Below are 576,716 nucleotides of genomic sequence, written 5' to 3'. Positions count from 1 at the left end.
TTTCTGTGCTTTTGAGTTGAACTTCTTCTCCTTCTTCTATACCTACTATTCTTAGATTTGGCCTTTTCATGGTATCCCATATTTCCTAGATATTTTGGGTTAAGCTTTTCTTAGGTTTAATGTTTTCTTTGACTGATAGACGTATTTCCTCTGTTGTATCTTCAGCACTTGAGAGTCTCTCTTCCATCTCTTATATTCTGCTGTTCATGCTTGCATTTGTGGCTCCTGATCATTTTCTCATGATTTCTGTTTCTATAATTCCCTTGGCTTGTGTTTTCTTTACTGTCTCTATTTCTGTTTTCAAGTCTTGAATAGTTTCTTTCATATGTTTGATTTCTTTTTCTTAGTTTTCTTTATGGGATTTGCTGATGTCTTCCAATTTTTTGTCTTTTTCTCCATTTCTTTGAGGGAATTTCTCATTTCCTCTTTAAGAGTTTCAAACATTCTCCTGAAGTTATTTTTTAGGTCATTTTCTTCTGCTTCATCTATATTTGGTTGTTCAAGTCCTGCTGTTGTAAGACTTTAGGTTTTACTGGCATTGTGTTGCTCTTTGTGGTGTTGTATGTGTTCTTACCTTTTCTACTCATCTTTTCGTCTAATAGGTGTGGTTGGGGCTGTCTGTGATTCTGTTGATTAATCTTCTAGGTGCCAGTGAATCCAAGGCTCAGATGGTTGTTCCTCCTGGTACAGTCAGTGCCATGGTTCTAGTTAACCCTTTGGTCACTCCCTGTTGCTGTAGGTCACTCAGTGCACCCAGGCTTTGTTCCACTCCCTTGGAGTTTGCTGTCTCAGGCTTGCTCTAGCCTAGGTTGTTGGCTCAGACCTGTTTCTGTAAATGCCCCTGGTCTGGATCTGTTCCCGCAGAGGTCCCTGCCTTGTAAAGGTCTCTGGCTCCGATCTACTCCCTCAGAGTTCCCAGGCTCAGGTGTGCCCAGACCTGCAGAGGACCTGGCTCAGGCCTAGTTCCTCAGAGGTCCTAGACTCATACCCAGACCCACAGGGGTCCTGGCTTAGTTCTATTCCCTTGAAGGTTCTAGATTCACATCTGGACCCATAGCTGTCTCTGGCTCTGGCCCACTCACTTAGCAGTTGCTCCCCTGTACCTGTTCCTGTGGAGTTCGCTCTCTCAGGTCTGTTCTGGCCCAGGTTTCTGGCTCAGTCCTAGTCCACAAATGTCCGTGGACTGATCTGCTCCCACTCCCATGGAGCTTGCTTTCTTAGGCCCTCTCTGGCCTAGGTAGCTGGTTCAGTCCTGCTCCTGTGGAGCTCGCTGCCTCAGGCCTGCTCTGGCCTAGGTGGCTGGCCCAGTCCTGCTACCATATGGTCTGGATCCACATCTGCTCTTGTGGTGTTCAATGTCCAAGCATGATAAGAACTTCTAAGTCTACACTTAAGAAAACAACCAAAGGGAATTTAAAATCTTAAACTTGTGATGATGATAATAGTAGTGGTTCTCTGCCAGAGCTAGATTAATAGATTATCAGACCATGAACTTTTGGAGTCTTAACAGTAGCATAGTGAGGGAAAGGAATCTGAAATATGTTTTATTCTTTTATACACCTTAAATCACTTTAAAAAAACATTTAAACTTTCATATTCTCCAGTCTTTATAACTTGCACTTACACACCTTAATAACTTGTATTTACACACCTTAGAACACCTCAGACCCCAAAACCTTTCCTTAGATCCTTACAACTAAGCTTCATATCTTCACATAAACTTTACACTTTTTCTGTCTAATCGTTCACCATGAGAAAGAGACACTGTTGGTTGATTATGGAGAGTAGTCATAGTACAGTGAACTCCCTTCAATAAAGGAATAGGAAAAAGTTACACTGAAATCTGTTCTGTGAGTTATCTCTTTCTTGAGTCCGGTAACAAAGTCAGCTGTGCCTAGACCTTGTAGTAACTCTAGGAGAGAGAAGCCTGTGGCCAGTAATTCACACACAAGAGAACAGAGAAAGCAGCCTAGACCTTGGTTGCTGTGTTAAGCTGGCAAAGCAATCAGTAGCCTAGTCCAAATACCATCAGGTTCTGAGAAGGATAAATTTTACCTGAGCAACCAGAAGTGCAGATCAAGCAGCTTTGAAATCTATTAAAAATGACAGTGACTTACTGGCTACTTAAATAGCTGCCCCCCGTTCCTCCATGGTCATTGGAGACAGAGGTCTTAGGGCGGCATTGGTCTTCAGCTATCAGGCTCAGAAAATCTGACAGATTTTCCTGTGGAGCAGGAACTTGGGGTTTTTACTTGTCTAGGTAAAGTGGGGCAGTCTGTAGTCATGAGGAGCGGTGGGCTGCTCCCCGCCACCAGGCTAGCTTTACCCAAAATAATTACACGGAAACTGTATTTATTTAAACACTGCCTGGCCCATTAGTTCTAGCCTCTTATTGGCTAATTCTCACATCTTGATTAACCCATTTCTAACAATCTGTGTAGCACCACGAGATGGTGGCTTACCGAGAAAGATTCTAGCCATCTCAGGTCGAAGAATCATGATATCTGACTCACTTCCCTTCTTCCCAGCATTCTGTTCTGTCTACTCCACCTACCTGTGTTCTGACATAGAAAGAAGACCCACCTACATCAGCAGTCAATTTCCCAGTGTCCCGATTGTCCTCAGTCTGGACAGGGTCCTGGCAGCAGTTAAGGTGAAAGGCATCCCCCCCCCCCCCCCGCCACCAGTGGCTGGCATTGCCACATTTAAAGCAAGTTCCGGGTAGAGGTTCTGTGTCCATCCATCTTCTTTGGAGAAGATGGGGTGCTGCCAGGAGCTGGCATGTCTCTATTATGAAAAACTTTATTGTTATAAACTAAACTTTTTAAATGCCATATTCTGCAGCTCTCTGAAGCATTTGAGGACCATTTACCTATCTGAATAGACAAACTTTGCTTGTTTCTAGTTACTTGTTTTAAGCTTAACTTTGAAAATATTCAGGAGGCTAAGTAAGGCTTATCCCTGCACTTAATTATAGTAAACTTTAGCATGATACAATTAAAGACTTTAATCATTTGTAAGATGACTATTAACTTGTGTTCCTTAAAAAAATCTACAATAAATTAGCAGCTTTCATAAGATTAGGACCTAACAGCTGGGCGGTGGTAGCGCATGTCTTTATTCCCAGCACTTGGGAGGCAGAGGCAGGCAGATTTCTGTGAGTTTGAGGCCAGCCTGGTCTACAAGAGCTAGTTCCAGGACAGCTTGGACTCTTACATAGAGAAACCCTGTCTCTAAAAAACAAAAGAAACACAAAAGAAAAACAAAAAAGGATTAGAACTTTACATTCCATTTCTGTTTAAGATGATTGACCACTAACTTGTATTTCTTAATTATCTTTAACAATTTAAAATAAATTAATAGCTTTTATAACAATAGGACTTTATGTTCCATAATGTAAGTCCTGGTCTCTGGCCTCCTCCATAAGTACTTAGGTGACAATTTCTAAGTCAGCTTTTTTTTTAAAAAAAAAAAAACCAGTTTTTATTGAGCTATACATTTTTCTCTACTCCCCTTCCTTTCTCTCCCCTCCCCTTCTACCGTCTTCCATGGTCCCCATGCTCCCAATTTACTCAGGAGATCTTGTCTTTTTCTACTTTCCATGTAGATTAGGTCCATTTATGTCTCTCTTAGGGTCCTCTTAAGATATTATTATTATTATTATTATTATTAATTATTTTGTGAGAGCAGAGAGCAAAGAAATCATAGAGATAAAAGATGAGAAGTGGAGCTTTAGAGGAGAGAGACGTTGAAGTGCACCAGAGCAGGCTAGGTATAGATATTTGGGGACTTTTGTCTGTGGCAGGCGCTGCTGTTAACGATTTGTGAGAATTGAAAATCACAAGTTCGCCAATTTTGGCCATTGCTTTGCAATGAGTCCAGGCTATTTTAATAAAATCTGAGTCTACGGAGGAAGAGAGAGAGGGTCACAAAGTGGAACACGGTGGGAGTGTGTTCCTTTAAGTTCCAAGTTCTTAAGTTAAGAGTAAAAGCAAGCTGCTGGACTGCAGGCCGAGCCTGAGAGATTGCGTAGTGGGCATGCAGTCTGGCTGCCAGGTGAGAGAAAGCCAGGAAGGAACAGAAGAGAAAGGAGGTGTCCACCTGGGTCAGCAGGCTGCAAGAGTCAGAGCAACACGGAGAACTTAAGCTGTGGGTCTCCCAGGCTGCTGAGAGAGGGCACAAACATGTCCACATGTCCACGTGGGTGCAGCAGGCTGTAGGGGTCAGATAAACATGCATGAGTCATGTGGAAAGGAATGCAGGAAGAATTGGACTCTAAAATTTGGAACTAGATTCACTCACAGACAAACGATCCACACATACACCTTCCTGAGAGTTAGATGAGCAGATACTTTAGGGGAGAGCCCTTGTGTGCTGAGCAAGACAAAGCTGGCCTCTCCATCTCTGACTCCCATGTTGCAACAAACATACAGACAGGATATTTTACGATGTTTAGAGACGAAAGCGGAGAGAAATAAACAGGTCTCTAGAAGCAAAGAAAAAGAGAGTGGAGAGTTCTTTTTCCATTCCCTGACCATCTTGTCCAAGGTATACTGAGGCCAGATTTGATTCTAAAGGAGTGGTCAGGGATTCTCCAAAAGACATCCCAATGGGAACAAGGAGGTGTGTGACACAGGAGAGAAGTCCAGAAGCTGAGAGCTTTAGGCAAGCCTGGGACTCAGAGGAGGAATGAACCAAGCAGGCACAGGCTGAACAGGGGCCAAGGACTAAGAGCTCAAGTGAGACACAGTCACCTGGTACCAGAGGGCAAGGTCTGTGCTCCAAAAAGGAAGCCTCACATCCAGGGGAATGGTCAGAGGCAGGTTGCTGGTAATGAACAAGAAAACAGATCTGTTGCAGGTGGAAGAACAGGTGGGTAGGGTCCCAACATGGCCAGATTAATGCCAGGAGATAATAATAAACTAACAGAGATCTTAATAATATAATAACGATAATTATTATAATGGTAAAAAGAAGAAGAAAAGAAAGGAAGGAAGAAAAAGAAAGAGTGCTAGCTACTCAGTTCTAGCACCCAGGTCAGGAGTCTTGCAACTGTCTGTAACTCCTCTAAGGGACTGAACACCTTCTTCAGGCACCTGCACACATATGTTTATATATTCTCATATAGATACATAAAAATGCATGTAGACACACAGAAGATGCGAGGAAGGGCCTTGGTCACTTCTTTCCTGCATTCTTTGGTCCGTCTGGTCCCTCTGCTTCCTTTGGGGGAACTATTTGCCCCTCCCTCATTTCATGGGATCCAGACCTGATCAGTTCTTGTTCCCCAGCTCTAGCGATTGGATTAACAATGGACAGGAGAGACAACTTCGTATCCATCGCAGTCCCCCTCCCCCCCACCAGAATCTTCTATTGACATTTTAATGTATTCATGTTAGGAGATGTAGCACTATTTTCTCCTACAAGGCGACAAGAGCAGGATCTGTCACAAATGACTAAATGGAGAGATGGGGAAAGGGGGAGAAGAGGGAAGTAGACCCCTATCAGGTTTGAATCGACACCTCAACTTTCCAGTTGTGTAAATCAGTACATTCCAACTTTTGGCTTGTGCCAGAGCTGATTTTTCTCTTCCTTGCAGCCCTAACTAAGACAAGGAGACATTTACAGATTCTTGCTTCAGGTGGTTTTTGTTATTGTGTTTTTGGTTTTTCGAGATTGCACAGGGTTTTTTAAAAGTCTTTCTTTCACATCATTTAGTACTAGGTCAAGAGTATTTACAACTGAGTATGAGGACAAGCTGTCATGGTAAGAGAATGACAAGCAAGCTTGTGCCCTGTCTGGACAGAACTTTAGCGCAGCCAGAGGTAGAAAACACTCAATAGCTAACACAGGAACGCAGCAAACTGCCTCCCATTGACGTCAGGGCCGAGAGTCTCAGAAAGCGGAGTGAGGGACCACTTTGTGTAGAGATTGTCATGGAAGACTTTGAATGGGCAGGAATTTGAACTGGGCATTGAAGAACAGTTCAGTCAAGTGCTTTTGAGGGACTTTCAAGAGCACGGCAGTGGGTGGGTCACGGTGGGAACGGCCGGGAGAATGAGAGGCAGGACTGAGAGGTGAATGGAGGGAGAGCCCTTTCCAGCGGCTGGAATTTCTACCACAGTATGGAGCATTACGGTTCATCTACAGACACAGCCAGCTGCAATGACTGATGTTGGATAATCCTTATTTTGTCTGACTTTCCTTTCCTCTCTCCCCTTTCCCCTTCTTTGCATTTTTTAAATGTACGTGTAAGTGTGTGCTTGTGGGTGTGTGGTCTTGCATGTCATGACAAGTGTGCAGAGGTCACACTTTGTGGAATCAGTTTCTCCTTTGACTGTCATGTGAGTACAGGTCACCAGGCCTGTAGGGCAAGTGCTTTATACTGAGCGACTCCCAGCCCCCATCCACATCTGTCTTCTAAGTGGGTGTTGGGGGCCAAACTCAGATCCTAATGCTTACACCGAGCCATCTCTCCAGCTCACCATCTCCTGTTAAAAGCTCTGTATTTGTTAAAGGAACCTGGTGTTGACTTTTCCCCTGGGACTTTCCACATTTCCCATATAGCTGATTAAGTCCTCATGGTGCCCCTCCAAACCCTCCTTGGGTGCTGCTGTGAGTCGTACCTTCACTGTCATTACTGTTTTGAACAAGAATAAGGTAAGAGGCACAGAACACTTCCTGTTAAAGCCGCCCAGCAAATTCTAGTAAAAGCTGTTGTTGCTTTGTATGCCCCTCTTGAGGACTCCAACTTGCGTCCATGGGGGCTGGGCTGGTGGGCAAATCTAATTCACAGGGCAGGCTGCACTTAGAGTCACCCTTCCTCTGGGACGAGGGAGGCATTGTTAAGGAGCCAAGCTTGTGTCTGACCTTTGAGAGCTTCCCTTGGGTGGCAGCATTTCCCAGGGAGCTATTCAACCCCCACACCCCCACCCTACCAGGCAAATAAGGTTCCTGCTGGCTCACCCGTTCAGTCTGTCAGAGGAGGCCGGGTCTTTGAATGAAGTGAGGAGCGTCTGAAGGGATTTGTCAAGATGTGTGATATTAGATTTCTTTAGCAAGGATGCTTGTCACTTTGCTATTTTCTGGTGGAAAAAAAAATTTCCACGGATAGTGTTGGAAATATATGAAATAAAAGGGAGGACGAAGGCGATTTCTGTAAAAATATTAAGTGATAGAAGCTCATGACGGAGTGAGGTGAGGGGAACTCCCTTTCCTTTGATGATCTTTTATTATACAGCTTGCCCTTCGAACTGGATAGTGATTATGTCCTCAGCTATCTTGGGCAATTCAGGTTTGTCCTCTAGATTTTTATTTTTATCTCCGCAAGATCCTATGAAGATAACACTGTCTCCTTCTGACTTAAAAAGCCTGTGTAGACATGAAATTACGGTCAACTTAAATATAAGATTACTTTATGTTGACTGATGAATTTGGTAATATAGTTTAAATTTCCTTTTATTCAGCTGGTGGGAGTTCAGCTTTAGTGACCGAGTCAAGCATATATTCTGTATTTGATCATTTAATTTGTAAATGTTAGGTTTATTTCAGTTTTTTGATTGAAAAATGACAATTATATATGTTTATGGGTGTAATGTGGTGTCCTGATGCTTACATTTTGAAATTTCAAAACTTTATTTTTTTTAAATTTAGTTATACAGAATTACATAATATTAACACACATTTATGGGGTGTCTTGTAATGTTCCCTTGTAATACTTATGTCTGGAATATTTATTATTAAAATATAAATAGTAAATTTGTATTTTAATATTTATTATATATTATATATTTATCATTCAATATATAAATGTATATATCTCCTTAAATTTTTTCATTTCTTTGTGGTGACAGCTCTTACAGTTCTCTCTTCTGGCCTTTCAAAATGTGTAGTCCTCTCTCATCTAGAGCCGCCAGTGTGGTACACACCCCAGCTTCTCGCTCCTGGCTGCCTAGAACTTGGTATTCATTATTACATACGACTGAGAGTCCTTGCAGTTTGCAGGCAGTATGAATCAGAGGCTCCTCTCTGCCTTCATTTGCCCCTTCCTACCTTGTGTTCAGGGATGGTTCCTCTCGGTGTCTGCCCTAAGGGCCTCGTTCTGTGTCTGGCTGGGGCTGACCCTTCTCTTGGCCTGATTTCCACATTTGGGAAGGTCTCCTTTCCCGCCAACATTTGATCTATTCATAGTGCTACAAGGCTTAGAGAGGTGTTAGTGAATATTTTACATATTTTATTTGTGTGCGTTGCTCATAAAAGTGCTTTTTTCATATTTATTCCATCTTGGGTCTTTTTGCCTTTTCTCCGCTCTTCATGGAAAGCCGAAGCTGACGGAACACCCCCAAGGGAACTTTGCTAATATAGTGTTGTTTCTGCAACTCCGAGCTTGTGCTTGGCCCATGGCGGGTGTCCGGTGAATATTACTGAATAAGTTAATGAGTGAAAATGAACTCTGGGAATTTCCTCTCGCTTTCCAGCCTCAAATTCCCCAAATAGGGCACCCTTGTTTAGGCTGTTTTTAATGAAATTCGAAATATCGATGACAGCTTATGTTATTTTTCTTAGGTAAAGGCTCAGCTAGATTCAAATCACTAAATTCAACGTAGAGGTCAAATTAGTGTCAGTTTGGAACATTTTGGCCAAGGGCTATGGCTCAGAAAATAATGCCCAGGATTAAACCTGAGGACAATCTCACTGCATTCATTTCCTGTAGCTGTGGTCACAAATGGCCACAGTCGAGTGGTTTGCAACAGAGATCCATTACCTCACAGTTTGGGAGGCTAGAATCCCAAAACCAGTTTCTGTGGGCTAAAGTAAATGTGGCCAAGACCCACGTCTTACAGAGGCCTTGTGATGGAGTCAGGTCCTCGCCTCTTCCAGCTGCTGGGAGGTGCTCCTAAAACATTTAGTAACCATAGAAATGATTAATCTATCACCCAGGGAGGTGGAGAGATGGCTCAGTGGTTGAGAGCACTGTCAGCTCTTCCAAGGGACCCAGGTTTGATTCCCAGCACCTACATGGCAGCTCACAGCCATCTGTAACTTAACTGTCATTCAGGGGGATCTTTTGTCCCCTTCTGGGACCAGGCAGACAAATGGCAGACAGATATGTGCAGGCAAGAGGTCCACACACATAAAATAGATAAAAATAAATAAATAAAAGGGAGTTATTGGAAAATAATAAAAGGCTGGGAAACGTACTGATTTATTTATTTGTAGCACTGAAGATGTAGCTCGCATTCTCACACCTGCTAGGCAAGCTCTCTACTGCTCGGCCTTTCCCCAGCCATTAGAATATAAATATTTAAGACAGAGTGTAGCACTGTGGTTTACTCTTCGTAGCAGAAATGTATCTGTGGGCTAACAGCCAGCCAGCCTCTCCCCTCTCAGCTGCGCACCCTGGGGTTTAACTTGCCGTGCAGAAGCCTGAGTGGGCGGGGCTACATAAGTTACCACAAATGCATTGTGAATCAGAGTTATGCAACTTCCATGTCATTTTAGGTGCCGGAATCAGGAATCAAATCGGTCTCATGCGTGCTGAACTATGTGTTCAGTCTCCCTCTTTTCCTCCCTCCCTCCTTCTCTTCTTTCCTTTAAATAATTTTATTACATTGTGTGTGTGTGTGTGTGTGTGTGTGTGTGTGTGTGTGAGCTTGTGCAAAGGCCAGCCTATGGCGGGCGGTCAGAGGACAACTGGCAGGAGTCCCTTGTCTCCTTCACCATACGGGTTCCGGGGACCTAAGTCAGGTCATCAGGGTTGGTAACAAGTGCCGTTACCCATTTAATCATGTGGGGTCTGTTCTCTCCTCCCACTTCCCCGTGGCTTCTGGGCATCGAACTCAGGCTTGCACAACCTTACCCATTGAGTCCTCTCCCTAGTCCCTGACGGAGTGTTAACCAGGCTCAAGGTATTGCTCTGGTCACACCACGGGATAAGGGTTAGATCTCACACAGCTTGGCTGAGTAGATAGTGCTAGTTTCTAGTCCAGCTTTTCAGGGTAGGATATGGAGGTGCAGAGATTAAGCAACTTTTCCCAGCGATTAGAGACAATAAGCATAAGCCACTCTATCTGAATTTCAAGCCCACCTGCTAGCCACTGGACTTACTATCTTTCAGAAATAAAAGCAGATTTTCAGAAATATACTTGGGGTGCTGGAAAGATGGCTCAGTAATTAAGAGCACTGGCTGCTTCCATGAAGGACCAGAATTCAATCACCAGCATCCAAATGGTGGCTCACAACCATCTGTAACTCCAGTTCTAGGTTATCTGATGCCCTCTTCTGACCTCCATGGAAAACAAACACACATATGATACAAAAACATAAATGCAGGCAATGAACACATACACATGAAATTAAAGTAAATGAATAAAAATAAATAAACATTTTTTTTTTGATTTTTCGAGACAGGGTTTCTCCTCAGCTTTTGGTTCCTGTCCTGGAACTAGCTCTTGTAGACCAGGCTGGTCTCGAACTCACAGAGATCCACCTGCCTCTGCCTCCTGAGTGCTGGGATTTTTTTTTACATAATACACATTTTAATAATATAATTTTTTAAAGATGCAGCTATTTTTAAAACTGAGACAAAATATGATAAAAAAACAACAAAAAGTGTGTTTAATTAACTGACAACAGAGAAAGCTGGTAAAGAAACGCAGGTGGATGTGGTCAGGTAAGAATTAGAACCGAGGAGCTCCATAATCGTCTGGCATCCGTTCAATTTGGACCTATGGTTAGAAATGTACATGATAGGAACTCCAGGGATCTTCCGGATTCTTCGTTTGAGGTCCCGATCAACTGTAGCCACAATGTAGCACTTGTGCTGAGTGACTCTCTGTACCAAGCAGTCATCAGCATAGGTTCCTTTGTGTGTGTACGGAAGTCGGTCAAATCGTGGGTCCTTGGCGATTCTCAGTGCCACTCGGTCCTTCTGGCCCGTTTTCTCAATTTCAGCCATCACACCATCAGTTATACAAGGGATACACTTGGCGTACAGACAGTCCATCATGGACCGCACTAAGTCGAGTTTGGCTGTGATGGAAAAGTTGATGATGTTGGTGTCAACAAGGATGTGGTACGGTGGACCCAGCTGTGTATTGTACTGGAAGAATAAGCAGGAAGGATGTTGGGGGACTTCTCTTTCCTTCAGCGCACTGGGATCTTTCTTTTTCTTTTTAGGCTTTAATCTATCCTTTTCTTTAAGTCTCTCATCTCTGAGACTAAGCGTTCGCTTCATGGTCGCATCTTCTTCTTTTCTTTTGCTTCCCCATGTTCACGCTGCACTCCTGTTTCTTCCCGAGTGCTGGGATTAAAGGCGTGTGCCACCACCACCCGGCATAAATAAACATTTTCAAAAAGTATACTTGCCAAATAAAATTTGTATATGTTTTTCTAAGCTGCAGGATACTTTGAAACATGTACGCATTTTGGAATGGCTCAATTGAACTTATTAATATATATGCATTACCTCAATTATTTATGTGGTTGACAACTTTTATTTATTTTTATTTATTGCTGTAAGCCACATTTTGGGGTGACTTCTGTCATGGTTCAGCCACAATGGGTTCATATGTTCCAGGGTAGGGGCATGTAAATAAGAAACGTTAGGTAGGAGGAACAGAGATACAAAAGAACTCAGAGACACGGGATAGTACCAGGAGCGCAGCTCAGTCAATACTCCTGCATTTAATTTTCATATATTTCTATACCCCAGCACCAAAAGGGGGTAAGAAGGCAAAAGACTGCTTTAACATGACAGTTACTGGCTTCAATACTTGAGACATCAAGCCATTATTTCCTGAGTAAAGCATTTGATGTCTCAGGCAGGATTTGCAGTGAATACATCCTAGGCCAAGTATCCTGTATCAACCCACTCCCTATGTCAAACCTCCTATTTTAAAATGAAGGAGCAGGTATAGGTATGAATTCTCTGACCTTCAGTCAGGGTGGCGCAGATGGGCCATCTTAATGTCCTAAACACCAAGTAACCACAGCCCAGGTCAGGGTTTCTCGTTTGTAACCACACCTGTTGTCAACAACTTTGAAAGAGCAAAAATAAACTCAAACTCTCTGACCTCTGGTCAAGGTGGAACAGGCTCACATCTGTGGGCCTGCACACGCCGTTTCGTTCTGTATTTGAGATAAGGTTTCTTTGTGAAGCACTGGCTGCCTTGAAACTCACTCTGGAGACCAGGCTGGCCTCCAACTCGGAGATCCACCTGTTTCTGCCTTCTGAGTGCTGGGATTAAAGGTGTGCACCAGCACCACTAGGCAGTGTTGATGACCTTTAAAATCTATTCTCTTTGTGATTTTGAAAATAAAATTATTTGTAGTCACCATGCTATACAATAAAAGAAACTATTTTTTTTTACATCTTACCTTTGAAATGCTCTGATTTCAAGTTCATGGCTTCATAGATTTCAGGACACACTGCCATTTTATATTCTGCTAACAGCGAAATGTGCTGCTCACTGTTAGGTGTGTCTGTTTCTGAGAAGTTATAATGTGAAGCACAGCCTTCACGTCAGTGAAGTATAAAATTGGGACTATGACCTCAGTGTTATTCCTCTTCATGGGAGTAGTAATTAATTCCTCCCGGTGGAATAAGAGCTATGTGCCCCACTCCAGTGGGCAGTGCCAGCACTGTGGCTCCTCACTGGGTCCAGTACATCCTCGGGGGTGAGTGCCAGCAGGCAGGACCATACATAATTTCTGACTAACTTGCAGAAATATTGCAAGGTTGGATTTGTTGCTGCAGTTGGGTAACTCATTATTCCTGCCAATGGTCCCAGAAGCTTGGAAGCACCAGGCTGCCTAGAGCTACTTGGAAATAATAATAGAACAGGAGAATAGGGAAATAATGGATGAGACGCGTGTGGTACTGCGCGTCTCTGTGCGGACTATCGTGTGTGTGTGTGTGTGTGTGTGTGTGTGTGTGTGTGTGTGCGTGTGTGTGTGTCTAGCTAGTCTTTCTCTGTCATGATGTACCAAGAAACAGCAATAGCAACATTTTGTTATTTCTAGGAAATATTAGCCAAAAGATATAACTGGGAAAGGAAATTAAATCAGTCTAACAGAATTTATTCCAGGGTGTAAAACAAGACTAGCAAAAGACAATGGCAGTGAACCTTGGAAACGGGCTGTAGAGAGGAAGTGAGAGGGAAAAGAACAGGAAGTGAAGGCGAGGAGGGAGAGAAAAGGGGGAGGAGAAAACTCCAGGAAGGGCTCACTGGCCTCAAACTCAGAGATCCAGCTGCTTCTTTCTGCCTCTCAGTGCTGGGATCAAAGCAGCAGCTCCTAACCTGTGGGCCGAGACCCTTCGCATCCACAGACATCCATATCATATATCATATATCCATCACAGTAGAAAATCACACTTATGAAATAGCGAAGAATTAATTCTATTGTTGGGGTCAGCACAACATGGGAATTGTATCACAGGTCACAGCATTAGGAAGGCTAAGAACCACTGGACTAAAGGCATGCACCACAGGTGCCTGGTTAAATTTTTCTTTGGTTTGTTTTTGTTTTTTGAGACAAGTTCTCTCTATGTAGTCCTGGCTGTCCTGTAACTCACTCTGTAGACCAGGCTGGACTCTAACTCAAAGAGCTCTACCTACCTCTGCCTCCCAAGCACTGGGATTAAAGGCAGAACCATGCCTTGCTTGTCTTTAAAACAAAACCATCTATTTTTATTGATGTTTTGCCGAGTGTGTCTGTGTGGGGGTGTCAGAGCCCCTCAAACTGGGGTTACAGACAGTTGTGAGTTGCCATGTGGATGCTGGGAATTGAGCCCAGGCCTTCTGGAAGAACAGTCAGTGTTCTTAACCACAAAGCCCCAGGAAAACACAGGTGGTCCTGGTTGGGGGGGCACGTGGTATTGTGCACATTTGATGACAGATTGTTTGTTAGTCTAGTTTAATGAATCTGGTGCCTATATGATTAGGACAGAATTTGGAAGTAGAACTTGGAAGAGAGCCCTTCCCCGCTTCCTTCCTTTATACAGAAGCTAGACAGGGAAGGGTGGGATGTTCTGGCTGACAATGTCTCACAATGATAGTTCTGTCTTAGGGTCTTCTCCTAAAGACCTTTCAGGAGACTTCTTCCACTTTTCAAAAAGAAATCATGAGTGTTTACAGGTGTGTGCATGCCATGGCGTGCATGTGGAGGTCAGAGTACAACTTGTGAGAATCATCAGTGTTCTACTGTGTGTGTTCTGGGGTTCAGGGTATCAAACTCAGCTTATCAAACTTGATACCAAGAGCCCTTATTTGCTAAATCCAGCCCCAAATTTATTCTTGAATGTTTCCACTCTGTGGATGAATTTGTACAAGACGAGCCCAGGAAGTCAGAGGACTGGGTCCATGCCTCAGCACCCTGGTTCAGTCAGTAGTGGCTACTGTAAACCACTCGGCTTTTCCAGTGAAGTTGCAAAAAAACGGGTATCCCACAATCACCACTGCATTGCCTTCTGTGTTGAAGACATGCGAGAGGAACTCCCTGGTCTGTCTGAATTGGAGCAGCCTGGCTGGAAGCCTTTCTGATCTCCAGGTGAGTATTTTTGTTCCCGTGGGGTCTGCTTAGGATGTCCTCCAGGGACTACTGCCATGTTTGTGTAACTGCTTTCTTCTCTGAACTGTGATTTGTTTATCTTCGTATTGAGACACCCAGTGCCGCGTCAGGGAATTCAGCTCAATAACCTGAGAAATCAGTTCACTGAGGGTTTAGCGCTTTCTGCTTTTTCTTGCTAACTGCAAAGGTAACATTGCAGGTTTGGGAGCAACTGTCATGTTTCATCTTAAACCTTTTCCCAAGAGTCACACTGGGGCCTCTGAGCACAGCGCAGAGCTGGGGGCATTCTTAGCTGTTTGAGAGGACAAGATACAACCTGTCTAACTCGCCAAGGCTTCACCTAACAGACACCTGATCGATCACATCTGGGCATGCACACGGCTTGCTTCATTTACCTGTAAATTGCAAATATCTCTTCTCATAATGAGGTTTTGGAAATATTTCTTGTTTTTCCAGAAACTCAAGCATTAACCATGTGGGAACTAGCAATAAATCTTAACTGGTAGTAGGAGGGTCAAATACTTCCTCTACTGTTACTGTCTAGAGTGTGCTGACATAGTTTATCGAGTTGGGAGAATTTTAATTGTCATTCTAAGCTTTATTCTCTTGTGGGTGACTTGGGAGGATGATGACGTTGCGTCCTCCTTGAGGGTTATTGTAAGCCACCTATGTCCTCCCTAACCTTGCTTTTCCAAGTGACATCTTGTTTCTCAGATAGATTGTTATTTTCTTCTTGGCAATGGGATGGTGTCTGCCCCCCCCCCCAGCCTATGAATAACTGGGTGTCTTTTGTTTTTTTGGCAAATGTCTTGGTTTTCTTTATTTGATGAAAGAGTAGTAAAAGGAAAAAAATGACAATGATTATCGCATCTGATGGGTAGGTATTTTTACAGCAATCTTACACTTGAAAATAATTTTAGAATACATTAGAAAGCTGTAACAGAAAATATATACAGAAAAGAGCAGAGAATTATTGCAAGAAAATGTAAAATACTATAATTGCCTGAAGAGAAAATTCCAGAGTGTAATTTAATAAGTCAGTATCAAATTGTTTTTTGTAACTTGGGAACTTAACAAAGGGCACGCAAACCTTCCCTCACTCATTGGTACAGTATCACACCACTTTGCTGCTACTTTGATTCCAGTGCTGTCAGGAGCCAATTTCCTCCTAAAACCATTGCAGGAACCATCACCCTGGGGAGTCTGCAGAGAACCCCACACCCCTAATTGTGTTAGGAATCGTTCTATTGACAGAGCCTACCCCACACCCAAATTGGCTGTTAATGGAGAGCTATGTGTTAGCGGAACCCACCTCACATTCCAAACTATCTAGAGAACTAGGTGTATCAACTCGTGACTTCCTGGCCTAGGTGATCTGACCGAAGGTAACCTCCTGGACCATGTGACCAATGTGAACCACGCGGCAAGAGCCCAGGCCCCTGTGCCCATCCCCCAACTCCTTACCCTATATAAGCTGTACCCCATCTCTAATAAACGGAGGCTCTGACAAACCTAGCATGGCCTCCTTCCTCTCTCTCAGCTCATATCTTCCAGATAGTGCCTCTCCGGGACCCTGGAATAACTGAACTGCCAGGCGGGTTACAAACCCCTAGACTAAGTAACCCGCCAAGGCAATCAACACAGTGCCTACTTAATGCCTATTTATTTCAATCTTAACACAGTTTCAATAAATTCAGAAAACAGATTACACTAACAGAGTAATGGTAATTTTTATTGCAGAAGGCAGGTAATTAATGCATGCATTTTTTTGAAATAGAGTCTAGCTACATATCAGAGGTTGTCTTCAAACTCACAATCCTCATATCTCAGCCTCTTGAGAGTGCTGGGGTTATAGTCATGAACCACAAACTCAGTTTAATTCTTATATCTTGATGAGGGCTTGGAACAAACATTCATCTAGGACAACAGTAAACTGGACATTTTGTTTGAGTCGGGAGAAGAAGAAAGAGGAGCATCTGGCAAGAAGGCTCAGGAGGTAAGGGACTTGCTGCCATTCCTAATGACCTGTGCCCAATCCCTGGGATCCACAGGGTGGAAGGAGAGGCCAGAAGAGCTAGAGCCTGTTCTCTATGCAGGCTCATCTTCCCACTCTTCCTCAGTATGATATTGAGGATGGGAATCTTGGGTTCATGTCCTTCATTCTCGTCCATACTAAGGGGAGCATGAACATAAAGTGACCTTCCTGTATGCCGTTCTCCTCACTCCATAGTTATAGTAGTAACACATTTCCCTTTGGACAGAGAGGCTGCGAGCTTTCTGCTTCTGCCTAGTTCATCACAGAATGGGAAGGGGCTGTAGGGTCCTTGACAGGCTCAACAGAGACCACCCAGGCACCACCCAGGATTGGATCATCCAAGGGGAAGTACCTAATGTTACAAAGGAGATACCTAACATTCCAACCATTGTAGATAGGATCGTCTGAAGTCCTTTAGCTCAACCTATACTCTTCCCTTCTCACCAGGACGTCTCTAGACGAAAGTCAGCCATTCAAGGGTCCTGAACCTTAGAAATCCCTCACCCTGACCTCTGCTAGCATAAAAACCCCACCCCACTGAGCTGACTCTGATCCTCCCAAAGCTTTGGACTTACATGGAGAGTCTGAGTTCAAACTTGAATAAAAGCTCTTGGCTTTTACGTACGGGACTCGGTCTCCTTGTTGATTTTGGGGGGACTCCGCATTCTGAGTATAACAAGGGCCAGTAGGAATTCAACCATAGGTCCAAATTGACTCCAAGAATAAAACAAAAACATAGTGCTAGTCAAATCTCTACCCTAATCTGCTGAAGAACTGCTAGGATATAAATTAGTCTTATTTAGCTGGAGGTTAGGAAGGAAACCACTGGGCCTGGAGAGTTGACTCAACAGTTGAAGGCACTGGCTACTTCTCTGACACTCAATTGACTGCTCATCTACAACTCTAGTTCCAGGGGAGTGGATGCCCTCTTCTGGCCTCTGTGACTACCACGTATATATGTGGTACACAGACATACGTGCAGGAAAAACACCCATCCATACACACTAATATTTAGGGATAAGTCCCGCCCCTCAGGCTAATGTTTACCTATAAATCTGGCGAGAGTGCTCGCAAGGGCTCGCTTCTGCTTTCCTGGTCTCCGCTGGAACGGTGGTTCTGTAAGTCTATTTCCCCATTAAAGCTATATATATTTTTACAATCTGTCTGCATTCATTTACGCCGTTACACTAATACACACACACACACACACACACACACACACACACACACACACACACAACATAATATCACCCTTTATCTCATCTACTCTACAAACAGCCAAAGGATGTTGGTTTGACAGGATACCATGTGTTGTATGTCTAAGTTAGGGCTTTATTGCTGTAAAGAGACACCATGGCCATAGCAAGTCTTATAAAGGAAAACATTTCACTGAGACTGACTTACAGTTTAGAGGTTTAGTCCATTATTGGCATGCTGGGGCATGGTGGCATGCAGGCAGACATGGTGCTGGAGAGTAGTTGAGAGTCCTATATCTTGACTTGCAGGAAGCAGAAGACTACCACACTAGGCCTAGCTTGGGCATATGAGACCCCAAAGCCTGCCTCCGCAGTGACACACTTTTTTTTAACAAGGCCACACCTTCTAGTAGTGCCATTTCCCATGGACCAAGCATTCAAACACATGCGTCTGTAGGGGCCATTGGTATTCATACCCCTACGTGGGGGTACCATTGCCATCCCATCTAGGTTTTCATACTCCTCAGTCTGTTACCACTCAACCCCTTGAGCTCATCAGCCCCTGCATCTTGCACTGGGCAGCATCCCGGCTCTCTTTCCTACCAGTCCTTTTATTTCCCTTAATGATTCTGTACCATGGCTTCCAAGCCTGCCCAAGCTTCTTGCATCTGTACCACCTGTCCTTATTCATCTTCCTTCCTTCTTCCTATTCCCCCATGTCTCCAGTCCTCAGCCCAGTGATGTTCCTTGCCAGTCATCCTCACTTCCCGGTGACTCTGCAATCCACCGCTCCATTGACCATGAATCTACGAAAGTGGTTGTGCTGCCTTGCTGGGCGATGGCTCTTCTGTCAGGAAGCACTCTTACCTCCCAGTTGTCCCTTCTGTCCCCGAGTCCTCAGGGCAGGCTTCCTGCAGTGTTCCTTCAGTCAGGGTCAACTGCAGGGTCTTTGTGTCTCCTCCTTTCCCCTCATTCCTTCCCACAGACTGTGACAAACCCATGGGCTAGATTTCAACAGTGAAAGTAGCTACAGTTCACTAAGAGCCGCTACTGTTCAGACACTCGACCAAGCTGCCCCGATTCTTATTTCTCATTGCACCGGCAAAGAAAAGGCACAGTTTCAAATGCTGCTCATGGAAGAGACGGAGGCACAATGTGTTCAAGGAATGGACCCAGCCAGTGCCCTGTAGAGCTGGGATGTGGTCAGGAGGAAACTCTGTGCATTAGGTACTTTCCTTGGTACTGCTACAAAATACCTAGCAGAAGGCCTTAAGGAAGGATGTTTTTCTTTTTTGGCTTACAGTTCCAGGACACAGCCCATCCTAACAGGAAGGTGTGGTTGTAGGGCAGAAGGCACCTGGCCCAGTGCAAACTATCTGTTCTCAGCTGACTTCATTTTAGTCAGTCCAGGGCCCAAGCCCACAGAATGGTCCTTCTTCACGTTTAAGGGATGTTCTCACCTCAGTTAACCCAATCTAGCTTTCCTTCACATACATGCTCAGAGATTTGTTTCCATGGTGATTTTAAATCCCATCAAGTTGACAATCAAGATTAACTCCCTCCTCATCCATGACATTGGCCTGGAATTTTATTGGCCACACATCAATCACTGATTGGTTGAGCCTCTCTTCTGTTTCTCTCTTTGAAATGACTTGCCTTTTAGACTTTTTCTCTATGTGCTTCTTGCTACCAATACTCCCTGAGTTTGAGAACTCCTCATTTTAAAATCTAGACTCTTACTGTGAATCCTTCTGATTCCACCTCTTTGTCACAGCTGCCTTTAAGTCCTCCCTCTGCCTTTAGCAGTGTGAACTTTTGGTAATGACAGCTTGATGCAATCGATCACTTTCAACCTAAGAATCATGGGCAATAATGATAGTCGGTTGCCTAGCTCCTTTGACACCTTAGACAAACCTTGTCCATTAATGGTTTGCTAGGTGGGTCTTTTATTGCCCAGCCCTAGATGGAAGGACTTAGGAGATGATGCCAAAGCTATGTAAACATATCACTTAGGAGGAATGTGCTCGGGATCTGTTGTATAGCATGGCCAGTAACAATATAATATATATTTGAAAATAGCCGAGTGTCTGTTTTCATTGCAAAATAATAAGTACATGTTGCACATTTATTAACTCCACTGAAGCATTACACCATCCCACAATGTATATGCATTTCATAACAGCATATCATGAATAATAAATACACACAATATTTGTCAGGTGAGACACACACACACACACGCACACAGAGCTCATCTGTTTTACTGAGGGCATGGTAATGTACACCTTTAATCTCAACACTTGAGAGATACATAGCAAGATATGTCTTAGCTAGTAGCTGGGCATGGTGGCTTACATTTGTAATTGCAGCCTATGGGAGGCTGAATCATGTGATGGCCTTGAGTTCCAGGTCACCTTGGGTTACATAGAGAGACCTTGTCTCAAAAAAAAAAAAAAAGAAAAAAAGAAAAAAAATATCATTATAGTCCAACCCCCCCATTATTAATTATGCTGGTATGTTTATTATTTGCAGTACTGGAGATCAAACCCAGAGCCTTCCTCATGCTAGTCAGTAACTCAACCAAGGACTCCACCACTGAACTACACCAGTTGTGCTAAAACACATTTATTTTCTGAAATTTTATTCTTATTTATGTGAATCTCTCTCTCTCTCTTTGTGTGTGTGTGTGTGTGTGTGTGTGTGTGTGTGCTTACAAGCATGAGGGGACCTATGCATGCCAGGAAGAGTGTTGGAGTCTAGAAGAAGCAGAGCCACAGGCAGCTGAGAGTCACTTGGTGTGGTTGCTGGGGTCTGCACCCAGGTTCTCTGCAAGAGCTGCAAGTGCTCTTGATTGCTGAGTTATCTCTCCGGCACGTTTTATTTTCTTAAAAAGCAGTTAATCTTGGACTGGCAAGATGGTTTAGTGGGTAAAAGCAGGTGCTGCTAAGCCTAACGACCTGAGTTCATTCCCCAGTTGCTATGAGACAAAAGAAGAGAACTGACTCCCGAAAGTTGGCCTCTGACCTCCACAGTTTGCCAAGGCATGTGAATATTCTCCCCACATAAAAAGATAAATAAATAAATAAATAAAGGTAGCATTGTCACATATAATACAACGATTCCTTAAATTTACTCTAAGTCTATGTCTGTAGTCTCTCGATCATTTTCAAATCCAGTGCATTTTAGAGCTGAACCTTTGAATCAGTCACTAAGTCCCCACATTCCTTCCACTGTTCTATGCGTGTGTTCTTCTCTCCTGTATCATCGCTCATCTCTCACTCCCGCTGCTCTATGCGTGTGTTCTTCTCTCCTGTATCATCGCTCATCTCTCACTCCCGCTGTTCTATGCGTGTGTTCTTCTCTCCTGTATCATCTCTCACTCCCGCTGTTCTATGCGTGTGTTCTTCTCTCCTGTATCAACTCTCATCTCTCACTCCCGCTGTTCTGTGCGTGTGTTCTTCTCTCCTGTATCATCTCTCATCTCTCACTCCCGCTGTTCTATGCGTGTGTTCTTCTCTCCTGTATCATCTCTCATCTCTCACACCCGCTGTTCTATGTGTGTGTTCTTCTCTCCTGTATCATCTCTCATCTCTCACACCCGCTGCTCTATGTGTGTGTTCTTCTCTCCTGTATCATCTCTCATCCCTTCCGCTGTTCTATGTGTGTGTTCTTCTCTCCTGTATCATCTCTCACTCCCGCTGTTCTATGCGTGTGTTCTTCTCTCCTGTATCATCTCTCATCCCTTCCGCTGTTCTATGTGTGTGTTCTTCTCTCCTGTATCATCTCTCATCCCTTCCGCTGCTCTATGCATGTGTTCTTCTCTCCTATATCATCTCTCACTCCCGCTGCTCTATGTGTGTGTTCTTCTCTCCTGTATCATCTCTCATCCCTTCCGCTGCTCTATGTGTGTGTTCTTCTCTCCTGTATCATCTCTCATCCCTTCCGCTGCTCTATGCGTGTGTTCTTCTCTCCTGTATCATCTCTCATCCCTTCCGCTGCTCTATGCGTGTGTTCTTCTCTCCTGTATCATCTCTCATTCCTTCCGCTGCTCTATGCGTGTGTTCTTCTCTCCTGTATCATCTCTCATCTCTCACTCCTTACTTGCTTTACTGTTTCAGAAAAAAACAAAAACAAAACAATCATTAGTCCTATCAAATAAATGCACATTGGGCTTGTCTAATCTTTTTGTTATAATGCTATTAATTTATTCTTCTCTATTATTTATTATTTATTGTATTTTTTGTGTATGATAGGTAAGCTATCAGGCTACCACTGAGCCGCACTCCCGTCTTTTGGCCTGGGAACAGGGTGTGAATTCTGCGTCTTTACTAACCATATTCTTTTGTTAGGTCATTTACATGCTCTCCATGTTAATTCGTTCCTCCTCCAGCCTCCTGGCATGCCTTCTTTTAACTCTCTGAAAAATGAGGATGAGAATGGCCTTCTCTATCCTGAGGGTGTGATAACAGGAGGTGAAATTAGAACATTCTGGAGTGGAGACCTGTTCGGTCTGAAGGCGGTAGACCTTTCGGCTTGTCTCTATGGATCTAAAATTCACTCGTGTGTTACTATTCACACCATCTTTTTTTTTAAATTATTATTTTGGTTTGATTTTCTTGAGACAGAGTCTTACCATGTAGCTCACATTGGTCTTGAAGTTTCTCTGTAGCTTAGTTTTGTCTCAAACTCGAGATCCTCCTGCATTAGCTTGCTAGTGATGCAACCAGAGGCATATGACACCATGCCAGACTCCCATCTGATCTCTTGATGTCATCTTGTCTTTGTTGCCTGCATGACCAATGCATTGCTTTCTTTATGAACCAAGATTCTGAGCATGTCTGAGGCTTTCCTTTCTTATTTGTCTGGAGACCTGAAGGTCAGTATCTCTTGCCCTAAGTTACCATGGAAACTCTTGCTTACAGAAAAGTTGGTTGTTTTTTCCTTCACTGAGATTTGACACCATAACAAAGTGTAAAAGTCTGGAAATTAATTTCAATGTCTAGAACATAAAGGAAGGCACTTCTGAGGTGAAGCGTGCCTTGTATTCTAGCAGGACTGTTGTCAACCCTAGCTCTCCTTCCACTGGGTGTCCCTAGGCAGTGTAGGTATAGCACCTTTTAGCTAGAAACCCTGGGCAAACACTGTATGTAGAGGGTCTGTCTGAAAGGAACCTGGGGCTGGGCAGGAAACTTTTTCTTTCTTGGTCTGCTATACTGGGTATTACACGTCCCAAAAATGTGTCTTCTGAAACCTTAGACTGTGACTTTGTTTGGAAAAGAATCTTTTTTTTGTTTGTTTTTTGTTTTTTGTTTTTTTGTTTTTCGAGACAGGGTTTCTCTGTGGCTTTGGAACCTGTCCTGGAACTAGCTCTGTAGATCAGGCTGGTCTCGAACTCACAGAGATCCGCCTGCCTCTGCCTCCCGAGTGCTGGGATTAAAGGCGTGTGCCACCTGGACTAAGAATTTTTGCAGCTGCAATAAAGGTAAGACTCTTGAAATGAGGTCATCCTGGGGTAGAGGTCATCTTTCCACAATGATTCCCTCAGAGGAGACACAGAAGAGGCAGAGGAGAGAAGGACAGCTGACTGAGTCAGGGAGTTGGGTGACAGCTATAGCCAGAAAACACCTGGTCCCACCAGAGGCTGGAGGAGGCAAGGGAAGCTATTACCCTCCTAGAGGTTTTGGAGGAAGCATGGGCCTGCTAACTCTTGTTTTCAGATTTCTACATTACAGAACCACGAGAGAATAAATTTTAAGTCAGCCAGTTTGTAGTAATTTGCTATGGCAGCCACAGAAAATGAATCTTTTTGCCCGTAAAAATCTCACTTTTGCCGCAATCCTGACACTGACGAGTTATTTGGCTATTGGTGGTTCAGCTCTTTATTAGACCATCAGGCATTCTAGAAGGCAAAGAATCACAGCTTTACAGAGTTAAATACAGTGTAAACAAAGTAACACATCTTTACATCATTAAACAAATGTTTCACAGCATAAACAAAAGTAACACACCTTAAAATAATTTTTACAACAAACCTTGTCTTGAAAAAACAAAATTGAAAACAATAACAGAAAACCACCAACAAAAGTCTTTGGGACTCTGACTTAGCTAGTAGTATTTTGGGTGTTCTGTTGCTAAACTATCTTGTCTTTAAATTGAGCTTGCTACAGTATTCTAGTCTTCAGCCTTGGTTAGAACCATTCCCAGCTATGCTTTCTTTCCCTTTTTTTGGCAAGGGAGTGGAGGAAATCCTGAGTAAACTATTGACAAGGACCTCAATGCCTCAGGCCCATGGGAGTTGGAAAACCTTCCTTTGGTCCATGTGTGGATGTTGACAGTACAGAAGATGTCACCACAGCTCCCTCTCCTCAGAAGCCTGCAGCCAGAGACTGTGCCTGATATAGACCTCCTGCTTAGGTTCCCAGTTGCTGCATAGTTGGCACCATTCTACCAGAGTGAGCACAGCCCACAGTACAGCTTTTCTGTACATGCGTCTGTGTGTCTGTCTGATGGAGGAAGGTCATTGGCTAATAAAGGAACTGCCCTGGCCCATTTTATTGGTTAGAGGATAGGTGGGAGGAGAAAACAGGACAGAACACTGGGAGGAAGAGGAAGTGAGGTCAGAGACTCCACAGCTCTCTCGGGAGCAGACGCCTGAGAGAGACGCCATGCCCCGCTCCCGGGATGAAGCTCCGACCCAGGATGGACTAGGCTGGAATCTCCCCGGTAAGCGCACCTTGGGGTGCTACATACAGATGATTAGAGGTGGGCTAAATTAATATGTGAGAATTAGCCTAGAAGAGAATGGGCCAGGCAGTGTTTGGAGGAATACAGTGTCCGTGTAATTATTTCGGGGCATAAGCTAGCCAGGCAGGCGGCCGGAGTGTTGGGGACACAGCCCCGCCGTCGCCCTTATTACTTCATCTGTCCTGTCTTCATTCCCTTGTCACCTCAGGCAGCACCAAGCCACACAGGATGAGGCACAAACCAAACCTATGTGTCTCTGTAGTTTGTTTTCTTCATACTGATGCCATTTTTAATCATATTTTTTCTTGTAAATTTCATAAATATTGAGATATAGTAATATCCACCCCATTTTTGTCCTCCAACTCCCCCATTTGTCCCCAACATGTTTCTCTCCCAACTTCATATCTGCCCTTTGATAGCCCAATCAAAGCCAAATAGTGCTACCCGTATATGCATGGGCATGGGAAACTCCCTCACAAAAGGAATGGTGTCCTCATCCAGCCAAGTTTTGTTCCCTTAGGAAGCAGGGTCAGCTTTAGTTAGATTACCACATTCGCCCTTTGAGCTGCATTACCAGATGACTGATCTAAACATTTCTGTTTAGCAGCACATAGGCCTTCTCGCCTCTTTAATTATAAAGTTGCTATAGTTTAAGTCTTAAGTGTCCCCCAGAAGTTCATGTGTTAAAGGCTTAGTAGCCAGCCTGTGGTACTATGTTGAGAGGCGTCAGAACCCCTTAGAACAAGGGTGTTCAGCTTGTGGGTCAAGCCCCCTTTGGGGGATGGAACGACCCTTTCACAGGGATCGCCTAAGAGCATCCTGCATATCAGATGTTTCATAACAGTAGCAAATACAATTCATAACAGCAGCAAAATTACAGTTATGAAGTAGCAACAAGAATGATTTTATGGTTGGGGGTCACCACAACATGAGGAACTGTATTAAAGGGTCACAGCATCAGGAAGGTTGAGAACCACTGCCTTAGAGGTAGTCTCCTGTTTATTCTTCTAAAAACTTTTAATGTATATGTGTGTTACTTAAAAATACAATAAATGACATTTCTTTATACTTACTTTGTTTGTATGGACTTTCTGAATACTATGAGGCTCTTAGAAGATCAGCAGTTAATAAAGATTCATGCCCTTTGGGGGTGTTCTGGGAACAGAAAAATTGGTAGATGAGTACATATACTTATTTGAAAGACAAAGTACATTATGCTATTTAAGAGAAGAAAAGCCGGGTATAGTGGCAACAGCCTTTAATCCCAGCATGCAGGAGACAGAGGTAGTTGGATCTCTGTGAGTTCAAGGCTAGAGTGAGTTCCAGGACAGCCAGAGCTACACAGTGAAATCCTGTCTCAAAAAACCAAGAGAGAGGGAGAGAGAGAGAGAGAGAGAGAGAGAGAGAGGAAAATAGTTTAAGTTTTTGTGTGGGAATGCGTGGAGCAAAAATTGTCAGACTGAAAATGAACCACTGGGCTCAAACACCGTTGAAACAGAACAGAGAGAGGCCATGACATGACGGAAAGACTTTCACCCACAAGATGCCTGACAGCAAGAAAAATTGCCAAAGACCACAACTTTGCACAAAGGCCACCGTAGCCACACACTTGACAGAGACAGCGATCCAGTCCTGGGCTGATTCTGCGCTTGTTGCTATTGACTTTTATTTTTTATAAACAAGGCTAACTGATTCTAAGGAACTTTTATAACCCCCACTTTAACCCTTTAAGATTTTTCTCCTTAGGGCTGGAGAGATGGCTCAGAGGTTAAGAGCTCTTCCAGAGGTCCTGAGTTCAATTCCCAGCAACCACATGGTGGCTCACAACTATCTATAATGAGACCTGGTGCCCTCTTCTGGCCTTCAGGCATACATGCAGAAAGAACATTCATTGTACACATAATAAATAAACCTTAAATAAATAAATAAGCATGCATTATTTAAAAAAAGATTTTTCTCCTTGCCTTAGTCTCTTTGAACATTGTTGTCTTTCTCAAGCAAATTTGCTATCATTGGAGAATCAATCCCTTTCTCTGTTACTTTGACAAAGGAAAGATGCCCATCCATCCATAGGCATGTCCAGCACTAGACCCTGCCCCAGGTGCTTCCCGTACAAAGTCTCCTGTGGTCACAGCACCTGAGCCACACTGTGCAGATGAGAACACAGAAACTTGGAATGGCTCAATAGCATGTCCAAGGTCACATGTCAAGCAAGCGGCTTAACAGGGATTTGAACTTCAACATCTATGTCCATTTCCACTCGGCCTGCCCCTCGACAATGACAAGATTCAAGCCGATCTATTTAAACAGGGGCAGCTCTGAGGACCAGGTAAGAGTCATCCTAGGTTGCTCTGCATCTTCTCCTTCTGTTGACAACTGTTGGCTGTTTGAACAGGGAGGCTTCTCTGCTGTTATGTTGAAAACAGGTGGGCTGTGTGATCTTGGGCAAGATCCTGAATACAGTATTTGCTTGGAGAGGATGGCAGTGTGATCTTGGGTGGTTGTAACGATTCAATGAGTTAATTCTAGATAGCACTTGAAAACGACATAGACACAGCGTGTGAGGTGTTGTTGGCGTTCAGAACCAGCTCTGCAGGGCTCTGTGGACTTGAGAAAGGGAAGAGAAGCCTGGAGTAGTGGAGGCCCAAGAGGGACAAACTTTGAGAGGGGCTTTGATGTAACATGAGCCAACCATAATCAGGAATGCCAGGGAGTTGGGCTGATGAAGTCTGCAGCCCTCTGAGAACAGGTCATAACCTTCTTCCTGAGGGCCCCAACCCCTTCTAAGGGATTGGTCTAAAGGACAAGAAAGCTAGAGGGTGTCTATCAAATAGGAGGTCATCCTAGCAGCTTAGGTCAGAGTGTGATGGCAAGCTGAACAGTCAGCCCAAAGTCACCCAACTGGGAGGTGTTCGGTCAAACAGGCAGGTCTTGAAATCACCCATGGTCTTGGTGAGAATGTGAAACACCCAATTCTGTGTTACCCCCTCGGTACAGTTCGCGCACCACTGTACCTTATGCGAGTTGGGCAAGGGCCTGGAGATTGAAAGAACACACAAAGAGACCTGGGTCTTTCCAAAGGAGATCAGCGAATGCCGTTTATTCAACCTTGGGGAAATCCTTATATACCTCCCTCCTGCACAAGGAATTCCCCGCAGGCAGGTGGGAAATTACCACACCAAAGATGGAGTCAACAATGCCCTACAGCTAATCACCAGTGGGGCAGGGGGAGCACAGGAACAAACAGAATGTTTTAGCTGGCTGACCAGAAACTGTCTTAAAGATGAACCTCAAGAACAAGGATAGACCCGGGCCCTACAAGAATGGCCTTTAATTTTTTCCTGCAAGCAAACTGTTTCTGGTTCACCCTACAATAATGCACTTGCGGGTGACTGAATGGTTTTTTTCTTGCCTGAGTCTTTCTCTATAGCCCTGGGTGGCCTGAAACTTGCTATGTAGACCAGGCTGGCTTCAAACTCATGGAGATCTGCTTGCCTCTCCCTGGAGTGCTGAGACTAAAGATGTATGCCACCATGTCCAGCTTATGTAGGGTGACCTTACACAGAGACTGTCATGGATCTACAGAGATAGGACAAAGTTTTACCACCAAAGGGAGAAATGAGCCCTTTCTTGCTTTGCCCCATTCTGTGGCAGACCACTGACCCCATAGGATAAAGAGGGATACAGGCATCCAAATGTCAAAAGCATGTGTCTGAGGTACAAGATACTGAGGCTCCATAGGCTCAGGAGGTAGGAAAGGTAATGGCACAAAAATCAGGACGCACACTGGAAATCAGGGTAGCCTTGGGCACACTGCCTCAGATTCCTCTTGTCCCAAAAGAGGAGCAGAGTTGACAGGAGGGTTCCATACTGAGTTTTCTCTCATTGTTCTCCTGGTCTGTCCTAATTCTGGCTCTGGCGACAGGAAGCAGGAGCCTCATACCTTAGCCTGGTTGGGGTCCGTGGTTACAGGCCATTGGAAATGAGACCTCTTGTCAAGAGAGGATTAGTCTCTCCGTCTCTGTTTCTCTCTCTCTCTCTCTCTCTCTCTCTCTCTCTCTCTCTCTCACACACACACACACACACACACACACACACACACACACACACTGATTTATAGTGAGAAGACTTAAAATCTGCTCAGTGTTCGTCAAGCGTGGAATGCATTGTCATCGGCCGCCACCCCCTATTGTACGAAGTCAATCGCTCTCCACCGCTGCCTGGTGTGATTTCACCCACAGGGCCCTGGTGAAGCTGTGTCGTTAGATGCACACCCGGGAGAACAGGAATCTGTCATTTCTTTGGAGAGTGTTCCAGAAGTGAGACTGTGGTCTTTGGTCTCAGAGGCCCAGAAACCTCATTTGTCATCCCACAGCTCGTGGGGAACAGAATGTTTCTCAGGGTGGAACTCGGAGAATGATGGATGGGGCACAGAGGCTGCCAATTTCTTATGATGGAGAGGGCCGAGGGGGACTGGATCCTGGTCATTTTTAGCTGATAGCAGAGTCAGGCTGTATGGGAAATTGGGACCTGCAAGTAGTGGCTGAAGTAATGGGAATGAGGGGCAGCCAGAAGACTTGGGGGAGGGGTAAATAAGGGTGCTGGCCACCAAGCCTCAGGACATCTCAGCCCCCAGAATTCACATGGTAGGAGAGTCCACAAGCTGCCCTTTGATCTCCACGCATGAGCCTAGCACACATGTGAGTACTGGATTATAGTCAAGCACAGCCAGCTTTTTGTTTATACTTTTATGTAGGGCTGGGAATCTGAACTTTTATATGCGAGGCTTAGGTCCTCTGCTTGCACAGCAAGTATTCTGCTGACTGAGTCATTTCCTGTCCTCCAAATGTGGATTCTTGTCTGGAACAACCCAACCCTAGCAAGACTACACTTCTTAATCGGTTGGTTACAGGTGTGAACCACCTCACCTTGCCCAAGGGAGTGGTTTTTAACACTAGAAAAGAGAGGCCATTTTACTTCTCAGTGTGAAAGCTCTCTGGTCTCCCTGTCTCTTTGTTTATCAGACTTGGATCAGGAAGAACCATTTTCCCATCACCTTCCATAGAACCAGCCCCAAGTCCACCTTTATTTACACATTGATGGTCTTGCCTTTTTTTTGTTTTTGGAGACAGACTCTTACTCTAAAGTCTGGCTGGCCTGAAACTTGCTCTGTAGACCAAGCTGAACCTGAACTTGAAGAAATCCTCCTGCCACTGCCTCCCGCGTTTAGGGACTAAAGGTGTGCACCAACACATGGCTCTTTGACCAGCACCAGGAGAAGCTATTCAGTTCTATTCAGTTCCAAAGTAGGCAGTCAGAGCACTTAAGGGCACATGAGCCGCAGATGCAGGCTGCTTCAGTGTCAGCAGCACATCAGACACAAAGCATGCTGGGAGGTTAATGGAATGTCTGCAAATCCCAAAATTTCAAAACACTTTATTTGTTTTGGTTTTTTTCAGACAGGGTTCTTCAGTACAGCCTTGGCTGTCCTGGTATTCACTCTGCTGACCAGACTGGCCTTGAACTCATGGAGATCCTTCTTTCTCTTCCCCCTGAGTGCTATGCCTCTACCACCCAGCTGGGGTTTTTTGTTTGTTTACTTTTGTTTAAGTTCTGTGTACATGTTTGTCTCTGTGGGGGTATGTGTTGTGGGATATTTGTACACTGTGTGAAGGTATATTGCTGTGATTGGTTTAATAAAGAACTAAATGGCTAATAGCTAGGTACGAGGTTTAGGTGAGATTTCCAAGGAAAGAAAGGAAGAGGAGGAGGAATCTAGGTGTGCAAGAGAGACCAAGGAGATGGAGAGGAAGCAGGAGGTACAAGGTGAAAGATAGGTAACACCATGTGATAGAGCGCAGATTAATAGAAATGGGTTGATTTAAGTTATAAGAACTAGTTAGGAACAAGCCTAAGCTATAGGCCAAGCTTTCATAATTAATAAATAAGTCTCCATGTTATTATTTGGGAGCTGGCTGATGGGACAGAAGAAGACTCATTAAAGGTATGTGTGCATAACTACAGTGCTCATGGGGGCCACAGACTCGGGGCATGGGTTCCCTGGAGCTGGGGTTATAGGCAGTTTACAGCTGCCTGAAGTGGGTGCTGGGAATCTAACTTGAATCCTTGGCAAGATGCTTGTAACTGTTACGGAACCTCTCTAGCCTTGAGCATTGTTCTCGTACTGGGCTTTATACAGAATTTGCACAATCAATTCCTTCACAGCAGGTTTCGGAGTACGTTTGTGTATGTGTAGGAGCAAATCAGTCTGCATTCTTAAAGCTTGTGAGCCCGTCTGTATCCTGGATGCTCTCTACTTTCTGTACACACGGGGAAGGACGGTAGACACTGCGCTTATTCTGGAACATTCTCTCCGCTGGTGTCACATTTCAATCTTTCATCAATCCCCACTGGATGTCCTACCTAATCCCAAACCTCTAGTTATTCTAAACAAAGGATGCTACTTGACAAAACATGGGTGAAAACTTTCTGTACCCCATAAGCCTCTCTGCCTATGCAGTAATCCAGATCAGACCAAATCAAACTGAATAGAAAAACGACAGGTATAATGGATACCAATGCTCCCAGGTGACCTTCCAGGCCCCCAAGAGAGGAGAGGGAAAAGAAAGATCAAAACCACGTGTTTGTTCTCTGGGTTGCTGTTCAAATAACCTGTGGGCGTGGTCTTCAGCATCTCTGAGGAGGGGTCATTCTTTGGCGGGCTTTCTTGGGGGTGGAGTCTGGACTGAGGCAACTCCCAGGGAAGCGGGTTTGGGATGGAGCTTCCATCCGAACATTCCAGATTCTTTGAGTATATGGATGCCAGGGGCTGGGGTGATACTTCCACCCAAACAATGACGTCTGCATTTTCTAAAATGACATAAAATTTGTTGTTTCTGTTTTTTAATAGGATATAAGGATTTTACTTTTTTAAAAAATCAGTTTTATTCATCACTACTAAAATGACTTCGTGGTCATGAATTTTCTTTGAATTTTTTAATGTCAAAAGAACATTAATGCTTTTTATTAAATGTTAAAGAAATGTTTCTCTAGCCGGGCGATGTTGGCGCATGCCTTTAATCCCAGCACTCGGGAGGCAAAGGCAGGCGGATCTCTGAGAGTTCGAGACCAGCCTGGTCTACAGAGCTAGTTCCAGGACAGGCTTCAAAGCCACAGAGAAACCCTGTCTCGAAAAAACCAAAAAAAAAAAAAAAAAAAAAAAGTTTCTGCAGTTATATCCTGAGTTTTTGTAGATTAGCTTTTTGGGGGAAGCTTATTTGTGGTAACTCTGTTTTGACCTTGGGAACAATATGTCTTCATGCTTTAGTTTTGTTTAAGCTAATAATAGTTTATTTATCTTTACAGATATTTGAAGATCAATATTTGTAGAACTGCATTTCCATGTTATCTCTTCTTTCCTTTTGCTTCATTATTCCTGGGACCCTCCTTCAGCCCAAATCTTCTTTTTCTTTGTGTGTGCGCGTGTGTGTGTGTGTGTGTGTGTGTGTGTGTGTGTGTGAGCACACTGGAACGGAACCCAGTGAAAAACACGCAGTACCTCGTGCATGTCAAGCACATAGTCTCACTGAGTTACACCCCCAGCTCCAACCTAAATCCTAATTCTTTGGAGATTTGTTTTTCTTGTTTTTAATTCTTTAAAAAAAAGGCTCTTGACGAACCATCTGGGAAACACAAGTCAAAGTTGCCATGATATAAACTATGCTCATAGTCCTGTGGGTAGCTGTGATAAAACCAAACAGGAACAGCATTGAAGAGGCTGTGGAGGAACTGGACCCTTGTGCATTGCTAGTGAGAATGCAAAATGGTGCAGTCACTGAGGCATGCAGAAGGTGACTCTTCAGAAACAGAACACCAGCAGAAAACAAACTGACTATAAAATGACCAGATAACCCTGTAATTCTACATAAAGTATAGTCCCCGAAGAATTGAAAGCAGAAACATTAAGTATTTGCATAGCCACGTAGGCAGCATTATTCATGGCAGTTGAAAGGCAGAAGTGACTACAACATTTATCAATAGATAAACAAATTGTAGTTCATACACATAATGCTATTCAGCCTTTAAAAAAAGGGAAATTCACATACTACAGCATGAACATGGAGGAACCTAGAAGACATTATGTTGTGTGGAGTTAGCCAGTCACAAAAGACAAATACCATACGATGCCATTTACAGAAGATACTGAAAACAGCTGCTTGCTGGGTAGGTGGGACACGTGATCACAGCTCTGGGGAGGTTGAGGCAGGAGGAGTTGTGAGTTTGAGGATAGCCTAGTCTTCTTAACAAGACACTGTATCAAAAAAAAAAAAAACCATGAAATATATGGAAAGCAAAATGGTGGTTGCCTGGGAGGTGGGGAAGGAGATAAGAGAGTTAGAACTTAGAACTTAATGGACACAGGAGTTTCAGTTGGCTTTTGTCAGAAGGCTGTGCTGCCAAACTGCCCTCTAAATATTTGTTTCTCCTGATAGGGTTAGTCCTGTTTTTATCCGAGAAGCTTCTTTGTGCAGTGGGTGGCGGTTAATGCAGAAACACATCATTGGTCACAGTACTGAGAACAAATGACTGTTGAAGGTTTATCCCTAAACAGGATGCCTGCACCTGCTCCCAAGACTCAGAGAACATGGGGGAAGGGGTGGGTGCAAAGTCTGAAAGAGTAAAAATGTCCTAGTCTGCTTTCTGTTGATGTGATAGATACCATCACCAAAACAGCTTTGATAGGAAGGGGCTTATTACATCTTACAGGCTGGAGTATACCATGGAGGGAAGCCAGGAAGGTCAAGCAGGAACCCAGAGGCAGGAACTGAAACAGAGACCATGGAGGAACACTGAGTATTGGCTTATTCCTTAGGACTTGCTCAGCTTGCTTTCTTAGACATGCTGGGACAATCCACCCACAATAGGCTGGGCTCTCCCACATCAATTTAAAAAAATGTCCACACAGATATACTCACAGAACAGTTTGCTAGAGGCAGTTTCTTACTTGATGGTCCTTTGCCCTAGATGACCGTGGTTTGTGTCAGTCAAGTTGACAAAAATTACCAAGCGTAGGGTGGATAGAGAGATGCATCATGTCTTCTGGACATCACCCAGCCATTGCTCTCATGAAATCACAGCAGCTGTGGTTATCTGCACAAGTCTTACATAAGACTGGGCCCTTTGACATTCTATCATACATGGGAGCGGGGCTAGGGAAGACCCATCCCTCCCTGAAGAGTTATTGGCAGTTAACATGGACCAGGGCAGGGCAAGTCATTTTCTGTAGCCATGTAGCCTCTGAGTAACACCTATGTTTATGCAAGCAATCCTAATTAAACTCAGTGGGATGAAGACACACATACACATGTGTATACACACACATACGCATATACACATATACATATACACATACGCATATACACATACACACACACACACACACACACACACACACACGACAGTAGGAGGGGACTTATTGGGAAAAAGGTGCTCTGTGGGGGACATAAGGAGATATAGGGGCATACATGATCAAAATACCTTATATAGGCATATGAAATTATCAGCAAAAAAAATAAATGAATAAAAATTATAATTGAAAATGTTTCAGTTGGAGAAGATGTGGAGCTTTTGAAGGTAGATAATGGCAGTGGGAACACAATCATAGGAGTAGAGTTAATGCCACCAAACTGCACACCTAAAAATGGTTATTGTGTTTTATATTATGTATGTTTTATTATAACAACAACAAAATATGTTTTAAAAACGAGAGGGAGAGAAGGAAAATTCTTATGTTCTGATTTTACAAAACACAACCCATGCAGGAATCTTCCCCGAGGGCCCAGCACTTCCTCCAGAAGGCCAATGATGAAAGACCACTGGCACCTGGCAGAAATGCCCAGCTCAGTCCTTCATTTGTAAGATCAGTACCTCAGCAGGCTCTGCTGGCATCTGAGTGACACTGCCCAGAGCCCCATTCGCTCTGTGGAAACAGAGGAAGAAACGCTCAGGCTTCAGGCGCCATGGGCAGGCCAGCATTTCCCATGCTTACCCAGTCATCAGTGTAACCCAACCCAATTCCCAGGCTCCACCTCAATCTTCTGAAACCAGATCCCATGCAGGTACTGAGACGAGGGTCTCATGTAAGCCAGGCTGGCCTTGAACTCAGTATGTAGTGGAGGGTAACCGTGAACTTTACCCTCTTCCTGGGATTACATCATGCTACCATACTCAGTTTGGGAGGTACTAGGAATGGAACCCAGAGCTACAGGCAAACACTGTAGAAGCTGAGCTACAACCCCATCTCGATTTTCTTTATTGCAAAGAAGATTTAGCTTGAGGTGATCAAAAATACTCAGCCAAGTTTGGGAAACAGTGGTGAGGTCCAGAGTATGGGCTTGATTACTTTGTTGAAGGAGAAGAAACCGGGAGCAGGATGTCTCCACTGAGGCTGTTGGTGAGACCCCCGTGTCCCTGATGGATGAGGTAGTCAGGATGTGTCTTAGTTAGACACATGGGAAATGCTGACCTGCCTATGACACCTAAAGCCTCAGAGTTCCTATTGCTGTGAAGAGACACCATGACTGTGGCAACCCTTATAAAGGAAAACATTTCATTGTGACTGGCTTAGTTTTACAGGCTCAGTCCGTTCTCAGCAAGGTGGGAAGCATGGTGGCCCACAGGTAGATGTGGTGCTTGAGAAGGAGCTGAGAGTTCTACATCTTGATCTGTAGACAGCAGGAAGAGACAGAGACCGACTGGCAGAGTTTGAGGATCTAAGACTTCAGTGAGAGCCTGGCCCCAGTGACACATTTCCTCCAACACCACCACACCAACTCCAACAAGGCCACACCTCCCAATAGTGCCAGTCCCTATGAGCCCACGGGGCCATTTTCATTCAAACTACTACAGGATGCACCCCCAAATGTTAAGGCTGTCGTTCTGGAGAGGTTAGAGACAAAGCTCTGTGTGAATCCAGGGTGACTGACTGCTGTGTCCACTTAGCTGAACGATGGCTCCTTTCCAGTCTGTTGTACCCGCATATCTTCTGGAAGATGGTTCTTTGTAGGAGCTGGTTAAGTTCTCTTTACTCTTCAAGTACTTCCACACATCACTTAACTGCAGCAAGAATTTTGTTAAAATAGAAGGACAATAAAGACAAATAAAACTGTTGCAGTATAGATGGGAAGGTCCTGAGATAAAAATCACATAATGGCTGAGTAGTATGGTATGTACCTGTAACCCCAGCCGATGGGAGGCTGCAACAGGATGGTCTCCAGGTCTGCCTCGTTCAAGACCAGTCCAGGTTACACAGGGAAACCCTGTCTAAACAACACACACACACATGCATGCATGCAGATACATACATGCATGCACACACACATACATGCACACACACGCATGCACACACACTCATGCACACACACACACACACACACACACACACACACACACACACAAACTTCTTACTCTCCAGAAAGTTAAAAACAGTAATTCTCACTTTAGTTTTGAAATTTTGCAATCAAAGTATTTTATATTTACAACATATATTTGCACTCATATGATGTAGACCCTGACTTCCAGTTCTCCAGACAGCTTACATGAACTGTTTTCCCTCAGGGTTTTTGGCCAAGCTCTGGCTCGAGTCTCTCAAACTTTGACCCAGGTCCTAGCACCCCCTTCCAGGATATTGATGATCTCCTTCTCTGCAGTCCTTCATTGTCTCTACCCCAACAGGCCACCTCTGTGCTCCTAAACTTCCTTGGATCCCTGGCATATCAAGTCTCACCAGTTAAGGCTCAGCTGCGCTCTCCCATGGTGGTATATTTGGGTATTCAACTCAGCCCAGGGTCTAAGAACCTCACCTTTGACAGGGTTCAGGCCCTGCAGAATTTACAGCCCCCAACCACAGGGGCTCAGATCCTCTCATTTTGGGGCCTGCTAGGGTTCTTCTGTCATTGGATCCCTAACTTTGCTATTACAGTGAAGCCACTGTACCAGGCAGCCAGAGAGACCCCCCATGGGGCCTCTCACCCACCCACCATGGTATATTCCACCCACTACCTCTTAGACCTTCTGAGGCATTCCTCTCTTTCTCCTTGGGCCTTCACGAGTCCAGGTTTTTCACTTACTGTTTCTAGAACACCCCCAAATTACTTTGGCCTTCAGTCCTGCCCTAAACCCCCTGCAACTCTCCTTCCTGTTCCCTCCCCCTCTGGCACCTCCTCTCACTCTTGCCCACAGTCTGTAGAGGCCTTAAGCTCATCTAGGCTGGGTCTTCTAGATGAGTCGTTTGCAGATCCCCTGTTTGTTGTTAGAAGTTCCCTTATAGACAAATCAGGAAACCACTAGGCAGCGTATGCAGTGGTCCCTTCCACTGACACATTTGAAGCGACCCGCCTGCTAATGGGAACCTCCTCACAAAAGGCCAAATTAATTGCCTTGACTAGAGCACTCCAAATAGCCAAGGGCCAATGGGTTAATATCTACACTGACTCCAAATATGCCTTCTTAATAGTTTATACCCATTTTGCACTCTGGAAGGAAAGGGGCTTCCTTACTCCCAAGGGCACTCCCATAGTTAATGGACCCCTTATAGCTAACCTCTTGGAGGCCCTCCAGCTCCCTGCAGAAGTACCCATTATTCACTGTTGGGTATACCAATCTTCCAAGGACCCAGTGGTCTTAGGCAATACCAAGGTTGACTCAGTGGCCCGGGGCCTGACCTCCAGCTCCTTTGATTCCACAGAACACATTTTGTTCTTAACTCCCTCCTATCAGCCCTGTTACCAACCAGAAGAGAGGGACAAGCTCATAAAAAGGGGGGGGTGCACAAAAACAAAGGATGGTTCTACTTAAATAACCATCTCATCCTTCCTCAAGACCAGTCATTGTCAATCATTTCAGACATCTACCAGATCTTACACACAGGCCCCAAAGCTTTCTTCTATTTCTTAGAGCCCCTCTTTAACCCCACCCATCTCTGAAATCACATTTCACAGGTTCACTCCTCCTGCCAAACATGTGCCCAGGCCAGTCCATAGGAGCTCCCCATATATGTCAGTCTTTACATTAGCTTCATGGACATCAACCAGGTGAAGATTGGCAGGTTGATTTCACCCATATGCCTACTCATAAAAACTCCATTATCTCTTAACACTTGTGGACACTTTTACAGAATGGATAGAAGCCTTTCCAGCCTCCAGGGAAACAGACATGGTGGCTCAGGTACTCCTGGTGTTATGATTGTTCACTATTTTAAGAGACAAGCCATGCCCATTCCCTGCAGCCCCTCCCTCCTCTCGCCATTTTGGCTTCCCTCTGTTCCCTTTCTCACTCCCCCCTCTCTCTCTGTCCTCTTTCCCTTTCTCTCCCTCTCTCCTCCCTTCTTCCCTTTTGCCTTCCCCTCCATAACTCAACTAATAAATATCCAATTCTATTCTGTACAATGTGTCTGTCTTTAACATCCCACCTGCCGCCTGCTCACACCGCCAGGCCCAGCCCGCTGCTGCATAGCTGAACCAGCCACCTTGGTTTGTGGACCCACCACAAGCTGCCGGGCCACCACTGCTCGGGACCCACCAGCCACCTTGATTTGTGGGACCCCGCAGCAAGCTGCGTTGGGACTCACAGCAAAAATCATAACACCTGGACCACATCATTCCTCGGTTTGGCATCCCACGGACCATCCAGATGGACAATGGGCTTCACTTCCAGGGTCATGGAGCTCGTGTCAGAAGCTCTCAACATCTCCTGGAAATTGCACATCCCCTACTGCCCACAACTCTCGGGAAAGTGGAGAGGGCCAATGGACTCATCAAATAACAGCTGATCAGGCTCTCCATTGAACTCAGGTTGTCTTAGCCCTCCCTTCTCCCATTGCCCTTATTCACCTCAAGGCCACCCCATTTCCTGAGCCCTTTCAGGCTTCTTTATGGCAGGCCCTTTCTCCTTAGTCGTGACCTCCCAACCCAAACTCCTCCACTGGCAGGGTATCTACCCTACCTCTCCCCTCTGAGGTCCCTTCACAAGCTGACAGTTGTGAAAGACCTGGATAAATCCAGACCCCTCTAGCAGGAAAAAATAGAGCCAAAAATCTAGCAGGAAGAGAAGAGCCAAAAATCTAGGTTAGCTGGTTCAGTGACTCTGTTTCTGGAACTAGCTGAAGTTAAAGTTAGATTATAATCTTGAGAAACAGGGAGTTATCCCCTTGTGATTATCACTGGTATTTTTAGAATTTTCAATGATCACTGGTATTTTCGGAATTTTCCAATGGCGCCCTCCTTACCCCCTTTGAATTACTGGGTTGTGGTTTCTTCCCTTAAATACACCTTCTCCCAGCTACTCAGGTTGAAGTCCTCCTCTGCGTGGGATATGAGTCTCGGCCTCAGCACTGGTCCCTGTCAATAAACCTCGTGTGATTGCAGCAAGGACGGTGTCTTGTGAGTTCCTGGGGGGGGGGGGGGGCGTGTTATCCTGAGACTTGAGCGAGAGTCTCCCCACACCGGGGGTCTTTCAGTTGTCTACCTGCCCCCACACCAGTGGACCCTAATGCCCCTGAACCTGCCCTGCTCTCCCCAGGGGACAGAGTACTCCTAGGTCTAACAGCTAACTCCTAGGTCTCTTGAACCTTGATGGACAGGACCTCACACAATAATCCTCACCACACCCTCAGCTGCGAAGTTCTTGGGACACCCATGCTGGTACCACCTCTCCAGGCTCAAGTGGGCACCTGCTCAGGATACTTGGTCTGTCCAGCAGACAGGACCTTCCACCCTCTGGTTTTCCAAGATGCCACAATGAAGGGCCTATCAGCTCCTCATCCTGGCACACTCATCTTTGTCAGTACAAACAAGATGGGTAATAACAATATTTTTTACCCTAGCCACCTGCATTCTCATCTCTCTCAAGGAACAGATGCCTGGAGTCTCCAGGATGGCAGTAAACAGGATGCCTTTCCAGCCACACCTCTCGCTGAGCATGAAGCCACCAACTCCCAGCTCTCCCCTCTCCCTTGTCACCCATGCCCACAGGAAGTATCCAGACTTGAGCCGGCACCCCTTTATCCAAAGAGAGTCTAAAATGTTTGGTCAGAAGCATCACCTCAGCTCCCTGGCACCCCCTTATACAAAGAGTCTGGAATATTTAGTCGGGGGGCTTCACCCGAGCCCCCTGACATCCATCTTTGGAATGCTGGGCAGCAAACTTCATTCCAAGCCTCCTCCCTTGTGAGTTGCCTCAGTCCAAACTCCACCTCAGTGAAAGCCTGCCAAACAGTGACCCCTCCCCAGGGAAGGGCAAGACCACTCCCACAAGCTATTTAAATTGCCCCCCAGAAAATAAACACACTGTTTCCCCTTTTCCTCTCGGGTGGTCGTTTTGGCTCCTCCCACCCAGTGTTTTCCCAGGAGTGCAGGCACCCAATTAAACCTAGGAATCTTTTAATTCCATCTGATTTGGTCTGACTGGGATTATTTGTGTTGGCAGAGAGGTTCATCTTAAGAAAATACTTAGCAGACAGCTGGGTTAGTGGAAAGTCGGCAAGAAGCAACAGATGAGGTTTCAGTCATTGGGGAAGAACAGTGAGAGGACAGTTAGCTTTTGGCCACAGGCAGTCTATCAGCGTGGTCAGAGACTGTGAAGCGGGAGCACACCTCCAGAGTGAGCAAGAGAGTCAGGTCTTCACCCTGAAGGGCTTACAGGCAGTGGCAGGTGTCAAGGATGCATGGCTATAGAAATGCCTGCAGACTCAGGTCCCAGTCACATGCCATTGGTCCAGAACTCAGGATAGAGAAACAGGTGCTAGGGAGATCCAGAGCCAACCTATCCGTGAAACTCAGAAAGCTCAACCCAGAAATCCTTATGCATCCCTTTCCTTGACTTGTTTCCTGGTTCCTGATGGAGCCTAGCGTTTTTTTGGGAAGGCACGGTTCCAACAAAGATGGCTCTACCAGTGTCTGGTACTCACAATGTCTTCTGCTCTTGTGCAGGCATTGACAAGTTTTTCTCCGTGATGCTTCACATTTAAGATTAAGTAATGTGGTGTGCACACACTCTCTCATCCTCTCCAAGACAGGAATGAGTCTGAATGTGTCGTCCTGAGTAAATACATTTCTTTTGTCCTTGCTTTTTATCTCCTAACTGACAACTTAGGAAAAGTCAAATTTACATTAGGGAGTTAGCAGAAATGCTGCCTTCAGAGACATTGCCTTGAACTCATTTTGTGGCTTAGAAGGGGCTTAATATGCTGACCGTTACCTGATGTACTACTATGCCAGATTCCCTCCCAATGACGAACAAGGGTTGTCGCTAAGGAGGGTAGGAGCATAAGCCAATCAGCCAGTGAGCATTGCCTGCTCTTCCAAAGGTCCTGAGTTCAATTCCCAGCAACCACATGGTGGCTCACAACCATCTGTAATGAGGTCTGGTGCCCTCTTCTGGCCTGCAGGCATACACACAGACAGAATATTGTACACATAATAAAAAAATGAAATATTAAAAAAAAAACAAACCCTTCTCCCAGTTACTCAGGGTCGAACTCCTCCCCTGCATAGGTTATGAGTTTCGGTCCCAGTGCTTTGGTACCTGTCAATAAACCTCGTGTGTGATTGCAGCAAGTACGGTCTCTCATGAGTTACTGGGGGGGTTGTGTTATCCTGAGACTTGAGTGAGAGTCTCCCCACACCGACGGTCTTTCAACTCCACCCCCACTCCACACCTCACCCCCACCCCGGCCATTTGCTTTCCCCTGTGTAATCGCCTCAGGGAAGATTGTCTTAAAAGTAAGTGTTGCCGGTGGTGGTGGCGCACGCCTTTAATCCCAGCACTCGGGAGGCAGAGGCAGGCCGGTCTCTGTGAGTTCGAGACCAGCCTGGTCTACAAGAGCTAGTTCCAGGACAGGCTCCAAAACCACAGAGAAACCCTGTCTCGAAAAACCAAAAAAAAAAACAAAAAAAAAAAACAAAAAGTAAGTGTTGACGCAGCTCCCTGCTGCCCCAAGAGCCTCTGCCATTCTTGCTTTAGAAATCTTGCTGGTTCTATTTTCAGGGTATTTGAGCATGGCTTTTCTAATTCCTGGGGCAGACAGCAGAGTCTATCCTTGGCAGTTGTGTGGGACTCTCGTGAGTGGTGATGCTCATGCTGGCTGTTTTGTGGCATCAACTCTAGCATGGTGGGCAGTGCGAGCTCACACTGCTTTCTGTTCTGCACCTGAGGCCAAGGGCCATTTTCCCAACAAAGGGGCTGGTGCGAGATCATGGGGGAGGGTCCAGGCTCCCCTGAGGGTCAGACAGGCATTAACCCATTACGACCCATGAGCATTTTAGCATGGACTAATTGGTAAGATGAGCTGGTTATCTACAGTATTCAGATCTTGCTGCCATAGCCTCCCCAGTTCAGGGGATTATAGCTGTGCACTACCATACCCAGCTGTAACCCATTTTTTAGTGTTTGGTGGGTTAGAGACCCACAGTCTTTAAACAATTAAAATTTTTTTAAAAAATGTATAGGTTAAACATTTATAATCAGAAAATCTAAAGTTCAAAGTACTCAAAATCTAAAACCTTTTGGGCACTGACATGAACACAAGAAGCAGAAAATTCTATGCTGTATAATTGTTTTGTACACAAAACTATAAGCGTATTTATATATACTTATATTGCCTTGAGGCTCTGTGAAGCATATAAAGTATAAAATAATTTTTTTTTAGACTTAGGCTTCATCCCCAACATATCTCATTATGTCTATGCAAATATTCCAAAAATCTGTAGAAAAAAAATCCAAAGCGGAAGTGCTCTGGTCCCAAGCATTCTGGGTGAGGGGCCCTCTGCCTACAAGGTATTCAGTGCTGGGTGTAGCCGACAGCCATGCTAGGCCAAAGATCTGGGCCTGGAATTTGTGAAGTGTTGGCTCCAACGTCAAAGAATCTGTCTTTGGCTTTTGTTGTGCAGGAATCTGGAACAGGCTAGCGCTGAAGGTGGAGAGCAATGTACAAAGGACTCAAAGGGAGGCCAGGAAACCAGAGAGAGAAGGAAAGGAAGGCCCCATTAGTGATTTCTAAGGAAGCTAATTTTCATATGAGAACGAGAGGATTCTTACTTTAGAAATTGACAGTAACCAAGGACCTCAGCTGAGTTGTTTGCAGCTTCATCCAGCCTCTCTCATGGAAAATTAATCAATTTCATCTCCTTTTTTTCTCATTCCTTACATGCCTTTCCTTTTACTCCTTGCCTGGCTCAATTCAGAAAATCCTAGAGTCGGAAAACCCTATTATGCTACTGGCCTACTGTGAGGGCAGAGCCCTGGCTGCCGGTAAAGCCCGAGTCACAGCTCCAGCTGGCGAGGTGTTGAGGCCCTGTCTAGTCTTCTCTTTCTGCCTGCTGAGGGGACCAAACCCGACCTGCTCCGGGAAGTAGCCGCCTAGGTTTGTGAAGAACCCTAGAGGAAGGGCTGGATCTCCCTTGACAACGTCTCCGAAGTCTGCTATCCTCGTTTGCGGAGATCATTTTCTTGCTTAAGTCACTCACGTGGAAGCTGAAGCTCATTGCTTTTTGTTCTGTCCTCATAGGAGACGCTGAACAGCTGGTGTGGCGCGTTCCCTGAGGAGTAGCCTTTAAACCTTGCAGGCCACTGTTAAATGGCCTCCAGGCTTTCTTTTCCCGCAGACTAAGAATCATAGCTTCATTCCCCCTATCCCCCATGGGTCCTATTTTCCAGCCCCTTTCACATCTTTGTTCTTTGAATGCGCTCAGATTTCTAAATGGAGGAAAACAGCGAGAGTGTCTTCAGCTCTGCTTACTACGGGCAGCCTTCCCGCCTCACCAAAACCTCGCTCCCCTTAGTTGACTGGCTTCTGGGGCCTTGACTCCTCAGAGCCAGACACGCCCATAGGGGAGTTCAGGGGCGCTACCTTAGGCCAGGATGGCCCTGCAAGAACAGAGCTAAAAATAATGTCCAACATTTGTATGACTCTTAAAGAACATGAAGCATCCTCTTGTTCTTCTTTGCTCTATACAGAATTTCTTTGGATCTAATAAGAAATCTAGATCTCAATTGTTTGTGATGACAAACACGTGACTTTTACTAGAGGAAAAATTGATTTCAGAAAATCCCGTCTGCTATGCTGAGACCAACAATAGCATGCGGGACTTTGTCTTATTGGTGGATAGGCGAAGGACTTGAGGGGCCAATGGGATAGAGCAGTGGAGTTAGGGGGATTTGGGGTCTCTTGGGATGGGGGATGACAATGGACAAGAGTGAAGGTCAACAAAATGAAAGGAAGAAAGTATCACTGGCTGCGGGCCAGGGCTGCTGGCCAGGGCTGCAGCGGGCCAGGGCTGCTGGCCAGGGCTGCAGCGGGCCAGGGCTGCTGGCCAGGGCTGCAGCGCAAGGCCTGGAATCAGCTAGAGCAGGCGTGGGGATGAACCGCTGCTGCAGGAAGTGGCAGCAGGAGAAGGTTGAAGGCAAGGAACATGACTGGAGGACGACGGTGAACTATGGTAACAGGCTCCTGAAGTATGAAAGACTGCGGAGCTCAAGCGGAAAGAGTTTTGCTTTTTCAGAGAGGTAGAGACTGTCAAAGTGGGCTGAGGGAGTCAAACAGTTTTAGATGACACTAGTGGAAAAATTAGCCATGTGCTGGTATATGCTTTTTTAAAACTAGTTATATGGAAAGCAGAGGTAGGAAAATTATGAGTTCAAGGCTAGCCTGGGTTACCCTACCTTAAGAAAAGGAAACAATCGAACACAAATAATTAAATGATACTCACCACTCTTGAAGCCGTCACCACGGGTTCCTTATTCAAATAATGTAAAGATTCCTACAATGTCTCCTTTGATTTTAGTTTCTGAGTCTACAACACAGACAGCCCTTCATATTATTTTTACCAGTGGGGGCATTTTGCCCTTCTGAGATCGCTTTGCAGGAACAGTTAGGAAACCAGGAGCCAAGACGGAAGAGGAATGAACTGGGGATGGCTAAAGAAATCAGAACTGAAGTGTACAAAGAAAGGCCTTTGTTGTTCAAGGGTGAGGGCTGGAATTCAGACCCCTAGTCTGTTCTGTTGCTGGGAAGAGACTCCATGGCCAAAGCAACTCCTAGAAAAAAGAGTTTAATTGGGGACTCGCTTACAGTTTCAGAGAGTTAGTTTATTATCATCATGGCAGGGAGCATGCATCACGCTTGGTGCAGGAACAAGAGCTGAGAGCTACAGCCCAACAAGCAAGAGAGAAAAAGAGTAAAGTGGAAAAAAAGTAACCCGAAATGGATAGATATTAAAGTGGCAAAACAGATTTTCCTGGGAACAATTGCAACAGGGGACTGGGCATCTCTAGAGCTGGGCGGGAGTGTGAGTTCACTGAGGATCAGTGGAACTGGAGCCCGGGACCGAGTGGGGACCAGTGGATGGGAAATAGCTAAAAGAAAGCCCTAAGGGGAAGGGGGCATGCTGGCTACACCAGTTTGGTAGGATTCTCTCCAAGACATCAAAGCGATCATACATCACCTGCAGGGCAGAGGACGAATTTGATCAGCTATGGCAGGCAGGGATTCTTGCTAAACTGGCTTAGTAGGATTTTTGGCTAAAATTGGGCAACACAAAGATGATGCAGCCTGACTAAATTTTGGTCAAGGAGAAAGTTTTGTCAGAGCGTCAGTCTTTCAAAAGTCAAAAGTATAGAGCACAGGCACGGCTTGGGTGGGAGCTCTGAGTCAGAATTCCAGCCCCCCCCGCCCCCCTTTTTTTAACGAAATGTCAAGGCACTACCAAAGACTGCCGTTTCTGCAGAAGTTCTGTGGGCTGTTTAGCCTTGGGGGAGTGAATTCTGCAATGAACAATGTCGCTGACGTCAAATCTTTGCTTGTAATTTTGAGAAGGTAATTCTGTGAATCCTCCCAGGCTTTGGTGATCTCTTCTGCCTAGGTTAAAGCTTCGTATCAGGTCATGTTGGAAACAGTGTGATTCATTGATATCCATTTCTCAGGAATGTAGAACTTACACAGCTTGCTTTTGGCATGAAGAACAAAAGCTGGGGAGATGGTTCAGCTGGTGAAAGTCCTCGGGACCCACGGGGTGGATGGTGAGAACCAGTTTCTGAGCTACATGTGTATGCTACAGCCCCCAATACATAAATAAAATAATTTTTTAAAGGACAAGCTATTAAACTTTGTCACGTTTCTGTCATTCAAAATGTGTGGTCAATCTATATGTTCTAGTTTTCTCTCACAGTCCTTTTCTTTATCTAAATTTTAACATTCAAGCCTTCTTTCCCCTGGCCAGTCACCCCTGTGTGTCAGCCAAATTGCTAGCTGATCTATTGTTTTGATTGCTCCTGTGGGTACAATACTGCTTGACTGTCAAGGGCATTTTCTTCCTTTAAGTTGTTTGGTTTTGCTTAAAATGATTGTTCTGAAACAAATTCAACTTTACCTTCAAACTTATTATTTCTAGGATGAGTTCATTATGAGTATAGTTTTTTGTTTGTTTTTCACCAAATGGTTGACATGTGCAGAAATTAGAAATTGATGCTGGGTATCGTTCTCTCCACTTAACCTTTCTGTTACAGAGTCTTGCACTGAATTCAGCAACTCACCAATTGACTAGACTGGCTGCCCAGGGACCTCTAGGCCCTATCTGTCTCTGTTTGCTGCACTAGGGTTACATATGTACTTGGTCATGCCTGGCTTTTGTGTTGTGGGTTCTAGGGACCCAAACTCAGGTCTTCATGCTTACACAGTAAACACCTGACTGACTGAGCCATCCCTCTAGTCCTGCCAATGGTTCTTGTGTATATTTTTATGAATAAAAAATATATTTCTTGAATGAATTTCATTAATGATCATTGGCTAGTCTGAAAGGAATCATGCAGAAAGTAGATGAGGGAGACATTTTGGAATTGCCACTACAAGCTTGAATAATGGCTGTCTCTTTTAACTTGTCAGGTAGGTATTACTATTCTTCCCATTTAGCAGAAAGGAAAATGGAGACTCACAAAGAGTAATTATTTGCTTAAAAAGTTACCCAGCTAGCTAGAGATGCTTGGGACTTCCAGAGTCATCCAGAATCATTCCAGGCTGATAATCTGGGTGGCTGTGATTCCTCCAGCCAGTGTTCAGTGTGAGTGTTCTCATTATAAAAGCATCTGTCTTACTGTGAAAAGAAGTTGTCTTCTCTATATTCTGATGCCACAGAACTGCCTGAAGTGTCATCTACTGGTAATTCCGAGGGGCACATTTGTTCAACTCTTAGTCTTATCTTTTCTCCAATTTTTAAACTTTCTTCACATGACTAACTTTGAGGCACTTTTTGTTTCTCTCCCTTCTTTCTTCTCCTCTCTAAATTTTACTTACTTGTTTGTTTATTGTATCAATCAAAAGAAAAAAAAAACCAAGTTGTTGTTTGAATCAGTTCTCTCCTTTTACTGTTATGCCCAAATCTGTTCAGTCCCCACAAAAGCCAACAAGGAGACCGAGACCCGTATGGAAAAGCAAAGAGCCTTTATTTTAAGCAAACAAAGCCCCCACCCTTCCTGGCACTGTAACCCCCATAACACACTCCCAGAGTGGTCGACTCTGGCTCCTGTATCCTTTTCTTCTGTTTTTGCCCTGACATGTGAAGGGTAACTAAAGCAGTGAGATGCAAAAATTGTATTTCCATGAAATAAAATGCATGCAAAATACCTCTGAGAAAGGGAAAGATGGGTTAAATATGGCTAAATTACAGTTAATTGGAGGGGGAGGGGGAGCCCAAGACCGTGTTGAAGAGGGGGCCAGGTGCCAGATCCAGCTTTAGTTTAAGCACTTTATATAAATGAATCTACACAACAATTCTAAAAATAGCTACTATTGTTATTCCCCTTTTCTAGTGTGGAAGTAGTAATCACAATATTTTAAAACTTTTTCAAAGTAATTTACTTAATAAATATTTGCTGTATGAAATATACAAAAGTAATTAACTTCATGATGCCATTTGGAACTTGGAAGAATTTTTATTCTCAGTATGCAATTGCTTCACTTTCTGCTTTCTCATCTTAAATTCTATCTATCTATCTATCTATCTATCTATAATTTATATTTATTTTTGAAGCTCAGGTTGGCCTTGAATTTGCAATCCTGAGTGCTGGGACAACATGCATTTGCACTGTACCTGGAGAAGTTACCTTTTAAACCTTCAAAGTATAAAAACATTTCTGATAAGACTGGGGTATGACTTGGTAGCTGAGCTCTTGCTAAGAATAGATGAGGCCCTGGCTTAGATCATTATAAACAGTTATAAAAGAAAGTAAATGGTTTTAAAAAAATAAGACAAAGTCTTTAAAGAGATGGAATACAGTCATAGATTAAAGGGGTAAAAAAAAGCCACGTAAAGATTGAATATACACAGAGACTGTGAATTATGTATACTACTGTGTTTTCTTGGACTTTTTTGACTGTAAATGAGTTAAGTACAGAAAGACATTTTATTGTATGGGCTGCTAAGCTAAACCAACACACACACACACACACACACATATATATATATATATATATATATATATATATATATATTGAAGTCAAGATTATATATATATATATAATATATATATAATCTTGACTTCAAAATTTGGGTCTAAGGATTTGTTGCTTTGGAAAAGAGGTTCTTCTTTTTGTTTCCACAGAAGATGAAAACCTGTGCATTCCTTCCAGACTAATGTGGTTTGATGGACCGAGATCCCCCAAAAGGTTGCTGTAAACACCCCCCAAAATTGCTTCACCCAACAAAAGACAGTAAGCAGTTTATAGAGAACTATACCCGAATTCCCTAAATGATTGTTTATAAATGTTTGTTTACATTTAAAGGGGGATATGCTATAGAGGATACTTTGCATTGGTATGAATCTTGGTTTATTGATGCAAATTTAAGGTCAATTTTGTTATATATATATATATATATATTTCTGCTCTTGATTAAGGTATTGTGTTTGTGCAGCTCATTTAAAAATATAATGTATAATTAAGAAATATAGGTTAATAGATAATCATCTATTAGTCAAGCTTGTAGTCATGTTAGGTTTTCTAGATATATAAAGATAGTTAGATAGATATTCTTCAAATCTTTCAAAGACCTTCAGAATATGATATTTAAAATGTTTCAAGAATTTAGGACTTTTCATGACAATGAGACACATCTGCTCCTGGCAGCACCAATGCACTTCACTGCTCTTGCTTGACTGGACATGCAGGACCCACAGAGAAAATGACTGTTGAAGCTGCCTAAAGAAGGTGAGACAATCCTTCGGGGTTTTTGCTTCATAAAAGAGTTTGCCAGACATTCTCAGAACACAGAAGAAACTGACTAACAAGCTGCCAATATAGGTGAAACTGCCTTTAAAATTTCCTGCTTCATGGAAAAGTCTGCAGATACTATGGGCCTATAGGCTGAAGATGGGTGCCCGCAACATTACAGATGGACTTTGGGTAACTGTTCAGGAAGCAAGATGTCTCTGTCAATTCTAGAGTTTTAGAAGTTGTTACAATGCACTTCCTGTTTACTTAGGTAATTCTATATCCTTTTGGAGTCTTTGATAGAGTTAAAGAATAGATAGTTATAATTACAGTTTTCCTTAGTTATGATAAAAGATAAAGTAGATATAAATATTATAACTGTAATTCTTGCTTGATACCTGTTTTGTTATATGTAATTTTGCTATGTTAAAGTTAAAACCTTCCTTTTCATTTAAACAGAAAAGGGGAAATGGTATGGGAAGTCCTTTTGTATATGTGTTGCTTTTATTGGTTAATAAAGAAGCTGCTTTTGGCTTAACAGAATATAACCAGGCTGGAAGATATATGTATATATAAAGAGAGTAGGCAGAGTCGGTGAGAAGCCATGGTGCCCCAATGGAGACAGAGACTGGACACTGGACAGAACTTTACCTGGTAAACCACACTCAGGTGGCAATATACAGGTTAATGGAGATGTATTAGTTTAGGATATAAGAACTAGCTAAAAATATGCTTAAGCTATTGGTCAAAGAGTATTGCAAATAATATAGTTTCTGTGTGGTTATTTCAGGTCTGAGCAACTGGGGATGACCCAGCAGCCTCCGCCAACAGCACTGCAAACCAAACCAAACAAAATCAAGCCACGTGATGACTGTGGCCAATGTGTCTCATCTTCTTCACCAGGGCTTCATCAGCACTGCTGATACATTTGTTTATGCGGTATTTTCACTTTCCCTAACATGTAGATTTTCAGTCACAGTGTCTCTATTCATACCTAGTTCTGTTCTTAGTAATGAATCAGGACTTCTTTACAACATTGGGCTACTTAATTAAGCAGTCAGAACAATCTAGAAAAAAATCAGGTATGAAGTATAAGACCTGGAAAGGTCTCCTGTGTGCACCAGACCATCAAAATTCATCAGAAGGTGAGAGCGATAGCTCTGGGGATAAAGGTGCTTGCCACACAAGCCTGATGACCCAAGTTCAATCTCCAGAACCCACATACATTGGAGAATCCACTGGGAGTTCAAATACGCAGTACAGTGACAGAAAGGAGAGCCACTCCGCCTCAAAACACGGTGAGAGGAGAGAAACGACCTCTGGAAAAAGTCGTTTTCTGATATCCACAGGCATGCATGCACACACACATGCATGTATGCACACAGATGCGTACTTACATGCATGCAAACCCACAGACACCTGTGTGCATGTACATGCACGCCTTAAGAAAAGCGAGTGGTAAGAGCAATTCACCGGTTTGACTGTGGGAACTTGGCAATGGCACTCAGGCCATCTTGCTGTTGGGAGGATTAGTCATGATACCAGACACCTGTTGGACACATCCTTTTAAGTGCACATCATTCAAATACATAATATTCTTTGAAAAGTGACACCTTGACAGCTTGCTCCCTCTTTCTCAGCCCCTACCTCTGAGCCATCATTAAGCTCTTATTTCTGGAATCCTCCTCTAGGGGTGGAAAAGGTGTGATATCATACCTCATCTATCACCAGGGTCACGGCTGACACTTCTATAACGAGAGTCAAAAGCATAGAGAATTGTGGAATATAGCTTTATACCCATGGGAGAACCAAGACCCATGGACAACAGTCTTTTTTTTTTTTTTTTTTTTTTTTTTTTTTGCGTAGATTGGATTGCTGTGATTGGAGCCAACCAATGGTGGCAGGCCAAGAGAAACACTTGACTCCTCTTGGCTTCTCTGTGTAGCATATTTATCCCAGGCACAGGGCAAGACGCTTTTTGAAATGAAAGTCTGATCGTTACAGGTATGGATGTGAGTCCCTGGGGCACGTGTTCAGGCATCCAGGTTCTTGTGTTCCAGGGCAAAGAACTGGATCGTGAACACATGAAAAGAATTGAAACAGAGACAGGCTGAAATCCCTTCTACATTATGACCTATTTCCAGACAGAACAACTCAGGGAATCTTTCATAATCAGCTCCTACACAGAACCAAGGACATTAGTTCAGGTTTTGCGCTTGCATTTGGGGGTGGAGTTTATTTTCTATGACCTGACCTGACCTGACCTGAGGAATTCTGGTTTCTGTGAATTGCTTTGGGGGAGAACCAGGGCATGTAGAGCCAGAGAGAGCCCTTCTAGGATCTTTCACTGTCCTTTAGTTCAGTGCACTCAACCAAAATCCCGTATTAGACAGCTGGACTCGGGAAGATTGCTTTCTGAGCCCCAGTGCTCCCCCTCTAATTCACCTCTCCCGTATTGGCCAGTATTATCTCTCACCTGTTTCAACATCATATTTAGCTGCACCTGGCAGAACACGCCTCTAACATCTGCGTTTGTGAGGCTAATGCTGGAGGGTTGAAAGCTCGAGGCCAAACTAGGCTGCAGAGCGATCCCTTGCCTAAAAAAAAAAAAAAAAAAAAAAAAAAAAAAAAAAAAAAAAAAGGTACATTCATACAGTCAATCCTCCTTGGTTTGTCTCTCCTCACTCCACAGTCCCATGGTGTGTTATCGTAAAATTTCAATCTCAGCAGGCTGTGTCTTTGCAGCAGCTTCCTGGTGCCCTGGTGACTGGGGAGAAGACTCGGTCTCTCCAGCCTCCTCCCCAGATGCTCCGTGCTCTGCGCTTCGTGCCCCACCGCACTGGTTTTTATGGCGCCTCTTTTTGTTTGTTTTTCTCTTTACCTGATAGCCCAGCTTGTCAGTCACCTCCTCAGGGCAACCTTCCCTACCTAAGCAGCAGCGGTGTCCTTCCAAGCCCCATCTCTACATTTCCTTCGTGACGGGGCAGACTCACGCGTGTCTGTAAGAGCTGAAGGGACTAGGACTTGTTCTTCTCCCAATAACATCCTTACAATATAGCAGGGGACCAGCCACAACCCTATCTTCGTAAAAGACCTGCTGCATAGCGCGTGCCAACACTTCCAAGCGAGTTGGTTGCAGTTCGGTCGGGGGTGACATTTACCTAGAAAGGGTTCTTCCACGAACTGCTAGTCCGGCAGCGGCATGAGCTGGAAAGGCTGGAGAAACTGTTAATCCCGAAGGAGAAGAACCACAGACCCACATCATCATGGCCAAATTAATTAAAGCAGGCAATTAATTAAAGCAAGCTTTTTTATTTGTGTGCACAGGCTGCCTCTCCCGAAGGCGGAGTTCAAGAGGTCAGCAGTGGACCTGAGGAGACCAAGATTTTTTATAGCTCGGGGGTAGGGGGTTCCAAATAGGTGGGGTTACAGGAGCAAAACACAAGGATAACAGATTAGTCTTAGCAACCTCCTAAAACAAAGACATGGCTGCAAGCTGGGCATGAGGTAGTCATAACAACCTTTTCAAACAAAGGGAGGATTGCAAGGTGGTTATAACAACCTTTGAAACAGGCATGGCTGCTGTTTCCAGGAACAGGCAGTGCAGAAACATTTGTAGTTAAGGTTACAGGTGGGGCACAGCCCAATCTTTGAGAAACAGAAGGAATCTAGTTTGTTTTCTATAGGATGGCTTCAAGCCTAAGATGAAGGCAGGATGGTTTATCAGAACTTTTTTCTAGCATTTTATCTGCCTCAAAAGCCTCATGAAGAAGTGTACATGGAGGACTTTGTAAGCCGGGGTGATCTTTATAAATGCCAGAGATTACTAGGGGCCAGATTTAAGGGGTGAAGCACTCTGGCTGACTTGAGGATTTCCTCGTGGGTTATACTGGAAATCAGAGCTCATGCAGTCCAGGGAATGGAAAAGAATCATGAGGACATTTGATAAATGTCTCTGCCGTGGTACATAAGAGCCTGGAATAGAACCATGGTTCAGCACTAGAGATGAGTACAGCCCAATTGGTTAGCGATGATTGTGATGTCTAAAAGTGTAGTTTCTTCTTTCAAGCCTGAACTCTTTCCTGTTCTGTCTAGGGAGTGATCCAGTTTCAGAAGCCATTCATTTGGGACTTCACTTACCGAGTGGTTATCCGCGAGGCTGTCCCATAGAGGTAACAGAGACCTTGGAAGACCATCTTATAAAAAAAAAAAAAAATCAAAGCAGCCACACCAGCTTGAGAAGCTTTCTTTCTTGTGATGTTGGGGATCCTTGTAGATAGTAGGCAAGCTTTTCACCATAGAGCTCCATTCCCAGCCCAAGATTAGTTTTGGCGTGATACAGAGGGACCGTAAAGATAAGTATGAGGAAGGGCGGGGGCATTTGCTGCTAAACCTGACCAGCTGAGCTCTATCCCTGGACCCCATTTGGTGATTCCTGCAAGTTGTCTTCTGATTCCCACATGTACTCTGTGGTATCCAACCCGGGACTACAAAGCTCTGTGGAAACACCACACACACACACACACACACACACACACACACACACACACACCAAAACAAACCCAAACAAAAACAAAGAAGCAAAAAAAAAAGGGTAGGTGGGTGGGCAAAAGATACAACTAAGGACTTTACTTAGGTAAAGGTTTGGTTCTCTGATGCTGGCATTTAAGATTTAAGTTCCCTGACGTTTAAATAATCTGTGTGCACAGTCGGGAGAAGGTGGGGGATTCTGTGCGTGACCAAGATCTTGGGTTTACTGGTGTCTTTGTAGGGTTCTGGGCTTTTTCTGCAAGACTGCATGAGCACAAAGCCTTCACCAGAATGATGTCAGAAAACTTAATTAAAGTAAGAAGGAGTGAGGCTCTGGGGGGGGGGTGGGCAGGTGGAGGTGGGGTCAGGGTGGAGGAAGATCATGTTTCTTTGTCCCGATGATGCCCCGCGGAGTTGTCTGTGTATGGGCTGATTAAGGAAGCTTTTCCCTGGGACACTTTGCTTTTCTGGTATTTGTGTTATTCTCGGGATTTTGCAAAGCTCTGGGTACTTTTAGAACAGGGAGATGAGTCCCTGGATGCCAGCCCCTGAACTTTAGCCAGACAAATCAGATGTAATTAAGACATCAAAGGGCCCATAGACAAATAAATAGTACAAGGACTATGGCTAAGAGGGTGTGCAGCTTTATTTGACAAAGTAACACAGATATAACATCATCTGGATCGAATATCTGTGACTGATAGGAGCCAGGCTCCCTGAATAGCCTTCTAAGAGTCCCTGTACGGTTAATGGTTAACCTTTTGGGAAGCTGTCAAAACACTGGACATTCCCAAATGAGACAAAGAGGTGCATCTCAGGAAAGGCGCTCCTGTATTCTTGCAAAAAAGTGCAGGCACGGCTGTGGGATTGATCAGAGGTTTGGGCTCCAGCCATTGTGCTGTTGATGGACGGTGGTACTGTGGAAGGGGGGCTCCTGCAATGTTACATGTATGCTCTAAAAAGGATAGTGAGACCCCGTGATGAAAATAGGTTGTTTTAGGGTAGGAATTCCAAAGGTGAACAGTTCTAATTATTGTCCTTGGCCAGAAACCGAAAATAACTTTGATTCTGCCCTGGCCGGAGGTCAGGAAGGGATTTCTCATTTCCTCTTATCTTTCTGTCCTTTACACAACTTAAACAAGTACCCCTGCCTGGAAACTCCACGTGATGAGAGGTCTCTGAACACTCCTGGGTAGGACAACTGCACTAACTGCTTCCCTGTGCCTCACCCCAGTTTCTGCCATAAGTCATAGAAAAAAAGCCTCTGAGCTAACAGCTTGGTGACTCCATTTTTTGGTCCTGCTCCTGGTGTAAGGGAACTCTCCTGCCTATAACCTTATAATAAAACTCCCTCCGAAACTCATAGTCCCATTGTTCCTGTCATAAGACATGGACCCAGGCTGGGCGGTGGTGGTGCACGCCTTTAATCCCAGCACTCGGGAGGCAAAGGCATGCGGATCTCTGTGAGTTCGAGGCCAGCCTGGTCTACAAAGGGAGTTCCAGGACAGGCTCCAAAGCTACAGAGAAACCCTGTCTCGAAAAACCAAAAAAAAAAAAAAAAAAAAAAAAAAGACATGGACCCAGAAGTCACTGACCCAGGGTCACTTTGGTGGCTCTTGATTTGTCCAGGACTCTAGCATTCTGGGTTATGCTCACTTGCGTAAGAGAGAAACATCCTTCATTCTCAAGTGTCCCCATTATGGAATATTTGTGCACTGTGTGAAGATATATTGCTGTGATCGGTTGGTTTAATAAAGAGCTGAATAGCCAATAACTAGGCAGGAGGTATAGGCGGTACTTCCAGGTAGAGAAAGGAAGTAGGAGAGAGAATTGAGGCATGGAGGAGACACCAATGAGACATTGAGGCAGTCAGACATACAGAACGAAAGAGAGGTAAAAAGTCACATGGTAAGAAATAGGTTAACAGTAATGGGCTAATTTAAGTTTTAAGAGCTAGTTAGAAACAAGCCTAAGCTATAGGCCGAGGTTTCATAATTAATAGTATGTCTCTGTGTCATTAGAGCTGGCTGTGGGACAGAGAAAGGTTCGTTACAGACTACACTTTGCCAGTATCTCTCAGATCCTTGCTTTTTCCATTTTTTTTTCTTGTTTGTTTCTGGCCACAAAGTGAGTGGGTTTGTTCTGCTGCATACTTCTACTGTGGTATTGCCACAGGACCCAAAACAATGGGCCCCACGTATGGTGATGGAAAGTCATTTGGCACCATGATCCTTCCTCTTTTATTATACTAGGTATTTTGTTATAGCAATGGAAAATGAATACATGACCTCCCCTTTTTCCAGTACTGTTAATAGAACCCCAGGCCGTCAGGCAAGTTAGGCAAATGATCTATCACTGAGTTGCATGCCCTAGACTTCTCACTAAATTTGTGTGGGGGGGTGCATGTGAGTACACAAGTGTGTGAAGTTCAGAGGACCCTTTTGGATACTCTTCCAAGCACTCTGTCTTCCTTTTTGAGACAGAGTCTCTCATTGGACTGGACCTCAACAAGTAGGGTAGGGTGCTTGGCCAGTGGGCTCCAGAGATCCTCCTGTCTCTGCTACCCAGTTCTGGGATTACAAGCATACAGCAGGGTGCCTGGTCTTTTCGTGGGTTCCTCCCAGATACTTTGTAGGCTAGGAAGCTGAGGTCACATTCTTCTCATTCTATGTGTACAGTAGGATTTTCTTTGGGAACCTGATGATGTATACTGGAATTCACTCTCCGTGCAGGCTTTGCTTATTTCTCTAGCTCTACAAGAGCAAGAGCTAGATATGTCAAGTCATGAGTACCATGTGGAAGCAGTGATTGTCCTTGGGACAGGAATGAAGTTCTAGAAGGTAGCTTGCTGGGGCCAGCTCCAGGGGGTGGGAGGGGAAAGGAAGCCACCTTTGCTTTCTATTGCCCATCTTTTCCAGTCTATCAGGTTTCTAACGTTAATCTAAGTGGAAACATTTTGTCCCCTTTGAAAGATTACTTGGTCTGAATGTTTTTGTTTACTTTAATTCCCTGAGAATTTGAACATCACTGCTTTGTCAGTATATTAGAGTCCTGTGCCATTGTGAAGAAATTCTCAAGAAAAGAAACCTAATGAAGATAAGATGTTGGAGGAGGGTCGCTTGTTGTTCCCAGCTGCTTAGCCCTGAAATAACCACACAGAAACTGTATTAATTAAATCACTGCTTGGCCCGTTAGCTCTAGCTTCTTACTGGCTAACTCTTACATATTAATTTAACCCATTTCTATTAATCTGTGTATGGCTACATGACAGTGGCTTACTAGCTAAAGTTCCAGTGTCTGTCTCCAGTGGCTCTACCGCTTCTAACTCCACCCTTCTTTCTCCCAGCATACAGCCTAGCTTTCCCTGTTAGTTCTGTTCTTCCCTGCCATAGGCTCAAAGCAGTTCTTTATTCATTAACCAATAAAAGCAACACATAGACAGAAGGACCTCCCACACCAATAAGATTTATATTACCTTATAGGTTAGAGTCTGTTCACAATTGCTTGGTCCCCATGCAGTGAAATAGGGCATCATGGTGGTAGGAGCTTTGGACAGAGGAACATCTTCATCCTAGGGCTGATGAGGAGCAGAGAAGTAGCTTGGGAGGGACCTATTCCCACTAACCTGATTCCTCCTAAAGTTTCCAGAACCTTCCAAAATAATGTCATCTGTTGGGAACCAAGATTTTCCATAGTTAAACCATAGGAATCAACTTAATACTTTTTGTTTGTGTCTATTTCTCCTTACTTATCATTAATGATTCTGCTGAGGAAGTTGCCATTTGGGGTATAGTGGCCTGCAATAGCCCATATAGACTAGTCTTTCCCTTCTGGGTACAACTTTCTTCCCTCAGTGAACTTCACTGATGCTCTGTGGAATACACAAGCTAATAGACTGATTTTTTTTTTGTTGTTATTGTTTTTGTTTTTTGAGTCAGGGTTTCTCTGTGTAGTCCTGGCTGTCCTGAGACTGGCTCTGTAGGCCAGGCTGGCTTTGAATTCAGGAGATCTACCTGCCTGTGCCTTCCAAGTGCTGGGATTAAAGGTGTGCACCATCACTGGCTAGATTGACTGACTGGGTTCAGAATCGCAGTCCAATTGGGAGTCTATCACTTGCAATGGACACACTGGTGTCAGGACTATGATTTTGACAGCAGGTTTCTAAATTGATTAAGATGATTTTTCCCAACATTCATCTTTGTCTTCCTCAGCATTCAGTAAGGCAATTTCCACAGTAGATCTCAAAGGATTAGATATCCTGATGTTCTTCACACGTAGATGTACATAAAGCAACTATATATATATATATGTGTGTGTGTGTGTATATGTGTTTACATAAATTATATATATATATATATATGTGTGACATATATTACATTCCTGGAGAAGTATTAAACAATGAGGAGCATTTTGCTGTGCGTAGTGAGGCTTCTATTAAAATTCAGTGCTAGGGAGTTGGGGTGGCCTAGAGGTTAATAGCATTGGCTGCTTTTGCAGTGGACCTGGGTTTGGTTCCCAGCACCCAATGGACAGCTCACAGCTGTCAGTAACTCCAGTCCTAGAGCGTTTGTTGCCCTCTTCTGGTCTCCATAGCCACTAGGCATGTACCTGGTGCAGGCCAAACACTCATATGCATTAAAAAAGAAGAAAATCCAGTGTTAGTCAGATAAATATCCCGGAGAGGAAATGCTTCATTTTTCCATCGGTCGAGGCCAGGCTTGTTTGTCTGAAATAACTTTCTTACAGACATGGAAACACCACCTCAAAATGATTTCCCCAGGACTTGCTGAGGAATGATAAAGACAGGTAGGTTATTGATCTAATAGCAAGGGGACACAGGAAGTTCCTTGCAGGACAGAGAAGGGAAACTCTTCTTAACTGGTTTACACAATTCTGTTTTCACAATAGCTTTGAGGTGGGAATTATTGGCCCCATTTTACAGAGGAGGAAAGAGAGGTTCACTTGTAATTCCTTGATTTGGATGAAAATCAGGTCTGCCTGGCTCCCTAGTCGTTTTTTTCTTGGAGTTCCCTATTGCTGAGGTGACTGTCTTCCCTTTCTATATGGCTTAAGAAAACCTGTTATTTATAGTTATTTTTAGAACAATTCTAAGCTCAAAGTGCCTTTGCAAAAATCCAAGGAACCTCATTCTTCCAACTCTGGCAGAAATTACTGTCTGGATCTGAACAGTGTATGCTCTGGGTTGGAAACGTGTAAGTTCCTTGGCAATGAACTGAAGCTTCTCAGACTGAGGGGAAAAAAAAAAAGAAAAAACCTTTTAAATGAAGCCTTGTGCCCTGCTGCTAGGAGGGGGAAGGACTCCGGAGCCTGCGTTCCCAGTAGCATGCTGGGAAGGTTGCCTGGAACCCAGCCCCGGACAAACACACCTGCGGGCTCAGGGGATCTCATTACCATAGATCATTGAAAGTACTGGAGCTTGGTTCCAAGCCTGGGTGGAGGTGGCAGCTGGGAGTGGGCACCAGGACAGGCTCAGGAGTGATTTTGCACATCCTCGTGGACCTGTCGAGATGTCTGGTTTTAACCCGCTGTGGTTGTTCTACCATGTTTGGGGCGCTGTTTAGGAAGCCCGTTGACGAAGGCACACCGGAAACACTGAAAAGAATCAGGTTAGGTAAATTGCCACAGTGGCCATGAGGTCAAAAACCTGCTTTCACTGTCTCTTGGGAGAATTTCAGTCCCCTATGGGACGATGGGGAAGAGATGGAAAGAGAAGGTACAGGGGCATTTCCCCGGTGCTGGGTGTGTGTTTGTGCAGGAAGCAGAGCGAAGCATAGGAAGGGAAGGGCTGCCCTGGGCACGCCGAGACGAAGCTGACACAACGTCCACTTCCAGCTTTTGTCGTTGTTTGTTTAGTATGGAGACTCTGCTGGGTTTTGTTTTGGGCGAAAATCTCTCCATCCTTTTGCTATTCTTGTTTTTACTCACTTCCCCTCACTGTGTAGAAATATTTGACATTTGAAGTAAAGGATCATGGGACTGGCAAGACGGCTGAGTGGGTAGAGGGAACGCTGCAAACCTGAGGACTGAGTTCAGCCTCCGGGATTCACAAGGCACAAGGAGAGAACCAGCTCTCACAAGTTCTCTCTCTCTCTCTCTCTCTCTCTCTCTCTCTCTCTCTCTCTCACACACACACACACACACACACACACACACACACACACACACACACACGAGAATGATTTGTTTTGTTTTGTTTTTGAGACATGGTTTTTCTGTGTAGTCCTGGCTGTTCTGGAGATCGCTCTATAGCCTAGGCTGGCCTGGAACTTAGAGATTCCTTTGTCTTTGTGCTGGGATTAAGGAAGTGTACCGCTGCCTGGGTGAGAATGTATATCTTAAAAATGAAGAAAGATGAATTATGAAACTGCCCGCCAAACGTTTCCTGATGGTGGTATTTGTGCCAGTGGATCTGTCTAAACCGGTTGAAAGCTGGGGGGAAGAAGTGATTGTTTATGAGGTCCGTGCTGTCCTGGACAGGGAAGGATGATCTGTGAGAAATAAATTTCACCTATTTGTTTCAGTTTCAGTAAGTGGTCATTTCTTTTCAAATGCATAAAGTTGTGGTAGCTTTTTGTTTGTTTTAATTTTTAAAGTCAACATTTAGGGACTGGGGTGACGACTCAGTTGGTAAAATGTCTGCTGTGAAAGCAGGAGGCCCCGGGTTCAGATCCAATAACCCATGTAAAGTGACGGACACCTATAACCGCCTCTATGGCCAGAGGTACATAGGTGCCCGAAGCTCTTTGGCCAGGCACCTAGTTGAATGGATGAACTTCAGGTTGGAATAGAGAGATACAATATCAAACAATAAAGGGAAGACACTAAGCAAAGACTCCATATAGACTTTTCTTATTGTTCTATGATTAGAAACTGCTTTGTCCATGTGACACTTCTTGCTTGCTTCCTTCCTTTTTCCCTCCCTCCCTTCCTTCTTTTTCTTTTCTTTTTTGCTTTTTTAAGAGGTTTCTCTATGTACCCTGGCAGTACTGGAACTCACTCTATAGACCAGGTTGGCCTCATACTCACAGAGATCCACCTGTCTCTGCCTCCCGAGTGCTGGGACTAAAGGTGTGCACCACCACTGCCTGGCTGTCTCTTTAATTTCAAGTAGTTCCTTTTAAAAATATTGTTCAGCCTATTTTTCTTCCAGATCCAGTGAGGAGTAAATTGTGTTATCTGATCTCCTGAATAAAGAACCATGATAGGCAAATCCCACTTCTTTTCTCTTTGAACCTGTTTCCCCATTCATCAGCCAGTGGTAACCCTTCCTGATTTCGTGACTAACTTGGAGACAGACCAAGTTAACCTGCTTACATTCCAAGCATCCTAATGAGTTTTTGGGAAACTGATCCGTGCACACCCAGACGGTGTTCTTGTAAGGACTCTGTTACCCCATTTTGCTTTTTTGGAGACAGAGCTGTCTATGAAGATTCTGGAACATCCATCCATGGGCACTGACTAGCAGCTCGTCATTAGCACCGAAGGAACTTTCAGTTCTAACCTTAAACAGTGTCTGCTATGGGACTCATGAGCTTTATGGACACACTGGTGGTGTGGTCAGCTGGGTGTCAGTCACCACTAATGGAGCATGACCAATAGAAACCTTTCAGCTTCTTTCATCTTTACCTGCAGGGTATCTGCCTCCCCAGTGAGAACGTGCAAATGGGGAAAGGGTTGGGGTAATCATTTCCTTTCTTTCCTTCATGTTTGCTTTGCCTGGCAAGCTCTCATTTAACAAAGAGCGCAGTGGGCAAGTATGGAGTGTCTACCTTGTCTGTGTCAAGGTATTTTGGGGTCATGCCAGACTTCCACAACGGGAAATTGAAAACCTATTCCCTTCTTCACCCAAGCAAGGCACCACCACCAGCATCCTTCTCTTATAAGCCCAGACCCTTGAAGCTGAAGATTTTCAAAGTAGGGTGTGTCTCTCCAGCTGCTGCTTCAAACAAAAGCTAACAGATTAAATTAATTGAGGTTTAGGATCGTTCTCATTCTTTTAATTCGTAAAATGCTTCAGACACCGCAAGAAATGTCATCTCCCAGATGATGGGGACTAATCTATATTCTCTCATATTCTCTCTTATTCTCTCTCTCCCTCTCTCTCTCTCTTTCTCTCTCTCTCTCATCAGAATGCAAACTATTAAGACCTACCTCCTGGGTCCAAATAAACTCTTTATTCCAAATGCTTTCTCGGCATCTTACAAGGGTTTTCTCCATTCTGTATGTAGAAACTCAGGGGCTGTGTTCAAGAGAGAAAAGAGGAACAATGTATTCATTACAGTCTGTTAAGTTGCCGGCACTAGGCAATTAAAAGATACGCCTTGTGGAAACACTGCAAAACAGCACAGTTAGTCCTATTGTGTTCTCGTTAACAAGACTGTTATTTTAGCTCTCCAGGTGGAAGCTGGAGAAGCAAAGCACGCCTGGCTAGGAAGGCGCTCCAGGAAAATCAGGACTTGTTGATAGCCGGAACTTGGGCAAAGACTCTTGTTTAGACTCTAAATAAACGTGCACATCCCTTTGGTTGTATAAATACAATGCATATCCATTCTATGGGACTAGAGGAAGAAACCCTTTAAAGGGACATCAAAGTCTTCCCAAAGCTAATGAATGCCTCTGGTCTCACTGACTCTGCCAACACTGCTGCCCCTAAGGAATGGCTCCCTTGAGACATGGGAATTTGGATTCTTTTCCTTCAGGGTACTATGTTGTGATTGCCACAGACAGTGCTGGAAAGGCTGGCTAAGATTCTGATAGGTTTTCTGCTTGTGCCCTTTGCTCTTTGGCAACTGATTTAAAACCATGACCATGTCATTGCCACGTGCCAAATTTTGTGGCAAAAGGATTGTGGCTGTCTGATTTCTCCAGCTTTGCCTGTATATATGGAAAACACAGTCAAAAATGTTAGTGATTCAAATTCTCTTACATTCCGAAGAGGAAACAAAGTAGGCTACTTTACAGACTGTACTCCATGCAGCAGCTTTCATTTTCACAGGACAGAAACCTGTGTGGTTCTTTTTATGATTCCTTGAAAATACAGCGCATTGTTTTAAAACTTAAGTAAACAGGAGGGAAAAGTCCCATTAAGAAGTTGGCACAGGGCTCTTTTTTGCTTAATGATAAGCATAGCATTTCCCAGAAGACAGGGATGAAACTGAGGTTACTTCAGACTCACACTGCCTTCAAGCAAGAAAATCCCTCAAGCCACTTTCCCCAGACCCCAATTCCCCAGTTTCCCAAGGACCTAATAGTTAGCTTAGTCCAGTTGTCATAAAAATTCTTGCTCATCTGGGTAGTGGTGGTGCACACCTTTAATCTCAGCACTCAGGAGGCAGAGGCAGAGGCAGAGGCAGGGAGTTTTCTGTGAATTTGAGGCCAGCCTGGTCTACAGAGCCAAAAACAGGTCCCTGTCATGAAAAACAAACAAACAAACGAACAAACAAAATTCTTGCCCAGTGAGGTCTTTTGCATTGACAGTCAATAGCATGAGAAAGCAAGACCATGGTGCAGTGTTGATAGGCTACTGGTTTACACTTTACTCTGACGCCCAACTATTTTAGGATGGCATTAGCTTAAGAGCCTACCACAGTTTGTTAATTAAAAGTTGATCTTGGGAATCATGTAACTTTTATCTAAAACCTAGCCTTACAGTAGTAATTTTCATAGAAATCCCAATAGCAACAAAGTGGAGAGGAAAAATAAAACCGTGCTCTGCTAGTGAGAACCAAACACCAACTCCCAGGGAAATCCCAAGAGGTCTCTGGCCCCCATCCAGTCACGTGTGAGCACACACACAGGTGAAAGCTGGGCTGGTTCTTCACTTTTGGGGAGAAAAACAAGTCCGGCAATTAGTGTGTAACAGCAATTATCATTTGTATGTGGGCTTAGTTCTGAAAACAGCCAAGGTTTTCTTTCTCCTTACTGTCATCATGATGATCTGATTTTCATGGCGAGTCTGGTGCTTAGTTGGAAGGGTTACAGATGGCCTTCAGTGATCCTAGCCTTCCTGCCCTCTTCCATGGCACCCCTTTCTTCTTCCTGCCCTCTTCCATGGCACCCCTTTCTTCTCCTTGTCAGCATTTCTTTTTTTTAGCTTTTAGTGAAAACTGTTGAAAACTGATTATATGGAGAAATTGGTGCATTTTAACAAATTTTATTAAGGAAAACAACTTTAATGTCTTCTGAAAAGAGGAATCTCGAAGACCCAACACTGAAATAGTGTGGAGAAGGAAAGGTGTGTGTGTGTGTGTGTGTATGCGCGCACATGCGTGCGTATGTGTGTGTGTTAGAACCACACAGAATTAGATGGCCTTCCTGTTCTCTTGCTAACATTAGACTATCTCCAAAGTATGTTTAGATTGCTTTCAAAACAGAGACAACACAAAAAAGTCAAAAGAACAATATTAGAAGAAAAGTGTAGACCTGTGTTACCTGAATTTGTACAGGGCAAGATATTCTGGGTGTGGCACCGCAGTCCCACTATCCCAGTATTCAACAGGGAGCCAAGAACGTTGAACATTTGAAGACTGGCCTGCCTGTCTACAGTGAATTCCAGGCTAGCTTGGGCTATCAGATTCCATCTGAAAACAATAACACAAAAACAAAACAAAAAGATGTTTGGTTTTGGGGGCCCATATAGTTTCTGTCCCAATCTGCTCTTTTGTTAAATGCACCAGGGCACTTTAGTGGGGCTATAAACAGGCGGCTGGCCAGATCTGTTAGTGGCTGTATTCCTTAGTCCTCAGTCTGGTTTGGACTTGGAATACTGAGATCACACTAGGCAGAATCTATTTTCAGTGAACTATATTAACAGAAGGGACTGCCTCATTGCTCAGAGATGTCCCAATTTAGTTCTGACTCCCCTAAAGGTCAGAGCAAAGAGGAAAAGTGGGTTTCGATTTAAAAGGCACACTTTCCATAAGATTAGAACACACCAGTTATGCAGAGGAGTGCTGGCTATGCTAATCCAAAGGGAAATGGGCAAGAAGAGGTCTAAGAGACAAAGACATCTGTTTTCTACAGTTTCATATGACTGCTAAGTACCTCTAGCTAACAACAGGATTTCCAAGCCCAGTCTGGAAAGCTGCGTCGAGGACACAGGCCCTGCGTCGAGGACACAGGCCCTGAGTTGTCAGCATTTGCGTGGTCACGGGATGGAACCCAGTGGCTTGAAGGAATGAGCTTCCAATTAGTTGTCAGTAATGCCTAAGTCTGCCAAGCAGCCTCGCATCCAGCTTCAGGCAGCTCTGTTAGCAGACAAAACCACAAGGCTTCTGGCGTTATAGCTATCTCATGGCCTTTTATTTGTGATTCTGGAGTTGAGCAGCGCAGAACCAGACAGGCTCAGAGAGCTGCTGCCTGCACTGTGCTCAGAAAGCATTTGTGCACAGAAGACACAAATGCAGTCCAGGAGGTGGAGCTGAGAGGACAGGCGATGATCTCACTGGAGCCCTTGGTCACCTGCTCTGACTGGAAGGTGGTTGAGACTCAGGTCTTTGTTACTCCTAAGTCAGGCGTTCATTTGCACCCTAGGTTACTAACTTAACTTGGAGTTTATTTCCTAATTCATGTCCATGGTTGTTCTCTGACCCCCCCCCCCCCCCCCCCCCATGCTGGGGCATGCACAGCCCTTCACCACATCACACAATAAATGGAATAAGGTTTAAAAAAGTAGGAGGAATTCACACAGCAATATTTTTCATGTCTGGCTATTACTTCAGCCCTTAATTACTGGTGTCATATTGATTGCCATTTATTTAATGGTTTCTTGGTGCCAGGCTTTCAGCTAAGCAGGTTGTATGCATGAGGTCATTTGCGTCTCACCACCTACAAGGGTGTTTTCTGTGGCTCCCATTCCCCTCTTTCTCCATTCTCTGTTTTCCTCTCCTGATAAGGAAATTGAGACTCAGAGTGTAATAGATTGTCCAGAACCATTCTCATAGTGTATGGATATGAGCATATGTTCAGAGTCTTAACCAAAGCTGGTTTGTATTTTTATATTCAGTTAATTATCTTGTGTGTGTGTGCCCATGAGGGAGATTAGAGGGCATCCTTCCAACGTCGGTTCTCTGCTTCCACCTTTCCATGGGTCCTGGGATTGAATCCTACAGATAGTGAGGCTTGGTGACAAGCGCCCTGAGCCACCGAGTCTCCTCATTGCTCCATTAGCCAAGCTCTTACCTGCCATTCCTCATAACCTCCTGGATTGTTCTTCACATTCTTTCTTTTCTTCTCCCCCTACCCAACCTCGAACACTAGAGACAGAACTCAGTGCCTTAGGTGGGGGCCCTACTACTCAGACAAATCCCCAGCCCTTAAAAAAACACTTTATTTACTTTTACTATTTCTATGCATGTGTATTTCTCCGTGGTGTCTGTCACTGGTGTGCAGTGCTGTGGAGGCCGGAAGTTGGTGTGGGGTGGTTAGGAAAAACTTGTGTGTACTGAGAACTGAACTCAAACCCTCTGGGCAGCAAGAGGTATTTCAACTGCTGAACCATCTCTCCGATTCCCTGCCTCTGCCCTTTGTGAAGGTTTTATTTTGAGACAGAATCTTGCAGCGTTTTTCAGGTTGCCCTAAAATTTGAATCCTCCTGCCTCAGCCTCGGAGCTCGGGGTTTGCAGGTGCCATGGCTTATGTGCCTTGTTTCCTGGCTTCTAGGTTGTGGCAGGTCGGGCTCTCATCCTCACTGCCTGGCTCCTGATCCTTGGATTGCCACTCTGCTTTCCACTTGGTCTCCCCATCACTGTTTCTCAGTCACACTTGCTGTTATTGCTGTCTCTGTCTCTACCCCAGAGTGACAACGACTGGGTTTTCATCTCACGTATAATCAATCTCTGCATCTTTGTAGCTGTAGTTTAGACTGTATCTACTGGAGGCCAGTGACAGAAAAGGTAAGTTCATTCTCATGGTTACATACCCAAGGTTGCATATACAATAGCAACAACAAGCAATATCTTTCTTTTTAAAAAAATATTCATTTATTTATTATGTATACAATATTCTTTCTACGTGTATGCCTGCAGGCCAGAAGAGGGCACCAGACCCCATTACAGATGGTTGTGAGCCACCATGTGGTTGCTGAGAATTGAACTCAGGACCTTTGGAAGAGCAGGCAATGCTCTTAACCGCTGAGCCATCTCTCCAGCCCCCAAGCAAAATCTTTCTTAATGTGGCAGTTCTCTTCATATCTGACATCAACAGGAACTTCATTATAATATTGGTAGCATTTCATCGGCTCAGCCATGCCCCCAAATAGAGAATCTTAGTCATTTTCCATGACCACCACTAGGCACAAAGAATGTTATTAAACCAACAAGGATATAAAGATTCCTGAAATGGCAAGTATTTTCTGTCCCTAGTGATGAAAACCAAGTATGCTGTTCACATTGCAGACTCGTGTAACCTATTGGACTGTTCCAGAACATAGCAGGGAGAAATCAGTGACTAAAAAAGAACAGAAAATAAATCCATTCATTCATTCTGGTCTAGACAGACTGAGAAAGCCAAGGCCACGGCTTAGGAACATAATCAGAGGGGTCAGGCCTAGCAAGGGGAAAGCAGAAAGGGAAAAAGCGAGCGACACTAAGAGCTGGAAGTCATGGGAGCTGCGTGGAATGTGGGTGACAAGTTCAAAATTCAGACCCAGGACAGTGGAGGCACCGACCACTTCTGCAGGGTGGGGGCCAACTAGCCTGAGTAGAGAGTTGGCACTAAGTGTGGGCTCTGAAATGAAATGATTCACAAGTCAGAGAGCTATTTCTTTGCTAAGTAAATTAGTGTTTTACTTAGTACTGACAGTGTTTGCAATCTCATTCTCTCTCTTTTAGAAAGACCCACACATATGTACATGATGTATGCGTGAGTGCAGTGAGTATGTGCTCTGGTGTGCATGAGGCCAGAAGGCAACTTCTGATATCAGATGTTAGGTCCCTTGTTAGCTGCTGTGTGTGCCAGGCTAGCTGGCCCATGAGCTTCCAGGACATTTCCTGTTGACATCTCCTATCGTCCCTTAGGATTGCTGGGACAATAGACGTAAGCCATCCATCCCATGAGCTTTCTGTGGGTTCTGATCTGAACTCTGGTCTTCATGCTTGCTTGCTTGGTGAGTATTTTACCCCAGAGTCATTGTTCCCCAGCTATTATCTTGAGAAGTTTCAATGGAGCCTTAAATTGTGCTGATTATTTCCTGGTTAATGACATAATTATAATTTTGTAATACTGACAGAGAGAAAGAGAGAGAGAGAGGAGACTGAAGAATTTTTTTTTAAAAATAGACCTTTCAGCTGGGTGGTGGTGGAGCACACCTTTAATACTCTTGCACTTGGAAGGCAGAGGCAGGCAGATCTCTGTGCATTTGAGGCTAGCCTGGTCTACAAAGTGAGTTACAGAACAGCCAGGGCTACACAGAGAAACACTGTCTCAAAAAACAAACAAACAACAAACAACCCCCCCAAACAACAACAAACCCTAACCAAACAAAAAAAAAATAGCCTTTTCAAACTTAAGCTTTGAAATAACACCATTTTGATAGGTAAGGTGGTGGTGCTTAAATGTAAAAGTTAAATGTAAAATGTTCAATCAGTTCACAAAAACAAGATTTTTAAAAAGTCATAGCTTAGCATAAGGTTTGCAAAGTTCAGTAGAATTGTGGTGGTTTTAGCATATGATGGGGTGTCTATCTCCTTGTTAGTGCAGCTTTGAGGAAATGGTTGTGGGAGGCGGGGGAAGGAAAGACAACTCCCTAAGCCCTGTAGAGGGGAGACTCCCTCAAGAATGGAACCAAGTTTGGTAAGTCTCCGAGGTCTGGAGTGAAATACAATGAAATTTGCATTTATATAACCCTCCTTCTGCACTTGCTTTATGTGTGCCTTCCATATTAAATAAAAACACAATTAAGAGTTAGCTCCAAAACACCAGGTCAAACCTATCAAACAAAATCAGGGATGGCAATTAGTGCTGGGATACCAGAGCAAACAGATGGCTATTGAGCTTGGATTTAAGAAGAGGAATAGGATGTACCAGCTGCATATCAATAAAGAAGTCATTCTGGAGCTTGGGCGACAAGAGCTGGGAGGTTGGGCTACTGAAGCCAGGATGGGACAGTGATTGGTCCTATGCAGTGCATTTATTAGAAACTGTAACTATCCGGGCAGCTAAAATTATGGGACACTTATGTGTGCCAGCCACGATGCCCTGTGATAAAGACCCAAAGATAATCAGATCGGAATTCTGTATTTCAGCCAATTATAACCCAGTTTAAAGGAAGAAAGCATGTGCGGAGCCACTTGGGGGACCTTCACTCTATGTGGTGGTGTGAAGACTTCATTCCAGGCATAAAAATAAGACCATGCTGTTGCATGTGAAAGCGGGCGGGTGGGGCGGGTGGGGGAGCTCAGAACTCTCATAGTTTTAAATCCAAAAATCTCCGAAAAAAATGAACAGATTTCCTTAAGATGGAGCTTAAGTTTTATAGCTTTCCTGTTCTCTATTGGATGTCAGTGCCCACCTAATTGCAGAAAGATCGTGTTGGATGAGTTCGTCTTGATTAATCAACAGACTGACTGGCTTATTTATGTTTGGTGCTGGAGATTGAACCCAGAGCCTCTTGTGTGCTAGGCAAGGGCTCTACCAACATCTCTAAGTTAATAATGAGGCCTGTCCCGGGCCTGCTGGCAGTGTGATACCCACCGAGTGTACCGTCTGCGCTGTCTTACCTCTTTCTAAGACTCAAAGAGCACCAAGATTTTGAATAAAACGACCTGCCGTAGAGACCTGTCCGCCTATCTCCATGTTAGTTCCGGGTCCGGCTTTGTTCTCCCTTCTCATCCCCAGAGATCGCTCTCCCCAAGGCTGCTTCAGTGTGCTTACTTTCCCGGTACGGCTTTCTTAAAGCTAAAGCGCGCTTCCCTCCCTTCTACGACCAAATCTTGGTTTTGTTTGTTTGCACCTTCCCGTAGGTCAGTTCTCCCTGCATGGCCTCGCTTTTGGCAAGCCCTAATAAATATTTGTAATGAAGCAATTCCCCCAGGTTTGTCTCTCTAATCTCCCCGCTGGCTCCTTTCTCCCCTGGGGAGCCCATCCATTCTCGGCTGTCCCTGCTGGGCAGAGGCTCTGGAATCTGCATATTCAGATCTGACCTGTCACCGGAACGCCTTTCTTATCCTTGGGGACGGTTACTGATCTCTTCACCTAATTGTCTTGCTAGCGCCTCATTTTCAACATCACCCACTGATTTCACACCCGGACTTGTGCAGGGTGTGAATGGGTAAAAGCTGATGGGCTGCTGACCAAAGAAGGGCAACTTCCTTTCCCTGCAAACTGCATCTTTAGTTGTCCAGTTTGCACGTGTTTCTTAAAAGGAGATAATTCTTTCCTCTGAAAGAAAACTTTCAGGACGACCAGGAAAGGGCCAATAGGCTGGAGATAGGCAGGAGACAGTGACTGCTGAAATTTTGGGAAGAGAGAGGGAGGAATAGATGGAACACAGGATTTTAAGGGCTGTGAAATTGCACGGTAGGATACTTTACATGGAGTGTGTGTGTCAGGACACAGCTGTGAAAACCTGGGACATGTACAACACAGAACAGACTGTACAGCATGCTGTGCGTGGAGGCTGTGATGACAGATAATACGTAGACAGATACGTAGGTTATAATTAATGCCCCATACAGGTACAGGTACTCACGGTGGGAGAGGGCATGAGAAAACTCAGTGCATACTTCATTTAGTTTTATGTGAACTCAAAACAGTTTAAAAATTGTCTAAGATAGAAAAACAAAATATAAGATAGAAAACAGTAAAACTTGTGTTTTACTGAGCACTTGTACTAGAGGGTTACAATTTTCCCCCCCAAACAGGATGTTTCCATGTAACCCTGGCTGTCCTGGAATTCGAACTCACAGAGATCCGCCTGCCTCTGCCTCCTGATTGCTGGGATTAAAGGTGTGCGCCACCACTGCCCCGTGAGGGTTACAATATATGCATTTTTAACTGCTATATTTTATTTTTGTTTTGTGTGCATGCTGGGAGTGGGCAGCACATGGAGGTCAGAGGACACTGGCAGGAGCTGGGCTCTTTCCTTCCATCCTGTGACTCCAGGGGGATAGAATCCAGGCAGGGGGGCTAGGTAGCCAGTGCTTTTACCTCCTGAGGGAAACTTACAATGTTTAGCAGAATCTGTGTAGACAAAATGATTATTCACCATGGAAGGAAGAGAATCTTAGGGGAGACAGCTCAGTCAGCAAAGTGTCCACCACACAAACATGAGGGCTGGAGTTTTGTCCTTAGCTCCCACGTGAAAAGCTGGCAGGGGCATGGCAGCAAGGGACTTTATACTTGTGCCAGAGAGGCTAAGGCAGGTGGATCCCTGGTTGGGCAGTTTAGCCTAATCACCAAGACCCAAGCCAACAAGAGACCCTATCTTAAAACATACAAGCAAACAAACACAAAAGAAGTCTAAGCTGGACAACTCCTGAGGAGCAAAACCTAAGACTGACTACACACATACACACACACACAGATGCACACACACACACATACACACACATACACACACACACACGCACATACCGCAGACGCATGCATGGCCCTCTTTACACACACATGTGCATGCACATTTTGGCACATGAATACATTCCCACATGTACTTGCTCTGTTGCCCCCACACAAAAGAAGAACATATCTGTCCACTGAAACCAGTCACTGGAGTCCCTGAAGAGCATCCATCCCCAGCTCCATGAGTCTCAGGCCTTTTCCACCTTCCTTTGAAGGAGCATTTGTGTTCATCTTCTGCCATGACTCTGGCTGCCTGTGACCAGGCCCCCCTTCACTCATTACTGAAACACTGTCTTAAGTATCTGGATATTTCTGCCTCCTTCTTGACTGTTCTGTATAATAGCACCTAATTAAATGCACGTTTTCATGTTTGTCTCTCCCCCACAAACCGCACACCCGCTTCTTAAAGTCTTAACATTGTTTCTCTCGGGCATACCTGGCAGCCATGTGAGTTCTGTCCATCAGTTCTAGAACTCAGCCTGCTCTAGTTTGCTGAAAGGACATGATGGCTTTGGTGGTGCCAACACGGGAAAAATCGTGGTGACTAATCTACATGACTTGGGTGAGCAAGTATGTAGCCTCAGCAGAAGACTTCTTCAACCGTCTCAGGTTTTCCTGTCCTGTCTATGTACCTAACTGTCTCTGTCCTGCCATCCAGCTCCCAAATCACATGGAGACTAATTATTAATTATGAAAGCTCAGTCGATAGCTTAGACTTGTCCCACTGGCTCCTCTAACTTAAATTAACCCATTTCTATTCATCTGTGTGTTACCACGTGACTGTGGCATTAACCTGTTCTCCTGCATGTCTTGCTCCCTCTCCATCTGGTTGGCAACTCTGCCTTCTTCCCAGCATTCTCTCTGCCCTGAAAATTCTGCCCAGCTGTTGACTGTTTAGCTTTTTGTTAAACCAATCTGAATAACACATCTTCACAGTGTAAAGGGATATTTCACAACACATCTGACCTGGTTCCCCTCTCTTTCCTGCTACTTTGCTTTCCTCGTTTTTGAGACTGCATTTGTTGCCCAGGCTGGCCCCTAAATTACAATTCTTCTGTCTCAGTGCCGGGATTAACAGATAAATGCTGCTATTAATACTTGTCTGTTTCGTGTTTTTTCTGGAGAGGCCAAGAAGTTTTAGAGAGACTCAGTAACAGAATCTAAACTTAGCCTTTTTGTCCACTTACACTTGTGGGACGTGTATCAGACAGTTGCTCTAACATCTTTTCAAAACTCTTGCTGAGTTCGAGACAATAGTGAGTCCAGGACCCAGGCATCAGGAATCAGGGGCCAGGCACCAAAACTGTCTGTGGAGGACCATAAAGCAAGGCTGGTTTCTACATTTTCAAACGGTTGGGGGAGCAAGGGGAGGGAGAATAAGCAAACCATGGTGGCACAGGCCTTCACTCCCAGCACTCAGGAAGTAGAGGCAGGGGCATCTCTGTGAATTCAAGGCCAACCTGGTCTACACAGTGAGTTCCAGGTCAGCCAGGGCTACTTAAGGAGTCTTGCCTTTAAAAAAAAGGGGGGGGGGTGGTTGGAGTAATGGCTCAGCAGTTAAGTGGACTGGCTGCTCTGCCAGAGGACCGGAGTTCAATTCCCAGAACGCACATAGCAGCTCACAGCTGTCTGTAACTCCAATTTCAAGGGATCTGACACTCTAACATCAATGTACATAAAATAAAAATAAAGCAATTAAAGAATTATTTTGTTACAGATGAACATATAGAATTCAAATTTCAGTATCCTTCAATAATGTTTTATTGATTTTTGTTTTATTTTGAGTCAGAATCTCAATATGTAAACCAGCTAACCTTGAATTTCCAGAGATCCATCTGGCTCTGTCTCCCAAATGCTGGGATTAAAGGTATGTGCACCATGCCTGGCCAACAAAGTTTTATTAAAACTGGTGGTCCATTTACTAATTAATGTCCTATGGCTGCTTTGGGGCTGTCACAGCAGAGCTGAGACTGTGATTATGAGATTATAACCTGTAAAATCTAAAGACTAACTTTGCAGCTGTGCCAGAGCTATCCTCCTCTGGTGTGAGCAGCTAGAGGAGGTACCCGCATCCTCTTCTGAGTGAGCATCTAGAGCAGGTACCTGCATCCTCCTCTGAGTGAGCCACTAGAGCAGGTACCTGCATCCTCCTCTGAGTGAGCCACTAGAGCAGGTACCTGCATCCTCCTCTGAGTGAGCCACTAGAGCAGGTACCTGCATCCTCCTCTGAGTGAGCCACTAGAGCAGGTACCTGCATCCTCCTCTGAGTGAGCCACTAGAGCAGGTACCTGCATCCTCCTCTGAGTGAGCCACTAGAGCAGGTACCTGCATCCTCCTCTGAGTGAGCCACTAGAGCAGGTGCCTGCATCCTCCTCTGAGTGAGCCACTAGAGCAGGTACCTGCATCCTCCTCTGAGTGAGCCACTAGAGCAGGTACCTGCATCCTCCTCTGAGTGAGCCACTAGAGCAGGTACCTGCAGCAGACTTCTTGCTGCTCTCATTTCTATGAATTCAGGAGGGCCTTCTGGGATCTTACTGCCAGTGTCTTGGAGTTGCTAGTCCCTTGGGAGATGCCCTTCTCACAAAATGCAATGGGAATAGTGCCCTCTGGAGGAGGTCACAAATTCCAAGTGGTCTCTTGTGGCAAAAAGGTCCCTGAAAGGAATGAAGATGCCTGCCTTTTAAACATTGATGGCTTAATAATTGCCTGTTTCTTGCGGGTTGTAGTATGGTATTTGTACAGTGTAGCTGCCTCATGACTTTTGGTTTGCTAATAGCTCTGCTCAAAAGCCCCTTACTGTGGAACCTGGGCTGATCACTGAAATGATTCAGATCTCAATTCTCTGTTAAAGGAGAGAACTGCATTTCCAATGATTTTAAGACTCTCCCTCCCTCCCTTCCCTATTCTCTCCCTCTCTCCCTCCCTCCCTATTTTTATCTCTTCTGAGTAAAATCATTGACCAAGAGATAATACTACAGTTGAAAGCAGAAGTGGATTCCAGCTTGAGCCTCTCCCTCAGTGGCCCAGAGTGGATGCAGAGAAAAAAATCCTTAAACTCCTCTTAAGTCCTAAAAGACAAGGGTTCTGTGGGCCCAGATTTTCCTGTTGGTATCCCAAACAGCCAGGACCAGTGTTTTTCAGAGGGCTAGTTGGCAATGCCCAAATCTCTGATGCCACTGATTTTGCTGGCTAGTTTTGTAAGCTTGGCATAGACTAGAAGCATCTGAAAGAAGGGAGCCATTGAGAAAATGTTTCTGTAAGATCCAGCTGTAGGACATTTTCTTAATTAGTGATTGATGGGGGAGGGGGAGGGCCCAGCCCATTGTAGGTGAGGCCATTTCTGGTCTGGTGACCCTGTGTTCTATAAGAAAGCAGGCATGGGGAACAAATTAGTAAGCAAACCCCTCCATGGGCTCTGCATCAAGTCCCACCTCTAGGTTCTGTCCCTGCTTGAGTTCCTGTCCTGGCTTCCTTCAGTGATGGGCTACAATGGATAATCCCTTTTCTCACCTTGCTTTTGGTGGTGGTGTTCCATTCCAGCAAGAGTAACCCGAGAAAGAACATCTCCAAATGCTTTGGATAACAGAACTGCTTGCATTTCCCCAAACTTCTTCCTTGCCAGAGACTAGGCTAAGCCCTTGAGGCAGCGTTTGTCTTTAGTAAAGACGATAGCTCAGTGAGAGGTTTGCTTTACAAAAGTGAAGGTTCTGGCCTTGGTGAGTTCCCGATAGAACATCCCCATTGTCTCAGTGTGTGGGTGCAACCCTCGGGGTCCTGAGTTCCTTGCTCGTGCTCTCTCCTGCTCCTGATTTGGACCTTGAGATTTCTGTCCGGTGCTCCAATGTGGGTCTCTGTCTCCTTTCCTCGCCTGATGAAGGTTAATATTCAGAAGGATGCCTATATGTTATTCTTTGGGTTCTCCTTAACAGGGCAGGGAACCTTGATTGCTCTTTGGGCTGAGGAGGGAGGAGGACTTGATTGGGGGAGGGGGAGGGAAATGGGAGGCGGTGGAGGGGAAGAGACAGAAGTCTTTAATAAATAAATAAATAAATAATAAAAATAAAAAAACAAAACAAAGAAAAGTGAAGGTTCTGGAGTCTTATGAAAGGTGTGTTGCTATTATGCGGTGTAAAGGTTGGGTGTGCACTCAGGGAGTTTGCTGTCATGGCCATTTTTAAGGAGGCATTGTGATTACCCAGTACTTCTCTGGCAACTTTTTAAATTAAAAAACATACTGTGGTGGTTTGAATGAAAAAACGTCTCCGTAGGCTCACATATTGAACTCTTGGTCTCAGTTGGTGCTGCCTTTAGAAGGCGGAGCCTTGCTGGATGAAGTCCATCACTCCAATCTTACTCAACTCTGGTCCTTGCTCTGCTTTCTCTGTGTTGTTGAAGATGTGATTTCTTAGCTTCCTGCTCTAGCCATCTGCTGCCAGGCCTCTCCTGCCACACAGACTCTCTTTCTGGAACTCGAACCCCAGGTAAACCTTTCATCCTGTAAGTTGCCCTGATCATCCTATTTCATTATATCAATGATATCCCTGTGATAACTGATGTCTGACTCATTTGCTGAGTGGTTTTTGGGCAGGCTTACCCTAAGTCTCTTTTCCTCCTTGGTCAAATGGGAATCATGACAGGAGCGTGTAGATTAGTTAGCTGGGGTATGTAGTCAGTTCCTGGTCTAACCCCATGTTCAATAATCTCCTGTTATCACTAAGGAGCACACACTGCCTCCTTCTTTGTGATGTAGTGAGCAGTTCTTAGACGGAATGCTGTGAGATTTTTGCATGTTGAATGGGCTGCCTTGATTTTCTTTAGTTGCATTCTCTGATTTTATATAAGTTATTATATAAATTCAAGACTGATACCTTTCACTTGCTCTAATGGATTAGGTAGTATCTTATTTTATTGAGTGTCTATTAATACTTCCACTTTGGTTTGGATAAATGTCCCTAAAGGTTTGATCAATAGTCTATAGAATGGTTGGGAGGTGAAGGACCTTTAAGAGGGGAACCAGGTGTGGTGACACAGCACCCAGGAGGCAAAAAATCTATGGGTTCAAGGCCAGTCTGATAGACACAGTGATTTCCAGGACAGCCAAGGGGGAACAGAAGGAGGCATGGGAAACCTTTGAATGACTAGGGTCAGCCCCTTGAAGAGATACTGGTACTTCACTCTCTTGTTTTCCTGCCTTTCCCTTCCCTTCTCAGCCACCATGAGCCCAGCAGTCTTGTCCCACCACAGGCTCCCTTTTCCTATAGGAGTAAAAACAAAACCACCAGCAGCCGAAACAACAAAAAGGCCAATAGAAAACCTGAGAAATGATGAGCCCAAACCCAGTAGTTCCTCTTTTTAAGTTGCTCAGGTAATTTGTTACAGCAATGTGAAGCTGACCAACACAGATATTCTTGTGTTCATCAAATGTTCTTCCTGCGGGGTTTCACTTTTTCATCCACGCTGTCAGTCACACTGTGCTGGGACTGATGTTGGCTCTATTGCACAAGAGAAAAGGCACGAACTTCTTCTTCTAAAAGACAAAGGTTTAAATGCAGACTCTATCTCGGCTCACTGGGTTCTTGGCTGTGAGTCACCAAGCCCAGGGATTTCACTCACCAGCCAGGAAACAGGAGTTCTTGGTGGGGATTGCACAAGAAGACACTATGAAGACTCGCCAGGTACTTTTTTTTAAAAGTATTTATTTATTAATTATATATACAATGTTCTGTCTATGTGTATGCCTGCAGGCCAGGGCACCAGACCTCATTACAGATGGTTGTGAACCACCATGTGGTTGCTGGGAATTAAACTCAGGACCTTTGGAAGAGCAGGCAATGCTCTTAACCACTGAGCCATCTCTCCAGCCCCTCACCAGGTACTTCTTTTGCAGCAATCGCAGAATTCTGCCAGTAGCTTTCTGCTAGCTGGAGTATGAGGCATGGCTGGGGAGTAGACATTACCAGTCCATCCCAGGCTCAGTTCATTGGGACATTTCAGCTGTGCCATCTCCAAAGGCAGAGGCTGGTCCCAATCTCCCAACGCACTCCAACGCTGATCATCTAAGAAGATGCCAGCTCAGTTCCCTATCAGTGTGGCTAGTTTTATACCATAGCTGCTACAATCTACCAAAGCTATGAGAAACCAGAGTAACAATCTGGGGAGGAGTCAAGGTCTGGTGTCTAATGACAGTTAAAGGCAACAAACAGATGCCTTGGATACCACAGGAGGAGCCCTCTTTAAAGCCATCTTCAGCCAGTGGTCAAAGATGTTGATGGGATCTTGACTGTGGAGAGTGTGCCTAGGGCAGTGCTTCTCAACCTTAGCTGCACCTTGACTTTGACACTGGGTCCTTACTTAAAACACAAATTAAAACCAAAACCAAAACAAAACACAAGGGCTGGGAGATGGCTTAGCAGTTAAGAGTGCGCATTGTTGCTGCAGGGGACCCAAGTTTGGTTTCCAGAATCCATATTGGGCGGCTCACAACTCCAGCTCCTGGGCTTCCAATGCCCTCTTCTGGCCTCTGTGGGCATCTTCACCTGCATGCAACATAGTCCCAAATAAACAAACAGGCATACACAGAATTAAAAATAAAAATAAGTCTTAAAAACAAAACAAAAGAAAAACCTCTTAATGGTAGATTCCCACTCAGCAATTTCCATTTAATTGCTTTGGAGAGAAGCCTGGGTATTGAGACCTTAAAACTCCCTGACAGCGTTTGCTGCTATGATGGAAATATCTAGTAGTGTAGCCGTCAGTCCCAAGCGGCTATTGAGTCTTCAAAATATGGATAGTCAGACAGAGGACATGAATTTTAGTTCGTTTAAACTTAAATGTGAAATAGTCACATAGGGCTAGTGCCTTCAGTTTGGGGTGGCACAGGCCTGTAGTAATTAGTGGAAGATTGCTGCTGGAGAACCCTGCCTAGCCGGCATTATTTTCTTTAGCATCCTTCTGAAGTGTTAATATGCCTATCCACTGAGGAAGAAAGAACTCAGGGAACTCACGTAATGTACCCAGGGCTGCACAAGAAAGGGCTGAGCAGTCACCATACATGGTGCTGTGATCACCACGAGAGAAGGCTGAGGCACAGTCAGGCCACAGTTAAGGCCTTTCGGCTTCCCTAGAAACGGCTTCCAATGAAACTCAAACGTTGGGAGACACTGGCCTGGACCTGTCAGATTCTAACAACACAGTCTGGATTGGCCTGAGTTGTACACTTGAGGATCCTGGCCCACCTAATAGCAAACACAGAGTTTGGACTTTGCCGAAGGTTCTAGAATAAGCCCCAAACATCATGTTTTGGAAGGCATGGTAAGAGAGGACCAGTGAGGACTCAGGAAGGAGACTGTGGGGATCTGGGGACAGGACAGTTGGCCCAAGCAGGAAGTGTTTCAGGTCCACCGAACCTTATTGATTACCCAGAATGCAATAAGGTGCTGTCTTTTGGGGTTTCAAATACCTACTTGCCAAAATTAGAAGACACAGTTCATTTTATTTGTATTTGGGATCTGTCCAGAGAAATTAGGATAATAAATAAGCTCTTTAGCATCTGTGCAGAGGTGGAGGGGCATTCTTTAGAACTCAACCTTGACCGAAGAAGAGAGACACACCCTCCTCTAGGATTTGTTTACTTTTTATTTATGATGTTTGTCTGCATGCGAGTGTGTACCATGTTAGTGTCTGGTGTCTACAGAGGCAAGAAGACTTATTATATCACCTGTCACAGGTATTATAGATGGCTGTGAGCCATTGCATGGAGCTTAGAATTGAACCAGGTCATCTGCAAGAACAGCAATGTTCTTAAAACTACACTGACAGTTTTTTTTTTTTTTTTTTTTTGTCCTGGAACTCAGTCTGTAAACCAGGCTGGCCTCCAACTCATAGAGAGCCTTCTACCTCTGCCTCCCAAGTGCTGGGATTAAAAGTGTGCACCACCACTGCCTAGCTCACATAAAAATTTTTTAAATAGGGCTGGAGAGATGGCTCAGTGGTTAAGAGCATTGCCTGAGCAAGGTCCTGAGTTCAATTCCCGGCAACCACATGGTGGCTTACAACCATCTGTAGTGAGGTCTGGTGCCCTCTTCTGGCCTGCAGAGATACACACAGACAGAATATTGTATACATAATAAATACATATTAAATTTTTTTAAAAAAATAAATAGAATAACTTTGTTTTGGACCAGGTTTGGTTGCTCACACTTGCAATCTCAACACTCAGGAAGTTGAAGCAGGAGGATTGCTGGAACTGCTAGGTCAGCCTTGGTTAACAAAGTAAGACATTTTCTAAAAACAAAACAAAATGATTAATTTACACTGACAGTTTTAATTGATACCAAAACTCTGGTTTATAAAACTATGCCGTGGTCAGGAGTTGAGAGTGTGTACTACTCCGGTAGAGGCCCTGAATTTGGTTCCCAGTACTTGTGTTAGGTGGTGTGTAACCACTTTTAATCCCGCTCCAGGGAGATCCGACTCCTCTAGCCTTCAAGGTCCTTCTGCCTCTGCTTCTCCAGTGCTAGGATTAAAGGCATGTGCTACGCCCACCTGACCAAAATTCCTATCGTAATCTGTTTTCTATTGCTATAACAAAATATCTAAGACCAAGTAATTTGTAAAAAATAGAAGTTTATTTGACTTATATTTCTCTAGGAGGCTGGGGTTCAATCATTTGGAATCATCTCTCAGGTCTAACTGGCCACATTGCCTCAAAGCCAATGGTTAAACTGGGCTCCCTATTGTGCAGCTTCCTGGAGGCCAAGCAGCCTCCTCTTGGGATGGAGCATTTCCTCAGGGTGAGAGGGCCGGAAAACAAGCATTTTCATCAAAAGTTCAAATGGCCAAAACCATTTTAATCTGCACACAACCTTTCAGAGGGCTTTTGTACCAAGAATCTGCGCACGGTACAGTGGCTTTGGGGTTTCCTCTAAACTTCTGCTGTAGAAAGAATATTGAACAGGGTGTGTGTCTCCTTTGGAGGCTCAGCCGGGGAGACATCATCCCCTAAGTTGGGGACCTGGATGGAACAAAACAGGAGAAAGGAGGAGCTTCCTGACTGCTGGAAACCCAACTGCTCTGCATTACCACGCCCCCTAACGTCAGAGATGCGAGCCCCTCAAACCATGAGCCAAAAAAAAAAAAAAAAAAAAAACCAGAAAAAACAAACCCCTTTTCTCCTTGAAGTGTTTTCCTCGGACGTTTCGGTGCAGCAGTGAAAAGTCTGACTAAAACAATGAGATAATACAGTACCATTTGTTTTTAATTTGCCTTTTTTCACTTAGCATAATATCTTTCACAGTATTTTTGTTTTGTTGGAAATAGCAAGACTTCCTTCTTTTAATGATATATCACTTATTACATATATAGTTTTCTTTACTCATCAGTGGTCCTTGGGCCTTTAGATTATACCCATATCTTAGCTACTGTAAACAATGCTGCAATGGATATGGGAATGAAGATGCTTCAAGATATAGATTGCATTTTTTGGCTGTCTATCCCAAGTGAGATTTCTGGGTTTTTAGATAGCCTTAATATTAATTGTCTGAGGAGCATATACAATATTTCCATAATGGCTGCACTAGTTTATAACTTCTCCCCAGTGTACAGAAGGAACGTTGGCATTTGGCTTCCAAATTCTTTATGCTTTTTTTCTTTTTGGTTTTTCAAGACAGGGTTTCTCTGTAGCTTTGGAGCCTGTCTTGGAACTAGCTTTTGTAGACCAGGCTGGCTTCGAACTCACAGTGATCCGCCTGCCTCTGCCCCCCAAGTGCTGGGATTAAAGGCATGGGCCACCACTGCCTGGCCAAATTCTTTATACTTTTAAGATTATAATCTCTTTTTTAAAATATATTTAGCCCCAGCCCGTCATTACCAAGAGCCTATTGATACAGTTGGAAGTATTAAGGATAAGAAAAAACTGAAAGACTAGCTGTCAGGTAGTTCATGACCTTTGGAGTGAAATAAAATATGTACATAAAACAATTAGGAATGTCTAGAAAAGTCTAATCAGGGGCTGGGAAGGTGGGTCAGTGGTTAAGAGTACTGACTGCTTTTCCAAAGATCTCGAGTTCAATTCCCAATAACCACATGGTGGTCTTTATCTATAATGAAATCTGGTGCCCTCTTCTGGCCTGCAGGCATGCATGCATGCAGAAGGCTGTATACATAATAAATAAAATAAAGAAAAATCTAATCGGTTGGTAGGATTTATCTACAAGTACTGTGATAATCTGGAGATGTGAGGTTTACCTCAGGATGCTTACCAGAAGTTATTTCAATAGTTTACAAATTCCTGAAAAACTTAACACAATTAAGAAATTAACATTTCCCGTGGAAGGCTGGCAACAAACTTGGAAGAGTTGCAGTATCGCCTGTGTCCACCAGATGATGCCACTATTCAGTGGAATTCTAGAGTTTGGCTTTGGGGCTGATAGCATAATTGTTGTAAATTTGAGATAATGCCTCGAAAGACACTTTAATTATTTCAGACAACAATTTCCTTACTGTGATTTTGCACAGAGTTCATGCATATTAGCTATGGAGAATTGGAAGATAAAGAAGGACTCAAATTTCTCTTAAGTAAATTCTCTCTGTTGGTTCGTTTTCCGAGCCAAGTCACTCTCCCCTTGTAGTGTTTGCTCTATGTGAGTCAAGTGACTGGAAATGAATAGAAGCTGGAGCAGATCTATACTTGGAGACCAAAGCTGGAAGAGAGGACCACCACCATGGAGGTAAACTTTTCACTCTATTAGACATTTACTCTCACTAAAATATGCAAATAGATTCCCTTCAGTGAGTCTGGATAAACAACAGATTTCGCCCAGCGGAAAAGCGAGTGTGGACAGCTTGATGCAATTATAGTCAGCATTAATGAGCTGTGGGTTCCTACCTCAAGTGTTAATATTAGTAATCTTTGATAAGAAAAGAGTGTCTAACCTTTGAAGTAAAAATGTTCTGTGTGGCTGGGTATTTCCAGCCATGAGCATTTATTATTTTGTTTGACAAACTGGCCTGCTTTGGAATATTAAACACCCACTCTTCAGAGGGTAAGGAAGATGGAAGTGATTGCATTCCTTGCTCCCAAGAATCTCAGAGCTCTTGCAAGGTTTTACCTGGGAGATCTTGTCTCTGGGCACCTCTGGAGGTGAATGTGACAGGCATGCTCCTTTTCCACGCTCGTCTCTGGGAGGAGGGCCTGTTGGCTTCGGTCCAGCCAGCCCGAGACAGCTGTGGGAGTCATCTGTCACACTGTGGGGTGCTACACACCTGGAAGGAGTAGCCACCCCTGCTCATAGGACTCAGACGAATGACTAGGAAAGCCTCCATGAGAAGCCCATCCAGAAAGAGATGTGACGAGTGTCTCCATTTCATTGCTTCAATCCATTGCTTCTTTTGCATTCTTGTGAGACACTCAGCTCTCACAGTGACCCAAACAGTTTTAATGCTATCGTGGCCACCACTATTACTGTGACTATTACTCTATTGAGTGGTGGAGTCGTCTCATTGCCTAATCTGGCCTTGAACTGCAGGCTGGTGTGATTTTCTTGCCTTAGTGTTTTGAGTAGATGGGTCTTGAAGTATGTGCCATTAATTGTTCAAAATGATATTATTGTTATTATTATTATTAATTTTTAGTGTAGGGGATTGAACTCAGGCACATGCTAATCAAGTGTTCTACCATTGAGCTAAAATCTAAAATCCAAAGCTCTAAAATGTAAAATTGATCAGATTATTGTAACTGTGATAGTTTGAATGTTACTGGCCTCCATAATCTCAGAGAGTGTCACTATTAGAAAGTGTGGCTTTGTTAGAGTGGGTATGACCTTGTTGGAGGAAGTATGTCACTATGGGGGTGGGCTTTCAGGTTTCCTGTGCTCAGGATACTGTCCAGTGTCTCAGTCGACTTTCGCGTGTCTGAAAGATGTAGGCTCAAAGCTACTACTCCAGCACCATGTGTGTCTGCACGCCACCATGCTTCCCATCATGATGATAATGGACTGAACCTCAGTTAAATGTTCTCTTTATAAGCGTAGCCATGGTCATGGTGTCTCTTCATAGCAATAGAAACTGTAACTGAGACAGTAACTAAAATCCACGGAGTAAGCTGGGTGGTAGTGTAATCCCAGCACTCGGGAGGCAGAGGCAGGTGGACCTCTGTGAGTTCAAGGCCAGCTTGGTCTGCAAAGCAAGTTCCAGGACAGCTAGAGCTGTTACATAGAAAAACCCTGCCTTAAAAAACAAAAAGCAAACAAAAATCCACTGAATAATGATTATATTCTATATACACCATACAAACTATTATGAATGTATCTTCTTAATTTTTTCCAAGCACATTATAAGTTGTATGCTAATTCCAAATATACCCCATTCCCTTGTTGTATTATCTTGATTTTTTAGTTTCTGCTTTCTTTTCAGTGGCCATAAACTGTGGGGGGAGGGTGGGGGAGGGCGCCGCGGGATCATTTCAAATACCAGAGCTGAATACTTGTACAAGATCAAGCCAATCCTGAGAGCTTTGTCTCCTTTGCCAGTGATCCGTTGGGAATAAGCACGTGGTCTGGACCTCCTTAGGTCTTAAAGACATCATTCTGGCATTGTGACTGAATTACACATCACAGAATAGCTCTGTTCTGTAATCTGCCACGATGAAAGAAAGCTTTTTTTCAATAGTTGTCACCAGCCACATGAAGCTACCGAGCGCTTAATTTAATTTTGTTTCTTTGAGGTATTAGGCATTAATCCCAAGGCTTTGCATATACTAGGTAAGAGCTGTACCCTGAACTACGTCCCTGGTCTTTAGTTTTCTTCTTCTTGTTGCTGTTTGCTTTTTATTTGTTTGTTCATTCATTTTTTTCAATTTTTTATATGTCTATGAGTGGTTTGCCTGCACAGATGTCTGTACATCACACAGTACAGGGCCCAAGGATGCCGGAAGAGTTGGATCCTTTGGAACTGCGGTTGAGGTGGTTGTGAGCCATCATGTGGTTGCTGGGAAATGAACCCTGGTCCTCTGGAAGAGCAGTCAGTGTTCTTAAGCACTGAGTCCTCTCCTCAGCCTTTGTTTTTGAAATAGGGTCTCATTATGTAGCCCTGGATGGCCTGGAACTTGCTTTGTAGACAAGGCTGGACTTGAACTCACAGAAATCTGCCTGTCTTTACCTCCCCAGTGCTGGGATCAAAGGTGTGCATTGCTATGCCTGGCTAGGACTTAGGTTTAAAGTACATTTTTTAAAAAAATATTTAGTCTATGCCTGCAGGCCAGAAGAGGGCACCAGACCTCATTACAGATGGTTGTGAGCCACCATGTGGTTGCTGGGAATTGAACTCAGGACCTTTGGAAGAGCAGGCAATGCTCTTAACCACTGAGCCATCTCTCCAGCCCCCTAAAGTACATTTGTGTGTGTGTGTGTGTGTGTGTGTGTGTGTGTGTGTGTGTGTGTGTTTATTTTGAGTCAGGGTTTCATGCATTCCAATTCCAGGCTAAGTTTGAACTCACTATCTGCCTGAGGATGACCTTGAGCCCCTGACCCTCCCTCTTCTATATTCCTCACGCTGGATTACAGATCTGTACTACTATGCTGGGTTTTATGTGTTGCTGAGGCAGGGAGTGGAAGCAGCAGAATGCTATTTAGATTGTATTTTTAACTGAAGATTCTGGAAACTGAGAATGCCTTAGTGTATCTTGGGTACATGATAAGCAAGTGTTCTAACAATCCTGAGCTATATCTAAGGTCTAAAACTGATCAACCAGCTTTTATGGACGCTAAAATTCACCGAATAGTTATTATAGTCTACATACCATATAAACTAATATGAATTATAAGAATTTTTGCAGGAGGGATGCTCAACCCGGGTTTAAGATGATCCCAGAAGTCAGTGTTCCTCTATGTTGCTGCTGTTATGGTTACTCTTATGCTTGTTCACTGTGGCTTTGGGAGTACCAAACATGGAACCGCATCCGTGCACACAGTAGAGAATTGAAATACAAGACACCCTTGTGGTCCTTCAGACCCTCCAGAAGGGCGGTCCTTTCACTTTCAGAGAACTTTTCTGGTCCCTCGACTCTGAGAGAGTGCCCTCTCCTGGGTTAGTTATTGCATTTATAGAATCTCCCCACTGGGTAATTATCTACAACTCTGCTATTTGGAGTGTCTACATGGTGCATTTAAAGGGCCTTGTAATCATGGGTGAACTGGAAAATCAGTATTCCCGCCAGCCAATTATCACGGAATCACAGGACTGGAAGGGACGACAGATGTTATTAAGTCCAGCTCTGTTCCCAGCCCTAGCCTCAGGGTGGGACCCTAAGTCCACCCAGTGTGCTCAGACGCAGCCCAGCTTTATCTAGAAAATGTGGCATTTTGGGGTGGGATTATGACCTTGAATGTGATCACTTCCTGAGAGTAAACCCTTAAGCTTAACTGCCAACTCTTTGAGTTAGCAAAAGGCCCTGCTTCTTGTCTCTTCCTTTCGTTTCACCCAGAGTTTCCAGTCTCCGTACCAAAGGATGGGGGTAGGGACCTTTGCAGATGCAACACACTTCTCAGACCCCGAGGACCGCAGGCCTGCGGCCAGCTGAGCCCCGAGCTAGCAGAGACTCACTCATGCAGCTTGGGTCCCCCGTTGAAGGGCAGAGAGCATCATCTTTTCCCAAATCAACTGAGCTGGGGGCAAACCTTTTGTGTCAACTTCAGGATACCAAGTTCATAAGAACATTTCAAGCTCTTTCCCTTGTACAGGCTTTCGACATCAGGGCATTCAAAGCAGCATGTACCCTCCTCCAGCATTTTCCCTAGGCCGAAGTCCTTCGTTCTTGGGGTTCATTTGATCCGTTTCCATAGCAACGCCCACTTGTTGCATTTTGAATCTCCCATCGAGGTCCTTGCAATTTGCCAGCTAAGCCAGCGATCACAGGCGTGTGGGCCAGGTTAATAAGACAAAGTCTGTTTTACTCTGGCCTTGCCCTTTTTGTCTCCTTTCAGTTGAGGGCAGCCTTACAAAAGAAAGGGCCTTTTGCCTTTCCAAATCCCGAGACCTCTGCTCATTATCCTAGCCGATATTTGGGACCGACTCAGTGTGCACTCCCATTTCCATGCTGTCTCCGGGCAGCAGCTCTTCCGAGTGAACCATGGCAACAGCTGGGAGTGAGAGACAGGGGCAGCGAGACCTGCTTTGGGCCTGTGAATGTGTGTCAAAGGTGAGACACCTCTTTATTTCAAAGGTAAGGTGGTCAGGATGAAAACAATTCCATCGTGATTCTCAGCATCCTTTATGGAAGGCAAGAATTGAAGTTGAAATCGAAATAACGTCGGCCGCTTTGTCTTCAGAGAATCTGGACGCTTTATGTCGGTGACATTAATCAGAGCTGCCTGGAGCTCTGCGGTTCCCACTGCTTTGACGTTTCAGCTGTGTGGAGACTGGAGTTAGCCACCATTTCCCCAGGGTGTGTTTAGTCTAATAGATATAAGCCAGGACCTGCAAGAAGTATTAGTGATGGGAGAGAAAAACTCTCCCCATAAGCAGAATCACAGAGAGAAATCCGATAAGGGGATCAGCAGATCAAAGCGCTCATCACCATCAGCTAGCCCTCCGACTTGAGCGGCAAGTTCCCTGAGCACACGGCCCTCTGCCTCCCCCTCCCTGAGGTTTTAAGCAGACGCTCTCTGCTGATGTTCTGCAAATGTTGCTTGTTTGCTATTTGTTGCTTGTTGCTGCGGAGCGGGGAAGACTCTCTAAAGAAAAGTGCTCTTGGCTAGTGGAAGCGCTGCTTTGTGTGTGGCTGGGACTTTAGTCAGGGCATGCGGAAGAGAGGCATTCTTCTCTTTAGGAGGTGCCAGGTATGAAGCAGGAACCGACTGGAGGTGCAGAGGCCGAGGGTTTGACCTTCAGAAGAATGCCGGAAAGTTCTGCTTGTCTGATTGCATTACGAATTTTAACAGAATCCCTGAGAAGGGAAAACAGAGGGACATAACGATCCAGTGCCTACGGCTTTTTGGCTGCAGATACACCAAATACTCCTAACGAGTGAACACGGAAATCAAGGGCAGTCTGTAACGCAGTGTCACTCTGCAGATCTGTTTTAAAGGCAGGCAAAAGAAAAGGGGAAATTCTCTAAATTAAAAGTAAATGCTTGTGATTGCAGACAAGTCAATGAAACACGTATTAATGGAATAAAGGGGCCCACGAGATTGTCTGCACTTGGCAGGCCGGCAGTGAGGTTGGCACACCACAGACCCTGGACACTCTCCAGAACCTTCTGGGCCTTTCGGAATGAGTCTGAAGCTGAGCAGGGCTGTATGACTGACTCCTAGCTGGCACTGTCTTCTCCAGGCCCAGGAGGCTACAGCAACCTGCACTGGATTCTTGGATGGGTTTCCCAGTACTAGGGTTCCCCGTGGGCCTTGATCACCAAGGGCTTTTCTGTTTTAAGGCAACCCAAACAAGTCAGCTAAGCAGCCAGGAAGCACGCTGACTTGCTTCCTAGGGAAACCCGGAAGTAAGGCCGGGCTACCTGGACCTAGTGGCTCAGGGGGATAAAATGAGTAGCTTGCATTCTGTCTTCTTTGGCCTCCCATGGTGCGTCAATTATTCCAAGGTTGGCTCTGCTCTTGGTTTTAAGCTAGACGCCAACTGCTTTTAGGGTAGCATATATTCCTAGCCATGCTCAGAGACAGTGAGCAAAGGCATGGCCCTCTCTCATACATCAAACCAAAGTCATACATCTTCTCCCTCCACCATAGGTCCCTGATCCCACCCTCGGGCTGTGCCCTTGAAGCAAATGTGGCAAAGAAAAGAAACAAAACAAAACAAGGGCTTCTTGGTTTAGACATCCAGCACTTCCTGCATTAAGATTTTCATTGCCATCACAAAATAACTGAAGAAAAAGCCTTTAAGGGACCAAAACATTATCTGGGCTCACGGGTTCAGACGGTCAGCTCTTCATAGCAGGGAGGGCATGTGGAGAGGAGCAGAACAACTCATCCTGACAGCCGGGAAGGAGGGATGGAGGGGAGAGCGAGAGCGAGCACCGTCTGATCCTTCCCCTGTCTTATTTAAGACCTCCAGCATGGTGATGGTGACGCTCACATTCAAGAGTGTTTTCCTTCCTTGCTGATACTCTCTGGACCCAGATATGTGCTGCCAGAGCTCAGTGTGTGCAAACGCACAGTGAAACCCTTTGCCTATAGTGTGCAGTGGGTCTTTATTTTCAGACTGTGTTTTGACTCAGTTTACACAACACGATTTTGGCTGATTGATTGCTTATTCATTTTTATCTGTTCCCTCAGATGTGGTATCTCCACTCAGCTTCTTAGTCAGCTGGTTCTCATGTCTGGTTTTTGGACATGACGTTCTCTCTCTAATTCCTATATGTGCCACTCGTCAGTTACACCAGTGTCTATGAGCGCCAATCTCTTGGACTTCTGAGTGACTACAATGGCCTGGTGGAAGGCACCACCAATGTCAAGCTGGTGGTAGGGAATTGGGCAGCAGAGTCTGGTAGACAGTCCTATGAGTACTTGGACTGAGAGCGCCAATGACTTTGACTCTGTGCTGTTATTCCACAGTACAATGTGTGAGCTAGTGAGATGGTGTACCATCCGAACACCGACCTTCAGCCAGCAACAGAGTGGGCACTGCCTGCTGAGAACAAGTAACGCTGATATGTCAGTACAAGTCACAGATCCCCAAGAAGTAAAGTCCAGCCCAGGGCTGGGAAGTCAGGAATATAGGTTCCAGCAGAGGTGTGTAGCATCCTGTCTGGGGTTCCTGTTGTGTGTAGCTACAGGTGACCCAAGATCTCCTGCTTCATGTGTGTTGGATACCTCTGTCTGTTTGGTCTGTGTCATCCAGGTAGCTTTGTCTAAATCAGTCCCTAGTTAACTGTCTTAACAGAACACGCCAGCTCTGTGGATAAAAGATTCCATTATTCCTTTGAAATGTTATACATGAAAAGATTCAAATGGCTTAGAAATCATCTGTATTATCAGAAGACACATAAATATTACATTTATCAATAAAGACCATGGATAATTAATGGAGTCTTTAAATATCTCACTGCTGTACCTTTTAGGTAGATATAAGAGGACTTGAAAAGGCTGAGCAGATGGCTCTGTTGGAAAAGCCCTTGCTGCGCAATTACGAGGACCTAGCGACCACAGAAACGCTGACTGTGACAGTGTACACCTGCAATTCCTGTGTGGGGAGGAAGGGACCTGTGGGTCCCCATGGTGCCCTGGTCAGCCATCCAGCTGATCAGTGAGCTCCAGCTTTAGTGAGAAACTTGGTACCAAAACATAAGGTGGAGAGTGACTGAGGAAAATACCCGGTGTTGCCCTCTGACCTATACACACACACACATAGTGCACACACATGTGCAGTGTACCCACAAACACACATGTGCAGTGTACCCACAAACACACATGAGCATGTGTACCCACAAACACACATGTGCAGCGTGCCCACAAACACACATGTGCAGCGTACCCACAAACACACATGTGCAGCGTACCCACAAACACACATGTGCAGCATACCCACAAACACACATGTGCAGCATACCCACAAACACACATGTGCAGTGACCCACAAACACACATGTGCAGTGTACCCACAAACACACATGTGCAGTGTACCCACAAACACACATGAGCACGTGAACCCACAAACACACATGAGCATGTGTACCCACAAACACACATGTGCAGTGTACCCACAAACACATGCACACCCATGGCTTACTTCACATTCACTGGTTCACGTTTACACAAACGTTCTTTACTTAAAACTCATGAGAGTTTTTTATTTAAAAGGTGTCTCATTTTGGAAATTTCAAGAAATTTTCTTTTAAAAGTTGACAGTTTGGAGTCAGGTGTGATGATACATGATGATATCCCTGTATATGGGAGACTGAGGTAAAGACTATAACCTTAAGTTTATCCCAAGTGACACAGCCGTATTCTGTCTCAAAGGGGAATAAAACGGTAACATTTTTGCTATTGAAGTTGAAATTTTTGCCATTATTGGCATAATTTGATATAAAAAGGTTGTGTTCTTGGAAGTAGTTTAATTTTCTTTCTAAAAAATTTAAAATGATTTTATTTGGTAAGATTAGAATAATTTATTATTATTGTGTATGTATGCGTGACGTGTGTGTGTGTGTGTGTGCCACGGCATACGTGTGAACATCAGAGATCACCTTAGAGGGATGATTCGCTCCTTCTGCTTTTAGGTAGGTTTGGGGGATTGAATTTGGGCTGGAAGACTTGCACAGCAAACGCCATCTTGATGGTCTGTGATTTAATCAGTCCCCCAGCACACCTTTAATCCCAGCCCTTGGGAAACAGAGGTGGGTGGATCTCTGTGAGTTCAAGGCCACCCTGGTCTACTTAGCAAGTTCCAGGGCAGCCAGGGCTACAAGGAAAAAGCCTGTCTCAAAAAACAAAAACAAACCAAAACAAACAACAACAATGATACTTTCAAAAATTACAATATCACAAAATAAGTCACCTTAATATTACATAGATTATCTATCTATCCATCCATCTATCTACCCATTTATCTGTCTATCTATCTATCTATCTATCTATCTATCTATCTATCCATCCATCCGTCTATCCATTACCTATTTACTGAACTGTTTAACCTCTCAGTGTGTTTCTGTTTGTCCTGTCTGCCTTTAGTGCTCATGTGACTTTGCAGTGATTCTGCCCTGGGCATTAATTGCCATGGGGAGGATTTGGATCCTTATATAGGAGTGAGAGAAGAACCAAAGTGAAGTGTTTGATACCCACAGTAAGATGATGGGAGTCAGACTTTGAAACAGAGGAAGCTCCCGTTGGTGCATCAAAGGCTGGAGGCCTTCTCTGTCTCTGCCCAGAAAAGGACAGGTCTCCAATGGGTATCAACAAAACATGGCATATCAAGCTGCAGTCAGACCAAGTACCTCTTCATGTATTAAGGTTGGGAAAGGTGGCCCAGTATGAGGAGAAGGGCCCCAAAAGCCAGCAAAAGAGTCGGAGACATGTTGAGGGAGGCCATTTATTCGTTCCCTGCCCAGAACCGAAATAATCACACTTGGCTTATTAGATCTTGCTTCTTATTGGCTAGCTCTTATATATTCAATTAACCCATTTCTATTAATTTATATTTTACTATGAGATTTGTGGCCTACTGGAAAGGTTCTAGTTGGCAGCTTGCTTCCTTCTCCTCTGGCTGCTGCATGGCATCTCCATGATGTCTCACTGACTCTGCCTACTTTCTTCCAACATTCAGTTTAGTTTTCCCACTTAGCTCTACTCCACCCTATCACAGGCCAAAGCAGCTTCTTTATCCATTAACCAATAAAAGCTACACATATACAGAAGGACCTCCCCATATCAGAGACAGCCCTTGTCCCCACTGTTATGAATCCAACAAGAGGACGAAGCTACACAACTGTAACATATAAGCATGTCAGTCCCATGCAGGCTCTCTGGTTGTCAGTTTGGTCTCGGTGAGCCCCTATGAGCCCAGGTCAGCTGACTCTGTGAGCCTTCCATGAGTATTGCCGTGGTGGACTCCTCTAGTTCCCACAATTCCCTCTCCCCTCTTCTGCAGGATTTCCTGAACTCTGCCTAATGTTTGGTTGTGGGTCTGCATCTGTTTCCATCAGCTGCTGGATAACTCACTTCTCTGAGGACAACTGGGCTAGGCACCAGTCTGACTACAGCAGACAGCCAGTTCAGGTGATGCTTCAGCTATTGCGAGAAGTCTTAGCGCGAGGTCACGCTTGTAGATTCCTGGGAGGGTCCCTTGTGCCAGGATTTTACCTGACCCTGAAATGCGTCCCCTTTCCAATAGTCTCTTTCAGTACTCTCCCTCTCTGTCCCCTCCCCCACCAACCTGATCTCTCATGTTCCCATCTGCATGTGCCCTCAATCCCCTCAGGAAATCTCTTTTTCCTCTTTCTAACGAGATCCAGGCAACCCCCTATGAATCTTCCTTGCTCCCTAGTCTTTCTGATGACCCACTCTTTCAATGACTCGATCTTCAAATATGATTATGGTGATATTAGTGTTTAACCTCTTTCTCGTGTGTGTGTGTGTGTGTGTGTGTGTGTGTGTGCAGAACCATCTAGACCTTGACTCATAGACCTTGTAAAAACCCTATTTCCAAATAGGATCCCTTTCACAGGTACTAGGAAGAATTTTGGAGACATTTTCAACCTACTACCTATGTGAAGGAAATCTTAAACACTGTTGAAAAAACAGACATTATTGAAATTGATTACTTTACTCTAAAGAGGCAGAGATATCTCTTGACACTCAAAGTGTGTTTGTTTATTTACAGTGCTGGGCATTGAACTCAGGGCCTTGAGCCCAGTAAACTATATCCCTAGCAATTGACAGGTTAAATAAAGAGCCTTTCCTAATCTGAACACAGCTTAAGAAAGGAATGGAGGCCTATGAGGCAGATGAAATTGTTAGAGATAATGAGCAAGTTACATTTTCAAATTTGCATCCCAGTGGTGTTGCGGTTCAGACTGCCATGCCCCTGTAAATCTGGCTGCCGTTCCAAAAAAAAAAAAAAAAAAAAAAAAAAAAACAGAGATAATGAGCACATCCAAGGCAGTATAGCTGAGGTGAAATATTCTCCAAAGCCACATAGTGGGAAAGGTAAATGAAAAATGAAGGGCTGGAGAGATGGCTCAGTGGTTAAGAGCATTGCCTGCTCTTCCAAAGGTCTTGAGTTCAATTCCCAGCAACCACATGGTGGCTCACAACCATCTGTAATGAGGTCTGGTGCCCTCTTCTGGCCTGCAGGCATACACACAAACAGAATATTGTATACATAATAAGTAAATAAATAAATATTTAAAAAAAAAAAGAAAAATGAATATACAAGAAAAAATAGGTTTAAAGGACTGGAGAGATGGTGGTTCAGTGGTTAAGACCAGTTGTTGCTGTTGCAGAGGATCTAAGTTAGGTCCCCAGCACTTATAGGGAGCTCAGCACCATCTGTAACTCCAGTTCTAGGAACTCCGATGCCCTCTTCTGGCCTCTGTGGGCATTGCACACATGTGATGCACCCACACGGGTGCAACACTTAAACACATAAAATAAAAAACAAATCTTTAAACAAACAAAAGGAAATTTAAGAGGAATATAGTCTTCCTAGGTTTGAGTTTCTTCTCCACCAGTAAAGAAGACAAAGATAAACTTCAGACTTATTATTCCTTAAAAAGAAGCATAGTGTATTTCTAAAAGGTTTTAAAAGTTTGAAATTGGATTAACAAATAAAATACTGGATTGCAGAAATAAAACAAAAGTGGGCTTGCAGACAAGGGCCATCTGGCTCTCTAGTGTGATTCTTCATTGGAACTTCCACAGGAAACTGAAAGATACCTTTCACCTTGTAGTTTTTATCTCTACCCTTAAACCAAGGATATATAGTATTAATTTGAGGTTCTAAAAGGCTTTCTAATGAAAAGTTAGAGTGTGGCATAAATATTTTACTCTGTGGAGAAAAACCTTAGATAATCTAGGCAATAGAATCTCTAGTATGGTAGGGTTCTTTCAATTTGAATTAAATTAGAAGTGCAATTTCTGTGTCATAGTAGTTACATTTAATTTTTCCTGTTTCTGTGTTTTAAAAAGATCAAAACAATTTATGTGTAAGAGTTTTGTCTGCATGTATGTGGTACCTGCAGAGGCCAGAAGAGGACACCAGCTCCCCTGGAACTGGAGCTGTGGCCTCTATAAATGTTTATTGTAGAGGCCAGAAGAGGACACCAGCTCCCCTGGAACTGGAGCTGTGGCCTCTATAAATGTTTATTAGGTACTGGTTGGAGAATGTGGAAAAATTTCCGTCCTGTAAAAACTCTGTTAGATCCTAGAGAAATCTATGAATGCACTCCTGACATCCCCAGTGCCACCCTGAGACAGGGTTTCTCTGTGTAGCTTTGGCTGTCCTGGACTCACTCTCTAGTCCAGGCTGGTCTCAAACTCACAGAGCTCTGTCTGCCTCTGCCTCCCAAGTACAGATTAAAAGCGTGTGCCACCACTGCCACTAGCATGAATGCATTTTTAAATAAGTACTGTTTTGCAAATCAGGTGTAGCGGTGGCACAAGTCTTTAATCCCAGCTCTCAGAAGGCAGAGGGAGGCAGACTCTGTGAGTTCCAGGCCAGTCAGAGCTACATACTGAGACGCTGTCTCAGAAAAGGAAAACAAACAAAAAGATGAAAAAAAAAATACTAAGCTTTAAATAAGCACAGGGAATATGTTACAGATCTTAAAGATAAATTAGTATTCAAGTTACTATTTAGAATATGATATTAAATAAAATCATAAAATGAGATCTACCCTTTACTCTCCACAGACAATATTAATTCATATTTTTTTCCTACTCACTCATTGATGAGCACTTGGACTACCTTTGTCTTTTGGTTGCCATGAATGCTGCTATGAACACGGGTGGGTGTCTTACTCAGGGTCACTATTGCTATGAGGAAACACCATGTTGAGGAGGGGAGGGTTTCTTGAGCTTACACTTCCACATCCATAGTATAATATTAATAATTAATATTAATCCAGATGGTCAAAACCCTACACATCAGAGCTAGAACCATAAAACTCACATAAGAATACACAAGTGAAGGGCTTCATGAGATTACACACGACAGTGATATTTGTGGATATGACACCAATCATCCAAGCTATACTCCCCCACCCCCAAATCAGATAGCTTGGATTCACCAAAGTTAAAAACTTTAGTCCAGCTCAGGATACTGCTAGCAGGTGAGAGAAGATGGTTTTAAGTCACGCTTTTACTAAGAGCTTAATATCTAGGATATTAAAGATCTAAAACTCCACAACAAATGGGGGGTCGTACATGTGGGAGTTATTAAGGGAAGGAGTAGGGGGTGAACTGATCAGAATATATTGTATACATGTGTGAAATTTTCAAAGAATTAATACAAACATTATATTAAAATACACAACAACAAAAAATTGAAAAACAGGCGAAAGCTCTCGAGTAGATAGACAGTTCTTGTTGCTGTGGCAGAAACTTCTGGAGGGAGGGGTTTATTTTGGCCCACAGGTCATTCTGATGGGGACAGCCTGGTGACAGGGGCTTGAGGCAGTTGGTCACATTGCATCTATAGTCAGGAGATGGGATGGATGCTGGTTCTTAGCTTGACTGTCTCCCTTTTCTTCAGCTGGACAACTAGGGTGGTTCTTCTCACCTCCATTGACCTCTTCTAGAAAAGTTCTTAAAAACATGGCAAAGATCTGTCTCCAAGGTGATCCTAGATCTTGTCAACAATTAGTACTCACTGCGACACCCACGAGTGGCCAATAATGACATGAAATGATGCTCAACTTCCCCAAATGTTAACAATGTGCAAAAGCATAGTGAGATGCCTTTAGAATGGCTATCATTGTTCAGTAAATAGAAAACGGCAGGTTTGGTGAGGATGTAAAAGAAATTGGAAGCCTTGTTCATTGCTGATTGCGTTGCAAAATGGTACAGCTGCTGTGGAAAAGGAGGCAATAAATTGAATATAGAATTACCACGTGCTCCAGCAATTCTTGTGGGTATATAACGACAATAACTGAAAGCTGGGTCTCATTATCCACTATGCGGGCTAATTTTATGTCAGCTTGACACAGATTCACTGGAGAGGGAACCCCAATTGAGAAATGCCTCTATAAGATTGGGCTGTAGGCAAACCCATTTTCTTAATTGTTCATTGATGTGGGAGGTCACAGCCCCTTGGGGGCTGGTGGTCCTGGGTTCTATAAGAAGGCAGGCTGAGCAAGCTCTGGAGAGTAAGTAGCACCCTTCCATGGACTCTGAATCAGCTCCTGCCTCCAGGTTGCTGCCCTATTTGAATTTCTGTCCTAACTTCCTTCAGTGATGGACTATGGGTGTATAAATTGTAAGCTTCAGAAATGTAATGAAATGTTATTCAACCAGACAAAGGAATGATATTGTTTAGAAGTTTTATAATTCTAAAATTAGAATTTAAAAATTTATTTTTATTTGTAATACTTATAAATCTAGTATTTATAATTCTAAACTAAGTATTTTAACAAACAAAAGTTATATATATATTATATATTGTGAACATGTTTTAAAATGCATACATTTTTCAGTGGCTAAATCAATTTGTACATGCGTTCATTACTTTTGTGAGGGAATTCTTGGGATATTTGTTTTAATTCTTTGTTTGTTTTGGTTTTTCAAGACAGAGTTTCTCTGTGTAGCCCTGACTGTCTTAGAACTTGTTCTGTTAGGCTAGGCTGACCTCAACTCAGAACTCAGAGATCTGCCTGCCTCTACCTCCCAAGTGTTGGGATTAAAGAAGTGTGCCACCACCACCCGACAGTAATAAGAATTCTTAAAATCTGTTACCTAGGCAATTTTAAGAATATAGTACAGAATCAGGTGTGGTGGCGCATGCCCTTAATCCTAGCACTCGGGAGGCAGAGGCAGGTGGATCTTTGTGAGTTTGAGGCCAGCCTGTTCTACATAGCGAGTTCCAGGACAACCAGTAATACATAATGAGAACCTGTCTCAAAACAAAACAGAATAACACACCAAAAACAAAACAAAATAAAACAGAAGTATTCCAAACTACAAAACCAAAAATAAAACCAATAGCGCAGAACAACAAAACCTAAACAAGAAAACATAATACATTATTAGTACCCATAGTAACCATGCTGTAAGCCGATGTCTAGAATTTACTCATCTGTGTTACTGAAAGTGTAGCCTTGATCAGCATCACCCCAACTTCCCCATCCAGCCCCGGGGAAACCACTATTTCATTCTCAACGTCTGTGATTTGGTCCCCCCTTTTTTTGACACAGGATTTTTCTGTGTAGCCTCAAACTCACAGAAGCAGCCTCCAGAGTTTTGGGATTAAAGGTAGGTGCCACCACACAGGCAGTTACACAGAGAAACCCAGTCTTAAAAAACAAAAACAACAACAAAATAATTCACTGTCCTTATACATGCTATCAAGGTATCCACCCACACATCATTCGATGGATGCTCAAGTCTGTGTCCTGGCTATTGTGAATCATCCCCCACTGAACTCTATTTAATACATGGACTTCATTTCATGTTGAAAATATGTATACCTAGAAGGTTTGCTACATCATGCGGCAGTTCTGTTTTCATTTAAATTTTTACTCTTGTTGTGTGTGCTATCCTTTTTAAAGATAAGGTGGCGGGGGAGGGCCACTCCCATGAGGGGCAGTCAGGCCCACAAGAGGTAGTAGCAGGTCTCCGGAGGCCTCAGCAGGTCCCCAGAGGACTCAGTGGTTGGTGGATGGGAGACCACAGTGGGTGAGAGATGCCATGCAGAGAGAGAGTTTGGTTATAGAGTTTATTTAGTGGGTTTTGGAAGGGAAAGGGAGAAGGCAGAGAGGGAGAAAGAGATGGAGGGGAGGGGGGAGAGAGAGAGAGAGAGAGAGAGAGAGAGAGAGAGAGAGAGAGGTAGCAGCTACCTCTTCAGAGAGAGAGAGCACAGGCTGGAGGAGGCAGGAGATCCACTTGTCTCAGTGGAAGGGGGGGTCGGGAATGGGCGTGACTTGTCTCTTAAAGGGACAGGGTATCCTGGTAACATGTCAGCAGATCATAATGGTGTACTTGGTGTGTGTGTGTGTGTGTGTGTGTGCGCGCGCGTGCGCGCGTGCGAGTGTGTTTAAGTCAGAGGACAACGGTGTAGAGTTGGTCCTTTCCTTCCACTTTGTGTAAACTCAGATTGGCTGGTTTATATAGCAAGCACTTTACTAACTGAACCGTCTTGCTGGGACTTGAACCCATGGCCTTGTGCATGCTAGGCAAGCACTCTCCCACTGAGCCACATCCCCAGCCCTGTGATTAATTTTTGGTGGAGATTTGTGCGGTTCTACACAGGCAGCGCCAGTCCGCGTTTCTAAAGAGTGTAACGAGTTGCCCTTTCCCAGTGTTTCTCTGCACTTGCTCCTTCTTTTCAGAAAACCATTTTTTTAAATGTGTGTGTCTGTGTGTGTGTAGCGTGCAGGCCCGAGGACAACCTTCAAGAGCTGTTTTCTCTTTCCATTTTTTTTTAAATATTTATTTATTTGTCATGTATACAATATTCTGCAAGCCAGAAGAGGGCACCAGACCTCATTACAGATGGTTGTGAGCCACCATGTGGTTGCCGGGAATTGAACTCAGGACTTTTGGAAGAGCAGGCAATGCTCTTAACCACTGAGCTATCTCTCCAGCCCTTCTCTTTCCATCTTTATGTGAGTCCTAAGGATTGAAGTTAGGTTGTCAGATATTTATTTTTTTATTTATTTTATGATGTATACAGGGTTCTGACTGCATGTATACCTGCAGGCCAGAAGAGGACTCCAGATCTCATTACAAATGGTTGTGAGCCACCATGTGGTTGCTGGGAATTGAACTCAGGTCCCCTGGAAGAACAGGCAATGCTCTTAACCGCTGAGCCATCTCTCTAGCCCCCTGAAAACCATCTTAAGAGGTGTGTGGTGATCCTTTATTGTGGTCTTAATATGCTTTTGTTTGATAATTAGTGGTTTTGTGTATTTTTATAGATCTGTTGGGATCTTATGTGTCTTCTATTGGGAGATGCCTATTTAGGCAAGAATGAAAAACAACATCTTAACGTGTTATAACACAGAGAACCTAGAAGACATGCTAAGTGGAAGAAGCCAGACACAGAAGTGTTCGATTCACTTGTACAGACACCTAGAACATTCCAAGTCATAGTGGCAGAAGGAAGAACAATAGTTGCCAGCAGCACAGGGAATGGGAGACAAGACTTTTGAATCCCCCTTTCTTTTTTTTTTTAAATTAATTAATTTATTTATTAAGTATACAGTGGTCTGCCTTCATGTATGCCTGCAGGCCAGAAGAGGGCACCAGATCTCATTTCAGGTGGTTGTGAGCTACCATGTGGTTGCTGGGAATTGAACTCAGGACCTTTGGAAGAGCAGGCAGTGCTCTTAACCACTGAGCCATCTCTCCAGCCGAGACAAGACTTTTGAGACGTGTGCAGCATTGGTGCAGCATTAGTCAGAAGCCATGCTGCTGGAGCTGATGTGGTGGACGCAGGAAAATCTGTCTCCAGGGTATCAGAGAGTCTACAAGTCATCCTGGGGTTAGCTTCCTTCCACAGCACCTGTTATCTAAGCATTTTTTTTTTTTTACTATTTAAAAATAAGCTTTATGAGGCTGGAGAGATAGCTCAGTGGTTAAGAGCACTGGTTGCTCTTCCAGAGGACCCGGGTTCAATTCCCAGGACCCACATGACCACTCACAACTGTCTGTAACTCCTGTTCCAGGGAATCCAACACTCTTACACAGACATACATACAGGTAATACACCAATGTGCATAAAAAAAATAAGTAAAAATAAGCTTTACAAGCCTGGGGAGGTGGCTCAGAGGATCAAGCTTGCTCTTATTCTGTAAGCCTGAGGACTTGGGTTCAGATCTCCAGCACCCATGTAAAAAGCCACACATCTGTAACCCAGGGGCTGGGGAGACAGAGACAGGCGGATTATTGGATCTCACAGACAAGCAGATAGCCAATTATGAGCTCAAATTAGTGAGAAATTGTGCCCAGTATTGATATTTGCCTACACAAATATGCACACACACACACACACACACACACACACACACACACTTACCTATACCCGTGCAAACATGTGCCTTACCTCTCAAACACAGAATGTAAAAAAACATCATATGTTCTATTTTTTTTGAGTGTATGTTGTATGTGTCTCTGTGTGGGCTATATGTGTTTACACACGCCTGGGCTTACATGCCCACATATGTGAACCATGTATATGCAGGCCTGATACAGATGTCAGGCATCTTTCTCAAGTCTTGCTGAATCTAAAGCTCCCAGTCTCACCAATCTGGCTTGTCCAGTTTTCCAGTTGCTCCAGGGATCTACTGCCCCTGTCATCTGAGGGATGAAATTATTAGTGGCTCTCACACCTGCCTAACTTTTATGTGGGCCTGCATTGTTAACTTTTTTAGTGTATGAAATAATGGGTTTCATTATGACATCCTCATAAATGTATGTCATGGTCACCTCACCCTCTTACCTTTGTTATCCCTGTACCACCCATCCCCTCCCTCCTCCAGTCACTTTGCTCCTTTTAGTTATATATCTGTGACATTTAAACATATGTATTTTAAGATGAGTACATTATAAAAATATATATTTAAATCTGGAGAGAGGGCTCAGTGGCTTAGAGTACTTGTTGCTCTGGCAGAGGACCAGGATTCACTTCCCAGCACCCACATGGTTGCTTACAGCATCCCTAACTCTAGCTCCAGGGAATCCGGTGCCCTCTTCCGGCCTCTCTAGCCATCATACATGCATATATGTATATAGAAGCAGGCGAAACACTCATGCATACAAAACAAGATTTCAAAAAGTCTTTAAAAGGCATGTGCATGCTAAAGACATGGCTTAATGGTTAAGAACACTGGCAGCTCTTCCAGAGGACTTGGACTCAGTTCCCAGCATCCACACGCAGCTCACAACTGTCTGTAACTCCAGCTCCAGGGGATCAGTACCCTCACACAGACATAGATGCAGGCTAAACAGCAATGTACATAAAGAACAAATAATTTTTAAAAATCTAAAAAAATTAAAAAATATTTACATTTAGGTCTTTTTATAGAGAAAGCCTGTTAATATTTAACTTTTATTCCCCCCTTTCTTGTTCCTCTTGTTTCTTTTCTTCTCTGTCAGGACAACTCTGCTATCAGAAAATAACTCCGGAGACAGAGTTTAGGCATTAGGAAGTGTCGATAAATACAAGGGTAAATTGCATTTCCTTTTAACCAGTTCCTGTAACAGGAAACTTTTAGCATCAAGCTTGTCAGTTTAGTTCTACTGACCAGTAGGAGAAGGCTGGTGAGGGGCCCCTTTCCCTATCAGCCTCTTTTCCCTGCATGAGGTGACAGGTCTCTTTGCCAGTTTGTGCCTCGGTTTTACAGTGGCCTTTTGTAAATCAATGGTCACCTTCCAGACACCAGAACTTTTGTTTGATGTCCCTGATGGGGGCCTAGTGAAGGAGAGTTAGCCACATAGGTAGAGAAGGAGAGAACAGGCTCCCTTGAAAAGGTGGCTTCTTGTTCCCAGAAGACACTGTGAGAAGAAAGAGGGCTCTCCAAGCTTGGGGCACAGTGTGTGTGTGTGTGTGTGTGTGTGTGTGTGTGTGTGTGTGTGTGTGTTTGTGAACAGGACCATTGGGGAGAGGGGAGGATCCAGGGGTCCTATGAAGTACTGAAGTATGAAGTAAAATCTGTTTGCAGATTTTAAGCCCTGGGCCTCTCTCATCCCTGAGGGACAAAGCTGATGCTTTCTCTTCTATGTCTTCATGGATGTTTAGATCTTCGTCCATGCCAGGGAGTGAGCTCACTGAACCCCTAGATGATGACCAGCATCCCCATTATACTAAGATTGTGTGGGAGCTTTCCTGAAGCAACTGGTAACTTTATGAGATTTAGGCACTGAATTAGAATGGGGTTTCCCAACTCTCTCATCCCATTCTCAAATTAAAATCTAAACTCTGCACAGGGTGGAACAGTCTCTCTCTCCTTCAGTTTTCCACTGCTGATTCAAGACATTCGGAGGAATGAATGGCGTGAGATGGGCCTGGTCAGGGTTTCACACGCTCTGTTGTCAGGATGCAAAGACTGAGAGTGTCTGACTGTTGGAATGCTTGTTTGATGAGTCGAGTGGTCCTCAAAGAGCTCTTGACCAGCAGCCTACACAGCACCCAACCTTTGACTCGGAACTTGTTCCAACCTAAGGAATTAATTGGAAGATGTGGGGATAGGGCCCAGGCAACTTTCTTAAAAAGCTTACGCCAACTGAAGTTTGAGAACTACTGGTTCAAAGATACTCAGGTTCTGTAGCAGGAGATTGGCCTCTTGGAAAACTGTATTCTGGGCGCTGGTATGCTGTCCATGGGAAACACAGTTATGAAGAATATAGGCCTTCAGCCATATTCTTAGACCTGCCACTTAACAGCTGTGTGAATTTAGGCAAGGTAATTATTTTCTTAAAACCTCACATTAAAAAAAAAATTCTAAAATAGGAACAGTGGATACAAACGTCCAGACCACAAACCCAGGCGTGCCAAAAACTGACTTCCCTTTTTGATGACTGATCTGTATTGCTATATCGAGACTATATTCTTCTAGGTAGGAAAAACCCATAATCTTCGTCAACAGAGACGAGTAAGTATGTAAGAAAGGAAATGCAACCACAGGACACTATTTGGCTGTGAGACAGAACACTATTTCTCCACTCAAAACATGCAAATAGAGCCGGACCTGTTGGGAGAGCCTAGAATCCTGTCTGTTTAGCAGGTTGAAGCAGGAGGATTATAAATTCAAGGCCTTCCCTGGCTGGGCTGCAGAGAGGCCAACCTGGGCACGTAGGGAGATCCTCTCAAAACAAAAGGCAGAAGATCTGAGGAGATAGTTCACTGGAGGCAGCTGGCCGGGTGTGTGGACTGTAGAAGAAAAAATAGAAATATAAAATATTAACTTAATCAAAATTTGTTAAAATGATTTGGAATGCTTGGGGAGTGGGCAAATAAAGATGGTGATAGGTAAAACTCCATCTTATACATCATAACAGAAGACAATAGAACTGTAAAATGTTGAGAAATCCGTATATAACAGCAGAAGCAAATTTGAGTATAAAAGTGAATATAAGACTAAGGAGGTGATATTTGTGACATCAACTGAGGAAGGACAGAAAGTGAATGATAGAGGATTGATGATTTTATTTATTATTTATTATTTTTATTTTTTATTTTTTGGAGACAGGGTTTCTCTGTGTAGCCCTAGTTGACCTGGAACTTGTTTTGTAGACCAGACTGGCCTTCCACTTAGAACTCAGAGATCCACCTGCCTCTGCCTGAGTCCCGGGATTAAAGGTGGTGCCGTCATGCTGGGTTAGGACTAATGATTTAAAAAACGCATTATCTGTCCTTCTCCGACTGTCCGTTCTCTCACTCTCTGTATATGTGTGTGTGTGTGTGGTGTGTGTGGATATGTATGTGTGCTGTGTAGGTGTATGTATGTAAAGTGTGTATGTATGTGTGTGGTATATTAGTGTGTGTGTAGTGTGTATGTATGTGTTATAGTGTGTATGTATGTATGTATATATGTGTGTGATATATTAGTGTGTGTTTTTGTGTGTGTGTGTGGTATAGATGATATTTGCATGCTCCCAGGCCAGATGACTGTCGGGTGTCTTGCTCTATTACTCTCTGTGTTATTCTCTTGACACAAGTCTCTCACTGGACCTGGACGTAGGCTGGTGATCCGCAAGCCCCAGCAATCCTTTTGTCCCCACTCTGCCCAGCACTGGGATTATAGGCATGTGTGGCTTTCTACATGCATTCTAGAGACTGGAAATCTAACCAAAACTCTTACCAGCTTAGTCATTTACCCAGCCCCAGATAGAAGGTTTTTATAGTAATTCTTTTAATTGAAAATTAAAATTACACATTCCCCCCTTGCGAGTGAGGCAATGAAGACATCTCAGTAGCTGGATGCCAATACTTCAGAGAATGCTGGCCTCACTATGAAGGGTCTCAGAGCTCCCACAAAGGGCCCAGGGGAATCCACTGGGTCTTCAGTCACATCGGTGTAGAGCTCTGTCTCAATGAAAAGAAAAAGAAGCTCAATGGCGGGGACCTAGCATTTTCCAGCTTCCCACGTCTTGTGCAGAATTTGGTTTGGGGCACTACTCTGGGTTTCCGTTACAGGATGTGTCTTGTCTTTTTTGTTCCTGTCAACATTTTTAGGTTGGAAAATGCTTTTTGTTGAAATTAGAAATTTCTTGGGTGAAAATAAATCTGTAGGGCAGATGAAACTGCTTGTTCAGTAACTGAAGCCAAGAAAGATAAATTAATCTATGAAGGAAACAATACTGAATTTGTCCCAATGCTTTGATCTAGCTGTTTAACCACAGTTAAAACAAGAACATCAAGCTAGGCAGTGATGGTGCACACCTTTGATCCCAGCACTCAGGAGGCAGAGGCAGGCAGATCTCTGAGTTTGCGGCTAGCCTGGACTACAGAGTGAGTTTCAGGACAATCAGGAGTACACAGAGAAACTCTGTCTTGAAACAAACAAAACAAAACAACAAAATAAAAACAAAACAAAACCCAAAGGATATCAGAAATATTGGGTAGAACCCATGTCTCTGAAAGGTACCAGCTCTGCAGGCTGATATGTTGTACATTTTCAGAAACATGATTCCAGACATAAAATTTATGACATTTTAATGATACAACAAAAATACTTATTGCTTCTGAGGATAAAACCATCATCTTAATAAAGACACCCTTTCCCCCCCTTTTTTATTATTTGTGTGCCAATGTGGCCGCAATAGCTGATAGAAACAACTGAAGAGTAGAAAGGTGTATTTGGACTTGTGGTTCCCAAAGATTTAAGTCCACCATGGTGGGGAAGGCATGGTAGCATTGATGACATTGGGAGCTCGTGATGCAGGTGCTACACATCACAGTGGACACAGGGTACCAGAGATAGACTCTAACTACTGTGGGACAATGGCCTTGTACCCTTTAAAGATTTGTCACTTGTATTGGCTTAATAAAATGCTGATTGGCCAGTAGTCAGGCAGGAAGTATAGGTGGGGAAACCAGTATAGGAGAATTCTGGGAAGAGGAAAGGCTCAGTCTGCTGTTGTCACCCAGATGCAGAGGATGCAAGATGAGAATGCCTCACTGATTAAAGATACCAAGCCACATGGCTAACACAGACAAGAATTATGGGTTAATCAAGATGTAAAAGTTAGTTAATAAGGAACCTGAGCTAATAAGTCAACCAATTTTATAATTAATGTAGGCCTCTGTGTGTTTCTTTGGGACTGGGAGGGCAGGACTGGGAGGGACAGAAACCTCAGTCAACACCAACCTTCAAAAATCTACCCTTAGTGACCTACTTCTGCCATCTAGGGTCAACCTTTTCAAGGTTTCACAGCCTCCACTTATAATACCACCATCTGGGGACCAAGTGTTCCAGACACAAACCTGTCCAGATTCAAACCATAGCTTCTTCCAAGTTTTTCCCTTCCCTTCCCTTCCCTTCCCTTCCCTTCCCTTCCCTTCCCTTCTCTTCCCTTCCCTTCCCTTCTCTTCCCTTCCCTCCATTTCTCCCTCCCTTCCTCCTTTCCTCCCTCCCTCCATTTATTTCTCCCTTCCTTTCTCCCTTCCTTTTCTTTAAGTAGTATAGAGTTGAAAATAGACTTATTGGTTTATTGATTGATTAATTGATTGTGACTCTCCCAATCTTCTGTAGCCTATATTAACTTCTCTACCAATATTTCTATCTAAGTTTCCCAAACACCGAGATTGCTGGTATTGTCTAAGGAAACAGGCTTGTCTGTCTGTATTTCTACTGTATGATCCTCATGTTGAAGGGAATGAATATGGCATGTCCTCATTGCTTTTGGATGGTGGGGGACAGGGCGGACAGGGAAACACAGACACTGAAACCTGCAGAAGTTCTGTCCCATAGGAAGGAGGCAATGACAACCACCCCACACACTTGCCATGAGCGGTTAAGGAGAGAATGGATATGAAGTGTTTGGCATGGCTGCTACTGACATTGCTACTGTAAACAAAAATAAAAACAAACTAATAAACAAAATCCAGCTCTTACCATAGACAGGATAAGAGAGTTTACTTTGGAGCCAAATATAAGTGACCACAGCCCTGAGACACAGATTTACTCCAAATTCTATGGCTTAACTTGGTAACAATTTCATGAAGTTTTTATAGTAACAGAACAAAGGAAGCCGTAAACCAAGATACTTTTTCTAATACATTGGTGGGTTTACCAGGTAGGCAGGGCACAGCGGAGTGAAGAACCTCTGCTCTGGGCCTCCAGTGCTCTCTGATGACATTTTTCACTTTTGAAGGGGTGGAATCAGGGTCTATTTATACATTCCAAAGAATCTGTTTAAGAATCACAAGGATGTTCGGTTTCTTATGGAGGTGGACAGTAAGTGGCCATTTCAAGAGGCTGAAGATAGCCCAAGATAACTGGGAATTAGGCTCTGGACCTGGAACCTTTCAACTCTTCACAAAAGCCGAAGCTCTAATCGGCCATCAGCCACGGCAGGTGCAGCCTCTTTCCCGGAACTTTTGTTCAAGGCAGCTGTGCAGACAGAGTATACATTGTTAGTTAATGACAACATTAATGACAAATAGCTCAGGAGAGCACCAGACAAAAGGTGACAGATCCTGCTTGATCCCACAGACTGACAAACTGCTAAGTTCCTTTTCAATAAAGCCTGAGCATCTCTCTTTAAATTGTGGTGTTGTGGATCCAGTCTAGGGCCTCCTGCCCACTAAGCACACCCTCCGACCACTGGGCTACACTCCCAGCCCCAGGTTGGTTATCTTGAATGCATGACTACAGAGATTTCAATCTTACTCTCTAGACATTTCCCTGTAGCAGGCTCCAAACATGGTTGCACCAGAGTGTAGGCATGAAGTGTTCTTATCGGGCACCCTGATCATCTGTCCTTCAGGTGTTCAAGGTTGAAAAGCAAGGGTTAAAGGGCTTTGAGGCTCTTCGAAGACAAGAAACACTCAAAACCCTGACACCAAGAGGAGCGTGCCTGAGAGCGTTCCCCAGACAGGGATAAGTCAGGGTTTACTGCCCTTTTCTCTCCGTTATTCTCATCCTGTCCCATGCCTTTGCTTAGCATTCTAATTGCCGCTCTGTTTGTGATTTGATTTACAGCTTCCATAGATAAAGGTGTCTGGACAAGTCTGCTTTTTGTCTAGTCCTGGCTTGAACAATAATCCAGTCCTTTACCCATTTACTATGTTCAAATACTTCAAATCCCTTCTCAGTATGAACCTGACTGTAGTATTGGTGGCCCTGAGCCCCCTTTCCTCTCTTTGCTCAAGTTCTGCATCCTTCAGGCAATCCAACAGGCCATGGCTTGGCTGAGACACAGGTCAATTCAGGGACTAGAATACACAGGAAAAGTGGAATCGCTGGTCTGTAGAGAAAAAGTGGCTTTTATACACAGCAGATTTCTAGTCAGCCGTGGTTTTCAGGAAACTGAAGATCATCATATTAAGAGAAACAAGTCCAACTCAGAGAGACAAATGTCAAATGCTCTATTGCACGTTTTCTCTCAGATCAGAATCGAGACGTAAATGTGTATGACCTGAGGCTTAGCACAGCAGTGCACACCTTAACTCCAGCGCTTGGGAGGCTGAGACAGGTGTATCTTTGTGAGGTTTACACAGCTGGTTTACATAGTGAGTTCCTGGACAGCCAGTCTTTATCCCCACCCCCCAGTACATACATACAGTTGTATCTTTTACAGGAAGCCAATACTTTGTCTGGACTTCTGCTAGGCCAAACTGGAGTTAGAATTTTCTTTGGACTATCAGCTAGCTCCCAAATAAAGACACAGAGACTTATTATTATGGATGCTCAGCCTTAGCTTAGGCTTGTTCCACAAACTCTTTTAACCTGATGTAACCTGTTTCTATTCATCTGCATTTTGCCTTGGGGCTTTCTTTGCCTTTCTTTCATTCTGTATGTCCTACTTTCCTGCTTCCTCCATGTCTGTCTGTCTGGCCCCTGGTGTCCCGTTTCTTTCTTTCTCAAGCCTAAATCCCTCCTACTTTCTCTCCCTTCCAGGAAGTCCTGCCTATACCTCTTCCCTTGCTATTGGCCTTTCAACTTTTTATTAGACCAGGCAAGGTAAAACGGCAGCACATCTTTGCATAGTTAAACAAATGCAACACATTTTTGCATAGTAAAAAAACACTCTGCAACACCTAACAGACCAACCCCAAATGGGATCATTCATGCTAAATGTCCAAACTGAAACTGAACTGTTCATCTGCCCCTGTGAGAAGTCAGGAGAGTGGGGGATAATGGCCAAGTTCCCAAATAGGCCAGTGTGATGATGAAGTTCTCTTTTAATCCTTAGAAAAGGTAATCTGATGTCAACCAAGCAGTCATTTTCTATTGATCTGTTTCTGTCTCTGCCTTGCAAGGACAAAAACTTTGAAAGAACCAGTCTGCTTTTTTGTTCTGTTTTCCTTACTCTTTTCTCGACCAGGGCAATCCTCCTCCTGCAACCCCTCCTTTCTTCTTTTCTTCTTCTTCTTCTTCTTCTTCTTCTTCTTCTTCTTCTTCTTCTTCTTCTTCTTCTTCTTCTCCATCATCATTACATCATCATCAACATCCTCACCCTCCTCCTCCTCCTCATCATCATCAACTATTTTTGAGACAGGGTCTCTCACTGAGCCTGAAGTTCATCCATTAGACTGGACTGGCTGCTCAACAAACCCTTGGGATCAGTTTGTCATCCAAGTAGGAGCTGCTGGACTGGTTTTAAAATGTGGGTGTTGGGATGGAATGAACAGGTTACTGCTGGAGTTTTCTCTCCAGCCCTCATTCTGTTTTATAGAATAGGATGTTGTTTGGGTCTAGACTCCCAAAGAAAGCCAGTTAAGATATTTAAACTACATTTGCCATGATTTTGTCTTCTGACAACTCTAAACGCATTTCCCAACGTGAACGGAGGAATGTCAGCCACGATGGTGTTAGTGCAGTGTGGGTGTGTTGACTGGAGCTCAGAACATCTCATCCTGCTGGGGGAAGAACTGCCTGGGAAGCAGGGTCCAGGAACACAGCCCTGGCCTGGACTAGTAGAGTTCACAGGCAGCCTGGAGGTGTGGCTTCTCCGCCTGGAGCCTCCTGTTTCTCTATGTGCAGTTTCTGAACCCTGACAGAGAGGACCCTCCCGTCTTTCAGATGCCAACCCAAAACTGGGAAACATGCTAGCATGCATGCCAGGAGCAAACTCATGAAAGGAAAATGAAACATACTTTATTCTGGGATGAACTTCTCTTTTCACATTCCTGTGAAGTTGATAAAAATAAAGCAAAGAAGAAACAAGAAATCATAGTGGAAACCCAGAAGGAGGGGCTCACTGCAGCAATGCTCAGCCTGTGAAAGTTGTAGACTGTTTGACACTGTTTTATCCCTCTCTGTTCTTTTTTTTTTTAAAAAAAAACTTTTTAAAGATTTATTTATTTATTTTTATTATGTATACAACATTCTGCCTCCATGTATGCCCATGCACCAGATCTCATTTCAGATGGTTGTGAACCACCATGTGGTTGCTGGGAATTGAACTCAGGACCTCTGGAAGAGCAGCCTGTGCTCTTAACCAATGAGCCATCTCTCCAGCCCCTCCCTCTTTATTCTTTATGACAACAAATCTCTCTTTTTCTTTATAAGATTTTAAATCTTATAAATGTTTCTTCTCACCTCACAATTTTTCTTATTTACTATAAATTAGCAAAGTCAGAAATGATATGTTATTTCATATTTTTAGCCTTATATCATTTGTTGCAAATTTTAAAAAGTACAAAAAGTAAAAATAAAATAAGATTTTAGGATGGTGCTAAATGTTGTTTTTATATTTAGCAATCAAATAATAACATTTTATTTGTCTGTTTGTTTTTTGTAACAAGGTCTCTCTAGGTAGCCTTGTCTGGCCTGGAACTTACTACCTGGACCAGGTTGGCCTCTACCTCATAGAGATCCTCCTGCTTCTGTCTCCCCAGTACTGGGATTAAAGGCTTGCTCCATCATACCTCATAATGAGTTTTTTAATCAAGATTATCTTCAACAAATGATGATATTCTTGACTGTATCTATGCACACAATGTGTTTTTATGACCCTAAATTAGCAGCATTCCCTGAGGAAAGCGAACTGAAAAGCCAGAAGCACAGCTGAACCTGTCAACTGATTAGTTTCCAAGAGTTTGTAGCTTAGCTGATTCAGACTTAGAAACGTTTGTTATGGTGTGATAATCAGGCAGACAGGGGTTGTTCCATAGCCCTGGGATGTTTGGTTAGTTCCTATGTCTTGGATGGACAGAGATAAAGGAGAAATTACTGCTTTTCCTCCCTCCCGTCTTTCTTCCTTTTTTTTCTTTCTTTCAAAGGACATTTATTTATTTATTTATATTTTATTGTGTGTGTCTGTATATATGTCTCTCTGTGTTTGTTTGTATGTGTGTTGTGTCTGATGTTTGTATGTGTCTGTATGTGTGTATGTGTCTGTCTCTGTGTGTGTCTATATGTGTGTGTGATGTATGTATGTATGTCTGTGTGTGTGTTGTGTCTGATGTGTGTATGTGTCTGTATATGTGTATTGTCTGTGTGTGTGTCTATATGTGTGTGTGATTTCTGTATGTACACATGTGCCATAGTGCATGTGTGGAGGTCCTAGAACAGCTTGTCAATTCTCTCTCTTCGGGGGACAGAATCCACACGATGGAAGGAAAGACTAAAAGGTAGCCCTCACATTTAGGGGAGCAACACTCCAGAGCTTCTTGGTTTAGGGATCTCTCAGATGGGTTCTTCCAGTTATGCGCAAATCAGTCCCACACCAGTCATGATTTAAAGGGATATTTATTTAGGGGGGTAAAACTCACGAAACACCAACCGTCAGGAAAGGAGCCGAGTCGCTGGAGCAGGAACCAAGTGCCCGAACGAAGAGAGCAGGCCGAGGCTTGCCGCTCTTTTTTAAAGATAAATAGACCACGCCCCAGTGGGCTAGTATTTCAACAGCTATTGGCTGAAGGAGAGGAAGGTCCTCCCGCAGCATTCCAGCAAACTTAGCAGGAGCTGGGTGACTCAGGTGGAAGGTTTGGTGGCTGGGACATGGGGGAGGGGTAGGACAGGATCGCAGTATCTGTTTGCCCAGGGATCAGCAGCAAGTGACCAGACCCTAGAGGAAAGAATTCCATCTCCTCAAATGACTATTGTTTGTCACTTTTTATCTTTCATGAAGAGCAAACTGTTGAGAATCCTCACAGTAGACCAAAATTACAATGTGCCTGTTAAAAAGAAGTGAAATTCACTGTGTTTGCCATCTCACCAGGATAAACTGATATGAAAACGGGCTGTGGAGATAGCCAACCCGGGCGATTCTCAATAGGAGACTTGGATTATTAGAATTCTTAAAACTGTCCAGCGTTATCCAGGAAACAAAAGATATTTACCCAGAAAAACATTTCAGGGCAGTTTTATTCTGTTTTAGGAACAAGAATTTTGGGATTTAGTTCTGATAAATTGGCACTAACTGCTAAGGCCATGGAAGGGAACTTAAAGGCAAACATGTTCTAGCCTGGAGTTTCCTATGTTGTTAAAGGAACCAGAGACTTCCTTTTGCTTGGTAACTTGAATTGGCCAAACCAACACCAGAGACACTTGGTGTATTAGTTCCTCAGCCAACGCCATAGAATTATGAAGGCTTTTGAATGGCTGAATATTCTAGGAGAAACCATTAGGTTTTTCTTTTCTTTCTTTCTAAAAATGGTGTTGGAGATGAACTCATCCAGAGCCTCTTGCACACTAGGAAAGTGCCCTTCCATTGAACTGCATCTCCATCTCCATCATTGTTATCATAAAGCATTGTGTGTGTGTGTGTGTGTGTGTGTGTGTGTGTGTGAGAGAGAGAGAGAGAGAGAGAGAGAGAGAGAGAGAGAGAGAGAGAGAGAGATGGAGCATGGGTGTGATCAGAAGACAACTTGCAGGAGCTGATTCCTTCCTTCTACTGTGTAGGTCCCAGGGATTGAACTTGGGTCATCAGGCTTACCAGCAAGTATCTCTGCTCTCTGAGACATCTCACAGGTACGTAGTCTTGTTCATTTCAAGGGCAAAACGCCATACTCTCATCATCTTGGAAAACTTGGAGATGTCTCTAAGTTCTTAGAAAACAGTACCACTATTTAGATACACACCTAGATGTTGCTACCTGATGATTCCGTACAGTTACCCTTCCCTGAAATGGTTCTTTCTTGAAAATGTGAAAATATTTATCCAGCTTTCTCCCAGTTGTTCTGAGTTTTTTTTTTTTAATACAATACTAGGCCACCTAATACTCTACTTGATTCCAATTTTGTTTTGTATCCCAAGAAAATCAAACTACTACAGGGAAGATTTTATTAAATGAACACTTTAAAATTTATATGTATCTGTGTGCGTGTGCACGCATGTGTGGGCACACACGTGACACATGCGTGCTGCATGCTTGAACTTGAGTGTCCTCAGAGGCTAGAGGAGGGGCTTAGATCCGAAGGAACTGGAGTTGCAGGTGGGTGCTGGGAACAGAACTCAGGTCCTCTGTAAAAGCAGTTATGTTCTTAACTGCTGAGCCATTTCTCCAGTCCTGCTTTGTTATTTTTTTTTATATAGAGAAATAGATTTATTTCCATTTGGGCAAAGCATTGATAGGTGGTCTAATTTCCAATTTCTTCCCATTGTGGTCACCTTCCAGGTATAGAGAGTCAGGAAATAGAGGTTAGAACAGATGTGAGTTTAGCTGTGAGATAGGTTAGATGCTTGACAAGCTTTGGTCAACTTGACACAAACTAGTGTCGATTGGGAGGAAGGCGCCTCAGCTGAGGAACTGCCTCCTTCAGATTGGCTTTTGGGCAGTCTGGGTGTGCAGCTGGTAGTGGTGGTCATAGCGAATTCATATAGGAGGACCCAGCCCAGTGCCTACAGCACTGCTTTCCCACATGGCTACTGCTCCAAGCTCCAGCCTTCCGCTCCTGCCTTGGCTCCCTTGGATGATGGACTGTAACTTGTCAGATAAAATGAACCCTTGAGGAAACCCAAGGTGCTTCTTCTCAGGCTGCTCATGACAGCAATGGAAGCCAAGCTAGAACAGGTTAATGTGTCCCTTCTTGTGGGGAAGGGAACAGGGCGCCAGGTTACCTCCATTCTCCATTACAGAGGCAGGTTTGGATTCAAATTCCAGCCAAGGGAAATGCCTTTAAGACCTCTATTAAAATTTTTTCCTTTACTGTTAGTTATTTCTTTTTAAATTGTTTATGAATTTCAATACATTCATTCAATGTGTTTTGGTCAAATCCATTTCCAATCTCTTCTCCTCCAATTCCATCCCCCTTTTCTTCCTAACCTCATCTGCTAGTTTCAAAAATATAATACTTTGACTAATTCTTTAAGAGTTTCATAAAAAGTATCCTGATTATTTTCACCTCTCACTTCTGTCTAACCCCTCACAGGTCACCCCACCTCTCTACCCCTTTCCAACTTTGTGTTCCTCCCATCTCTTAAAAAACAACTGACTGAGTCCTAGTAGACCAACCATGTAATACTGGGTGTGGGGCCATCCATAGGATCTTGAGGGGGGACCTACCAGAAGCTACACCCTTAAAAATACTCTATCTTAGGGCTGGAGAGATGGCTCAGTGGTTAGGAGCACTGAATGCTCTTCCAGAGAACTCCGGTTCAATTCCCAGCACCCACATGGCAGCTCACAACTGTCTGTAAGTCTGTAACTCCTGTTCCAGGAGACCAGTCACCCATGGCAAAACAACAATGCGCAAAAAAAAAAAATATTCCCTCTCTTCTTCCAGAAGTCAACAGTTATCTCCAGATAGGGGTATCTATGAACCCACTCCCCTCTGTGCTAGTGTCAAGTGGCTTGGTCTTGTGCAGGTCTTACATAGGTACCCATAGCTGCTCTGAGTTCCTGAGTGCAGCAGTCCTGCCTTGTCCAGAGATGCTTTCTCTCCCACCCTCCCTCCCAAGCACTGGTGTGCAAAGTCTTTCTGTCTATGTGTTGCTTTTATTGGTTAACGAATAAATCTGTTTTGACCGGTGGCTTAGCAGAATAGGGCAAGATGAGAGTTCCAAGCAGATAGAGGAGGAGAAAGTAGGCAGAGTTAGTTAGATACCATGTAGATTCCAGAGGAAAAAGATACAAGCTGCCAGCCGGAACTTTGCTGGTAAGCCACAGCCACATGATGATGCACAGATTACTAAAAATGGGTTAATTTAAGATATAAGAGCTAGCTAGAAATATGCATAAGCTAATAGGCCAAACAGTGATTCAATTAATACAGTTTCTGAATGGTTATTTCTAGTCTGGGCAGCCGGGAATGAACAAGCGGCCTCTGACAACAGCTTGCATGTATGTCTGTGTTCCTTTTGTGTGCCTGGTGTTCATGAAGGTCACAAGAGAGCATTGGATCCCCCAAAACCAGAGTTACAGATAGTTGTAAACTGCTGTGGGGGTGCTGGGAATCAAACCTGGGTCCACTGGAAGAGCAGTCTGTGCTCTTAATCTCTGCACCTTCTCTCCAGACCCCCTCCATATTTTTAAAAGGTAAATAATGGAACAATAAGGTGCCAGGAAACAACACTGTAAATTTAATAGTCTTTGGTATAGTCGTTCTGTTGTTCTGTTTCTAGCCATAGCTGCGAATCGCTAACAATGCTGCTCTACCCAGCCTGTGAGCTGTTATGAGTTGATGTGATGCAGACACCTGCGGAAAGAATTGCCAAGTGTTAGTGTTGTGCAGGGGAGGAAAAAGAAAGATAACATGGAGAAAGAGCAACTTCTATTTTGTCATGTAAATAATGTGAATGCCAAGGCCTTGAGCCCTTAGCAACCGTCGGGTGTTATAAGACTATACAATATGTCATTTTAAAAGTCACTTATTTCCCATTTCACAGTATGTCTTGGGAGAGCTGACTGACGGCTTGTAGTCGAAGCATCCATGACCTCCGCGTCTCAGCTGATGCAGTTTGTTATAAATCAATACATGACAGAACAAGCCCTCTTCTGTCTTAGTATCTCTGATCCCTAATTATAGGGGACAATAGGTAATTTTTTTTAACAGCTAGCAATCTATAAGAATTTTATTGATTCAAGATATTTTTATAAGGCACTCTTAGTTTTAGATGCTAGGTAATCTGCTTGGAATGACTTCACGTTCACTTTAGGGAGAACAATTGCTGAGCTCTGAAAGCATTCCGTCGTGGGCTCATTTGACCTTTGGCTGAGTTTTTGTGATTGTTCCTCTGGCCCTTTGTCTTTGATCTCCAGAGGCCCTCTGCCCCCTCTCTGAGAATGAGGCCCCTGGAGCTGGCCACATCTAAGGGCTAAGCCTTGTTTTGACTTGTTCCCAAGGAAGCCAGCTGTTCCGTGTCACTTGCCTCCAGACAGATTGTGACTTCCAAGTGTTCTGAAGTTTCAGGCATGGCTGCGGCTGAATGAAGGTTCTTCAGTGGAAGCAGCCTGTGGATTCAGGCGGCTTCAGGGTCCACGAAAGCTAGCAAGGTCTCTGTTTAGAAAGTACTCCAGCGATTCAAGTCTACTGAGGTTCTTTAGGCAACAATACAGACATTAGGAACATACCAGTACTTAGTGAGGCCTGGGGGAGGTAATACACACCTTTAATCTCAGCACTCAGGAGACCGAGACAGGAGGAGTTCCAGGCCATCCTGGCCTACAAACTGAGAGCCTATCCCAAAAAGCAAAGTAAGGGTCCAGGGGAGATGACATAGTCAGCCAAGGGCGTACTGAGCAAGCGTGGAGACCTGAGTTCAAATCCCTAGCACCTATCTTAAGATCCGGGTGTGGCAACACACAGCTGCAATCCCAGTGCTAGGGAGGCAGTGACAGAGGCAGGAGGATGTCTGGAGTCTGCTGGGTAGTTAGTTAGTCCAGATGAATCAGTGAGCTAGACAAGAACTCTCACTCTGGCCTCCACAAGCACCTACACTCCCACGGCCTCTTTCCCTCCACAGCAAACAAAACCAAACCTAGAAAACCTGGAACTTAATGAGATGGACCCAATGACCAGATTTCTCTGAATCTTAGTGCCTTCTTACACAGGAAAGTAAAATCCACCGAAGAAGTCCCCTCCAGCAGGTGTCTCTTTGCTTATGTTTCCAAGCCTAAAAATAACGCTTGCCAGGCTGTCTAGCTGCCTTGGAGCTGTGTTTATGCTGGGTGTGTGCTTCAGTGGGAGTGTTCTTTCTAAACTGTAAGCAGCGAAGATGACAGGAACAAAACCCATTTCAAATGCAGACTTTGGGACAAAGTTAGAAAAGTGCTCAGACCCAAGGTAGGAAAGTGGGTGTTGGCATCCCTGGGGACCGGGAGCGCTGAATCCCAGAAGGTCCGAGAGCTCTCTTAGCTGAGGCAGAGTTTTTGTTTTTGGTCGTAATTGATATTCTTAGGAGTTGCCTTAGAATTTTGGGGAAATAATTATAAACCGACAGGAAGTCACAAGTACAGTGTTTTGTGTGCTCCCTCCACCCTCTCTTCCCATGCTGAGGGAGTGGCACCTTATGTAATTATAGCAATAGTATCCACGTCAGGGGACACTGCAGGTAGCTTTTTTCTTCTTTAGTCAGCCTTTGGAGCTAGGCTCTTTGGGTCTTACTATGTGGCTCAGGCTTGATACCCTTAAACTCAAGCTTTCTACTCAGTATCCTGAGTATTGAGATTACAGGTATACGACAGCATGCTTAGCTCCTCCAATGAAAAAAAAGTGTGTGTGTGTATTGTGTGTGTGAGCATTGTGTATGTGTTTTCGTGTGTTTGTGTATGTGCACACACATGAGCGGTGTGTGCATGTGCTTGGGTGCTCTCATGTGGAGGTCAGAGCTAAGATGTTGGGTGCTTTCCACCTTACTACCTTGGAACAGAGTCTTCCCCCTAACTAGGAAGTTCACCATTTTGGCTAGGCCGGCTGTCCAGGGAGCCCTTGGGATAGTCCTGTCTCTGCTATCAATACGGCGGTTGCAAGTGTACATAGCCATGGTTGGCTTCTTACATGGATTCCAGGAAACTGAACTTAGGTCTTCATGCTCACAGACCAAGCTCTCTTTACTACTGAGCCTTCTAGCCAGCCCCCACTGGAAAAAATAAGATAACAAACCTAATGTATATTTGAACAGTTTAGAATATTCACTTCAGCAGTTTATTGTGTAACTATTGCCATCTAGTTCTAGAATTTTCATTCCATACCGAAACTCTATGCTTTGATCACGCTGTTTCCCCTGTTCCCAGACCTTGGCGATCACCACTTGTGTTAGTTAATTCTCTCTGTCCTGTGACAACACCTGACAGAAACAGCCTAGTCGGGGAAGATTTACTTTAGCTTCTGGTTTCCTTTGCAGTCAGTTGACTCTGGTTTCCGAGGGTTCCTCTGCAGTCAGTTGACTCTGGTTTCCGAGGGTTCCTCTGTTGTCAGTTGACTCCATGTCTTTGGACCTGATGTGAGGCAGAACAACATGGCAGTGGGAGCAAGTGGTGTGGATTCTCTTTATCTCATGGTTGCTATGAAGCAGAAATGCAAGATGTAGTCCTCAGAGGTGACCCCTCAATGACCTACCATCTCCAATTAGGGTCTACCTCTCCTTTTTACTAACTCCCAAGGAAGCCATTATATTATGAATAAACCAAGAGATTAATGATATATTCCCCCAGAATCTTCACGAAGATTCCCCCTTACAGAGAGCTTTGCTCATGAGTCTCCTTTTCTTGATCTGATCAAATCAAGAATCAAGACCAACCATCACACTCATTTACCTTCTGTCTCTGGGGATCTTGTTTCAGTAGAGTCAGGCAGCTTCTGCCTTCCTGTGCCTGGTTTATCCACTTAGCAAGGTTTGCTCATGTCTTGGCAAGCATCAGAACGTCCTTCCTTTCTAACACTGGATGCCGCTTTCCTGCTTGAACCACTTTTTGTTTCTCCATCTGTTGATTGGATGCTTGCTTCAATTGCCTCCCTTCTCTGGCTACAGTGAGTGAGGAACACTGCTGTGAACATAGGTCTACAGGTCTCTCTTCCAGTCATTGTTTCTTCTCAGTTCTCTTGACTGCATGTCGAGAAGCTGGAAATGGTGATGTTGGTAAGTCTGCCTTGGTGTTTTCTTCTTTATCTGGTAGAAATAAAATACTCTCAATTCACAGATGCTGCCACCTTAACTACCCATCATTCTCCACTGCTCCCACATCCCTACTTCTTTGGTCAAACTTAGGCCTGCCATCAGGAAAATGCTTTCTTGTATAGTTTTTTTTAACTTTTTATTTTATTTTATTTTAGCTCATATCCCATTTTCAGTTTCTCATCCAAACTTTCTGATCCACTTGGAAGACAAACTCTTTGAGTTCTTTTCTGAGAGAACCTTCTAGAATATTCCTCCTACCACACATAGTTGCCCATGTCTGTCTTTGACAGCTCTTCTCTTTTCTACATACATTTCAAGGGCAAGCATTCATTCTTTAGTCCTCTTTTCTTAGTCTGCTTCTCCCTGGATCTCTTTTCTGGCCACATGGCATTTGTGATCCCCACATGCTGGTGCATGTCAAATTAACCTCTCTTCCTAAACTCCTTCTTCATACCTGTGCACCTATTGCCTCCTTACCACATCCTGACTGTCAAGTAAACATCTCAGACTTAATCTAAAATAGAATCACTGACGTTCTCACCTAAACCTGCTATTCAGCGTCATCTTTCCTGCTGCGTTTCCCCTGCCACACATTACTGCGCTAATTTCTTTTGTACCACCTTGACCAAAATACCTGTGGTGAACAAGTTCAGAAAGATGTACTTTGGCTCTTGGTTTTAGTCCCTTATGGTGGGATAAGTATGGTGATGTTCATGGTGGTAGGAAGCATGTGATGGAGGCGTCCACAGCATGACAGACCAGAAAGAAAAGAGGGTCTGGAGCCAGGGACAAAGTTAAAACCTCGAACCAGCCCCCAGTGACCTGCTTCTATCAAGAATCTCTTCCTAGAAGGTGCCATAGACTTCTCAAACAGTACCATGAGATGGAGAATAGGAACTGAAACCATGAGCCTTGTAGTCAAATAGTAAACCCAGCCTTCAAAAGCTCATGGCTATCACATAATAAAGAAATACACAGGAGCTGGAGAAATGGCTCAGAGGTTAAGAGCATTGCCTGCTCTTCCAAAGGTCCTAAGTTCAATTCCCAGCAACCACATGGTGGCTCACAACCATCTGTAATGGGGTCTGGTGCCTTCTTCTGGCCTGCAGGCATGCACACAGACAGAATATTGTATACATAATAAATATTAAAAAAAGAAATACACATAGGCATTGAAGAGATGGCTCAACAGTTAAGAGTACTGGCTGATCTTTCGGGGGACCTAGGTTCAATTTCCAGCACCTATCTGGTGGCTCACCACCATCTTTAACTCCAGTTTCAGGTGATCCAATGCCCTCTCTGTCTTCATGGTACACAGCCAGACATTTGGGAAAAATACCCATACCCACAAAATGATAGCAATAATAAAATGATGATGATGATAGAAATTTAATCCAATTTCAAGCGGTCAGTGAAAAGACTCAGTGGGTAAAGCACTTGTCACACAAACGTGACTTGAGTTCATTCCCTGAAACCCATTGAAAGGGAGAAGAGAACAAACTCCACAAAGCTGTCCTCTGCCTTCATATATGTGCCATGGCATTTATAATTCCTACCATGAATAGGGTGCACACAGAAATGATAAATAATAATAAAAAAGATACTCAGAGTCATAGCAGTTTCAACACTATCCAAAGCCAAAAGTCTCCTTTAGGCTGAGTCTTTCACAACCACCTGCTCCCAAATAATCAGCAGTCTCTTTCCAAATAACTGACTCAAAGACTTAATATTAGTTTTAAATGCTTGGCCAATAGATCAGGCTTGTTACTAACTAGTTCTTAAAACTTAACCCATTTCTATTAATCTATACATTGCCCTGAGGCTTGAGGCTTTTACCTCTATACCACTTTGTGTGTGTTTCATTTGTTCTCCATCTGGCTGGTGACCCCTCTGACTCCGCCCTTCCTTATCCCATCATCCTCAGTTTGGCTACAAAAAGTAGTCTCAGGGAACTGCAGCTCCAGGCCAGACAGGTGTCTGTTAAAACGTACATGAGCAAATTAAGCCTGTCAGCTAGACAGATTTGCAATTTAGATTAGAAAGATAGATTACAAACTTTTAATAAAACCTCCAATGGCCTTCTAAAAGGCCCAAAATGGAGACTATTACACAGCTCCAAGGGATTAGTCAGACTTGAAATCTTGAACAAAGTAGTAATGAGCTTTACTGAAAGGATGGAGAAGACCATGAAAGAGCTTTTCAGCTATACATTTCACTTACCTGTAAATTTATGGGGCTGGGATATTATTTATATTCCCCCAACACTGTTTTTGCTAATCAAATGTTTCAGCAAGGGTTATTACCCAATTAAGGTCTAGGCAAGGGGAATGAGGGAAGCACTGATCCTATCATAGCTAGCAGAAGGCCTCCCAGAGCAGGATGGAATCTAAGGAGATATTTTGGCAGAGAACCTGTTGTGATCAATGTTCCTTATACTATGCATCAGATTGATTGGTTATTTCAAAATAGTGATTCTTGGGCAATTGTGTTTGCTCAGTTTAAAGGCCAGATTAATAATCTTTTTCAAACTGATCCACTGCTGCAATTCATACAATTATATTCCTTTATTTTCCCTGAAGTTATAGAAAAAGATCCCTTAATTGATGCTATGTTAATTTTTTACAGATGGTTCTTCCAGTTGAAGAGCTGCACATGTTGTTAATAGAGAAGGACATGTAGTGCAAATATAACCAGCCTCAGCTCAAATAATTGAGCTGTGAGCTGTTGCTATATTGTTTCAGCTTTTTGCAGGTAATGCATTTAATCTATATACTGATAGCCAATATATTTTTAATGCTCTTCAAGTCCTAGAAACCATCCCATGTATTAGGACTAACAATAAGCAAATTAAAATGCTTTTCCAGCAAATTCAAAATTCCATACAACAAAGAAAGTTGTCATGATTTGTAGGGTGTATCAGAGCACATTTGAATCTTCTTGGTCCATTAGCTGAAGGTAATGCTTTAGCTGATAAGCTTACAAAACTAATCACTCTACCTTAGGTTAAGCTTGTTCAGCAATCACATGCTCTGCATCATCAAAATAGTATAAGTTTAAGAAAACAATTTAGATTAACAAAAGAAGCTGCTCACCAAATTGTTAAGCAATGTGATATATGCCCACAGTATTTACTGTATATCATCTGGGAGTAAATTTTCAAGGACTCCTTCCTAACCATTTATGGCAAAAGGATATTACTCACATTGCAGAGTTTGGCAGAGTGAGATATGTGCACGTGACAATCAATACACATTCAGGATGCTTGATGGCCACTGCACGAACTGGAGAAACCACTAAACATGTAATAACTCATTGCTTAAACTGTTTCTCATAAATGGGAGGGACCCCCAAAAATCATAAAAATGGATAATGGGTCCAGATATGTTAGTAAAGCATTTCATCAATCTTGTTCCCAATGGAATATCAAACATAAGACAGGTATTCCTTATAATCCTCAAGGACAAGGAACTGGAGCATGCCCATGGTGCCTTGAAAACACAACTTAAAAAGATAAAAGGAGAATTAAGATTTGCACATAATACTTTAACTCCTACACTTCTTATGGATGCCCATAAGCAATCTGCTACAGATTTAGCAAAGGTGACCTTTGCTAAAGCAAGGTAGAAATGCCCTTGCATTGGATTATGGAAAGGACCTGATCCTGTATTAATATGGGGTTGAGGACATATTTGTGATTTTTTCACAGGAAGAAAATAAAGTTCAATGAGATGACTGTGCGTACAGCAGAAGTCCAGACCTGGTGACGTTGCAGCCACTGATGACTTCATTGAAGAAGCAGAAAGAAGTTCTTGAACCTATGTTCCTGACTTCCTCATACCACCATGCTGCAGGCTGTGAAGGGAAGGAAGATCGGGGACAGTGATTCCCAACCTCTTGATGAACTTCCAGACCTAGTGAGTCCTGTTTACCTTGAAGCCAGACCAGAAACAAAGACTGAACAGTTGGCTGTTTTATACTTTGGGCTAGCATGAGATGTTCAATTTGCTGTTGAAATTAAGGACTTGAGAAATGAGACCTCAATTTTCCCATCTAAGGAAAAAGGACTCTTTCTGGAGACAAAGGAGTGACTTAAGCCCCTCCTCAGAGATGAGGAGGTAGCCTAAGGAATTTTACTGCTGCTCAGAGACTGGGACAATTACTTAAAAGCAGCATTACAATTGGACTCTCAACTATCACAGAAACCTTTTGTCTTTTGCTTAGAATGGATTTAAGAGAATTGTGGTTTGACAAATTGTATTTTATTATTGATTTCCATGCTAGAGTTATGGTATTGACCTGTTAATGTTTGTTTCTGCTTTAGTTTACTAAAAGATGTTAATGATTAGAAAAAGATCAGAACTTGTCTAAGAGAAGTTTGACATTTCCAATAAGTTCTTGGATTTGAGGTTTAATAAGACAAATTTAGATTTTGGTACAGCTGAAGACTGTTAAGAAACACACCAGGCCAATTCAAAAGGACTTTCCCACCTCTGATAATCCTCCACTCCTTTAACTAGGAGATGCTATAGCTTTAGGAGCATGTATATCACAAAGCATTATTATCTTCTTGCACATGATTTTCTCATTATTGGTAAACTTTCTTGACAAAAAGTTGTCTCAAAAGTGCAGGGTTCCAAGAGGTACTTTCTTCTTAACGCTTTGCTTATAGAGGTTGACAGTCAGAGATGGTTATGATTCTCCCTCCTGCCACACATCTAAGACATGGCCATGCATGACTGGAATGCATGTACCAAAGGCGGAGAAGTCTGCAAAGTGGGAAAGTGTTCACCTAAAGCAGATATGATCATCTGTCCTATAGCAGAAACTCAGGCTTTATTAAAATAGATAAAAATGGAGGAATTGTGGAGGCCCAAAAATGTGAGCCTATTTCCACCTGGTCTGAAGGTCAGAGAGTTTTACCTTGTTCAAAAATGTCCAACAAGTGTGGCTACATATTCTGACCTAGGGTGTGGTTATTTTTAAGGATGTGGAGGTTTGAATAGGAATGGCCGCATAGACTCATGTGTTTGAATGTTTAGCTCTTAGGGAGTGGCACTATTAAATATATGAGCTTGTTGGAGTAGGTGTGTCCTTGTTGGAGGAAATGTGACACTGTGGACATGGGCTTTGAGGTTTCATATATCCTTAAGCCATGCCCAGTGTGACAGTTAACTTCCTGGGATCAAGATGTAAAATGCTCAGTTCCTTCCAGGATGCTGTCAAGCTTCCCACCTTGATGATAATGAACTGAACCTCTGAAACTGTAAGCAAGACCCAATTAAATATTTTCCTTTATTCAAGTTGCCATGATCATGGTGTTTCTTCACAGCAATAGAAACCCTAACTAAGGTACAACATAATAGCTTCTGCCTTCTAAATAGAGTCAGGTAGGTTCCTCACTGCTAAGGATCAGGATGAAAAGCTCTTAGCTACTTTTGCAGTGTCATGCCTATGATGACATGCTTCCTGCCATGATGATTATGGACTAACCCTCTAAACTGTAAGCAAGTTTCCAGTTAAATGCTTTCTTTTATAAGAGTTGTCTTGTTCCTAGTATCTCTTCACAGCAGTAAAACAGTAACTGAGACAACATCAAATAGTAAATAAACCTAAAAAAGTATCAGGCTGGGGCTAGGGAACTAGTTCAATCTGTAAGAACTAGTTTCTGTGCAAGCATGGGAACTGAGTTTGAACCCCTAGCATTCATGAAATAGCAACAACCCCCCAAAGATATGGCTGTATGTCCTGTAACCCCAGCATTGAGAGGTAAAGACAGATGGATGCTGAGATGGATGTTGTGCCAGCCAGCCTAGACAAAACCATGAGTGTCCAGTTCAGTGGGACCCTCTCTCAAGTGAGGTAGAAAGTAATAGAACATCCTGCATTGGCTGTGGATGTGGGTACAGGTGGGTATATGTAACCATATACTGATGTGGACACATGTGGAGCCCGAGGGTTGGTGTTAGGCATCTTCTATTGTTTTCTACCTTTTTGAGGCAGAGTCTCTCTCAGAACCTGGTGCTCAGTGATTGAGACAGGGTCTCTTACACCAACTAGTCTTGTTGGTTAGTGAAATCTAGGTTTCTGCCTTCCCAGGGCTTGAGTTATAGGTATGTACTGCCATGCCCAAGTTTTCTTTTCTTTTCTTGTTTTTTCTTTTCTTTTCCTTTCCTCTTTCTTTCTTTCTTTCTTTCTTTCTTCCTTTCTTCCTTTCTTTCGGTTTTGTATACTGGGTTCTTACTCTTACCCAGAAATCACTTTATCCGGAGTCTTCTTCCTAGCCCTGTTTGTAAAGGCAAATCTTTGAGAAAGGGTCTCAATTTCATACCTCAGAACCTTTGATGAGTGGAGCCTTCCTCTCAAGTCATTCTCATCCAATGCTAATTAGACAGCCTTTCTTTAACAATTGTATATGTCCTGTTCCCAAATGGCTTTGGCCACAACTTTAAATATACCCCTTTATTTATATGTTTAAATATGAACATTTTAGAATCCTTCTGTCTTGCTTTTTTGTCTGGTTTCTCCCTGTAAATGCTGTTAAAATCAGTCAGTAGTAACTATGCTATAGTCTGAAAGCTATACTATCTTGAAACTCTTCTGCTAAATAAATTAGGATATTATTTTTGAATTCAGCCTCATTTAAAAACTTCAAGACAGGCAAAATATGGGCCGAGTTTGTCAGAATATTATATGAATGGTCACTAGTCCAGTTCCCAAGACTCCTTGTTCCCATCTGGAACGCCATGAACCCAGTCTCTACTGTTCTCATTTCCATTAACATTCTGGCTTCTGCACGTCCACCAGAATGGCCCATTACTCTCTGCTCATATCATTTCAGTGCCTTTCCAGCTCGCATTTCTAAACCCTTCTATGTTCCTTGAAGTCTAATGAATAGCATGGTCAGGGGTATCACAGCAATGACTCTTATTTCTCTGGTATCAATTTTCTGTCTTTGTTATTTTATGTCACAATGATTAAAACACTTGACCAAAATATTCTAAAATGGGGGACTTATATTTTGTTGAATGGTTTCAGGGAACTTTAACATGCCATAGTAGAGAGAATATGGCAGAGCTTTTGGGAGTGTGAATGCATGGTAGAAACCCTTCACATTGTGGTAGATTAGGAAGCAGAGACGGGCACTAGAGCCAGGGACGAGGTTCTAACCTCCAAAAGCCCACCCCTAGTGAGCTACTTCTACCAGCTTAGGTCCCATCCTGTAAAGGTCCCATGGCCTTTTTTCACTCTGACTACAACCCAGTGGAAGACATTTTAGATTCTAGCCACAATCGTTGCTCATACTTAAAATATAAGCCTTGTCCTTAATTTTTGTTTCTCAGTTGTTTGAGAAGTGTTGTCTACTCCATCTTTACTCACACTCAGATCACACCTTCTGCCATGCTATCCTTACTCACACCCAGATCACACCTTCCACCACACTATCCTTACTCACACCCAGATCACACCTTCTGCCATGCTATCCTTACTCACACCCAGATCACACCTTCCACCACACTATCCTTACTCACACTCAGATCACACCTTCCACCACACTATCCTTACTCAGACCACACCTTCCACCAGGTTATTCTTACTCATACTCAGATAACACCTTCCACCACACTATCCTTACTCACACTCAGATCACACCTTCCACCACACTATCCTTACTCACTCAGACCACACCTTCCACCAGGTTATTCTTACTCATACTCAGATCACACCTTCTACCATGCTATCCTTACACTCAGATCACACCTTCTGCCATGCTATCCTTACTCACACCCAGATCACACCTTCCACCACACTATCCTTACTCAGACCACGCCTTCCACCAGGTTATTCTTACTCATACTCAGATCACACCTTCTACCACGCTATCCTTACACTCAGACCACACCTTCCACCACACTATCCTTACTCACACTCAGATCACACCTTCCACCACACTATCCTTACTCACTCAGACCACACCTTCCACCAGGTTATTCTTACTCATACTCAGATCACACCTTCTACCACACTATCCTTACACTCAGATCACACCTTCTGCCATGCTATCCTTACTCAGACCACACCTTCCACCAGGTTATTCTTACTCATACTCAGATCACACCTTCTACCACACTATCCTTACACTCAGATCACACCTTCTGCCATGCTATCCTTACTCAGACCACACCTTCCACCAGGTTATTCTTACTCACACTCAGTTCACACCTTCCACCATGCTATCTCCATATCTGTTACAAGGAGAGGGTCCGCTGTTTGTCCTGGCCACCTGGCTAGTTTACACCTGAAATAACCACATAGAAACTGTATTCATTAAAACACTGCTTGGCCCATTAGCTCTAGTTTCTTATTGGATAATTCTTACATCTTAATTTAACCCATTTTTATTAATCTATGTATTGCCACGTGACTGTGGCTTACCAGCAAGGTTCTAACCAGTGTCCATCTCAGGCAGAAGATCCATGGCATCTCTCATTCTGCCCTTCTTCCCAGTATTCAGTTCTGTCTTCTCTGCCTACCTAAGTTCTGCCCTATCAGGCCCAAAGCAGTTTCTTTATTCATTAACAAATGAAAGCAACACATGAACAGAAGAACTTTCTATACCATTTCCCCTTTTCTGTTTAAACAAAAAGGAAGGCTTTAACTTTAACATAGTAAAATTACATATAACAAAACAGGTATCAAGCAAGAACTATAGTTACCATATTTATATCTACTTTATCATAACTAAGGAAAACTATAACTATAAATTCTTCAATTCCATCAAAGACTCCAGAAGGATATACTATTACCTAAGTAAACAAGAAGTGCATTGTAAGCAACTTCCAAAAATTTAGAAATGACAGAGACATCTCGCTACCTGGACAGTCACCCAAAGTTCTTCTGTACCATTGGGGCATCCATCTTCAGCCTACAGGCCCATAGTATCCAGCAGACTTTTCCATGAAGCAGGAAATTTCAAAGACAGTTCAGTCACTTTCTTCTGTATCCTGCAGAATGTCTCGTAGACTCTTTCATGAATCAGGAACCCTGAAGGATCATCTCACCTCAAAGCAAGTTCAGCAGTAGTCTAGACAAGAGCAGTATCTTGCCCAAATGGCTAAGGAGCCTCTTCGATGCCCATCTTCCACTTGAAGTAGTTTGGTGCTCCCAGGAGCAGATATGTCTCACTGTCATGAAAATTCATAAGTTATTAAAACATTTTAAATGCCATATTATGAAGGTCTCTGAAAGACTTGAAGAATACATAGCTAACTGAAATATATCTCTATACATCTAGAAAATCTAACTAACATGACTACAAGCTTGGTTAAAGATGACTCTCTATTAACCTATATTTCTTAATTATACATTACATTTTTAAATGAGCTACATAATCACAATACCTTAAACAAGATCAGAAATACATATACATATAACAAAACTGACCTTAAATTTGTATCAGTAGAGCAAGATCCATACCAATGCAAATTATTCATCTTATATCATATTCCCCTTTAAATGTAAAAGAACATTTATAAACAACATTTGGGAATATGGGCATAGTTATTTCTCTCCAAACTTCTTTCTGCTGTATGGGGGCGGTGTTAATCAGGTTTTTCATGGTGTATCCTGTGTGCTAGGTTGATATCAGTCAGCAGTTGAGCAAAGTAATTTTTCGAGGGTGTTCATGGCAACCTTTCAGGAGGCCTTGGTCCATGAAACCATATTTTCCAGGAGGCAATCCACAGGTTCTTAACCTATGTGGAAACAAAAGAAGAACCTCTTTTCCAAAGGGCCATATTCTTAGACCCAAATTTGGAAGTCATGATACCTTTATAACATATATGCTGGTTTAGCTTAGCAGCTCATACAATGAAATGTCTCTCTGTACTTAGTTCCTTCACAGTCAAAAAAATGTAACGAAAACACAATATACATAATCCAGACTCTCTGTGAATTTTATATTTTTACATGGCTTATTTTTCTTTATCTTTTTTAATCTATGACTATTTTTTCTCTGTCTCTTTAAAGACTCTACCATTTTTTTTAAAGCATTAACTTTATTTTATTACTCTCTATATTCTCTCTCTCTCTTTCTCTTTAAAGGATTATTTATTATATATATAGTGTTCTGCCTGCATGTATGCCTGCAGGCCAGAAGAGGGCACAAGATCTCATTATAGATGGTTGTGAGCTACCATGTGGTTGCTGGGAATTGAACTCATGACCTTTGGAAGAGCAGGCAGTGCTCTTAACCTCTGAGCCATCTCTCCAATTTCCCCTCCCTTTTTTTAAAAGGAGAGTTGGAAACTAGTTGGGCAATGGTGGCGCACGCCTTTAATCCCAGCACTTGGGAAGCAGAAGTGGGCAGATCTCTGTGAGTTCGAGACCAGCCTGGACTATGAGACATATCCTTTATTTTTCCTTAACTCAAACATGTTCTTGACCCTCCACTTGCAGTGAAGCCCCACAAAGGCAGGTCTCATATTTTTCTTGCGCATCACTGCCTCTCTGTAGCCAATAAGAACCAGTGACTGAGTAACCTCCTAGAGATGCAATGACGGACCTTGCTGCTTTGGGGCAGAAAACATAAAGCAAGATTTTCAAAAATTTCAGTTTAATTGGACTAGAAGAAGCCAGCCTGAATGGAGGTTATATTTTGTTTCTGAACACTAGATACATATTGGATTCTAGTTTGCAAATGATTCTAACTTAGAATTTTAATGGAATAAAAGGAACTCTGAGAGAGATTGTTGACATGTTCAGTCCTGAAAGTACCACAGTCTTCACAGTAATTTAAATTTTAATAAGCTGTGTCAGAAATTCAAACACACAACACAGGGAAGAAAGTTACATTTTTTTCTTTCTTTTTAAACTGATTACTGTATTTTAATCAATCTGATTTAGCATGCAAGCTCAGTTTATGTTTTTTAAAGTTTTGTTTATGTATTTTATGTATAAGTGCTTTGTCTGCACATACACCTGCACACTAGAAGAGGGCACTGAATCCCATATAGATGGCTGTGAGTCACCTTGTGGGTGCTGGGACTTAAACTCAGCACCTCTAGAAGAGCTGTCAGTACTCTTAACCACTGAGCCATCTCTCCAGCCCCTCAGCTCATTTTTAGGACATGTTAGGGTGGGTATGGTACTAACCCTGTTAAAGATATGGAGGTTGGGCTTTGGAGACTTTCCATGTTCACCGCAGGTCAGGTGAGGACAGAAGTGGAATTTGACCACTGGCATCTCCCCTTCCAGGACTCCTGCTCTTTCTGCATCCTTAAATTGCCTCCTGTGGGGAGCACGATGGGGAGCATTTCCTAGGTACACTTGAATTATTTTTATGGGCTATCAAAATTCTCATTTAAAAATGAAATTGGATCCTTGCATCTAAAAACAGCACAGTGGGGTTCTCTAACCCGAGAGATGGAATTATCTGATGAGCCATGAATTGGAGAGTTGATTCAGTTTTGAGAAATATTGCCTGCCAAGTGCAGTAGTGGTGTGGCTAACCCCAGCCAGACACAGAGCTGTGCAGTGTGGGTAAAACGTCAAAGGAAAAGCTCTTGTTCCACAGAGTCTCCAATGATGACGGGCCACCACAGGAACTTGCTCTTGTGCCAGTCAGACTCCCACACACACCAAGCTTCACACAAGCGCACACTTCTCATTTAACATCCAAGAGGATGCAATTCGGCCAAACTGATCAGCCAGTGTCAGATGCAGCTGTGTCGGAAGGCCTATCCACGTCCGTCTGCTCTCCAGCCTAGGGGACAGCTCCCCCGACCCATGTGGGAGACATAGAATCGAGGTGAAGCTACTGGGAATGAAGCCACTGTGCTTGTGCTCCAGTGGAGGAGCTCAAGGAGTGACAAGACCAGGCTAGCAAAAGGGCTCAGTGGGTAAAGGCTCTGACGGCCAAGCCTGAGGATCTGAGTTCGGTCCCTGAAAGCCACATGTGATGGAGGAAGGTCATTGGCCAATAAAGAAACTGCTTGGCCCTGTGGGTGGAGTAAACAGAACAAAATGCTGGGAGGAAGAGGAAGTGAGGTCAGAGACTCCACCGCTCTGCTCTCGGGAGCAGACGCCTCAGGGAGACGCCATACTCCCAGCTCCCAGGCAGACACATGCCATGAAGCTCGACCCAGGATGGACTAGGCTAGAATCTTCCCGGTAAGACCGGTGCTCACCGATTATTAGAGATGGGTTGATCGGGATATCAGAATTAGCCAGTAAGGGCTAGGGCAGAAGGGCCAAGCAGTGATTAAATGAATACAGTTTGTGTGTTGTTATTTCGGGCATAAGCTAGCCGGGCAGGCGGCTGGGGTGTTGGGGACGCAGCCCCGCCACCGCCCTTATTACTACACACATGGTGAGAGAAGTGACCTCTGAAAGTTGTCCTTGCTCCTCCATGTGTGTGCCTTGGCCTGTGTTTCCTCCCCCAACACAGAAAATCAATGACTAAATGTATTAAAAGCCTGAGAGAGACCATTAGAACTGTCCATAAGATGGAAGGAGCAGCGCAGGTGGGAGGTGGCAAAGGCAATGTACTTTTCTTAAACGTGTGTAGAGAAGTTATTGTTCACGCTGGTTTTACAACTCCATAGACAAAATTTAAAAATTATCTTCTTTTCCTCCAAGGCAGGGTTTCCCTGTATAGCCCTAGCTGTCCTAGAACTGGCTCTGTAGATCAGGCTGGTCTCGAACTCACAGAGATCCACCTGCCTCTGTGCCACCACCACTGGCTAAAAATGATCTTAATTGAAAATTAATTATGGTATGGAACTTGGAGTAATTGGGTTGACTTACTTTACCCAGGGGAAGCCCACTGGCATTTTATCAGAACTCTGTTCAGGTGCTCTGAGGCTAAAACTCAAACCAACTAACAAACCAATCAAACACTAAAAACACCACCAAACCAAACGGTTTGGATGATTGGTAATGACACTTAGATACAGTGCAGTGTTTCCAGCAAAGCCAAATGTGACCTTGGAAATGCTTATGGCATCCTCTTGGTTATCTTTTATTTTTAAAATTTTCCTCAGCTTTGTTGAAATATAATTTCCACACAAAAGTTACATATATGAAGCTGGAGGTGGTGGTGTATGCCTGGGAGGGGAAGGCCAGAGGACCCTTGGCTGCATGGTGAGGTAAAGGCCTGGCTGGCTTTCATGAGACCCTGACTCAGAACACAAACAAACCAACAAAGCATATGTTTGTGGTAGACAACACCACGTTTCATTGTATGTATACAGAGTAAAATGATTAAATCAGGCTAATTAACATATCTGTTACCTCCCACAGTTACTGCTTTCTTGTGTGTGGTGGGAACTTTTAAGATCTATTCTTACAGCATTTTTTAAGGACAGAAAACATTGCCATGAGTTCTAGCATCATGTGTATAATAGATCATCCGGTGCTATATCTCTACTATATTGATTTTATTTGTATAGACTAACAGTAGTGGGCTTGCTGGATCATAGGATCTCTCTCTCTCTCTCTCTCTCTCTTTCTCTAGGGTCTCATTGTATATATCTGGCTGGCCTGGAACTTATTATATAGACCAGACTAGCCACACCCAACCTCCCAGGTGCTGGGGTTAAAGGTGTGTGCCATTTCACCCAGCCAGGTGGTTCTATTTTTGGTTTTTGGAGGAAACTTCATGCTGTTTTCCATAGCAGCTGCAGCATTTGCATTCCGACAGGCAGCGCTCAAGCGTTGGTTCCCTTTCCTCCACAGCCGTGGTCTTTTGAGAGTGGACTATCTAGCAGGTAGGAGGTGTCCCGTCACTGCTGCCTTAATTTGCATTTCCCTACGACCTGTGGACATTATTTAAATATTTGTGGAATGTTTGCATGCATTTTGAAGAGCTGCCTCTTCTGGTCCTGACCCCATGTAGAATCGGACTGCTTATTTTCCTACTATTGTGTTTCTTAAATATTTGGGTCCTAGCTTATCAGATGTACGATTTGTAAGTACTTTTCTTCCATATTTGCTTCTTCATTTTGTCAGTTGTTTCCTTTGCTGTGTATCCCTCTGTGTGTGAATAGCTTGCCTAATGTCATTTGTTGAGGAGCCTGTTATAAACTCTCGGTACCTTCTTCAAATATCAGTTGACTATAACTGTATAGACTTGTGCTCCCCCCACCCCCACATCCTTCCATTTGCTGAGCAAAGGCTCTGCTGCAGGGCTCTATCCAAATCCTAGATCATCTATTCTTTTTTTTAAAATTTATTTTCATTTTCTCTGTGTTTTTATGTTCATTTTATGGGTATTTTGCCTGATAAATGTCTGTGCACCACATGCATTCCTAGTGCCTGCAGAGGTCAGGAGAGGGCGTCAGATCTACTGGGACTGGAGTTACAGACAGTTGTGAGCAACCATGTCGGTGCTGGGAATGGAACCTGGCTCCCCTGGAAGAACGAGCCCCACCTACAGCCCATGCCCTGCCTACTTGCCATCTCTCCAGGCTCTTTATCATGAAGTCAGAGGATGCAAAACCAATGTATAAAATTCAGTCTGTAGAATAAATGTTAAGTCCGATTATAAGTGGGGAATTGAGGTTCCAGGCCTCTGTTACCTCACCTGACGCCATTCAGCCAGGACCTACCATGACTTTGAACCTAATGTGGGACGTTCTAGAACTGCATTTTCTCCTCCAGCTGGCACTATTGACTTCAAGTCTTTGGGAGGGAGGCAGTTTTTATTTAGAGCTCACTAGCCTGGCCCGCAGTATTTGGGAGAGCTGTTTCCCTCACTAGCCTGGCCCGCAGTATTTGGGAGAGCTGTTTCCCTCACTTAAATAAACAAGTAACGGCCACTCCTCATTCCCGGTTACCAAATAGTTACCCTAGCAGGAAACTGCCCTATGCAAAGCTGTGCCTGTAATTGGGGGTGTTAGGCTTGGTCCCTTGCCACCTGGGGCCCCTGTTCCATTTGTTTTTCTCAACTCCAGTCTCCAGGACCTCTCCTTCAAATTCTGTAAACACCACCCCACTTGACAGTACACCCTCATTCCTTAGGTTCTCTGGTTATTCCAAGTCCTCAGCAGCAATGACTGACTACACTGGGGAGTCAGAGGTGGAATTATCTGGAAATCAGTGAGACTCAGGGTCCCTGGTGTCATAGCCCCCCTTCCCTGGGCATTGTTTTTTTGGTAGCTGTTTTAGCAAAGGCTGCAGAAGTATATAAAGAAGGGATATTTTTACTTCCTTTTTTCTCCCTGTCATAGATCCCATGGAGCTGGAGGGTAGGGGAATGACCATAGTTACCTGGAAATATCACTAAGGAGAAGTCACGTTGCAAGTTTAATGGAACATCCTTCTGTGGTCCAAAGCCATACTGTGGAGACTGTTGCAGGCTATTCAGAGTAAGAACAGATATCAGGGGTTCCCCAGGAATCACAGAGGAAGATATTTGATGTTCTCTCTGTCCTCTGCAACCCCTCACATGTATATAAACATGCATCTGACACACACCAAAAATGTGCAAGATACAGAAGCATTTTTTCCCCTTGTGACAAGGTCTTTTGATGTTATCTAGGCTGGTGTGAGACTTCCTGTATATAACCATGTTGGTTTGGAACTCTGCATTCTCCTGCTTCCTTTTCCTCCAGGATTTTTGGGTTACAGGTGTACCCATGATGCCCAGCAATAAAATACAACTTTAGGTTTGTTTTGTTTTGTTTTTCTAGATAGGTTTTTCTTTTTCTTTTTCTTTTTTGGTGTTAGTTGCTGTTGTAGAGCCAGCCACAATAAGCAAAATATGAACAGATCACCAATAGGAAGTTCTTTACTTCCAACCATTACCGCCTGCCAGTGCAGAACTCAGCCATTGATAAGTTTAATGGAGGTCTGAGTCTCAGTAGTTTACCTTGAAGCAATACCTGGTTACAGGAAGACCATAAGCTGAGATTACCTGAGCACCACCCAAGAACAGACCATCCAAAGGAAATGCCTAAGGTTCCAAAACACTGTAGATAGGATCACCTGTCAGCACACTCACCAGGACACCCCTAGACAAATGTCAGCCAATCAGGGGTTCTGAGCCTCAGAAACCTCTCACCCCCACCTTTACTACTATAAAAACCCAGCTCTAACTGAGTTCCGGGATCTCCGTTTATTCCAATATGTTGGACATACGGAGAGACCGAGTTTGCAAACTTGCATAAAATAAAGGATCTTTGCTTTTACTTGTGGGACTTGGTCTCCTTGTTGGCTTTTGGGGAACTTTGCGGATTTGGCCATAACAGTGGATAAATTACCCAGTGAGTGGTTGGAAGGAACTGAGTGCTGGGGCAGAACTCAGGCTATGTCTACATCACTGTTATGCCAGACATTCAACTGCTGAATTTTTTAATTGTGGACAAAATCTATTCTCTCTGTGTCAGTTGCCTGACCAGCTTGACGTGTTTCTGAAAGCCCAGAAGAGACAATTCATTGCTTACGGAGGGCTCTTAGCTCCTCCTTCTCTTCAGAGGGGCAACAGCATCCCTGGTCCCAAGCTCCTCTGTGTGCACGGGGAGGGCTGTTTACTAGTTTTTTTTGTTTCAAGACAGATGCTTAGAATAAAAATAGAACAATCCATGTAAAACTCTATCTGTATTTGTGTTACAGCTGAGGGCTGTTGTAGCTCTGTTTCTCAGGCTTTCTCACTCAGCTCTGAGTTCCAGGCTGCCCCAGGCCTTCTTCTGCCCTGGTTCTGTGCCTGGGGACATTCCCCTTGCAGAATCCTAAGGCACCTTGGCCTAATGCTTCATTAACACTCTCTGGCTACTCATTAGCAAAGGCGCGGCTCTTCCGGGTCCTGGAACCGCAAACAATAGGCATCCCAGCCACCAGTGATGCTTTGAATGTGCCCTTAGTAGCCCTGCCTCCCACTCTCCTTTCTCTCCTTTCCTTCAACAGGAGTTAACGTCCAGCTTGCTTCTTTTCTTTTCTTTTTAAAATTTTATTTATTTTATTATTTTTTTAATTTTTAAATTTTTGCTTCTCGAGAGATTCTCCTCACTGTTGGGGGGATAGAACCCAGGGCCTCTGACATCCAGGGCAGTGCTCTGACTTGACCTGCATTCCTGGCACCCACTCTGCCCAACCATCCTGAAGTCCACTTTCTCTGGGCAAAATGATCTATTGAGACCAAATATTGTAAATCCTTTCAGGGAGCCGTATCAGTTTGCAACAAAAGCAAATGGAGTTTGTGGAAATCAAGCTAGTAAGAGGAACGCCACTCGGATCCTATTCAGCATCGTTTGAGATACTAGTTAGAAAACAGGAGCCCCATAGAAAGCTGACGTATTTAATCCCGCTTCCAGTGACATGAGATGCAGGGCCAGGGTCAGCGTGAGGAGTTGGGAGGTAAAATGTGGGTAAATTCTAGCATGGTGCCTGGCATTCTGCACGCCATTCCGGTGTGAATCCTCTCCCTTCCTCTTGCCGTGCTGGTCAGAGGTGTTTGTAGGTGTTCCGGTGCCCAGCTCCGTTCCATAAAAAAGCCACTAAGAATTTAATGAGCTGCATTCCTCCAATGCCATGGGCTGTGTCAACACAACACTAAACATTGTGACAACTTTTGACTGAATTGAGTTAACTGCCTGCCTGTTTTGAAGTATTGACACAGCAGCTAAGAGTGAGAACTGTAGGCAAGCCAGCTGCTCGGTATGACGAGAAGCGGCTAGAGATGGAGAAAGAACAGCAAGAACAGAAAGAGGAGACGCCTGTGGCTGACATACCTGCTCAAGGGCTGTCTTGGGAATCAGATGTGGAGACGAGTTATATGTGATTCTAGGTCACTCATCAAGCAAAGCAAATCTAGTGACCCTGCCTCAGCCCTTTCCCCAAAGCTTCCTGGATTATTCTGGAAGAGGGTTTCAGCACGGCCTGGGAAATCATAAACGGGAGTTGTGTTATTCCTTCCACCCTTCAGCCACAGTGAGCCTTCACTCCCTCCTCCCTTCTCCCTCCTTCTTCTGATCTCTGAGATGGGCAGGGGCTCTTCAGGTCTTGGAGCTCCTAAATGCACTGGGTGCTGTAAGGATCACTGAGCTGAGGGTTGTGCTAATTGGGAAATATTTGTGTATCAGTACAGATTTCAATGTATTTTATTTTAAAAGCTTTTTAAGGTTTATTTATTTTATTATTTTATGTGTATGAGTGTTTTGCTTGCCTGTATGTGTGTGCACCATGTGTGTGTCTGTGGGTCAGAAGAAGGGGTCTGATCCCCCGGCACTGGAGTTACAGATGGTTGTGGACCTCAGTGTGAGTGCTGGGAATCAAATCTGGGTTCTGTGTAAAAGCAACAAATGTTCTTAACTGTACAACCAATTCTTCACCCTCTTCAGTGCATTTTCTTAATGATTAAAGAAGAATTTCACATTACTGGCATATAACATGTGCAAGCTGCTGCATAGCTATGTTATGTGCAATATAAAATAATGTGTTCATGTCTGGGACATATATAGTATGTTTAGTATTATATGCATTATATAGTTTTATTTCTAAGATATATAAATATATTACTCCACAAATACTATATATGCATGGTATAGTACAAATTATATCATATATGATAATATGTGCAGTACATAGTATTCACATAGATTATAATATGTACATAGAAAATAAGAGAAACAATCACTTTAAACCCTGGGATGTGTTTGCTAGCACAGAGAGCCTTAGGAAGGATGGTGGTCATTTCTGCTATTACTTAGATACACAAGTGCATCTGTGACTGCTGACTTAGACAGCTTCGGAGGCACAGCTAGTTCATGTGGTAGACGTCTTTTTACTTTTTGAGGAGCCTCATACTGATTTCCATGGCAACAGCCCAAGTTTATAACCCTCCGGTGTATAAGGACAGCCTGACATCCCCAACAGCATTTGTTGTTTGCTAGAGAAACAGCACTCTGGTTGTTCTCCAGGACCTCCCTTCCCTTATGTGGCACGGATCTGAGTCCATTCCTTCCCTTCCCTTCCCTTCCATGGCGCTGATTGGCGTGGTCAGACCACTTTGTATGGATGTTAACCTGAGACTCAGTCTACTGCCTCTTCTCCCTCGTGGCCTTTGTTCCTGACATGGCTCCTGTCAAGAACTAGGCTGTAGATATTCACCAGCTGTGTGTGTGTGTGTGTGTGTGTGTGTGTGTGGTGTGTACATATATGTGTGTGAATGTCATAATATTCTGTTGTGTTTTTAAAGATTCAGGAGACATGTATGAAATAGTGAGCACACCCAGCTAAAAATTAACCCCTGATGGCTAGAAGAGCTATGAATGTCAAGCTAAGGATTTTCAAGATTTATAGTAACTAACACATAGCTTGTACATTTATAAACATTATGATGTTGGAAAATAATACAGCCGCATGTTGAGAATCGAATGCGACATCTTAACGCGTGTTCTTCTTCTCTGTGTGTCTCAGGAGTCCAATTACTGAAACTTAAGAATGCAGCATTTTTAATGCATGATGACAGAACTCGTGGGAATAATTAATACCACGAATTTTAATCTATTTATGGGTTTTACAAGACACAAAGACCAACAGAGAGGAGCAGCTTGACAGATACATTTACTTATGTGATTTCACTTTGAAGTTCTGTTTTTAAGAATGTATGTTCCCATTTAAAAAAAAAAAAACACCTGCCATGTTGTGAGACCTCATGCTAATTTTATCTCCCTCTTTTTGTATAATGAGAGAAATGTTGTCAAAGCCATTAGATGTGTATGCAGTGTGTAAAAGAATCTGATTTTATCAGCTTGTTTTTCACATGAGCTACAAAGTCTGCCTCACATGACCTTAAGATGCCATTGGCTTATATCTGGAAAAATGGAGGCCATGAAGGTAGTTAGCTGAGTGCATGATTTTGCTTTTGTCTGGAGAATTTCCATTGACTATTGGTTTGTATTTTCTACGTTTTTCATTTGCTCTAATTTTCAGGCTGTCATGGTGACAAAGAGGCATAGCACCTCTTGCTCTGTATCCATGGACTTGGAGTACAGGGAAAGCCTGATCAACTAGTTGGTCTGTGTTCTTACAAATCAAAGGAGAAGATAAAGGGAGAAAGAGAAGCCACAGAATAATAACTTAGTGAGATGGTGGTTTATCACTTTCCTTAGGAACCCAGGCTGGGAAGGGAGCAACTGCTGTGGGAGCAGGCCCAAGCCAGGGACATCTGTGGGAACAGGCCTGAGCCAATGACCCCTGCTGGAGCAGGCCTGAGCCAGTGACCTTCACAGGAGTAGACCTGAGGCAGTGACCTCCACAGAAGCAGGCTTGAGCCAGTGACTTCTGCTGGAGTGGGCCAGAGGTTAGGACCTCCACAGGAACAGGCACAAGGGAGCCACCATAGAGGGAGCAGGCCTGAGCAAGAGACTTCTGTGGGACTGGGGACAAATTAGCAACCTCCAAGAGAGCAGGCCCAAGGCAGTGACCTCAGTGGGAGCATCCCCAAGCAAACAATCTCCACGGGACCTCTGGGAACACTGAGTGACCTCCAGGATGACTGGAACTGTGGCCCTGACTGTATCACTAGGAGCAACCATCTGAGCCTTGGATCCACTGGCATCTTGAAGATTGATCACAAGAGACACAGCCCCAACTAAACCAATCAGAGGAAAAGACGGGTAGACAAGGTAAAAACATACTCAACACCACAAAAAGCAACACAACACCAACACAAACTAGTGGGCCTACAACAACAAGACTTGAACACTCAAATATAAACGAAGCAGTAGAAGATGACCTAAAAGATAACTTTAGGAGAATGTTTGAGGCCCTTAAAGAGGAAATGAAAAATTCCTGGTGTAGCTATCCTAATATCTAACAAAATAGACTTCAAACAAAAATCAGTCAAAAGAGACAAAGAAGGACATTTCATATTAGTCACAGGAAAAATCCATCAAAAGGAAATCTCAATACCGAACATCTATGCCCCAAATACAAGGGCACCCTCATATGTAAAAGAAACACTACTAAAACTTAAGTCATGCGTTAAACCCCATGCACTAATAGTGGGAGACGTCAACACTCCACTCTCACCACTAGACAGGCCTGTCAGAAAATTAACAGAGAAATAAGGGAGGAAACATATTTTATGATTCAAATGAACTCAACAGACATCTATAGAACATTCCATCCAAGCATAAAAGAATATACTTTCTCAGCACCTTATGGAACCTTCTCAAAAAATGACCACATACTAGGTAACAAGAAAAAAAAATTGGAATAACCCATGTATCTTATCAGATCACCATGGCTTCAAATTAGAATTCAACAACAGCACTAATTCCAGAAAGTCCACAAATACATGGAAATTCAACACTGTTCACCTGAATTGTTAATGGGTCAAGGAAGAAATAAAGGAAGAAAGTAAAGACTTTGTTGAACTCAATGAAAATGACCAGACAACATAACTAATTTATGGAATGCAATGAAAGCAGTGTTAAGAAGAAAGTTCATAGCACTAAACACCTACGCAAAGAAGCTGGAAAAATCCCACACTAGTGAATTGACAAAACGCCTGAAAATTTTAGAACAAAAAGAAACAAACTCATCCGGGAGGACTAGATGACAGGAAATAATCAAATTGAGAGCCGAAATCAATAAAATAAAAACAAAGAAAACAATACAAAGAATCAATGAAACAAAGAGTTGATTCTTCGAGAAAATCAACAAAATAGACAAACTTTTATCCAAACTAATCAAAAGACAGAGAGAGAATATCCAAATTAACCAAATCAGAAATGAAAAGGGGAACATAACAACAGACATGGAGGAAATACAGAGGATTAATAGGTCATATTTCAAAAACCTGTACTGCACAGAATTGGAAAACCTAAAAGAAATGGACAATTTTCTGGATAAATATAACTTACCAAAATTAAATCAAGTCCAGATTAACAAATTAAATAGACCTATAACTGCTAAAGAAATAGAAACAGTCATCAATAGTCTCCCAAAAATAAAAGGCCTAAGACCATATGGTTTTACTGCAGAATTTTACAAGATTTTTAAAGAAGAACCAATACCAATACTCCTCAAATTGTTCCACACAATTGAAACAGAAGGAACATTGCCAAACTCTTTTTATAAGGCTGTAATTACCCTGATACCCAAACCACACAAAGACATACTAAGAAAATTACAGACCAATCTCACTCATGAACATTGATGCAAAAATAGTCAATAAAATACCAAATCCAGGAAAAAAAAATTATCCACCATGGTCAAGTTGGCTTCATGCTAGAGATGCAGGGATGGTTCAACATATGAAAATCTGTCATTGTAATCCACCATATAAACAAATTGAAAAAAAAATGATTGTTTCATTAGATGCTGAAAAAGCCTTTGATAAAATACAACATCCTTTCATGATAAAGGTCTTGGAGAGAGCAGGGATCGAAGGAACATACCTAAACATAATAAAGGCAATACACAGCAAACAAATAGCCAACATCAAACTAAGTGGAGAGAAACTCCTAGCCATTCCACGGATATCAGGAACAAGACAAGGTTGTCCACTCTTTCCATATCCATTCAATATAGTACTTGAGGTTCTGGCTATAGCAATAAGTCAACAAAAAGAGATCAAGGGGATACAAATCGGAAAAGAAGTCAAACTCTTACTATTTGCTGATGATATAATAGTTTACATAAGTGATCCCAAAAATTCTACCTATGAACTTCTACAGTTCATAAACACCTTCAGTAATGTAGCAGGACACAGATTAACTTGAAAAAAATCAGTAGCCCTCCTGTACACAAACGACAAATGGGCTGAGGAAGAAATCAGAGAAACAACACCCTTCACAATAGCCACAAATAGCATAAAATATCTCGGAATAACTCTAACCATACAAGTGGAAGACCTATATGACAAGAACTTTAAATCTTTGAAGAAAGAAATTGAAGAAGACACCATGTTCTTGGCTAAGTAGAATTAGCATAGTAAAAATGGCAATCTTACCAAAAACAATCTACAGGTTCAATGCAACGCCCATCAAAATCCCAGCAAAATTCTTCACAGACCTTGAAAGAACAATACTCAACTTCATATGGAAAAACAAAAAACCCAGGATACCCAAAACAATCCTGTACAATAAAAAAACTTCTGGAGGCAGCACAATCCCTGATTTCAAACTCTACTACAGAGCTACAATACTGAAAACAGCCTGGTATTGGCATAAAAACAGACAAAAGGATCAATGGAACCAAATCAATGACCAGGATATCAACCCACACACCTACAAACACCTGATTTTTAACAAAGAAGCAAAAATGTAAAATGGAGAAAAGAAAGCATATTCAACAAATGGTGCTGGCATAATTGTGTATCAATATGTAGAAGAATGAAAATAGATCCATATCTATTGCCATGCACAAAACTCAAGTCCAAATGGATCAAAGACCTCTACATAAAACAAACCACACTGAACTTTAAAGAAGAGAAAGTGGGAAGTACACTTGAACTCATTGACACAGGAGACCACTTCCTAAATATAACCCCAACAGCACAAACACTGAGAGAAACAATTAACAAATGGGACCTCCTGAAACTGAAAAGTTTCTGTAAAGCAAAGGACACAGTCAACAAGACAAAATGGCAGCCTACAGAATGGGAAAAATCTTCACCAACCCCACATCAGACAGAGGTCTGATCTCCAAAATATACAAAGAACTCAAGAAATTGGTAATCAAAAAACAAGTAATCTAATAAAAAATGGGGTACAGACATATATAGAGAACACTCAACAGAGGAATCTAAAATGGCCAAAAGACACCTAAAGAAATTCTCAACATCCTTAGCCATCAGAGAAATGCAAATCAAAACAACTCTGAGATTCCATCTTACACCTGTAAAAATGGCCATGATCAAAAACACTGATGGAAACTTATGCTGGAGAGGATCTAGGGTAAAGGGAACACTCCTGCATTGCTGGTGGTAGTGTAAACTGGTACAGCCCCTTTGGATAGCAGTATGGTGATTTCTCAGAAAATTAGGAAACAACCTACCTCAAGCCCAGCAAAACCACTTTTGTGTATATAGTCAAAGGACACTCAGTTGTACCACATGGACATATACTGATCTATTTTCATAGAAGCATTGTTTGTCATAGCCAGAACCTGGAAAAAAATCTAAATGCCTTTCGACCGAAGAATGGATAAGAAAAATGTGGTACATGGTGTACTATACAGCAGAAAAAAATAATGACATCTTGAAATTTGAGGGCAAATGGATGGAGCTAGAAAACATTATATTGAGTGAGGTAACCCAGACCCAGAAAGACAATTATCACATGTACTCACTCATAAGTAGCTTTTAGACATAAAGCAAAAAAATAAAAAAACCCAGAAAAAAAACCAAACACAAACAAAACAAATCAGCCCACAATTCACAATCCCAAAGAACCTAAACAACAAAGAGGATCCTAAGAAAGACATACATGAATCTAATGTACATGGGAAGTAGAAAAGGACAAGATCTCCTGAGTAATTGGGATCATGGGGACCACGGGATAGGATAGAAGGGGAGGGGTGAGGAAGGGAGGGGAACAGAGAAAAATATATAGCTCAATAAAAACAAAACAAAACAAAAACAGCAAACTCAGGCTGGAGGTATATGTGATAGAGTATGCCTGTATTCCTAGCACTCAGAAATTTGAGGCAGAAAGCTTGTGAGTTTGAGGACAACCTGGATAATATAGTGAGAACCTGTCCCATAAAAATGAAACAAAATAATGTGGGGGTGGGCAGGATATGGGAGTGCAGATCCCCTTTAGACAGAAGCTCTTAACACCTTTTGTTCTTTGCTCTATATGGGTAGGCTTGTTCATGGAGTGTAAGTGGCTGCTGGAACTCCATAGCACACCTATGGTTCAGAGAAAAATCAAGCCTACTCACTTGTAATGGCAGGAAAATGGATAACTTTCCAGAAGCTATACTCAGCAGATTTCTGCTTGTGTGTGTTGACAAATACTGGGGCATACATTTCCCTACATCTACTTAGTGTCCATTTTCTCTTCTTCCTCATCAACAGAAAGTTGACATTCTTCTGAAAGGCAATGGATTCATTAAAATGTTTGTGTCTGTAGTTGGGGAGGTGGCTCAGTGGTTAAGAGAGCTTGTTGTTCTTACATAAAGAAGACCAGAATTTGGTTGCCAGCACACATTAGGTGGTTCACAACCATCTGTAAACAGCTCTAGGGAATCTGATGCCCTCTCCTGGCCTCTATAGGTACCCACATTCACAGGCACTCATGCATGCATACACATAAATAAATATAAAATTAAAAAAAAATGACATTTCCCTCCAGGCTGTACTTTCCAGTTTCAGCAAAGCCTGGATATCCTTATGATGTGGGAGTTCTCTCTGTAAACTGTAAATACCATTGATTAATAAATAAAGAAGCTGCTTTGGACCTATAGCAAGGCAGAAGTTAGCTAGTCAGGGAAAACTAAACTGAATGTTGGGAGAATGTTGTCTGAGGTTTCTGTCCTGCCTGGTTCCTGCAATCTTTAAGTCCCAAATAAATCACAGAGAGGTCTACATTAATTATAAACTGATTGGCCCATTAGCTCAGGCTTCTTTTTAAGTCTTATAACTTATTAGCCCATTATTTTTGTCTGTTAGCCACATGGCTTGGTACCTTTTTCAGCGAGGCAGTCACATCTTGCTTATTCTGTGGCTGGGTTACAGCTGTGGACTAGGACTTCCTTCTTCCCAGAATTCTCCTGTTCTCATTGACCCTCCTCTACTTCCTGTCTGGTTGTCCCACCTATACTTCCTGCCTGGCTACTGGCCAATCAGCGTTTTATTGAAATACAATTGACAGGGTACAAACCATTGTCCCATAGCAGGAGAAAGAAGGTGGGGTCAGAAGAAGCCATGTAGCCCTGCCAGAGACAGATGCTGGAACTTTACCTGGTAAGCCACAGCCTGGTGGCAATACACAGTTTAATATAAATGTGTTAAATTAATATGTAAGAGTTAGCCAATAAGAAGCTAGAGCTTATGGGCCAAGCAGTGATTTAATTAATATGGCTTCCTATGTGGTTATTTTGGGAGTCTGGGTGGTCAGGAAATGAATAAGCAGCCCCCTACTACAAATTGACACACCAATGTGGGATTGACCAAATCCATGTAGAACCTGAGAAAACTTGGAAAGGAATTCTAGACACTAAAAAACAAAATTTAGCCACATTTTAAAAAAGATGGGCTCTGCTGGTGGCAGGCTGCTGCTCCTTTAAGAGAGGCCTTCCTGATTCAGTGGTAGCAAAAAACCAACCAAACAAAAAGCCATGCAGTTTTGAAACAGCAGCTTCCTGGACCATGCTGCCACCACAAAGGGCTCTGACTCTTTCAGGAGGTCTAGCTACGAGGCACTTAAGTGGGGTTTGTGAGCAGAGTGCTACAACTTGCTTAATGGCAACACAGATACGCTGTGCGCCTGAAAATGGGCATGGCTCACACTAAACAGAGCTCTGCCCTGCCATGTTGGACTAGGCGGAGCCAAAAGGCAAAGCAGCCTTGGAAGCTCTTAGCATCTTAAGAAACACTCCTGGACAGAAAAGAATTACAGATACACAATAGGACAGATTCAGACATAAAATAACTCTAAACGAGTTACAGTGTTGGATAAATGTATGTAGGCTTGGGAGACAAGAGAAAAAGAATACAGACACTTATAAAAAGAAGTAAATGGTTTTAAAAAAAAGGGTAAAGTCTTTAAAGGGACAGAGTACAGACAGCCATAGCTTAAAGGAATAAAAGCAAATAAGCCATGAAAAGATGGAATATACACAGAGAGTCTGGATTATGTATACTATTATGTTTTCTTTGAATATTTTGACTGTGAAGGAGCTAAGCACAGAAAGACATTCCATTGTGTGGGATGCTAAGCTAAACCAACCTATATACTCTAAAGGTATCTTGACTTCAAAATTTGGGTCTAAGGATATGTTGCTTTGGAAAAGAGGTTCTTCTTTTGTTTTCACAGAGGTTGAGAACCTGTGGAATCCTTCTAGACTAACGTTGTTCAATGGACCAAGACCCCCTGAAAGGTCGCCTTAAACACCCCCAAAATTACTTTGCCCAACAAAAAGCAGGAAGTAGTTTGGAGAGAACTACGCCCATATTCCCAAATATTGTTTATAATTTTTTTTTACATTTAAAGGCATATATACTATAGAGATTTGCCTTAGTATGTATTTTGATTTATTGATACAAATTTAAAGTCAATTTTGTTATATTGTATATATGTATTTCTGATGTTGATTAAAGTATTGTGTTTGTCCAGCTCATTTAAAAATGTAATGTATAATTAAGAAATATGGGTTAGTAGATAATCATCTATAATAGCCAAGCTTGTAGTCATGTTAGTTAGATGTACAGAGATGTGTTTCATATAGAAAGGCATTCTTTAAACCTTTCAAAGGCTACAGAATATGGCATTTAAAATGCTTTAAGAACTTAGGATTTTTCATGACAACGAGACACATCTGATCCTGGCAGCACCAATTGCTTCAAGAGGAAGATGGGCATTGAAGAGGCTCTGTATGGAATTTGTTAGCCATTTGGGCAAGAACCTGCTCTTGCCTGGACTGCTTGATGCTATGCTGTATGAACTGGACATGCAGAACCCACAGAGAAATGACTGCTGAACTTGCCTAAAAGAAAGATGATCCTTTGGGGTTCCTGCTTCATGAAAGAGTCTGCTAGCCATGCTACAGGACATAGAAAAATGTGACTGACAAACTACCAATATAGATGGAACTGTCTTTGAAATTTCCTGCTTTGTGGAAAAGTCTGCCAGATGATGCCCCAACGGTACAGAAGAACTTTGGGTGACTGTACAGGCAGCAAGATGTCTCTGTCATTTCCAGAGTTTTGGAAGTTGCTTACATTGTACTTCCTGTTTACTTAAGTAATGTTATCTCCTTCTGGAGTCTTTGATGGAGTTAAAGAATATATAGTTAGAGTTTTTCTTATTTATGATATGAGATAAACTAAATAAGAATATTGTAACTGTAATCCTTTCTTGATACTTGTTTTGTTGTATGTAATCTTGCTATGTTAAAGTTAAAACCTTCCTTTTTATTTAAACAGAAAAGGGGAGGTGATGTGGGTTTGAATAAAGAAATTGCTTTGGACCTATAGCAAAGCAAAACTTAGCTAGGCAGGGAAAACTAAACTGAATGCTGAGAGAAAGAAGGTGGAGTCAGGAGAAGCCATATAGCCCTGCCAGAGACAGACGCTGGAACTTTACCTGGTAAACCACAGCCTCGTGGCAATACATAGATTAATGGAGATAGGTTATTTTAAGATATGAGTTATTCAGAAATATGCTTAAGCTATTGGCTAAACAGTATTGCAAATAATAAGGTTTTTGTATGATTATTTTGGGGCTGAGCAACCTGGAACAAACAAGCTGCCCCCTATAACATCCTTCTAATAAATATCATTTGTTGGTGATCTGAAAGCCTCCTTCAGACTTCCCTAATGGTCATGTGGCCCTGTGATGATATTAGGGGTCCCAGAAAAACTGCTTAAAGAATGGACTGTTTTTTGGTTCAGCATCCTCTTTTTGTTCTGTGTTCACTTGTTATTGACCCAGGCACAGGATACCTTCCCCTGAGCAGATTATTTTGCAAGAATAAGTGTGCTCAGAAGCTAACCTAGCATGCAGGGAGAGAGGAGAGCCAGTTGCCAATTTTCCCTCCTTGAGGACAGGGCTGAGGGATATTACAGGACAAGGAGCACAGTGGTCTGAGGTAGGAAGTCAGGAAAAGTGAAGTCAGGGGTGGTCTGCTCATGTGTAATCAAAGCCAAGGCTATTCATTAACCTTGTTTTCAGGAAACTGCAGCATCAGCTTCCACCAAGTTTAAGGTTTGTGGTTTCCATTGGTTAGCCTGACCTCTCAGTTCCTGAGAAATGACCTTCACAATAGTTAGCAATATCAACAGTAGCCGGAGGAGTCATCTAGGAGTAGGCTACTTGACCTTTGGGATTGGTGACGAAGGCATGTTACTATAGGCTACTGTTAGCCATGGTCAAGACATTTTGTAGAGCTTCTCCATTTTCTCTAAACAATGAAGTAACTCAAGTAAATGGATTCCCCAGAACTGAAGTAACTTATTTTTCTAGGCTCTTGCCCTTCCTGCCCTATCAACCCTGGTAGCAGGCAGCCACAGGAGATATTTATCTGAACCTGACCTTGTTTTTCCCACACTCACTTTATTTCCTTAGCTCCCCCTTAGCAATGGCCAATCACAGGCCGAAAGGAGATTTTCTCAGTCCCCTCTCATTTCTCCTTTTCTGCCCTACAACTAACCCAGCCAGCAGACTCTAGTTCCTAGACTAGAGACCCCACTCTTGGGGTTTTTTCTCCTGAATAAAAGCCTGTATTGTCACCTGTCTTCTCCTGTGAGGTCGCAAAGAGAAGCCAGAGGCTCATTCAGACCGCCTTTGCAGAGCTGTTTTGCAGGTGGAAGGCACACATTACGTTTTAAGGGTTGCAGGGAAGGAGGGATGGGAGGCCAGATCTCTTGGCCAGCTCCGGATGTCAACTCCCAGATTTTTTGTTCTAGAGAAACAAGTAGACTGTTGGAAACCGTTGTAATGAAGTCACTGAAATTTTATTTTGGTCATGTGCTGACTGACGGGGCCCTCTTTTGTTGTACAACGAGATAAAGCTTGGCTAATTACTCAACAAACTAGTTTCTTTTCCTTTTCTTTCTCCCTTTCTTCTTCCTTCCCTCCCTCCTCTTCTTACTTTCTCTCCCCTCCCTCCTTTTTCCCCTTACTTCTTTTTTTTTTTTTTTTTTTTTGAGACAGTCTCCTGTGACTCAGGCTGGCTTTGAACTTGCCAGGCTTGAGGCTGGCCTCTTGCTTCAACTTTGTTCTGTTTTTTGCTTGGTCCTGGGCTAGGTCATTCTGCACATGGGATGTACCTGATCCTATGTCTGAGCTCAGGTTCATCAAGGGAAGTGGAAGAAATGTGTAACTTACAGGCGGGATGCTTCTGCACCTGTTCTTTCCTCCTGCAGTAAGAACAAGGACTCTGGGGAGTAGTGGGAACCCCAGAGGAGAGAAGCCTGGCCCCAACAACTGGGAGTACACCTCACCCCTTAATCATATTGCAATATAAGCAAGGAAGCAACTTTCCTGCTGCAGAAATCCCAGGATGGGTTCCTCGGGGTCAGCTGTGTCAACATATCTGTGCTAACAGAGGCGGTTCAGGACTGGGCAGGAATCCGAGCTTCACACCCACAGACTCCCAGGTCTTCTGTCCACTCCTTAATGAATGGAATGTGCTGATTGGCTTAAACAAACCCTGGCAAATTCCTGGAGCTAGGGATGAATCCAGCTTTCCCCGAGGCAGATTAGACCCAGAAGCAAAGAAATGGCAGACTTGATTTAGTGATTTGATCGTTGGTTAATGAAGTGAGTGAGTATCTGCAAAGGTGGAGGAGGTACGGGGACTCCATGGAAGAGGCCACAGTGCCCTTTCAGGGCTGCTCCTTACTGGATCTGGAGGGGGCTCCGTGAACCATTCCCAGAACCTAGCGATAGATGTAAGGCAGGAGGCAGACAGGAGAGAAGCCTGGTTCTCAAGTTCTAGATCGTAAACTGTGAGATGCAGGCAGCCTTTGAGGGAGCAGCTAGGGAAGTGCTGCCATGATGCTGAGCTGTTTGCAGCCAGTGCCCTTCTGTGTCCCAACTAAGGGACACAGTGCCCTGACTACTCAGTGACAAGCCAGCTGCATGGAGTTTTCCAGCAGAATTGAACCCCAGCCAGGATCTTGACACTTCTTTGGCACTGATGATGTTGCCTAGGTTCCTAGGTTGATCCTGGAAGAAGCTGACCTTGAGCTAAACGTCTTAAGCCCTGAAGGTCGCACTCAGTAGAGTGTCTTTTTGCTGCTGTCCTTTGTGTCCTCTGCCAGCAACTTCCAACAGTGGTGCCACGGACTGACTGTCACATCTAGTGCCTGGTTCTTTACAGCTCCAACCGGCTCCATCAGGGGAAGTGTTAGGGAACACTCGAGTGTGTGTGTGTGTGTGTGTGTGTGTGTGTATAAGAGAGAGAGAGAGTGTGTGTGTGTATGTGTGTGTGTGTGAGAGAGTGTGTGTGTGTGTGAGAGAGTGTGTGTGTGTGTGTGTGTGAGAGAGAGAGTGTGTGTGTGTGAGAGAGAGAGAGTGTGTGTGTGTGTGTGAGAGAGAGAGAGAGAGAGTGTGTGTGTGTGAGAGAGAGAGAGAGAGATTGTGTGAGTGAAAGAGAGAGAGAGAATGTACATGTCAGGTATTTCCTTCTTTCTTTCTTTCTTTCTTTCTTTCTTTCTTTCTTTTTTAATTTTTCGAGGCAGGGTTTCCCTGTGTAGCCTTGGCCATTCTGGAACTCCCTCTGACTGCCTGTCTCTGCCTCCCTAGTGCTGGGATTAAGGCTTGCACCACCACCACCCACCTCAGGTGTTTTCTTAGACTGATCTCCATCTGTTTTTTGAGACAAGGTCTCTCAGTGAACCTGGAGCTCACCAGTGAAACTAGGTTTACTGGACAGTGAGCTCCATAGGTCCTCCTGTCTCCACCGTGCCCAGAATTTAGGATTATCCTGCACTGCTCTGGCCAGCTTTTATGTGCGTGCTGGGGATCTGAACTCAGGTCTTCAGCTGGGATGGCAAGCACTTTACCCACTAAGCCACTTTCCTGACCCTAAGGCACAGTGGGAGAATCAGGTTCAGCAACAAGGGAACCCTGCTCTTTCCCTTCTCCTGTGCTGTGGGCTCCCTCAGGGGATCCCTATTGAACAGATCTTACTGGAAACTGAAGTTCTAAGAGCTCATGATGCAGTCCATGAAGGCCAGGCTCCCAGGATCAGGGAAGACGGAAAGAATAGAGGGTGTAAGGAGTTGGACATCCACACCAGAACTGAGTTCTGCGAGACGCTGGAGCGGTAAAGAGGGGAGGGTCCACTGTGGTTTCTGCTGACGAGTCTCTACTCAGGCTAAAGACGTGGCTGCAGTGAGGAAATCTTTAGGCCATGAGAAAGGCACATAGGAGAAATGACTTCACGAATACAATAGATTCCAAGTTCTGCAGGATGCCAGATGACTTATTTATCAAAGCGTTAGTGTTGCCAGGACGACGGAACTTAATTTAGTAGTATTTGGAACCCTCTCTTGCTCTAATTCCTGTCAGAGATACTTATTTATTTTGGCCTCTTTGGGATTCAAAAGATTTTTTCTCATAACAATTATTACATCTGTAATATCCACTGCTTTATTAATAGTCTTATACACACTGACAACTGTTTTATTGGGCGAGACTTTTTGGTCTCTTGTAATTGGTTTTATTCCAGAGCAATCATGATGCAATTGATGCGGGCGATTGTTGTAGATTGTAATCTCAGTCCTGAATGGATTCCCTTGTTGATTCACACTTGCCGGCTAATTGTTCAGGCATGGTGTGCACATTATTTCTGTGCTGCTGATAATAATCGCAGCAGACCCAGGAACGTTCTGTGAAACATGTGTTGAATTGTTCCGAGGATCTCTGCAGATTGTCTCCAGTGAATGCTTTCTCTAACCACATGTTCATAAAATTTTAGTGACATCCACATTTTTCTATCCCAGAGTATTTTTGTAAAAGAAGCAGAGCAGGTATGATTTTGTAAAAACAACAACTGATAAATAACTAATTATTGAATCATCATAAATGTTGCAAACAAAAGGTGGAAATAAGAATTATTAATATTATACTCCCCAAATATAACCGCTGATAATATATTGGCTCACATTTTTTTTTAGAAGTTTTTGAGTCACATATTCTTTTCTTAATCTTCTTTTTTTGAGTTGGTGGTTTACCATGTAGCCCAGGCTGAACTTGAACGCAAAATTCTGTCTCAGTCTCCAAAGAGCTAGGATTACAGCTGTGACCACCATACCTAGCTTTTCATTTATTTTTGGTATGTGTGTTCATATGCAAATGTGTATACATTTGTCTGTAAAATCTGTGTACATGTGGAGATCAGAGGACAACCTTGGACCTGGAGGCATTGACATATCATAGGGCAACTCCATTTAAACCCCATTTACATACGTATATGTATATATTTTTAAAAAACTTCTACGATGGTAGGTTTCTGTACAAGTTTTCTTGTAGGCTACCATCTCATAAGTAATTACACAGAAACTTATTATTAATTATGAAATTTTGGCCATTAGCTTAGGCTGGTCCCATGAGCTCTTATAACTTAAATTAACCTGTTTTTATTAATCTATATTCTCCCACGTGACTCGGTTACCTCTGCTCTGTACCATATTCTTATTTCTCCAGGGTCTCACTGGCATCTCCCTGGCGTAATCTGGGCACCTAGATTCTCTTCCTCTTCTCTCTCCCCAGAAATCTCGCCTCTCCCTCCTGCCTAGTTATTTGCCATTCAGCTCTCTATTATATTTCTTCCCTGCAAGGCTCAGGAGTCATTGCCAAAGAGGGAATGGAAAGATGGTAAGAACCGAGGGAGTGGACATTTGTAGAGAAGCAGTGCCCACAGACTCACAACAGCCATGGTAGTGTGTACAAAATCAAGCCACCCCAAATCCCAGCACGGATGGCGGAGGGGCGCGTGAAGGCCCATCCTTGTCTTAGGAACTATTGGCAATTGATGGCTCCTGGGGGTGGGAGAGTCAGTTCTCTCCAGGAACGGGTCCGCGAGAGGCTGCTATGCGCCAGCAGATGGACTTACATCCATGCACATACAGACACTGCTAGGTGGACTCAAATGGGTTAAAAAATTTACACTAACTTTTACAGGAGGGGAAAATGGTGGGGGATAGATTTGATCAAAATATACTAAATATGTGTTTAAAATTTTTAAACAATAAAAATGTTTAAAAAAGAAGAGTACATGTACAGATACGCTACAATTAATTCACAAACTCCCCTGATTTGAGACTTTTGATCTGTTTTGAATTTAAAAAAATTTGATTTATTTTATTATATATATGTATACGTATATATCTATATATGAATGTTTTACCTTTATATATATGTGTGAATCATATGTGTGTAGTGCCTGTAGAGGCCAGAACAGGACATAAGATCCCCTGGAGTTACAGAGGGTTGTGAATAGCCATGTAGATGTTAAGAACTCAACTGGTTCCCCAGTAAGAACAACAAGTGCACTAAACAACTAAATAGTCTGGTTCTGATATCTATCTATCTATCTATCTATCTATCTATCTATCTATCTATCGGCAGAAGTTTCTCTCCTGTCAGCAGCTCCCAAATAAACACACTGTGGCTTACATTAATTAAAAATGCTTGGCTGATAGCATAGGCTTATTACTAACTCTTGCATTTTTTTTTTTTATTTTCGAGACAGGGTTTCTCCGTAGCTTTTGGTTCCTGTCCTGGAACTAGCTCTTGTAGACCAGGCTGGCCTCGAACTCACAGAGATTCACCTGCCTCTGCCTCCCGAGTGCTGGGATTAAAGGTGTATGCCACCACCGCCGGGCCTAACTCTTGCATTTTAAGTTAGCCCATATTCCTTATTTATGCTGTGTCATGTGGCGGTACATTTATTAGCATGGCACATTCATCTCCTGCTTCCCCTGTGTCTGGCTGGCAACTCCAGACTCTGCCTTCTTCCTCCCAGCATTCTCTTAGTCTGGATCTCTTGTTTAATCTCATCCTGTTCAGCTATTGGCCAGACAACTTCTTTATTAAACCAACCACAGTGACATATATTCACACAGTGTAAAGGAATATTTCCACAACATCTATCTATCTTTTTATCATCTATTTATTTGCTCTTACTGTGGCACAGGGAAAAAGATTATTGCATATTTATTTAACACACTCCCTCAGTTTTTCCCCCCTCTTAGGACATATTAGCTTGAAACAGAACTGCTGGGTACATGATAAAATGTTTCATTTTTCTCAAACATATTTGAAACACCTACGGAAATCTTATTTTGCAAAAAAGTATCCTTTCCGGGTCAGCTATTGGCTTGTATTGTTTCTATTCAAATCTCTGTCTTTGTGATTGCGGCTTGGGATCTGAAGACAGAACTTCTCTTTTGGAGTGTGTGGTGATGTTCTTCTGCAGGCAGCACTGGCTCTGGCTGAGGCAGAAGGGTAATTGATGTGAACCATGCTCTTTGGAGGGCAGGATTCTATGCCAGGTTAGGGGATGAGGAGAAAGGGGAAAACCAAGGCAAAGGTGGATTGATGAACCTCCCCCTTCTGCCTCTCTCTCTAAATATCACTCTTTTGTGCTGGCTTCCCCAATGACCAACTCATGCTGTAACCTCACGTGGACTTTCCTTATGTTGGGGGCTGGGCAAGCAAGCGCGCTGGTGTTTCTCCCTTAAGGACACTAATCCTGTTGAATTAGGGTTCCACCCTTATGACTTTATTTAATCTTAATTAGCTCCTTACTCAGGTATAGTCACACTGGACTTAGGGCTCCAGCCAATACATCTTGGAGGGACATGAATGGTTGTGCGCTATCAATTAATAGTCGGAATTTCTCACGTATCAGTGGGGGTTACTGTGAGGCTTGTTCTGACCTGTCTGCCAGGGCCTCACAGGGACAACCTGTTCATAAAGATATGCATCTTCAGTTCACACCCTAAGTAGACAATGTGCCTTCAAAGCTTTGTCTTAAGGTCTGTTTCTGGAGAATCTGACTCGGCATAAGGTTTAAGGTAAGAGACATATTCCTGAAGGACTGTGACTATAGCCAGAAGATGCAGTCTGCACAATTATTCCTATTTCTGGCGCTTAGGATCAAGGGTGGTAGAGAATAGTGACCTCCTCTACCAGTTTATGGCCCAGTGAGGAAGCTTCCAGAGCCATCAGATATTTCATTTGTCAGTTTTCCGTCACTGTGGCAAACTACCTGTGAAAACCACTTATGAAGAGAAAAGTTGATTCTGTCTCACAGTTTTGGAGGTTTCAGTCCATCTTTGGTTAGCCTGTTGCTCTGTGGCCTGTGATGACTCCACACATCATGACTGGAGTGTGTGGCAGAGGAAGTTCATCACCTCATGGCTGCGTGTGCAATGGAGAGGAAGAAAGTGGCCTGGAAAGGTAATGTTCCTGTTAGGAACCTACCTCCAAAGACCCAGCATCCCACCAGCCGCCATCTCTTTACCCTTTCAAATCCCAATTAGTTCCAGGGGTTGGGGACCAAGTTCCCGATACACAAGTCTTTGTGGGCATTCAGAGCCACAGCAAGAAGATCAGTTGTTAGATGCAGGATGGTCCTTCAGAAACTGGGCAGTCAAAAGTACAATAAAGAATAAGTGGTGGTGGCACATGCCTTTAACACCAGCACTCGGGAGGCGGAGGCGGAGGCGGAGGCGGAGGCGGAGGCGGAGGCGGAGGCATCTTTCGAAGTTTAAGGTCAGCCTGGTCTACAGAGCCAGTTCTAGGACAGCCAGGGCTATATAGAGAAATCCTGTCTCAAAGAACAAAACAAAATAATAATAATAATAATGAAAAAACCAAACCAAAACAACCAACCAACCAATCAACAAAAACAAAACAAAACAACAAACAAACAAACAAAAAGCCCAACCCCCAAAACAATAAATATCCTTTTGGAGGATCTTCCTGTGTTTTTGCAGGATGGTCTGTTTACCACTATGAAAACAGATTCAAGCCTGACAACCTGAGTTTGATCCCCAGAACCCACATGGTGGAAGGAAGGACACTAACTCCTGCACGTTGTCCTCTGACCTCTGTGTGTGAGCCATGGTTCTTGCACACATACACATACATATAAACAAAATAAATGTAAAAGCCTAAAAATTAAAACAACAATAAAATGCCAGATTGCACTTAGACAATCTGCAGAAGCCAGTTAGCACAAAAATTGTCTCTATTTGTCTCCATCAGCTTCCTGTTTCGATTACAGGGAGCATGAAGTCTTTGGCTGCAGTTCCACAGAAACGGGAAACTATGTACCAGCTGCTGTTAGGTTGGGGGGAAACAAGGGCAAAGTTCTTCTGTTTGAGGTTCCAACACTTTTATAAAAGCAATTTCCTATTCTGTTTTCACAGCGACTCCCCTGAAGATTGTGGGTTCTCTAGGGAGAGCAACCAGCTCAGCAAGTCTCAAATTCTGGTGTGGGCTCTGTGGCCATCTGGGCTTGCCTAACGATGGCGCTGATGCTGAGAGCCTCCTGGGAGGGGGAAATGACTGTCGGTAAGGACTGAGCAGTGCAACGGCGTTCTGCCTGCTGTGTCAGGCGCAGAATGGGTAGCACCTTTTCTAAAGTCTCCGCAGGACATGGAGACAGACCGGCAGTAAAGAGTACCAGAGGACCGAGTTCAATTCCCAGCACCTGTATTGGCAGCTTACCACTGTGGATCCAACGCCTTCCCTGGCTTCCAAGGGCATCAGGCACACATGTGGTGCATAGACATACACACAGACAAAACATCCATGCACATAAATGAAATAAAGTACCCACAGGAGTCAGATCATGCCAGAATTTCAAGAGTACCAGGATTTGATTCCCAAAGACCTCATACCCAGTCTTGTTCTTGTTCCCTCCCTCCCTCCCTCTTTCTTTTTCTTTCTTTCTTCTTTCTTTCTTTCTTTCTTTCTTTCTTTCTTTCTTTCTTTCTTTCTCTTTTTCTGAGACAAGGTCTCTCCCTATATTGCATGAGCTAACTTCAAACTCACAATTCTCCCACCTCAGTCTCTTGAGGTGCTGTTGCGTGGCTGTAATACTATCATTGTTGTGTGTATATGCACACATGTACTTCTATAGTCTTAGGGTGCCAATAAGGTGTCCCAGGTAAGTATTAGCAGATGATACTGTTACTTATAAAAAATTCCAATATTTTTATATATACTTTACAAAGTTGAATGAAAAATCAGAAAGTGAATCAAACTGATTCTTTCCAAGCTGTTTCCCATTAATTGCTTATGTGTTTTGGAGGCTTGGCAGGTGAGAAGCTGCTTGTGGTGAAGGTCACACTGTGGGGACATGCCAAAGCTTGCAGTGGTGTAGGGCATCACTGGGTTAGAGAGTGTATATACCAGATGGACAGAACTACTTGCAAGATGACCCACAAACCCACTATCCAGGTCTGAGTAGCTCATTTCTGAGGGCAGAAGCCCCATGAGCTGATTGCTTTTATTTATTTATTTACTTGTTTTGGTTTTGGAAATGTCTCACTATGTAGCCCAGCCTGGCTTCCTACATGGGATCCTCCTGAGTGCCAGGATTATAGGCGTGTGCCAACATGCCTGGCTCTTTACTATTTCTTTTTGTATATATGGGTGTGTATATACATATGTGGGTATGCATATATGTGTGCAGGTACGTACCTACGTATGTGTGTGTGTGTCTACATTTGTGCATGGTGTGTGTCCACGTGTGTGTGGGTGTGATTCCCCATATATACACACAAAGAGACCGGAGGCTGATGCTGCTTCTCTTCCTTTAGGATTTCTCACCTAATTTGCTGAGTTAGGGTCTCATCACTGACTGCAGCTCATCGGTGGCCCAGGCTGACTGGCAGCCTCATAAGCTCCAAGAATCTGCCTGTCTCTGTCCCCAAGACTGGGAGTACAGACACGAAACATCATGTCCAGCTCTTGTCTGGCCACCGAGGATCTAAACTCAGACTTTCATTCTTGCATGACACACAACTCCTTACCCACTGAATCATCTCCCGAGTTCCTGCTATTTCTTCAAGATCTATCTGCTTTTAGCCTCCTAATCCCCCACAATGGGGATTAAATTTCAGCAAGAGTTTTTGTGGGGACATTCAAATCACAGCATTCTAATCTCTCTCTCTCTCTCTCTTTAAACTCAAACACAGTCACTTTTTTCCAGCTGCCTCCAGAATTTTAACCTGTTTCCACATCAACTAAAGTTCAAAGTGCAAAGTCTCATCTAGGATTCAAGATAAATTCCTTCCAGCTGTGAGATCATACACTCAAAACCATGCCACCTACTTCCTAGAGCGGGGGTGGGACAAGAAGAGGAATGGCACTTCCATTTCAACAGGAGGATGTTGGCGAAGAGGGGGAGTCATCAAGCCCAAACATGTCCGAGACCCAGCAGGGTAGATATCAGCCTTAAGACTTCAGCATGCAGTTAGTGTGTACGGGTGTGTGGTCATACATATATGGGTGCGTGCATGCATAGGACACATTTGCAGGGTTTTTACTATCTTATGTGTATATACTTATGACGCGTGCACATGCTTATGATATGGTTCGCTTGCGGAAGTCAGAGGACAATTTTGTGGAGTTGATGCCCTTCTTCATCTTTGTGTCTGCCGCAGGGTTTGCACCCACATTGCCAGGCTTATGTAGCAAGCACTTGACAGACAGAATCATCCTGCAGGTCCAAAGAGTGTGTGTTTAACTTTTTTGGTTTATTTAAAGTTTGTTTGTTTATTCGTGTGTATGTGCTGGGGATGCAGTATGTTGTGGAGTACATGCATAGGTAAGAGAAAAACTTGCAGGAGTTGGTTCTCTCCTGCCATGTGCAGTTGTAGGGATTGAATTCAGGTCTTTAGGGTTGGCAGTGCCTTAATTTGCTGAGCCATCTTATTGGCCCCATAAAAATTTTTGCTTTTAAAGTTCTGCCCATATTTAATCTGACATTAATCTTGACATTAAACAACAAAATAAATTCTGTGAGGTCAGTGGGACAAACAAGAACCCAATCACTGATGCAGTTTTAAATTGGAGTGGCAAAGGCCCATGTGTCAGAGATTTGTTGCCTAGCCCATGGTTCTGTTGGGAGATGGTGGATCCTGGAGGAAGGTCTTAGCTCATCTTTGTACACCCTTGAAGGCAAGAGCAGAACTTGAGCCTCTTCTCTCTCCCTTTGCGTTCTGGTCGAGGGGTGAGCAGTTTTCTTTGCCTGTTATATTCTCCCGCAGTGATGTACTGCTCCACTGCAGGACATAAAGCCAGTGAGACTAACTGGCCATTGACCTGAACATCCAAAACTATGAGCCAAAAATCAACATTTCCTCCTTTGAAGTCGAGTCTCTCAGGTATTTTGTAAGAGAAAGCTGACTCTTTTGTTTCCTCTGCATAGAAACACAGGAGACATTGGTGGCTGCAACCGAAGAGACAAAGAGACGTGGGTAGGGGACTGGACAAACAATGCATTGGTGGGTGGGGCTCTCACAGAGGCAGAGGCAGAAGGGTTTTGGAGTGGAAAGGGTCAAAGGGCTCTTATAGAACAAGAGTCTTAGGATTTTTAGCTCCTCTATGCTGGGTTACCCTCTCTGTTACCCAAATCTGTGCCTAGTTTTCTAGTGTCTTTGTGTTTCAGGGAATGTGGCTGTCAGAGCTTTGGGGAGCCATGGCAAAAGAGGGACCATGTACACAGGGGTATAAACAAAGAGCAGAGGAGAATCCAAGGAGAAACCAACGAAAGAGCCAAGAGTTTAGGGGAACTGATAGCTCCACTCTGATTTCTGCTCTGAGCATAGCTTCAAGATGTGATGAAACTCCTTGAGCTTTCCCTTATTAGTGGAATTTAAATTCATGGATTACGATCTTAGGGAACAGGGTGGCCCAGCAGTCTGAAGAGCTTGCTCACCTCAGGCAGAAGACAGCAATGAAGTGTGGGTGAGAGGATGATGTCTAGAGGGCTAGCAGGAGAGGAGCCTCTATGGTGGAAAGGTTATAATTCTGCCCCTTCTTGTATTAGCTACTTTGTTATTCCTGTGGCCAAACATGAGACAGAAGCAACTTAAAGGAGGGTTCACAGTTCATAGTTTCAGAGCATTGAGGCCGTGGTGGCTTGGCCTGTGCTGTTGAGCAGGACATCATGGTGGAGGGAGTGTGTGGCAGAGAACTGTTAACTCATGATAACAAAGAAGGAGAGAGAGAGAGAGAGAGAGAGAGAGAGAGAGAGAGAGAGAGAGAGAGAGAAACAGGGAGGGAGGAAGAGGAAGAGAGGAGAGAGAGGGAGGGAAAGAGGGAGGGAAGGAAGGAAAGAGAGAGAGAGGGAGAGAGAGATAGGGGGAGGGAGGAAGAAGAAGAGAGAAGAGAGAGGAAGGGAAAGAGGGAGGGAAAATGAAAGGGAAAGAGGGAGGGAAAGGGAAAGAGGGAGGGAAGGAAGGAAGGAGAGAGAGAGAGAGAGAGAGAGAGAGAAAGAGAGAGAGAGAGAGGGAGGGGGAGACTAGAGACCTGGTATATATGTCTCCTAGAGAGAGGAGGCATGTTCTCAGTAACCTACTTCCTCCATCCAAGCCTCCAGATTTCTATTTCCTTTAAAAATATAATGCCACCAGCTAAGAACCAAATAATCAGAACAAGAGCCTGTGGGGGACATTTCACAGTCAAGCCATAATAATGTCTCTCTCTTATGACAGAAATATATGGGTCAATATTGAATTGCCACTTGCAAAACTTGGGAGTGAATTTGTCTTTGCACCCAGTCCCTACAGAAGAAACGCCTGTAGACATATTGTAGAACAGCATTTTCCACCCTGGCTGCCCATCAAAATTACCTGCAGAGCTCTTAAATGTACAAATGCCAGCTACAGGCTCAGAATTTCTGCCAGCAGAGCCCTGGGCTTCTGAATGTTTAAACAACCTCACAGGGATTCGGATGTACAGCCAGGGCTGGCTGCCATGCTGTAGAAAAACCAGCTGATAGAATTCAGCAGAGAGAAGGAGCCATTCCTCTCTTCACACACCCAAGAGCAAAAATTAAATACATAATGTTTTTTTTCTTTTTAAAGCAAAATATATGCCAATGTAGCCTCATCATGCTTCTAGTTGGGAAGTCTGAGATCCATCACAGCTGCTAACTGGGAATGTGAGAAATCGAGATAACATCCCAGCAAACTGTACGTGACAGAGAATGCTGCAGTGTGTGTCCCTAGTTGCAAAACTTGGACATGTAGCAAGGGATGGCCTATGGGGGAAATTCTGAATAAGGTCCTGTGCTTTTTGAAGATGTTCAGTTCTATTTGTACAGAATGGGTCAAAGTGACACCAGCAGAGTGGTGATGTTGTTGTTGATGATGATGATGATGATGATTTTGGTCAAATGAATCGTTATGGAGGGATCAGGAACAGGAAGTGTAGCTAGGTGGTAGAGAATATACTTAGCAGTATGATCTGAATCCACAGTGTGTGTGCATGCCCGCACAAGTGTGTGTATGTGTGTGTGCGTGTGTGCCTGCACGCACGCACGCACGCGCGCGCGCGCGCACACACACACACACACACACACAGTTTCCTAGCACAGCATAGAGTCCAAGCATCATCCTTGAAGCTAACGGAGCAGAAATATTCAGAAATGAAGAACTGTCTTCATCCTTAACAGTGTCAAAACAAAGTCAAAGTCACAAACAAACCCTAGACTTCGGAGGACTTTGAAGAGATAAACTTCAAGTGACTGTCTTACTTTTGGCTATATGCATAAACTTTACTAAATACATAAAACGTTATCTTGCAGAACCCTTGAATGCTGTCAAATATCACTAATACCATTCCTGTTTGATCATAGCATATTTTGGCATTTCGAGTTTGCTGAGAAACTCTAGGGGTGTTGGGAGGTGTGTGGCTACAAGCTTTCAAAACAGTGGAGATGAGGTTACTGTTCACCTCTTAGAATTACAGTTATGCAATTAAGTGGCTGACATCCAGTGTTTAGCTAGTCATTGAAAGCACCTGTCTCATGCTTGAGGCTGCCTGGCAGCTTGGTAGATGGGACACATTCTGAGGGAATGAAAGTCCTTTCTGGTGACAGCTAGTCAGTTTAATTACCAGACTGTGTTGTGGGTCTGGGTCTGCTGTGGTTTTTATGCCGAGCCTCACCCTGACAACTTGGGGATTTATGTTTTTTAAAAACATCTTAAGTAGGGTTAATTTGGTGGCTGTCACTCAAACCGAGCCAGGTGTGTTTGCTCACTTACGATAGTCTGCTCAGCTTCCCTGTGGTTTACTTTTGTTGAGTGATACCTCTCCTAAAACGTAGAGACCTGTCTTTCTTTCCTAAGGATAGCTGTATCTACCTGGCACTTCCAGGATGACTGCTTGGATTAATTTGGCAATAATCTAGTTAGGAGAAAGGAGGGTGGGCCAGGCCTCAGAGTTATCTAATTTCAATCAATGTGCAATTTATGAAACTTTTAAAATGAGCTCAGGGATGGATATCAGTTTAGAACAGGCCCTTGTTATTTTCCTTTAGGTCATTAGTTTTCAGGGCCTAATTATTCAGTCTGTTGGCCACCTTTTGAGACTATGTACTGTGGTTGCTGTAGACAGAACACCCCATTTCTTAATTTTCTTAAATTTAAAAAATCACATTCATTTTCTATTTGTGTATGTGTTAGGTGTGTGTGTGTGTGTTATGTGTGTGTTCCATGTGTACCATGGCATGCTTGTGGAGGCCAGAGGACACATTTTAGAAGTTGTTTCTTTTCTTTCACCAGTTGGACCCTAGGGATTGAACTCGGGTCTGCAGGTTCAGCAACAAGTGGCTTTACTCACTGATACATCTGGCCAGAACCCTATCTCTTTTGAGAAGGGGCTAGGAAAGAGTTATTCAATACAGCTGAAGGGAACAGTAGAGGCCGTTGAGGAGCCGTGCTTACTGGTGTGTTCCCCATAGCCTACTCTCTTATATTACATAGGCACTACTAGCAGTGGGCTGGGCCCGTCTACACCAATCAAGAATGTGTCTTTAATCCCAGCACTTGGGAGGCAGAGGCAAGTGGAGCTCTGTGAGTTCAAGGCCAGCCTGGTCTATAGAGCAAGTTCCACTCAGCTAGGGCTGTCACACAGAAACTCTGTCTTGAAAAACAGAAAGTTAAAAAAAAAAAAACCTTATCTTTTAGATCTTGTATCAATATCAATATCATAATACAAAATATATTCAATAGTTTTTTAAAATCCTAGACTCTTAAATATTCACTCTCTTTAAAATATCCAAAGTCTTTCTAAAGCCCAAAGCTCCCAATTTCTTTTTCTTGGATTCTGCCATTTGCCCTCCTTTGGATTCCTGTGGAGTTTTACAAGGTGACCCTGCTGTTTTGTAATAAGACTCCTTTGGGAGCACGTGGCTGCACTGGTGAATCAAAGTGGCTCATGTTTATTTATTAATTTCTTTTGGTTTTTCATGAAAAGGTTTCTCTGTGTAGCTTTGGAGCCTATCCTGAAACTAACTCTTGTAGATCAGGCTGGCCTTGAACTCACAGAGATCTGCCTGCCTCTGCGACCTGAGTGCTGGGATTAAAGGTGTGTGCCACTGCCTGGCAAAGTAGCTCCTTTGTATAGAGAGAGTGGGGGATTTCTTGCTTCATATAACCAGATGATGCAGGGGTAGATTTAGGAGAGGCTTGCTGGGGCCTTACAGAGAGGGGATAAGGCTTTTCTCCTGTTTCTTGACTATTGCATGTAGACTTGTTTCTCGTTAACCACAGGTGATTAGCTCCAGGACGCCCTGAGATACCTAAGTCTGCGAGTGCTCAAGTCTGGTATAAAAAGTCACAGTGTTTGTATATCCCTTTCCACAGCTGCTGCAGGTGTTCAGTCATCTCTAGATTATCTGTGACGCTGAACACAGGTAAGCGCTGTCTGTACAGGTGATGGAACACAAGCCAGGAATGAAACTGTGTGAGGAGATTCCCGAGACCCTGTGAGAAAATGCAAGTTAACACAAGAGTCCTGTAACATTTGTTCCTCCAGAACGTGGGTTGTTCTTGGATGGTGCTCCCGTGCCACTCCCAGACAGGGAATAGGGGTCTAGATTGTCTGACCAATGAAGTTGGCTGTTACATAAGACGCCATTCCACCTCCTTTTTACGCTACCCTCTCCCAGGTTCATGTCTCCAGCTAGATCAGTAGCATGTAGGTGCTTGTTATACTGTGTTATTGAGGGGCTCATGAGAGAACAAAATGTCTGTCCATATTCAACACACAGGCTTTCCTCCAGAATATTCTATTTGTGGCAGACCGATGGGCTCAAAACCCATGAATACTGGGGCCAACTGTAATGACTTTGTGGAATTAAAATTTAAAAAATAAATTCCTCAGCTGGGTAGTGGTGGTGCACACATTCAGTCCCAGCACTTGGGAGGCAGAGACAGGTGGATCTCTGTGAGTTTGATGCCAGCCTGGTCCACAGAACGAGCTCCAGGACAGACTCCAAAGCTACAGAGAAACCCTGTCTCAAAAAAACCAAATAAATAAATGAATAAACAAACAAACAAAACAAATATTTCTACTTAAATAAACAGAATTTAAGCCTGTATACTTCACATGTCTACTAACAATGATTATAAAATCAATTGGTAAAGTAATTCAGTCCAATGGCCAAACATGAAATCGTAAAAATGGGTAATTAGTTCCGAGTGAGTATTCTCTATACTTTAATGATTTATTGTAAAATACCCATACATCTTGCTTTCGGGATCAAGATTTGATAATTTTCTTACTATTATTATTACTATTACTAAAAAGGCTTCTGGGTTTGATAATATTTCTTGTGGAATTTTATAGAATTTAAATACCTTGAAATCATTAGTTTCGAGAAACTATCACTCTTCAAGGGGGAAATTTCTCAAATGGTTTAGCATCTTATCATCTAATTTATAGCATTTCATAATGACATCATGTACAGGCAGCTAGATTTCAACTGCAGTTGAGTTTTGTGTCGATGAAATCTTTGTAAAAACAAGTTCCCATTGCTCCAAGGCTGTCTATCATGGAATTCCTTACAGGATCATAGAAAGACTTAAGATTGTCGAGCAGGAAGGATGTCTGAGACTCTGCTCCTACTCTTGATTAATACTGGTTATAATTGTTATTGGTTATTGTAATTGTCATTGTAATTGTATTGTAATTGGTTATTGTAATTGTTATTGGCCTTACGTTATGGAATCCATGCCCTTCTTTCCTTCAAGAAGGGTTTTGTGGTGTTGAGCATGGGGAGAAGGTCCCACATACCAGGCGGACGCTCAGCCACTCAGCTACATCCCCTACCTCAGAGCGGGGCTTTGGACTAGCATCTGCCTGTACTTGGAGAACATGAGCCAGTCTTTGTGAAACAAACCTAATGTTTCTTAGGACTCCATCGCCCAGCAGTGATGGAGAGAAGGCTTGTAAGGATTCTGGTGGGGATCAGCGTCAGAGCTCCTCACTGTTGTCTCCACATTGCTGCCGCAGAAGCCGGACACAGTCAGCTTACAAAGGGTTAAGCTTACAAAAAGGTTACAAAAAGGTCAGCTTACAAAAAAAGGTTAAGGTGGTGTGTGATCTTGAAGGTTTCAGTTGGCCCCATTGCTGTTAAGCCTTGGTACCAGCAGACTGAGATGGAAGCACACGGCTGAGCAAATCTACTTGCCTCATGGATGGCAATTTCCAGGGGGGGAAGGAAAGGACTAGGGTCCCCCAACCCTTAACTCCCTGACATCTACAGCTGCGGCTGGGGAGGAAGTTCATGTGCGAAGCACTTGGGGTGTATCCTGAGGATTGGTGTTCAATCCCAAGAACCCACATAAAAATCGCCATGTGGTGGTGGCATGTCATTTACGCTCAGTGTTGGGGACTGCAGACCACTAGACCTGAGTTTCCTGTAAACAACATTTTTCCTCTGCTCTGAGCAGCCCGCAGACTGACAATTAAGGGGGCATTCTTGGCATTCTTGTTTCAAGAGTGACCCGTGTTTCTGTCTCTGTGTATTTTTGGGTGTTTAAATCTCCTGGCCCTTGCCCAGCACACGACGAACAGCTTGAACGGTATCTAGCATGAACCATAGAGCGCAGAGTGGATGTGGGAGCGCTTTACAGCTCAGGGGAAAGAGACAGGTCGACCCCCAGGCAGCCACCCTAACCTAATTGGCGCGCTTCAGGTCCCAGTGAGACCTTATTTCAAAAAGTAAAGCAACACCATCAAGATGGCTTGTCACTGAGCTTCGTGGGACCCTGGGACCCACATGGTAGAAGTAAAGTGACTTCCCCAAGTTATTCTCAGAACTCCTCACAAACAAACATAATAATAGATAAATAATAAATAAAACAAATAAATAGATAAATAAGGACAAAAAAAAACAAAACAAAAGAAAAACAAGGTGGATGGTTTCTGAGGAGCAACATCTCAGGTTGACCTCTGACCTCCATAGACTCATAGGCCTGCATTTCCACACACGCACTTGAATCTGCATGTGCACTTGCATGTAAATGAATATACAACACACCCATGCATATCCACACATATATGTTTCATATGTAACAAGTCTTTCTCTGTCCTGCCAGCCTGCTTCCAAAGAACAACACAAAGATCCATTATTAATTATGAAAGGTTGGCCTTAGTTTGGACTTGTTTTTTGTTTTTTTGGTTTTGATTATTATTATTATTGGTTTTTCGAGACAGAGTTTCTTTGTAGCTTTGTAGTCTGTCTTGGAACTAACTTTTTAGACCAGGCTGGCCTTGAACTCACAGAGATCTTCCTGCCTCTGCTTCCCAAGTGCCGGGATTAAAGGCGTGTGCACAGCTGCTTAGGTTTGCTTTAAAATAACTCTTATAATTTAAATTAGTCATTTTCTATTAATCTGTCTTCTGTCAACACTGACCATCCTAATTCTTCTGTGTCTCCTGGCCTCTCTTGAACACCTAGATTCATCTCCTATTTCCTTTCTCTGCCTGGAAGTCCTGCCTATACCTCCTGTCTAGCTATTGGCTGTTCAGCTCTTTGTTAAACCAATCACGGCAATGTATCTTCACACAGTGGGCAAATATCCTATAGCATTCAAATACGTGTCTCTGTGACTGAAGAATAAATGAAATGAATGAAGCATGCAGATGCTGCCATGCCTACACGCCACCTGGGAATGATGGGTGACCCAAGACATCCTCGGACATGAGTCATTAAAGTCACAAAGGCCTTGGGGCCCCCATTGAGAAGAGCAGTCAATAACTCTGTTCTCTGTAATGTTCCCACTAAGCCCCTGAAAAAGAGAGTCTAAAGCCTGGGCTTTCAGACATTTGACTGTCTGACTTTCACGCCTCCTACAGCCCCAGAGCTCCTGCGCCATTTCCAGTTTTACAAGTTGGGGAAGCTCTCTGACATCAAATGTTCTGTGGGAAGGCATGTCCGGCCCACAGAAAGGGGCTGGGAAAGGATCGTATACAAGATGGGGTTTGTTTTTTTGTTTGATGAGAGTGACTCATGGTGTAGAATGCCTCTGGGTAAAAATAACAATGTTTTAAAAATGTATCCATTGTCAGAAGCCCTGGGCCTGTAGTCAAATAATTACATAATGGGACCTGAGAAGCCAGTGGCAGATGAGAGGTTCAAGCCCTTCTGGTTGAATAGGCGTCTCCTACACACACCGAAATAATAACAGAGTCGCCATCAATAAGCTCAGGTGTTGTCCTGGGTCTAGCACAGAACGTTCCAGAGATAAGATGCTGAATCTGTCGACCTCACCTGGTGTCTGGGTCTTATAAAGGTGTTTCAGCTCATTCCAGTGTTAAACAGTGGCTGAGAATTCAAACTCCAGAGTCACGTGGCTTGGCCTGAAGTCCAGCTCCTGCCGTGTTGGTTGTGTGATCGTGGAAAGTTCCCCTCCGTGTACCCTATTTCTCTCACGGGTGAGCTTAGCTGCACTGCTATAAAGATGATTGTGTTTAGACAAGTGCCTGGTGTGTCCTGAGTTACCTAGAGGTGTTGACTGAAGCCATGCCAGTTTCTAAAGTAATGTGTTTATTCCTTTACATGCCTGTGTGTGACTTGGGCTGCCTAGGTGCCTATGTGGTGGGCAGAGGACAAATTTCAGGAACTGGTTCTCTTCTTTCCCATGGGATAGAACTCAGATAGAATAAAGGCATTTTCCCTCACTGACCCATAGCCAGACAGACCCATCTCTGTTTTTGTTTTATTTTATTTTTTATTTTTATGTATGTGTATCTACATGAGTGTGATGCATGTGTGGGTGCCCAGATGCCAGAAGACAGCATCAGATATCTTGGAGCTGGAGTTACAGGCAGTTGTGAACCACCAGATATGGGCATTGGGGGCTGAACTCAGATTCTCTGGCTGGGCAGCAAGCACTCAATTGCTGAGCCGTCTCTCCAGTGCCCCCACCCCCTTCCTACTCCATGACAGTTTTAAGAATGACCAGGAGTGAGTTCCGAGGTGTAAATTGGGAAACTGGATAAGAATACATGTGGATGCCCCTGAACAAAGTGCTGAACATATTAAAAACTCCCTCCTTCACCCCCAGTCTAAGGAGCATCTGCTCGAGAGTGTGAAGGGTTCCTTTATGAACAGACAAAACTTATACAAGCATGTTCTCCCTCCTTCTGCTCCTCATTGGGACCTTGGGAGCTCAGTCCAGTGCTCCAGTGTGGGTCTCTGTCTCTATCTCCATCCATCACCAGATGAAGGTTCTATGATGATATGCAAGATATTCGTCAGTATTGCTATAGGATAGGGTCATTTCAGGTTCCCTATCCTCAGCTGCCCAAGGGACTAACTGGGGACCTTGGCTTGGGCACCTGGGAGCCACTCTAGGTTCAAGTCTCTTGCCAACTCTAAGGTGGCTCCCTTAACTAAGAATTGTGCTTCCGTGCTCCCCTATCCAACCTTCCTTTATCCCAATCCTCCTTTTTCCCCAAGTTCCCCCCATTCTCCCCTTCTCCCTTTTCTCTCCCCATCTCCCCATACCCCCATCCCACCCCACCCCCAAGATCTCAATTTTCTCCCCGGCCATTTTGTCTACTTCCCATAGCCAAGAAGACAACTATATGTTTTTCCTTTGGTTCACCTTCTTACTTAGCTTCTTTGGGATCACCAATTGTAGACTCCGTGACCCTTGTTTATGGCTAGAAACCAATTATGAGTGAGTACATCCCATTTTCGTCTTTTTTGGGTCTGGGTTACCTCACTCAGGATAGTGTTTTCTATTTCCATCCATTTGCATGCAAAATTCGAGAAGTCATTGTTTTTTACCGCAGCGTAGTACTCTAATGTGTAGATATTCCACACTTTCTTCATCCATTCTTCCATTGAAGGGCATCTAGGTTGTTTCCAGGTTCTGGCTATTACAAATAATACTGCTATGAACATAGTTGAACAAATGCTCTTGTCATATGATCGGGCATCTCTTGGGTATATTCCCAGGAGTGGTATTGCTGGGTCCAGGGGTAGGTTGATCCCGAATTTCCTGAGAAACCGAAACACCGATTTCCAAAGTGGTTGCACAAGATTGCATTCCCACCAGCAATGGATGAGGGTACCCGTTCCTCCACAGCCTCTCCAGCAAAGGCTATCATTGAAGTTTTTTATTTTAGCCATTCTGACAGGTGTAAGATGATATCTCAAAGTTGTTTTGATTTGCATTTCCCTGATCACTAAGGAGGTTGAGCATGACCTTAAGTGTCTTTTGGCCATTTGAACTTCCTCTGCTGAGAATTCTCTGTTCAGTTCAGTGCCCCATTTTTTAATTGGGTTAATTAGCATTTTAAAGTCTAGTTTCCTGAGTTCTCTATATATTTTGGAGATCAGACCTTTGTCTGTTGTGGGGTTGGTGAAGATCTTCTCCCAGTCAGTAGGTTGCCTTTTTGTCTTGGTGACAGTGTCCTTTGCTTTACAGAAGCTTCTCAGTTTTAGTAGGTCCCATTTATTCAATGTTGCCCTTAATGTCTGTGCTGTTTGAGTTACACATAGGAAGCGATCTCCTGTGCCCATCTGCTGTAGGGTACTTCCCACTTTCTCTTCTATCAGGTTCAATGTGTTCTGACTGATAGTAAGGTCTTTAATCCATTTGGACTTGAGTTTTGTGCATGGTGATAGATATGGGTCTATTTTCATTCTTCTACAGGTTGACATCCATGAGGAGCAGAAGGAGGGAGAACATGAGCAAAGAAGTCGGGACCACGAGGGGTGCACCCACCCACTGAGACAGTGGAGCTGATCTATTGGGAGTCACCAAGGCCAGCTGGACTGTGACTGAAAAAGCATGGGATAAAACTGGACTCTCTGAGCATGGCGAACAATGAGGGCTGATGAGAAGCCAAGGACAATGGCACGGGGTTTTGAATCTACGTAATGTGCTGGCTTTGTGGGAGCCTAGCCAGTTTGGATGTTCACCTTCCTAGAAATGGACCGAGAGGGGAGGACCTAGGAGTTACCACAGGGCAGGGAACCCTGACTGCTCTTTGGACTGGAGAGGGAGGGGGAGAGAAGTGGGGGGAGGGGGAGAAGGGTGGGAGGAGGGGGAAAAGGGTGGGAGGAGGGGGAGGGAAATGGGAGGCTGGGAGGAGGTGGAAACTTGTTTTTTTTTTTTTCCTCCTTTTCTCAATAAAAAAATGGAAAAAAAAACTTATACAAGCATTGCTGGTTTTGTAAGGGTCACTCAACAGGAAAAATTGTAACAGAAAGCAAGGCCCTTATTTGACTTGGAAATATTCTTAGAAAGCAGAGCATTGTAGCATGAGTAATAAAAACCCAGAGACAGAAATTGGGGTTCAAGCTGAACAGAAAAGCAAAGCAGTCAACCACTAGAGAGACCTTTTACCTCTGTCAAATCTTCAGACCGAAAGGGCAAGATCCTGTTTCCACAAGTTCTTAGATTCCACCCTCTGGTGAGTTCCTCTCTCCTCCCCTACCCATTTTATTCCTCCCTCTACCCAGCCATATTGCTTCTATCTCCACCTCCCTAGTGCTGGAATTAGAGGTATGAACCACTGCCACTTGGATCTATTTCTGGATAGATCTTGTACACCCCAGAGTGGCCTTGAACTCACAGAGATCCATTGGTCTCTGTCTCCTTGAGTCCTGGGATTAAAGGTGTGTGCCACAACTCCCTGGCCTCTAGAGGCTTAGCTTTGTCCTCTGATGCTCAGGCAAGCTTTATTTATTAAAATACAAATAAAATATTTCTACAGAACACCTTTCTTTCAACATTGCTTTTTAGTGTTAGGGACATCACCCAGTGCCTGGCACACACTTTCCTCAAGCCACACCCTTAGCTTTTGGTTTACAGAGACAGGAACTCATTCCGTAACTCAGGCTGGCTTTGAACTTGATACTCCCCTTGCTCAGCCTCCCAAATTCTGGGATTATTTATAGCTGTGTGCCTCCACATTTTGGTTCTGCAGAAAGTTTAATCCGGGGAAGGCAAATTGGGAGCCTTCAGATGTCACTTAATTCAGTCACTAAAACATGGCTGCTTACACAAATGGCGTGTCTATCATATAGTATCATTTATTAACTGATTAAGTCAGCATTTTATCTTGATCCTTGAGTACTATAACAATAATTCCGCGTTGTGTAAAGGTATTTCCTTGTTGGTGGTGGTATGGACCCTTATGTCTTTTGTTAATGACCTGGTTTGGTACAGGTAGGTGATGGCACCTGAAATGCATTAGGAGATTGATTATATTAGTTCAGTTCATTTCTAGCAATCAACTTTCATCCACTTTCAGTTAGCTTCAGATGATCCTTCTCACCATTTCTACATTAGCTAATCGGAAGGTTTACCAGATCCAGAGCACTGGGCTCTCTTTTCAGGCAGTTAGCTATCAAATATTAAGTGCTTATAATGGGCCACATTATGATCTGCGGCAGCAAGAATTATTCATGCTATGCCAGAAAGTTTATAACTCATTAGAAGACTGTTTATTTTATTTTATTTTTGCTCTGACCAGAAAACATTTCAATTCTAGGACAGAGTCTGAGATTTGGAGCAATTTTAAAGGAGCAGCTTGATCCAACTACTTTCTGCACGAGCCACCGGTGAGATGTTATGACAGAAGGAAGGATTACAGAGTGAGAGAAATGGACAGTTTGCAAACCTCTTTAAAGTCGTGGGATGAGTGTTCTTGGGTGGCTTTGAAAATGACCACAGATTTGGTTGCTTAAGAGAGGAGTGGTCATTTATTGACTGATTAAGTCAGTGTTTTATCCTAATCCTTGAGTACTATAACAATAATTCTGCGTTTTGTAAAGGTATTTCCATGTTGGTCGTGGTATGGCCCCCTTTTCTGGTGTGAAGGTGTCAAAGGGCTGCCCTCCCTCCTTCGCTTTCTCTTTACCTCAGGACATCTTATTTTACATGAATTAGGTGACAGGCATGAATGCCATGGATTAAAGCATGGATGTACCACTCAACCCACTCTCTCTATTTTAGAATATTTTTAATATTTTTATGAAAAGTACTCTCAGAAAAAATCACACACACAATATTAAAATATAAGTGCCAAGGCAGTCCCCTAAAGCAATGCTGAACTATTCCGTTATTTCTCTACATTTACGTGAATATTTGAGACTAAGGTACTCACCAATCATCACGCTTGAATTTCTTTTTGCATTTGTATGTTTTCAGCTATTAATTGCAATTGCCCATGCTATTGCTGTAGCGTGTCAAACTTTGAGGACAAAATGTTTAGACTTATGACCAGAATAAGGGATTTAAATGCCCAAACTGTGCCACACTCGTGAAAGGCTCCCGAGACACTGAGATTCCCGCTGTGTTCAAGACTACATATGTACCTTCAGGCCCCAGGTAAAGAGTTAGCCAACAAGTTCTGGCTTCTAATTGGATGTGCAAAGACAGTGGTTAAATTGCGTCCTCATCCACCTGGCAATGAAAGAGCTGCACAAACTCTTCTTAGGACCGGGCAGGAGTGTAGGTCCAAAGCAAACCCCTGCTTCCAGAACTGGAGAGAAAGACAGGTGGATACAGAGTCACAGCGGACAGGAGCGAAGGTAGGAAAACCTGCATTGTCACCGGGGAGTGGCTCGAGGGGCAGAACCTCAGTGAAGCCTTGTCTTACAGCCGCTCCACCATTTGTGACTTACCAGGCTCCCATGGTAAATATCAGAGGAAGATGCTCTGTGCTTCTGGTGGGAAACAGCAAAGAAACTATTCTGAAGCAGCCAGAACATTCTGTTAACAAAAGCAACACTTTTTTAAAAACAACTTTTTTATTTTTAGTTAAATTTATGCTTTTGCAATTTACTTTTATTTTTGTTTTGTTTTGTTTTCGAGACAGGGTTTCTCTGTGGTTTTGGAGCCTGTCCTGGAACTAGCTCTGTAGACCAGGCTGGTCTCGAACTCGCAGAGATCCGCCTGCCTCTGCCTCCCAAGTGCTGGGATTAAAGGCGTGCGCCACCACCGCCCGGCCTGCAATTTACTTTTAGATAAATCTCTTGTGTATAATGAATTCTGATTACACTCACTCTCTACCTTCTTCCTCTCCCACCTCCACGAACCCCGCGCCCCTCCCCCGTTGCTAGCCCCTTTCTAAAGTTCTGTCTTTTTGTTTTGTGACCCACCCACCCACTCGGTTTAACCAGGCTGTTGCACATAAAGATGGATATGGAACTTTCCATGGGAGCCTGGTGGGCTCACCAGTGGCTGAAAGCAATGACAGCTCCCTACCCAGCATCCATCAATCACCACAGAGAACTGTAGTTCCTCGTGACCGGCTGTTGGCAGGCTCAGTCTTGCGCTGGTCCAGTGCAGACAGCTGTGACTCCCGTGGTTCTCTCACCTACAGAAGACAGCGCTCTGCAGCCTTCTCCTGACTTCTGGCTCTTACATTCCTCCTGCCCCCTCTTCTGCACGGTTTTTCAAACCTTAGGGGAGGTAGCATAAGTGTCCTGCTTAGGGTTGATCACTTAACAGTCACTAAGAGCACCATGGACAGCCGTGAGTTGCAGCAGGCACCGCTGTTTATTGCGAAGAGAAGCCAAGAGAAACTATTTTATCAGAGCCTTACAGATGGAGTTTTATTGAGCTTGAGCCCCCTGGGAAAAGGGTAAATTCCCAACTTTAGCTCCATTTCCTTCCTGCCTCCTCTAAGGGGAAGATGGAACCTGTGATGTGATTCTGAAGGCCACAGTCAAGAGCCTCAGCTCTTTAAAACACTGAAACCCAATCTAGGGATGAGAGCAGGCCTCCCCTCCCTCACTATCAACACACGAGATGAAGAAACACAACAAAAGAACTGTGCTTCTCAGATCTTATTTCCAAGGATGTCTTCAGGTAGGGAAACCGGAAGATAGGAGTCAGTACATAGGAAACAAAAACAGCGGGAAACTGCAGCAGACTCTAGCCGTGTGCACAAGTGCACAGAAGCTCACACTGAAGCCACTTGCTCCACCCAGCACATTCCACCTCTAAGGAGAAACCACAGGCGGACTGAAAGGTAACACAATTGAAGAGACAGGACAAGCATCAGCGCAGACTCAAATATGGCAGAGATGCTGCAGTTATCCGTCTGGGAAGTCAAGACAACTCTATCAGCCATATTTAAAAGAAACAAACGTTGATGTTCTTAGAGCTGCAGTGGGAATGGTGGGCAGCATGGGGAGCAAGAGGCTGCAGAAGCGAAAACAGACTCTAAGAAGGAGTGGGAGAGAGGAGAGAGCCTTCGGTGGGCTCATGGTCACGTTTGCTGTTGCAGATGGAGTCACTGAGTTTCAAGAGATGTCAGTGGCGTCTTCCAAAACAAATCCACAGGGAAAAGACTAACAGCATGGCCAAGAACTGCAGGACAATTACAAAAGGTGCAGTGTAGGCACAGTGGGAATACCAAAGGAAGAGAGGAAGGAAGGAGCAGAAGAAATGCGCTGTGCACACTATCTGAGAGCTTCGTTAATCAATGATCGATACCAAACCGCAGGTTCGGGAGATGCAGGAAACGCTACATATGTAGACATATCATACTCAACTTTAGAAAACCAAAGACAGGGGAATACTTAGTGCTCAGAGAAAGATAAACCTCACCTACTGAGGAACAAGGATAGGGACTAAATTGAACTTCTTTTCAAAAATTATGAAAGCAAAAAGGATGGAGTCAAATATTTAAACTTGAAGGGAGAAAACTGTCTTCCTGAAACTCGAGACCTAGTACAGTATTCTTCCCAGGTAAAGCAGGGAGAAAGGCTTTTTACAGAGGGAGCTTGTCGCCAGAGGGCCAGCAGTGCCCAGACTGTCAAAAGAAATTCTTTAGACAGAAAGAAAATCACCAATGTCAGAAACTCGGGCCTACGCAAATGAACAAAGCAAGAGCGTTAAATAAGGAAAACATGAACAGAAAACGTTCTTTTTTAAAAATGTTTTTACATTTATTTATTTATTGTATGTATGTGCATGCATGTTTGCAAGTGCTGTGGCATGAGTGTGGGGATCTGAAGACAGCTCCTGGGAGCCAGTTCTCTCCAGTGACCATGCAATTCCCGGGGATGGAGCTCCTCGGGTTTAGTGGGAACCCTCCCTCTTCCTCACCTCTCTCCTCCCCCTCCCCCTCATTTCTTTCTCCTCTCTGCGGCAGTCAGAGGACCACCTGAAGTGCTGGTGACTGAATTTCCTTGTTGTGACACTGTAACCAGGCTGCTGGGCCAGTGAGCTTTCTGGAATTTTGCATCTTCTTTTCTTTCTCCTGCTGCTGAGCACTGGGATCAGAAACACACACTGTCATGCCTGGCTTCCCATGGGCTCTGGGCTTTGTACCCAGTCAGGTCTTCTGTCTGTGACCACTGAGCCACCTTCCCAGCCCTCTCATCCTTACCTACTCCCATAGCTTCATTCAAAGCAGTAGCAACAATGCAGTTTAGTGATTATGGCTCATAGATAAAAAGGATGAAAGGTGATGATGGGGGGGTAGGGATGAATCTGGGACATTTGATGTTTCTTTCACTATTTTTTTGAAAATGAGCTTGTTTTAAAAGTATTTTACAAACTTGAAGGCAACACCTAAAAATAAGAAAGACGTTGTTTATGTGTTAGAGTAGACTAAAAAAAAATGGAATCATATTAATTGTTCAAGGAAACAAGCAAAAAAATAGTGGGAGACAAAAAGATATTTAAAAAGGCAACAGATAGAAAATAGTTATGAGGGGCTGTAGAGATGGCTCAGAGGCTAAAAGTCTTATTGTCTTTGCTGAGGACTGGCGCCCACATGGCAGGTCGTGACCATTTGTAAATACCTTTGCAAGCCTTCTTCTGACCTTCACAGGTTCCAACATGTATGTGGTACACAGATATGCATGTACACACACACACATAAAATTAAATAGATAAAAATTAAAAAAAAATAGTTTTGAATACAAGAGATATTAGCCCAACTCTGGGAAAATTTTTTAATTTTGCAGTTGAAATTACTCTTTCCTAGGGTGAGAAGGGTTCTGGCTATACTGCTGATCCTATGGTTTGGTTTTGCCATTTATCGATTCTGGGGCATTCTTGCATTTCTATGTACTAATTTTCTCATCTTTTAAAAGGGGGCAATAATCAATATTTGAATGCTTGCTGTACTTTTAAGTGAGACAATACATTTATGTAAGACCTTTGCTCCAGCACCTGGTATGAACTAAGTGCTCAATAAATGCTTCCCAGTTCCATATTTCAAGAGAAATGGAAGGAAGTGTTTATGAAGTGCTTCTGTGTGTTAGGTGATGTATTGATACCATTGGATTTGTGTTCATTAAATAAATCTGCCCTGTGATATGAGCATATAGGTAAGTTAGAAAATACTATTAACCGACACGTATGTTGAGGAGACACACATATGCACACATGCACAGAGACAAAAACTTCCCCTGAATGTATGTGTTTTCCAGTCATGTATTGCAGTTCTGCATCTTGGGAAGCTAGTGTCGGGGCGTGGGGTCTTTGGGAGGAAATGGGACTGTGAGAGCAGAGCTCCAGTGGATGGCAGCCATGCTACACATCCAAAGCTCCGGGTTTGCTGAGTGACAGACAGCCCGGCCCGCTGGATGAGCCCCAAGCCAGAGAGAGATTTGTCTAAGAAACAAGACAGACAGCTCCTGAGGAGCCACACCTGAGGTTTCCCTGTACCTGCACATACATGGACAAACACACCCGCACACAGAGAGAAGGTCCTCATCTCTCCCGTCACAGAAAGATACAGGATGAGGTCTGCAAGACAGTGGGCCCTTATCACACAATAAGCCTGCCTTCTTTGTGATCACCCAGCCTTTAGAATGGCAAAGATTAAACTTCTCTTCTTTATGGTGTTTTGTTACGCAGCCTGCATGGACTGACTCTCTCAGTTCAACAGTGACTGTAGTCAACACCTTGACAAACACCCGTCGGATATTTTAATGCAAAAATGTATATATTTAGGCATGTATTGAGAAAATTCAGCATTTATACATGTGTATATACAGGCACTTTTAAAAGGGAAGGATTGTGTGTTCTGTTTATGTATCTGTGTGGTCTCATAGATCTAACGGACCTAAGACTTTTGTGTAAATATATATTTTTCAGATTGTATAATGATTTTGCCTGAAGTTTTAAAATAACAATAATTTTGCTTTGCTGTTTGATTGTGTAATGAGAATTTACATATACAAATGGGAATTAAAGAAAATAAATGCCAGGCGTTGAGACCACCACAACATATATCTCTCACCCCTTTCAGTGAATGTCCTCGGGAATTCTCCAGGCCTCAGAGATAGACCCGAAAGCCCCACTTTCAGCAGCTCATTGAAGCAGAAAGGAAAAGTGAAACTGAGTCTTCCAAAGATCAGAAAGAAGGACCTTTCCTGTACACATTTTAGAGCACAAACCATGAGAGCTTCATGACAAGTCTGTGGAACCTGGGGCAGAGAGAGACTAAAATTCTACATTCTAGGCTCAGTGGCTACCTCTTCTCAGATGGAGAGCACCGAGTTCTCAGGATCCACACCCTCATTCTTCCCTGACCACCAGGACTCTCAGAAATGGGTGGGGACCTGTATTTCTTTCCCTGGCTGCTTTTGACCTCTCCCTGCCCTTCTGTTCTTGTTAGCAGGCAGAAGAAGGGCTGTGGTGTAATGACTGGGCATCAACAGGCAGGTTCCTAAGTGGAGAACAAAACCAAATCCATCCAAACTGGTCACTAATTCCTCTAGTTCTCCCCGCCCCAGTAGTACTTTGAATTTGATTTGAATATGTGTGTGTGTGTGTGTGTGTGTGAGAGAGAGAGAGAGAGAGAGAGAGAGAGAGAGAGAGAAGGAGGGAGGGTGGAAAGAAGAGAGAGAGAGAGGAAGAGAGAGAGGAAAAGAGAGAGAGGAAGAGAGAGAGGAAAAGAGAGAGGAAGAGAGAGAGAGGAAGAGAAAGAGAGGAAAAGAGAGAGAGGAAGAGAGAGAGGGAAAGAGAGAGAGAGGAAGAGAGAGAGAGAGGAAGAGAATGAGAGAGAGAGAGAGAGAGAGAGAGAGAGAGAGAGAGAGGGGAAGAGAGAGAGGAAAAGAGAGAGAGAGAGAGAGAGAGAGAGAGAGAGAGAGGAGCCGGATGAGGCAGAGGGAGAATGGGCGGCCAGGTGGTGGAGCCTGACCGGGCAGAGGGAGGTGACACACAGCAGTCTCCACGACAAAGCCATCTTCTGCTTTGTTGACCTTTCTAGCTAAAACAGTGCTCACGAGCTGGGTGTGGAGGAAACCTCAGCCCTGGAAGGACAGGGGAATCAGGACTTGGAGGCCGACGTGGGCTACATAGTGAGACCCCGCTTTGGCTAATTAAGAAAACCACCAGGTAGACAGGAAGGAAAACACAGAGCACAATCCCGCCTCTGTTACCATTTCAGGGCTTCTTTCCGGGGGCCGCTCACTCTCTGTGTATTGACATAAAATCAGTGAAAAATGAGATCACAGGAAACCAGTCTTGTAACATGTATTTCTTTTTCCGACATAGCAAAACATCAGAAACCTCTTTTCATGTCGTTAAATTCTAGTTACCATGTTTTACCTTTTCGCTTGAATTTCTCTTGTTACTTTACATTGCCATCCTGTTTGATTTGAGCACCGATACCTGTTTTTATTGGCGGAGGCTGTGCAAGCGGTGGCAGCAGCGTTGGGGGGTGTGGTGGTGGGGGGGCAGAGTGCTCAGGTTTCCTTTTTATATAATGAAGGCTTTTTTCTCCATCCATCTCCGTGAGGCCAGTCCCATTCATTTCACTTAATTCGTATTACTCATGCTGAAGAACACTCTAGCGCTGATGCCTGCCGCTAATGGGCACACTCTGTACAGAGAACGTTTGTAAAACGTTGGTAGAGAGCAGGCTCAACACTTTCCCCCGCCTGATGAGTCACTGCCGAGGAAGGAAAAGCCCCCTTCCCGGAGCCAAACCTCAGCTCCTTTGCTGAGAACAAGCTCATGTTTTAGCATGGATTGCTGAGGATGCTATTTTGCCTTAAAACTTTTTTTTGGTTCATCATTTGAAATGGGAAGAAAATCTCATCTGACAAGCTTGAGCCCATAGACCCTGAAGAGGAAGAAGTATGGCCAGGAAATGTGAAAAATAAAGATGGGCACACTAACTATTAGCTTTAGTTTCCATTGGGGCCGCCTTTGCTGTCTTCACAGGAAATGGTCCTCACCTTCCACGCCTGTAATCCCAGCCTTTGGGGGAAACTGAGGCACGAGGAGCAGAGTTCAAGGCCAGCCTGGGATACATTGTGAGATCTTGTCTTAAAAACTAAAACAATCTCTGGGCGTGGTGCTGCTTGCCTTTAATCCCAGCACTTGGGAGGCAGAGGCGGGTGGATCTCAGGGAGTTTAAGGCGAGCCTGGTTTATGTATGAGGCCGATTGGGGCTACATAGGGAGACCTTGTCTCAAAAAGCAAACGAAACAAAATAAACAAACAACAATAATAAAATAATTAGGGCTAGAGAGATAGCTCAGCCAGTTTTTTTAAAAATGTGTTTGGCACACAAACACAAAGACTGGACTGAGATCTCTAGAACCACCCCCCCCCCCCAAAAAAAAAGCGGAACTCACACTTTTAACTCCAGGGCAAGATCACTGGAGCTTACTGGGCACCTAGTCTAGCCAATCAGCGAAAGCTAGGTTCAGTGATAGACTCTTACCAAATATTGGAGGGTGGAGAATGACAGAAGACACCCGATGTCAACTTCTGCTACCCACCCACCCCTGCGCACACACTAAAACCATGCACATATATAAGCAAGAAGCAACCTTGTGACCTTCTCGGACTCAGGCTGCTAGCACTGAGTGTGGAAGCATAGTCAGAGCGCTGAGAGGGGACTTCACTGGTAGACTGCAAGCTTAGCATACGCAAGTCCCTGGGTCCTCTCCCTTAGCACCCCATCCGCAAGCAGACTTAGCTGACCTCAAGTTGATTAAGCAATCGAATTAATTTGTTAGTATAAAATAAAACATTCTACTTCTGTCATGATACAGTGTCAATGACATGGCTGACATTTGTCCCTGAGTTGGCTCTGTTGGTTTTTCCAGGCACTTGGCTTTTTATGAAATTTGTTTTGGGCCCTGGGCTGACCTCAGCTGCCCTTGGCTGAGTCTGTGGGCCCTTTTCCTTTCCTCCCTTTTTTACTGCTGCGTTTCCTGTTCTGGCTTCTTCCACACCCCACTGTGTGCCTTCTGGGGGTGTTTAAACTCATGTTTGTCCTGTGGTTGCCACCCTTTCCTCCCACCCCAAGTTCATGCCTCTTTCTGTTCCCTTCTCCTCCTTCTCCATCTGCTAGACTCTCTGTTCCCTTTGCCTTTCTGTCTCGGTGATGCCATTCGTCAGCCTCCAGTTTCTGGGAACCATGGCAAAGGCACATTTGGACAGCAGCAGAATGTGGTGCTGTTCTTGACTCTCAGATTTGGTGTCGTCAGTATTTCCTGGAGCCCTTCAGAATCAGCAAGTGCCAACCTGTGTCCAGGGCTTTGACCCTGACCTTATACAAGCTTCTTTTCTCTCTTTGGGTGTGTGAGCATCACACTGTCGAACCGCACACCAAAGAAAGGTCCTGTTTGCACCGGAATCGTTCCCTTTTTTATTTTTTATTTATATGCATGTTTGTGTATCTGCCTGTGGGTGTGGGTACCTGTGGAAGACAGAAGGCAGCTTCAGATTCCCTGGAGCTGGAGTTACAGGGAGCTGTGAGCTCTGTGATAGAGATGCTGTGAGCCAAACTCTGTTCCTCTGCAAGAGCAGCAAGTACTCTTAATCTCTGAGCCATTTCTCCAGTCCCAGTACCAGGGTAATTCTGAGAGACGCTGTGAGGATGAAAACAGACACTGAGGTTTGGAGTCTTAGTATAAAACCAACAAATGAATGGAAACACTGCTTAATTTAAAACAAATATCGATCACATGTTGAAACAAAAGTTTGGATAAATTGGGTCGAATAAAATAGATTACTAAATTATTTTTATTTTTTTATTTTTTTGTCTTGGAAAAATACCAGAAATTTGAAAATGATATGTGTGGCTCATTTTTGAAACCCTTGCTGTGTTTCTATTGGACACTGTATGCCCAGGTCTTCGAACTGTCACATAGAAATGGGTAGTCTTCTATTGCTTTAAGAATTTGGGACGTGTGTGTGTGTGTGTGTGTGTGTGTGTGTGTGTGTGTGTACATACATGCAAATGAGTATGTGTTTGCGGAGGGAGAAGGCCAGAGGTCAACTTCAGGAGTCTTTTTCATTTGCTCTCTGCTTTGCTTTTGAGATAGGGTCTTTGAATCTGGCTGGGACTCTTTGATTCAGCTAGGCTGACTGGTCAGCAAGCCCCAGGGATTCTTCTCTCCACCTCCCCAGACTGGGATTATGAGCATGGCTTTAAAAGTTTGTATTTAGCTGCAGTCGTGGGAACAGCACATGCTCCATGGCATGTATGTGGTAATCAGGGGACACCTCTCACAAGTCAGTATTCTCCTTCCACAATGTGGGTCATGGGGATTGAACTCAGGTTCTCAAGTGTGCTTGGTAAGCGTCTTACCGACTAGGTCATCTCTTCAGCCCCAGACTCAAGATTTTCTTCTCAATTCATTAGGATTTCCTTGTTCTTCTTTTTTGAATCTTAGAAATAGGGGTAGTATGTCTTAAAGACAAGAATATATGCACTTTTACTAATGTCTCCTAAGATTAATTAAAAGGACAAAATGACTACTAGCTATATCTTATCTAGGATTACATTTTTAAAAACTACCTAAAACAATTTTTATTTGATCATGGCTGTTATAGAATTTACTATTACTTTTAAATAGTTGAACTTTTATTTGCTTTTATGTTTGCTGAGAATGATCCTTTAATTTATCAGTGAACATAATTGCAATTCTTGCCAATCAGGTTAGAAATCCACTTTGCTTTGTGGCTTGAAATTGATGCTAATTAGTGAGTCAGAGCTTTTGTGCTGAAAAGCACAGGAACCTACTACCAGGAAGGAGAAAAATTACTTACCTTTATTTCTGTCATTGTGTTTTCCTTGAGTTAGCTATAACCATGTGGAGGTCCAGCATTAGCTTGGGCTGCCATAAAACACAGCTAAGCCTGAGTGACTTCAACAGTCCTGTACTTTTCCATGGTTCTGGGGGCTGTAAGTCTGGGAATCAGGGTGCCAGGATGACTCTGGTAAAGACTCTTTTCCTGAAGAGAGTACCAGCCTTGGCAGTCCTTCGTACAAGGGTGCGGATGTCATCATAAGAGCTGCGTTCTCAGACTGCGTTCTTCTAGACTTCATTTTCTTCCACAGTCCTCATCTTTAAAGCCAGAGCACTGGGAATTAACATTTCAACTTGGGAACTTTGTGGAGGGGAGATAAAGGTGATCGAGGTAAAGTACAATCTTAACAGATGTGGTGGTTTGGGTGAGAATGGCCTCCATAGGCTCATATATTTGACTGTTTAATTCCCAGTTGGAAAGCCATTTGGGAAGGATTAGGAGGTGTGGCCTTTTTGGAGGAGGTGTTTGAATTTTCAAAAGCCTATGCAGTTTCCAGTTAGCTCTTTCTGACTCACAAAATTGTGGATCAAGAAGTAAGTTCTCAGCTACTGCTTGGATGTTGCGCATGCCTGTCTGCTGCCATGATCTCCACCATGATGGTCATGGGCTCTGTCAAACTGTGAGCCCCAAATAGACTCTTTCTTCTCTAAGTTGCCTTGGTCATGGTTTCTTATCACAGCAGTAGAAAAGTGACTAAGACTGTCGTACAGATGTTTTGCTTTTATACATTCTTTGATTTTTTTTCTTATAAGCCTTCTTTCCTTTTTTTACTTTTTTCCTTCTTTACTCATTTTACCATACTATTTACTCTTTGAGAATTTTACTCTTAATATATTTTGATCATATTTACCTCTCTCTTTTCCACCTAACTCCTTGCAGGTCCATCTTCCACCACTTTCTAACTTCATGTCTTTTTATTTTTTTAATAACCTACCAATTTCAGTTTGTGCTGCTCGTATACTCATGGTGTGGGACCATCCACTGTGGTGTGCTTGGCTTACAGGAACCACATCTTAAAGAAAACATTCTTTCTCCTCAAGGGACCATCAGTTGTGAATAGTTGTTCAGTTAGGGTGGGGGACTCATGAGCCCCTCCCTCTATCCGCCCCTCTCTCCCTCCATCTCTTCTTCCCTCCCTCCCTTCGGACTGGAATGTTGCCTGGCTTGCTCTTGTGCAGTCACAGTTGCTGTGAGCTCGTGAGTGTGGTGGTCCTGTCTTGTCCAGAAGACACGGTTTCACTCCTATTCTGACATCTAGCTCTTATAATTCTTCTTCTCTCTCTTCCCTGATGATCCCTTTGTCTTGGGAGAGGGGGAGAATGGAATATAGATGTCCAATTTGTGGCTGACCACTAACAACACTGACACTTATTCTCTCCACACAAGAGAAGTATTTTTTTGTTTGTTTGTTTCACTATGTAACTCTGGCTGGTCTAAAACCCACCCTATAGACTAGGCTGGCTTTAAAACAATTCTTCCTGCTTCTGCATTCAGAGTGCTGGGGATAAAGATGAGCATGACTGTGCCTGGCAAGAAGAGTATTTGTCTCGTCAATTTCATATTGGTAGTTTGATATTCATGAAGAAGGCAGATGATTGGGAAAACAGACTTAGAGTACACGAAAAGGTTGATAGTAACTGCCATCTTCGTCATGGCCCATCTGCCTTAGCATGTAGTATGGAGTCCCATTGAAAATTTCAGTCTTGTAATTCAGTGATTATAGCAAAGATTAACTTCTTACTGGGCACTATGTTTAGTGCTTTTGATGAGCGCATTTTATTTTAAAAAAATCATACAGCTCTTGAGCTAGTTCTGGGACTGCCTCCCAAGCAACACAGAGAACCCTGTCTCGAAACAAACAAACAAAAAAATCATACAGCATTGGCAGGGGTGGGGGCCATTTATCAGACCTGGAGAAGTATGGATTTTTCTATCTTTGACATTTCTTTCTTTTTAAAAATTTTTGTTTATATGTATGGATGTTTTATATGCAGGTATGTCTATGTGCCATGTGAGTTTCTGGTGCCCACAGAGATCAGAAGAGTGCATTGGATTCCTTGGAACCGGAGTTACAGATGTTTGTGAGTCACCAAGTAGGTGCCTGGAATCAGACCTGGGTCCACTGGAAGAGCAAGAGCTCTGACCACTGGGAAAGCTCTCTAGTCTTAATACTTCTCCTTGGAGACAGGGTCTTGTGTAGCCTCGGAGCAGCCTTAAATCCAGTATATATATAAATCCATGCAGCTGTGGCGATCCTCCGGTTCCACCTCCCTTGTGGTGGCACTGCAGGTGTGTGCCACCACATCTGGTGGTCCTGGGGTTTGAATCCAGAACTTCATTGACTGAGCCAGATGTCTGGTCCTGTTGATGACACTTCTAACTCCGGTCTGGGAGAGTAAGGCTCTATTTCCTTCTGTACCTTGTGTGATGATAAAGCATTTAGGGAACCATTGCAGAAAAATACAAAGGAGACACAATTTGCTACACTAATTCAGAGGCATGGAGACAGATTCAAGAACTCTTTGGAGATAAAATCAGTAGAATTTGATGGCTGGGTTATGGTTTAGGGAGGCACTCTGAGTTGATTTTAGGGTACTCACTGAAAAGATAAGACTATTATCCATTGAATTGCTTGGTACAGAAGGAAAGGAAAATCCAGGGAGATTTCAGAGAAGCACACTGATTTGTGTACTACCTATGCTGTATTTAATGAATTGAGGTAAATTGTGTGAATAGATCTTTTTATAAGGATGCGAGAGAACGGATGTCTGTTGTATTTACCCACTTCGTTTTACATCTGTGCATAAAAACTCCGAGCCATACTTACAAACTATCCCTTTAGAATTTGTCGCTCACCGTGGCCGAAAGAAAGGACACCATTTCCACAGACAGACATTTTAGTTTTCTGTTGCTGCTGCTATAACACAACTAACTGAAACCCAAATGACCGATTTCTCACTAGACCCTACTTTTTAAAAGTTCTACTTCCTAGTGGGGCTATAGGCTGGAGACAAAGCCTTGGCCTTGACGGTGTGGTGTGGTTCTCAGTCCAAAACATAGCATCATGTAAAGTAAGAAATTCACAGGGCGGAAACATCACTTTTATTTGAGTGGTGGTAGAGGGAAGATAATATTTTACTTGCCATAAGTCCTTTTGGTAGTGAGACTCCTAAAATTAAGAGCAAGACAAGGGGTTGGCGTTCATCCTTCTTTCTTCTCTTTTCAAAGTCGGGGAGGTTTTGGGTAGACCTCATTATCTAGGCTCTGTATTTATAGATGTTTTGATGTTGGGGAATCTGGAGCTCATTTTGGCCAGTCCTGTCATTTGTTGAGATCTGTTTTCATATTAGAAGTTTATTGCTATGTCACGCCATGTTGGGAGGTGACATTACCATGACAGTAAAAGCAGAATAAAACAGAATATCAGGGTGAACACTTTGGATTCCTCACACAGGGTGTCCTTATGTTCTCGGGACTAGGATAATCTACCACATTTATGTCCAAGAAACTGCTTGTCAAAGCCACTGTTTAGTCTTTGGTAATACTAATCTCTCTCTATAATGTCGAATTTTGAGTTCAATTTACATAGCTTAAATAATCATTGTCTATGACAGATTTTTTAAATAAAAAGACCACATAGGAAAAAGTGAACATATCTGAGAACTTTATCTAAAGAAATAATCTAACTTCTAAGTACAGAAGCCTTTTTATGAAGGTGACTAATAATGGTCCATTATGTTTTACCTCTGTGGCCACGCCAGCAGAAAGGACTGAAAGTGGCCATGCTGGGATACAGTGACCACAAGGCAGAATTTCTGGATTGGTCAGCTAAAGCAATGTGAGGATAGAGGTCTCCCTGGCAGAACAATCAAATCATTTTATCTGCTAGGAGGAAGAAGGCAGGGCCAGAGGACAGATTAAAGCCAAAATTTCAGGACTTTGGTTTCGGAAAGAAAGTGGTCTTCTTTAGAGACAGATGGAATTTGCATTCTCTCAATACTGCATTAAGAAACTTAGGCGCTGGCTTGAGTCAGAGGAACAGAATCAAGAGGGAAACAGTACCCAGGAGTCATTGCTTACCTTAAAGAATAACACATCACAGCTAATTCCAGTGTTGAGGTGTGCACTTGTCCCATCTAAACTTTCAGTCAACATCTAATTAGTACTTACTGTGTGTCAATCACTGTGATGGATGGCTGATTTTGCAAGAAATTATACTGTTTAGGGAAACTAATCAGCTATAAACGTCACCATCATTTTACTCCTTAATTCTGTGCTCAGTATTTAAGAAGAATAAGGTATTTGTATCTTATGATCTGCAGTTCCAAAAACCTAATGCTGAAAGAAAATAATAAAAATCCGTCCTCCAGGAGATTACACACATACTCTTTTGCCCAAAGGCATCTGCAATGATCTTTGGGGATAAGTGGTGCTCTCTGCTAGAAAATCATCTGTTTATTTGTTTTGAAGGTGGGTTTGTGGACACAGCAGTGAGTGGTTAGAGTCTTGGATTTGAGACTATGTTTAAAAAAGTTACCTCTTGGGAAAAGTCAAATAGCCGGGCATTATTCTGAACGTGTTCATGGTGGAGCCTGCCTGAAAGGCTTGGCCATCAAGAGTTGTCTCCAAAAAGGTACAGCTCTGATTTTTCTTGAAGTGACAGAAATATTTGTCACAGAAGTTGCTAAGTGGCATGACTGAATCTTAATCCTCTTGCTAGGAGAGGAATGTGTTTGTTACAACCAATTTATGATAATCCGAGCCGATTTGCTTGGTGCTTACAGAGGCCAGGGAGGTTGAAGCGATTACCTACTGCTGACTCATAATCCTCGCTTCAGAAGGGTCAGAGCTGTTCTGTGACTGTTGTCAGCCCCATTCTGGAGATGAGAAGATTGAGTCAAAGAGAAACCAAGCATTGGCAGAAGGCCACAAAACCAGTAAGAGGCAGGGTCAGGCGCAGAATATAGTTAACATGGCTCCTTGTTTGCTTCTCATAAACGGAATCCAGTCATCTCGAGATTATCATTAAAAGGGAAAATCATTGCTGTTTTTGTCTGTGTCCATCCTACCCTTCGCTTGATTTTCTGGCTCTTCTGGTTTGGATGATGGGTCCGTAATTGCATCTCTGAGCTCAGAAGAACTTTTCTCGGGTCTTCGTGTTACTTAATTGGAGAACAATATATTGTATACACACAAAATGAACACCGACTGTATTAATCAAGAGAGGCTTGATTCTGGCCTATAATGACCAATCACTCTCCAGTGACATAAAAAGTATAAAAAGTACGGCGACTAGGGGGCACCAAGAAAGCTTCCTCATCCTGGGTCGTAGGACTTCAGGCAGGCACGATAGACACATTTTCTCTGTCTAGCGGTGGTTGGAGTCAGGCGGCCCAAGGGGGTGTACCGGACACTTGACTCTCTTGGTACCCGCGAGCCTCCCAGTTCCGGGCGAGCGTCTTCAGCTCCAGGCTCGTCGCAGGCAGGGAGTCAGTCAGTGTGCTGGGCGGTACCAAGCAGAGCTGGTCCCCTGAGCCTTAGAAGGAGCTAGGGCACATCCTTGGCCGACCTCTGGGTGTCAGGGACAGCACCCTGGAGTGAGAGGAGGGCATCCGGCTGGGGAAGAAGAGAGAGGAAGGGGGCTGGAAGTGCGCGGGTTTGAGCTTTTCCCGGGCTCCAGTCACCCCCAGCTCTGACCTCCCCCGCCTGGCTCGCTGTGTCGCCGCCGCCCACCTGGGCGCGTGAGGCTGCTGCAACGTGGGTGCTGGTTCCCCAGGCCTCATTGGGTGGCTGTGTGCGGAGTTCTCCGGGTTCCTAGCATCCCCTCCCCCCACGCTGTCCTCTGTCCCCCAGTGCCAGACAGGCTGGTTCTCTGCCCCTTGGGTCGGTGCGCGCTGGTGGGTTTGGCCTGCACGGCGGCGGCGGCGGAGGCGGGGGAGCGAGTGAGCGAGCGCGAGGGGCGGGCGCGAGTGGTTGTGAGTCACCGGTACCTGGAGCGCTAGCGACGCAGAGCCAGCGGCGCACAGCCCGAGCCGGAGCCGAGCGCCAGCGTCGCAGAGTGAGGCCGGCCCCAGGCCCAGCCGCGCCCCCTTGCATCCCACCAGACCAGTTCGCCCGCGCTTGAAACCCTTCAGCTTGCCCAGAGGTGGCACGGGGCTCTCCAGGGGATGTCACAGAGGCTCCCCGGAGCCCCTAACCACAGCCGCAGCAACAGCCACCGCCCGCGGGAACCGCGACAATGAATCCCCAGTGCGCCCGCTGCGGAAAAGTGGTGTATCCCACGGAGAAAGTCAATTGCCTGGATAAGGTGAGCGAGGGGGCGCCTGGCCAGCACGGACCTGCCGGGCGTCCGACTGCACCTGCTCCAAGAAGTTTTGGCACCTGGGTTAGGAAGATGAGTGGGTTGGTATGTTTCTTGGCACAGGGAGAGGATGCTTGAAGGAAGACCCCAGCCGTTGTGTCTGAGATCTCCACGATCAAATGATAAGGGTGTTGGAATTAGGAAAGGCTTTTGTCCCGGGTGTAGGGTGCGCGACATCCACACAGTTGCCTTGAAGGACTCATGGCAGCCCCAGCACGGAAGAGCCAGAATTGGGTATCCAGTAGCTTGGCTGAGCCAACCAGGAGCTAAGCTGAGAACCCAGGGGCTAGGTTGAGCACCCAGCAGCCAGGTTGAGTCACCCACGAGCCAGACTGGGAACGAGGGGTGGGGAGCATTTAACAAGCCGCGTCCCCTCCCCCGTCATGTCTGTCCCTCCCTCCCCACTGCACGGATCTTGGCACCTTCATCTCAGCCAGTCCCTAACAGTTCTTGTGACAACGGCTTTAGGAAAAGGCAAATAACAATTAATATGCCATGGGGCGCCACTGCCGCAGTGCTAAGAATAATCCCTGTAGGAAAGACCCAGCCCGAGTAGCAAGCTGACCCACCGGCGCCTACTCCACCAGGGTAAATTCCAGAGGAAGTGGCTTTAGCCGGGTCGCAGCAGCTCTGCCCTTCCTGGGTGTGGATGGAGTTGAACAGCCTGTGAGACAGACCCAGCGCGATCCCTGGTGACTGACAACTGAAACCAGCCGTAGGCAGTCCCAGTGAAATTTGCGTTTGGTGTTACAAACGCCTCTGTAGAGTAATCCATCTCTCAGACAGAGCAGCGTTTTACAATTTAGTGGAGGCTGGGTGGGGATGGGGACAAGGGTGTTTACATAGGCCACCTCTGCTACTGTGGGTTGTTTGACTTCCGGTGGACACGTGCGTGAAAATCTTACAAACACAACATTTAGGCATTTGGAAAGAAATCCTCTTTCATTTTAAAGGTCCCCCCTCCCCGCCCCCAGTTCTCCATTAGCTGACTTCAGGGTTCCTTTTCCGCTGTAATATGGGCAGACCCTTGGCATTTCTTCCTTTGTGAGTCTAGTGGTGGGATTAATTTAAAAACGAACTTTAATACCTGTCTGAGTTCTTCACTGAACTGGAAACATAAATGTGGGCTACTACCTACGGACATTTCCTGGTAATGTTATTATATGGGCTGCCTTCCCTGCCCATTCTGGTCTTCTGTTCGGAACTGGTATTGCAATGAAGTGTTAAGTATTTGTTTTTGTTTTTCTTTCCTTCTTAGCATTGGCATAAAGGATGCTTCCATTGCGAGGTCTGCAAGATGGCTCTCAACATGAACAACTACAAAGGCTATGAAAAGAAGCCCTATTGCAATGCGTGAGTATTGCCAGTGCGCTGTGCCAGGGGTAGCCCAGCAGGAGGGCTTAAGTTAGTAGACATGCCTCTTCTGAAGAATCGACTCACTGTGCCACTCGGCGTGCAGGTGGCCCATGACCTGTTAACGCACAGACTTCATGGTCACTTACTACGTCGAAGGTCGCTGTGTTTATGTCCTGCTAATGTGTAGGATAATTTGTGTGACTTTTCCACCAGGTTAGCGTTTGAAGTTCATAGCATTTCAGACTTAGGGACGTTTATTAGAAGCTCCAGAACTTACCCACTGAGAATGTGTGGGCTCTGACATGCATGTCAGGCAGATTTCCATTTTAATCATATGTCAATTTCCATTTTAATCGCAGGATGTTGCTATCTTGCAGTTTTATATCTGAACCTAGTTGCTAGGGAAAGAAGTCTCGTTGGTTTGGTCTTCACTGAGACCGCTTCAGGTATTCTGGGGTTTGAGCTGGGAATGAAAGAATGGTGGGGTGATTCCTACCTGGTTAGTATCAGATCTGCTGCCGTAGACCTGTAGTAGACAAGGTACTTCTTGGCTGCCAGTAGTAGATGGGGAAATAAAGCAGTGGCACTCTCTTTGAAGGCTCCCCTGAGGGCATGTTCTGGGCAATATTAGCTAGCCCAGTGTTTACCATGAGTCAGGCCATGCTTAGAGTACTTTATTCATACCGAGTCATTTAATCTTTACTAACATCCCATGGGTAAAGGGGAACATTAATATTACTCCCCTCCATAACAGGTAATGAAACTAAATGGAGGTGCTAAGCTTCAGAATGGGGCTCAGGTCACTTCCAGAGGCTGCAAGTGACTCCACATTGGGCAGAACCTCCAAGGGCTCCCTTGTTGCCTTGGGACCTGAGCTGCTTTACTCTCCTGAGCATCCCTCTGGTCACACAGTGGCTTCACTGTGGGCTTTTAGTCCTAACCCCCATGGTCATGGCCAGGTCTAGAGATAGCTCAGAGACCTCTGGATGACTCTAAAATCCTAGCTGGAATATTGGCAGAACCTGCTCCTTCCCAGTGTTTGAAGCAGTCCCATAGGTCTTTGGGAGGCTGAGGGTCAGGCCGTCTTCATCTTGGACAGGGAGTATGAAACAGTCATCAGACAGTCGGTGAACAAACGGTGTGCTCAGATATCTGGTGCAGAACTTTAAAAATATCTGGTGTCTGGGGGAAGGCTCAGTGGGTAAGGGCTCTTGTGCCATAAGCATCAACACATATAACCTCAGCGTTTGGGGAGTAGAGATGGGGATCACCAGGACTCGCTGGCCGTCTACCTACACAGGTTTCATGAGAGACTCTGTGTCAAGGGAAGATGGTGGAGAGTAACAACTGGTATTCTCTAATTTCCTTGCTGTGCACGTAAGTTTCGCATACATACATACACACACACATACATACATACATACATACATACAGATACACACATACAGTATGGCAGAGAATTACAATTTTTTTCTTTGTAGTTGGAATTTTCTTTGGGCCACCAAGCAGTTCCCAAATAAAGACACAGAGACTTATTAATTATGAATTCTCGGCCTTACCTTAGTCTTGTCCCACTAGCTCTTTTAACTTAATTTGACCTGTTTCTATTCATCTATGTTTTGCCTTGGGGCTTTTTACCTTTCATTCATTCTGTGTGTTTTATTTTCCTACTTCCTCCATTCCTGTTTGACTGCTCCCCCCCCCCCCATCTTCCTGGAATCTTTTTTCTTTCTTCCCCCAAGTCTAAGTTCCTCCTCCTACTTAATTTCCCTTCCCAGAAGCATGTACCTCCTCCCTTGCTATTGGCTATTCAGCTTTTTATTAGACCAATCAGGTGCCTGAGGCAGACAAGGAAAAACAGCAGCACAGCTTCACATAATTAAACAAATGCAATACATCTTTACATAAATGAGCAAATATTCTGCCACATAAACAAATACACCACATCTTTATATAAACAAATGCAACATATCTTTATATAGTTAAACAAATGTATCACATCTTTGCATAGTTAAACAATTATTCCTCAACATTTCTTTGCATTTCTTTCTGGTCTAGTTTAGGGCTCACAGATAGACAGATGCTTTCCAAGAAATTAGAATTTTGAGGACTGAAGAGAATTCAGGGCTTCCTTGGACAAGTAGTGCACAGATATTCTTCGAATCTGTTTTCAACCCTCCCAAACCCTATACCATATTGAGAAAATCTAAAGACAAAAATGAGATTTTGGGGATCGTGGTCTTCTGCTTCCTTAAGGAGGACAAACAGCTGGTTCCAGATCAAAGACTGGGTGCAACAAGAAGAGAATGAGGGGCTGATAACACATAAACAAGATAATTGTTCTTTAGGGAAAGGAGATTAACGATCCTTCCTGTAACTGTTTAGCTTGTGGCCTAATGACCCCAGCTTTATGAGCCATTCAGGATCAGGAAGGATCCCTTATAACTTTACTGCCTGAAGTTTAACCCAATCCACAACAATGCTTTTTGGGTTCCCCAAAAGGGCCTTCAGGGTTTAGAGGGAAAAGGAGAGAATAACAATTGCAAAAGAGATGGATACATTGAGTGACAAAAGAAATTAAAAAAAAGAAAGATAGAAAGAGAGGAAGGAAGCTGGAGAGGTGGCTTACTGGCTTATGTGCTTGTACACAATCTTGAGACCCTGAATTCTTTCCCCAGAAACCATGTAGAAAATTAGGACATGGTAAGAAGGTCTGGGGCTTGCGGACCAGCCAGTCTGGCATACATGTTGAGCTCCAGGTTAGTGAGAGACCCCATTTCAAAAACCAACAAGGTAGACAACTCCTGAGGATTGAGAATGGTACCTATGGTTGACCTCTGTCCTTCGTATGCATGCTTACATAAATGTACCCCCATGTATTGGAATACACATGTGAATGAGCATGTGCGTGCGCGCACACACATAGATTCTAGAAAGAAAAACAAGAAGCAAGTTAGCTTACAGCAGCTCTGTTCTGTGAGAGTCTCACAGTGCGCTGCAAGACCTGAACAGGGTGGGAAAGGCTAGCTAGTTTGAACTATGACTCAACAGTGAATTAGTGCCAAGACACTGAGATTTGTACCCGAAGCAAAAGAACTCCATCAATAGGAAATACCACGCCATGAGATTTCTGGGCTTGAATATTAGTTTTCACTCATTTTAGATACCTCTAAATTAAATATTGATGGTTAGTAATCTCACCTAGAAGTGTTAGAGTACCACCTGGTTCTTTGGCTTATTATTGGGACCCGGCAGTTCACTTTATTCAACAGCTAAAAGGAAGGCAGGAATTCACCTCTCCTGGGTGAATGAGAGAGCTGAAGTTTCGTATTTGTCTAACTTTGCTCAAGTTTGCACCCTATCTTAGCATACTTTCTCCAGAAAATAAGGCTCCGCGAGTTGCGGGATCTGTTCGCTATGATGTTTCCAGGCTCAGAGGTATCCGTTGTTTTCAGTTCATATTTTTCTAAGGGCATGTGTTGCCATGTGACCTGGTCCATGTGGATTACCCTCTGGGGATCCCATGCATCTGCTCTAATTCAGGTGGTGCTTGTCAGTCATCTGTTCCCTGTAGTCTCAGACAGAAGGGTGGCCATCATTTCTCTGGGTCAGTGGTGGAAAATTGATTCTTCAATGAATTAAGCTTCAGGAAAAGGAAGTGTTTTCTGTCTGTCCGTGGAAAGCGATATTTTATCTGTACCTCGTTTGGTTCAGTAGTTGATACATACATGTGCTCAAATGTCAAAAAATATCTTAAAAAGAATACAGTCCTTCTTTAGTAACTGAGGTGTATAGGTTCCAGCAACCCCTCCCGTCTCTCTTTAGCAATATTGGTAGATGCTCAAGGCCCTTGGAGAAAGGAATGTAGTGTTTGCATATAACCTGCTCATGTCCTCCTACATATGATAAGTCACCTCCAGATTACTTATCCAAGCACAATGTAAAAGCCATGCAAATGGTTCTCATGCTGTATTGCTTAGGGAGTGACGACAGGAAAAAGGCCTGCACATTTTGTATAGATTCCCACTTCCCAGTAGTTTTCATCTGTGAGTAGGTGAGATATGGCCCTCACAGGTAAGGAGGGCAGATTACATTGACCATCTGTGTATTTCTTACCTGGAATCAACTTTTATTAAACTTTTGGCCAATTTTGCTTCATCCTTTTCTCCTACATCTAATTCTCTACAATTTTTAAATATTGTCAGGCCATTGGCCAGTTTCTTATCTTGTCATATTTCATCCTGAAACATGATATCGTGCACTAAGAATAAAGATATTTTCTTCAAGAATCAACAGAACCATTTTCATGTGTAAGAAAATAAAATTGATAACATTTATATTTGGCCCATGTTTAACCTACGTTTCTTTCATTGTCCTCAGATCATCTTTTTCAGTTTGTGTGTGGGGTGTGTGCGAGCGTGTGCATGCCTTATTTTAGGATCCAGTCAGGGTGCATAGCTTACATTTAGTCGTTAGGAAAACACCAACTTCTTCTGGCTACTTCAAGTTCAGTGTCAGGCATTCAATTTCTGCTGGCAATTCTCGTGGCGTGGATAGTCTCTTAAGAGAGTTTTCAGGCAGAGTACTTATGTGGTATTTTCTTTTAGACAGTAGCGTATGTAATTAGCTTGAGACTCTTTGAAATAAATATTAACGTTGTGCTTAAGATTTGCAAGCATAAGCCCAGGCATTTTCTTTGTAATTGATACCTGAGGGCATCTTTTTTTAATGGAATGAGCCAGTGAAAGCTTCTTGGGTTTAGATGCGTTGCTTGTTTATAGTCTCATGTGCTTAGAGAAGAAATAAGTATTCTGTTTGCTTTCATGCAAAGGAGGACATGTATAAAATGTAATTTACATGGTATTTACATTTTGATCTCTTTGTTAGGATGATCAGAATGGAGTATATGCTCGACAGGAGACTGGACGCAATGCACATGTAGTTCCTAACATAGCACTGCACACTATTAAAATATTTAAAAACAAACTGGGTCTGCTTGAGTACGTGCCATGTTTTCATAAGCCTTTATATTTCATAAGCCGGCAGTGGATTCTTGGTTAGCACATTCAGGATTTTCTGCATCTTAGAACTTGCAAAGCAAAGAGGACTGAGCAAGGTTCTTACTGCTTAGAGGTGCGGGGAAAATAACACGAGATGATTAGACAAAAAACACAGCTTGTATTTATGAGTGAATTATATGCCAAGCTAAACTACAAACACTCTGATACTCCACATGCCACACAAAGACTATAAACCCCAAGGCCATTTGTCAAATTATTTAATTTATTGTGTGTGAAAGTCAAATTTGCATTCATTATGTGTTTGCAAAAAAATATATTGGTTCTTAGAATTTTCTGAGAAGACATTATTGCTTAGAAGTAGCAATATCAATGACTGGCCTTTAATATGCTTCCACCAAATGTCACATTATCTTAGGTCCAGGGAAGGACCAGGCAATGATGCAATAGTTTAATATGACCTTGCCAATAATTTCCCCAAGTCATTCCTTCTGCAGATTTGTGTGTGTGTGTGTGTGTGTGTGTGTGTGTGTGTGTGCATGCTTGTGTGTAGGGCAATGGGGGGTTGTGTGTGAACATTTGTCCTGATTGTGTCAAATGTATTAATTGTGAAGTAAAAACAAAACAAAACAACCCGAAAACAAAAACCAAAAAATATCCCAAACCCACAGATATCTGTGCTAAGTACATTTAGTCATCTTTCCAATAAGATTCCCTCCCACCAAAGAGTCTCACTTAACATGATTTTGTCCGACTTTGGAAAATGAAACAGCAGGAGCTGTGTGTTGCCTTTGCTTTCTCTCTCTGGCTGCGTTGGCATTTCCCCTTGTGAATATTCATTGGCTAGCTCCAGCCTGGAAGATGCTGAGCTGGGCGCTGCTCGTTAAGAGCCACTCAGAATGGTCAGTGCGCTTCTGCCAGCCTGTCCTGCGGGTGCATATCAGGGCCAAGGCTCCTCTGGTTCTCACTTCGCTCTTCTCTGTGCTAACTCCTTGTTAGTACTCTTTCTGAGGTTATCAGAGGACAGGGAAGGGAAAGTAATGAAACACAGACCTGAGCTCCACGCCCATCCCACCTCCTGTTTCCCTTATCTCTGTGTCCACCTTCCAAATTTGGTCGTGTAACACTCTGTGGCTATTTCAAGGGGATTTGTGAGTTCCCTACTGTTAGTGAGCAGTGGTTACTGAGGGTTTCCTGACCTGCACAGCTTGTCATGGACACTTTGGAGCTTGGCATTGATGGGTTTGAATCCTGACACCATCTTGTCTTCTAGAACAAGTCTTTGGATTGTTTATTCTTCCTCTATAAAACAAGAACAGTAATAACATGTATTATTTACTTTTCTAACTATGGGGCAGAATGCCTGAAAGCGGTAACTTCAGAGAGAAGAGGTTTATTAGACTCACAGTCGCAGAGGGCATAGCCCAGCACAGTAGGGAAGACATGGAATTGGGGGCTTGTAGATAGTCACATGGTGGTGACAGACCAGAAGCAGAGTGAGAAAGTGGGTAGGGCTGTAGCTCTCAAGGTCCCCCTAATGTCCTGTATCCAGACAGTTTGTCCAACTTCATAAAGATTCAGTAACTTCCCCAAATAGCGCCACCAGCAGGAGACCAAGTGTTCACACACAAAAACCTGTGTGTGTCTTGGTACACATTTAAACCATAACCTGCCAAACTCACAGCACCCGGTGAAGATTGCGAAAGCCAGGAGCAGCACATAGCTGACCTTCAGCAGACAATAGTGCCCTTTTCACCGTGGGAGATTTTTGAGGGGCGAAGGAAAAGTACAGAAAGATGGAGAAGCACAGCACATAAATAATAGCAGTTACCCTAATAGAAAAAGTCATATTGAAGTGTGTGTGCATGTGTGCATGTACGTGTGTGTGCATCCGTGTGTGTGTATGTGCGTGCACGTGTGTGTGCATCTGTGTGTGTATGTGTGTGTGTGCGTGTACGTGTGTGTGCATGCCCGTGTGTGTGTGTGTGTGTGTGTGTGTGTGTGTATGTGGTGCTGGGGATCAGATCTGAGGCCTCATATACGGTAGGCAAGCACTGTCTCACCAAGCCACACCGCTAGCCCCACCCATACCAGTTTTTGCACTGTGGAATGCCATTCCTGTAACCAGAATTGGAAGAAAGAAAGATAAGTATCAAACATAGAGAAAACATGAACATGCACTTGAGTGCTAAAAGTTTGAGACAGGCTAGTTTGTAGTTATGCCCTGTATGCCAGAAAGCACTGAGAGTTGTCCATGGGTATGGTGAGGAACAGGGTGTTGGTGGCCTGGAAGTGGGCCTTTAATGGACTTCAGCTGTTGCTTTCACAAGCTTACATCATGCAAGCCCCACACTTTTCCTGGGGGCCAACCTGGTACCGTTAGCCCCTAGATCAACTGTGGCACACACATACCTTGCTGTGAGGGATCTATCTGTGTCCACTCGGGAAGGGGAGGGTTCTGTTTTGCTCACTTGCTTGTCCCTTGAATCTTCCATGTGATGATGAGATGATGCTCAGCTGGCATTAAGGCTTTCTTGGGGACTGTCGTCATGCTAACCTCTCTGAGTGCTGCCTCTGCGCTTATTCCTAATTCAGCATGGGGCCCCGCTGGTTTCTCCTAGGAAGGCAAGAAGAAGCTGGACAATTTAGGAGCAAGGTGTGGGCTAGGCTCTGAGGAGTCTGAAAGTTTTTTTCCAAATCTGAATAGCAAAGGAGTGAAATGTCCTTATTGACCAGCTAGGCTTGTGAATTCCAGGCTTGGATGTGGTAGGATTCATTGTTGATGCTTAAAGGTTCAGGTGTACCTGGGGACGCGTTCTGAAACATTCCTTATCCATGTTTGTGCGTTTTCATTGTAATTTGTAAAGGGGGGGGTGTGTCTTCTCAACAAGGACCTTACAGAGACGAAATGGCGGGAGGATGTTTGTGAACATCAACACATCAAATGATGCCTATCAGGCACCCGCATGTCAGTCCTGTTATTTATCACAGCAAATTAGTGACATGACCTAATATTTCTCAGAGATTGGAGAAAATGTCACAGTCTTAACTTCGAAGGAAAGACATTGTGGTACGCTGGAGTTCTGATGAGCAGCGATTAGAATATGCCTTGCCTGCCTTGACGTTGTGTACTTCAGGGGAAAAATTAAGTCTTTATTCCTTGACATAAACATTTATATTAAAGGATGGCAGATCTTTCCCCCTCCTCCCCTTGTGTGCCCATCTTTCCTCTTCTTCCTCTTGGTGATTGAAAAGGAGAGGAGGATATACTTTATGTCCCATGAAATGTTCTAGAATATATGTGAAATGTTCTGATTCTCAGGCACCTCCTTAAGGCACTGACAAAATTTGACTCGTTTTATTATCTTTGGAAACTTCAGAGGATTGTGTTTACAGACTGCTCATGGAATTCCTCCCTATTTGAAAATACTTCCAAAAGGTGTCTTTGATGTGCGCCTTCTGTCTCTTCAGGGTGATGCATTTGGTATGGAATGATGTGAGGTTAGCAGAGATTCCGAGACGGAGCACAGGCAATACCTTCTGTGTCTTGGTGAAATGCAAGGTCAATGCGTGATATAGATGTGTGCGCTGGAGGACTTATTGATTATGTGTCAGAGGCTGGAGTAAGAGGACATGGTTGTATGTCTTCCTTAAACATTTTCAGATGAATGTTTTACCAAGTGGTTCCCAAGGAAGTCAGGAAGTAAGAAAGACAGACATTGGGGTGCACGGCAGGCACCCTGTCCTCTGGTGCACCGAGCCCCCTTGCAGTCTCTAGGGAAGAGGGCGAGTTTTGTTTGCTGTTTCTGCTGCAGGGTTAGTGTGATCTGGGCTTTTAGCACTAGAAGTGGGATCTTGGGTAACATTTATGAGTTGAGTCCCCAGCACAATTCAGAGCCTGAGTAAAAAGGATTGTTATTGATCCTTCTGTGCTCAAGTTTACTGCTGGAACCCAGCAAAACTCTCCAAGGAACCCAGTGGCTCTTCCTGGTTAAGACTGGATGGGGTCACTGACATAGCAGTGGAGAAGGATGTGTGTGAAAGACCAGGCTTAACTGTCCACGATTGTTTCTTGTGGAGCTGGAAGCCCGATGTTAGTTTTGTTTGTATTTGGCTTTGCATTTTCTAGATGAAGCCCTGGAAGGAGTGGCCTTGAGGCGCTCAGCTTCTGTTTACCTTTCTACAGTCTGCTGGCTCTTTCCCACTGAAGTCTAGGAGGGGCCAGAAGGCAGCCAGTTCACTGTGTGCATCCCTAAGTCCCATGGACTGAGAACGAGGCTGGTGGTCTGTTATGCTCCTGCTTCAGCTCAGGGGTTTAAAAAGACTTTTAGACAAGAATCCTTGATTAGCTCCCTGGATGCTCATTATTCATCAAAGGCAGATGCAAACCAACAAGCGAGCTTGGAGCCATAGCGTGATGATACTCAGCCAGGGGCTTACGGATCTGAATGGCAGGGGGATGTCATATTGTTGCCTGCTAATAATTGTGATCCTTAAATGCGACTTCATGATCCATTAACTGATCAAGAGCATGATGTCTATCAAATTCAGGCTAGGCACAAGCTTTCAGTCAGTACATACATCAATAGAGAAGGCTTGCTTCCACTGCTTCCACTCAAGAAGATCCAATGCCCTCTTCTGGCCTTTTCACACACATATACACCCACAATACCCATAATCAAAAATAAGGATGATCAATCTTTTTCTAAGGAGAGAAGGCCTGCTCTACTCACAAGTATTTAAAAAGAGATTTACTTGTAATTTTTAATTGTGTGTGTCTGTCTATGTGTAGATATGTGCACATGAGTGCAGTTGCCTGTGGAGGCCAGAAGAGAGCGCTGCATCTCCTGGAGCTAGTTGTAAGTGACCTGATACAGGCAGGGAACTCAGAGCCTCTGTAAAATCAGCATGCTCCTGTGAGCCTGGTGTCCAGTCTCCACTGATGCGCTCTTGGTGGTTTGATGCCTTGGATAGTGTATGTCATTCTTCTAAGGCCACTTTCCCGCTGTCTCTCCGGATTCTTGAGCTTCATGCATCCCATCACCTCTCCTTGTTTATCTCCACATAGCCATCCCATGGCCCTTCCTGGGTTCAGCCTTTCCCATGTTTGCCCATTGTCCTTACCATTGTCTAATTGTCCTTTAGCAGTTCTCCTGCCACCATAGTTACCTGTCAGTATGTGATTCTGGCCACAGTGTGCCCTGTAGAGACACATCTGGTGGTACTCCATTGCCTCCAGGCTGAGTGTCTAACAGATGTTCACAACCATCTTTTGTCTGTTTCTCAGTTGCTCCTCTTCTCTTGAGTCACACTGGGCTACTGGCTCTGAGGCTTTTATTGAGTTTCCTAGCTGAAGTCTTAATAGCTTCACCTGCAGAATGGGTACAATTATAGACTATCTCTTAGAAGTAAGAATTTGTTAGAATAATAAAATTAAATTAGCAAAATTTTGGGCACATAATAAAGAGTAAGCAAAGATTAAGGATGATTTTATCATAATTTATCAAACACCCAGATTTAACCATTTAGTCTTGCTTATTTATGACTCTATGTACGAATTACTTTTATCTTCAGAGCTAGGACTACCTTTGTGAAGTACACTGAATTTTTTAGTCAACTATTGGACTTTCCCTCTGTGCATTTATTATAGCTTTTTTTTTTAAGTCTTCGGCTGTGTGTATACTGTAGTATGAATGTGGAGGAAATAGGTCGCAGACTTGAGTGTCAATGTTCACTTCCACTTTGCTTGATATAGGGTCTTTCGTTGTTCACTGCCGTGTGTGTCAGGCGAGCTGGCCTATGAGCTCCCTCCGTGTCCTCTTCCCAGCCTCTCTGTAGTTCCGATGCCTCAGTTTCTCCATGCATTATCAGGCTTATCTTGTGCCGCAGTTGCTTTGGTGACCTCATTTGTGGGGATTTCCTGCTGAGCTGGAAACTGGGGATTTCTCAGCCAGGGCTTGGAGATGGAGACCAGGAAAGGCAGGTCGACTGGAAGAGATTTATATGTGTAAGGGGCCGTTTCTGGCAAATATGGAAGGTGTTGAAAGTGAGTGTTGCAGTACTGCAAAGCAGTACTGGAGTGGGCATCGTTCCACAAGTGAAGGGCTTGGTCCCTAACAAGAAGGGTGCCTTCTTAAGATTCCAGCCACAGTTAAGGAGTTCTCTGCCAGCCACATTCCTGACCTACTGGATGGAAATTTCAGAGTGACATCAACTCTTTCAAATATGATAATTAGTTTGGATGAGGCATAGAACTCAGCAAGGAGTTGGGAGAGGCATGATCAAAGTACACTGGATGAAACCCCAATAAATTAATTAGAAAGAAAATTTTCTTTTTATCATCAAAGATACAAACCAGGGAGCTGGAGAGACGTCTCAGTGGGTAAGTGTTTGCTTGATAAACACAAGGGCTTGAGTTCAGGTCCCAGCACTCATGCAAACAGCCAGACGTACGTGCCTGTTGGGAGTGGCGATAAGGGAGGATTGCTGGGGTTTGCTCGCCAGCCTAAACAAACAATGGTGAGCTCTGGGCTCAGTGAAAGACTCTGTCCAGAGGAAATACAGCTCAGAGCAACAGGGGAGCAGAGCAGCACCCTCCTCTGGCTACTGTACACATAGGTATGGGTGTGTGCTCTTGTACATACATATGTGCAAACACAACACAAGGGGAAAAAAAAAAACAAATCAAAGTCATCCAGTGAAAAGGCATATAGGCCAGAATCTGGGAGAACACTGGGCATGGTGATTCCCTGCTTTTGCTCTGTGGAGCCAGGATCTGTTACGTCCCTCCACCCCCAACACTAATGTGTTCAGCAACCAGGACTCCCCACCAGGCTCTGATGTCCAGACTGTTTTTTGGAGTTTCATTATTTAGGTACAACTAATAGAGTCATTTGCCATGTGACTGTTGAGTCTCTAACCCCCTCCACTCTCTGGAGGAAGTTGTTGGTATAACCCTACTCAAAGCTCAAATGAATTAAGTGGTCTTTTAGAATAGCCAGCCCACTTTGAGCTGTATTGACAGCATACAGTTTAGTTTTTTGTCCAAGGGGTTCGTGAAGGACAGAAGTCACTCCAGTTCCTTAAGAAAGTCCAAGTGTTTGGAGTATGCCTATCAGAAACTAGAGACAAAGGTCAATTCAATGTCTTTCTATACAGTAGCTGTGCTCCACCTGTCTCCGTCAATGCACCCTTTGTGCACATCACAAACCTCCTTATCTCGTTATAGCATGAGGATCACTATCTGTAGTTAATCCCTTAAGAGAAGTTAGGAAGCGCACACACACACACGCACACACTCACACATACACACTCACACATACACACTCACACACACACTCGAGTTTGCTGCTTCACAGAAGTTAGGAAGCACACACACACACACACACACACACACACACATATACATACAGACACACACGAGTTTGTTGCTTCTCTGGGAGGACTTAGTCAAGGGAAGAACTTCTGAGGAACTCTGAATATTTATCTTTTATAAACAAATCTTTTCTATAAGCGTCCTCGAGGGCAGGGTGGTTCTAATTGCCTTTGCGTATTAAAGCGTCCGCTGTGTGTTCACCCGACATCTAATAGATTGCTCAGCCAGGTCTGTCAGTGACGAGGTGGTGAGCCTTTGGCTCTTGGAACAGTGTAGTTCAGCTTTATTCCAGGCCCCGCTAGCCAACAACTGACTCAATGAGAAGGCATGGATGCGTCTCTCCATAAGAGTCCATGTGTCAATCCTTTCTAGAACTGGCCCTGCTTGAACTGATAACACTTGACCTGGGTAGTGACAAGCACTTCTGATGCGGTGAAATGCTGCCACGTACAGCTAGATTGTTCATCACTGATGCACTCTTGAACAAGGCTGACAAGAGAAATGTTTATGAAAGTAGCTTGTGAAAATGACTTTGCTGTGTGACTGTTTTCCCAAAGCCTCAGAAGCAAATCCTGTGTGGCTCTTAGCATTCTTTCTGCTGCTGTAATAAGGTCAAGCCGAACTTTATGAAGAAAGTGCTTATTTTGGCTCACGGCTTCAGGGTATAGTCCACAACGAAGAAATCAAGGAGCCTGAAGCAGCTGGTTCTAGCCCACCCACAATCAGGAAGCAGAGAACAGCAACTACATGCTGCCGCTCTTTTTTGACCCACACAGCTCAGGATCCCAACTAGGGAATGGTGCTGCCTACAGTGGGCAGGTCTTCCCAACCCTGTTAAAGTAGTAAAAATATTCCCCCACAGGCATACCCAGAAACCTGTCTCTTGTAAGATTCTAGACTCTGCCAAATTGACAAGTAACAACAACTATCAACCATAATTTTAGATGAAAGGCCACACATGTTCATTTACACGTCATGTATGTTTTTCTTGGAAATACGTTTATTTTCCCCCCTAGAACTTAATGTAGTCAAGTATTAATGGCCCCATCTTCTCATGAATGAAGTGTCTGTGTGTTTATGTGTGCACACGCACACATGAAGTTTTGTTTCAGGTACATTCCACCATATTCTGAGGCAGGGTCTCTCACCAGCCACATAGGTTAGGTCGCTCAGCTAGTGAGGCCCAGCTATTTGTCAGCCTCCACCTCTCTAGTGCTCGGATCGCACCCATGCGTCCTCACTCCTTATTTTATAATTCGAGTGCATGCAGCAAACAATCTCCAACATCCTCTATTCTTTTACAGAACAATTTTATCTTCTTGGTTAAACTTTCTGTCTTTTCCATTTTCAGAACCCTACAGACAACTTAGTGGGATCTGTGCTCCCCCACCCCCATCTCTCTGATTCTCTCTCATTGTCTCTGCTTAAGGTCTTTCCTGTTGCCGGTGACGTAGTTCTCTGATTTTCCTAACATTACATGAAATTCTATTTAAAATTTCTAGATGCTTTAGGCACATAATAATTAAGGGTTATTCCTGTCGGGAATAGAAACACCATATTAGCACAGTTCTTCCTCTCAGGCTGCTAAAGAAAGATCCTTGTTTAGAGGATTTGCCTCTGTACTCTTCTTTCTTTCTTTTTTTTAAAATGGTTCTTATGTAACACTGGGTTTAATTGCCTGGGAGTCTGGAGCTGCTTTATTTGTGTATCTCTTACGTTTCTGAGCACCCAGAGGTTGAGTGGTCTGTGCCCTGGAAGTGTCCCACTTAATGGCCGTCTGGAAGATGTTGTCTCTTCCTTCACACAGCGATGACACAGCAGATGAGGAGTAAACACGTTTGGGGACTTAAAAGCATATTGATTCCAGCTGAGTATGGAGGGCACATCTATGATCCCAAAGGGGAGAAGGCAGACAGGCGATGTGGCTCCGCTGGGAAAGTGTTTGCCTAACACGCGTGGGATTCTCGCTTTGATCCCCAGTACTATGTAATCTGAGCATGGTGGTACATGCCTCGGACCCCAAAGGATCAGGGTTAGCCTTGGCTATGTCGGTAGTTTAAGGCCAGCCTGGTGACATGAAACTCTGTCTCAAAATTTTTTTTAAAATAGCACATTTATTCTGGGTGGGATCCAATAGTCTTGTATCTAACAGCAGGCATCCTCTCTCTCCCCAGTCCTGGTGGGCTGGGAGACAGGGAGACATTGTCACAGAGGATTTAAAAATTAATTCTGCAGTGGGAGAAGACAGGTGGTCATATAAAAGAGGCACCTACATGGAGGAGAGATCAAGTGATGCTCGGATGAGATAAGGAGGGGGGGGATACTCATGCTCTCCCGTCTGCACCAACACAGATACCGGTGAAAGCACAGGAGCTCCGGAAGTAGGGCAGGCACAGAGCATGGACAGACAGGGTGACGAAATTGTGACATGTCTGGGAGGTGAAGCCCTGTGTAGGGAAGAACTTGCAGGTGAAATGATGATAGACAATGGGGTGGGGACGAAGTAAAAGAACACAGGCGGCTCTGCCACAAGGCTGGTGCCCACGCTGGAAATAGAGCCCCTGCTTTTTAACCCTTTAACATTTTGCCACGGTGAGCTATCCGCTGCAAGTGGAAACACAATGTCACTTGGTTTCTTGCTTTGTTTTCTTTATAATTTCATTGCTTTCAAGTAGATTCGGAAAGTAGATAACTAGGTGGCAGGATGGTAGTTGCAGTGACTTTGAGATAAATGGTCTCAGTTCTATTGAAGTTAAGAAAAGAGGAAAACTTCCCAGTTACCCCATGCCCAGTCTTCAGGAAAAGCATAGTGTGGGGAGGAGGAAAGGCTTTGTTGGTCAGGGGGCCTGGGCTTGGGAAGTCTGTGCGCAGTGGGCAGGAGCCCTGTCAACATTGCTTTGTGTGTCCATTGGCACACAATTGGCCTTTTATAACGATTTCTCAAGTAGACAAAAGAAGGTATGTTAGTCAGCTTTCCAGTACTGTAACAAAACACCTGAGCTAAGCCATCTTATGCAGATAGAAGGCTTGTTTTGACTTCATGTTGGAAGGGTCAACTCATGTCTGAGCCCGCGACAAGACAGGCACTGTGGTAGAGGGTGTTGAATAGAACAGAGCTTTTTCCCACAACCAGGAAAAAAGTCGAAAAGAAGCCATGTCCGCAATGATCACCACAGGGCCCCAGTTTAAAGGTTTCCTGACCAGAAAGTACCAAACCTGGGCCAAGCTTTGACACCCAGATCTTTGGGGGCACTTCAGATTCACTCTGCCACTGAGGGACTCAAGGAAGTGACTCAGTGGGACAGAAGACTTTACAAAATAAGTTGAAATAAAAAGTACCCATTATTTCAGAGGGGGAAAAGAGAGGTTAAGCTGTTGAAACAAAGCAGAAGGTAACAGAGGGCTGAGCTGGAAGGCTTCTGAGCGCAGAGTAGTAGGCATAGATAGGGTGGGTAGCTACACATGCAGAGGAGGGCGCCAGCATTAGGATTAATCCAGGGAAACCGACAGGCAAAGGCAAAGGGATTTTCAAAGCACTTGTGCGCTGAGAGAAGATTTTTTTTTAAAGTGATGGGCTTGATACGTAGGGCTTTTTGTATATCAGGCCAACTTTGCTTCATGCTCAAGGTAGAAGAGGAATGACTGCTCCAAGTCCCTGAAGGAAAACATGAGCCACAGTTTGGGGACGGCATCGTGATAATAAATGATGACAGACAACAGTGGAGTTCCGGGGTTCCTATTCTTTAGCCTTTCAACTAAGAAGCAAGTGATTGAAGCACCATCAATATAAACTCAGAGAAATTGGGGTTCAACCTGAAGTTCTGAAAAACAAAACAGCCAGCTACTGTCTCTTACCTCAACCTTAGTCTGAAATGGCATCCTGCCTCCAAGAATCTCAGAATGAGACTGTGACTGAGAGCTGTCTCCTCCCGTTTCATACTCCTCTCTCGTTCTAGAATTAAAGGTGTGCGCCACTGGGATTAAAGGCATGCACTGGCCAGTTTCTATGGCAAACTAGTGTGGCTACTGGGATTAAAGGTGTGTGTTATTGTGGCCTGGTCTATAAGACTGGCCAGTGTGGCTGTTTTACTCTCTAAACTTCAGGCAAGTTTTATTTATTAAAATATAAATAAAATATCACTACATATGACTGCATTAAAATGCATTAATGTCATTAAGGAATTAAAGTATGGCTGGGGGTATAACTCAGTGGTAGAGAGCACTTACCCAGCTTGTGTGAGGCCCGAGTCCTGATATTAAACCCTACCATGGCCAAGTGGGAGAGGAAAGAAGAAAATATGAAGCCTTTCTTCAGCTGGTAAAAGGTTTGACTTCCTAGGTATTGAGCTGTAGCATACTGAAGCATCTGGGAGCATTTTTCAGGTTCTGATCCTGGGATCCAAAGGGTGGCACTGGGAATCTTGGGACTCACTGAGGCTAGGATCCTTCCTTCTTTTGTGCCTTGATGTGTAAAATGATGTCCCAGCCACCCTTCTGCCAGGCAGAATACCTAGTCTCAGTGGATGGTAATATACTCCCTACCTCTTCTGGTACCCTGAATAAATACTGTCGTCTGCCCGACTGTTGAGAGTGGACACCATTAGCTGTGTTTAGGATCGCCTATTCATTTTGAGAAACTGCCATAAGAGAGAGCTTTGGGGATGGGGGAATTTTTCATTTAACTTTTAGAACGGGGAAGAGACAGATTGTAGGAATCATTGCCTAATAAGTGTGACATTAATTCCTGGCAAAACTCTCCATGGGTAAGTGCATGGGTGGTTTGGGAAGACGTCAAAAGTTCTCAGGCACCTGTGCTAGCTCCTTAGGCTTTTGTGGCGGAAAGCCACGGACCAGTGCTTTTACTGGAGAAACAGTGTCTCGCCATCTCAGATGTTAGAGGGGTATGATGGGTGTGAGGAAAGGATGGATACTTTTCGAGACTGGATGGGAAGCTGTTCCTGGCCTCCTTCCTTGGCCTGCAGGTGGCCAGATTCTCTCTTCACATTATCCCTTGGTGTGCACGTGGGTTCCAGTCAGTCCCTTTTATGAGGACAGCAGCGTTGTTGGCATAGGCCCTACCCTGATGGCTTCATTTCCACTTACTTCAGTTTTACCCTTTTCTCTTATTCTCCCAACCCCCACTTTCCTGCGAGGGGAGTAGATAGCCCAGGCTGACTTAGAACTTGGTGTAGCAAAGAATGGCCTTGAACGCCAATCCTCCTGCCTCCATTTCCTAAATGCCGGCTTTCCAGGCCTGTGCCTTTATGCCTGTATACTTAGTTATTTCTGCAAGGACTTAAGGTTGCATTCTGAGATATTTGTGGTTAAGATCTCAGCATATTTTGGAGGAGGTAATGGAAGAGAGTACTCCAGCGTATTATTTTATTGGGAGAGGGAGGATAGGGAGATATACACAATTCATAACTGGATCTTTAGAAAAAAGTCAATCAAAGCATAAGTAGTTTCATGCTTGATGTTATGATAAATATATACACAATAAACTTGGGAATTTGTAGAAAGTATTTAATATTGTTTTTAAATATCAATTACACTTTTTTTCCCCAAATAAGGTTTCTTTGTATAGCTCTGGAAGTCCTGGAACTCACTCTTTTTTTATTTTTTTTAAATAATTTATTTAGTTTTATTTCATGTGCGTTGGTGTGAAGGTGTCAGATTCCCTGGGACTGGAGTTACAGACAGTTGTGAGATGCCATGTGGGTGCTGGGAATTGAACCCTGACCTCTGAAAGAGGAGCCAGTGCTCTTAACCTCTGAGCCATCTCTCCAGCCCCTGGAACTCACTCTTGTAGACCAGGATTGCCTCAAACTCAGAGATCTGCCTGCCTCTGCCTCCAGAGTGCTGGGATTAAAGATGTGCACCAACTACTGCCTGGTTCAATTATACTTTAAAAAATTATTTATTTTGGTTTCATGTGCTTGTGTTTTGCCTGCACATACATCTGTATGAAGGTGTCAAATCTTCTGGCACTCACTGGAGTTACATGCAGTTGTGAGCTGGCATGTGGGTGCTGGGACTCGAACCTGGGTCCTCTTAACCCTTGATCCATTTCTCTAGCCCCCAATCACACTTTTATAAGGCATAAAAATAGAGAAGTGCAGGTTTTCTCTGTATTACAAGTTGGCCACTCTAATGGTTAATGTCAGTTGTCAACTTGGCGGATATAGAGTCACCTGAAAGGGAGTCTCGGTGAAGCACTGTCTAGATTAGGCTGGCCTGAGAGCCATCTTCTTGACTACAATAATTGATGTGGGAATACCCATCTTCCTTGTAGGTGGGACCATTCCCTGGGTGAGGATCCTGGCCTGTATGAGGTGGAGAGTGAGCTGAGGATGCATGCCAGCACTCACCACTTCCTGTTTCTAATTTTAAATTGATGGGACCATCTGCTTCAAGCCCCGCTGCCTAGACTTGTAGCTGTGAAGGAGTGTGCCCTGGACTGTGATGGAGGGAGTGTGCCCTGGGCTGTGATGGAGTGTGCCCTGGACTGTGATGGAGGGAGTGTGCCCTGGGCTGTGATGGAGTGTGCCCTGGACTGTGATGGAGTGTGCCCTGGACTGTGATGGAGGGAGTGTGTCCTGGGCTGTGATGGAGTGTGCCCTGGACTGTGATGGAGGGAGTGTGTCCTGGACTGTGATGGAGGGAGTGTGTCCTGGGCTGTGATGGAGTGTGCCCTGGACTGTGATGGAGGGAGTGTGCCCTGGGCTGTGATGGAGGGAGTGTGCCCTGGACTGTGATGGAGGGAGTGTGCCCTGGGCTGTGATGGAGTGTGTCCTGGGCTGTGATGGAGTGTGTCCTGGACTGTGATGGAGGGAGTGTGCCCTGGGCTGTGATGGAGTGTGTCCTGGACTGTGATGGAGGGAGTGTGCCCTGGGCTGTGATGGAGGGAGTGTGCCCTGGGCTGTGATGGAGTGTGCCCTGGACTGTGATGGAGGGAGTGTGTCCTGGACTGTGATGGAGGGAGTGTGCCCTGGGCTGTGATGGAGTGTGTCCTGGACTGTGATGGAGGGAGTGTGCCCTGGGTTGTGATGGAGTGTGTCCTGGGCTGTGATGGAGTGTGTCCTGGACTGTGAGCTAAAGTAAATTCTTCCTCCGTTAAGTTGCTTTTGTGGGAGTCTTTTATCACAGCAACAGGGAAATCAGCTACGGCAGCCTCAGCACACAGTTCTTCATGGGGCGCACATGTTTCTGGCTCATCATCTTTCTCATGTAGTTTCCTCTTCTACCCAGGACCTTTCTGCATAAGTGTGTGGAGCCATTAGGAAACTGTTTTCTGAAGGATTGTCCCTGCTCATGGGAGAATGGCATTAAAATATTTATAAGGAAATGAATTTCAGTTTCAAATGAAAAAGGCAAGAAGAAATATGGCTTGGAATTTTATGAAAAATGGGCACAGCTCTCATTCTTGATTTTTAAAAGAGAGAAAGGAGATACAATGGTGACCTTGGCCATAGTTCAGTGGAAAGATTCTGGTGGGGAGATTCATAATCTTAATAGTCCCCAATTTGGGATTTATATTTCAATTTCAAATTTTAATTATTAATTTTATCATGACACTTTGTCAGCTCGAGTCTCTGTCTTAAAACTTACTGTTTTAGTAAGTCACGACGCGTTTCATCTGCCGTTCAACAGTCAGTGAAGCTGACTGACTTGTGTAATGCCAGAGGCCTGGGCTCCAGGGAGACAGGAATGCCTCGCAGAGTGGATGTTGCATCCTGCGATAGGAAGCGGGTCTATCCTGGTTTGTTTTCAGTAGACATGCTCTCTGGTCAGCCAGTGCTCCCAGGTGAACGTTATGAGATAGAAATCTTATCCACCAATTGAGTTAATGTGTGTTTTGAAAAACAGTGTGTTCTGTTTTTCTTCTTCCTCAAGCTTGCCCCACCCCTTGCTTTGAAAATAAATCCCTCTCACACACACACCCCTTTCCTCCTCATCAGGCTTAGCCTTTCAAAACCTTCCAAGCACTGCTCGTGTTTCTATCTTGGATTTGTTGTGGTGGGTTACTCTTTGTGCATCGGTACAAAAGTGCACTTGTACTGTTTTTTTTTTTTGTGTTGCACTTGGAACCACGCTGGAAAGATGCCAAACGAAAGTCGTCCATGCCAGTAAAGATGGGCGTAGCTCCTCTGCCAAATCCTGTCAGAGAGCTTCATTTCTCCTCTCCCAGACAGACGAAGGTCTCCAGACTGAACCCTTCTTTATAATTCTATTGGTGTTTTCTATTTTTACCCCTCCAACAGCCAGAACTTGGGACACGGTGCATATATTTAACTTTTCTAAAAACCTCTGTTCCCGAAATTTGGGGTCTGGGTCTGGTCTGAGGCTACCATACAGCCCACAGGGGCTCCTATACAATCACAATGGAGGTTTAGCCTTTATGGACAGACTGAGGAAAGGAAGAGAAAACGGCAACAGAAAGTTTCTAAAGAGTTGGCCAGGTCAGGAACGGTGGCGGACTCTTGTTGTCCAGCTCTTGGGACCTTGAGGCAGGAGGATTGGGAGGGTGAAGACAGTGCGGGTTAGTTGGTGAGACCCTGTCATGAAACAAAGCAAAGCTCCCAAGTCCCAAACAACAACAATCAAAAACCACAAGCCCCCAAATCAGCAATTAAACCCCCCAAAAGCTAGCCAAGTCCTTTCTGTGCTAGAGTGCTGGTGACCATCTAACTGCTTCCCCAAGCCGTCCTCTTGGCCGTTGGCGTTCTTTCTAGAACCGGGCGCTGCGTTACCTATTTTCCTCTCGTAATTTGTTTAAGTGTTGCAGTTGGCACAGTTACTGAGCTGCCGCGGCACAGTGATTATCTGAGATCTGAGTGTGAAGTTTGAAGTTGAAGTGCAATTTTTATAGGCATGCACAGTACTCAAGATTTCAAAAGCACTCCTGTAGATTTTCCAAATTGGAATGCAGTTTCAGAGTATTTAAGCTTCAAACAAGATTTAGATTTTGAATAAGAATTTGAGAAGGAAATTCTTTTTTCCCCTGTCTGTTAGGTTTAAACTTAATTTTTTTTAAAAGGTTGGCTGTGAAGATTTATTTTTATGACGTTGAGATGTTGCTACCGAGGAAATGCGTGTGCGTTGTCTCTAACATTTACACTTAGTGCTATATTTTAAGTTTCAAAAAAAATTTAGGTTGTACTTTCTTCCACTCTGTTGCACATCGTAGGTTTCTAGACATACGGGTGCTGTTGGGGCCTGTGCACACAGAACAAGGACCAATGCATCTCGTTTACCCTAAAAGTTATTTTTAATTTAGTTAATTTAAGATTGGGCAAGTGTATATGTCACTAGACCTGGGTTATGTGTTATTCAGTTTGTGCCTCACTTTCTAAATTTGACTTTAGTGTTTGCTAAAGAATGCCTGGGCAAACTTTTTAAAAATTTATTTCCTTTACTTTATGTGCCTGCATATATGTCTGTGTGAGGGTATCAGATGACTGGAATTGGAGTTACAGACAGTTGTGAGCTGCCATGTGGGTGCTGGTAATTGAATCTGGGTCCTCTGGAAGAGCAGTCAGTGCTCTTAGCTGCTGAGCCATCTCTCCAGCCCCCAGCAGGGCATACTCTTTTATTTTCCTTCAAGAACTTAACTTTTAATATACTAACATTTGTAACCTATTGTATAGCATATGATTTAGTAGTGAACTTGTCCCTGTGGCAGTATGAAGAGGGGAGTGACCGTAGTCTGTGAGAGCAGCTGATGGAGGGCAGGAGGCCATGGAGCAGGAGTGCCTGCAAGGCCTGTGAACCAGCTTCTTCAGTGTTCACACCCATGACCCATTTTTGCCAGAGTGTTGTGATTGGAACGGTGGGCTATGATCCTGACACCTGGCCGCCCACATGGCTAGCTCTAGCTTATGCCCTGAAATAATTACACGGAAACTGTATTCTTTTAAACACCGCTTGGCCCATTATATCTGGCCTTTTCTCGGCTAACTCTCACACCTGGACTAGCCCATTTCTAATAATCTGTGTAGCCCACAAGCTGGCTTACCAGGAAAGATCTTAACCTGCATCTGTCTGGAGTGGGAGAATCATAGCGACTCCCTGACTCAGCTTCTTTCTCCCAGCATTTTGTTCTGTCTACTCTGCCTACCTAATTTTTTGTCCTATCAGAGGCCAAGCAGTTTCTTTATTATTTAACCAATGAAACAACAGATAGAAAGATGACCCTCCTCCATTACCAGAGAAAATGTTTGTGAGCCTAGGAATATAGATGCATAAGTTAGGTTTTCAAATCAAATGTTCACTGATAAAAGTCATCGATTTATCCTGGGGCAGCAAGCTGACTTAGAGGAGAAAAGCACTTGCACCAAGCTTGATGACCTGAGTTTCGTTTTTAGAATTCACCTGATGGAAAGGGAGAGCTGACTCCTGCAAATTGTCTCCACCTCTTCACATGCGCGTGCACACACATTCACATACACACACATGCATGTATGCATGCACGTACGTGTGCACATACACACAATAAAATGTGCAAAAAAATTTATTTTAAAATAATTGCTTGGCACTTATAATTTTTCCACTTATTAAAGAGGAAGACAAATTTCAGTACTAATGAAATAAACATGCTTATTAATTTTCTCATAAAGAATTTAATGTTGGTGGAATATTTGATACGGCAGGACCTAGACTACCTTCAATTTTTAAAAATGTATTTCTGTTGTGTATATGAATGCATAATGTGTGTGAGTGTGTGTGTGTGTGTGCATGTGTGTCAGGGCGCATGTGTAGATGTTAGAGCACAGCTCTCAGGAGTTGGTTCTCGCCTTCCCCCATGGCGTCTGAGATAGAACTCAGGTTGCCAGGCTTGCACAGCAAGTCCATGTACCCACTGATCCAGCTCATTGGTCCATCTGTAGCATTTTCCAAAATTGATTGGTATTTTGATTTTGAAATGCTCAGAGCCATTTCATAAATTGTTGGAATTTCTGTCCTATCCTGAAGACAAAAATCCATTTTTTTTTGTGTTGTGGGTACATGTGTGTGCAGGTACACATGTGTATGCATGCATGTAGAGGCTAGAGGTCAGCCTAGATATCATGACTCAGGAGCCGTCCACCATGTTTTCTTGTGACAGGATCTTCCACTTGCATGGACTCACACCCACAAGGCCAGGCTGGCTGGGCTGTCAGTTCCTGGCATCCCAGATGGGCTTGTTTTTACCTTCCCAGCAGTAGGCATGCAAGTGTGTGCCACCATGCTTGGATTTTTATGTGGATGCTTCTGTGGCAAGCATCTTACTGATTGGGATATATCCCTAGCTCCATTTAGTAATTCTTTTTTTTTTTAAATGAAGCTCAAGTCAGAAACTCAAATAGCAATTTTTTAAAGTCATCCATTCCCATTAGAATACAATACAATCTTTTTAAAGACATAGTTATTTATTTATTACTTACTCACTGAGGATAATGGTAGGAAAATATTAGTGTTTGTTTTCTGTAATTAAACCATTATGTTTCTATAAAAACAGATAGCTTTGTAAGGACAGGAAAAATTGCAATTCACAGCATACAATAGCTTTGAATCCAAGCCAACGAGTTTGAAGAATCACTCCTTGGTGTTGTATGGCAACATGGTGTGTGCAGTGTGAAGTGGGCACGGCATGTGTTCAGAATCAAGGCTGTGGTGCAGCGGTGTGATCTAACACAGATGGGCAGGCCGGAAGTGTTTCCAGCCGTGTGACCTAACACAGACGGGCAGGCTGGAAGTGTTTCCAGCCGTGTGACCTAACATAGGTGGGCAGGCCGGAAGTGTTTCTGATTAACACATTTTTTATTCTGAGTTACTGTTTAGTTGTCTGCTTTCAGAAACACTTTACTATTGCCGGGTCTTCTTTTATGTTCTTGAGCATTCTGTCATATGACCCCCATGTAGGTCATATCCCACAGCTTAAGAAGCTGGGCCATGGAATTGGGGTAACTCTGAGGGAGTGGGAACTGTTCAGGCATTGAGCGGAGGACTTCCATGGTGTGTGGCTTAGACTTTTATCAAGGCCACTCAGGCTACTGAGCATTAAGTCCAACAGTGGGCTTTGCATGTGTCTGTGCTTCAGGGGCAGTCACATGCTTGTCAGCATGATAGCATTTGGTGTAAATTACAGTGCATTTTATAATAAAAATGGACTCAGAGTCATTGCGAGGCCACGGATCTTGGTGGAGTTCCATCTCTTGGAAGTTGCTAGAACACTGAGGGTCTGAAAAAGAGCCACACAGGAGGTCTCCATCCGCGTCAGTGGTAAAGTCACCCTTGTTCATGCAATGAAGTGACACCATGTGTATTTTGTTTTTGTGCAGAAATATACCTTTTATATCCTGAATATTGGCTTAGTCAGCAGACTTCAACCTTCCTAATGCAGCGACTCTTTAATACAGCTCCTCATGCTGTGGTGATCCCAACCATAAAATTATTTTCGTTGCTATTTCATAACTGTAATTTTGCTGTTATGAATCCCAATGTAAGTATCTGTGTTTTCTGATAGCCTGTGGGCAACCCCTGTAAAAGGGGTTGTGACCAAAGGCTGAGAACCACTGGCATAGATTGTTTCTAGAGGGAATCTGTAGAATTCCTGAGGGATGATAGACCTTCTTAATTTGAATTTTTCATTCTATCCTCCCCTTCTGTGCCCGCCAGTAGTGGTCAGGAGTTGGGAGGCCATCCTAACACACCATGTATTTTTGAGATCATATTAGTTTTCCGTGGCTTGGCCAAGGCATGGCCTTTAACTTCTGAAGGTAGAGGATCACCTTGGTGGGATTGGATTTTGACAAGGAAACATTGTTCGGCAGTCAGCGCAAAGAGGTTTGCACAGTTCCACGCCTATTAATTTTCTTGTACAGTTGAAGAAGCTTTGAAAACATTAGAGAACTGTTTTTATTTGGGGGCCAATAATAAATGCCATAGGCTAGTTGTCAGTCTGTTGGCGTTGGGCGTGCTTTTTCTTCAGGAGATGCACAAAGTGGCCACATAAAAATGAACGAGGAACTCACAGTGATTTTGTCTTTGATGGTAAAGCATGGAAGTTTATTTGCATAGCGATTTGTTGTGTAGTTTTCACATCTCATTTTCGTTTCTGCTGTCCCTCCCCACCCATTTTCCCCCCTGGTTGTGCAAGTGTTTGGGGGAGCAGTATGGCGTGTTCTCTGGCATGCACGGCCTCACTTTTCCTCCCTTCCGACACTGTTGGGATTGTTCAGGTAGGTGGATGAGCCTCCGCGGGAAGCCTGCCGCTTCCGTTTTAATTGGTTGTCACGTATTAGCAGCAAGGCAAAGCTATTTCACATCAAAGTGACTTTTTTGGGGGAAGTGGCAAATTCAGTTTCGTAGGAGCAGCTGTTGTGTGCACAATTTGTTGGGAGCTGATGAGCAGCGAAAGTGTGAGATACTTGGGTCTAACTCCCTAGTTTATAAAAGTTGCAAGCTGCAAATAAGCTAGGGTATTGAAATATGGAAAAATATTTTTGTAAATATGTGCTTGAAAATCTAGGCTCCCTCATTTTACATTTTAGCCAAAATCTTCCCCAAACTGCTAGGATTTGGCGCTGGGAGGCTCCCTTTAATTTAGAAGTCAATGACAATATGCGAAAAACAAAACACAACTTAGGAGCGAGGATTCCCAAGGGTGAGGGCGCTGGGAAATAATTTGAGGAGGAGCCAGGGCTTTGCACCTGATCCCTTTCCTGGGCTCCGTCCCCCCAGGTAGCTTTGCCTGCTGGATGCCTTTTCACGCTACAGCTCAGCCTTCAGCAGCAATGTCTCCTGTGAATTCTGACTTGGCGATTTCTCTGTACTTTTGTAATATTATTGCTGTTATTGTTTCCAGTACTGGAGATGAACCCAGGGTGTTGTACATTCTGGACAAGTGCGCTTTACCTATGCCTCAGCCTCTCTCCACTTTGAATTTCCGGGACCTTATATGTTATATTTTTTTAGAACTGTGTTTGTTAAGCTCTTTATTTTGGGTACTCTATGAATTGAGGGAATACCTTGCTTTTTTAATGTTATCATCATGACCCCAAAACAATATCTGACATGTTGATAAATTTTTATTCTTGTAAATATTTATTTATTTTTAATATTTTATATTATTCTGTGTATGAATGTCAAGTGCCTATGTGTGCTTGTGTCTGTGCAGGCATGCTTTTCTATGTGTGTATTTGGAGACCCAAGTTCAATAGCAGGTGTCTTTTTCTGCTGCTCTTCATCTTATCTCTTGAGACAGGGTCTTTGTTAAACTGTAACTCACCGTTTTGTCTAGAATGCCAGTAAACCTCTGAGATTCTCTTGTCTCTGCTTCTCCAACACTGGGGTTATACACCTATGCTACCATGCCCATCTTTTTCATGGGTGCTGGGGATACGAACTCAGGTCCTCATGTTTATATGTCAAGTATTTAACACACTGAACCATCACCGAAACCAAGATAAACTTTCATTTTATGAAACAACCTATGAATGAATGGATGTTGGTTGGCTTCAACAAGAGCAACCCAGAGATTCATATAGCCTCAAGTCCAAGTGGTCAGATGGCCAAGGTAAATGAGTAAAATAAACTATGGCTAGCCTGAATTGTTCTGGGTAGCCATATAGGATGTCCTGGAGAGCACCTGCTGAGTGGATGATGGATGAGTTACCTCCTTCTGTGGGAGCTGGTCCTTCCACCATAGGGTGTGGTCGACCTGGGCTGTGCTGAGCTTGAAGAGTTTCCTGGGCAAGTAGGACTGATGAAGGAGAGGACACCAGGAAGAGAGGTTACTGCAGGACACGGAACACTGAGGATGGACTGACAATAGCTTCACAATAGAGGAAGGGGATCCCAGATTGGGAAGTTTCAGGAAGCAAAAGCTTGGGGGCTGTGGGTTGGTTTTAGATAGGAAGTTATCTAGGCATGATGGTGCCCACCTGTATCTCCAGCACTTTGGAGGCTGATATAGGACTGCTGGAGTTTGGAGACAGCTTGGTTTACATCAGGAGACCTTGTCTTACAAACAAATAAATGACAAAAAAGAGATCAAGTAGCCATCTGTATGAGAGCTATTGGAGCAGGTGCTTGAAGTGATAGAAGCATTACTTTAATATCTAGGTATATATATATATATAATATCTAGGTTTATCTATTATCTATCTATCTATCTATCTATCTATCTATCTATCTATCTATCTATGTATCTATGTATCTATCTATCTATGTATCTATCTATCTATCATCTATCTATCTATCTATCTATCTGTATACATACATACATACATACGTACGTACGTACATCTTACAAATTCCAAGACAGCCATGGATCTGAAAAACAGAATTGTGGAATCTGTACTAACCTTAATGTAGGTTTTTCCTAAAATCAAGGGATCTGGTGACTTGAGGCCAGGATCATGGGGCAAAGTTAGATTGCAGTGGTCAAAGGGTGGAGTGGAGGTGAGGAAAAAAGCCAGTGAGTGGAGACTCTGCTTCTGAGGAGTTACAAACAGCAAGAACAGGGGTCAGAGGAAGGCACAGGGAACTGGGGAGATGCCGCCCAGCCAGTGTAGCTCTTCTGAGGCGATGGCTGAGGACAGCCCGCTTTTAGAGGTGAAGGAGGTAAGCCATGGACAGTGAGGCCGGTGAGCAAGCCCAGGAGGCCGTGGGCCCAGCACGGAGAGTGAGTGGGGCAGGGCTTTTGCTTTGGGATAGACATGTGTGGGATGCATTTATATTTTCGCTTTGGTTACAGATCTTATTAGCAGGTGCCAAGGAAATGTCCTCAGAAAGACAGGCAGAGCTTCCCTTGCCTGCTCCTTCTGGGTTGACAGCTCACTCAAAGCACAGGCACTTGTGAAATCTCGAATAGAAGGAGGCTGCAGACTGGGGAATCTGGGAGCTTTGCTACTTATAATTTTACACTGACTGGAGCTCTAATCCTTGTCTCCAGAGTTCTGCTAGCCTTCCAGTTGGGTAAGTGTGGTGGAAATGTTCCGAATGTAGCAAATTAGACAACAGCAGATCGTCTGCCCTGCTGTGGTAATTCAGTCCTATCTGTGGGTTCTGTGAGCACCAAACTTCGTAAGGGCGGTTGTGATCAAAAACATGTACTTTAACTTTACCAGGGTTTGTCATTTCCCTCCCTCCATCAGTAAATTTCACTCTGAGGTCTTTTCAGAGCATCTCATAATAAGTCAACAAATCTATTTCAAATGTGTTTGTTACTAAGCAACGGTTACTAGGAGCTTCTGTAATTAAGATGAAAGTTGCAAGGAAACGATGCTCAGACGCAGCACTCTTCCCCCACTCCCGTTTTCTGATAATTCAGGACGAGTGGCATGGGTAGAGCGACGGGAGACTATTCTACTGAGACTCCCCGGCATGTGCATGGCCGTCCCCTCGCCTGTTCCAGACGGCGTGTGTGCTTTCTCTTTGTCTCAGATTCCAGGTATGCACAGGTAGCACATGCACTAGAGGCAGCTGTGCGGCACAGCTGTGTGACCAGACCAAACACTGATGAGGAGTGTGCCACTTGGCATGTGCAGCCGTGGAAGGGATGATGGGAGCACATGACCTGGGACGCCGACTTCCTGTGCTGTCATGGCCGACCTAGATTAAGCGATGATGGAGGCCTGCCCTGTACTCTCTTGAACAATGCAGTTTCTTTCTCTTGTGGTGGTTTGTAAAGGAAGACTCAGATGAGTTGTTTCCTATTCATCGTGCCTGGCTCATAGCAGGCAGTTAACAAATGTTCCTCTTTGCCTTCCCACTCCATTTTTTTCCTGGGGAGGGGGGGCGCACTTAGCGTTTCCATGGCAACCTGTTGTTGACTGACCTCCTTTTAGACCTGTTGTTAGATGTTAGGGCCTACACAGCTGCCCAGAAGGCCAGATCTCACCCAATGGAGGACTTTGCAGGATAGAAAACTCAGTGGTATCGGCAAGCAATGAGTGAGGGAGCATCTGGCTCTCCGCGGGCATCCAGCAGCCTGTGCTTGGGTAGAATGGATGCTGGCCACCAAAGGGCCTTGTCCAACAGACTTTTTCATTTGGCCTCCTTGCCTGAGGTGTGCAATCTTGAGTAGGACATGACTGCCTTGACCTTTATTGTACTTTATTTATTTGTGTGTGTGTGTGTGATACATGCACATGGATGTGCTGTTCTTATGTGGGAACAGATGTGTGTACATGTTTGCATGTAGAGGCCCTAGGCTGATGTTGGAGTCGTCCTTAGTCACTTTCCACCGTGTTCCTTAAGGTAGAGACTCTCAGTTGAACCCAGAACTTGCTGTTGTGGCCAGCTGGCCAGCTTGCTCCTGGTGTCCCCTGTCTTTGCCTTGTGAGGGCTGGAATCACAGCAATGCCCACCAGCGTTTATGTGAGTGAATTTGGGTGATCCAGACTCCAGTCCTCATGCTTGCTGGTGTTCAGCAAGAGCTTAATCCTTTGAGAGCTTTGAGAGCTCTCTCCAGCCCTGGCTGTGAACTTTAGCTTCCTCTTCTTTACATTCTGTGGCTCAGGTCCTAGAGTTATTCTAATAATTGGATAAGGAAGGTCACCTAAAGAGATTTGGGAAGGTATATATGTATTACCTATTCAGTAGATATTTCCCAAGTAGCTGTGTACACCAAGGCCTACTCCGGTTATATAATATTTCATTTCAGAACATATGAACCAGATCTATTTAATTATTCTAAGTGGAAGTTCAATATTCCACCATATAGATGTTGTATAATTGATTGAACCATCTCTCAGTTAATGATACATTTCCAAATAATGATGTGTTAAGATTCTTTTTTGATACCGTTGTCCTTGATGTATGTGAATTTTTCCTGGGGGCCAATTGGAAGAGATTTTGCCTGGTTCTAACAGTCAGTAGCAATTTGCCTTTCAAAACAAGATGTATAAAAAAGACATGGCGACACAGTTTTGTTCATTATTCAAACTTTACCCATCTCCTAGATAAAAACCAAAATTGAATGACTGAATGACTTTAGTTCTTTGACCTATTTAAGACTTTCTTCCCATGGCTTTGGACATTTTAACTTCCTCTGTGATTAGCTTTTTAGCCCTCATTCTCTGCTCTCAGGCACAGCACTTCTTTAGTAATTTGAAGGGATATATGTGCATGCACACATGTGAACACATATGCACACACATACATCCATACATGGATATGAAACATCTATGTACTTTTTCAATTCATTATCTTACTTTTCATTGGGCCAAAAAAGTTGGAGAGTAGCTGCTACTCCCAGAGGAAGTAAGAGGTGCATGGGATCAGTTCTAGCCTCTTGGCCAGTTTGTGGTGGGACCTGGTGGTCCAGTCTGCTTTTGTTGGCACAGAGAGGGTTATTTGGGAGGTCTGGCAGGCCAGGAAGGGTGGGTTAAGTCTTTGGGGAATCTGGATGCCACAGGGTTACCCAAGAGAGACAATGCTTATCACAGGGGCATAAAGCTCTGCTCTTCCAAGGCCAACAGCTCCTTCCACTCAGCCTGCAGGAGTTACCCAATCCTGGAAAATAGCAGAAGTGACTAAGGGACTGAGGGTTATGACTGGGTCTTTGTTCCTTACAGGGTGGACACAAAGAGACTAAGAGTGACAGTCCTGTAGGGGCCACCTTTCCGCCTTCCAAGGGTACAGATACACTTTGCAGAGACCAGTGGTGCCATTCTTAACATTCACAGGAGAGCAGAACAAAGATTTTGCTGTATTTTATTTGAATATTTATATTTTTCTGACTGAATAATTATCACTTCCTCTTTCTATATAAATGAATACACTAGCAGTAAAAGATTTCTCTCCTTCTTATACAAACGGTCTGATTTTAAACTCCTGTCTTGTCCAACCAAAGACCCATCACAAACTGGCCACATGGCTATAACTAATCCCACGTACTTCTGGCTTCCTCTGAAAGTAGTGGCTACTTTCCAATATATTGGCTCAATGAAAAATGAGATAATGAAAAAGTGCATAAGTATTTCATATACATGTGTGTGTGTGTGTGTGTGTGTGTGTGTGTGAGAGAGAGAGAGAGAGAGAGAGAGAGAGAGAGAGCACAGGTGTGCATATCTATCCCTTCCAATAACTAAGGAAGTACTGTGCCTGAGAGCAGAGAATGGAGGGGCAAAAAAGCTAATCACAGAGGAAGTAAAAGTCTGAAAACCATGGAAAGAAAGTCTTAAATCGGCCAAAGAACTAAAGTAATTCAGGCATTCAATTCAGGTTTTCATCTAGGTGAAGGGTAAAATCTGAATAATGAACAAAGCTCTATCTACATTCTGTCTTAGGATGTATAATAAAAATTCTAGAATTAAAATGAAGTTGTTTAAGGCTAGACTAACTTTAGGGTCTATATTAATTTTTTCCATGATGCTGCGACCAAATAGTTGGCAAGAAGCACCTTAAGGGAAGAAGGGCTGACTTGGGCTTATAGTGTGAAAGTCCTGTCCATCACAGCAAGGCTGGTGTGGTGGTAGGTGTGTTCTGTGGCTGGTCATACTCTGTCCCATTCAGGAGGCAGAGCTTCCTTCTTCTTCAGTGTGAGTCCCCAGCCCATGGGACAGTGGTGCCCACATTCATAGAGTCTTCCCTGCTAAGTTAAACCTTTCTGGGAACATTCTCATATACCTAGAAGTGTGTTTCCATGGTGATAATACATGCGATTACTTTGACAATGAAGACTCACCATCACAGGAGCCATCTGTTTCCACTTGCTTATTTAATATGGATGGAATATAAGAGCTGGGGTAGAGGGGTGGTTGTCCAGTATTTTACAGTTATGCCAGCACTAGGTCTTGATTTTGGGGTTTCCAACTCCAGTTAAGTGATGTGAGATTCTCCTCTGTATTCTGTGAATATGTTTTATTACCATTGGTTAATAAAGAAGCTGATTTGGGACTATGGAAGAGTAGAATAAAATCAGGTCAAAAATCCAGACAGAGATATACAGAGAGAGTAGGTAGAGTCGGAGAGACACCGTGTAGCTGCTGAAGGAGACAGATGCCTCAGAATCTTACCGGCAAACCACAAGCCTCGTGTTAAAATATAAAATAATAGGAATAGGTTAATTTAAGATGTAAGAGTTAGTTAATAAGAAGCCTAAGCTATTGACCAAGCAGTGTTGTAATTAATACAGTTTCTGTGTGATTTTTTGGGTCAGGATCACCAGGATTGAATGAGTGGTCTTCATCTACAAGTAAGAATTTTGGTGGTGTCTGGTGTCTTCCTGACATTTGTCTGTTCCTTAGAGCTTATCACATTAAAAATGAAGGTTTATTCATTCATTTCTTTCTTTCATTGAACCATTGCTTTGTGCTAAGTGCTTAACAAGTATTTGTATGTTTGAATTTTTACTTCCATTTGTGCATTTTTGAAAGCCTCACTCTTTCTAACTTTAAATTATGCTATCACATGTGATGAATTATTGAAATGATAATTGTTACTTATTTCTATATTTTTTAATACAACACATTCATGCAAAGGCTCAAATTTAGCACTGTTTGATCAGTTCAGTGTTATATAGTTCATATATATATTTATATGATAGACATCATACCTCACTGTGTGTGGTCACATGTTAGAGTTTGTAAGGCTATGGTCGTAGGATGCCTCAGGTCTTCCTAACATATGAGTCTGAAATAACGGCGGTGGGTGGGGGGGTGTGAAACCGAAAGAATCACTGGGTTGTTGGCTAGCTCTGTCTGATCCTCGTCTCAGAGAAGGGCAAGGTCTGTTTTAGGTCAGCTCACTGTGTATCAGGAGTTCCACTAACAGGGAATGCTTGAGAATAGTGGGTTATATTACCAAGGAGATTGCTAAGAGAATTATTGTTCCTGCAAGTTTCCCCACTGAATAAGGTCTTTTTTCTCTTTACAAAGAGTGATTCAAAGCCCTTTAGTCCTGGCCTGGCTGAGAGATGATGTGTGGATGGAGGGGTGGGGCCTGCCTTCTACCTACAATCTTTGTACGAGGCCAAAGGGAAGACTTTTAAGAAAGGCTTTTGCTGGGTGGGTTGCTTTGGGATGGGGTGATGATCTGGGAGAGCCTTGGGGTTAGACATTAGATGTGAGCACCCCATTATTTGGTATCAGAGTCCTCATCTAAAGGGAGGTGATTGGTCTAGAGTTCAAAGTAGAGAACATTTTCTCTCTGTTTCAATCTCGGCTGTTGTTGTTGGGGTCTTGCTGTGTAGCCCAGGTGGCCTTTAACTCACAGATCTCATGGCTTGTCCTCTGGAGTGCTGAGACTCTGGCCATGAGCATCTACTAAGATGATGGTTTTCTTGTTCCACTCAGCTCTGTGGTATTCTCTTAAATGCTCGCTTCTAGCTGTTCATCTTTTTTATGGTCCCCTATTGGTGGGTAATGGTTGTCTAAAGGTAATTTTTTAAAAGCAAACTATTGCTTTGTGACAATACTAGACATATAAAAAAAGCTAAGGAATTCTTATAGACTTCTCACCCAAAGTTTCCAAATGATGTGTTTTAATACTTTTGTAATTTTTCTCTGTTTTCTTCTGAACCATAGAGATGAATGCTGATAATGTCTCTGAGTTCCAAAACAGCACACTGTATGTCCTATAACACAGGCTGTCTCTTATGGACATTCTTTATACTTTGCAAAATTGGGAAATAAACATTGATAACAGAGTGTCATCTGCTCAAAGGCTTCACTCAGATTCCCCCAAATGAACAATAATGCCAGTTTTAGTGAAAGAAAAACACAGGCCAGGCTACTTGTTGGGTTGTCATGTACCTTGATCGTCTTTAATCTGGATCTATCCTTTTACCTATGGAAGTGATGTTTTTGAAAATTGTAGACCAGTAGACTGATTATAGTTTTATATTTTGTAGACTGATTATAATTTTATATTTGTCTCATATCTTCTCGTGGATAGATCTAGGTTAGGCATTTTTGGTGGGACTAAAATTAATACTACTTCTAAGTTGTTAATTTTTAATTAAAATTGATTAAAGTTAAAAGCTAGATTTATTTTTATCATACACCCTTAATTTACCTTAAATGTCTTATCCTATTTATAAATCTAGCAAGTAATGTGTAAAATGAGAGCAAATAGTTTTTAATAAATTAAAATAATGGTTAATAAATTAAAATTACACAGACTAAATCACCATGGATTCTTCTGCTTTGCAGCTTACTCATGGTTTTTTTTCCTTAAAGTATTTAAAGTTATACTTGGAAATAAATACAATTTGCTTTTAAATCACTTTACAGGCCCAATTAAATACACCTGGAGATCTTAGCTAGCACTTTCTTAATGAGTTTAATAATTCTTTCAAACTAAAATTTAAGCTTACATATTCCCAGTTCTCCTATACATTCTAAAAACAGCAAAACTTACATTTTTGCCTTTTATTTAATCACAGTCTAAAGTCAACTGTGCTCCTGCATATTCTTAAAGATGTAATATTGTGTGTGTGTATGGGGAATATGCGTGGTACATTCACAAGCACATGTATGCAGAAGTCACAGAAGGATGTTGGATGTCTTCTTGTATGGTTCCCTGCCTTATTCTTTGGGACAGGGTCTCTCACTGAAACAGAAGCGTATTTAAGTTAGGATGGCTACCAGAGAAATCCTAGGGTCTACTTGTCTCTTCTCCACAATGCCAAGGTTCCAAGTTTTTTATGTGGTTGCTGGGGGTTAAAACTTAGGTCTTCCTGTTTGTAAAACAGGGGCTCTTAGCCACTGCATCATTCCCCCAGCCCCTGTTCCACACGCATTAACATCAAAGTTATAAAGATGCCGCTGAACTTCACACAAAGCTGTTAATGCTATGGATTTATTTACTAGAGCATCTTCTCTATATTTAACTTCATCCTTCCCAGCATCGTTAAGACACAAGCTCACTGTGGGAATCAAAGCTGCCTTAGAAGGGAGGTTGAGGTTATGGTGCTAATACTTTAGGTGACGGGGATGATATCCGTGCCACTGTAGGCTTGTTTTTCTGGTGGCGGTTTGGGGTTGAGGAGGGCTATGTCCACTCTGCTTTCGAACTACAGATAGATCTGTTTCTGACCACTGTGGCAATGTGAAGCTCAGCCCTCCATAATTGCCATGACAACAGATGGCAATCCGTACCCTTTAATTGTGGATTCTGAACCTTGACCTCCTGGGTTGAGGGGTTTATGCCCTCCTTTCATTTGATTTGGGGAGATGTCCATGCACCCTTGCTCAGGATGCAAGCGATCTCTTCCACAGCTTGATTACACTCTGAATTTCTTCAGCCATGGCAGCATCATATGGCCAGTTATTCTGTCTCATCGGAGTTTCACAGTTCCCTTCAAAACCGTTAGCCACAGCTTGAGAGCCCACGCTGATGAAATGTCTCTCTGATTTCTTCATGCTAGTTTGAATTATCACTCCTAGAACTTGACTCTGGATTCCCAGGATGAGCTCTCCCGGTGCTGTGGAGCTTGATTATGACAATTCCCACAGCTGCCTCAGCTCTGGATCTCAGAACTCGATGGATACACTGTAACTAGCCATGGCTGTGTTCTTCTTTTCAGTTTTGTTGTTGAATTGCTTTCAAGTGCATTTGAAGGCCAAGTTGCAACTGAACAGATAGAATCAAAGTGGGAAGAGGTCATGTGCAAGAACAGTTTTGAAGCCATGGATAGTGACTGTTCTTTATCGTGCGGTGCCGTTCATGTTTGGTAATTGCGTTTCGTTTTGCTTACGCAGAGTGTCCTTTGTAACAGCAGCCACAGTGCTTTGGTGGGCATGTTCTGCTCCGCTTGCCTTTGTTCTTCCCTGCTTCTCTTTCCTTATGTTAGTGTGCTTATTACAAGCACATGTTTGGAGTCAGTGGACCTAGTTTTGGATTGTAGTTCTGCAGTTTATTAGCTTTGTGATCCTGGGTGAGTTACTGAAGCTCTCAGAGCCTTTGTGGGTGAGATCTACCTTCGAGTTGTCATAAGGGTCAGACAGGCAGTTCCCGAACTCGCTGTAGCCTCTGCAGTACCTGAAGGCTCAAAGAATTGTAACCCTTGTTCCTTAATTTGCTTCCCTTGCTGGGTTTCGTTGTCGCTCATCATTTCTAAGCTGCCCCACCTCACCCTCGGACATCTTGTTGGATAATGGCTACTCTCGGCTCTTCTAAACCTTGGCACTTCTAAGTGCTATGCATCTAAGCACTAAACATCTTCTCCACTTTGAAATCACAGTAAACGCATAGTTGTTGGTCCATTTATTTTAAATTAAAAATTTGTGCCTTTTTCTCTCATTCTCTGTCCTTAGTTTAATCACTGTTTGATTTGATTAATTGGGTACCAACTCCTTCCCAAGATAAGGAAGCAGTTGTAGCAGGTTATCCTAGGCGGCGGTTATCCAGACTGCTTTTCTCAAAGCAAACTGTAATGTATGGTCTAAATAAAAGCTATAATGGTTGGGAAGGAGAAAATACAGGTGGTTTTGGAAGACAGAGACCATTCAGAATGGGGTAGGTACTGGCGAGTGTGGCCCAACCTACAGGTGGGAACTGATAGAGAGGGAAATTAGAAGGGGAGGCAGGAGGAAGATTTGGGAAGCCCAGAGACACATTAATCACTTTACCGCAACTTCTGGTCCTGTCTTGCCGTGAAGGTGAGATTTGCAAAAGAAGCAGCCAGGATGTCAGTCACTGGATTCTGGAATTTGCTTTGAACTTTCTTAAAAGCAATCCCCCCCCCCCCCTAAATTCTACAACCAGAGTCTGATCCGAGATGTATGCAGTGCTCCTGGAACTTAGATTTCATTAGAACAATGGTCTTCACAACAAACTTTGGGAAAGTTAGGTGCAGTGTTTCCCATGGGGTCACCAGCTAAGAATGCTATCTGGGTGTTGGCTCCTCAGTTAGTCACTCACTTTGCTTAAAAAAGGGCTTCCTTTGAGAACTGTTTCTAATCTGACCAATGTACCTTAAGGTTTAGAAGGTTCTAGAAAACTGCCCTATTCTTTTGACCTCTTTGTTTGTGTCTGGACTCTTTTCTTGTCTTGGCCTGTCTTGGAGGTTAGAAGAGCAAACTAGCCTGTGATGGAAGGGTAGGTGATGGGGGTGAGGAAGAGCAGGCTAGCCCGTGATGGAAGGGACTCTTACAGAAAACCGTGGTGGCCTCCTGTTAATCACTTTTCTTATTTTTGAGACAAACAATCCCAGGGAGTGAAGTCTTACTTTGTCTTGCAGTTTCAGAGGACTGGAGTCCATCATGGTGAGGAAGGCATGGCAGAGTTCATGGCAGCAGAATCCTTCTGAAGGGACCACTCACGTCATGGTAGATCAGGAAACAAAGACCCTGGTCAGAACCAGGGAAGGTGTAATCCTCAAAGGCACACTCTTAGTGATCTACTTCTCAGACCCAGCAACCACGCTCTAAAGGCCCAACAGCCTTCAAATTAGTGCTAAAAGTCGAGGAGTGTGCTCAGAATGTCAGGACATATTTCAGATTCAAAATATATCAAGTCCCAAGCAACCCAGGTGGTCACTCCTTTCCCTGTCTAGAGTCCTCCTGTGTCTGCCCATCACTAGCTGCCGAGCTTCCTGCACTGTGATCCGCAGAGCAACATCAGAAAAGCTCTGTGGGTATGTGTGGTCTGTTAGAGCTCTTCCCTGGTTTTGTGTGAGTGTGCACATGCATGTGTATGAGCGTGTGTGTGTGTGTGTGTGTGTGAGTGAGTGTGTGTGTGTGTGTGTGTGTGTGAGTGTGTGTAGGTATATGTAAGTCAGAAGTAGACCTTAGGTATTGTTTCTCAGGCGCCATCCACCTTGTTGTTTGAAACAGGGCTCTCTCTCTGGCTCAGCTGATTTGTCTAGCTAACTGGCCAGAAAAACCCCTGGGTTTCACCGGTCGCTCCTCCCCAGCACGGATGACAAGCGTGTGCCGCTGTGTCTGTCTCTTTCATGTGGGCGCTGAGGAACAACTCAGGTTCTCATGCCTGCATGGTAGGCCCTTTACCATCTAAACCATCTTCCCAGCTCATTTTTTCTCTAGTGTAAGCTTTATTTTTCAGGTGGAGGGCAGGGTTGGTTCATTTGGCTCATGCTGTTTAGCTGTAGGAGATTGGATACAGGGATCCTCACTTGACCTGAGAAATAACTTCTTAACACAAAGTTTTTGTCAAAAAGTATTTACTAATACTGAGAATTATACTAATCCTCAGCTTAAATGTGTGTGTGTGTGTGTGTGTGTGTGTGTTTGCTTATTGAGATCGAAGAAATTAAATCTTAAAGCAGCTGTGTGAGAGAGAAAGGATAAAAAAGTGTCAGAGATAGGGAAGGCATCTTTGAGGGTGGGCTGACCTGCTGGTATAGGCCCTACAGCCTTCACTCTCACCCCATGGTTTTCTTGCCTTATTAGCTTAGAAAGGCCCTAGTATATTCTCAGTCAGTTCTATGTAGAAGGAGAAAATGTTTTCTTAAATAAGGCAGGCCCTTAAGGTAGAGTTCACATTGTTGTGTCTTGGCCCAGGCTCTGGGCTTTTTACAGAGGAAGTGGGGCTTGAATTAGAATGACTCACAAGCAGTGTCCAGGGAGGACAGTGTGTACCAGAACCTGGACAAGTGTTGCCCTCTGTTGAGGCTCGTCAGGGGAGTGGGCAAGCCTAACATACCAGCTTTGGGCTGTAAAATGATAAGAACACTTAAATACAAGTGATGTGTGCTTGCAGGTAGAAAAGAGAGCAGGGCAGGAGCTTGGTGGTTGTTGTTTTGTTTCCTACACACTGGGGAGCTCACCCAGGGCCTACGAGCTAGCCCAGCACTCTCCATGGAGCTTAGGCCCCAGTCCTGGAAGGCGTGCAGACCATTCTAAGCCAGTGTAGCACTGTAGATTAAGTAGCTGTACCTTTGGGAGGAAAGAGACGGTGTTCTCCTGGTTAAGCAAATCCTGAAGTTGGGCAGACAGGGTCATCGCCCTGAACTGATTGGATTCCAGGAAATTTCTTTATCTAATTGCACTTTGCACATGCTAATATTAAAAGTAATCTTGGTCACTAAAGGCCTAGGAACCGAGGGAATAGTTGGGACAGTGGGCAGAAAACAGTCTGTACTGTTTCTAGTCGGCAGGAAGCCATCTTTAAAAAGAAAATTTCTAAACTGGAATCATTAGAGATTGACAGTATAAATGACAATCCTTGTTTAGCATTCATGGTTATATGAGTAAAAGAGGATTTTCTAAAAATTTAAAACATATAAAAACAAACAAACACAAAACAAACAAGCAAAACCCCAAACCATAACAAAAATGAAACAGAGGTATGAATTCTCTAGCTCTGTAAAGGGGTCTCTGTCGATGCTGCTAAAGGACCCGAAAGTAACAACACTAAAACACTGTAAAGAACCCACCTGGCACTACATTTCTGGGGTACATTTAAGTGTGTGTATTTGTGACACGGGAAGTTGGGTACCTACCTGAATTCTGTCTTAAGCGTATATTCTGGTCTGTGGAAAGCAGAAGAGGAGGTGAGTTTCTCTCTGTGCTGGTGGCACCCCCTAAAGTCCACTGGACTTTGTGTAAAACGTGTGGCAAGTATTGGCTCCCAAAGTGGGTCAAGAACTCTTGATATGTCTAGAAAAGCAGCATATGATCGATGCAGTGCAGCCATTGTGGTCAAACCAAGCCGGGTTAATGGGGAAGACTATACCTCTTGAAGACTGTACTGAGGTTGAATTGAATGTATTGAGCCAAAATTCAGATCTGGGGGACACCAGCTAGAGATAGATCTGAGCAGATGAGAGGCCAAGGGACCAGGGCTGACTTTTACCTTTTGGTTCTTTGTGAAGACTATACTATCTTGAGTGATTTGTATACTTGTCAGTGGTGACCGTCACTATCGTGTAGTCCTAGATTAGGGAGCGCTAAGGCTCTGTATTTGAGGAAACCACCTGGGAGAAAAGGAGGTGTTGTCATAGTAACCATATCATCCATCCAAGCTCTGAGCTGCTTTATTTTGAGATACACGTTTCTTTGGAAACTGTACCCCTAGGATTAGTAGGATGGGACCTTTACTGATAATAATAGCCCACATATACTGGGTGTTTGGTCCCAGGCACTGCTCTGGGAGCCTTGCCTATGCTGATGCATATGAGCCATCTAAGTCTACGAACATAGGTTACTGTTTAAGATCATTGTTTTAAGATGAGAAGAATCTGTTATATAGAGAATAATCTGATTCTAGGTCACATGACTTGAGAATAGACTAGAGATGGAGCCTGACTAGAGAGATGGAGAGAGAGAGAGAGAGAGAGAGAGAGAGAGAGAGAGAGAGAATGTGGCTTGGGAGAGAGGGAATGTCATTGAGAGAGAGGGAGTGTGATTGGGAGAAATGGAGTCTGACTAGAGCACAGGCTCCCTGTGTACTGTCCCTGAAAGTCTGGAATCAAAGAAAAGCTAGAACAGGTACATGCCGGCTGTAGAACGCGAACCTCCATTGAGCCTGGACGCCTTAGAAAAGTACTTTCTCCCTTCCATGGTTTGAGCAGTAATTCTGTTTCATTAAACACAAGCTTACCTTGAAGCTGTGCCTTCTCTGAGGTAAATGGTGTGAGGGCTGCAGCTTCACCAAATCAGCCTGAAGGTGTTAGGAAAGGATGCTGCCAAGGGAATGAAGTTAGACCTCAGCTTCACACCATACAAAATTAGCTCGGAGTGGGTCAAAGATGTAAAGGTGAGATCTAGAAACAGAGAATGTCAAAGATGAAACACATCCAGATGCATTCACACATGCATGTGCACACCCAGGTGCACACGCGAGTACACACACACACACACACACACACACACACACACAAACATGCATAAATCCTGTGACCTTGGATTATGCAGTAGTTATAGATGACAGCAGAAGTTGAATAAATAAAGAAAACAATCATCAATATGCAGTGGATACCTGTCTTTCAGAGGTCAGTGGCAAGAAAGCGGGAAGACTTCCCTTGGGATGCTGTGCTGGATCATATGTCTGAGAAAGGGCTTGCATTCCATTTAAAGGACTGTTAGTTCTCAATAAAGAAAATACAAACAATTAAAAACAGGCAAAAGTGTGAAAGAGGCGTCTCCAAGCCAGGCACACAGATGATCATGAAGCCCATTAAAAGGCTCAATGTCTTCAGCTGGGTGGTGGTGGCGCACACCTTTAATCCCAGCACTTGGGAGGCAGAGGCAGGCGGGTCTCTGTGAGTTCGAGGCTAGCCTGGCCTAAAAGAGCAAGTTCCAGGACAAGCTCCAAAGCTACAGAGAAATCCTGTCTCGAAAAACAAACAAACAAACAAACAAACAAAAAAGGAGGCCCAGTGTCATTAATGCAAACTGAAACTACATGGTGGTATCTATCACTTCAGTGGAGAGGATGGACAGAGTAAAGAAAGAAAAAGATGGACAGTAATAAACGTTGGTGAGAAAGTGTAGAAGCTGGAAGCCTTGGGGACTGAAACTGGTGCCGCTGCTTGGAAAAGCATATGTTGGCTCCTCAAGACGTCAATGAAACATAGAATCACACATGACCCAATACTTCTTATGCCTGGCATATATCTCCCAAACTGAAAACATGCTTGTACAAATGCTTGCTCTTGAATGCTTGTGGCGGCATTGTTCATAATTGTGAAACAAAACAGAGGCAGTTCCCTTGATCGATGAGTGGCGGCTACACAGGCATGGTGCATGGAAATAATGGAATGGTGCTCACTCCTCAAAATCCTATTACACAAAGGACCATATCCTATATGATTTTATTGATATACATATATCTAGCACAGGTGAATTCTCAGGCTAGAAAGTAGATCAGGGTTGGCCCTGGATCTGGAGAAAGGACTATGGAGAGTGACTGCAGAGGGTGCTCCGTGTTCTGGAGTTGCACAGAGGCTATGCCACGGGACATGGGGAATATCCAAAATCCTCTGGATCGTGTACTTTAGGTTGACGTGTAGTACCTTAATGTAAATACAGACATGTACTAAAGAAACAACAACAACAACAAAAAGAATGTGCTGTCTGCCTTTCTGGAAGGGACTGGAAGCCAGCCCTTGTTCTGCTTCCGACTTCTTCAAAAAAAACAATAGCGGGAACTGTTACCGGCTCTGTTTTGGTGACAGGCACTGGGGCTGCTTTGATCTAGCCCCTTCCTTTATTTCATCATTTGAACTTAGTGGCTGAAAAAAATGACTAGTTCAGTGAGAGAAACAAGATGGCGCTTCCATTTCAGTCCTGAGGTTGGTCATGTCACGCTCTGTATAGCTCACCGCTCTGCGCGTACGGCAAGAGACAACGGTGAGTGACCTCACTCCAAATTTCATTAGTTTCGGCCTTGGCTGTGCTTTTCACTAGCCAGGTTTGTTCTGTTGCTTCTCATTGCTCTTGCAGAAACAGGATCTCTACAGTGAGTGCCATAGCCGTCCCCTGAGATCCGGCTGCGGAGGACACATGCTGCTCTGTTGCTATTCAGTTTTTGTTTTAGGAAGGTGCTAGCCTCACACTATGATTTAGGAAGCATTTCTTCAGCTTTCAGTCTCTGAAAAGAGACGTGGGAGATTGGTATTTCTCTTTCAAATGCTTACCAGAATTTACCAGTGAACACGTTTAGCCTTGTGCTTTCTGAGTTGGAAGGGTCATTAATTAAGACAGGGACCGATCTGGAGCATTTATGCAGGAGAGGAAGAGAAAACCCCACCTCCATCCTCTTGGACGCCAGGCAGGAGTCCAGTTGTTAATTTGACAAAATATAAAAGGGGTAAAGCATACATGTTTCTTTACAAGTTTCCCAGAGCATAGCAGTCCTTGTCAGGAGACGAAGAGGTGAAGTTGTGCTGCCGGTTACTTGTACTCTGCTGTAGACAGAGTGCAGTTGAGAGGAAGCAACTTAACTGTGTGAGGAGGCTTGAAGGATCCCTTGGCTGGCTCTGGACAGAGCTCCCGGTTTCCATCCTGAAGGCTAGGGAAATTTCTTCTCATTCTCTTTTTGAGACAGGATGACACATTATCTCAGGCTGGCTTTGAACTTGCTAAGTAGCTAAGGATGACCTTGAATTTTTGATCTTTCTGCTTTCATCACTCCTCTGCTGGGATCACAGACGTGCCTTACTACACTTAGTTTCATGTGCTGCTGGGGTGGGCACCAGGGCTTTGCAGATCTGAAGCAAACATTCTATCAACTGAGCCACATGCCAGTTATCTTTGTATTTTCTATTTCTAGTTTACTTGGTGGTCTGTTAGTGGACATTCTATGACTTCTGTTCTTTCAAGTTATTGCTGTTGCTTTATTAAGATTTCACCCTTCCTCTCAGTTTCCCAGGTGCTGAGATGATAGACATGAGCATCTATGCCCAGCTAGCATTGTTGAGTTGGGATTAATGTGGTCAACTTCAGCCAATGTCCCAAGTGAGCTGAAAGCATCCGTTCTGCTACTATGGAATGAAATGGGATGTTTTAGTCTTCTATTCTTTTGTAACATATATTCCACACATGCAATTCTTTATAGTCAGGAGAGGTTTTTTCTATTTGTTTATTTGTTTTGACAATGCAGTCAATGTTGACCAACCAGGGAATGGGAATGGGGTCACTTGACTCACCCATCCTGCGAATGGCTCTTCAAACACCACAGGCTTTAAACTAGCTGTTAATCTGCCTGTGCCCTTGTCCACTTCATTGTAGTCATTTGGGTCTTTTTGTAAAATTCACGTCAGCCTTTCACTTAGTGTATTTCTTGTAAATATTGATGGTTTCTCCAGGGGTTATAAAAATGTCCTAATGCTGTCATTTGTCCCACACTGATTGTTCAAGTTCATTTATATTGCAATTTTTAATTTTTATTGCTTTTGGTTTATAACAGTTACAGCACTTCTCTCTCCCCTTTCTGTCCTCTGAAACCTTCTTTGTACCTCTTCTTGCTTTCTTTCAAATTCATGGATTTTTTTTATGTATTTGTAAATGCATAAATACAACCTGTTCAATTTTTTCATCACCAGTTAATTGGTTATTATGAAATAAATCTTAAGAAGAAAAAGCACGATACACCCCACAGTCTTAAACAAATCCATTTTAAGCAACAATTTTGGGAGCCTCCGTGGCCTCTGCTGGAGGTCAGCCAATGGAGTAATTTCTTCTTTTGGGGATGGAAGAGTGGTTAGCAACATTCTGTCAACTCCCTAAAAACCCAGGGATTTTATGGATTCGGTGTTTGAATCCATTACAGTTATTTTCTTCTGTCTTAACATTGTCTTGTGTTTGGTCAGTGGAGACTCCTAAGTGGGTTGCATGCTCTTTACTCCATTAGTCTGAACCATTAGCTTCTGGGCTTCCATTTCTTCTTAAGTTATTGGATTACTTGTTCATTAAGATTCTATTCAGTTCTAATCTCACTTCCAGGGTAAAGATCCCATATTCTGATAGAGTTGATAATTAAATTTCTTATGTCAAGCATCTGCCATTTGATATTTTTTTCCCTTTAAAGTTCTTACAGTGGGTGTGTTAACACATTAAAGAATGTAAATATTTTGTTTTCCCCTCTGATCTTTTAGCTTCTATTTGTGTGGCACTGATTCTGGGTGGCCCAAGGTTTCTAAGCCCAATGTCTTGATATCAAAAAAAAATGAGACTGTCCAAATATTTATTTATATAAGGCTATACCGAGGATTAACAGGGGCTTCCCCGCGTTTGCACATAAACTGTGACATTGTCATTCCCCCACATGCGTTATTTTCCTTCCTCTTTTATCAAGTACCAGACAAGTATAAGGGACAGCTGCACACTGTCCTCTAGGCTGCTAAGGCAGAATGGCCAGCTAAGGCCCATGGTCTCCTGGGGAGCTGATCGGAGCAACCAGAAGGCTGCAAAAGCTAGCCAAGGCTTGCCAGGTGACTGCAAAGCCACTCCTAGTCCCTACAAGCTAAGAGTTGGAGCAGGTCCACCCAGGTGGAGCCTGAGTCAGATCCAGGCGACTGGGCCAAGTCCCTGAGGCTGTCACCGGGACCAGAAGGTATAACCAGAGGGAAAGAAGGATTTAAACTCCAGGGCAGAATAGAGAAGCTCAGGGTAGCTCAGAGGGAGCTGAAAATGACTTTTGTACATGTCCGAAGGTCAGTCTCATTCCACACCATATTCAAAAAGATTTTAAGAGAGTCTGAGTTCTGTTTCTGTCTGTGCCCTGTGGAGCACATGTGACTTCAAAGGCAACTCTGGATGGTGCATGGAGGAAAAAGCCGGCTTTTATTTCTTGTTTTGGCACAAATCCACCAAACTGTTTTTGATGGAAAGCAAGCAAAACTCCCACTGCCCGCAAGGCATTTGCATCTAGCAGCAGCCCCTTTTGTTTTCCTGCCCAGAGTTTCTGCTTCTTCATCCCGGGCACTAATGCTACATTAAGGCTTCATTTTGCAGAAGACGGCACGATGGATGCCAGATGATTGATCCCCTGGAGATGCTTTGAATGGCCTAGTTCAATAAGCGCCTCCTCCCCAGTTTCTGCTTTCTATTCGCAACAGTGTATCTTCAGTGCTTAAGACAGTGGTTTGTAATACAATTTAATAAACACCCCAATTCCTCGTGTCTTCTTGGGCCCATATCCTCCCCAGGCAAAGGCCTTTGACCAGGTTTATAGTATCAAGTGTGTGTCCTTTTCTGTAGAGCAGACCTCAGTGTCAACCACGAAATGATTGGTTGCCTCCAGTATCAGTCATGCCACTAGTGGGCACACCTTGCTGGTGCGTCAGTATTGGAGAGTACACGGTCTACACAGACTGTTGGTGAGTTTTCTACCCCAGCAGTATATATAACACTGTCCAATCTCACAAATGCTGTCAAATAGGGAGGAAACCTTCATGTTAGTTCCATCTTGATATATCTCTGTCCTGCGATCAAACTGCACTGTGTCCTCAACAATAGAGTTTCACTATATAGTGGGCAACTAGAACAATGACACAAACCTGCACCCTTTTAGAAGCCTCTGAGACCTCTCTTGCCAACAACTCATAGGGAAGTATCTTGCACCTGGTACTGGGCTTCTTGATTAAAAACCCATGACTTCTGGGAGTACTGTTGCCTACTTATAAAGGGTGTATTCATTCTTTTAGCAGAGGTCTAATAATGTAAAAAAGAGCATCTAGTTTCATTTTAAAGTGTTTGGGCTCTTGTTGAGGATTAAGTGTTGGTTTCAAGTTGACATTGTGCAGTGGTTGTGTGTGCATGCTGGTATGTGTGTGTCTTTATGAGTGTGCACATGTGCTTCTGGAGACCTGGAGACTCCTGCAGTCATAGGAGTCAGAGATACCAATGTCTGTAGCAGACTTTTCTCTTGGGCTGCCAATCAGCTCTCAGATAAAGACACGAAGACTAGTATTAATTATGAATGCTTGACCTTATCTTAGGCTTGTCCCATAGTTCTTATAACTTAACCTGTTTCTCTTCATCCACATTTTGCCTTAGGGCTTTTTACCTTTCTTTCATTCTGTATGTCCTGCTCTGTGTCTGTCTGGCCCCTGGCGTCTTGTCTTTCTCCCTTGTTCTCCTCTTCATACCTTGATTCCTCCTCCCACTTATTCTCCTCCTACTACTTATTTTCTCTGCCAGCCAGCCCTGCATCCCTCTACTGTCTAGCTATTGGCCATTCAGCTTTTTAGTAGACCAATCAGGTGCTTTAGGCAGGCAGGGTAAAACAGATGCAACGTATCTTTATATAATTAAACAAATGCAGCATAACCAAATGTAACACATCTTTACATAGTTAAAGAATTATTCTACAACAAATGTTGCCCTCAGTAACATCATCTCTCCTTGACTCACCATATTCTGGCTCCTTTCTGAGATGAGTTTCCTCGGAAATAGTCTGTCTTTGCTCTGCCTTGGCTGACACTCCTTTCTGGCTGCTCTGCAGTGAAGACTGGGTTCTCTTTTTATTTTGGTCTTCCTGGTTCTAATCATTATTATGACTCTTTCAAACTGTGCATTCCCCATTTGGTTTGAAATCTTGTTTCCTGGTGTGGTTGGGTAGTAGGATGTGTTCAGAGTCATCCTAAGAAACCAAAAGTAGTTTCATCGCCTGACAATGACTTTCCACTGTTCAGGGACAAACTGCCATTTCGAGTAACCTTATCACCCCTCTGGGGAAGAAAGACCCGAGTCTGATTATTGTGAGTCATAGGTATTATTAGTTTTGATGGACAAGGTATTATTAGCTTCGATGTCTTAGATATTGGACTTTTTATTCCTGCATTAATAACACATAACCCAGAGATTGTCTTCCTGGTCCCTGTCAATGATGTTACCTTAAGCTGTGAAGGACAGCAATGCAGGGTCAGCAACAGTTAGGCCAGGATGTTAAGAGTGCTGCCTCATCTTTCTTCAGGAAATAAGACTGTTCCTGATGGCCATGAACAGAATGAACTTATTTCAGTCTATTAGTACCATGATCTGGAAGCATTTGTCAAGCAGCTAAACTATATAAGGTGTTATTTATGACTCCGTATGTACTAAGAGACAATTTAGTCATGTTCCCAGCCTCCCAAAATGCATAAAATTGTATAAGGTGAGTGCCAGCGAGTATACACCATGGATGCGAGTAGTTGATTGTACTTTACTCTTAGCTCTTTTGGCTCTTTACTCTTTGGGGGACCCACCACCCAGATCCCAAATAAGTCACATGGAGGCTTATTCTTTCTTATGAATGCCTGGCCTTAGCTTGGCTTGTTTCTAACCAGCTTTTCCTAATTATTCCATCTACTATTGCCTTTGTGCTCTTACCTTTCCCTACTTCTCGATATCTTTTTCTTTCCTTCTTACTCTGTGGCTGACTGTGTTGCTGGGTGACTGGCTTCATTCTTCAACACATCTTTTCAACATTAAACCAATATTCCATAGTATAAACAAATGTAACACATCTTCAACTGATATTCCACAATAGCTGGGTATGCTCCCCCGTAGCTTACTATATCTTACTGATGTATTCTGAGATAGATAGAGAGATAGGGAGGGTGAGAGAAAGAAAGAGAGAGAATGAATGAGAATATGACTGGAAAGAGAGGAAGAGAGGGCAGAAGGGAGAGGAGAGAGGGGAAGAGAAGAATCTTACCTGAAATACTCACAGGATAATACAGGAAGATGTCAGCCTAAATCAATTTGAGATTTATATAATAAATTATTGAATATGTATGCACATACACAAATATATGTATATTTTGGAGATTATGAATTTAGTCAGCATAATTTAGATGAGTTGGGAATGCCAACATAAAACAGAAGGAAGAATTTGGATAATCAGAGTGGAGAGGAAGTAAGATAGGAAGAGGAGCATTAAGGATGGGAAATGGCAGGTGAGCTGAAGATAAGGGATGCAGGGGCTGGGCAGATGCTCAGGTGTTAAATTGCTTATTGCAAAAGAATGAGGACTTCAGTTTGGTTCCTAGAACCTATGTAAAACCAGTGAGTTGATGCCCATCTTTATTCTCAGAATTGGGCACAGAGAAAAATGTTTTCCACTAGCTAGCTTGTCTAGCCAAATAGTGGGTGGGGTCCAGATTCTCTTAGAGACTATCTCAAAGAATAATGTGGAGAGCAATAAAGGAAGACACCCAATATTGCCTCTGGTCTCTGTTCATGCACACATAAGCATATGCACTCACATGCATGTGTACACACATAGACAGACAGACAGACAGACACACACACACACACTAAGCAGGGGGAGTCAAGGCCAGTATACCATGAGCTGCCACTCCTGTAAAATAAAAGATTTAATGAAATTTTTATTAATAGGTTCAGTGTATCAACTTGATGATAAAGGACTTTAAGAATATGCTGATTTTATGTATAGCTATGAAGTAAGTAGCAAGTGTACTAAACTATATGATTCCTGGCTGAGAAATTTAGATTATTTACTAATGTTGGAAGAAAGTTGTAGAATCCCAAGCACTTATATTCACAAACGTATGGAAGTGCTCTGAAACTGGACAAGGTGCAGATTCTTTTGTCTTTCACAGGAAGATTGACATGCTGTAAGGTCCAGAGGAGTAGGACTGATTCCCAAGGACTCCATCTGAGCATAGTGCCCTGCACATGACCGGGTTTTAGGGGTTTCCACAGAATGGATGCATTAACTTAATGTGAAGATGTACATTGACTTCGAAGACACAAAGGGTGCATCTTGTAGAAAGTTTCCATTCCCAGGAAATGTGTTAGGCAAGCATTGGTTAAAGCCTCGCTCATATGAGGTATTTTATAGCTAGTTTTGGTCATTAGATCCAGCCAAAGTGGTTTTATCGGGTATCTTTTATGACCCTAAGTGACGTAGAAGATACATGAGGTTTGACTTTTGATAGAGGAAGACGACTCTGAGTGGGTCTAATGGGAGAAAATTAGAAAACAGAGACAGTACAGAGCAGTGCAGAAATGCCAAGGGGAGGGAAAGTGGGTATCTTTTTTCTTTTTCTTTGGAAATTGATTGATCGATCGCTTTTTAACTGGTATCTCTACTTGGGATTCACATCAGTATCTGTATAGAATTTCAGACCCAGACACAAAACATTTCCTCATCATCTTAAAATTTAGACTTTTAAATACAAACTCTTTCTCTCCCAAGGACACTGAGTGGCTTTCCCAGTTTTGCCTGCTATAACCTCACCATTGGCTATACCGGTGTATTCTGTTCCTTGTGGTTTATCAGTGGCTACAGCTGTTCTCTTCTGGCTTGTGAATAGACTGGAGGAGTAGAAGAGATGTTTAACCAAGGAAGCCCAGATGTGCAAAGCAAATGTGGCTGAGAGAAGGAAATGAACTGATGTTCTTGGGACCCTTTGATGAAGACACAGATGGTAGCACTTTGGCTTTGAGACAGACCTGTTTCAGGACAGACACAGCAGGAGAAACCTCCACATCCCTTGATCTCCAAATATATTTGAACATATATTACCTGCTGTCTTGCTCAGTACTGACATATTAACTTTTGATGAACAGAACTTGCCTTTCAATGTTTTGGGAAAACTCAATTCAATGTATAAAGAAATCTTATTAAATTTGACATTTTACATTTATTTATTTTGTTTGTGTGTGTGTGTGTGTGTGTGTTGGTGTGATGTGTATGTGTAGGTACCACAGTGAGTGTGCAGAGGTCAGAGGATAACTTTTGGGAGTTTATTCTTCTTTTTCCTTTTGGGAATCAAATTCAATTGTTAGGCTTGTGGCAAGTGCCTTTATCCAATAAGCCATCTCATTGGCCAGCTGTCTTAGTTAGGGTTCCTATTGTTGGGATGAAACACCATCACCAAAGTAGAAAGTAAGTTGGTGAGAAAAGTTTATTTGGCTTACAAGTCCACACCATAGTCCATCTTTGAAGGAAGTCAGGACAGGAACTCAAACAGGGCAGTAACGTAGAGGCAGGAGCTGATGCAGAGGCCATGGAGGGATGCTGCCTTGCTCCCCATGGCTTGCTCAGCCTGCTTTCTTATAGATCCAGGACCACCGAGTCAGGGATGGCACTACCCACAATGGGATGGCCTTTCCACATCAATCACTAATTAAGAAGATTTGTCTACAACCCAATTTTAAGACAGCATTTTCTTAATTGAGGTTCCCTCATCTTAAAAGACTTTGTCTTGTGTCAACTTGACATAAAACTAGCCACAATTGCATTTTTCTGGCACACTGCTGGGTTTATATGTAAAACACACTGGCTATTAGCTCTATAGCTTCCAGCAGAACTTCATGTAACTTTCCATTAGTGAAATGGACTACTGTGTGCCCTGGCCTACCTTCTACTGGTAGTACCAAAGTAGATGGCATCACTGTATTAAATACTGAAGACATGATATGTTAAGTTAAACTAAAATATTCTTTTGACCTGGCCCCAATTTTTGATAAAATGGAACTGACAGAAAAGGGCTAGGTTCTGAAGGCACCTCACTTGACAGGATAAATTCTCAGATATTTTGTATAAGTGTTAGAAGGGATATTGTGAACAAAACTTAGAATAACTTTCCATAAGAGAGGTAGAAAGGCATGGAAAAAAACATATCTTTTCTTCTTTGAACTGAAGCTTTATGAGATGAAAGCATACATACAATTTTGGGGGTGCTTGATGGATACTATTAAAAACATGCCCGAACCAAACATCCTTTAGAAATGTCTGAGTTTCAGCCATATCCAATTTTCTCAGTGTGGTTTTCCTAGGTCTCCTGCTTCAGGGAGGAAGATAGAGGTTATCATATGGAGCTTGAAAATGCAGCTCTTTTAGATCCTTTGCCAGTCTCTCATCATCATCCTAACGCAAAGAACATGGTAAACACCCACATTCTTCACTGAGAATCCCTTTGAACCAACCAGATCAACCACAGAGCAGTGTCTTGTTACACAGCAAGTCATTGGCCCTAGTGTTCACTGCAGACCTGTGCCTTCCTCAGAAGAGCCCACTGTCACCAGGAACTACCTGATTCTCACTCATAGTACTCTTATATAGAGGGAACTGTGCATTTTTTAACTTCCATGAAACACCTTTGAAGAATGGCAGCTAAATGCAGAAGAGTGATGGAAGACCAAATATGGTGATAGCCACTGCAGTAGTTAGTAAGCCATCATAGTGATTCGGGCAAGGATGATGAGGGCCTGTTAAAATTAGTAAGGGAAAAGATTGTTGGGAACAGACTTCCCTCAGAGTTTCAGAACTTGGATTGCTTAATCACAAGGGAAGAGGTACCTTGACAGTGGAGAACCCCTGAAGACACAATCAAATCAAGAGGAACAAACTTTTTCCATGCCCGTCACACCTGCAGCATCCCTGCCCACAATGCTTAACCTGAATCACACTAAGAGGAAACAATGAAACAATTCTAGGAATGAGTCTTCAGTACCAGTCATCAAGACCACAGAGGATGGGGATCTGCTTTGTGTAAAGGAAAGGAAGGAGAGCTGACATCTAAATGCGGCGTGTGATTCCTGGCTGCATTCTAGCACATGTGGGCCATCTAGGGGGCTTCCAAGACAGACTACAAGCTCATGATATTGCACTGATGCTAACTTTATTGAGTGTAATAATTATGCATATGTGAGAGAATATTCTTGTTCATATACTTAATTTTTTATTTAGAAGATTTTGTTAGCACACAAAACATCAGTTTTATTATGCCACGGCCATGCATATATTCCATTGTTTTTGTTCCTTTTCATTCTCCTTCCCACTTACTCTTGCTCATCCTCCCTGTTCCTTCTTGCTGGTCCTCTTCCTTCTCCCAGTCCTCTCTTGTGTTTTTATGTCACATGTATTTTATTATCCCTCCCTTTTCTTCCCGCCTGTTCCCTTTAGATCTCTTCCTCCCCTCCCATGGTCCCCTTTCTTCTTACATGCATGCACATTTATGCACATGGATTTAAATATAGATTCCACATAGGAGGCAAAATAAGTGATTTTTTGTATTTTTGAGTCTGGCTTATTCCACTTAACAAAATGATCTCCAGCTCCATCTATTTTCCTGAAAATGTCTTGATTCCATTTCTTTTCATGGCTGAAATCATAGCAGATTTGTACTGAAGTATTTATGATTCTGTTATGGTTCTTGCTACTGACTTTCAGATGGTTCATATATATATATATATATATATATATATATGTGTGTGTGTGTGTGTGTGTGTGTGTGTGTGTGTGTGTGTGTGTAATAGTTAATATAAAAATGGAGCCAGAGGGTTGGCTAGGTAGGTAAAGCTTTGTTGCTGTACAAGCATGAGGATCTGAGTTCAGATCCTAAAATCCACATAAGAAGCTGGGCATCACTGCATGTCTATAACTCCAGCTCTGTGTCTGTAGGTTTACATCTGTGCTAAGGAGATAAGGAGATGGGAGAAGCATTTCATTGGGTCTTGGTGGCTGCAAGACTAACTTCAGATTCACTGAGAGTCCCTGTCTCAGGGGAATAAAGCAGAGAGTGATAGGTCAGGGCATCTGATGTCCTCATCTGGTATCTACACACATGTGTGCACATACATCACACTCCTATACATACAAACATATACACACAAAAGGAATTATATAAAGTATATTATATGTTAATATTTGTATATTACATGACAAATATGAACACAGAATTTCAAAGATAACATATATTACATTAACTCTATTATACATATTATTTGATTTATCTCTGAATATGTATGTGTGTGTATGAATCCTATATGTTCCAATGTTGGCAATTGGTGAATTTAGTCAGAAGCTTCTTTGTTGTACTAATTTAAATTGTTTCTGAAGAACTGACATTAAAAAATTTGGAGAAAAGAACTTTTGAATTAAGGATGAGATCATGGGTAAAAACCTTGAACTGTCAAACTCAGGTTCATAAGAACACAGCATCCTATTACTGTCTGAGTAAGGCTGAGCTGGACTCCTTTGCCTGTTAAACTTGGTATGCACAAACATGGATGTTGACGTGAGGTTGAGTGAGATGGCCCAGAATTAAGTATTTTTAGAGAAGAAAAAGTTGCTACAGGGCTTGTAGTCTTTGTCCTCTCATTTCCACAACATTAACCCTTCCTGTTAAGAACCCTAACTCGCAAGACCGGAGTAACAGTTAGTGTGGAAAGGAGTGTGAGAACATTTTGTGAACCATGGCTGTGATGTGTGAAGCTCCTTTGTGTTTGGGATGCAGTTGTATAGAATTATAACACCCAGTGTTGTATCAGTCCACGGAATACATATGCCGAGAAAGACAAGCTTCTGCAGTGGCTTCATTAAGAGTCGTCCCACGTATATGCAATTTAGACATATAAAGCCCTGCCGTGTAGGTGAGCTTGATCATCTTTCCACGGTGTCTCTACAGCATTGCCTAAACACATGGAATGCGCACCCGCTTTTCAACAAAGGAACAGAACTTCACCTACTTCTGTGCCCCTGTAACCAGTTGCTAGAAACTCTTTCCCTAGAGGCTGGAAGAAAGCAAACAAGAACTTGACTCAAGTAAACAGAACATTAAGTAGAGAAACGCTCAGGAAGGCTTGCTGAGCCTTTATCCTGAGATAATTTCAATTGAGATTTTTAAGTATGCCTTGCTTTCAGAATTTATCTTACAGTAAATATGAAACAGTCAGTGTGTGGAGGACTTGAATGAGTAAGAGTAATGAACATTTTGTCCTTTCTGAGGGAGGCAGGCCAGAGTTTCTGTAAATGGGATGTTTTGATCCTGACAGGAAGACAGTGAGGCTGAAAGAAAACATTCCATTACTTAGAAGTGACATCCATGTCTGTTCGTGGATGAGACAGGCTTCTTCAGCCGGCTGGCAGGGGTTACCCAAGTGTGCCCTGTGGTGGGCACGGGTTCAGCTGACAGCAGTCCTGAGGATGCTGTGTCAGCCAGGCTAACGCTAGATCACTGTCGTTGTCTTGGTGTGTGAGGAAGTTGTCATGATAAATACATTAGCAACTGTGAGCAATTACTTTATATGAGGAATAATGTTAATGTCCTATGTGTCTTTTCTCAATTAAGCTGACTTAACTAAGTGGACTCAGAGGTAAACAGCACATATACAAAGTCACAAAGGTATGTGTAGCCAAGTTTCTACCTGAGCCCAGGTTGCCTGACTCTAGACTCCATTTCATTATTAATATTCATAATGCATATTTAAATTTAAATTGATTTTAAGCAGGTACAAAGACTATAGAAATTTCATGTGTCTCTGGGTTCCGTGTGCTACTTTGACACATAGGTCTACTGTGTTAATGTCTACATTACAACAAACATATTTGTTCCCTCAAATATTTACTACGTCTTGGTAGTGAAAACATTAAAGATTCTTTCTTCTAGCTTTTGGAGAGAGACAGTACTTTAGTGTTTTAGTCACCCTTGTATGCACACTAAACCTTGCTGTTCCTAACTGCTCCCATCGAGACACACTGGTTACACCCTATTCCACAGCCTTTGGTAGCTACCATTCTACTCTTAGCTTCAATGAAGTCAACATTTTATATTCCCCATAGGAGTGAGACCATGATTTGTGCATGTGTGTGTGTCTGGATTCCTGTATTTAATAGTTAACAGTTCCTCCCATGCTGCAAATAATGATATTTCATCCTCTTTTTGGCTGAATGATATTTCATTGTGTATTTATGCCACACATTCTTTATCCGGTCCTCTGTTGCTGAACACTTAGTTTGGGCTCTAGATGTTGGTTGTGGAGAGCAGTGCTTTAATAAGTATGAGAGTTAGAAGATACCTCTTTGACCCACCAATCTCAGTTCCTTTGGATTTATACCCAGTAGTGGGATTGTAGGATAGTATTGTAACCTTGCTTTTTTAAAGGATATCAGAAATTTCGACAATAACTGTGTTAATTTACATTTCTAATAACTCATTCTCGTTAGCACTTGTCCTTTTGATAATCCTGACCAGAGTAAGGCAAGCTGTCATTGCAGCTTTGGTGTGTATTTCCCTCATGATTGGTGACTGGGCTCATCCTAGTACTGCTGGGTTGGATTGACATGAAAAGGGAGCCAATCAGAGGCAGTCATAATGCCGGCAGAGGAAAGGAAAGCTGTACCCAGTTCACAGAGAGAACATTCAGCTCCAGCAAACACCAATTTCCGGTAAAATCTCCCAGGAAGCTAGAAACTAGAAGGGAACTTCTTTATCCTGATTGAGGACATCTATGAAAAATATAAAAACATATTTAATAGTGAAGGACCAGAAGATATTGCCTAAGATGAGGAGGAAGATGAATATGTTTCCTGTCAACATCTATATTTAAATAAGATGAGATAATCTTGTCATTGCAGTGGGGAAAAGCATGAAGATTGGGAAAGAAAAGTCCGCAGACAAAGCGATTATATGCATTATCCAGAGACCAAACAATTCAATGAGAAGTTACTGGAACAAAAACTTGAGTTTCAAGGTCAATATTTAAAAAAATTGTGGTTTTGCTCATTAAAAATAAACAATTAGAACTTGAAATTGAAAAGCCATACAATTTGTGATATCATCAAATATTGTGACTCAACATCACATGTAGAATATCTGCCACTCAGAGTGCCTGGGAGCAGACATAGTTCAGATGTCAGGGTTTTTCAGATATTGGAATATTTACATAGACTTCATAGTTGAACATCCTTTATTTGAGAATTTCAAATGTGATTGAACTCTCTGATTGAACACCATTTCTTTTGGCATTCTGTTTGGCATTTCACTTCTTACGGTTTGACGTACTGATTTGAAAACACACTTTTAAAGAACTGACCTGGGCTCTTACCGAAGCTGATTTCAAGTCATTTCACAGCTGTGGTCCTCAGGACAAGGTAGGAGTAGCAAGAAAACAGGAAACATCAAAAGAGTGAATTTCTACCAAATGTCAAGTGAATTCAATTGGCCGTGGAACTCTTTTAGTGAATGGGGGTAGAATTAAGTAAGGAAGAAAGTTGAACTTTTGGAAGGAAGTATTAGTGATCAAGAGTTTGGCGGATCAAACACACACACACAAAAGAGGAAATAAAGGTAAGCTGTTCATTATGGATATCGAGACCCTTTTCTTCCAAACTGATAAAAAAAAATGAAATGGAAAGCCAGAGACTGGGAGAAGATGATTATATGTGAAGATATTCTGATATATAATATACATATCAGATATATTCTGATATATAAGATACATATCAGATATTATATATCAGAATATCTTCACATATACACTATTAAAACTCAATAGTAAGAATAAAATCCAACAAAAGTGGCAGGAGGATTGAAGAAACAGCCTTTTCACCATCCTCAGTCACTAGGTATACTCAGAATAAAGCCATGCTAGGGTTCCATTGCAACCCCATTAGCACAGTTGATGTTGAGGAGGCTGAGGATACCAGAGGCTGGATGCAAAGGAGCTCTCACACTGTTGCTGAAATACATACATGGAACAAACAATACGTAAAATACTTTTGTGGAAACTAAAATATCAGATTCTATTGTAAGATGGTTATCCCTGAGAAATAAAAATGTATATAAATATCTGTGAATACAGATTTCATGGTAGTATCTATACCAGTTTTATTTTTTCATAATCCTAACTGGAAGCCCCCTAAATGTTTATCAAAAGGTGTTTGGATTTTGGCATTTCCAAACAATGTAGTACTTCTCAACAATAAAATACTCAATTCATTCAACAACAGGAATTAAGCTTAAAGCGATGATCCTGAGCGGAAGGAGCTGGTCATGTGATTCTATTTCAGACAGATTCTAGAAAACACAAATTCATCTATAGCAATAGATAGCATATTGGTGGAGCCCTGGTCTTGGGTTAATGGGAAAGGAAAAGGAATGGATTACAAAGAGACCTGAGATGTGGAGATATTTATTATCTTGTTTGTGGTATTAGTTTTATGGTAATACAGATATCAAAATTTGTTAAATTGTGTACTTTAAATATATACATTATATTGTATGTCAATCATACCTCATTATAACTAAAAGCTGAATTGTGACAGTAAAGTTAGACTGTATGTGAGCCAAGGATGCTAATTTATGCCTTGGAGACCCCGAGGTAATGTATTAATAGTTATGGGCAGGCTTGGGGAGGTGGTTCTTCCACGGAAATGCCCAGAGTGCAATCATAGTGACCTGGATTTGGATCCCAAACTCCTGTGCAAACTTCTGACTGGTGACACATTCTTATAATCCTGGCACTTGAGAAGGGAGAGTCAGCCTGGTTGCTGGAACTTACTGTTCAGCCAGCCTACACAAGTGTTGCGATCTAGATTTAGTGAGAGATCTTGTCTGAAAAATATAAGTTGGAGTGAAACTGGGGAGGACACTTAGTGCCAACCTCTGGCCGTCACACATATGTACACACTGATATGAACATATATACAGACTATGAGTGTGCGTGCACACCCTCACATACGCATTTAGAGTGGATGAGACCTTAGGGGTGATCTTTATCACAGAGCAGTAAAGAGGTTTGTCCGAGAGAGTACCTTATCATTAACATAAACCTTTAAGACAGTGCTGTATCTCACGATCACCCCATGAGAATGTTCCAGAAGAGCAGCTTGTCTTAGGCATCTTTCTGGCTTCCCCTGTCTTAAAAAAGTCCCTGCACACAGCGATGCTCAGTGAATAGATGCGGGCTGCTCGGAAGCATGATGTTTCCTAATCTGAATTATAGATGAGAACTACTTCACTTTCTTGGTACAATGGAAAGATGGACTGAGAGTGGCAGATCGCCTTACGGCTCCTACTTATTTAACGTATTTAAAGTTTCCTTTGGGCACTGTTTTGTTAACAGGGTTGACACTTCCCAGGTTGGAGAAAACTTCTGAGGTACAATATGAATTATGAGAGTCCATATTTTTTAGGGTCTGAACTTGGTTATAAGTTATTGAAGTCAAGCAGTGGTTCAGGCAAGGCAGATGTGTTTTCTCTGGCATCTAAGCCCGAGCCCTCATTGTTGCTTTGCTCTGAAGTCTTAAGGGACCTGTAATAGCTTGAATGAGAATGGCCACATAGGCTCAGATGGTTGAATACTTGGTCTGCAGTTGGTAATCTGTTTGGGTAGGCTTAAGTAGGTGTGGCCTTGCTGGAGGAAGTATGTCACTGGGGGCAGGCTTTGAAGCTTCAAAGCCTCTTGCCATTCCTAGTGCACTGTCTACTTCCTGCTTGTGGTTCAAGATGTGAGCCCTTGACTTCCTGCTCCCATCATCATCTCTTTGCTCTGCCATCACGCTCTCTTTCCCTCTGGCACCAAAGCCAAATGAGTTCCTCCTATAGGCTACCTTGGTCAAGGTGTTTTATCACAGCATCAGGAAAGTAACTAATACAGGACTCACATCCCCCTTTCTTCTCTCTCCTCCACCATTCCTGCCTCTGTCCGTATACAGATAGTTCACAGTTGTTTCTGTCCTGTCTTCTGAAAGATGGAAAAGTGGACGCTCCAGAGCCAGCCCTAGAGAATTGCCACAGTCATTTCTGCTTCTCTAGCCTGGTTTTGTTGTTTGTTGTTTGTTTGTTTGTTTTTAGGACAGTTTTTCTTTGTGTATCCGTGGCTATCCTGGAACTAGCTCTGTAGAGCAGGCTGGCCTCGAACGCACAGAGATCCACTTGCCTCTGCCTCCCCAGTGCTGAGATTAAAGGGATATGCCACCACCACTTGGCTAGACTGTTGGTTTTAATATTTCTAATTTTATTTGCATTTATTTTATGTGGAATTTATTCCCATGCCATAAGTATTTATTTCTTCAGTTTCTTTAGGGAGATCTTCTTCTTGTAGCCCCCTCTACCAGCTTTGGATTGGGTAAGAACCTTCTCAGTGTGATGGGGGAGCTCATGCATGGTTAATCCAACCATGAGCTCTGTAAGTGTGAGGGCATATCTTCGGTTCTTTGCTCATCTGCATATGTTCAGTGATTAGAAAATCTATACCTAAACTCTTTGCATTTTAAAGCATGTGCAGAAAAAATTCAGCTCCCTTTTTGGGTTACTGCCCCCAGGGTCTCCCCACTGTTCAGTCTGGGTGCAACTACTGATTCTATCATGACACTGCCAGAATGGTGCACATCACATCTGTCAGGTACTTGGTAACTTTTCAAACATGCATGTCATGAGTAGCCTATGAAGTTTCACGGGCATTCTTAAAGTGAAGCCCTTGATTTGCATGATTTTGTAGGGTTTTCTGGTTCATCTTCACTGGTCCTCTCAGGTCTCTTACAGGAAAAGGCTGTTTTGATCATACCTGTTGCTTGGCCGTGTAAGCTCCCAGTGGCCTGGGTCTGCAGTTGTTTCTGTTTTGTTCTATTGCATACATTCATTGCACAAAATTGTGGGCTTCATATTTCATTATTGTGTGCTTTGACCATATTACTCTTCATTATCCTCTCTTGTCTTGGCCCCTCCCATTCATCCTCTTCCTCTTCCCAGGAAGTTTCCCTTCTACTTTTATGTCATCACACACACACACACACACACACACACACAGATCTGCACATGAGAGAAAACACACTATGGTTCAAATCTGAAGTGTTCCCTACAGGCTCATGCTGTGGACGCTGGTTCCCGTTTCCCATGTGGTGACGCTGTTTTTCAGGGGCTTTCAAGGCTGTAGAAGTAGGACACTCTAGGGGAGGGCTTCTATAGGTTATGCTAGCCCCTTGTTTGGGCCTTGCTCTGTTTCCTGTCTGCCACTTTGTGTCCAGTGATTGCTGTATGCTCCTGTCTACACACACTGAGCCACTCTGGCATGTCATGATAGGCAGTGATTCTCTGATTCTCTGAGTCCCAACGAATCTTTCCCCTGGCTTCTGTTGGTTACTTTGCTCCAGTGATATAAAAGTGATACGATGTGACATTTGTCTTTCATCTGGGTCTGGTGTGTTTTGTCCAACATTATGATCTCCCTCTTCATTTGTTTTCCTGGAGATGATATAATTCTCTTCTTCTTTATGGGTGAATAAAACTCACTGATGTATGTATATCATGGTATCTTTTTATCTGTTTGAGAGCATCTAGTGCTGAGCTTGAAGCCTTAGCGTGGAAGAGCTGAGAACAGATGTTGTAGGCTGAGTAGTAGTCCTGGCTTCGGGGAAGGAGCTCCACAGGGCAGGGGCTCAGGTCTTGCACTTTACTGAGAGTTCCCTGCTCTGGGGATACTGTCCCCCCCCCAATCATTCATTTCTCACCTCCATCAGAAAGGAGCACAGAGGTCCTGAGTCCAGTGACGACAGGGCAGGTCCAGTTGTCCACCCTATCAACAAGCTGTGTCCAACCGTGCTTCATATCTAAAAATGAAGACGATACTTTTTTCCCCCTGAGAAGTTGCTTCTTTGACTGCTAACATCATCTCTGAGAATTACAGAAAGTTCCATGTGAGGCTGATGCAGGGTGATAGGACCTCTGAAAAACAAATAAAAATGAAAACAAAAATGAAAAAACCCAAGTACCCAAAGAGGAAGGTCACAGGGAGTTGGTCACCATTCCATTGATGCTGACCAAGTCATTGCTGATTAATATGCTGTTGGGATATTAAAATCCTTTTCTTATGATTTTGTGAAGCAGCTGATCTTTATTTTTACGAGGAAGAAACTGAAGCATGAATGGACGTGCAGAGAAGCAGCTCCGTCCTGCCAGGATATAGGTGACAAAATTAGTCTCCAGAAACCCAAACTAAGGGCTTGTGCACTGTTCCTTTGCCCATCAGGTAATATTTAATTTGGTGAAAATCATAAAAGATCTAAACGTCAAAAGAAATAATTTACAAAGTTTCTTCTCCAAGCCCTGCATTAAGAGAATCTACATTCCTCCGTCAGTGCATGCAGCTCGGGCCTCCCAGAGTTCACAAGGAAGCTGAATGCCTTGTCCTTAGAACCAGGCATCTTGCTTTTTATCTTTTACATGGGGTGCAAAAGGGTTGCTTAGCAACATGGATTCTTCCAGCTCTGAACAAGTGCAGCAGCCGCTGAGCTGACAATGGAGCAGAGTTGGAGAGATCCTCATTTCTCAGCTTCTTTGCTGGGCTGAGGGGAAATAAAGAGAGAAAAGCAAATCAGGTGAAAGAAACACAATCAGAGGCACTGTGCAGAAAAACACATGGTCCAGAGCTGAGCATCCCACGCAAAAACAAAACAAAACAAAAACCAAAAACACAAAAACAAAAAGAAACAGGCGGATGGTGGAGAACACTCCAGAGCCGAGCATCCCACGCAGAAAAGCCAGCGGATGGTGGAGAATGGTCCAGAGCCCAGCATCCCACGCATGACTAATAAATGCTTCTGGGGAGGAATTCAAAGGGTGTAACCACCACCAGCACAGGGGTTAATTAGGGAGAGTAAGAGTCCATCCAATGAGATAGCTGGGCGTTCTGGAAAGGGAAGTTTTGAAGACGTTTGTGTTCAGGATTTGTTGAAGCACATTTTGTTCCCTCTGTGTTGGGAGAGGGGTGGCTTGTTTTCATTTCATTTCTTTCCTTTGTTTTTGTTTCTAGCCCAGGTTTTGGTTCTCACAGCACCCCAACCCCCCTTTCTTTTCTGGTGCTGAGGCTGGAACTAGACCTTTGTGCTGGCTAGGCAAACACTTGATTACAGAGGTACATCGACAGCTCCTGTTGGGTATGCTTTGAAGGGAAATAGCACTGAAGAATACTTAATTTTTTTCCCCAGCCTTCTTGCTGACATGATAAAAATTCTTAAAATTGTTTTTTTGGTTGTTATGGTTTATAATAAAGGTGTTCAAGAAGGGGCCAGGTTCGCGTCTCTGTTGGATTTGCTGGATAACGCTTGGCAGCCTCAGAGGCCATTTCAACGTCACTGTCCGGTGGCCTGCTCCATCTCGCTAGGAGATAAGATGGAGGCCACGTGCTGAGTACTCCCGTGATCTATTTCCAGGCGGGGAGGCCACTGCCTTTCCTCTCCCGGGCAGGCCTAGCCCTTTGCAGAACAGTTTTCTAAAATGAATCAGATGAGTTTTTCAGAGCAAAAGGAAGTCAGGATGAAATAAATAAAAGCAGAGAGGAAATTGCAAGGGGTAGCTGTGGGGGAACATATGCTTTCAGATGATATTTCAGAGTTGATGAGACAGAGATCCTGAAAACTGACTCCAGATGGCAGGAATAGCGATGGCAGGCTGGTGTGAAGGGACAGAATGCAGGCTGGCACCAGACAGGGGGAGGACGCAAAGGATGAGAGAGAAGGCAGGGAGGGAAGGACCAAAGATCTCCGAATCCCCCACCCTGGCTTTACAGCGTGTTCATGCCATGTGATAGGCCCTTCTTAACATGTATGGAAACGGCAGGGTTGTGACACTTCGCTGTCTTCGCTAAAGCAGTTGGCTTGAGAAAGCCAAATACTCAAGTTGCCAACTGATCAGAGGATTTGGAGGAAGGCCGTCCAAGGGGAGTCTATGGGATACTTTCCATATACATTTTATTTTGATAATATGTTATTTGTGCTTTTCTGAAACAGTCCTGAGGGACTAGGTGACTTGAATTCATCTTCATGGACTGAGTGGGAAGAAAGGGATTACTGAAAGAGAGAATGGAGTGATAGGAAATTGTTTCAATGCTAGCGTTTATGTCTAGACAGCTTCTTACTGCTTATGGTTGGCTAGATGTCCCTCAACTGAAGAATGGGTAAAGAAAATGTGGTACATTTACACAATGGAGTATTACTCAGTGGCTAAAAAAAAATCCAAAAACAATGACTTAATAAAGTTTGCAGGCAAATGGCTGGAACTTGCAAAATCATCCTGAGTGAGGTAACCAGACCCAAAAAGACAAACATGGCATGTACTCACTTGTAACTGGATACCAACTGTGAAGTAAAGGGAATCATGCTACGGTCCACGCCCATTTCAGGGGTGATGTAATACCTAATACAAAGGACACTAAGAGAGTGACCCTAGTAAAACCCCCTAGTAATGGGGGACATGGAGCTGAACAAGCAGGCCAGCTTCTGTAATCAATCAAGGCCTCAGCTGGAGGAATTGGAACCCCAACCCAGCTACAAACCTATAGCTTCCACTGCCTGCAGAGCGTTCTGGGACCATAGCCCAGCAGACTCCTCAACAAAGAGACCAGAGACTTCACCCAGCAAGTGACCAGATACAGAGTCCCATAGCCAAGCATTAGGCTAAGCTCAGGGAGGAGGCAGAATCAGAGGGAACCAAGGGGGTCAGGGACAGCGTGAGAACACAGCCCACAGAATCAGCTGAGTCATGGGGACTCACAGCAATCAGGGAGCCTGTAAGGTCTGACCTAGGTCCTCTGTGTATATGCTTTGGCGGAGTAGCCTGGTGTTCTTGTGGGACTCCTAACAGCAGGAGCGCAGGCAGTACCCTTTTTCTTCTACTGGGTTGCCTCATCAAGCCTTGATTTGATAGTATGTGCCTGGTCTTAAAGTAGCATATTATGCCATGTTTGACTGACGTCCCTAGGAGGCCCGCTCTTTTCTGAGGGGAGATGGAGGGAAGATCTGAGAGAGAGGGAAGGTGGGGGTGAAAGGTGGGGCGGGGACTGCAGTCAGGATGTAATTGATGAGAAAATAATAATAATAATATAAAAGAATGGTTGGAAAATTCTTTCACAATCCTGTTTAGAAACCAAAGGCAGCTGTGTTGTGTAATCATTGGGTGATTAAATTTGGTTCTTTATTTTCAGTAAGCGTTTATTGATCGCTTGATGTGTGCTTGAAGAGTCCTAAACTGTAAGAGGGGAAGCCATAGTTCTGAGTTACTGTCTTTTCTGTGAATGAATGGAAATGGCTCCTTTCCTTTCTACCCTCTGAGTGTGTGTGAGGGCATTCATGTGTGTGTGTGTGTTAGTGTATGCCACTTACGGGTATATGTGAGGGCATTCATTTGTGTGTGTGTGTGTGTGTGTTAGTGTGTGTGGCTGACGGGTGTATGTGAGGGCATTCGTGTGTGAGTCAGTATGTATGACTGACAGGTGTATGTGAGGGCATTCATGTGTGTGTGTGTGTGTGTGTGTGTTAGTGTGTATGACTGATGGGTGTATGTGAGGGCATTCACGTGTGTGTGTCAGTGTGTACGACTGACAGGTGTATGTGAGGGCATTCATGTGTGTGTGTGTGTGTGTGTGTGTGTGTGTGTATGACTGATGGGTGTATGTGAGGGCATTCATGTGTGTGTGTCAGTGTGTATGACTGATGGGTGTATGTGAGGGCATTCACGTGTGTGTGTCAGTGTGTACGACTGACAGGTGTATGTGAGGGCATTCATGTGTGTGTGTGTGTGTGTGTATGACTGATGGGTGTATGTGAGGGCATTCACGTGTGTGTGTCAGTGTGTATGACTGATGGGTGTATGTGAGGGCATTCATGTGTGTGTGTCAGTGTGTATGACTGATGGGTGTATGTGAGGGCATTCACGTGTGTGTGTCAGTGTGTACGACTGACAGGTGTATGTGAGGGCATTCATGTGTGTGTGTGTGTGTGTGTGTATGACTGATGGGTGTATGTGAGGGCATTCATGTGTGTTCAGTGTGTATGACTGATGGGTGTATGTGAGGGCATTCATGTGTGTTCAGTGTGTATGACTGATGGGTGTATGTGAGGGCATTCATGTGTGTTCAGTGTGTGTGACTGATGGGTGTGTGTGAGGGTATTTATGTATGTGTATGTTTTAGTGTGTGTAACTGTGACTTGTTCTCTTAACCAAAGAAGAACCTGCAGAGTTAGCTCTATCTATCTGCCTGCCTGCCTGTATACTTATCTATCTATCTATCTATCTATCTATCTATCTATCTATCTATCTATGTCTCTCCCTTCCTTCCTCCCTCCCTCCTTACCTTCCTCCCTCCCTCCCTCCCTCCCTCCCTTCCTTCCTTCCTTCCTTGCCTCTACTCAGCTGACAGGTCCTTCCTGATTTCTGCTTTCTGCAATAGCTGTCCATGTTTAGATCATTGTCATTATCAGTGTGTAGCTACCGGGATTACAGAAGAAGCTGAGATTCAAAAGATATCACAGATGTTCGTTTTATGTGGCTCTGTGAATTAACTCTCGACACTTGTCTAGACCATTAAGCAAGGGAGAGAATTTGTTTGCAGGTGACTAGTACGTGCCATTGGTCTTATACAGCCATGCCTATTAACGGCCATAAAAAGTCCAGTGTCTTCCTTCATTGGGCAGCCCCTGTCCTGTTTCAGGGAAATGCCAATAAATTTCAGGTACTGGGAATAAAACCCTTGCTTTTGGGGCAGCTTCCACTCCAATTTCATCAGGGACCGACCCAGTCTTAGCCTTTCTGTGTCTATTTCTTTTGCACTTCTCCATTTGTTCTTGTTGCTTTCCGTGGAAGCCCATTTATAAATCTTGGGAATGATATAACCAGTATAGTCCAGCAGAGTCCAGAGCCTGACCGTGTACTGCGTGACACATTTAAGCAGCGCAGAAATCAGGGCCAGCCTCTTGCTATTGGAAATGGAAGCCCCAAGAGTCGCTGAGTCTGTTTCATTCAGGAGAATGCAGTGAATAATGATTTGGGAGCAATAAAGAAATGAAAACTTGTGGGTGAGAATTGCCAAAGTAGAGGAGTCTGAGGGAAAATGTAAGTGTATTTCGATAACTGTAAGCTGAGAAATAGTTTTTTAATTACTATTTTTATTGATGATTTGGAAATCTCACATTATGCACCCTGACTGACCAACCTCCCAGTCTTTCTTCCCTGTGACCCCTCTTCTCCCACAAAAATGTCCACTTTTGTTGCTCATATATTCATTGGAGCGTGGTCAAATTCCTATGGCCAGCCCTCCAGGGGAGAATGAGTCTTTTTCCACCTGCATCCACACCAGAAGCCATCTGGGGTGGCTGGAATGGGCTAGGGCCAGCTCTCCTGCACCCGCACCACCGCCTGCACTACAGAGCTGTGGGCTGGTAAGGGGTGCCTTCCCGCTCTCATGAATGTTAGCATGAATTCAGCTGACAGCCCATACCCTGTACATCCGTCCTTGGCCGCATCAGGATCACTGACCCGCTCATGGCCCTCAGCAGTGCATGCACCATGAGCTTTGATATGGTCTCAGGTGGTCACACATGCCACTCACACCAGCATGGCGCCCTGAGGCAGCAAAGCCTAGCGACATCACCAGGATATCAGACCATGGTATAGACGTGGATCTCAGGCTTTATCCTGGCCTGGGGCAGCAGCTTGGACCACGGACACCAACACAGTCTCCAGTGGCATCACTAGCCACATTGGTCCTTAGAGGAGGTTCAATACAGAAAGTGAGCTTTTCCTCATCTCACGCCTCCCTTGTCGTCCAGGAGGCAGCTTCAGGGGCTGAGTTTGTGTCTGCTTAAGCTCGGTCCTGGGGACCCTACCAGGCAATGACAGCATGTCAACCTCAGCCTTCTCTTGGTCACCACCGCCGCATCTCCAGTTCCGCCTCTCTTCATAGTGAGCTCACCGCTCCGGTTTCCGGTCTTTACCACTCCCCCCTGACATATTTGTTCTTCGTTGTCGTACTTTGCTGTCTTCTGCTGCCCCAGGCAGATGGTTCTGGAGTGGAGGGACAGAGCAGAAAGGGATGGTGGTTGAAGCGAGGAAGCAAGCATGCCCAGTAAAAACGCGCTCTCAAATCCAGGTCGCTCTAGAAGGTTTTCTAAGTGTCTGTCCCCTCAGAACTTCTCAACACCTTTCTCACGCTGACCTAAGATTCCACCCTTCGCTAAGGTTTTTTATTTTTAGTTTTGGATTGTAAGTATATGTGTACGTTTGTGTGTGAATGCAGGCCGTGTGTGCCATAACATAGGCATGGCGGTAACAGGACGACATTTTATGACTCAGTTGCTTTCTTTCACCCTGATTTTAAGCAGAGTCGGCTTTCTTGTTGAGTTATTCGGGTCAGCTGGCTTATGTGCTTCCTGATGACTCCCTGGGGTGACAGGTGCAGCCTGTCAGCTTGTGTGGGTTTGGGAATTAAACCTGGGTCATCAGGCTTGTGCAGCTTTTTTTTTTTTTTTTTAAATCTGTGTAACTTTCTCTCTGGTCCTTGACTAAGTATTTTTGAGGAAAGTTTTATATCTAATTATGTTATAACCAGCTTTAAATTAAGCTGTGGGTTAAGAGAGGGCAGGGAAGAGGGAAACAGCAAAAGGAAGACAGGCTGAGGGAGGGAAAAGGTGAGAGTCGGGTTGATGAAGTAGACAAACAGGTAAAAAGTACTTTCCATATATGACTCTCTCTCTAATGATAACACATTTTAAAAAAGGATGAGAATTTTATAATTTCAGTTATATTGGGAGTTCAAAGTAGACTTCATTTGTTTTTTTATTTTTGGCTTGTTAACAAGGTGAGTTTTTTGTTTGTTTGTTTTTTGTTTTTCTTTGATACAAAGATTTTCTGTGTAGTCCAGGTTGTCCCAAAACTCATTCCATAGACTAGGCTGACCTCCAACTCAGAGATTCACCTGCCTCTGCCTCCGGAGTGCTTGGATTAAAGGAGTGCACCACCACAGCCCAGTAATTTATTTTTTCCTAAATAGCTGAATGATAGTGTTTTAAAATTTCTTTAGCTCCTGTATTAGTATGCATTTCTATAGGGGGAGTGTGTGTGTGTGTGTGTGTGTGTGTGTGTGAGTGTATGTGTGTACAAAATGACTGGTACATAATTGTATATATTCCTGGGATACAATATGATTCTTCAGTTTATGCACGCACTGTGTAATAATGAAGTCAAGACAATTAGCATATATGACATGTTAAGCATTTATTATGTCTTGAGGTTTGGAGCATAGTCCAGAGGTGCGGTTTACCTACCATGAAAGGTCCCAAGGTCTAGCCTCAGCACCACAAAAAAGAAAAGAAAAAAAATCAAATAAACAGCAAAAAAGTATAAAGTGAAATATTTTCCATTTCTTTAAAAATGTTTAAGATTTATTTATTTCATTTTATGTGTGAGTTTTTTGCCCACATATATACACGAACCACAACTGTGCAGTGCCTGCAGGGCTCAGACGAAGGCATCAGGTCTGGAACTTGAGTTATGGATGAGCCAGCATGTAGAAGCTGGGAACTGAACCCAGTACCCAAAAAGAGCAGCAAGAACTCCTACTCACTGAGCCGTGTCCTGGGCCCCTAGTTCCCACCTGTTCTGGATAAGACCACTCAACACCCTTCTTCTAGCATTTTGAAATGACCAAACACATATGAGATTTATTAATTGTGGTCACTCTTATACTATACACAGAAGTAGGAGAGCTTAACACTCCTATCTAAGTCTGACTTGTTGATGTGGGAATCCCCTCTGTGTGCGGTGAATACCATTGGTTAATAAAGAAACTGCTTTGAGCCTATAACGGTAGAACTTAGCTAGGAGGGGAAAACTAAACTGAATGCTGGGAGGAAGAAGGTGGAGGCAGGGAGAAGCCATGTAGCTCTATGGGAGACCGAAGCCCGAACTTTGGCTGGTAAGCCACAGCCATGTGGTGATACACAAATTAATAGAAATGGGTTAAATTAATATGTTAGAGTTAGTCAATAAGAAGCTAGAGATAATGGGCCAAGCAGTGATTTAAATAATACAGTTTCTGGGTGATTATTTCAGGGCTGGGTGGCCAGGAAACAAACAAGCAGCCTTCTTCCTCCAACAGCTTGTGGGGGTCGATCAGCCTCCTCTCATCTACTCCCAGTCCCAACCCCTGGTAATCATTATTCTACTCTACGTCCATGAGATCATTTTTTGATTAATGGACTGAGTGAGATCATGCAGTATCTTTCTGTGTCTGGTTTATTTCTCATTATAAAATGTCTTTTGGGTTCTCCCATGTTGCTATAAATTTCATACTTTTTATGTCTGAACAATCCTCTGTTGTGTGCATGTACCACATTTTCTTTATCTGTTCATCTGTTGATAGACATTTAGTTTGATCTGTGTCTTGGTTATTGTGGATAAGCATGTTGTTCAAATGGTCAGCAAATATACGGAGAATAGTAGGTGTTGCTGTCATCAGGGAAATACCAATCAAAGTCACAGGCAGTGTTACTTCACGTCAACTCTAAAAAATAAATGAGAAGACAGCAAGAGTTGGTGGGGCTGTGTCAAGAAGGGATCTCTTCCTTATACAGTGCTGATGGGGATGCAAAGTAGTATAGCCATTATTGAAATAGTGTAGAGGGATTTAAGAAAATTAAATTATAGGCAGGAAGATGTCTCAGTCAAGTGCTTGCTACTTCATGAGGACCTAAATTTGGATTCCCTGCCATATAAAAGATCAGGTGTGGGGGCATACAATGCTTGTAATCCCAGCACTAGGGCCATGAGAAAGGATGATCCTTGGGGTTTGCTGGCCACTGGTTTAGCAGAACAGGTGAGTTCTGGATTCAGTGAAAGACTCTATTTCACAAATAAGGCAGAAAGTGATTGAGGAAGATACCCAGCGTCAGTACCTGGCTGACTGAAGAAGATGCCCAGCATCAATATCTGTCCTCCATGTATATATTCACACACATGAACATATGTACACATGCATATACACAGTTAGCCTCTCTGTGCACATGTGCATCCATGCCAACTGCTCTCTTTGGTTCTGTGACTTGTGCTTTCAACATGAAGGTTAGAATTTGAGATAGATACAGCCTTTCATGGAGTTGTAGCATCAGCGCCACTACCAAATTGAAGGAACATTTCAAACTGACTTCACGTCAGTTATAGAAATAAATGAAGTCCAGCAACGATGCTTAATGTATCAAACCTCACAGAAATAAGACTTCTGGAGAAACTCCAAAATGGAAAGTCCTTCAGAGAAATAACCCAATGTTTGCAGGTTCCATGAAACAAGAAAAGATTTCTGTGTAAAGGAAGGTCATTTGCTTAAGAAGTGTGAGCAATACCTGCTATAGTCTTAGGAAGCTGTCCCCCAAGTCTAGCGCTTCGGCTGAGGCATTTTTACAAGTAGATTCTTTTATTTTATGAAAAGTATTTCCTCTTCTTCCAGTGGGTGAACTTGATAATATTTGACCATGATAGACATTTGTGGCTGTAAGAACTGAACTGGCCACACAGAGCTGTTTCTTGATTGACTCTATCAAAACCCTTAGCCCTGGAGGATGCGCCTAAGACATTTGAACATATCTAGTTGTACACTCTTTCTCCAGTTTCAACATCTTAGCAAATGCGGCAACATGGAAACATTCTTCAGTGCTTGTTTAGAGTGTAGAAGCTGTGGGGACAGCAGTGGATTCTGCCCAGTGCAGAGAGAAGGGCTGATGAGTTTGGCTTGGAGGCGCTGACTTCTTATGTGCTGTAGATAGAAGAGACATAAGCAAGCTCAGAGAGATTATGAAGTTCCATCTAACGTACTGGCCTCTGCTGTGAAGCCTCGTGTATTTCTGCACTTGTAGAACATTGGTGTTACGGTGTACATCATTGCCAAATAGTTATCCTCAGAATTGCCAAAGAGATATAGTCAAAGGAGAAGATACTAGAAAATAAAAAATCTTAATTAATGGCTTTAAAATGAGACAAAGGGTGGCCTTATTTTTTAATTAAAGAAGATAACCTTGTTGCATTTCCCCCCCTTTTTAGTAGCTATATGAGGATCAAGGAACCCAAATCCAAACATGCTAAATTAAAAAAAGTATTCATATCTTGTTCATTCTTCTGCTATAAACTTTCCCCACATCAGAGAGAAACACCGTGAGCGTGCCTTGGATCCTGTACACATGGGCTCATTCCTTCAAGTTCTGGAAAGACTTTGTTGTGATATAATTTCACCGATTGCTTGGCATGGGTCCCTGATGGACAGGCCTAGAAAACTGATAACAGAAACTGGCGAAAAGACAGGGGCTTTAATGTCTTACTCAATTCACTCTTTATAAGAGATATCAGATGTGAAGGGCCTGGACCCGTTCCCAGTTTTGATGAGACTAAAGACAGTCAAAATAGAAAAAGAGTTAAAAAGTCTTTGAAGGGCGGAAACTGTTTGTATTAGTGATGCTCGCCTAGTGCTAGGGGAGACGATGCACGCTGAGTGCTGGGGGAGCCCGCAGGTGCTACTCTGGTGGCAAGCCACTATTATTCTTCTTCACTTATTGAAATAAAGAGAGTTAAATTTTGTTAAGTAGCATGACTAGCTTTAAAAAAAATCACACTGTCAGGAGAGAGGCCCTGTGGACAGGAAAGACAAATGAAACTAACCACAAATACATGAGGAGATAGCAGAACAAATCATTAATTAATTTACTGTCATTTATAGAGAAAGAGCAACCTACTGAGTTTTGCACAAACTCAATGACATTAGAGGAATATAGCTGCTTCCTCTGTAACTCTGGCAAGCAGTGAGACCATACTGACTATATGTATATTAAGTCTGTGTAGTTGGTGTTCTCCTCTGAGCCGTAATGATGTGTGAGTGGGTGAGTGGATGTCACAGCCATAGAACATGTGTTGTGGCTTCCATAGTCAAAGGTTTACGTGGCCAGCAGTAGCACCTAGGGACCAGTGCTGCTTAATATGTCTGTGGGTAACTCGATTAAAAATAGAGATCAGAACTCATCCAATTTTCAGATTTCATGGAATTTCTGATACTGTAAATTAGGAAAGAATTGAAATTGACCTTAACAAATTAGAAGAATGGCATGCCATCAGATTAAATTAGTTATGGATAAAAATATTGTTAGCAAATACAAGATGAGAAAAATTAATATTCTTAGTCATAATTCAGGATTGAGATAGGAATCTCAGTTGGAGAGATGGGGATCAGTGAGTGAGTTTAGGAAATATTTCAGAGAAGTTGAAGATACCTGATAGTTAATTGGATAAAGAAATGAAAGGTTTTGTTTTGGGTTGATAATGTAGATTCATGATAGCCCCATACTTCATTTCATGGTAGTGGAAAAATATAAAATAGACCTAAGATTCTTGATTCTTTGTGTCTTTGTTTTTCTTTTGTTAAAATGCTACAGCTACATTAAAAACCTTTAAGATTTTCTTATTCTCACAGGAAAGTGTTAAAACTGAGCAACTGTAAGGATGGCACCCTTCAACAGTAATAGACTCACATTTGTAGGCTTATTTTTTATTTTAATTTAATAATTTTTTAAAGAACTTGAAATTATACCTAGTGCCTCAAGATGCCTAGCAAGCTATATCCTAGCCCACATAGGCATTTAAAGGTTTCTTAGCCAGTTGTGAAGTATCAGCTTGTTTCCTTGTATCCAGCCAGGACTCCTTTAGGTAAATTAGCAGAGAAACAATAGAAGCTAAGCCCAGGCTGTAAGAGGAGGAAGTATGTGGTCAAGTTCAAGAGAGTCAGAAGATGGAGCTGGTTTTGGGGGTGTAGAAAAGAGAAAGGGAGCAAATCTATTTAGATTTTTAGTTGGGATGAACTGGGTGGATGGTGTTGGGACTTTGGAGAGGATCACATCTTTTTTTTTTTAAATTTATTTATTTATTAAAGATTTCTGTCTCTTCCCCGCCACCGCCTCCCATTTCCCTCCCCCTCCCCCAATTAAGTCCCCCCCCCCCAGCCCGAAAAGCAATCAGGGTTCCCTGTCCTGTGGGAAGTCCAAGGAACTCCCACCTCCATCCAGGTCTAGTAAGTTGAGCATCCAAAGAAACTAGACCATCAAAGGCTGATCACATCTTTTGAGAGGAAAGAGTGATGCAATTATTTTTATCACATTGCATCTGAAGTGTCTTCAGGGCATCTGAGCGGATGTGTAATCATTTCCCTGTCCCCATTAGTTTTAGGTTTGTTTCCCATGATTTTGCTACCTTTCATCAGCAGAGGTCTCAAACTATTAAGTGGAAAATTTCATTTTCATTCTTAAGAGTTTAGACTTCAGTGATTCCAGGTAAATAAGATCTTGTCCTATACAAGCCTGCTTAGATGGGGAATCATCCATTGGCCTGGTGTATCCACACAGTGTAATCTTCAGATATAGTAGCTTATTACTTATCAGGCTAGCTGCCATGATAGCCCAATGCTTGCGTTCAAGTGACCTTTGTTTTTCTTTAGAATGTCCTAAACCACAAAATAATATGGAAAATTTTATTATAATATGTTAAGATTTTTATCAGCTGCCAGCTCACAGATAAAACATAGACTTCTTATCAATTATGAAAGCTTGACCATTATGTATCTGCACTGATATAAGTATGGAATGTATTTTGTACACAAGTCAGCTAAAGATGATATTTTGTTCTGCTTGAGCAAATAAAGGGCATCTGTCAACTTTGTAAGTCTGTTTTGATTGTATAACCAAACTATAATATAAATTTCTATCTGATGGAGGTGGGTCATCTGTCTATGTGTTACTTTCATTGGTTAATAAAGAAACTGCCTTGGCCCTTTGGTAGGACAGAAAATTAGGTAGGTGGAGTAGACAGAATAGAATGCTGGGAAAAAGAAGCAGATTCAGGCAGTCGCCATGATTCTCTGACCCGAGACAGATGCAGGTTAAGATCTTTCCTGGTAGGCCACCACCTCGTGGTGCTTCACAGATTATTAGAAATGGGTTAATCAAGATGTGAGAATTAGCCAGTAAGAGGCTAGAGCTAATGGGCCAAGCAGTATTTAAAAGAATACAGTTTCCGTGTAATTGTTTTAGGTAAAGCTAGCTGTGCGAGAGCTGGGCGGGAACGCAGCATGCCACTCCTTCTACATCTATCCATTCATGTGAAAGGATGCCATGCAATAATAAATTATAAGGACTCTGTAGCCAACAAGATTTATCATGTCTCATTCAGTCTCAGAGCTGTTCCCATAGTAGAGGGATCAGCATACATGTCACCTGTCCTGTAGTCTTTCTTGGTTTCTTTTTTCATGTCTGTAGTCAAGATTTTCGGGAGATCTACCCACATCAAATCTGATCTTTATTAATTTTGAAGGGAACCATAGCTGTTTGTTTCCTGTGGAAACAAAGGCATAACCTTTCTCTCAATGCAACATATCTTTTGACTCCCATTCTAAAGGGAAGATATTCTTAAAATGTATAGGTTAGTTTAATTTGACAGTTTCCACGATACAATGTCTCTCAGCACCTATTGTTTTTTGGTTTGTTATCATTTAAAATATTCATAGTAAACAAAGTACCATACAGGATTCAGACATCCTGTTTATTTTCCATCTTATGTGGCTTTTTAAATATTACTTTACTCTCTCTTTAATGACCTCATTATTTTTAAGCATTTTTCTATGACTGTCTATACTCATTTTTTTTTAACTGTATCTATTTGAAGGTTTTCTCAGTCTGGAGCACTTTACTACATGCCTGCTGTGTTTTCTGACCACAAGACAAACTTGTGCACATGACACTGGCTGGCTCAAGGCTGCAGCCCACTTGAGAGACTGCAAGACTAGGAAGCAGTGTTTGGCTCTGTGTTTGTATATTTTGGAACTTTTAGAAAAGCTTTCTCAGGTCCCATGTGGAAATATGTGCCCTACATTTGGCGCCATACATAACAAGGTATCTTGTTGAACTATCTTTGGACCCCCAGCCAGCAAATAATGATCCAGAATCTTATTATTAATTGTGAAAGCTTAGCCTTTCTCTTTGGCTTGTCTCAACTAGCTCAACTAATAGCTTAAGTTAATCTATAAGTCTTAAGGTATGCTTTGCCACGCGGCATTCTTCTATCTTGCACCTCCTCTTTCCCCTCTGTGTCTGGCTGGTGACTTTCTTTGCCTTTCTTCTTTCCAGAGTCCTCTCTGTATCTGGAAGTCCTGCCTAACCTCTTCCTACCTAGATATTGGCCATTCATCTCTTAATTAAACCAATTAAAAGACTCCTTGGCAAAGACACATCTTTACAGTGTAAATAAATATTCCATAACAATGATATATTGCTACAGTTGTCATTGTTAACTCTTCTTATGCCCAGTATGTAAATTAAATTTCATTATAGGTGTATGGGAAAAGCAGTGTATCCAGGATTTTCACTGTCTGAGGTTTCAGACATACACTGTGGTCATGGAATGTATTCCCCGCAGACAAGGGGTGGCTCCTGTGCATTTAGGAAGTGGTAAAATGGAGGTTCAACAACAAATAGGAATTAAGTTAGTCTTAACAAGTACAACCGCATACTATAACAACTGGACCAGTGACATCACCTTTTTAACTTGGGGTCATTATTAAATACTCAGAAGACAACTCAGTTTTCTAATTTTGGCAAGCTGACCTCTGACCCCATAAGGCCTCTTCTAACAGAAGCCAGGGGGTGGATAAGTACTAAAATTAAAAGAAATGTTAAGAGTGACTAATTTATTTGTTATAAAAACTATTTTGATAGTTTAGGAAAAAATAAATGGTCATGACTTTATGGTTTTAGAAAATATAAATGTAGTTTTGTTTGCAGTACGAGCTCATGTTTGGGTAGTGATTCCTGGAGTGAAAAGCACTATTTTGTAAGCAAACCCCTATGAAGCCTGTAGCTCTTGAGCAACTTAAGTACAGTGTATTTGGCTGAACAGAAATTTTATTTTCCTAGAGTTCCCAGTGCATGCAGGGAATATGTAGAGGATAACTCTAGCCATGTTCAATTTGTATTGTGAATGGGGCATCTGGGCCATGAACCGTGGAGCTGGCCAGAAATAGGAATTTGAGAAACCTCAGCATAGGACAGTGTCCGTGCTTTTCATTTTGGTTGTGCTATAAAAGATGATATGCAATCATCTTTAAACTTGCAAGAAGGCACAGAACAATAGGTTAATTTTGACCTTAGAACCATAAAATTTGTTTTTAGAAAAACTCATTCTAGCTCATTCTGGTTCAACTCGAATGGGAACTTTTTCATCCTGAGGAGCGTTTGATTGTGTATCTGGCAGGGGATGATGGTGTTGGCAATGATGATGAAAAGACTAGTGTTGGGGCTTCCTGCAGAGCTCAGGCTGTCTCGGCCTCACTTCTGAGTACTCCTCCACTCACCAAAGCAGTGCTGGGCTGCTTGGCTCCATCCTGGATCTCTTACTGAAGCCTAAGCCCTCTTTTGAATAGCCAGTACCCACTCCTGGCTCCTCTCCAGTCTCACTAGACTGACCTCGTGGTCACCTGCAGACCTTTCCTTCTGCACCCCGCTTGGTGGCATCATCAGAGGCTGCTGAAATGGGATGACCAATGGCATCTTTTCTTGCTTCTTTCTTCAGCCCCACATACCTGGGCTTGCTCAAACTGACCCCATCAGCACCTTTGGCCCCATGTCTTCCCTTACTTCTGTAACTGCTCTAGTTTGGGCACCTTGCATGGATGGCCTGTGATTATGACTCCACCTCAGTTCAAGTGCTTCGTGGCTACTTTCTTTTCATCTATCTCCAGCTCAGCACTCTTGCATAGAGCCTTTCTTTACCTTCAGTGATTAGATCCATCGGCTCATTAATGAAGGATTGGCAAGTTTTATCTCACTTACTAACATCTGTTGGTTGGTAGTGGTTACCAGAATATTATGGTAAGAGTCTGAGGCACAATCCATCCTTGATGTGCAAGGGTGCTGCCATTGTTTTGTGTGGGTAGCCCATGTCTGATACCCTGCCATTCACAGGAACTGTAATAGACTGCATTGTAATTTACCACATGGTTCGTCTTCTTTCTTCACCTTCCAACATAGCTACGCTAAGAGTCTTTATAAGACTAACTTTGGGGAATAAGATGAGGCCAGGTGAAGGATGTCACACTGAGTAATCATTCCTCAGCAGGATGATGCAGTGTACATTGTCCCTTTCCCACAGCTGGATCCTGGCTGTACTAACATAGGAAGTCAAGTCACAGGGTGTGTTCTTACCCCATAGGTGGTTCACGGTCTATGTTTATTTGAGTGAGAAGAACATATTGTCAGGGAGCATCTGAAGTAGTTTGTCTCCACAGCATAATTGAGCCCATCCTGATGAGTGCATAATTTGTACAGAAAGTATTTTAGTAGTATCTTCTGCTTTACAAATATTAGATTGGTACAAAAATCGAGTGCTTATTTCAGAATGTACCAAGAACCACTTAATTCAGTTTAAAACAACTTCTGCTTTTCTTTACTCAAGTGAGTACTTTATTTTTATTTTAGGGATAGACTATAATAGATCATATTTAAAGCAGTTACGTTTTTATAAAATCTTAGTTATGTAGAGATCAGGGTTGCAAATCAAAGAACCAATGAGGTCATTTCCAAGACCGCCAGTGGTGGAATTAATTGTCATATGTTCCAAATACTGAAGTCCTAAGATGCCATTACCCAGTGGGCACTGGTCTTGATTGGGTGTGTTTTAGTTTCCCAGGTTTAGACACTCTTAGTAATCAAATTCCTTTGTGCTCAACAGATCAAAGACTGTTGATTAGGAGTGGGGATTGGTGCTGCAGCAGAGGCAGTCCAAGTAACAACTGGGAAAATAAAGTCTGAAGAAAAGGAGGAGAGGTGGAAACATAAAAGCCGGTTCAAGAATTCATGAGATCTTGCCATAGGGAGGACACTTGGATATCTAGCACACAGTGCTAGATGTGTTGATAACAGGTGGCTTCAATGGGCTTTTATAAAGTGACAATGTGCTTGGTTCATCAAGAAAAAAGTTAATTCTATGTGATACCCCAGTAGGAGAGGCTTATTTTACAAATTTTCATAAATAGTGAAAATGAGATTTAAAAGAAAGGCTAAACTTTAACTTTCAGAAAGCACACTTCTACTGAATGTCTCCTAAAGGTTTTTATGTTGGAGGCTTGGTCCCTAGACTGTCACATTGGGAGGTGGTGGAACCTTTCAGGGACCAGGCTGGTGTGTAGCCATTAGGTTGCTGGGGAGCTTGCTCTTTGGGGGGTTCCTTTTCCTCCTATCTGTTTCATGACTATGAGATAAAATGGCCTTTTTCTTCCGTCACTATCCAATGTGATATGCTGCTTCGCCATGGACACAAAATCCAAAGGGCCAATTGATCATTGACTGAAGCCTCTAAAAACTGTGGGACTGAATAAGCCTTTCTGTTTTTTCAGACATTTGCTATAGTGACAGAAAGCTGACTAACACCTATACCTATTAATTAATTTAGCAAACACATTTTTATTGTTGGTTATAATAATAAATGTTTATCATCGAGGACACAGGAAGATACCAACTGTCTGGCCTCTTGGAGGACAAAGAAAGAATAATAAAGGTGATGATTCTCTGCGGTATGTATTTTAAGAAGTGGTGCATACATAGTGGGAGATAGACTCAAAAGAGGGAGGCAACTTCTCCATAAGAAGAGTTGGTAGGTTAAGAGAAATCTCTTTGATTAATAGTTTTCTGAATGCGGACAGTTTAGCAGGTAACTGTAGAGATTGAGATTGGCACTGGTGGTAGGAATAGATTCCCAGACTGAGCCCAGTTCATGGACACTAAGGCGCTGGGATGTGGAAGCAGACGGTGTGTTTGTGTGGTGCAGAAGGTGCAGGGACAGAGGATTTGGTGAGGGAAAGGTTGCTCCTTTTCTTCCTACTGGCAGACACCAGGAATATGAATAGGTTTTTCAGCAAACTGGTAACCATCTTTGGTTTCTCTTCATGCAAGAAGTCCAATTTCTACTTTTGTATGGTTAGAAACAAAATCCTTCTGGTTCGTCTTTGGCTTCAGTGTTGTAAAGAATAGTGTCTGTGTTTGAGAGGACACTGACTTGCAGCCCTATGGAAGAGCATCGTGTTGCTGGATGTCCAGGATCTCGATATAAAGGGGAGGATATTAGAAATCAGGCATGACATTGATTTCTTCTTACACAATTATGCAGTGTTTTGTATGTAGTATATGTCTCTGGGCACTGTTACAACACAAATGCAAAAGAGCTGCATCTCCCGTGATTCCTAATGATAAACAGCACAGAAGTAACTATGGTGGGAGAGAATACATAGCTCTGCCCTAGCCTTTCTTGCTTGTCAGCCATATCAGTATACCCGAAGAGCACTCAGTTCTGTTATTTGAAAACATTTGTAGAGGGTTTAAAGACACATTTCACTGAAGAAATACTGTGGTAGGTTATCACACATTATCATCCATTATCCATTCTCATCCCTCAGTGGACGCGGCCCCCACACCCCGGTGCACAATGGGCAGCACTAACCGGACTTAGAGGGTTACTAGGGACAACAACAACAATAATAAATGAGGACATAAAGTGGGAGGGTGATGGAGTGGGGTCACTAGGAGACATTGGAGGGAGGTAGTGGTGGAGAGATATGATTAAAGTATATTATATAGACATAAATGTACTTCCCATCGTCAATACAAAGCTAAATTATCATTCAATACTGACCATCAAGATTTTTCTGTTGAATAGTATGTGAGTGTGGGCCTTGGCAATTTTAACTGTGAAGAATTTCTAATACATCTAGAATATTTGTATGTATTTCTGAATTGCTGAATGACTTGTCTACCCTGTGGAGAACAATACACGATTTTATCACCTTTTGTTTTGCTTCCTGGTTGCTGCAGTTCTACATTTATATTAATTTTCCTTGCTGTGCTCATAGTAAAACAATATTTAATTTTAGCAAAGGTAAACTTCTTAGTGTTTATGGAAAGCACGGCTTCAGTGTATTAATTGACCTTGTGTGTGTTCACTGTTTTCAAATGAAAATGTGCTGCTGAGCAATGTCCGTTAATGTGGTTATTGTTTCATAAAACATATTAACTAAGAACTTATTCCTGGGAGAAAATAGCAACTCTAAAGTGAGAAGTTGACCGTAAAAAGGAGCGGCTCACTTTGGAAGGGATATAGAGGTTTTGGAGAGCAGCACATGATGTCGCATTAAAAGTAAAATTGCCACTAGCAATTTATTTGTTGAAAGTCAAGACATCTGAGAGAGTCTTTCCAATCCTCTAGTTCTTCTTCCAAGCATTGCCTGTTGGGAGCGCAGAAGAAGCTGTTTGGGCACAGCAAGTGTGACAAGCACACGGACGCTGCCAAGGAATGCAGGAGAGGGGATTGGCAGGGCCCTTTCACGTGTTTCTGTTCTTCCCACCAGTCCTTTTCCTGAGGAGCATTCATGTGCGACAAGACTGGTCATGCATGACCTCCCCACCAACTTTCCTAATGAGCTGACCAAGAACCATGTCCAGGCCAGGTGATAGGGTTGTGTCCAGCCTTGGCGGCCAGCAGGCTCACCCCATGCTAGCATGAGCATCCCTGGGCTTTGACCTGCGCATTTCTGCCAGTCTAACAGGAGGAGAGGACAATGTTATTTCATTTGTTAAATATTTCTTCGAAGTCTCTCTGGGATTCTGCAAATTTCTAGGAAATTATTTCAGCAGGCTTTTGTTTTCGTCTCTACTGCAAGCCTTAGCATTAATGTTCTCCTGGAGTGACCATAACCATTCAATTTTGTTTATCAGCTATTTGCAGTGAGAGAAGGAAGTACAGATTCTTGCCCATAAAGCTGTTCCAGGATAACTGAGGAGACAAAGTGGTGGATGTGTAAGACAATTTATGGACCAGGCTGCAATGGATGTAGCTACATTCAACACCTGGACCATAAAACCCTGCTTTGAACAGAACTTATCATTTGTGGTTAAATTAAGGAAACAGAAAATTAAGGAAGGCTCAAGGCTACTCCCATCTCAGGAATGCAGAACTTAATTGATACCCTTTCTGGATTCTCTGTGACTGGCTTATTCCGAAGGCCTGCAGAAGCAGCTGCAGTTCCCAAACACGTGGTAGTTGTAGACCCGCACACACTTCCTTTATTCCAGGGTCCTGTCCCTTTCCTAAGGCAGCAGGCATGTCAGTCATGACTGGGGACATGGGAGCTTCAGGAACGACTGGCATGCTGGCTTTGGAAACATCCAGGGTATCTGTTGCTGTTCTGGACACACAGTGGCAATGTGACTTCTGTCTTCGCTTTTCACACTGCCCTCCTCCGTGTCACACAGGCCTGGTGACCTTTGCTGAGTGACCACACTGCAGAAAAGGCTTCTATCTTATAGCATCATGTATATACTTCAGGAAGATCTCATGAACCATTTTGGGTCCCCTGAACCCCTTAAACAGAAAATTGCAGTACAGGAATATTGCAAGATTTGTCCTGGGAAGAAGGGTTAAGAAATTCCCTGGTCATCTAAACACAATAGTTCTAGAATTCCTTCTAACAACCTGTTTATGAAACCTTGAATTTAAGTTAATGCTGCTTGCCCCAGGGTTGTGTGTGCCATCCAGCATCTGCCCTTCCATACTCTCCACACCCATAAATACGTACTTAGTTTGTATTTTTATGCCTTAATAAACTTTGTGCATGTATTCACAGGCATGTGTTCATTTGTGTGTATATATGTGTAGTAATATTTCATTTGTATTTTAATAAGTAAAACTTGCCTGAAGATGAGAGAGTAAAACAGCCCCACTGGTCAGCCTTACAGACCAGGCAGTGGTGACACACACCTTTGATCTCAGTAGCCACACTAGTTTGCCATAGAAACTGGGTGGTAGTGGTGCATGCCTTTATTCCCAGCCCTAGAGAGGAATTAAAGGAAAGAGGAGATAGCTCTCAGATGCAGTCTCCTTTCCAGGATTCCTGGAGGCAGGATGGCCATTTCAGACTGAGGTAGAGGTAAGAACCAGTGGCTGGCTGTTTTGCTTTTCTGACCTTCAGGTTGAACCCAGTATCTGCCTCTGGGATTTTATTAAAGGGCTGCATTTATGTCTGTGGGTCCTTGTGCATATGCGTACCTTGTGCATGTGTGTAACGTGTGTGGAGGTCAGACTCAGGTGATTTTCATTAGGAACCAGGGTTTTTTGATACAGGGTTTCTTTCTGGTCTGGGACTTGATAAGTAAGTCAGGCTGGCTGCCAGTGACCCACAGGGGTCACCTGTCCCTCTGTTCCCAGCACACCCAGCTTGTTTGTTTGTTTTCTTTGGTGTGGATGGGTTCTAAGGATCAAACCCAGGTTCTTATGCTTGAGCAGAGGTGATTACTGAGTGAGTCACCTCCACAGGCCCGTAAATAATCTTTACATGACATCTGGTAGCCTGTTATACACGTTAATGCTTCTAGGAGTAGTGTGGTCCTGGGCTCACCACAAGAAAAATGGCTCTTCTGCGTAAACCGTAACTTTTCCTTTTAAATAAATATATTTTCAAGTTCTATACGGTAGGTATAATGTTTTTCCCTTCATGTGACAACTCACTAGTACAAGATTAGAACTGGAATAGCAGGTTTCTGAGTCAAACCATCTTCTCCTCTCTCTCTAACTTAAGAAACAGCAGCATATTTTGGGGGACTATAGAGGTGGCTCAGTCAGTGAAGTACTTGCTGTCCACACATAAGGACATGAGTTTTAATCTCCCAGAACCTATATACGAGCCAAGCATGGCCGGGAAACACGTGCAATTCCAGTGCTCCTACAGTGAAATGGGAGGCAGGGACGGAATAATCACCTGGGGGCCTGCTCACCTGGAGTGTGAGCAACGAATAACTGAGATCTTGTCTCGAATAAGGTGGAGGATGAGGACTGATGGATTGCCCTCTGACCTCCACACCCCTGCCATGGCATGTGCATGCCTGGACAAACACACACACACACACACACACACACACACACACACACACACACACACACACGGGGGAGGGGAGGAGGAAGGGATGGAGGGAGGGAAGGTAGAGAAAGAACTAGGCGGGCAGATTCCTGACTTTAAAGTGCACTATAGAGAATGTTATTCATTTCCTTGAATTTTTAAAGAGTAGGCTGCCCAAATTACATATCACCCCCAAACATTTCAATACAGATTCCTCACCCACAGGAATTCCCAGAATGCCATCGAAACCAGAAAACTAATAGAATAGTGACGTCTCAGTGCTATTGGGCCTAAGATCCCGTGATTAGCTTTTCAGCTTTCCCATTATCACCCATATTTGTAGAACGTTCCTGCTGGTATCAGGCGCTGAGCGTGGTTGAAGAACATGCTGACCTGCACCAGTTCCTTAGGTGCCTCGTGGCTCCTGTGCCTTGTTGAAAGGCCCGTTCACAGTTCTCGGTTTGGGCTGTGGACCTGTGGCCTTCATGCTAAGCAGCAGCAGCAGCAGCAGCAGCAGCAGCAGCAGCAGCAGCAGCAGCAGCAGACGGTGGCGGTGGTGCTGTGTTCTTTGGCTGCAGCCTGAGCACTGACACAGATTCTGATTGGAGCCAGCACTCTTAGATTCACCATTAGCTGAGATCATGCCTTATGCATGACTAAGAGCTGCTGAGAGCACCCTGAAACTGTGTATCTATCTTAACTGTCCATTTACTTGTAGCATGTTAAAATGAAAATTTTATTCAAGGAATGATAATTCTCCATTATTTTGATCTTTAAACTGTCCATACCTGGCACTGTAATTTTTTTTTTTTTGACTTTTGTCCCCAATTTCCCTATTCTTTGGATTGAGCACAGCTTTCTGGCAAAAATGATGTCCTGGCTCATTTCATATTTTTCTTGCCTGTATCCATGGAATTAACCATTTCTCCAAAGATCACTGCCAGGTTCCTGTGAGTGAAGAATATCATTGACAACCAGCATTAGGGGTACTTGTTATCAGGGTGTCATTGTTCTTCTCAGTGCATAGATCTAGGAAAGATATGGGTCTATGTGTCAAATAGTAATTTTTCAAGTAACACATGTGATAATCTAAATATCTTGGTGACCATTCTAGATTATTGTAGATGCTGAGATTTCTGTTGCTCAGATGGGTTTGGTACCACCTCATCCTGGACCTGCTTTCAAACTGTCCACTTTAAGGCAGCTCAGACGCCCATTATGGCTTCTCCCAGCTGCAGAACAACCAGAGCTGCCCAGATCTCCTTGCGAACAGTTCATTCTAAGTATTTGCCTACCTCCTTGAGGTTGCAGGGCCCTAGGGACGGAGGCTGACTTCACATTATCCTGCTCCTCTGTAGGTTGGGTGAGTCAGTGAATGAACCCTGTCTTTAACTCAAGCAATTTCCTTTAGCATATGTGGCACCTTTACTCCCAAATGACTCAGCTGTTCCCCTAACTGAAATCCACCCCCAGAATATGAATATTTACCACCACACAGAAAAATGTATGTTCAGGCACTAAATACAATATCAAAAGAGGAATTTGTGGAGTTTTTGGCTGTCTCAGGATCATAGCATATGTAAATAGTATGGGCTAGAGACGTAGTTGAGTGGTTAAGAGTACTTGCTACTCTTCCAGAGGACCTGAGTTTAGTCCAGCATCCATGTGTGGTAGCTTACAACTGTATGTAATTCTAGCTCCAGGGGTTCCAGCACCTCTGGACTCCACAGCACCTCTACTCATACATGCAGTCACAGTGCACACATAAATAATAAAAATAATTCTTAAAAGGAATATGTATATAACAACCCAAAGTGTTTGTGTAAGGAAGTGATGACATTTTTTGTTTTGTATATAAATGCATATATGTGTCTATATACAAATAGAACTCATATATATGTGAGCTGTGTGGTATTCATTTCAGTCATGCATTTTATAGCTTTATAAACTAAATGCTTATGGTAAGATCACAGCTGTCTGCAGTATCTCCCCATGTCTTCCACTTCACTGGTGTCAATTCGTGTTTGGAGTTAGTTCAGACAATGTTGTTCTTCCTATTGAGAAGAACATCTTAATACATCTTAACACATTAATGACATCTTAATACATGTCATTCTGTGCAAGAAGGCAAAATTGTTGATATAGTTATGATCATCACTCAAGCCTCCTGGAATATTTCATTTTATAGAGAGAAAAGGAGTAATCAGCATACAATAAAATCAGAGCCACCCCAGGAGGCACAGGGGCCTGAACAATGATGTGTGTGCTTGGCTTTGGCTTGGCTTGTTTCTAGCCAGCTTCTAAGTTTTTATATAGCCAAATTCTTTAAAATGAATGACATTGGCTATGCTGAAGGAGGAGAATCAAAGTGAAGAAATGGAGCAATATGACAACCAGTGTGTGTGTTTATGGGGCAGTGCGGAGAGGGTCTGGTGAAGGTAAGCGCCACATGCCCTAACGAAAGGGGGGCTGTCCTACTCCCGCCCTTCTATTGCTATTCTGGAATGCTGGGCCTGTGGATAGATCTTTATGGAGAGCCTTTTAAATAAGATTTGCTGTGGGAGGGTGGTGTGGTGTTGGACTCCCAGATATTCTGGGAGCCTGCTTTTAAGAAGGTACTTAACTCTCATGACCCCTAATTTCCTTGGCTCTAAAATAGGATTCTCCCAAAGGTACCCTAGGAGGTTTAAATGAAAGCATTTACCAAATAAAATAAGTGTGTTGCATTTTCCATTGTATTGAAAAACAATCTCAGCATACGGGTACTTTTAAAAATCCCATGTCCCTCTCTAGTCCTTTTCTATTGTTACCACTGTCAAGAGTGGCACCCAAGACTGCCATGCTTCATGGGAGGCCCTGACTAGAATTGACAGGGAAGGTCCTAGCCCAGAGGCGCTGGGATAGAAACGTTGGCTCTCTGTAACTGGAGGGAAAATAAGGGGATATAGTGAGAGGTGGCTTTTCTCAGGTGATTTCCATTCGGATCTGGAGGCCAAAGGAATACAGATGTTTGGTGCCTCTCTAAGGCTGCCAGGGCTTAATGAAGTTCCTCATGGGGAAAGAGCCACGTGTGCTTGTTAAGGTTGGCTGTTGACATACCCAGCCCCTGGAGCAGGAAGGAAACTGGAGCCAACAGTGCCACCAAGTGGCCTGAGGCAGAAGCAAGCTTTGTCCAAGGACCTATCCCCACACCTCATTTTCCTCTAAAAGAAAAAACGAGAGCAAGAATATTTTCCTTGGATGCCTATAAAGGGAATGATCTGGAATGTGAACCTTCTGGAATGTTGCAAGCTTTGCATGAATGTTCATTTAAACAACCAAGCCCTTGAAGTGCCGCCCAAGTGAGAATGTTGTAGGGCTAGAGGGCTTTGCTCGTGTGTATTCAGGTCGTCCATAGAAACAGAAGGAGACTGTGCACTAGGACTTTGGAAGCCTGAAAAGCTGCGTGAGCCTGGGTGAAAGGGCAGAATGGTCAGTTCTGTAAACACTGGTCAGTAGCAGCGAGGGTGTGAAGGCCTCTAGGGAAGAAAGCCACTTATTACAACCTTTGTTTATAACTTCATTATAGCTCATGTAATAATATTAAAGACAATATGGTTGGTTGCTCTCAAACACACTGTAAATAAAAGGAAGTGATAAAAAGTTTTAGGATATACCAAGTCCTATTTCATCGCTGTCAGTCCTTCATGACTAAGGGAGGCGAGTACTTTTGTGCTTGGCTCTGTGTTCATTAGAGCTCTGAACCTGGACGCAGACGGAATAAACGTAATGTCTTGACTGTCGTGCTTTTCCTCCCACAGAGTGCATTCTCTTCTTTCTATATCCACTGCCCCCACTCCCCACAAAACCCCCTCTTCAGAATAGCACTGAGGCAGAGCATCTTCGCTGCTGCCCTGGCTCTGCAGTGTCTTTGGACTTGACCTGTTGGTCCAGCTCTCCTAAGAGCTGAAGCATTGACTTGAGGTCATTAATGGTGTTGGGGCCCTAGCTTGGGCTGTTGAAAGGTCTGTTGAGTTTGTCGTTGCTCTCGTAGATCTAACAATGTTAACTTAGTGGGAGATTTTCTCGCACTACATGGTGGAGGGACCAGGGCTGGGAGATTTCTGAATGAGATGGATGTGAGGTACAGAGTGTGAGGAAGCATGAGAGCAAAATGACACAGAGTTGAAATTATAAAAATGGCAGAATGCTAAGTTAAATAAACCAACCACAAAAGACAAATATGGTCTTGGGTATACCTACACATACATACAGAGCCTTTTTTTTTTTTTGCTGTCAAAAGTAATTTAAAGTTTACCATGCATTGGAGAACGTTTAGGCATGAGTGAGAGAGAAAACTCTTTTCTCTCATTTTCATTTTCATTTTATTTTTTAAAGAAAAGTGGATTAAATGTGGTTTATTTTTCCTTCAGTATTGCTCAGGGGCAAAATAGATGCCAAGTACTTGCCTTAACTTCAAATATTATAATGTAGACCATTTTGAAATCTGTGCTGGCTGTTTTTATATACCATTTTTATTATGGTAAAACAGGAATAGTATAGTATCACTTTACCCATTGAAAAACGGGTCATCTGTGCTACTAAATACATCCCAATTGTGCTGTAGGCAGCACCGCCATGGATCTCCAGAATGTTGAACACCCACTTCCTCAAACCAACCATTCCATAAATGTTTAAATAAATAGCATTTACTTAAACAAAACTCCCTGATTTGTCATCCTCCCTTCTCCACTCTCTACCCACTGCAGTCTCTATGAATTTGGCCACTCCAGGTATTTCATGCGCATAGAATAAAATGGCATCTGTCCCATTACAACTGACTGACTTCATTGTGTATAATGTTCTCAACATGCTGACGAGTGCTGAAATGTTGAATCCCCCCTTTTATGGGTGCCCCACAATTTGCTTTTCTGTCCCTCTGTAGTCAGTTTGCTGCTGTGGGGAATGGAAGAACTGTGAGAGTACATCTGAGTTTCTACTGTCAGCTCTTTTGGGAGGATAGATCCAGAGGTGAAGTTCTGGGTTATGTAAGACTCACACATACCAATTTCTACACTAACACCACTAAAAAAAATCCTGGTAATGAAAAAAATACTCGTACATTGTGCATCTTGATTTGTAGCTTTCTGATGATCAGTGTGTTGAACCTCTTTTCTTAGTTCTTTGGCCAATTGCTTCCTCTTTGGAAACATGTCTGTTCAAGGTCTTTACCCAACTATGGGCTGGTCTGTTAACTATGCTGTTATTGAATTGTGGGAGCTCTCTATGAGAATATAAGTGGGTTCGTGATTGAAGAAGGGTGATAGTGTAGTTTGGGAAAAATCTTGTGGTTTGCGATGTCAGTGAGGTTACTAATGCAAGGGATATGAGGGAACCCACCAACCAGATAGAGCGCACTGGACCAGAGGCACAGTCTTTCAGTTTTGGGCAACTACATTGTTCTACTGGAAGGCTTGGGATCTCGTGATAAAACAACCCTGCCACCTTTCTCCTCACTGAGAAAGGCTAGTGGAAGAAAGTCAGAGTCACTGTCTGAGAGTGCCACCAATTCCCGGCGGCACTCTTCCTAAGTCTTTTTTGTTACTATGAGTACTGACAAAGCTGGTGGCACATCTCATTCACTTCTGAGCCAATCAGCAGCTTGGCCGGACCATGGTGATGCATGCCTTTAATCCCAGCATTCGAAAGGCAGAGGAAGGTTAATCCCTGTGAGTTTGAGGCCAGCCTGGTCTCCAAGAGCTAGTTCCAGGATAGTTAGGACTGCTGCACAGGGAAACCCTGTCTCGAACCCCCCTCCCCCCAAAAAGAAACCCCAAAAAGAAATCAGCAGCTCAATGGCGATGAGAGAAATTTTGCTTCTAGCATTATAAAAATGTTTCCAGTGCCCGTCACCCATGGGATCCATATCTGCAGGTTCAACCAATGATGGATTGAAAATATTCAGGAGAATCAATGACATCTATAGTAAATATTTATAGGCTTTGAGAAATCATTGTGCTTTAACAACATAATAGAACAATGATGAACATAAGATTGTATTAGGTATTCCAAGTAATGGTAAGGAGATAAAATGTGCAGAGATAATATGAAAATAAGACTTTAAGTGTCTGAGGATTGGTGTTCATGGAGGATCTTGAGGCCACTGTCTTGAAGATGAGGGACAGCTGTGTTTGTTGCTAGGCCCCTTTTCTGATTTGTAATCAAGAATGTCACAACATTTCAAACAAGGAGGTGCCATTTTTATTTCAGAATACAGAAATCTTCTTTCATCTTATTTCCCCCCTAGTTTTTGTTCTTTCTATGTAGTTCTTAAAGAAGTTAAACGAGTAAAGGAGAAATAGCTTAGCTAGAGATGAACTAGCATGGCTGTCTGCATTAACAGCATTTCCTGAGAACAGGACAGTGGTAGCATCTAGGAACCCCAGAGAGCCGGTGGTGGGATTTCTGTATGTGATGAATTTTTAGCCCCATTAAGATTAATAAAGAGAACTAGAGATATGTAGGATAAACATGCCAAAAGAGAAAAGGACACATTTAAAAAATTACACTTATTTAAAAAAAATGAGTATTTATGCTAATGGATATGGACTGGGTTGGGTTTTGGGTTCAGAGTGGGAGGAGTCCTGACTTGGTGAAGATTTCAAACAGAAGTTTGGAAGAAGGAAATCACATGGATTGGTACCAAAGCCAAATCACAGCTACCATAGGCATTTTGTGGTATTAGCATCTCTTCCATTTTCCTTGTATTTGCTAAGAGGATGCTTGGAGACCTATTAGGCTGGAGGACTCGTTTTTCTTTGGGAAAGAAAGCAGGAAGGTTATTGGTTGGAACACATAACCTCTAGAGAAGTCATGGCGGCCTTTGCAAATGCTGTGATCTCTCAAGGCCACATGACTCACACCTCTTGTCTTCTCACCAGCAGGCAGTGTGTAACATGCCCTGTGGTGGTTGCTTTTTGCTTCACTGAGCCTGTAACTAGGGAGAAATGACCCAACGGCTGAATCTGAGCTGTTGTGGGACTGTCTGTCCTCGTCATATCTTCTTGTGCTTCCAACTCTGTCCCGTGTTCCCTCTGCACGGTAGCTGGCACCTGGGGGGGGGGGGGGGCTTGCTTTGTTGTGTAGCTCACTCTTCAGCCATCCTATTACATGATTCTGTTTTTTTAAAAGAAGCAGACAGATAGGGAGAGCCATGAAGTAAGTGTACAGGTTTGTTGGTACTCACAAGAAACTGGGTGAGGCATGAAATCAATTCTCTGCATTTCTCTAGAAACTGAATCCTGATAAACTCTTGAGCTTGGCCTTCTGACCTTTGGTGTGTGTGTGTGTGTGTGTGTGTTGGCATGCATGTACCATGAAGTGCATATACAAATCAGAGGACATCTTGCAGGAGTTAATTCTCTCCTTCCATTATGTGGGTTCCAGGGATCCAACTGAGGTAGCCAGGTTTGGCATCAAGCATATTTACCTGCTGAGCCATCTTGTTAGCCACTGTTCATGGCAGTTTGCAGGAAAACCGTGGCAAGTCAACATGTCCACTGCACTGGATGTATTAGTTAACAGATTGTTAATTAAATCCACGGGGGACTGTTCTCAGGGGAAAGAGGAACCCAAGAGAAGCCCAGGTCAGTCATTAGAATCACATGAGGAATTTTAATATATAGCAGAGGGTGGAGGCACCACCCCAAGACAATTGAATCAGAATCTCTAGGGGCTTGACCAAAAGACTCGTATTTTAGAAAATGGCCTAGGTGATCTTAATGCGCAGCCTGGGGTTAGAACCTTAGGGAATCCCTAATTTCTCCACCTTATGGGTGACAAAACTAAGATTTAGCAAAGTGACTCTGGGGTTTAAAATTTTTTTCTGTAAGCCTCAAGTTAAACTAAAATTTTAGAAAATAAAGGTGGATAAGAACTTCGTGTGTTTTCTTTTTCTGCTTTGTTTTTGACAGAGTCCAGGCTGGCTTACAACTTTTCCTGCCTTTAATTCCAGAATTCCATTCTGAGATCTTGAAGGTGGAGTGATCAGGGGGAGGTAGAACACAGCTGCTTGATTTTGCAATGATCTATCTATCTATCTATCTATCTATCTATCTATCTATCTACTATCTGTCTATCATCTATCTATCTATCTATCTATCATCATCATCTATCTATCTATTATCTGTCTATCATCTATCTATCTATCTATCTATCTATCTATCTATCTATCTATCATCTATTATCTATCTATCTATCTATCTATCTATCTATCTATCTATCTATCATCTATCCATCCCCAATTCCATGTTATAAAGAATATAGTTCATGTGCACTATATGAAAAGTGTTTTCTTTCATAGACTTGTATGGCAGCTTAAAATGTTTCATTTTTAATTCTGTGATGAGCCTTCGTATTGCGTTCTATAATGGTTACACTAATTTTTATGATTTTTGTTACTGCCTCAATGAAGATTGCATTTCCGCATTCCCTTAAGAATTCTAAATAGGGCCGGATTTCTGTAAGGCAAAGGAGATGCATAATTGTGTTTGAAGTCTTGTTATGGGTAACTCTTTTGGTAAATTACACAGAAGATTTAATGTTCAGGGCAATTCATTTTCTTTTTTAAAAGATCGTCTGTTGAAACAGGACTGCGGTTTCAGAGATGTGGCATTAAATGTAATAATCACCCCACTTAGGTTCTCCACCCTTTGGAGACTCATAAAGATAAGGGCAATAGGATAATTGGTATATTATGTACTCTTTAAAACAGCGTGATTCAGTCCGAGTAGGAATTGCCGTGGCTCTAAATTAATCCCCTGGGGAACAAATGAAAAAAATATATATGTGCTATATTATTGAGGTATATATTTTGGTGCTTTGATATCTTGGCGAACACATTAATCTGCCATTAATTTTAACCAGGGCGATCTGGTGGTGATTAGAGCATAGTTGGATAATCAGAGGCTAGAGAAGCCCACCGTGAGACTGACTTCAGTGATCTAATCAGCTTTGCTTTTCATAGAAGACACAAAACTGAGGTCCTGACGACTCGAGGTCATTAACAATTGCAGGGCACTTTTCCTAAGAGTCCCAGTATTTAGCCCCAGTGTCCTGGCCAAATTCCAACTCCAGTAATGCCATTTTGCCTCCTGAAAAGTACCCCTGCAGCTCCCAGTGGATATAGCATTATTCTTCTCTTCCTGTCCCAAAGTGTGAGGCTTTGTGTGGAGGTGGCACCACGGGCAGCAAACCAGTTGCTTCCTTTCTGTTGTGAGTGGCTGTGCCTGGCTCCAGCAGGGCTGCCCCTAAGCTGCTGTGAGTGCGTAGCAGGGGCTGTTTACACATGGCTCTCACTATCGGGGCAATTGGCAGAAGATTTATTCCCTTGGGAAACCGATTTTAATCTTTTATAAAAGAGGATGCTGTGATTAATATAATTAGATGAAATTAGACAGTGACCCAGATATGAATGTTAGTCTGCATTTATCTCCCATGTCTTCTTCTGTCCTAGAGAACATGAGAAAGCATGGATTATTACCAATGTGATTTCTGTAACCATGGTGCGTGCAGGTTGTGTTAAAACTTAAAAAAAATGACCAATATTTTAAAGTTTTGTAGGAAAATCTAATTAAAGATTTAAAAATACCCAGAAATGCAGAATGCTTACGTGTGTCACTATGAGACTCAGGGTATGCAGGCTAACAGCCCTCAAGCACTTTGAGGTGAGCCCTGGACAGAAGTCCTATAACTCCTAACCTGGACCGCTGGACAAACAGTTTCTGGAATTCTGGTTTTTGCCCACTTGGAGGAAGTTTCCAGTCAATCTACTGACTACAGCTTATGTGACAAGATGCTGTGGGTAACATGCCAGGAAGAAGTACGGGCATCTTTTCACCATCTGGATTGCTGAGGATCATTGGAAAGTCCCTATTTCATCTTAGAAGAGGGAGAAAAATGAAGGGATTCCTTTGTGGGGACTCAGGGGGCAACCAAGACTGAAAAGGAGGAGAAAAATGTACCCAGCATAATCCAGGCCACAATGAGGGCAAAGTGATGAGAAAATGTCAAAGTTCCCCAGTGGTACTCCAACCCTTTCAAGGCTTGTATATTGAAACTTCGAATGAGTTAGATGACTAGCTTATTTGAATATCCAGCCTTCCTCCTTTGACATTGGTCCGGGCTTGCTTGGTTTCAAGTCTACACAAACTTGCTAAGGCACAAAAGACTTGTTCTGGCTCCCATAGCTTACAGACCAATTGCGGGTAGATACGGGGTGATTACTGTGTGTCAGCCCTTCTCCATCTCTTAGTTCATTTTGGATTAACACAGGGAGGGACACAACTTTCTTTATGGTGGAATTTAGGAGTCTCAAGCTTCTTTTTTAGCTGTCTCAGCAGAAAGACTTGTCTCTAGGAATATTTGCCAAAGACTAAAGAGATCAGGTGTTGCGTCACCCACAGTCAAGCCAGAAGAACTAGGGTGTATATCAAAGACGAAATCAAACTGATACTGTCATGAATAATAAGGATGCTGAGTCTCAACATACGCATGCCTCTCATGGGCGAGTCTATTGACTTACACTTCCTTGACTTGGTAAAAGTGTTTAGTGTGTTTGACTAGACCCATATAAAGCAGACTCATGGAGCTCACCTAGTCTTGCTGCCTACTTAGTAGAGAATTTCAGAACTACTCAAAATAGTCTTTTTAGCTTCTAGATCATTTGCTTTAGGGAGGTTGTATTTATTGCTTCCCATGTCAATCAGCTTCTCACCATGATGATGAAATACACAGGGTACTTATGAAACAAAGGGAGGTTTGTTTTGGTTCTTGAGGTTCAAATTCAAGCATGTGGGTTCCGCACCCTGGTGAGAAGAGCACAGTCTGATGGAAGAAAATGGGGTGGGGATGTGAAGAGTCCTACAGCCTCCTTCGGGGGTCTGTTTGTCTCCTTGCCTGCCTCATGCCCCTGACACCTTCCTTCACAGTCACTGTAAAAGGTCCACAGCACCTTTCAATGTTGCCTCCAGGATACCAAGCCTTTATTCGTGGACTTTGGAGGATATTCATAACACATCCGAGCCACTCATAAGGCAGTAGACTCTATTTTAATAAACATTTAAATAATTTTAAAAATTATTTAAATAAACATTTATCTATTATATAGTGTGTATATTTGCATGCCCACACATGTGCATATGTGACAAGATACACATGTATGTGGAGGTCAAAGGACAACTTTCCTTATTCTGTCATGTGGGTCCCAGAGAACAAACTCAAAATGTCAGGTTTAATGATACACACCTTCATCCACTGAGCTGTCTCACTGATCCTCGCAGATTCTATTTGAATAGTAAGTTCTCCAGTAGGTCACAAGTTCCCATCCCTTCATCCTGTGATTTTGTTTGCTTTGGTCCCTTCTCTGCAAGTCTCTTAGCACTATTCAAAGCCCAGTTTATCTTAGTCACACACACTAACTTTCTTCGTCATTCCTTTTATACAGTCCTCCCCTAACCAACATCAGAGACAGCTTTCTCCAACATCATGACAGTTGTTGGGGATTTAATTCATTAAAATTTCTTCTCATGTTTCTTAATGAGTCACAGTTTGGCTCTAAATATAAAGAGTTTATTACGAAATTAAAATTTTAAAATAGCATTTAGAGCCACCATATATTTATGTAAGAGTAAAGTCAAATTATTTTCAACAACAGGCCTTTACACATTTTTTTTTGTTTATTTTGAAATATTTTGTAAGTGGAACAAATAGTCTTAATGTGTCTTTAAATGGCCCACAAACACACACATTCTATTAAACTGCAAACTGTTAAGATCACAATGCAAGAAAAATCAATGTAAGAGAATAATGATTTGGTGGATCAGAACTAAGGTTTAATATGCACTCGACCTGGCATGAACTCTAAGGAGCCTTGTTCCATTGTTCTGTGTTGCTATGTTTTTAGCAAGGGCGAGTAAAACAGGGGTATAAAATGGTGCTTTTAAAAGAGAAATCAGAGTCTCAAAATAAACTACCTCATCAGTAGTGCTATTTGCTTTGGCCTTTCTGTTTCTGGACGAGTCTCATTTCCCCTCATTTAGCATCTTAGCCATGCTTCTCTCAGTGGATGTGTGTGTCATTCCACTCCAGGCTTTTCCACATCAAGTCGGGTCTCTTTCACGCACTAAACGTTGTTATGTTTCTACAGTTTTATATTAGCTTATAATCAGTAGTATGTATAAAAACCATGCGTTGCTTCCATGTCTGAAAGAAATAGAACATTTGTTGATTTAGGAGGTGAGTTTACAAAAAGTTTACTAACAGATTTTTTTTCAACAATTTGGGCAGTTGTGTTCTATGCCTGTTTTGTAAAATTATATGGAAGAGGAAATATAATGCCTGTAATAAGTCTATATTCCTTATTAGATAACAGGAGAAAATAAGGGGCCTCTAAATGAGCTCTCTAAGCCTGTGAGAATGGATGGAAATGACTCAAATCGTGATTGCGCCTTTCTTCCCCTTCCATTTTCCATGCAGCGTAACGGTGGTTTGGAAAGATTGATGGCCCTGAGTTGGCAGAACTATTAGTCTCAGAGGAGGGCGGATTGAGGATGAAGGGGTAACAGGACAAAGCGAGGGGAGTCCCCACATAAGCCAGGTAGAATGGAGGTGTGCGGCGGCTGCCTGTCACATGTGATTTTTGTTGAAACCATCACCCCACCTCTGTTAATGTTCTTAGCTAGTGCAATTTCTTTTCTGTGACTGTCCCAGGAATAATGTGCCGTCTGAGGGAAACTGTTACTGGGCAGGGTAATACACTGTTACTAGCCCCTTCTTCTCAGAGCCTCGGGGATTTTTTTTTTTTTTTTTAGCTGCAGGATTAAAGGCTAATGCTGACTGACATATATGAAAGGGACATTCCTCATATGTAGTAGGTGCCCAGCAAATGCCACTGGGTTTGTGTGAAGACACTGGTGGGCCATCTTTTGCATTAAGAATTGTGAGTTAGGGAGCTGGATGCCCAGATCCTTGGTAGAGCATATACTCCGGTTCCATCCATGGGCTTAGCATGTAAAATGTTCTGTGTGCATATACACCAAATTAAAAGGGAAAAACCCTCTCCTGAGGGTTAAGCTATTAGTGTGCTTTAGAAGTTTCTACCTACATTTCAGAAATAAGGAAATTCTGTCTGAAACAAATACTTCTTCTGAAACAAATACTGTTTGAGTAGTGCTAAGTGCTTAATTCATCTAGGTAGCACAAAGCACCCGCCTTTGTCCTAATTTATCTAGTTATCATAATAACCTGCTTTTGTCCTACGCATTTATTAAAAAGCATTAAGGTTGTGTGCCTAATTTTTTGTATCTTTATACTTCTCTTTAATCTGGTATTTTCTGAAAGCATTGCAATTTGCAGAAAACAAGATACTTTTATTCATTGGTGTATTAAATGGAAGATTGTGGTCAAGCTCATGACTGAAATACCAAACACCCCTAAGGAAGTTGATATTTCATAACTCAGGCATATGCTGTGGATCTCTTTTCTCTTCTTAATTATACTTACTTCCAAGTGCTCGGAGGACTGTTTTTCTAGTCCTGCCTCTTTACTGGGCAGAGTTAGATATTTAGGGAGAACAACCTATGCCTAATATTTACTCCAACATGTGATCACAAGCTCCTCTCCCTGCCTCTTCCCTCTATACCTTTGTCCATGTCATTCTAAAACATATTTTTTCTTGTTAGTACAAACCATTTATTTTCCATTTCTTCTATTGCCTGTCTTTACGTGGCACCAATCACCGTAGCACCCAAGTCAATAGTATCTGCAGTAAGTATCGGATGTTCCAGCACAGTGGGGGGTTGAGCAGAACATGCTTGATATTGTGTCTCTGATGGTGAACACTTTGGGGACTTGCTTAATTTTCATGGGGCTTATGAAAGCTGGAGAGATGGCTTAGGGGCTGCTTTTGCAGAGGACCTGGATTAAGTTCCCAGCACCCACCTGGTAGCTTACAATCATCTGTAACTCTCCTTATGGGAGATCTGGTGCCCTCTTCCGATTTCTGTGGTCACCAGGCATGCACATGGTGACTATACATAGACATGCACATAAAAACAAGAACAAAGAGACCCCATGGCTCGCATCAATTTTCAAAATAGTAATTGGGAAATGTGTCTGTAGAAACATTACTTATAAAACATCAATACTAAAGACACAGAGCACATTTAGTTGGGAAACTTCAGTTGTTTTGAATGGCTAATAAAATTTGACGTCAATGGGGACTATGTGCATTGTTAATTCTTCCTTTAATGTTGAGTTCACCCCTCCCACTCACTATGAAAGCGTGTGTTTTCTTGGTCTACACCTTTGTCCGTTGACTTTACTGTTATTGTCATTGTTAACTTGGGTTGGTCTGAGAAGGAAACACCCTGCTTGATAAAAATCATTGCTTATCTCAACTGTGCAGTAAGATCCAAAAATAGCATGAAAGTTTTGAAGAACCACACACGTCTGTAAAATCAAAAAGGAAAGATATATGTGTATTTCCAAAAATTTCATTTTGAATACAAATTGTTTTCTGGCCTGTACATGACATTTAAGTCGGTGCTAGCCTTTTTTCCTTTTGTTTCATTTTAAACCTCTATCACTGCTTTGAGTCTTAAAACACAGACATGGCAAAACAAAATCACCCCCCCCCCCTCACCTGGCCCCAGTCAAAGCCAGCTCCAATTCAGAGATGTTTAGATGCATTTCTGCTCTGCAGTGAGAACTAAAAAGCAAATATAAGCAATACCAGTGTGCTGGGTTTACATGGAAAACTTTGGTGGTCTTGGTCATGTTTCCACCGTGAGAGGCACGTTGCTACTTAGTAAATGCTATTCTTACAGTCTAAAATATTAAGTGTCTAAAATTATTTGCTAACAGAGAAGCGAAAGCAGTTTGTTGTGTCCAGGAGAGAAGGTGCTACCCTCCACAAGGGTACATGGGGAGCGAGTGAATGCTGGCTCTCAGGAGGACAGTTTGCGGACTGTGGTCCACACCATAGGTGCGGCCCCTGGGGGCAGACTTGGTGTATGGTTTGGGGACTGTGGTCCACACCATAGGTGCGGCCCCCGGGGGGGGGGGCAGACTTGGTGTATGGTTTGGGGACTGTGGTCCACACGGTAGGTGCGGCCCCCGGGGGGGGGCAGACTTGGTGTATGGTTTGGGGACCTGTGTCACCATGCTGCTTTCTTATATTGTTGGGGATCAAGATGGAGAGAGCTAGTCTGGCACTGGGTCTATCTCTGCATGATCAAGAGGTTCCAGAGCCTCCCAAAGTGCAGAAGAGGACTAAGTATTCAAACAATGAACTTGTGAGGGACATATCAAAGCTCGACATTACTAGCCATGACTGACATTAATGTTCACAGGCAGCTCAGGAGTTCAAAAGGAATGGTCAAGATCCTCTCTCTCTCTCTCTCTCTCTCTCTCTCTAGATCCTCTCTCTCTCTCTCTCTCCCCCCCCCCCCCTCTCTCTCTCTCTCTGTGTGTGTGTGTGTATTTGTGGTTGAGTTCCATGTAAACACCACACATTTTGCTGAGTCACTTTTAAACTTCAGAACAATTAAGCACACAAGGCAATGTCTTAGGCTGACCCCCTGCGGGCTGCATGTACCTGCGACTCATTTCTATTGTAACGCCGTCCTAATTAGGGTTACTACTGTTCTGATGAAACACTATGACCAAAAGAAACTTGGGGAAGAAGGGTTTATCTGGCTTACACTTCCACACATTATCAGCCAAGGTAGGAACTCACGCAGGGCTGGAACCTGGAGGCAGGAACTGATGCAGAGGCCACGGAGGGTCCTGCTTATGGACTTGCTCCTTGTGGTTTACTCAACCTGCTTTTCTATAGAACCCAGGAGCACCAGTCCAGGGATAGGACCACCCACAATGGGCTGGACCCTCTCCCATCAGTCACTAATTAAGGAAATGTCCTACAGGCTTGCCCACTGCCCAGTTTTATGGAGGATTTTCTCAGTTGAAGCTCCCCCACCCCCAACAGTAACTCTAGCTTGTGTTAACTTGACATAAACTAGCCGGCAGAATCACTTTGTGTGTGTGTGTGTGTAGATTTGACTCCAGATCTTTGTTCTAATCTCTGTTCTAATTCATCTTTTTGTCCTCAGCTCGGCCACCTTTTCACTACTCTGTTCCTTTTATGGGCACTTATCTCTCAATTTAAATGCTTAAAACATTACAAAAAAATTAATCTCTATGCCAACCAGGCTAGCTCTGAATTCCCTTCCATGTACTAATGGTGCTGGAATATTGGTAACAAGCCGGTGAGGGTATCAGAAATTTGACCCCACCCTTCATCTTTTAGATAAGAGAACAAATGGAAGGCACTAAGTCCCTTTTGATCATTTAACTCTCCCCTGCTGCCTTCTCCTCCTTCCGTCTCCCCACTTCTGCTGTCTCACCCTGATGGGTTGTGATCAGTTTTATCTGTATTGTTTCATCCCTTTGCATGTGGTGAAACCCCCCAGGGGAAGACTTGGCACAGGGAATATAATCATTGTGATAAAACTAAACTTTCATACTCTGTGCAGCTGCTAGGCGTGTGTAATAGGAGATCGGAATCCTCACCTGGCCTGCTCAGATATTTCATTGTATTTTTAATCGGCTTTGCGTTTTGCATGTCTGGAAGGACAGAAGTCAGTGTGATGATTTCAGTGTCACTCGGAAGCAGGCACATCAGTCACACAGTCACATGCTTGTGTGTCCCTCTGTGTGGAGATGAAGGCCAGTAACATCTGGATTCTTCTCTCTAGAGCAGGTTACAGCTAGAATTCTCAATCACTGCAGAGGGCAAAACCAGCTCAATGTTCTCATGAGTTTGGTGGCCTACTCTTTATCAGCTCTGTTAGACTGAGCACCCAGCTATCTAAAGGAGGAAGATATAATTTAAGAAAATGTTTATTACTATGCTTTTTTGTTGTTGTTGTTTTTCGAGGCAGAGTTTCTCTGTGTAGCTTTGGACCCTGTCCCAGAACTCACTCTGTAGACTAAGCTGCCCTCAGATTCACAGAGATCTGCCTGCCTCTGCCTCCCGATTGCCAGGATTAAAAGTGTGTGCCACCACTGCCTAGTTTACTATGCTTGCTTTTGCTTCTTGAGAAAGGGTCTGCTCATACAGTCCAGGCTATCCTCGAGCTTACAAAGTAGCCAAAGTTAGTCTTGAACCCTGGATCCCTTACTTTCAGTTCCCAATTGCCTGGGTTGTAGGCCGAGGTGCACCCCTCATCTTCACAGGGTGGGCAGAAAGGGGTTCTTCAACAAGGCAATATCTGGTCAGAAATCCTAATGTAATTTGAGGAGAGCTATGCAGTATTTGAGGCCAGAGTTTCTGTACAGGCAGGAAGGTGGTGTATGCTGGTGTGCTGGAAACAACAACGAGAGGAGAGAGTACAGCATCAAAGAGGAGGAAGACAGATGGCGAAGAGGAAGTCAGAGAGGAAACATGGCTCATTTAGGTCTTTGACTTTTCCTCTGAGTAAGAGGGAAGGATTAATGCTGTATTTGATTTACGTTGAGCAAAGTTCTGTCTGCCGTGTTGGAGGCAAGGGTTGGAGCATGGAGACCCGTCAGTCCTCAGGCTGGGAGGCACTCCTGCTGGGAATATCCCATTGAGAACATTGGATTACAGTTTCAGAACTAAGACTGGAAGAAGTCATGGAGCTCCTAGGATCTGCCCTTGAGAAGTGTTAATTAGGAAATGAAGTAACACACAGTACACCATGTGTTCCGTTTGTTTGCCTAACCGATCGGTTCAAATGGGAGGGACTGAAGAAGGCACAGGTTTTTATTTTTTATTTATTTATTTATTTGAGGAAAGAATTAAGACTTTGGTTTGATATTTGCTGGGTCTGAGATCTCTGACAGAAACTGGAGAAGCTGCCAAGAACACTGGTGGAGCGTTGAGTGTGGACATCCTGGAGGAATGCACCAAGCCATGGGGAGTGGCTGAGATCAGTGAGATGTGGGGGTGATAGGGGGGAGGGTGTGCAGGGACTAGCCCAAGGTGTCCCCACACCGGGGAGAGGAGAAACCGCCCATCCATGCCAAGGAAGATTATCAGTAGATTCGTAACCGGTAGTTACAGTAACAAGGTACCCAAGCCAGTGGCCTAAAACATCACTAAGGTGTCCTCACAGCTGGAGGCTGAAGTGTGAAGTCACTGTCACCAGGGTGAGGAGAGTCTTCCCTTACCCTTTGCCTTCCGGGGTTGGCTGACAGTACTGACTTCTAGGCTGGCTCCTGTCTTACTACAGTCATGCAGAGACAGCCACATTTGCGACATCATCATCAAAGATGAGGTCTTTGCCTCATCCTCCCCTGGTCTGTCTGTATTTATGCTCTTATTATGCTTATGTAAGTATGATAATAAGCATACTTATCATATAGGATAAAGGGCCACCCAAACCTTACATAATTTGGTTAAATCTGCAAAGACTTCATTTCCAAACAGGATCACATTCTTAGGTGGTGAGCATTAAGAGTTCAATACAGCTGGGCAGTGGTGGCACACACCTTTAATCCCAGTACTTGGGAGACAGAGGCAGGTGGATTCTGTGAGTTCAAGGCCAGCCTGGTCTGCAGAGCTAGTTCCAGGACAGGCTCCAAAGTTATGCAGAGAAATTTGCTCAGAAAAAAAAAAAGAGTTCAATACAGTGGCTGAAGAGTGGCTCAGTCTGGTTTTCCAGAGGACCAGAGTTCAGTTCCCAGGACCTATGTCTGGTGGCTCACAACCACTGTTAATCCTGTTTCGGGGAATTTGATGTCTCTGACCTTTCCAGCACCTACCCTCCATACACATAATTAAAAATAACAAGTAAATCTTAAAAAAAAACTTAATAAATTTTTTTGGGGGGAGAATACAAGTCAACCCATACCACCCACAAAAGTGTTAGGAAAACAATCATTCTGTCCCAGGAGCCAAACAGAAAGTACTTCAGGAAGGAAGGATGGATAAACTGAGTTAAAAGTTGCTCACTGAAAAAATGAGAAGACAGGATATTGATAGTTGGATCGGGAACATCGAGATCATTGTCTTCCCTTATGGTGAGGATTTCAGCCAGATGGTGAAGTTGAGAGTGGATAAGAGAGATAGAGAAAACAAACGTAGAGTTTGTTTTTCTGGAGGTGTTTGGCCTATAGGGTAAGAGAAAATAACATGGGGTCGTGGTGGAAGAACGGGGTTAATAAAAACAGGAAAAACAGGCCAGGCCGTAGTGGCACATGCCTTTAATGCCAGCATTCAGGAGGCAGAGAAAGGCAGATCTCTGTGAGTTCAAGGCCAGCTTGGACTACAAGAGCTAGTTCCAGGACAGGTACCAACGTTACAGAGAAACCCTGTCACAAAAAAAAAAAAAAAAAAAAGAATGAAAGAAAAGAAAAGAAAAAAAAACACATGAACAAGTAGAAAGAAAAGGTGGATGGTTTCTAAAGCGATGTCTGAGTGGATGGGAGTGAGTGGGCTCCGGGGAACAAACTAAAGACCACCGTCCCTAACAGGCCTTCAGATGGCTCTGACACACACGTTAGTTAGAGCATCTTCTGTTTAGATGATCTCTGGGAGCCCTGGTTCTGTGATGAGCCATGAGTGGAAATATCCCCTTTGTCTGAGTGGTGAGTACTGCCAAGTACTGCCACGCAAGTGTAAAGAAGGGCCGAGTGGAGCGGGACAGTGAGGCAGCCATGCTGGGGACCTCTTCTGCCTTTCACTAGGCGAAGCTTCTCTAGCTGCCCTGTCTCTTTAATCTGTAACTGCTGCCCTCTTGAAGCACCTCCCTAGCACTGCCTGGGAGAGCTGGCAGCATCCCCAGCTGCTATTTTTAGATGACCTCGAATCAGACCCCAGTGTAAGGAAGAGGGTGTCACGGGGATTTGAAATATTTGCATCTGGCAGGACTCAAACATTGCATAACAAATTAATGTCCTGATGCCCAAATGGTATTGTATTGAAATTTTGTATAGCAGTGTTATTTCAAATGTAACTTAGTATTTCTGTTGAAAGCCTACCAAAGATGACTCCCTAATTTGGATTCGACTTAATCTGAGGCATTATAAACTGTGGCTGGTCACTAGCATTATTTTAGCTTGAATGCGATTACTCCTGTGAGCTTGTGTTCTAAACTATGCGATGAAACATTTGAAATGACCCCGTTTTCTCTCCCCAGTCAATAGTTAGAGGATTATGGCAATGGATAATTTCAACTCAAGCACAAGTGACTTGAGCTTCAGTGAAATGCCCGGAGGTAGATACATGCTGGGCAGGCACAGAGCACCCTGCCTTAGCCTGTGAAAACCAGCCAGGGGATCTTGAATCTAGGTTATCGGATAGGGAATACAAACGTACTAAGTCACATATCTATGCTCAGAGAATCACATCATCACAAGAATATTATTTTTCCACTTGATGCTGCCAGAAAAGATATTAATTAATTAGTTAATTTTTGTGACATCATCGATTGAATCCAGGGTTGTGAGCATGCTCGGAAATCACTCTACCACTGAACTGTCTCTTCAGGATTGGTTTTGTTGTTGTTATTTGTTTGCTTTTAAGATGGAGTCTTCTAACTTTGTAATTCGACTGTCTGGGAACTTGCAGTGTTTCCTCTGTCTTTGTCCCCTGGCACTCTGGGCATGATATACCATACTTGACTGAATTGCCCTTTGATGCTAGAAAGTGGCTTCATTTCTCTGAAAACGTTTAAAGAATTTTGAAATGTGACCTTGCACTTAACACTCTGGTATTTTGTGAATTCTATTTCTGCCAGTACCCACTGGCAGCATTTCGCCTGGGAAAGTTCATCCAACACCCCCCAGAGGACATCCTGCTTTGTGCTCAGCATGGGTGATGTGGGTCCTGAGGAAGCAGGTTGGGGGTGGGCACCCAGCAAATGGCACCTGTCACAGATGTGATGTATGGTAAAAACAATAACAGGTGCAGACACAGGCTTCCTTGGTTATCTAGATGATTCTGGTAGAATCAAGGATGAGGCTTCTCTTGGCTGGACCCAGCCTGGCTCATGTCTGACAAGGGATGAACTGTGGGCTATGACGCTGAAGTAAGACTCAGCATTTATCTTCCCAAGACAGTGCTGTTCATCAGCTGGTCACCATCATTAGCAATGCTTATGTCTAGCAAATAGCACTATTTAATACTTATTAGTAGCAATATTTATGAGAAAATATATCAAATTGCAGTTGACTCTAAAAACGATTTGACATTTGTAAAAATCTATGGACAGGTTAGAACTTCTTCTGGTGTTGGGAAAAGCCTCTTTTAAAGACTGTCTGGTTTCCTCAACTATTTGGAGAGGCAAACAGAGTACAAGATGGGACTCCACAGAATTGCACATTTGGGGACTGGTACCCAGTCTTTACTTGTGAAGAAACAGAATTGAATGACGGCTAGTTCTTGGAAAAACCCAGGGTCTCTTTCCTGCCTCCATTTCAACCTCTGTCTTCTACAGCTGACATGCTTGGTCTCCCCATTGGCACTTGTTCAGAAACGCTGTCCACCCTCACAGTAGAAATCAAACAGTGACCCTGTCCAGGAGGCTGTCCTGCCCTCCAGCATCCACCTTCCTTTGAAACCCCACCCAGCTTTCTGCCTGGCGCCTGGACACTTACAGACTCTAGCCTTCCATCTCTTCTTTTATAATGTTTTTTCTTATTTTATAGTGATTGCACATAGACTCATTGGTTTTTAACAGTAGAAGCAGATGACTTTTTTTACCTGTTTAAAAAAATATTTTGTAAAAATGTATCATACTTTGAAAAAAAGCCCTGTAAACTAGATGCTCACTGAAAGTCATAAAACTCACACCTTGGCACTCGCCATCAAGACCAAGAACGAGACGGCTAGTGATGCAGGACCTCACCCTAACCACATGATCCCCTTCTGGGGGAGCTGCCATCCCGACTTCTGTTCAGGGTTTCCTTTCTTTCTTTCGTAGTGCTCTGCCTGTGGATGACATCGTGCCTCGCTTCCCTCTGTGATCCATGTCTATTCTCTCAGCATCAAGTCTGCCTACACTGTTTAAAGTTGTATATCATGACTGTCCTTTTCAATACTGTGTAGTATTCCAGCACAAAGCACCTTTTTCGTTTTGATAGTGTGGATGGAGATGTGCAGGAGTTGGGGGTCTTTGTGGCACACTTAGTGGTAACAATGCTAAGTGCACTGTCAGTTTGCTTTCCCAGTGGGATTGTACTTAATTCACCCATCAGCAGCACACGCTTGTTCCTATTGTTCCTATACATTTCCTTGCCACATCCAACATGTCTCGAGGGCAGTCACAATCTCTGTGCATTTCCCATTGTTCACAGAGACCCTTTCACAAGTTTGACAAACTCTGATTGCCTGATCTGATAATTGGTTGTATTCTACAATTGAGTATGTTTCCCTTTTATCTTTGAAAAACTTTTTATGAATGAAAGAGGGAGCATTGTGTATGGCAGACTCGGAAAGTTGACTCATGAGGATGTTACTCATCACAGAACCCCTCATTACTTACTAACGTCAAGATGACAAACTGTTTTTTACTGAGAAAAGCAGATAATGGTCTCTACACTGTGATGCTAGGGTGTCTGAAATGGTGTCTAGCACATGGCATCACTTAGTATAGCTGCTTGGCACTTCCTCCTGCCCTTCTAACACTGCTTACTGTTACACAGATCATTCTGAACCTGGTTTATTCGTCTGTGTTGAGACAAATACCCAGAGACCATCAAGCTTCTACACAGACAGAACATTGTGCACACAGCCTCAGGGCAGCCCAGCTGAGGCATCCTGACTGATTTTAATGTATGTCTATCTGGTGTATCCACTCTGAGTCATGAGTTCTCTCAAAAGATGCTTGATGGCAGTTTGGCTAGAGTACCGACACTGCCGACTCACCGTTCAGTGAATAGCAGAAACAACTGTGCGCATGGCTGTTCATGGACACAGACAACTCTTGTGGGCCAGGCCCGCTAGGGCTCTTTACAAATACTCCTTCAGTTCTGTGAGCTACGGGATGTTAGCATTGTCACTGTACAGGTAAGAAACTGAGACCTGGGGAGGTCAGGTGACATGGACAAGTAGCAGGACTAGTGAGTGATGGAGCCCTTAAACAGATGGAGGAAGAGCAGTTCCTCGGAGCTAGTGAAGCAGCTGGGTGGGTTTTCATTTACACACTCGATGGCTCTGTGTTAGAGCTTTTGTGTGTCAAGACAATGATGACCCCAAAGTCAAAGAACCTGCACTGGCTCCACAGATCTCCTACTCCAACCCTGTTTCCCTTAAGTGTCTGATTAACTCACTGAGACAATTGTTACCTTCTGAGCATTGGTCCTCTTAGAATGTCTCTTGAGATCTCAGGGAAGTCTTGCCAGTACTGAGAATTGTCAATATTTTCCTTGAAATTATGGATTTTAAAAGATTTGCTTAGGCTTTCTTCCAAATGTGGAGCCTTAGCTCAAGGTTACAACTTGCTGTACTGTTTCTGGTAAAATTAAGAAAGCATAGAATTGTAAAATAGTAGAAGCCAAAAACCAAAATCCAAAAAAAAAAAAAACCAACCAAACCAAATCAAACCAATTAATTCAACCAATCAACCAACCAACCAACCAAACACAAAACAAAACAGAACCCCCCCCCCCAAACACCTCAGTTCCAGTGGTTTCCCAGGGAGAAGAAGCTGCATTGGTTTAGAAATTAATTGGCTGCTCTTTCTGCTTCAGAATAGTCCACCCTCCCACAAGAAACAGAACTTCGATCGCTTGTATTCTCAGCCTAGAAGTAAGAAGCCTTTAAAGCGCCGCTATTTTATGAAGTAGTTCTAAGATACTACAAACCGGCCTTGGTGTTTACACAGCAACACTGGGCTCTCAAGTTCACTGACACATTGGGCACTTTTGGAAACTGTAATTTCACTATATGTTTTGGAGCAAATGCTGAGTTATGCATCTCTTTTAGTGCAGGGTTTCAAGAAAATAAAATGTATTCAGTGCCATTAATAGAGATCTCAGGCAGAACTGGGCATTGCTACCATTTTTCAGAATTCTTAGAACATTTGGGAAAAATGCATTTGTTCTGTGGTTTGTCCTTTCATCTGCAGCCAAGGAAATTTAAATACAAAATATGAATTGAAAATGACTTTAAAGAAGCTTCTTTGAATTTCTTGCATGTCAAAGCGAACAGAAAGAGCTTGTTCTGGAGACAGAAAAACAAAACAAAACAGAACCCCCAGAGCCTAACCACTGGCCACTGCTCCAGAGGGAGTGACTTGATTATGTGTGCCAGATCAAGAGGACATGGCAGTGATGGTCAGGGCGTGTGGCTGACTTGGAGTGTTTAGGACAGTGCCAGCTAGTCACCTACACACCACAAAATGTGTCTACCTGGCTCTACTTTAGTGATCATGTTTTCATTTCCTCTCCAAAACAAAACAAATAGAAATCAAAAGAGCAAATATTAGTGGATACTCTTTTGTGGTGAGTCTAATTCATTAGGTGTGGTAAGATGTTATGATGTGTAGGCTGGAAGCTTATTTAGAAACAGAAGTGTGAGTTAGGTTGGGGTATAGCACTGTGGAAGAACATTTGACTACCATACATGAGGCTCTGGGTTCTGTTTTCTGTTTCTGCGCGCGTGCGTGTGCACACACACACACTCACATGCACGCACTCACACACACACGTGGAAGGAGAGGAGCGGGAGAAGAGATATGGGGAATATGTAATTAGTATTAGGAAAACACGACACTTCCCATTTTTCATCATTTTTTGCCCATTTCCCCCAATAGCCAAAGTGTTCAGACTATCATGGCCATTAAGATTCTTCCTGTTGATTTAGTTTAAGCCTCAGGTCACACCCTTAAGAACAAAATTGTAAATTCTGGTCTGCCATCAGCCTCGAGATCATTTTCCTGAGGGTCCTTAGAGGGGTTTATAGAAAAGGAAAACATTTATTTTTATATTTGAAAATGACTTTGTTGTTTCTCTCTATAATGGTCGTTATAAACACCTTAAACAAAGGAAGAAAGGAAAAAAGCTTCCTAAATTCTCCAGGTTCAGAAACAAGTCTTGTTAAGAATGTCTTATGTTTCCCTTAGCACTGTGGAGAGCAGAGACACTTAAAGATATAGACACAAGTTTTAAAAAATGAGAAACAAAGTCAGGCTTGTTGACACACTCCTGTATGTTAGCACCTGAGAAGCTAGACCTGAAGGATGGTAAATTTGAGGCCAGCCTGGGCTATATAATAGCAGGTACTAGACCAGCCTCGGGAACATACTGAGAACCTATGTCAGGCAAAAATAAAAACCAAGGAAAACTGTGGAAAATGAGATTCAAACTAATGAATCAATTAAAACTAAGTATCACTGCATGTTTCTTTGTTCTGAGAAAACTCTAAACTACACTTCTTGTATTGCACCTGGTCAAGATGCAGGGAGGAGAAGGGTTGTCAGGGATGAGGTCATCTGCTTCCTTCAGTTTTGTACAGGAGGCCATGTGGGCTGACAGCCACGCCTGTCCACACAGCTTCAGAACCAGTGTTTCTGGAGAAGAGTATCTCATGGTAACGTGGAATTTTCTTCTCAAAGGGGGAAAAACATCAAACAAAACAAACAAAAGCAGAATATTACTTTTCTAAGTGTACTTTTGGGGCATTTTTTGCCCTTGCCTGTGTCTTGAGAGGTTTCAATTAAATAAGCATTAAAATAGCAAATGTGCTTTCTGAATGTGATATCCTCTTGCACAGTGAAGGGGATGAGATGGCAATTGTCTTGAGAGGTCAGATTCTATGGACCACTTCCATCCTTTGAGCAAGAGAGACAGGTATCTTCTTTCTTTCTTTCTGAAAATCGTGGCTTGGTTTCAGGGGTGTCTTAATTTGTTCTAAAGAAGGTTCTTAAATATTCCAGGTGTCCGGCTACAGTCTCAATGGCAGACTGAGGTCAAAACTTAGAGCAAAGTAAGAAGGCAAATGTACAAGTCATCGGGGAGGTAGGAGAAATGAGGAGAGGTGACCATTGGGCACCTAGCTGCAGGTACCCTGGCGTAGGAAACCTGTACGCACAATTAAGGAAGTCCATGAGAGCCTGGAATAAAGGATAACAAATATTTGTTTGGGGGAAAAACTCACAATAAAGGTAGAGCTGCAGTCCTCTGCTCTGTGGGGGCTGGAAGCTGTGAGCAAAGCTCCGACCACCACCAAAGAGAGCGAGCACGCTTTTGGTCTGCACTTACCAATCCGCACATAGTACCTCAGACCACGCCCTAATGGGCTGGTACTCAGAAGGCTATTGGCTGAATGAATCCCCACAGCAGAAACCCATCATGCTAGGGCACACTAGATGAACTATGGGTAATAATAATGTACCGTGATTATAAAGAACACTAATCTGCATATTTCAAAAAGCTAAGAGAAATGATTTGAAGATGTTTACCCCAAAGAAAAGATAAATGTTTAAAGAGAGGGATGAGACTAACCTGACTTAAATATTATACAAACTAAAAATGTACAGAGATAGAAAATTATATCCTATGACTATATAAGTCTTATGCTTTTATTGTGTCAGTCATGAATAAGTTTGAATTAAAATACAAGAAGAATGTTAGTTACCACAGTATATGCACTGATTTAAGCACTTCCTTGGGAGGCTGAGGTAGGAGGATTATGAGCTGATGGCTAGCTTTAGTGAGACCCGTGTCACAAAACGATAAGAAAGAAAATAAAGTGGGAATGAAGCAAAACTCCCGTAGTTAAAAAGCCCAGAGCAAAACAACAGATTGTCAAGGTTAAGAGACAGGAATGCTACTTGCCCGGAGTTCACAAGAACCCTGGGAAATGGCTGGAATTGGAGGTTTTGAGAGAGGTAAGATGGCTGGTCACCATTACTGTTCTGCCTTGCTTCTTCGGATACGCCACAGTCCTGCTCTATATGGTTGGTTCCAATAGACGGAGAGTTACTCTGAGTCAATCTCTACATGGGATGAAGAAAAGAAAAGAACAGAGCAGGGGGCTGGAGAGATGGCTCAGCGGTTAAGAGCATTGCCTGCTCTTCCAAAGGTCCCGAGTTCAATTCCTGGCAACCACGTTGTGGCTCACAACCATCTGTAATGGGGTCTGGTGCCCTCTTCTGGCCTGCAGACATACACACAGACAGAATATTGTATACATAATAAATAAATAATTATTTTAAAAAAAGAAAAGAACAGAGCTTTATGAATAGCCAGGAAGCAGCTAACCTCACATTAAGTCAGAGAAAGATGTTGTGTAGACTTGGGAATCCTAAAGAAGCCAAAAGGCTTCATTTTCAAGTAACAAGCAGCACTGTGCTCTGGAAATAGCTCAGATCTTCAGGCCAAGATGCCATTGTCAGAGAGATAGTGCCTGAGTCTTGTCATATGTCCAAGGGGAAATAACATGACTGTCTTACATGTAGACTATGAGGAGTGATGTTACTATCCCCAAAAATGACTAAATTGAGGAAAAATTTAAAAAGTTACAAGCAGAAGTCATGTAGTCTCAGCTGAAAAAAAAATAGCCAGAAAGTGAGAGTGTATCAGTATTTACCCAGCATCATCCAGTGAAGGGGGCACTCCAATTAGAGAGCCCAAATGTGTGTGCCCTGCCTTGAGACAGTGGGAACCGTCATACTGAATTATCTAGAACTCACACTGGGAAGGGCTCTAGGTAGGAATCAGCTCCTCGCCTCTCTGCTCTGCCAAGGCCACCCAAGCTCTATGCTTGTCAGTACCTGCTAATCTTCACTTTGCCCTTTGGGAGGATGACATAGCAAAGTTTATGCTCCCAAGGAGCAAGGCCTTGCGAAGAAGGATTCTTCAGGCCAGCTGAAGTTTTCTAACAAGTAAGATATTGCGCTTGCAAAAAGTGACTGTTTCTGTTGTTCACATTGCCTTGATGTGACCTTCCCTCCCCACTTCAGTGACCAGAGATGTAGCACACAGCCTTTGTCCAAAGGACACGTGACATTCTAGGAGGGGGACTAGAGCAAGAGCAGTGAGCAGTAACAAGGTAGAGGGGAGAGGCAAGTGGACAATAGGACAATATGACAGTGATGGTACTCAGTTGGCAACATGGGAAGACTTTGGACGTAGTGGCATCAGACAGGAGTCTTTTTTTTTTTTTGAGGGGGGTTGAGATCGGGTTTCTTTGTGTAGCCTTGGCTGTCCTGGAACTTCCTCTGTAGATCAGATTGGCTTTGAACTCAGAGATTTGCTTGCCTCTGCCTCCCAAGTGCTGAGATTAAAGGCATGTGCCATCACCACCCAGCCAGACAGGAGTCTTACAGGTATGAAAATATTTCAATGCAAGCAGGGAAGGGACATGTTAGTAGAAGCAAATTTTTGATGGTGGTCCTGGAATATTGCATCATCTTGCTCTGTACCATCAACACTGGTACTGAGCTTAGCTGGAATGAATATGTTTACACCATTCTCCTCCCAACTCTTGAGTAAACTGCTAACACCTGTTCTCTGAAAACACAAAGTAGAAGGTCCTATCCCATGGGTGGGATGAACTTATTAGCTACCCCCGTATTGAAAAAGCAACTGATATGCTTAATTTGATGTATCACTTTGCCTTGATCACAGTACTTAGTTTTGGGTCAAACACTGGTTGAGGCATTACAATGAAAATATATTCAAAGATGAAATTAAATCTGAAGATTCTGAGTGTAATATATTGCCCTCGTTTAATATGTGGAGGGGCTAAGAGAAAAAAAAACTGAGATATGGAGAAGGAATTTAGCCTATAATATGCTTTGGATTGTAGATCACAGAAGGCACCTCTAACTTACTGACCTGGTCATCATAATAGCCCTAGAATCCATCAGTCTCTTCATTCCTCCCTTCTTCTCTCACTCTCTCCCTCTCCACCCTACTGGCTCCATTTCTCTGAAGAACCATTCATAACTCTTCTCACTTTTATGTTTTAAAGCTCACGAGACACTAAATCTATAGTTTCTGCCCAGTTGTCTCATGTTTTGTAGAAATGTACTGTGGCTGGCAGTAGAGTGGTCTTGAAGGAAGAAATGCATTCTGGGAGATTTTGCATGGGGCAGCTGTCAAGAGCTGTCAGGAAGTGTCTGTATTTACATGTTTTCCAAGCATGTTGTGGGTCTGTGACTTTCCGTGGGAGGAATTTGGTATTCAGCCGTCAATAAACAAATTACATTGATCTGTAATGTAGGGCTGTCACGGTGACTGATGGGGTACCCACTCATTCAGAACAGTGTGTGCAGGAAAAACAAGACAGAAATTGCCCATGCAAATGACAAGGGATGTGGTGAGAATTCAGCAAAAGACATTCTTCCTGGGGAAGCTGCCACAGTGGAAATTTTTGTCTGGTAAAGGCATTCCCTTTGTACTGCAATGCATCGCTCCTGACGTTCAGGAGTTCTTTGTTGAGCAGACTCTGGGATTTATCAGTTATGTAATTACCCTGTGGTACTTGCGTGTCCTACCAAGGGAGATTTACAGTCTATACAGTCGTAACGTAAGGGATGGGATGGGGGAGGATGGTGGAGAGCTAATCCTCCTGGTAAAGTGAATAATACTTGGAATTCATGTCTTCCTTCATAACTTATTCCAGTGAAAACCTTTGACAGTACCACTCAGGTATGCAGGGCAACACGGACCATCTCTACAGTATGAGGAAAGGGGACTTCTGCGTGAGGAAGCACAGGCTGACGAGAGCTAGCTGGTGCTAAAATAAGGGTGAAGACTCTTTTTCATGTAGCAGTTATTTTAGACACCAATTTTTTAATAAAACTTCATTACATTGGTGGATTCCCTACTATGAATATATGCTTCATTAATACTTATTTATGTAACTTAATCTATTAATGGGACAAAGGAGAATGAACTTAAAATGCATTTTAAAACCTTATTTGGGGAGACATTAAATATAAGATTAGCTTATGGTTGAATGAATTTAGGGGAACTACAAGTTACATATTGCTAGACTTTTCTGCAGAAATAAAACATTGAATCCTATGGATATTTCTGCTATCTTCAGATCCGTCTGACTTGATCTCGCCTGTAGATATAGAGTTACAGGAACGGATGGGACAGGTTCAAGAATTGGCAGACATCTGACGGAGGAATTTCTTAACTGTTACGCGTTTGTTCACAGTCATAATCAATGTGTAGAACATGGAGTCATCTTCTGTGCTTGCTCTTGAGTAAATCAACAAGGTATTTAAGCAATGAGAGCATTAGGAAAAAGCGGCTAGCGATGTGATGTCATCCTTCCCCAGAGTTGAAGTTTATGGCTCAGGGGTCAACTTCTATTGTATCTGAAAAGGCCGCTTGGCTGTCAGCCAACATTTTAATCCTGTTAATCCTGTTGAGAATACAACGCTCTAAGAGACCGTGGACTAGAGCTGAATTCTATTGCCCTTCTCATCCAAAAAAAAAAAAAAAGGCATTTTCTCCTTTGGTTATTGCTATGGTTTGGAACAGAACTGTTCTCTACCGGCTCATGTATTTGAATGCTTGTCTCGTGGTCGGGATCACTGTTTTTGGAAAAAGGGAAGCCATAGCATAAGGGGCCTGCCTGGCAGACATGGTCACTGTGTGTGGGCCTTTGAAGATACAGCCCAAGCCTGGTTCTCAGGCCCAGAGGCCACCAGAAGCTTCAGCACACTCTCCTGCTGCTTCTAACCAGGCTTCTCCCTCTGCCACATCTTCCTCACCAGGATGGACTGTTTCCCGAAAGCCAGGGCTAGAAGAAACCCTTCCTTCCATAGGTGTTTGCTCTGAGAACTGATTATGCAGGTGCTTTGTCACTGCTTGTTTTCTTCTATTCAGTTTTTTGGGCACCTTTAGTTTTACTTAAATATTCTTCCTCTTCTTCCTCTTCCTGTCAGTCCTCCTCCTCTTTTTGTGTGTGGTACTGGGGCTTTTGTAGTACCAAAGCACAAGCTCAGTCCTTTGTGCCTTACTGCTGGGCTGTGGCCCCAACCTAGTGCCTTCATTTCTGGATGAAAGCGGATCATTTAAGATACTGGACATTTCCTAATTCTTCAGTGTCTTAGGAGTGTCATGCAGTCCATTCAAGTTGTGTGTGTGCATTCCGTTGTCAGTGGCTTCAGTTGTCAGACTGAGGCTGTAACACATAAAAAAACAAATAAAAGAAAAAGAACATTGTCTCGAAATGTGTAAATTGAATTTCCCAGTTGTTCAGTACACGAGTGGTCAGATTTAATCTCTGATTTTACCCTTTTGGATTCTATTAATTTACTGAGGTAACCTCTACAATTAAGTTGCCATAAAATGTCACCAACTTTTTAAGCTGTACCAGAGTCAATGAAATGATTATAAGGAATCTTAGAGATGAAGTTTAATCTTAATAATTTATAGATGCCTATGGTAAGCCAGATATATTTAAAGTGGAAGCTTAGTCTTCATTTTAGCGATGGCGTCTGCAGCATTCTGAGACTGTCTGTATCTCAGGCTAATTCCATCCTTTCACCAGTTTCCAATGGAGGGTTTAGTGACATCCTTCAGGTTAGTCAGTTGTTGAGACATTTCCTTAGCCACTAAACATGTTTTGAATGCTCCCTTTCCTCCCCAGGCAAGCATGCAGGAAATGGGCAGCAAGGAGCTCACAAATGCATGGAGATATAGAATGGGCTATCGTGAGCAGGCTGCAGGGGTGCAGTGAGTGCAGCTGAGGGGACACAAGTAAGTCAAGGGGCAGGAACATTTGAGCAGGGCTGTAAAGAGTGGGGAAGCTCACGGTGAGGAGAAACTCACAGTGAGGAGAAACACCAAAGGAGAGACAAGTCTTTCTCTGTACTGCCAGCTCTCAAATAATGACACAGAGACTTCTTGTTAGTTATGAAAGGTCAGCCTTTAGCTTAGGCTTGTTTCAACTAGCTCTTATAACTTAAAGTAACTCATTATGTCATGTGGCGTTAAACTTTCTCCCATTTTGCACCTTCTCTTCCCTCTCTGGCTGGAAAATCTGCTTTTCTTTTTCCCAGAGTTCTCTCTGTCTCAAGAAGCCCCTCCTCACCTCTTCCTGCCTAGTTATTGGCCATTCAGCCCTTTATTAAACCAATCACACTGACGCTTCTTCACACAGTGTACAAATATCCCACAACAAAGCCTCAGGACTGAGGAGAGTTTGTCAAAAGTCATGGTAATTTTCCTTCTAGCTTTGGAAGCATTCGTTCCTTTTCTATTTAAATACATAGGGTAAAGTTTTATGTGAGTCAGCATTTTTCAGGATGTGCTCCACAGAACACTAGGTGTGGAAGATGTCCTGGAAAGAGAAGGTAAGTCTGGGAACTGCTGAAAAGTCCTCTTGAACTTTGTTGATTCCCCATTGCCCCAATACATGCAGAGTATGATTTTTTGTTGTTGTTTGTTTTGTTCTTTTAAAACCTTTTTATTTATTAATATCAAATGGATTTTGTTTTTCATAGGACACTAGGAAACTTTGTCTGAAATCATTCTATCTAGCATCAGTTTTTTGTATATACAAACATCTCCTTTATCAAGAGAAATCTGTAGAAAGATCTTTTGATACTAATGCATACACACATTTAGTATCAAGATTAGTGATTAGTGGGTGTGTACCTTACTTTATAATTCTTTCCTCCCACTTTAAATTTTATTTTATATTTGATTGACAACAATAGAAGACAGATACACAGTTCTATATGTTATTGTATAGTCTGAAGCATCTATGTTGAATAAACTGTAATTTTATTATTAGATACCTGATAATTATTGGTTGAAGGAATGAATGCTTGAGAGACCTTGTGTTCCAGTTTAAGGGATGTTTTAATGAGGACATAGACCTCATCATTGGAAGTCTGGTGGCATGAAAATACGCCTGTCTATAATTCTATCTTGAATGAACAGAAATTTTAGTTGATAAATACAATTTAAAAGATCATTACCTTCATCACATGTTTGTCTCTATGCACAAGTATGAGTCCCGAATACATTACTTTGTAAAAGTGAAGAATAGAGTCTCCCGATTGTCCCGCTTCATTGAGAATGTTCAAGACTCAAGGAAAGAAGGCTAATTATCCTGTTTATTGTTCATAGAAAGTACACTTGAAGATCTTAGAGTTTTGTAAGATTACAGGCTTTCAAAACCCTGACAAGGCTGCTTCTAAATTAATCTACATTGAGGGCTGTCTTTTTGTAGGGTGACAACTGGTTGGTGTTGCTCTATTTTATTGAAAGAGGAAACACATAAAAAATGCCTGTACCATCTGCTGAATGTAGCATCCTAAGGAAGAATGAGAGTATGCATTGAGGAATGGGTGTTAGCTCAGACCCTTTCTAAAGATGCAATTACTTCCAACACAGGAGAGAAATACTTCTTCAGACTAAACTCTGAAGAGGCCGCTCTATGAGTGGGTTATGGGAGGAGTCTATCTAGAACATATCCTTCCTCGTTTGTGTACACTGCAGTCTAGACCCCTTTTCTTTCTCACCACCTCTTTTATTTCACAGCAACTCTTACCTTATTATCAAAAGGACATAATTAAATGGCTTAATGGCATTAGACTACTTTTACTTTTCATGTGGTGATTTAATTTTCTAAGTAAAAGTAAAGACTTTGTGAAAGATATTGGCTTCTGTTAACCAAAATTAATGTGTAATTCTTATCAGAGGAAAGTGAGAACCGCACAGCTTAGAGTCTGTGATCAGCTAGGTGTGGTGGAATGTGTTTACAATCCCACCCCTGGAGAGGTTGAGGTAGGAGGTTATGAATACGAGGCAAGCCTGAACTGCATAGTGAGATGGTGTTTCAAAAAAAGATTTTTAACAAACAACCAAGTAAACAAACAAAACAACAAAACAAAGACCTTATGTTTTACAAGAAGACTCTAAAGGCATATTGGTCAGTATTTAACAATGGATACTCTGGGGAGCAAAGGATCATGGTGAGAAATACTCTTAACCCTGGGCAGGTTCAAGCTTTCAACTTAATACTATAAAATTTGAATTTTGTAGTGGCTTGAATAAGAATACCCCTTCCCATAGACTCATATTTGAATGCTTAGTCACCAGGGAGTGTGAAATTGTTAGAAAGGAATAGAAAGGTTAGGAGGTGTGGTCTTGTTGGAGTAGATGTTGCCTTGTTTAAGGAAGTGTGTCACTTTGGGGTGGGCTTTAAGGTTTTAAAAGCCCAAACCAAGCCCAGTCTCTCTCTCTACCTGCAGATCAGGATGTCGTTTTCAGCTACTGCTCCAGTACTTTCCTGTATGCTGTCATGCTCCCCACCATGATGATTATAGACTAAACCCCACACTTTTCTTTGTAAGAGTTGTCGTGGTCATTGTGCCTCTTCACAGCAAAAGAACAGTGACTAAGACAGAGTTGGAAGAGCTGCATCATAGTATGTTATTGCACAGTGTTGTTTCCCATAGATACAATAGCTATAACTAACCCCCGAGTGTGCACAGTACTGTGCTTTATGCTAGTCATTTTTTCCTCTGACAAAGTACCTAAAGACAACACTGAACACTGAAAACAGAAACAAAACCCAAAAGAGGAAAGATTTCTCTTGGCTCATGGCTTCAGTTTTCAGTCCATCGCAATTTGGCTACATTGTCTTCAGGCTGTTGTGAAGCAGACTGGCATGGTCAGGCATATACCAAAGAAGAGCTGCTCACCTTGTCGTGGGCAGGAAGCAGAGAGGCAGTCAGGGGCTGGCAAAAAACAATCTCTTCAGAAGACACCCCTGTGATTGCTTCCTTTAGCTCTACTTCTAATTTCCACCATATCTTAATAAGGTCATCAAATTATGAATCTATTAGCAGGTTTTCCTTGTTTAGGTTGGAGCTCCCATCAATCATTCACCTCTCATTGACTGGATACTCTATCTGGGACCCATTCATTTAGCGTTTGCAAATTTAGAAAAAAAGTCCTCAAAGATTTTTTTCAATTGAGCAAAGTATTCACTTTATTGTTATTATTTTTGGTCTGAACTTTGAGGATCTCTCAAGCGAGCAAAGCCTCATCTGAAATCAGAATTCTTTAACGTATAATGTTTACTTTATTTTATGGTTGGGAATGTGTACGGTCTAAGTAACAGAAAATTTCTGCAACAGAGATTCCAAATAGCAATTCTCTTTTGATCTAAGGATTGCTTTAAACTCTTAATATTGATTAAGGACACTCTGAAGCTTTTCTTTATTGTGTTGTATCTATAGTTGTTTACCATTTTAATAATTAAAGAGCTTATAATCCTTACATTTAAGCAGTAATTATTGTTTTCCAGGATTTGGCCTGTCAGTTGAGCCTACAAAATAGAATCACACAAAAATGACACTGGAAGTATATATCATGCAAATAACCCTCGTTTTTGACAATGTGATGATGATGGTGGTAGTGGTGGTGGCAGCGGTGTTGATGTTGGTGGTAGCAGTGTGTGTGTGTGCGCATATGTGTGTATGTGCAAGTGTGTGTGTGTGTGTGTATGAGTGCATGCATGTGCTACTCTGTGCTTGTGAAAGTCAGAGGACAACTTTGGGAGTTGGTTTTCTCCTTCTACCTTGGGTCCCAGATATAGAACTTAGGTCATCAAACTTGGTGTCAAGTGCCCTTATCTGCTGAGCCATCCCATAGTGCCCAAATACTCTTTACAGGAAAATCTTATGTACATTTGGCTCATCAGGAGGAAAAGCTGTGACGGGAAGTGTTCAGTGTGTACGGAAGGGTACCACAATGACTTTTGTTTTCCCATGACATTTATTCAAGCCATCCTTATCCTAAATTTTCCTAACTCAAATTTCACGACAACTTCTGAAAGTCTATGTCTTCTTATCCCATTTCCCAGTGATCTAACTATGTTGTCAGGAGTTGTGTACAGCCAGGATCTTATAGGAGCCCCATCTTTGATTTTATGGCCTAGTCTCAATCTTGAGCCAATAGAGGTCACTCCTGAGCTGTCCCTTATACCTTTGCGTTTCCATTCCTATGTTGGAATGCTCCCAGCCCTGTATAGTCTGCATTTGTTGGGTTCTGTTTCTTTGTGCTGTTGATGGACTTTCTGCCTGGACCTGGGGGCTCTGAACTCTTTAGTATGATACAGGCCCACACTACACTCTTGTTTTCACTTCCTGTTCTGAGTAATAGTATCCTGAAAATATTCTATGTAGTTTTTCCTCAAGGACACTTCACGATTCTTCATGGCTTTGGACATTAGGAAAGAATGATGCAGCACCTGTTTGGAACCATTGCTTCCCAACGCCCAGTCTCCCATTGCCTTGACTGTGGCCTCTGCAAAGAGAGGTCAGAGATTGGAGACAGGGAAGATATACAGGGAGGAAAAAAATCTTGGCTGGTGTTTCAAAAGCATATTCTAGCCATACAGTCATCTACCATGGAACCTCTTCCACAGAGGAGCACCCCACATAGCAAAGACCCTGTATTCTGTTTCTCTCCCTCTGTCACTGTTGTGGTACCTGGCAACATTTCCTATTCCTATTTCTCATTCATCATATGGAAAGAAAACATCATTAAAAATAGCTCTGATGGCCAGGCTGTGGTGCACACACCTTTAATCCATTACTTGAGAGGCAGAGGCAGGCAAATCTTTGTGAGTTTGAGGCCAACTTGTTCTACAAGAGCTAGCTCCAGGAGAGCTAGGCCTGTTACAGAGAAACCGTGTCTCAAAAAACCAAAACCAAACCAAGCAAGCGAGCAAGAAAGCAAGCAAGCATCTCTGATAAAATACACTCACTTCTATGTATTATAAAACTAAAAGGGAGGTGCAAGATATTTTAAACTAATAGAGCTGTAAAGTCATATTATCCTATAGTAATGGTAGAAAATGCAATTTAAAGACTAATATTGGATACTTAATTCTACTTTTCTAGCAAAGAGAGGGTCTGAAGGAGGGCTCTCAAATTCTTGATGACTAACTATGTATATCTATTTTATTGTGTCTCTGTATATATATATATATATTGTATGTGTATATATATATTGTGAATATATATTATTACTATTTATTCATTTTTAAGTGTATGGATGTTTTGCCCAAATTCATGTCTGTGCATCATGTGCATACAGTGCCTGTGGCAGGCAAAAGAGGGTGTCAAAAAAAGGGACTGAAGTTATGGATTGTTGGGTGCTGGGGATTGAACCTGGGTCCTCTGAAAGAGCAACTAGTGCTCTAAACCACTGGGCCTTCTCTCCAGCTTAGGTCTTTTTTTTAAATTGTGGCTTTGGCATTGGTTTAGTAGGTCAAAATCAGTATTTCAAAAAGAAAGGGAATAGATCAGAATAAGAAACATTTACTGGGCATCAATGGAACATACAAAGTATCACAGGAAGTGCCCTGGAAATGTTCATTTTCCACACGTTGTGTGCACTGAACTGTGAGGTGAGACACGGGTGCTAGCTCAAGCTCTGAAAACCCCATGTATGATCACTTTTAGCTGACATTGAACTTGTACCATTGGAATCCTTTCTTGAACAGAAAATGCCCTATATTGAATTATTTTTAAACACAGGGCTTGTGAGTTGTAAGCTTGAGTCTCTCCTTGGTTGAAATGTCTCGGTTTTGTCTTCATAGTTAGGCGGGGTGGAACTCTATCTCACCTGAAACATAGATGGACACCATCTGGTTGATCAGAAGATCGTCAGTATCCCAGTGTTGTAGCTAAACTGCCCCCACTCCCATTGCTCTGTTCCTTCTTTCTCCTCTCAGGTTTTTGCTTTGGGATGTGAAACACTCCTTATAGTAGGTTTGACAAGGTGTATCTCTTTCTTTTGAGTCTTTGGGGATAAAGATGGAAACATTTCTTTATTGACTACAGTTTTTAATTTACAATTTTCTGATCAAATTGATTAAAGATTTCTTATCTATTCTCTCATATTGTTTATATTTTTGTTCATTGTAGTTTTCTCCTCTCTAATTCAACCCGAAGATTGCAATGTGATTGTTTATTTGTTATTCTTTATTGTTTATTTGACTTTACCAGTCATTTAGATACACATGAAAATGTCACAATAAAATCCATTTCTTTTTATGCCAGTTAAATTAAATTAGGAAAATATTTGAAAAAAAAACCCCAATACAAGCATTTAAAAATTTTAAATCTTACAAGGTGGCTTAGCAGGTAACGGAGCTTGCTGCCAAGCCAGATGACCCAAGTTCTATCCTGGGAACTTGCATAGGAAAAGAGAGAAGTGGATCCTGCTAGTTGTCCTTTGATTGCCACATGTGCCATTGTGTGTACACACACAGACAGAGTTAATTGATGAAGTGTTAAATATTTTTAAAGTACATAAAGATGAAATTGTTTAGAATATGGCTATATGAGTTTTGACAAACGAGGTTAAATGACCACTATTGTCATGATCAAATATATAATATGCTCTCACTGTGTGTGTGTGTGTGTGTGTGTGTGTGTGTGTGTATGTGTGTGAATAGAGGTCAGAGAGTGATATTGGGCATCTTCCTCAATTGCTTTATCATTTTACTTTTTGAGGCAGAGTCTCTCACTGAACCTGGAGTTCACTGATTCATGAGACAGGCTGGCTAGTCAGCCCCAAGGTTTCCTATCTCAGCTTCCCTACCTGTGGGACAGGACACTGCTGGGCCAGGCTTTTACATGGGTGCTGGGGATAAAGCTCAGGTCTTCATGCTTGTGCAACAGGCTCTTCACTATGTAAGCCACCTCTCCAGCCCCTAGAATACTTTATCACTCTGAGAAACTCTCCATGGCTTCCATGCAATCCACCTGTCTCCACCCTCACTTCTACACCATGTGAACCACTAGTTTCCACAAATTATTTTTGTTTCACTTTTCTGCAAGTTTTTTTGGTGTCTTGATTTGCATTTTTCCCTTTAGTAATTTCACTTTGCTGGTATGAGCCCCTTGATGGATGTTCAGCAGGAAGAGTTGGAATGGCCTCTTGAATGGGTTACTCAGTTCTTGCACATGCGCAGTTTCTTTCAGAGGTAGCCACGTTCCCTTTACCCCTATCTTTCTCTCTCTTGTTTACATCTTTGTGCTTCTCCATTTTGCTGCTGATTTCCTTTATCAGGGTGGAAGTGGAGGGGTCATTAGAGTCTATTCAGTTTGGGAACAAAGCATGAAGCAGTAAGGGTGTCTTGGATAAGTTTCTATCCAGATGACACCCTTTCCAGGGCTTCACTAGGCACATGGCTAGGCATGCAGGTAGGCAGCTTCCTGGGCCAGAATGGAGAACCCTCAGGCTCTTGGAACATACACAGCTAAAACAAAGCAAGGATGGTTGTGCTTTGTGGAGTACGTACCCCCACTTCATGCCTGAGCATCTGATGTGAGGTCTCTGTCATTTCACAGTCACCATTATTATCCAGACCTCTGGTTAGAATGCAGACACCACAGGTGGATGGCTTTCTTTCTTTAGCCATAATTAGCATGCAGGACTTCTCTTGTCAGCTGGCCAGGATGTGCTTCTTTTAATAGCCTGGTCACTGTCACCCTGGTGACATTTCTAGAGTCTTCTTCTGTCAGGCTTGTCCGCCAATCTGATCCTATGTGATTGTCTTTAGTCTCTGCCTTCTACTTTCAATGCTTTTATTCTTTTAAACAATGTCATCTCTCTCCCTTTCTCTTCCTCGTTGATATGTGTGTGTGTGTGTGTGTGTGTGTGTGTGTGTGTGTGTGTTTGTCTAAGAGTTGAAAAGGTACATTTAGCAATATCTCAGCTTGGATTTGAATGGGAGGTGCTTGGCTTTACTGTTTGAGTTGGAAGCTAATATATTCGATGAGATCTGAAGGATAGTAAATATGTTCCTTTTGAAACATGGCACCTAGCTCAAACCTTTCACTTCAGACCATCCACAAAGCTCTTTTTTTTTTCTCTCTTTCCATGTCATTAACCTTCGATAAAAAAGGTTAAGGCTGGACATTTTTCTTCCTACCCTGGGGCACTGAACCCAGGAGAAGTATAATGACCTATTGAGTTTTAGTGGAATCGTACAATCAATGACCAGGAACAAGTGCATTTAAAGAAGAACTGATACATTTGTAGTTAGATTCTGCCTTGAGTACCTAGGCTTGACTATCTATGGCTTGCTTAGCGAGTTGTGTAGAATAGACAAAGCGAACAGTCAGGGGCACAGTAGTTAACCAGATCATAATAATCAGTTCATTTTCTTTAACGCATAATGGTGCAAACGATACTGGTTTTGTTTTAACTTCCTCCATTCTTCCCTCAGTTTGCTTACCCTGGAAAAAGCATATTAAAATAAATTTAATACACAGCTTTAGAAGCTAACAAATTGAAGTGTGTTGGACAGTCTCCCACACTCCCCAAGGAGAGCTCTTTAATTCTGCAGTGGAGGCAATGGCTAAGTAGAATTGAATTTGTTAATATATGCTTTTATAGCTGAGAAGTGAGGAAACAAGCCTCTTACAAACTCTGCAATAAATGGACTCTGTGAGCCACACAGAGGGGCATGCTGTGGTCCGGGCCATTTGTCAGCAGCTGTCTGGGTCACTGTGTTCAGAGGAACGTTGGGTCCGTTGGGGCTCTGTGCAGAGTGCTGTGCCTGAGGGTGGTTCTGCTCTGAGTGTGTGCAGTGTGTATGTGCTCAGTAAACATCACTCCAGCCGTGGATCTTCTTCTTGTTACTATTATTGTTTTCCCTCCGCAATTGAATTGGTTAACTTTATCCACAAATTCGTCTCTGAGACCGGAAGATGTTAATGGAAATGATGTAGCTGAAAGTAAAATTACATTTCTAGTTTTACATAAGTGTCTTCTTAAAACTAGAATTTTGATGATTTATTCTCTTTTGCCTTTATTTTTTCCTGTTAGCACTGTATTCATTATTATTTGCAACAAAGGGATATATATATATATATATATAGAAATAGAAAATTTCTATATAGAAATAGAAAATATATATATATTCTATATATATATAGAATATAGAAAATAGAAAATTTCTATATAGAAATAGAAAAAATATATATATTCTATATATATATATAGAAATAGAAATATATATATGAGCATATTTTCTATTTTTCTTATAAGCTTTGTTTTAATATATATTCAGACTCCAGTCGTATCTTAGACTCTTGAATCCCAGCTCTGTATCTACTTTTTTTAGCTGCACTCAACAGTGCCCTTGACTGATATCCCATACTCCCTTGTCTGTACACTCCCATGATCAATATTAGAGACAATGTAGGGAAGAGAGTCTTCCCTAGAAGCCCATATTTTTCCTCAACCAACATGTAGAGGGTGTGTGTGTGTGTGTGCGCGCGCGCGTGTGCGTGTGTAACCACACACGGTCACACATATTAATAGCTTGCCTTTTCTGCTATAATTCAAAATCTAGGTGACAGGTTCCAACAGCTGATAAGCATTTCCCAGTGTGGTGGGTCAGGTTGACTGTGTAATCCTTTTGATAATGCCTTCCTTTCTGAATGCACCAGGGGAGTTACAATGGAGCCCTGCTGTGCAAGTAGATCAATAGGTGGCAAGTTGTTTGACCCTCGGAGCCAGACAGAGAATTTGGTGAATTGTTAGACGGTTATTGACTGCCCTTTGGAGAGCCAGGGTTTGCATTCTCTATCTCCTTTCAGCTGGGGCTTGTATTTCATGTATGAGGCCTCCATTATCATAATCCATTTTTCGCTTTCATGTTATCTATCAGCAGCTCTCATAAGCCTCCTTTTTGAAGGGCATTCCCCATTTGCTTGCTCTAATTCTTTTTTTTTTTTAAGTCATAAAACTGATGTTTTGTAACCAGCGGCATTCTGTGTGAGTTGTTTCTGGAGGTGCTGTGGGGAAGATTCGTGGCAGAATTAAGTATGAGATCATGACTCATCCTTAATTCTACCATGTGGAGGGAGATGCATGGACAGATGGCACATCGGTGCCGTAGGAGGACATGGGAAAGAAGTCTGTGAAAGCTGAAGTTCCCAGCAAATGTTGTGATTAGAATTATATATCTTTGCGTAATGTTGAGTAGTGCTAATGGCCTACCAACACATTCCTTTTTCAGTGGCTGTATTAGATGGAGAGATGCCCGCCCATATTGACAGTATATATTATGTTAAAAAGTCTCTTCCTATCAAGTGGGAGGAATTATTCCATCATTATTCAAATTATATTATTGGTGGAAATGTGCAGAAGGCTTGATGTACTTGTCACAAGAATCTTCTGAACTCCACATACACCCTGGGGCACATTAACACACATTTAATTTGAGAACTTTATTTATACAGTCTTACTTATACACTTGGAAAAGAAAATCAAATGAGATTATTTTTCCAGCTTATTAACAAAATTTCCTAGGAACTTTAGAAAATATATTTTTATTTTTAATTATGTGTGCATGTGTGTGTTTGAGTGTGGGGTTGTGCATGTAAGTGCAGTGCCCGTGGAGATGAGAAGAAGGCAGGGAAACCCTGGAGCTGGAGCTTAAAAACGTTGTGAGGTGTTAGATGGGTGCTGAGGACCAGACCCAGGCCTTCTGCACAAGCAGTAGCTACTCTTAATTGTTGGACCATCTCTCCAGCCCCAGAACTTTAAAACAGATGTTTAAGTGTGTGTAGTGTCTGTGTGTAATGTGTGTGTGTGTGCAGTGCCTATGTATGTATGTGTGTGTGTGTGTGTGTGTGTGTGTGTGTGTAGTGTGTGTGCATGTGTGTTCATAATTAAGGGTCTGTGTATGTATGTATGTATGTATGTATGTATGTATGTGTCTGTAGTGTGTGCATGTGTGTGTATAAGTTGAAGCGTCTGTGTATGTATGTATGTATGTATGTCTCTGTGTGTGGACGGTGTGATGGCATGCATGTGAAGGTCAGACAATGACATTTGGGAGTTGGTTCTCACCTACATTGTTTGAGACCAGCTCTCTTGTTCACCTCTGCAGACAACAGGAGAACCGACTTGGGCACTTCTGGGGCTTCCCTCTTCTTTGCCTCCCCTCTGGCTACTGTCTGAAAATTGAAATATGCTTCTCACACAGGTTCTGAGCCTCCAAACTCATGTCCTCACCCTGACAGGCAAGCATTTTATTCTCTGAGCCAACTCCTCAGCTTGTCCCAGGAACAGACTTTTTCTTTTAAGGAGGAAAATCTTATGGATTTTCTGTTTCTCAAATAATATTTTTTATAGTTTCCAAATTAAGAAAGTCTACCGGATGCAAGGACTGTGCTTGCACTTCCTGGGGAGTGAAGACACAAGTGCATCCAAATGCGCTTCCGTCCTGGAGGACAGGTGAAGGAAGCCGGGCTTGCCTTTCGGGGTTCAGATTTCTAACTTTGGGCTTGTGGTGAGGGAGACAATGATAGGTGGAGAATGAGTGCTTGGAGGCAGCCAATGAAGCCCAGTGCTTCTTGTTCCTGCTGCGGCAGCCTGGAGCTGGCTGGCGTTCAGATCGTCTAGGCATCTGAGGAGGCCTTCCTTAAACAAATCTGTTCACATTTTTGTTTCTGGAGAACACAGCACCGAATAGATGTAAATTTCACTGGTTCATATTTCTGCCTGAAGTTGCTCCATCTTCCACACTTCCTGGGCCTCCAATCCCTTGGTGAGTAGGCACAGCTTCTGTTCAGCCTCCATGGCTCTGCAGGCACCTGCTGTCTTTATTCCCCTTGTTTCCTTTCCTAGGGGAGGCTCTGGCTCCGCCTGGCTCCTTCTCCAGGCAGCTATAGTGTCAGCTGCCTTTTCATGGTTCACGTGGGATTCTTGGTCCCTCTGTGTCTCAGCCTTGTTCTCTTTCTTTGATCTCTGTTCATTCCCCTCTGACTCCCGGTCCAGGTTCACACCACGATCTTTTCTCGCCACATCTGACTATGAATACAATCTGGGCAAGGCACATTCGGACAGGACGGAGTCCTTTGAAAAGTCAGTATCATGAAGAGTCACCACTCCTCCCACAGGGCATACTGGGACCATGCAAACCTTACCCACACGAGCTGTGGAAAGCAGTGTGGAGCCATTCCATCTCTGATACGTCAGACACCCTTTTTGATTGGCAAGTGCCACAATATGTTAGGCTTACATAATCTCCTTTTTGTGGTGCTGAGCATCAAACTCAGGGTTTCTCATATGCTAAGCAAATGGCCTACCACTGACCTATACCCTGAGGCCCTGGATGCCTCATGCCTGGCATTATCATGATCATCATGAGTTCTGTACTTCCCATGTTGGATATCTTTATCCATTTTGCATTTGTTTTCTTGACCTAGTAATAATTGGGGGAATTATGTAGGAATCTTTCTTTGTTGGTGGATATGCCAATTTCCCTTGCCTTATTAATTTTACATTTTCTCCTTTGTCATGTATGTGTTCACAGATATTTAAACATGTTTGAGGCTAATATTAGGCTTATTTACAGTTAGGATGCACTTCCATTGGTGAATTCAATCTTTATCACTGTGTAACACTTATAACTTTTATTGTCACCAATAATTTTCTTTTATATTAGTGTAGTTGTTTTATGGTAGAATGAAAAATATGAAGTAATAGACTTTTATCTGGCAAGTATTTTCCAATTACATTTTTATGGTTATTGAATTATTTTCCTCAACTTCTAAATTTCTGTCCTGTTTATTTGTTGTAACTTCTTCCTTCCATTCTCAGTTTTTATTGTATTGAAGCTTTAAAATTTTATTTTTCCTTTTTCACTTCCATGAAGTTTGGAATTATGAAGGATAATTCTATCCCTTATGGCTATCCATAAAGTTTTATCACACATATTTAAGCAAAATCTGAAACTTAATAATATTCTAATTTTTCTTATGAAAGACCTCTGAATACTTTAATTTTCATACTTTCAACTTGTCTAGTTTCTTAGATTTGTCTTAGCAAGTTCTCAGATGGTTAACATTGTCCTTATTCTTGACACTGTGTGCCTGCGTGTGTGTGGGCACACTGTATATCTCTGTGTACATATGGACATGCTGTATGTGTGTGTCTGTGTGTCTATGTAGATACATTGTGTTTGGTTGACATTGTTCTTGTTCTTGATACTGTGTGCCTGTGTGTGTGTGGGCACACTGTGTATCTCTGTGTACATGTAGACATACTGTACGCGTGTGCCTGTGTGCCTATGTAGGCACACTGTGTATCTGTGCACTTATGTGGATATGTGGACACATTTGCTTGCATAACTACTTTTTGGCGTTGTCTTTCTTTAATTATTTTCTTTCTTTCTGAAATGTCACCTTCCTAATTAACTTCCTAAGTGATCTCCCCCCAAGGTTGTTTATTTATAATGGGCTACTTTCCTATTTTGAGTGATAGGAGTTATTTCTAAAAAGCAGAATTACTCAGGTTTGAGGAAAATATTCAAAATTACCTATAAACCCCTGTCATCTCTCTGCAGCCAGAAACAGTTGTTAATTTTGTCCTTTGGGTGAAATTACCCTCTTGGTGGAGCCACTCAGAGCATGAAAGATGGTCTAGGGTGGGGCCGCTCCCATAACTCAGACAGGATAAGAAGTCAACTTAGTAATATGAGATCATAACTTCTGCTTCTTAAAATGTTCTAAAGAATTAGAGTTGCATTTTTTTTAAAAAGTAAATATTATTTGAAAATACGTTAAGATACTTTTTTAAGAAGGATGTCTTGCCAGGCACAAAGGGTCTGTGTCAGGGGTCATCAGGACCATCCCATGGTCCCATAATTGTTTAGGAGGTCACCTAGGACTCAACTTCTACCTACTAGATGCTGGTCGCATACATCTTCACTGGCACAACCAAACCCCCTCCAGACTCTGCATGTTGTTACTGTCCTCTGGGGACAGTGGTTGAGGACCATTGGATTGAAGCACAGCCTTCACCTTAACTACGAGCAGAAGGATCCTAGGTTTATAAATCTAAGTGGGTTACTACTGTCTCACATCCACAGTCCCTTTCAGTTTCTAAGTCTTTGTCATGTGATTCAAGCAGCCTCCTCACAGATGGGCAGGAATATGTATTCCACTGATACACAGAGGTGTGAAGCCGCTCTGTGGCCGAGCAAAGAGAAGAGAGTGGTAGTAACACTAACGTTGTTGACAGTAGACATGAGACTGAAAACTCGCTATGACTCCTGGCATCATTTGAAGAGATCTGCATGACCTATGGTCCTCCGGCCCTTGCTCTCTTTCATACATCCCTTCCACAGTGTTCCCTGAGCCTTAGGCGTGGGTCATGTTATAGGTGTGTCAACTGGGCACCGCTAGGCACCCTGCAGCCGGTTCTACACTTCATTTTGACCAGTTGTAGATTTCTGTAATGGTCTCCATCTGTTGCCAAGACAAATTCATTCGGTGAGGCATGGGGGCTCTGCCTTTCTGTGGGTGTGAGGATAAATACTTAGAATGCAGCTGAAAATGAGACTGACTTAGGAAAGTGGCAGCAGTCGGTTCTCCTCTAGGGTTCATGACCTCACCAGCTACAGGAAGTCGGCTAGATTTACAGTGTGAGGAATGAATTTCCTTCTTGGGAGCTGGCCTCAAGTCCAATTAGACAGACATTGGCTGTCTCCAAGATCAAAGTGTCACTTGGAAGCTCTTGCCTCGCTCATTGTTATGGTTCTTACTTTAACGATTTGGTTCTTGCTTCTCTCTGAGCATCCATTTCACACGCCCTGTACTCTTTACCCTGTGTTCTCATTCCTAGTGTTGCAGAGGACAAAAACTTTCTTCTTACAAGCTTGGGAAATACATTTTATTTGTTTTATTTGCCAAAGACATTAATTTCGGGAAGATCTTTTCACAGCTATTTAAACACACAACGCTGAAGGAGTGAAAATTCATTGCGTATCACCGCCGCTCCTTGAGGTTGGAATGCTTCATTTCTCTCTCCTGGGTTCTCAGCAAGCTCGCCCAGCCTCTTACTTTATTTTGTGTCTGGCTTGCTTTTCTTCTGGAGTAGGACTGGATGGTGGGAAACTGGGAGATGAGACTCTAGGTTCAGACAAGATTGTCGGGTTAATTCTGATGGTTATGACCTTGAGATACCCAGCACTTGATGGTATTTTCAGATCTAGCCCGTATGGAAAAATAAATGAGACGTCTCTGACTTTGCAAACACCACTTCATACAATGCACTTGGTGCTGTAATTACATTTACTTCTTCTGAGCTTTGTGGTTTCAGCTCATGAGGTTCTTCTATATGTTCTTGATAGCATTTTTATTCAAAGACCATAAACTCTTAAATTTGCTATCTCTTTGACCTGAATGGTCAAATCTATAGGTTTAAATTTGTGTTAGTACCCATGACCTGTGATAGGCCTTTCTGACATGAATACTTTCTCTTCCTCAATATTGATTAGTTTGGTTATAAGATTAAAGGAGGAGGCTGGAGGGAGAGCTTAGTCAGCCAAGTGATTGCCGTGTAAGTACAAGGACGCGAGATGATGACCCAGAGCCTGTGTTTAAGAGCAGCTGGGTGCAATTGTGTGGGCTTTTAATCCCAATGCGGCACAAATGGGGACAGGGTTCCTGGGACTTACTGGCCAGCTAGCCGAGCCTAACTCACGAGACCCAGAACAACAAGAGATTCTGTGTCAAAGAACAAAGCAGACAGCCCTGCTTGTCTGACTTCCTCCTCCATAGGCACAGATTTGCACATGCATAAACACACATATGCATGCCTTATACATACATATATGCATATATGTACATATAAGTAAGTAAATAAATAGAGTAAACTAGACTTTTCTTTCCGCAATGAGATTTTGGATAATTTAATTTAGTCACAGTCTTTAGAGCAAGTTATATATAGATTAACCTACTATGAAAAAAAAAAAATCCCTGAATGGCAGGATTGAAAAGGATATTGGAAAAAGTGTGATATCTTGGCATCTTTTTATAGTTGTAAATGTAACTGTAGCTTTGCACAACCTGTCAGGAAGTCTGCTGTTTTGTAATCAGGTTAGCAAACTGTGTCTTCTAAAAAAAAACACCCACATTTTCAGTTGTTTTCGAACCCTCTTTCTAAATAGGACTTCATATGTGCTGCTAAGTTCAGACATAGAAAAGTGATGTTTCTTTATATGCATATATTTTTAAAGTTCAAATCCATTCCATTTTCTCATTATAAAGTCTAATGGTAAGAATAGGTGATTTTCATGAAATATTTCAAAATCAGAAGCCTGAGTGGCCAGCGAGGGTGCATGGTACCCAGTAAATCATTTTTGCCTTATGAACAGGAACCCTGAGCACAGGCAGGAAGGCAGTTTGTATCAACATTAGCTTGAAAAGCTCATGCGATTTTTCACCTTAATGTGATTGACAGGTGAGAAGTTGCCTCGTAAAGAATGCCTTCCCATCCCGAATGAGTTCACCTGCATGTGGGTGCAGCCGGGGCTGAGCCGGCTAACAGTTGGACACACATGCGAGAGTGCATTCTATCACAGTTCAAACAACAGAGAGCCTGCAGATTATCCCTTCAGTGAAACTTCATGGCACAGCATAGAATATCTTGGTGAAAAATCTTGGTAAATTCTTTTTACAGTCCTTAAAAATGTCAATCAACAGTTGCTACATATAAAGTCTATTGAAGTTCAACATTTAATCCATATCCCAGTGGAGCTGGCTGTTCTTCTTGACCTGTCTGTTGTCTGGAGCACAGTGCCAGAGTTGTCCTTAGAGAGGCCTGGTCCCCAGGGAGTCTCTGCAGGAGAGTCAACAGGAGTGGCTGATTCCTTATCTACTGCAGATGCTTCTCTATATAGCCAGTGAATCTGCCGATCTGCAACCTGACTGTGTACTTTCTTAGTCTAAGTCAGGAGAAGGAAAGATGACCCTAGGGACTCAGGACCACAGCAGAAATGATTTCTTGACATATCAGGCTAGGAAAAACACAATGAACTTGAACAGTTTAGGCCAACTGTCTTTGTAAACTTTGAAAGAATGATTCTATTTTATCACGATCTGATATCAACACAGCTCCAAACTGTCATGGGAAAATGTAAATTGGATTTGTATGTGCTCAGAGAAGGCAAGAAAATTACAAAGACTTTTGAAGAATGCTAGTGGAAAATAGTTAAAGTGATTCCAGTAGTTATGGGGTTAACTTCAGTTTCCTGAAACATGGACTCTGTGGGATTATTATTGGAGGATGCTAGACAGGTGAATATAGATCTTCCCGCTATGTATTTCATTATACAAGGCTGCAAAAATACTTAATATTAATTTCATAAGTGCTAGTGCACATTGAGCAGGTTCTAGAGAGTTTATTTGTGCTAACATAGGATTCCTCCATCAGTGTTCTCCCAGGACGCAGGGACAGGGATGTAAAAAGAACCTTATGCAAGGAAAGTAGAACTCAAAACCATGAGGCATGGGAAGAGTTGGAGAAATCACAGAAAGAGACCCAGCTGAACATCAGCAAAGAAGGGGCCAGGGAGGTGGGAGGAAGGAACACATTCTTGGAGGAGCGGGTTTTGTGTAGATGGGGCCACATTAGGTAGACGTGCCCCGTATGTTTCAGCTGAGTGCGTTATGAGTGGAGAGGACCACATGAAGGGAGGAAATACCATTTTCCCACCTCCTGAAGGTCACATCGAAGGGCAAGCTTCATGTGTGTCCAAGTGTGACAATGTATATCTATATCACATGCCAGGCCAGACCTTTCCTGTGGCTCATCTTGATCTCTTAGGCTTGGTTGTTTCCTTTCCATTCCTCCATTTCTTCTGTCTGAAATATTTGTCATGCTTATCTTTAATCGACAAATAATAAGTTTCATGTATTTATGTGTACAAAATGGCCTTTCCATGCTTGCACACAATGTATAACAATCAGTTCAGGGTCATTGGTGTATCTGTCACACCACACAAATTTATCATTTCCTCTCTACTATCTGGAAATAGCTAATTAATCGTTGTCAATCATAGGCACCCTATGGTGCTGGAGAACACTAGAAGTCACTCTACTGATTGTATTCCTGCACTTTTGTCCCCCACCCCAGGCAAATATTTACTGAGCTCACACTGTGAGCCAGGCACCAGTAGGAATGGAGATCATGCCAGGAATGTACTCTGACCAGGGACAGGACAGCCAGTTCGTGCTGCCATAGAGCCTTCATCAGAGGGGGTAGGGGAGACTAGTCAGAAAACATGAATGAAGATGCGGGGCACTGTAGCAAGGGGAGGAAAGTCTATCCAGAGCCTCTTCTTACCCAGCTTGGGAGGCCAGGGATGCTTCCCAGAGAGCATGACATCAGGCCAGACCTGAAAGATAATCACAGTTAGCAAGGGAAGTGGACTGGGAAGCAGATAGATGTTCCAGGCAAGAGGAATAGCATTTCCAAGGGAGATGGGAACAAGAGGGGTGAACTCACCAGAGCATGGAATGAGAGAGAGCTCTCGAGACGGCTGGACACAGGGTCCTTGAAGAACAGGAGCCTGGACTTGATGCTAAGATCACCAGGACATTATTGCACCAGTGAAAAGTTTTACTTGATAAAGTAACCAGATTTGCATTTGGATCATTTATTTCAACAATTTAGGTAGGAAGGGCAAGAGCAGCAAATATTGTATTGCACACGTGTGTGTGTGTTTGTGTGTGTGTGTATCAGATAGAGATGGCAGTTGGTTAATATAGGAGGTGTTAGAGTTACCCCGAGATACCCAACTTATTTATTTCAGTCCCAACAAAAAGGAGGAATCAGGAGGCATTTGCTATAGGGCTGGGAGAGATGATGAGTGGCCGAGTCACAGTGCGACTGAGTGTGTGGTGGATGTGGGATGTTCAAAGGGAAACGCCCCTGAATCTGAAAACTGGGTTGAAACGAAACCAATAAATAGCAGGCCTAAAAGCTGCAGGAACGGGTTGAGATCTCATAGGGAGTGGTGTGGACTGAGTGGAGGACAGCCATGTGAGGTGCCTGAGGTGGGGTATATGAAAGAAGACCTCAGAGGACCAGAGCGAAGAAGGAACTGGAGGAAGGAGCAGCCAGGCTGGGACTGGGGTGGGGGGACAGGACACACAGAAACTGAGAAGGAAACACATTTCAAAATAGAGGGATGGCTAAGCAAGAGGGCTAAAAGATACCTACTAGATGTTTCCATGGGAAGTCATTGACACTTGGGAGAGATAAGCTTCTAGAAAGAACTTTAAGCCTGTTGCAGAGCTGTGCTGAGAGCTGGAGAGGAGATGAACAAAGACAGCGAAGTGAAGGCACTTTTGAAGGAAATTTGGCTGAAGCCTGGAAGATGGTCCACACGTTAGAGTAATAGATGGGCTGAAGGCCTGTGCAATAAAAGTCGGGGAGTTACAAGCAGGATCTGGTGCTTGGTAGGAGGATCTAGGATCTAGCTGAACAGGGTCTGAGGTTTAAGTTTCAGGAGAGAGAAAGAAAAAAAAAAACTAGTGACAAAGGGTCTTGAGAAGGGATGGGGTCTAGAATAATGACAGCCATGACTTTATCCAAGGGTACCAGTCCCTCTTCTAGTGTGGAAGAAGGGAAGGGTGAAATCATTGGTTTTATAGCATTGCTTTATGGCATTTGATTCACCATGTCCTTTTCAAATGTTTCTTCACAGACACTACCCAAAGCAGTCCTTCACCACGGTGGCGGACACGCCTGAAAACCTTCGCCTGAAGCAACAGAGCGAACTGCAGAGCCAGGTAACATGCAGGAGGCCTCTTTAGCCACTCTTCGGAGAATGTCGCCATAGCATTGCTCATGCCGGCCACAGTCCAGCGTGCAGCCTGGCAGCAGGCCTGCCTGGGCACTCGGGACGAAATTGCTGAACATCTGTATTGCTCCCCCTGTCGGATCATCCCGATATTTTCAGTTTCGTTATTCCCACGGGACTAGGGCGAGTAAATGACTTCTGGTCAGGGTAAATGTTTCCCAACAATATTGATTTATTTGATCCTAAATATTTAAAAACATTTTGTAAATAGCTGTTCCATACTGCAAATGTGGGGGAAACACAAGGTGTTAACTTGACCCAACTGCCTTTCACGTGGGGCTAACACCCTGTCTGCGGATCTCACACCAGCGTCTAGCGTTGTTTTCATCCTGTCACTCTTTCCGTATTCCTTCATATGTCACATTGACAGCACGAACAAAGATTAGAGCGCCACAATTGGCTCCCAGTCAACCATTTTAGATGCCAACTTGCCTTCAATATGCTGTAGCACTCGGGCTAGGACTGGGGTTTTGAGTGGCAGGGTTTTCTACGGGGACACCCGATCTCAATGCAAAGTGCAGGACACACATTCAAAATCATTACCTTGGCTGACAGAGGAGAGGAAGGTGCTGAGCAACTTCTTGAACGATTATTGGTCAGTGACGTAGTAAAAACTGTGCCTAGGAGGGAGGAAGGAAGAACGAGGGAGAGAGAAAAGGGAAGAAATATTTTGAGCCGTTCATTAGTTGTGGCCTTGGATCAGCTGCCCAGGTTCTTTGTGCTCCTGAAAAGCAAGACAGTCTGCCTTGTTTATCTGTCAGGAGGCAGCTGCAAGTGTCTGGGGTAGGGAGAATGAACTCCGCTTTCCACAAAGCCACAGGCTCCTTCTCAGTTTGTATTTCCAAAATTATGCATTTGGTAGGGAGCTAATGGGTACTGGCTTGTCAGCTGAGCGGAAGCCGTCCACAACTGACCAAACATGTCACCACGTCTAAAGGGAGCTGTGTGCTGATGAAAGACAGTCAGTGTTGCTCTGAGATTCCTGCTCAGCCTTCAAGGCCCCATTCACAGCCAACCATGAGCATGAAGCTCTCTGTTCCACCCAATCCACATGATCCCTCTCTGAGTCTCTATCATCAGTCAGGTGTGCAGGTCCTCTCTCCTCACAAGCTCTGTCCTCACACTGAGGAGAGGATTAACCACATTTCCTGCAAGCATTTGATTAGTGGACCGATGTCTATTTTCTGATATGTTGAGCTAGTTCTCTATGATTATCTGGTGACCCCCCAACCCGGAAAGAAAAGGCGTATTAGTGATGAGCACGTATTGGTGATGAACCTGCATCCTCTGGATCGTAAAGCAGGGATGTCTGTACCAATACAAAACAGCGTCTTCCCTTTGGCTAGTGCCCAGTTTTGAGATTAATGGTCTAGCACACCAGGACTGGCATTTTACACAAATCATACGTTAGCTCCCAACCAATTTTCACGGCATTAACCAACAACGAATTCTACTTTGAGCCCTATTCCTGTCACCAAATGGACTGAGAAGCGGTTCCAAGTCCCACATAAAGGGACTGAAGGCAGTCACAAGCTCCTGCCAATGAGCGGATAAACCATGGTAGAAGTAATCTCACCCTAAGAAACTGTCAACTTTTGGACAGAACTTCAGAACTTATATTTCAAGGATTATTAATTACCTATCTCTTTTCTTTATAAGTTCTCTTTTTCCCTTCTTATAGCAGGTGCTCTCCAGAACACTGCCATAAACCTTCACAGATTAATTTTTTAAAAAAACTTTTTAAATGCTTTAACCCTTTCCTCATTGGGTGCAAATGGGGCCTTGAAGGCTGAGCAGGAATCTCATAGCAACAACAACTGTCTTTCACAAGCACACAGCTCCCTTTGGGCATGGCGATCAGTTGCGGATGCCTTCTCTCCCATGTAGCAAGCGGCAAACTTTGGAAGCAGCATGAACAAATGCTGCCAGGTGGGTGGGACAGGAACTAACAGAGATATGCACGAAGGACTGTGGGATCCCAGGCAGTGACCAACTGAAGGCATCAGATTCTCTGAAAGATTTTCTCAACTATGATTTTTTTGAAAGAAGGGTGACATGCCATCAGACAGGCAATGTAGGAAGTTCACCTCTGTTCAAGAAACATGAACCCATTTCCTGATATGTACAAGGAGTTGGGAAGTGTGTCGTGGATATAAAGTCATTGAATTCATCAACATCCTTGCTATTTTCCAAGCATATAACTGCAAACCTTTTATTATCTTTCAAACAGCCCTTGAGACAGGCAACTGTAGTTTTCCTTATTTGAGTGGAGGATTTTATTAACTTGGCCTTCTGAGCTTCCCTAATAAGGGGTCAAACTTAGAACTAGGCCTAATCTGTGTGCTCCTCATATCTTAACCAATACCCTAGCCCTGTCCAGAGAGCATGGGCACTTGAACTATTACTGCGTGAGAGGTGCCCAGTGCAGGCAAAGGAGGGACTGTGTACGCGCTAGAAGTAGGAGGAGACCACTGCACTTTTGAGAGGTTATGTTTCTGTTAACAGTGCATTCTCTTTTACAAAACAGTAGAAAGATACATTCACTAATTGTAATACTTAGTAATGGCATGTTTGATTTTGTTTTAACTTATTAAAATTATTTGATTCTGTAGCAGACCATTTTCTTAGAGTTTTGATCTCTGGAATTCTAAACAGCTTACTGGGTTGGGAGAAAAACTGACTATTAATTTTTTGTATACTTATTTTGGCAATTTTTGATGTTACCTGAATTAAATAGATTCATAGCTCTGAGTCTTCAAATTCTGGAATCTTTTAGCATTGTTCTTCTAATCCTAGTTACTTCCAGTTCATTAGCTGATTTATCGAGTGAGGAAAAAAAGAAGGGAACAATGGACTTGTCCCATGTAGGCAGTTATTAATAATTATATGTCATTATCCCTTTACCTTTTATCTCTCTTTTCTTTCCCTCCCCACTGTTTTGGGGAGGATTGTGAACACTGCCAGCATTTTTAACTGCTACTCCATCCCCTCCAGCATTTATGGGCTCTATAGGTGCCAAGTTGTCATCAGAAAGTGAGATCAAATGCTGGAAAGCAAACAAGCACACCACGAGTAGCATCTTGGAAGTGTGCAAAGCAGTGGCTCGCAGGCATTCACCAGCTTGCATACAACTGGGGGACGTTACTTGGCCAGCCACAAAGCATGGTGGATGTAGAGTGCCCTGGAACCTGCCCTTCAAGAGGAAGAGAGCGAAGGAAAGCCCTTTTATCATCACTGGCTCCCCTTTATCCGACATCACAAGGTGAACTGCTTCAAAGACATTGCATCAGTGGTGCTTAGGAACCCCCACTGGCTGTGTAGCCCATTCGGCAAGCAGAGGAAGTGGAACTCTCTCTTCAGTGGTTAGCCTTATAATTCGCCTGTGGGGCGTCAGGCTTTTATAGCTCACCTGGGGATCAACATAATAGCTTTTCTTCTTCTTTATGGCTAAAAAAAGTGAGCCCTGGCTTGGTGAAAGATGGTTCAGTGGGTAAAGGTACTTGCCACCAAGCCCAAGGACCTGAGTTCAATCCCAATTTAGTAGAAGGAGAGAACCAAGTGCTCCAAGTTATCCTATGTCTTCCATATGTATGAATGTGTATGTACATGAGCATGTGTACACGCACACACACATACAATAAGTAAAATAAAAAAATTAAAGAGAAATTGAGCCATGATTTCCAGAGCCAAAAGTTGGAAACCGAATGTGTAACTTGGAGAAACCTTAAATGTTTAAGACCACCGGCCAGATGACAAAATCTTCTTAGGAGGAAGTCTGGAGGAAGTTCCCTGAGCTTAGAAGGAAGTCCCCTGAGCTTAGGAGGAAGTCCCCTGGGGTCACCATTTTAACAGGGAATGTCTATCTTTCCAGGCTGGGTGGTCCACACTCTTTATGAGAAAGAGAATGTTGAAATATTGTCAGTTCTCCGGATCAGGAGTCTATAGACTTCTTATTTATTGCCAGGGGAATGATTCTTTAAACAGTTATTCAATGGTTGCCCACCTCTGCCCCCTTGGAAAGAGAACAAAATGAGGTTGTGTACCCAGACCATGTAGGGACAAACTCCCCCTTCTCTTTAATCTCCTACTTCCAGGGTTTTGGAGGACTCTGAGTTTAGAGGGCACAAATTTGAAAGCTGCTACTCAAAATGAAGATGAAATATTAGCAGCTTCTCTACTTACCCACAGACAGGACCAGCTCAGCTCTTGGCAATCCTGTTGGAAGCAATAGGGATTGGTCCTCGCCATGTTCTTTAATGGATTATGTGTAATTTATGATCATGGATACCATAAACGACTGAAGGATACAGATCATTCTGGAACCTGTGAGGTTTGTACCCCTTGTTGGTTCTGCTTTAGTCTCTCAGGCTTTTGCAGAGTGTCAGAAGACATGGATCACAGTGGGCATCTTGGGATAGCAGTTAGGGTCAGGAGGGAGTATGGTTGCTTTTCCAGAGAACATAATAAGCATCTTTGTGAGCATAATAGAGATGTGCTGAACAGAAGCCTCAGTAGGGGCCTCACAAAGGCTGTAGTATGGCTGCTCATCTTTCTCTGGCTTGCCCCCACTGCCTTCCTGTACTTCTTTATTCCATATTCTATTTCTAGAGGGTCTTCTTCAACTACTGACCATCCCAACACCTAGGAGGACACTGCTAGAGATTATCCAACACAAGACCTTTCTCCAGCGGCAGTTGCATTTTGAGAGGCATTCACCAGGCTCTGGGGATGGGGCTCAGGGGATGGGGCTCAGAGGCAGTGTGCTTGCCAGACATTCATCAGGCTCTGAGCGTCACCCCAAGCACTGGTTTTCTTTCTAAGGGAAAATAGTAATTGTCACATGACCTTTAGAGACAGTTGAGTTTATTTTATCGCTATGGTTATATGTTATGTGTCTCTGTGCCTGTCTGTGTTCATGCATTTTTGTATGTTTGCCTATTCATGTGTGTGTGTGGAGACCGGAGGTCTCTGGTGCTCTCTACCTTGCTGGCTGACTGACTGGGATAGGATCGCTCACTGAACCTGAAGTTCATGGTTTTCACAAGCTCCTGGGAACTGCCTGTCTTTGACTCCCAGAGCTGGGGTTACAGAATGTGCTCCTGTGGTTGGCTTTTACCTGAGTGCTAAGAATATGAACTCAGGTTCCATGCTTGTACAATGATTACTTTACCCACGGAGCCATCTCTTCAGCCCTTTAATTATTGAATTTATTATTATTTGATGTAGGTAGGCTGGGCTAGCCTCAAATCCACATTCGTCTTTGCTTCTGCCCCTTAAATGCTGCCATTACAGGCAGGAGTCACAACAACCACTTAAAAATAATGTATTATTATTGTGTATGTGTATCTGTGGGCCTGTGCATGCCATGAACCATGTGCAGAGGTCAGAATACAACTTTGTGGTGTCAAGTCTCTCCTTTCACCTTCATGTGGATGCTGGGTGTTAAACTTCTATGATCATGCTTGGTTGGCCAGCTCCAGCTCACCTCTCCACACCCGGTTTAATTATGTTTTTTTTTTTTTTTTTTTTTTTTTTTTTTTTATTTTAATTTATTTATTTATTAAGAATTTCTGCCTCGTCCCCACAACCGCTTCCCGTTTCCCTCCCCCTCCCCCGATCAAGTCCCCCCCCCCCTCATCTGCTCGAAGAGCAATCAGGGTTCCCTGACCTGTGGGAAGCCCAAGGACTGCCCACCTCTATCCAGGTCTCCTAAGGTGAGCATTCAAACTGCCTAGGCTCCCACAAAGCCAGTACGTGCAGTAGGATCAAAAACCCACTGCAATTGTTCTTGAGTTCTCAGTATTCCTCATTGTCCGCTATGTTCAGCTAGTCTGGATTTATCCCATGCTTTTTCAGACCTAGGCCAGCTGGCCTTGGTGAGATCCCAATAGAACATCCCCATTGTCTTAGTGTGTGGGTGCACCCCTCGTGGTCCTGAGTTCCTTGCTCGTGCTCCGTCTCCTTCTGCTCCTGATTTGGACCTTGAGATTTCTGTCCGGTGCTCCCGTGTGGGTCTCTGTCTCTGTCTCCTTTCATCGCCTGATGAAGGTTAATATTCCTGAGGATGCCTATGTGTTTGTCTTTGGATTCACCTTATTTAGCTTCTCTAGGAACATGAATTATAGGCTCAATGTCCTTTATTTATGGCTAGAAACCAAATATGAGTGAGTACATCCCATGTTCCTCTTTTTGGGTCTGGCTTACCTCACTCAGGATAGTGTTTTCTATTTCCATCCATTTGTATGCAAAATTCAAGAAGTCCTTGTTTTTTACTGCTGAGTAATACTCTAATATGTATATATTCCATACTTTCTTCATCCATTCTTCCGTTGAAGGGCATCTAGGTTGTTTCCAGGTTCTGGCTATTACAAACAATGCTGCCATGAACATAGTTGAGCATATACTTTTGTTGTATGATAGGGCCTCTCTTGGGTATATTCCCAAGAGTGGTATTGCTGGATCCAGGGGTAGGTTGATCCCGAATTTCCTGAGAAACCGAAACACTGCTTTCCAGAGTGGTTGCACAAGTTTGCATTCCCACCAGCAATGGGTGAGTGTACCCCTTTCTCCACAACCTCTCCAGCAAAGGCTATCATTGGTGTTTTTGATTTTAGCCATTCTGACAGGTGTAAGGTGGTATCTTAAAGTTGTCTTGATTTGCATTTCCCTGATCGCTAAGGAAGTTGAGCATGACCTTAAGTGTCTTTTGGCCATTTGAAGTTCTTCTGTTGAGAATTCTCTGTTCAGATCAGTGCCCCATTTTATAATTGGGTTGATTAGCCTTTTACGGTCTAGTTTCTTGAGTTCTTTATATATTTTGGAGATCAAACCTTTGTCAGTTGCAGGGTTGGTGAAGATCTTCTCCCAGTCAGTGGGTTGTCTTTTTGTCTTAGTGACAGTGTCCTTTGCTTTACAGAAGCTTCTCAGCCTCAGGAAGTCCCATTTATTCAATGATGCCCTTAGTGTCTGTGCTGCTGGGGTTATACATAGGAAGTGGTCTCCTGTGCCCATGTGCTGTAGAGTACTTCCCACTTTCTCTTCTATCAGGTTCAGTGTGTTCGGACTGATATTGAGGTCTTTAATCCATTTGGATTTGAGTTTTGTCCATGGTGATAGATATGGATCTATTTTCATTCTTCTACAGATTGACATCCAGTTTTGCCAGCACCATTTGTTGAAGATGCTCTCTTTTTTCCATTGTATACTTTTAGCTCCTTTATCGAAGATCAGGTGTTCATAGGTTTGTGGGTTAATGTCAGGGTCTTCTATTCGATTCCATTGGTCGACTTCTCTGTTTTTATGCCAATACCAAGCTGTTTTCAATACTGTAGCTCTGTAATAGAGTTTGAAGTCAGGGATGGTAATGCCTCCAGACAATCCTTTATTGTATAAGATTGTTTTGGCTATCCTGGGTTTTTTGTTTTTCCATATAAAGTTGATTATTGTCTTCTCCAGATCTGTGAAGAATTTTGATGGGATTTTGATGGGGATTGCATTGAATCTATAGATTGCTTTTGGTAGAATTGCCATTTTTACTATGTTGGTCCTCCCAATCCAAGAGCAAGGGAGGTCTTTCCATTTTCTGGTGTCTTCTTCAATTTCTTTCTTCAAAGACTTATAGTTCTTGTCAAGTAGATCTTTCACTTCCTTGGTCAGGGTTACCCCAAGGTATTTTATGCTATTTGTGGCTATCGTGAAAGGTGATGCTTCTCTGATTTCCCTCTCTGCTTCCTTATCCTTGGTGTATAGGAAGGCAACTGATTTTTTGGAGTTGATCTTGTATCCTGCCACGTTACTAAAGCTGTTTATCAGCTGTAGGAGTTCTTTGGTAGAATTTTTGGGGTCGCTTATGTACACTATCATATCATCTGCAAATAACGAAAGCTTAACTTCTTCCTTTCCAATACGAATCCCCTTGATCTCCTTATGTTGTCTTATTGCTATTGCTAGAATTTCAAGCACTATATTGAAGAGGTATGGCGAGAGTGGACATCCTTGTCGTGTTCCTGATTTTAGTGGGATGGCTTTGAGTTTTTCTCCGTTCAATTTAATGTTAGCTGTTGGCTTGCTGTAAATAGCTTTTATTATATTTAGGTAGGACCCTTGTATCCCTATTCTCTCCAAGACCTTTATCATAAAGGGGTGTTGAATTTTGTCGAATGCTTTTTCCGCATCTAGTGAAATGATCATATGGTTTTTTTCTTTCAGTTTATTTATATGGTGGATTACATTGATAGATTTGCGTATGTTGAACCAGCCCTGCATCTCTGGGATGAAGCCTACTTGATCATAATGGATAATTTTTCTTATGTGTTCTTGGATTCGGTTTGCCATTATTTTATTGAAGATTTTTGCGTCGATGTTCATGAGTGAGATCGGTCTGTAATTCTCTTTCTTGGTTGGGTCTTTTTGTGGTTTTGGTATCAGGGTAACTGTAGCTTCATAAAAGGAATTTGGCAATGACTCTTCTGATTCTATATTGTGAAATACCTTAAGGAGTATAGGTATTAATTCTTCTTGGAAGTTCTGGTAGAATTCTGCATTGAAACCATCTGGTCCTGGGCTTTTTTTCGAAGGGAGATTTTTGATAACCATTTCTAATTCTTCGCGAGAAACCGGTCTATTTAGATCATTCACCTGGTCTTGGTTTAGCTTTGGTATATGATACTTATTTAAAAAAATGTCCATTTCTTTTGTATTTTCCAGTTTTGTGGCATACAGGCTTTTGTAGTAAGATCTAATGATTCTCTGAATTTCCTCTGTGTCTGTGGTTATGTCCCCCTTTTCATTTCTGATCTTATTTATTTGCGTGTTCTCTCTCTGTCGTTTAATTAGTTTGGATAGGGGTTTTAATTATGTTTTAAAGAAATTTTTAGGAATTAGAGGCCTGCTTCCTTTCTGCAGAGAAACACATCGTTGTTCCCATTTTTTCTTTCTGCATTCTGACCATGGAACCCAATTCTAAATGCGGATACATTCTCCCCTCCAATTCCTCATCTCAGTTGACTCCTCTTTACTACCTTGAAGCCTGTTAAAACATCCCTTGTTTCCTTGAATCACCCGGACTTCTGGCGTTTCCTGCTGGCGGCTACTGTGTTCTGGGGATCTTCAACAATAAGCCTTTCATAGTTGCCTTTTAGTTTTCATTTTACTTTGAATTTCACTGTGGCCGCTTTGCCTGTCTCAGTTTTAGATTTTTCACTGCTTGATGTTTGATAGTGTGGCGGGGCTTCTTTCCCATTGTGTCTCTGTTTATGTAGCAGTGGAGGTAAAAGTTCATGGGGAGAAACTTTGGCGTGTTTCTCTGAAATGTTTTGAGGCCACGAAAATAGGGAGAGATTCTGTCTCATATCTAGGAAGGGATGGATCTGGAATAGGAATTTCAAGGGGGAAGTGTGACCTCATGGATGGAGCACATATCTTCGGGGACCCCACTGGTGGAGCGCATATCTTTAAGTGACCCCATTGGTGGAGTGCATATCTCCAGGGAATCCCACTAGTGGAGCACATATCTTCAGGAGACCCCACTGGAAGAGCACATACCTTCAGGGAATCCCACTGGTGGAGTGCATATTTTCAGGGGACCCCACTGGTGGAGCGCATATCTCCAAGGGACCCCAATGGTGGAGTGCATATCTTCAGGTACCCCACTGGTGGAGCGCATATCTCCAAGGGACCCCAATGGTGGACCGCATATCTCCAGAGAATGGAGAGTGCTGAGCAGATGTGAACTCTAACCTTTGAGGCTTTGCCATTCCCTACAATTTCCCATAAGTCAGATCTCTGCTTCTACTCCTGACTGAAATGATGCAAAAGATATCAGTATCAATAGTGAGAGGCAGGAGGATAGCCGAGATGTTTTGAAGTGCTGTATTATGACTATGACTAGGTTTTGGAGCCTTTAATTGTAACAGCGTGGTGCTTTACTCTTTAGTCTCCCCCAAATAATGCATAGGCCTTCTGTCTGTTTCCAGAGTCCAGCAAAACTGGTTCATTGATGACCTCCCTGTTCAACCAATGGTTTTTTCCCATCTGCAGCTCTTGGTAGAGGGTATAGACAATGTGCCTTGGGTGAGCATGCTACAGATTATTTGGTCACTACTAAGTGTTTCCGAATCAGATAGCCTCTCTCATTTCTTCTTCCATGTCTTTGGATTCTGTACATATGGATTCACTCTGTAGGTCAAAGATATTTGCAAGAGAAAATCAAATCTGTACTGAGTATATTCTAGCTTACAACAGCAGCAGCAGCAACAGCAAAAACAACCAAAAAAGCCTGTCGCCATTCCCTAAACAATACACAGTATTCCATGGCTTCTATGCCATGCGATGCTGTTGGTGATGATGATGTGTTGGTATCATACCATCCTATGTAGGGGACTTAGGTACTTGTGAATTTTGATGTTAGTAGGTAGGCAGGAGGTCATCTTAAAACCAATTTCCTTCTGACATTGAGGAACAATTACAAAACCTGTCGGTCCCATGGCCTGGAGTCCGATTCTTTCTCTTCCTTAAGTTGTGTTCTACCATAGTATCTCATACTTAAGGGCCCTAAAGAAGAGAGCAAAGGGAGTGGCACTTCGTGAAGGAGGAATTTGGTCCCCATGCGGAAACCAGCTGTCTCTCTCTGGCTATGGTAGATAGGAATAAAGCTTTGATCATGGCTTTTATTGCGCTGGCTGAAGTCTCAGAGAAAGATGCATGGAAGAAAAAAAGTCTAAAAGCAGAGGACCACCCCACAGGATGTAGCCCAGGTCTTCTCACCTTAATACTAGACCCGGGCTTCTGCACGTTTGTGCGCAGCATGAGAACCAGAGCTTGTACCTTAATGTCTTCTGTGATATGGAAAAGGGACACAAGTTCCAGGGTGCCACGTGAAGAGCTGTTGAGGATACTCCAGGGCATCTCCAAGGGACATTGCTGTGGCATGTTCCTGAATGCAAGGGAGGATTATGTGAGCGGGGTGGGTTGGTGGTCATGGAGGTTAGTTTGGTGAGTGTCAAGGAGGGCCAGAGTCTGCACATTACTGGTAGGTTCTTTTTGTGCCAAGGGATAATACACAGTAGGAGGTCAACAGCCACAGTCACGGCGACATCGGATGCAGTAGGGTGCCCAGCAACTGAGAAGACAAATGCCACCAGGGCCAAAAGGAATTTTAGCAAGGATGAAGGAATGTGAACCATCAGAGATCTCACTTATTTGTTAAATTTTCCTAATTCACATTCAAAATAGTTTATGGCATTTATTTTATTTCTTGTTTGTGTATTGTGTGTGTGTGTGTGTATTGTGTGTGTGTGTGTGTGTGTGTGTGTGTGTGTGTAGACACACATGAAGGCCAGAGGATATTGGCAAACTGCTCTGTTACCCTCTACCTTATTTCTTCAACACAGGATCTCTCACTGAAGCACGGCCTAGGCTGGGAGCAGCTCTCCTGTTTGCTCCGCCAGCAGCCTTGGGATTACAGGCCTGTGTGTAGCCATGCCCGACTCTTTTGCCTGAGTGTTGTGGATGAACTTCAGGTCCTCATGACTGCACAGCAAGCACCCCTCTAACCAGTTCCACACACCCAGTTACAACTTTTCTAGATGCATCCCAAGATTGTTAGTATTTTCTATTGTTGATAATCAGAATAACTATACTCGCTGGCTTACTTCTAGGAAGCCTCTTAGCTGTTTCAGTTTGCCATCCTTTATGCTGTTTGTTTTCTATCTCCTGAGTGTCTTTGATTATGGAGTAGCGTATGGACACTGAAAAATGTATCCATATAAGTCCGGGAGTACAGCTTGGTGCTAAAAGTGTGCATCTATGAGCTTCTGTGTTCAGTTCACAGCACCATGAAAAGGTTTATCTCTCTATCTCTCTACAAATGCTATTATTTGTTCTTTGTCTTCCCTTTCCCCTGTTCATTCTATAGGTAAACTGCGGTATTGAGACCCACACTTGAGGTAATTCGCTGCACGCAAAGATTAGGCCAAGTATAATGCCCACAGGTCTCAGTCTCGTCCCTTTCTTTGCTTCCTTACACTACAAAGCAATGCAATGGCATTCTCCTTCATTTACTCAGTAGGCACATTAATTAATACTCTTAATTAATTAGATAAGAGGTTCATTAATGATTAAAGAGATTAACTATGGACTGAAATGTGACTTCTTTCTCTGGTGACTGATATTTCAGAACCAGAGAGAGATGGGGAGACATATCAGGTAGGCAGAGAAAGAAGCCAAGAACAAAAGAGACAACCCCACAAAGTGAAGTACTTCTGCCTCCCCCCAAAAGTATGTTGGGCAGGATGAGACCCAAACTGTTTCCCCTGTAGCTGAATCTCCCATCTGAAGGTGATGGAAACTGCACCTTGTGATAGACGCTCAGGATGTTTGCTGGGATTCACTGATAATTTCTTCACATAATTTTGGAATTCATATAATTTGAAACCTTTGCTTTGTGGTGGAATCAGATAACAACCTGACTCTGCAGCACAATATTGAACTCAGAAAAGGCCTCCAAGGACAGACAGCAGATTGTGACAGACGTATGATGCTGAGCATCAACTCTCAGAAAGTATGTACGTGTGTATAATTACTATTGGTTTTTAACCAAAAAATTATCTGACCTAACTACCATTTCCCTTTTCGTTAGAACTTTGTTGTTACTTTCCACTTGTTTCAGAATGTCTTTCCAATTGAGAAGAGGAAGGAAGACAAAGAGGGGTGAAAAGGGGGCTCAGGAAGCTGGCATGGGTGGGGGTGAGGTGGGGGATGGAAGATGTTTATTGTTTTCAATACATAAACTTGATAATGTGTATTATCAAGTGCGGAAATGAAATGTTTAAACAAGTAATCCTTCTGATGAACAATGTAGGTTGATAGAAATTTGTATGGTATCATAAACGTTTATTTTAAAAGGTACCCAGGAGGTAGAGGGGCAGAAAAACATGAGGATAATGGATTTAACAACTTTGAGAGAAAATGCCTGTGGATTGAGAATAAGATTGTGAGTAAGATTCTGAATATGTAAACTATTTTCAGTGACAATAACAGGCAAATAAAAACTGGAATGTGTCAGAGATAGCTTGGATCAGAAACAGCAACTTACACAATCACGTGCCCAAGTTGCTCAGTAGTGGACTAGAAGATCTCATTCTTGATACCAATGACTTTTCAGAAGACCATTTATAACTATCTAATAAAATATCCCTAAGTAAGTCAAACATTTACAATTTTTAGTTGTGATGTGTTATAGGAGCTTCCCATAAACTCAGAACAGGGCAATAATGTTTGCTACCAGCAGGCTGTTTAATATTTATATTTGTATCTATAGCAACGTCATCTATATCTAGCTATACATAAAATGATATGTAATAAAATACTAGACAAAAGTAGCAGCATTTGCTCACCTACAAATTGTCTGGTACATATGGACATGTTGTCTAATCATGAAGGAGTACAATGGCCAACCAAACAGTGACTAAAAATGAAATTGTCTTTGACGCTGTTTAAAAAGCATAAATTGGAGAAGTTTATTTTCAAAAAAATAACTTCCATTTGGACAATTAATATGCTATTTCCAAAGTAGATCTCTATTTGGACTTCCAGTAATATTGGTTGTACTGTTTTTTAATTTTTTTCTGATATATGGGTTTTAATATGTAGCTCAGATTGGCCTGCAATCCTGCTATCCTCTTGCCTCAGCCTTCTGAGTGCTGAGATTACAAGTACTGGCTGATTGTACCTTTTCAACTCAGTTGCTCAGCATAAAGTCTGATATGGGATGTCTTTCTGTATACGTGTTGCTTTTATTGGCTAATGTATAAAGCTTCTTTAGCCTATGACAGTATGATAGGACAGAATATAGCCAGGCTGGAATATATATATGGAGAGAGAGTAGGCAGAGTTAAAGAGACACCATGTAGCTGCCGAAGGAGAGAGACGTTCTGGAACCTTACAGGTAGGCCACAGCCTTGTGGTGATACACAGATGAATAGAAATTGGTTAATTTAAGATGTAAGAGTTAGTTAATAAGTAACCTGAGTTAATAGGCCAAACAGTGTTGTAATTAATATAGTTTCTTTGTGAATAATCGGGTCTGGGTGGCCGGGAAATGAACGAGCAGTCTCTGCCTACAAAAGTGTCTCAAGAGAGCAATTAAGAGCTGATGAGACGCCAAGGACAATGGCAAGGGGTTTTGATCCTATGCAATGTGCTGGCTTTGTGGGAGCCTAGCCAGTTTGGATATTCACCTTCCTAGATATGGACGGAGGGGGGAGGACCTAGGACTTACCACAGGGCAGGGAACCCTGACTGCTCTTTGGACTGGAGAGGGAGGGGGAAAGGAGTGGGGGGAGGGGGAGAAGAGTGGGAGGAGGGGGAGAAGGGTGGGAGGAGGGGGAGGGAAATGGGAGGCTGGGAGGAGGTGGAAACTTGTTTTTTTTTCTCATTTTCTCAATAAAAAAAAATAAAAAAACTTTCTTTCCTACTTTCTTCCTCCCTCCCTTCCTCTCTCCCTTCTTCCCTCCTTCTGTCCTTCCCTCTCTTCCCCTCTCTGTCTTTTCTTTCCTCTTGCCTTCTGATAGAAGTATCAAGATGATGGCAAATCAGAAATGAAGGGGACATAAATTTGATCCCGGCTAGTAGAGTGCTTTTGGATTTGATTTGCCTGACACTCTGCCTGTTGATGTGAAATTGCTATTGACAGACTGACCCGTGACTGTCTTCTAAGAGGGAACCTAATAAGCATCTCCTGTGACAGAGGTGGCTTTTCAGCAGACACCCAAACAAACATGTATGTTTGATTTGAAACTCTCTATGTAAAGCAGAGAAGTCAAGAATGGTTTGAAACCAAGAATTCCATCTTATTTTGAATTAAGTGAACAGCCTTTGGGGTTTAGAACAATTCACTTCCAGAATGGGTATTATGTTTATAAACCACATACTGGAAGCAAAGCTTAAGTCCCTTTATACTATTGGACAAAGAACAGAACTCTTAGAACTCAGTGTCTATCTGCAGCCATACTGGCTCGCAGTGCTCCTACCCAGACTCACCACCTTGAGCACGTTGATTAGTTTTTGTGTGGGAGAATTTGGTAATTTCCAGGAATCTGGTTTTTTTTCATAATGTTTTATTCTCTACTGGTTTGTCACTTAAGTCATAATTATGTATATAAAATATACATTCAGGAACATATGCAAATTACACACATATAAAGTGTTCCTATGTTTGCTCATATATGAATCTGTACACACATGTACTATAAAGTTGACATAGAGAATTAGCTGCTCAGAAAAGGCAGAACAGACTGAGAAAACATATACATCTCTTCTTTCCCGACATTAAAGACTAAATTCAATGGAGTTGCTGCTGGGTACTTGTCTTAGTTACGTTTCTATTGCTGTGACAAAACACCATGTAATGGGACTCTTTCCTAACTTTCACATCTTAGCTATTTTTATTCAAATTATTGAATATTGGATGTTACCTATACCAGGCAGATACCCATCTATAAGCATAAACTGAAAGAGTCCCTTCTTGGTTAGTGTCCTTCTTTTCACGTTCAGTGTTGGGGACAGAAAATAGAGCCTTGTGCGTGCTAGGGAAGTGTTCTGCCACTGGGTCCCACCCCCAGCTTTTGATTACTGTTTCTTATACTAGATTTGAACTCACTGTGTAACCTAGGCTGGCCCCAAATTCTTTCTCTTCTTGTTTGCTAACTGCTTGGATTTCCAGTACACACAATTGTGTGCTTAATGTTTTTTTTTTTAAAGTCTACTTTTAATTTTTGTTCCTTCATGTAGATTGTGAACTAGCAGCAAGTGATCTTATTAATTCAATGGCTATTATTCAATAACCATGCTATCTAAGTGTCAGGATTATAATATAACATTTAATGATAAGGATGGTAATGTGTGAAGCGAAGGAGAGAGAATGGAAAGTGGTTTCATAAAAATTAGGAGTCTTACAAGAATGAAGAATTAGCCACATCCTAAGAGGTGGGTGGATAGATTGCCTGTTTAATTCTGTCTTGGCATTAATTACAAATGGTGGAAAATCATAGCATTCTCAATTTTAAGCCATTACCAGGAAAGGAATCTCACAGAAGGGCCTATCTGCATTTCCTTTAATTGATTCCCTGTAAATCTGCTTCAATTATTTATTGGTATAATCTACATTTGCTGAAAGTCTTTCTTGGCCCCACAATACTTGGCTTCAATGTGTCTACTGAGCTCCCTCAAGAGATATGCTCCCAAACCTGCCGACACTAATGTTCCCGTCTCCTGCTCCTCTTCTGGCTGTCCCTTCTCACCCTCTGTGTATGTGTTTACCTTCCTTTGGAAGGAAGCCAAAGACAACTCTATTTACCTTTATCTATATGGAATGGCCAATTCTCTTTGAAATTCAATCCAGAGAAGACATGATGTATGACCTGGCTTAGAAAAAAACCCTTTCTGTTCTTTTTCTCTCTTCACCCCCTTTAAGCTACTTGTAGCTTGTTCCTTCTTAGCATCATGCTGTAGATGTTGCCACAGGGAAATCACGGATGTCCTGCCTTCTAGGCACCATTTAAAATACTCTCACTTTTTTGGAAATGTGAATGCTACTATCTCTTTAAGAAAAACCACCTAATGGCAATAGTTGAAACTTAAGAACATATATACTCCTTTCCTAAAGTTCCATACCCCTGGAATTTTTTCTGTACATAAAATCGCTATCAAAGATGGCATTGGTATACACACCTCTATGGAATAAAAATGTGATCTTCCGGTTTAAGATCTCAGTGTTTTATCTCCTTCTCTATGACAACACTATACAACTCAGATTGGCAGGGCCTGAATTAGCCAGTTTGGGTGAAATTTCCTCAATGACTACTTAGATGAATTCCCTGTGTGTTACTTCTCCAAAGTTACTCAGCATTTAAAAAATTTTCATTGAGTGTCTTTTAGAGCGCTTTTGTGCTATAAAGTACTCAAAGAAGTGAGATGTGCTATCCCCCCCCCCATCGTGTGTGTGTGTGTGTGTGTGTGTTTGTGTGTGTGTGTGTGTACCTGCTTCAAGGACTGCACTTGAACTTAGTGTTTTGCTAATGATGCATCGGGCTTCCTTTCATCTCCTCTTTATGGTGTGAGTTAGCAAGGGGTGTGGTGCTACTGCTATGCCAATCAGAACTAAGAATTTGTTCGGGGTGAGATATTGAGTTTCCTTCTTTTGCCTCTACAAGATGACCGGCTGCCATTTCTGTTTTCCCATAGAGACATCTATACTCCTTGGGAGAATAATCCTGAGAGAATTTTGAATGAAAAGCAAGTTTTTCTAGATTGGAGTTTAAGGAGGTTTTCCTGCCTATCCCTACCATGGTTCTGTATTCATGAACCTGGCCCCTGACATGCTAAGTGTGTGGCCCAGAAATCTGCATGGTTAGTGAGTACCAATGTAATGTTTGCCTGTGTTGATGATGAAAAGTTTCTGCACCCCATCAGCCTCTCTGCTGATGCAGTAATCCAAGTCACATCAAATCAAACCTAATAAGGAAAAGCCCAATGCTTCTGGATGGCCTTCCAGCCTCCCAGAGAGGAGCTGGGGAAGGAAGACCAGAAAATCACGTTTGTTCTCTGGGGGGCATTTTAAATACTTTGTGGGAGTGGTCTTCATCATCTCTGGGGAGGGATAATCATTTGACAGGCTTTCTCAAGGGTGGAGTCTGGATTGAAGCAACTCCTAGGGGAGGGGGCTTGGGATGGAGCTTCCACTCGAACATTCCAGACTCTTTGGATATATGGATGCCAGGGACCGGAGTGAAGCCTTAACCCAAAAAGATCATATCTGAGGACTAGTTTATATGGCATTTCATCCCAGATAATGAACCTTCTGGCATTATTTCTCAGAGTTTCCCAAGACCCTTGAACTCTCCCACATGACGTGGAGTTTTACGTGGAGTTAGCCAGCATCTGAAAGACTGAGGTGGGACTGTGATGTGAGGTACTTGTGGCCATGTGCCGCCAGAGATGCCCTTTAGAATGTATGATATCATTCCCATTCCAGGAAAAGGAATGGAAAGGTGAGAAGGAATGTTTGGATTTAGTTCTGAGGTACTTAAGTTTTTGACACAACACACAATTCCTTTAAAGTGCTCTGGTATTTGAAATGTCTCTGAATTTTCAGTGTTTAATTCATAAATGGTGTTTGCAGTTTAGAGGAGATCTTCTGAAGATACATTTTTCCCCAGATGACAGCATTGCTACCAAATATACAGAATTCCATTCGAAGGGCAAAGAAACCAATATACATATCCGGACTCTCATGGTTTTTAAAAAATCAACAATCTGAAGCTCAAATTTCAATATCTTTAAATAACTGAGGCAGCAGATAGATGTATATATACTTATATCTAAGAAAAAAAATGTTAGTTTTTAAAATTCAATTTTGTAGTTTGTAACGATAAGAGTGAAACAAGAAATCATACCGATTTTACCACTGGGTGGTGAGATGGTGGCAGCGGATTCTTTATTCTTTGAATTCTATTTAAAAAGGAACAAATTTCTATAACAGAGATAAGAACTGAAAGTGTTCTTCAAAAATTTATGCTCCATCCTCTTTCACTTCTCCAAGAATTTGGAGATCTACCTAAAGTCTTAAAGCAATGAAGAAAGACTTGTTCATCTGCATAGAGGAGTTACAGGACCACATTTCCTATAGTTCCTGTGTGATTGTCCCTATGTAGACGGCAGCCATTATCCTTTTCTGATTTGAGAGGTCCTGTCTGAGAACCTTTTATCTCCTCATCAGGATATGTACAACCCAAGTCAATGCAAGAGAGCCATGACATCACCCTTCAATCTATAGCCATCAATTGGGAAGACTTAGTTTCAGTGCTGCAGATTCGGTGCCAGGAGAGACACAGGAAGGAAAAGTTATGATTTCTGTTTCTGAAGAATAATACAGTTGAGAAAGTAGCGCAAACATGCATGTTATGACATGATTCTGTAACAAAAACCATTTAAGCAAATACTGGTAGGGCTGCTGAGGGGTTGGAGGCCATGACCATTTGTTCTTTCGAATTGTCAGGAAACAGCTGTTGAGGAACAAGACAGGAAAGACAGCCAGCTGGATGGCAAGTGAGGTCAGTCAGGTGAGCCTGTGTTCCTGAGGACGAGGGAAACTGTAGTGGTAACAACAGCCCATGTACCGGTTAGACTTCCATGACTGTAACACAATAATACTTGAGTGAACCACCTTAAAGGCAGAAGGTGTATTTTACCTCACAGTTTTAGAGGTTTCATTTCTTGATCGAAATCTTCCCCACGTGTTCTTTTGAAAGACATTTAGAGTTCAAAGTATAGCAACTGATGGGGTTCTCAGTAAGAGTAGGGAAATTGCCATGAAGGAACTCTGCTCTACAGATATATGATAATCAGCTGTAGGTATACAACAGAGGTGGGGCTGGTGAGATGTCTCAGTGGCTAAGGGCACTTGCCCCAAAGTGAGGCAGCTTGCACTTAACCCCTGGAGCTCATGCCAAAAGCATTAGCTTGTATCTAATGCTGTGAGTGAGACAGCAAGCAGAGACAGGAGACTTGGCCAGAGGCTGTCCGAGCAGCTGGCCTTGAAAAGGCAGAACTACAGAATCCACAGGAAAGACCTGGAAGGAGATGCCCTAGGGTTACCCTAGACCTCCTCATATGCACCACAGCCCCCACCCCCAACAACAACATTTAAGAAACATAGACACAGCTTCTTTTGGGAGAGAACTTGTTATTAGTGATGCTTGGAGTGAGCGGCCATATACTGAAAATAATGACAAAGCTATTGAAACTATCACACTGGTCCAACGCATGGCTTTTGGGTTTAACCTCTAGGAGATAGGGCTCTGAAGTGTGTCTAGAATGAAACTTGCTTAGCTGCTTTTGAATCCTTTAATTTCTGAGGATTCCGAGTTTTGAAAATTCATTTGTCTATGGAAGTGTCTCAGATCTTTGACATGGCAAACCTTACACAGTCTAGCGTAGCATTGCAGAGTCCCGCATAGCATGTGGTACGCAGCGCTGGATGACAGTGCTAGTATTTATCTTGCAAAGTAAAAGGCAATTTAGAACTTTTTTTTGGCATAGGACACAAAACTGCTACAATTATTTTTGAATCATTTTTATGACTCATGTTAGTAACTATTATAAATTAACCTTTAAAAGAACAATGTCATATCAACATTAAAAAAAAAACCCTCTCTCCTGCCCACATCAGGGATATTTCCTTCTTGTCTAAAGAACACCTACTTCTCTTCAGAGTTGGCATTTATAATGAGCAGGGTCCTTTCATGTCTTAAAGAAAAATACAAATACACTGAAAACCAGACAAATCACCGTGATTAAGGTGTATGCATTAGGTCAATCCAAAAGAAGAAATAACTGTTATTGGAAAAATTAGAGAACCTTCTTGGATTGTATTTGGTGTGGTGGGAGTGAAAACTGGGTACATCAAATTGCTACCTTAGTTTTTGCTGGAAAAATGAAACAATTGACGATTAAAAAGGATTTGGGTTTCAAAGAGTATTGCTATGCCAAAGAACGTTGAGCTGCTGGCATCTGTTCACATATAGGGTGCAGCGTCAGCCATCTCTCCATTACTGAAAGTTGGGCTTTACCAACGGCAGTGTTTACTTGTTCATTTCCCTGGATTATTTGTGATAATACCATGTGTTGCCCTGCAAATCGCGTACGTGGGTAGGCATGGAATTGTGTCCACCATAACCTTAAGACCTTGTGGGTTCTTATCCTGTGGAATATATATGTGATACAATGTCTATCTGCTTCTTCTTATGGGATATGACAGGAAGCTGCTATGAGATTATTTCTCTGGGAGGCAGCAACACAGAGGCTGCCTTTAGACTACCTTCCTCTTGACTACTTTCAGCTCTGACATTTTGAATGCCATTTTCTGCCACAAAGGTGAGAACTATCAGAACTGACTGGATCTGCACTGGGGTTCATAGGCAACCCGAATCTCGGACAACTAGGAAGACTCCTGACCTGGCTTAGATACTTCACGGTTGGCTCTCTCTTCCTGAGACTCCCATACCTAAGGCTTCTGGTGCTTCCTCTGCTCTTGGCTTTCAACCATAGCCATCATGGTCCACTCATCACTACCTTCCTTCTCTCGTGATCCTTGCCTTTGATTTTCTGATTCTCTTCAGTGAATCTGATTTCTTCTACTTTTTATATTCTAGAAGATCAGAGTTCCAGGAAATGGAGAGGAAAAGAGGAGTGGGGTGGGGGCTGAGGGATGGGGGTGGGACTTGGCAATCAATGCCTGCCAGTTGTTTGTTTACTAAAAGTCATTTAAGAATGCTGCTTTCTTGTTTGGGGGCCGTAAGTTGCTTCTTTGGAACAGTGCCTCCTTCTTTGGCGTCCTCTGCTATTTGCAGAAGATACCATTCCACAGCCCTGCAGAAAGGGAATTTTGCCAGGAACCTTCCCCCTTGACATGGTTATCACTGAGTTCTGAAATACACCTCCCCTTTCAACTACAGTTTAGGACTCAGCTTTTGCCTGCCCATGGATTATGCTAGGCCTTGGCCAATGTTCTGCAACAGAACAGTAACAAACCTGTTTGGTAAGTGTCTGGCTTCCTTTTCCCATTTCCCTATTCCTGTTGCTGAAGTTCATTGTGAGGGATTCACAGAGAGTCCTCCAACACTGCCACAGGCTGTCTTCCTCTGGGAACTTGTAAGAGAAGGAAATACCTTATAGTAAGAGCCTGTGTTGCTTGAGCTCATTGACATGTGGAATCTTCATTGTATTCCTTAGCCATCACGTGGTCTTTTCTCAGACATCAGCATGGTGAACCAAAGAAGAAATTGCATTTCTTTGAATTAGAGTACAAATTATTATGGGCAGGAAAAAGATATTACAAGATAAAAGTTCATATTTGTGTTTGAATAAATGGAGTGAGCTTCACAGCCTCCGAGGCAGTTGGAGCGTTTATAAGACACTGTGGGGCCATTGTACCACATTGCTTGGGACTTGTCTCAGAATGTGTGTGCAGGGCACTTTAATTTGTCCAAGTCTAAGTATAGAAGCCATCTAACAAGTGTGGAATGCATTTCTGCTAGGGCTGGGAGAGTTTAGCGTCATTCATGGCTCTGGCTTGATCTCAGGACTGGAGCACACTAAGCCATTGTTGAAATAGTCTCCTCAGAGCCCACTACCCCCTCCTACCCTTTTATTCTTGCTTCTTTATAGCCCCACCCCCATCGTGTCAGAATGGCTTTGCAGGCGGAAATAGAATATCAAAACACAAGTCTGGGAAAAGAATTATTGCTTGCTTGAGTTTATTTACTTGGCTCCATGCAGTTTGTTTTCACTGGGTCCAGATGGCTTTTGTCTTGTGGTGGGCTCCTGGACCTTGTAAGGGTCTCATGTCATTCTACGGTCTCAGCATTGCTATAACCTTCTTGACTGGTTGTGTGGATGAACAGGAGTCACTTAAAGGTAAAGTGGAATGATCGCACTAAATGACTTTATATTATGACTTTTATGAGACATCAGAGTTAGCAGGTTTCAGGCGTTAAAAACAAAGCCAGTTGGGTTTTTAATGTACTGTGCAGATAGGATAGTAGTATTTCTGTGTTTCCTTATAGTTCCTATTTTCCATCACAGCCATCTGCTACGCTATACATGCTTTTATTACCGTGTCAGCTATGAGGCATGAATATAGCTTGCTGCCTTTTATTCTTCCATCATCTCTCCTGCTTTCTCCCACCTCCTCACATGTTCTTTGTTTTGCAGCTGGAACTCATGGCTTCCCCAAGCTTACTGTTTTTGAAAACTCCAGCAACTCTAGGAATCTTGTCTTTTGTGTTCCCCAAAGATTTTAGAGTAATGAATGAGTAAATGTGTGGAATCCATATCAAATATGACTTAGTAAAGATGAGCCAGTCACCTGCTAAGGGCATTTTCTCCAGTATCCACCTTAGTCCATATAATAACTTGGTTAGGGCCGGGCGGTGGTGGTGCACGCCTTTAATCCCAGCACTTGGGAGGCAGAGGCAGGCGGATCTCTGGGAGTTAGAGGCCAGCCTGGTCTACAAGAGCTAGTTCCAGGACAGGCACCAAACTTACAGAGAAACACTGTCTCGAAACCCCCCCCCCCCCAAAAAAAAAACAAAACAAAAAAACAACTTGGTTAGATAAACATGTTGTTCTTATTGTTTTTTTTAAATTTTTTCCCATTTATTTATTAAAGATTTCTGTCTCTTCCCCACCACCGCCTCCCATTTCCCTTCCCCTCCCCCAATCAAGTCCCCCTCCCTCGTCAGCCCAAAGAGCGATCAGGGTTTCCTGCCTTGTGGGAAGTCCAAGGACCACCTACCTCCATCCAGGTCTAGTAAGGTGAGCATCCAAACTGCCTAGGCTCCTACAAAGCCAGTAAGTGCAGTAGGATCAAAAACCCATTGCCATTTTGAGACAAAGTTTCTCTGTAGCTTTGGAGCCTGTCCTGGAACTAGCTCTTGTAGACCAGGCTGGCCTTGAACTTACAGAGATCCACCTGCCTCTCCCTCCCAAGTGCTGGGATTAAAGGCGTGCGCCACCACCACCCTGTTGGTCTTAATTTTTAAAAGTTTTCATTTATTTATATATTGTGTGTATATACTATTGTAGAAAACATTGAGTGAGTGAAGTCCTAAATGTGTGTTGTTGACATGGGCACAGCCATGTCAAGGACTTCAAAGCCTCAGACATGGGGGAGCGGGGAGATGGCAAAGCTTTTCTCAAGCTAGATTCAGGGAAATGACAAAGCCTGCCCTCTGGTCTTAGTGTGAATGTTGACAGTGTATGCAGAAATATCTGCCATAGCTTTCCTTCAGGACATTTATGTTCTCCCTACAGAGACAGCACCTACCAAGATTAGCTAAACCTGTTGCCTTCATCCAGCTGTATACCACAAACCCTGCCTCCTTTGTATCTGCATGCAATAACTCCACCTTCCTGTTCAACTGCATTTGATAACCTGCCTCTTTGTTCAACTGTTTGTAATAAGCCTGTATCCCTGTTCAACTGTATTTAATAACTATGAACTTCTTGGATTCTCCATCAAAGAGTCCACCCAAGTCCAACTATTTCTGTGTGCCTGTATGTTTGTCTTTTCTTCATTCACTCGAAGCTTATAGTCAGGCCAAGTTTCTGGGAACCAAATAAAGACTCGGCTGTGTGTGATTTGTGTGGGGTTGTATATGCCATGGTACATTGTGGAGTCAGCTTGTCCTTCAGTCTCTATATGGGTTGCAGGGAATGAATTTAGATTATCAAGGTAACTAAACAAGGTCTTTTATTCTGAGCCAGTTCAATTGTTCTTATATTTTAAACATGAAAGCTGTGGCTTAGAGAGGTCCCTGCAAACAAATTCATGGAATGATGCCACCTTCAGCCGGGTATTCCACCTAAGTTAAACTAATCTAGACAGTTTCCTCATGGACGTGCCTACAGGCAAAATAATCTAGACAGTTCCTCTTTGAGACTCTTTCCAGGTGATTTTAGATTGTGTTGACCTGACAATTAAAACCAACAAGCACAGTTATCCAGGCTGGCCAATAATGTGTGGGTCTTCTGCCCTTGCTCCCCAAGTGCTGGGATGAGAGGTATGTACCACCATGCCTGACACAGATTAGCAGTTTAATACATAGTGTGCTGGAGAATTAGGTGGGAATCCTAAATTATTCAGGTGTTAATTTTTATTGCAAACATTGTTCCCTTCTTAGACTCAGCAGCACATTTCGTTCTGTATTTGTTAAGGCATCACTACTCCAACATTTAAAGCAGTGTAAATATTGGTTTCTGATTTTGCTAGTACCAGTGTTGTCCAGTGAAGTCAACTCGGAGGAAACTTACATAGCTACTTACCCAATGAGTTCGTAGTTACTCACCTACAGTCAGTAGCATTAGTGGTGCTCCTGCAGGTTGGACAGGGCTCTCACTCTGTGTGTGCACTTGCATTTTGGACACCGATGGTGTCAAATAGTAATGAAGATAACTCCAAATTATAAGAAAAACTTGGGTGTTTACAATTTTAAACAGAAAATAAGACTCTTTAGGGGGGGGGCCTTAGTGGGGTAATGGGGCATTGACAGGTGTCAGGAGAAATGGATGGACCCAGAAGACTCCAGAAAGAAGTGGGATGTGGTAAATGTGGTGGTTGGCCATCCATGGGATAATGACTATAGAGTAAATCTAGGAGTAAGAGATTCTTGTAAAGATACTGGTAGTATGCTAAGGAGGTTGGCTTGGACATGACATGCAGAGATGTACAGGTTCTTGCACAAGGGGGTAATTTGCTGGAAACAATGTTACAGGAAGATGAATCTAGTAGGAAGTGGATTGCATTGGGGGAGGTCTAAAGTCAGTAGTCACTTACTGTAAGAATAACCCATGAGAAGAAAAGGAAGGGAGAAGATACCAAAAGAAGCAACCCATTTTTTTTTTAAATCTTGTGTTTATGTGTGCTTATGTGGGTGTTTGTGTACCGCAGTGTATGTATGGAGGTCAAACCTTCAGGGCCAGCCCTCACCTTGACCTTGTTTGAGACCAAGTTTTCTCTTATTTTCTTCTCTGTACCGTAGCCTAGCTGGCCCACGAGCATGGCCCACTCTGGGGTTCTTCTCTCCCCATCTTCCATCTCACTAAAGGAGTGCTGGGATTATAGGTATGCTGCAGCACACCTAGCTTTATGTGAGTTTTAGGGTTCAGAGCTCTGGTCCTCACGCTTGTGGGGAAACTGCTCTACCTATGTCAGTCTGTGGGGCCTCCTTTTAAGGAGTGCCTGCACAGGAGCGGAGAAGGCAGTGATAGTTTTGAACTCTTCATTGGAGAACATTTATAGTTGGAAGTGCCATGGGGGCTGTGTTCATGAGCAAGTACACCATTTTTGATCAAATAAAGGTGTGATTTTGTCTGAATTGAAGTTGTCTAACAAAGGCAAGGTTGTCTAACAAATTCCCTTCCCTACCCAAGTACCCAAGGCCTCCCTAAGTTGTGCCCCTGGGAGAGATTTCTGGTCTAATGTTTCTGATGCCTTTGAGTTTCTAGACCTGAATATCTGGGACTATTGTCAGGAAGTGGTAAGAGTTAACAGGACCAGGGGTCAGGCTGGACCCACTGTCTTTGTAACACCACATTTGTTAATGTTTGCAGGAACAAAGGTAAGTGGGTGGTCAGGGTCAGGATCAGTTCAAGGTGTTAGGAGTTATTTGTGCACATGGAAAACAGTGCTGTGCAGGAGAAGGCCAAGGAGGACTGAGTTACAGAAGATTCCTAAGATTGTGTCTATATTAGCATGGAAATAGTGAGGTCTGAAAGGAAAATTTTTTATGACTTATGGATAAAAACCCTACACTCTTATGGGTAAAGAATAGATTAACATTTGATTTTCAAAATGGCCATGGCAGTGGTTGCTTGCACACCATACACCTCAGAGTTTCTTCTGGGGCATCCATTGAGTGAAGGAGCAAAGAAAAAATTTAGCACAAAAATAGCACTTTTCGCTTAGTGCTAGTGTTCCGGGGACAAGGCTGCGTTTCAGATTCATTGAGCTTTGCTATTAATCTTGAAACTGAGGCATATAAAAACTCTTCCTGTACAGCTATCTTGCTACTTTTAGGAAATATAGTATTTTAATGATGGTAACTTATGCACTTTAATATCTTGGTTAGGAAATTTTGCCTGTATGTAGCCTGACTTCCTAGAATGGATGGAATGGAGAGTGAGGGTTTTAGTGTAAAGGAAACTTGGGTTTAAATTTGCTCTTACCACTTACTACTGTGTAGCCCTGGATACTTTACAGGGGTGTTGAGAAAGTGGTAGATAATGTATGAAGGTAGCAGTTCTATGACAGACCCTGGTACTAACTCCAGCCATCCCTGCAATGACTCTCCCTCTGGGACACATTCTCCCATCACTGTGCCTAGAGTCACTGGTCAGAGTTCTAAGTGATGACTGTTTCCTGTGTCCTGGGGAGTGCTACGGGGTGAGTATGAGAGCCAGGAAACATTCTGGAAATAGTATTTAGAAACTGCTGACTTACCTGACCTCCTGGGGAAAAGTACTCTTCAAAAACTTGATGTGGAATCTTTAAGGTTGAATCGAAGAGCACAGACTCAGATTTTGGTTAAAATATCTTCTTTTTCCTACTGGTTCTGTGGCTTAGGGGTTATTGAGTTCATAGTTACAAAATGTGGTTACCGTGGCAACAGTGCATGAATGGATCACATGAGGTAGCATTTTGAAGAATTAAAGTCCAGGATTCATTGGGATAGACTTGAGAAGGTTAAAAGTTTTATTTATTTAATTTGCTTATTTATTTTTGTTTTTTCTTGTTTGTTTACTTTTTCAGCAATGGAGGCTGAATATGAGGGCTCGTGTACATTAGGCAGGTGCTCTATCACTGAGGTACATCCCTAGCTAAAAGGGACATGATCTAAAGTGACAAAGCTGAGCCAGGATTATTGCCAGATCATGATTGGCTGGTCATGACAGGGCCTGCTTAGGTGTTTCAGTGTTGCTCCTTCCGAAGTGAAGAAGGAAGAGGGGTAGGAGTGTTACTTGTTGATTCTTTCAATGTTTGTGGAATTCTGATTTATAAGAATAGTAAGATTTAAATATGACATTGCAGATGATTAGATAGTTTGACCTATTATGAAAAATGCTTGAGAAATAAATAGTTTAGGGGCTTAGAAGACAATCTGACTTAGGAGAGAACAGCGGACAGATGTGATCCAGGCAGTATTTAGTTATTTCAACCCTATGGTTCTGATGGAGGTTGAGCTGAAATGCCTCCCACAGGCTCATGTTTTGGGCTCTCATGTGGGTAGTGGTGAGTTAGAAGGCTGTGGGACTCTGAGGAGGTGAAGCCTAGTGCTTGCAAGCAGATTGCTAAGGGTGGACCTTTGGAGCTTACATCTGGACTCTGGTTTCAGTGCTTTCTCTATGTCCTGATCTGGCACAGAGTGAGCTCCCATCACCACAGTGTCTGTTGCCTGAGCCACCACACCTTTTGTACTGGGATGGATTACACCTTCTGAAACTGAATCTAAATAGGTTCCTCCTGTTAGATGTTTTGACCACAGCAATTGAAGAGCAACCATGTCAGAGGGATATACTGAAGGGGCTGAGAGAAGCAGGAGGACCAGCCCGGGCTAACCTTAAAAATCACACATTCTGACCTATTGCCCTTAATCCCAGCACCAGGGAAGCAGAAGCAGAAGGATCTCTCTGAGTTCAAGGCCAGCCTGGCCAATGTAGTGAGTTCAAGCCAGTAGGAGCTACATACTGATACCTTCTCTCAGAAAAGAGACACAAAGATTTGTATTTGTTTATTTTACTTAAATGCATACAGGTTGCTGAATTAGTGAAATTTTAAAGCAACAACAACAATAATAAGTAAGTAAAGTTACCTTTCAAATATATAGGCTACTTTGACAAATTGTAAGATATTCTACTGATGATGAAGATATGTTAACATCTCCCTTTGTGCTCAATGACTTAAACCAAGAGCAAGATTTCAAATGACATTATTAGATGAATAATCCAAGCAAAAATATATTCATGCTGCAAGACATTTCAAGTAGCAAGCCTCAGTTATGTGAGAAAATGGCATATTTTATGTAATGTAGACTCGGTTGGGAAAGAGACAATTTCAACAACCTGGGTATTTTCTGGCAACCCTGTGGCTCAGGGCCAGGGTACTACATCACAGTGACTGATCATCCTTCTATGTAAGAAGCACCTAGAAGGTTCCAGCTTTTCCAGGTTCATGATGAATCTGAGGGACCACAGACTGCCATGTGGAATAACCTGAGGTGGGAGTTGGTCCGTCACGCTGTTCTCTGGAACTTGCTGGCAGAGATCAGTGGTGGGCGGGAATCTTGTCTTGGAGTGGGGAGAATTTTCTGGTTAAAAACAGCAATACCAACTACTACCATAGAAGAATCATTAGTGCTCGGGGGTATTCCATTTGGGATACAGTGAGACCTGCTGTCTCCAGCACCCAGCACCACCAGCTTTTCAACTCAGAAGTGACAATTTTCCAACTGAACAGCATTTGCAGGAGGCTCAGAGGCAGCTGCATCAGCTACCAAAGTGCAAGGATGGCTAGAGAATAAACCATCCAAGTAGGTTTTGTGAATTACTAGACAGTAAGAGCCCCTCCTGGAATGTTTGGTGTATGTCGTTATTAGCTGCAGTTTACCAAAATAAGAAACAGTGAAGTTGGGGGCTTCTCTTCGCTTTCCCACTGTTTTGCTGAAGGATTTCTTTCCTCAGTTTCCAGAGAGCAGCTCTTTGGGATTCCCGAGTGTTGCTGAAAACTCTTCATAATTACGCCAAATGGAAGAATTCCGACTTTTAGAACTTGGACAAGCTCAGGGACCTGTTCCCTTTTATGTGGCAGATTTAATTCTGCACAAAAATGCACAGCTATGGTCCTCTGCTTCTTCTTCTTACTGGCAGGGTGGCTGAGAAACTACCTCTACACCTGATGTCATTTGAAATCTGTTCCTGTCCTAGTAAGAGCACTGGCCACAGTCCCTATACCCTGAGGTCATCTTTGTGATGTCAGAGTGCCCTTCAGGTTCTATTGGGCCCCTGCTCTCTGTTCCTGGGAGGTGTTGTGTGGCTCTTAGAGGAGAGTACATTGTTTTGTTTCTTTTCTTCCCCAAGACAATTTCTCTTTTACATTTTGCCCTGTTTTGAACTTGGTTCTTTGCATCCAAAGTGAAGGTTTCCAGTGTCCTCACGGGTATTGGTGGTTACTAATAGGAGAGCTGGCTATAAATAACGGGCACCTCCTAATTACTTTTCTGAGGTAGCTGATATAGCATTAAAAACCCGGCTTCTTAGATCCTGGCCAGTGAAACAAATTATGTCTTAGTCTGAATTTTGAAAGCAAAAAGACATTAAATTAATTACATTTGAATCATCTTCATAGCCATCAATTACTGCAGGGATTTCCAGGGTGGAGATTTATGTATAGTAGATGCAATTATTCTCTTTTGGATGCCGTGGATTGACTTCACTGAGGAATCCCTCTGGAGACGCCTTAGCTGCACTTGGCCTCTAGCCTCTTTTCTGTGGAATCAGTTTCAAGTTCAAATACATTTTGTCTGATAAATTGACTACACATGCAGGGACTAAAGAGAGCAATTAAGTATGACATCAAATAAATGACTCCGTGACAAGGTGTATTCCATTTAGGACGACGTAATTCAAAATGTGAGAAAACTTGATTTAGCTCACCAGCCTGAAAGGCAGATTAAATTACAGGGTGGGAAGAATTTGGTAGTTGGAGAAATGTAACATTTAAGCTGTGAGATGATGATGTTGTATAAGCAGTTCGGTTCTTTATCTGGCTGTAGCCAGTCTAAGTCCATTGGGTTATAACAAACAAATGTATTTTCTCCTTAATAGCTAATTAGGGTGGTACATTGTAGGTATGGGTTGGGTGACTTCTGTAACCCAGTGCAAGGCTTTCCCCCATCCATCACTTTTCCTTTTTAGACATATGCCTCTTGACTTTGTAGGATGCTCTACTGGTTGAGGTACTGTCACCCCATTCATGTTGGCCATGGTCGTGTGACTCATGCCAGCCAATAGGCCCGGAGCAGACATGATCCCAGCAGATGTTGCGTCTGTTTCCTCTGTGTGTGGTGTGACATCTGAAGACCCTGGCACTTACTCTACGACTACGTTCTGGGTAGCGGCTGGTCTAGGAAAACCCGTGGGGCAGACATGAGCTTACTCTGAAATGTGGAGCCTAATAGACACAATGGTTAATTTGCATACCCATCATTAAGAAAAATAAGTGGGAGCTATTGTCAGTCACTGATGCTGGGGTAGTTTTTTCTGAATCATAATCGTGGAAAGGGTGGTATGAATACTAAAGAAACCTCACGTCCCTTTGCAAGTTTCATTTGAAGGTAAGGTTTACGAGTGTCTTTACAGCCCTGATTTTGCCTGTCCTGGTTAGTTTTTGACAAACTGACACAACCAAGCATTGCCTGGGAAGAGGGAGTCTCAGCTGAGAAACTGCCTGGGTCAGATTGAACTGTGGCCGTATGTGGGGAGTTTTCTGGGCTGTTGATTGATAGAGAAGGATCCAGCCCACTGTGCGCAGTGCCATTCCTGGGCAGGTGGTACTGGCTTGTATAAGAATGCTGACTTAAGCAGGGTCCAGAGGGAGCAAGCAGTGTGTTCTGATGGTTTTTCGCTACTAGTTTCTGTCCTGTTCTAGTTCCTGCCCTGACTTCCCTCAGTGATGAACTGTAACTCAAAGAGGAAATATTCCCCACCTCTCAAGTTACTTTTGGTCATGGTGTTTTTCACAACCATGGAAAGCAAATTGGGATATCATCCTACCAAGAAATCAATGCTGCTTATAACTTAACAGCCTCTCTTGGTCACAGTGTAGTGATGATATCCTTTGCTGACAAACATTTCATGACCAGAGACTATATGAATATGACTTTTAAATGCGAATTATATATTGTTATTTATTTTTTTATTCTATACTTTTAAAAACATTAGACCATATTTAAAAAATTAAATGACTTAAAAATATCCTTATACTTTTAAAAACATTAGACCATATTTAAAAGGTTAAATGACTTAAAAATATCCTAAGTTTTAAGTTGCATACTATTGATTTTGCTGTTAATATAGGGAGAAAATGAAATTAGTAGTGGAAAGTAGGTATCCCTGAGAATGGAGGGCGCAGTGAGGGGAGGTGAGTTAGGTCTGGAAGATAACATTTTCTTAATATCCCGAGAAAGCAAATATCAAGTAAAAAATTTGTTTTGCATAAAAGTCTCACTGATTTAATTTCCATTCACTCAAATTTTTTATAATAAATTTGATTTAGTTTCTTAGTTTTACAATATGCAAATGTTTACCACACTAAGCTAAAGAACTCCCAAAGTTTAAAACTGTCTACTTACAAAGAACTCTACTAAATTAAAAAAAAAAAGATCTTTTTTCCCCTCAAACTCACTATGGCATCATTTGACTTCTTTAGAGCCTGACAATCACAAAGGCAGCTCTAAAAATCTCCTGTATAAACTCTTCATTAAGTCAGGGATTCAATTCCCTTTTAAGATAATAGAAATGGAGTCTACAGGAATATTTCATCTGCTATACACAGAATTGCTAGGTGAATCAGCGTGAAATATCTGTACCCTTTTTATGCAGTCTTTATATTAAGTCAGTCTCTGTCCTCATAGAGAAAAAACTATGAGAATTTGTGTGAGATATGTAAATGTTAGCTAGCTTGCTGTGTGGAACTGAGGTTGGTTAGTGGATAGAACCATTGTGATGTGCCAAATAAAGGACCCAGGTTTGTGGGTAGAGAAGAGGGTCATGGGAGCAGATTGGAGCAGGGGAAAGAACAGAACCTGGAAAGGATAGAACAGGGCAAGAGAGCAGAGGGGGTGAAGGGACAGATGATCTGGTTTCCCTTTGTCTGGTTTGGACGCAGAATCTTACTATATAGTCCAGGCTGATCTTGAACTAAAGATCCTGCCTCCTCAGCTTCCCAAGTACCACCAGGCTTGGTTAGGATGAGTGATCAGGAATCAAGAAATTATGTATGAGGAGAGATTAAAAAGTAGCAAGTATTTTTTCCTGGCAAGAGATTACTGAGTGAGTTACATTAGGAGTGAAGCACTGAAAGAAAATAGTCATTTTTCATTTGATTAGTAATTAAAATCATTTATTAATATTTTGTGTATGTGTTTATGTGTGTGTACACGTGTGCATGTGCTTGTGCGTGCGTGCTTGTGTGTGTACAGGTGAGTCAAGGTACATGTAGGAAGGTCCTAGTACAACTTTTGGGAGTCTATTTGCTCCTTCCACTGTAGGTTCCAAGGATCAAACTCAAGTTGTCAAGCTTGAGAGGGAGAGGGAGAGGGAGAGGGGGAGGGAGGGAGAGCAAGGAGAGAGAAGCTCACTCAGGCATGCATGTACAGAGGAGTTCTATTCCCTTACAAGGACATCTATCCCCTTACAAGGCCTCCACTCCTATGACCTAACTATCATCAAACACCAGGACATTGGAGATTAGGCTTTACCTTAAATTTGGGAAGACCACAAACATCCAGCCTTTAACATTAAGTATTCTTGTGTGGCAAAATGCAAGACGTTAATTTTTTGCATGTCATGGCCCTCTGGGCAGTTTAATGAAATTTGTTGGATGTTTTTGAGAGAAAGTTTTAAAAAATTAATTCAAGTTTTAATAATAGTTTATGTGCATGTGCACTCTTGCATGTGTATCATCTGTGTTTGCGTGCATATGCCATGGCACACATGACCATGTGGAGATCAGAGGACAACTTTATGGAGCTGGTCCTCTCCTTCCCCCTTTACATGGTTTCCAGGGATTAAATGGTCACCAGGCTTGTGTAGCAAGCTCCTTTACCTACTGATCCATGTCCCAAGAGCTGAGAGAAAATGTTTTTAATTGCAAAAGATACAACATATTAAAATATAGCTATCCAAATATTAAAAAATCAAGTTAGAATATTTATATGGCTTCTTTATTAAAATGCTAAGTAACAACTTCAGAGTAGTATGATCGACACTTCCAAGTACCATTAACAACTGTAATGTGATAAGAAAACATTTTATTTTCTATCACCATTGAAGTCATAGGTTCTGTTAATTCATCATTAATAAGAGCTATAAATGCTATTAGAAGAAATTAAAAACATACTGGCATTTTCTACAGTAGGCAGAGACTACTTGTTCTTTTGCTGGCCACCCAGACCCAAATAATCACACAGAAATCATATTAATTACAACACTGTTTGGCCTACCAGCTCAGGCTTCTTATTAACTAACTCTTACATCTTAAATCAACCCATTTCTATTAACCTGTATATTGTCATAATGCTGTGGCTTACTGGGTAAAGTTCTGGGTGTCTGTCTCCTTCGGCAGCTACATGGTATCTCTCTGACTCTGCCTACTCTCTCTATATATCTCTTCCAGCCTGGCTATAGTCTGCCCTGCTGACACAGATTCTTTATCAACCAATGGTAACAAAACATATTCATAGCATACAGAGGGGAATTCTACATCATTCCACCATCTCAGTTATATTGTCCAAATTCCTTATATAGTTCATCCTTAAGCTTTTTAGTCCCGTTCTGAAGAACTGACCAATTTCCCTGACTCGATCTTCCCTAGAAGGACAATCATGCAGGCAGAATGGTCACACATGTGATATTTATGCAGCTGTGGTCACATTGCTGGGTTTTCTGTTTCTTTCTCTTGGTCAGTGTGTCTGTCCCTCTGCCATAGCCTCACTATCATATTAATATTTCATTTCTCTCCAGGTTAGCATTGTTGTAATGATGAGCGGCGGGTTGCATCCCTGGCACCTGGCCGCCCGCTTGGCTAGCTTATACCTAAAATAATTACATGGAAACGGTATTCTTTTCAACACTGCCTGGCCCATTAGTTCCAGCCTCTTATTGGCTAGCCCTTACATATTGATCTAACCCATTTCTAATAATCTGTGTAGCCCACGAGGTGGCTTACCAGGGAAGATCTTAACCTGCATCTGTCTGGAGTGGGAGAATCATGGTGACTCCTTGACTCAGCTTCTTTCTCCCAGCATTCTGTTCTGTTTACTCTGCCTACCTAATTTTATGTCCTATTAAAGGGCCAAGGCAGTCTCTTTATTTAACCAATTAAATTAACACAAAACAGAAGACTTTCCCCCATCATGAAATTCTGAAAACCAGTATGTTGGGATCTTGTTTGGCGTTGCATTGGATTCATAAATCAATATTTTGAAAAATTGACCTTCCCCATTGAGTTTTTCAGTCAATGGAGGTTGCACGCTTCCTGTTAGTTTAGTTTTCACACACTGCTCATTGAGATGGTTTTGAATGATAATCTTTCGAAATCCCTTTCTGCCAAAGCAGAAATTTCTCCCCTAAGCTGCAAGTATGGGCATTTGTGATGGATTGAATAAGAAATCCCCCGAAGGCTTAGAGATCTGAACATTTGGCCCCAGTTGATGACACTGGGGAGTTTCTGGAATCTTTGGTAGGTGGAGCCTTGACAAAGGAAGGCACCACAGGGGCTGGGCTTGGATGTTATGTAGCCTCCTACAGCTGTTTGCGGTTTGCCCTTTGCACTTCGTACTTGTGGCTGAGGCTGTGAACTCTCAACCTCCCGTTCCCACTGCCATGCTTCCCTGCTGTGAGGGACTCCTATTCCTCTAGACCCAAAAGAATTTTTTCCGTCATAAACTACTTTTGGTCATGGTGTTTTATTATAGCAACAGGAAAGTAACCAATAGAGCAATAAAATATGTTTTTGAACAAGGTTATTTTTGGGAAATAATGTAGTTTACTAACTCCTGGCTTCCTCAAGGGACAAGTACTTCTTATGCATACACCTCCCACGATTGAAAAAATCTTCTGTTCATTTGTATGAAATGCATCACTTTAGAAAATTGGCCATTTATTTAAATAACTGATAACCTAGATTCTGGCAGCTAAAATTCTGAAAGCAATCATGTCCTTGACATTTACGGTAATTTCATACTGAGATTATTTAGTATGAAACATCTGCACAGTGTAAATTTAAATTAAACCAATTCATTTATTCGATCCAAGGATATTTACTGAGTTCGTAATGTGTGCAAGGGATTTTTAAGCTACAGGCTGCAAGTAAATGAAGGAATTGATTTCAGTAGGGTGAGGTTGGTTTGGTTAAAAGACTTCTGAGATGTTGATGACTAAGAATTGATCACCAAATTTAGCAATATGGTTCAGTGAATATTTGGCTAAGAGTGGCTTTAGGAGGACAAAAATTGACTTGGAATGTCACCATGACCAGCAGCCGTCAAAGCTGTGAGTAGGGTAACTATATAAAGAGTTTGCTGTAAAGAGCTGTAATGAGTTTTCTGTAAAGGCGGTGTTCTAAGGGACACATTTTGTTGATCTGTAAATGAGGTGTGCCCAGTAGAGGAAGACATGGAGAAGACAGGGGTTCATTTTGCAGCAGAGCTCATGACAGGGCAATAGGGATGAGAGGTGAGGGATGAAGAGGAGCCGGGGGCCTAGCACTCAGTGAAAGAGCTGACTTTAGCTAAGGATTCAGGACAATTCATCAGATTGGGCCAGAAAGAAAACAAAGGACTGGTCAAATTTTTGGTGAGAAAATGGTAAGGTTTTTTGTTTGAGTAATCTCTCTTGCCACAGGGAATTAAAAGTTACAGTTATTTGCTGAGAATGAGTAAGGCTGGGCGAGTGGGATACGGAGGAGGAAGGACAGCATAGAAATAATTTTACTGAGAAGTGAGAGAGCAGTAAATTTGGGAGAAGGAGTGAGGCTGCCAGGAAAGGCTGAGAGTGCAGCCGGAAAGGTCATAAATTAGAATGACACCAGAGAGCCCAGCTCTGGGTTTTTCTTTGGCATAGTGGGCATTTAGGATGCAATGCAGTGGAAATAAAGGGTGGGGTCTTATGTGGGTTGGGGTTTAGCTGGGAGAGTTCAGGAGAGAAGGGGAGGGAGTGAGAGAGCAATAATTTAAAGGTATTTGAGTGATCATAATGGTGGAGCACAGGATTTAACTTCTGCAACAGTCCTTATGACTGCCAGTGGATCCTTAAAAATCTGTGTATATTATGTGTTTTTCTCTTGCACATATAGATTGGTGACAAAGTTCTTTATGTAAATTACACAAGGAATACATTAACAATAGCAACTAATAACAATAAAGAACAACTATAACAATATAGTATAATAAAATTGCTTATGTTATTCTCTTGCAATCTGAGGCCATTGTGAAGCACATTAAGGATTACTCAATGGACAAGCACAGCAGTATCATGGCAGATACTCTGGTGGCACACATGGCAGCTGGGTGACCATTGGGTGGGTAACGTACACAAGCTGGACCTTCTGGCTGAAAGGATGGTTCACAGCTTGGGAGAGACAGAGTAATATGCCTTGCGATTTCTTATGTTGTTCAGAATCATTCACGATTCAAAACTTAAGTCTTGTTTCTTTCTGGAATTTTGTGCTTGATATTTTTGATCCATTGTTGACTGGTGGGGAGCAGCTGGGATCCCAGAAAATGAAGCTAGGAGTGGAGAGGGACTCTGCGTGTTGGGGAAGTGAAGACACCGAGAATGTAGACAACAGGACATAGAAGTAGTGGGTTGTAAGTTCTGGTTTGAGTTCAAAATATCGAAAGAGTAAGTTGAGAAGTAAGCTGGACACTGATTGGTAGACTTGAAAGAGACATGGGAGGTAGTGCAGCTATCAAGGACACGATCTAGATTGTGTCTCTTGTGAGTGGGGGCTGTGCTGAGTGGAGGATAGAGTACTTGGAAGGAATTGGCCATATCAAGGGGTGGAGAGGTACGCTGCATTCCATCAGTGATGCTAAGGTCACTAAACAACTGAGAGAGTGGAATAGAGGGCCATGAGTGAGCCAGAGTTCAATAAAGACCTATAATGGGTGTGTTGAATACAGGCAGGGTAAGGTGGGAACAGAATAACGCAGCTGGTACCCACAAAAGCCTAGAGAACAGAAAAGAAGGACCAAGAAGTAGCAGTGCTCAGAGATAGTGAAAGCTACCCAACTTATCACCACTGAGATCATCAAGAGAAACCATTTAAGAAAAACATACAGTTTAGGCAGATTATGTCTTATGCATGAAAGTCTTAGTACATTTTGGATACTTGCTTATAACTACAGCAAAAATTACCCAGTAAATAAATTATCCATAACACATAATATGGTATAATGTCCTAGGAAATGCAGATTGTTTTTAGATGTTTAACAAGCATTTAGTCTAACCAATACCTAAGAAGTACATTAAAAAAACAACAACAAGACTTAGTATTCATCCCATGCTTCCCTTAAACTAGGTATGTACCCAGGCTGACCTCAACTCTTTAGGTAGCTCGGCCTCAGTCTCAGAATCCTCCTGCCTCAGCCTACCAAGTTCTGGGATTATATGCCTGGCTGGGGAATGGATTTTTAAATATAAATGAATAATGTTACATTAGGCTTGATAAAAGAGGACCTCAAAGACAGTAAGTCAGGAACATCCTTTTAAAAGGGGGAATTTGATAATAATTATTGTAATTGATTGAGACAAGAAGTTTCTTTTTTTGTAAACATAAAGCAGGTGCTTGATTGATTGCTCCCTGTCTTTATTTCAGTGCTTGGAAGGAACACATGTTCATATCGTTGGTCTCATTTATTCCCTTTTAAGTTTCAAGTAAGTTTTGGTTAGATTACACCGTGAAACTAATACTCCAGAGAGTCAAGATTTTAAGCCATGTATCTAAACATATGAAATGAAGAAGCTGACTTACTTGTTGTGATTTAATTGTCTCAAGAACTGTGTGTAAATTATGGGTATGCACATTTGTATTCTGACATGTTGAGATAGCTAGAGGATCACAGAAAGTATTTTTAGTCATTCACATTCATTTTTTTAATGCAGGGGCTGAAACCTGTACGTGTGTGCTAGGTAAACTCTTTACCACCGACCTACATCCCCAGCCCCAAACCCATTTTCTGAAGGTGGTTTTAGAGATCATGTTATTCAGACCTTTTTAGGCATTACTCAAGGCTATCACAATGTCAAAAATTCCCGAGAGATACCCAAATGGCCTTTTAAAATAGTAGCAAGATGCCTCCATTAAGCTATAGCCCAAATGTCCACTGAGATTGGCAGGGGAGAATAACCATTCTCTTGGATTACTTTTTAGCCTGAATATTTTGTTGAAGTCAATGAGATGTGAAAGTCCCCATACTGTTAGTACTATTTTAAAATTGCTATTTGTTTCTTAGTGGGTTAACCTGGCTCTTGGCAACAGCTGAACCTATCTTTGTATGGTTGGATTGCTTTGCATGGTGTCTTAGTTAGGGTTTCTATTGTTGTGAGAGACACCATGACCACAACTCTTTTAAAGGAAAACATTTAATTGAGGTGGCAGCTTACAGTTTCAGAGGTTTAGTTCATTATCATCATGGTGGGACATGACAGTGTGCAGGGAGACATGGAACTGGAGAGGTAGCTGAGAGTTTTACAACTTATGAGCAATAGGAAGTGAATTGAGATATTGGGCAGTCTCTTGAGTATATTGATACCTTAAAGCCAGCCTCCACAATGACACACTTCCTCCAACAAGACCACACCTAGTACTAAAAGGCCACACCTCCTAATAGTGCCACTCCCTTTGGGGGGTGTTTTCTTCAATCCACCACATGTGGATTATATATATGGTAAGACGTTGGATGGTCATATTGAGCTCATTTAGGAAAAACACATACAGAGACATAACTTTGCATGAAGCTGAACATTGCGAGAGGACAGTGAAGTACCATATACTGCTGTCTTTGTGGGGCAACCCTCGTGTCGTACTTGACTTCCTCTGATGGAGTCCATTTCCTTCAGCAGTGTTCATAATGCCTCATCATGTCCATAATGCCACAAGATCCAAGTCCAGGATCTGAACATACCCGTAACCTAAAGGGATGTGTATTTAAAATGCTTATTTATTACCAAAGCAAAAAAGGAAATAAGCATATGGCATCATGGGAAGCCCCATCATCTAAGAATCTTATGAGTCACAAATTTATTTGCTCCCTGGTCCTTTGAGATGTGGGATATATGCTTTTCTCTTTTAAACGTTACTTTTATTATAGTTTACACAGACTTTAAACAATTCAATTAGTGCTGTACCTTATCCTGCATGTTTTATCTTTAGTATTGATAAGTACGTGTAGGTTGTGGAATGTGTTTGGGAGGTGAGTTTTTTGGTTGCTTTTCTTCTTTTTTATTTTTTGTTTTTCAAGACAGGGTTTATCTGTGTAACAGTCCTGGTTGTCCTGGAACTCACTTTGTAGACAAGACTGGCCTCCAACTCATAGAGATCTACCTACCTCTGCATCCCGAGTGCTGGGATTAAAGGTGTGTGTCACCACGCCTGGCCAAATACTGAGACTGTTTGCTTGCTTTTGTGTGTGTGTATGTGTGTGTGTGGTCATACCAAAGAGTTCCACAATAGCTTGGAATGATTTTGGTCCACGTTCATGTGGTTTGGGCCTTTTATGACCTTAGTATATGATTCAATTCTTCTTCATAATTCTTGAATTTTGTCCCAAGCATCCAAGGCATAGGGACAAGATGTGTTCATTGTATATAGCTTGACTATCAGGATCAGCATAGTGTGTGTGTGTGTGTGTGTGTGTGTGTGTGTGTGTGCGAGTGAACCAGAACAGCAGAGTCTCCCACCGCTCCTGACCCGTGTTGCTGGTGTTTGAACTTGGGTTCTCATCCTTGACACATATCCTCATCCAAAGCACTTGCAGGCATTTCTAACTCGTAGCATGAATAATAAAAACCCATAGACAGATATTAGGTTCAACCTGAACTAGAGAGACCTTTTATCTCTACCAAAACCTCAGGGTAAGATCCTGTCTCCACGAATCTTTACACCCCGCACTCCACTGAGTTCCTGTCTCTCTCTGTTTATATTCCTCTCTCTGCTCAGTCATATCACTCCCGTCTCCATCTCCCTAGTGCTGGGATTAAAGGCATGGGATCCCAAGTGCTGGGATCACCTTTGTGTGAGCTCTGTTTATCTTTTAGACAGATTAAATCTTGTGTATCCCAAGGTGGCCTTGAACTCACAGAGATCCGTCTACCTCTGTCTCCCCAGTCCTGGGACAAAAGGTGTGTGCCACCATTCCTAGGCTTGTATGGCTGACTAGTATGGTTGCTCTGCCCTCTGGATCTTCAGGCAAGCTTTATTTATGAAAACACAAATAATATACCATTATACGAACTAACCAAGCCGAGGAGGTTGGATTTAAGGAGAAAACATTGCTGGCTAGCATGCAATTTAATTAGCAGCTTTGATTGAGATTTCATGGTAATAAAGTTGATCTGTGCTCTGCTATTTCACGCAGGGATAATGTGATTAGAGTGTCCTAGACTCTGGTTTGGACAAAGTCCCTAGACAGGGTTGAGAGCCTTTCTTCCTTGAGATGGATTTGCTGAGATCTATTTCAGAGTGCAAAGGAATTCTACACATGTGGGGGTGTTTTGTAAACGTGCATGAAACAAAGACTAATTGTGGCATGATATGGTCAAACCAGGTTGCAGTGAGCAAGTGTTGAGAAATGAATGGTGGAGAAATTTTGGTTTTCTTTTATATCTGGTTATAGTTTGGCTATGTTGTTTTGTGTGTTCAGCATAGGTTTATTTGTTGAAGACTACTCCACAATAGTGGAGACGTTAGGAAGTGGCAGGAAAGATGGCTAGGTAATGGGGGCACTGGCATGGGAGGGGATTAAGGCCGGTCAGGCTGATTGGCTTAATTCACATAAAAATTGGGTGTGAGACCTAGCATCTTCCTTGCCTGACTTTCCTAGAAGCGCTTCTCACTCCTTGCTGCATGTCTGTCCATCACTGTGACACTGTCCATCATGACATTGGTGCATCCATCAGGCCCACATCAGAGCCAAACTAAGATAGATCCTTCTCGTGGATCTACAAATTGTGAACCGAATAAACCTCTTTATGAATTTATTGGCTCCAGATGTTTGTGACAACAATACACAGTGAAAACAACCGTGGAATAAAACAACGACCCCAGCTTATAGAACTCCCCTGTGGGACTCGGGAGAGGCTCACTGGGGAAAGCACTTGCTGCACATGCATGACAACTTGAATTTGGATTCTTAGAGCTCACATGAGGTCAGATAGAGAAGCACAGCAGCTGAATCCCAGCCTTCCTTCTGCGAGATAGGAAGCAGGCACAGGAGACTTCATGGAAGCTCACAGCCAGCTAGACTGGAAAATGCAGTTCTCAGCACCAATATCAGAGGTTGCCCTACGACCTCCACACGTGTGTTGTGGTATGCCTGTGTGCTCTTTGTGTCTCTCTGTGAATCTGCTTCTCTCTCTCTCTCTCTCTCTCTCTCAGATATAAATATTTTAAAATAATATTTTCATTTTTTTCTAGCTTAAAAGTCAATTTCAAAGTTTTATGGGGAAAAATTTATTATTTAATCATGATTAAACAAAATGCTTCTTGTGGCAAAGTACCCTTCCTATTTTCTTTAAGTAGTTTGTCCCTTTTCTAGAAAGAATAGTTTTTGTTCAATATCTTATCTTGTTCCACACAAAAAGCATTCTATTCCATTAATTTATTTAGTTTTGTACTTTGGATTCTATCAGATAAATTGACAGTTACATCATTCAGATGACTTGGAAAAAAGGATTTTGTTATTAAGTTGAAACACTATCACAGAGGTTTTATTTAAAGAAAGATCAGAAATCAATGTAGCTTACACATGCTTGATATTAACTTTTTAAAACTCAGTGTTCCTTGTTTAATATATATATTAAACTTGCTTTTACTATAACTGTAAGTTTTAGAAGACTGAAGAACCCCTTTTTAAAAAAATCTAAATTTTCTCTTGGCTTTTGGATGTTTGCCTGGAAAAACCTCATTATTAGAAAGTGCTCTTTTTCCTTTTTATAGATTTTGATTAAAAGTAAATTACTGAGTAGGCTGTTTAATATTTTTACCTCTTGATAAACTACGTGGATACTAAATAGATAAGTTAGGGTCAATTACTTTCTCTTTAAGGAAGCAATTGCTATAGAAGAATTTTAAGTGCCAGCTCCCCAAGGCATTTCAAATGATTGTTTGCGTTGATTAACTAAGGTATAACTTACAGTCAATCACAGTGTTTCACTGTGTCTGATACATTCAGGGATAGCGATGGTCTGCCCGCTGTGTTGTGTGGTCCAGTGTAGACTCTGGAGTCTGAAACACCTGGCATGTCTCATTAGTTTGTGGTGGGGGTAGCTCTGCAGGCCTAGCCATATTCTAATGAAGCCAAGTTTTGGATTCTGGTCCTAGACAGGCCAATTATTTCAAATTTTCTGTGGCCCATACACAATTAGACAGAACTGCTTATCACTGGGTACCTGAAAATACATAGGAACAGATATTTTGGGTGCAATTCTACAATTTCATAGCAACTGGTAAGTTTATGGCTGCGGAGAACTGAAACACTGAAGGAGGGTGGGTTTCCAGGCTTGATGTTACAGCTTGCCAAAGGTTCTTCAGCAAGCGCCCTTGTATCACTCCTATGATTTTCAAAAATAATCAAATAAATTCAAATTGAGCAATATGTAGGTGGGTGCATATTCTGCCTTCATGTAGGCATTCATTGATCTCAGGGTTGGCTGGAGACTTAGTCTCAGAGCAATTGTTCTCACCATCTCTCCTCTCGAATTCTCTGGAACGTTTTATGGAACAGATAATAAGGTACTGCATCCTCCCAGACCCCTGGGGAAGGTTGGTGATTTTATTACCTTGTACATGAAGGGTTTGGAGTTGAGATACTTTCACTGCTTGCCCTCTGACTGTGTATGTTCTCAGCCACAGGGCTGTTGCCCACTGTACCTGCTTCTGAGCTCAGCCTGTTCTTTATTCTTTGTTGGAACTGGCTCCCAGGTGAAGGTTCTAGTGAGCATCTGAGATTGTATGGTGATCCACTTTACAGTCAGATCTCTGCAAAACTTGGGCAAGATTATCCTGCTATCAGAGTTTATCTGTTATTGTTTTGAATGGCTACTTCTCTTCCTTCCTGTCCTTGGAGATGGAACATCAATATGTTGCTAAGGCCTTTCCCAAACTCCCAGGTACCGATGGGATGATTCTCTTGCTTCAGCCTCCTGAGTAACAAAGGAGGCTTGTACCTTCATGCCAGGATTTTTAATGGGAATTTATTTTTTAAAAAAATAATTTTATGTGCATTGGTATTTGGCCTGCATGTAGGTCTGTGTGAGGGGAGCTAGATTAACTAGCACTTAAGTTACACAGTTGTGAGCTACCAGGTGGGTGCTGGGAATTGAACCCAGATTGTCTGGAAGAGCAGTTAATTCTCTTAAGCACTGAGCCTTCTCTTCAGCGCCCACCCCCTCCTTAACTGGCATTTCTAAAGAAAACTATAGTTGAAAAACAAAGCTCCAAGTTGGTTAGGAACAAAATATCCAAAGATAATGAACACAGATGGTTTTGAGGAAGTGCATAGCAAGAACTTCTTTTCTCTCTTCCCTCCTCTACTCCCCCTCACTCCCCTCCTTTCCTCTTCCTTCTTCAGTGTTAGGAATTAAACATAGCGCCTTAAACAAGCCACAATAACCCTACCACCCAACTGCATTCCAAGCCCAATAGTAAGAATTTTTGATTACCTTTGTCAATGTCCTAAGTGACGACAATGTATTCAAAAGGATACTTGTCTGTCCCCATGCTTAGACATTTTGCATAATGAAGAAAATATCTTTCCACAGAAACGGGACCGTGAGTAGATGCCGCTGATTCATAGTTATCTTGTTTTTAGTTTTCTTGTTACAAGATCCCACTTCCGGAAACTGCCTTAAATGGTATTTTGGCTATATTTTCATTTATTTTGCTTTGATGTCACTATTGCCAGCAACGTGAATAGTGACACCCCAGAAAACTCTAGAAAACTGAAATCTTGCTCCAGTTAAACAATTTCACAGAGAAAAGTCAGAACCCCTTTGCTAACAGTGATGATTCCAATCAATAGTAGCAATTGCATTTCTGCCCATACACATGCTTTCCACACTTTTTTTTATGTGCAGTTGTTTGGGGGAGAGGACTTCATTCTGAGGATTTGTTAAAAAATTATTTGTGAAACCGGGTGGTGGTGGTGCACGCCTTTAATCCCAGCACTCGGGAGGCAGAGACAGGTGGATCTCTGCGAGTTTGAGGCCAGCCTGGTCTACGAGAGCTAGTGCCAGGCCAGGAACCAAAAAGCTATGGAGAAACCCTGTATCGAAAATTAAAAAAAAAAATTATTTGTGAGATGGCTCAATGCTGAGGTGTTTATTTCACAGGCCTGACGTCCTGAATTTGATCCTGGAGCCCCTGAGAAAGTGAAGGGAGAGAAAGGATTCCACTGCCTTGTTCCCTGATCTCTGCATGCTCACCATGACATGTGTGGAAACGCAGGCATCACACCCAATAGTAACAATATAACTGAATGTTTCAGAGGGGCTGACCGAGATTTCTGGGATTCTGTAACTGCGCATGCCTTCTCAAGCCTTATGCAAGTACTCTTCCGGTTAGTTCTCGTCCAGTTAGTTCTCTTCGGGTTAGTTCTCTTCTGGTTAGAGTGCTAACGAGACTTCCACCACAAGCAGCTGTGTTAACTCTTGGCCTGGCGCATGGAAGGAATGATACCGAGAGGAAAGCAGTCTAGAAGACCCCCCAAGCCCTTTTAGACATCTGTGGGCTGATGGCATGTAGACAAATGAACCAGCTGGGACAGCTCGTTGCTAGTGCCAGGTATCTCAACGCCAGCCAGTGTCAGAGTTGTTGGCACTGATGCCTGAGTCCGGGAGTGAAGGTGGTGTTTGGGGAAGACTCCCAAAAGGGGTTCAGATATGTCCCATCTCCCAGGCCTGTGTCTTCTTTTCAGTCTGGCTTGCTTTGACCTTCAGTCTGCATCTGTCTAGCTGCCAGACCTATGGAAGAGAGGTGCCCGGGAAACAGCGCCCCTGGGATCCCCTAGCCCTGATTGGCTTTTCTGTTATGGAGAAGCAAATATAATGCTCTAGCTAGTCTCTCTCTGGAGAGAGCAATATTTTCAATTGAAAGAGTAGATGTTTCCCAAGTAAAAGGTGATGGATGCTGGGTACTCAAGGAGTGCCTGCCACCTTCAAAAGCAGCAAGCTGTTTTGTGTTTATTGTGAAAAGCTGTAGTGTTCGGAAGGAAGTAACACAGATTGGGTTGTTTTTACTTTTATTTTCATTTTTGTATTTCTGAAGCCAACAGCAAAATGACTTTGTATTGTTTTCACCATCTCTCTGTCTTTGCCCTCTCCCCTTTCAAAAAAGCTGGTGTTGCCTTTTGATGTCTCCTTCGCTTCGTAGGTCTGTGTCTGAACTTCGCATCTTTTCTAGTCAGTGCTTCTCAGGGCACAGGGATTCTGGGCCAGCACTTGCAGAGTAAGACGGTGGGTTTTGATAGGTACTGCATGGGCATTAAGACTCTTTGACTTACAAACTAAGCTTATCTGAGTTCTTCCAACAGTCAACACCTTGATATTTGTCTAAGATCAGAATTAAGCTCCAACCAGTCCATGGAGGTCTCAGAGTCTTAGCCAAAAAAAAAAAAAAAAAAGCCAAAACAGAACAACAACAACAACAACAACCCCCCCCCCCAAAAAAAAAACCTGTATTCAGAGCACCCTTGCTAGAGTCCAGTTTTAACACAGGTGGCTGAATTTCCTGTAGCTCCCATATGGCCCATGGGAACTGCTCTGTCTCCACTCCCACAAGTACTTCCTTAGAGCTCAGAAGTCCCCGTTGTATTAATGGCTCACTGTGACAAATACATGGCAGAAGCAATTTCAAGAAGCAAAGGTTTATTGGGGCTTCCAGGCCCAGAGATTATTTCAGCTATCTGTGGTGGGAAGGGCATGGTGGCAAAGTGGCCACGTCCATGGCTGTAGGACCACATGGTGATGGGCCTGCATATGTTTGAACCAGGAGACAGGCAGCATCACAGGAAGAGGCCCCCAATGAACTGTGTCGCCATGTCCCGAAGGGTCCATGACTTCCCAAAATAAAGCTACTAGCTGATCACCAAGCTTGTAGACACAGGAGTCTCTGGGGGCATTGTATAGCCCAATCGTAACACCCAGACTTTCCAAACTCGTGAGATTGTTAAGTGTCTCATTACCTCTCCTTGTCACTTGTACCAAGAGACCTGACAAGCAGGGTAGCCAAGATGTGACACTCTCATCCTAATAAGCGGCGCACTTTCGGCTGTTACTGATCTATCTTCATTAAGAAAATTAAAAGGATTTGGTGTCCTGATGTGAGTATCTCCGCCCGTCTGAGCCTTTTCTGGGACTGGAATTGAAAGGCTTCAACTAGGAGAGTAAGATGTTTATGGTCGGATGAAGTTAAATCTAATTTTGAGTTTGCCCTTTAATTAGATGATTGCCTAGCTCATTACCTTTTTTAAGAAAAATATTTAATTCCGTATTTTTTGGTAGTGTTTCCATAAATTTCGCGAGCCAGAACATTTACATGAGAAAACAAACAGTAAATTTTGAAAAAGGGTTTATTGGGTGGGGGAGAAAGGTCAGCTGGGGAAGTGCTTGCTGTGCAAGTGTGAGGACCCACCTGAAACCTAGGTGGACATGGCGACACATGCTTGCAATCCCAGTGCTCAGGAGATACAGGTGGATCCCCCTGGCTTGCTAGACAGACAGCCTAACTCAATATGTGAGAGACCCTGCTTAGAAAACCAACATGGATAGCTCCTGAGGACCAACAATGATGATTGACTTCTGACCTCCACCTGTCCATATAACCACACACAAGATTGCTTATGTTCCATCCCATGTTTTTAAATCAGGTAATTTTTGAGAAATGCATTTGTTAGCATATATTAATTATACATTGTAGTGATTACTATTGTGACAGTTTCTTTAGTGTCCATAATGAATTTTGGCCAAATGATAATGTTTTTATGTGACCCATTACCTGCTATTTTCCCCATTTGTCCTGTGCAGATACTAGCAGGAAGCTGATTGAGGCTGTGCTGGTCTTTGCATACCAATACCATACTGGAAAATGGTATTTTGTAACACGGCTCTTTGTGTTACTGTGTTCTGTAGTGGGCCCAGGGTTTTCAAAGGAATCACTCGGATGCCTTCCTTAGTCACATTTACCTTTTAAGCTACCTTTAAGCACCTTTTAAGTGCTAGTTGGAGCGGATAAACACCATTGATTTCACGATGCTTTTCAACCCTGATGTGGAGCCTTTTGGTTGATTTGATCTCGGGTAGGAGAATCGGGGCAGTGATTGGATTCTGTGGAATGAAACTTTTATCTTGCCCAGACCTCCTCCCTTTGCTGGGGCCTTTCAGGCCAGCAGGCCTGGAGTGGCCATCTTCTTGGCTGCAGCCCCAGCTCTTTGTGTGGCTGCTACCCATTTCCGTCGATATGGTTTGTTACCTCTATTTGCACTGTAACTAGAAATTTGATAAGGTTACGTGCCTGTCAGATGATTTAGATGTCAGGTGCGGATGAAGAAAAGCGGTTCCGACAAGTCAAACCGTGGTGCTGAGAAAGGGGACGAGGATGACCTGCTGGGAGGAGGAGCTCCATCTCCACGGCCTCACTCTCTTTCTCTTTTAACTTGAGGTCACTACTTTAACCTCTTTAATTTGTCCCTTCTTAAGTGGATGTGACATGGTGACTTCTGGCTTCTATCTAAAGGGCACTGAAATGAAGGCCTGCCTTGGAGGGGAGATGCTGGCATTTAGGGAGATCTGACTTTTGAGTATTCTGATAAAAACATCTGGGCCTGGGAACTTTATCTTGGGCTGAAGCTAAGATTAAGGTCTTAGGATACAGAGTTTATTAATGCCAGTGTCTGTTCACACGTGTGTGCCTTGGAGAGCCTGCATTTTTAGTAAGCCAGCTTCCCTTATTTTAGGGACAGGAAAAAGCCAGACGTTCTGTAGCGCACCCTTGCTTCCTGCTTTGTAGTCAGGGCAGGAACTTGCAGGTGGTGACTTCGTGAGTTCCTATTATTAGTTTGTCATGTCCATGGGACAAGGAGCCAAGGAATCATTGATTAATTAGATCTAACTTTCCTAGAGCCCCTTTGCCTTTAATTGATTAAGTACCAAATCCGAGCACTCTCAATATCTAAACCCTAGACAGAGCACACTGAATATATTGATTTGTTTTGGCAGCTACCTCAGGAGAAAATTCTCCATTTTGCATGTGGTGGGTGAGACGGATGTGACCCCACTAGAGGCTGACACAGCCTCCAGGCACTGCTGGAGTTAGGTTGAAGGCATTGCTAGCTTTATGCAATACAGTTTGGTGATGCTACGTGGTGAAGGTGGGTTTTAGAGTATAACTCATCTGTCTTGATACGATTTCCACTCTAGCCTGAAAGCATAATTCAAAGAAATAACAAATTTACATTCACGGTAGTTTTGTTTGAGTTTATTTAAAGGACTGAATACACACAATTCTCATAATAGCTCTTGCTACTGATGTACTGATGGTGCTGACAAAGAGAAAACTCAGACCAGATGGTTTCCAAACAGTGGGACCACCTGGCTTGTTGGCAACGCCAACGTATTCTTCTTTCTCAAATAGCTGTATTCTCACTTACGTGGAAATGTCTGAGTGTGATGTGCATGGGCCTGGGCAGAGTGGCATTCCAAAATCAGGATTATTCAGTGAAGTGAAAGCTCTCAGACACTCTCTACCTGAACCCTCTTTTCCACTTAGGATACTCTTTTTTTTTTGTTTTTCGAGACAGGGTTTCTCTGTGGTTTTGGAGCCTGTCCTGGAACTAGCTCTTGTAGACCAGGCTGGTCTCAAACTCACAGAGATCCGCCTGCCTCTGCCTCCCGAGTGCTGGGATTAAAGGCGTGCACCACCACCGCCCGGCCACTTAGGATACTCTTAAGGGTCACCTTTTATATTCTTTTTATAACTATATAATCCAGTTCTCCTGTATTCCCACAATATAAGGCAAAACAAACAAAAACAAATAAAATGAACCCAAACCATTGCTTCTTGCAATGTTTATTCTAGAGGGAAATGAAAGCCTCTAAGTCCTTCTGGAAGATTTACATAGATATGTACTCACCGAGGTCCTCGCCATGGACCCGCCTAGATGGGGCCTCTCTGAAGCAGACAAGAAGACTGCAAGCGCCCCTAGAATCCCCTGTACTTACTGAGTCATGAAATGTGAACATTAACAGGCAGGCAGGTGAGAGAAGTTAGTAATCAGTCTACAGACTGGTTTAGTAGCTCGTCGCACAAGATTAACTCTCAAGCCTTGGAATTTGCTCGAGTTATATTTGGTATCTAATTTTTCCCTGTTGAAATGCTGAATTAACTTAGAGACTTCCAGGACTGCAATCATTTCAGAGTTTCATTTTGAGGCTGGGATCTTAGATACTCATTTGATACACACCTATTGGGCATCTAACTAGTAGCATCTGTAGCCATTAAAGAATCATCAACATTGACCAGTGACTACAATTCATAGGAAAATTACTTATGATCTTGATCTTGCTCATACTATTTAAGAATATTTTAAAGTCTTCTAAAAGAACTAACATTTAACGTTATTTTGTTGAAAGGCTTTTGAAAGAAATATTGGTCTGTTTTCGTTAAAACTTCATTTTCCTTTAAAGGACACACTGACTCCTACAAAGTCTTCAAATTGGCAAAGATGGGGTGGGAGAGCAAAGACTTTGGGGACGACAGCAGGTCTCAGTTGCAATCTGTGGTTCTACTACTTCTTTGGTGGCAGTGCTGGCCTTGGATGGTAGCCAGTAGGCTTGCTTTCCTTATTAGGAGTTTTGGTTGCATGTGATACAAAATTCAGTCTTTATTGTCTCATAACGAAAGAAAACAAAATGATAGCTTAGAGGTAACGAGTCCCAAACACTAGAGAAGTGATGTGCCTTCCAGGACTTCTGCATACCAGGAGTCAGAGGCCATCAAGACAGGATGTAGAACTAAAGCCAGCCCTGTGGGTTCTGTCAGGGACAAGCATGGCTATAGAGAGTTCCAGAGATTTATATCTTAGAGTTTCAGTTGCCAGAGTGGGAGTCTCCCTCTGTACCCCAATCTTTAGGTCTCTCAGTCTTGGAGACTCAAACTAGCTGAGTTTGATGTTCTCTGGGTCAGCCCATGGTTAAGGACATAGGCCATGAAGAAAGTGCTGATTCCTAAGAATCCCTGGGTGGATAAAGTAGGGAGTATGTGGGAATAGGTTTTAGGTGGGCCCCATATAGGTTTCCATATATTTCATGTACAAAAAAAAAATGTCAAAATAGGTCTTTTGCAGAGTGATTTTTTTTTGAAGATTAAACAAAATGGTTTGTGAAGCACCTGGTACAATGTCTACCACCTTCAAGCCCTTAATAAATGGTAGTGACTATCACATAGCAGGGAGACCTCATGCTAACGCTTCTTAACAATGACACTGTCTTCAGCCTGAAGCCTTCACTGTTATCCAACAAATGGAGAGGCCACAATTCCTAGTATGTTTAATAGTTTCCTTTCCATGGAAGAACAGAAAAAGGACATCTTTCAAATCATCTGTCAGATTTCCTTCTTGTATATTGTAAACAAATTTCAACTTAATGAGAATAGTCTTAAATTTTTTTTTGATTAAAAATGGCGGCTGAGCTCAATCAGTGAGGTTAAAACTGTCAACGTGGAAGCATTTCTAGTACCATTAACGTAGAGTGTACATGGGAAGAATAATTATTTTAGAATAGGTTTGCTTATTATTGGTTTTCATTTTCACTCTAGGGACTCCCCCCACCCCATATTTGAAAACATGGAGGAAGCGTGTTTTCCTCCAGATGAGCAGTTTGTGTTTGCCTGGTGGAGCATAGCACGGCAGGTGCAGAAGGACTGTCAGGAGTCATGTTAATGCTATTATCGGTCTGTTAGGAGCAAGCGTAGGTAAGAGGGTAGACTCATCTGTCTCTTTCATCAGTGGTGGCCCTTGGAGACTAAGGATAGGTTACTTTCCTTATGATATTTTGTGTTAATTTGACGGTTTGTGTGCATTTGCTTGGTTCCCAGTTTACTCTGGTTTCTTTCTTCATCACAGTTGGAATGTTACTTGTGTTCTAAGTTCCTAACTTCCGGATGAACTATTTCCTAACTGGAAACTGCTTATATCCCAGGCCTTGATACGTCAAAATAGGCACTTAAGAATGTTTCTCGTTGCAATTTTTTTTGCCCTTCATTTAATTAAACACGGTACCTCAGTTCAATTGATTTTGTAATTGTCTGTGCTGTGAGTCGTTTAACTATATACAGTGCCTCAGCTCAGTTGATTTTGGTAATAGTCTGTGTTGTGAGTTAAGCTGTTGGCATTCAGAAATCATAATCAGCCGTGTGGTGGTGGCACGCACCTTTAATCCTAGCACTCGGGAGGTGGAGGCAGGCGAATCTCTGTGAGTTTGAGACCAGCTTGGTTTAGAAGAGCTAGTTCCGGGACAGGCTCCAAAGCTACAGAGAAACTGTCTAAAAAAACCAAACCAAAGCAAAGCAAACCAAACCAAACAACAACAACCTCCCCCCCCCCCCCCCCCAAAGCCCATGTAGATCTTTAATATGAGAGTGGCTATCTACAGGATAAACAGTTAAAAAGATTTGTGTACTCTAGCACCAGTTTTCTTTGTCAGCATGGGCTTGTTTGTTTATTTATTTATTTATTTGCTTTGAATCAACATTTTCACTGGTACTACATGTTGGGCATTGATAGCACACACGTGGTCACCATTCATTGGACACGCGGATGATTGTCACCATCAACCATGTTACAGCAGAACGACTTTTGTGCTGACATGTAGGCTGGGCTCACTCAACTCTGAGTGATTCTCCCTGTCATTTTGTGACCCCACTGGATCTATCCCAGGTAATGAAGGGGCTAACTTTTAAGCTACGCAGCTTGTCTGACACCCTCCTCAAACAATCGCTCAGCAGTTTGCACACCCGTCTCTGCCCGTGTGCAGCACGTTGTTAGATCTCATTTGTATTCAGTTTAACATTTTTCACTTCAGCATTTTTAAAGTTCTCAGATACAGTGGGAAAGTAATGGCAGTGAAGTTGCCAGGATGGTGGCTTCCCTTTCCTATGCAATGGGCCAAAGTACCGACCTGACTTAACAGTGTTTGCCTGAGACTCTATGTAAAGAACATTTGAATTTGTGTTTCCTGAATTTACTTATTTCTATTTTTGAAGAAAGGAGGATGGAAGGAGGTCTCAGCTGCCGATGGCACAGTGCCCACCAAATGGCTGCATACTTCACCTGGATGTTTAATGGCCGGGTGGAGTAGATACTTGCCTATGGGGATGGGATGCTCTGGGCTTCTTACACATCACCTGCGGTATGCAGTACCTATCTAGTCTGCATTCCCACTATATGTAAAGTGACCACTACAGAGCTTGGCACATAGCAGCCATTCCTGGATGCCCGGCATTACCACCATCTCATTTAACTTACACACCAAGGAGCTGTCAGTATTTTATTGCAATTATACTTGTTCTGTGCTCGAGGAAGCAGAGTCTCAGCGAGGTCCCATAGCTAGTAAGGGGTGCAGCTGGACCACAAGACTAATTTGTCCTTAGCTGAGTGAGTCTCTGCTCAGAACTACTCAGATACAGTCAAGAGTCTTGTGTATGATCATTATGGAGCTGAGACAAAAAATTACTGAAAACATTACATATTTTTAGGTTGTTTTATATTTAGATTGCTTGTTTTGTAATACAGGCTTCATTTTTGAAAAAGGAATCCCCGAATCTGATAGAGTTGGATGTTATTACATGGAAACCCGAAACATTTGTAAACCTCTCCAAGTGTCTCTGTGATGCTACGGAAGGCTAATTTGAAGATGAGAATTCATGGAAATTACTTTTAATGAATTTTGATTATGTTTTGAAAAGTTAATTATATCTTTAATTTCATTTAATTAGCCATGCATTTACAAATTATGGTATTAATTTTTAAAAAGCAAATTTACCTTTGAACTCAATTCTTTGACTTAGTATTTGTTAAAATTAACTTCACCTTCAATCAGATTTTCCTGTGCAGTGTTTAATTCCCACAGGGTGTTGTAGGAGAACCAATATTTTGCATTTTAGGCTTTAAAAACGCAAGACCAAGACCGAACAGTAACCAATCTTGAAGAAGTTATTAAACCTCGAATGTGTGCACACCACCACGCCAACAAAGCAGATGGCCCACATTCTTGAGTGTCTCGGATTCTAGTGAGCCGCACAAGTCTTGGCCTTGCTGAGGATCTTTTGCAGGTCAATCTAAGACTTTTGCATGTAGTCTTATGATGTTACATCCCTCATACCCTTCCAGTGAGCAGAATGTGATGCTTCTGTGGTGTCCTTCAAGCTGGTGGAATTGGTCGTTGATCTCACTGTATCAAAAATGAAGTCACGGGGCTGGAAAGATGGCTCAGAGGTTAAGAACATTGCCTGCTCTTCCAAAGGTCCTGAGTTCAATTCCCAGAGCTCACAACCATCTGTAATGAGGTCTGGTGCCCTCTTCTGGCCTGCAGGCATAGACACAGACAGAATATTGTATACATAATAAAAAAATTAAAAAAATGAAGTCACAAATACAGGAACACCAATCAGTAATAAATATGCCCATAGGCTTTAGGCTTCTCTTAAGCTGCTTTAAGGCTAAATTCCCCTCTCCTTCTGCTTGCCTTTCTGCCCTGGCCCATGTGGTATGACCCATGGGGCCCCTTGAATGTCTGGCACGTCTCGGTAGCTCATGTTTGGAATACCCTTTCTATGACACCCTTTCGTGCTCTGGATTTACCTCTGCTCTGATGCCTCAACTTTCTGCTGTTAGTGAAACATCCCAATAAGATGAAGGGACTTAGAATGGGTAACTTAGCTTTCTGTAAGCAGAGGTTTGCTGGCTAGATCACATGTCTTGGTTCATGAGTGAAACCGCATGAATCAATCTTTAGGCTTTACACCTGATTTTTATTTCATGTACCTGTGCATTGTAAATTCCACCCCAGGAACAACACTTGAATGAACAAGTGACCGAAGAAGTAAAGTCTCAAGGGGGGAAGTCCAGAGAGGACATTCCTTAGAGGCCGCTGTTATGTGAGCAGTCATCATGATACACTATTTTTAAAAAACAGTTGATAGACAAAAGACCTGACGTAAAAGTTTTATATCCAATGCTGAGCACAAGGGAAGAAAAAGCATTTCTTCTTCTTCTTCTTCTTCTTCTTCTTCTTCTTCTTCCTCTTCCTCTTCCTCTTCTTCTTCTTCTTTTTTATTTTACCTGGGAGAGGCTGGGAAAGAGCTGCTGATATGAGGCCAATAAGCACTCTTATCATTGTGTCAGGTAAGTTAATTCATAAGCACACAGTGGTAGTGGGTATTTCCCAAATGCGATCTGGGTGTTCAGTTGAGTGCCCTGGCTCTCATCCCTCCTCACGGGCCTCTGGCAGATGCTGGTCCATGGAGAGCCACTTTTATTTTCTTTTCTGAGATGGCTCTGGCTCTCTGATCTCTAGGTCTGATTAGCAGTCCCCACTCTCTTCTCAGTTTCTCTTCTTTTTCTCCTTGGCTTTCCTTCTCTGAAACATTTCTTGAACCACTCCCATGAGCCTCTGCAGGTGCTCTGTGGCTGGGGAGGATGCAAGCCAGCGGGAGCGTGCAGAAGACAGAGCTGACTAATGGCTCCCTGGCTCCCTGGATCTAGTAATGAGATGCCGGGTGGTCGGCGCTTGAGTGGGCGTTGATAGTGTACCACATCATTACAAAGGAAGAGACGGCATCTAAAACACTGAGAACCATTTGCAGCGAAGATTGCACACTTTCCAAACAAGTCACTTGAGTAGGCAGGCCCCAACCAAACTGTTCGTAGGAGTCCTGTGACTGTGGCGAGGGCAGCCGGATGCTAATCAGTTCCAAACATACCATTTCAGTATCCAGTATATTTTCTCGTTTATTTCCTTCTCTGGAAATTCATACTCAAGGCAAACATCAGGAAGAATGAAATACGGTGCTTTCTCTGGAACTGCCGTGGGACAGAGGGGTGTGACTGGTAGACTGGCTTCCCTGGAAGGGCTCCGTGCTTAGTGTGGTCATTGCGGTGTGATCTTCTCATATCTCCAGTATTTGCTAGCCTGTCTATCACTGCTAGCAAAGCCATCCAGCTGCCCTTAGGAGACTGATACACTGAGACTGTGCCTTGGGCCTGTGTGTCTTCAGACCTGTGCCGGATCGTCACGAATGCTGGGAGAGTGAGGTGGAAAGCCAAGCTCACTCAGCATTTTCTCTGCAATAACAATATAACCGCTTATTGGATCATTTATTTATGGCAAGAGCTAAAGTAAAGGTCTTAGGACTTTTAGGAATTTATGGAGAATATTAAGGAAAGTATGGAGAGAAAATTAGATATTGCTAAGTTAAAACTGATGAATTTCCTAAAATTTTCCATTTGTTTTTTAATTTTTTTTTCCCTTTGGAGCTCAGCTGGCCAAAGAAAATCTTTCAGTAGCCTCAAGGGTAACGATTCTTGACAGGATTGAGTTTATAAACCTGAGTGTGATTCAGTGAGATGGTCCCACTAAGAAAACTTTCAAACCTATGTAGGATCCACATTTGCAACAAACACGTAATAATTTAGCTGTTAATTGTGGCTTTTAGTTCTGAATGCAAAATGGAAATTATATGCTATGGACATGTGTTTCCCTTGTTCTTGATTTGAGATTAAAAAAAAAACCAAGAAGATAATAGTGTGAGTATGTTGTTATGAACAAAACAAGTGTTTCTCTGGGTTAGGAACTGTCACTGCACAATCAACAGGAGAGAGACTTTGCAGGATTTATCCAAGGTTGTTCCAGCCCCCAGTCCCCTGTTAGTCTTGATACAAAAGAGTTTATTTCTCTTAATTTACTTGTGGGGCTGGGATTGAACCCAGGGTTTGACCTTGCTAGGCTACATCCCCGTCCCTTTTAAAATAAGACAGAACCTCACTGTGTAATTGGGGCTGATCTGGAACACTTGGTCTTCCTGCTTTACCTTCTTAATGCTAGGATTATAGAATTGTGCGACCCCCCGAAAGCATCTATAATAGCTCTACACATAGAGTACCGAGGGTCAATGTGAGACACCTTCTAATCCTGAGGTGTGGCCTTCTATATAAATATTTTCATAAGTATTTATCTACTCGACATCTGTCAGTGCGGCACAGTGTAATCGTACCCATATGCTCCGCTGTATGACATAGGAGGGGACTTCATGCAGGCAGGGCTGACTGCTGATTCGTGTCTCTCCTACTTGGGGCAGCCCAGGCTCCAAGTGTTGTTTTTCTTTTCACTGACAAGATGGGCTTTGTTCTATATTTATAATATTAACTATAATATTTAATTCCCCTTGCTACTTTCTTCTTCACTAGTGTCAGTTTAAATAGCAGCATCAACGGTGGTACTAGTACTTTTTGTGAAATACATGTACCAATTAGCCACACACATTTACTAGGCCATTTGATCTTTTGCCTGTATTCAGTTAAATAGCGTCTATGGTTATCATTGTTGAACAGATGGAACCAGAATGCACAGAATAGGTAGCCTCCTGAAAACCAGACAGGCCATAGGGAAAACTTCTGGAACACAAACTTCCTTGTCTGCTTAGTTCTCTCCCCGCCCCCATGCCTCTCAGGATAATTCTTTCCGAGAGCTGGGCTGTGCATGTAGGCATGTTGGCATGTAGCATGGTCTCCAATTCCAGCAGCTTCTGGGGCCCTTGTCTATCCTGCGTGGGATCGGTGATTCCTATTTACTTTTTCTGTTCGTGTGAAAGTGTGTACATGTACACATGTACACACATGTACATACACATGCACACACACGCACACACATGTACACACACGCACACACATGCACACGCACACACACGTGCATACACGTACACACATGTACATACGCACGCACACACATGTATACACACATGCACACACATATACATACACATGCACACACGTACACACATGTACATGCACATACAAACACATGCACACACACGTACACACATGCACACACATGTACACACACATGAATTTTCCTCTTTCTTTTCAGGTCAAGTACAAAAGAGATTTTGAAGAAAGCAAAGGGAGGGGCTTCAGCATCGTCACGGATACTCCTGAGTTGCAGAGACTGAAGAGGACCCAGGAGCAAATCAGTAACGTAGGTGCTGCTTTTCTCGATACCGGACGCCTCTGGGATGTCTCTGGATGGGAATGGAGCGTGAGTGTGAAGTGTATCTGTTGCTGAGTGGTGTTCAGTCTACTCATAAACATGTACCAACTTCACCTATTAAAGCTTTGCCCTCAGATTTCCTCACACTTATCTCTCTACAGCCGACCAGTTATAATTCAGTATTTTATTCATATAGTTTGAATATCTCCAAGCCTTCGAATTTGGTCAAAAGTAAATGTCTGTAATTTAAAATTCTGACAGTTTTTTTCCTATAGATCACCATATAAAGTTAATACATAGTTTGCGTCTATTTAAAAAATATTTTTTTCTAATTATGTGTTTACTTTAGATATCTGTTAATCATATGTTACATCTAATTTTAGAAATAAACATTTGTATATGTAGTTACTTTCTACTTGGAAGTCATATCTTTTTAGTAATGTATTTTCCAAAATAACAAAAATTGGGACTGGCAGAAGTCCAAGGCACATTAGAATGTGAACTTAGTACTTAGTAAAGCTGGCTAAATGGTTCATTCTTAACTTTTGTAGTTCATATTTGTGATTGTATTTCTTCCAAGGTATTTTATGAAATGTGTCAAAATGTATTTCTCTGTAAAGGAGTAGTTTAACGTTGAATTCCAGAATGGAAATAGACAGCCGTGTATGATATAGTTGTGAACAAACATGCAAAGCTCATACCACTATTTCATGATATGGTGGCTATCGCTTGTACAGGTATTGTAAGTGCGTATATATATGTACTTGTGTATGTAGATGTTATAAGTAATATAGCCCTAATTTCTAGGAAATGCTTACAGTTAGCAGATGCATTTAAATTTATTGATTTGGGGGCTTGGTCATGAGATACATGCACATATATGTATATTTACACTCACATACTAGTTCAACTAGAGTTTAGCATGTAATTTAAGAAAATGTTAGTTGTCAAAAATTCAAGAACAGGAATATTTGATGATTAAGATGTTATTTCAGGGCTGGGAAGAAACCTTTCTTTTCATCACATTCCCTAAGGTTTACCCTGTTTGGTCTTTATGTGGACATTTTATATTAGAATTGACTTTTTCATTTAGAGTGAAGAAGTTAACTTCCAAGATCTGATGATATTCATCGTTTGGTTTTTCTTATGACTCTTTGGACTTCCAAAAAAGAATCATAGAAATAATCACCGTCATTTTTCTCCCATTCATTCTTTTCTCAAATCAAAACACTATTCTTGCTTGAAAACACAAACTATGGGTGTATTTCATGGATAGTTCTGCTCAGAGCCTTAAAATGTTGTACACACTACAGTTCTATCTCAAATGTTCAACTGTCATAGAAACTTAATTTTCAAAGAGCTAAACAAGTCTACTTAAGACATCCACGTGACAGCTAACATGAGGATTGCGGCTCATTCAAAGGTAAGCCTTTTCATGTATGTTCAAATTAAGTCTATGTTCATAAGTAATTAGAAAATAACTGATCATTTCGCCAAACTTTATTATTAGCAGGAATATACTTTATATTCAATGCCAGAAGTCATTTGCAGATCCATTCTTCATCATGCCAAACCCCATACGATGCAGGTATGTATTAATCTATAATTGTCATGTACATTGCAGTCTGTTCAAACAACAATGAGGCAGAGAGTAGTCAGCTTTAAAAGCATCCAATTCAGACCATACCTTAAAGCCATTCCCCTTCTGCATGCTCTTGGTGTTAGCTATTGTAGTAATTGCAGTAGTTGTTCATTTAACCATGATGAGGTCTATCAGCGACTGGATTACAGTAAAGGAAAGATTTTACACTATTTCTATTAAGACTTTAATTTTTTTAATTGAAAAGTTTTGTTTTTCATTTTATATACCAAACACAGTTCCCTTCTCTCCCCTCCTCCCTCTGCCTCCTACACTTCCCCCCACCCAAGCCCCCATCCGCTCCCCAGAAAAGGTAGGGACTCCCATGGCATATCAAGTTGAGGCAGGACCAAGCCCCTCCCCCCACATCACTGCTGAGCAAGGTATAGGGCTCCAAAAAGCCAGTTCATGCATTGGAAATAAATCCTGGTCTCCTACTTCTGAAGAACGGAAACTGCAGAATATTCTGAGGTCTGGTGAATTTATTTCTCATTTATCAGACCACAACTTCCTAAGTTTCTTCCGTTCTGCACTAGGTTTTTCCACATTATTCCAGAGACTCCTGCTGGTAAAAATCCAGGTTGATCTGAAAACCACCATGTTGGTTATTCTCGTTTTCCAGACCACTTTCATTTAAACCCACTGAACAATATTCAGGCAAAACCCACACAGAGAATTTTGAGTGCGACCTGGATTATTTTCGTTTTGAGAGAAATAAGTGAGCCAGTGTCTCAACTGGGAATACTCTAGAATCTTCCTGCTAGAGATGGTTGGGTTGGGCTCACCCTGGTGACCAGAAGAGATGAGGGTTGTGTGTTGAGTCTTCCATTAGACCCCAGGTGATGGGGGAAGCTGAGTGATCATTATAGTCTATATTTTTCTTTTTGATCTGCTTTATAGAATATATTTCCAGTTCATTTTACCTTTGGATATTTAGTGGCTCTTTCTAAGCTGCTGTTAATCTCCTTTGGACTGGGGAAAGTATAAAGACATGAAGCTGTGAATTTAATAACTCTGAGGTGTTTGGGGTAATATGTTATGGATGAGTGGGCATTTTTGATTGCTTGTGTGTGTCTGTCACTGTTATGAAAAATTTTCAGGCGCTCTCATGTTCATTTGTCTAGGAACTGAAGCCATTTGGAAATACCCGCTCAGTCTGCAAACGTTATGGGGGTGTGGGATAAAAAAGAACCCTAAATTTCAAATTTTGAGTAATAAAAGGACTAAAGATGGGTTAGCCCTGCCTCCTTTGTTCTGATATCCATAATGACAACATAGCGAACATGGGGGATTTGTTAAGTACTGACATTTAAAGTGCTTCTGCCACATTACCCAGGATAACAGCAGAAAACACAAGAAAGGAGGTGGAGTTTGGAATTTACTTATCTATAGGAAAGAAGCAGAACTGGGCTTTTAAAATAGGGTTCTCCTTCCCAGTGGTGTTCTGTTGATGTCTTCATTTTAGTTTAAGATGTTCATATCAGAGGAAGTTTGACTGACTTTGTTTATTTCATGGGATTAGAGATTTTTTTTTTAAAATGGGAAGTCAGGATATTCAGCTGAAAAATTTAACAGAGGGCGATGTTTACAAGTTCAGGTTTATTTCAAGTCTATTTGCAGCAGCCTGCTGCTGGGGAGCTCTGTGGGAAGTTCTGTCTTAGCATCTCAGGGTTCTATGGGTGTTCACAATTAAGTCACTCAGTTGTCATATGGCTCCTTTTGTCCCTAGTTCATACCTATCTTTGCAGGTTTATTAACCATAGTTTAGGAAGGTACATGTACAGAAGTGAATAGAGGAATATTGTGCCTTTGGGGAGCATTAAAGCGTATGTAATCTCATCCTTGTAGAGATTGCTGTTATAGCTCTAGTTTCAGGTGGTTCCCACCCTTCAACCTTTAAATACAGTGAGCCTTCAGGGTATGTGCAACAGGGTGACAAAGCAATGTGTTCAGCATCCATCATTCAGGGGACACGCAACAGGGTGGCAAGGCAGTGTGTTTAGCACCCACCATTCAGGGTACACGCAACAGGGTGGCAAGGCAGTGTGTTTAGCACACGTCGCAGGAACTCGGTGTGGCCTGCCAGAGATGACGGATGTATTTCCTTGCACCTGCTCATGCCCACATAGAAGCTGCCCTTTCCATCGCCTCACACAGTCTAGGGATAAATTGGGAAATAAAATGGCAAACTATAGCCCCAGGAGGTTTTGATAGCCTTCATGATGTAGATAAAAGCTAGTGTTTATTTTCTAGTTTATCATAGGTGGGAGAAAAGTATCATAAGAAGAGGAAAGAAAGAGAAAGCAATAAGAGAGTCCTAGATTTTCTCAGACTGATGGAAACAGTAAGTTTACCATGATCAGATCAGCCTGCGTTTGTGCCAGTCCTTGATGCACAGTGGGAAGAGTTTTGTGTGCCTACACGTGTGCCCTTACACTACTGCCTACCCGACTATTTCTCCTGCTCTGGGAGTGCCTACACTTTTGATTATGTATCCTGTTTTGCAACTATGCTCTTTTTTTCCCCGACCCTTGCAACCCAGCATACCCATTCATAAGAAAAGCTTGCTTCCTTTGCAAGAAAAGCTAAGTTCAAAAGCTGTCTGTAATTTGATACTGAAATGTAATTAATTCTAACTCTTTTGATATAGCCACATAAATTTTCATTGACGTAGAATGTAAAATAAATTATACGCCCATTAATAAACTCACAAGGACACTGCTGATTTAGTTCCCTGAGACTTTATGAGTTAGCTTCAGAAATATTGGATTATTGGAACTAAATAATTGAATACAGTGTCTATGGACTATTAAAAGATTTGATTCAAAGTTAAGCTGAATGTGAGGGTGCGCGTGAGAGGGTAGGGACGATTATCTGGGGATTTGGTCTCTGTTTGTAATTTAAATAAATCATTTTGACAGAGACTGACTGTAACCATGTTCAGCTGCTGAGAGTGTGAAATTGAGTTGTATGGTGGGCAGAAGACAAGCAGTCAAGAGAAATCCCCAAAGGTAAAATTTGTTATGTAATTGGGTCAACTCATGCATGAGAAATGCATGCTAATTGTAAACTCGTGGCAAAATTATCCTGTAGGAGGCAATTAGGTCTTAGATGAATCCAAACAATGGACACAGGGTAACTTGCTTTCTTTCTGTACACAGCAAACATGGAAGTAGTTCTTGAAAGGAGAGAAAGATAAAAATTAGAAAGTCATGCAGCGTACAAATGGATTTTTTTTGGTCAATTTTCCTCCTTATATAATAAATAGAACATGCATCATTAAGTAAAAATTTACATGAAGGCTATTGGTTTTAAGGCGTTCAGTGCACCAGTGTGTAGGAAGAACGGGGTGGTATTTTGTTCCAACCCTTTGCCAGTTTTATTAACATAATCAATTAGTTATGAAGTTGATAGCTAAGAAATAAGCCCTTGAAGGCAAGCGTTTAGAGTGAGCCTCTGTGTTACTTTAACAGCCTGAATTTTACCTCCAACTCATCTGCACTAGTAACTCTGATATAATCTGACGTAGCCGTGGGTCAGTAGCGCTTTCTGAAGGCAGAGATCAAGCATGTCAGAGAAAGCCGTGGGACAATAGCACATACTTCTCCTATAATGCCTAACACATGTTCGTGAATAACTCGTGCCCTCGGAACACTTTGACACACTGTTTAATTAGACCCTCTGAACAACCTCTCTCCTCAGGGGAAGGGTCTCTGTGAGGAATACTTAGACATTCCTGAGAAAACTAGATGGAAAATTACCTTTTGGCCTTTCCTTTCCTGCCCATGGCCTCCCTCACACCTGGCTTTGCTTTATTTTTTCATGTAGGGCAGAACTTCAAAGGCGGATCTCTGCTTTTTATCCCCAATTTTTTAACCACAGTCACTTAAAGAAACAAATATGTCTCAGACCAGTAATGACTTGTGCATGGGCAGAAGAGGGGTTCTTGCTAAATAGCCTTGTCTTGAGGGGCGGTTTGAGAAGAGCCACCACAGTATGGGAATTAGCACCTGCGACTTCTGCCTGAAGACAGAGGAAGGATCCAGAGTGTCCTGAGGTGCTGCCTTTGCAAAAGTCTGTCTCCCCGTTTCTTTTGCTTCCATCTCTCCACATCCAGTCTCTCTCCCTGACTCATTTCTGCCCCGTAGTGCCATACTTGATTTTTTTTCCTGCCAAGCTCCTCCTGCTCTTTCCATTGTATCATAAACACTGTTGTCAGATGACTCTTTCCAAAGTATCTGCTTTGTCAAGGTCTTGCTGTGACCGTTAAACAACCCTCCTTGGAACGCCCCTCTGAGCAGGATGAAGTCTAATCTCCTATGTCCTTTATCGAACTCTAATGACCTTCCACAATTGCCTGAACTATTTCCGGCCTTATCTTCCACAGCTTGTCAACACTGTTTGCCCATTTCTTCTAGGCCTGGACTCTAATCTGTTGTGGACTTTCCTGTGAGTCATTCCTCTTGTTTAGTCCAATCTGACACCACTGGGAAATGAAGTCCTGGCCCCTGGGTCCCCATGTGCCCTCACCAGGCACGTGGTGATCTCCCTCACCTCTGGGATAGTTATGGTGCTCTGAGGAGAGTTTAGCCACTTTCTGCAGTCATTTCCACCTTGTATTTCTCACGTTGGTTCTAATTAGTATTTTATGTGCCTAATCATCTTGCTTCTTTACCTTCAAGAGACTGAAGATTATGTACGCTTTTGTTTATTATTTTTTAATCTCTAAGAATACACAACACAGCCCATTGTCTTCTTTATTCAGGACATGTCCCTGCCCCTTAGTTGGGTTTCTGGAGTAGAGTCTTGATTATTCTTGCTCCATTCCAGGTTGTTCTCCATGTGATTTCTTGCAAATTATCCCTAAAATAAGTGAACTTTTGCTTGTGTCATGGTTTCTCTTAGAATCTGGCTGTGACTCCCTACCACCTTCAGGATAAAATGCAAAATACTTTACATTGAAAGTGAGGTTTAGCAAGTGCTGAAACTTGGAGCTTTGGTGGTGTCTTATGGAGCTCCGTAGACTTATGCTTCTGATGAGAGGCTCCTTGCCTCTTCTGTGCACACGCTCAGTGGTTCCCTTTTCATTCCTGACCTTGCTTTCTATCTTGCTGTTCTTGTCACTGGCTTCCACAGGACCACTGGCGTTTTCTCCTCTGCCCCATGTTGGACTTCAGAAGGTGTGATGTAGCACCGTGCTAAACTGGAGAACAAAGGAATTGAAACCTGCCCCATTTTGGACCAGTCTAGCTTTCTACATACTTGTCATAAAATCTTTCCTAGGACAAATGCTACAGTAAACGGAGGACTAATCTGTTCTTTCTTTCTTTCTTTCTTTCTTTCTTTCTTTCTTTCTCTCTCTCTTTCTTTCCTTCTTTCTTTCTTTCTTAAAAAACTATTTAATCAGCTCATTGACTGCTGTTTTGCCCCCTCCTCTCCTCCCAGTCATCACCTCCCTCCCCTCTGTTCCTACTCTCCAATTCACTCCTCCTCCTTTTCTATTTAGGAAAGGGCAGGCATCCCATGGATACAAACAAAACCTGGCATATCAAGTTGCAGTAAGACTAAGCACCTCCCCGTGCATTAAGGCTGGGCAAGGTGACTGACTTCATTTGAGAAGTAGGTCCCAAAAGCCAACAAAATAGTCAGAGTATAAGATATCCAGTGGCCACACTGGTGCCTGGTATATAGTCCATGCCCACTGTGTATTGAATAACCAAATGAAGTAATACTTTGTAAAATAGTAATGTATTTTGAGCATTCTTTCTTATCAAAACTCCTATTTAGAAATGTCTTTCATTTTAGAAGTTACTTTGAATTTTGTCATTCTTGTTCATATTACTTGATAATACCTATTTTGTGTGTCTCTGTGTGTGTGCTACTTAAATATATGACAGCTTCTATAGTTTTATTGAATGATTATAGCAATACTTCTTCAGTAAAATATGGTCAATGCCTTCCTACTGTGTCACCTAAGAATTTAATTATATTGAAAATGCTAGAACACTGTGGCCAGAGTGCCAAACTAAATAAGTAAATAAACATAACCACAACCACCAATAAAACAAACAAAAACTCTGCAACAAAACCTACAACAGATTAGATCTTACTTCACTTGTATACAGTTTTCTCATTGCCCTGGCAATTTCCATAGAAGCAATGGAAGGGAGAAAAGATTTATTCTGCTCAGAGGTTACACACCATCACTGTGGGGAAGTCAAGGAGAGCAGCCGAGGCCATGGTGGTGGGAACTTCTTACAGTATAGGTTTCTTCAGACCTTGGCAATTCAAGAAGCTGAGAGCTCCAGTCAGAACCAGAAGCATCTATCACCTTCAAGATCTGCCCTTGTTGGTGTGTGTATACCAGCTGGGTACTGTGTCCCCAGATGTCAATAACCTTCCAAATCAGCCCTACTAGCTGGGGATCGAGTATTTGAATGCAGTAGCTTCAAGGTAGGAGGAACATATCACATTCAGGTCATAACGAGTTGATATCACAAAATTCCACAGGCTGGGTGCTTCATACAACAGAAGTTTATTTTCTCACTGGTCTAGAGCCTGGGCATGCTCGGTCAAGGCTGAGTGGGGTGGGGCTCTGGTGAGGATTTTCTTCCTGGCTTGTAAACTATCAGTGTCTCCTCCTTGTGTCTTTATGTGAGCTTTCTTTGTATGCAGGTGTGTGTGCGGAGCTCTGACATCTCCTCTTCTCAAAGGGCATTGGTCCCATGAGGTTGAGGCTCTCCCCTTATGACCCTATTTAACTTAAGTTTAGATCTATCTATCTATCTATCTATCTATCTATCTATCTATCTATCTTCTATTCATTATCTATCTATCATCTATTATTATTATTTTTATTATTATTTTGGACAGGGTTTCTCTGTTTAACAGTCCTAGAACTCTCTCTGTAGACCAGGCTGGCCTTGTACTCACAGAGATCTGCCTGTCTCTGCCTCTCGAGTGCTGGGATTAAAGGTGTGTGCCACTGCTGCCCGGTGGTCAGATGGTAGTGAGATTTTTTAGGACAAGCTGAAGTTCAAGGTTTTTGTTGTCTTGGGTTTTGTGTTAAGTTTGTCTTGGTTTTGGATTTAGAATCAGGGTCTCTCCTTGTTGCTCAGGCTAACCTCAAATCCCTGTGTTCAGGTGGGCTTCCTGCCTCATCCTCTTGAGTAACCAAGACTGTAGGCATGGCCTATTGTACTTCACTTTTATGTTTGAAACCTTTAAAACAAGTGCTTTGTTTATAAAGAATGAGTTAGAAGTAGAAATTGCCTTCCCAAGTTAAGTGTCTTACATGAGGTTAGAAGATAGGAAATATGAGAAATAAAATAGGCATGACCCTTGACCTCTGGAAGCTTGTAGTCTCTGGAAGGCTAAAATGTAATTGTTGTAGCAACACTTTACACTAAGTTAGACAACGTATCTACGCAGCTGCAATTAAGGCTGAACAGAGGATAATGCTGGCTCACACTGTTAATATGAGAAGATAAACCAGCAGTGTTTGGGAGAAGAAGAAATGGAACTTTTGACCTTACTATTTAAAAACTCTTTCAAAAGGATTTTTCCAGGGGACTGGGGAGATAGCTCAGTAGGTAAGAGTACTTGTTGTGCAAATCCTCAGAATCCTTGTAATGGCTGGGTGCTGTTGAGCATGCCTGTAACTCCAGTACTGTAGACAGCAGAGAGAAGAGACTTCTGGGCTTTGCTGGCCTCCAGTGGAGTTCCGGGTTCAGTGAGAAATCCTGTCTCCAGGGAATGAGGTAGACAGTGACAGAGCCCGAGCTCAGTGTCCTCCTCTGCCCTCTGCTTGAACACAGCGTGTACACCCACAAACACATATATACATCACACACACACACACACACACACACACACACAACTTTTGCCTAGTGGTTTACTCTTGTAAAGTAGTAGGTCCTGTTTGTTTTGTTTTTGTTTTTTTATTTTTCCGTATCTATTTTCTCGATTTCCCGTTTACCTGTCAGGGTTAGTTTCTGAAACTACTTCAAACTAAATCAAAGCCCCTAAATTTCTTAGCAGGGGTATAAAACAGGAAATGTAAATTTCCTCAACAGAACAAAACACAGCGTTTAACCAAATCAGACTATTATTCATAAAATGGCACAAATGTTTAATTATGGAAAAGTATTGGTCAGTTTGTTAATTTAAAGATGGCTAAAAGAATATAATGATATGTATTTTCACATACAAATATTCAGCATATACTTTCTCTATGTTTACTTTTGTGCTTATGAAAAATTAGAAAAAAATTAGAAAAGTCAAATTATGAATATTTTTCATTTGTCTCATTTCCCCCTCCTGTCTGTAGAGTAGTACTTTTACATCTTGAGTTTTTTAACATCTGAGGACTTTAAGAAAACATTTTGCACTTTAAAGACATATTTGTAAGTGAATTAGCTCTCTAGGTGTGGATGCAGTGTTTCCCTGCGTGCGGGGGGGGGGGGGGGGGGTGTACGTGTGCATTTGCGTCGTGCGCATTTGCGTGGGGAACCGGTGTCGGAGATGTCAGCACTCGTTTGTGCCTTTTGGTTCCCACCTTCAGTGTTCTTGGCCCAGTCTGTGCTGACAACGAACCCCTGGGATATCCCCTCGGTGCTTTGGGGTCTTTTCCTGCCAAATATTGTTCTCGTGCAAGATTAAATGGCTGAATCAGTGTGGCCTGAATCTTGATCCTGCTGAGAATATTAAGGCTCCCGCGGGCTGTAATACAGATTGGCTGGCGAGAGCTCTGCTGGAGAAATAAACTGAGTTTCTCTAAATGAATCTAACAACTGCTGTGAACCTTTGTGTGCCCTGCAGCATGAGTGTGCTGCTGGCAGTTAACCATTTATTGCCCTCATTTTCTCCCAAAGTTGCTCCAGTCCACCCCTGTGCATGGATTGTAAACACGTTCAGAACTTTATTTCACATTCATTTTCTGCCAGATAAGCCATTCGAGACATTAAATTACTAAGTACTCTGAAGGGTTAGTCCCTATTTACTCTCTTTCTTGAAGGAGGAGAACCATATTTTGTGTGCTTACAGAATAAGAGGTCTGTAGTGTCACGAAGGGAACTCAGTTGGCCACGTCACCCGGTTCTTTAGAGTAGAGGGGTTAACATCGCACATTCTGATCACAGGCTTAATGCCAAAGGTCAGAAGCATATGGCATACTTGGCCTCTACAGGACTGATGCAGAAATTATTCACAGGGCTTCCAGACTTGATTCCATTGCTATTTGTGCTTTTAGGGCTAGATTAAAACTGATAAAAATTCTAAATTCTGCAGAGGTGATGGTGCTTCAGCAATGGGATAAATTCAAAGGTCATGGAGAACAGTGACAGACTTAAAGTCTGGACCCTGCACTCTAATGTGAAAATAAAGGTATGTCAGGTTGTCTTTGTTCTTCTATATGAATCTGGTGAGCCCTATTTTGGGTTCCCTTTCCTGACTTACATACGGAGATTGTCCTCAGTCTGCCCATGGAGCGAGCCCTCATCCCATCTGCTCCTCACATTATTCCCACTTGTCTCCGGCACCTTGTGCATCTGTGTGTGTGTGTGTGTGCATCTGTGTGTGTGTTTGTGTGCGTTTTGTGCATCTGTGTATGTGTGTTTGTGCATATGTGTGTGTGTCTTGTGTGGGGGATAGTTTAGGGAACTTGTCTGCGACTGTGCCTTGAGAATGGCTAAGCACACCACCATCATAATAAACAACTATTAAATCCATCCGAGCTGTTTCAAACATTTGCAGATGGTGCCACAGGTTATTATTACTGGGGATGTAATGTATGTTTTTAGTTTAACATTTCTGCGCGTGTGTGTGTGTGTGCATGTGTAGAGGTCAGAGGACAACCTACTTATATAATATACATATATATAATTATTGGTACTAGTATATGAAAAAATGTCCTAGGAGAAGACTCAGAGGCACAGAGTCAGGGACTAGAGAAGTGACTCAGATTAACAAGGATTGGTGCTCTTACAGAGGACTGGGCTTCAGTTCACCACTCCAACTTCAGGGATCCCATGCCCTCATCTGGCCTTTACAGACTTGCATGTGCATGTGTGTGCACGTGCATACACACACACACACACACACACACACACACACACACCGCCCCTCCCCACACTACAGAAATATCTTAAAAGTAAAGCAGACAGGACTAGTGCTTATTTGGGACATTCTGATGACCTCATAAGATCCCCTGGCCTGCTCTCAGCCTAGCAAACAAGGGGATGAAGATGTGAAAGTCCCTCCTAAATGGAGGTCTGTATTTTTTCAATGCTTTGAGAGCTAGCCTGAATCCCCTAGATTCCATCAGAGACTTGGAAATAGCACTGACATGTTCTGACCTTTAATCTAATTTGCCATTTATTTTGGATACATGACTTTTGAGTCTCATGGGTAGATATTACTGGTTTGTAGTCATTCAGAAATATACTTTGAAGTACATTCATAAAAGGACCCAAAGTGTTAAACTGAAAGTTCTCCAAATTCTCATCAATAACTCAAAAACTGCATCCCTTCTTGTGGAAAAAAAAATAAATGTGTTGATCTTAGTTAAATGCCACTGGAATTTCTATATCTATAATACTTGATTTCAGTCTCCTGGTTTTAAGAATGTATACCTGTCTAAAATATGAACCGTATTGCACATTCAAAATGGTATATAGAGACTTGTATCCAGTGTAGAGTGGTAAAAAAATAAATGTTATACATGCCACCCAGCTCAAGCGCTAGAACACTTAATGAAGGCTAACCACTTGGCTAGCTACTAGCCACACAAGCTTCCGCTTCCGTCCATCCATCCATCCATTCATCCACCCACCCATTGACTAGATTACCTAGCTATATAAAATAATCTGTCTGCCTATCTTCTATGTATCTATGTATGTATCTATCTATCTGTCTATCTTCTGTCTATTATCTATATCTATCTATCTATCTATCTATCTATCTATCTATCTATCTATCTATCCTTCTATCATCTATCCATCATCTATCTATCTATCTATCTATCTATCTATCTATCTTCTTTCTTCATTTTGAGATAGAGTCTTTCTGTGTAACATATACTGGCCTCAAACTCATGATCTTTTTGCCTTAGCCTCTGAGTTCAGGGATTAAAGGCCTTCACCATCATCTATGACTCTTTGGGTCCCTGAGCAGCAGAAATTTTCCTTGTGAGATGGTGAAAACTTATGTTCACATGGACATCCAGTTCCCATGTTTGGAATAATATATGACTTTTGGTGAAAACATGATGACTTCTTGTAACACCAAAGCCCAACATTGCCCTCTTCTTCCTCATTTGGCTGTGTAGAATTCAGGTTTGTGTTCGTCAAACACTGCCTTTGGTACCTCTCTGTGGGCGTGAAATAGATGGGAGGGAAGATTCCTGAAGGACTCACTGTGTGCAGACAGCTTTTTTTTTTTTTAATATTCCAGTTAAGGTCTTCCCTTACTAATAGAGTCTGCATAGAGGAGGCAGGATGATGGGCTTCTGAAGTCCAGCATTTAGGATGAAGAAGCAGGAGGATCACAATGGGGCCAACATGGGTTGCACAGTAAGACTTTAGCATTGTTTCATATTTGTTATTTCATTTTTCATCATTGTCTATGCAGCATTTCTTTTCTAGGATTTTGGCAGCCATGTTATGTGTTTTGTCTGAAGTCTTGTGCCATAGGGCAAATACCAAAGATAGTTTCATTTGGTTATTCCTAAATGGCATTTTTGGAGGCCACGTGGTGATTTTAGGGCCATATTTCAAAGTTTCAGATTTCTTCTCAGTAGGTACTGACTTTTCTGTCATTCACTTAGACTCTCCCTGTGAACTATTCCTGAGTGTGTTGGGATATAGGGAGGCTTTGCATTGCCCCTGGCATCTCCAGTGAGGTTTATATGTGATATGATGAAAAGGTTTAATCCTACCTCTCCGTCAGGATGATTACCTTTCCTGACCCATTTTATTGCAAGGTTCCTGTTCTGTGCTTAGCACCGTGTGAGGGGCTGTGGGTGCAAGGTCTGTACACAGTCCTCAGCTGGGATCACAGAACACAGCCTGGGGCAGGGATTGGCTGACAGGCGAGACTGTAGGGATTCAGAGTGCAGAAGGGCCCTCCCCCAGCCTGAAGTGTGGTGGTGGCCATAGGTAAGTGACAGATGTGACATGAACTCTTAAGGAGTGAGCAGAAGCTGCCTCCGTGAGGAGTGGCGAGCACCAAAGCACCGCCCACCTACAGGAGTCGGGAATGAGACTGTGCGGTATGTTTATGTGCCACAGAAGTTAATTTTATCCTGAAGGGATAACTAAAAACGTTTTATTGGGGCAACAATTTCGATTTTAGGATCACTATGTGTTTTAATGTTGGGAGTCCATTACTTAGTACTGCTGTAACTTGGCCCCTTCTGGACTGGATTTTGCTGTAATTCTCACTGTTGAATTCTGGGATTCCTTAGGTCTGAAAATTGAGCTTGGGGGTGATTATAGCCTCAGTATTTGTAAATGTATGCTTTGAAAGCTAAAAGGAAAAATGTATGTTTTATTCACATCTGTATGTTTAAACCATAAAAATATTTGAAAAGCAACTTGGACAATTCTATTGCATGTATTTAGAATTGAACAACAACCATTGAACTAAGGTGTCTGGACGGTATGTAATCAGGGCAATGGATTTACTCTCTGACTGTGATACAAGTGAGTCCCAGACAGTCTCAGGTTGGCAGGTTTGAGAGTGTAAACCCACACAAATATGTATGCATCTGACATTCCATGTAGGGCTGTATTCCTTCTCAACCAAAGGTGGAGAGAAGCCTCCGTTAAGTAAAGTGTCTGAAATGTGGGCTGTTCTTGTAGACCTATTATTGTGCCAACATAGAGATTAAGCTAAACTTCTGTTCTTGTGAATGCGATTTCCAAATGCTGGATGACAAACTGCACTTCAGTTGGCTTTGCACAGACATTAGCTATCTCTTGCTTATAACACAGACCAGACTCGCTAGGCAGTGTCCACCACAGATTAGCATAGTGGACAGAGATGCTGCAGACACGCCCCTTGGTCCTTGTTGTTACTGGGATGATGGGAATGTCTTTTGGGGACCTGTTTATAAAGATACCGCTTTAAGATCATTTTAGTTTGGATTCCTAAAGTCAGAATGTAAATAAATAAAATCCTAGTAATTGAATAGTTTCAAATAACTTCTTTTGGCGTGTGCAGGGAACTGTGTACCTGATCCTAGTTAAAAACAAGGGAAGTTAGTTCTGCCTTGTAGCAAGATGTGGGGAAGACTGAAGAAATGGCTCCTTCCGGTGTGGGGATTATGTGAGAAGTTGGCAAAGTCACTCTTACTCTATACAGTGCCTACTTCAGCCAGGCACTGCATCTCAGTCCCTATGTCTGTTTTCTCCCACATCTCACACGGGAATGCGATATCTGATGCTTGTTTTAAGTTGGGAGGATCAATGAAAGCATGATGGGAAAACCCTTTGTGTGATTCCAAAGAAAGGCCCTCCACTGAAAATATGAAGTTGAACCCACTCTGTGGAGACACCAGCATGGAGGAGGGATGACCGGCTTTCCTTTTGGCCTTTTGTAATTTTATTAAAATATAATTGAGACACACGAGAAAAGCAGTTTAGTCTGGTTGAAGAGAACCAGGGAAATGTGTGTGCCATGGTGGGGGAGGGGAGCATGCACGTATGTCATCAGTCTGCACTTAGCTGTTCCTTTGAATCCTTCCAGTTCATAAATGGAGAGCAAAGTGGTGATAATAATTCCCAGGCCTCCCAAAATGCTATTTTTGAAATGGGGGCTTAATAACATGGAAAGAAAAAAAGATGTTTTGTGAAAGAGCTAGTTTTCTTCTTAATGTTTTGTTGTTGCAAAGAATATTTAAAATGACTTCTAATGCTGAAAAAGGTCAACCTCCCCTTATTCCTAACATGGGTGAATGCTTAAGTCTATTTGACAGTGTTGAATTACAAGAAGATTTTGAAGAAGTTTTTAGGGAATAATTAGAACAGGCAAAAATGAAGCCACCATAAGCAGTAATCCTAAAAGAGAATTAAAACAGGAAACACTGCATTATTTATCTGAATAGAATGGGAGCTTGCCAAAGGAGAGGCAGCTGGCTTTCTCCTGGAATGTTTGTAGACTAGAGAAGAAACTGTCCGTCAGATTGCATCTCACACTTAATTGCTGCTGTGACACCAGATAAACAGCTGTACAATGAAGTGGGAAGAGACATAGGTAACTATGTGATTCTGGATGGAGAAGACGTGGGCTCTCAGCGCAAGCCATCTGGAGCTTTGGATCTGCCCATCCCAGCTATATCATCACTGTCTGCCACTTCCAACTAAGACAACTTGGCATTAAAGTGGCTTTTAGAGACTGACCAAACCTGAGTTCAGTTTTTCATTTTTGCTCTCTGGTAGAGATCAGACCTGGGCCTTCACATGTCTTAGGTAAATACTCTATCACTTAGCTAACATTCCAAGCCTTTAAAAACTTCATTTTAGGGCTAAAACATGGCGAGCTGCTCAGACTTGCGCTTCTGAATCACTTGCCTCACCCTCCTGGGGAGCTGGGGTTACAAGTGTGGACTGCCACACAAAGCCTCCCCTATCTCCGCTAAGTACCCACATCACCCTAAAATACCCGACTTTGAACAACCCACGCTGCACTCACTTCATCATGGTACTTCCACATCCATAAATGACATGGAAGTAAAATACTTACCTTGCAAGATTTTTATGACAATTAAATAGTTACTCTTAGGATATAAGTAAAAGAGTTGACATGGTAATGTTAGACTTGCTATTATGTAAGAAAGTAAAATCGAGGAGTTTGGCATGGGAATGTCCTCAGGAGCCACTTCATTTTATATTTGCAGAAATAGCAGCAGAATTTCTGTTTTCTGAATTTATTCCCATTTTCACCCATTTATTTTATTTGGATTTCCTCGGAGCAATGTTATTTTGATTATCATGATTTTGTATTTAATATCTTCATTAAACAAAGTTTTCCTGGAGGCTAATATTCATTATAGACTTCTTACTGCTGAAAGAAGTTGGCAATTTTTAATGAGAATAGCATGCTGATCTAATGCTTCTGATGCTTTCCAGGTAAAAAAATTCTTATTTGTTCAGTCTGGCATAACATATATTATAAGTTCACAAATTGTTTCTCAGTTCATGATCAGGATCCTAAGATTGTTTTCAGATAATGCCCTAATAGTGCTCTGAATCCCTCTAAGTATTATAATAAATATTAGACTTATTTAAGATATGAGTAAAGAGAATTTTCGTTTTTGCTTTAATTTTAAAAAGGCAACTGATAGCATTTTCATTCTGCACCTACTATATTAAAATATGTAGATTCCATATTACTCTTTGCCAAAATGTTGCTCAGTGGTAGAGTACTGTGCCTAGCAAGCAATGAACTTGACACTTTGGTCCCCAGCAGTGTCCAGACAAACAAATAAACACAAAAGAAAGAAACAAGAGATGCTAGGTTAGGTTTATAGATGCGATGGAGTCCGTGTATTGTAAGTATGTTTCGGGATCCACTGAGGTGGATGCCTGTGTCTTTGTGTCTATCATCTGGTTTTCCATGCTGTGCTTAGCTGCTTTGACAAAGATCTGCTGACAGTCCCGTGCAGCATTAGAGAATGTTAGTGTTAATACCTTGGCTCACGGGTGCTGCCCGTCATGTTTAGGACATTCTTGGGCAAATTCAAGTTTTCTATTGTTTCACAGCCAGAAATGAATTTGTTTTGTGATTTTTTATGGCTCCCTATTATATATATATATATATATATATATATATATATATATATATATACACTCCCTATAAATATTATATACTAAACCCACATTTCATAGGCAATGATAGATGTTCCTGTTAAGAGACTTTCAAAACACTCCTATAGTATCGAACACTGCTTAGACCATGGTTCCTTGACTTAGAGGATGTAGCTTGTAGCATTAGAGAGGATACTTGGTGTTATTGGCATTATTTATATGAGTGTCTTAAAAGACTAACAAAACTATATGTGCCTTTGTTCAGTGTGTATAACCTGTGACTTTATTTCCAGATTCATTTCCAACCAAACTCTTGTGAGGCCCTGACCAATTTTTCACACTTCTGGATCTCCTTGCCTCTCATTTTGCTTCTAAATGAGACATTTTATAATGTCTCAAATATTAATCTATATTATGGTTTGAATATGAATATGAACTATGGTTTCCCATAGTTCAATGCTTTGACTCTTTGGTCCTGAAATGGTGGTTATTTTTGGGGAGGGTCTGGAAATGTAGGAGGAGGGGCTAAGCTAGAGAAAACAGTTTGCTGTGGTTGGCTTTAGGGTCTATTATCCCCAGTTGTATCCTGTATCTTGTGTCTCTGTCCTTCCTGTCTTCTATGGTGTGAGCAGTTGCCACCCATCACATGCTCCTACCACATTGCTGTACTGATCCTTCAGAAACTGCGGGTTTTTTATTTTTCCTTTAAGTTGTTATGTGGTCACATCAGTGCAAAATGATCTAATACTGTCTGTTAGTGAGACATTAGGTGCACTGTGCACAATAACAACAGCCCTTTATGAACCAGGAGGGCACTCACTAAAACGGAATGGGTAGAAGGTACCAACCGCCAACTGTGGTTAAATAATAGATTTAGATTGGCTAAACCAGGGAACTTACTGTATTTTCTTTTTATAACTTTTAAAGTCTATATTTGTCTGGCCCTCCTGAGAGTGAATCAGATATGCAAGGGTGTATAAGTAACTTAAAAACTATAAAATATTTCTTAGTTCTTTGAGAATTTCATACATAGATGCAATGATTTTGATCATTTTTATCCCCTGTTCCTTCCTATATCTCCTCCCAGAGTCATCCTCACCCCCTTCCTGACTCAACTTCTTTTCCTTCTGTTGTTGTTGTCTCACTGAGTTTGTTTTGAGTGGTTCATTAACTCCACGGACACGGGGCTATTGGCTATGGGGTCAGCCTACCAGGAGCCGTATCTTTAAAGGAAAACTAATCTCCTGGAGAAGCCGTGAACTACATATGATGGTTTCTCAGCTAGGGGCGGGGCTTGTGAGTGCCACAGTCCTGTCCGTCCAGAAGATGCTGTTTTGTTGCAGTCCTTCCAAAGGCCTGCTTTCTGTGATTCTTCCATCCCTTCCTCTGGCATGGTCCCTGAGCCCGGGAGGAAGTGTGATAAAAAACTGTCCCGTCTGTGGCTATGTACCACCTGGAAACTTGTTCTCTCTATACCCATGAGCTTCTGCATTAACTACCATCTGTTGCACAAAAAATTTTTAATGTGGTCTGAGACATACACTAATCTATGCGTAGAGAGATACCTGTTTAGACGTCAGTTTGATATCATGGTCATTCAGCAAAATAATAATTCTAGGTTCATCCAGAGCCTATGAGCTCCCAGACCATTGGCTCTCGGCCAGATTTATAGGACTATGCATGCGTCTTCTCTGTAGAACTGAATTTAAACCCAATCAGAAAGCAGTTGATTATCCATAGCATTCCCGCCACTCTTGCACCCGTGAGACTGTCTTGCCAAGCTGGTCCCTATTGTAGCTCACAGTGTTCGCAGCTCTGTAGGTCAACTGGTGACTCCTCCCCCCCCGCCCCCCATCAGGCAGTGGACCACCTTCCAACATTACGGAAACTAGTCACCAGGGCAGAAGCTTCCTGGCCAGTGCCAACTTGATTTCTTCATGGCCTGTAACCAGAGTGTATGGTGCCTTCAGCAATGGGGTCTTACCATCCAGTTCTGGTGGGCAACCAAGAGCAGTGACAATAGCCTACATTATTTTGGAGGTCTTCAGAACCTCCTTGACTGATAATTCTGGGGAAGATACCTTCCACCTGACCCTGACCTTTTATTTGGCAACCTTTCAGAGAAATTTTGAAGATGATGGTTTGTAGCAATTTTTCTTTATGAAAAGTTAGCTCTTGGGGTCATTTGGTGACTAAAAACCAGGTACTTTGTGGAGTCACAGCTAACAATTTACAAATTCTCAAAAAGACGCTGATTTATTCTAGCTCAGAAGGGTCTGTGTAGACATTGGACTATGAGTCATCAAAAGGCCCCATACATTTCACAGAAAACCTGGTTCCTGCCTATGGCATGGCAGACTTGTTGAGAGAATCAGAGAATCACGCTGCTTCCACCGGGTTGTACTTTTTCTTTTTTTTTTTCTGTCCTGCAAATTGCATGTATTTTATGTAGTGTTAATGCAGCAAGTATCTAATGTTCCTAATTTATGCAGTTGGATATTTCATAAATGGAGTTTCTGCATGCAAGCATTTATACACATTAATATTTATGCAAGTATTCAAATAAATGCAAAGGCATCTGTCTGCATATGTGATGAAAATATGCATATGCATGAACATTTGTGCCAGGGGATAAGTCCCTAAAGTTAGTCATTGCTGAGGTTACACTTTTCAACTTTTTACCAGAAATTTCCTTGGCTAGGAAAGGCATGTAGAAAAATAGCACAACCATTAATATTTACAAATAAAATTATTTTATTTAACTGCATCGAGTAGGTGTTAAAAACAAAGTCTATTGAAACTCTTTTTTATCAATGATAGGATTTCAACAGCAGTTTACACTAAGTAACAATTTTCACTAAAACATTCATTCTAATAAACTGCCACACAAATAACAAACTCTTAGCAATGAAAACCTTTTGTATGAATGACTGTAAATTCTATGCCTTGTGGTACGGGAACTTTCCCCAGGTTGAAACCCCCAACCCCAAGTCTGGGCCCTCTCTCTAGGAGGCCTAGAGCCTTCCTAGAACTGCCGCAGAGGACAAGGGTTGATATCTTGCTCACTGATCTCCAGCACTCTGTCCTATATCTTCGTCGGCCTAAAGGGGGTTCACTTTGATCTCTTATACTTGTAATTCTTCTTTGTCTATTTATTAAGTTCAAGAACAAAGTATTTTTTGACTTTATAAACTTATTTATTTATATACTGATACATCTCCAGCCCCTTATGTTAACAGTTCACGGTAGACTAAAATAAACAGAGTCAATTCTGAACTATCACTTTTGCAGTTTAAAGATGTGTTAAAGATCCTACACCCTCCCCCTCCAGCATCTGAGGCATTTAAAACCCACCAGCTGTTTGGAAGGGACTGAGAATCATGTGGGTTTTTTTTTTTGTTTTTTTTTTTTTGTCATACTTAAGCAGCATCTTTCCATGGGAATTCCGATGCATTCGTTCTGAGCCGAAGTGCTGGATGGCACATCTTTTCTTCTGTGAGAAGAAGGGTTGAGATTATTGTGGATTATTTAGATGTGAATTTGAAAGCAATTGTTTGTACAGAGTTGTATGTGTTTTTTCAAGGTCCCAGTAGAACTTCTTTCCCATCATTCATTGGTGAATGCAGATTTTAATTTTTGTGTTTCATAGAGAATGTGAATATGACTCTCTATGCAACAGGCATGGGTAGTTTATAACGATGCAAATATAAAATAGGCATGTGTGTGTGTGTAGTATCACTAGATTTTCATATTTTCCAGTTAATGTTTCTCTAGACCTGATGTTTCTAATTAGGGTTCTGCATTGACCACACATGCGCATGGTTGCCATTCAAGCACAGAGTCATTCATAAGGATCATTTTCTTGATTTACTTGACTCTCTTTATTTTATTTCAGAAATGTTTTTTTTCTGAGGCAAGGTCCCAACAGAGCATTTCATCACCTCAGTTTCTGAAGTGCCAGGATTGTCAGCATGTGGCACCATGTCCTTCTTGTTTCCCTTTTAGTAAAAGACATCTATTTAGGCTCAAAGCAGGAGTATCAAGTGTAACAGCTCTAGTTCAAGAAGGAGTTGGCAGTGTTGAAGGCACAGATGGACGTCAAAGTGAGGAAGAGGACAGTGGTGTGGGACTGTGAGAGGAGAAACTAAACAGGTGACATAAAGAGCTGCAATTGCCTTGATGGCAGTGAGAACCATGGGAAGTTTTCAAGTAGACGTGGGACATAATTTGATTCTCATTTACAAAATAATTACCTGGGCTAATACTTTAAAAAATGGATTGTGTGATGCAAGAGAGACAAGGTGACGGGGCTTTCATGACCACCACAGCAGAATGCCAATAAAAATGGAGAGAAGACGACTCAGGTTGCACGTTGAGTGCAGGGTTAACAAAAACACGGACTGTGGGTGATGAAGGGGTAGAGGAGATTCTCCTAGAATTTTGATTTGAGTGAATGGTTAATTGGTTAATTAACTTAGAAGAAGAAGACTGGGAAAGGAAGAAGTGAGAACATTTGATTGTTTTACTTGTTGCATATGGACAACCAAGCAGAGGCAGCTCTGAAGCTCTTATGTCTAGCAGCCAGGGACAAGGCAGGAAAAGAGGTGTAGACCTGGGAATCAGCAGCATCTAGATGGTATTCAAAGGCCTGGAAGGAGACTAAGTCCGCTAGGGAGAGCGTCAACAGAGATGAGAGCCAGAGTCAGGGTACAGAGGGGTTCTTTAGCCTGAGGAGATCTGGTAAGAGAACACATAGAACAGAGTCTAATGAGATGATCAAGAATTAGGATGAGATTGGAAGCAGCAGCCAAAGAGGAGGTGCTGGAATGGGAAACGATGAATAGGGGCAACTTGTTTGAGAGGTTTTGCTATAAAGAGCGTCAGTTGTCTACAAGTGATGTTATAGACTGGCCTAGAATGATTCTCAGAGAACGTCTCTCTCTTTCGGTGTGTATGTAGTGTGTGTGTGTGTGTGTGTGTGTGTGTGTGTGTGTGTGTGTGTACCCGTGTATTCAGACAGACTAGAGGAGGACACTGAGTGTCCTGTTCTATCACTTTTGAGACAGGTCGCTTACAGAATCTGGTGTGTATCTGGCAAGTTCCAGCAACCTTTCTGTGTCTCTCCTCTGTGGCACTGGGTTTACAGAGGCTTGCACAGGTGTACCTGGCTTTTTACATGGGTGCTTGGGATTTGAACTCAGGTCTTCATGTTTTCAAAGCAAGTGCCAGCTCCCCCCCCAGAGCTCTTCCTCCATTCTTTTTATTCGTTTCTTTGTTTGGTACTGGGATAGAGCCCGGGAGTTGGATCTTCTAGGCAAGCTGTATGCCATGGAGCTGCATCCCCAGCTCCTGTGTTTCTTTGTTTCAATACTGAGCACCAAGTCGTTCAGATTTGCTGCTGCATCCATGTGTGGTGCTTTAAAAGTGGCTACATAAAGCCGGGTGGTGGTGGCACCTGCCTTTAATACCAGCACTCAGGAGACAGAGGCAGGCAGATCTTTGTGAGTCTGAGGACAGCCTGTCTACAAGAGCTAGTTTCAGGACACCTAGGACTGTTACACAGAGAAATCCTGTCTCAAAAAAACCAAATAAATAAATAAATAAACAAATAAATAAATGAATAAATAAAAGTAAAGAACCAAACCTTCTGTTTTACTGAATTCAAACTAAAAACTGATACTCAATTCAGATATTAGAAAAATATTGTTGCGGATCATTTAAATATACATTTTATATCCTCCTCAAGTAGTACTGATAAAATTTTATTTCTAGGATGGGACATACTGTAACAGCGTAAACGAATGCAGATAGATTGTAAAAATATATATATAGCTTTAATGGCGAAATAGACTTACAGAACCACAGTTCCCGCGGAGACTAGGAAAGCAGAAGCAGCGGCTGGGAGCACGCTCGCCAAATTTATAGGCAAACATTAGCCCAAGGCGAACACACCCCCTAAGGGGCGGGACTTATCCCTACAACATACTGTATACTGGTTTTTCCAAAGTTATCTTTAAAATATAAAAACTATTTGATTAATAATTTAATATTGATTCTATATCAATATTAATCAATATAAATTATATTCAATATAATTTCAAATATTCAAAAATTCAATATAATATTCAAAATAATATAAATTAGGAAACTAATTTGAACAGATTGAATTTAAACATATTACTAAATTAGTTTACTGGACTTAATTTTTTTCTCTTTAAGAACAACTTCTAACAAAGTTAAATTTAAATGTAGATCACATTGGCCTTCTTTCCTCCACTCTTTTCTTTTATCTTTCTCTTTCAATCTAGTGTCTGTGTAGTCCAGGCTAGCCTCAAGTTTGCTATGTAGCCAGGGTTGACTGAACTTCTTTTACTTTTACTTTCCAAGTATTGCAATTGTATGTCTGAGTCATTTCACTCAGTTGATTAGTGCCGGGGATTGAACCCACGGCCTTAGGCATGCTAGGGAGACACTTTATTAACAGCATTAGTCCCCAGCCCCTCCACACCTTATTTCTATTGAGAAGATGAAAAGCTCACATTTTTTGTATACACTTAATATACCCATCTCAGAATGACCATGCTTCCAAGGAAGAGCTGGGAGAGAGTGCAAAACACGGCCCCCGAGAGTTTCTATTATTTGTGTAGGGTCTCAAGGCAATAAGATTGGAAATTGGATTCTGGCTCTGTGGCTGGCTAGGCTGAGCCATGGCTCCGGCACCACACTGACGCCATCTGTGCATCCTTTCTCTAAAGACATTTTATGTTTCCATGAACAGAGGGCCTTTACATGATGTACTTGAGATTTTAACTCATGCGGCTGAAATCATTGTGATACTTGCTGAGTCGGGTGTGGGCCTAGCCTTTAATGGCGGAACCATCTCACCAGCCCTTGCGGTAGAGCTTTGATGTGCTGCGACCGTGTTTGCTTTGGTTGCTTGGTGGATCCTCATTCTCAGTCATGCTCCTCTTTCTCTTGGGCCTGAAGGACAGTCAGTTCGTTTTTGTTACTCCTTATTCCTAGCTGATGGTCTTGGCTCTCTGTGCAGTAACATCATCTGCTGCTGTGCACTTCCCCATGTTGGACGATATTCTTTCTTGTTCTTAGGACTGTCAAGCTTTCAGTAAAATCTCAGGGGAGACCAGATCTATTTGTTCTTATAGAAACAATTTAAAGTTAATATAAATTTAGAAAGGTTAAAGTTTGTAATCAACTTCCATGACCTCTGGGTATCTGAAAGTCAGCAAGTCTGAAACATGAACCCTTTCCTCATCCCCGTTCCCCTTACTCTTCTGAGGTTCTTATCATGTTAAGTGTCTACACTAGACATCCAGTTGCCACAGGAGAAAACACGGACCTCTCTACTACTCGGCAGCAGCTGCGGTCATCAGTCACATCATGCGTTTTCTGACTCTCTTCCCTGTCTCTCTACTGCCATGGCTCCTTCAGCCTGTCACCATTTCCAGTTTCCCTCTTTGCTCCCATTTAGTGGTGACTCTCCCTCCCCCCATTTACTCTTATCACTCATTTGAGCTTTTTCAATAGAGGAGGCTCTGTGTCTTTTGTCTGTGTGTTTAGATGTTCACTGGGAGCTTTCACTTGATGGACAGGAATATAGGCTATGTGTCTGTTTTAATCACAAACTGAAGCTGACCCGTGCTTACCCTCCATCTGCACTCTTCTGGCCTGAATGTTGTCAGCACAGCCTACTTAGCATTAGTTTTCAGTCGAATGGTGCAGAGTTGGCAGTAATGCTCCAGACTGTTGAGAATTCAAGACCTCATGCCACCCCCGTTTACCTGCCCAGCTCTCCTGGTCCCATCCAAAAGTTCCTGCCAGCTGAGCTCAAACAGTGAGACACAGATCTCTTTCCTTGAACTAAGTACAGTAGCAATATGTCTCTAGAATATAATAGGTGATACTGTAGTGTCTTGGGACCAACAGGCTCGTTTTCACACAGGTATATAAGCAGAGCATTGGGCACACTCTCTATGTGCTGGCACTTACCCTAGGCAAGCAAAAACAAAAGGGAGACTTTGATTGGTGGGAGAAGGGACTGTAAAAGATGGAGAATTTTATCTAATCAAATAACAACTTTGTTTAAGGCCTTCCAGGGAAATTAGTCAGGTTTTCTAGAGGGTTGCAAATGCCCCTCATCTGCAAAGTCATGCCTAGAAGTCTGTGTTACCACAAGATCTTAGTGTTTTCTTCAGCTCTTCTCCCAAACTGTATATAATTTCGGAATAAGCCTGTATCAATCTGCCCCTGGTAAAAGGGGAGGAGTCATTTCTGTCTGTGATGGAGCAAACAATACTAGTGGGCACTCAGGCAACGTCTTACGTGTCTGATGAGGAGATACTGATATTTTCATATGGTATATAGGATTTCATAGGAGGCAGAATGGAAAGTTTAGTTAAACAAAAATGTTCTTTACTGATCTGTCTCAGTTTGTTAGTAACAGGTCTCAGAATGGCGAGCGTGTGCGTTACAGGGCGTACCTGTTTATGAATGATCCACATGAATAGACAACAGGTTAACTCCTCGCAGTCTCCCAGCTGAGTAGAGGATTGTGAATAACCTGCGAGCTATTGAATAGTTGGGCTATTCTATTCTTATGATTATTCTATTCATATTACTATAGTACTTAGGAGAAGAAACACTGCTAAAAATATCATCAGTTCAAATGAGCTTTCTGGGTATGCATTTTCTTGCATGAGCCCATTGCCAATATGGTTCCCTGTGAACTCAGAATGCTGTGATCTCAACAGCCTCTATTGTACTTTAGAAATCTCTTCTGTGATTGCTATCTCTAGAATTCTAGTAGTAGGTTCAACATAGTTTGTGAAAGTTTCTTTCCAAACTCTTGCTAGTATCCGCAAGGTACTTATCATGAAGCAGATTGCTTTCTGCAAAAGGAAGGAAATCAGAAGAGCCACTCTGGAAGAAGGCAGACTCACTAGATAGAGTATAGACGTGCAGTGATGGACAGAAGAGAACTGGTCCAGGCGAAGACTTCCAGGGGACAGGGCTCCAGATCTGTGAGAGAGGAAAACAAGAATTGGCTTTGCACCATGTTCTGCGGAGCCCTCTTGACGTTAATACAAATGGTCTGCACATACATGAGCCACGGAAGAAAGGAGACTGACCAGTAAAAGAAAAGCAGGCAGTGGTCTGTGTTGTATGTGACCATTTCTGTTCATGATATAAAACCATATATATATATATATATATATATATATATATGCACATATGTGTTTGAGTAGCAGCAGAAGACATATGATACATAGTGAAATTGTCTGCCTCTGGAAAAAGACCCTAGGAACTAGGCCTGGGGAAGGATTTTAAAATTTTATGTACATTACTGAAATTTTCTTCTTTTAAAAAGGAGCTATATAGAAATTTCTAGGCTTAGTCGTAGCCCTAGAGTAAATGGATTGGTGGGGAAGGAAGCTGAGAAAATAGGATGAAGAGAGAAGCCAGGGAATCTTGGTCATATCTTCTGTTAAGTTACATAGTTCGGGGCTCTCACACCTCCAGTTTTAGTGCTTCAGCTGGGTTGCAGTTGCGTTAGCTCTTCTTGGCTGACCCGAAGCTGAACCAGCATTTATATCTTCTACGAGGGAAATGCTGCAGTGTTCCAGCAAGAATACGACACCTAATCGCCTCCACCTTCAATTGCACATACATCCATTCCTTTAGGGAAAAGAATCTTACTTAAAAAATACTTTAGGTTTATGCCAGGAGGCCCTGCGCATTCTCGGTCTGACTCTTTTAATCAGAAAGGTCTGAAAACTGGGCTGGAGAGACAGTTTGGTTGGCAAAGGTCTTGCTGTGAGGACTTGAGTTCGGATACCCAGGGCCTTGTAAAAAGCTGGACCTGGTGATACACACCTATAATCCCTGTGCTGGAGAAGCGGACACAAGGGAGCCCCGGGCTTACCAGCAAGCTTGTGTAGGTGGATTGGTCTGCTGCAGCTCAGTGAGAGAGCCTATCTCACAACAGAAGGTGAAGAGTGCCTGAGACTACTGATGAAACTTCTGACTTTACTGTGCACACCCCATACACATGTGCACACAGATGTGGGCCCCTCCCCTTTCCCCAAGAAGTGACTAAGGTCATTATGTGCTTGGCCTCTTTCTGGGTTTTGTTGTTGTTGTTGTGGGTCTGGGCATGGGGGCTCTGATTTACTATTTCAACAAGATACTCTTAGTTTCATACTTTTTTGTACAACTGGTTTATATGTCTTTACAAGGGCCATTGCTGTGTTTTCTTTATTCGATGCACCTCGTAAAGGGCTATTGGCATCTAGTAAATATTTTATAAGTTAGTAATCAAGGTGAGGTTGGAGAAGAAATACTTATCTTTCTTCTCCTAAAGTTTTAAGATGAAAAATTTCACGGTTCAACATGCCTTTAATCCCAGCACTCGGGAGGCAGAGGCAGGCGGATCTCTGTGAGTTCGAGGCCAGCCTGGTCTGCAAGAGCTAGTTCCAGGACGGGAACCAAAAGCTACGGAGAAACCCTGTCTCGAAAAATCAAAAACAAAAAAAAAAAGTATTTTAGAATGGATTCAAATCTAGAATTCCTCAATGTTGGGATCAATGTCATCTTTGGCCAAATAATTCTTTATTGTGGGCCATACACTCTTCTGTATGTTGTGGGATGGCTGGCAGGGTCTCTGGTCTCTACCCAGTGTTGCTAAATGTCTCCTTGGAGCAAAATAGTACTATTTAAAAATAATCAGTTTAAAATTTGTAGTTACTGGGTATTCAAGGATTGATCCATATGGAGAAATAACTCTTCAGATACCAGAGACCTAGTTCAGGGGCCAGGTAAGCTTGCACACTACCTTCATAGGGCCCATGAACATAGTGCCTTAGAGAGGAGCTAGGCTGCAGTTCACCCTAGCATTGGTCTCCATATTTTTTTTCTGCTTGGTTCTTGGATGGGATAAGGTCTTGGGTCTAGTAGGAAGTCAGAGTTCACCTGTGTCAATCAAGATCAGGTTGTTATAGCCTGTCAGCATGCAAGAGTATTGAGTACAGATTTGGCTGGCTTCACCCTCAAATCAGCTGTGTTCTGGCCACTTCAAATAGCCCATCTAGAAATCATTTCTTATTAATCTGAGATGAGTCAAGTGATTCTTCTCTGAGTGTATTGACTAAACATTCACGGTGCTGCTCAAGCATCGACCATGAGCTGGGCAGAAAGGGCTTTTGGTTTCCCCACCCCACTCTTCCCCACTTCTCTATTGCTGTGGGGGTTGAGATCATCATTTTGTTTGCCACTATTCAAATATTGTTTGCTTTTTTTTTTTTTTACCAGAATAAAGCTTTCTTTTCTAGTCCATCTGTTAAGCTACTTGATTTCCAAGAGGCCAAATATAATTACAAAGAAAAGGAGCAATCAGGATGGCTAGGATTTTCAAAATTTCAAAATGCAAGGCAGGGCTCCACACACACACGCACACACACACACACACTGTGTATTCTGGAAGCCCGCCTCACCTCTCTGTGCATTCGTTTGTTGCCCTACAGTGTATTGGCATGTCAGCTGGCAAGAGAGTTCGTAGAATTTCCTTCCTTAGAGGTCTTTAAAAATAGAATAAAATACCCATCTGTCCAAGATGGTGTTGGTACAGCCCTGCTGATCAGAAGGAATAGACTAGATTTTTCTGTCAAGGTTCATTTCTGTCTTGAGTGCTCTTAAGTGGATGAAATTGCTTTTTGGTGTGGAGGGGGTTATGGAGTAAAGTAACGCTGTATGAATTTATGGTGTATCCCTGCACACATCCTTCTTACATAGAGAGGGCCTGTCCTGCTTTTAATGCTGCAGAAGCACTTACTGTATTTGGAGCCTCGCATTCATTGTCTGAGTTAGGTGGGGCCATCTTGGTGTTGGGGCACAGGGAATCTTTTTCCCCCCTCATTTACTTATTTGTTTTATCTCTGTGGGTATGCATGCACATGGCTGTGACAATCAGGTGACAGCTTGCTGGGGTTATTCTCTCCTTCAGCCGTGTGGGTTCTGAACTCAGGCCATCAGGTTTGGTGGTAAGTATTTACTCACTGAGCTGTCTTGCTGGCTGGCACAGAGAGTCTCGAGATGCAAGGACTTGCTTAGCCCAGGTTCCACCTTCCTCCTGTGGAGGGGAAAGCCTGCCCTGCCCAGCATGCTGGTCTTCAGACACGTGCTCTCTGTCTCGTGACCCGTGGCTTGTTTGTGGGTTTTTGGTCTCTCACTATGTCTAGACATTTGATTTGTAGCCATAAATTTTAGAGTCATAACAATATTGGAGAACTTACTTAGGGAACTATGGTCTACTTTATTTTTGGGGAAAGGCATAGCTTTTAATTAGATTGTAGTCAGACTTGATTACAGCCTCACCACCACCCCATTCATGTATATTTTTATGTAGCCTTGTATATTTATAAATGTGTTGTGTTTATATGTAGTTATATGAATATTAAAATGTAAATTTGTGTCTATGTGGGTATGTATAGCTGTACGTATGTTTATACAGGTACACATGTCTGTGTGTATGCTGGTGTGTGCTTGTTTGGGCACACATATATAGGTAACATGCTTTTGTGTGCACATATATGCGTGCACTGGTCAGAGTATAGCTGGAAGGTGAGTAGCCTCACCTCAGGGGAAGTCTGAGACCTTCATAGAGTTGTGCCAGCGGCTAAGAGCCCAGTGATTCCAGAGCCGGAGCTCTGTGTGAGTGAACCGTGTTCAGGACTGGATTCCTGGAGAAGGGGCTGTCACTCCTGTGAGGACTCAGCTACTGCGGGACAGCCAGCAAAGCAGGTGGACTGTAGGAAAGAATATGTCTTTCTGTTATCCTCACTTCCTGTTCCTGGTTCTGGGCTGGACTCCCGAGAAGCAGAAGGGAGAGGGAACAGTATTTAGGGAGTCGCCTGGGACAAGGAGCAGAGTGGGTTAAAGAAGATGGAGAACTGGGCTGGAACAAGTAGAGAATCAGTGGATTCTCTCTCTCTCTCTCTCTCTCTCTCTCTCTCTCTCTCTCTCTCGTGTGTGTTTGTGTGCAGTTTCCTCTTTTTTTTTCTGAGTTTACCCTCAACTGGAAAAATTTCACATGGAAGAGAGTTAGTAATTAATTTGGTAAATTTTCCTACCTATTTGATACATGTAGGGTCCTGAATTACAAACAGGCATTCCCCTTGTCTGTGATCATCTCAGTATGTTTATAGAGAAAGATTAAAAATAGTTTGCTGGCCATGGTGTACCCGTAATCCCAGCACTCAGGATAATTGATAGTTTGTGGCTAGCCTTACCTCCAGAGTGAGACCCTGACTCAGATACAGTCTTTCTATCATTTAGATTAGGAACCATTGCTAGTAGAATGCCATTCCTTCTATACCTGAAAGTGAACGGTATATTCATGCAACTTTTCAAAGGGAAAATGCAGTATTTTGAAAACGCCTCCGTCAATGCTTCAGACACGGCAGGACACCAGATTGCTGAGAAGTGTTACTTCTGTGCGGCCACGCTCCTTGTTTTGGCTAATTTAAATGCTGCTTTAATGTTATTTTACTTGCATGTTTTGTATATTGTTTAATCTACAAATTGTTTCATGACTTCCAGAACCAAAGTTCTGACATGAACGACACCGGAGAGATACAGTTTTTGCCTTTATCTCTTTGTTCCTAGTCTGCTACCTTGGAAATTGTCTTGTTTTTTTTTCCTTTTTGTTGCCTTTGATTCATCTGCCTTTTTTGTTTCTGATGTGTAGGCCTGTGTGTTATGCACTCTGTGCTCCCCTTGTGCTGTGTGACTGTTGGAGGATGCAGCCTTCTAAAGTTGCCTCCTTATTCCTGCTGCTCCTGGAAGAGCAGTCCTGAGGCATGTGGCTGTCTGCCTTGTGCTTTTGACAGCTTCATTATGTGGCTAGGATGTAGTTTCTCCAACCAGTCCCTTGCTGATGGGCATTTGGGCCATTTCCAGTCCTCTGCTATTACTGGTGTTGCAATGAATAATAATGTACATTTATCATCCCATGTTTTTGCCCGTATGATACCCTTGGGGGTTGATTTTTATGAGAGAGACTGATGGGTTAAAAAGCAAATGCATATGCAATTTTGGTAGATATTGCCAAATCCCCCCCTTTCACTGGGCTGAGCTGTTTGTGTTCCCAACAGTAATATATGACATGATCCATTCCTCCTCAGTCTTGGTAACATAGTGTGTCATCAAGTTTTGGAATTTCTGCTCTTTCAAAGGGTGTGAAAATGGGGCCTTGTGCTTCAGCTTTTATTGCTCTTGTGATTTTAAAGGTCGGATCACTTTTTTCCTTCTGGTAGACGGCCATTTGCAAAGTTTATTCCTGGGACTCCAGCTTCTGTCCATATTGAGATGGCGTTTAGTTCCCTCTTTGGCTTTGGTTTTGGGCTGGAGATGGTTTCTCACTCTTAAACCATAAATGAATTCCCCTGTGTTTTCTCCCATGGTTTCGTATTTTACATTTAGATCCATTTGGTACAGGACACGAAGAAGTCCGTTCCACTGATTCCTTTCCCTTCGGTGCCCTATAATCACACCTTTGGGAATCTGTCTGCTCCGCCACATGCTTCAGTGACCACACCCTGGCCTGTTTCCAACTGTCCATCCATCCTGAGGATGCCTCAGGGTCACACAGCTCTACTGACAGAGAGGCCACCATGTGTAGCAAAGCCTTTTTAAGAGGAGTAGCGGCCTGATCCCACGATTATAAGAGTGGCTAGTTCAAATGGGCATTTTTGAGATATTATATGAGCAGGCTACCTTTAATCCATTGTACAACGAAGGAGAAAGAGCTCAGCGAGGTTGTGTGAACTGATCTGAGATCTCCCAGTGAATCATCAGTGTGACCAGAATGTATGTCCTTACTGTGTTGTATGATTTTTCTCAGGATGCTATGACTTTTCTCAACAAATACCAGCAACCAGGCTCTCAACAAGGACCTGGTCCAGATAGTATAATTTCTCCTGCTGTATAATAGTTGTTAGTTTTGACTAGTTAGGATGTTATATAATTTAACTTATTTTAACCATAACAAAAACTGACCTTTAGATCTAAGTCTTAAAACTTTTGAACTGGGAAGGGAGAAAAAAAAGCCAGAATTCTGTGATTTAACCCCAAAAGACATTGCTTTTGTTTATTATCTCCAGGATTTCCCCTTTTCTTTGCTCAAACCTCCCTTTCTTTCCGTCTCCTTTTTCTACTTTGGAGATAGGATTTTGCTGTGTAGCTCAGGCTGGCCTCCTACTCTTGGTTTTCCTATCTCGGCCACTCCAGTTCTTGAGTGCTAAGATTATTTGGTATGATAACACACGAGCTCGGGATTTTTCCATACATGATCTGTTGCTTTATTACAAGCATGTTAAGTGGAAACAATAATATTTCTTAAGCACTTACTTAGAAGCACTGATTTGAGTGCACTTCAAATGTATTATTTTCTCGCCGTCAAGCCCATCTAAGGATGCTGTCTTCGTCGCTGCAGTGCTCTCAGTGGAGAATACTTGGCTTGGAGAAATTCAATGACTTTACCCCACCCGACAGAGTGGATAAATGATGGTGTTTGGATTGTAATTCCTGTGTTTACTCAGCATTTGTTTTACCCATGATGCTGTGTCTTGCAGATATTATTTTGGATACTGTTACCATATCATTATTTTAACAGACCTTTTCATCCTTATTTCTTTATCACGCTCAATTTGAGTCATAATAATGCCTTTCTTTTTAACATAGTTAAATTACTTTTGTCAGATTTTAAAAAGTTAAAAATATCTGCCCCTCAGATATTAACAGGACCTTTGCTTCTCTCCAGGAAAACACCTTGAAAATGAAATAAAATTGAACAATTTGGAGGAGGCCAGCATAAGGGAGAAACAGTCATTAATTTGATATCAAAATTTGCACGCTACCTCATCCCCCAGCAAGTTTTCCAGGTCCACAGTGTCCTAGATTCCATATTAGCAACGAGATGTCTGATGCATAGTAATGAGCGGCAGATGTGTGACTGGTGTGGAGAACTGCGTGCAGCCTGGAGTAAATAAAACATTTCCTGCTTGAATACCTTCCACTTCCAGCCTCACTCTGCCATGCACGGTGCATTCATTATCACGTGACACCAGTAGGCATGTGAGGAAGATAAAATCCTTGCTGCTGCGGATCAACAGTGCAGAGCATGTAGAGAACGGCAGTGCTTTGCCAGCATTGAAGTTTTTATTCTGGACTCTCCCCTTTATTGGCGGATATTTATAATACACAGTATTGGGTGTAATGGAGATAATTTCTTTGAGATGTGTCATGTACTTTGATCACGTCCAACATTCTTCTTTCTTCTGTGCCCACTCTCCTTTTCTCCTCTCCCTTGCCTCCTCTCTTGTCTGGCCTCCCTTTTGCTCTAATGTTATTCATATATCGTACATATGCATATGTATAGATGTTTGCATATGAAAGAAGACATGAGATATTTGTCTTTCTGCATCTAGCTTATTAGACATAAGATCTTGTGTTGTATCTATTTTCCAGCAAATATCATAATTTCATTCTTTTTATGACCCATTCCTCTAGTCTTATGAAGAGAGTGTGTCTTCGAAGTTTTAGAACTTCTACTGTTCCAAGAGTTTCAAAACAGAACCTCATATTTAATGTGCATTTCTCTTATTATTAACAAGGTCAACTATCCTTTTTTTTTTTTAAAAAAAAGAATGAAGATTATTCCCTTTTTTATACCCAAAGTAGCATAGCTGGATCACTTTTACTTTTTTGAAGAGCCCCTCTACTTTGGGTCTGGTATGTTGAATTGCATCCCTTCTATTCCTAGTTTCTGTAGGGCTTTCGTCATGAAGAGATATTAGACCTTGCGAAAGGCCCATTCTGCCTCTTCTAAGATGATCAGTTCATTTCTTTCCTTGGGTCCATTAGTGTGACATGTTACATTTATTGATCTGTTTGTGTTGAAACATCCTTGCATTCAAGTTCATTCAAGGAAAAAGCTATCATACATATTCAGCATTTCACCCAAGAATGCAAGGGTGGTTTGATGTGAAGAAGTCGCTAATACAATAAAGTTGATGTGCTATTAAGAGTAATCATAAACTCATAAAATATGCAGTCTGACCCTAGAAAAGCGTTTGACAAAGTTCAACAGTCTCTAAAAAACCTTTTTTTAACACTTGGCTTAAATGCATTTTTGCTATTTCCCAGTAAATTATGAACATTTATCATTTTTATAGCTAGTCATGGTATGTGAAAGGTTTTAAAAGCTCTTTGTGTACACAATATGCCTTTTTATTTTTTAAGTTCATAATTTGTATAATGGCCTCTCAATGAGTACTTTTAAGGAAATATTTTATTGATACTTAGTTCTTGGAAATCAGTAAGAAACTGAAAAGAAGGAAGATTTGCTTGTCTTGGGAGGGATCTTGTTTCAGGAGTGTACCTTATGTTCCGTGTGAAGAAGCCTCCGTTTCCCTTTGAGGGTGGATCACTTTTCTTGAGGAAATGCTGTTGGAAATGGTTGTGTGTGCCTGCTTGAAGACTTGGCAGTGACTCTCCCAGTCAGGTGCATGCTGTAGACTCTTCCTCTTCACAAGTTAGCTGGGGACTGCTGCCGCATGTTAGTTCACCTCAGCCTCAGCACAGCTGGAGCTCCTTTCCCCTTTGACTGAGAGCAGCTCTTAGCACCCAGCCCTACCTTTCTCCTTTCATTCTTTACTCCTTGTCTCATACATCCTTAAAGTATCTCAGATCTTCATCTTGAGCAGCTTTAATGCCCTTGGCTTAGATCTCGATCCTTTGCCTGTACCCGCTGATTTTCTTTCCTCCTCCTTCAATGTGTTTTCTCTACCCTGGTGCTAGATTCATTTTTCGATATTGCACTTGGATGCCACTACCTGCTTAACATGTCATGATGGAATGATTGATAAAAACGGCTGCATGACATTTGAAGCCATTTTGTCTGCTTTTCACGAGTCCTTTCTGCCCACATCTTCCCCATGTCGTGCTGAACTTGCTTCTTTTGTGGCCACAGTGGGTGGTGCCATTGTCTATGTCTGCATAGTGTTTTCTGAGCTCCTTTCTCTGTTTAGAAAAGCAGAGTCATCATTATAATGTGTGTATGAGACTAGAATTTTCCTAGTAGTTTTTTTCCATTCTTTGAACCCTCTCAGCACTCTGTGCTTAGATTGCATCTTTATATTTTCTCATTGTGTGGCAGTTGGAACAATTCCAACTGGAGAATATGAAGAAGCCATTACATTATAAAGCCTTGAATAGAATGCTCAGTTTCATTCACTTTTTCTATTTCCTGCAATTATTTAACATAACAAATTTATACATAGTTGAAACATTGATATTTTGAATCTAATATTGAACATAATATTTATGTATATATGTACATACACATAAAATCCAATACACCTCTTTTATTTTAGACCTATAAATGTCATTGATTTGTTATTGTAAACTGGAGTTTTTAAACATTCCTTTCGCAGGATGATAATACCTCTGAAAACATCAAACAGAACTCACATGAAAGATAGCCGTGTGGGCCATCTCATTTATTTTTACAAAGTAATTTTTGGTTTTCACATTTACACTAATATAAATCATTTAACTAAAATATCACTTGAAGGATAATAAAATTATTATTATGCTAGCCTCAAGAGACAATGTTAATTAAGTTGGAAGATAGCATTAATGCTTAATAGGGTAACTATGTCCCTATTTTTGAAGACATGAAAACTTTATATTCTTATATTGAGTCAAAGTGCCAGGAATTTTTGCAGCAGATTGGATGTTATGATAAATAGCAGCTCTTTAAATCCTAGGAGAGTGACTTTTTCTGAAAATCAAGCTGGAACTCCCCATTAGATCTCCGTGGAGATAAATGCTTAAAAGCCTTTCAAGGCAGGGTTTTTGGCTCTATTAGAACTTCCTTTCTGGCTAATTAGGTTTATTTTGATTTTGAATACAGAGGTATGAAACACCAAGTGTGCATACATCTGTCATCATTCTTATTCTTGGGGACACACCTCTGTTGTACGCATGTGGAATATAAGCCTGTATACTTTTCATCTGCATGAGTTCAGGGTATATTTTAAAACTAGGTTCTGAGAAGGTCTTTGTAGCTGTGTTTCTACAACTATTTTGATATGTATTTTTTTTCTTTTTGATATCAGTTTCATGTAGCCCTGGCAGGCCTCAAACTCACTATGTGGCTACAGATGACCTCCTGTCTCTGCTTCCCGAATGCTGGGACTACAGATGAGTGAGATAACCCATCCAACACGCTGGCCCTGGAAGCAGGCTTTCTAAATGCTTTACTTCATTAGCATGTTGAGTTATCATCTTTCTTTCTTATTTCTGTTGTTTGTTTTACTTCATTAGCATATTGACTTTTCTTTTTGTTGTTGTTTGTTTTGATTTTCATTTGGTGTTTTGAAATGGAGTCTCACTACGGAGCCCAGGTAGCCTCAAACTCACAATCTTCTTGCCTCTTCCTCGCCAGCTCAAGGATTACACGTATGAACAACTGTGGCCATGTGCAAAGCTTAGAATTTGATTTACAATCACAGTACAGGGGGAATCTTTACAAATACACTTCAGCTGTGTAAGTTCACAGTGTTGAGCACACAACCATGGGTACGCATAGTGAGGGGATACAATCATACTGGAGAGAGCCTGGCTTGAGTCCCCTTTTGGGCTTCATTCCTGAGCATATGTCTTTTCTAGAATTTATGAGTAATGCTTCAGTGGAATGTAAAGGATCTGAGTAAGTCATGGGAACAATCTGTGCTTGCAAACCTCAAAATGTCCACTGTCAAATATGGAAGATGGAGCCAGGTGTCCTGGCTCACATCTGTAACCCTACCTAATCAAATCTAGCTTAAGGAAAGAGAGTCACAACTTTGAGGCCAATAAGGGCCACATAACAAGTTTAAGGTCAGTCTGTGTAAGTGTGTGAGGCCCTGTTTCAAAATAGCATTCCGAAAGGACTGTGGATACAGCTCAGCGGTAGGTGCTTAGTTATTATATATAGGGCTCTAAGGTCGATGGATCTCCAGTACTGCAAGGAAAAACAAAACACCAAAAGCATAAAACATAAACTTTGGAAAAATGGCCTCTGGTTGACTGGCATTTCACGGTCCGTGTGGTGTTAGATATTGGCTTTTGTTGTTAATCATTGTGATGTGCGGATCTCAGCTTGGCATGTACATCTCATTGCTATTCTGTCATTATACTAATGAACTGAGCTTTTTAAAAATTAAAAATGTATTTTCTTACTGAAAAAAATTTAAAACCAAGGAGATATAAATGGTAAACACTTACTGGTCCACTACTGTTTAGAAATATATTTCTCATTAAGCATTAAAGTTTCTCAAATTAGGCTCTCGCCAGACCAAGGATCTTCGTAATGGTTGCTTATTTTTACCATTGCTCCTAATTCCCACAGTATTGTTATCAAAGATCACAGGGACCAAATTGTCTCCATATCAGAAAGAGTACTCTCTTTAAAATAACTGTCAATAATGACAATTCTTTGAAGTTGGAAATTGGAAGAGACGACAGAAAATAATACTATCACCACCAGGAAGGAATAAAAGTCACTGAATGTTCACTGCTGTCCAGTCTAGCAGGTTTTATACACATTGAAGCAGTTAAGACCTGGGCTTGCATCTTTTATTGTGAGAATTTGGGTGAATTACCACTGCCTCTTCCAGGGTCTTCATCTGTGGAGTGAGTGCTGGGAGATTTAAGTGGGATTTTACGTACACCGAGAGGGTAGAGGGTGCCTAAGAACTCTCCACTGTCCGCCTCCATTTTCACATAGAAGTCATCTCCTCCCAAAAATCTCAGCTGAGCTGGGGGTGAGGGCTCATACAAATCAGCGGAAGATCCTGAGTGCCATTTTCTGTGATGTTATTTTGAGAGTCAATGTTCTTCATTTCTTTTTTATATTATTCATGACTCCAGCAGTTTTCAAGTGTCCATTTGGTTGGCTACATTAGAAAATTTGTGTATGCTGTGAAATTATAACACTCACGGTTGAAGATCTTTTCTGGGGAGTATTTGATAATTTAGTTTTTAAAGGAGGGTCTATTTCTGTGAGATACTTCTGTTCTTTAAATGGTGATCAACATCTCTCAAAGTCTCACAGTTTAGGATGACTTTGCTTTATAATTTGGTTTTAAAAGGTGTATCTAGCTGCTTATTATCTGTGAATAAATTGCTCATGTATTTTAAAATTTGATTTATGAATTAAAAATAGGAGCATTAATGGAGGGTAGGTATTTCATTATTTGAATTTTTTGCTACTTAGGTAGAGAATTTAAGAGTGAACATCCTGAAAATTCCTGATATTTTAAATACCATTCTCACCAAGAATAAGAAATTATGGAACCATGCCTTTGCTGAACTTAATTAAATTGTCATTTAAAATTTAGATCATTATAATGAAAATTTAAATGCTCGGTAAAAATACATTTCTATGCTGAGGATTCCGATTTAGATAGTTCTGGAAGCTAAAATAAATTGGATATTTTATTGCTTGCCTTTTAGGATGCTGAAATTATTAAGAAGTTAATCTTAAATGTATTTTTCAAGATTAAGGTATATGCAATCAAATTCAAAAACGGTTAAGAATGTCCAGTTTTATGGATATATGACTGCCATTATTTAAATGTAATCTGTGAATTTAGGTGTGGCTAGTCTGGATTAGGATGAGGGTAGATTTGGTCAGTTTTACTCAGTAATTAATGAGATTATGGTTTACAAAATACACACAAAAATACTGACATGAAGATCAACCTTTTCCTTACACATTAACACTTGAGACAAACAATAGACCAGAGAGAGAAAGAGAGAGAGAGAGAGAGAGAGAGAGAGAGAGAGAGAGAGAGAGACTACCAGCGTAAGGTAAATTAGTTCTCACTCTTTAGGGCTACTGATTATTTTATGTATTAGTTGTTGGTACTAATTGTTTTAAATCATCCCCACCTTCAGAGTGCTTTAATGAGTGAATTACTTTAAGATTTTATTTTTGATATTGTCTTCTATTTTAATTTCAAATGAAATCACTTCATGGAAATTGAAGCAAGACTTCATCTATTTGGTGCTTAAGGTTCAAGTACAAACATAATAAATATCACTTTTTTAGCAGAGCAGATGAAGTTCTCCATTTTCCCTTGTAGACAAATAAACTTGAAAATATTTATTTACATTGTAGGTTTTATGGAGTGAGTGATTTCACTTGGGGTAAAAGTTAAGTTCAAGGCACATAGGGAGAATAGAGTTTCTAAAGAGCTCTTGCCCCCACAATTAATTTACCAGGAACTGTATTATTTGTAAAATGTTGATGTGGTGGTGGTGGCGCACACCTTTAATCCCAGCATTTAGAAGGCAGAGGCAGGCAGATCTTTGTGAGTTCAAGGACTGTTATACAGAGAAACCCTGCCTTGAAAAACAAACAAAATAAACAAATAAAAGTTCATGGCGCACACTAACTTAAGGGTTTTTTTTTTGGTGTATGCGTGTATTATATGTGTGTGTGTGTGTGTGTGTGTGTGTGTGTGTGTGTGTGTGTTGGGATAGGTGTTCTCCATACACTGACCCCATAGGATTCTCCTCTGAGGTCTGCGTCTCTTCTCCTGTCCTGGCTCCTGTTGTCCTCAACAGTGTCATTGAGCCCTAGGGCCCTTCCTCTCTAAGTCATGGGTCTTTGCAGTGGCCCTGGATGCCTTCCCTCTGTTGCGTCACCTTGCTTCACTCACCTGCCCTTTCCTCCCATGGACCTGTTCTCTCATTGTTTTTTCTGTGGATCACACTGCTCTATACTCACACAACTACCCCAACTACATTTTCTGCATTACACTTTCCCTAAAAAGTGCCACATCGTTTAGCTTTTGTGTGCGCATGTCACTTACTGTTCTAATGGATGGTCTCTAAATGCTTTACACCACTCCAAAAGCTGTCCCTTTGTTTCTTTACATCGGAAGACTTCACATTTCCACAATTTGATGTACAGTGTCCCCAGGCATGAAAAAACACTTTCTTTAAGTTACTACGAAGTTGTTTGCTTTATTGTGCTTCCATAAAATGTATAAATCACATAAACAAACTGTGTTACGACTTAACTGGTAGAGCATCTATTTCTGAGTGCGTTAAGGAATTGCCAAGAGTGATTAAGCCCACCCTCTCTCTCTCTGGCTCTGAATGGAGTGTTGACAGCCAGTGAAGAGCTTCTTCAATAAATCCATTCTCATGCTCAAGTTTTTCCAGATGTGAGAAATAATTAAGTCTTTGCATCTATTGGAGCCTTTTATGCTTTTCAGGCAGGAGCTGGCAGCTGTGATGGATTAACTCTGCCTGAGTGTGTATTTATTGTTTGGGGTATGTGTGAATGTATGTACATGTATGTGTGCATACATGTAACACTTGCCAATAGTAAAACAAAGCCAGACTTGAAAATAAAATGAGAGGCTGGTTTCAATGCATGCTAAACATTTTCATAGCTGCCCTTCATAATCAAGAGCCTTTTTTATTTTTTGCTAAATGTTAAAGAAATGAGGATAGAAGATGCTGTTAAGTAACATATTGTTAAAAATATGTGATTCTTATAAAACACAAAATATACATGTTTCAAATATTTTAATGTATTAATAAATGAGGGGACTAGTAAGGTGTTACAATTGGTTTAAAGGTGGATTTGTGGAACCATAGATACATAAATAATAAGGAATGCTGAAATGAATTCATAAATAGATGTGAAGCCAATAATCAATTGTGTTCTCTAAGACATAATTTGTATTTCTGTAGATAAAAATCCTTTGTATTGTTATCAATTTTTAATAGCTTGCAAAATTATAAAATAGTGTAAATACAGTGAAAGGACGATAGTTACAAAGAAGCACTAGACAAGATACTCACATTTGCTAAAATGTTAGTGTCAGTGTCTTTCATAGTTATTCCTGCCACATTCCAAATAGCTGGGAATACACACATACACACTCACACACATATGTATGTACATATACACACATACACATATATATGTCGTCATACATGCATTTACACATATGTACATCTATCTCCTTTTTGTGTGAAAATAAAGCTGTTTAATCTTGCCTAACTTTTCTGGTTAAAAGTCGTATTCAGATAATTCAAACCATTTAACTCTTGCTGAAGACTGTGTGACAAAGAGGACCCAATAACCAAATGAGGTTTAAAGGATTATACCCTTTAATAGGTGAGAAAGAACTAGGTCACGGAGGTGGCTTTAGGGAAGAACAAATAAGTTTTAGGGGAGATCAATGGACTCAGAAAGACAATCGACTCAGACAAAGTTTGTTTAGGGTTTGAGTGTTTGGTTTCTTCTTTGGTTGATGGAGATGATGCGAGCCAACTATGCTCCCTTCTGCTAGAGCCAATCTTTGCATAAATTAAAGAAGTGCCTCTCTCGGCTTCTGCTAATTTCCAAGTGTCTGTAAATGAAAATATCCTGCAGCCTAAGGCACCATATTTTAAGGTGTCTTCAATCCCAACTCAGAACTGAACTGTAATTTATTGCAATACTTTATTAGGGATTTTCATATGTTAATGAATTGTCTCCATATTGGAGAAAAGCAAAGAACACATTCTGTTAAGAAAAAAAAAAAAAAAGAAAGGAAGCCAGGTGGTGGTGGTGCACGCCTTTAATCCTAACACTCAGGAGGCAGAGTCAGGCGGATCTCTGTGAGTTCGAGGCCAGCCTGGTCTACAAGAACTAGTTCTAGGACAGGCTCCAAAGCTACAGAGAAACCCTGTCTCAAAAAACAAAAACAAAACAAAAACAAAAAAGAAAGAAAGAAAGAAAGAAAGAAGAAAGGAAAGGGAAAAAAGAAAGGTGAAAGGAATGGAACATCTGTCGACAAACAAGACTCTGGTTGCATGTGACCTTGGGGATGGATACCCAGGACAGGGAGGTACTGTGTGACTCACTCAGTACTAATACAGATGTGTTTTCTTAGCCAGGGGCTGTGTCTCTTCACACTGTCATTTCTTGCTTGTTGGTACTCATATGTAAACATCAAGCTATTCGGAGTTCAGCAGACATCAGAATTCTGATTACACAAATCAGCTCTTTCTTCCCACTGCAGGCCCTGCGGTGCCCCTCTTTACCCTTCGGAAGGATAAGACCCCTTTATAACTCTGCTCGTCTTGTAACTGTGCACATTTACAGAGTGACTGGAAGTTCAAGTGATTTCCTTTTATTAAAGTGTCATTTTAATTTATGCCAAATTGGAGGCAGGAAAGGATTAAAGGATTTGCTGTAGAAGGCTTGGTCGAGCCAGATTTGGAATTCCATGGTTTCACCATGAGGAATGTGATCTCCCGTGTTGGTCTCATTCTGTATCACTTTGTGGAGAGAGGACCAAAGTAGAACTGTAGACAATGTCAGTGAAGTGTATAAAAATAGGGGCTTAGCAACTGTAGAGATATTCCCCTTTGGGGGTACCCCACTAGTTAAAGTGTGTATTAGTATACAACATTAAACTAGGTTTTGGTGGGGGGAGGATAAGTATTTTTGAAATGTAATCACTACCTATACAAAAAATACTTTTTTAATTCCCCCAAGTCATTTTTTTAGCCCTATTGGCAGGAAAGCTTGGCTATGATAAAAATCAGGGCTTAAAATTTTTAGAGGAAACGTGACATGAATTTTATATTATACTCATATGTGAAGGAAAAGAAGATGTATTAAATCAAAAGTCATGGTGTATGTGGCTTGCCAGAAAGTCCATTAAAGAGTTCACCAAGCAAATTTTGATTTTTTTAAATTTCCTTCCAGGGTATGTTTTATTCAGCACTGTATCTCCTTCACCAGGCAAAGAACCAGCACAACAGTGTCATTGTGCAAGAAGCAGGGCTCCGGTAGGTTCTGGACCAGTGCTCCGTCACAGCAGATCGTTAGCTGTTCTTGGCCCTAAGTGTGTCCTCTGGGAAGAAAGCACACTAGCTAGGGGTTTGTGTTGGTTTTCTGCACTGGGTCCCAAAAGAGGGTCTCACACAGCTATACACCGACTTGTAGAAACCAAGCCAACTTAATAATAACCCACGTGTGTTCTTAGCCATCTTTTTACCTTTTATGTTTATTTTAAGACAAGGCCTCACTAAATTGCTCAGACTGGCTTGAAACTAGTTCTGTAGTTGGGACTGGCTTTGAACTTGTGATTCTCTTGCTTCTATCTACCAAAATGTCTGGGAATATAAGCTTTTGTGATTAAGCTTAGCTCCTAAAGATTTACTAAGGATCCTTGTGATTTTAAAATTCTGATCCCAACATCTCAAAAGAAAAAAAAATGTGTTCATATTGTGTGTGGTGTTTGGTTGTGTCTTTGAAACTTTTGTGCGTTAAGGTTTGACTGATTTTTTTTTTCTTGCAGCCCAGTAAAGAGTGAATAAGAACTCAGAGCATGATGGGAAAGGAGAAGGGACACTGCTCAAGGCTCACGTAGGCTATCCACCATGGAAACAGACAGCACCAAACGCAGCACGAGCATTGTCATCACAAGTGGAAGCTAACAGGTGCAATTTGGACAGCTTTGGCAGGAGGATTTTTTTTTTAAGTATATGCTTTTTAGAGGTTTGCAGGGAACGTTTCCAGAAATGGATCATCCATAGAAAGTATTTCGTCCTTGAAGGTAGCGCAGTAGAGTCTACGAACATCAGCATAGTCTTCTGGGAGAGGGCGTGAGAGAGACAGCTACGGTTTACACTTTCTCCTCGTGGATGAGCTGAATGCATAAGAATTTCCTGTAGGCTGCTGTGACATGGCTGTTAGTTGTCTAAGGTGTCCTAATTTAGCATTCTGGGGACAATTTCTTTCTGGCATTTTGCTGGTTCAGTGGCGTCTGTGATGCCTTTAATTCGACCTCTATCCAGAACTGTTTCATGAGAAAGGCAAGAGTTCGAGTAGAAGCCCGCCAGATGTAGCAGTACCGCGGCGCGGTCACGTTTCACCGAAGGTAGCAGATGCTCTTACGAGACAGTGGTAGGCAGAATAGACGGGGTGAGATGAGGAAGAGCAGATTCGTGTTTGGGAAATGAGACCTTTGGCAAACTGAGGAGTGCTTTTGATTGGTGGTCATCACAGATCCCTGCTTGTGTCATTGTACCACGTGGCACTTCCCGGCAGGTCTAGAATAGAACAGATTTGTTTTACATCATTGTTTTTTTCTTTTATCAACCATTTTTAAGCATTTTTTGCCCTTTCGAAAATAATTTGAGAAATAATCTGTTTATGATGTCTTTCTCATGAGACAGAATGTCTTTCTCATTAGAATTTTCAGTTTAGTAAGGCTGGGGCATTTTTCTTTAAAAATTTATAAGAATAAGTATATAAATATATATTCAATAGTTAAAGTGTAAGGTGTAAAGAGAAGCTCGGGAGCTTCAGAATGACTATTCTATCTCAATAGACATTCAGTGGGATATATAGATAGTAGGTGTGGTTAGCTTCAGGGTTTTTTATTCCGTTTATTTGAAAAATGTTATAATAGTTTATTGAAATAAATTTAAAAGTAGAAACATATCAAAAGTAGATACATATTATACTTGGTTACTTAGAATGATGTATTATTTTGGATAAAGATTTATTTTGTATAATTAACTTAATTAGTCACCATAGTTTTTTTTCCTAACATCGATCACTGATAAACTATAATATTTTAAAAAACCAAATTTACCCTAAAATTTAAACAGCTGGATTAACACACGATGAGTGATAGATTTTTAGAATTGCCTGACTTGACAACAAAGGATTTGCTGTGAGAAATATTTCCTTAATTATAGAACTACTGAGATAGGCCACACAACTATGGTTGCTTAGTTTCTCAGCTTTCCAAGTGTGGAAGACAGTGAGATTAAAAATAAGATGACTAGTGAGTTTGCAAAAATTCACACAATGAAAAAATGCAGAGAGGATGATTATTTTTGAAGTAGTGATGTTTCTAGAAGTCTTAAATAAAATATCAACATATATTAACTTCAACTTCTCATGTTTAATGATGTTTACAATTAATGTGATGCAGTATTCCCTAATTTGAGATTAACAGTCATAATTAACTCAGAATAGATTCTTTGAAGTGGTTCAAAGGGCTTTTTGTAATAAATTATTAGCCTCTAATAAGCTAATATGAAGTGAGTAGTTTTGGGGGATGGGAGAAGCATGTTAAAAATCTCATAAAACATTTAATTTAAGCTAATGAAATGACTTTGTATGGTACAGATTCTCCCTATGGAAACAGAGCCATGTCTGACATTCCAGAGAAAGCTTTATTTAGAACAAGTTGAGAAATTTTTGAGATAGCAGGCTTTAGGCCATGTTATCTTGGGTGTTATAGCTGAGTGGATTTCTAGAATCTTCCAGTCCTCTTTAAACCAATTTTTTTTTAGATGAATCGAGTTAGTGAAGTATAAAAACATTTTCTGTCTTAAGTCATCCAAATATGCTGATTGTAAGTTTGTCAACCTGAGCTTTGCCTCAGAAGATGCAAGTTTTCACTGGTGAGGCTGGGCCCGGCAGACCCCAAGCATCCTTGGTGTTCTCTGACACACCATTGAGATAAGGAGAGTGAGTGACACGAGCCAGGGACAAAATCTGGCAAGCCTGTTGTTTCCAGTGCCCCAGTGACTTCGGAGCACAAGAGTGTGGTGGGCTGAGAAAAGACACAGCAGATTTTAAAGCATTAATATTTTGATAGGGTCAAAATGAAGGTGCCTGTGTTTGAGGATGTAAAAGATGAGACCGAAGAGGAAAAAGTGGAGGAGGAAGAAAAGCAGGAGGACAAGGTGAGTGAGAAAGAATTTGATTACTAGCAGAATGTAGTCGTCGTCTATCAGGCAAGGAGAAAAAACCGGTTCTTTTCTCTCTCTTTTATTTTCCATAGGTATTTCTTAAACCTGTTATTGAAGACCTAAGCATGGAACTGGCCAAAAAGTGCACCGAGCTCATTAGTGACGTGAGTGGCTTTACAGAGTTTTGTCTTATTTGCTTTGTTCACAGGGAATGGCTGTGTGCAGAGCCACGAGGCTGGAGAGAAAACCCCGAGGTCACTTGTTAAAGCACAGTCATTCTCTAGTTCATAGAACTAAGGACAGACATGTTTGGTGGTTTCCCCAAGGTCATATCAGCAGAAAACTTCTGCTGCAGCCATTGTCCTCATTCCTAATCCAGGTCCCGTCTCATCTAAATTATACATTCACCCTGGTTTGCATGGTGCTGAAGTTAAACTCATACAGTTTGAGAACTCCCTAGACTTTAAAAGTAGCAGGATTCATCTTGGAAGGACCCCTAAATGAATGATTTTCAAAATGGAAGACCTTCTAAATGAACGAAGCTTAATTTTCTGAGGATCTTTCAAAATTTCTGTCAAATGCAATATTTTTCCAAATCATGAAAATGCATGTACTTTTAATTGCACCTAACATTTCTTTGCAATATGGGGTGTGTGTGTGTGTGTGTGTGTGTGTGTGTGTGTGTGTGTTAATGGAACTGCACATTAAAAACCCTGGTACTCATGATAATATGATCGAATAGGAACATTTTGTTGTGGTTTTTGTTTCAAGGAACTGAAGCTAGTTTATATGGTATTCCAAGGATATCCTAGAGTTATTTAATGTAAACATGTGCACATACATTTTAAGTACCTAAATAGAATTCTAAATGCATAAGAAAACTATTTCTCACTAGGAATGAGAACCTCCCCCACCATGTCCTCATAAACAATATAAGAGAATTGCTGGCAGAAAAAACATGGAGTTCTATGAAATGAAATGGTTTTTGTGCCTGCATTCTGGAGTGAGCGAAAAACTGACTGCATATGTTGTCTTTAATATGCAAAGTTTGTTTCCTGGTCAGTAGGGTAGTTTATTGGCCAGTTCTCCAAGACCAACTTGCCTGAGTCAAATCAACAATCAATAACTATGGAAATGTTAGTATAACATTTATAATTCTAAGATGAAATGTACATTGGAAATGCTGCATCTATTCTTTACATTACTGTGATGACTGCATAGATGCTAGCTACTCTAAGCCACTCCATATGCAATTTTTACCTCTATTTGACCATGTTTGATAGTCAGTGGAAACGCACACACTCCTCCCATATTCCTGACATGATGTGATGTACTTAAATTGTAAAGTAACATTTATTTGTGCTATTGCTTAGTAATAACCGTAAGTTACTTAACACATGTGAAAATTCTTTGTAAAGGGCACTAATAAGACAGTGACAATGATGGCAATGACCTTGACACCAGTGGCAGTTAAGACTTATGGGCTGGGTGTTGGACTTTGTGCGGTTGGGTCTCCTATTTTCCCCCATCTTAGAAGCAAGGGGTTGGAGGCACATAAAGATTAAAACAGGGGGGTGAACACGAAGCCCTTTCTCTTTGCTCTGTTGTTATTTCTCATCATGGATACCCATGTAAAGCTTATTACTATCTCTCATGCTAACATTAGTAACAGCAAAGTCATCATTTAAAACCCAGCTCTGGCGGTGGTGCCTCTTCCACCTTTGCTGTTTTTATTAAGTGCAATTATTGCTGGACTGTAGCTTTAATTAGGTAGGCGATTTATTGTTTTGGGGGAGGATGACTTATTGGCGACATAGGAACCTTCTAGCAGGAGACACAGTGCTTTTTTTTTTTTTAATCAATTTGTGAGTGCAGACGCCATGCCGCTCCTCTCCCCTTTAAGTGAAATCAAACACAAGGGAGAGATTTGTGCTTATTATAGATTTATGTTTCATGGCAAAATGTCTGTGCTACTTAAATATTTAGAACACAGTTATTGTCCCTTAAGTTGTGCCTGGATTGTGCTCACGTTCTGTTTCATCACAGAATTCTGTATTTTGTAAGATACTCACTTAGTTTCTGGGATTTTTACATGATTAATAAAGATTCTGAAAAATTATACTAATTTCCAGAATGAAGATTAAAGGAAGGGTCTACCCAATCATTTTAAAACCAGATCGTCAGGGCTGAGGATGTGGTTGAGCACCAGTGTGTCTGTCTAGTACTTGAAAGTCCCTCAACTGCAAAATAAATAAGTAAATAAACAAGCAAACAAACAAATCAATAGCGAGCTAGAATAAGGGTTTATGTTGCTAGAAGTTATAGTTAAGTATCACTAAGTAAAAGTTAATTGTTCTTATTCAGTTACATCAGTATTTTTATGGGGAAGAAATCACCTTATACCTGAAATCCCTTTTCTTTCAAATCAATACAATTTCTAAATTTGAAAATTTGATCTCCTCCTTATAGTTGCATAGCTAGCTGGTTGTCGAAAATGCATCAGGCACAGAGTTAAAATTATACACACACACACACACACACACATATAAATGGATGTTTATCACTCCAAATTAGGCTTAAGCATATATTGTATAGTGTTTCTAATTATGCAGGGCTAGATTGGTCCCTCACATTTAACCTAGGGCACCACTCTCCAGCCATCATAAAATAAGAACCTTTGGATGATTTGGTGGGACTTTATAATTCATTGTGTCCTGGAGGGGCATCTGTGTTTCCTTGTGGCTTCCTGTTTTTTGAGGGCAATTTTATTTTGCGTTGTTACTGAGTGAGTTTGCATGGTGTTTGCTGATGTAGCAGAGCCATGCACTGTAAAGTCTGAAGAAACCCTTATGTGCTGGAGATTAAGTCACTCAGCTGGCAAGTTCCCTGGGATGGAAACAAGACCAGGGTGACCTTCAAGGCTTGGCCATTCTGATAGCGTTCCTCCTTTGCGCATGCGTGCCACGCATTCCTCGCACACATCCTGATAGCTTTCCTTTAAGCACATGCGTGCTAGGCATTCCACACACACTTTTATCTTGTTACACACAGCACGCCTCCATGTAGGATGTATGTGTCCTAAGCCACAGTGCGAACTGGAAATTGAGTGACGGTCCAAGACACGTGCCCAACACTGGTGGGTTCAAGGTTCAAGTGGAGCGAGCAGTCACCTTCTGGTCTGCTTCATTTCCGACACTGGTATGGGGGCCATGGGTTTCTTTGCACAGGGTTCTTTTATACGCCCCCTATTGGGCCAATTTCTCTTTGGGTTTCTTCTAGCCTCATGCATCTTCATAGCAGTATCACAATTAGAACCATGTCCTGCAGTCTAGCTGAGGGTTGACCGGGACTATGAGTGAAATGACATTTAGTTCCGCTCCCGATGCTCCTCATAATGCTGCTTAGAGTTTCGTGGACCTGTGGACAGCAGTCATCTTCAGTCCTGATTTCTGACCTGTGGCTGATAGCTTAGGCCTGGTGTCTTTTATAGGAGTTCGAATGATTGTAAGCTTGTGAGGGATGGCATTCCTCATCCTTTGAGAGTGTCCTAGACTCATTTCTTGAGCTTGCCATTTCACTCTGAGAGAGAGAGAGGGTGGTGGTCCTTGGAAGCCCTAGAGACAGTGCTATATCTAGGTACCTCCAAGCCAGGATGGAGAACTGTTAAGTGAGACTGGCTTGGGGGGGGTCAGTCCTGGGAGACTGCACTGCGTGGACCCTCCACAGAAAGAAATGTCAAGCTTTCATGTCAAGTGACTTCTTTTGAGGGTTGGTCTAAAGCATTTTTCTTTCCTGTCCCCATCACCCCCTCTCCTTTCTTTCTAGTTTTTTCTTCTTTTCTTGTCTTTCTTATCTAGTTTCTGCTTGGCATTTGAACTGCCCACATCATGGAGTTTCCACGGTACAGCTCACATCTCTGCCCCGAAGGATGTTTAGCCTCCCAGAAGCCTCTTTGTTTTCCTTTTAAGTCTACAACACTGTCTGTTTCCCTAACTAAATTCTCTGGTAGTTGATCTTGGTTTTCAAACACCTCATCAATTCTACATATCAATTAGATTTGTCTTCTAGATTGGGTACACAGAATCGTGGATCTAGCAACTTTCAGACAAGTAGGCATAAAAAAAAAATACTGGGCAAAAAGAATCCTTGCTAGATTTCATTTAAGTGAGGCAGAATAAGCCTTGTGTAGACCAAATTAGGCTTCAGTCTAATTCAGTATGCAGCCTAATACAATATGTTATTTCAAAATTACAGGGTGTTCACCTGCATGAGCGTGGGGACAAATTTTTCAGACAAATGAACTTGTTTGCTGTGGACAAATCCTACCAGTTCTGAAGACATTAAATCCCATGGCTGCTCCTCCAGAGAAAGCCCAGACTGTATTAGAAAACCTGGGAGAGTGACCTTGGTCATGACCTGCCCGATCACAAGCTGTGATCAGACTGTAGCTCTTTCTCTCAAAATTTCAACGAATGCAATTTCATTTGTGCAAAGACTTTCTAGATAAGCGTGCATGTAAAGAAACAGTCACAAACAGTTCCGCATCTGTCATCCACTGTGAGCCATTAGCTAATCTTGCACTCATCAAAACAGCCATGGGCAGGAACAGGAAGCAACTCTGCACTAATTTCCCTCTAATTTTAGTGGCAACATTGTGGGAAAAACCAAAGGGTAAAGTAAATGTTTGGGACATCTGATTGACCATGAAACCATCAACCATGAACTTTGCCTACTTTATTTTGAAAATATGCTGGATTGTGTGTTTTCTATGAGACAGAGGGTGGCAAGTTATAGCAAGAGCTTAATGCAGGGGATGTTGAGTTCTCTCCAATATAAAGTTTGGTGTAGGTGGTTCCATCTCCGTACAGTAGCCATTTTCATTCTCCCTGGTTCCTTGTCTCCTGTTCTGCCCTCATCAATGTTCTGGCTTATCACCTAATGACATCATTGCTGCTGCCCTTGTGACTGGCGGAGAAAAGACAGAATCATGCCATGTCAGAGGACTGTGCAGAGCTTCTCCTGTCAGTCCAGAATGTTAGGAGCTCTCCTGGGAAGGTTGCATTAAGTTTCTTGTGATAGACCTATTGTTTCTTTGTCCCGACACCCTCCCTGGTTTATCAGGGGCCAAAGAAAATGGTACAACTGTGCCTCGTTCAGACCAGTTCGTCCTTTGGGATTGAGGTTGAGTTCCATTCAGGTCTGTGTGTTAGGAGTGAAGGGGTATGGTTGGGGATCTCACCAATATAGATGGAGCCATTTTTATACTATTTCCTGTAGACAAGATTATAAATGGTCATCCATTTTGGTGATCTATATCTGAATGAAACTTTGTATGGTTGATTGGTATTGTTATCTGTTTATTATTTCCTATCACACCAGCATAAGAATATTACAAATATGTAATAGAGTTAATTGTTTAAAAGCTTACAAACATTTACTTATTAATATGAATATTATAGAATTCATTAGGAATTGTGTGCAAACTCTTTGGAAATTATACACACAAACTCATTAGAACAGACCCAATCACAGTTTGTGTGTGTATTTGTGTGTGTATCTCTATGTTGTTTGTGTGTGTATCTCTGTGTGTGTGAGTGACTTGTAGTATATTTTATAAGATGAATAGCAATAGGCAAATTACGTTAAGTTTTCAAATGCAACTTGAATTTAAAGATGCAAATGCATCCAACTTTTAGTAAAGATCAAAGAAGGTCATGAAGCCTCACAGTCAAGACTGAACTATTTGCCTGCAGAACAAAGGAAGTAAATACTTCACCCTTATCCCCGGGGCCTGTCCTCTGCATCTAGCCCCTGTCAGGCACTATCAGAGGGCCTCTAGCCATAAGCACATACCACTGTGGTGAAGAATGTGATCCTGATGGGAAGATGGTGGCAGAAGATAAAAATAATGAGCCAAACTTAAGCCTAATGATAGGCTATTTTTTCTCATACATAATTATATAACAGGGATACTTTTTTTCCCCTATGATCAAAATAGCTTGGTATTTATCATCCTGCCATTAACGATTTAATTACTAGTGACTGAGGAGAGAGATTTGCAGGAACCTTAAATTATGGCTAATCTTTGAGAAGAAAAAATGTAATTTAGGGCTCAGATAAGATAAATATGTTCTCCTGTTGATTTCATGAATAAAGCAAGTGTTTAATATGGTAGACATTAATATCTATGAGACACAGCAGTGAAATACAGAATTTTGAAATTACTTACTGTATTTGTATCTGTTTCCACCTCAGGTCAGGTATGGCCCCTCAAATCAGATTTGCATTTGCAAAAACCTCCATGGAATGTTAGTCCCTTACATCAATATTAATCATTGCCCTCTTAAGAGCTGGGTAGTGGGTACAAGGAAACATCACATCTGAATTCTAATTAGGAAGACCATATAATTTATCATGTGAATTGAGACATTTTTCCAGCATAGGTATTTATAGTCTTGTGTAGATAAACATGACTTTATTACAAAAAGATATAAATTTCAGCAAATTACTTCCATCCTCGTGAATTCTTTGAAATCTGCCCCAATCAATTTTTAGACCGTGCAGCAATTAACATAACAGGAAGACACTGCTGACCCTTCTCCATATTTCCTCATACTTTTTGAGCTTGTGTATCATGTGGAATATAACCCCCACAGAAGAATAATTCTGCTTCTCCCGAAGAAGCTGCAAGTGATTTAATTTTACCAGTGAATCTGAGAAAACTGAGCATGCTCAGCTAAGCCCCTTGAAGACTTTCTCTGGTGGGTCTGCCTGCTCTTAGCACAGTGATATCCTGGAATGATCTGTATCTCCTGCATTCTTGGCAGGGATGGATGGGAGGGAGACAAAAGGTGCTGATAAATTGGGGAAGTCGGATTTTAGGGACTTAATTAGTTTAATCTCCTTATCTGCTCCAACCTGTAAAGGTAATGATGCTAAAAGTAATGTCCATTTGTTTAGTTTCTTCCCCAACAACTCAATATTTCCATCTTTTCTGAGGATTTCTTGTTTCCTACCTTGGGGTAGGCAGCTGTCTCAAGCCACAGACTGTGTGGCTAATATGGCCAGGTTTGATTTCTCTCTCTCTCTCTCTCTCTCTCTCTCTCTCTCTCTCTCTCTCTCTGTGTGTGTGTGTGTGTGTGTGTGTGTGTGTGAGAGAGAGAGAGAGAGAGAGAGAGAGAGGAGAGAGAGAGAGAGAGGAGAGAGGAGAGAATATCTGTGAGTGATATATATGTGTGCACATTTGTGTGTGTAAGTGTAGACAGGTGTGTGTCGTTGCATGTGTGTGGAAGTCAGAGGACAAGGTTGACTATGGGTCATTCCATCTTGATTTTAGGAAGGGTCTTCTCTTAACCCACCCTCTGGTCCATGAGCTCCTGGGGATTCTGTCCTCTCTGCCTTCCTTGCAGGAGTGCTGGAGTTGCAGGTGCTTGAGCCACTTTTCTGGATTTTACCTAGGTTCTGGAGATTTGAGTTCTGGTCCCCCCTGAACAAGGCTCTTCACCCACTGAGTCACTTCCCTAGGCTCCCAGCATTGAGACTTCATGGTGACTGATGCTTTCATATTGAAAGCACAAATCCCCCTCACAGTGTCTCATCGCCTGTGCAGCCCAGGACCAGATACCTTAATTTGATTATTTTATTTCAGTCTTTACTTCATCAAGTAGACTTGAGTAGTTCAACTTTCTGTTAAGAAAAGTTACTACACTTGGTTCTTTCTCCTTGTGTTAATTATTCTCTTTTTCAGATCCATTATAAAGAAGAGTATAACAAGTCCAAGGACAAGTGCACCTTTGTGACTGATACTCCTATGCTAAACCATGTAAAAAATATTGGTGCTTTTATTTCTGAGGTAAGGTCTGAAAATCTGTCAAATGGATTATGGCTTAAATTATATTATAGTGATAACTAGACACTGAGAGGGCTGTGATGTTGGATAACAGGAACTCAGACAATTAGGTACAATAAATGTGTTCCTGTGTTATATTATTATAAAAATATATTATTTTATATTATATTAAAGTTGGAGAATAATTTTGAATGAAACACTTAATACTGGTCATATCTAAATTATTTAACTATGAACCAAGTTACTATGTGTACACTGATTTTACTATAGTTCACTGGTGTATGTTTATGCAGTATATGTGTATTTTGACTGTAGTTATGCTTTATGTAGAATTACTCTTGAAAACAAATATTTTTATTCATGTAGTAGAAAATTCTGGCAGCATGGCTAATTTTAGAATTTCCAAGTTATTCATTTTGTAATGGACATATTTTGGGGGTAGATAATTGAATACCATATTGGAAGTAAGTAAATTTGTCAACTAAATCCATCAAGCATGCTATCTTGGATAAATAATTTTAAATGAAATCTTTTTGAGTGGGCTAAGACTCAGCTGGAGAGAGGTAATGTTTAGGAAGGCAGAGTGAAGGAAACACGCTATTTCCAGCTGAAAAGCCGCACAGCCTCTCCTGCGAGCATTCAGTTCCACAGTCCACAGTGGATCCCAAAGCACCATGTCATAATCTCTAGGCTGAGGATTTGCATTAGTCTGTGAATGGACTTGAAAAAGAGAACGAATAAAGCAGCATTGCAAATGACTGACCTTTAGTGTTTTGTAAGTTGTGTTGGAAAGAGATAAATGTGCCACACTCAGGATTATCTAGTAATGTGGAACAATTTTGAGAAAACTAGTCCATTTTCTGTTATTATTACCAGCATCTTTAGCTGGGGGACAAAAGGCCTATGAAGGATAGGCTCCTTCAATCAACACCCAAAGCAACTCTGACTGGGAGGTTTACTGAGGCCTCATCCACAGAGCAGAAGAAATGTGATTTTTCCCTTGTGTTAGCTACACTATTTATCATGTAGAGAGAAATTCTTGGTGTTCTCAATTTATGATTGATTAATTTTCTTGAAGGAGTTAACTGCAGAGAAAAAATTACAAGTGGTGACCTATCGTAGTCCCTAAAAGCTAATTTTCCCGAGAGGAAAAGGTGACTGGCTGTTTGTCTTCTCAAGTAATGTTAGAGCTTGTTTATAATCAGTGCAGGCTAAAGACACACACACACACAGAGATGCAGACACACAACACATGCACAAACACACACACAGAGACACAAACACATGCACAAACAAGCACACACACACAAACTCTCTTACACACACAGCCACACAGAAACACAAACACACACAATCACACAGACATGTGCACAAACATACAGAGACACAAAACACACACACATGCAGACACACTCACACACACTCAGAGGTAAATGAGGCTACACCTTCCACTGTGGCCAAAGAAAGCTAAGAAGGTTTTAATAAAGGACCACTCCTCCTATAGTTGTTATTATTATTGTTATTTAATTATGTAAGTTTAGAGGATTTAATGACAATTCCATACATTTACACTTCTATTCTTATTATTAATATTTAATTGTATAAGTTTAGAGGATTTAATCTGATAATTCCATACATTGATACAGTGTGTTCTGATGAGAACCAGGTAGTTAACTTTTTTCTCTCCTACAAACAATTTTTCATTATCAGACAGAAAAATATTGTACATCCTTCTGAACTGAGTGTGATGTTTCAGCACACACATGATAGGTCCTGAGCAAATCAGGGAAATTAATGTTTCTTTCTCGTTGTCCTTATTTTGTGTCTGCAGCCTTTGTCTCCCCTCTTCAGTTTTTCACAAAATAAAAAATAATTTGTTGTGAACTATGGCCACCCTGCAGTTCTGTAGAACACAGGAACACATTCATTGTGCCTAATTGTCTGAGTTCTTGTTATCCAACATCACAGCCCTCCCAGTGTCTAGTTATCACTATTGTTTGCCTCTAGGTTCTAGACAGTAAATTCTAATAACTTGTATTTTGTGGCTAGAAGGTCTCATTGTTCTCAGACCATTTGTTCACTGGCCAAACACGTGCTACTTGCAACACACAGACTTCAGAAATACACAGATCGAAACACAAACTTCCCCCTGTCCTTCCTTATCACAGTTAAAGCTCTCGCCACAATACACTGGATTTATTTCTATCTTTCAGAATATTCCCATCAGATTAATTGACATAAATTTAATAGCCTGTAGGTTTTTAAACCAATCATGTATCTAACTTAAGCTTTCTTTTGTATTCACAGTAGCAGAGAAAAAAATGCTTATATTTTTTCCTTTTTTTTTTATCTTAGGCAAAATACAAAGGAACCATTAAGGCAGATCTTTCCAACTGTCTGTACAAGCATATGCCGGCCACTATTGACAGCGTGTTTGCAAGAGAAGTATCCCAGCTTCAGAGTGAGGTGTGACTCAATTTTGTAACCTTACAGAAGTTATTTGGTATTTGGCATTTATGAGCATTGTTTTCTTTTTCTTTTTCTTTTTTTTTTTTGTTATCAAATACTAAATGGAACCAGAAGCAACTGGTCTGTACTGCTAATTATCACAGGTGAAATGGCAGAAAATGAAGGGAACCTCAGTATCAGGTCTGCTGACCACGTCTTTGCTTCTCCATGGCCCACTCATTGTCCTTCAAAGAGCTGATTCCAGTATCATCCAGACAGTTTCTTGATGAAATTTTGATAGCTACTTCAAGTAAATCTCTTATTTAATGTATGGTCCCTAAGCCAAGAACTTTTCAGTAGAGTTTATAAAGTCAGGGAAACAAGTGACGGTTGGATTTGGGGGCATGTGCAGGTTTATGTTCCCTTGCTAGACCAGTGTTGGGCTGATATTCTGTTCTGTGGCATGTGTTTTCCATGCAGGAGATCTACAGCCAGTACCTAGGGCTGCCATCAGGTGAAAGTAGCCATTTCTAAGTTGCAGAAAAATGGAGCGACTGTCCTCATGAAAACTCCTTTTGAGTCCAGGAGTGGAAAGGGGTTTCCCTTAGAGGAGATTGGCAGCTAAGGCATTCTGAATGTCCCCCATTTCCTGAATTTCTTGCTATAGAATTTCAAACTAGAATATTTTGATGCTTTCTGGTTCATTGCTTTCTTCATCTCCCAATCTGATGATTATGGTGGTGATGGTAATGGTGATGGTAATGATGACAATGGTGGTTTTATCTTCTGCTGTTTGTCCCTCAAAGCTGGAAGAGCCTCATTTCCTGCTCTACTTGGAGCAGTCCCTAGAACATATGGACTATGAATTCAGTTGACTATGTTGGTTTCCTTCCTAGGGATAGGCTCTCTTCTGTGTAATATGTGCTCTTCATGTGTAGTGTAAATTTGTATCACACACATGTGCTAGCTGGGCCGGGTGGTGTTCTATGTGCTTTCCACTTTTGTGCATTTTTTCCTCCCAACAACTCCACCAGGTATTCCCATTGTAGGGTTTTAGAAACAAGCACAGAGAGGGTTAGTAGCTTTCTCAAGGCCACATATCCAGTAGAAACCAGACCACCAACAGCTAGCTAATCTGCCTTCAAGGTCTGAGTCCTCAATGCATGCTGCACCTCATCTCTCCTCCAGTGTCTACTGCTTGCTTTCTTATCAATCAATATACTTCTGTGATAGAAAATATTTTGAGACAGGCTCAAATGTAACCCAGGTTGACCCCCTCACTCACTATATAGCTTGAGGAGAACTTGAATTCATAATCCTCCCAGATTGGCCTCCCAAGTATTAGTATTAGGAAACCATGTGGCACCTGCCGTAGTACAGCAAATTCACTTTCTTCTTTAGATTCTTTTTATCTTTAAGAAGAAGGTGCTTTGGATTTCAAATAATTTCCAAATGGATTACTCTGGGAAAATACTAAGCATAGAACTCTTCTTAGGACATCTTTAAGTAATTCATTATTATAAATGTAAGCACGCACTGTGTCCCCAGTTGGGCAGTGAGTCTATCTCAGCTATGCAAGACTAGTCTAAAAATATATGATGGTGAGATTCTGCATGGCTGACTGTGACGAGTGTGTCCTTTGCTTGCCCTGCCAACATCTGGTCACTTAGCTATTTGTTGATGACATGGGCTGCTTAACAAAGCATGCAATTACAACACAACATTTGATGTGGGACAAGTAACAATTACGCAAGAAAGAAAAGGAATGTATGCTTATGTTTGTGCTTATGAAGTGACAGTTTGGGATATGAGCTGGATAGTTTTATGTCAACTACATACATGCTAACGCTTTCTGAGAGGACAAAATCTCAGTTGAGAAAATGCTTCCATAAGATGGGCATGTAAGCAAGCTTATATGGTATTTTCCAAATTAATGATTGGTTGGGGAGGGTCTGGCTCTTTGTGGGTAGGACTATTCTGGGCTGGTGGTTCTAGTTTCTATAAGAAAGCAGGCTGAGCAAGTCACAGGGAGCAAGCCAGTAAGCGGTACCCCTCCATGGCCTCTACATCAGCTCCTGCCTCTAGGTTCATGCCCTGTTTGAGTTCTTGTCCTGAACAGTGCTGTGGAAGTGTAAGACAGATAAACTTTTTCCTCCCCAAGTTGCTTTGGTCATGGTGTTTTATAGCAGCAACAGAAACTCAAACTAAGACAGGATACTTGAATTCTATTTTTTTTTTAAGTAGAAGAGTTTTCTCACCTTCTTAGTAAATTTTGGTACATCAAACCTTGCAACGCAGCACTTAACATGAAAAATAATTCATGGAGGACATTTTAGAATTTGTCATATTTTTGTTAGGATAAGTTACCATGTACATTTTTACCATGTTCTCCTATGATAGTTAACATACGGACACCTGTATTCAGCATAAGTTATGAATACGTCCCCTGTGATAAATTTCTGACTTGCTCTAAGAGAAAGCTGATTCCCCATAAGCTACCTGTTTCAAAGGCTGCCACAAGGTAATAATGTTCCTTTACATATAAATGTATCCATATTATTACTATTAAGATATTGATTCTGAATTTACCCAGAAGTAAAAAGCAAGAAAGCAGACATATTACTGTGAGTGTCTCCATGTAGTTTTGATATCCTTAGACTTGAAACAGCAAGTGTCTCGCTGATCATTTTTATGTCCCACTGTCTCCTAAGTCTTCATCAAACTCTTATCTGAAATCAAGCTGTATATACTCTTGAACACTGAACCCCAAGATTGTCGGTTTGCCAGACTGTGATATGAAGAAAACAAAATGCCTGCAGTATATTTGAGTTTGGAATCTGCTATAAGGAACTTGAGAGAAAAAGCACATCCAGAATGCCTTATATGTTGGCTCTCTTTAAGGGAGAAGTTTCCCTACACTTCTGAAGTCAAAATGAGTCTACATGGCGACAGCTCTTCTGCATATTTGGGGGTCAGAATCACTAGAACAGCTGTTTCCACCTGGTCACCGGCTTGCGATAGAAATTGAGTCAGGGTCACACTTGCTTACAGAACATACTTGGGATGAAGAATTTCGAGAAAAAGAGTCCTAAGACTTATAGGAGACCTTTTTTGAGCTATATAAAAACAAAGATCCTAAACAAACCCAAGAACAGAATGGAATGGAGTGTGCTGTAAATCTTGCCTGCATGGCTGTTTCCAGGCAAGGGCTGAATACCCCTGCATAATGGAACTGATATAGGTAACTCTGGCCCTGGCACTGAGCAGGCTTGTGAGAGTCTATGTTTGTGCCAGCAGTAGCCATAAACTTCTGTGTCTGCAGTTCTTAACTGTCTGTTGTATGGGACTACAGTACATTCACTTGAATGGTACCTTAAAAGTAGACTGTATGTCAAACATATACGGGGGGGGGCAGGGAGGGCAAATCTACTAGAAGTAAAATGAAGCATTTTCCCGTAATCCCAGCACTCAGGAGAGAAATAGGAGGACCAACATTCAAGATCATCCTGGCAATGTAGTGAGTTTTAGGCCAGCCTGGGGCACATAGCATTCTAATTTTTAAAAATCTACTATCGAGTGAAATACATGAGATAAATGTAAATATCTTGCTAGACACACATATTGTGTAGACTATGTGAAACTATTAGCAGTGCACTCTGACTTGACGGTGCAGCTCCACAGTGCTCCGAGGGTTCTCAAATGGGGAGGAAATGGTTTGAAGTTAGGGAAACATTACAAAATGACAGATCCTTTAAAAATTGAATTTATCAGAAAAACTACCAGCTTGGCATCACTGACATCATTTCCATTAGCTATTTAAGGGGAGAAAATTGCTGTGATAAATTAAAGCTCAGCTGCCTCCGACTTGACGCAAGCTCAGTTTTGGAGTTCTGCTCAGTAGCAGCTGTAAACGAAACGACTGTTTGAAAGCCGAAAGTAGAAAATTATGCAGCCTCTTTAAGAAAGAGAACTTTTTCAAACTGTCCTGGGTGAGTTACTATTTCTATGATAACTCATAAAATGATCGGCTGCATGCCTTAGGTTTATGAAGTCACAAGTGTGGTATTCCGTCTAAAATGCAGAATATAAACGTTTTTCATGGTTTTAGTGACTTGACCACCCATTAAACTCTCCCTTCCTTTAGAGGTGCGATATAAAACATAAGTAACTGTGATGATGGGCAGTCAACCTGGGTGGAGTTTTCTCATGTAACTAATTCCTGAGAATGTAAAGATGTTCATCATAATTACATATCTTTCCGAGTAAACACACTGTAGAGGGATGAATTACACCTGGACCATATGAAGTGCTGCATTCGCGTCTTGGGAATCAACCACATGTACAGGATTGGTTACAGGAACCGACTGCTTAGGATCGAATCAGACTTAAGTATGTTAATTCTCAGAAATTCCCACACAGGCAGCGAAAGGAAAACGACCTAGAGACGTGTTAAGATCATCTGGCAGCTGGAAAACGATAACTAGGATTTAATTACATAATTCTCATGAGATTGAGTCAGATCATTTGAGCATTTTTGTTGTTGTTGTTGTTTTCGAGACAGGGTTTCTCTGTGGTTTTGGAGCCTGTCCTGGAACTATCTCTTGTAGACCAGGCTGGTCTCGAACTCACAGAGATCCGTCTGCCTCTGCCCCCCCGAGTGCTGGAACTAAAGGCCTGCCCACCACCGCCCGGCGAGTCAGATCATTTGAGGCACCTTAGGAAAGAGGTAGATTAATTGGGAGTTGGATCTTGGGAGCCCCTGGGGAAGTACAGAAATCCAGTCCTTTAGTCCATGTGGGCGTGTGGAGGATTGGAAGCTAGTGGAGGCAGTGCTATCTCATTGGAAGCTCTGTCTTGTCAGCTAGCTTCTCTCGCTGCAGCTACACAGATCTAGCTCTGGGACACAGGTTTGGGGGTTTGGTGAATAGAACAATTTTCAACAGAACTTATAATATTTAGAGCACGTGATGTCCCACATTGAATGATCTTTTAGTAGTAAAAGTTTTCAAGAAAACCTAAATGTGAATCCAGAGAGGCCACAGAAGTCTTGAGAACTGTACTAGACAGCTTTTAAAAATGGTAAGATTCACAAACGGATGTTTGCTAAAAAAAAAAAAAAAACAATAAAATAGCCTATTTCTCAGCACTGTAATCCTGTTGACTGCTGTACTAATAGTGAGGTGGGCAGCCAGCTCTGTCTATAAACTCCTGTGAGGAGTGTAGCTTCATGAGAATGCCGATAAACTCATTTATTTACTAAAAGTTTATTGCATTTCTCTCTGTGCTAGTCACTCTGATAAGCACAGGATATTAAAAGATGGGTGAGATATCAAAATGGCTTCCAAGGAGCTCATAGTGGTGACAAATTCCTGCTAAAGTTCACTATCTTCCTTTCCCCGAAAGGACACTCTGTTTCTTCTTGTTGAGTACTGCCCTAATCCTTATTTTTGCTTGCTTCTCTTTCCCAGTGTTAAGCAATTTCAAGGTCACTTAATAAGCTCGTCATCATTAGACTCAGTGTGCATTGAATTTGCTTTTTGCTTTTCTTTTTTCTGGGTATTGCTTTCATTCATTCCTATATTCTTAGTTATTTGTTAATTTGTTAGTCACTGGTTGTGCATCGGTAACAAATTGGTGATTCTTTGATGCTGATTTTTTTTTCAGATGTTATAGTGGGATGTACACATTCAGGGAGTTGAAAGTTGAGTGTTTCAGTAAGGGAAGGCAGGCAATAGATGATTACTCAAAATTAAATAGCAATTAAAAATTGTGAAAGAAATAAGATGACTGTAAAAGCCTAGAGTGAGGGAAGATTTCCTGTATGACTTTCTTTTATTCACAGCCATGTTATCAGATTTGGCTGTCACCTTCTGAGGCATCTTTCACAGGCCCTCTCCAGCCCAGTAAAGGGCAAACCAGTAATCATAGCAATGGACAGTATTGGGATGACCTATTCCTTATGGAGGACTAGGCTTGACCTATCTGAGAATTTTGCCTGTATGTCAAATATTCCCTTAATTGGAAAATTTAATGATGATTATCAGATCTTAGGCCATATCAGATAAGTCAATCATTTGAGTCTATACAAAATCAGAATCTTTCATTTAAAAACAATTCATGGCCTAAAGTAATTCACGGCACTGGAGAGACGGCTCAGGGTTAACAGGGCATGTGGATTTTGTAGAGGACTAGAGTTCAGTTCCCAGCACTCATAAACACTGGTAAATCCAGCTCCAGGAGCATCCGATGCTTCTGGCCTCTTTGGGCATCCGTACCCATACACATACGCCCCCCCCCCCCACATGCTAAAAATAATTAATAAATAAAATAATCTTTAAACTTTGACACATTCTTACTGCCCTTCACTTAGTCAGTTGTGCCCTCTAAATTTAACCTTGCACATCTGTAGCCCTGCGAGTTCTCAGTTGTTGAGGATCTCCCCAGACTGCTGCCAAGATTTAAGGCAGATGAATAAAACTGAGGTTTTTAATCTTTCGTTTGAGATAAACTGCAACTTTTGAGATCCGAAGCTAAACTGCAGCACTGGGATGAGAGCATTATCTTGTTACAGCGTCTCAGGCAAATTTAACTGTCAGCCCGCAAAGTAGAGGAGGAATTGAAAGCAGTGTTTAGCACACCTCTGAGTGGCTCTAATCCTTATGTGCTTTTGAAGGTTGCCTACAAGCAGAAGCATGATGCTGAGAAGGGGGTCTCGGATTATGCACACATGAAGGAACCTCCAGAGGTGAGACATGCCATGGAGGTCAACAGACACCAGAGCAATGTAAGAGCTCATCTTTTCTTTCTTTCTTCCTTCCTTCCTTCCTTCTTTCCTTTCTTCCTTCCTTTCTTTGCAATTTTTTTTTTCTGGAAAAGTACGAATTTAGGATTATTTTGTTGAGATTAAAACATTATGGCACACTGGTCACAAGGACTTTAACACTTATTTGAATTATTCTGATGACTGTCGTTAAACTCTTTGTTGGATATTTTTAAGTTGTGAGGCATTTCGGGCACTGTAAATTTTGCTTTGTCTAAGACACATGTGGATTCTGGGACCACTTTAGTTCTCAGCGCTTACTGAATTTCCTTTACATTGTGTGGGAGTTTGTGATCTCTACTCCAGAACGACAGGAGCACTAGAAGAAAACCCAGCTGTCATCAGTGGCCCCAGAGGAAATACAAAGTTTTAGGGTCCCTGCTGTACTTTATTTTAGAGTGCTTATGCTTATGGGGTTCAAACTGTTGAAGGTAAGATATGAACTTCGAAAGCTGGTTTCTAGTAGGTTAGGAGCAGGCGCCAAGTGGAAAGAAGGTAAAGAAAGATAGCACATTCCTTCTTTGAAGTTACCAAGTCCTTTAAGGCTTTCATGCATTTTATCAATTATCATTATCACTGTGGCTTAGAAACAGAAATTTCTCCTAAAATAATACCAGAATTGTGACTTTTCTGGCCTCCAAAGATGTAAATGACCGATGTTAGGATCTTGGTGGGTTTGTATGGGCACTGATTCGTCCTGTTGTCCTAGGTGGGGACAAGATGTCCTTCACCCGTTCTTAGAGACATTCCTGATGTTTTCGCATCATCTCACACAGAATCTGCCCTACCATCTGGTCCTCTTTGTAAGGTCTATATAAACCCAGAAGCTTTTACTTCAAAGCTTTATTTTCTTCTGCTGACTGCCTTTAGGGGCTAGTCTGGTAGAATATCCATGGTCTAGTTGCTGGCCTCATCACTGTGGCCAAACAGTTGGCAGAAGCAGCTTTGGGGAGGAAAGAGTTATATGATTCATGGTTCTAGAGAAACTGAAGTCCCATGTTGGAAGGGAACCGGTGGTTCTGGAGTGGCTGCATCCGTGGTGGCAGGAATAGATGTTGTTTTATATGATCTCAGACCAGAAAGCAGAGAGATCTAGACAGGATCCAGGGAAAGACATAACATTCAAAATCCTGCCACAACCCATCTACTCCTGTTGGTCAGGTCCCATTTCCTAAATGTTCCATAGCCCGAAAGGCATGTCTCACCTCAGACTTGCCACCAAGCATCCAAAACAGAGTCTGTGGGAGACGTTTGAGGATCAAACACTACAGCAGTTTCTTTGCGCAGTGTTTGCAATTAAATGGTATTAAATTGCAGAAGATCAGTGTTTAAGTGAAAATTATAGTGAGTCTTGACATTATGACCCAAGCATGTAAGCCACTCACCCACCAGTGCCAAAGTGTCCTCATGGATGCCTTAGTGCTGGTGGGAGCTGGAGAAGCTGAGTGTCTGCAATTGTTAACAGGGTGGTATTTTAAGGGGAGGCTTTCAAGAGTTGTTTGCTTATAGAGGGACTATAATATTCATAATACCACTTACCTAGCTCAGCCACATGCCAGGCACTGTGCCAAGGCTGGTCATTTCCAGTACTTAAAAGAACTCCGTGTTGTGTCACATTTTGTAATACAAATGAAATCAGACCAAAGAAATCAAACTCCCAATTCTACCTTTTCCATTCTTCATTGCTGCCCCGTGAAAGGCTACTGGCAATTAGTCAAGATTTTACCTGGGAATTAAAAGGGTGGGAGCAGTATGGGTTATCATCTAAATTCAGGTACTCTGTAGGGGGAAAAAACGATTCAGATCTTGGCGTTTCCCCTGTCTGACACTGAAGAAATCTTGAATTCAAATACAAGCCTGGAGGTTAGAAGATGGTCTGGTGGGCTGGGGTTGGGGCTACTGTTCCATGCATCCCCAGAAGCCCTGTCTAACTCTGCTGTTCACTGAAGTTCAAATACTGAAGTTCCTTATCATAAGATCCAGACTTATTATTTTAACTCTGTCTTTTCCTTGAAAAGGTCTGTGATTGAGAGCTTGGGGGACTGGAGCCTAAATCCTCCTTCTCCTCCATTTGCCACTGTGTACTTATGGGAAAAAGATGTGTTGACTTACATCCCTCTGCCGACTTGGCTCAACCTTTACATGCAAAATTTGTACATATAATAGGATTTAGAAACTGTTTAAGACTATTTACTCGGATTTAAAGTGAAAATGATATTTGTATTCTATCTTGAGGTAGCTGATATTCTTCCTGAGCCAAGCCTCGTAGAATAATACATTTGCTGTCCTTACAATATGAAATTTAACACAGGCCTTGGAAGCCACAGGAGAGCTAGGACATACACTTCCTGCTTTAGGGCCAGATATAAAACAAAAATCTCTCGGGAACTTCAGTCTGAAGAACTGTGACACAGAATATCCTAGTAGAATTCTGTAGAATTACTCATCTGCAATGGGGAATGTTGCTTTACTTTTGGATATAAATGGCTTAATATTCAAATAAAAACTAGGATCTAGGGAGATGGTATGGTGGGTAAAGGCTTGTTGCCAAGCTTGATGACGATGACCTGAGTTAGATCCCTGGGGCCTACATGGTGGAAAGAGGAGAACTGTGTCTGACCTCCACATGTATGCTATGGCATAGGTACACACACATACACACACACATGCATACGCACATACACATGCACACACACACACATACATACACACACGCACACACACATGCACACACACATACACACATACACACACACACAGACAGAGAGACACAGAGAGAGGAAATAGCAATAAAAATAAATATTGGATTATCCTATAAACAGTGAAGGTCAGCTTGTTAGCTTTTTTGTATCCACACAGATATGTCAGTTTTCTCAGATCTGTTAACCAAGAGGCTGGGTAGGCAGCAGTACTCTGGAGCCTGAATAGCTGCTTTTTGTCTGCCCTACCTCTTATTAGGATGCTCATCAGTGAAGATGCTGAATAGTAGTTTCCTTTTTCAGTTTTTCTAGTTAAATATCTATGAAAAAACAAAAGATTCTGATGGTTCAACTAGATTTGCACCTTCAAATAATTAAGAACTCTAAGAAGAACAGTGATTGGGGTGGGGGTGGGTAGTGGTAATCTCTTGCCTAACTCAAAATTTTAGTTGAGTGATCACAGAAAATGAAAAACAACCCTTTTTGTGATGGTCTCCACTAGAGCGCACATTAGAGAGGTAGTTTGGCATTAGATCATGATGGAAATGTTTGCTTTGCCAAATAGCATGGATGACCATTGACAGGTTGCTTGTCTATAGAGCCCAGCTCTCACGTCTCTCAGTGGGGGCAATGGTGCTACCTACGCCCAAGGGTTAACTTGAGTTTTAAATGAGATGATATCCGTGAAGAGCTCCACAGAGGGACTCCTTGCTTCATGAAAGAGTAGGCCTATCTGGCTTCCTCCAGCCTTGAGAGTTTAGAGCAATATGACAGTTAACTCAAGCCAATAAAAAGAAGTTCAATTTTTAAAGGGTCAAATCACTAGGAAATAAATATGAAGAGTGTATTAGGTCAGAAAGGCAAATTCAAAAAGGTCCCCAAATCTCTCTCTCTTGTTGATACTATCATCAAAAAATGATTCAAACCAGCTGATCTAAATCCTTTCTCATTTTAAGGGATGTGCCCCTGGCACATTTTTCTAATATAATTAGAGAAACTGGAGGTATTTTTCTCCTGTGATTTTTTTCCCCCCAAAAGATGAGCTTGTAATGAAAACCTCAGTTCCATTATTCCGTCTCATCAATCTTCCAGAGATGGGAGCCGGCCGGTCATTCTGCACTAAGTCGGGCGAATCTCAAGTAGCCCGTTTTACTTTTCCGAGTTACATGGCTGTGGTATGACAGGAATGGTCAGTTTTCCCAAATTTGTATGGCCAATCAGTTCAATGTGCATTAAAACATTCTCAGTGTGAGAAATTATGTTTAAGACTTAATGTTGTTCCCAAGCACGATGTATGTACTGTCTGTCTTAAGATTAATAAAAACTTATCAGCTGTTAAGTTTCTGTCCCATCAGAAAGTGAAAAAGCTTGCAGATAATTCAGTAAAATGACACTAGAAAAGTGACTGTGGCTTCTGAGGTTCTCCATGTGATTTACAATAACAATGACTCAGAATTTAGCATTAAAAATAGGTACATTAATGTTTGGTTCATCTCTCAGAGAGCATCGTTAGAATTACCTATTCTTCGGAAGGCTGTGGTGGTAATGAGATTAAATTGTGAATAAGAAAATGTTCATTAACTATCTAATTACTTATAAACAGTGGCAACAATAGTGATAGATTGTTCTAGCTATCACTATAGTTTATTCAGTCTTTTAGAAAATCAAAGTTATTTTCTCGCGGCTGTATGGCATCGGACCATACCTCTACTTAAAGAATTTATATTCTGTCAGAGAAAACAATGTTTAAGTGAGAGTAAGGAGGGGTTTTCAGGAGGCTGTGGTTTAGCCAGTGGTCCTAGCTAGTATGTACGAGGTGCCGTGTTTAGTCTGCCATGCTTAAACAAAAACAATCTCAGTCTATGTGCTAGTTTGGTAGTATCTAGATAGGTACTCTGATAGCAGCATTTCTGATGGTTATAGAAGGTTTCCTTTAGAGCAATTAAACTCTGGCCTCCTTTAACTCTCTGTAGGCCTTGCTACTCATTTCTCCTCCACCAACCTAAGAAGTCTTCTTTCCTGTCTAGTTTTGCCTCCCTCACAAGAACTATTCGGTTCTTCACTAGAGTAGCAGAGTGGCTGCCTTTGATCCAGTTAGATTTGTCACCATCAGGTCTGCGTGCTTGCACGGTGCTTGTCCTCTGCAGGCGTCATCCATCTGAGCCTCTCTCTCCCCTCCAAGAGCATCCTTCACCTTCTCTTCAAGGACCATCCATGGCAGCTTTGCTTCTGTTCAGTTTGTGAATTCCCCAATCAGGGAGTCTCACATGACCATTGTATAATCCTGAAGCTGTTGTGACTCCCTGTATCCATGTCTGCCTGTATTTGGAGAGCAAACGTTCGTTTTCTTTCTGCTTTCAAAATTCCATGGGTATTTCCATTATCAGCTCATTCTAACCCACAGCTAAAAAAAGGAGGTGTTGGAGGATATGGCTCCAGTCCCAACAGGAAGTGTCACTACAGCCCAGTTGAGGTTAGACAATCCTCAACAGGGACAGGGATTTAAAGAGTTCATGCACATAAACTATTTAGCATTGTACGTGACACACAGAGCACACCACACGAATGAAGGAACTCACAAAAGACATGGCCCTTATGCAGCAGAAACAGCAATACTGAAAGGAGAGAACCCATGGAGACTAGTAGAAGTGCATGGAGGTGTGAGACAAGGGTGGAGCTGGACATAGTGAGGCAGGGGCGAAATCCAGAGCTAGACCGTTGGTGGAATCCATGTCTTTATTGGAGGTGATAAAGGACAGATGTGACTCTGCAGAAAATCCTGAATGGATGCTCCAGGGTTAGTGACATGAATCCATCTATGTACTTAAGTAAAAATGGGAAGTTTGCTGATGATATACAGACTTACATTGGTATCCACGGCTTATGATTTTTGTACATACAAAAAAATCATGGATGTTCAGGTATTTTATATGAAACACTATTATTTGTATATGAGTTTTGTATATCTGCTCCCATATTTTAAGCAACTTCTAGATAATTCACCATACTGAATATAATGTTTAAATGCTAGGTTAATGGTGGTTGTATTACTCAGGGGATATTGACACAATTTTCTTTTGCAAATGTTTTTAATCTGCAGCTGAATGCAAGGTGCATAGTTATAACTGAAGCTGGAGGCCCCAGCCATAAATAGAAAGCTTAAGCTTCCTTCAGGCAGGTTGGACGCAGACTTGCTCACGTCCTCGCAAGAAGCCCTCTCCTGCCCCATAACTGGTTCTGTCCAGTTCTATCCAGTGTCAGTTCCGACTGACCCTGTCTGTGAGGACTTGAAGAGCCAGCTGCAATCTCCAACTGGTCATCTCTGGCGCGGCTGACCCCAGAGGAAAGAAGGCTGGCATGTTACCCCGCTTCTTCAGGCCCTGTGGGTGATTCTAGTCCTGGTTAGTCCTAGTCCTGGTTTCTAAATGGGTATGCTCCTTGGTCAGACAGCCTGGGTGTAGGAAGCCTCCACTGCATTTGTGAATACTGCCTAACCACATTGAAAGTCTGGAAAGCACTTTACGTGTAAGAAATGCTAGGGGTGGGGCCATGACGCAGTCTGTAAAGCACTCACCTCCCAGTGGTGAGGACCAGATTATGGACACTCAGAACCCAGAGACGGAGCCAGCGTAATGGCACACACCTGTAATCCTAGTGATGAAAGGCAAAATGGAAGGTGGAAACAGATGGATCCCAGCTACTCCCAAGCTAGTTAGTCTGGCCTGTGTGGTGATGTTTCATGCCGATGAGAGACGCTGTTTAGAATAAAATGTAGAGATACCTGAGGACCTAATACCTGAGGTCTCTGATCTCCACCTTCACCTGTACACACACACACACACACACACACACACACACTCACTCACGCACACACATGACAGGAGGTCATACTGCCACCCCCCACATTGTCAGCCATCCTAGCAGACGGTGTGATTGGCAGCTTGCTTCCTGAGTGTCCTGGATGGCAGCTTCCCTTTCCTGTGGCACTTCCCTCGCAGCACCGCCGTGGAAGATGGTGAACTGGCTGCTGTGCTTTTCTCCTGCACGGCTCCGTGGTGTCCTCTTGTTTGAATGTGTAGCTCATGTCAATCTTAATATTTGTTTTGAGTCGCATATGCTGGTCTCTAATTTGCAATTTACATGGATGATGGGGCCCTATTCACAGTACTGCTCCTGCCGCCTTTGTACCGCTCACCTCTCTTCACGCCGTCATTAGGCAGAACAGCATATAATTAGGTAACCCGTGTAAAGCTGGGGTTTCTCAAAGGTGGTAGCTCTTTTCAAAAAGTGTGGGTTTCCATCTTTCCCCCCATTCTTCTCTAGACAAAAAGCCATGTCCCCCCTGGTGGCTTTCCAATGAACGGAGAAACGTAGAAGCAGTTAGTCGTGGAGGCAGGTAATAATTCCGGTTTGTTTACACCTGAGAACAGGTTTTTGTTTACATAGCTTGTGTTTAACTCAGTGTAGGCTGGAACTGAGCTGTTGTCCTTTGCAGATGAGTGTTTTGTAATCAGTGAAATTGCCCTACCCAAAGAGTTTCGAACATTTAAAACCCACCCCACAAAATAATTCAGTGTTCAGTGAATTTTTATATGTCTCTTACTACTTGTATGTGTAAAACCTACCCAAAATTACTGGTTAAGACAAAGCTTATGAAAATCTAAGTGACGAAGAAAAGAGATGTTCTTGATGAAATTACACTAATTGTGTCTAAGCTGCGTTCACCTGTCAGGCAGGTTCATGATTGTAAATGTAGTTTTAAAAGATAGTCTTGGCGTTAAGACAAATGCAAACTCACAAAAGATAAAGCAGACGCTTTGCATTTCTATGAAAGGAAGTCACATGGTGCACTGGAAACCCACTGAAGTATTAATGTACGATTACTTTTACTCTCAGTGATTGCCTTTGAAAAAGTGTGAAATACAGTGGGAACTTTTATAAACTCTGAAAGGTGAAAGGAAAATGACAAGCAGGTCAATATCACCAATACTGGATCATAGTGATCAGTTAGGAATTTATTGAAATCAGATACTTAGGCCCCGCTTGCCACCGTTCTGCTACTGAGGATTGTAAGTGGATCCCAGAGATGTAAATCTTTAATGAAGAGTCCATAGGGTGCCACTGCAGAAAGTTTGCTGTCAGCATAAGGAGTGTGTTGTGCCGTTTGTACAGGTGCCCCAGTGATCCATACGTCTGTATTATACTCTTTTAAGTTCTGAAAAAATAATAGATTTTAAAAATGACCATATACTTTGCACTATAACTTTGGCAGAACACATTCTAATAGACAAGTCAGCCTGCCTCTGGCCACACTGCCAGACAGAAGTGCATCTGACTGCTAGGTCTATAGATTTCATGATGCAGAGAAGCAGGCGATGAGGAGATGCTGGGCATCCGCGCTGCTGTAGTTGTGTTTTCATCTTTCCACCTATCTGCCCGTCAAGGTGACGGGAAGAAGCCACACGGCCCAAAGTACTTCACATTTTTTAACGCTTGTCTGTTTCTCTCTTTTAATCTCTACTTTTCTGATTTGTGCCTAATACGCACTCCCAGCGACAAGATTCCTTTATACAACTGTCCTTCTTTGGTAGAATCGGATCATAGTAAAGATGCAATCTATTAGGAGATAAGCATCTCCCAGGCACGAATATCCGAGGAGTTCAGTTGGGAAGGAAGAAAAGGGTATAGTCGCTAGGGTGGAGGCTGCTTCACCACCTGCCCTCCCTGGGGGAGTGATAATGTGTATTTGTCTGCATCTCCTGGATGGATGGATGTGAGATGGATGGGACCAAGGATGTTGTGTGTATGCAAGGCTATCAGCATACACACTTAGGTAACAAAACATTTTCATAGAGCGCTGTATAGAAAAATACTTTCAGATTGGTTTGCGCCCTATTTTATAGTATGTATCTATTTCAGAATTGATGAGACATGGGATAGTATAAAGAGTAAATATATAAGTGAAATGAATGATCTGCGCAAAAATCATGAAAAAGTAACATAAGGTCAGTGTGCTCTTAAAGCTATTGTGGCAAGGAGAAATAATTCTATACGAGTGAAGGTAGCTAAATGGAATGACTAATTTATTCTCTTTTCCAATCAAAACTGTCTCTTTCATCAGATTTCTTATAGAAAAGATGTGCAGGACACCCACACGTATACAGCGGAACTTGAGAGACCGGATATCAAGAAGGCTACTCAGATCTCCAAGATCATAAGCAATGTAATTTATCTCTCTGAATCTTGTGCAGATGCGACTTCTTTTTTATTTTGAAGGAAGAGAGAGCACACCATTGGTGGTTGGGTGGTTAATACAATTAACATAATAAAATCATTTGAATTAATGACATCTCGATTTTGTCCTGAATTATCCATTAGGTTATGTAAATTTGGGGGGTTGTGCATGAATTTCCCATGTTCGGCTCGACTCTGTCTAGGATTAGCATATTTTTAGTGGTATGCGCACTACTGGGTATATGGCCACATTCAGACGGCTCAGCTTGGAAGCCAGACTTGTCAGGCTTCTGATCCCGCTTCATCTCTCACCTTCCTCCCATCCAGGGAGTTCAGCTTGGCCTCTTCCCATCTGTTGCTGGGGATTTGCCGATTCTCTTCTAACAGCATTTACTTCTGCACATGCCCGGCATGCCATGGCTGTGTCTTATCTCCTGGGGTACTCTTCCAAGTTCATGCCCTTTTGCTTGAGCACACCAAACATCCTGATTAAAGCTAACTATTGGACTAGCATAGCCCACGCCCCTTAAAAATCGATAAAGAAACTAACTCAATTCAACTGCTAATACCTGTTTCCATGGACAAAACAGTAAATGCTATCTGTGTGAAGCATGCAGAGTCTCAACTCTCGAGAAAAGCCCCTAGTAGTTTTTAGAAATAAGTATAAAGATGATGATGACTGGCTACTTAGATTAAAACAAGTAATTCTGCTAAAAGTTGAATTTACTCAAGTAGCTATAAAAAAAATTTCTGCTTTAGCAGTCACTACTTTAGTATTCAGTTTGCTACATGAAATATTTTTAATGGGCCGTGGGACTATTATATTTTATTTTGACTAATGTTAACATAATGTGAAGTAGAAATATTAAAAATTTCTCATTATTCACTTTAGGTGGAATACAAGAAAGGGCAAGGCATAGTGAATAAGGAGCCGCCTGTAATTGGAAGACCAGACTTTGAACACGCAGTGGAAGCCTCTAAGCTTTCTAGTCAGGTAAGCCTTCAGCATGCTCATCCTTCAGTGGTTTTATTCAGAGGTTTTATTTCAAGGAGCATGGAAAATATTTCCAATAGACAATATCTTTAATTGTAAGAATAAACAGAGGTAATGTTTCTGAAGCTACTTCAGCTAGGATTGCAATAATCACAAATTTCAGTGGAGGAAAATTTGTTTAATTTTCAGAACAAAGTCAAGTTTTCTTTCCTGTCGGCTCACACCCAAGCCTGTTTCAATGAGTCTGGCCGTGGTGTATTTCCAGAGATAGTGAGAGCTGATACCAGAAGTCATATTTTTATGCACATATACACAAAATAGACACGCATACAGTTTTAACTTAGTAATAAAATATTTTCTCAATTTAAAAACATTTTTTCCTTAATTAGAAAGCAAAACAGGCAAGAGATAATACAGAAAACCTTGAAATCTGGTTTCAGAATATGAGACCTGAAGAGTCCACAAACCTGAAATACAAATAGATTGGGAAGTTAAAATTTCAGTTTTCCCAAATTATCATATAAATGCCATTCAGTTTCAATTAGAATCCAAAAGGATTATTAAGAATATAGCTGAAATGAATTTCAAGTTTCTGTGGACAGGAGTTGCCTGAAAGAGCCTTTAGCAGTGTGAGAACAGAGATCAGTAAAGGAGAAAGAATAAGAAGCCATATGAATACGTCAGTGTGGGGTTGGTATATATTGAGAGGTAAAATAATCAATGGGCTAGAATGACATTCCTGAAATAGATTCCTGTATGCCTAAGAATTTAATGTATGGTAAAAGTATTGACTCAAGTCAGAGGGGAAAGTTAGACCAGCTAATAAGTTGTCCTAATGTCACTGGCCACCCATTGTGGTGAAAGAAAATTGGGTGCACATCTTTAACCCTATACAAAAATGAATTCCAGGTAGATTAACATATGAATGCAAGCCAAGAGTGATGCCACAGTCCAACAAGCCCAGGACTCAGGACTTGAGGCAGAAGGTTTGCTGCACTACAGAATGAATCAGCTTGCACTACAAGATGAACCCCACCTCAAAGCAATGCAAAGCCGAAACCAAACAAGCCAGTGTCAACGAACAACCCAAAAGATGGGAACATAATCACTAAAATATTATAGTAAAATTCAGGGGTCATTATATAGCACATAATATTTGTACTTTATCAAGACCAACATCCAGAGGTTCTAATGGAAAAGTCAGACACAATGATTGCACGAAGATTAAAATCTCTGCTGCATGTGATGACTTACGCTTGTCATTTCAACTCCTAAGGGGCCGAGGCAGGAGAAGTGTGATTCAAAGGCCAGCCTGAACTACATTCTGAGACCCTGTCTCAAAATCCTCAAGCAAATAAGTAAATCAACAAGGGCATTTATTCAGGGGGAAGTGACAGAGTCAGCAGTAATGCTAACAAACTTTGGTTAAAATGTGTTTATAATTTTCAGTTGGGGGAAGAATTCTCTTTTTATATTTCAAAATGGGGCAATATAAATACATAAAAGTCTAAAATATGACAGAAAAATATAAAGTAAATCTTAAATCTAAAAATATATTCTGGGCTCTTGGTTTGAGATTCTTGATACTCAATATCACTATAATGTTATTTCTTCCAACATTAATTTTAAAGGTCCTATGTAATTTCAATTCAAATCCAAACAGTCTTTTCAAAACTGAGAATCAAGTTATATAACTGGATAAATTAAAATAATCATAAAATTTGTACAGGCAGGGAAAAACTAGAAATAGTTTTTCAAATAATATCTCAAAATATTTGCAAAAGATCTATAATACATATGATAATATACTTTAATATCTATTTTTGTCCTAAGCTCTTTTTCATTGTATATGTATGTGTGTGTACAGACTGTACATGTGTATATAAAGATGATATGAGATGACTGGGCTTGGAGTAATAGGTGGCTGTGATCAACCATGTAACTGTAAGAAATCAAACCTGGGTCCCCTCCGAGAGCAGTGAGTGTTCTGGGCTGCTGTGCTATCTCTCCAGTACCCTTACAAGTTCGTTAAGGTGGAAACAAAACTGTCTAAGAGCTCAGTAGAAATGAGAAATGAGGTGAACAAAACTGTACAAAGAGGAAACATAAATGGCTAATAACTATGTGGAAAGATGCTCAGGTTTAGTAGGAGAAAAATAAATGCCAACATTATTAAAATGAAATGTCATTTGTACCCATAAGCATTCTGTCTCTTGCTAGTGTGGGGGAGAAGGATGTGCTGTTGGAAAGGTTTTGTGGAGGTGGTAGTTTTGAACTAGGCTGGGCTTAAAGGGAGAGAAATCTGTTCAAGAGGAAAGGCTGGCCTCTGTGAGAGATGAAACTCCCATGGGCCAGCTGGGAGTGGTTGCAAGAACCACACAGGAAACGATGTACCACTTAGAAGTCTCCATGGCTGTAGTGAAGGAGGGAGGCGGAGAGAAGGGATGTGTGTGAGAGATGCAGGAATGTAATGTGACTTGAGTTAATTGTTTTACAGTCGGCCATGCCTTTTGCTTATAAAACAGCTTTGTGGCTTGGGAAGCCTCTAAGGCATAAGATATGCTCAACAATCTTACGAAAGGCCCAAGATAGCTAAGAGGAGCATTCCTAATATTGCTTGTTCTGAAGGCAAGAGAGCTTGGACTTGCTTTGGGTTTATGTGTGTGTGTGTGTGTTGGGGGTGGGGGGGAGGGTTGGGTGTCATCGACCTTGTGTAGAGGTTAGAGGACAACTTCCATGATGTGGGTTCCACAGATCAAACTCCGGCCATTATAACTTCACAGCCAGGACCCTCCTGAGCTGTTTATCCAGGCCCTGCCCTGACTTTATGTACCTCCCTTTCTTTGCTGTGGATAGAAATTTCCTATCAGCCACACAGTAGATTGTACAGAAGCAGTGTGGTCCCTTTCAGTGAGTAGGAAACTTGTCAGTGGAGCAAGACCTTCTAGATGACACTATGGTTCTGTTGCTTGCTTGCTGAGAGACCTGAGACATGCTGTCTCTGTTTCTGTAAGACTGATCTGACGGCAGAGGCACCTGCTAGTTAGAATTGTGATTGCATTGTTAAAACGGTCACCCGACCCGCAGATCCCACAACTCCATAAAATCATTTTTAAAAATAGATACTTGGAGCTTTTTCTCATCCTCCTTTTTTTTAGATGAATTCACAGATAGGGGTAGAGCGACAGACAGCTGTAGCTCTCACTCAGACTCCACCTTAATTTGACTCCATCCAGTCCTTTCTGTAAGTCCTTAAAGAAAACTCCAGGCTGAGCATTTTCACATTTCAAAGTCAGTCCACAAGAGTGCTGCCATTTGATGCCCCACCCCCTTGGGTTTTTAGAAATATGTTTTTTCAGTCTCAGATTAAGTAGCCACCAACTGATCAGATGCTTAAACCGGTTGCAGTCTGCAAGTTTTATGTGCCCATCAGGTTTCTTCTCCTTTGGTCTTATGTTCTATAGGTTTCTGAAAGGGAAAAGATGGGAAGTAGAGAATAGGAGTCCTGGAATGGCTTGCTTTATGTGTCTGCTCAGCTGCATCAACCTGGAACCAAGGCCCAAAATGCAGTTTTTTATTTTCACTAGTAATGTTGAAGGTCACACACTTACTGACCCCTAAGTCATTGGCAAAGGCACACGCATACATTGTTGGAAAGGGCTCAGGAACTCAGTAAGCAGGGAAAAGAGGTGAAGTGGGTGTGTGGAGAAGGCAAACACCGGCAGTGGGCTGTGGTGTAATGGCAAGGCACGCATGGGGAGGAAACAGCAACAGACTCTGAGTGGGAGAGACACTCACATTTGCCTGTCTGCTGAGCTCTGTGGGATTTCACGCAACTATTATACTAACTAGAACAATTGCTTTAATCTTTCCTTCTTAAATTTTTTTAAATATTTATTTTAGGTGATTTGTATGCATGTGCATGCCTGAGCATGCGTGTATGTGCATGTGTGTGTGAGTGCAGGAGCCAGAGGAACCCAGAAGTGTCTAATGGCTAGACATTAGAATGCCAGTGGCTGGAGTTCTAGGCGGTTGCAAGTCACCTGATGTGGTTGCTGGGAAGGAAAGTCTGGTCCTTGGTAAGAGCAGTACCCAATCTTAGATGAAACTATCTCTCCAGGTGCAGCATTCTCTTTGAAAACTGGGAAGATACATAGTATCATTATTTGTAGTTGTTTAAAATTTTTAGGAAAATGAATTTTATGCACCAAGACAAAGATGCTAGTTTATGTGCACCTCAAATATGAATAGACTGTCAAAATAATCAACTCTGAAGTTCTAAGTGAGGTTAGTTTGATACTATGTCCCTCTATCATCTGAACTTCATATTTGGAATTTGTCTGCACGATGATTTTGTATGCAGGATTAAATTCTTGGTTTAGTTTTATAGCACCAGAGAAATGGTATGCATATAATAATTAATATTTGTTACAAAATTGCATTTTTTTATTGATAAGGATGAATTTAAAACTTAAAAGAACCAATCTGGAAAATTTAGTAATAAATAGTATCCTTAAACTGTTAAGTGAAGGCGTAAGTCACAAACAATGCCACACCAGTTTGGAATTATGATTAATAGGGTGGTATTTATTTAAAGGGGAAAAAACTTACAGATCACTGTCCCAGGCAACAGCCCTCTAAGCAACCAGAAAGGGAGTCTAGTCGCAGGTGGAGCAGGAAGTGAAGAGAGAGAGGAGAGGGAAGTGGCCACTTTTTTAAAGGGAGAGAGACCACGCCCCAATGGGCTGGTATCTCAGCAGCTATAGGCTGGAGGAGTGGGAGGACCTCCCGCAACACCTCCCCCTTTTGTTTAAATAAGAGAGTTCTAAACCTACTATGAAATTATATACAATAAGTACAAATATCCTATTCTAACTAGCTTGGTCTTGTATAATAAATAACTTGGCCAAGTCATGAGAGAAAGTAACTACATTTATATAGTCTTCAACCCCATCGAAGATCTGAGAAGGGAAATAATGTTACCTAGGTAATTAGGAAGTTCAGTAAAACAACTTCCAAAACATGCAACAAATCACAGAGACAACTAGCTACCTGGGAAATCACCCAAAGTCACATTAGCAGCATTGAAGCAACCAACTTTGGCTAAGGCCTAACATAACTGACATACCATTTTCAGAGGCAAGCAACTTTTCAAAACTATCTTACCCTGTCTTGGTAGGATATAACAGTCCTGTTTTATCCATTGATGCACGCTCTGTATCTTTGTCAGTCGTTGAGGTATGGGCATTTCTTTGCCCAAAGGCCAATTCTGCCAAAAAGAAAGGTTCCAGGTGGAGTGTCTTTGGTGCTCAACATTCTCTCGGGAATAGAGTGGTGTTGCCAGGAGCAATTGTGTCTCACTACCACAAAACTCTGAGTTAGATTAAAGGCCATTTTCTACAGCTCTTTGAAGAGGTTGAAGATTATCTATCTATACTGAGTATAATCTCTATATATCTAAAGAACCTGATTAGTCTAATTATAAATGACAAACTTAGATGACTATTAATCTATATAATTCTCAATATCTATCTAACTTAAAGACTAAGAAAATAAACAACTGTGAAACAAATGAGGACAATGACCTCCAAATATAAAAAATGTACAAATATACATTGCAGTAGGTAAATATATATCAATACACAAATATTATATAAGTATCTTAATTAGAGGTAGAAATGTACACTGCAATATGGTAAATATATACAATATATATATCAATACAATATATGTCAATACATTAAAAAATGTTTTAAACAGAGGTGGAAACATGCATGCATACAATAGTCAATATAATTTAACTTTGTATCAATATACAAGAATCTATACCAATATATTTGTCTAAAAACAGTAACTCACAATTACAAATCTATTATCCCATCATCCCTCTTTTTTTTTTCAAAATGATCCCCGAACTTATAAAATTCCTCCCCCAACCCTCAATCATATACTAATTATAATCAACCCCTAAATGATGTCCCTAAACCCAAGGGCAAACTTTACTAGGAGAGGGGACGTCGTCCTCTAGAATTACTTCCAGCTGTCATGGGGGCGACGTTCTTTCTGGGGGATCCTTTGAAAGTAAAATGATGGTTAAATTTCAAGATCAATGTCTTTTAAAATTGCCAATAGTCTCTGAGTATTTTGTGCAGGTCTGGCCAAAATGTTGTATAAGATGTGCACCATTTCAGCTAACCAAGTTGGAACTGTCTTGTGCAGCTGGTACCCAAAGCAGGTCTTGTAGTAGTGCTCTCAGTATCATGACGTCATATCAACCAGGTGGAGTTGTTGTTATGGGGCCCCATCTTCTTCCTGGAAACTTCAAATGTCACTTCAGGAAAAACTCATTGTTCATTATGAAAAACTTAAACATTAATCATATAGACATATATAGACATATATATATATTCAATGAAAGACATGATAGATATATTCAATGAAAAGTATGATAGATATGAAGAAAAGCAAAGATGTTTTCTAAACTCATTTCTTTCTGTCCCATATCATGGCTCTTGACAGGAGACAGAAACTCCAGAAACTCTGGGTTTTTCTCTTACTAACAGGCTTGGAATTGGAGAGGGACTGATCCAGAGTCCAACTTCAAAACTAGCTTTATAAATTTAGAAATATGGTTTAATATTACTTACACAACCCATTCAGTTTTCTTGATATTTCCTATTGGGCAGGTATTTTTCCATCTGTCAGTATCCAAACATCCAGGGTCCCTTGAATTTTTCAAAGATGAGTGTTTTCCTGTTGAGATAGGAACAGAACCCTGCCTCCGTTCTATATGTTTTTCTTACCACCTGTATGAATATCATCATTGTGGATGAGTTGTCATTTCTCCTTTCCAAGAGGTTTCTCCTCTTCAAATCAAAACTTTATTAATTTTGATGGTATCCACAATTTTTCTTCTCCTGTGGAAACAAGAGCAAAACCCCTTCCCCAACGTAGCACATCTCCTGGCTTCCATTGAGAGGTCAACACATCTTTGAAATAAATCGGTTGATTTAGTTCAGCAGACTTTTCCATTATCCAATGTCTTTCTGCTGCTGTCGTTCCTTTCTCATTAGCGTTTAATAAATTCAAGGTTAATAAAGCATTATGTAATCTATTTCTGGGGGTATTTTCGGTCCCTTTCTGTTTGTTCAGCATATCCTTTATTCGATTTGATCTTTCTATAACTGCCTGACCTGTAGGATTATTTGGTATACCTGTAATGTGTTTTATATTATAATAATCAAAAAAGCGTTTCATTTTCTTAGATACATATGCTGGACCATTATCTGTCTTTATTTGTGCAGGTATACCCATGATGGCCATAACTTCCAATAAATGTGTGATTACTGAATCAGCCTTTTCTGAGCTCAGGGCAGTAGCCCATTGAAAACCTGAATACGTGTCTATGGTATGGTGTACATATTTTAAATTACCAAATTCCATAAAGTGGAACACATCCATCTGCCAGATTTAATTTCTCTTAGTACCCTTTGGGTTACTCCCTGTAGGCAACGGTGTTTGATTATAGAAAGAACAAGTAGGACATCTCTTTATAATGTCCTTAGCTTGTTGCCAAGTAATGGAAAATTCTTTCTTTAGGCCTTTACTATTGACATGATGCTTCTTATGAAATTCTGAGGCCTGCAACACACTTCCAATCAATAATTGATCAATCTCAGCGTTGCCTTGGGCTAGAGGACCAGGCACACCTGTATGGGACCGGATATGTGTTATGTACATCGGACAAATCCTGTTCCTGATTATGTCTTGTACCTGGATAAACAATGAAGTCAACTCTGTGTCATCTGGTATAAATTCAGCGGTTTCAATATGCAAGATAACTCTTTCTGCATATTGTGAATCTGTAACTATATTAAGAGGTTCTTTAAAATCCCTTAGCACCATAAGAATGGCATATAATTCTGCCTTCTGGACAGAATTATAAGGGCTTTGTTCCACCTTACTCAATTCATCTGACTTGTAACCTGCTTTCCCTGATTTATTTGCATCAGTATAGAACGTATCCCCTCCAGTTATTGGAGCATCACGTACAATTCTAGGAAGAATACAAGAAGTTCTTTTTATGAGGTTAAGTCTACCACTTTTGGGATAGTTGCTATTAATTTCTCCCAAAAAATTAGCACAAGCTCTTTGCCACGGTTTATTGTCTTCCCATAACTTTTTTATTTCTTCAGTAGTAAAAGGCACTATAATTTCTGCTGGGTCTATACCTACTAGTTGACGAAGTCTCAGCTTACCTTTTATAATTAATTCAGAGACTTTTTCCACATAAGTTTTTAATTTTTTACTTGGTTTATTAGGTATAAATATCCACTCTAAAATAATATCTTCCCTCTGCATTAGAATCCCTGTAGGAGAAATTCTGGAAGGCAATATGACTAGGATGCAGCTAAGATTTGGGTTCACCCTATCCACATGTGCCTCCTGTAATTTTTCCTCAATCATTGTCAGTTCCTTTTCTGCTTCAGCTGTCAGTTTTCTTGGACTGAATAGTCCAAGAAAGATTTGAATAAATCTTTATCACCATCTAAGGTTTTGTTTAAATGAACTATTAGATCAGGTGTTATCCCAACAGCTGGTCATAGACTGGAAATGTCTCCTAACAATCTTTGGAAGTCATTAAGAGTCTTTAACCGGTCTCTCCCAATTTGTGCCTTTTGCGTTTTAATTTTCTCTAACCCTATTCTGTAACCTAGGTAATTAATAGAATTTCCTCTTTGAATCTTTTCAGGGGCAATTTGTAATCCCCACCTAGGCAAGACTTTCTTTACTTCTTCAAACATCCTTTCTAAAGTATTTTTATTTAAATCAGATAACAAGATGTCATCCATGTAATGATAAATTATGGATTTGGGGAATTGCTTATGAATTATTTCCAATGGCTTACTTACAGTTAAGGGTATTAATTGGCTTGGAGATGCTCCCATTCTTCCTTCCTGGAAACACACACTCTGCCAATCTCCTCATACTGCCAAGCATTAGCTTAAATGTCATATCCCAAGTTGCCAATGTGAATGGATCTCTGTTCATTTCTGTGTAGTTCTTGATGTGGTTTGTATTAATCCTGGATGGATTTATGTCTGTGTTTAGAGGATTGGTTTGGGTGACTGACCCTGTGGCAAGTTCTGTAGTCTAGGGCTTTTAAGTTATGCAGTAAAATAGGTTATGGTATTGATAAACATGTGGATGTCTATTTAAGGATTTGGATTCTTGACACTTGATACAAAGGTGAGATTATATTATTTTGAAAAGAAAATAAAGGCACATAAGTCTCTGAGTTTAGTGCTCACACCCAAATCAAACAGAAAAGAAAGTAAGAAGGAAAGAAGGAAAGAAAGAGAAAGAAAGAGAGAGAGAAGAAGAGAAAGAAAGAAAGAAAGAAAGAAAGAAAGAGAAAGGCACAGATAACATTCTGCTTAAAATTCAGACTTAATATCTGATTGTTTCTATGATGAGTTCTATTTTAAATTCTTTACTGATTTCCTTGTTCACTTGCAGTTCAATTTTAGCAAAGATTGGAAAGAATGGTACCTTGTTTTCTGTAATAGTTAAAGTCCACTCCTCAAATTTTTTATTTTTTCCTAACATCGCTTTTCATGGCTATGCTGAAGGTATGTTTTTCTCTCCTTGATGGCTCTAGGGGAATCTGAGCATAGTTGATGTCATGAGGGAGCCAAGCACCTGAGACCTGAAAACTGACGTGTTTAGAAGTCTCTCTTCCTAGTGGCATTGCTCCGTCTGGAGGCACTTAGATAATTAGTTTAAATTCTGCCCTCATAGCTTACCAATCACAGTGGAAACTTCCTAAAGTCTTGCTATAGTCAAGATTCCTTAGAAAACAGCCAGAAGTTTGATTTTACATAATAAATCGTTCTATATATTTATTAGAAAGTGATGGAAATCTGAGCCACTATGTGTGACACTCATAATGTAAATAAAGTAACTTCATTACTTCTTTCTAGAACTTCATTTATTTGTAAAACAGTGGCGGTGGGAGGAAGGAGTAACATTTTACCTTAAAATCAACGCTTATCTCCCCCCTCCAGTGGTCTCATAACTGGCAGGTACCTGCTTTGTTCCATGCTTGAGCGAGCAGTGACAGTCACAGCACTGCAGGGACCTCTCGGGAGCTGTGAGTGTGAACAGGGAACTAGACGTCAGCTTGTGAACTGGGGATTGAAAATGGAACAGAATGTTGAGCATGTCTGTTCAGTTAGTGAGGCAGACAGTTGGAAGGTGAAAGATTTGACCCCCACACGCCACTGGATCTTCTTCATTCATGGATGTGCAAATCATGGAGAAGCTGTGAGGCAAGACCCAGCTGTACTTCAGCGTTTGCTCCATGTACTTTTATACAATGCAGTTATTTCGTGTTCATTGGTTAACGGTGGAAACGCTTTTCTTTCACGCACATCTTTTGAAATCAGATCACACAGACAACCAAGGTTTAGAACGCAAACAACTTTACAGCACATTGTGCTGTGGTGGTTATTATTATTAGTCATCAGCTCGACAGAGTCTAGAAACACCTGGGAGATGGGTCTCTGGGAATCCTGTGGGGATTTTCTTCGTTATGTTAACTGATATTGGGGAGACCCATCAAAATTGTGGGTGGGATCAATCTACGAGCAGAGGGTCTTGCACTGTATAAAATGGAGAAAGTGGGCTAAGGGGCAAGCACGCATTTATCCCTGGCTCTCTGCTGCTGTCCCATGGATGATACATGAGCAGCTGTCTCTAGCGGCTGCCTCTGTGGCCTTTTTGCAGTGATGGACTGCAACTTGGAACTGTGAGCTGGAAGAAATCCTTTCTTCCCCAAGTTGCCTTGGTTGTTGGTGTATTTCATCACAGTAATGAAAGAAACTCAGACAGGCTCTCTGGGGCAAAAGGCAGAGGACCTACTTTCTCACTTACATAACAGGTTGGTTGAGTTAGTGAACAGGGATAATTGATAGGAAACTTGGTGCCCATCAGCTGGTTAGCATTGTACAGCCACTGCCCAAGAGCAGTCCCTGGAAAGTGGCCGAGCAGAAGAAAGAGGGGCTCGGAAAGGGAAGTGCAAAGGTGAACGTGGCCGAGTAAGAAGGATCCTTGAGTGAATACCAGTTCAAATCGTCTAGGAAATTTAAAGTTTTTCTATTTGTACTGCTGCCTATGATTTCAAGATAAAAAAAAAGCTAATTTAAAATTATTTTTTTTTCATTTGGAAATGCTTACCAATTATTTAAAATAAATGTATCAGGCAGCATGAATATCAGAAAATGATTTTTAAATAGAACACGCAGACGGTACTTTTTCAGTGCTGTATTCCCGTCAAAGCTTTACCAGCTCGCTCTCATAGACACCTGGCGGGTATCCCTGAAGAAGACACCGCCCCAAACAGGGCCACAAAAAGAGTCATTTTCCAATTCTGTTTAATAAGTACTACTGAAGGACAGAGCTTGAGGATAAATGTGCTTTATGAGCATATTACAAGAAAACAAAAAGTACATTATTTTAGAAACATCATAAATTTATAGAAATACAGTTTGGTTTTGCTTTTGAAATATGTGCATGATCTTTCTGGCAGCATTCATCAAGAGCATGCGAGATACGAGTAGCTAAGGTGTTCTCTATTCAGAGAGAGAATTGGTCCCCACATTCTTGTCTATAATATGCATCCATATTGTTATTTATCCATAAAAAGTACCTCTAAGTTGATAACCCTTCTCTGGTTGTCTAATGACTAAAGAAAGAAAATTTAGGCTGAATAGTGAACACCCTTTTCTGCTGGATAGGTTGAGGAGTTAAAGCAGAAGAAGACTTAGACTATCAGTAAGCAGATCTAGAACGTTATAGAAAATCTGCTTCCTAAAACTTAGGCTTTGAACAATTGAGATATGGATGTTGCAGAAAGTATAGTTTTAAAATGAATCTTTGAACAAATGAAATATGGTTACTAACTGTATTCTTTATTTGTAATAATTCTTTCTAGAAAATCTGTTCAATTTCTGGTTTCAATGACCCATTTTCTAAGTGTGGCAGACCTTAAGAAATGTGTGCTCTCACTTCTAACTGATCCTGGGTTCCAGGGGTACGGAAATGGGAGTCAACATGTGAAACATTCCTATTTTAAATGCATAATTCTCACGAGCAGAGTATTCGATGCCAGTTCATGCCTAATAGCATTCATGACCAATATTCAAGTAGCACATTAAATTTTCCTAAATGCCCCATTAAGCTTTATGGAGGAGGAATGAATATCAGGAATTTAAATTTTGTAACTATTCATTTGAAAGGTAGTTTTTATTTGATCTCTTAAACAAAAACCCAAAGTGTTATTTTCCCTCCGAAATATGTGACTTAATTCAGTCTGTCCTTTTCCTTTACGGCAGGTTAAATATAAAGAGAAAATTGATCACGCACTGAGGGAGCAGAGCCATTGCTACAACCCGCTGGACAGTGCTGCTTTCAGGCAGCAGCAGCTCGCCACTGCCCTGGCAAGTGAAGTAAGTGGTAATCTACAGAAATTGCTCTCAATATCTTCTGAGTCTTGTTTTCCTAGAACTAACTGTGTTGTAATTACTGATATTTAATCAAGATCATGTAATTTCTGAGTAATTTGTAGTTGAAAACACTGAAACATATTTTTCCTGAAGCTTTTCCCCCCAGAAAAGTATATTATTATAATTTGCTATTAATGGTTACTGATTACTAATTAGTTAATAAGTAGGAACAGTGGTATGAATAAAATTATTATGTCTGATCTAGAGTAGAAATAGATTATAGAGTTTTGCAGGAAAGAGATGTGTGTTATCACAAATTACTAGGTAGGACAACAATTAACTCATAATTATAGCCACAAAATGGGGTTTATTATAAAGCACTACCTGTTATGTGGGGGTTTGTCAGGAAGAGTTTGTCATTAATTGTGCTACTAAAGGTTTACAATTTCGTTCAGTTTTGTTAAGTGCTGTCTTTGTAGATTCATTTTCATGTTTTTAAAAGTAAGAAGAATTCATTTGATAGGAAATGATATTTCAAATTCTTACTAGAAGGAGACATTGTATAAAAGCAAAAACAATGAAAGACAGATCACCTTGCTATCCTTTAAATGTGCACAGACCCTTCCCACTCAGGAAAACTGAGAGGTTGCTCCCTGAGGCATCAGCTCGGCTCACCACTTCTCCTTGGGTCTGGCTCGTTTTTCATTTTCCTTAATGTTTAGAAAGTATTTATGGTCAATAACCAGTCTTGGTTTGTCTCTGCACGCTCAAGTGGGTGTTTTTGTCTTTCTGAACCTCCAGGGATGTCAGAATCATTCCTTTCCTGACTGATAAGATCTGAATGTATGCAGAGATGTTAAGCGAGTAGACAAGTTCATCTCAAAGGAAACTAGAACAGAGCCTCGAATGCTCAAGGCTGAGGGTCAGGTTGCCTGAATGTGATCCTATCCAGTCATGTAGAATCTTGTTATGCCTTCAGTCTGTCTGTGCCTCAGTTTCCCCATCTGTCAAATAGGAATAAAACATTCAACAATTAGGGTGGTTGTAAAGATTGTTTCACACATACAAAGTGTTTTTAAAAGTGTTGTGCATACAGCTCATGTTTAATACGCTTGATATGGATATTTGATTCTTATTACCATATTAAATTTAAACAAAATAGATTTACATAGCTACAGAATACAAAGCTGCAGAATCTTAAAATTACAGTAAAGTAAAACTGAAGTAATTCTGTAGCTGTGTGGAAAGAATACAGCTATGATTCTCCTTATTTTCTAAAAGTAGAGTTTCTACTATAATTACCTAAGTGTGTTAACACCGCCGTTTTGGAATATATAAACAGTACAAAAAAATTTAAATGTTTTCAAGTCCTTACATAGCCATTTTACTCATTCTGTAGTGAATCAGCACCATCTAGTGGCTACTTGTAAATCCTTCTGCACTAGCAGGACCCTGAGTGTAAGGAGGGGGAAAAAGGCAATGAGGCTAACACAAACCAGTTTCCTTCTGCTAGATGGCATTTTGTTCCATGTTATTTTTGTAGGTGAAGTACAAGAAAGACGTTAAAACTATGCACGAGCCCGTTTCAGATCTCCCAAATTTGTTGTTTTTAGACCATGCTCTGAAAGCCAGCAAAATGCTCAGTGGAGTAAGTGAGCTGTCTGGTGGCCATTGTAGAGTAGATGTGTGTAGTTCTGAGATGCCAGTGTTCCTCTTGCTCCCGGGCTTACCTGCTTCATTAGATGCATTCTGTGTTGCTCCTCCCCAGCTGCTAACTCACTGAAAAGTAGCCACCTGCTTGTACAAGTCCCACAGTCATGGCCCCTTTTAAAGAGTTCTTTTTCTTAGCTTACTCTTCACCCATTGACAGTTTCGTCCATGTATGGAATACATTTAGTCTTTTCACCCTGAATTACCCTATCTTGTCCCCCTTCCGTCTCCTGCTCAGCCCCTTCTTCTTGCCGACATGTACCCCTCCTTTCACGTCTCTGTGTGTGTTTGGCTCACTGAGCTTAACGAGGGCTGCCTGGAAGAGCAGGGGTGGATGTTATTTGCTGGAGCATGGACAGTGGACATGGCTAGTCCACTGAAGAAAGTGATGCCCAAAGTGGGCTCTTGCTAGCTCCTCAAATGCCATGAGTACAAACATACTTGTTGATAAGTGAGCATCCACTCTGTCTTCCTTCTTCCTATTTCTTTATCTCTATCAAAATAAAGCCACTTGATGTTCATGTTTTGCAATCAGGGATCTTCTGTTATGAAATCCATACCAGTATATCATAAATGTAATGTCTTCATGGCTTAAGCTATATTTTCTCTGACAAGAAATCATGAAGGTGCTTATATTACATGGCCACTAGGAGTGTAATCCTGAGATGGATTCCATGTTATCTGCAAGTCAGCAATGAGGGTTTTATGTTCTGATGAAAACATTTGTGTTTACTATTTACATGGTAAGTTCCTTAGAATTCTAGCTTCTGGGACACTGTGTCCACCCTTGGTGCATCTGGATGCTGCCTTTACTAGTTCCTGTAAATGATGACCCTTGGTCCCCAGTAGCTCCACTCTGTATGCATCCAGTTCCTGAATGCTAATGACCCCATTATTTCTACACCTCTTTGAACAATAATCACCCATTCACTTAAAAGCATCCTACCTTACAGAATAACCCAGATCAGACGAAGAAATACATGTAGGGTAGGGTGTGAGGAAAAGTGAAGGTAGTCTTTTAAATAGCTGAGCCCACGGTCTTCAGGGTAAAGCCCCAAGACTGGATCTCTAAGCCTCAGTCATAGAGGAGCTCCATTTGTTAGCGCTGGCAGACACCATTTGCTATTCGTATGTCTACTCTCTTACACGTTGTCTCCACCAGCCTTCGCGAGGTGTCCACTGCATGCAAGTGCTTCACATGAGCAGAGATTAGGTTTTAATTTACTTAAAAAGTGCTGGTCTTTGGGTCAAAAGCAGTGTATTACTGCTTCTGGTGTTGGAGCCATGTTGACAGGCTCAGAATTCACCCTTGGTATCCGGACGCTTACATTACAGTGTCCTGCCTTGTCCATTTCCACCCCTCCACCAACACACATACCCTAGCCACACCAACACACACACCCAAGCCACACCGACACACACAGCCAAGCCACACCAACACACACAGCCAAGCCACACCAACACACACAGCCAAGCCACACCAAAAGACACACCCTAGCCACACTGACACACACACCCTAGCCACACTGACACACACACACCCAAGCCACACCTACAAACATACCCTAGCCACACTGATACACACACCCTAGCCACACCTACACACATACCCTAACCACCACACCAACACACACACCCTAGCCACCTGGACACACATACCCAAGCCACACCTACACACATACCCTAGCCACACTGACACACACACACCCAAGCCACACCTACACACATACCCTAGCCACACCTACACACATACCCTAACCACACCTACACACACCCTAGCCACACTGACACACACCCTAGCCACACCTACACACATACCCTAACCACCACACCAACACACATACCCTAGCCACCTGGACACACACACCCTAGCCACACCTACACACACACCCTAGCCACACCTACACACATACCCTAGCCACACCTACACACACACCCTAGCCACACTGACACACACACCCTAGCCACACCTACACACACACCCTAGCCACACTGACACACACACCCTAGCCACACCTACACACATACCCTAACCACCACACCAACACACATACCCTAGCCACCTGGACACACATACCCTAGCCACACTGACACATCTGTGCTGGTTCCGTGCTCTTCTCCATGATTCATGTATTCATTTTCTTGTCCTCTGCACCCTCTGCTTTCTTCAGTCTCCAGTGTCCAGCTTTTGTCTTCCTGGCAGTGTTGGCCTCATACTGTACCAAACCCAGAGTCAGGCACACTCTTCCAGGGACCTGGGGATTCATTTGTAAATGAGGAAGGATGGAATCTTCTCACAGGCAAGATTTCTTTTCAAAATGCCAATGTTTGATTTACAATGGAGAAAAAGAATCAGACTTTAATACACACCGTTTCTGTTATCTCCCAGCCCCCAACCAAGTCACGTTGCTCATTTTATTCACAGTTCCCAGAGCTTAGCTCCCTGGTCTATCTTAGTCTATATCACAGAAATGATTGCATGGGCCAGAGAGTTTGACTTTCTGCAAATGATTTACATATTAAAATTGTATGAGACTATATTGTTTTAAATTGGTTGTAAGTTAGAATAGTCTTTTAAATATTGTATAAAGAGAATAGAAATTTTCTGGACATAGAAGGTGACTGGATTCTATTAAAATATTGAAGAAGAAATTTTATATTAGATATTTTGCCAAAGTTCAGTGCTAGCTATTTTCATCAGCATCTCTAAATGCCCTGGTCTATATCAGAATTTTTAAATTTTAATGTGTCGTCTGTAGAGCAGAATAAGCAATTTAAAAACCTGTTCAGATCATAAATTAAGTGTTTAGAGAAACACTTTGCTGTGGAAAATGGAGCTTTCAATTTCCTTTTTACATAAATTTAAAAATATATATTGTGTTATTCTATATAACTTCCGCTAGGAGGCAACAGAGACTATTCAATACAGGAAACAAGCCCTGCATTAGAAATTTCACTTGCAGATTAGAGTTCCAAGGATTTGGTTTTCCATTATTCCAAGTATAATTTCCTAGATTTCATTAGTTTTGGATTTTGATTCCATAATAGATTGTGTTCTGCCTTAATACATTGAAATTACATTTATTTTATAAGTAGATATTATAAAAGAATATCTAAACAAAGTGCAAAGCTTCTTAATATATCATTCAGGTTAGACTTTGCCATTTGCTTGAATTAGCTTTTATTTAGTTTTAACTTAAAATTCATAGAGGAATCCAAATTTAGTTGTTCTCTTCAGTCAAGATGTAATGTGTGGACATTGTCAAGACTTCCCTTTGGTGCTTTCCAAATGTATTTCATTCTGGTTAGAGCTCAGTGATACCTATCTTCGCTCCCTCAGTGCTGGAAGCCAGACTCCCTCTGGAACTTTGTCTCTGTGGGGCAGCAGCTCTATGGCGGGTCACAAGCATCTCCCTTCTCTCTGTTCCTGATGCTATGTGTTCTTCCCTTTGACACTTCTGTCCCCACAGCATCTCCTAAGGTTCTCTGGCCACTTCTCGTAAGCTGCCCTTCAAAAGCTGCATCTACTTCCCTTCATTCTACACAGAATAACATTTTTCCTGGAACCCATGACAACTGATTTTACCTTTGTAGGTCTCTGTAGCCTTGCATCTCTGAGACTACTGTTGGCTTGTAGAAGTCTTTTCCAAGTAGGACTAATTACTAAGCGTCTGGTCTCTAGTGCTAGAAGTCAAGAAGCAATCTCGTTTCCCTGTCGTAGGTCTAGAGTAAAATATCATTCCTACTCATTCTGGTCTATTCCAAATTTACCTTCTCATATATGTCTAAATAGTAGATGTCCAATTTCTTCAACTCAAAAAATAATCAATGAATTGTACTCACATCCTTCAGGTCCTCTTCTCGATGCTCCCATTCTTTCCTTGAAATTCTGAAATTAGTTCAATTATTACTCAGCTCCTCGTTCTCCTCATCGCCTCTATTCTTGCTCATGGCTAAGTCTTTTTCTGCATCCGTGCTTCTAGTTTCCAGCTTCCTTTCCTTTCTTTTTGTTTGTATCTCCTTATGGATGCAACTAAACACTCTATATGTCCTAGGATAAGAAGCAGTGTCTATATTTCACCCCACGTTGCCCGCTCATGAACCATGGGACCCCATCATTAGCTTTTCATTACCACTCCGTGATTCTCCTCATCATGTTTACAATTAATCCCTGGCTATTTCACGTGCTCTTTTCATGGCCTCCTACAGTGAGGCCATCTGGTATTGCCCATATATCTTAGCTCTAGAACTCCCTCCATGCTGGCTGCTGTAGACACAGGCTCTGTAATAGCACTGCCCCTCCTTCCCGCTGGCTTCTACGTTCTTTGCTTTACTAAAAATTGCTGTGAGACACCCTCACTCCATAGCCCAGGGTTTCCTGGAACTCACGGTAGTCCTCCTGCCTCAGCCTCCCAAGAGCTACCACAACCAAGTTATATTCCCAAGTCTTAATTTTACTCTCCAGTCTCTTTTATTCTGAACTAACTTTCATATTTGTTTTGCAGTGGGAATATAAAAAGGATTTTGAAGAGAACAAAGGGATGTATCACTTTGATGCCGAGGCCACGGAGCACCTGCATCATAAGGGCAATGCCACCCTCCAGAGTCAGGTGAGCCCCCGAGTGCTGCTACCCTCAGACCTACACTGCCATGGGGCTGCCTGCTGCTCAGTGCCATGCTCTTGGAAGGGTGGAGCCCAAGAACATTAATTTTGCTTCAGGAAAAAAATTTCTTAGACTTCTATCTTTTGGGTCAGGGAGCTGGAACCATGTTTCAACTTAAAGTGGCTTCATAAAAATATGTTCTTCATATAATTAAAAAGTTTTAATCTAGGAACTAATTAAACTGTGATCAAATCTCATGATGATTTAAAATTTTACAGTGTGCTGATTTGACATTTTTGAGCTACAAAATTGATTTTCTGGGTATAAGGTTTATTATAATTTCTCCATTTAATTATAAGTGTTATTGAAAAGGGAAAACATCCTTACTAATGTATTTTAAATTAATGTTTCTTCTAACTCTGAAACCCTATGTAGTCTGTTAAAAAAAACCTTAAAACTTTCTTTTTTCCTAGCACACTCTAAGTTCAGGATCTGTTTTTAAGTTATTATTATAAGTTTAAATAGTCGCTAAAGATGCCATTTCTAGCATCTGGTAAGACAAACATTTCCATTACTTTTAAATGTATTCTGTGGAACATAAATTCCACAAGGAAAGTAAGTTACTCTCCTTATGGGCTTCCCTTCCTCTCACTGTGATGAGGCAGTTCAAGAGAGTTCACAGGTTACAGCCCATCATTGTTGGGGCGCCAAGGTGGTGGGGATTTGGAGCAGCTGGTTACACAGCTACATCCACAGGAGTAAAACATGCATTCTTGTGCTCAGCTCACTTTCTCCTTTCTCACACAGCCTAGGACAAAATCACCTACTTTTAGGTTGTCTCTTCCCACATCAATGAACATAAATTAAACAATTCCTTGCAGGCAGGTCCACAGGCCAACCTGCCAACCTGACCTAGGGATTCTCTCATCGATATTCTAGAGTGTGTCCAGTTGATACTTCAACACCCCCTCCCCAAAGTTTGGAAGCAATGATGGCTTACATAGACTTTTAGCTTTTTTTTTTTGAAATAGATATGGCAGGTTGGGGATATAGCTCAGCATTAAGAGTGCTTGCTATACAAATATTAAGGATCTGAGCTCATCCCTAGATCACTAGAACCCAGGTCAAAAGCTGGAAGTAGTTACAACTACCTGCCCCTGTAGTTGTAACATTGTGGTGTGGGGGCAAAGAAGACAGAAGGATTTCTGGGGATTTCTAATTCCACATCCAGGTCTGTCTGTTTCAAGGAAGTAAGAGAGAGGATGATGGGGCACGACACCCTACATCCTCTTCTGGCCTCTGGGGCACAGTCACAGGTACACACACTTGCACACACAAACGTGTGCACACCACACACATACACCACAGACACAAACACATATGCGTGCATACACAAAGAAAATAGAAAAACAAAAACCTAAAGCTACAGAAAATTCCTTCCTTTTGTAAATAGAATGGAGATAAAACTAATTTTAATTAAAACAAATAATTCACAATATAATATTAAATAATGGATAGTGAAAAACAAGTAAACCACATGTGTTTTATTAATATCTATGGGAAAACTTGGAGTTCCCAGGATCATTTTTGAAAGAAAGATTATCATATCCATTTTTAAAACTTATTCATGATGTTTTGATAGACATGGAGACTATCACTGAGGTCTCTCTCCCCACTCCTCCTTCATTCTTCTCTGCTCTACATATGTATGGTGTGAGTACTGACATAAATAAACCCATGTATTTATTAAATACTTTTGTATTCTGCCTATCTGACAAAATATTTTATTTGTTCTCTATATAACACATTTAGAGTCCCATGACACTAAATACCTTCTAGTTGGGCTAAAATAATTTTTTTCTTAAGAATTTTTATATATAACCTCTTCCCTTCTCTTGTATGTCACTAACTGGAACTCCTCCATCACCCTAAACTGCCGGAATAACTTGATATCACAAAATAAGATGGTTAGTTTTGGGTGTATTTATTGTGCTTTGCTTTATACTTGGGCTTTTGGTTGTTGTTATCATTGTTATTATTGTTGTGATTTAAACCCAAGACCTTGCCCTTGCTAAGAATGTGCTCTGCCACTGAACTATGTATAGCCGTTATTTTTATATGCTTTTAATGTTTTTCTTTCATGCAGGTAAAATACAGAGAAGAATATGAGAAAAATAAAGGGAAGTCCATGCTTGAGTTTGTTGAGACACCATCTTATCAGGTTTCAAAGGAGGCTCAGAAGATGCAGAGTGAGGTAGGGGACTGGGCTTGTTGCCAAAAACTCAAGGGTACTTGAAATTTTCTCATTTGAAAAGAATTAGCTGGTGATGGGTGGAGTGTACAGACAAGAGCACTACTCTGTGGGGAAGGCTTGGAAACTGTGTTCTAGACCCCACATGCTCTTCAGGGAAGGCTATAGGACTCCTGGTCTAGACCCAGCCCAGCTCAGCATGGCAGGTTCAAGGATTCCTGCTCTAGACCCAGCTCAGCTCTGTAGAGGAGGTTCAAGGACCTCTGTTCTCGACTCAGCCCAGCTCTACATGGGAGGTTCAAGGACCTCTGTTCTCGACTCAGCCCAGCTCTGCAGGGGAGATTCAAAGACCCCTGTTGTAGACCCAACACAGCTCTGCAGGGAGGCCTAAGGATCCCATATTAGACTCAGTACAGCTCTGCAGGACAGGACCTGTGTTCTAGATATAGCCTCTCACTGCTAGAGGTCACTGAATTTGTCTGCTCCTTAGTTTACTGATCAACAACTATAGCTAAATCAGACAAACTCCTCTTTGCTCTCACAACCCGTGGAAAAGCACTTACAACTTTTTCAGATTGGTCATGACTATAAATCAACACTTTCAAACGGTATTGATGTAAAACTGAGTATCTAAAATGAATTGAAAAATGAAGAGTTGGTTGCTTTTCTTTCCCTCCCCCTACAATGGTAAAAGAACCAACAATTAAATAATTGAATCCTTATTTTGTGCCCTGCCGCCTTGCTAAGAGCCTCACCTACATCAGCTCATTTAGTCCTTAAGCAAATGGCTTGAGGAGAATGCAATCTAGGCGTTTGTAATGTGCTGAAGTAAACTATCTCAAATAATGTCACACATCAGGTAAATGTCACCAGTGTTTTAGTACCTGGTCACAATCTTGATACTTTCTTCCTCTGTCAATTTATTTAACTGACCCCCCTACCCAGGAAATACATGAATGTGTTTTGTTTACTTTGCTTCTAAGAGAGGATAACGCTGCTATAGGCAGATACTCTTTAGTGTTGTGTGAATTTATTCAGCAAATAGCTTTTGAAGTACTGGCTCATTAGGGCATGGGTACTTCAAAAGCCAAAAGAGTAAAACAACATACAACACCCCAGATTATATTTTCTCTGACCAGTTGATCCCTTCATTTTCTTTCCACATAGGGCACCAGGCACAGTTTTGTCTGCAGTCAGTATCTACCCTCTGTGGTTACCAATGGGATATTACTTTTGAGAGACAGAGGCAATGACAAGTACTGTCAGACAGTTGCAACTTAGTATTATGTTTTCGTTTGCCATCTGCTTTGAGACACTATAATCCATCCTTTTGGGAAAAAAGCCCTTTAGACAATAAGACTGGACACACTTGGTTTAATTTCTTCTTAAGTCAAAGAGGAGAGGGACATTATTTATTCTTTTTTGTCATATCTTCTTAAGTTTGTTATTGAATTTGATAAAGAACTGTCAGTACCTGTGGTGACTAAGTGAGCTGTCTCCTTTAGGTGACTTGGCAGAGCTGGTAAATTTGGTCCAATCTTAGAAGTCCACAAAAGCTCACCTTAAAGAGGACAGACTATACTGGAACCTCATTTCTCCATTTAGACAACTGTATAGGAAGCATTTCTGGACAGCCTTTCTGCTGTATGATTATCTGCCATTGCAGTGCTCCCTTTTACGTGAGGTAGAAATGGAATTTAATGGCTCTCCCATTTTGTGGGAAGTACATGGCCACTGTTACAGGTCTATAGCCCAGGGAGAGATTTTGACTTTCACGGTTCTCAGGAAGTTTAACAGTGTGTAAAACTCACAATTACCCCGTGGTCCCTGACATCATCCCCATTGCTCCTCCATGGACCCTCACAGACACCCCACGGCCCCCTGACAGCCTCTTCATACCTCCTAAGCCGGCCAGCTCCTGCCACTCTCTCCTGGCATCCTCAACCAGAGACAGGGACCCAGGCTGAAAATCCTTTATCATGCTGTTTCTTGGGATTATCTTAATTTTCTTGTATCCTGACTACTTAACTTTCCTCTCACCAATAGACCTACCTCATCATTTATGGTTAATATATTTCGAGGCCTCGTTTCTAAATTAGAAACAGTAGTAATTTGGAGAGTTGGGACTTTAGCACCTCATTCTCATGATAGCCTCTCTCCCTTTCTTCACCCTATTTGCTCTTTCCCTCCGAATAATGAGACAGGTTGTCCCTTTAATTATAGTCACCGATGATTAGATTCCCGTTTTTTAATTTCCCTTCCGATTTTTTTCAGTCTTGCCTGTTCTCAGCAAGGCTTGATGAGAGTCAAGGCTTCTTCCATTAGGGGAGTTCTTTGGGTCAGATTGATATTCTCAAGGCTAGAGAAATAAATGTCGGAAAATTTTAGATCAAGATGATGTATTAAAATACCCTTGGATATAGAAAGAATAAAAACAGACCTGAAGAGAACCCCTGTATAAGCAAAGACTGCACATTCATTTCCAGGCCACCCAGAATGGAATAATCACACAAAACTGTACTAATTACAACACTGTTTGGCCAATGACTCAGGTATATTTCTAGCTAGCTCTTACATCTTAAATTAACCTATTTCTATTAATCTAGTATCATCATAAGGCTGTGACCTACCATTACGGTTCCAGTATCTCTATTCTTTGGCAGCTACATGGCATCTGCCTGATTCCACCTTCGTTCTCCCTGAATTCATTTAGTTTTCCTGCCAAGCTCTAATCTGCCTTGCCATAGGCCAAAGAGGATTACTAATGGTAATAAAAACATATTCATAGCATACAGAGGGGAATCCCACATCATCCCATCTTAGAGTTGGCTTTTAAAACTAGCCTGGATTGTATTCCTTAAGGTACCTGATTGGAAAAGCCTGATTTCAATAAAAGTCATTCATGTTTTTGTTCTAACCTTTAACTGTGTTTGTCTTGTTTCATCTAGTGCCTAGATATGGGATTAATCTGTGTTTTCCAGAAGAAATCTCTAAATCTGTCCTTGGGAAGTTCTTTGTTTCTGTTTTCACAAATGTGTTTCCCTATAGAGTCTAACAGAGGTTTTTGATTCTTTCGGGCTTGAGCACTGGGCCCCTCCAATCTCAGCCATCCTTTCTCAATGACGTACTGCAGTGATTTTCCTCCAGAAAAGCGCTTTTTGAAGTGAAATAGCTAATATAAATCAATGCAGACACACACTTTGCTTTACTCTATAAAGAATGCTTTATAAAATATATTGGCCTAGAAATGTCAAATGTCAGCTTTTGGGTGTATAGTCAGTCATTCTATCCCAATTAGTTCTACATGAAAAAAAGAAAAATTTCTCATAATTGCTTTTTGTGTATTTATGATTCTTTAAGTCAAAATGATTTTTGTGAAGCTTCTTGATTGACTTACTGAACATCTATGTACTCCAGTTTTTCTCAAGTATTGTCATTATTGATTGAGTGACGACATGTAAGACAAATGCTAAATGAAAGGGCAATGTGTTTCTCTTCATTTCCCTTCTGCTTTGGCGAATACACTTATTTGTGCAAGCACTTTTCTTTGTAACAAATGCATAATGAACCTAGAAATAGCTTCTCATTTTGCATGAATAACAATCTTAGGCACAATTCATCTATTTTATCATCTTTATGATGTATTTTGAATAAAATATTTGGCAAAATTTGGCTCCTGTTTACTGAATATTTCAGATGAATAGATAATTCACCATTTGAAGAGATTATCTTTATAATCTTAAAACATGGGTTATTATTGTCGGAGAGGTTGGTTAGTGGTTAAGAGTGCTTGCTGCTCTTGTGGAAAACTCAGGTTCAGAATCTGACACCCATATGGCATCTTACAAACATCTAACTCCAGTTCCAGTGAATTCAGTGCTCTCTTCTGGCCTCCATGGTGTACACACACACACACACATATATATATGTACACACACACACACACACACACACACATATATCAACCAAAACATTCATACACATAAAATAAAAATATATGAATCTTAAAATATAAAACATGGTTGTCCTTGATTTTCAAGTGTGAAACTCAAATGTTGGAATTTGTAGTCATAATCAAAGATGTCAAAGCAGGCCTGAAAGGCAAGAATTGTTATAGAGTTAGCTCTTCTCCAACAGGAGCACCATAGGCATCTTCCATTCGTTTCTCATGTGAACTCCAGACCTCACACTTGATGAATCAGTGCTCAATCATGGACTCCCAGGATCAAGCCATGAAGCAACAATTCCACCCCTTCCTCATTCATTTGATTCCATTTTAAAATTGGTTCTCCCAGACTCACAAAAGACTGCCTTTGAGAAGGATTATGGGGTCTTGAACATTTATACTTCTGGAGAGTTTCAACTGGCTTCTACACCACCAGATTTTCTTCTAGTGGATTAGCCAGACTTCCTTTGAGTGAAGTCATCAGATGATCCAATCAGAGAGCTTGTCTTATTCTTCCTATAAATGGAGCAATATTAATCACAGATGCTCAGTACCTTCACTGTGCAGGAGAGGCTGCTTGGTGACTGCTCTTCATTGGTAGAATTGTCTTGCAGTAAGCCATGCGGCAGCAACTAAAGAAATAAAAATATGGGTTAATTTAAGTTGTAAGAGCTAGTTAGTAATAAGCCAAAGCCATCGGCCAGGCATTTATAATTAATATTAAGTCTCTGGGTGGTTATTTGGGAGCTGGCTGGTGGGACAGAATTGACCAGTGGTCCTGACAGAAAAACTCTGCCTACATTGTGTAATTGACAAAACTGGAATTTTTGTTCTGTTCTTTTTGACTGCTTAATTTTGTTGAATAGGGTTGTTTTTATTTATTTGCAAGCTTTTTGTAAAAAAGTTTATTAAAAAATAATAAAGATGGTAGAATTATATGAAAAACCACTAGTTTGGTTCTGAGACTGAATGCTTGTTCTCATGGTTTCCTTACACTTACTAGAGTTCCCTATATTGACTATGATGTGGTCTTATTTGACAGAAAGTTTACAAAGAAGATTTTGAAAAGGAGATTAAAGGGAGGTCCTCACTGGATTTAGACAAAACTCCTGCATTTCTACACGTGAAGTACATCACCAACCTGATGAGGGAGGTATGGCCTTGTGCGTTTATATTAGCTGTCACAAAGCAGGAAAAGAAACTCCAGAAGTATCTACTCAGCAGTTCTCTGCCAGCTGCATATCTGGGGTGTGAACGTCTTATCCTGGCCTTCACTGACAGAGCTTTGCATTTTCATAATGCAGGGAAGCATGAGTTAATATGTCTGTTTGCTGATGAAGGAAGAAATTCTCCATATGTTCTGTAAAAACTTGAAAAGTTTTCTGCTTTTGTGTTGTGATTCTAGCTCAGAAGCTTTGTGGGTAGGGAGTTTTATAGCTTCATAGCAGCAGGCTCTTACAAAATAAGATACCAAATGAAGGCTTGATTCTCTCTCACATACAACCATAGAGAATTATATATAATTTTATACTGTATAAGCCATAATATATATATTTTTTTTATTTAGGGAGAGGTGAATATATGCAGTACCCCACTACCACAGATTTTGCAGTTGAGTTTTCCATATTTGGGGAATCCTTGGGGATTAGCACATCTGGTGTGCAAACGCTAAGCCTTGTGCTGGAACTAACTTTTAAGACCAGGCTGGCCTTGAGCTCTCAGAGATCCACTGGCCTCTGCCTCCTGAGTGCTGGGTTTAAAAATATATACTACCATGCCTGGCTGAGAAAATCAAATTTTTGACAACTTGATTCTCATAAATTTAGTATCATTAAACATATTCTACAACCAGCTTTAATTTAAAAAATTGAATTCTAATTTGTAATTATCTGTTCGCGTGTGAATTTGTGTACCTAAACGCAGTGTTGCGGAGGCCAGAAGTGTTCAGGTTGCCTAGAACTGGAGGTGTGAGCCACCCAAACTGGGACTCTAGGTCAGATCCTCGAGGGCAGTACAGGCTCTGATCTGATGAGCCATCCCTTCAGCTTTTTGGGTAGTTTTCTGGTAGCAACACAACCCTTGATAGCAGAAATGAGGTACTCGGGAAAGTCTGTGATTTATTCAAAAATTCTTTCTCTTCTACATGGGGAAAATTACAGAGTTAGCATGTAGAGCAGAAGAATTTATTGCTGTGCTTTGCTTTGATCTTCACAGAACTTTTCTTGAAATCTTAATTAAAGTTTAGCTGAAAGTTGAGATATTAAATTTGTTGACTATTAAAATCCTTAACTTTAATAAATCAAGACATATGTGTATATCAACATTTTAAAAATTAATCCATTTCCTTCCAGTGGCTCAAAGCTAACTAAGAGCTCTTCTCATTTCACTGTGATATTCTCATTTGAATGATTTTATGCTAATGTAATCTAGAGTATAATGCATAAGTAGAATATAGAAAGAAAAGTGAAGTCCCATCTTATTCTAAATTTTTGAATCAAAGAAACGATCCCTCTGAAGGAAATGTCTTAAGGCAGTGGAGTGAATTGAAGCATGATTTCCATTCAGAGGCCTGTCATCATCAACTGTTAGTAAGTAAGTGACAGCTGGCCTTTGCCATTTAAGTGACATCAGAAATTACTGGGATTCCCTAGAGTAGCCATACAACGTCTATGGGATTCTCTTGTCCTGTGTGTTTGTTTGTTTTGTTTTTGTCACTTCTTATTCTTGAAATTTATTTTGAAACTGAGAACAAATACATGGGAGAGTCCTGCTACTGCTCTGCGTTTAAAACCGTCTTCTTTGCACATCAGAGTCGGATCTCACGATTGTTTGCATGCAGGTGACCAAGTGAGCTTAGTCTTTTCCTTTTATTCCTTTCTTCTTTCTTAATGAAGAAAATATGACCCTCATCCTTTCAAAGGAAGCATGCAGAACAATAATGCTATGAGTTGCCTATAATCAAAACAGAGCAAGATTCACTTAATAGCATTTGGACTTAGGATTTTGAATGTCTGAACTGGACAGGTAAAGAGGCGGCAAAACTATTCATTGGATTGGGCAGCTTGAGGCTATTAGAACAAAATATCATAGACTGAGTGGTTTCAAATCAGACAGTTCTTGTTCTAAAAACCAAACCCCAAATCAAGGTGCTGGTGAATTTGCCTCCAGATGGGAGCCCTGTTCTTGCTTGCCACTGGCTGCTTCCCTACTGTTACCACAGCAGAGGTAACAAGGGGTCTCTGTTTTAATTTTCTAAGGAGCCTTTAGTCTCATCATGGGCCCTACCCTGTAACCTCATCAAACCCAGTTAACTTCCAAAGGAGTAAAGGCTACAACACATGGGTTTTAGAAGACTCACAAGTACTTCATTCACAACGGCCAATCTTTTACTTAGTTACACAGAGATATCTAATGGAAAAAGCCATTTGGTTACTTAATACAATTATACATTTCTACGTATAAGTCCTTAATTGTAAATGGATTCTGTGCTCTATACTTTATGGTTTTATATTGCCATTTAGAGTCTCCAAAGTATCACTTTATAGTTTAAAATGTATGTTTTATGTAAGGCCTTTGCTGCTCCAATATTTTGCTTGATTTTTCTCCATTGCCCTTTGGTGTTAATAGAACATTTATTTTATTTCCTTTTATCAAGATGGAAATGGAGACTGAGTTACTCAAAGGCCTCCTAAAGGTCACACGACCAAATTAGTAGCAAGGCTGTGACTTTCATCAAGGTCATTTGACTAAGAGCTACTTCCACGATCACATGCAGGCTTGACAAAGTCCCCTAAAGCCATTGTTTGATCAGAAATCAGGCTAATTTAATGATTTATGAAGGGGGGCATGTGACATGACAGGAACTTTAGAATTAACTGGAATCTGACCTCTGATTATCAAAGGGAGTTATAATTTTTATTGAGCAAAATAGTCATAAAATCAAACCTTGTTTGATGGACTAAGATCTTGTTTTATAATGGAAGTAAATAAGAAAATAAGCAGTTTTTCAGTAGGGAATAATTTACAAAGAAGGGTCTGCAAAGCTGCCATCTCTACCTAAAATATAGTGTCAAGGGCTGGGATATAGCTCAGCTGGCGGGGTGCTTGCCCTCCCAGCACACACAAACCAGCTGTGACAGTGCATACCTAGAACCCCAGCACTCTGGAGGGAGGGGGAGAGAGATTAGAACTTCAAGGTAGTATTTTTCTCTGTAGAGATTTCTAGGCCGGCCTGAGCTTTATGAGACTCTATCTAAAAAATAAAAAAAAAATGTGATATTAAGACAGATCTTTTAAAAACAAATCTTTCAATAAAATACAAACTTAAAAATACCTCTGGCTACAGCAACCTCTGGCTTTGTAATTCTTTTCCATTCAGTTCTTTTAGAAATTCACATTAAATAGATATTTCCAAAATTACTTCAAACGATAGAAGCATATATATTCTTAAGATTTTCTCCAACACTTGAAGAGAAGATATCTTTTTAAAGAAGTTCAGTATGATGCCAAAGGATATTGGGAGAAAGGATGAAACACGGGCAAAAGTGGATGCCACTTTGAGTTTGATAGAGGAGAAAATTAAATGTCAATGGGAAAAGGCAGGAATGTTCAGCATCTAATTTTCTTCCTTCCTAGCAATATTTTCTCCTCTCTGTGGTCTCGAGAAGACACATACCCTGGCGTATGAGTTAAAGTAGCTGCTGACATATCTTCAAATGAAATATTCTATTCTTGTCTTACAGAAAGAATATAAAAAAGATTTGGAAAATGAAATAAAAGGGAAAGGAATGGAACTTAGTTCAGAAGTTTTTGATATTCAGAGAGCAAAGAGAGCGTCTGAAATGGTCAGCGAGGTGAGTGGCTTCTGTTAGCTGGTCAGAATGAGAGCGTTTTTTTTTTTTTTTAGCATCTTTCCTCACCGTTGTAGCTTTCTCAGAGGTCCCATAGGACACAACACGCATGTGTAGATGATAGTGAACAGCCATGTCATAGGCTTTTCCCAGGAAGCAGATCAAAGGTAACTTCTTCCTCACCATCTTTCTATATGCTGTGGGGCGGAAAGTGGTCAATTTAGAGAAATCTGCGTCATATGCAAGATACTCCTGTGAGATTTGGCTTGCTTTTGGAAGGGAAGTAAAAGGTTCCCCCGGAGGCGGGTGTGGTCTTCTGTCCTGGAAGCAGCTACAATTGAGCGGCTTGTGCTGTTTTTCTCTTTAAGCAACACACGTTTCTAGTCTTCAGCCGGTCGCTAAATAGTTAAAGCTCTGTATGGAGTGAAAGTAGTTGTTTCTCATGAAATATGAACTTTATAAGAGAAGTGAAGTGTCCGAGATGTAGTTTCCGTCTCCTAGTCCTTGTATTGTCATGGCTTTGCTATAACATCGTGGCTTTGATGAGACCCTTTCTGGTTAAAAAGCTTCACATGCACCCAGGAACCTTCCTCCAGGCACCCGGCACACACATGACCTCTGGCACCTGGTGAGAGACCTGGCTGTCTCTACTTTGGTCCCACCTCCACCCACTCTAACCTAAGAACCCTGCTATAGGGTACCTGACTGTATTGGCTGCCAACACCTGGTAAGAAACCCAGTCTCTTCTGCTTCAGGACTGTCCACTCTGGTTCAAATCTCCAATGAAAAGACACAGACGAGCCCAAAGAATTAGAAAATAGTGTCTACCTTTTTGTTGCCTACAAGAAATAAACCTCTCTTTCTTGACTAGAGTGAAAGATGAAAAAAAAAAATCCAAGCAAATGGGACCAGGAAACAAGGAGACCTAGCTGTTCTGAACTAACACAGATGACCTCAAACCCAAGCTAATCCGAGGAGACAAAGGTCACTTCATTCTGCTCCACCAAGAGGACATTATAATTCTACACACATGGTCCACCAATGTTGGCTGCTCCCAATTTCATAAAGCAAACACTGCTGGGCATTAAGTCACAGATTAACCCTGACACAGTTACAGTAGTGGCTTCAATATGTATTTTCCCCAATGGACAGAATATAATCAGAGAAACACTGGCTCTAAACGGCATCATAGGTCAAATGACCCTGATAGATATTCACAGAACATTCTTCCCACACATTCCAGAAGGCACAGCTTTTGGCAGCATGCTACAGAAGTTTCTCTAAAATGGATAATATAGTAATACACAAAAAACTCAACAAATTTAGGAATAGTGAAGTAGCTTCATGTATTCAATCTGACTGCAGTCAAGTAAAGTTTGGTTAGCAAATAACAAAAATAACAAAAAATAAATAACAAGAGAAACACCAGAGGATATGCAAACTGATGGAGATCAAGCGACTCAGTTGTCAAGTATTTGACCTTTTGAGGAAATTAAGGAAGAAACAGAAAATGTCTGGGAATTAAATAAAAATGAAAACTTAGCTTACTAAAATCTCTGGGATAAAATTAAAAAAGTTTTAAAAGGAAATGCGTTGCTCTGAGTGCTTACATTAACAATGAGATGAACTTCAAACAGATAATTTAATAATGCACTCAAAAGGTTTGGGGAAACAAGAACAAGCCAAACTGAAGCAGTAGATAGGAAAACTAATTGAAACCAGGGCAGAAATGAAAGAACTAGAGACAAATATGCCAACAGCACACTGTGAGGAAGCAATAACATGAAGGTTGGTTCTTGGAAAAGATAAATGAGATTGACAAAACTTAGTCAAATTAGCTAAAAAATAAAGAGAATATCCAAATTGATAAAATTAGAACTGACAGGGAGACATCGCAACAAACTGAACATAGGTACTCATGAATAATATTCACCATGACCAAGTTTGCTTTGTCTCAAAGATTCAGGGATAGATTAACATATGCAAATTAATAAATGTAATAAAACTTGTAAATTGACTTAAAGACGAAATATATGATCATCTTAGTAGATAGAGAAAATTCTTTTGACAAAGTATAACATCCTTTCATAATAAAAGTCCTAGACACAACAGGATTGGAGAGAACAAATCTCAACATAATAAAGGCTGCTATATCTGTCAAATCCATTGCACTTCTGCTAAATGGAGAAAACCTCAAAGCAACTTCATTAAAATCAGGAACAAGACAGAGATGGACATTATCTCCTCTCCAGTAAATGCAGTGCTAGAAGTGTGGCTAGAACAATAAAACAACAGCAGGAAATAAAAGTGATACATATAGGTAAAGAAGTCAAAGCATGCCTGTTTGCATTCCTCACAGAAATTGATCAAAACAGTTGAAATTCTTATGGAAACAGGGCAGAATGCTAGTAGCCTGAGCAATCTTCTTTAGCTGTGATAATATGTTCAGTCTACATTGAGGGGTCAGTCTTGTTATTGCCTGTCAATTATATCTGGAGAGTTTACTTTATACTTAAAACGGTAGGGTCCAGTTGACAATTGAGAATTGAGTGCTGATATGGTAGTGTGAATAACAACAAGCCATGATGCTTTAGAACAAGAAAAAAAAAATAAAGGACTGGACTGGCCATATAGAAACAGAGACTAGAGAAAGCCATCTTTCTATTCCTAAGTCCCACTAATGATGGGCTCTGTGTTTGCTGCCTCATTTTCCTCACTGTGGATCTCCCATGGAGCAAGCTCACCCCGTTTCACAGACAAGAAGAACCAGTAGGAATCATCTGTAATGTCACATAGCTTGGCTGTTGAATGCCCAAGTCTCATTATCAATCTTCTTCCTATAGTGTGAACCCATCTGTATCTCAGGCTCCAAGACAGCTCTTCATGAAAATTCTCATTCAACAATTGCCCCTTTAACAGTATAAAAACATCTCCAGTCAGAATAGTGGTTCTAATTATGTATACTCTCAAAATTACTTAGTTCTGGGGGATCATACATAGTAATAAACATTCCGTTCTCTTGGACTTTGGTTATTTACCTTTTTTCCCTTTATTCTTAAAGTGTGTATATATGTGTGTGTAACATTCTTGTATGTGTGTTTGCACATATATATGGTATGTGTCCAAAGGCTGAGTGCCTTTGTGGTTCTCTATACTGAAGGTTTCTGCTGAACCTAGAGCTTACTGATGTATCTAGTCTAGTCTATGTGGCTTCTGGGGGATCTAAACTCTAATCCTAATGCTTATATAGCAAGTGCTTTATCCACTGAGTCATCTCACAGCCCTCTCTTGGTCATTGAAAAAAATGTTTAGTATTTTTTTTAATCATTGACTACAAATATATGTTGTCCACAGTGTGGCTAAATTGTATTCAATGTTGCTTTTATAGAAAGAATACAAGAAGGACCTGGAGTCAGAAATTAAAGGGAAGGGAATGCAAATTGACAGTGATACCCTTGAAATACAACGTGCCAAAAAAGCTGCCAAGATAGCCAGTGAGGTGAGTGGAGGATCACGCAGACCTTGGAACTCCTATTGTACGCGGCAAGTCATATCAGCACCTGGATTTGTGCATGCAGTCTCTCAGAGCTTTGTGCACTGGTTTGACAGTTTGGAATGGACACCATTTCAAATAATGATGTTTATTTGAAAACTCAGAGTTTCCACTTCACTCACAGACTTTAAGAACATCAAAGAAAGCCTGGAAAGAGACATTTTAATAGAGTATACACAGAGATACATGCATGCATGGACACACACCCTGACACATGTCATTCCTGTGTTACAATACTTTTCGTGTTAGTCTAGGCTACGATAAATACTGTTGTAGTCCATTTTCTGTAGTTTAGCTTATATTTTGCTTGGCATATTTGTGTTTCCAGTGTTTTGATAAAATCATAGAAACCACATGTTGAGATTTTAATGTGAGTACAATCTTTGTTTCCATGTATTTAGAAGACATCCTTTGTCACTTTATATCTGCGCTTGAGATTTCTAAAGTCAGCTTTTGGGTTATGACATGATATATTTTGAATGACCATGCACATTCATTCCGTGCCACTCTCTCTTCATGCAATGCTTATGAAGATGTGGGCATAACGAACCTGTAGGGGTCAGACCATATGTACATTTTCTAGGGAGTTACCTGGGATTGTGTTCCATGCTTCCTGAATCTCCCCAGTAATTCTGAAAGTACGAGCAAGTCACTGGAGTTTGATAGTGTTTCGGATAAGGCAGTTTTTTTTTCTTGGTCTAGGAGATGTTTCTTTTTTTATTGATATTTATTGAGCTCTACATTTTTTTCTGCTCCCCTCCCTGCCTCTCCCCTCCCCCCTTCAATCCTCCCCCAAGGTCCTCATGCTCCCAATTCACTCAGGAGATCTTGTCTTTTTCTACTTTCTACTTCTCATGTAGATTAGATCTATGTAGGTCTCTCTTAGTGTCCACATTGTTGTCTAAGTTCTCTGGGATTGCTATTCTATCTTGATTACTCTTAACTCTTACACATGAGTATGCAGATACACATTCACACACATGTATGAATACAAGTGAAAAAGGCTGCGGCAGAATTCAAAGTTCAAGAGCTCTTAGAAGTGGGCTAAGGAGGAGTCTGTGTGGATGAAAATGTAGATAAAAATGAACCCTATTGGCGTGGAGAACGATCTGCTGGTGCAGCTACTGCTGGGGTTGAAACCTGAGAGTGAACCTGCAGAAACCCGAGGTGTGAAGGCAAAACAGGGTCCCGAGTGGAAATGGGTCAGGAGCAGGGAACAGATGGGGTTCAGGGAACAGATCTGGCCAGGCACAGGTCCAGATGGGGTGAACAGGGAGATGAGTACCTGTGTCAAACAGTGGGGGACTGGGCCAGGTCATGGAGTCCTTGCTCCTTGCTCATTGACACACCAGGTATGAAATTAGAGGCTTGTTGGGGCCACTCCAGCACAGAGTTAGGTATCCATTGCTTATGAGGCCCAGGTGTGAGCACTGCATTTTTTCTCAACCTGGTGTGCCCCATAAATTCTTGAGTTTCCCTGGTATGATTTTAGCACACACATGTGCCTCCAACTTAAATCATTCCTATTAAACTTGTAGGCTGGCTCCCTTCCTCGTCCCAGAAATGAGCCACTAATTAGTGTGTGCCCGATAAGTGATGTCTGATAGATGGTGTGTTTTGGGGTCCACCAAGGGGCCACAGTCAAAACGTAGTCAGACGCTTCTTCTATAATGGAATGTGAGGCCAAAACAGGGCCCCCAAAGCCAGTATTATACAATATGGAGTAGCATGGAATAGGGCATAGTGTGATTTCAACAGTTGTAGTGAATTCTTAGACCAGATTCTGTCTCAGTTCCTCCTCTCTTCATGTATGCCTTTAAAATCACAACAGCCATACTTTTATGAGTTTTCCTTATTCTGATGTAGAGGCTGCATCCAGCATTAGCTCAATTTAGCATATTAGAGTGTATTGCAACAGGGTGGGGATTCAAGGCTAGAAAAAGGAGCTTTCATAATAATAATTCCCATTATTATCATTGGAATGGCTGCTCTAGCCAGCTGAAAGCATTCTTCTGGAGCAAGGACTATGGAATAAGGATAAGCTATAAGTTTCACCATCTGCCTAGTAGCAGGCTTTTGAGACATATAAACCCATTTTTTTCCCAGTAGGTCGGGATTTTTAAACACTCATTTTTGTACACTAGTTGAGATTTTTTGCTTTTTTTTGTATGTGCTAGGATAATAGCGTGTAATAGCATGAATTTAGTTGGTGACAACTGAGGAGAAAATAGACGTAGGGGAGCCAGCTGTGCTCCACATGGGCCACGGAGAATTTTGGAGATGCTGAGATGCTGCTATTGTTGTACTCTAAGTGGCTCATCTGCATATAGTCTTAGTTACTTAAGTTTCATGTTGTCAAATTGACAGGCTCTTGAAGCCTTTGCAATGGAAGTCTGGGATTTTGTGACTGACTTTTAATATCCAAAGTGGAGTTTTAAAGTAGTGTCCATGTGTTACAATGTTGGGTCAGTGTCCTCCAGTAGTCAAACTTGTACCATGTCTGTAGGCTTTCTATAGCCCATGAGACGTTAACAAACTGGGGCTCTTGGTACACTTATGTGTTTGGGACGAAGGTGTTATCATTTGCTGTTTTAAACATTCCAAATTTAGAGGTGTTTTGTTCAGACAATGATGAAGTTGCCTAGTGACACCTTTTTCAGAAAGGCTTTAGATTGCTTAAGGGTAATATGGTTCAGTCTCCTTTCCTGACTCCATGCCCAGACAGGGTGAATCTGTTGTCATTCATATCCAGGAAGAAAAAGCAAAGCTTTTCTGATATGTGCACTTCCTTTACCCTGAAGTGCACATATCCCCGCACTAGCTAGGTAGAACCAAGGACGGGGTAGAATGATTTACGTAAGTCCTTATGGTCCTGAGACTTGGGCCAGTGTTCCATAAACCCAGTGGTATAGGATGGAAGTATGTATTGTAAGTTGCAATAATCCAGAATAGCAACAATTTTATATTGACTTTGATAGTCATCAATATAATTCTGTAGTTAACAATAAATTTTCAAGTTTATCATTGGAATATAAAAGCTTCCTCAATCTAGTTCTGTACTTTTTCTTATTGCAGCTCAGTAGACAAAGCCTCCTGATTTTGTATGAATATGTTATTGCACATCATACTTCTATTATACTTGTTGTATAGAAATGAAGGAAGAAGATCTAACTTAATTCCAAAACATATAGTCCTGATGTCAAAGTGACATTATGTTTTTTCCAACACCACTGTGAAATGATTGCAGAGTACTGTGTGTTTTATTCTCTACAGAAAGACTATAAAAGAGATCTGGAGACAGAAATTAAAGGGAAAGGTATGCAGGTCACCGCAGACACTCTGGATGTTCAGAGAGCTAAGAGGGCATCTGAGATGGCCAGCCAGGTATGGAAGGTGTAAGCACAGACTCTCCCGTGAAGGTCCTTAAGGAGCGGAAATGCCGCTTTTCTGTTAAAACACACAAATAGTGCTATGGCCTTGGAAAGTTAAGCAAATAACTGAGATTATTTTCTGTTCTTGTAGAAGCAATATAGGAAAGACTTAGAGAATGAAATCAAGGGGAAAGGGATGCAGGTGAATATGGACATCCCAGATATGCTTCGAGCCAAGAGGGCGTCTGACATCTACAGCCAGGTTGGTAGAGGATGAAGATGCTTGCAGTAATGTATGCTAATCCTGTCGCTGTGTGCTTCCTGAGTCTTTTTGGTTGGCATTTCTGGAGACATTGCCTTCAAAGTTAGGATGTTTTCTTTTGAGACCCTCCCTACCAAACTTGACTACCATTGCTACTAGAGGCACAGTGGCTACAGATCCAATTGAGTTGCCATTATGAAGTGCCAAAGTCACAGTGAGTCCCCTTTTTTGATGCCAAGAACATTTTGACATTATTTTTAACTCCATTACATACTTGCCTTGAATATTCTTTGTTCATACAACAGAAAAATCATTCTAAAAATCTTTTATTTCCATTTCACAATGAATAATATTTTAAGTAGCCTTCAATTAAATGAAGTAGTGCAAATTATATACTGTTAACTGATAATGTTAGCTAAAATTTTGGAGAAGACTAAGTTTTTTTAGTAAAACTTATTTGCCAAATATACCTGTCACATAGTCTCAAAAAATTCAAAAAGATAGGTGTGAATAAGGTCAGTAATATTCTCAGGATGATGAATATTACGTGCTTTCTTTCATATGAAGAACCTGAATTTAAACACACACACACACACACACACACACACACACACACACGGGTGTGTGTAGAGGAAGGAACTGATGAAAAGGGGGAAAGAGGAGCCCAGCAGGTGACAACAGGAAAGAAAAGACAAAAACTGCTTCTTTTAAAAATCTGAAAGTGAGAAAGATAATATCTCAAAAGAAAATTTATAGAAGAACAAAGAACAAGGTGCTTATAAAATCTGACTTGGAAGAAAATACACATTATTTAATCATGTCTTTGCTATAAAATTTACCTTGAAAATACATCCTAGTGGAAAAACTAATAGAGAATGAAAACATGAAATTGTTCTAGAAGCAAGGAGTTAAATTTGACTAATGAAATGTATGCTGAAAATAGCTTTGACCCAAATTGGATACATTTGTTCAAATTCTGGTTAAAGCAAAGCAGAAAGTGTCAACATTGGTTGGGTCAAGGTGGGAGTGCCAAGGCAGTGGAGTGAAAATGTGGGGGGTGCCTGTCTGCTCCTCAGTCACCTACCTAGGGCTGTGCAGCAGTTGGAATAGAACAAAGCCACGGTGTTTGGTCCCTCGTTCCTCATGCTGCATGAAGGCAATGAACTTGGAGACGCTGGCTGTATCTACATGAACTGAGTGTAAATCTCAGGCAAGTGCATGAAGTGGGCAAATGGAAGTGAGGAAGGGTGTGACGACAGCTGCATTCCAACACTTGCTTTGTTTAGCAAGTGGTTCTGTGCCGTATGGTTACCTTCAATAACTAGGGTGCTTGAATTGAGTCTCACTTCCCATGCTTCCTAGCTGGTGCCTATATTTCCGCATTTCATAGTGATATCAGTTTGTGAGATTGACTGAAGAAGTGAGTGTGTGTTGGGTATTGAAATAATGCCAATTACATCATAACATTATGTGTCCTGGTACGAAGGACAAACCCAGGTTTTATTAAAGGAGCTCATTGTAGCTCATCTACTGGCGAGGAACTTGAGATGTTTAAAAACCTTAACTATGAAAATTGTAGAATGTTTTCCTTAGCCACCGATCTTTACCAAAAACAGTAAACAAGGCATCAATCCAGAAGCTTGTAACAAGGTAGACATAGAAAGTTGGGTCACCGCAGAAGAAGGTCCCAAGTTTAGAAAAGACATAGAAGCTTGTCTCTCTGGGGTTTCTGAATGGTGTGGGGTGAGTATGGCAGCCTGCACAGAGTAGGGCTGCTGAGCGACTGTGTGCTCACTCCCTGGATTTAGTGATCATGTCCTCATCCACTTTGACTCTCGAGTTGTAAGTCATAGCCGTGTGGTGTGCTAGAGCTGGAGGTGGCCCCTATCTCCTCCTCCCTCCACACAGAGATTTCAATTTTTAATAATTTTATATTTTTAGAAAAAGTATAAAGACGAAGCTGAAAAAATGCTTCCCAAGTACTCCACTGTGGTAGACACTCCTGAAATCCAGAGAATCAAGACAACGCAACAGAACATTAGCAATGTGAGTAGCTGCTGTACGAAGGTCTTAGGGCTAGACAAATTCCAGCTCTGGTTTAGATCTCGGAATAATTGCATGTGTGTAAAAAGTTAAAGTGGGGATGAGATGTAGGTCTAAACATAAACGTCATTTGGGCTTCATGGAACCTTTGTATTCACAGCCTGAGACAATTCCATGTGTTATTTTTAGTGTACCTGGGCTATGACTGAAACATCACAGGGGCCAGGTGGGGAGCTTGCCACTTGCTGGCCATCAGAAAGTTTAAATTTCAGAAATTTTCGTTAGAGATGCCTACTTCGTATTTTTTTCAGTTGAAATTCTATCTATCTATCTATCTATCTATCTATCTATCTATCTATCTATCTATCCATCCAACCATCTACTCTTGTAGCTCTGGGGATTTTATCGAGGTCCTTGTTCAAGTTAGGAAAAAGTTCTGCTATTCAACTATAGCTCAACAACAGCCCCTCCACTTCTAAACTGTTATTTTTTTATGATGTCTTTTCCCTCATTATCTGATTTTTCCACTAAATTGCTTATGTTTTTCGCCACACAAATTTATTTCTTCAAAATAAAAATAAACTATTTTTATAAATTCCAGTTGTTAGATTTGTTTGGAATTTCAAATCCAAATTTGGTCTTAGACACAAATGGCAGACGCTGACTGAATTTTAGCTGCGGAAAGTCTTAGCTTCCGCACTAACTTTACTGTAAAGATGAAGGTGAACACAGGAAGGGACCTTCCTCCAGGTGGCCACTGAGTTTGCACGGACGGCATACCTAGAGACTCACTAGTTTAAACCGACCCGTGAACTTCCCTGCTTTTATTGTAACAGGAGTTGCCTGTGTACTGTTAAGAAAGTAGGCCTCTGCTAATTGATAAATGTATAAACCTGGATTTTGTGATGGAATTTTCAAATGGACCATACAGTCAAATGCAATAGTGTAGACTTGGCCCCGTCATTTAGCACTTAAGTACAACTAAGTGCCAAGTGTCTTTAAGCTTGAGGACTTCTGGAATACTCTCCACTTTCTCAGTAATTGGCCAACTCCCACTCTCCAGAGAGGTAGACTGTCTGTTGATTCTGGGATCTCCCTAAGAAGGGCCAGGCTGTACGAAGAGATGGGCACTGACACTGGAAGGTCAGAGAAAGGGATGCTCCCAATCCCTGTGATCTGTGATGTTCCTGATTCTTTCTTTCTTTCTTTCTTTCTTTCTTTCTTTCTTTCTTTCTTTCTTTCTTATTTTTTTTAATTTATATTGTTTATAGTATTCTGTCTGCATGTGTGCCTGCAGGCCAGAAGAGGGCACCAGATCTCATTACAGATGGTTGTGAGTCACCATGTGCTTGCTGGGAACTGAACTCAGGGCCTCTGGAAGAACAATCAGTGCTCTTAACCTCTAAGCCATCTCTCCAGCCCCCTGATGTTCCTGATTTTCATCTCTTTCAGTTCAGGTCTTATATTACTCTTCCAGCCCTGTGGTGTCTGTCCATTGATTAGCCAGTGTCCCTAGTGGGATCATTATGACCTCATGGGACTTACTAGGGCCACTGTTTTTCCTTGGAGAACTTTAGTTTTGTTTTGCTTTGTGCTTAGAAGGGGTAGATGTCAGGAATCTCTGGAATGATTTGAATAACTCAACAAAGGGGAGGATGAGGAAAATACAAGAGTCAAGGCTGACACTGTGAGACTTTTGTATTTGGCAGATTAGCAGTGGTGTGGCACCTCCCTTGTTTGGGGCTAAATGCTAACAGCTGAGTGAATTTCACTAACATGTCCTTTGATTTTTCTCAAATACACAATGCCATGTATTTATATTATCTATATCTATATTTTAGTTTTACAAGACAGGGTTTCTCTGTGTAACCTTGACTGTCCTGCCATATATTTATATTTAAAGCAGGAGACTGCAGATTGCCAGTTTATATTCTTAGGGCAAATAATCTACTCCTAGCTAAGGTACTCATCATGCCTTAGAACAAGTATTAACTGAGTTAAGAGGTTGTGAGATCGGAAATCAAAGTCAGCATTTATTATAATAATGGGCTATTTCCTTGATTCATGTAACATTGCTCCTCATAAATAAAGCCAGTATTCACACTACTGTAAAACCTGAGAAATAGTCTTTCTCTGTAACAGGCAGATCTAGGACTCGAATTCTAATAACCTTATGGTTCCTATTTTCTTCTTCCCACTCTGAAGATATCTTACAAGGAAGGAGTAGGAGCTGGTACCGCCCTAAGGAACACTCCAGAGATTGAGCGGGTGAAGAAAACCCAGCACAATATCAGTTCAGTAAGTTCTCCACGGCACTAATTATCCTTTCCCATAAACAGGGGCTGCATGCCTGTTTTCAGTTCTTTTCTCAGCAGGTTACTTTTCATCTTTTATTCTTCCCGGTCCTGAGAGATGATGTCATCAACCATCAAAGGTCTAACTTCCAAAATAAAAGGACAGCTTTGTTTCCCTTCAACCTGAAGCTCTATTTCGTTTCACTTGGAGCAGCAGAAAGAAGACATGGGCCATTTTAATAAAATCTAGGATTACGTTTCATCTTTTGGAACAGAATTTTAGCTGTGTTAAATTTTACAGAGAAAGGACACCTTGAATATTTTTCCACCTCTTGGAGCAAAGAAATTGCACCCACAATGAAATGATCAAAGGGCTCAGGATGTTTATATGATAGCTGAAGTGGTATAGACTTATTTTTTTTTAATGTAGCACCAACTCTTTTTTGCCCTGTGTCAATCACACTTCTGAGTTTTTCCCAAACACACCTCTGTGCCGTATTTCTATTTTCTGGCCTTATTTCCTCTCTACTTCCTCAGCAAAGAAAATTACATTGGTTGAGTATAAATTGTAAGATGTTACCCTACGGTGTTTTTGACTCTGGAGAATGGCAGGTAGGGGCAATTTCTCCCATTTACTGCTGGGCATGAGCAACAGATAATTCTTGTCCATCCAGGACGGGTTGAATTTGAGAGCATTTCATATGTTTAGTTTCCAGCCATGGGTGTGAAAAATGATTCTTTCCTTAGCATTCATTCCCTGCTCCATCTCTTCAGCTCTAGTCTTGGAGATACAACCTTCTAGAACTTCCCCTTAAACCGTCCAAATAGAACTGCTTTCATGACATGCACAGGGGCTAACGCAGAATTAGCTAGTGTTTTGAGCATGTGACTAGGTAGTGATTTCCATTGGAAAAGGAATTCCAGGAGGGGCAAGGAAAGTTATAAAAACTGTGCAGCGCATGAGTGCCGTCAATCTTTGTGCCATAAAGGAAGTCCTGTCCCGAGAATAGTATCTAGAGAGAGGACTTGGAGGCCCATGTCTGAGTTAGGGTGAATGACGTTTTGTTTGTTTAATGGGAATCTGAATCAGGCGCCACTCGATCCTGGCAGAGAATTTAGTTGGGGAAAGATGTGTAAAGTGTTACATTCCTTCACTCTGCAATGACAGTGTTTGAAATTCGCCCTTCACTGTCACAGTTACAAATGTTTAACAGTATGTACAATGTCTAGTCCATTCCTCTCCAGGAAATGACTGTGTATTTTTATGAAGAGTCTTGAAAAACAAAAATGTTCACTTTTAGTTATGTTGGACTTTTCTCCTAAGAAAAATCACAGAAAACAGTGCAGTGTGTCATCTTTTCTCCGCGAGTCTTTTCTAGCAAACAATAAATGCATTAGGTCTGTGTCTCTGAGGCTGGGCTATAACCATAACCCTCTGCTTAATATTCAAATGGAAACTTGGCCTTTCAAGATTAGCCCGATCTGTCAAACCAGGTGGTGATTCTCTAACATTTAAACACCCCGACATTTTCCACCTCTGAAGACAAGCCTTTTTGCTATTAGCTCTCTGTGCTAAGATCTGATTTTGAATTTCATTTAGAGGAAACCTGTTTGAGTGAACTTTCCATTTAACTATTTTGGGTCTGGGTTGAGACTGGCCTCTTGACTTGTGTTAAATCCGCAGACTCTAAGGTGGATGGTATCTGAGACTTTGAGGAACCTAGATTTCAGCTTTAAGCATTACCGAATGATTTCTAAAATGTATTTGGTGGAGATTTAAATCTCAGTTAATTTTCAGTGTGCACTCTTCGTTCTTACATAGGTAGGTTCTCTCTACCCAGGTCCTGTCTTCTGTGAAGTTTTAGTTACAAAGATGCCACCTGAAAGGGAAGCTCTTGCCTGTTTGTTTTCTTGCCCTATGCATTATCATTTTCCAGCTGATTTTCCTCTAAATAGATCTAGCTGAAGGGGCGATTCATGGATGGAATGAGTGTCAGGATACAGGCTGTGTTAGCAACTTTTTTCCGTGGCATGACCAAATACCTGACAAAAAGCCTCTTACAAGAGCAAAGATTCTTTTTGGCTCATGGTTTGAGGGACTATGGTCCATCATGGCGGGAAGCACTTGACCGTGGGCTGCTGCATGGCTGGGGAGTGTGGTGCCTGCAGGTAACCAGAACCAGGGTGCCTATAATTCTCATCTGCAGTCCCCAGCTGGACCAGTTACTCCCCATGTGGAAAGGTTCCCCAGATTCCCAGGACCGTGCCACCAGCTGGCAGAAGATGTGAAGACACATGAACCTCTTCCCTTTCTCTTTTGTTGTCACCACATTTCCTTTGTTCTTGTTCAATTTGATTATATCTGTGCTTTCAGTCAGATGTCAATATTTGCAAGACTCTGAGGCTAAGTCAATTTGATTTTTGCCTTTAAGTACATGTTAAATTCTAATTAACACATTAATAAATAAAACTGTTTCTCAGACAGAAAATAATAAATTATTATATTACAACAATTTCTAAGGCATTTATATGTATGCTTAATTATAAAGCTTTTGGTTATGAGCAATGCTTGTTTATATTAACCAAAGGATACCTATAGTGATAGATAAATGTGAATTTATTTGTAATTCAGGATAAAGAACCCAGAAAGCATGAGAAAATATAAGAAATTGTTTCCTACTAAAGGGAATATAATATTGGAAGAAAAATTCAATTATACAGTGGCGACAATAGAAGAATTCTAAACTATTTTAAGCTTTGGATAGAATAAATTAACTGCATTTTAAAATAAATTATTCAGGTGAAATACAAAGAAGGAATTAAACACGCAGCAGCCATTTCAGATCCTCCCGAGCTAAAGAGAGCTAAAAAAAAAACCAGAAGAACATCAGCAATGTGGTCGTATTTCCTCCAGTGCTTTTCTGTGGTATTAAAATACCACACATGATGGGAGCACAGCATTGGCACAGGTGAAGGCTCATTACAATGAGTGCCACTGTGCGGTCCTTCCTTGGAAGTAGAGATGACATTCCATACTGCTTTGTGTCCTCCACGATGTGCCTCCTAGACACATTTTTAAAATGAAGGTCCACTGTGTGCTCTCAGGGGGATTCAGTGAGTGAGACAGACTACAAGGTGTAGCACAATTAATAAAAGCCCAGAAACAGATATTGAGTTCAATCTGAAGGTCAGAAAAGCAAAACAGACAGCTACTGGCTCTTACCTCAATCTTAGTCCAAAATGGCGACCCTGCCTCCAGGAATCTCATAATGAGATTGTGTGTATGAGCTGTTTCCTCCCATTTTATAATCCTCTCTAGTGCTGTGATTAAAGACATGAACCACTACCGCCTGGTTTCTATGGCAAACTAGTGTAGCTACTGGGATTAAAGGTGTGTGTCACCACTGCCTGGTCTACAAGACTGACCAGAATGACTGTTTTACTCTCTGATCTTCAGGCAAGCTTCATTTATTAAAATACAAATGAACTATCACTACAACAAGGGGCTGTGAGTAGTCTCTAGGAGAAACAGGGCATACATTACTGGTATGCATTGTCTTACATATTGTCACAATGATTTGTATTTGTTGACTAGTCACTATTTTTTTTTAATATTTGACAAGTATTATCTTTTTTAACCATAAGCAATAATACTTCTTGCAAAATGTTCTGGAAATGCTGAGGATGAATAGTTTGTCACAGTGGGAGAGGAACGGTCTTGGAAAAGGAACAACACTGGAGTCTTGTCATAGAGACTTAGGAGAATGATTTCATGTGGCTTTTGTGAGGTAGGATCTTTCTGGAAGGGAAAACTAGTATTTTCCAAACCCAAACCTATTAAAAGGGGAGGACTGCTGTGATGAGCGTTGGGATGGAGGATGGTAGGAGGTGATGGTGGGACAGGAGATGCAAAACCAAGCATAAGACTGTAGTGTGGAGAATCCCTATAGTGTGACTCATAGATCATTCAAGAATATGTTAACAGTCCCAGTATTGCTCAGTTTTTGATCTGGTGATTAAGTTGTTTTACTTAAATACATTTTCCCCTTGCTTCTTCTTCCAAAAAAAGTATTGCCAGTCTCTTTATGATAGAAACAATACTCTGTAGTTGGTTGTTTTTACTCTTTTGGCACTTTGGGGGCTCAACATCCAGCTCCCAAGTAAGTACAAGGAGTCTTATTATTTTTTATGAATGCCCAGCCTTAGCTTGGCTTGTTTCTAGCCAGATTTTCTTAACTTAAATTGTCTCATTTACCTTTTGCTTCTGGGCTTTTATCTTCCTCTATTCATATACCTTTCTTTACTTTTTACTCTGTAGTTTGCTATGTAGCTGGGTAACTGACCCATGGTGTCCTCCTCCTTCTCTTCTTCTCAATTCTTGATACTTTCTCTTCCTCTCCTATTTATTCTCTCTACCTGCCAGTCCAACCCATCCTTTCTCCTGCCTCACTGTTGGCTGTTCAGCTCTTTGTAAGACAAATCAGTTGTTTTAAACAGGCAAAGGAACACAGCTCCACAGAGTTAAACAAATGCAACATAAAATAATGCAACACATCTTTGCATCATTAAACAACTGTTCTACAATATAAACAAATGTAGCACAACTTCAACTAACATTCCACAACAATGCTCTCTCAACTTCATTTGAAAAGTAAGTGTATAATAGCATAGATCTTATAGAATTTGCGTGGTGTGTCATACAGGCCTCCAGAAGAATTCAGGATGTTTTGTTAATACTGAAGTCATGGAGAGGAACATGGACCATAGAGTACAGATAGGCTTGAATCCAGTTCTCTAGACTTCACTTATTATACACTCTTTATAGACTTTCACCTATGAAATGTCCTTTTCTATAAGGCATAGATTAGAGTATTAAAGAGATATTGCCTTTAAGTCACATGTCAAATTGATGAACAGGAGAATCAGGACAGGAGTCTCCCATTGAATTGTCATCTGGGTTTCTTTCACTAGCAATTGTAGTTCCTCCCTCTCAGCAATGTGGTTCCACAAATCTTCAGTTCAGCTCTAACATAAATGATATTTCTACCAATAAAGATGGCATGAAACATTTCTCTTTGTATCTCTATCATTTCCAGGCTGAGAACTTGCATAAACTCTTACATGCAACCGTGCACAGAACGTTGCTCCTTAGGGAGAGGGTACTTTGGAAGAAATCTAACCCTTTCCATTTATTCTTCAGGCTTCTCAAATTTTTCTTCATTTGTATGTTCAGTCATAAGAATATGCATTTTGGGTGCAAGGTCTGTATAAATCCCTAAGGCTGAATTTAAATTCAGAAAAGGCATTGACTGTCACTGCACAGCTCCTTGCAAAAGAATTTTCTCTTCCAGATTGACCTCAGCCGTCAGAAACTTTGAGCAGATATGCCGTCCCTTTGCTCTGTGTTTGGCGCTCTTTTATTTCTTGAGATGTGGAATTGTTGGGGAAGTTGACTGTGGTGGTAAAGTTGTCTCTTCTTCTGCTCTCGGTTAAGAAAGAAGATCTGTATGCAGTAGGTCATCTTCTGTAGTGTTAGGCCAAATGTCAGGTCTTCTGACGTTAGAACTTGGTAAGGGGAGAAACTGATGGTCCTGTGAGGAAAGTTAGTAGAGATAGTACGCCACTGCAGTACGTGCGTGGGGTCCTTGTAACCTTTGTTCTCAATGCGTTGAGTAATGACAAGAGTCTATTTTACATTTAACATGGCTCCTTTCTAAATGACGATGATAATAAATCATTTTAAGAATAAGATGGCAATTTAGTAAACATTACTTTAATGTCAAGAATTGGTGAACTCACAGAAGGTATAATTCCTTATTATTGATGAAATCAAAATCAGGAAGTAATCAACAAATTATATAATGTAAAGATTAGCAATGAAAGAAATAGTTTAGAATATTTGACAAGGAAAAACTTGGGGACTAGGGTCTCAAGGTGACATCTGGAAAAAGTGGACACAAAGCCTTATCTTCACCCAAGAAGCTATTTCCAATTGATACTTGCTGAGAATATGAAAATCATTTTTGTCTAATGGAGTATCAAGCACATTTTAGGTCAGACTCTATGACCACAAGTAACTGGCCAACACGACAGAAACATGGAAATGTTTGTTTTGGGGGGATTTGTATGTGTGTGTGTGTGTGCATTTGTTTTATTTTGTTTTGGTATTTTTGGCTTTATTGCTTTTTGTCTGTCTCATTCTTGAGGGGAAAAATGACAAAACGTTTGTAGATAAGAAGGTGGGAATATTTGAGAGGCATTAGAGGAGGGGAAGAATATGATCAAAATACACTATATGAAATTTTTAAGTAATTTAAAAATGACTATTAGTTCATGGAGAAAAGATAAAATATTAATGATCTGTAGCACGTGACATTTCCTTTAGTATGTTCCTGTGGTACACATTTATTTCCCATGATTCCAAACTATCTTACGCTTTGTTCCTCAGCTCCAGTATAAAGATCAAAACTATAAGGCCACTCCAGTAACCATGACCCCAGAAATAGAGAGAGTGAGGAGGAACCAGGAACAGCTGAGTGCGGCAAGTCATTCTGTTTTCTTTTATATTTTATCTAACAGGATGTATTTTTCTTTTTCAAAAAGACGCTCTGTGAACCAGTGGACAAAAGCGTATGCATTTGGGCATGCTTTCACACAGTGGCGCATTGGAGGGCATAGAGTATGAGTCTTGTGTGAGTCAGGAAGTCTGCATCCTGCTTTCTTACTCAAGAGGGCTTTGTCCCGGTTGCTGGGACATGAGGAGCCATAAGAGCCGCATCTTTTCCCCATGAATTCTTTAGTTTACTTCTAAATCTCTAAAATTGCATCTAGGTAAGAAGCTGGGAAGTAGAGAGGAGGGGGAAACAATATTAGAGATAGGACAAGAGAAGACTTGGCTTGATGGGCCCTTACCATGCAGTGCCAATGCAAGGCACCTCATAAATGAAATGGGAGACACCAGCCAGTCATTTAATAATTCATTGCAATAATGTTGTCCTAGTTAACCGAGGGGGACCTCTGCTCTGTTTTAATATTACATGTGAATATCTGAGCTCAGCATTATTAATTTCTTTGACGGATGGATGTGGAAAACTGAATTTTGAGGATCAGAGACCATGCCAAAAATCTGTGGCAAGTAAGGGCAGAGCTGGGACTTGAACTTAGGCCTCCTGGAGTTTAGAAATCTCTGTAGGGTAACCCCAAGTAATTATCTTTTACCTTTTGTCAACCTTTTATTGGGAACTTTCTTCAATAGTGAGAATAGCCTCTTTCTTGCAAAACTGGTATTTTGAAAGACTTTCAAATGTAAGAGTTAAGTTCTCTCAGGTGGAGGAGGAAAGTAAAAGTGAACATTGTGTATCTTTAAACCTCTGAAGGTAGAGGAAGAAGTCAGGGACGTTTTAATGGTGGGAACTAGGAGGCCAAAAGCAGTCCAAAGCACTTTCCCAGCCTGCCATGGGGCCTTCATCCTGGTTTATTGTCGTGGTGCCATTCTGATGTTTCTTTTTAAGGGTGTTCCCTTATCTCCATTGCTTTTCTTTGTAAAGTTTGTAGCTAGCTGTGGCATGAACCAGGCTGCTTATTGAAGATCCCCTTCTAAGCAGCGTATTCAGCTCTTCTTGATCAGTTGAGTTCAGTCAATAGGAGGTCACTATGTTAAAAGCAAGAGTGGACTTGAGTCCCAACCCTTGCGATCGTCACTTAGAGCTCTTTATACTATTTATTTTAATTCTTATATCTCCTCTATAGGTCAAATACAAAGGAGAGCTAAAACAGCCAACTTCCATTTCGGATCTTCCAGAGCTGAAGAGAGTGAAAGAAAACCAGAAGAATATCAGCAATGTGGGAACATCTCAATATTTATCGTTTGTATTTAATGATATCAAATGTATCAATATGCAGATGAAGGAACTGTATTAGAGCACAGGTTCTCAACCTGTGGGTCATGACCCCCCCCCCACATATCACACATCCTGCATATCAGCTATTTACATTATGGTTCATAACAATAGCAAAATTATAGTTATGGAGTAGCAAGAAAATAATTTTATGTTTTGGGGTTTCCATGGCATGAGAAGCTATATCCAAGGGTTGCTGCTTTAAGAAGGTTGAGAACCACTGTATTAGAGAGTTGCTAGTCTCAGCTGACGGGCAGCTTCTTCAGGGAACGGTGTCAGGTGGTAGGGGCTGTCGTGTGCAGTGCTGTATTGTGATGACTGTCCTGTAGTTTGTGGCATATAATCCTCCTTTTACTTTCATGCTGGTGATTGCTGTGGTTGCTACAAAGACTGGGGTAGTTTCTGGCATCTTTGTCCTGCAGTCTAGTGTGCTCTGACTGCAGAGTTCCTACCTGCCTGAGTTCTTGTTTGTCAGGCCCCTCCCCTTCTCTCACCCGTGATGATCATTGCCATGTTTCTGGGGGACAATGGTGAAGTATGTGTGGTTGACTGGCTATAGCATGTGAAATGGAGCAGTTAATAGGTACTTGGCCCAAGGCAGCATTCTTTCAGTTAGACTCGTGGAGTACTCTAGATCCCTCTGTTTATATAACTCACCCACAGTTCACTGAGAGCATCCTTTGAGGATCTCATTAACATACAGAGTGGGCTCCTTGGAAGAGGAAATTTAGAAATCTATTAATCTTCAAAGAAGTCTTTTATGCTTCAAACCATGACCAGTTTATGAATCAAAGGCAGGTTATCATTTGATTCTTTTCCTAAGAGCTATCTTTTGGAGGAGTAAATGTTCATTTCTTCCCAGTCATACTTGATATGACTATTATTCTGAAGAAGGGATGTGGTTAGTGAAAAGGAGGAATGACATGGAGACAGGCATGATGTCTTTACATGACTTGTCATGGTCACCTGTGAAGTACATCCTTTCAAGGCTCCGCTGAAGTTAATTTCTGATAAAGCACAACTATGTGAGTCCATTCTATTCAAACAATACTCGTCATGTCCACAAAGCATTTCTTCTCATGCCCATCTGGGATTAAAGGCTCACTCCAGGCTCGCTGGTGATATATGCGAGCCTAGCCACACTGATTGAGAAGAGGTCCGCTGCTGTGCCAAAATGAAATGGAAGCTTGAAGATGAAAGCATTTTAAGTCCCCCCCTCCCGCTCCTCCCTCTCTCCTTTGTCTTAATGAGTTCCAGTCCTTGGCTAGTCCTTTAAAATTAAATATGACGTGATTCCTTTTTTGTTGAACTGATTCACAATCTTCTATTTTCCTTCTCTGAAATGGTAGGTTTATTATAAAGGTCAACTGGGAAGGGCCACGGCTTTAAGCATAACTCCTGAAATGGAAAGAGTAAAGAAGAATCAAGAAAATATTAGCTCGGCAAGTGGTTTTAATCCATTTTGGGCCATTGCAGAGAATGTATCCTTTACAATTTACTTGTGTTGCTTACTGTCTTATGAATAAAATCTGTTTCCAATAAACACATATACTATCGCAGATGAATCCCCAAAGCTCTCACTATATACATTTACGTTATTGTGCAATCCCTTGTTAATATTCCTAGATATGACTGATAGCTACATCGATAGTTTATTTAGGCTAAGAATCATGTTATTTTATTCAATATCTTTGAAACTGACCAAATCTTTAATATATAAATTAAAAAATTGTCATTTTACTAATGTACTTCACTGAACATGAGTTATTAAATGCTTTCTACAAAAACATGTAAAAATGAGTAATTCAAAATAAGAATTCAGAAGATAAAAGGGTTAGTGCAGTTAATATCACTAAAACTAAATCAGGAAAACGGTTCATGGTGAGTGTGCTTCACTTTAGTGAATTGTAAGGCTCCAGGGCTCCAGGGCTCCAGGGCTCCAGGGCTCCAGGGCAGGAATCCCGGAAATGCCCACAGTTCTGAGCCCTGAGCCCAGCACACCCGGCAGATTTTCGTGCCTGGGGGTCAGCATATGAGATTCATAGTTGACAGCTCTCTCATAGCATTCCTGTCCAGAGAGACTGGGTGTATTCAGCATCAATTGTCTTTAAGCTCTAACTGCTCAGAAGAAAACATAGAACTGTCCCCCGTGTTCCTCATTCTCTAGAGAGGGAAAAAAGAGAGGAAATCGGAAGACGTCTCATGTACTCCCCTCAGCACTCTTAGAGTAGAACATTGCTTAGCAACAGAAAATATGACTGGGCTCTGTTTCATGTTTTATCCGCCCCGTTTAAATGTGCTGAGCAGGTCCACTGTGGTCATTTCCTGACTGTTGGGCACACGTGTTTGTTTGCTCTTGACAGACTTAAGTCCTTTGTACAATACTTTAAGGGGAATCATCAAGAGTGTAATTTTAGGTGACTATTCTGGAACAAAATGTAATCCACCGGAAGAAAAGCTACCTGGGAAATAATTCTGAGTAGGTTGCACATGACTCACCCATTTGAAAAGCTTCAAAATGTTATGCAGCATTTAGGTTATAGTTATCCAGTTATATGAATGTATGTTGTTTCCTTTGCAGGTGAAATACACGCAGGACCACAGGCAAATGAAAGGCAGACCATGTCTGATCTTAGATACACCTGCTTTGAGACATGTTAAAGAAGCACAAAACCATGCTTCCATGGTAGGATGAGACAGATCATTGTCTCCATGACTAAAACATACTAAGGAATGACAAGACCTGTGTTTGGATGGCATAGTTCACTATTAATCTGGACAACTAACAACACATGGGCATGGGAATGAGCCCTTGGGGCAGGGTGTTATAACCACATTGAAATGTAATGAAAATATTCACTCTAATAAAATAATTTCCCCTCGAAGATTTTTGGTGTGTTTTTATTTCTAACTTGATAATTATAAGTACATGTATAAATGACATTTATCTAGCCTTTGTTTTTTACTTAAGACTTATTTTGGTATATTTGAATATTATAAAGAATATTTTTGAGTGTGTTTCAAAAGCAGTGTTGTATCAATTTTTTACCATTAAGTTTATCCATTTAAAGTGTTTAGCTTAAGCTAATCTTAACAATTATTGCCCTCTTTGAATTTCAGAACATGAAAAGAATGTATGTTTTATAATATACAATTTTTATAAGTATATATGAAATTCCACACAATATATCTCTTAATCTAATTTTAAGTAGCACTGTGGCCTTGAAGAATTGTGCTCCAATGACTAATCACTATTGCATATTACAGGTGAAAGAAAGGAAAGCAATTCGTTGTCAAACTGTGTGTTTTATGCAATAACTAGTGTTTTTAAGTAATTGTCTTTTATAGCTTACTGATATATAGGTTTCCATATCATTTAAAGAAGATGCTATTTATAGTGTTTAAAAATTATAGGTGTTTGGTTTCTGACATTGTTTTCAGGGTATTTGTGCAAAAATTTTGTGAGACAATGAGGAATTTCAGTTTGAATTAATAATACTTTTTTTTTCTTTTTCAGGTCAAATATCATGAAGATTTTGAGAAGACAAAGGGGAGAGGCTTCACTCCCATTGTGGATGACCCTGTGATGGAGCGGGCGAGGAAGAACACCCAGGTTGTGAGCGATGCTGCCTATAAAGGGGTCCAGCCTCATGTTGTGGAGATGGATCGGAGACCTGGGATCATTGTGGGTAAGTGTGTGGTCTTCTCACGGGTATGCAGGACAAAAGACTGTGCTCACATTCATCTGACCTGACAGGTTTGGGGAAATTCCAAATAGATCACAGGCAGATTGCCTTGGCATCATGCTGAAAGGGACCCAGGGATTTCAGTATTGCTGGTACTTTTTATTTCCGAGTGTTCTGTGTAACATCCTACACAGCATCAGCAGCATCCCTGAGAGCATTGATTATAATGGTTGAACATTCTGCTTCCTGGAGCTTGTGTGCTTGCTGGGTGAAAGTGTTACACCGTAGACATTGTGCCCATGGGAGACAGAAGAGTTATTTCCCGTTTAGGCTCTTTTGTCGTTAAACAGAATCTGATGGTATTCTGTCACACAGATCACTTGTATTTTTGAACTGAATTTCTGAGCTATGATATTTGGGGGCCACCTGAAAGCCTGGTTGTTTAGAGAGGAGCCCTTTCTTCATTGTGTCTTTTTCTTACATTCAGTCTAGGGACATCCTAGGGAATGTGGCTTGAGCTATCAGCAGGAATCAAGCTGACGTAGAAGCAGGCTGGAAAGGAAAGCCATGAAGTCTCAGCATAGATCATGAAGTTGGGGCAGGAGCAGCTGGAGGCAGTTGGTCACGTTGCATCCGTGCCTAGGAAGCAGCGAGGGCTGAACACTTGTGTTCAGCTCACTTTCTTCCTTTCATTCACTTCAGGGCCGCAACACATAGAATGGCACACCTGCATTTAGGATGGGTCTCCCCACCTTAGTTACCTCAGTCATGATAATCCATCCTGGGTGTGTCCAGGGATGTGTCTCCACAGAGGCTTTAGATTCTGTCAAGTTGACCATACAAGTTGCCATCCCAGTCAGAGAGGTTTTGGCGACCACGGTATCTAGCTGTCAGTAACCTCACCTTCCTCTTCAAGGGAAGGGCTTCTGCTGCAGAGTCAGAGCGGTGACAGGGCATGGAGGGTGGGTTGGGTGGGAAGCACACATTTCACGAAGTAACATTTAGTCTAAAGCGAGAGTGCTAAACTAACACCAAAGCCCCGAGTGACTAGGATCCTCACCAACGGGAAGTAGAGTATTTTCCAAAGAAATACTCCAGGCCTATTTGTAGGCTGTTGATAGCTTCACTCATTTCCCCAGGTTGATTACTTACTGGGTCATAGTAAGATGGATGGATGAACTGTGATGTTTTCAGTACAAGTGATGCAGAAGTAGAGTTTCATTGATTTGTGCTAATAAGTCATAAGACAGAGTGGCGTGATTCATCTCACCCTGGGGTCCTACAAAGACGAGGGACTAGGAATGATGGTGAAATCATTGCTAAAAGTGATGAAACTGTCTAGACAGGGCTCTCAGTTAGTATTTATAGTATTTTCAATAGCACTTATCACTATTTTTTAAAATATAGATTTATAACTAAAATTATTTATTCAATGGACAACCTAGGAGTCAGTTTCTTTTTTCTTATGGGGAAAAAATCAGTGTCCATGAAGGCTTGCTTATAAGATCATAAAACAAAATACATTTAACCAACACTAAATGTCCCAGTGAGCCAGGGTCTACATCATGAATGGAAATACAAGTACATAGATTTGCTGATGAGTGCAGACCAAGACAGTTGATGCTGCTCCCTTTTTTGTTGTGGCGTTCTGCTGCTGCTGTTTACTAGCTGGATGAACTTGGCAGGGCTACTAAATCCTTTCTAGTCTCAGGTTCCTTACCTATGAAATGATGACAACAGCAGTGCCTAGAATAGTAGATATGAGTTCGGTCATAACAGAGAATAGTGCTTGGCATATATTCACAGTATATCATTGAGAAGAAAGTCTTTGCTTTTAGTTCTCTGATTATGCTATTTTAAGCTCCCCTCATTTCTTCCATAATTGGGTATTTATTCCCCAGTTTTGTATCACTGCACAGCCCTCTTAGGTCCAAGCATTATGATAACAAATATATTCAGAATTTATTAAACTTGAGTTTTGCCTGTAGCTACAATAAAAGATAGGCACTTTGGCTGCTTTGTTTGTTAGTCAGATGTCTGTCACTGTGACAAAATATTTGAGAAATCAACTTAAAGAGGAATTGTGTTCATTTGTCTGACAGCATGAGGTTTGAGCCCATTGTCTTGGCTCTCTGGTTTTGGGTCTTGTGGGAGTATAGTGCAGGGCAGTCAGAGTGTGCAACAGAGAAAGGTAGCCACTGGAAAACAATGGAGAGTTGGGTGGGCTTGTCCCAAGGTGGTCTTAAAAGGAACGCCCCAGTTACCTAACTTCCTGTTACCAGGGATAACCTCTTGAAGTTTCTACAACTTTGAAAAATGTCACAAGCTAGTGAAGGTGTCTTCAATACATGGACCTTTGTGGGGACACTTCAGATATAAACTATGGTGACAGTGTGGTAACTGAATACAGAAGTAACTAATCTATGATTCATTGAGGGCAGAAAGCATGTTTGTTGCATGCCTTCATGCCCCATCCCTCATGGTTCCTTGTTGGAATCCTTTCTAGGGAATTGGGATAAATGTGTCCTCTATGGCTTTATTTGTTCCCATAGACCCCACCAGTCTTGGAATAAAAACTGAACCTGTCACTTGTCTACATTTCCAGCATTCTTTCCTGTTACAGGGAGAGGACAGTTTTAAACAAAAGCATTTCTGTCATTTCCCATGACGACTCAGGTGTCCTCAGGCTGGAACTTGAGCAGATGCTGTCTGTCCTTGGGTGAAGCACAGGAGTGCTGGGGGTTGGGGATGCTATAGAACTGAACATGGCAGCCATGTGTGAACGTACCTTGGGCTGAGTCATAGGTGCTTCATGGAGACTCTGATGCTGGGCCGTGAAGAAACTGGCTGCTCACACTGGATGAAAGTGAGGACTGCTCCCCATTTCTCTGGCTCTGAAGTGCCCTGGGCCACTTTTAACATGTTGCCTTTGCTTGACTGTTTCCCTTGCTGACTTTTCAAAGCTCCTTCTTCATCTCTTGGTTTCTTCCTTTTGGTGAAAGACCTCAAAGTATGGCGCACAGATCCTGGCTCCATCTTCGACCTTGACCCCCTGGAGGACAATATTCAGTCTAGAAGTCTCCATATGCTCTCTGGTATTGTTTGAGTTCCTCTCTCTTTCCCTAGGTTTTGTTGGAAAGTTAATGACGACGCATTATAGACTTTCACTGTGGCAAACATACCATGGAAATTGAAAGCTGAGAATTCAGAAAATGCGAGAAATGTACTATGTCACTTTAGAATAACATTAGTTATTTATGAAAACAAAACTTATAAAAAGAACTTGGAAATAAATCCTACATTAGTTTGTCCTAGATTCTTTTAAAATGGTGTTTAGAGCATACTTTCATTTGCCTTTCATTGGTAAATGGGATTCTATAGGCTTTCTGGGACTGCGGGCCTGGTTATTTGGATTGCAAAGACCTTCTGGGACAGAAGGGAGATTTGTTTCATGAAATACAGTATTATAATATTTTAGAGTCAAGATTCAAAACTTATACATACAACAACAGGAAAGTTTCTTTACAGCATCATACAAGCTTTCCAATTAAACTTTCAGGAGTTTTGCTTTTCTCTCTGAATTTCTATACATGCCTTTTCCCTCATGGAGGCTTATTTGATTGTGAGCTTGGGTGACATGTCTATCACTAAAAGGGAAAAAAATGAATGATTTCGTATAGTTACCAAACATTTAGACTTTTAAGCCACTTTAAGCAAATATGGTTTGTAAATTACTATCTAATTTCACAGTCTCAAAAGAAACAAGATACAAATATCCTGTACTCAGGGCTACTTGAAAGCAAGTATTTAAAGCAGATGTTCACTCTCAAAGAATATTTTCTTTTTACTTTTCTAGTGTTTGCTTAGTGATTGTCTGTCTCCTATCCCTTATGTCTCTTAAAAAACAAACAAACCCTACAGACTAAACGAGAAGAAATGTCTTGTAGGTCCTGTATGTATGTGGTGCAGTCCTTCCTAAGTCTGGGGTGGGTCGCTAGAACCTTAGAATAGCAGAGCTTCGGGATTTTTATTTAATCAGGAACTGTCTTGCTTCCCCGTGATGCTTTGTTTGTTGTCTAAGTCACGCACTCATGTGTCGAATATTCTCCCTCTGATGTAGAAAAGGCGAGTCAGTACCGGAGACACCTGTCTCGTTCCCAGTCCAGCAGCACTTTTGGTACAGGTCTGGGAGATGACAAGTCGGAGATCTCTGAGCTCTTCCCTAGCTTTTCCTGCTGCAGTGAGGTAACCAGGCCATCTGACGAAGGAGGTATCAAACCACAGCCATGTAAAACTAATTCACCTCTCCAGTGTGCACCAGAGTGTCTTGTACACACTTTCACCTTTGCACAGCTTGGGTGTACTTGGAATTTTAATTTGAAGTTTGGAAAGATAAGAATCTTTTATGTAAAACTACTAATTTGTAGTTTGGCATGCTTCACTGTTGTCCATACAATGATCCATAACAACAAAGGGTCCTGGGAGATTTGCTACGGGGTGCATGACTGGTGTGTATGTCATGGATATGCACAGTCTTAGTAGATACCAGAGCTCTGTGTAGTTTCTGTATGGCTTTCATTAGGGGGAGAAAATCAATCTTACAGTAACACTTGAGTGGTTAAGAGATTGCTATAAAATGGTGTGTGTTTTAATACTGATATATATTTATTGAGTTACAGCTTGTCAAAAAGAAATGGCATGTAATACTTGGGATGTAAGATTTCTTTTTTTAAGTAGAAAAATATTGTTGTTGGTAATAATCATCACTTTATTGTGAATTCCTCTCCTTTTCATGTGGTTTTTCTTTTCTGTATCAAAGCTAATGGATTGCTTGTAGAACTTTCAGTGCCTTCCATTAGGATGTTACATGTTGGCTGTGGCTGATAAAGCTGTTATTAATAACAAGACTCAATGCATTGGGAAGGCAAGGAGACAGCTCAAATACTGAGTTGTCTTGTCAAAGATCAGACTGCTGAAGTTTCTAGGTAGGAGTTTAAAGTTAAGTAGCTGAGTACCTAGGGGAAGTAAACATCATTTCTGCGGACAGCTCTTGTTTTCAAGTCATTGTCTGTATTCACCACAATAACACATTATGAACATAAAAACAATCATACTCTTTATACTTGAATTCTAAATATACCCTGGCTTGAGATTGCTAGAGGATTTGTTGGAGATGGAGGACTTCCTTTTATTCAACCTTTTTCCAAGACAGAATCTTGCTACATATAAACTCAGACAGGCCTCAATCTTGTGGTCCTCCTATCTCAAGCTTCTGAATGCTTAGATTGTAGTACCTTTAAAATTATTCTCAGGCCCCTTTTATGCAGCTCCAAAGAAAAAATTATGAATGAATTTTGCTTTATTGTAGACAAAACGCTGGTTGCTTGCTTTCTTCAGGGTCTGGCTTATTCATGAAGGCTTCTGTAACTACTTCAATGATTTTTCTTCTTTTTGGGTGGGAGATACAGACTCTTCCTTCAGTGCCTTTTAAAGTTCTGGATGCACATACTACCACTGATGCTTGATGAGATAAACACAAGAAGCAAATGTAAGAAGTAGTGTGGTCAGTGACACTTAGCATCACCCAGAGTGTTTGTTTCAGTGGTGACTCTTATATTTCATGTGTGCACAACAACACAGCAATCACTCATCAAACATACAACTGCACTGACCAAGAACTTGGATCTGTAATGCATCCCATGGTGAGCAAAAGAGACAGGAATCTACTGCGGAGGGGGGGGCATAGCCTTTAGTGGGGGACCCTGATATTAAACAGGCACAAAAATGCTACTACATAATTATAAGCAGATATGTGCAGATGGGACAGGGCCTAAAGGATAGTTGATAGGCAATTTCGTTTAGCCTTGATGTTAGAAAAGACTTCCTCAAGGAAGGAAAGTGGTTCTGACTGAGCAGAGCACTGCGAGGCCATGACATTGGCTCGTTCAAAAAGAAGTATCACCTAGATCGTTAAAATCCAGAGAGTGCACTGATGCAGTATTCTGAAGCCCCCTTCCAAGTCTACATATGGCCTTGGTTGACTCCACATAGACACAGAAAATCAGAACTGCTTACTCCAGGAGCCTCAGCTCCCATCTACAGTAAAGATGCCCGGGTTAGCCTGGGTCACTACTTTTTCTCTCCCAAGGCTGTAAAACCCACTGCTGTTAGCTGTGCTTAATCTCCTCTTGCCTTTCAAATCACTGTTGTGTTTTTTTTAAAAACTATTTAGAAAAAAGAATCAACTCCTATTTGAAGTTGAACTGAATGAGATGATGTCTCTGTTGAGAAAAAGTACCAACAAATATTCTTTTGCTGTTATTAGATTTTAAAGACTAGAGCTGCCTCCTCCTCCTGTTCATTTAGATTGTAGGCAGGTGCCATCTTGCTTATTTTGGAAGAAGTTTAAAAATATTTTTTGATGGTCTGGAGAGAGCTCTGTGGACAAACTACTTGCCATGCAAAGTATGAGTATAGTTTGGTTCTCCAGAAACCACACTAGTGCCCAGTGGGTATGGTGGCCATTCATGATTTCAGCCTAAGAAGGCAGGGACAGGGAATCTTTGGAGCAGGATGGCTAGCTAGACTATATTGGTAAGTTCTGGGTTCAGGTGAAGAGTAATTGAGGAAGACTACAGTTGTTAACTTTGTCCTTCAATGCACACATTCATCCAAACACATGAGGACATGCATGCACACATGAGGACATGCATGCACATATACATACATGTTCACACTGTCCACTTACTTATTTGATTCTCTTGTTAGTGAGTGATTAGTGTCAGGATGGGATCTTGGGCTTCCTGCCTGCTAGGTAGATACTTGACCACACTCTCAGACCAGAAACGTTATTTAAAATAAAGGGATTTTCTACTCTGAGCAATGTGGCAGGAGGTGCATTTTTAACAGGCAGTGAAGGCTCACTGGGTTGAAGAAGGCCTGTGATGTCAAATGGACTCTTTTGAGGTATTTGTAAGTTTCTGCTGTTTATAGGCACCTCTTACAAGGATGATATACTCTTGATTTAGGGACACTATGCCTAGTTTTTCAGGTAGGCATTGAAGTGTGAAGTAGAAGTTAAAATGTAGTAAAAGTTTGATGATATCAACTCAGGAGATTCAACACTAAAAGGTTTCTATGCTCCTTGGAGAAGTCTTAATTATGCATAAGAATATGTCCTTGATTTCCTTCATTTTAGGTGAAGCAAAGCATAGTCAGTGAGATCCACCTTGCCTGTGTTCAAGTGAACAGTGACACACACACTTCGTGTGTTCAAAACTACCCCCAACTACCAGACTATGGTTATGGGTCTGAGGCCATTTAGAGTTTTGCTAGTCTGATTAAGAGTAAATTTGAATAAATAAGATATTTTATTAAATACCAGCCAGGAACATGTATACTGGCCAGGTCCATACTGGAGACTTGTACTTAGATTATGGCCCTGAATTACATTAGTCAGAGGTTTACTAAGGCAAAACTCACAAGGCCATGTGTTTTCTGCCTTCATGCAATCAGTGGCAAGCATATATCCTGACGCATTTCCTGTCTATGTACTTCCTACCTAGAGTGTACATCCTATGCAACTGGGGCAACCAAGCTTGTTTTCAGAAATGAAGACACATGGCTTGTTATCTTACATAAACAACAGCCCTAACGTTCCAGGAAATTATCTGTACTTGTACATTTTAACTCTGTCTTCATACCTCAGTGCTTACCTGGAAAACTAGGAAGTGTTCCTTAATAAAGAGTATATTATATGTAAGTGGAGCTTATAAGTTAGAGACATATTTGTTTTATAGATATCTTAAGGACAATAATTTAAACATAAGGCATAATGTTTGCCATCACACTACCCTATATCCTTTCAAATCTTTATTCTCTTGGGCTTACAGTTTGCTAAGTGATAGCAGCAACTTCTCAAGTCATAGAGCCAACCTCTTTGGAATCATTCTGCCCTTTTGTCCTTTATTCTTTCTTCACGATGCATTCATTAGAATGTCTTATCAGTCTGCCACGCGGAGCCTTTTCTGGGGCTGCTTCTGTTACCTCTCTCACTGCTCTGAGAACATATCTGAGCCAATGGCTGGCAGACGTGATGTAAGAGAGGTAGGTTTTATTGTGGCTCAGGGTAGAGGAAGTTATATAGTCCACCATGGCAGGAAAAGCATAATGGTATTCATAGTGGCAGAATCTTGTGGTGAGGACTCTTCACATCTTGGTTAACCAAGAAGCAGAGAGCTTGGACCACAAAGCAGGGTTAAGCCATAACTCTCAAAAGCTATTTCCTTCAGTGGTCCACTTTCTGCAGGGAGGCCTGCATCCTAAAGGTTCCATAACCTAAAAGAATCCAGAAAATAAGGGCCACAGGGCTGGGGAGATTTCTCAGTGGGTAACGTTTTTGCTGCATAAGCATGAAGCATCCGAACTCAGATGCCCAGCACACATGTCAAAATCTAGTATGATGATACACGCCTGTAATCTTAGTGGTTGGAAGCAGAGCCTGGAGTATCCTGTGGGCTCTCTAGGCAATCAATCTAGCCAATAAATACATAAATAAAGTAGAAAGTTACTGAAGAAGACACCTTGCATTGATCTCTAACCTCCATAAATTCTCATGCACACACTGAATATCTTTGTAAAATAAACTCTCTTGTAGAAGGCCTGGAAGGGAACTTTCACACGTTTGTTTCAATGTCTTGATGTTTTAATGACACTGAAGTAAAGCTGAAAACAACTTGAAGTAGGAACATTCCCAGAGGGATCCCCCCTCCCTTTTCCTGCAGAAAAAGGGAAGAGATAGTATTCCTGACCTCTTGGAGGCTTTGAAATGTAGGCTCACCTTTGAAATGCATGCTGTGCTGGGCTCTGGTGAGGAGGAGCTGATTGATTGACAGACAGGATTTGATGGTGATGACAACTGTTTGGTGGAAATAATTAGTGTCTTCAGCAGCAACAGTCAATCATGTGCCTTTGTTTAAACTCTGTCCCCAGAATTTGAAATGCATTTTCTAACACTTGCTAGAGGATGAAGAAAATGGAAAATGTTCTTATGTATTTCAAATGCTCCTTTTTTTGTCCAGATTTTCTTGATTCCTTTAAATTGTGAGTGTGTAGGATCTTTATATGATTACAATGTGTTATATCCTAGAAAATGGTCCTTTTATATATTCAGTCATCCCCTGCTGTAGAGGGGACATATGTGACAAAGCCATGCTGTATATCAGGACTCTGAACCTTGGGTCCTGACCCTGTCTCTGGTTTCCTGTGCACAGCAGACAAGAGTGTAGGCACAAAAGTGTTCTGAGATATTTCATGCTTCTTTAGCGAAGTGCCATAAATTTCAGTGAACTCTTTTCCTTGTCTCTATGACAATGTGTTTATGTTCCAAAGCCATCTGTTCTGCTTTACAAGCTAGGTGGCTAGGCAGCTGTGAGGGGCAGTTACTGGGGTCCCTCTTCGGAGAGAGGGGGAGATGCTGATTGTTAGGACAAAGGGTTAGACAGTTGTCTTGTTTCCTTAAAGAGCAGTGCAGCGTTTGGATTTCATTGTTAACCCAAAAGAATTCTCTGAATTTTTTATTTTCTTGTTGCGTCGGCTCGTCTCTCCTGCCAGTTGCCCATCTTGCTTTGATTGCTGAATATTTCCATTCTCTGTGATTATCTGGAACTCGCTTTGCTTGCCAGGCTGTTCTTCGATGGATTAAGTTACTAAAGGGCTTTCCTTGAATATCTCTGTTGTGCTATTTTGATTCAATAACAGAGGATTTTATTTAAACTTCATCCAATTTTATTTTGATTCTTGAATAGCTGAAATCATCTCCACTGCCTTCCAGTGTTGTCCTTTGCTTGCTTTTCGTCTGACACACACATCATCTGGCGGACACCCGCCTTATGGCCTCCTTTGATCTTGTGTTTGTCTACACGGTGTATCTGCCTCCTGGTACTGCTTTGTGTTTCATTGGCTTTCCTTCATTTGCTGTCTTCTGTTGTCACAGTTATTCTTCGCTGCCCTCGGTATGAGCGTGTGCTCAGTTTGGCTTCAGGTATTTTCCGTGTTTCTGCTTCTTCTGCAAGCATCAAAGGGCGTAGGGGTGTGCTGGTGAATGAAAAACAGGTGCACTTTCCAAAACAGACTTTCAGCTTTCCAACCTGTGAACTTTCCCCCAGTCCTTTCCGCCTTCCCTAACTCAAAGGAAATGTCTGAGGTTCATGGAGCTTAACCCAGCCCGGCCAAACTGTATGTACAGTACCATCTTTGTGCTTAAAACAGAGTAGATTTTAAAGAGAGCTTTCAGTATTTTCTGAAATTTTGACCCACTTGTCCATAGGTGTAAACAAAGCACTGCTCCAATTAAGAAGAGAGTTGCCCTCAAGGTTTGGTGGTACAGTAATTTTGCCTGCCTATTGCCATTTATCTAGTCTCTTCCTTGTGGGTGAGATACTGAAACACACAAAGAAAAGATACAGTTATTGTCTTCAATGAACTCACCATATTGTGGATGGTGAACCAGATACATGGTGTTCTGGAAGGCATTGCCTCTGATTAGAACTGACCAAGTAGAAAATAGATAAGGGGATTTAGAGACGAAACACTGACATGGATAACAAGAGAGCACACTGACTACCTGGTTTAGCACCTCTGTGCCCAAGACCTTTGTGGATCTAGTAGATGCCCAACTAGAGTATGGGCAGCACAGAGCCTCTTTGGCAGAGACGGGATCTAGCAGCATGTAACTCTGGTTCTTGGGTTTGCCTGTAGATGATAGGCTATTTGGAGGAGCAGCTACCCAGACTTGCTGGGCTCTCCTTTGAGGTTTAGTGCTTTACTAAGAGTGTGGTTCACATTTTTTTTGCATCTCAGTCCCACCAAAGGCTTCTTAGATAGAGGAGCAAATGGTACAGAAAGAGCATTGTGAATTTTTGTTGCAAGCTGTATTGTTTTTATGTTATTGTTGTTTATCTGAAGAGCAGGTGTGTGGTGAAAACCAAACACCTTCCTTTCAAACAACTCCCAAACTCTAGCAGGAGAACAGTGACTGAATGTTTAATAGGCATCTTAAACCTCACATCTGAAAACAAAAATCTCATTTCTGATTTCGCTCCTCACCCTACATGTTTTTTCTTTGTACTTACCTGCTCAGCTATGATGTGATTATTTAATACTTTGGGGAAAACCTTGGAGACAATGTTACCAACTTTCTTCCTCCCAAGATTCACATTTAGTTCACCTGATGGCTGGCTTTGTCTTCAAAACAATCTATGTTTGTATAGCACCAGTAAGATACTTCTCATTTCTTCTACTATACTTTGAGAGTCACTCTCTGATTGCATTGAGTTTATAGAACTAGGCTCTTGCTCTCTCTAGTTCCACCTTTAGCCATATTGCTCTGCCCTGGGCTCACCCCACTGTCAGAGACACCCTTTCAAAAGCTGTATTTGATCTCAATAGATTCTTGCTTCAAATACTCCAAAGGCTCCTGGTCTCACAGACGAAAACCGAAAGACCATAGTCCACAAGGCACTGCACGATCTGGGCCTTGCTTCTGACTTCATCTTTGTTTTCCTCATTTACTCTGACCGTGCAGCCCTCCTGGCCATGTCATCTTGCTTATCCTCCTGCCTCTAGCCTTCCCAATTACTAGTCTCCTTGCCTAGAACACTCTTTCCACCAGTGATTTTATTTCTTGCTTACTTCAGTCATCCGATTTAAATCAACCAATCAGAAAGACCTTCTTTGGTCATACATCCCATATACACTCCATGTGTATATGGATGTTTTCGTCTGTGTACCACTTGCATGCTTGGTTGTCCATGGAGGCCAGAAAGGGGGAGGTGAGAAGAGGATACGTGATACCCTTTGGCTGGAGTTGCAGATAGTTGTAAACTACCATGTGGGTCCTGGGAATCAGTTCTGGGCGCTCTGGGAGAATAGCCAGGGTTCTCAACCACTGAGCCATCTTTCCAGCCCTACTTCTTGACATTTAAGTAACAAATTTGCATACTTTCTATCCCAGAATCCAAATTCAGTTAGGACATAATCTTTTTGTCTTCTTACTGTTTACTTGATCTCTATCCTAAAATTGTCACCTGGTATATTTATAATGAATAAATATCACTGGATATATAAATGTGTTCAATTTAAAGTTTTACCTGGAAGTTTTGCTGCATGTGTTAAATCGATAAAACTTGACATTATTATTACTCTCTAATTAAAGTTTGTTTGAATTTGAAGACAATACTTACTATTTATAATTTTAAAAATATTAAGATAGATTACTGGGACATAACATTGGAGGTTATGTTTATTACAAATCTTGAGACAGCAAACCTTCCATAACCAAGAAATCAGAGAATAATTTCTGCAATAAATACTCTGCTTTCATGTAACTACTTCTGAACTCATTGTTTTATTTTGCTCATGGCATCTGCCCTGCCCCAAAAGTAGAAGCACCCATCGGAATTTCCTCATTATGCTCTCGTTTGTTATGAGGCCATGAACTCTATGGGGACAGAGGAGGTATGAGAATGTCACTTACCTATGTTTAAAAAATGGGGAGTATGGTGAGAAGGGAGTATGGTGGACAGGAGGCTGAATGTGAGGACAAGATCCTTCAGTTTTCCAGGACAATGTCATTAATTCACTTCCTGTTAAACTTGGAGCAGAAGTATCAAATACAAGGACATACTACTACTACTGAGCTACTAATATATGCAAGTAATAAGCACAAAGCTGTATTTCCAAATGTCTTTTAATGTGAATGCTACCCAGAGGTTCCCAAGTCTTTTCATGATATTCATTGAGGAGTTTTTAAATTTATAAATGACATTTTAGAGCCTAGTTCAAGGTTATTACCTTCTATCCATGAGCACAGTTTAAAATTAGATAGTCTACTGTATTATAATTCTTTGGAAGAGGAAACAATGATGTACCCTGGGGGGGGGCATGTAGACTATTAAAGAAAATAATTTGAAGGTTTCCAAGAAAGTATGAATAATTACTATAAAATCTATTAATCTCTTTTCTAGTTATACACCCCTAAAAATGAAATCAGATCCTTATAAAGCATTCCCATGATCAATGCAGCATTTTATTTTCAACTCAGGTAGCAACCTTAATGTTCTTTGAGGGATGCATGAAAGAAAATGTAGAATAAAATACAAAAGAACTATTATTCAGCCTTTAAAAGGGGGTGTTTTTGTTTTCTAGAACATGGCAGAGCCAGTGGACATTGCATTAAGTAAACTAGGCCAGGGCACTGTGAAAAATATCACATGATCTCATTTGTGTTTGAATTATTAGTGAAAAAGATTAAATACACGCAAATAGGGAAGAAAGCAGTGGTCATTATGGTAATCTGGGAAGGAAGAGGAAGAGAAAGACGGGGATGACAAAAGGTACAAAGTAGCGGATATGCGAGGCTAGGGCAGCTAGAGACCTAATGTGCACTATGAGCTGGACCTTGGCGTCTGTCACACAAGTGAGCATCAACAGGTTCTGACGTTCGTCACATAAGGATGCGAGATGAAAGGTGTGTTCGTCTCCTTCTTCATGTTAGTCATTTTACTTCTATATTTGTAGACTTCAGGTATAAAAATATTTAGCTCTTAAAAGAAAGTTTCTGGTCTAGAAATATTCACCTTCATTTATAAATAAGTTTAATTCTATTTTCAGCCATATTTCAACTTTATGACCTCAGTTTCATCCTCTTCAATCGAATTTCTTTCTGATTAGAATTTTATAAAGAAAATTATTTCAACTAGAGACTCTCAATGGTTATTTCAAAACTGAATTTGGGTGTTATTTCTAAACTGGATTTGTAAAGTTTGTTTGTATCTATCAGGATGTTTTATGTCTTTTGAATTTTGAGAGTGTTTCTGACTATGTAACTCCTGCTGCCCTGTAACTCAGGATCTTCCTTCTTTTGTTAGTTTCCTAAGTGCTGGCATTCTAGGTGTGCATTGTCACACCTGGTGAAGTGTGTTCTATGTGTGTATTGTTACACCTGGTAAATAACACGAGTGCTGGTATTCTAGGTGTGCATTGTCACACCTGGTGAAGTGTGTTCTATGTGTGTATTGTTACACCTGGTAAATAACACGAGTGCTGGCATTCTAGGTGTGCATTGTCACACCTGGTGAAGTGTGTTCTATGTGTGTATTGTTACACCTGGTAAATAACACGAGTGCTGGCATTCTAGGTGTGCATTGTCACACCTGGTGAAGTGTGTTCTATGTGTGTATTGTTACACCTGGTAAATAACACGAGTGCTGGCATTCTAGGTGTGCATTGTCACACCTGGTGAAGTCATTTTTTGTTATTTTTATTTTATGTCTAGATAACTTTGAAGAATTGATGGCCAACAGACCAAATTTCTGTTATGAAATTAATTGATAAGAAAATGAATTTTTGTTTCTTTATAATATAAAACCCAATTAGTAGATTAACACATCATTATGCAATCAGTATGGATAGCTTATCAAATGTACAAGTACATTTTAGGCAGATAGTTTTCCTGGATAAAATAGTATGATATTGCAATCTGAATGAGAAACAAAGAGTGCTTTCTTTCTCCTTACCTCCCTTCCTCTCCTTTCCTCCCCCTCTCTCCATCTCTATCTCCTGCTCTCTTTTCCTCTCCCTCTCCCCCATCTTCTTCTCCATTCTTTATCTCTTCTCGTCAGAGTCCAAAAAGGCCCAAAAGAAAATTTTAAAAAGCCATTGCCTCAGAAGAAATACCACTTTCTGAGATCCGACTTTGATTTCCCCAAAGTGAATGGATTACTGATACCACAGTTTCTTCTAGCCATGTTTGGGAACATCTCACTAACAATACACGTATTGCTTATGGGGCTTATCCCCCAACATTACTCTAACACCCGACATAAATCGAGTATAGACAGAGTACAGCCTTAGAGCGTGAATAGCCTGCCTCCCTCATCATCATAAACACTTCCTTTTTCTCCCTCTCATCCTGATCTTCCTCCAGCAGGAATCACAGACTGCTCTTCTTCAAACTTCAGTGCATCATTTCTGGAATCGTCTCTGATCCTCAGACCTCAGTGGCCTTGAACTTTCCAAACTCTCAGTGACCTTAAGTTCTTGTCATAGCTGCTGTGATTATTTTTTGTTTTACGATAATCATATTTGAGTCCGGACTTACATGACAGGGAGCAAAGCATGTGGTCATTGTTTTGTGTGTGGGATTTTTAGCCCCAGCAGGCATAGGGAGGGAAAGGCGGCAGATGAAGGTCAGATGTCCGCTGTGGCTTCAACCCAGGCTGCAGATTTGTACATGATCTTCAAGTTTGAGCAGTTATCCTACCACACTGATGGTTGGGTATGCCTTCAAAACTTGACAGTTTTAACTAAATTCTAGATCGTGTCCTTTTGTTTTACGTCTATTAGTTCCTGGGTTACTGCGTGAAAAATCTGTTTCTTAAGTAGTTGTCTCCAGAACTTGGTACCCTCAGATATGTAATTTATATCACTGTTGGTTTGAGCATAAACTTTGTGGATTTAGGTTCCACTTGTGGTTTATGGGGACTCAGGTGCCACACAATAAAAATATATTTTTAAATGCTATTTGAGATGTCCTGAGATTGATCCGTGGGTAAATGTGCTTGCCACCAGGCCTGATGATCTGAATTAAATACCCGAGTCCCACAGAGTGGAAAGAGAAAACTGATTTCCATTAGTCATCCTCTGACCTCTAAACATCCCATGGCATGCACTCATTAAATAAATGAATAAATGTAACAAATCAAAAGTTATTTAACCAGAATGATCACTCCATGGGACTACATTTATTTTAAAGGGGGCAATTTTTATAAAAAAAAGATTTGTCCCACTGTCTCAGCCACCTTGCTCCTGAACAAAAGGGATCTTAGGTCTTAGCTCATGAATAGACGTTCATATAAGCAGCATCTTCATTCTTTTTTCTTCGCAGAAATGCTTTCTCATTGTCAATATAGAGATACATTGTTCTGAAACCCAAACCAAAACACAATCTCATTAAATTCTTCACCATGCATTAGCTGATAAATCTCAAGTGTTGGAGAAAGAAATAATGACAATAATTTCATTCTGTTGTGTCCTGAACTCATTATTGGAAAATTTCTGAAGGACAGTTTCCTGATTCTGCTGGATTTATGAAATAGTGAGCCTCTGAGGGAAAACAAAACCTGAATTATGTTCTCAGTTCACATCATGTGTTCTGCCAATAAAGTCTTTTTCATGTTTAGTAATTGGACTTTCGCCATTTACTAACCTTTCCTCAGGAGAGGTCTTCAAAACCTCTGCTTTGTCTTTAGTGTCTTGAGCCCTGTCCTGTGTTCTCCTCAGGAGAAGGAGATCTTCCTCCAGCCTTCAGGTTTAACCTCCAAACCTTCAGTTTTATTGGACATGGGAATAACACTTGTTTATTTATTGCTCTTGAAGAGGAGTTGAATTCCCAGCACACACATGGTGGCCACAACCACCTGTAACCCCAGTTCCAGGGGAACCCAACACCCATTTCTGACCTTCCTGGGCACCGGACACACAGATGGTACATATATAAATGTTTAGGCAAAGTATTCATACACATGAATAAATCTAAAAATTAAAAAATAACATTTAGTTAGAAATTACTGAGACTAGTGATGTGTGGAAGAACTTCATGGCACAGAGGAAGAAACATTTTGGTTTTACAAATGTTGTATTATGTTCCAGATTGAGTGTGAACTGGTCCTTTGGTCAACTTCCACATCTCTGGTCAGTAAATCTTACCAACATAAAATAAAGTTGTCCACTCTCCTGTGTTTTGTTGTTGCCTTGGGAAAATGAAAACTTTTGTTTTGAAGCATTAATGTTCTGGAAATTCCTGAAGCTTAGTCTCCCTGAGTTCGGAAAGTACTCATCATGTGACCACTCACCTATCCTCATTTTAATGAACGCTGACTACTAGCCTGAGAAAAGGCCACCATGTTTCTTTTATTTTTATACGTTGCCCTTGCTTGTTGCAGTTAACCTTAGCATCTTGCTTTTGTAATAGCAAGTGTGGACCTCATGCACAGAATGCAAGGAATCTCATACAAAGAATAGTAATATTTCACCGACTTCTTTTCTTTTAAACATTTAGTTTTTGAAAATTTTTTACATGAGTATTATATTTACATTGTTTCTATCCCATACTTTCTTCTCTTCAGTTCTTCCCATAGATTTCCCCCACCTCTCAATTTCATGATCTCTTCTTCTTTAGTTATAATGGTATATATATATAATCTCCCATGCCCTCACATCCTCACACTCCAGTTAGTGTGCATATATATGTATATATACACATGCTCACTCATGTGTACACACATATACACACACCCTTCTGAATCTGTTTAGTGTTGCTCATAAGTATTGTTCAGAGATGACCACTTGGGTTTGGCTAACCTATCAGGGGACTCATCCCTGGCGAAGACTGATTCTCTTGGCAGTCATTAATAGCCTTAGCTCTATATTTAGGGGTGAGGTCTTGTGAGAGTTCCCCTACCCACATTGAGATGTTAGCCCATGTTGTCATTGTGTAGGTCTTGCATTGAGCTATCAACCTGAAATTTTAAAGCCACTCCTTTAATTCTTTTGCTTATTTTCCTAGGTTTCAAGAAAGGCATCCATGTAGTGTAAGAGCATCACAGAATGATACTCATGCCTCTTTTTAAGAACTGTTGTTTATTTTTACTTCGTTGTTTTCCTTGGGCTTTCAGTGATGTTTTTGGAGTTCTAGTAGGATTTAGAAGCTCCTTTAATACAGTAGTTATAAGGCAGATAGCAAAGCTTTACAACCCCATGGAAACTTCTACTAAGGAATGAGAGAGATGAGGATAATCAGTGAAGGCATAGTGAAAACCGCAGGGCCGAGAGACACACTTGCCCTGCAGTGGCTCTTCCTGAGCACTTGTCCTTGCTTGTAACCCCTACACACCCAGAACTAAACTGGATGCCTCGATTTCCATACTGTGTTAACAGAAGCTGCTGGTTCCCTTTGAAGGGCAGCTCTGAGCAACTGAATACATGAAGATGCATACTTTTTTTTTTGTTTTCCAAAAAGTAGAGAGCACTGTGAAGCAGTGGTCCTAGTAGACATGGGCACAAAACTGGAATTGTGGTGTATAGACTATGAACTGTAGACACGGGGATAGCATGCTTTTCCCTAATGTTCTTTCCTGAGACATTTCCCCAAAATATTTTATGATGGGTATTCTTCTTGCGTAAAACTTAAAGTTTATAATTAAATTGTATAGTGATGGATTAGCATATAGTTTTTTTCTTTCAGGTAAATGAACAGACATGTCTAAATGATCTTTAAAATTTATGAATAGATTCGAATAATATTTAATGAAGAAATTATTTGTCTAAATGGTGAAAACAAGTTTTTAGGGTTTTTTTCCAGTCTACATCATTAATTTATGTATTTAACTGGACATGCCCTATATGCATATCCAGAACTATCTCCCTAATTGACTGAAGGGCTGGCTGCCCAGGGCCATCATGGTTTCCAGAGGGCAATTGTTTTGTCATTCCTTTGTGTGGCCTGCATGGAACTTAGCAGACAGTTGTAATTATTGTGAATTGCTGTAGAGACTTACTGTGTGGCGGACACAGCAGTGAGCCACATGGTGGTTGAGGAGATTTTTGCCAGGAGTTGAGGAGGGAAGTCATTGCTCTCAGCTTCCTCTGCTCCCACAGGAAAGTCTCCTACTTAGCAAGAGTAGAAGCCTGGATATTAATAGTGATTTTTATTATTTTTTCCTCATGGGTAGAGTTTGATAATATTCCTAACAACTCTTCACATTAAGTATGAAAATTGGGTTGATAATCTTAACCAGGACTGTTTTCTGGAAGGATTTGTGGCTTAATCATAGTTTAGTAAATTTATAGTAATTGCAATCTAAGTAATTATCTTGGCTACCTCTCTTTGATGACCTACCCGAATACTAAGTACAATTTATAATAATATCATAATATAAATTCACTCACAAACTATTAAATAAGAATCTCCATTCAACTTAATATGATTATTATCTGGAGAAAGTATTGCAGGTTTTAATTTGCTAATCATTAAACTTCTTTAAAGAATTGATTTCATGCACCATTAGAATGCATTTGCCTTTTATAAAATATTAAACTCACAACACCTGAGAATTATATCTGTTCATTCCTTTTATTATAAAAATTGACCTGAATAAATAAACCTATTATAGGTATATGCTCAGCCTGATTAAACTAAAATGGCAAACTATTATGGTTTTAATAGCACATGTATTATACATCTTTTTCTAATGAAGTATATAATTATACAAACCAGAATGAAGGCCATAGTACTAAAGTGCTTTCACTGATAGCTAGTTTGCTTACAAATACTTTAAAAATACAGACGTATTTCTTTGGATGCTATTCATGAAGAAAGCTCCAATCATCTCCTGCTGAAATTTCTGCAAGAAAGTTGGATACATGTGGAATCCCTATCAGTCTTAAGAGAGCCACTGGTTATGTTTTGGGAACTAGTTTGTTTGGTTGCTGTTTTATAAATTATTGTTGATAATATATTGCTATGAATATATGCAAATTTGCTAAAACTGATGTGGTTTATGAAAAATACAGACATATAGAAAAATTCACATACAAATTCATGCTTTTTTATGGGTTTGTGGTCCTTTTTTATAGCTTCTGTACTCTATTTTAGGTGGTTTATCTAGAAATCTAAGCTCATCAAGAAATAAATGATGTCTTGTTTGCTTGGATGTTCTGGTTTGAGTGGGTTTTTGTTTTTGTTGTTTGCTTCCTTATTTTCAAGTCAGAATCTTGCTTTGTGACTCAAGCGTCCTAGATACAATCTGTGCAGCTTGGGTTAGCCTAAACTCATTCTGCTTCTGCCTCAGCCTTCTCAGTGATGGAGTCACAGGCAAGCACTGCAGTCGGATTTTATTTGGGCAGCCCGATCACAAATAATGACATAATACTTCTTATTAATTATCAAAGCTCAGGTATAGCTTAGGCTTATTCCTAACTAGCTCTTATTATGTAAATCAATCCATTTTATTAATCTATGTTCTATCATGTGTTGCTTCCTCTCTTCCATCTTGCACCTCCTGTTTCTTCTCCATATTCCTGGTGTCTTCTGCATGCACGCCTTGATTCCTCCTATACCTCCTGCTTAGCTATGGGATATTGAGCATTTTATTACACTAATCATAGCAAATACATCTTCAAACAGCATGCAAATATCCCACAACAATGCACCACCATGCTTGGCTCAGAAACTATGTCCTCTGATTGTCTTAATTAGTGGCGAAGATGGTAAAAATTCAATGAACACGATTTTGATATATTTTAACATAAGAGGATGGTACTTATGAAACTCCTGATTGTTTTTTTTGTTTTATTCTTTGATAGGTTCATATGCGTATATAATGAATAATTTTAGTTATTTTCAGTTCTCATGCCCTCTCTCATCCCTCTCCCTTCTCCCATTGAAACTTTCCCAACAAGTCTCTTTTGTATTTTCGTGTGTGTGTGTGTATGTGTGTGTATGTGTGTGAGTGTGTGCACGTGTATGTGTGTGTGCATGTGTATGTGTAACTCACTGGGCATAAAGTTTAATTATGGTTGACACATGAGCATGGGTTGGGGTTATTTATTGATGCATGGGCAACTTATCAGTGTTATACCATTAAGGAAAAATGATACTAGTTCCCTAAGCAACCACTAGTGAAGGGATGAGACCTCATGATCTCCTTTCATTCATGGTAAAATGAGGACTGGCCAAGTCTTGTTCAGGTCTTGTTCAGGTAACCACAGTGGCAGTGAATTCCTGAGTGTAATGTAGATGTGATATCTTTTACCATTTAAAATTTTATTTGTTGCAAAATTTATATAATTTTAAACCCTCCCTTAATTCCTCTCCAATGCCTTCTGTGTTCCTGCTCCACTCTGACGCAAACATGCAGGAATAAGGGTCCCGAACTGTGAGGAATTGAAGGGGAGGATCAGGGATGAGAATTAAGAAGAGGGAAAGCTGGAATCAAGAGGTCTGCATGAACAGATGACTCCTACTTGAAAGCTGAGGAAGAAGCACAGCATCTTCCACACTGTCTGCAGGGGGAAAGGGACAGAGTCAGCTGAAAGCTACCATGCCATGGGGTGGAGTCAGCAGGAAACTAATCAAGCAATATTGCACAAAGGGATCACAGGGTTTCTCATGTGTCATTGACCAATCACACAGTGACCTGGGGACTGATAGCAACAGCCTTTTAGTTGGGGGAGGAGTCAGGTTCCTAGGTACCAAAAACCTTAACTCTTTCAAGGCCCTGGCCCTGGCTCCATACTACAACTTGTCAAGTATACTCGTGGGCAGGAGTGCAGAACTATGCTCCTTTTGCCTTTTCATCTAGGCCTCTGAGAAAGCTTTAGATTGGTCTAGTCCTCAACAACACTCCCACTCAAACTTATAATTCTTTTATAATTGTTATTGTTTTACACATACACATGCGCACGCACACACGTGCGCGCGCGCACACACACACACACACACACAGAGAGAGAGAGAGAGAGAGAGAGAGAGAGAGAGAGAGAGAGAGAGAGAGAATTCACTTAGTTTTGCTCATTTCTACATGATTTTATGGTTGACCAGAGAGAGAGAGAGAGAGAATTCACTTAGTTTTGCTCATTTCTACATGATTTTATGGTTGACCAGAGGGGCTTGTTCTTGAAGAAGACTGATCTCCCGTTTTCAACAGCCATTGATGGCCTATAGCTCTTCATCTAATGGTGGAACCTTGTGAAATTTCCTCATATGCATTGGCATGAAGATTTATCAGTATGCAGTCTTGTTTAGATAACTATATTGTCGTATATGCCAGTTTTCCTGGCATATCTACATAAGCTACACTATATTGCAGCATGTGTCCTCGTCTTCTGGATTTTACAATTGTTCTGTTCCTCTTCAGGGGATTCCCTGAGCCTTAGGTGTAGGGGTTGTGTTATAGACAAGGAACTCTTTGGTGTGGTTATACATATACATTATTCCATCCTCCTGTTCTTAAACTCTTTCTGCCCACTCTTCCATGATGTCCCTTGAGTGTTGGAGGGGGTAATATAAAATTAGGTCAAAAATTTTACCCTCACTTTTTGGATTCTTTTTACTTTTTCACAGTAATTTTTTTTAGTAAGCATGATTTTTTTTTTGTTAAGGATATAGTAATTTTTGTTTCATTTTTTTTTTACCATAGCATCTACAGTAGAGTAATAGAAATCTTAAAAACAAAGTTGACTGACATTTTGAGAGCTCCTGGGAGAGGGGGAGTCCATTTCCTTTAATGGTGTGATTGCTGGTAGGTATACCACACTCAAAAGTAGTGGGGCAGCACAAATTGGCATTGATGGTTTAAAATAAGCAAACAAACAAAAACAAATAAACAACAAAAACAGAAGAAGACTCAAAGGTGGTTTAGAGGGAGGAGTTGGGAACGGTATTGTGATTATGATCAAAACAAACCGTTTGCATGAAATTCCTAAAGAATTATTGATCTTTAAAGGAACATAGTTAACTGCATGATAAACAGATTTTTAAATTAATCTCCTTAATTACCAAGATTTGGACTAATCTAGAGATTGCCTGTGCTGTTGCTTCTCGGATTTCATAGGCACCGAAAACATTTTGTTTTACTGTTAGTGCTCGAAGTCACTTGGGGTTAGGCAGAGCATTCGGGCATTAACCTCAGGAATTTGTGTGTGTCCTCGTGCAGCACCTGTTCTTCCCGGAGCTTACCAGCAGAGTCACTCCCAAGGCTATGGGTACATGCACCAGACCAGCGTGTCATCCATGAGGTCCATGCAGCATTCACCCAACCTAGTAAGTGCTGATGTCAATCCATCCTGCTTGGTGACAGAGTGAGGAGAGCTTGGTGACAGAGTGAGGAGAGCTTGGTGACAGAGTGAGCAGAGCTTGGTGGCAGAGTGCTTGTCTAGAATGTAAGGTTCTGAGCTCAACCCCCAGCATTGGAAAAAAAAAAACCTGACACATTGCTATCTGTGTAGGTCACAGATAATAAACACTGCACCAAGCAATAAAACAAACAAGACGTCTAGCAGCAAGGATCCTTTTTATGTTGCTTTTATGTTGTGGTGATGAAACACCGTGACCGAATGCAACTTAGAGAGGGGTGAGCTTATCTGGGCTTGGGCTCCAGAGGGATGAGAACCCATGCTCAGAACAAGGAGGCATGGTGGCCAGAGCACAAAGTTAAGACATCACATGTCAACTGTAAGAACAAAGCAGAAAAGTAATCTGGAACTAGGGCAAGTCTATATTCTCTTAATATCAACTTTCAGTGACATATTTTCTCTAGCATGGACATATATCTTAAATTTTTCCATGACTGGAGATCAAATATTTAAATACCTTAGCCTATGGAAAACATTTCTCATTCAAACCACCCCAGCGTCCCAATTTTTACTTCATGATTGGAAAGACCTGGGTATACTCTTCATCCAGGCCTAAGGAGGTACAGGTATGCCATAGTCAGGTTAAAGAGTTAAACTTCATGTTCATCACAATGGCCTCAGAAGTTGAATGGACATAGGCAAAATAGCTGACGGAAATTTAAATGTTTTTAACACAAAGGAATAGTAAGTAGACATCTCAGTTACTCTGACGAACATAGTATCCAGGTATTGAGATGACATGCTATACTCCCAAATCTGTTCAATTATCACATGCAATTACTGCATTTTAATTGAAAGTCTATGAGTGACAGTATCCTTACAACACCCCTATTAGCATTCGGTTGAGATTCAGAAGGATGATTGCTTTGTGGTCTTATTCGGTGCTTCATGCTGAAGTTGCATCTCCCAATACTTAGAAGCAGGTGATGTTCTATAAGGTAGTCAAGTGCTTTCAGGTCCTTTGTGTGCCTGCCATGTTCCTCAGTCTCTTTAATCCATGAATATTTTTGCCTTTGAGATATACTGACTATTAATATTAGATGAACTATTAGTCTTGAACTAAAACAAAGAGAAAAACACACTTTAAAAATTTTCACTTTAACAACATGTTCGTTATATGTACATCAAAAATCAGAACATTCTACAGGAAATTTATGGCACTGTGATCTGAAACATGTAAAGTTTAAGTAAATTATTTCTTTTATATATTCTTAAGAGGGAACAAAAATTTTTAGTACTTATTTCGGAAAAGTTCATTTTCTATACAAGGGGGAGACATTGACAGAAATCCAGTGGACTATGGGCTTGCTGTCAAGTGGGGGAAGGGGCTAATCTTCTGAAGAACGAGGGATGGGGGAAAAATCTACATTTCTAAGGCTTCTGGGATTTTTCTCTTTGTTGGACCCAATGTTATTCTTTCGAAGAATATTTTTAGGCAAGCACACTATTTTAATTATTGTATTTCATCGTTGTCTTTTAAGGTTGAATTATTGTGTCACCTTTTGGGATTGTTGCTTTGATCTTAGATCTGTCTTCTCTAGATGAACAAACTTGAGATTTCTAGTATTAAGTGGCACCTGTGGCTTGCAACTGCCCAGAGGTAGCAATGCCTATAAGCCTTCATACTCATCATGGTGTGGTGGTTTTTTGGCAACCAGATTTGTACCTGTGACTGCAATACCCAATCACTTCTTCTTTTCTCAGAGGACCTACCGAGCCATGTACGACTACAGTGCCCAGGATGAAGATGAGGTCTCCTTCCGAGATGGTGACTACATTGTCAACGTGCAACCAATTGATGATGGCTGGATGTATGGCACTGTGCAGAGAACCGGGAGAACGGGCATGCTCCCGGCAAATTATATTGAGTTTGTGAATTAATTCTTCCTCCTCGCCCTTTGAGCTTTATTCTGATGTATTCTAAACCCAATCTTTTTAAAAGATAGAAGATACTTTTCAGATAAATTGGCAATTATTTTACAATAATGTATCCTTACTTTGACAATTAGACATACAGGTACCAGGAGGAAGGAATGACTTTTGGGCTGGAAACAGCAGCATCCGTAGTAATTCCTGTAAAGGAAACCATTAGGTCTGGAGACCTGGTGCTGCTAATTGTGTTTGTGGTTTCATTTAGTTGGCTATTCAACCCTTCTGGGAAATGTATTTTTGTAGACTTTAATAGAGATGTTGAATGTCCCTTACATGTAACAAGTGTATGAAACTTCTTAGCTGTCACCTGGAATCATCTGAAGCCAATTCTCATAGTCCAGCAACACAGCCAATAATTTAAAAATTGTTCAGCTTTTGAATCATTGGGTAATTTTCAATTCAAGTGAGAATTGCCTAATATAATAAATGGGAGCAGTGGCAGAATGAGTCTGGTTAAAATCATATTGACCGTAGCCTTTGGGAGCAGGCAGGAAACTTGCCCTTTCCCTAGGCTCCCCAAGATCTAGTTATTTCTCATTGTTTCAGGGTATAGCCTATATTTCTCAGTGTTTCTTGGTATTTCACATGCGTTTCACGGCGCAGCCAATCTCCATTTACATTCTGTGGGGCAGAGCACATGCTTAGGTCCCCAGACCATCAGGACCGGTAACTTCACAGCTACTCTGCAAAGGGCAAAGTTCAATGTCATCTGTATTATTTCCCTAGTAGCCTCTATCCTGTTGCATGTCTAGTGGGCTTAAGCTTCTGTAACAGGGCAGCTGCTTGCCCATCCTTGTTATAAAAGTCAGCAGTGTGGCTGATCTTGCCCTGCCCTTTCTTATAGTTGCCAGCTCATATGAAAACATTTTGAAAAGTTGCATGAGACTTTCTTGCTGTATTACACTCTAGCTTTGAAAGACTCATGCCTGAGGAAATACACATATATTCTAGTAAATAGAAGACTTATGTATTTACTGGATAGCTTTCGCTCACTTAATGCTACTACCATCGATTTAAAAGCGCAATGAATTGGACAGCATTCTGCGTAAGGGGAAATGGACTATACAGTATAGCGGAGGGAAAACGAAATACAAAACAGTAAGTAGAAGTTTGCGCCACAATTCAACGATTTGGTCTTATATTTTGACAATTGGTCTTCATACTCTGGGATGGAAATATAGCCACTAAGTATGTCTATAAAAAGGATTCTTTTCCCAACCTTGGTTCTCATTTTCTAAATCACATTCAGGATTAGATAAGAAAATCATCGGAGATTTTTTTTTTTTTTTTTTTGGTGCAACCAACAGATGATTCACTAAGAAAGAAATAGATGTCTTGTTTTGAGTGTTCAGGGTTTGTATAAGTCACAGCCCCAAGTAGAACCATTACTATTGTATCTTAAATTTGCTCTGCAGTCTGCAGTCAAAGTTAGTGGATGTCGGTGTTTATCAAACTCTGTTTTTCTCATGGTGCCTCCTACTGTGACTTGAAACAGTGTGGCATTCATTTGAGATGTGAAACAGGAGAGATCAGTCACAAAATTGTGAGAAGATACTGGGATTGTGGGACTATCCACCCAATGTGTTCAAGGAAACTAACAAAGCACCCACCAGTGAAAAACATTTGAATGAAGTGTTTATGAGGCCAAACTCAAAGCTGATTTATTGAAAACTTTGAAAGTGAGTCCATACTTTTGAAAATCAGTAGTTTCATTAGATTTGCCTTAAAGAAAAGTTTTATTACACTGAGCTGTGTTTCTGTGATACCGATAGAATATTAAAAAGAAAAAAATAACTGAGATTTTTCTGGAAAGGGTTCTTATAGCTTTGTAAATAAAGAGCTGAGCTAACTTTCTGTCATTTGAATAGCCAGTCATAATTAACCTTCCTAACTGTTTTCATGTCTTGAACACACACCTAAAAAACCAAACTGCACCTGCAATAATTTTACAAACATCTTGAAACTAATAGCAAGAGTGATAAGCTGGCTCATTTCTGTTATGTGTCTTTATGTTCCCCCAAGCAGACCATTTGTGTGTGTTTGTGATAATTAAAAAAAAAGAGTCGTTGTTGATTAAAACTTCAGGCTAAATGAAGGAAAGGTATGATTTTTGATAATTGTGTGCAGGAAGCTCAACCGAAGCTGACTTTGAAATGATGCTGGACATCAGCTAGTCTCCACAAGGTAGCAACTCAATGGCCCACGTTTTTGGCACTCATTAATTTCAAAGTCAGATTTGATGAATGTCAAAGTTAGTCCATATTTTGGAAATAAGTGTCCTAAATGTTGAGCTTTACATAATGTTTGCATAGCAAGATTTTTCTATTTTAAGTCTTTCTGAATTAAGATCTGATCTGGACTCAATAAGGGGCAGTTATTCTCAATACAGACTGAGGCAGAACCAGACAACGCATGCTCTTGATAGTTGTGACACTGTTACCAGCACATGTAAGGATGTTACCCACCTCGTCAGAAAAGAGGAGCCCAGATGTGTCATATCCAGATGCCATCTTTTTCAGCATCATTAGAAAACGCTATATTTTTTAATACACTTTCCACATGCCTCCCTCCCCCTTGCAGTTTGGCAGCCAGTATCTCACGTGTCACACTGACAGCTAAAGATGAATTTAAAAACAAGCCCTTTAGAAATCAACCTAAGGGAAACTAAATGCCAAGCACAGCAAGCGTGCACCTGTTCCTAAATGCGGTGCTTTCTCAGGCCTGACAGACGCACAGGAAGATGCTTGAGACGCTTCTCAAGGACTCTGGAGACAAATGTATTTGGTTCATGTTCCTCTTGAGAAAAGTTTAACAACAGAATATAATGCTTTTGCTGTAAGCTTTTGTAGTAGATTTGAAAAAACTTTCTTTTTCTCCAGAGAGCTTACTATTTCTAACCTGTGACAAAATGAATACTTCACGTCCTCATTGTGTTCCTACGTGTGCAGCAAACCCAGTTTGGAACTTCGATCTGGTTGTCCTTCTTCATGGAGCCCCTGCATCTTCCCATGTATCTCAGTCTCCACAGAGCACCTAGGAATGTCTAAGCACAATTTGCCCAAGCACCCTGTGTGGGGATGGGTGAGATTAGGACAGTCCCTCTCTCACCAAGGCCCTTTGTTTCAAGATGATGATGTCATTTGGCCAGTTTTACTAAAGTCTTTCATTCCAGGTCTTCTCTGTTCTGAGGTTCATAGCACTTCAGGAATGCTGGGAAAACCTTTTCCACAAGTGACACACCCAGTGTTCAGGTTCCTTCACCTCTAGTGGAATGCTTTCAGTGAAATTATAAAGAATATAAGTGTGTTCTTTAATAATGCAGCCCTATATACAGTGGATATAGTTTATACTAATGTTCTAATATAGATATATACAAAATAGGTGCCTTTTGATTATTCTTGTTTATCATTATGGTTTTGGAAAGGAAACCAAGCAAGTAAGCTTCTGCATATTCTATAACAATATTTTATGATACATGATTGCTATTTTTGTGGTGAGAAGTGGGATGCACCTAACTGAAAGATGTTACAGGTTGTATTTTCCTTCTTAAGGTTTAGAATTTTAGAAAATACCGACTTCTTCCATTTTCTGAAAAGTTGGGTTTTTTCTTGTGGATTTATATATAGTTGAGAAATATAAGCATTAAGTTTAAGTTTGGGGTTTAAAATATTTATGGTGAGATAGATTAGTTATATTATGAGGCTGAATTCACTGCATATGATGAGCTTTATGACTTGATCTTGTGTTAACTGTCTCTGATAATCTGAATGTGGCTGCATTGCACTTGTATGGGGTAATACAACGTAATGAGAACGCATTAGTTGAGTAGGAAGCTATGTAAACTAACTTAAGATGCTAAAATGAAAAACTTTCTGAAGAATTCCATGCCTCTTAGGGCCCTTTTTCAGGCAAGTAGCTGTTAATAACGGATGACCAAAAGAGTCAAGACATTGTGGGTATATTCTGTGGTCATCATTCCAGGACACATAAGATGCTAGACTCCTCAGGCTTCCCTGGGCAAATGTCCTTCCCAACTGTCCGCGACTTCAGTCTATCCCCAGGACTCCACATGCTTACTGTGTCTGATGTATGGTATCCTGTCTGCATAGCAACACATCACTGTTGTCAATTATTGTTAAAGATGGTTTCCTTTAAAGGAGAGAGAGAAAGCTGCAATGCAGCCACCTTCCTTTGTGTCCATACAGTGGATTGCTAAGCATTTTGGAAGTAGCAATAAGCGTGTAACAGGCATGATATTTGTGGAACTGTTGACTTTTGACCTGTGATAAAAACACAAATTGGAATGGTGTACTTTGGATTCTGTTTGCTTTGAAATATGTACAATTGTGGTTGGTGATTAATTTGTAAAACTGTACTAATTTTAAGAACATAATGATTTTGAAAGAGGCAGTAAATGATTTTTCATTGGAAGGGGATCACAGAATGATATAAGGTTATTAGTATAATTTGGCTTTTGTTATGCAAATTGTTAACACCAGCTATTAAAATATATTTTAGTAGAAATGCTTTAATTCATGTTTTTTTTCCTCTACACTGTGACTCTTTAAGCCTTGGTGGACCAGAGGCACATTGTGATGTGCAAAGGACTAACCTATGCAAATGAGTTCCCTTCCTATTGCTGTCACACTAAGCATGTGCTAAGAAATGATTTCTCCTCATAATGTACAGCAGTATTGAAATAGCACAGAAAGCCTGGCCTCCCATGCATTACACTGTAGTCCCTCACAGCCCTTCAAGGCCACCAAAACCATTAGCATTTGTGGAAATCAGATTGTTATCTATTGGAACTACTTGAATGACGCCAGGAGGAAAATGACAGACATGCATCTTGGCTGTGGCTTTCATAGAACTATGTTCTCACATATTCTCTCTTCAGGGTCTTGGTATTCTGTGTCTACTACATGTGTTTGTAAAGGATTTATGATGCATTAATTTCCTATCAACACATTTGGTTTGCTTAAATAAATACAGAATGTAACAAAAGTGTTTGACTTCTTGGTTGTCACCATGGTTTCTTTGGAGCACAGGTCATTGGGTGCAGGTTGAGTTCCTCGTGATGACTCTCATCCAGTCACAGGATAGATGTGTGATGGCAAATAGTGCATTTATTTTTGAAAAGCTGTGCAGAGTGTGGTTCCCCAAACCAATACAGTTTTAAATAATAATAATATGCTTTTTAAACCCACAGTCTTTCTGATTTTACACCAAAGTATTGCTGCAATGCATCTTGTTAGTTAACTTTTTTCAAAACTAAAATCTTCACTGGTCTAGTGTTGGTTTTCATGTGTCTGTAAGAAGGAAATGACTTGGAGGAGGGAAAGAGCACAGATGATACTCTGATTTTTCATCTAGGAATGACTATCATAGATCATAATTACTTCCATTCTCAGAATGGAAAAGTTAGCTAAGCTCCTATTTTTACTCTCATCTACATTTCAGTAAATTGGATCTTGGCTTTATTGTTTGCTTTTGTAAATGTCTCTAACATAGTGCTTCCAAACTGTGGACTGATAAATCTTGTAGACGGACAAGTTTAAAACAGGTCAATCAAGAAGCTTTGCAAATGGCATTTGCTCATAGAATAAACACTTCTACCAAATCTTGAATGTTCTATTTTTCACATTCTATAAGTATGAATCGAATATCTGTGGTATTATGAATCAAACATATTCAAGTTATTTGAAATTATAAAATAAATAACCCAGGTATCTGTTTACTTGAAGAATTTACTGTCCATCCTTCCTCCAAGACTATTTTATTTCATGATTATAATTATACTCTTTGAAATCTGGGCCACAGAGGAGATGAATAACTGTCCTAGAATAATTTAGGTTCCAAATGAATTATGCTTATAATTTTATTATTCTAATTTTAAAAATTGTGAAGTTAATTGAAATTAATTGAATAATTGAGATGTAGCAGAGTTCCAAATACTTTCCAAAACAAATTTCTACAAAAATATTCAGATATAATATACTGGAAAGTAGACAAAAGGAAAATTTTATTATTATTTTTTGTAATCTGCTTCTGCTCTACACACGGAGTTTTGTGATGGCAGAACACTGGATCAAGTCCAAGGGTGAGCTTCAACATTTTTTCTGTAGTTCTAAGCAGAATTCTTTGGCCTTTGTCTACTGCATTTTTATCTGTGAGCAGTAGAATTCTGATGAAAAGGGGAAAAGGAGAGAATGGGCTCAAAGACTGAAAGTCAATATCAGAACGAAGGCCCGGTTGCTGATTTGGGTTTATACAATGGAGTTTGATCTTTGAAGCTTTTTAGTAGTCTAATATAGAGAAGTGGGTGAAATTTGAACATCTGTTACTTTATTTCAGAAAGGGAGATGTTTCCCCATCCTTTCGTTAGCTTTGAGATTGCTCTTTCGGTGGACCAGTTTCTGATTCATGATAGCCACACTTTTGGCCTTTTCGCAGGGTAGTTGCTGACCAAAGACACATGCTCCAGACTGGTGCTCATTCCATGTGCGTTACCACATTCTGCCCCAAGTAAACTCATGTCTCTGTCCACAGTTGATTAGATCAAGGTGACCAGAAGGGCAGCCTAAGAACCATGTCCATCCATCGGGGTTAAGAGTGGCAATTAGCTAAGGTATCCCAAATATGTCTGATTTTAAACTCTGGTAGACAGAGAAGGTGGCCCCTGGTTACACTGTTGAAAACTGTAAGATACAAAAGTCAGGAGGAAGCACAAGTTGTGCATAAGTGGAAAATATGGATGAGGAAAAGCACGAAGAGAGGACAGAAAGAATTGAAGAGGTGATTGCTGGTGGCAGGAGCTTTGGCATAATGGGCAGAAGTGGATTCTTGTTCATGGTAGCCACTGTTTAGAGAACTGATTTCCGCTATTAAGTCTTTGCCCATGCTCCATTCGATCTACAGGAAGCTAGGCCACTCTGGGCGACCTCCTTTTCCCTCCCTATATATCTGTAACACTCCAGTGAGGCAAACCCTATGTTTCTTTCTGTGTTGCCAGAAGCTTCCTGTTCTCTGGGATGAGTTCCAGGTGTGCCTGTCAGCCTCATCACAGATGTCTGATGAACAAAGCCTTTACATAGGTCCTTTGTCACAGACTAGAGGCTCATATCTGGCAAATGGAGTGATCAGCCAGCACATACTAAATGATGGTAAGGTGTACATGGTGTCCTCCAAAATGAAACACTCAGCAAATGGGACATTATTATCACCAGCTGAATGTCACATATATTGATATTAAATTTTATTGTCTTTCAACTTTTTTTGTCTTTAAATTTTACTGTATCTCAACTTTAATTTGGGTTATTTTTTAAATATTCTACTGAAAATCAGTAGAATTTTTATTTTTCTTTGTGTCTGTTTGAATCAAAGTCTCTCTATACAGCTCAGGCTGACCTGCAACTCACTTTGTAACCCAGAAAGGATATAAACTGTAGCTCATCTCCAAATTCATGATCTTCCTGTCTCCATTTTCCAAGTGTGGAGATTATAGGTGTGCACCACCGCACCAGGTTAAAAAATCTTGGTAGTTAGTAGTTAAATTGTGTTTTCCTGTGCCTTGTGAAAGGGTCAATAATTAATAGCAAATAATTTAACTTTATTAGAACATACAGACACAGACAGGATTTGGGGGATTTAGAGAATAATAGTGATTTTTTTCTTTATTTGTTCTGTTTGTTGGTTTTTCTTTTTTATTGGTTACTTTTGTTTTGACAGTTTCATACATGTGTATGGTGCATTCAGTTTCCTCTCAGCCTCAGCCCTCTTGTCAGCTTTCACTCTGTCCCCCTCTTTTTCAGGTCTTTTCCCTAGAGATATGCCCTTTTTGTTTTGTTCTGTGACCCATTGATTTTAACCAAGCTAGTTTGTATGGCCACGAATTCTGAAATGTCCATCATAGACTGGTGGGCTCACTGCTTGGCACACAACTGAATACAGTAACTCCCTGCCAGTAGTCCCCAGGAAAGATTACAACTCCAAGAGATCCTCTCCTACCCGTGATTGGCTGTCAACAAGCCCAGTCTTTTGCAGGCTCAGTGCAGGTAACCATGGCTGCTGTGAAATCGTGTTTCCGGTGGCTATGCCAAGCCCTGGAGACAGCATTTCTCCCCCATCATCCTGCTCGTTCATTCTTTCCATTCTTTCTTCCACAAGATGAAGATGGTCTCTGAGACCTGATGGGGTTGTGTGAGGTCCTCTGTAGACCTTATCCTCTAAGCATATTTAACATCCACGAGTCTCTTCATTCAGTTCCCTTTACCGCACAGAGAAGCTTTTCTGACTAAGGGTTACAGTAGCATTTGTCTATTGGTATAAACAATTTAGGCTACATTTTGTGCCACATGAATTTATCTAAACCTAAGTGGCAAGGTCCCTCTTCCAGTTTGTGACTCGCCAGCCATGGGGTTTTGACTGGGTTTACAGTACCATGCATGTATTCCTTTCTATGTAGTGGCCTTAGATTTACTCCAAGAGTAAAAGTAGTTGGTTACCTCCATAACAGCTGTGCCACTATCACTGATTACTAAAAGTTTGACAAAATGTAAAACAGCTACAGTCAGCTATAGGATTGAAACTGAATTGTTAGAAGACATTTATTAAGAAATCATTCTTCCATAACTACTAAGTGATAGATCTTGATTAAAAGATGTAATTAAAGCCGGGTGGTGGTGGCACACGCCTTTAATTCCAGCACTTGGGAGGCAGAGGCAGGCGGATCTCTGTGAGTTCAAGGCCAGCCTAGTGTACAAAAGCTAGTTCCAGGACAAGTGCCAAAAGCTACAAAGTAACTCTGTCTAGAAAAAAATTAAAAACAAACAAACAAACAAACAAACAAAAAGACAATAAGGGATTAAAAGGGAATAAATTAATAGTAATGAATTTATTCATTCAGCGTTTACTTCTTCAGAGTTCAGTGTATTTAAATCACAGACCAAAGGAACTTTCTCTTCCACCATTAAGATTAGTAGGGGAGTCTGATAGCAAGTAACTAATTACATATTTCTGTAATTCTGACTACTTAATTTTAGTTTAAAGAGCCACGAAAGGGAATCCCAGAGTGCTAAGAATTCTTCATGCTGCAAAAGGTGAAGTGTGGATTGCAGGGGGGTTGGAAAACAGTAAAACAGGAAGGTTTGAGCTGAGCACTGAGAGCTGTGTGAAGAGCTGACAGTTGAAGTCCTTTGCAGCACTGGACATATGTGGAGATCCAGGCACCGATGGGCAGTAGCAGAGATGTACATGCCTCCTCTCAAATTTTAAGTAACAGTGGAACATTTTCACATTTAATAAAATTTAATCTTTGGTGGAAAGAAGATGCTGTGTGTACTTGTGTGTTCACATATGCTTATCACTCTAATTATGACTTTTTCCATTCCTAAAACACTCAATGTTAGGTAAATTATACAAATAAAGCTTCACAGATGTGGTGTACCTTCTTCTTGGTGTAATCAGTTATTACATGGGTTTTCCTGCACTGCCACTACCTCCCCATATCATTTTGGAAAGCATGTGTTGACCTGACCTTATATAGTACTGTCTGCAGTACAAGCATTGATTGACATGTGCTTCTGCCTTGCTTTAGAGTTCCCTCATTCAGGAATTGTCATTTCCATCTAATACACAGTATGAGTGGGGTATGCCATGTTAAATGGGCAATGCAGGGGGAAATCATTCACAATGCAAGAAAGCTGTTGATGTTTATCTAGACTACCACCTTCCTCTAAGGTAGGTCATAGTCCTTTTTAAAATTCTAACAAGAATGTACAATATATATCTCCTTTAAAAGCCTGACAAGGTACTTACATATTATAGGTGTTACATCTGAAATCATTGACCGGCCATATTTGATTCCTTTAATCGATGCCTAATGAATAACACCTATTGGAATTTACACACATTTCCTGGTAGGTACATTTTTTCCTTTAGAAAGAACTTTTGACTTCCAGTACTGTGACAGCACATAAAGTGATTTATGGGCCTCTAAACCTTTGGTATTTATGGAAAAGTAGCTCTAATTTTGAAGTGTCCTGTTTGTATTGGGACAGCCATACAAACATATACGTTTTTAAAAAATGCTTTTAATATTGTGATTATGATTTTCGCTTCCCCCACCTCCTCTCAGATCCTCCCCACCTCTGCACCTCGTTGCACTGAAGTCCAGCCGGAGCAGGGAGGACAATGATTGCTCATCTACAGATGCCTTTCCTGTGCAGGGGCTGTGGTGGCACAGCTGCATCACCAAAGGGAAAGATCCTAGGAAGTCAACTGCCTTTGATGAGCTATCCTCGGCGAGGACAGGACAGTTAGAGCACTGCTGGTGGTGCCCAGATATTCAGAGCAGAGTTTCAAGGTCACGGTCTCATTTCCTGACTTTCTAACTTTCCAGCTTTCCTGAAATCACACAGAATTGTCAGGATACTACGGCTAGTTGGATCATGTTTTCCTGTTCAGGGATCTCATGGCATGGAAATGTGACCAGTCAAGTATCATGGGATACAGATGTCTTAGTTTGGGTTTTTACTGCCGTCAAGAGACACCATGACCAGGACAACTCTTATAAAAAAAACATTTAATTGGGGCTAGCTTACAGTTTCACAGGCTCAGTGCATTATCATTGTGGGGAGCATGGCAGCATGCAGGCTGAGGAAAAGGTGAGAGTCCTATATCTTGCAGGAGACAGGAAGTCAACTGACACACTCGGTGGTATCCTGAGCTTAGAAAACCTCAAAACTGACCTCCACGATGACACACTTCCTTCAACAAGGCCATGCCTACTCCAACAAAGCCACACATCCTAATAGTGCCATTCTCTGTGAGGTTATGGAGACCAATTACATTCCAACTACCACAACAGGCAAAGCCATTTTGTCAGGAGAAGTCAAAAAGATTCAATACTGATGGAGGAAGGGGCTGGGGAGTTCCTCCTTTTAATTTTTGCTGACATTGGAGGAAATTTGGTAATTTTCCATTGGCCATGAGCTTGCTCTGGGAAATGCTTACTTCTCATATACTATTATTTTTGCCTTGACTTTGTAGGTCAGTGGACAGTCAACTCAGCCTAAGAATGGCCGAGTTTCTCCTGCTGTTGACGTCATGATTTTGAACAAACATCCAGGTCTTTTGTGAGTCTCAGACTAAGGCTGAGTGATGTTAGGTACTGAGCTACTAAAAAGGCACAAGGATGAGAGAAGGGAATTATACATCAGTTCCAATGGACAGCAGGTAAATTTCTTCATATATTATGGTCTTGAACAAAACATTTAAAAATGATCAGCATAATTCCATATAGAGTTCAGTAGAATCTGACCCAAAGGTGAAAGCAGCAGTGTAGACAAACACAATATGAAGACAAAGATACCCAGCCTCTTTATCCCATTTTAAGCACCAGTCAGATGTCAGCAAGTCCAAGTGTAGATTCAGTGGTTTTAAGCAAAGGAGATCTCCAAGTTTATGTGAAGTAACCTAGGCAGGTGTTTTCATAACTTGCATATACAAGCTGTTGTTTACTACAAAGAAAGAAAACCCTCATTTACATCAATGCTGGCGAGAAACTATCTTCATTGTCTAAGTTTTAATGAGATAGCTTTAATAAGATATTATTTCCACTTTGAATGATTGGTTTACCGTGAACTGATGGATGATGGCCTTTTATGGTGGAGGGTTAGGAGGATGAGTAGCTTGTGGAGCAGCAGTGAGGGGCAAAACTGTTCCTCCCAGGACAGAGCAAAATGGAAGATGGAAGAAACCCATGAGCAAAAGCAAACTCCATATTTTTATGATCAGGTGTGTCTAGAGCTGTGGGCATTGTCTGTGGCCACCAGACTGGAGCCCATACTGGTAGTTTTCCATGGGGGTTCTAGGCATTCATTCTTGACCTGGGGTTGTATCATTTCTCTCATTTTAAAGCTTTCTAGCTTCATGTACTTAGTAGCTAAGGTTTTGCTGGCTCTTTAGAATATGAATTCAGCATATTCCATGTAGCTCTTGTGGGTCTATCTAGCCTCCAATTGCATAAACCAATTTATTTATAAAATAAATTCCTGTTTGTAATTACAAATATTCTATTGGTTCTATTTCAGAGACTCCAGACTAATATAGAGACCACAAGTGGTTCTCCATGGAGGTTGCTCATGTTATGAAAGAGAACTTGCTTCCATTTCATTCTTTATGGGATCATTAATTGACTGGTAGGGAATGGTTATTAAAGACTCACACATTCATTAAGAACAGATTGGACGTTAATTGTTAGTGAAGTATGATGAGATGCTAAGAAAGCATGTTAAGGCTCTGGATGTCTGGGTGAGAGTAGGATTTGTACAGAGTGGAATAGATATTAATATGTTCAGCTTAAAGTGATAGGGAGATTTTATAGATTTTTATGTATTGTACTTTGTAAATTAACTTCCGAAGGGGAAGATCTGTAGTTCATGTCGACCTTTTAAAATACATAACTTATCAGGTCACTGATAGTAGAACATGCATGGATTCAATTATCTGAAAGTGACACAAGAGGGCAGCTGTGTTCTATTTCTGAGCTCGGTTGGCTACAGCATATTAGGAGCAAATTGAATATGTGCATAATTAGAATGACAAATTCTGATTACAAATAAATTTCTTATTATATGGATGCAATAAAAGTATTTAATTAAAATCCAGTTAATTCTACTTTATGCTCCCGAAATCCTTACTGACAATGGTTGACAGGCAATAATGAAATTAATATCCTACTGATTAGCCTTGCAGTAGCGTTTGCGTTTACACAGAGCTTTCTGTCAATGGCTTGAAAGTCATTTGGCTTACCTGGAAGTGGATTTACTTCCACTTGAATGGAGGTATTCATAAAGTGCTGGATAGCCTGGTCTGGCAGATCCTGGGGGCTAAAGTAATGCAGCCTGAACAAGGGATGCTCAACATGTTCCTAATCTGAACCATGCCCAATTTAAGTGGCTGTACACTGGGGTGGAGATCTGGGGAAGAATTCTGCTTCAATACAGACCGGGAGTGGAGCTGTGATGTATTCCCATGATTCAACAAAGATGCTATTGACTTTGGCAAGATGCATAAGTTTAGTAGAAATGGGCAGCCATTGAAGTTACAGAGCCTCCCCAAAGTATATATAGGTAGACAGTTGTTATTTACTTCATTTACATAGGTATTTATTACCTCAATGTGATAAGTTTCCATTTATGATGGATCCAGACAAGCATTAATTGATCAGTTTGACATGGTCTCTTGTCAGCTCCTAATTCACCAGAGAAGAGTAGCATGAGATGGGTTATGGTCTAAATTCTGACCTGAGTTAAAGGATCCAATACGTCCCTAAGAAGTAGATCCTTTGACTATGGGGAATTTGTTCAAGCAGCAGTTTGGCATGCTGATTTGAATAGTTCAGACTGGAAGGTGGAGGAATTCAAGATTGATTATGGGACCATTCACCAAGAGGTAGTGGGACCAAAGAGTATATCCTTAGCTCTGAGGGTTAGTTCCAATACACATGCCAAGAAGAAACCATCAGAAGTTCAAGTTCAAAGTTCAAGTTCAGAAGTTCTAGCTGAGGATTCAGAAGGATGAGTTATTCCAAAGAGCATGGGACATGGGGGGGGGGGCGGTCATCTGATGAGACAGGACAGACAGGTGCCAAAGTGTAACACAGAGGAACCAGGAAAAGCATCCCGACCATAGAAGTAGCCATCGTGAATCTAGATGTCATTATTGACCACACGCCAAGAGGAAGTTGGCTTTTTGTGTTGGATTACAGGACTCTTCCTGATAGTGACAAAGACTTGTACAGCTTCTGGTTCCCGCAAGTCCCAGAGTTCTAACATGATAGTGTGAACTATATGACAGAATTGTTGCCGAAAATTAACAGAGAAGGAGAGCCAGCTTTAACTCGTATCATGAGGTCATGTCTTCAGGTATAGCCAAGTTTCATCCCAGAGTGTTGAAGGAATGTAGATATGTAATCAGGGAGTTGCCGCTGGTAATCTTTGAAAAATCATGTCCTACAAGAGGACACAGGCACTGATGACAAGTGAGAGCCACAACCTTTCAGGAAGAGAGGACTCCAGTGACTATGGACAAACACATTTGCTCAAAGTTTGGTCCAGTTGTGGAATGAATCCCAAGCAGATGTCTCATGAGCACATTGAAAGGAATGTGTTGACTGCTGGAAGCTGTGGAGTCACTAAGGGCAGAGTGTTCCAAAGGAGCCTCATCTTCTGTGAGAGGATGTTACTGAGCCAGAGGAGCACACGTGGGATGCACAGCCTGTGTGCTGTGAAGATGTGCGGCAAACCGTGACACACTGCAATATCACTATGGAAAGAGAGCTACATAAACATGACCATGAAGGAATTCTCATATGCCTGGGAACCATTTGGAAACTCTGTACTTAGACTGGAAGAAAGACATTTCTTCCAGTTGGCAGTGACATTTGGGAAGGGCCTGTATTGCCTCTTCTGGATGCTGTAGTGTCTAGGTAGACAAGGGAAAGCATAAAAATAAAACTAGGGCTGACCAGCATACAGCTGTGAGTGGCATGGAGTGATTTCCATCAAGTTCAAAGATGAAGAAAATGATGAGCATTATATTTAAGTATGTGTGTGTGCGTGCACGCATGCGTGTGTATGTATGGTGTGCTGTGTGTGCATGTGTGTTTGGACAGAGGATAACTCACTTGAATAGATTATTTCTTTTTATTATAAGGAACCAAGGGATCAAATTTGAGCTATTCGGCTTGGTGACAAGTACCTTTACCCACTCAGCCATCTTTCAGCTTGATCCCTCCCCTCTCCCACTTTTGGCTTTGATTTTTAAGTTCTTAGCTTAGAAACACGGAACCTATAAAACTAAGAAAGTGGACATCCAACCTGCACTGAGGCAGATTACTTTAGTAACAAGAACAGCCAAATCTAAGCATAAGTCTGGCAGGTAAATTAAAAGATTTTTCTAAACAAATAAAAGACTGTGGGCAAGTGGAGAACTTTGTCCTGATGGGCAGATTAGGCATTGCAAATATCTTAATTTCTCCATACTTCATTACAGATTTAATAGGCCCTGAATAAATCATGAAAAATTGTTCTCTGGATCTAGCAAAATAGCTTCTGAGTGAATCTAGAAACATAAATAATAAGAATGAAAAATTGTTGCCTATATATTTAAAAGTTGGTGGTTATAAAGATACTGTAAACCACCAGAGAGTGCATGGATAAATGGATAAAAAATTAATTTTAAAACATATGTATATTTTAAAGAACCAAGTTAGAGTTTTAAAACACTTATTCACCAAAATAAGCATCAGAACAGAGCATGAATATTCAAACATTCAAAATAAAGAGAATAAGACAAGTATTTGAAATTTTTGGAGTGAAGGATTGCCAAGGCTATTGGAATGGAATCAACCCAAAGACCAGAAAAGTGTCATTGATTTGAATGTAAACTTTATTTTTTAAATATTTTTAAATTAGCCTTTAGTTTTGGAGTAATTATGGATTCAAATTAATTTATTTTAGCTTCCTATACTCTTGCAGAACCCTAATGAAATATACCAAACATGGTACAGACACTGACTTGGTCAACATACCAAGTATGCCACCACCACAAAGGTGGTTCATATTGCTCCTACCCTTACTTCTCCTGTCCTCCCTCCTGCCTCTTTAACCCATGATAATAGCTTATCTTTTCTCCATTAATTTTGTGATCACAATAATGCTATGTAAATGAACGCGTTCATGTAGCAGTCCTTGCAATGGTTTATTTGTATTCAGAGTGTTTCGCTGGAGATTTATCAAGTCATGGTATGTGTGTCAAGATGCCACTCCTTTTGATGGTTGAGCAGCTTTCCATGATATGGATTTTCCATATTGTGTATGAATTCACTCACTGAAAGGCATTTGAGATGTTTCTGGGTCTTATCTATTATAAATTAAGCTTCTTTATAGGAATAAATGCCTAAAAATACAATAGTCATAAATTTAATTTTTAGAATGCTGCCAAGTAGTTTTGTGCATTTATACCATTTTGTATTCCCACTAGCACTGTATGAGCAATATAGTTTCTTTGCAGCTTTATTAAATATTTTGTATTGTACTAATTTTAAATTTTAATAGACGGATAACGATTTCTCAGCTATAATTTAAATTTTCATTTTCTTTTGTACTGATGATGTCAAACTTGGTTTCACGTGCTGTCTACCTGTTACAGTTATGTCAGCTCAGCACACACCTAGATGTATTGTGGAAGAAGTAACTGTGACTGAGAATTGCCTCCATCAGATTTGTCTGTGGAGCATTTTCTGTATCGCTGATTGATACAGGAGGGCCCAGCCCACTCTGGGCAGTGTCATCCCTAGGCTGTTGGGCCTAGGTTGTATATGAAAGATAACTAAGCAAGCCAGGAGATACCAGACAGTAAGTACTGTTTGTCCATCAATCTGCTTCAGTTCCTGCTTCCAGGTTCCTGCTTAAGCTATTGTCCTGGCTTGTCTTGAAGATGGCCTGTGACCTTTAAGTCAAACAAACCCTTTCTTTTTCCAAACAAGCTGTTTGATCATGGTGTTCATCACAGACAACAGAGAACAATTAGAACACTGCCATTGTTTATCTTAGTTTGTAAAATTTCTTGGCATGACTTTGAATAATTGTCTAATTGGACTGTTGTTTGTTATACATATATATATGCTTATAACACATATTCATATATTCTATATAATATATAGCATGCATAATACAGAATGTATAATATATTATACACAATATACATATAAAACATATATTCCACACAATACATAGCATATATCATCATATATATATATTATGTATAATACATAATATGTATGCATACATATACTACATACATAAATATACTATATATATTCCTTATTAAATAAATAATGTGCAAATATTTTCTTGTGGTCTATATCTTGTCCATTATTATTTTAACAGGCCTTTTATAGAATGAAAAGTTTTTTTTACCTCAATGATATATAATTAATCATTTTTAGGGGTTTTGGATTATAATTTTGGGACAACTGTAAAAATTCTGTCCACCCTTAGATCTCAAAGATTCCTCCTATTGCTTCTTTCTAGATGTTTTATGGTTTTTAATTTTATGTTTTACTTTATATTGCTGGTTAATTTCTGAGTTGATTTTTGTGTAAGGTGTGAGGTTTAGGTCAAAATTCCCTGTTTTCCCTTTGGGTGGCATGCTCTATTTGTTGAAAACAGTACCTTTTCTGTGTTGTTCTGTAATTACATCAAATATTAGTTGGGATACTTGAGTGGAATGATTTTGAAACATTTCAATCTCTTTCACTCATTTGTATGTCCACCCTTAGATGAACACCACAGAATTTTGATTATTATAACCATCTAAGTAGTTTAGGTTTTGAATAGACTGATTCTGCCTAGTTTACTATTATTCTATTTTTTTTTTAGTTATTCTAGTACCCCTATTTTTTTTTCTCTGTGTATATACTTAGAGCAGTCTCAGCTATGATCTCAAAAACATCTTGATGGTTTTTGAGGAATTCTATAAAACATATCAGTTTGGAGAAGAATTTATATCTTTATTTTAATGAGGCTACTAATAGTATGCTCAGTGCATGAACATAGAAATTTAATTGATTTCTGTAAAATTAGTCTTATAAACGGAGAACTTGCTGAACTTTTTAGTAAGCTCCATGAGCTTTTGTAGGTTCCCTGAATTTTCTGTGCACATAGCCATTTGTGAACAAAATGCAGTCCACAAACATCTGTTAACATTTTATTTCATTTTCTTGTCCTCTCTTGTTGGCTAAATTTATTTCTATATGGGAAATAAGAATGAACTCCTAATCCTTTATCTTAAGATGAATACATTCAACTTTTCTTCAGTAAATGTAATATTGACTTGACTTTTGATATTCTGTAGATGGTCATTATCAAATTACACACACACACACACACACCCCCCCCCCACACACACACATACATCTGATTTTTTATGTTTTAAATTATAAACAAGAGTTGGATTATGCCAGGTATTTCTTTTGCAATTATTTATACAATTTTCTCTCTTTTTGTCTTGTCAATATTGGGGATTTTATTGCTTCCTACCTGTTGACCCAGACTTAAATCCTAAATAAATAAATTCTGCTTGATTGTGATATACAATCTTTATCAATGTTGCTGAATTTTGATTGGAAAATGTTTCTCATTTTTTCCCAAACCCAGGCCTTTATGTATGCCAGCCCAACACTCTACCACTGAGTTACATTTCTAGCAATATTTGATAATACTAAAAAATTGCATTTATATTCATGAGGGACAGGAGTCTTTAACTTTGCTCTTTTTTCTTCTTTTTTTTTTACATTGGGGTAACATTAACTGTAAAAAAATAATTTGGCTAGTGACAGACTATTTTCAGTAGTTTGAGGTGTCTGTCTAAATATTGAGTTCTTGTAGTTTTAGCTACACTGGTCCTCTCTTTGCCTCTCTGGCCATTTATTCTTACCATAAGTTCATTGCCTTTTAGCATCCTTCAGTTCTGTTCAAAATTACCTTCTTAGAGACCCCTTTTGTGCCTATTCTCTCTAACTACATACTGCTCTCCCCATCACTGATCTGACCTCTTTTATTGTGTAAGAGTTCTTATACAGAACATGAGGATGGAAAGAACATGTTTTTTTCGTGGAACTTAACAAAGTATCCTATTTCTTACCCCCTCCTCTTTCTTCTATTTGACCCATTTGACCATTCCTACTACCCATCTGTCTCTCTTTTCTTCTCTTTACCCTTCCTTCCATGATTCTTATAAAGGCATACATATTACCTAGCTTATTTTTGTATTTCTAGTGTGTAAAACATGATAATAATTAGTATTTTCGAATGAATAACCATCTTTATGAAATGCTCATTTGGTTATAATTAATTAGGAGTTATAAATTGAACTTTATTATGATTAGTTTTCAAATTCTATAGATACTAAAGCAAAGAAAATGGTCTTTTCATCAGGCAGCTTATGAACTAGCAGAGACATGTGAATATATTTTATTTATATCTTCCTATCTATATCTACCATCTATCTATCTACTATCTATCTATCTATCTATCATCTATCTATCTATCTATCTATCTATCTATCTATCTATCTATCTTCATCATCATCATCATCTGTGGTTGTTTGAATGTAATTGGCCCCCTTAATCTCCTAGAGAGAGACACTATTGGAAAGTGTGCCTTTGTTGGAGGAAGTGTGTCACCGTGGAGGCAGGCTTTGAGGATTCTTATACAAGAAATACTACTCAAATGTCTCATTTGACTTCTTGTTACCTGCAAGATGTAGGAGTCTCAGCTGCTTCTCAACACCGGCATGCTGCCATGCTCCCTGCCATGATGATAATGGACTTAACCTATGAAACTGCAAGCAAACCTTCTTAATTAAATGTTTCTCTCTTAAGAGATCCTTCTCTGTGATTTCAAGAACAATCTGGTCTCCAGTGTAAGTTCCAGGACAGTCAGAGCTACACACAGAACCCCTGTTTCAATTCTCCTCAATAAAAGAGTTACCATGGTTACAGTATCTCTTCACAGCAATAGAAACCCTAACTAAGACATCATCATATCTGTCTGTCTGTTAGGGTTTCTGTTGCTGCAAAGTGACACCATGACAATGATAACTCTAATAGGGGAAAACATGTAATGATGGCTGGCTTAGAGTTTAGAGGTTTAGTGCATTGTAATCAAATCAGGAAGTATGATAGCATGCAGACATACATGGTGCTGGAGAGGGAGCTGAGAGTTCTATACCTGAATTGGCAGGCAGAAAGAAGAGAAAGAGCCTGGTCCTGGCATGAGCTTTTGAAACCTCAAAGCTCAACCCTAGTGACACACTTCCTCCAACAAGGGCACATTTGTTCTAACAAGGCCACATCTCCTAATAGTGCCACTCTTGAATGACCAAGCATCAAATATTTGAGCCTCTGGGGGTCATTCTTCTTCAAACTACCACACCATCTATTTCTCAATCACCCTCATCACTGTCTATCATCTGTCCATTTATAAACTGATTAATCAACCAATCATTATTGTTTGATATCTCTACTTGCAAGCTATGCTCAAAGGTGAGAGAGACAAGTACAGTGTGCCATGAGAACATATGATACTTACCTAGCCTGAAGTATTAAGGGATACTTTTCTGAGTTAAGTTCTAAAATTGAAGAAACAAGCATGAGATTGGTTCTGAGAGGGAGACACAGAGCATCTACAGATTCCAACATTGTGCAGAGTATGAGGAATAGAATTCTATTAGGAAGCTGAGAAAATGGGCAGGGCCAGTTTACGTAAGGCCTAGAAACCACATTGGCGTTGGTCTTCAACTGAAGAGGATGAAACATCGTCAACATATTTTTGGTGGTGTGGTAACAGTATTTGTTTGAGTTTTTAGATTATTTCTTTTAATATTTTTAAAGATAATAACTATATCTCTTTCCTATTATTCTTCCCACATACCCTTTGCTTCCTTTCCCATGGCCCCCTTTTCATTAATTGTCTTTACAAACATATATGATGTCAACACACATATTCCTAAATACATAAATATAACCTGCTCAGTCTATATGTTACTTGTATGTGTGTTTTCAGGGCTGAGCACTTGGTACTGAATAACCTGCTAGTGTGCTCTTGTCCGAGGAAGTCCCCACCTCCCACTCTTAGCGTTCCTTTGTCAGCACTGGGGTTTCAGGAGCTTCATTTCATCTTCAGCATGTCTATATTCTTGTCCTTGTCCAGATCAGGTTGAGACAGTCATTTTTGTGAGACTTCATGGGCATAGCTTCTGCAATTTGTGTGAGACAGTCTCATAACAAACTCCCAAATCCACAATGACCCTTGAGTCTTAGGTATGAGAGTTACATTGTGTATTGATGCATATATCGGGGCTGGGCTGCACAGCTCTGTGTTTTAATTGGTTGTGGTTTCTGTAATGCTCTCTGTGTTGCAAAGATAACTTTCCCTGGTGAGGATGAGGACTACACTTACTTTTCCTGCTATATAGAGAATAAAGAGAAAAGGGACAAGAAGAGTGGGAATCTAAGCAGTAGGCGATGACAGTGATCAAACGGTCCACACTGCAGGAAGTAGTGGCCGTGGGAAAAAGGTGGCATTGGCAGATGAAATGAAGGTTTCATACTTCATCTGCTATAAGTACATGGAAAACAAAAAGCTTAAAATAATTCAAAGAAAATCCAAGGATATAGGGCTAGCGGGATGGATCAGCAGTTAAGAGTTCTGGTTGATCTTTCAGAGGACCTGAGTTTTCCTCGCAGCACTCAAGTTGGGCAGCTCACAACCACATGTAACTTTAGCTCCAGGGTATCTGGTGCTCTTTTCTGACCTCTGCAGGCACCTGTACTCATGTGCATGCACAATGAGACACATGCATATACATAGACTGTAATAGAAAATCTTTAAAATACACACTTGAATGACCCCAGGTAAGTTGTGCAAACTTTTGAAAATGACTTTCCTTATTCTTTCAATGAGTTCAATACTACTAGCTCTGTGGAGTTATGGTATGGCAGATACCACCAGTGGCTTTCAAATGTGTCCTCTCCTTTCAGGGCAAAGCAACAGAACAGGAAATAGACAGTTAGGTATAGCTGTGGAACCAGTGTCTTTGCCCCTATCTTTCCCCTTGTCTTTAATGTTACTACCTAGAAAGAAATGCTCTAAACACTTCCTCAGATTATTAGTGCAATGCCACTTGCCGGGCACGCCAGAATTGTCAAGGCCACCTTCGTCTCGCAAGGAATGACGCGACCACCGGAGCTCTTCTCACTGCAGTTTTATTCCAGGACTTTATTTACAGCAATTTATCTCCTTCTCTTCTCTCTTTCTTCCTCTCTCTTTCTTTCTCCTTGACCTCTCTCCTCGGGCAAACCTCTCTCAGCCCTTAAGTAGGCATGGGCTGCCAACCCCGAACTGCCAGGTGGGCACTGCCCATAGGTTCACGCATATGCAGGCAGCTGATAATCATTGCGTGATCATAGCATAGGTCAGGTCTTAGCCATCTCAGGAGTTGATTATACATCTCCATCAGGTGTGATTCCACGCAGCTCGCTACACAGAACAGTGAGCTGTGCAGAATTGGTCCCAGAGCAATCCAGCAGGCAGCCCAGGCTTCAATACCATTCTTTTCAAGAAAATGATTTTGCCTGTTATGAGCAGTCTTGTCTCCTTTTAGCCACCACATGAAGATTAGAAGCTGTTACACATGTGAACAGCCCAGCACAACACTAAATGCTTGTCTCCCATGCCTCTTCCATTAAAAAGAAAAGGCTCTTCTAATTCTGCCCTCCAGTAATAGAGAAACAAATTGGATTCTTACATTTTTGTTTTTCTTAGAACAGGATGTGGTAAAACAGAATCTATCCAGGCAGATATGAGAAAGCCTAGAAGCCATGTTATACAAAGAGCAGTTATAGGAGTTGCGTTGTATTTCCTGTTTGTAAAATAAGCATGCCCTTGACTCAGGGGAATGTCAGGCAAATAAGATCCCATGGTTATACCTAGTCTGATAGATTTGGAGCTGGACTATCAGCTACAGGGCTGCGCCTACCTGATGATTTGCCCAAATGAACTTGAAGAGTTGGGGTGGGGGAGTCATGGTAGCTGGGCATTTGCCTTGCACGCCCACAGTCTTGGCAGATGGGAGGTGCCAAAAGTACCATTAAAAAGGCACACTCTAGTCTCTGGAACAGTAACGGTGCTCCAACTAGTGTGGGTGTTAGTGGCTTTTACTGTGCTTTCCCAGGGTGGTGGTAGATCAGCGTGTTGTCTCCAGGTCTCCTGGGAAAGGTCAGAGGAGGATAGCTGCAGAAAAATAGACACCACCTGCTCCTGTGAGCTCTGAAGGCACAGCTATGGCTTAAATGTTTTAGAAAGACAGAAAGTACAGGGCCATCTTGGGAACTCTAAACCTAGAAAAAGAGACCTAAAATGAATGAGGCAATACTAGTTCCAATTCGACCTGTCTTGTTTCCTGCATTCAAATGAGCCAAAGCTGTTGGGCTTCTCTTCAGACTCCAGCTGGCTTCCTTCAGAAATGAGTCAGTGCCCCGAACAAAGGTCAAGATGTTCAAAACTCAATAGAAGAGTCCACGTGAAGGAAGCAAGTAAGCTACACTCCCTGGGGCATATGTATGCTTACATACAGGAAAACAACTGGCTTGGTTATTGGGATGCTTGACATTATTAATTTGACAGAATCTGGAATCACCCATGAGACATTCTGACAAGGGATTGTTTTGGTTAGGTTCACTGAAGTTAAAAGACCCAATCTAACTGTGGGTGGCTCATTCTAGTAGGGCCCAAGATATAAGGAGGTTGGGAAGAAAGCGCCTACTCTTTGCTTGATTGCTTCCTTTTGCCATTTGCTAATGAGTTATTGTTGCTACTGATCCTATTATTTGCCCACATCAGGACCCAGTTTCTTCTAGTCTTTCATCATGAACTAAATGAAGACCATTGGCTCTTCAAGAACTCCCTAGGCTTTCAGCGCTGGATTGAGACTCCTGAGACAACCAGCCTTGTGGACTGAGAAGCTACTCAACTCTCAGTATCTCTGGGTGAAGACAACTATAGTATTACCCAGAGAACATCATGAAAGTCAATCTGTAAATCCTCGTTTTAACATATATTCACTTAACCAGTTCTGTTCCTCTAGATAGCCCTCAACAATAAAAGCACCAATCCAAACAACAAGTATACTGATTGTGGTAGTAATTATTTAGCACCTCTTTTGTTGGAATAGTTGAATTGTCTTCAAAGGAAAATAATTTTCAAAAAGAGTAAGTATAATCTTATTCAGGTGACAGATGCCCTCAGAAACATCTATAGTGACCTCATCACACTGAGATACATTTATTTATTTATTCATTTATTTATTTTTTAGTTTTTCGAGACAGGGTTTCTCTGTGACTTTGGAGCCTGTCCTGGCACTAGCTCTTGTAGACCAGGCTGGCCTCGTACTCACAGAGATCCGCCTGCCTCTGCCTCCCGAGTGCTGGGATTAAAGGTGTGCACCACTACCGCCCGGCACTGAGATACATTTAATGCTTGCCTAATGTAGGTATAACATCAGCCAGTACTGTGAACCTGGGAGAGGTCATTCCCTTCTATGCCATCAGCTACTGTCACTGGCACCCTGTGAAATAGCCATGCTAAGTGACCTGCAATTATCAGATGGCCTCTTTTACATTTGAGTCCTTTCTTCTTGGAAAGCCACCCATCTCTGTTGTAGCACCCCGTTCACACATGCACCATATATGCTTGTCTGTGTTTTTCAATGTTTTTAATGAGGCCATGACAGCTTTAAGTTAGTCATTTTTTTTTCATGTTGTACCAATAATTGTCTGACACATAAAAGATGCTTAAAAAATGGTTCTAGATTGCTTGAGTTTACCTTCCGGCCTGTTAACTGGTTCCAAAGTCTAAATCAACCTTTCCATCCAGGGACTTTTGCTGCACTAGAAACACTATATTCATTTAACAAAGGTCCCTGACAGTAGTGAGCGTTCTGAGTCCTCTCTGGTTACCGCTTACAGACATGCGGGAAGTGGTCGAGAAAGTATCCTTGAATGTGGCTCCGGACACTTCAGCCCTAGTTTTAATTTGTCTCTAACTTGCCTTAAGCAACATTGAGTGCCTTTGAGCAAGTCACATAATCATAGTAAGTTAGTGAGTGGACACTGAACTTTCTGTATTAGAATGTTATGAGAAGAAACATAACATAAACATATTATAAGCTTTGAGGGGTTTGTCCTTCCTTACTTCTGCGAAGTGTTAATCTAATTAATTTTTATCAATAAAAAATCAGGAGTCAGATATTGGGGTAAGAACCTGAAAGATCAGAGAAGCAGGGATCAGTTATCAGTCATTTCTACTGTTCCTCTGTCCAAAGGGCCGAGATTCTCTTTCCACTCCACCTTACTACTTCCTGTCTCTTTTCTGCTCACAGTCCTCCAAACCTCTATGGTAAATTTAGATCAGCTAGTGACTAGATCCCCCCTCTGACTCCAAGCAAGTTGAATCTCAGGTTTTCTAAGTATTTCCATGATCTGGGTAAGTCACTTAGCTTCCCCGACCCTCTTTAGCTCTAGAAATGGATTTTTAACATTGATTTATTGTAAAGATGAGACCATCTTTATCATAGACTATTAGGCACAGCTCACACTGAGTGCTGGATAGCTGGTACTTAAACATTCTCGTGACTCTAAGTTTTAAACCACTAGAAAGGTCGTCTGATATCTTAGTCACTGTCTTATTGCTGTGAAGAGGCTCATTGACCAAGGTACCTCTCATAATTTAATTAGGGGCTTGCATGGAGTTCTCTAGCTTTAGTCTGCCATCATAGTAGCAGGGAGCATGGCGGCACACGTGGTGCTGAAGCAGTAGCTGAGAGCTACATGCTGATGCACAAGTCACGGAAGACATTGGGCTTGACATGGGCTTTTAAAACCTCAAAGCTAACCTCCTCCAAAAAGGCTTCATCTCCTAATCCCTCTAATCCTTTCAAACTGTGGCACTGCCTGGTGACTAAGCATTCAAATCTATGAGCCAATGAGGGCCATTCTTATCAAGCCACCACATTCCACTCCCTATCCCATATAGGCCTGTAACCATATCATAATGCAAATATGCATTCAGTTCATTTTTTCAGCACTGACTAAATGTCTAAAGTTCACATTCTTCTGAGACTCGTGGCAATCCCTCAACTGTACCCCTTTGTAAAATCAGTATCAAAAAACGCATATCACATACTTTCAATATACCGTGGCAGAGAATATACATTACCATTCCATTACCATTCTTTCCCCTCTGTTGGAACCTCTTGAGCCTGGCACTATGATTTACATTGTTCTCAGTACTACTGTCTTCCATGCTCTTATTAGAATGTCCCATTAAACTCAGGTTAAACATTCAATCACTTTTCTTGTCCAAAGTTTCAAAGTCTTCTATATTCCTCCATCAAAAGTGTGGTCATGCTTCTCACAAAAATATCTTGCTTCCTGTCACCAATCTCTGTCTTAGTCACTGTTCTCTTGCTATGAAGAGGCACCATGACTCTTATAAAAGAAAACATTTAATTGGGGCTTGCTTACAGTTTTAGAAATTTAGTCCATTATCCTCATAGTGGGAGGCATGGTGACACCCATAGACCTGGAGCAGTAGCTCAGAACTACATTCTGATGCACAGGCCAAGAGAGAGAGAGACATTAGGCTAGGCATGGGCTTTTATAACCTCAAAGCCCACTGCTAGTGACACACTTTCTCCAACGAGGCCACACCTTCTAATCCTTCTTATCCTTTCAAGTAGTGCCACTCCCTGGGGACTAAACCTTAGAATGTGTGAGCCTGTGGAGGCCATTATTATTTAAACAACCACATCTGGTGTCTAGAACTTTATTCTGGGGCATTGGAAGTATTAATTAACTATGTTAAAGTACAGTTAGACTTCATAGAGCAGCCAATATTTAAATAAACTGAACTCTCATGTTGTTGATGAGTGAAGAGGTACCTGAGTATGTGGGAGTGATATGACCTCTCTGACTCTAGCAAAATCTGCCAAAAGGTCTAATATGAAGGCCTGTGGCCAACACTGTGAAGAATAAATGGGTTTGGAATTAAGTAGAAACTTTGACAAGTTTAAAAATGAGCAAGAATGTAATTCATTTAGGCAGCAGAAACTACAGCCTACTAGCCTATGCGCATATACACAACAGATAATGAAATGGATGGATAGCCTTGGCTCAGTACGTTCTGCAGTAGCCCAAGCACAACAGGAAGTTGTCAGAACAGACACCTTGCTTTTCGGTATAAGCCACAGCCCTGCTTCCAGTTCCTGCACACAAGCTTCTGTGAAGGCGTGAAGATGGTAAGCTGATGCTAAAAGCGCTACAGGATCCTGAATCCCCCTGCTCGGGTGCTGCTCCCACATGGGCACTGTCACTTAAACCTCAGATAAAATTCTCGGCAAAACTCTTACAGGTAGCTTTGCCATTTTTTACAGGTATGTGAATTAAGGTATAGGCAGTTTGATGGTAAGACACACAGAAAGGAGACTATAATCCACTGGGGATTTGAATCTGATATAGACTTACAATGCAGTACTGAGATCTCTGTATGATGCTCTGTACGAGCTAACACTCAACAAAGGGCTATTTATTGGTATCACTGGCAAAAAACCTTGACCTTGTAGCTGTAGAGCTAAAAGTGAGTGTGTTCATCTGACCTAGTCATTCCCTTTGAGTCCAGGCGGGAGAAGCAGTCCAGCTGTGTTCCATCTTCTCTGAGGACAAAACAAGAGGAAATAGGTTTCAGGCAGGCACATGTGGAATCTGTACATTCATTTTGAAGTGAGCTTTCTATTCATAAAATAATATGCCCTTAGGATGCAAACTCTGCAAGATCAGTCAATAAAATAATTAAATTAATGACAGCAATAGCACATTTAAATCAAAGCTAACATGATATGTACTGCGGAAACAGCATGTTTTCCTCATGCTCAACCTGGGAGAGGAAATGGTTTAAAGCAGGGCTTTCTCATCTATTCTGAATTCACTTCAACCCTCCCACCCATAGTTTAATAAACACCACAGGTGCTCATCATCCTCCATATAAATTGCCAGTCTATGGGTACAAGGGGCTGTGTCTCTTGGGACGTTATTGATAGAGATCCAGGTATCCTTCTTAAGGTGATGGTTCAACGACAAGGCCTTTGGATATTTTGCTATGACAAGTCACATTTGTGGTCCAGATGTGCTGACACTTGGCTGGAAACATCAGGGGCTGATTTCAAGGTTCTGAGCTCACAATTCAATGATGTTTGTTTGCATAGTTTTTGCTTCTTCCTGCAGGCATTTTGCAGCTGTCTATGAAGCTACGAAAATCCATTCTCTTCTACCTTGCTAGTTTGCTAAGACGTCTTCCCTTGGTCTTTAGACCCCTGTGTCCTTGATGACTGTGCTTCTCAAACTCGTGTCCTTCAGAGCTGGTTCCGATTCTGATGCAGCTGGTGAGCTCTGGGTGGGCTGTATCATGTTCAGTAATGCTGGAGCTGTGGGTCTGGGGATAAGCCTCGTAATTGCTATTACTGAGGATCGACTTGGAAAGAATCTCACCCCTGGCCCTTTTTCCTTTGACCTTCTGGCAAGTGTAGAAGACATGAATCCCTCCACCTCCTTTAGAACAATCATAGATCAGCAATGCCAATGCCTTAAGTTAGAAGTTTTGTTTTGCACTGAAGGAAATGGAGCTACCTACCCCCTTGAGGCACCTTCTTACTTCTCCGTGTCTCTCTCCCCTAGGATGAGTGAGGGAAGGGAGTTACTTGAAATCTCTTTGATTGTTTCCATGTGAAGCACAGGAAAGGAAGGATGAAACTTAAGAATCACTTGCACAGTGGTTCTCAACCTGTGGGTCATGATGCCCAGATGGGTCGCATATCAGATAGTCTGTGTATCAAATATTTATATCAGTGATTTCTAACAGCAGCAAAATTACAGTTATACAGTAGCAATGAAATGGCTTTATGGTTGCAGTCACTACAATAGCAGGAACTGCATCCAAGTGTTTGCAGCATCAGGAAGGTTGAGAACCACTGCCTTAGCAGATAAATTGTTTGGTCCACCTCACTTTTGTTGATGGATTCTCACAGATTCTGATGCACAGTAGCTTTCCAGCAATTTTCATTTTCAAAGCACAGCAAACACAGCAGCTTCCCTTTCTACACAGACTTCATCATTACAACAATTTCCCGTTCTACATGCCGTGAACCGAGAGAGGATCTTTGAAAGGCCTTTCTCCAAAAATGCATTTTCTTCTTGAAATATTCATTTAAGCCACTCAGCTACCTACCCAGGGTTCATGATAAATTATTCAGATAATTGCTTTAATTCTCTGCTTCATTTTGCTAATGTCGATCTGTCCTTGGCTTGTAGATTTACTGTGGACTCCTTTTTTTTTTTTTAAATGAACGAGGATTTCTAAAGAGCTGATTGTTTTGTTGAGGTTTGCTTCTGAGGCATTAGAAATAGCTGTGTATCCTTATGTCCCACGGTTTGAGTCTTCTGTGTGAATCTGATTACCCGATGCAACAGAGATAGCACATCTGGGCATGAGAGGTGAGGGGAAGAAACTGCTGATTACTGATAAAAAGTTATTGTATGAATTTTAACATATGCAATCAAATATTACCTTTAATTAGGTTGTTACCTAATTTAATTTTTTCAAACAACAATAAAATTTGAACTACCTCTCCCCCAACTCATTAAATGTAAAACATAATGCTTCCTTCAGTGTGACTTTATGCTTTATAAGTGTCAACTAAGGTTTGGGGAGGTGGCTCTGTTAGTAAAGTTGGTGAAAGTCCCGAGTTCAATTCCTAACACCCATTTAAAAGCTGCATGTGACAAAATGTACCCAGAATCCCAGCATGGGGATAGGATGCGTAGTGGTAGTGGAGTGGGATGTGCTCATCCTTGGAGATTACTAGCCAGCCGTTCTAGCCTAATCGACAAATCCACGGTCCTAATGGTAGACTCTGTATCAAAAAACAAGAGGGGAGACTCCTGAAGAATGACTTCTTATCTACACACACACACACACACACACACACACACACACACACACACGTGCACGTGATCCTGTATATACATGTGCATTACCTACATACACATGAACATACATACAAATATATATTTATATATGAACATACATAAATGCATACTATTGCATCCAAACTTTTTGCAGAATCTGTGCTGACTGAAGAATAACTTGCCTTTTTAACTCATGTAATCTGGATGGGACTGTAGCTTGGGGCAACATGAGTGACAGCTGAAGCGAGAGAAGTACACAGAACCAGGGAAAGAAGTAAGCTTGCGCGTGTCTTCACGGTATGGCCCTGTGATAAAGGTGCCCACGTCTGCCACATAGTCCTGAGTGTGATAAACAGGAAACATAACAGAACTTCAAGAGCACCAAAATGCAAAACCCACAGTAGAATTGTGGGCAGCTCACTAGAGAGGAAAGCATGCACTTCAGAAATAGTGCAGGGACTGTGCCTGGGGACAGTCCCTGCACTATTTCTGAAGTGGGACTTCAAGTTTTCTAGTCTCCCTTGAATTTACAGCGAAAACATCAAAAGGATGGAGAGTCTGATCACTTTGCAATCTTCCTAAATTTTCAAAGACAGTTGTTTCTGAAGCACATAATCAAGGAAGCAGTGTGATCTGAGGGTGCTTGGGGACTTCTAAACTTTTAATCTTAAAATTGTTAAAACAAAATGTCACAGGAGAGAAAAAAAACTCCACAGGCTTTAAAAAATGCTCTTTCCTTAAAGCTCATACCCCGTGGAAACTGTAGTCTCCATAGACTGTGCCACGGCTGTTTGGAAGGGTTGAGCATCGTTTTTGCATGACGGATGAGCCTAACACGCCCTGAAGGTTTTCTCTTACCTCCAATGACTTCCACCCTTTGGGAATTGCAACATTCTGGTGAAACTAAAGTTTTCCAGGCCTAACGACTCTGCTGTGTAAGAGGGCAGAGCGGACATTTGGCTCAGAAAATGGTCCTTAATGCTGTAATATTCTCTAGATGCCTGGACTAGAGTCTTTTTCGGACACAACTTAATTTTCGTGGCACTCCACACAGGGTTGGTGCCAGCATTTTTCCTCTTTAAGGATTTTGATGAGCTGTCGAGGACCGTTTATTTCTCTGTGATTCTTTCTGCCTCTCGTGCCACTGCAGCTGTTGCTGGGGAATCTGAGAGTGATGTTGAGCTTTGTTTACAGTTTCGCCTGTTGGGTGCCTTGCTTACATTTCAGCATTCACTTTTTTTCCTTTGTCTGCCTCACCCACAAAAATGGAGCCCATTCTTGGCTCCTCCCTCTCCCTGCTCTCCTGCCTTGCAGTCCTCACAGCAAAGCATGTTTCCTTGATCACAATCTAGTGGTTCCATCTCCTTCTACTGAGAAGCTCTTGCCTTTTGCACTGACCAAGAAAAATCTGAGATAAAATAAATTTACCAAAGTTCATTGAAACAAGTAAATAGTTCCAGAAAGCCACAGCCAAGTCCATTCAGAATTGCTGATGCATCTCCTCATGTATATACAGGTTATATGTATAGCCAGGGAGAGGGAAACAACATAAACAACCAGATAGGGCACTGTCAACCTTTGCTTATTATGGTCACCTTTTGGCAACTTTTGGCTTCTTGTTGGCTGGAGATCTGGAGGCTGATGACTGACTCTCAGTAGCTGCGGTTTAAAAGCTCTGCTATTAGTCAGGTTACAGTCTAGATCTGTAACAAATCACATCCAGTCCACTTTGCCCTGGATGGAGGTTGCTTTGGGCCAAACTTTAGCACACAGGTATGGAGACAAACTCTAAAGTTTAGTGTGGGATGAAGCCATCTTCTTAGATCTAGTTCCATTCCCAGCCTCCTTTGCTCCTACTGTCTTACCTTGACTCTGCATTCCTCTCAGAGGAAGAGGTTGCCAGGATCTCCAGCATGTTGTGCATCTATCGAGATCTCCAATGACATTCTTCCTTCTATCTAGAAATTCTCTTTTCTTTCTTTTTTTCTTTAACCTCTACAAATCTTTTAGGTCTTGGTTTAGATGTTACCTTAGCCTAGAGGTCTGCCTTTACTTTTCCAGCATAGATACAAGCTTTTTCCACAGCCATAGTAAGTAGTTGAGGTCAGCTTTAGCCTAGGATTTTTGTTTGTTTGTTTGTTTTTTCAAGACAGGATTTCTCTGTGTTGCTTGTTGCTTTGGAGCCTGTCCTGGAAATAGCTCTTGTATACAAGGCTTGCCTCGAACTCACAGAGATCCGCCTGCCTCTGCCTCCCGAGTGCTGGGATTAAAGGTGTCCTCCACCACTGCCTGACCTAGCTTATATCGACTTCATGTCTGTTTTATCTGCCATGGTTTTCTGCCTTCCCAAAGGGGTAAATACACTTGATTTCTGTCACATATAGAACTTGGCATAAGAAGCTGACTTAATTTTTGTTTCCTAAATCTTTTCCTTTTAGTGTTTTATGTCATTGGCTATACCAGCTTTCATTTATTTCATATTTAACAACCATATGCTTTCTTCTGCTTGCTCTGACTGGTTGTAACTTCAGTTCTAAAAATACCTGGAATGTTCGTATTCATAAAACTCCCTCTTTGATTTGCAAATTACAAAGACAATAACCAATCCCTAGAAAGTGTAGCTACCTGAGCCCTTTGTGATCCAATTCTTGTTCATAAATATTCATTTGCTGTATGAATATTAATATTATAACATGTTCCGTAGCTGATAACTCAGGCATTTTGTTTGACTGTGGCACCTGAATAGGTTGGTGTTTCCTAAGCCAGTCTGCTAAGGAATAGTTATATAAAACAAAAGTGGATGAAAAATTGTGTCTGATTTAATACTCCTGGCTCATATCAGACTATAATTATATATATCACTATATTGAGAGTATCTGAATATAACTTCCTCCATAGATTTCGAAGATTTAGTTATGCTATGAGAATTGCAAGATTTTAATTATTTGTCTCAAGATGAAACAGCTGGTGAGTGACAAAGTGGGTAGAACTCATTCTGTGACTGTCACTGCTGCTGTTCATACAGATCAGGCCACCCTAGTTCCAGGTCTCGGCTGCCGATTTTATGTTTGGTGTGGTAATCCAATATATGAAAATGTCTCTTACTTTCTATGAGACTAGATGGATCTCCCAGCCAGAATTAGCAGTACACCATGAGGTCACTAAAATTTAAGACTGCCATCCTGCTGTGTACTCAGCCCGTTTGATTAAGCTGCCTTTAGGAGAACAATGTAACAACCAACCTTACCTTACTTTTCTTGGATTTCTCATGTAATCAACTTTCACAACCTAAGCTAAAGCATAGTTGTAATCTTCAATTATGTACTCTTCCATGCCCCTGACCCACAATATTGCGTGTGTGACCGTATATTATGGTAATAAATTATGTAATGAGTAAATAAGTTGAAAGCCATCATAGAAAACAAATATATGCTGTAAAGTTGAATATAACATGGATATAGTCTGAGAAGTCTGTTTGTAATGTTGTTTCCAGTACTATTTGTTGTCTGGGTCAGCTGGAGTCAGTGACTTAATCCCTTCTAAAACTCTGTTACAGATTTCTGTGAGGTACCCTCTTTCCTTCTCCATGCGATGCTTTATGTGCCATTTCATAAATACAGTAAAAATTTTCCTTGTTGGACACACACATGTTCATATACAGATGGACACAGACACAGACGTGGACGCAGGGGGCAGATTTACTAGACAGCATTCAGGCAGACACAGATTGAGACTCACTAAACTGACAGGGGATGGCAGAAGATGGGAGTGAAGGGAGGGGAAGTGGAGAACTCAGAGCTTGTTTCTCTGTTAAAGAACTCCAGGAAGTAGTCTGTAATTCGTTTTCATTAATGTGATACCTATTATCATTATTAGTGATTCTAGGTTTATCACTCAGGGATGAGCTCAAATCAACACATTGTTTGGAAGACTCTGACCATCATGAGTGTTGTCTTAGTTAGGATTTCTATTGCTGTGAGAGACACCATGACCACGGTGTCTCTTATAAATGAAAACATTAACTGAGGTGGAAGCTTACAGTTTCAGAGGCCCAGTCCATTATCATCATGATGGGACTTGGCAGTGTGCAGGCAGACATGGTGTTGGATAGGTAGCTGAGAGTTTTACCATTTAAAGGCAGTAGGAAGTGACCTGTCTCACTTGGCATGGCTTGAACATATACGAGACCTCAAAACTCTCCTTCACAATGACATATTTTCTCCAACAAGACCACATCTACTCCAACAAAGGCCACAATTCCTAATGGTGCCATTACCTTTCTGAGCCATTTTCCTTCCATCCAACTCAGGTGGACAGCATAGAAACTGAGCAAGTCTATGGAGAATGACCCCTAATACCAAATCAAGTATCCTAGCTAAGACTCCATCTCAGAAGAGAATTATTTCAAACTTTCTTCAACTGTGTTTTCAAAGTAAACATTTTAAAAGAAGACGCAGTAATCTCAAGATCTTCCCATCTTGAATGATAGCATGCTGAGATTCGAACATCCATTTTGGTTCCGTGTAGCCCACTCTGTCCACCTCATGCTTAGCAGACAGATGCCATGCATTAAGCAGCACTTCCTGCGGCCTGGTTTGTTTTACAATTGTCTTGCTCCCTTCCTGACTTTCAGGTCTTGACAGAACTTTGAAACACCATTAACTCCAAACACTTTGATCGTCTAGTACATTAAGGTTTAAAAAAAAAATCAAAGGTTAGTTGCCTCTGTCCATAATAAAATATGGATCTATCGATGTATAGGCACCACAAATAAACATTGAGTTATGTTAAAATTTATGAAAAACATAGTTCAGTAAGTGTGTTGTTGCCATATAACTAGAAAAGTAGTTAAATGTCTTTGGTGTAGCCTCAGTCAAATGGATATTTAGAACCTTCTTTAAAGGAAAGGGATTTTTTTTTTATTGAGAAAAGGAGAGAAAAAAAAACAAGTTTCCACCTCCTCCCAGCCTCCCATTTCCCTCCCCCTCCTCCCCCCCTATGCCCCCTCCTCCCACCCTTCTCCCCCTCCCCCCACTCCTTTCCCCCTCCCTCTCCAGTCCAAAGAGCAGTCAGGGTTTTCTGCCCTGTGGTAAGACCTAGGACCTTCCACCTCCGTCCATATCTAGGAAGGTGAACATCCAAACTGGCTGGGCTCCCACAAAGCCATCACATTACGTAGGATCAAACCCCCGTGCCATTGTCCTTTGCGTCTCATCAGCCCTCATTGTTCGCCATGTTCAGAGAGTCCAGTTTTATCCCATGCTTTTTCAGTCACAGTCCAGCCGGTCTTGGTGAGCTCTCAATAGATCAGCTTCACTGTCTCAGTGGGTGGGTACATCCCTCGTGGTCCCGACTTCTTTGCTCATGTTCTCCCTCCTTCTGCTTAAAGGAAAGGGATTTATAGAGCTCTGGAAGAGTATTTATGTCTTTGCTGTTGAGAGTAGGATGCTTTGTATTGAGAGTAAAGGCTTGTGGTGAATTGAAAAATTTTGACTTGATAGAACCTAAGGGTAGAAAGTTATGATCAGATATATGACAGATATGTTCACTGTACATGAGGAGATAAAAAAGTTTACTCTAACTTACCATTTATTATATATCACTATATACTAGGTCTGAGACAGTATGGCTAAAATTAGGCAGAGAGTTTTCTATCAAATAATTTATTTCTCAAAGAAAGGAGGAAGCAATCAAAGACAGGTAGTGGGGAGTGTTATAGGGAAGAAGTTTAAAGATGGGATCAGTTACACCCTATTACGTACTCTTGGGAGGATGGGTGATCCTTGTGAGGAAGGAGGTATAGTCTGGACTCTAGAGAATTGGTGAACTTCGTTTTATGGAGATGAGAAGGAGTTCCAAGTGGGAAAAATGTGTGACACAGAAATGAATGAATATGAGAAAAATTAACAAAACCTTAGCAGTCATTTTCAGTAGCCTAAAAACTTTAAATTTTAGGAATAAATTTAACAAAAGCACCAAAATTTTGTTATTGCAAACAATAAAATATTTTTGCTCGAGGATTGGTGTTTCTCAATTCTGTGAAAATGAATCTTAGATGTATTATTATCTCAGTCCAATCAACATATAATATTCTAGACAGAAACCAACAAGCTGATCATAAAAATTGAACAAAAACACAGAGACTCTAAACCAGTCAAAATAGCCTTGTCAAATAATAAATTTGCAGGCAATGACAATAACATTACAATGACTTACCATAAACAACAGACTAGAAGAGAGTCTAGAGTTCTATACTTTAGGGTTGACTGATAGTCACCAAAGTGTCAGCATACTCCGATGAGGAAAGGGTCACTGGATAGACCATACAAAATGAGAGAATGTTTGAGAAGTGATGAACAAGGGCCATTGATAGGGAAATGGTGTCACAGAGGCTACAATTGACTGAGAATGGAAACCCAGTAGTGTGGCATGGTTTCCACTATCCTTGTGGCTTCCCTTGGAAGGTCTTTGCTGAAATATATATATCACATTCTCTGAAGTGATATTGCTGGGTGATTTTCTTTTATGTTAGCTTCCAGTTCATGACAGAGAAATATTGAGATTAATAACAGGCATTAGGCATTCTCCACTAACAGTATATAACCACGTAAGCTAGCTTGATTTAATAAAAAAAAAATCCATATTGGAAATTTTGTCTTCATAGTGTTTTCTTTACCTGAGATTTTGATTTCTGTTATGAATTTAATTAAGTTAGCAACCAAAAAAATCCTTCAACATCCAAATTTGATTTTGATAAATAATGAGTTATATTTGGATAGAAGTTGAATTGGCTATGGAATCAAGAGAGCAAGAACTGATTGACATTTTGGGGTCAGAGAACGCTGGTGGTTGGACATTGCCAAGTTTTATATTTTTGCGATGATAAGTACATAGGAAAGTTTCAGGTTCTGAATCCACTTTTATGTTTTGAAAATTTTATTTTGGAAAAAGTACCAAAGAGAAATCCATGTAAATATGGCAGAATATGGGTAAAGAAAATCACAGTAACAAAATTGTTTGGGATGTGCTAGGAAGAGGAGTTTTAAAAGCCAATAAGCCGTTTTTTTTTTGTTGTTGTTTGTTTGTTTGTTTGTTTTTGTTTTGTTTTTTCTTGTTCTGCATCTTCTTGGCCATAGGTTCTGGTGTGCTGAGGAATACTGAAAGGGACTGTCCTGTTGCATAGGTTGGAAAAGTTCCCAACACTTTGGATTAGGAATACTGTCAGTAGCAGTGTCATAGAAAAAAATAATATGCTAAATGTAGGGAAAGTCTTTAGGAACTCCTTAGCCAAGCAAATACGTAGCAACCAAGCGACTTCATCCTTAGTAAGTTAATCTACCTGGCCACGCTAATGCAACCAGAAGGTATTCCCAGCCAAGGGGTTCAACCCTTTGCTGCCATTACAGAATGTAGCTGTCCACTTTGATTTTGTCTTTTCCCTTTTGATGTTACCAGAGTATGCAAGGTAAAGTCTTGGACAGGCTAGGCTTGGCTCCCTATTCTTTCCCCCAGGTGCAAACTAAAGAGACAAATAATGATAAAAAGCAGGGAAAGATGTGTTCATTGTGGCTACATTAGGAGGAGGAAAAAATGAGGTAGGTCAGTGAATCTCAGGCCTGTTTCTGGGGTCCTGCCATGACTTTTAGACTGAAATGGGAGAACTAAGCCAACAATGAGTTCAATGTGATCCTCATTATTCTTTGACTCAGTCCTGTTTCTGCAAAGTCCTTATATCTGTCATCACTTGAGGTAACAAGCCTGGTACCTCCTTTGTGATCACTTCTCCAAGGTTTTGCTTCCACCATATTGGATATAGTTCTCAAATGAGGTGGGAAATGTCTGTCTTGCCTCTCTCTGCTATTCCTGAAATCCAAGGTGCTTCACGAGGAAAAGTTAAGGGCAATGACTTATGGCTGCATCTTTGTCCAAAGTAGAGAAGACAGACAGACAAATAAGACAGAAGGAAGGAATGCAGAAATGTCTTTGTTATCCTATGGGCCAAGTGAAGACTCGATACATTTTAACAAAAGTAGTTTCTAAGTGCCTATTTCACAGGGTTTTAATGATGGTGTAACTGAATGTTAGAAGGCACTTTTTAGTTCTTAGGTGAGAATAGCATGTTATCTTTCTCTCTGTGTCATCTGTTATCTATCATTTATCTATCTATCTATCTATCTATCTATCTATCTATCTATCTATCTATCTATCATTTATCTAATCTACATCAACTATCATCCATCTATCATCTATCGTTTATCTTTGTATCCCTCATTTATCTACTAATCATCTATCATCTATCTAATCTCTCTCTATATATCTGCATCTATATCGATATAGATATATAATGTATATACTTTTTTTACATGAGAAAATTATTTTTCATAGAGAAGTCCTGGTCCCTCTACTGTCAAGGCTTGCTAGTAGGTGGCTAAGCGGGTAGGTTAAGGAAGAGTATGAGGAAAATGGTCTAGCTGAGCAAGCTGAGAGGGGGAGGGAAATGCTGGTACCAACTGACTTTAGTTGAATTCCATAAAACAATAAAACCTTTACAGTTTGACATTGTTTAAAGGTTGATTGAAAATGGTTCCATCTTTGCAGTCTGATTGTTTGCTTTAAGTTTTTCCCCAATTGTTATTTTTAGTTTCTGGGTAACTAAATTTTTATCTTTTAAATGCATGCTTGAACAAATTCCTCTCAGCTCTGGTAATTTGGTTGGAAGCGTTTCTTCATGTGTGAATAGAGATGGTGGGAACATTGCCTTTCTGACACGCTGTTCTCTTTCTAGTCTGTAAAGGGCTTACAATGAATCATTGTTCTTCCTCCAAGCACAAGTGGGTTATCATTTCCTCTATATTGTTTCTCAAAAAAGCGAAGCCTTTCTATGAGCTCTGCAGAGAAGGATATCTACTTCAACAAACAATCAGAAGCTGTGTAGCCTTGCTCTTGCTCTTTTGATTTGACAAATGGCTTCACATGACAAGGCGCAGTCTAACTCTTCCCTACATTTGTGGATAATTTATAAAGCCAGCCCCCTGCCCCATCTGACTACTTTCCATCTGACCAATCAGATTCATTCCATATTTTTCCTAAACTAGGAAGCTGTATTGTTCAAAGGAGTCAAAATGTTCCTTTGACCTCTGGCTTCTGGTTGGATGTGGCCAACAGAAAGTAGCAGATAGGAAGGACGCAGTAGAGCATACTCCTGAGTCTAGGCTTCCCATCTGAGGCCTGTTTGTAGCTTTTTCTCCCTGCATGACCCATGACCTCTCTTCCCCTTTTCTCTTTAGGTCTGGAATGGTAACATACTGTTGGGCACATTAGTGGTTTTTTGTGCTTTCTGAATCTGCCTATCTGTTACATATTGTCCCTGTCTCCAAAGACACAATTTGAGAGAGTACATTTGCTTTTTAAAACTGGTACCTTGAAGCATCCATTTTATTTTTGCAAGTTCTTTTCTTCTTTGTAAGACATCTGGCCACATCTAGCCAGTTCCATCACTTTTCTCCCATGACCACTGCTGTCAGTTAGTGGGAACCTCCTCTAACCTTTTCCTATGCCTCCTTTCTTCAGTTAGAGTGGTTTCTTAGTGAACAGTTGTAGAGAGATAGTTTGTTTCTGTCAGGAAATCCTAGGCCATGTGCTCTACAGCTCAGGAACATCCTGGCATCCTTACTAATCAGTAAATAAATATCTTTATGAGAATACTTCCAACATCTTTACATGCACATTTATTGAAATGTGCACCTGAAAAGATAAGGCATGCATAGAGATGAAATGAAAATAGTCATAATCAGCTGCTTTTTGTGTTCCTCTTTAGCAATTAGTATCTCATTGAAATTGTTCTTTTGAGAGTGCTAAGGCTGAACCCAGGTCTTCTCACATCTACTCTACTGTTGAGTTCTATCTACTCCCAGTAATGATCATTTTAATGAGAATCTTTCTTTCACACCAACCAAATGAAACGAGCAATCAATCATGTTAATAATGGAGATTGTAGGGCCACACAAATAAGCCTGCTGAGGTATCTTAATCGTGGGCACCACACTGAGGTTAATGCTTCTTTCAATATTCTGTCACTGTCATTTTGTATCCGAGAGTAGAAATAAACTCTGTGGCCTTGGCAGAGGTCCAGGTTCACTTCTTGTTCTATAACTTGCATGGCCCCATGAGAGTCATCTTCATCCCACAGAAATACTTGGAAAATTTGAAACAAGTCGTTTTTTTTTTCAGAATAAGATTAGCTGCTTGACAGATGTTATCAATTTGATAAATACTATTCTATATATTTATCTTTCAAATAAAATCATGAAAACTGAGAAACACAAACCTGGTGAAGAGCCACAGCAATTAGAAGTGATAGCAGCCATTTGTTACAGTAATGAACAGAGCAAAAGTGAGTCCTGGAAGCTTTCATAACCACAGAAGGTGCTATGCAGTCTTCTATAGGAGGAGAGAATCAATGGTGTTATGTGGCTGTAAACCCTATGAACTCTAAGATAACCCTGCCAGGCAAGAGGTGCCCATTTGTGCAATACAGGAACCACTGGTGTGGGGGTAGCCAACCACTCTCTGATTGGATTTGAGGTCCATCTACTTCACAGGAGGGAGTCCATGCCTGGTACTAGAAACCTGGTAAAAACAAACAACAAACAAAAACAAAACCCAAAGAACTCATGGAGGCATGATCATAGGCTTTACAGGGGAACTGAATGGTGTTGTTTAACTAAATTGACACATCACCAAACCACCTTCTAAATATTTATGTGTATACCCATAGACAAATGCTCTTTTCAGCCTTCATCAGAGAAGTCTCTTTCCCATGAATGGTTAATGGAGAAAATCACGGTTGTACTGGTGCTGGAAACAAGTGAGATGAGATATGAGCTCTCAATTAGATACTTTTATCATCTTCTCTTCCCAGTTTGCTTTTTGTTATTATAATAAAAACACTAACCAAAAGCAGTGTGGAGAGGAAAGGGTTTATGTGGCTTAAACATCCCTATCACAGTCCATCCATGAGAGAGGTTAGGGTAGGGACTCAGGAGCAGAGGCAGCAATTATGGAGAGACACTGCTCACTGGCGTACTCATAGGCTCACATTCAGCTGTCTTTCTTACACAGCCCAGGCCCACCTGCCGAGGGATGGTTCTGCCCATAGTTGGCAAAGGCCTCTACATCAATGAGTAATGAAGAAAATGTCCCACTGACAAATACACAGGCCATTATGAAAAAGGCACGTTTTCAAGTGAGGTTCTTTCTTCCCAGGTGTGTCATGTTAACAACAGAACTAACCAAGACACTCTAAGGCTCAGAGAACATGGAAGAGGAAGTGGAAATAATCTGAGAACTGGAAGAGAAGAAGAAATGCCACTAAATGCCATCTGTTGGGCAAAGCACAGCCATTTCCATCCTGTACATAGAGCAGCAGTGGATGCCTGCACTAGTCTGCATGAGCTTGGGGCTGCCAACAGGTGTGGATGGAAGAGGAACTCAGGGGTTCCTATGCCTCACTGTGCAACCATTTGCTCCTGATACATGTGGAAAGGGGGGTTCTTATTTTCAGTTGTGTACCTACTAGTGACCCCACCAGCATCCAGTGGAGAGGTACAATCCAAAAGATGGCCCTGGTTAAACTTATTTGGTCACAGAACTAACTCCAAAGTTATGAATCTGAGAAAGGGACCAGTAGGGAGGTGTTGGGAGGGATGGGAGAGGATACAAAAGGATGTGAGGAGAGTAATGAGACTGAATTTTACATATGTACAAATTTGTCAAAGAATAAACTAATAAAAATGAAAACCAATTCCTCCATTTTTCCCCTGCAATATAGCTTCTGACTCGCTAGATGCAGTAATGTAATTTTATAGATATAAACAATGTCCCTGAGTGCTAAGAAGTCTAATGTTTGATTGTCCTAGATTTTTTTTTTGTTTTGATCAGAGGTTAGAATCTTATCATTTGGTGTTTGAGAGAAAGCTCAGTTTCTACAGTGCTTGCTTTTAAGGTGTAAAGACCCGAGTTTGATGCCTAACACTCATGTAAAAAATGGCATAGTGGCATTTGCTTGTAATCTTAGTAATAGGGACACCAAAACAGGATGAAATCTGGAGCTTGTAAGCCAGCTAGTGTATGTGGCTTAATTAGTGAGTTCCAGGACACAATGGGACACTTTTATCTCAAAAGGAGATGAACAGTACTCCAGAGAATGCATCCGACATTCTTCTGGCATTCATACACATGCATGTTCACTCACATGTGTATGTGTACATGTGCATATATGAACACATATACATATGCATAAAAACTCTTATAAAAGGTTTAATAATGAAGGTAAATTTAAAATTTAATTTGGTGTTTGTAATATTTGTTAGCAACCAGATTTATAAGCAAAAATACATTTATTTAAACAAAATGACATAGTTAAATATCTCAGAATCATCAGTTTAGAACAAAAACAATAATTGGACTAAAGAGTAGAATCATTCTTATAACCTTTATCTAAACTATAAACAGTTTTCAGTGTGATTAAAAATATAGATAGGCTTGGGAGAGAAAAGAAAAAGGATAGTGTTCTTAAAAAAAGAGTAAGAAAAAAGTCACATAAACATGGAAAATACACAGAGAATCTAGAATACTACTAGATATTATTGTGTTGTCTCTGAATTGTTTGACTGCTGAGGAAGGAGCAACAGCTCCTAAAAGACATTTGATTATAAATGCTGGTGGATTAATCCAACCTATATATTTTGAAAATGCTTTGACTTTAAAATTTAAGTCAAAATATTTACTTTGGAAAAGAGGTTTTGCTTTGGATTTTACAGGAAATGAGAAGCTGTGGATTTATTCTAGGTTAAGAAAAGCAAGGTTTGATCATGGAAAACCCCCTGAAGAATCTCCAGAGGGAGCAAGTGGGCCAGGTGAGCCAACATTTCAGAGCACCTCTGCCGCAGTTTCCTCATCAACATCCAAGATAACCTCAAGATTGTTGACTGAGATGATCCAGCCTCACAGAATACTCCAGTCAGGACTTGACCATAATCCTAGATTATCTTTGCATCCCCATAAGATTACCAGTGCCCCCAAACAGTGGGAAGTAGCCTCCCCTCCCCTTCAACCCTCTCCCATGGTCCCCATGTTTCCAATTTAGTCAGCAGATCTTGTCTTTTTCTACTTTCCATCTAGATTAGATCCATGTTTGTCTCTCTCTTAGGGTATTCATTGTAGTCTAGGTTCTTTGGAATTGTGATTCGTAGGCTGATTTTCTTTGCTTTATATCTAAACCACTTATGAGTGGGTACATACGAAATTTGTCTTTCTGGGTCTGGGTTACCTCACTCAATATGATGTTTTCTATATCTATCCACTTGCCTGCAAATTTCAAGATGTTATTAATTTTTTCTGCTGTGTGGTACTCCATTGTATAAATGTACCACATTTTCCTTATCCATTCTTCAGTCAAGGGGCATTTAGGTTTTTTCCAGGTTCTGGCCATGACAAACAATGCTTCTATGAACAGAGTTGGGCACATGTCCCTGTGGCACGATTGAGCATTCTTTGGATATATACCCAAAAGTGTTATTGCTGGGTCTTGAGGAATGCTGTTTCCTAATTTTTTGAGAAATTGCCACACTGATATCCAAAGGGACTGTACCAGTTTGCCCTCCCACCAGCAATGCAGGAGTGTTCCTTTTACCCCACAACCTCTCCAGCATTAGTTGTCATCAGTGATTTTGATTTTGGCCATTCTTACAGGTGTAAGATGAAATCTCAGAGTTTTTTTTGATTTGCATTTCTCTGATGACTAAAGATGTTGAGCATTTCCTTAGTGTCTTTCAGCCATTTTAGATTCCTCTGTTGATAGCTCTCTGTTTAGGTCTATACTCCATTTTTTTTATTGGATTATTTGTTCTTTTGACGACAAATTTCTTGAGTTCTTTGTCTATTTTGGAGATCAGACCTCTGTCTGATGTGGGGTTGGTGAAGATCTTTTCCCATTCTGTAGGCTGCCATTTTGTCTTGTTGACTGTGTCCTTTGCTTTTCAGAAGGTTTTAAATTTCTAGAGGTTCTATTTATTAATTTTTTTCTCTCAGTGTCTGTGCTACTGGGGTTATATTTTGGAAGTGGTCTTCTGTGTCAATGTGTTCAAGTGTACTTTCCACTTTCTCTTCTATGAGTTTCAGTGTGACTGGCTTTATGTTGAGGTCTTTGATCCTTTTGGACTTGAATTTTGTGCATGGTGATAGATATGAATCTGTTTTCATCCTTCTACATGTTGAAATCCAGTTATGCCAGCACCATTTGTTAAATATGCTTTTATCCATTTAATATTTTTTGCTTCTTTGTAAAAAATCAGGTGTTCGAAAGTGTGTAGATTAATAT

General features: G+C 41.9%; 1 protein-coding gene and 1 pseudogene across 11 annotated transcripts; one reads left to right on the top strand and one right to left on the bottom strand.

Annotated features, from left to right (window-relative positions):
- Positions 1–10,679: 10,679 nt before the first annotated feature.
- LOC121432544 lies at positions 10,680–11,270 on the bottom strand (annotated as a pseudogene).
- A 175,295-nt stretch (positions 11,271–186,565) lies between these two features.
- Positions 186,566–534,002, top strand: Nebl (nebulette). 11 transcript variants are annotated; one of them, XM_041630586.1, is made up of 28 exons: positions 425,416–425,494; positions 427,672–427,759; positions 427,858–427,929; positions 435,513–435,617; positions 437,970–438,080; positions 444,736–444,846; positions 453,703–453,804; positions 454,708–454,809; positions 467,205–467,318; positions 468,859–468,963; positions 473,531–473,635; positions 475,776–475,883; positions 480,869–480,979; positions 484,569–484,679; positions 488,065–488,175; positions 491,503–491,613; positions 491,752–491,862; positions 493,804–493,908; positions 496,111–496,203; positions 502,648–502,740; positions 503,949–504,041; positions 505,447–505,539; positions 506,679–506,783; positions 507,615–507,786; positions 510,786–510,878; positions 511,904–512,053; positions 530,559–530,665; positions 532,462–534,002. In XM_041630586.1, the coding sequence occupies exons 2-28, from the start codon at positions 427,679–427,681 to the stop codon at positions 532,636–532,638; spliced, it is 2,952 nt and encodes a 983-aa protein (XP_041486520.1). In that variant the 5' UTR covers positions 425,416–425,494; positions 427,672–427,678; the 3' UTR covers positions 532,639–534,002. The 11 variants fall into 11 exon arrangements, with proteins under 11 accessions (XP_041486531.1, XP_041486530.1, XP_041486520.1 ...); XM_041630592.1 differs by lacking the exon at positions 425,416–425,494 and having other exon boundaries at positions 427,588–427,759; positions 511,904–512,028; positions 532,462–532,602; XM_041630591.1 differs by lacking the exons at positions 425,416–425,494; positions 491,503–491,613 and having other exon boundaries at positions 427,588–427,759.
- Positions 534,003–576,716: the final 42,714 nt, after the last annotated feature.

This window comes from Microtus oregoni, unplaced genomic scaffold, assembly GCF_018167655.1.
Source record: "Microtus oregoni isolate MIOR12 unplaced genomic scaffold, Mior012 000035F_ref0000213, whole genome shotgun sequence".
Taxonomy (NCBI): Eukaryota; Metazoa; Chordata; class Mammalia; order Rodentia; family Cricetidae; genus Microtus; species Microtus oregoni.
The sequence above is the reverse complement of the archived record's forward strand: the minus strand, read 5'-3'. Positions and strand labels throughout refer to the sequence as shown.

Excerpts from the sequence above, each read along its gene's own strand:
- Nebl (XM_041630586.1), top strand. The coding sequence starts at position 427,679 with ATGAAGGTGCCTGTGTTTGAGGATGTAAAAGATGAGACCGAAGAGGAA. Across the intron at positions 468,964-473,530 it reads CCAGCAAAATGCTCAGTGGA|TGGGAATATAAAAAGGATTT; the intron begins GTAAGTGAGCTG and ends TTTGTTTTGCAG. Across the intron at positions 484,680-488,064 it reads CGTCTGAAATGGTCAGCGAG|AAAGAATACAAGAAGGACCT; the intron begins GTGAGTGGCTTC and ends TTGCTTTTATAG.